Source organism: Stegostoma tigrinum, chromosome 29 (assembly GCF_030684315.1).
Source record: "Stegostoma tigrinum isolate sSteTig4 chromosome 29, sSteTig4.hap1, whole genome shotgun sequence".
In the NCBI taxonomy this organism is placed as follows: Eukaryota; Metazoa; Chordata; class Chondrichthyes; order Orectolobiformes; family Stegostomatidae; genus Stegostoma; species Stegostoma tigrinum.
In genome coordinates this window covers 29,756,797-30,202,720 of record NC_081382.1, presented here as the reverse complement: position 1 = coordinate 30,202,720, position 445,924 = coordinate 29,756,797, and the positions used below count along the sequence as shown (strand labels likewise).

The following is a 445,924-nucleotide window of genomic DNA, read 5'->3' as shown; positions in this document are numbered from 1 at the left end:
GTTATTATAACATGAATATTGGCATAGTGTCACCATTGTCTTACCAGACCATAGGGCTGCTGTCTCATTACAAAGGGACAACTGGTGGCGATTTAACCTGAGGGCCACCGTTCCTCAGACAAGGGGAGAGATTGAGATGGAGAGTCTTTCATGGTAACCAGAGCCAGTGTGGGAAGTGAACCTGCACTACTAGCATCACAGTGTTTTGCAAACCAACTGTCCAGCTAACTGAACTAAACTAACCTCAATAATAATACATACAGACTTACATGTTAACATGCCTGTATTTGAATGCTGGAAGTTGTTTTAACAGGGCATTTGAGGCTTTTGGCTTCACTTAGGTGTCTTTCCTGAATTTCTCTTCTCTAAATAACTTAAGATATACTGTCAAGCAAAAGTGGACAACAGTGTGGGTTTCTCAGTGAGGAATTCACTTCTTAATTTAATTTATTTTAGAGGATGAAGGAGAGGCGACTTAATAGAGAATCCAGGAGACTTGGAGGTACTGCAGGAGATACCCAGCATCACAATCATTTTATTTGTGTATCTTCCTGGACTGAACTGTTCTGAAGAAGGGTCACTGAACCTAACTCTTCTTTCTCTCCATTGAAGCTGCCAGACCTACAGAATTTCTCCAGCAATTTTTGTTTCAGTTTCTGATTTCCAGCACCTGCACTTCTTTTGGTATTTTTGCACTTAATTTCTTATTCATAGGTTCATTCCAAGGGACAACAGATAATTCCAGTCAGCTAAGTAAATTTGCAGTCCATTCTTTACGAGTGATACCAATTCATGACCTCCGACGCAGGGCAAGAAATTGAGAAACAGCATTGAATGTTATCTTCTTTCTGAGTTTCCCGGACTGTTTGGAGACTGAGGTGAATTTTGTAAGGAGAGTGGTACGTGCATGGAACCCCCTGCCTGACAATGTAGTTAACTCAGCCACAGTAGGGCCATTTAAACAGTCCTTGGATAAACAGATGGATAATGATGGGATGGTGTAGGGGGATGGGTTTAGATTAGTTCACAGGTCGGCGCAACATCGACAGCCAAAGGGCCTGTTCTGCGTTGTATTGTTTTATGGTCTATGCTCTATACTCCACTCAGTGTACATTGTTCCACATAGGAAATGGGGAACTAACCTACCGAAAGAGAAAGAAACAGCTCAGTGAGTCACTATATCTGTGAGATTCCACTGTGGCTGGATGAATTACTGTTTTAGCGGCTGGGGGTTTATTATCGGAGCTGAGTTAGAGGGAGCTTAAATGAGCTACTAACTATTCTACATATTAGGGGTGTGGTTTGTTGTTGATCCTATTTGTCAAGAATGGAATTTCTAAGCACTAGACACTTCATACAAAAAAATTGAAACAGTCCAGAAGATTTGAAGGAATGGATTATTTGGGAATGCTTACCCATTTTCAGTTCTCTGAAATTTTATTTTGAAATCTTTCAATTCTCATTCATAACTGATGACTTGGTGGAAAATCTGCAATACAGCTATACTGCACAATGAGTGATCTGAATAGATACCAAAAATAGGAAAATCAACACAAGCACAAGTCAAAGACTAGGAATTCTGTGGCCAGTAACTCATCTGCTGACTCCTCAAAGCCTGTCTGCCACCACAAGGCACAAGTCAAGAGTTTAATGGAATGTTTTCTGTTGCCAAGATGAGTGCAGCTCTAATAACAGTCAAGAATTCAACACCATCTAGGATGAAGCAGCCATCCATCACTTTAAAAATTATTTAAAAATGCAGCAGTATGTACCAAGTACAAGATGCACAGCGACAACTCAACAATGACCTCTTCACAGTATCTTCCAAACCCATTACCTCTATCACTTTGTAGGAAAAGGCCATTAGATACAAGGCAAAACCACTTCCTAGTGGCATTGTGGGTCTACCCACAGTAAAAGGCCTGCAGGGGTCAAGAAGGCAGCTCACCAACACCCCCGTCTCAAAGGCAATTGAAGCTGGGCAGTAAATGCTGGCCCAGCTAGCCACACCTACATCTATTGAATGAATTTAAAAAGATAATTCCCAATTTGTTATTTGATAGATTTGATGCATTAGAGAATGGGTAGCATTAGAGAATGGACTTTTTTGAAAAGTCCTCTGATTCACTCTTACAACCAGTATCTTTATATTTCTAAATAACATTGAAAATTAATAGTTACCACCTAATTCTCATAACTTATATTTACCTGTCCACTGTGTGGTATAAGCAGAATACGTAATAAAAACCGTGAAATCTAATTTAAAATCCATCATTGTTAACCATAATTCATTCTCAATTTAATTTCCTGTCAGCGATCAGTAATATAATGTCATTATTGTTAATGCTTCCTCATGTTTTTCATTTCTCTGTGTTAATTATTCTATCATTAACAATTTAAAATTTATTTTTCATGGAAAAGGACCAATCTCTATTTATATAGTGCTTTACTAGGAGTCTCCTAGCGGATACCTTTGTAATAGGTTACTTTGCAAAGATCATTAACTGTGCAGTTTGGGAACCACTCAATGCGCGAGTGACCACTGAGTGCATTTCATTCATTAATTCTGATTCCACAATTCAAACTGGATTTGACAGCTATTTCCTTTGCAGACTGCTCCACTTAACTCAGGTCATTCAATAATTCCCACTTTGGCTTTTTATGCAAATTGGGTTTTAGTTTCAGTGCATTTCAATGATTTAGAGCAAGCTGATGACTTTGGATTTGGGGAATAATGAACTGTCCCTTTCACATGACAAGATAAGGCTGCCAGTCAGTGATAACGGCCACTGACATTAGAGAAGATGTATTGCTTGGCCAGTACAACGCCTGATTCAGAAACTACAAATAAAACCCACCCCTCATTTAACTATAAATGTTGACTTCAAACGTTAATGTTCTGAGCAACCAATTACTTGGCAGAGGATTTGAATATCCAAATGATCTTTCCCTACCCCCCCCCCCCCCCCCCCCACCACCACCACCCCCAAAGTGGACGAGTATTTAATATTACTTCTGCAAGCAGTTGAAAGTGACTTACACAAAGCCAGCTAACCCCATCAATTGGTCAGGTCCATCCTGCACTTTTGAGCACCTTTTATCATGCATTACATGACTGTTCCTTTTAGATGTTTGGTGGATTATTTAATACCACATGAGCCTCTTGTCTCTTCTCTTTTATATCTGATTGTTGGAATCAGTCAATGCTTTGCCTGGTGACTGGGAGAAAAACATTTCCTGAGCAGAAGCTTGTCTATTTTTTTCCACACAGTTAACTTGCATAATTTTTCAGATCATGATATAACACGGTACAGTATATTTTACAAGTTCAAAACTGCTTGTAGACATTGACACTCGAGGGACTTGCCCAGACTTCAGTCTGTACCTAATGACAAGACTAAAGACAGTTCTTGTGGCTATACAGGATATTAGTTAGACCACTTTTGGAATGCTGTGTGCAATTCTGATCTCCCTGTTATTGGAAAGATGTTTGTAAACTTGAAAGGGTGCAGAAAAGATTTACAAGGATGTTGCCAGGATTGGAGGTGAATAGGCTGGGACTATTTTTCCTGGAGTATCAGAGACTTGGGAGGGAAGGTGGCGTGGCCTTATGGAGGTTTATAAAATCATGAGGGGTATGGTTAGGATGAATAGCCAAAGTGTTTTGCCCAGTGTGGGGGAGTCCAAAACCAGAGGGCGTTGGTTTAAGGTGAGAGGGTAAAGATTTTAAAAATACCCAAGGGGCAACTTTTTCATGCACAGAGTGGTGCATGTATGGAATGTGCTGCCAGATGAAATGGTGGGAGCTGGTACAATTGCAACATTTAATAGGCATCTGGATGGGTACATGAATAGGAAGAGTTTAGAGGAATATAGCCACATGCTGGCAAATGGGACTTGATTAATTTAGGATACCTGGTCTGTGTGAACAAGTTGGACCAAAAGGTCTGTTTCCATGCTGTACATCTCACTGACTTTACTTTGTCATTGTTACTGGAATTGGGGTAAGTGTTCAATGGCTGAAATGAGCAACTTTAGAATACAACAGAGTAAAGACATTTGGGAGGTTTGAGGTTGGTGATGGTGAGCTCACAGAAGGGAGGGCAAAAACACCGTTTCCTTTTGTTTCTTGGCTCACATCTTCAGCCTGTGCATTATGGGCATGTGGTTTTGCATCCTGTTCTTACATTCATTAATGTTCTGACCACAGATAAACAAGTTGTTGATAAAGACCCATTATTTCAAAAAAGTGCAAATTCTGGCCATAAAGCCTGGGTAGTATAGAAAAAAAGGAATTTTAACACAGTGGCCTTTGCTATATCATCCAAATTCACAACAATAGGATTTGAAGAACATGTCAAATATTCTCTTCAATAACTTGCTGGATGAGAAATCAGTTGGCAATAGAAATCGCCTACCCTGCCTCATCTTCCTCTCACTATCCTTCACACGGGTAACAGTCATCCACACACCATCTGTTGTCAGCCTCTGTGAATTCACTTCAAGCATCTCCTTAATGGATTATCTCTGACACAGGCCAAGTCATTTGGCAGATAGACTGCTATTAAGGCCCAAGGAAAAGAAACTGGTGTTTATAGAGAATAAGGGATCACACCTAAATCGATCTAATACAATCAGACTTTGTCCTTACACAGTGATCACAACTTGGCTGTATAGCTTCACTCAGCAGTGCACTGTCTGTCATTGCAGCTGAATGTGTGACATTATTGTGGATGCATGGTTGTTCTTTGGCATGATACCTTCAGTAACTGAGTTGTCATCCTGTGTGATCGGAAGTTGATTATATCCAGTTTGAATATGCCACTTGTACATTTCAGGACTTGACCATTATTTATTACATCTTCATATGGCCTAGGCTGGACATAAGGGTGCAGTATCTTTCCAGAAACCCATGTATTTGTACAAAATCTTGAACTCATATGCTTTGATTGGTTCAGTTTGGGATAAGTGTCAGCATTGTGATTGATCATGCTCTTGCAACCTTTGCTCCCTTCTTTCCAACAATGGCCATGTGTTTAGGTGGTGAAAGTGGGACAGGGAAGAACTGTATGGATCTGTCTCCCAAACATGAGAGTTGCCAGTGAGAGTAAACCATTGCCTTGAGGGGTTGCTTGCAGATTTAGTATAGCTATCCAAAAAAACTTGACAAGTTGCTTTACATTTTGACAGTCATGGATTTTACAGTACAAACAGTGCATTCCATGAGACCATCAGACAGAGGGTAGTGAAGTAGTATGTTGAATGCTACATGCTAGAAGATAACTGTGAGTCTCAGTCCACGTTCTAAGTGAGAGCTTTATTTCAGTTAGATACACTTCATAAAGCTCATACCCTACACCATGTCTTTATAACAAATTTTCACCCAGTTAAACTTTGTTAAATATGTTCATCACTTCTTCATCTTGCTATTAGGTCTCAGGTATTTCTTCAGACCATTTGTGATTATAACAGATTTCTCTTTGTCTTCTTAAATACATCAATATATAATAAACAAACAAAATGAAATATAAAAATGGCAACATATTGTATTCCAGTCCCTTTTTCTTTGTGTATTTCTTCTCAAGCATTGTTTCTCCAGTATGTCCAATAGTTTCTTAGGACTTGCTCCTTTCTTTGTAAAATAATCAGCTGACTGATGCTATCCACGATGACAATTTTGAGATATCTCCATTCTCCAGCATCTGGCATTAATATCAATCTTCAGTCTCTCTTCATTCACATAATTTGTTTGGTGGATGTTATCTGATAACTTATTATTGATGTTGCACTTAATAGATATTGTTGCTGGATCCATTTTTAGAATTTCTTCCAGTGTTTTCACTTAGAAAATCACTAAATATGCTACCTCATATGCTAGTGCCTAATCCACTAGAAGTATACTGGGGAGGTGATGGCCTATTGGTATTATCACTGGATTATTAATTGAGAAACTCAGCTAATATTCCTGGGAACCTGGGTTTAAATCCTGCCATGGCACCTGGTGGAATTTGAGTTCAATGAAATGTCTGGACTAGAGATTTACTGGGGATGTGATAGCTGAGTATTTTTTTTTAGCTAGACCGCTAATCCAGAGACCCAGGTAACATTCCGAGGACCTGCATTTGAATCCTGCCATAGCAAATGGTGAAATTTGAATTCAGTAAAACTCTGGATGGAGGAGATTTAGAGGAGATGGTGGAGTAATGGTAATGTCACTTGACTAGTACTCCAGAGTCCTGGATTAATTTCAGGCTTTTGTGATGAAGTGACAATATCCCTTCCTCTGAGCCAGGAGACCTGGGTTCCATTTCCATGTGTTCCAGTGGTATCTTGTACAAAATAGGGCTAGGATTAGCCTATTTGGCCCTTTCCTGCTGGAAGTTTGGAGTTTATTTGTACAAATGTACAGTGTGTCAGTGAGGCTATGCCTTGAGTATTGTGTATAGTTTTAGTTCCGTATTTAGAAAATAATATGCTGGCATTGCAGGCTGTTCAAAAGAGTTTCACTAGGCTGATTCATGGTATGAAGGGTTTGACTTATCAAGCGCAGCTAAACTGGTTCAGTCTTTATCCATCACAGTTTAGAAGATGGAGGGTGGCCCTGTTGAAACATACAAGATTCCAAGGGTGTTCCACAGGAGAGATATTGAAAAGATGTTCACACTACTGGAGGAATCATAAACAAGGGGGAATAGTTATACAATTAAATGACACTCATTTAAAATTGAGATGCAAAGGACTTTCTTCCCTCAGAAACTAGTAAATGTCTGGAATTCTCCACCCAAGAGAACTGTGGAGGCTGGATCACTGGAATTATTTGAAGAGGAGGTAGAGAGTTTTTTTTGAAATATCACTGAGTTGAAGGCTGTGATAAGCTGGTACAAAAGAGGAGTTAAGGCCTACACCAGATCAGCCACGATCTAATAGAATGGCAGGGCATGATTTACAGGATAAATAATCTATTCCTGCTCTTATTTTTTGAATATGTTTTCTCAGCAGAGGTATTTTTACACACCACCAGAGCAGGTGGGACTTAAACCCAGGCCTTCCAGTTCAGAAGTAGGGACACTACCACTGAAGCACAAGAGCCCTTGCTTTGTTTCTTTGTTTTCTCCCTGAAGTGCTATCACGCACAAATGAGCAACTTTCCTACCAGCAAAATCACTGTGACTCATTTTTTTCTGTTTTCCCTTTACTCTTACTTCTTATGTACTCATATTAAGCAGGTGATTTGGGTTGGGTGTTTAATTAATTGACTGGCTGGATATAAATAAGGAAGAAATGGGGACTCATGTGTGGAAGGGATCTGTAGACTGACTAATTAATGACTCCAAACACAAGCAGTGTCTGCAGCTGCGCAGCTGCAGCAGCAGCAGCAGCAGCAGCAGCAGCAGCAGCAGCAGCAGCAGCAGCAGCAGCAGCAGCAGCACTTTTAATCTGTTAGGGATTTGACAATATCTGTAGTGGCAGAGTTAAAACGCTGAAGTTCTAGAAGGATTATCTCCTGCTGAACCCATTGAATATTTTTCAATATAAATAAGCCATCTCCAAATCACCCATGTTTATAATTATGGGAATGATTAACAAGCATGACCCTTCAGGACCACTGTAATAATAACAAAAAGAAAGTGCAGGGAAAGAGGGATGCATTTAAATTAAAATAGAAATCGAAGGAAATTAACTTTACTGGGTTGTTTGGGATATTTGAAATGATGCAAATAAGATCCCAATTCAATCCTTCATTAAATTCATGGAAAGAGATTTCAGAATGTTACTTAATATGGAGGGACAAATTATTCTAAATCTGAATTGCATGAGTAGTTCTGTTTTGGAAGATAGATACCTCCCAATCAACTTGTTCAGAGATGTTATGAAAGCCCTCTGGAAGAGGTAGGACTTGGCCTGGGCATCCTCATCCAGAGCTGGGACTTTACCACTACACTATGAGGGCTCATGGATTGGAGGAACAGAATTGGGAACTTTGTATTGTCTAAGTGATGTTGTTAATTCCACATTTTATTGGGAAAGCTTTTAGAGATTGAGTCACTTTTCTTTGGCTGTGTCGTTTGTGTCTGGTACCTGCACTGTTTGGGTCTCTCTTAATCCTGGTGCCTGTCAGAATGATCAGTGCAGAACAGTTGCACCTTTAACCTCCAATACTTGACAGCAGTATAAATCACCAGATCTTGCTGGTTCCCTGATTGTCACAATTAGTTGTGATATGTAATGATGAATTCAAAGTTAATCCAGATTGTGCACTTGTCACAGACAGTCTTCAAAAAAGGCTGAAGTTGCAGGCTGTACCAATACAGCTCCTCAGCTCATAATAACCAATATAGTGTTAGACACTGTCTGCTGATCAATCCAGCCTTAATTATCAGGACTTGTCATTGTGCCTTTTCTAACTTACACTTAATCAGGTCTGCAACTGGCATTTAAATGTAAAAGGGGATTGACACATCATTTATTCTATATGAAAATAGACAATCGGACATAAAACTACATTAATTGCATGTACATTAATACTAGTATGTATTCTGCAATAGTCTGACAGTCTCTCTATAACATTAGTTTTTTAATTCAACATATTAAATTCTTCGATTATGTATATAACATTCATAGAAACATAGAATGACAGAGGGCATTTGGCTCATTTGGACCCATAGCTGTATTCAGCAGAACTATGTAGTCAGCCCCACTCCCCTAGCCTTTCTCCACACATAAATATTTCCTTTACAAGCATTGGTTTAACTCCGTTTTGAAAGTTGTTCAATCAGCTTTCACCAAACTTGAAGTATTGGGGAGTCCTATACATGCCACTCAGAAAGTTAATGTGCAGGTACAGCAAGCAACCAGGAAGGCAAATGGTGTGCTGGCCTCCATTGCAAGGGATTTGGAGAAAAATGGAGTAAGAATGTCTTATTGCAATTACTTAGAGCTTAAGTGAGTGCACACCTGGAAGGTTGTGTGTGTGGCTGTATAAAAGCAAAAATAGAGTGAACACTGGAAATCTGAAATAAAAATGTTAATGTTAATGAGTTAATGTTTTGAGTCTGATAAGCCATATCAAATTCAGAAAGCTATCTCTGTTTTTCTCTGTCCACAGTTGCTGCCCAATCTGTTAACATCCTTGGGCACTTTCTGGTTTTATTTATGAGTAGTTGTCGTCTGCTTACCTTACAGTTTGGATATGGGAGTGGAGAGTGGAATTGAAGGTTCACCAGATTAATTTGTGAGATGAGAGGGCCATCTCTCTTTTCATGGTAAAGCCAACCTCCTGGAGTTGGTGTTCTTCCTCAGATATATCTTTGTAGAAGATGCTGCAACCTTTTCCTTAGAGCTGATCTTCTCCTGTCTGCTGAGTCTAACTCAGTGTAGTTGTAGTGATGTTGTAGCGATGTTCTCATCTGTCGTTGTTGGGGTTGTCCATGAGGATCCTAATGCTCCAGTTCCCAAATTTTATCGTGAAGAAGTGGAAGATATTTGTGCGTGACCAGTGCACACTGACCACCACGCAGTCCCACTGGTGCAAGGTCTATGTCCAATCACAGAGATAACCAAGACCAATTGAGAGCAGGCTCCACCGCATGCCTGGGTCTAATTCACACACAGCATTGCCTCTAATGGCTCCACACTCAATGCTGGGAGCCCAGAGTCCTGCTTGCTTGTGGGTTACTGTCAAAGTGGAGAGGGTGCTCCAAATTGATCTGTTCCTGAATGATCAGCAAAGGCTCCATGCCGCCGGTTAGCAGGCTGCGAATGACCAGGCAGATCCTCCCCCTTGCTGACTGTATTGTCTCCCCTGAGCACTTATAATTAGTGACATCAAGACTCAAGCTTTGGGCTCTGCATCTCCTGTATCTCTTTGCTGAAAATAATAGGCTTGGCCCTGTTCACAACGCTCCTGGCTTTGAAGTTGCTCTCCCTTGCACTCTATGCCTGTTTACTTACACCGTCTCGATAATACTCATTCTTAGGCTTCCTTTAATGTTACCAGGGAAATATATTTATGGGGTTCTCCCTATTTATCTCAGAATCTCTTTGTAAATGTCTCATTTGGATGATTTTGATCATTTACAGCAGGTGCTCGCTATTCAACAAGAATCTCAAACCTAAATATGTCAGCTGTCTTTATGGTTTCTATATTTTAGTGCCACTTTGATTTTACACACTAAGTGAATGAGCTGTATGATTTTATGTGCAGAGTCTGACAAAGACTGATTTAATCTGGTTTTACAGAGTGTGTCACTGTCTATAGTTTGTATTTTAGTCAATTTTTTGTCAATGATTTGTCAATGATTGTCAATGATTTAATATTGATTGTTATTTATATGTTTTATTCTCTCTCATTTATTTTTGTCTACTTAGGATTGATGCATTACAGTCAAACTGTGATTTTGCCCACTGGGACCCTTTGAACTTGCTGTGATTTTACATGTTGGTTGTTGAGAGATTGGAAGGTATAAAAATAGGATTTGAATTGTCGTTAGGCTGACCGAATCCTGGATTTAATCAGCAACTGCTTTCCCACAATAGTAAATCATTTCTGTGTGTTCCTTTGATAAAAGATATATAAAACACAATTTGGATATTGCACTTGTAGTAATTTGCCTTTCAAAGAACAGCTTTGAAAAACAGCCTATTTTTATTAAGTCAGGTGCCAACATGCAGATTAGTTCTATTATTGTCAAGTAAGGAGGTTAGTGACTGAAAACCAAAGGACGCAGAATCAATTGAGGAAGTCTTAATAAATCATGGCTGAGGTGACATGAAAAATGGCATTGTCCTCCCAAGTGAGGAATTGCATAGTTTGACAATTCCTTGCTGACTATTTTGTTTGACATTGTGGAACACAATAACCTTTGTAAAACATGTACATTTAATATTGCAAACAATCTTTACCAAAGATTATTAGAGATATGAAACACAGTTCTTTGCTTCATTGAACAATCTCTTTACTTTAGTGAGTGACCATTACCTCACAAATCACATTTATTTTAATGAAAGATATTTGACAGTTCAGTCACTAATTGTAGGGTCCCAGGTCAAACACTCATCCCCCAACTAAAGACACATAAGAATAGGACAATGTCACAATGAGCAATGCAAAGATATTTTAACAAGTGCAGCATCAATAAAATAGACTCATCGAGTCATACAGCACAGAAACAGGCCCTTCGGCCCAACTTGTCTATGCCAAGCAGGTTTCCTGAACTGAACTAGTCCCATTTGCTTGTGTTTGGCCCATATCATTCTAAACCTTTCCTATCCATGTACCCGTCCAAATGTCTTCTAAATGCTGTAATTATACCTGCCTGTACCACTTCCTCTGCAGCTTGTTCTATATACGCACCACTCTCTGTGTGAAAAAAGTTACCCCTCAGGTCCCTTTTAAAGCTTTCCCCCTCACTATGCTCTCTAGTTTTGAACTCCCCTTCCCTGGGGAAAAGGACCTTGGCTATTCATCTTACCTATGCCCCTCATGATCTTATAAACTTCAGCCTCCCATGCTCCAGGGAAAAATGCCCCAGCTTACCCAACCTCTCCCTCTAACAGAAACTTTCCAGTCTCGGTAACATCCTTGTAAATCTTTTTTACACCCTTTCCACTTTAATAACATCCTTCCTAAAACAGGATGGCCAGAATTATACTCCAAATGGGGCCTTACCAATGTCTCATACAGATGTAACATGATGTCCCAACTCCTGTAGTCAGTGCCCAACCGATGAAGGCAAGCGTGCCAAAGGTCTTCTTCACCACCCTGTCTACCTGTAATGTCACTTTCAGGGAACTATCTACCTGCACCCCTAGGTCCCTCTGTTCAACAACGTGTGGGCTTTTTTTTCCAACTGTTTCAAATCAATTCATATCCTCACCCCAATACTTGGTCATCCCACTCCCAACTAATCTCTGCTTCCCTTCTTCTTGCAATATTGAACTCTCACCATATACCATTACCCACAAGTGAGGGAGAAGGGCAGTGAGTAGGTGGGAGGAAGTGAAGGGTTGGCTGTAGGATAATTGGCGAGGTAGGGAGTGAGGCACCAAGTGGATGGTGAGTGAGGGTGATGAGGATAACGGTTCATTGGACACATGTTGACCTCAGCAACAACTGTCAACTGCCCATCCGGCAGAATGCATACCAGCTTCCAGTTCGGGCACATGTTGATGAAGCGTTGGCAGGAGATGTAGAATTTGTTGACATGCTCAATAACATGCCCTTCTTTAAATTTTACTGGAACAGGGAAATGTAGATATCTATGTTCACAAAAACTAAATTCAACTTTTCACAGCCCAGCTTCCATGTAGTGACCCTCCCCCCAGAAAATTCCATACAGCAGAATAATAAATTATCTAAATGCAAACTGATTACAAGAGGAATATTATTAAACTGGCCTTTTCTTTATTAAGTGACTGCTTTGTAGATAATCTGGTTTGAACAAATGTTATCACTTATTCACCTAAGAAATGATAATTATATGGGATTATAGGTTGTCACTACAGCAGCTGCTCTAGAACTTATAAAATCTTCAGTATGTGGGTGGCTGTGCAAGTTTTACGAAAATAAAGATGTTATTTTCTAGCTCTCAAGTGCTGTCTGTTAACTGTTCATGTCTTACATGTACTTAAACAGTGACAGCTTATTAGTGTGCACAATGGTCAATATTTGGAGTACGAATGAAAATGGAACTGTTAGCTGTTTCCAGAATCTGCTCATGTGCAGTTAAACATGGAGATACCAATGTTGTTGTCAACTTAGGTGTGGAATAGTGAATATAGACTGCAAAGAGTTACAAATCAATCTTAATGGAAATATTTCTTTCACTGCTTAATATCACAGTTAACTGCTCCTAAAAATGTTACACCTTGTTAATGAACTGTATTTTTAATGATGTCCTATATCAGCACTACTGTTGGACAACTTCTCTGAGCTGGGAAATTAATTTTATATATTATAATGATGAGTTTTCCCATTGCAACAATCCTAAGATATCGAGTATTGCTGAAAAAGGCTCATTTTGCCAAACCTTTTAGTCTTGCAGTCATCAACATGCAAAAATACCAACTGATGATAAAATTGGAAATTTATACCATATGAGAGGACAGAGCTGACTGTTTGGCAAGTGGACTCTAATTGTTAGGGGTATTGCAATGGAGAAGTATATTACAAACCAGAAAATGCACCAGAAACAGACGCTCACGTCATCAGGAAGTTTGAGTGGTAATGAATGAACTAGAAGAAAATTTAATAAAAAATGCCAAACAACAAGAAGCATAAAGCTGTAGAGAATTTGGGTGTTCACAGCAATGTCAAATAGGAGACAATAAGCCCTATTAAATAGGTGGATGGACTCAAACTGGTGTCTCCTGATGGGACTTGCAAGGCTAAAACAATATTAGTGGTTTGAAGAAAAACTGGATGATATAATAATAGATTTACTGACAGCAGGAAAAGTAATTTTGAAAATCTTCTTGTGATCAGAGATAATGGGAAGTGCAGATGCTGGAGAATCCAAGATAATAAAGTGTGAACACAGCAGGCCAAGCAGCATCTGAGGAGCACAAAAGCTGACTTTTCGGGCCTAGATCCTCTCTGATGAAGGGTCTAGGCCCGAAACGTCAGCTTTTGTGCTCCTCAGATGCTGCTTGGCCTGCTGTGTTCATCCAGCTTCACACTTTGTTATCTTGAAAATCTTCTTGACTGTGTTAACAACACACGCTTGGGAGTGCCTATCAATTGATATTGAAGCTGCATTTCTGCAGGGAGATTGGCTTGAGAGGGAAATGATTATTTGTCCTCCAAAAGAAATACCAAGCATAGTATGCACATTCTGGAAATTAACTAAATGCCTATGGTCTATATGATGCCTCTAGAGTTTGGTACTTCTTGGAAACATCTGTGTTATTATAATCAATCTTCAGTTAAAAGCAGACACTGTCATGTTTCACTGGTACCAGGAGGGGCAGCTTTCAGGCATCTTTTGTAATGCATGCAAATGATTTTTTCATGGAGTGGCAGCAGTGAATTTGAAAACATTATCATAAATGGGCTGAGAGCAGAATCCAAATTTGTAAATCAGGCTTCTAGAGTTTGTAAGTACATTGGTTTGAAAATAAGGCAGAATGGACCAAACATCATTTCGGATTAACAATTTCATTTGGAAACATGTAGACCATTTGGAATTTGTTAAAGTAGGGCCTCACAAAGCGATGTAGTAGCTTTCAAAACTGAAGTGGAGGAATTGTGAAGTCTAATTGGGGAAGTGGGCATCCAAACACGGGCATATGTTAGTTTTGAAGTATTGGAGTTGAGTACAACTATGCAAAATGCCTCTGTGGAAGATATTATTTGGGTGAACAAATAATTGAAAATGATGAGATCTCTAAATTGAAATGGACGGATAGCAGTAGTCAAGAAAAGAAAAAGTATTCTAAGAAACTTTCGGACATACTGGTAAAAGTATGGTTGGAAGTTTAATATGCAAAGATATAGAAATGGGAATATATTGTGTTGTCATGTTGTAATTTTTATTTGTTTGTTTTTGTTTGTGTTTATTAATATCACAAATTGATGCATTTAAAAGAAGATAAGATAGTCTGTTATCTGATATGACTTGAAGGGACGCCTGAGACCTAATGGTGATGGATATATTAATTAAGCGTTAATTTGGTGTGAATTGGTGTGTAACGATGGGGAGCTTGTGAGCTTTATTGAGTGAAATAAAGCTCTCATTAAAAATGTGAACTTGGACTATACAAAAACATGAATCTGCTAGTATAAAATAATAACTATTTGAATTCCAATATCTTTAATCTTTTTATGATTCATAATCTTACATGATTTTCAGTTTTTATGGGCATCTACCAATCATTTATTTTGTCTCTTATTTTTGTGGGAATGACGGGGCATTTGATTAGTGTAAAATTGATGAGACAAGTGTTAGGACTAGACCAAACCGCTTCAAAATATGCCAAGAAGATAGCCTAGACCTTAACTCTTATTTAAAGGCAAGTGTAAGCTGATGTGTTCCAGATGTGACTCAATTGGTCACAAAATAGGTTTTAAGCAAACACACACCTGATTCTTAAACCACAGCTAAAATACAAACAATAAAAAGGCTCAAATTTAACTGTATCATAATACTTAATAAAATAATATATTTCTTCATTATTCCTCATCAACTGTTCCAATATAGCAGCATCCATAAACACACCCTTGGCAAAGGCAAATTCAGCAAAACAGATTTCCCTCACTTGCTTTCTCCTCCAGTCCAGCTGACAGGAACAGTGACGGAATGAATCTAGTAGCAGACAGAGAGCTCTATCTAGCTGCTCCAACTCTAAAAGTTCCAGCTTCAACAACTGAAAGCTAAAACCCTGGGCTTGTGTGACCCTGACTCTACCCACTTACGCTTCTTTTGTTTATTTATTTTTAAAAAACCCCAAAGGTATTTACTCTGATTTCCAAGGAGCAGCCACTTCAGCAGCAGGTTGACAACACCTCTCCTTAAGAGAAACAGAAAAGAACAAGTCCCTCTTAAAGGCACATAACATCACACACGATAGAGGACACAGGAAAGACCCCTTTTCCTTCACCAAGTGGCAATAGTTTGGGCATTGATTCAAGGGATTGGTAGAAGTATCAAAGGAGAATTTGGGAATTCTTTTCTCCAGAGGGTACAAGGGTTTGGAACCTATTGTCTGATAGGGTGGCTCAGATAGTAACCGTAAATTCCTTTTAAAAAGTACTCAGATGTGTACCTGGGCTGGTATAACAACAAGACCACAGACCAGGAGCTGAAAGATGTTGGACTGAATGGCACAGAGTTAACACCAGGATGTGAGTAATCACAAAGATTATGCTCTGGGTGCATGAGTTCAAATTCCATCATGGCAATTGTAGAAATTAAATTCAGTGAATAAATCTGATAAATGTGGAATATAAAGATAATCCCAGTGACAGTGACTGTGACAACTGCTTTCAGTTGGCTCCAAAAACCCATCTGGTTCACTTGGTGTGCTTCAGGGAAGGAAAGGTGGTCTGGTCCAGACCGACAGCATTGCGGTTGACTCTCAACTGTCCTCTGAAACAAGCTGGCAAGACACTCAGTTCAAAGGCAAGTAGTGATGGTCAACAAATGTTAGTCTTGCCACTAATGTCTACACTCTATGGGAGAAAGAAATTGGGATTAGACTGGGTCATTCTTTTTCAGCTGATATCAGCACATTGGGCTGATTGGTCCCTTTCTGTATTGTAAATTTCTATCATTCTGAATCTGTCTGAAACCTCATGGAGTCATTCGCTGCTTTATGATAACTTCTTGAACACTGGATTGAGAGGTTGATTAAACTGCAATGCTTGAGTTCTTACCCTGATCATTACTGTGAGTTTTTACCCTGCAGAGAGAGCTCACAGACTGTATGATATTGCAAATCTCTGTTATGTTAAAGCTAATGGAAGAACCAGATTACACACTCTGGCTTTACACTTCAAACACTACTTTTCAACTTCTCCAAACTGGATCCTTTACATACTTCGGATACAGCGAGACATGATCTGTCACCAGTCAGAGGCTATTATCCTCATCCGAAAAATGACCAACTTTCTGTCTGAAGTGCAGAGTACTTGGTGCATGGGGGAATGATCTAAATGTGTTTTGGGTTGATATAATTGGAAGTGGGATTGGTTGAAAGGTGAATGCTGGTTATAAGCAGGCTGGCTTGCCAAGGATCACTCATTGGAGGTCAGAATCACTCACATCAAGATGGGCTGTGATTAAGTGCCCTGTGCGTAGCAATCTAGTGCAGGAACTCCTATGTGTAGCACTGGTACACTATCATGCTCCAATATTTCATGACTTCTTAACAAATCTAATCACAGGTAGTAACTTTGATGAATTACCTATTTTCTAGTTCCCCAAAGCCTGCCACCATCTACAAGGGGCAAGTCAAGGGAATGTAAAATACTCACTCCTTTGCCTGGATGACTGCAGCTTCAATAATGCCCACTCAAGAAGCTCCTCACCATCTAGGACAAGGCACCCCTCATGATTGGGACCCTATCCATTCCTTTGAGGTTCATTCCTTCACCTGCACAGTGGCAGCAGTGTGTACTACCTATAAGACACACTACAAAAATTTATTGAGGTTTCTTTGATAGCACCTTCCAAACCCACATCTTCTACAATGTAGAATGACAAGGGCAGAAGGTATTTGGAACACCACTACTTACAGGCTCCCCTCCATGTCACATACCATACTGTTTTTTTTTGTTCACTCAGGGGATATGAGTGTTACTGCCTGACCCTAGTTGCTCCTGAGGGGTTGGTGGTGAGCTGCCTCCTTGAACCGCTGCAATCCCTGTGCTATAGGTTGACCCAAAATGCCCTTAGGGATTGAATTCCAGGATATTGACCCAGCAACAGTGAAGGAACAGTAATATATTTCCAATTCAGGTTGGTGAGTGGCTTAGAGGGGAACTTGCAGTTGGTAGTGTTCCCATGTATCTGCTGGCCTTGTCTCTTTAGAGGGAAATTGTTGTTGATTCACAAGGTGCTGTCTCAGGATCTTTAGCAACCTTTTTATGCATCTTTGTAGATTGTACACACTGCTGCAACTGAGTGCCAGAGTTTGAGGGAGTGGATATTTGTGGATGTGGTGTCAGTCAAGCAGACTGTGTGTCCTGGAAGTTGTCAAACTTCTTGAGTGTTGTTGGAGTTGCACTTATCCAGGTAAGTGGACAGTATTCCATCACACTCCTGGTTTGTGCTTTGTAGGTGGTGGACAGGGTTTGGGGAGTCAGGAGGTGAGCTATTCTCTGCAGTATTCCTAGTATCTGACCTAATCTTGTAGCCAGAGTGTTTATTTGGTGAGTCCAGTTGAGTTGCTGGTCAATGGTAACCCCCAGGATGTTGACAGTGGAGAATTCAGTGATGGTAACACCATTAAATGCCAAGAGGCAGTGATTAGATTGTCTCTTATTAGAGATGGTCATTGCCTGGCATTTGTGTGGCATGAATGTTACTTGGAGCTGTGTTACCATTCCTTCACTATCACTGAATTACAATCTTGCAACTTCCTCTTTAATAACATTGTGGGTCTACTTAAAACATCTGAACTTCAACGATTCAAGAAGGCATCTCACTGGGCAACTAGGGATGGGGAATAAAGGCTGGTCCAACCAGCAACATCCATATCCTGTGAACGTATTAAAATTAATATCACTTGAATTATGATGGCAATGAAATATGAAACAAATGAAAAATACCAAACTTGGGGATTTAAATTATTTAATATTGTGTGTTGAGAGTTTGCCACGGTAATGAGGTCAGTTTGAAAATAAAAATAAAATTACATGGAATTTTAACTAAACAGAATAAACCATCGGCCCAACTGATTTGTATGAGTGTTGATGTTTACATAGGCTATTTCTCATCTTATTTCATCTCAGGCTGCCAACACCTGCTTTGATTTCTTCCACCCTCATGTCGTCCTTTATCTCTTTTAAAGGCAAGTGCATGGGATGGGGACGTATTTCATTGGGCCTCCCCCTTCCCAGTGTCCAGTCCCTTGATCAGGTTCAGAATATCACTGATCAAGCGACCTCCATCCCTTACATCACCTGAAGTTCACTCAGTTTCATCTGTTGTGCACACTGCATTGATTAATCCCAGCAGATGTGGGATAATGACCTTACATGGGCATAATTGGCCATTTCAGGACAGCAATTTGTGGCACGGTGTGAAGATTGACCTTGGGCCAATGTGTACTTCTGGGGAGCCATGAAGATGGTGAGGCATCATCTTCCAGTCTGATTAAGTGCCCTTCCCCCATTCAAACTCACTACCAGCAGAGTCCACTCTCTGCAGTGAAAACAGGTGGATGAGCTCCATTTACTTATACTGTCCATTCTTCCATTCCAAGTAAGTTGGAATGCTACTTGGTTAAGTTTAGGGAATGTTTTATTCACTGTTTTCATATTTCTTTTATATGTATTTTTGCAATGAGATTTGCACATATTTTTGTATTTTTTACTTGAATTGCAAGAGCTTCTGTTTTTGTGCCTCTCTTCTCTCCCTCTCCTTCTGTCTCTGTTTCTGCCAGAGTAGTTGCACTAGATGCAAGGCAAAGTTGGGAAATGTGGGCCAAGTCCTGTGTGCTGACAAATAATGAAAAGGCAACAGAACTATCAAAAATAGATGGCATATTTAGACAACATGAAGTATTGATGGTCTTTGAATCATCTGTCATGCAAATTACCACTGGAATATGCAGGTACAACATTTTAAAATTGGTTTTGTTGTCTTGGTAATTCAATAAATCACTGTACAAGCTACATCAACTTTTGTTGCGCTATATACAGTTATGGATTGTTAACTTACACAGCCAGAACAGTGACATCACTTCTGTAGCCACAAAGATGACAGGAAAATTCTAGAGAAAACCAGAAAACATCACAGCATCCTCAGCTAACAAAGTAGATTTTTTTAAAAACTCAGGTACTTCTTGTATGTTAACTTTGTTCTAAGAATTGTAGAACACCAATTATTTGAAAGAGAGTCTCTCTCGCTGTACCGGAGGAGAGTTATGTTAGGAATACCAATTGGTCAAGGATGTAGCTGGAGCTAATCTTTTTACGCTTTTTTAAAAATAAGCATTTAGTCACATATGCACAGATTACAAACAAGCAAATTAATCCAATAACCGTGATTTCACTTTGATCCTGTTTCTACTTTTATTAAATAAACCAATTAATCAAATCAAATCAAATTGAAAAGTAACACTCCATCAAAGGGGCACTTGCTGCTGTTTATAGGAGAGCAAATGAATTCTCACAATGCCCACCATCTGCCTAATAAACATAATTAATATGCAATTAACAGATTCCTGACTGTTTAAATAAAAATTAGAGTTTATAAGTACAGAAAAAATTAAAAAGATTTCCATATTCTGTACAAAGCATTAATTGGAACACACTTGTCCTCTAAGACCGCATATCTGTCTTTTCAGAAACAATCTGATAGTTTATAGCTATGCATCTAATTTTAGAATTTCCTTACTCCCCAGCATTTATTTTAAATAAGCAAACTCAATCCCTTAATTTACCTCACACCATTTGTATAGAGGGTATGTTATCTCATATGAATAATACAGAGTATTTCCATATCACTTATTGTAAAGAACCTCACTTAAAATATTTGACAAGTACATAAAACATAGAACAGTACAGTACAGACCCTTCGGCCCACAATGTCGTGCCAAACTTTTACCTGAAACCTAAGGCCTATCTAACCTCCACCACTACCTTATACTATCATCCCTATGCCTTTCTAATAGCTGCTTAAATGCCCCTAATGAGACCGACTCCACTACCCTCTCCAGTAATGCATTCAACACCCCAACCACTCTCTGAGTAAAGAATCTGCCTCCTTTCACTTTAAAAACTATGTCCCTTTGTAAAAGTTACCTCCACCCTAGGAAAAAGTCCCTGGCTGTCTACTCCATCTATGCCTCTGATCATTTTGTACACCTCTATCAAGTCACCTCTCATCCTTTGTCATTCTAAAGAAAAAAGCCCAAGCTCTCTCAACCTTTCCTTATAAGACCTTTCCTCCATTCCAGGAAACATCCTGGTAAATCTCTATATCTGCTGTCTTCACAAAAATCTAGTGTTTCTGTAGTCAAAGTACAAGAAAAATTCTTTATATTTTCTTAGTTTTCCAAGGTGATAAACCATAGGTTTAATTCTTCTACCCCACGGAAATGGGGTTAAAGGAAGGAGCCAAGATAGGATTGGTTCCTGGTGACTTTTCCACAGGTGGTTTGGGAGCAGGTAGGGTTCCCTGCTCCATGAGGATAAATAACAAATTGGAACAATTAAGGCTACAATTAGATGCTATTTTATGATGGAATGGTAATGGAATCAGGTTAATCCATTTAAAGAGGAGTACAATTGATGCTTGAAGGTCATGTGGCAGTGAAGCTCATGCCCTGTTTTATAACCATGATATTATTAGGTGAAGAGAGCTATGTTCATGCAATAAATCACAAGTTATTTGAAGGAGGAGTAAAGCAAGTGCTCACTTGTTGGAATATGTACAAAAACAACTTTAAGAAATCTTGAGAAATGCCTCTTAGCTTATTTAATATGGATTACCATTCATTCTAAAGAGAGACTAGGGAATGAGCAAGACTCTGACTAATCACAATTTATTCATCAAGTTTTACTTTATCTGCAATATTACGATAATATTTTTACAATGTTACAATAAAAACATTTTTCAAAGGTTTGGGCTTCAATTTATCGGAAGGCAGGCTGGTGCTGGAGCATTTCATCCACTTCACCAACAACTTCCAACCTAAACCTTAAGATCACTTGGACCATCTCTGACACCTCTCTCTCCTTTCTGGACCTCTCTGTTTCCACCTCTGGAAACCGCTTGGAAATCAAAATCCATTTCAAGCCCACCGACTCACACAGCTACCTAGAATACACCTCCTCCCACCCACCTTCCTGCAAAATTCCATCCCCTATTCCCAATTCCTTTGCCTCTGCTGCATCTGCTCCCAGGATGAGGCATTCCACTCCCGAACATCTCAGATGTCCTTATTTTTCAAGGACCGCAACGTCTCCCTCTCAGTAATCAAGAACGCCCTCGACTGTGTCTCCGGCATTTTCCGCAATGCATCCCTCACACCCCCTCCCTGCAATAACAAGCAAAACAGAATCCCCCTCATCCTCACGTACCATCCCATTAACCTCCGGATCCAACGCGTCATCCTCCGACACTTCCGCCATCTGCAATCTGACCCCACCACCCAAGACATTTTTCTCACCCCACCCTTATCTGCCTTCCAGAGGGACACTCTCTCCGTGACTCCCTTGTCCGCTCCACACTACCCTCCAGCCCCACCACACCCGGCACCTTCCCCTGCAACCGCAGGAAATGCTATACTTGCCCCCACACCTCCCCCCTCACCCCCCCTCCCAGGTCCCAAGAATACCTTCCACATCAAGCAGATGTTCACCTGCACATCTGCCAATGTGGTAAACTGTATCTGCTGTTCCTGTTATGGCCTCTTCTACATCATGGAAACCAAGTGGAGGCTTGGGGACTGCTTTGCAGAACACCTACGCTCGGTTTGCACTAAACAACTGCTCCTCCCCGTCATGAACCATTTCAACTCCCCCTCCCATTCCTCAGACGACATGCTACAACAATGCCACCGAAGGTTGCAGGAACAGCAACTCATATTCTACTTGGGAACACTGCAACCCATTGGTATCAATGTGGACTTCACAAGCTTCAAAATCTCTTCTTCCCCTCCGCATCCCAAAACCAGCCCAGCTTGTCCCCACCTCCCTAACCTGTCCTTCCTCCCACCTATCCCCTCCTCCTACCTCAAGCCCCACCCTCATCTCCTACCTACTAATCTCATCGCGCCTCCTTGACCTGTCTGTCTTCCCTGGACTGACCTATCCCCTCCCTAACTTCTCACCTACACTCACCTTTACTGGCTCTGTCCCTGCTGCTTTGACCTGTCTGTCTCCTGTCCATCTATCTTCTCCTTAATCCATCTTCTATCTGCCTTCCCTTCTCTCTCTATTTATTTCAGAACCCACTTCCCCTCCCCCATTTCTGAAGAAGAGTCTAGGCCCGAAAAGTGAGTTTTCCTGCTCCTAAGATGCTGCTTGGCCTGCTGTGTTCATCCAGCTCCACACCTTGTTATCTCCGGTGCCAGAACTGATGTTTACATTGAGGACGCAGTCCTGTGCTTTGTATGGGAAGAATTTCCAATCTGGTACAATTGCTATTTCTGGTTTATTATTCTACTTTGCCATCTAACCACATTTTGAAGCAAAAATCTCGAACCCTTGATATTTTTCCTCACTCTTGCTTCTTGTATTGATCAATACAGTTGAAGAGGTTCACCAGCCCTCGTTGGAAATGATCCTGAGCCAGCCAGAGGAAGAAGTCTCCAAGTCCAGGATCTAGGCTTTGGTCAGCTGCCCAATCTCCAGTGAGGTGGAGCAATGCAACTTATAGTCAGTGATGATATGCCCAAAAAAAAACAGGATAAAGAAAATCCACTCTTGATTTACAGGCAAAGTGTCCAGAATGTATTGGCAAGTTGTGAATGAACCTGAGACCTTAGGAATAGTCATTCAGACAAAGGTCAGGGGGTGCACTGCCAATAGCTGTCCCATAGCGTGGTTGTTCTCGGTTTCTTATGGTAGAAGGACCGCTTTCAAATAGTTTAATTACCAGGGAACCAATTCTAAATTGAGTAAATCTTCAAATCCGAATTGAGTGCACATATTTGTGAGAAAAGTGATAGCCCTCGGAGCAAAAGGTGCAGTAAGAAAATGGATGCAAAATGGGATGACGGATAGGGGAGGCGATGGCCTAGCGGTGTTATCACTGGACTGTTAATCCAGAGACCCAGATAATGCTCTGGGGACCTGGGTTTGAATCCCACCATGGCAGATGGTGGAATTTGCATTCAATAAATATCTGGAATTAACAATCTAATGACGACTGTGAATCCATTGTCGATTGTCAGGAAAAACCCATCTGGTTCACTAATGTCCTTTAGGGAAGGAAGCTGCCATCTTTACCTGGTCTGGGCCTACATGTGACTCCAGACCCACAGCGATGTGGTTGACTGTTAACTGTGGGATGGGCAATAAATGCTGCCCAGCCAGTGTCGCCCTTTACCCATGAATGAATAAAGGAAGAAAAAGCAAACAAGAGAGTAATGGTCAATGGATTGTTTGTTGGTCTAAAGAAAGCTTTGTAGTGCAGCTCCCCAGAGGTTGCAATTGGGATATTTGCTATTCCTAATAAATATTAATAATCTGAATTTTGGTGTGCAGAGGGCAATGCAAATGATACGAAACCTGGAAGCACTGTAAATGAGGAGGATTGTGTGGAAGTCCAAATGGACATAGACAAGTGGAATAGGTAGATAGGTGGCAGATGAAGTTAAATACCATGAAATGTGAGGTGATGCATTTTGGTAGGATTGACATGGGTAGAAAATAAAATGTACGGTTTTTAATGGCATGCAGGAGCAGATGGACCTGTGTGTAAATGTATATAGTTCATTAAAGATACCAGGCCAAGTGGAGAGAGGCCATTAGTACAATGTACAGTATCCTAGGCTTTATTAATAGGGGCATAGACTACAAAAACAAAGAGATTATGTTGAGTTTTAATAAGACATGTATTGATCTCGTCGGAGAAAATAAGGCAATCTGAAAGGAGTTTTCAACATCATGAGAAGTCTGGGTAGAATAAATAGAGTGAAAATGTTCCCAAGTACAGAAGGATTAAGAATGAGAAGACTCAAATTTTAATATGGTTTGCAAAAGAAGCAAACGTGAGGTGAGAAAAATCCTTTCACACATCGTATTGTGGGGGTATGAAAGGCTCAACCCGAAACAGGCTGGTTCAGTTGAGACTTTCAAGAGGCTATTGGATGATATTTGCATCAAGACAATGTGCAACGTTTAAGGGAAAAGGCAGGAGGATGGCACAAAGTCATGATGCTCACTTAGAGAACCAGTCCAGACACAATGGAATGAACGGCCTCTTTCTGCATGATAATACTTCTTTCATTCTGTCTCACACTCCACATGGAAGTGCTGCATGTATAAAGGTTTTTCAATTATACTTGTTAAGACAACAGACACTTACATATAAATATCGGTAAGCTGGATGTGTCTTCTTCTCACTGCAGTGTTGTGTTATCCTGGGCAGCAGCAGTACCAGTGCATGGGGTTAGGGGAGAGACAGAGCGCGTCTCTGGCTCCTGTTCACTCACTGATGTTTGACCCTGTGGTCCAAATGTTGTCTACTCATACGACTGGTTTGAAGGTGCAGACTGTTGGTGGGGGATGTATGGTATCCCTGATCCTGGTTTGCGAACCTCTGCCCGAGAAAACCCCAGTTCTTTCAAGATGAATGGGAGGGAGCCACAATGGGACAGGCCCCAGATGTCTGTTCCCACCATCAGTTAGATTGTGGTAAATCTGTTCTCCAACTCCAGTTACTCATATTAATTCTATATTCCTCTATAGGAAAAAGAGACGAATGGAAGAATTTTCTTTCGCTCACACGAACTAAGTCTCCAAATCCCTGCTTGAGTTGCTTATTATCAAATCTTAAAGGACAAAGGTTTAAGCTGTAGGTTTCAATGTGTTTTTTGTGTTTAATGTAGATTTCTAGATGTTCAAAATGCTAAAAAGCATCTATTCACTGTTTTAACAAATGGTTAGTATCCAGGCATGAGTATTTTTCACAGGTTTTTACTGCATTATGCAAACTTATGTAAAAATGCACTCTGTGTCTTAATACCAGACAACAGGAAGAACAAAGTAACATTTAATAATGCAAGTGTCTATTATTTCAGATTACAAATTATGACAAATTATTCTTCGTGTTCATTCTGATTGAGTTCATCCTCATAGGATTAATATTTTGTTTATTTTTTACACAAGCTTGCTTGTTAATTGTATCGTATAAAATTATTTTGCAGTCCTTCACAATGAATTGCTGATAATGGTTCTCTGTTTCTCTCTCCTTGAGAATGGCATTAAATAATGTAATTCTGATGTTTTTTCATGATTAAGATTCTTTGTTTATCACCAGTTTTCCCTTAAGGATCTACGAATGACTTTCAGAATACCATTTGAAGGCTAAAAGCATCTTTTTAATCCTCCCCTATCCCTTTCATTTCATCCTGTGCAATTCCAACACTAGAAAACACGAACCTACAGTTACCTCAAGCCTTGTGCACTGCAAGTTTCATATATTGCATCTTATTGTTCGGATGGTTTATCTTCATCTTTGTGTGATTCTGTTCTCTTGGTTTACTGTTTATGCAGAACTACCCATGAACGCAGTGTTCAAGGACACAGTGTCAATGAATATGTCACAGCCTGCAGTAATAAGATGTCCAACAGTAGGGACAGAAGAAATTAATATGCAGTAATCTAACAAGAACTGTACTTTTTGGGTGTCAAAATTAATTCCAACCTGTCCAATCACGGCCAATTTGATTTCCAGGCTTTGGGAGGTGTGTGAAACAATTGATATGTGGGTGAGGATGTCAAAAGTAGGGAAGGGTTGTGGTGTTTTTTGGGAAAGCTTTTTTATTTATGGAGCTTGATTTGTTTACTCTTGCCATCGAAGACTGTGTCCAGTATGTGGAAAGAATGCATTGTTTTTTCTGGGCAAATGACATTGGACAGATGAGAAGCAATGAGTAATTCTCCTGTAAGCTTGCAGATCTGCAGCTCCAGCTGATTAATGCAAAAGCACCTACTAGCTGAAGCCCAACTGGACTTAAAACAGGCACTACAACTGGCTTTATCATTGGAAAATGCGGCAAGTTACAGGATATTCCGATGGAAGTGGGTGTCCTCGCCAGGCCAACTGAGCTTGGGAACATCACTTGAGTGAAGGCAATTGCTTAGTCTCACTCCAGGCATATCTTGTATAGAGGGACTCTAGGTCAACCCACTGCAGAACCCAAAAACAAAGCCAAGCCTCGACCACATGGTTAAAATTTCCTTCAGGATCCGGGCCAGCAAGCCATTGTAGTTGCTGCCAGTATGCAGGCTTGAGACAGCAGAAGAGTCCCACCAGACCTAAATTGAAAAAGAGAACTCATAAGCCAGTATCCAGCAGAGACCACACCCTGCAAAGTCCATCTACATCTGGATGGAATAGTTAAATTGCTTAGCAATATCCAAGTTAGAGCCAATCAAAATAAACGTCTGGGCAATGGTCACCTGACTCTAATAGAGATCGATACCATTGCAACCATTTCAGTGATCACAGAAACAGCCTTTAACAAAATTCACTCTTAAGGTTGCGCAAGATCTCAGATAGACTGAGAACCTATACTGGGGAACCTTTACAGGATAATGGTTGAACTTCGGTTCGCGGCTCTTATGAGAAACAGCTTGTTAAGTTATCGCTTATTGTAGTAAAAAGCTCAGTCCCAAGCTGGATGGGGCAGAAATGATTGAGAAAGATTGGCTCAACATTTTTCCATTAGAAAACAGCTAGCTACCTGATTGAAATCCTAACTAAATTAAACCGGAGGCTTTTCAGGAAGGTCTAGGGACTACCAAAGGAACCAAATCCATCTTGCATGTTGACGAAGAAGCAACTTCATATTCTGTAAGGTCTACCCAGAGCCATTGGCCTTTCATGCAAAAGTAGAGGCGGAAATCAGAAGGTTGGGAAATGAAGGAATAATCAAACCAGTCCAGTTTGTGGAATGGGCAATACCGGATGTACTGATTGTGAAGCCTGGTGTGTCGGTTCGCCTTGGTGGAGATTTTAAACCATCGGCAAACTGTTTTTCACAGTTGGATAAATACCCAATCCCTCACTTAGAGGATTTGTATACAAAGCTGGCAGGAAATCTGTCCTTCATGAAGCTGGACACAAACCATGTGTACTTGCAATTGTAGTTAGATGAGGATTCCCAGAAGTATGCTGCAATTTCTACCCATAAGTGTTTGTACCAACATATGAGACTGCCATTTGGGGTATTATCAGCCTGTGCACTTTTTCAGCAGATGATGAAGAACATTTTACACGGTCTCATCCTGGTCGCCGTTTATCTAGATGATATGTTATTAACAGGCAAGGTCAATAAGGAGCACTTGGAGATCTTAAACACAGTCCTTAGAAGTTTCTCCCAAGCTGGCGTGTGCCTTAGAAGGGAAAAATGTGTTCCAGGCACCCCAAGTGACCTAGTTGAGCTACAGAGTGAACAAGACTGGTTACACACTGTGATCCCAAGTGAGATCTGGTATTGACATGTGATGCCTCCCCAAGCGGCATGGGGGTAGTATTAGCTCAGAGGTGGTCCAATGGAGAGGAATGCCCAAAAGTGTGTGCTTCCAGGGTTTTGTCTAATGCAGAGTGTAAATATGCCCAAATAGAGTAGGAAGGTTTGGCTGTTATATATGGGGAGTCAGGAAGTTCCACCATTGCCTTCACAGACATAAATTTGTAATAATAATAGACCATAAACCCCTGCTACATCTGCTTAAAGAGGACAAGGTAGTGCTGTCCATAGCTTCAGGCTGAATTCAGCGGTGGGCTCTAATGCTAGGTGTGTACAATTATAAGTTGGAACACTGTCTGGGAGGCCAAGTGGCAAATGTGGATGTGTTGAGTGGCCTCCTGCCAGCAGATACACCATCGGTGGTACTGCCACTGGAAGAGGCCAGAATGGTTTTAAATTTTCTGGATGCACTTCCAGTCACAGCTGACGATATCAGACTTTGGACACAGAAAGATCCGGTCCTGGTAAAACTAAAACAACTGCTGGTGATCAGGGAAACCAAAGGGCCATCACAACCGCAACTGAAACTTTTTTGGACCCAGAGACACCAGATCACGGCGGAGGATGTCATAGTACTATGGGAGAGAGTAATTGTCCCAAGCAAAGGACACTACCGGATACAGCCTGAACTTCACCAGGGTCATCCAGGGGTTTCCAAAATGAGGATGTTGGCAAGAAGCTATGTCTGGTGGTCAGGGTTGGATGCAGACGTAGATGTATTGGTGCAGAAATGCCCACAGTGCCAACAAGCACACAAATTACTGCCAACGGCCCTCTCCGTATTTGTGGGAATGGCTGGGTAAATTCTGGACTTAGTTTCACGTCGACTATGCAGTTCCTTTCATGGGCTCAATGTTCTCAGTCATCGTGGCAGCCCACTGAAGGTGGCTGGACGTGTATAGAGTTCATTCGTCAAACACAAGGATGATGAGAGGAAAAACTACATATATCTTTTGCAATGCATGGTCTCCTGGAAGTGTTGGTCACAGATAATGGGCTAGCATTTACCAGCAGGGAACTCAAGTATTTTCTAAAGTCAAATGGTATTCAACATATAAGGACAGCTCCATACCATCCATCATCCAATAGTCTGGCAGGAAGAGCAGTCCAAACTTTGAAGGCAATCTGAAAGAAACAGCTATAGCTTCACTAGATACAAAACTGCCCCAATTTCTGTTTTATTATAGGGCCACCCTTCATACAACTACAGGGGTAGCTCCAGCAGAGTTGCCAATGGGGAGACGGTTGCACACTAGGTTAAATCTGATCTTTCTCTTCCTGGAGGGAGAGGGCGAAACAGCATCAGGAACACCAATGATGGACACAAGACTCTGCTAAGCAAAAGAGACAGTTTACTTCAGGGGTAAAGTTTGATTTAGGAACCAGTGGAATGGCCCTGCGATGAATGGTTGATGCAAGGTGAAGTCCATTGGCCTATAATATTAGGGTAAGTCCTGAACAAGCACGTGGACCATATGAAAGCTGCAAACACGCAAAATGTGTGGGAGCAAAACATGCCTGGCTCCTCAACAGACTGTCTGACTGTTCCAGAATGCATGGGTTCTCTCTTTCCATCAAGCATTGAAGAGACCTTAGAATCTGAGATGGACACAGCGGATGCCGCCATCTCAATACATCTGTTGCCCAAAGAGGAGAATGAATTTCTTCCAAGACATATCGGGCACAAGAGGCATGTGTTACATTCCACCCATAACAAAATCAGAGTTGGATGAGCCTGACCTGGTGCTAAAATGACCCGAGAGGAGCTTCAAAGAAATGAACTGGCCTATGTCCTCAGACTCAGAGAGGGAGGGAGGGAGTGATTGTAATGATGTCAGACAGATAGACCTCATAGAATGTGAATTCCCTGACGGAACCAGCTTCACAGCCCCAATCAGGGAGCCCTGGCTGACAGATATAAACAGGAGTGTCAGGTATCCTGTTCACTCTGAGAGCTGGATCTGAGAGAGCTGGGTCAGTGTCAAGGACACTCCATGTGTAAGTAAAGGGTGACTTGATGCTGGGATACCTGTCTCTGTGGAGTTATTTCAGGTCTGAATCCCCCTGTAATAGCTGGTAGAACAGAGTTTTCCAGATCTTTTCCCACCAACGCCGCAATTCATGGCATGAAAGTTGTGAAGACCCCTTGGTGAGAACTGAAGCAGTGGTGGTGGGAAAAATGAAAGAATTGGTGAGGCTAAAATGGAAAAGGTGTGGCACTGTTGAGGCCAGGGCAAAATTCCACAGTTACCATTTCTGCCTAGGAACTTTATACTCCCAAATGTCAGCTTGCTTGGGGCCCCGATTCCCACCTTAGGAAGCCCTGTCATAGAGTTTACATTTATTTCTCAAACTCTGAAATGTTATGCTAATTTCAATAATTTAATCATTGATTGTTGCAAAAACTCATTTTCGTTCATTACTGCCCTGCAGAGAGGCAATCTATCAACCCTACCTGGTCTGGCTTATAAGTGACTCCAGATCCACAGCAACATATTGACTCTTAATTGCCCTCTGAAATGGCTAAGCAAGTCTCTCATGTCATAGGAATGCCCACATTCATGAAAGAATTTGATTTCAAGAAAATGGCTTTTCGTCTCAGACACTTTCTCAGCCCTTGGTTACATACAGTGCTAAACATGCTGGATACATCTGACACATGTGGGGGCCTTGGTGTAAACAGGCCAAGTAAGACGAACTTTTAAGAGAAGGTGTGCTTCTCTGGTTTCCAGAAATAAATGTCAGACTGTCCCCTTCCCCAGGATATACATCTTCCTGTGATCACAATCTCTTCCCAACAACCCTTGCTACCTGTGAACTTAACCTGATATTGTCAACCTTTCAAATCCCATTCTCCATTCTTATTAGTTTTGTCGTTTCTTGGCAATGGTAATGAGCCCTGTGGGCTAAAAAAAACTCATGCCTTACTCCAGAATGACCCTGTGAATGTTTCATTCCCCACAAGGCCAGAATGCCCCAATAACCTGGGTAACATCAGAGCCGTGGAACCACTGGTGTGACACAAAACTGCAAAGGAAAACATCAAGTCATACGTTTACCCTTGTATATGGTATGTTCCTTATTGGTCTTGGGTTATTTATTGTCTTTTCAACTGATGATTCAATAATTCTTTGTGATGGATAGAGATCATTGAATCATAGTTACCTCTCCAATTTTCTGGTATCGACTCTCAGGCTGACTAACCCTCAGGGTAATTTTTTAAAAGTAATCTGTCTAGAGACGTGACAGAACAAAGGTAATGATACATTGTGAATATAGCCTGTTGCTGTTACTGGAGATATGCCACTAAGAGATGGGAGAAAAAGCTTTCTTGAAATAAAGACACCTGAGAAGGAATCCAGAATTGGAGTGTGAACTAGAAGTTAGGATCGCCTCCATCTCTGCTTGCCCTTATGAAAATTTAGTTGATTCCTCCATCACAGTTTTTTGATTCATACAAGAATGTGCTGACATTGTGGTAAGCAAATGCTAAGAATGGGAATGGTTTCCTTTTGAAACTAACAGAATCAGATTTTAGGTGACCACTTTGGAAAAATAGTTTGCTTCTTGAAAAGCATTGAAAAGTCCCAAATTGTCGAGAGGCTCAGAGGACCAGGTACAGATAAAAGAAGCAATTATAGGATACCCTGAAAGCCCTAAAGTGGATTTTAAAGTGAAATGTGCATGATTAAAATTTAAGCTGAAAACAAATAGCCTGGAAGAAGTTATCTTGAAGAACAGGAGTCACAGCCAGGTAAGAAATTAGAAGGAAGTACAGGTTGAAGTAAATACAGAGTAGAACTCCTGATAGGAGGTTAAGTAAAAGGCTGTTAAGGGAAGAGACTAAGAGAGGCATATCATGTAAAACAGAAGCAAAAAATATATAGTGAATGCAAAGGGTTAAGATTTAAAAGGATTAAATGTAACATAGAAGTCATGTAGTGAGTCTGTATGTGAAATGCTTCAGAGATAGTTGGAACTGCAGATGCTGGAGAATCTGAGATAACAAGGTGTAGAGCTGGATGAACACAGCAGGCCAAGTAGCATCAGAGGAACAGGAAGGCTGACGTCAGCTTTCCTGCTCCTCTGATGCTGCTTGGCCTGCTGTGTTCCTCCAGCTCTGCTCCTTGTTATTTCAATCTGAGGTGCATTCGTTAATTAAAAAAAACCTATATTGGGACTAATTCGATTTGGGTCGGGGTACCATGTTTCAGAAATAAGTATTCTGACAAGGCAAAGAAATAACAATGGACGTATTTGGTAAAATTGCAGAAAGATGGAGATAACAAAACTAAAATCAACAATTTTGATAGATGTAAGATAAAAGTCTGAGATAAAAATTTCAAAGCTAACAAATCACCAGTGATAGGCAGCATTTAGGACAGATCACGATTTTAAGAAAATCTGTGTGACATTGATAACCATTTTAAGAGTGGCAAAGCACATTGGGATTCCCAATTTAGCTAATATACTGGTAGTTTCACTTTTATTATGTAAAATGTTAATTTGCCTCAGTGAATTCTGAGATAATGTATTCTGCACAAAGTTCTTATGTACTGGGGTGACTTTTAATTAGATTTAGTGAAGTGACTAAGAGTCATCTAGACTTGAAACATCATCTTGCTGTCTCTCCGTGGATGCTTGGTGACCTGCTGTGATCTGTAGAATTTGTTTTTTTTCTGACTAAACTGATCATTGTTTCAGAATCAGACTTAATTAAATGGTTTGAATTTGACATATACTTCTAACTAAGTAGGCAGAGGCTAAAAGTTACTTTGAGCATAATATGAAGAGAAAATTATGGCCGTATAATATTACCAATTCAGGCCAGTCTGATTAACCTTTTCCTTTCAACATCTTGTGTGTCACATGCAACTGTAGTTATTGAGACAGTTGGGAGATAGCACAATGCTTAGAAAAGATATGAAATCTTCACGAGTAGTGGGGATTAAGTTTTGAGGGAGGACATGGAAATATCCATTTCAAATGATGCAATTTGAGAGATGGTCTTATTGAGTCATATAAAGGAAACATTAGGGGCAAGGGTAAATGAAACTACATTATAGGAGCTGGACAATAACATAGACACTAGTTAATTAAAAGTAACACTAAAAGGAGAAAGAATTCGTTATACAATGTCTTTTACATTCTCCAGCAGTTTCAAAGCATTCGACACCTGATGAAGTATTTTTGTTATGCCACAGGAAACTTGTCAGCCAGCTCATATATAGGACCATCTCACAAACAACAAAATGATAATAAAAGCAAGATACTGTGGATGCTGGAGAAATCAGGCATTACCTATTGGGAAAGATGCCGAATTAACATAATGAGTCAGAGGTTCTCAAGAAGAGTCATACCAGACTTGAAATTGAACGTTATCAGGGCTTGTTTCATAGAAACTCTACAGTGTGGAAGCAGGCTATTCAGCCTATCAAGTCTATACCAACCCATGGAAAAGCATCTCACCCAGACCTACCCTATCGCTGTAAACCAGCATTTACCATGCTTATCCATCTGGTCAGCACATCAGAGGTAGTTTCTTTACTCAGAGAGTAGTAAGGGAATGGAACGCTTTGCCTGCACCGGTAGTAGATTCGCCAACTTTAGGTACATTTAAGTCGTCATTGAATAAACATATAGGCGTACATGGAATAGTGTAGGTTAGATGGCTTGAGATCGGTATGACAGGTCAGCACAACATCGAGGGCTGAAGGGCCTGTACTGTGCTGTAATCTTCTTCTTCTTCTTCTTCTTCTTCTTCTAATCCCTGGACAATATGACACAGCCAATCCACTTAACCTGTCCATCTTTGGACTCTGGGAGGAAACCAGAGCACCCAGAGGAAGCCCACACAGACATGGGGAGGATGTGCAAATTCCACCCAGACGGTTGGCGGAGGGTTAAATCGAGCCTACATTCTTGGTGCTGTGAGGCAGCATTGCTAACTGCTGTGCGAACGTGCTGCCCCCTTAAAGCAAAGGATAAAAGTGTTTCTGAAATGGAACAAGAGAAACTGAGACAGAGAAGTAAAAGTTTTCAGTACCCTTGCTATTATCAGTACATTTTACTTTATTGATCCTTTGGTGCTCTCTGGCTGCTCCTGATAAACAGTTGCTTTTTGAATTCTGGCGCACATGTCATTGTTTCATCGCAAGGTGGATAACAATAAATGTCTTTTCATTTCTCGATGTGAATTTATCACACAAGTGTGAGTAAGATGGGAGGTGTGAATTTTTTGATACCTCATCGAATTTTAGTATCTCTTGATTAAAATGCTAATTCCAATGTGAGCTGTAAACTGTGGGATCTATGTGCATAATTTTTAATGTTATTTAGGTTTTCTGTCATTAGGGTTTGGGTTTTCTGCGTGTCAGAAGTTAATGATAAACTTTAAGCATTCTTGAAACTGTGATGACTTCAGTTCAAACAGATATAATAGTTTTGTGCACAATAGTAAACTCTATTTATTTGAGATTACTTTGTGACTCAGCACAGCAAATAGTGGGTCCTCATAATTTGTTAGACCATTCTGGAACTTGGATTATTTTAAAGTTAATGGAATATACGGAGCTGAGAGAGACAAATTTTTAGTTTTACTTTTGACTTTCATTGGGTCAATCCTGTGGTGTCCTTGGAATAGGATGGCTTTACAGAAACATTTTCCTGAGCAGGAAAGGATATGTAGTGAACCAAATGACATTGGAATGAAGAGTTAGTGCTAGTCCCAGATCAGAGGTATTGGAATAAAGTCCTCAAGAGATTAAAAGCTGAATACACTGAAACCTCAGGCATACGATAGCACCAGGATGAAGTTATCAGTGGTTTCAGTCTAAAAATTGATGTCAAAGTAACTCAAATCTACTGAAGTGTTACATCCAGGGATACTGGTGTGAGTATTGTATGAGTGGTGTTTTAGGACCTGTACCACAGTTATGTTTTCAGTAATATGCAAATTCTGTTTTGTTTCTTTTCAATCTGCAAGACTATTTTGAGATTAATGAGACTCTACTTTTACTATGCTTTTAAGAGCACTTGAGTTTGTATTTTAAGTACATAGTTTGGATTATTCTATGTTATCTTCATTTATTTCGTGATAGACTTCCATTTTATTCTTAAAGCGAAATCTGCAGTATTGTGTGCTTATGTTTCAGTGAGAGACCACTTTGTTAAAGTGAAAGCAGATCAAAATATGGTCTATTAAGCCAGGCTCCTGTCTGTAATCTGGCTGGTCCAGTAATTACATCAACTGAGATCATAATAGATGCAGCCAGTTTCATATTTCAATGTGTGTTGCTGGGCTTGGCTGGTGATTATAGCTGCTGTCCCCTTAGTTAGCAGTCTTCCTTTTAAAATCATTTTTAGTTCATTGTCATGCTCAGTTTTAAAGTGAAGTGATATTGTATATTGATAGTGAAAATAGACTATGCCCACAACAAGATGAAATCTTTTCATGCGCCCGGAATTGTCAGAAAATAACAATCAGTTGCAAGTCAAAATATTGTGCAATGTACCATGTTTGGATCTTATAGCAAACTCAGGGGTTTCACTGGATTTATTGATGCTGCCCTTTACATAGTTTTAGATTTCAGACATTTCAAAAAAATGTGTACAAACTGACTAAAAATTGAGTTACTGTCGGTTCTTTCGTCATGCATTATTATGAAGTTGACAGGTTTTTAAGCTTTCACACACTCTCAAACAAAAGTAAAAGTTGCTGGAAAAGCTCAGCAGGTCTGGCAGCATCTGTGAAGAGAAATCAAAGTTAACATTTTGGGTTCGGTGACCTTTCCAGAGAAGTGGCTCTGACATTTAATATGTTAATTATTCCACACTGTCAGAACTGGACTACATCATTCAGTTCCGGGATTCAGTTTCAATATTCATTTAGATCACGATTAGCCTGGACCTTAATCCCATTTTACCACATTTGATCCATATCCCTTGCTACCCTTCCCAAAACTATTTACCTCCATCTTGTAAGTTTCAACTGACCAAGTACCCACAGATCTTTGGGAAAGGATTTCCAAATATCTACCACCCCTTTTGCTGAGAGAGCTGTTCCTGATTTGAATTATTTCACCTAATCTTCATTTCTTTTGCGATAAACTTCCACTTAAGTCTTAAAGAAAAATCTGCAATATTGTGTGCTTATGTTTCAGTGAGGGACCACTTTGTCAAAGTCAAAGCAAATCAAAATATGGTCAATTTAGCCAAGCTCCTGTCTGCAGTCTGACTGGTCCAGTAATTTCATCAACTTGAATCACAATATTTCTGAAAGCCTGGTTCTAATTTTAGGTTTGTGCTCCAGCTCTGTGGACCCCAAGATTGGAAGGAATAGTTTTCTATATCTATCCCCATTCCCCTGTCATTTTAATGACCCGGTGAGATCATCCCTTAACCTTCAGATTGACTTCACGATGGTTTAAAGGTTACGTTATAATGTTTTAGTGAAATTGTGCTACGGTTCTCCAGGATTTTTCCTGTGGAATGGTACCCAAAACTGACAAATCTTCAGTGCAATTGAAGTGTAACTTTTATCGGCTTTGCATTCCAATCACTTTGAGATAAGTGCCAACATTCATAACCCATTTTTACTGTGTCTTGAACCTGTACTATCAGCTCTTAGTTTTATTTGTGTGTCAGGATCCTCAAATCCCTTTGCCTATCTACATTTCCTGAGTGGAACCATTCAAAACATTTTTCTCTTTGCCTCCCTGCTCAGAACAAATAGCATGGATGCTGGAAACCTCAAATAAGGATGGAAAATGGTGGAAACACTCACCATGTTAGGCAGTGGAGAGAGATACAGATTTAATGCTTTTGGTTAATGATTTTCTGCCTTCAGTTCGGAAGTCTGCAAAAGAAAGGATTCATTTGCAGATATTCTCGTTTATGAAAATAGAGTTGTCTCAAACAAACGTTGGGAATTATTATGTTCTCTTCCAAACTGTACATAACTCTTCCTTCACATCAGCAATTGTCTATATCACAGGTGCACATATTGTACACAGTGGTTCAACTTTTGGTTAATTGATAAGATTTCCAAGACCTCAGGTCGCCACAGTAACCTAGCCTTGGTATTGAAGACATATTATTCTATGGATGGGTCGAAATGAACAATTAACTAAAACAGAAATTGTATTGAGGCCTGTCATTGACAAAGGAAGTGAGTTCTATTTCATTGAAACTGAGTTGCTTCTCTGCTTTTTAGTGTGTCCCATTTTCTAATACTGGCTTTTCTCATTCTGAGTTATTTGTGAAGGAAATAAAAGCATCATTCCATTCTCAGTTTTATTTCTCATTCTCCCTTCACCTTTTACTTCAATTAGTTTCCCATTATTATTATTAGTACCTAAAGGGTGAGGAACGCTAAACTGACCAAGCAACAGGATTGATCTGAAACATTACTTCATCACCAAGTTTGCAGAAAACACAACAATATGTGGGAAGATAAGTAGTCAAAATGACACCAAAATTCTACAGAGGGATACAGGTGGGTTAAGTGGATGGGGGAAATGCATGGCAGATGGAGTATAATATGGGAAAATGTAAAATTTTTCACCTCAGCTGTAAAAATGGAAAAGCTGCACATTATTCAAGAGGAAAGGCCACCCAATGAAGGAGCACAGAGACACCTGGGACTCTTCATGCATGAATCATAAAAAGCTAGCATTAAGATTCAGCAGGTCATATGGAGGACAAATGGAATGTTAGCCTTTATGTCAAAGGGAATGGAGTCTAAAAATGGGGAAATCTTGATAAAATTAGACAGGACACCAGTCAGACCATAGTTGGAATGCTGCGTACAGTTTTTGTGCCTTATTTCAGAAAAGATACACTGGTATTGGAGGCAGTCCAGAGAAGATTCACAAGGTTGATCAGGGGTATGGAGGAATTTTCATTGAGGAGAAATTGAGAAGGTTGAACTTGTGCTCATTGACTGTTTAGAAGACTGAGAGGCAACTTGAAAGAAACGTATGAGGTTCTTGAAGATCTTGACAGGGTAAATGTGGACAAGGTTGTTTTCTCTGGCAGAAGAATCAAAGACCAGAGGGTATAATCTTAGAGTGAAGGATTGCCCATTTAAAACAGAGATGAGGAAGAAATTCTTCTCTCCCAGGGGAGTGAATCTGTGGAATTCTTTACTGTGGACGCCTGTCAAGGCTGAGATAGAAGGATTTTTAATCGGTTAGGGAATCGAGAGGTCCAGAGAATGGCAGTAAAGTGGAATTGAGGATTAACATATCAACCAAGATCTCATCAGATGTCAGAGCAGAATCCATGGGCTGAATGGCCAACTTCTGTTCCATGTTTTATGGTCTCCATGCTTAAAACAAATTGGCATTTCTGTTTATTAATATCCACATTGTACCACCATGCTATTAGCAAAATCTGGTCAACTTTAACATGTTCATCATAGCATTAACGTATTAATTCTAAATCATACAACATGTTACTGAATGTATAATTTAGTGTTTGTTCATCTATTTGGAAGTCTCAGGAAGTGATCCGATGTTGTTGCTGTTCTGCCTTAAGAGAAGATACCTGATGTTTCCCTCAAGTTTCCTGATCACATTGTCAGTAACCCATTTCTCAGTGAATGGATACTTGAAATTGGCACCTCCACAGTTTATTACTGCAGCATTCAGAAAATCATTGATTGAATGTGGAACGTCAAGAAAGTAAAACATCATCCTGTTTGAGAAACACCAATGAGAAACCCACACCAGTGCACACATGCCATTTTCCTCAATCCAGAACGTTTGTTAGGTGCCGGGCTCAGGAAACTTCAAAGTGCAGAAGAATTCTTCGCAGCGTATAAATGGACTGAGTGGCCTGTATCTGCACTATAATGATTCTCTGATTCAATTTGATTTAGATAAACAGTGCCATTTACAAATGGAGAGATTTTACAGTGACCTGTATACCTTGGAGCAGCCTGATGCAATAAATTACAAGATTCCCTGATGCCAAATGGGAAAACTCCAGATCTCAGCAACATGTCTACTCTTTGTGGATCTTTTTGTGAGAAAGGTTGTCTGGTTAATCCTCAACTGTATCCTTCAAATACTACGGACCTGGCAAGCTTGGCTACCAGATGGCCAGGTGTGACACAGAGGATAGACTGAGGGCTTATGTCACTTTGAGATCTATTTTAACTTCAAAAGTCTACTCCCCAACCACCCCAATACAGTATAAACAAATACAGTACTATAAGAGTCGGTCTTCACTAATACAGACCGGATCTACAGATCACTTATAAATGAAGGCTCTATACTAGAGACATTGCAGTTGGAAGGATACCTTCTAGATGTTTTATACAGTGGTATAGGGAGACGTGTTCCCCATTGTAATAGAGCATTATCCTTCCCAAAAGAAGCATGTAACCTGAACACAAGTAAGGCATAAATCAACATAAGTAACTCATGCTCATGACATAAATGCAAATGCTGCTGATGATGGAAATCTGAAACAACTTCAGAGAATGCTGGAGGATCATGGCAGGTCTGGCAGAATGTTTGAAGAGAGAAATAGTGTTCAATTTTCAAGCCCTGTTTCTACATTCAAGCAATTAACATTACTCTTTCCACATAGGCTGCCAGACCTGCCGTGTTTCTCCAGCAGTTCTCTATTTTTGGTACCAATAACATCCTGAAACTGAGGAAGTACAAACAGTTTTGCACATTGAAATGTAGTCCTGCAGACCCCCCCCCCACCCAATTCCTCGGATATTGAAATCACATCCTCAGTGGTGAAACCACAGCAACTTTGCTCCTGTTGGCTGAAATCCATCACTGTACTTGGAAACTCCAAGCCAAGTCACGGAATGTAAAGATCGCATTTTCCTGCTGCAGATTATATATTCTTACCTCAAAGGACAACACCCGGTCATCTAAATCAAGAGAAATGAGGTCAGGTTGCCAAGGGCAATGATTCTGGAATAGGCTTACTCCTGGAGTAGGAATAATTCTGGAGTATTACTTGGATCTAACTCTGCAGTTTGTGAGAATGGGGTGCTGTTGAGATTCTGGTTGCATGTCCTGCCAGGACCATCTTCTATCTTTTCATGTTGACACAGATCCCAACCTTAAGATGCAGGTGTACTTCTTGAAGTCCAGGGAAGGAAACAAGCTGCCTACTCACTCAATAATGAGATTACTGATTGATTTAATTGGCACAGGCAATAGATTACGAAATCTGCCACACAAAATTGTCTTGCACCATGCTGAGTGGTTCTTTCTTATTAAAAAAAAAGCTGATAGAACAGGTAAATGAAACAAAAATCCCCCAAAAAAAGGAAAACCACACAGGGGAGAACATGTTTATTCTCAATTTATGAGAGATTCCTGGCTCCTAATATAATTCTGGGTCTCTATCAGTTGAATGCTGAATTGTATTTGGCAGCTAGTGTTGTAACCACAGTCAGTATCAAATTTAGCTGGGAGCTGACTGGATTAGTTATGTGAGTAATATTTATCTCCGACCATTTCATTAGCCTTGCACAGGGAGGTCTAATAATTTTTGCTCTTGGTAATGCTTTCAGCAACATTTGCCCATTAGTGCACATGCATCCTACAAAACCCTTAACTGTGAAACCAATAGTGTTTCTTTTGTACATTTTTCAAAATGAGACAAGATTTCCTTACATGCTAGTTTGGACAAACGCAGGCTCTCAAGGCTGACCCGTTACCATTGAAAGCTATTTATAGAATCATGGTCATATAGCACAGAAACAGACCCTTTGGTCCAACTCATCCATGCCGAACAAACATCCCAATGTGACATAGTTCCATTTTCCTGCATTTGGCCCATATCCCTCTAAGCTCTTCCTATTCATATGCCCATCCAGATTCCTTTTAAATGCTGTAATTATATCACCTTGACCACTTCCTCTGGCAGCTTGTTCCATACACACACCACCCTCTGTGTGAAAATGTAGCCCCTTAAGTCCTTTTTAAATCTTGCCCCTCTCACCTTAAACCTATGTCCTCTAATTTTGGACCACCCTACCCTGGAAAAAAGACCATGGCTATTCACCCTATCAATGTCCCTCAAGATTTTACAAACCTTTATAAGGTCACCCCTCAGTCTCTGACAGTCTAGGGAGGAAAGCCCCAGCCTATTCAGCCTCTCCCCTAACTCCAGACCCGAAAGGTCAGCTTTTGTGCTTCTAAGATGCTGCTTGACCTGCTGTGTTCATCCAGCTACACACTTTGTTATCTCGGATTCTCCAGCATCTGCAGTTCCCATTATCTCTGACCAGCAACATCCTTGTAAACCTTATCAGTACCCTCTCAAGTTTATCAATATCCTTTGTAGTTTGCTGAACATTCTGCATCCCGATAAATTGAGGATCTCTCCTCCGGCCCAGCTCCTCCCCTACATGTCCAGTGGACCCTCAGAATGTGTGCTCTCTCCCCTCCTGTCAGTGACATAATTCAATCTCTGTAAAAAGGCGCAGCCTGATGTAAAGTTTTGGGTTCAAGTCCCACTCCAGACCTTGAGCACAATGTTCAAGGCTGACCTTCCAGTGCAGTACTAAGGGGCTTCTAATGTTGGAGCTACTGTCTTTCTGATGAGACCTTGAACCAAAGCTTTATCAGCCCCCTCAGGTGAATGTAAAAGATCGCTTAGTTCTATTTCATAGAACAGAAGTAAAGTTGCCCCTGATGTACTGGCCAATATTTATCTGTGTCAGTCATATTAATATAGCAGCTTATCTGGTCAGTATAATGCTGTTGTTTGTGGGAGTTTGCTGTGTGCAGAATAGCTGTGGCATGTCCTATATCACAGACTTCAATTCTTATTAGTTGGCTGTAGGGTATGTTGACACGCCCGATATTAGTGGAAAGCACTAGGCCATTCAGCCCATTGAATCAGCCTTTTCATTGTAGATCAGAGCTGATCATCTCCAGAATGGCATTTTCCTGCACAATCTTCATATCCCTTGACGTCATTAATACCAAAACTCCATCAATTTTTGTCTTGAACTGGTTGATGATTGAGCTTTCTTTTGAAGTTGACGATTCAAAAGGTTCAGCACTCTCTGAGTGAAGAATTTGATCATCCCATTGTCAATTGGCACCCCTTATCCTGAAATTGTGTTCCACGAGACAATAGGACAATAAGATATAGAAGCAGAGGTAGGCTATTCAACCATTGAGTCTTCTCTGCCATTCAATGAGGTCATGGCTAATCTGACAATCCTCATCTCTACTTTCTTACATTTTCCCCATAACTCTTGATTCCCTTACTGATTAAGTACTTGTCGATCCCAGCTTTGGATATGTTTAACAATCAGCCTCTAAAACTCTCTGTAGCAAAGAATTCCACAGATTACCACTCTTTGACAGAAACAATCCTCATCTCTGTCTGAATTGGACAACTCATTACTCTGAAATTATGCATGAAAATAAAACAAAGAACTGCAGATGCTGGAAATCTGAAACAAAAATAGAAACTGCTGGAGAAGTTCAGCAGGTCTAGCAGCATCTGTGGAGACGGAGCAGAGGGTTAAAATTTTGAGTCCAGTGACTCTTCTTCAGAGTTTGTAAATATTACAATTGGTCCCCAAATCCAAATTATTATATACATTATAAACAGTTGTGGAGCTAGAAATACCCTTGTGGTATCCAACTCATAACAGCCTGAATATCCTGAGAATGATACTTTTATTTCTATGCTCTGCTTTCTGTCTAGCAAGTAATTCTCAATCCATTCTTGAGTGCAATCCCAATTCCATGTGTTTGAAATTCATTTACTAAGCTCCTGGGTAGGGCTTTGTGAAAAGCCTTCTGAAAACCCAAATGCCCCTATCCCCTCCCTACCTCCACACCTATACTCTCCTCTCCACCTATCTTCTTTTCTCCCCATCTTCAGTCCGTCTCCCCCTCTCTCCCTATTTATTCCAGAACCCTCACCCCATCCCCCTCTCGGAAGAAGGGTCTAGGCCCGAAACGTCAGCTTTTGTGCTCCTGAGATGCTGCTTGGCCTGCTGTGTTCATCCAGCTTCACACTTTATTATCTTGGATTCTCCAGCATCTGCAGTTCCCATTATCTCTGACATGAATTTCCTTTGTCTTTTCTACAAATGTTATCCTAATAAAACTCCAAGGAGTTTGACAGATATGATAACTCCTTTCGTAAACTCATGTTCATTCTGTGCAATTTCATTATTCTTTTCAAAACATTCAATTTTCACGTATAGATTCAAACATAGCTTGCCATTCATATGACAGAACAACACTTCACTATCCCTTTTATCCCTTCTTAAATAGGGGGCTACATTTGCTACCACCCACTTAGCAGGAACCTTTTTAGAATCTATAGAAATCTGAATGATAACCTCCAATGCATCTACTATCTCTGTTACTCAACACAAAGGATGAAGTTCATCTGGTTTAGAACATTTACCAACCCCCAATCTAGCTAATTTTTCAAGAAGTACCTGTACTCATACAAATTTCTTGCAACACTTCAGTGATACAAGTTGGTTGGTCGCTTTATATTTCTGTATCTTCTTCCGTGATGATAGACACTAAGTAAATGTTTAGTTTCTCTGACATTTTCCTGATCTCCACAATACATTCTCCTGCTCCCATCCTCTATTTGGCCCATATTTATTTTTGCTAATCTTTTTCTTTTCACATATTGGTAGAGGTTTTTAAAGCCCTCCTATATGTTTCTCGCTAGTTTGCATTCCTTTTCATTTCCTTATTAGAGTATTAGTTCTCCTTTCCTGGGTCCAAAATTGCCCCAAATTCTCAATGTTCCCATTATTTCTAATAAGCTACGTCCTCTTGTCTAATGTAATCTTTAAATTTATTTTGTTAATCGTAATTAAGCCATCTTTCCATTTGGATGTCCATACCTTACCAGAATGTTAAGACTGTTGCAGACCTCATAGTATTTCTTTAAATAGTAGCCACTGAATGTCTACAATCAAATGTTTTAGTATATTTTCTCAATCCATCATACCTAGCTTACTTCTCATACCCTTATTGTTTTCTTCGTTCAGATTTAAGATCCTGGTTTCAGAATGAATTATATCAAGTTACATGTAAAATTCAACAATATTAGTTCCCTATTTCCCAAAGCCTTCTTTATGGGCAAGCTTATTAGTTACTCTTTCATCATTAAACAAGTTCAAAATTGTCTGATATATAGTTGGTGACTCAACACAATGATGTAGAAATCCAGCTTGTGTTCAGCACAACACAACAATGCCTCTTCTTCCTCAGTTGGCTCAGGAAATTTGGCATGTCCATAAGGACCCTCACCAACTTCTACAGATGCACCATAGAAAGTATACTGTCTGGGTGCATAATGGCCTGGTACAGCAACTGCTCTGCCCAGGACCCTAAGTAACTACAGAAGGTGGTGTGCATAACCCAGACCCTCACAGAAGCCAATTTTTCATCATTGGACTCTAGTAACCTGGCTTGCTACTACAGAAAGGCAGCCAACATCGTCAATGACCCATTGCACCCTGGTAATGGCCTCCTACAATCTCTTCCGTCAGGCAGAAGATACAGAAGCCTGAGCGCATGCACGAGCAGGTTCAAGAACAACTTCTTTCTGGCCATTATCAGACTGTTGAATAGACTTCAACCTCAAATAATGTAACCTGCAATATAATTTGTATGCCCCGAAATCTTTTTGATCTGTACATCCTTTGCTTGTTGTGATCTGTCTGTACTGCTCATAAACAAAGCTTTTCACAGTATTTCAGTACATAAGACAATAAAATCAATCAATCAATCAATCAATTCCAGGAATTTATGCTTCACAGCAGTGGTGCTGATTTGGTCAACCTAGTCTATGTGCATGTATATCTACCTATCTACAATGTACTGATGTCATCCTTATTCAGAGTGCTGTTCCACTTTGTTGTCTCTTTGTCTATTCCTCCTAAATGTAGAATATTATTGGACAATCAGTTTCCAATCCTGCTCACTTTGTAGCCATGAATCTGTAATGGCGACTAAATCATATCCATTTGCCTCAGTTTGTGCATCAATTCTTTTGTGAATAGTATGTGTATTCAGTTAGAGTGCCTTTAGCCTTTTGAACATTATTATTTCCCGTTTTGAACATATGTGATGCTTGTGATTGGTTCCTAGTCTTCTATTATTGCTTATATGATTAGAATTAGGATTAAGTTTATTGTCACGTGTAGTCGGGCAAAATCTTAGCTACAATGTAGAGAAAAAGAGAAATAAAGTCCTGTATAAAAGGAAGACTTTTTTGTTCTGTTTGCCTGTTTATTTTCTTTTTTGTTTCTCTCTATGTTTTTGTAAGTTGTGAGTTAATGGAGTTAATGTTTCAGGATTGCGACACTTTGTTAGAACTTGTTAAATGAAAGTGATGTTGGTCCTACAAATTTAAAATTCTTTTTGTCATGCTCAAATCATTTCACTGTTTCACCTCTCCCCATCTCTGTAACACCTGTTGCTGCAGAACTCTCCACTCTTACATGCACCCTCACCACTAGTCATTACTCTGAGGCTGACTGCTAGAAACTATCCCCCAACCCTCCTTTCCGTTATCCCTTTTTGAGTGCAATGCATTAGTTGCCCATTAGTTTCTAAACATCTTAAATGTAAAACAGCCTGTTTAAGCTACTAAATGCATTATCATTCACAAATAACAATGTGTTACAGCAGAACACTACAGAACATCTGGAGCAGCTAAAATCTAGGGCATCTACAGTATGTTTCCTTTAGAAGTTGTATGTAATTCATTATCCACTTGCGGAATTTTGTTATTTAAAAAAAAGGCAAAGGAGAAAATGTGCAGAACGTTGATGCAAAATAGAGATTACTAACTTTCAAATTCCATTGAACAATTTAATGCCCAGGACTTGCAAGACTGAGGCCAGAGGCATGACCTACCACAAGTGGTCGACATTCAACATGGATTAGATAACAGCCAGCTGAGCTGAAATTAATATTTGAACCAATAGCAAGGAAGCCTGGGATTATGCCTTCAGAAACATAGCCCATGGTATTATTTACTGTGGCTAACACCTGAGGAAATTTGGTGTTGTTGCAGACTCAGCTGAAGTCCATGTTCTGTGTTCCCATTTGGGTTGCCTTTGTCAGCTTGTTGCTCAAGCAATAATGCCTTTGGTAGATGCAACTGAAGATGGTCAGCATCTACTCAACACTAACCAGACCATCAACAGGAGTCAGGACGTAGTTATACCAGCAGGGGAAAAAAAATGATGAGCTGACACAGTGGGTGCTAAGTCACCAAAATGCGTGGAGGCACTCTGTGCCACCCCCCCCCCCTGCCGCCAGAAGACTAAGAATCTTTTTTTTAGTTTTCAGTGAGGATGCCTGAGAAGTGACCACAGATCTCCACCAATGGTATTAAATGCCCCTATAATCCGAACAGACCACTGGACTGCTCTCTCAGATTGCGAGAGAGATCACTGGTGGTGGCTTTACCTGAGAATGAGCACACCACAGGCATGGGGAGAGATTGAGATGAAGAGGCTTTCATGTTAACCTTCGGCAGTGTGGGGATTGAACACAGTGGGCTAGCGTCACCCTACATAACAGACCAGCCAACTGAGCTAACTGAAGAAGGGTCCAGGCTCGAAACGTCAGCCTTCTGCTCTTCTGGTGCAGCTTGGCCTGCTGTGTTCATCCGGCTGTACACCTTGCTATCTGAGCTAACGGGACTCCTCCTTTCAACCTCTCCCCCCTCGCCTGAGGGTGACCGTCAGCTGAAAGCGCCACCAGTCAAGTCTCTCTGTTTACTGAGAGGGCAGCCGCAGGACTGCGGCGATGTCACTGTCATCGTACAAAAGAGCACCCGGGGAAAATGCCTGACTTTCTCTGGCACTTGGTGTGATATGTGAGCGCTAGGACCCTGACGGGATTGTAAGTGTGCAGCCGAAACTGCTGTCCATCTCCTGTGAGTGGGATTGCAATCTGCAGCCCGGTGCAGATTGTAGTCCCTCTCTCCGGCTTTAGAAAGGGAGGCAGGCAGAGTGTATTCACAAGGGTTAGTCTGAACAACTAGGCTGTAGAGAAACATTCTGAAATCCAACAACCATCAAGATTGGTTTTTTTTGCCCAACATATTTTGTGTTACTTTCACTCAAAGATTTTCCGACAGTTGTTGGTTTTGGAGAAGAGTGAGAAGTATTTTTTTTGCACGGGAGGGTGGCCCAGGTAGGGCTGATCAATATCCTTTTTTTGATGCAGCGTCTTGAAATCTCTTAATTGTCAGCGGAAGAGGGGGCAAGAGTTCTGACGGAAAATGCGGAGGAGAGCATTCATTTTAAGAAAAGGGTGCAGCTTTGAGATACAAAGGTACGGCATTGACTGTCAGCGTTTGGGGGCAACTGTTTGCAGGGGAACTGATGATAACTTGGAGCTTTCTGTCTGACCTGACTACTCGACTGTGTATATGTGTTTAAGGGCTGCTGTCAAGATTTTGAGAAATGTTTTGTACTGCTCTGCTCATAGTTGCCTACATGTGTCTCCTATTTTGGTGCAGTTGTTCTTAGCGAAATTTTTGTTTTAAACAAAAATCAGCAATTAATTTCTTGGCTGAAACAAATATCTCACAGTTATTGTAAGACCAGCGCGTTTTCTCAAAGTAACCAGCCCACCTCTACCCCCCCAATTGCTGGGAAATTGAAAAAAAAACAGATATGAGTTTTTATTATTGATGTTTGTTAATCTGTGCGGGATGGAATGAAGTGTCCCATCCCAAAACCCTCAGTCTGAATCGATACATCGAGTTAGATACATTTCAGGTTGGCCAACCTGACTAATAATGTAAAAAAAAATTGTGTAGTAAGTACGGTCAAGTCGAGAGTCCTTCTCCTGGTAAAGCGGGATGTTGAGCGAAGATTAGCAAATGTGATTGTAAGCGGAGTTAGGGGGATGATATTTTTGCGCCCTGAAGCTCGTGGTGCCAGTCCGAGTGATCAATGTGGATTGTGCAGAACGCTAGATTGAATCGCTCATTTCTCTGATGCACCAGACACTCAGGTTTGAGCAGCCCGGAAAGACGCAGTGCCCTGTCTCATTCAGAGCGAGCTTTTCCTTGCGGGTTCCTACTGTCTCCCCGTGTTTACCCCGGGACCAGGATCCCACTGCTGGGAGAAATCCTAGCCCCACATTCTCTGGTGAAGACATTTCCCCTTTAGTGCCGCTGGCAGTGCGCATCATTCTGTGCTCTTGTGTTAAGTATCTTAATGTGCCCCTTCCTCCTTTTAAGTTTCATACGATTCCTACTTACCCGCGTCTTTGGCGGCCAGCTCGGTTTTCATCCTGCCCCGTGTGTAAACACAACAGAATAACCTGCATTTTTTTTTGTTATTTCGTAATTCGATTTCCAGCCATGTTCCAGGGGCAGTGTGGAATCAATTGTATTGATTTACAGGTTGGCTTGTGAGGATGAACTACTCGTTAACTGACCACATAGCTTCCCATCTGCTGAGCCTGTTGTATCTGACCAGAATACACTAAAATTCTGCACAGATCTTTCAGGTTGGCGTGCCAACAACTCTCTGAGCTGGTAAATGTGAGCAAGATGTGAGTCTGTCCGTTTTCTGCTGGAGGGATTCAATGCTGTGGAATATCAGGTGACATTCAGTGTGGAGAAATTCTCTGATGTGATGCACCTTAGTTTGGGACTTCCTGCAGTTCAGGAGTGTATGTGGAAAGCCTCTGTAATTGAACAGTGAGGAAGAACACAGCTCTGTGTAGACAGCACTGTGGATGTCAAGGGTTCCAATGTTGTCCCCTCACTGCTGACCGAAGCTCTCAAGTTGCCATGGAAAGAGGAGATCGTATTGAGCACCCTGTGTGGAAGCCAGCAGCTTGTGTGGGCTGCCTCTGCTCAGGTGTGTGAACGACTCAGTGAGACCCAATGAAGGCAGCAGCGGCAAAGACTTTGCATTGACCAACAGAATGACAAGAGTCACTGTCCCAGGAGGTGCCATTCCTGCCATCTCTCAGCATCAGTGATGTAATGAAGGAGCTTGCTGATGGCTTCAAGTCTCCAAGACCACCCAAAACCAACAGACTCTTCACTAAAGCTGCAGTGTGACGTTCAGCATAAGTAAGAAAGTGTGAAATAATAGCATCCTGACTAAAAACTCAACTACAAATCTATCTAGGCTGTGTCCTCAGTGCACCCCTCTACAAGTGGTGAGACCTGGATAGCATATGCCAACTAGGCAAAGAGATTAAATACTCTCCGCCTTTGTCATCTCAGGTGCAACTCTTTGCAACTCTTAGCAGGACACAGTCACTGAATTAGAGCCCTCGAGGCTTGCTAATTCCATCAGCATATACTCATGGCTAAACCAGTGATGCCTGTACTGGCCCAGCCATGTACAATGGATGATTGACAACCCTGTACTCAAGGTGTGTCTCTTCAGTGAACTGGGCACTGGTCACAAGCCCCTGGGCACCTGTTCCTCAAATACAAGGACAGCTGGCAACTCAGGTATGAAGATGGTGAGCACTGACACTGACAGCTAGGAGACTGTCACTGACAATTATGATCTCTGGAGGCTGACGTTTTGGAAGGGCTTTGAAAGAGGAGAACAGAAATGAAAAACTCAATTGGCTGAGAAGAGGGCCCAGTGAAACAGAATTGAGCACGCTCTCAGGATCGTCTTTTTTTGCAACAAATGTATTAGAGACTGCCATGCCAGAGTGAGGTACCTGGGCTAAGAGTGACAAACATTGCAATATTATTAAATTAACATATCCTCAGCACTGTGTAACGGCCACAAGTTTAAATAAGCCATGTTACAAGCTCAATTGAGTAGTTATTAGCATGCTTTGGATTGTTCAGCAAATCCTGTTCCACTGCAGAATTACATCAAATTTTTATTTTGGATTTTGAAATCTGTTTTGATCACATATTGGTCTGGAATTTCCAGCACCAAACTTACACTAAAATTCACTCTGTGCACAACATCTTGTCCATTACCTCATTGCTGAAGCTTTTCATCTTTGAAAAATCAGGACAAAGGTAAGAATATCAAATTTCATACAATCACAGAAGTTCATATTTAAGAGAAAAGGATGCTGAATGATTAGCAAGTTGATTCTGATTAGCTAATGTGTTACCAGAGAGACAGCAACAAAGAACTAGCGTTCCCCAAGCTATTGGCTAATTCAACATGTTGCAAGACTTGATCATCACCCTTTGCAGATGAAATGCCTCTGAATGTGAACGCATGGCGATTCTAGCAAGCCTAGATGAGCCATGTTGCAAGTTGTTAGGATTATTTTAAATTTGTTTTTAGAGTGGCTTTTAGCATACTTAGATTTGTTCAGCAAGTGTGCTCACCATTTGTGGAATCACATCTAAGAGCCAACATATTTCTTCTGCATTTTGCAAGGAGGGCAGCACCAGCAAACATGAGAATGCAAAACCTGACTCAAAAGAAGTGGAAATAATTAAAAACAGCTGGGGCTGAGCAAGACCCAGAAGATGCACTGTTTTCCTCCTCTGGGCCTTTTTCCCAATGATGTTATGAAAATTGAAGTTTGAATTCATCCAGGCATTATTTATGCTCTTTAATCATGTGAGCTTTAGGAAATATATTTGCCGACTTTTTTCCACTTTTGACTGTAACATGTTGTATTGCTATTAAAAAGCATTCCAAAATATACAATATACAACAGAGGTCTTAGTCAGAAGAATGTTAAAAACTGCTGAAAGCAATGCTTCATAATAACAGAAAAAGTGAATTCAGTTCCTGCCACATTTCAGATTTTGAGTGTAATTGTGTACAGCATCAGTGTAAGATCCAGGAAACTCACATTCTGTGGCCTTTGGATGTGTGGAAGGTCAGAACTATGTTAAAAAAATCAGATAGGGCGTTAGCTGCTATAACTCAGGACTGGGGCAATGTATCAACAAATTGACACAGTGACATTGCAGTGTAAAACATGTTTAAATATGTAAGTGCAAATTTCCAGAGTGGGTATGGAGAAATCAGTGCAATTTCATCCTTGCACTGTATTTACCTGGTAACAGTTCAGAAAATTTTGGACCACTTTCTGTATGGAGTGGTACCTGTAAAATGCACACCCTCATGAATTAGATTCAGTTAAATTTTCACAGCTATGGTTTATTGCGGCAAGGTAGTTTAATTTGCAAAGAAGCCCAGTTCAATTCAGCCAACCTTCTTTAGCAATGCAAGTAAAGAAACCCTGGCTTACTTTTTTTTTCTCTATCTGACCTTCCTGCATGGTTCTATTTACTTATGGTGATGTGAGGGTTAATGGTGAATGAAAAGTAAATGACAGTATTGGCAGGAGCTGCAAGGTTCTAATAAAGCTACATACAACATATGCTCAAAGTGTTATCCGATTCAGCGCAGGATAGAAACCATAAGACAAGAACAGAAGGAAAAGGAGCATTTTTCTTTTCCCTCCAGATGCAGTTTTTTTAAAGGAATTCAAAAACACACGGTTATTCATACAGTCAGCTTTGATTCAATTTGCAGGCTATGAATGAAACAGAAATTCAAGTGAGAATTTGGAATGCACATAGTTTGACCTAAGATTGCAGGGTGCCTTTTCAAACATATGTTTTTGTCAACTGTTCTAATGAAGTAGGAGGCCTTATTTGTAATTTGTCCCACTGGAAAATTGAGTCTAACAAAGATTATGACACTGTTAGCAGAAAATTGAGGTTTGTCTGTAGTAAATGTCCAGTGAGCTTAAATTAATCCAGAAGGGGGAGGCTTTTCTATCCTTTTCTATCCTAAAAACATTTCTATCCTTTAATTAGTTCTGTTAACTTTTGTTACTTAATGATAAAGAAAGGTGTGCGTTTATTTATTGCTTTTCATGACTTCAGGTTGTCCCAAAGAGCATACAACCAATGACATATAATTAGCTAGTCACATTTTGTGTCAATGGTTTGTGGTAATGTGACCAATCAGATGGATCCTACATGTGGAAGTAAACATAAAAGCTGCTTTCCATCAGTTACAATATATTTATTAAGAAACAAAACAGTGAAAGGTCTAGGATCATATTTCAGGAAACAACAACGATTGAAGTGTTAAAGAGATGTAATACATCAGTAAGTATAGGTTAGATGACAGCAAGTTGGAGTTTGAGATCAGCATTGCTGGTGAATGATTCTCCAAAAACCAGTGCAATTAAGAGGTAGCACAGTGTCGGGCTGGAGGAGCACAGCAGGCCAGGCAGCATCAGAGGAGCAGGAAAGCTGATGTTTCGGATCGGGACCATTCTGCTGTTATCTCTGACTCCAGCATTGGCAATTCTTACGATCTCTCAGTGCAATTTAGACTTTGGTTCAGGCTGCTGTAGGAATTGCAACTGCCCTAAATAAGACCCTCTTAAGATAAGGACAATGCCTTACTTAAAAGGAAGCAAATGAAGAGCTTACTTGGTACTATTGATTGAATAATGTATTTCTAACTGGAAGGATACACTGAACCCAAAAACTAAGTTGGAAATTGCATTTAAAAATTATTAGCCTAAACAATTCCAAACAAAATTGTTAACTCGCGCTGATATTTTGTTCCGAATTATGTTTGTTGGATCCTAGGGCTGTCATGTCTTCTGGCTGATGCACCTGGCAAGATTGAATGATTTGTTTGCACAACAGTTTATGGGCATCTGTGAATGAACATTTTGTGCAACTCCTCTGCAGCAGAGATTGAGTGAAACCTATCTATTATGTGTGAATGTGAAAGATTACTTGTGTTGCCTGAATAGCAGTTCATATGTTTGTCTTTGAGTTGCCAGAATTAACAGTTTTAAACCAGAATTAGAACGGACCGAAACAATAATGCAATAGGATGAGACTTTTGGAACAAGACACCGCCTTCTCTCAGCTGATCAGCAAAATGTATTAATGGGATTAGTCAGTATTTTTGGCAGGAACAAACTGAGAAGTGCTTGACATCTCTGTTAATTATTGAATCACAGTATCACCAAGTCATTCTGCAGAGAACTGCATGTGATTTGATAGGACAGGACTAGGCCGTTCAGCCCAACATGTCTGTGCTGGCAACAACCATCTTTCAACTCATTTCTTTCAATCCTTTCAGCATTTCTTTCTGTTCCTTGTTCTCTTCTTAAATGCACCTATGCTAATTGAACCAGCTACAGTGACAATCACATATGTGAACTAACTCTTGGATCAGGAAGTGGTCAAAAAAGGTTGAATCCTCTCATAATACTGTTTCCCCATAGCCAGTGAGTGTATTGTCAGAAGAATTGGGTAGTTGTAAAGGTCGCAGGGAAAGCCATCAACATCATCTGCTGTGCCAACGAAACAATACTTAGAGTAACAAAAGAAGAAAACTTGCAAAGTGTGGGCTTTGGCCTCATTGTAACGAAGTGTGCCTAGTATATGGTAATGACTGAGTCAAAGTAGAGTGTAGTATGTACCATCGGAGTAAATGGAAGCAAGTTAGAATACGTGTTACATTCACATTTAAAGTTGACTGTCAACATTAAACTTCCATTGTCTGGCACGCTTCATGGACTGAAAATGTTTCTTAAAGAAAGGATATATACTGACCTGTGGCCACTTGACCACAGATTGAAGCCTGTCTAGGAAGGTTATGAAGTAAGAGAAACTGGCTGAATTGTAATCACCATGTTACCTAAGGACTGAACTCAGCCTACTGTATCAGTCTAAATAACATCAGATCTTGCTTAACTCACACATGCATAATGAATTCTCATAATGGGAAATGAAAGGTTACCCATAGAGTACTCAGTTTGCAAGGACAATAGAGCAGACTTGGAAATATACAAATGAAACTATGTCAACAGTTCCTTTGAGCAGATAGCAGGCTGAGAATGTGAAATATGAATTGATAATATCAAGAAGCTGTAATCGTCTCTCATTCTCTCACTCAATGTCTCTCTCAACCTCAAAAGAAATGCCCAGTGAAAAAGCAACTTGGGGCAACAGCCATTCATTGAGAACTTGAGGTCCACGAATTTCACTATTGTTCCCCAATACAAGTTAACAACTAAATAATTGGCATCCATTTTCAAATCTAAAGTGTCAAAAACTCTAACAGGTTTACAGGAAGTGAAGCCCAAATGAGACTCTTTCTCCTTCTTAAACCTATTACCTGTGTTTAACGTTCCCTGTCATTGTTGTTGCTGCTGCACAGGCCTTCAAGGTAAGTGCATGGCAGCAGTTTCTGGAAGTGGAAGCCACTCAGCAGCACACCAGTCAGTGTGTCCAACAGTTACACAGCTTAGAGGGAGCATTTTCTGTGTTTTTCAAGTTAGTTGGCAATAAAATTCCTCCTTCGTACACCGGAAATCTTGTAATGTGTCTCCTTCCTTGTGATCTAGTTAATCATGCTTTAATTGAAATTTGATAGCTGAAATTATTGGCACTGTCCTAGGAGGGAGTTAATAGAGGTGGTTTGATTTCCCCCTTAATTGGTTGTGACATTCATCAGTCAATTTATTGACTTAAGACACACAGTTTCATCCAATGTCAAAAGCAGTACTCAAATCCAAAATAGGTTTGGACAAGCCAACAGCCTCTTCATAAATTTGAGCAACATTCTAAGAAAAGTGAGCTTGATTCTTGAAATGAGAACCCATGTGCTAAAATGTTGCATCTAGCCAGTCATGAATTATGGATGTGAAGCCTAGAGCTTTGGGAAAAAGAAACAAAATAAATACAACAGCTTTGAAATGTGGTGCTTAAGAAAGCTCCTGAAGTGGAGAAAAGAATCAATGGAGAAGTACTGAATAAACTCAGAGGAACAAGAGAACTCTTAAATAATAGTAAAAGGGGTCAAATGAAGTTCTCTGGACTCTTATCCATGTAGAAGGCTGGAGCCTAGTCCATACTGGAAGGATTAACAGAAGAAAGGCTAAAAGATGTCAGTGAAGGTAGCAGTTAGGTAACATTAAAGGTTGGCTTGCGTGGACATGGTGGCATACTGGTAACATTACTGAGATAATAAACCAGAAGCCCCAGCAAATGATTCATCTATGCATTTCAAACCCACACCAACAGCTGGTGGACTTTAATTTTGAGTAATTAAATCTGGATTTGAAAACAGGTCTCAGTAATGGTCACCATGAAAATATCATTGATTGTCCATAAAACAAAATTAGTTTCACTTAGTGGTCTAGGCTACATGTGACTCCAGAATCACAAGAATGTAGTTGACCTGTAACTGTCCTTTGAAATGGCCCCGTGCGCCACAATGACGCAAGGCAGTTTGGGATGGGCAATGAATGCAAGCCTTGTCAATAACATCCACTTCCCATGAAAAGATAAAGAGAAACAAAACTCCAGTATTAAGGCCCATCATTGTTGCTATGATTGGAAAGTCTGGAAGAACATGGTTACCCATACCTGTCAGCATGGTATTTAGACAATGCCAGATGCATATGATATCAAGATCTACACAGAAGCCACCCTCTGGGGACAGACATTTCTCTGAATGCCTTATTGAATTGATTAGAGACTGTCTTGTATTTACGACACCTACTTTTGGACTTCCCCACATGTGGAAATTTTCTGCATTAACCCCTTTGTAATTTTAAACAGATCCATCAGGTCAACTATCAGTCTCTTTTCCTGGATATAACTAATTAGAGCAGGAGCTGGCTGTTCAAACCATTAAGTTTGTTTCATCATTCAATAATATCATAGCTGATTTATCACGTGTCTCATTCTCCTGAGCCATTGCTGTACACCAAATTGCTTTCAATGTGCACAAGTATTATCAATCTCAGTCTTGAACATACTCAATGACTGAGCTTCCACAGCTGTCTGGAGTAGTGAATTGCAAAGGTTCACTAAATAAAAACCGAAAGCACTGTGGATGCTGTAAAAAAATGTTTCTGGAAAAGCTCAGCAGGTCTGGCAGCATCTGTGAAGAAAAAGTTGTTTCAGGTCCAGTGAACCTTCCTTAGAACTGATGGTAGTTGGAAAAACGTTGGTATATATGCAGATAATAGAGAGGGGGATGGGATAGGGTATAAATGATGGGATGAAGGATAGAGCCTGAAGAGAGGAGACATTTTCCCAGCTACCATCAGCTCTGAGAAAGTGTTCCCAGCCCTGAAATGTTAACTCTGACTTATTCTTCACAGATGCTACCAGACCTGCTGAGCTTCTCCAGCAACTTCTGCTTTTGTTTCTGCGAAGGTTCATTACCTTCTGAGCAAAGGATTTCCACCTCAGATTAATCCTATTCTGAGATTGTGTCCCTTTGTTTTGGATTCACGAGGCAGGGAGAGAAATACCCTCACTGCATCAACCCTGTTAGAATGTTGTGTAGTTGGATGAAATCACCTGTCATTCTTCTAAAGTCTACAGAATAAAGACCTACTTAATTTAGTCTTTCCCCATAGGCCAATCTCTCCATCCAAGTTTGGACCTTTCCTTGCACTCCTCAATGGCAAGTATATCTTTCCATAGGTAGGGGGAACAAAACCGCACACAATGTTCCAGGTAAAGGTGGCACTGTGGCTCAATGGTTAGCACAGCAGCCTCACAGCGCCAGGGACCCGGGTTTGATTCCAGCCTTGGGCAACTGTCTGTGTGGAGTCTGCACATTCTCCCCGTGTCTGCATGGGTTTCTTCCAGATGCTCCGGTTTCCTCCCACAGTCCAAAGACGTGCAGGCTCGGTGGATCGGCCATGCTAAATTGCCTGTAGTGTTTGGGGGTGTGTGGGTTATAGGGGGATGGGTCTGGGTGGGATGCTTCAAGGGGCGGTGTGGACTTGTTGGGCTGAAGGGCCTGTTTCCACACTGTAGGGAATCTAATCTCACCAAAGTTCTACACAAATACAACGAGGTATCTTTACGCTACACTCACAACCTCTTGTAATAAAGGCCAATGTATCATTTGCCTTCTTAATTGCTCACTAACCTACATGTTAGGGTTCAGCAATTCATGAGTCTTCCTCCAAACTTCTTTTGAATTTGGTGCTTCACAGCCTCACTACGGAAAAAATATCCTCAATTTCTACAGTGTCCATCAAAGTGCATAATCTCTCATTGCTTTACATTGTATCTCAGGTACCAGTCTTTTCCCCACTCACTTAGCATCTCCAACTCCCAGCGAGAAGCCTTTGCATCCTCCTCACACTTTTACCTAGCTTTGTTTCATTTTCAGACTTGGAAATAGTACATTTAATCTGTACGTCAGTACTATTGATATGGATTGTGATAGCTGGATCCCAGTACTGAGCCATGCAGTACCCACCCATCACAGACTGCTACCTTAGAAATTACCCATTTGTTCCTACTCTGTTTTCTGTCAATTAACTCATTCTCAATCCAAGCCAGTGTATTCCCCCAATTCTAAGTGTTCTAACTTTAATTACAGAGCACTTGTGTGGGATATTTACCAAAAGTCTTTGAAAATCTAAATATTCTATGTCTACTAGTTCCCCTTATTTATTGTACTAGTTACATTCTCAAAAACCAAACAGGTTTGATGGACTCAATTAGATCCTACCATTATTTTCTAAGTGTCTTGTTATCACATCATTATGGATTTGAGCATTTTCCGTACAACAGATGTTATGCTAAAAGGGCTGTCGTTCCTAGTTTTCTCACACTGTCTCCTGTTTTAAATACTGTGGTTACATTTGGCCCCTCCAGTCTGCAGAGACCGTTCCAGAGTCTATGGAATTTTCTTGTAATGGAGCCAGGTATGCATTTGTGATTTTTTTCTTTTTCACATATCTATCAAAGCTTTCACAGTTTTTTTTAAATGACCTTGTTAGTTATTCTTAATCTGATTCCCATTTCTTTTTATTTTGCTCTTCCTTTGCAAGTTCCTAAAGTTCTTACATTCCTGAAACTTACCAATTTTTAATAGTACTTTATTTGCCTCTTTCTTAGTTCTGATGTAATTGTTCATTGCTTTTCTTAGCCACAGTTGTAACAATTTCTTTATGTACTTGGAATTTATTTCTGTTGCAAATTACGTATTAGTTCTTTAGATGTTAGCTGTTTCCTATCTGTGTCACATCTTTTACTCTGGTACCCTACCTAGTCCAGCTCAGTCAATTTCCCCTCGCCCCTTCATAGTTTACTTCGTTTAGATTTAAGACACTAGTTTTTGATTGAACTGGAACACCTTGTAATTTAATGTAAGATTTTATCATATTATGGTCAGTTTTTCCTTCAGCCAACTTTATAACAAGATTATTTATTTGTCGATTTTCATTGCCCAACTGTAGACTTAAAATTGCTCATTCCCTTAAAGGGGCTTCTAGAAACTTGCTATTCTAGAAACTTGCACACTTTCCAAAAATTGATCTTCCATAAAATTGGAACAAATTTCAGTTGACCCAATAAATTGAAATCCCCTGATCACTGTATTACCATTATCACATACACCTTCACTTTACTGACTTATATCGCAGGTTTATTTTACCACTACTGTTTGAATGCTATAACTAACTTGCACCTGACCAATTTTCTTTTATTTTCCATGCAAATTCATTCTACATTTTGAAGTTTAAAACTGAGGCCTCTACAGTACTAATGCACTATTTGGTTAACAGAGCTAGCCCACCACGTTTCCCAGCTTCCTTTCCTTCCTTACTATCATATACCCTTGGGATAGTCAGATCTCAGTACTGGTTTCCTTGTAACTACATTTCTGGAATGGCTGTCAGGTCATGCACATGAGTTTTGATTTGAGCTGACAATCGAGCAAAGGGAAATATTTCTGTTGTATAAAGACCCTAAGACATAAGAGTAGAAATTAGGCCATTCAACCCATCAGGTCTGCTCAGCCATTCAATCATGGCTGATAAGTTTCTCAATCCCATTCTCTTGCATTCTCCCCCTAACCCTTGATCCCTTTGACAATCAAAAGCCTATCTATTTCCATCTTAGAGATACTCAATGACCTGGTCTCCACAGCTCCAGTACTGAGGAATTCTTTTTATTGATTGTGGGATGTGGGTGTTTGCTGGCTGGTCATTTGTTGTCCATGCTGGCTGGTCGTTTGTTGTCCATCCCTAGTTGCCTTGAGAAGGTTGTGGTGATGAGCTGCCTTTTTGAGCTGTTGCAGTCCCCCTGTTGTGGGTTGATCCACAATACCATTAAGGAGGGAATTTGCTAAGCACTATCCACTATGATATCTAGAATATCTAGAAGAAATAAGATCTACATCTTGCTTTTCCTTAAATTGAGTGTAACAATGTCTATCATATTAATGTAATTGTTATCTTTGCAATAAACCTTCTTTAAGACCTGAGTCTCTTATAATTAGTCGCTTTTAATTCTAATTTCCTGCACCACGCTTAAACTAAAAATGTTCTGTAGATCCCTATCCTGAAAGAGGGTCGTGGCAGCAAAACTACAACATAACTCATAAAGTATGGTGAGGATTTATCTTAGACCAGTTTCAAGGAGTGAATAAATGATTTGTTGCATTTTGCACTCCATTCCAAACCAATGGCATACAGATATCTCCAGTCCAGGTTTTGTGCCTTCTTGATAATAAAAGGTGACATCTGTGCCAGGGAATTGTGACAGTGAGATCAATTCTAAAACCCAAAACAGTACATAAACCATGGACCACTGAACATTAGTCTTGTGATCAGACTGTTAACAGAGGAAGGAACCAGAGCAAATTCTGCCAATGCCCAGGAAAATAATTCTGAAAGTAATTGTAGGCAGAGGTCTACATCAGCTGAGATTCAGTGATTCACTTGGTTAAAAGAATATTCTTACATTTCTGTGGCCCTAGATCAATACCACCTTGGACAGATTGCAAATCAGGACGTGGACTTGCGCCAGTGAACTGATGGTTCTCTAGTTACAGCTTGATCTGCGCCTTTTGTTTTCAATCAGTCCTTGGGTGGCCATATCTTTGTAGGGAAGGGACTGCAGCAAAATAAATGGATAGGTTTGAATCTACAACCACTTGTAAATATGTGTAACAGCTGTAATTTGATAATCAATGAACTGCACATGAGCAATAGCAGGAAAATATTGCTACTCGACCATAAAAATAGCAGGACAGGTATCCAAAAGCCGGGTCAAAGAGCTAGGTATTTCTGGGCTTCTTGAATGAGAGAGTGGCAGAATGTCAGGGAGGCTTTGGGAAGTCATTCCAATGCTTATGGCCTTAGTAGCAGTAGCTAGGGCCACCAATAGTGGAGTAATGCAGTCTTCAAAGGACTGTGGGGCTGCAGGAGAATAGAGACAGGGAAGAGTGAGACCACTATTGGGAGGTTGTGTGTATTGATGATGTCACTGGGCTAGTAACTCAGGATACCAGGGTAATAATCTGGGAACTTGGGTTTGACTTCAAATATGGCAGAGGGTGAAATCTGAATTCAACTTAGAAAAAAATCTGGAGGCAAATATTAGCCTAATGGTGACCACGTAGCCGCTATTGATTGTCTCAAACGCTATTGATCGTCTCAAAAACCCATCTGGTCCATTAAAGCCATTTTGGGACTGAAATCTTCCATCCTTACCTGATCTGGCCTATATGTGACTCCAGACTACCTCTGGGAAACTGCCATGAACAAATTTTTTAAAAAAGTTGAAACTGAGGAGTTAAAGATTAGGGAGTAAAGCTGGTAGAAGCGATATTGTTTATAACCTCATAAACAGTCAATACTGAGGGGTCTGTAGAGGAGAGCTGGATTCAACAATTATATTCCATGTATCAACTTTTGTTGTCCCAGAAAAAGAATGGCTTGCTTTGATGGCTTGGCTGAGAACTGATTTCAGAATGATGATGCAGCATTTATTCATATGGTGAGATAAGTAATGGGACTCATCTTAGCTTCTTGCAAGCTGGTCATGGTTAGTTAATAAAGTTGTGGCTTTGCCAAAACAAACTCTTTAAAGACATTTTTTCTCAATGCAGTGGGATTTGTCAGTCAAAAGCAGAAATTCACCTTTTGGGAAGGATGTACAAATGTTGTCGACGTTGACATCACCAAAACAGATGATCTAGTGCTGATCACTTTGCTGGCTGTGGGGTTTGCAGTGTGCAAATTGGCTGCTACATTTCCTGTATTTCAACAGTGGATTATCCAGCTGTGATGAAAGGTGCAGTCTTTCTTTCATGTCATTTTTGGCAATGACAGTCTTTGAATCACTTCAAAGGTTGGTACTGTAATAGGTAGCCCAAGGGCAGTGCACTCCCAGCTTATAATGGGAAAAAAACACACTCTGCTTACAATTAGATTTCACGCTTTTATTTGCTGGGAGACACAAAGTAAAAGGCTTTCCTCTCTGGATAAGTCACACATAAGTATTAGGGTTCCCTCCCTGGTGGATCTTTAGCAAAAGGGAACATCCATATGCTTTCCAGAAGAAGGCTATACAAAACAAAAACAGAAAAATAGTCTTATAATAACCTGACTTTCCCTCGGGCACTGCAACTGTTCATCAACCCTCACAGTGGTTTGACTGAGTAAATGGGAAAGTCACAGCAAGTAAGAACATAGATCTTTTCTCTCAGCAACCTCTTCAACTTGGACTTTAATAAGTATAGTGTTTTCCTTCACAACATAATGCATTACTTAAAATCAGATGCATCATTACATTCAAACAATAATATTTCAGAACTGAATGGCGGAATTCTCCTCTGAACACCACCTTGTTAGTCAACTCCAAATTGATCATGTTGAAGATTTTGAGGGAAATTCTAATCACAATGATGTTGGTGATGCATTACAAGTATGTTATCTGTATGGATAACTACAATGTAAATGCAGATATTTTCTCTGATTATTTTGTAACACAAGTATTGGAGATAAGTTGTTGTAGATCACAACCCTATCCTGCTAATATGCGTTTGAAAGCCCTTTCAAACAATGGACCCATAATCATGACTACATTGTACCATATTATATTTTGAAATTGTATTGATGTCCTTTAGGGAAGGAAATATTCCGTCCTCACTTGGCCTGGTCTACATGTGACTCCAGATCCACAGTAATATTGAATCATAGATTCCCTACACTAGCAGTATTGAATATAAGCCATATTTAGTGAAGTATGCCAGTGAAGATATCTTCAAGAACACTTAAAGCTTTACTACAGTTATGTAATGAGTACCTACTTTAAGAGTACCTGACAACCTCTGTACTTTCCTGCCTGGCTGACCTCCTATTGAGTTTTGAGAAGATTTGTAGCTCAGGTTGAGGTTCTGGATGTGAGTTTGCTCACTGAGCTGGAAGGTTCGTTTTCAGACGTTTCGTCACCATTCTAGGTAACATCATCAGTGAGCCTCTGACGAAGCGCTGGTGTTATGTCCCGCTTTCTATTTATCTGTTTAGGTTTCCTTGGGTTGGTGATGTCATTTCCTGTTCTTTTCTCAGAGGGTGGTAGATGGGCTCCAAATCAATGTGTTTGTTGATGGAGCTCCGGTTGGAATGCCATGCTTCTAGGAATTCTCGTGCGTGTCTCTGTTTGGCTTGTCCTAGGATGGATGTGTTGTCCCAATCAAAGTGGTGTCCTTCCTCGTCTGTATGTAAGGATACTAGTGATAGTGGGTCATGTCTTTTTGTGGCTAGTTGATGTTCATGTATCCTGGTTTCTAGCTTTCTGCCTGTTTGTCCAATGTAGTGTTTGTCATAGTTCTTGCAAGGTATTTTGTAAATGATGTTTGTTTTGCTTGTTGTCTCTATAGGGTCTTTTAAGTTCATTAGCTGCTGTTTTAGTGTGTTGGTGGGTTTGTGGGCTACCCTGATGCCAAGAGGTCTGAGTAGTCTGGCAGTCATTTCGGAAATGTCTTTGATGTAGGGGAGAGTGGTTATGGTTTCTGGGCCCGTTTTGTCTGTTTGTTTGGGTTTGTTGCTGAGGAATCGGCGGACTGTGTTCATTGGGTACCCATTCTTTTTGAATACGCTGTATAGGTGATTTACTTCTGCTCTGCGTAGTTCCTCTGTGCTGCAGTGTGTGGTGGCTCGTTGGAGTAATGTTCTAACGCAGCTTCGTTTGTGGGTGTTGGGATGGTTGCTCCTGTAGTTCAGTATTTGGTCATTATGTGTTGTTTTCCTGTAGACGCTGGTTTGAAGTTCCCCATTGACTGTTCGTTCTACTGTGACATCTAGGAATGGCAGTTTGATGTTGTTTTCCTCCTCTTTTGTGAATGTTATGCCAGTAAGGGTATTATTCTCCAAGACCAGCTATAAAGAGAACATTTTTTCTTTTTGAGATCTCTCTGTCTCAGAAGGCACTGGGAGGCAGGGTGATTGAATATTTTCATAACTGAGGTGCATAGACTTTGTTAGGCAGGGAAACAAAGGTTAGATGGGAATATGAAATTGGAAATGTGAATGGATCAGCTATGAACTTATAGACATGTGGAATCAGTCTAGGAGAGGCTTGGGAGTGGGGTTGCTAAATAATTTACTTCTGTTTCTGTTTTGAATGTTCACATGCTTCCTGTCTCGTCACCTGCACCCCCAATGTTTTTTTAGACTTACGCCAAGAACACAGTAGGCAGCCCGATTAGAAACCTCAGCTATTACAATTGTGGAACTGGCTTCAGGGAACTATGTGAGTCCCTTTGCGTCTCCTCTCCACTTGTTTGATAGAATCCATGGGTGATCCATTTGAACATTCCGAGGTGTAGTATGTTACTGCGCGAATACACTTTGCAACTGGATCACCATTGTTCCAACTCTACTCTTGACCTATTTCATAGCCTGTTTGAGGTCTTTCCCACAGCTTTGCAGTGAAATTATACATATGTTTACGCAAATAAAAAACGCAGTACAGCTGAGAGCGAGGTTTTTTAAGCCTGTTCTGCTGTGCCAGCTGCTGGCCACCTCCTTCTCACCACACTGTGATTAAATCGGAACTTAAATAGGAAATGTTGACATAGCACCTTACAATAGCAAATATGAACAAAATAAAAATCAAAACACATGACAATAGGCAGTGAATGCGCTGTGTTAGATATGTAAATAGTGTATGATTATTTACATGATTATATCACTGCAAAGATCTTATCATATGCATTCATTTGCTATGAAGATAGAAGACCTTTCAGTGAGAATGCCTGAAGGAAGTAGATACATTAAGAAATGAGTATGTCTGGAAAGGGCAGGAATGTGGGCAACAGAAGAACACCCAGGAGAACTTGGTTCTAAAAGGAACCCCTCTCCCAAGGGGGGATGAGAGGGAGCTGATGAATGCATTGTCATCATTCTGACAATCATGGAACCCCTTGCAAAACAACTTAATAATCTGATCCTGTCACAGAGATCATGGACGTGTATCCTCTGCAGCCTACAATATATGCAGCCATGGTGCAGAGTGTTGGACTGGAATGGACAAGGTCAGAAGTCACATAACACCAGGTTGTAGTGTGCTCCGAAAGCGTGTGATTTCAAATAAACCTATTGGACTTGGTGTCGTGTGACTTCTGAACTTGTACAATATTTGTGTAATGAATGAAGGAATTAGTCTTTATTATTTCCCCAGTCTCCCCCTCCGTCTGTTTTGGAGTGCTCAAGATAGCAATGGAATGAACTCAGAGAGTTCTTTACCTAGATACACTCTGAGTGCAGTGACATGCTGAGGAACACTAGCTAAGCCTGTAGAGAGGTTAGTGTTGCTTGGCTTTATCAGGTCTGGTAGCCATGCACGTACATATACAAATGATACATAAATGTTCAAAGGCTTCCTGGTATTCCAGCCCTCTTATTAGTTAACAAAGTTTAATTATTAATATATTCATCCTTCATTATTCATGCATTTATAAATATATCTAGAATTGAATTTCAGTTACTTGCTGGCGATCGAGAGCAGAGGACCTCAGGCTTTTGTTTCAGAAACCTTTCATGTTATTAAAATGCCGCGAACACTTTGAATGACAGATATTTTTCAAAGCATTAGCTGTACGCTTCTTTTAAAAAAAGTAATTTCAAACAATGTATCTTTTATCTGAAGGATTTCAGAAATTCAATGTATTTGACCGTACTTGAGAACAAATTACAGATTTACAAATTACGGCTGAGTGTGTCGAATTTCAGTATTAGTAAAAGCAAGATTCAAAGTTGACTTCATATTTCCTTTGGAGTGGGAGGGGAGAGTGAATAATGTTTTTCTGTTCTTTACTCATTGCCTCACCTTCTGAGAGCTCAACAGTCTTTGCTGCTGAACTCAACAAAACGTGATGGTCGAATTTAAAATTGACCAATGTGTGACATTTATTTGCATGTTTATGATAATCGTTCCAGCTCTCTGTATTGCATCTTGCTTCCATTGCACCTTATGTGAAGAGAGATCAAATTACATAACACGCTAACATGTTCATTTATGGTCTTTCACAATGTAACACACACCAACCAGGGATGGACAAAAATAACAGCATCACCCATGTTCCATGAATCAAAATATATATTTAACACCTCCAGCCTTACTCCAAATGGTGAATAAGGCTGCAGACATATCCCTCCTACGCAGACACACACACGTAGACACACACTCACACAGACACACATTCACACAGACACACACGCTCACATCGACATACATATAGACACACAAGCAGACATACTGAGACACACACACACACACACACACACACACACGGGACAACTTTTCATCATTCACTGTGTGGTGGGAGGTGTTTAAGCTGCTACCATTAATTCTGTTCCCTTGACTGGGTCTAACAGCCTTTCAGGTTTTCAGTGGTGGAGGATGTATTACTAGTCAGTGTTACCAAGTAGATGCTGTCACCATCGACAACATTTTTTTTGTTCATTCATGGGATGTTATCGTTGTACGCTGGCCCAGCATTTATTATCCATTCCCAATTTCCCTTTAGAAGGTGGTTGTGAACTACCTTCTTGAGCTGCTACAATCCATTTGGTGTAGTTAGACCCAGAATCCCACTAGGAAGAACATTCCAGGAGTTTTACCCAGTGATACTGAAGGAATGGCAAAAAAGTCTGGATGGTGAGTAACTTGGAGGGAAACTTGCAGGTGGTGTTCCCAAGTATCTGCTGCCCTTGTCCTTCTAGATGGAAGTAGTTGTGGGTTTAGAAGATGCTGTCCAAGGAGCTTTGGTGAATTTCTGCAGTGCATCCTGTAGATAGTGCACATGGCTGCTATTGAGTGTGAGTGGTGGAGGGAGCGAATCTGATGCTAGTCAAGTGGGGGCTGCTTTGTCCTGGATGGTGTCAAGTTTCTCGCGAAGGTTGTTGAGGCTGCACTCATCCAGGCAAGTGTGGAGTATTCCATCACCCTCCTGACTTGTGCCTTATAGATGGTGGACAGGCTTTTGGGAGCCAGGAGCTGAGTTACTCATAGCAGGATTCCTAGCCTCTCACCTGCTTTGTTGCCTCAGGGTTAATATGGCTGGTCCAGTTTGGCTTCTGGTCAACAGTAAACTCTAGGATTTGATAAAACAGAGATTCAGTAATGGTAATGCTATTGATTGACAAGTGGTGAAATTGTTACTCGTAATTAATTTCAAATGAGTACAAGTCGTATTAGCTGGTTTAATATTGTCACCAAGATTAGGAGAAAACATGGTAGCATTAGTTTGCCCTCCACAAGATGCATGACATCATCATGTTGGTAGAATTTAATGGAGTCTCCAAGATTATCCCTTATTGAACTAACCTTATACAAAAGGACATGCAGAGCTACATGAAAAGTGTAAATCAAAGATCGGATCCTTTATCCTATTCAGAAGTGTTGCCTATTCATTCCATACATGTTGATTGACATGTATGTTTTTCAATATCCGTAATGTTGCGGCAATCTGCTTTTCACCCCTCTGTGAAGGGAATGCTTGGCTAAGTCAGATTGTGCACCTGCACTGCACAGTTCCCAGTTCTAGGGAATGTGCTGCGATCGGATACCTGGTGTCCTGTCTCACATCTTATTGGAGCAACTGCATACCTATGACTAAATTGTGAGCAGAGCACAGTGAGAGTGGGGCAGAGACTGCAGTAGTGGGAAGACGGCGGGGAAGGGGTTAACCATCAGCAGCATTCCAACAACAACAAACGGCCTAACTTCTGCTCCTATGTCGTATGGTCTAACACCCAGAAACGATGTAGGGACATTTCTAGTAAGTTGCTACCTGGAATAGATTCACCACTCTTGACACTGTTGGGAAATGATAGGATTGGGGGTTGAATGCACATTTGGAATGGCAGAATTAGGGAGAGCATAGTAATCTCCAATTAAAAATAGGTTAAAGGAAGAAAAGAGAGAGTGGGAGTTAATAGCTGCTTTCTTCGATTAGTGGAATGACTAATGGTATTCAACACAATTCAGATCTGGGACCACATTGGCTCCCTGTCAAAATTCTGCAACTGTCTATTTAACTGCATTTTGGGAAGAATTTTAGATTAGATTAGATTTAGATTTATTGTTACATATATATAAAAATACAGTGTCTTTTCATGTGTTGTATGCAAGGTGTCACCACACTCTGACACCATCTTGAAACACTGAAAATAAGATTTTACTGCAATAGAGTTCATTTTACTCATTTCTTCTAGTTCCTCCTCCACTGCCTGACATTGCCCAGAGTTTGTGAGGCAGGCTGTGGGGTCTTGTTTCGGTAATGGGCTCTGGGGTCTCGGTAATGGGCTCTGGGGTCTCGGTAATGGGCTCTGGGGTCTGGGTAGTGGGCTCTGGGGTCTCGGTAATGGGCTCTGGGGTCTCTGTAATGGCTGCTGGGGTCTCGGTAGTGGGCTCTGGGGACTCGGTAATGGGCGGTGGGATCTCTGTAATGGGTGCTGGGTCTTTGTAGTGGGCTCTGGCATCTCTGTAATGGGCTCTGGGGTCTCTGTAATGGGTTCTGGGGTCTCGGTAATGGGCTCTGGGGTTTCGGTAATGGGTTTTGGGGACTCTGTAATGGGCTCTGGCATTTCTGTAATGGGCTCTGGGGTCTCGGTAATGGGCTCTGGCGTCTCGGTAATGGGTTCTGGGGTCTTGGCAATGGGCGCTGGGGTTTCGGTAATGGGCTCTGGGGTCTCTGTAATGGGCTCTGGTGTCTCGGTAATGGGCTCTGGCATCTCGGTAATGGGCTCTGGGGTCTTTGTAGTGGGCTCTGGGGTCTCGGTAATGGGCTCTGGAGTCTCGGTAATGGGTTCTGGGGTCTTGGCAATGGGCGCTGGGGTTTCGGTAATGGCTCTGGGGTCTCTGTAGTGGGCTCTGGGGTCTCTGTAATGGGCTCTGGGGTCTCAGTAATGGGTGCTGGCGTCTCTGTAGTGGGCTCTGGGGTCTCTGTAATGGGCTCTGGTGTCTCTGTAGTGGCCTCTGGCATCTCGGTAATGGGCTCTGGGGTCTCTGTAATGGGTTCTGGGGTCTCGGTAATGGGCTCTGGGGTCTTGGTAATGGGCTCTGGCGTCTCGGTCTGGGGTCTCTGTAATGGGCTCTGGGGTCTCTGTAGTGGACTCTGGCATCTCGGTAATGAGCTATGGGGTCTCTGTAATGGGTACTGGGGACTCTGTAATGGGCTCTGAGGTCTCTGTAATGGGCTCTGGGGTCTTGGTAATGGGCTGTGGGGTCTCTGTAATGGGCTGTGGGGTCTCGGTAATGGGCTCTGGGGTCTCTGTAATGGGCTCTGGCGTCTCGGTAATGGGCTGTGGGGTCTCAGTAATGGGCTGTGGGGTCTCTGTAATGGGCTCTGGGGTCTCGGTAATGGGCTCTGGGGTCTCTGTAAAGGGTGCTTGGGTCTCAGTTAGGTGCCTCCACCATTGCCACCAATAATTGTGACCACTGCATCCGAGCTGGAGCCATAGGCCTGGGGATGCGCGGATTCCATTCTGACAGCTCCCCATCTGACCCACATCCAGACCCTGCCACCAGTCATCAGTCATCAGGGTCTTCCACCGATCCCTCTGCCCTTTCAGGTGACTGGGCCTCGCTGCAGATCTGGACCCTCAGCCCAGCCTGCCAGCCCAGGCCAGGGGAGTCAGCCCAGAACCTGCTGCTCACTTACCGGGAGATCCTGGGCTAGGGTGGAGCTGTATCCAGCTCATACTTGCATTGCTGTTGCTGCCACCATTGGCCTCCTCCTTCAGTGGCCTGCTGTGTTCATCCAGCTCTACACCTTGTTATCCACCATCTTACCTTGGTTTGGCCTACATGACCCACAGCAATGGGGTTGACTCTTACCTGCACTCTGGGCAATTAGGGATAGGCAATAAATGCTGGCCTAGGCAGCGACACCCACATCCAATGAATAAATTTTAAAAATTACAGATAATACTACAATGGCAGATAGAATTATACATTGTATAACAAAGTGAAACAGAAATGGAATTTTGAAATTATGATGAATCGGATGAAAAACATGCCGGTAGAATTTGGTGTTAATAGTTGTACGTTGGTACAAAAATTGAGAGCAGTAATGGTAGCAGGAATAGAAGTCAATTCAGTGCTGCTGAAGGAGTTAAGAACAGGTTCATAAGACAAGAAAGGCAGCATCTTAGATTCATAAGATTGTTTAAAAAATAGCCAGTGAAGGTTTTTGATGAGATTTGGTGTATGTTGGTCAAGATATATTGTCAATTCTATATTCAAGCTTAGGAAGACTTCTGTTCAAAACCAGCGTGAATTAATGGGCTCCACAGCAGAGGAAATACAGCATGACTTAAGTTTCACCACAAAGATGCTTGTTATAAAAGAAGAGATTTGTAGCCAATGACATCTTTTTGAAGTTTACAGACTTGTGGAATTTCCAAGTGGAAACAAGGTCTACATTCAAGATTAAGTTATAGGTGGACGTGGAAAATGAAATGCAGGAATTTCAGGAGAGGGTAAGTGTGATTAGGACTGTTTGCTGTTGTTTAGGGCAATTGCCAACAGACAGGTTGTTCACTGTTAGAAAATCAGTGCATTTCCCCTGACATCCGAATGCTTCTGCAGACTGCATGGGGATAAAACAAACAGGATGAAAATGAGAGTGATAATGGGAACTGCAGATGCTGGAGAATCCAAGATAATAAAATGTGAGGCTGGTTGAACACCCTGAGATGCTGCTGGGCCTGCTGTGTTCATCCAGCCTCACATTTTATTAGGATGAAAATGAGAGGCAGGTCAGAGTAGAGCGACTTTACACTAAAGTGAAGGCAGTGCACATGATAATAAAGTGTGAAGCTGGATGAACACAGCAGGCCAAGCAGCATCTCAGGAGCACAAAAGCTGACGTTTCGGGCCTAGACCCTTCATTAGAGTGCACATGAGGCTGCTTTTAACTGTGCAAACTACAATGTACTAGTTTTCGTATCATGTTTGCAAAGCAACAAATACCTGCTAGCTTCTGAAATGTCTGTCACATCAGCAAATCTCTAACCCAGGTAGAACAGGTAGCTCCCTCCGAATCTTTCCTCTGACAAACACTGTCTGAAGTACACCCCTCCTCACTTCTTGGCTCTTGGTATAAAACATAAGTAGGAAGACGATCTGCCACAGTAACCAGCTAATTTGAAACATAATCAGTCTTCCTTATCACCACTTGGTGGCAGAATGAGTACAGAATCAGTTACCATGTGAGTTATACACCAGTGCACTGTTTGTGATCCCAGACTCAACTTTCACTGGAAACCAGAGAGTGCTTAGCTGAGGGACAGTGATAGTAGCCAGCTACTTTTCTAAAATGCATGTTTCATGTGTGATATCTCCCCAGATGATTACTCCTCATACTTTGTTCTACTGATCGCCTCTTCCAGCATGTGATACGGCGGAAGGATTGTTTGAGGTAATGGTTTCCCTTGGGTCCATCTAGTAATTAATGATAGAAGGTACACCAGCATAGGATAGCTTAAATGAGAATGAAGTTCATTGTATGATACCAATAAATAGAGCTACATTTGGTCAGACAGAATTACCAGGACCATAGGGAGCTGGCTCAGATATATTTGTTTCCTTCAAAAGTTAGAGGTGAACTACTTGTCTCTACCCACAGAGGCACCAGCACAAAACATGGATCCAAAGTAACATGTGTGTTGAACAAAGAAAAACATAAATTGCTGGAGACACCTAGCGGGTCTGGCGGCATCTGTGGACAGAAAGCACATTAACATTTCTAGAGCAGTAATCCTTCTTTAGAACCGTGTAAGATGAATGTTAACCCCTTCAGAAACAATACTATATAAAACAGAATGGGCTTCAGCTAATTGCAGAGAACCCTACCCTGAATGGTGCATCATTTTATGCAAGATGCATGCGAGCATTGGAAAAGCAACATAAGAAAAAGGCCAGTAAGCTTTTAGAGATAGTAAGAACTGCCGATGCTGGAGCCTGAGATAACGCAGTGTGGAGCAGGAGGTACACAGCAGGCCAGGCAGCATCAGAGAAGCAGGAAATCTTATGTTTTGGGTCGGGACCCCTCTTTAAAAAAAAATTCTCTGAAGAAGGGTCCCAACCCGAAACATCAGCTTTCCTGCTCCTGTGATGCTGCCTGGCCTGCTGTGTTCCTCCAGCTCCACACTGTGTTATCTCACTAACCTTTTAGGTTTTCTGCATAGGCCACACCACCGATAGGAGCAATGAACCAGTTCTAAATGTGGAGCTTCTCTGAAAATGGATGGCAGCATCTGAAATGATGGGACATAGAATGCTGTTGTAGCAAATCTCCAATGTTTAGATGGATTGAATAAAGAAACAGTTTGCAATCTCGCCAGCAATACCGACTGAGGTCATTCTGATGGTGGAAGAATTGGCTGATTTATGTAGCTGCAATTTATACAGGAAAGAATGTCTAGAAAAATTGTATTTTTTTAATGAACCGCTTGAACTGACTGATCTACTTGCATTCTATAGTTTAACCAGTGCAAGTTTCAAATCTTTACAGGTCAATGCGGAAACTGGTTAACACCGGTTGCATTGCAAGTGCATAGCAGCCGTTTCAATGATAGTGCTCTACATCCTGCAGTAGGGACTCACATTCCACTCTGAGAATGGAATCCTTTATCTCAGAATCATCAATCATCCAAAATTATTCCAGAGTCTCCAGGAGATAAAAGATTAATTTCCAGGCTCCCCATGTGAGCACCTTGGGAGAGAAACTGTTGATGCATTGTAAACATTTGTGTGATTTAAATTTTTTCTATAGTGTTTTTATTTATTAACGACAAAGATGCTGGTGATGAGGCTGAGTAAACAAAATGCTGAGGGACTGAACGACATTCCCTAAGGTGAGTGCTCTTCACAAATTAATCCAGCCAGAGTTGACACCTTAGTTGTTCAGGAGACCTGTGTATCTTTAAAAGAGAAGTTCTGAAGCAGAGCAAAATCAAATTGTTTGCACTGATCAATAGTGTTGCGTTGTATTTTGATTTTATTTCCTATTATCACATGTACCTAGTACAGTAGAAAGTTTTGTTTTACGTGCAGTACAGGCAAATCACACCGTACAAAGTGCATTAGGACAATAGAAGAGAGGGAACCATACAATGTTACAGCAGAAAGGTGCATAAACAACAAGCTCAGCATTAAATTTAAAATTTGAGAGGTCTTTTCCAAAGCCTAATAACAGTGAGAGGTCTGTTCCAAAGCCTAATAACAGTGAGAGGTCTGTTCCAAAGTCAAATAACAGCAGGGAAGAAGCTGTTCTTGAATCTGTTGGTACGTGTGTTTAAGCTTTTATAATTTCTGCCTGGTGGAAGAGGTTGGAAGAGATTATAACTGAAGTGGGAGGGGTTTTTGATGATGTTGCCTGCCTTCCTACAGCGTGAAGTATAGATAGAGTAATGGATGGAAGTTTGGCTTGCATGATGGACTGGACTGTGTTCACAACTCTCTGTATGATCCTGGGAAGAGCAGTTGCCATAACAAGCTGTGATGCATCTGGGTAGAATGCTTTCTTTGATGCATTGATAAAAATTGATACAAGTCTTTATAACATGCCAAATTTGCTTGGCCTCCCGATGAAGTAGAGATGTTGTTGAGCTTTCTTGACCATAGCGTCAATGTGACTGGAGCAGGACAGGTTGTTACTGACCATCAGTCCTAGGAACTTGATGCTCTCGACCATCTCTACCCCTGTCCATTGATGCAGACAGGCCATAACCTCCTCCTTGCTTCCTTAAGTTAATGACCAATTTTGCTGATGTTAAGGGAGAGATTGTTGTCTTTACATGCCACTAAAGCGCTCTATCCTTTTCCTATATTTTGTCTTGTCATTATTTGAGATCCAGTTTACAATGACGGTGCCATCAGTGAACTTGTAGGTGAAGTTTGACCACACTGTCATGTACGGTAAGGAGCTGAGTATGCAGCCTTGTGGGGCGCCAGTATAGAGGATTGTCATGGAGGAGGTGCAGTTCCCCATTCTCACTGATTGATGTCTGTGTCTAGCAGAGAACTGATGGGCCGAATGGTCTTTCTGTACCTCCATGTCAAAGTAAACATTCTAAACGGTTTCCAAGATGATTTTTTTTTTCAAATGATGTTTCACATAAAATGTACAATATGTGTTTGTAACCTCAGTTTGCTGTTCCTGAGTCTCAGCTGGAACATTCAGGGTAAATGACACATGGAAATAATCTGCAGGAAGGAAGGAAAATTGCATGGCAAGTTAACTCCCCATCCTTTGGGGAGCCTTTCTGTGTCTAGGAGATCTGTTGCACTTTAATATAGTTGGAACAGGATACATTACATGCTGGGAAGAATTTAGAGACGAAGCTTGAAAATTAGAGAGGAGCAAGAATTGGAATTCAGGAGTATAGTGAGACTAATTGAGAACGGTAAACTTCATATAAGCTGCAAAATTCTGCAATGACTGGCAGGTGGCAAAATGTTCTTTCCTGCTGTATTTTACTCACATAGTTCAGGACTTTCTTCCTTTAAAATTACAGCCTAGCGGCTTGTGGATGCAGGTAGTTTCTTGGAAATAGACACAAAACCCTGCCTCTTTGACCTGCCTGTCTCCTCTCCACCTATCTTCTCCTCCTTCCATCTTCTATCCGCCTCCCCCTCTCTCCCTATATTTTCATAACTCCCTTCCCCTCCCCCATTTCTGATGAAGGAGCTAGGCCCAAAACGTCAGCCTTCCTGCTCCCCTGATGCTGCTTGGCCTGTTGTGTTCATCCAGCTCTATGCCTTGTTATCCCAAAAATTTTGAAACGTGGCTTCTTCACAACATAGGGTCTGAAGTGCATTCTTGTGAGGATAGAGAAGATTTTAAGATACACATTGTCCACATTGCCCTGAGGCAGCTTCAACAGGCTGCCAATAGTCACACACCTGCAGCTCTCTATTCCTGTATAAGGCCTTTGAAACTAAAACCAATGATAAGGCATTCCACTCCCGAACATCCCAGATGTTCTCTTATTTCAAGGACCGTAACTTCCCCACTTCAGTGGTCAAAAAAGCTCTTGACTACATCTCTCGCGTTTCCAGCACCTCTGCCCTCACATGCCCACCCCGCAACAAAAACAAAGACAGAATTCCCCTCGTCCTCACATATCACCCCACCAATCTCTGTATCCAACATATATTGTCTGCCACTTCTGCCACCTACGATCCGACCCCACAGTCAAAGATATATTCCCCTCCCCACCCCTGTCTGCCTTCCATAAGGACCGCGCTCTCTGCGACTCCCTCATCCGCACCACACTCCCCACGAGCCCCACAGCCCCCGACACCTTTCCCTGCAACCGCAGGAAGTGCTCCTAACCCTCCCCCTCACCTCCATTCAAGGCACAAAACAAACCTTCCACATTAGGCAGAGGTTCACCTGCACATCTGTCAATGTGGTCTGTTGTATCCACTGCTCGCGATGTGGTCTCCTCTACATTGGTGAGTCCAAGTGGAGGCTTGGAGACTGCTTTGTAGAGCACATGTACTCTGTTCATGACAAACAATAACACGTCCCAGTCACAAACCACTTCAGCTGCCCGTCCCATGCCCTGGGTGACATGTCCATCCTGGGCCTCCTCCAGTGACCCAAGGTCGCCACCCAGAAACTGGAGGAACAGCACCTCATATTTTGCCTTGGGAGCCTACAGCTCAGTGGTCTTAACGTGGACTTTACCAATTTCAAAATCTCCCCACCCCCAGCCTCATCCCATGACCAACCCTCCCTCTCACCCCTGCCTCCTTGACCTGTCCGTCTTCTCTCCCACCTATCCACTGCTCCCACCTCACTGACTAATCTCCACCACTGCCTACCTGCACTCACCTATCACCATCCCACCTACCTTCCTCAGCCCCACCCCTCCTCCCTCTATTATTTTGGAGCTCTCTTCCCTCTCCCCCATTTCTGAGGAAGGGTCCTGACCCCAAATGTCAGCTTTCCTGTTCTTTCTGATGCTGCCTGGCCTGCTGTGTTCCTCCAGCTCCACACTGTGTTATCTCTGACTCCAGCATCGGCAGTTCTTACTAACTCTAACAATGACTGAGTGCTGTTTCTGCACGAACACAGCCTGAGTCACTGTGATCCAGCCCCTTACAAACATTTAGTTGCTCCTTCTCATTCACTTCATAGAAAGCAACCTAATGCAGTTGTAAATAATAGTGCAGCACAGCGGGAGGCCATTTAACCCATCTCATTTTGAAAGGGACAGCCCTTTGAAAGAATCATATTCGCCACCAACACACCCCCCAGCCCCCTCCACTTGTTGCCCATACCTCACGAAATTTGTCTGCATGTATATGTTGTCTGTTCGGTGTCTGCTGCATGAACTCTGGGTGGCATCTTGCTAACAGTGCAGTGAGATTGTGTTACGATACTTGCCTTCACAATTATTCTAGCAGAAAGCTTAGTTTACACTCACTAAATTGCTTTCCTTTGTGGGCCTTGGTATGCAATTGCAGAGAGTAAAACACACGTGTCTTGGAGCACATATCCATTTCGCTGCTGGTACATTGTTCCTGTGCTTACTGGTTTGTGAGGAGGTTCTGAATGACTGCAGTCTCACCACTTTATCCTGAATGGCACTGTATAGCTGCTACACGTTACCGTTCATGAGTTCCCTAACTCACTGATTTCCTACAAGAGCCACATCTCACACAGTCAAACACTAGAGGTCACTATTAGGCTTCATATTGATTCAAATCAAAGAAATTAAATAATTGGAAAATTAATACAGATTGAATGTAAAGTGCCCTGCAGAATATAAAATTGAAATTTATTTGAATGTTCTGTTGACTCATTTGCAAACATTTGCTGCAAAATATAATGCCACAAAAAAACCCACATCATCTCATTGTTAATTTCTTCAAGAACATTTGAAAACTTGTAAAGTGGGTGGGGTGGTTCGCACTTGGGGCTCCCCAAAAAAAGTTTGAAAACAGAAATAACTTTGTGTTTTGGTTGTTAATTCAATGTTCACAAATGGACTGCTCTTGTTGTACAGAAATTTGTGATGATGCATTAATTTGAAACAACCTCCTTCTATTAAACAGCAGGCCGGGCAACATCAGAAGAGCAGGAAAGCTGACATTTCAGCTCTGGACCCTTCTTCCTGACCTGAAGTGATAACCTGCCTGCTCCTCTGATGCTGCCTTGCCTGCTGTATTCCTCCAGCTCCACCCTGTGTTATCTCTGACTCCAGCATCAGCAGTTCTTACTATCTCTGCCTTCTGTAAAATGTATAATATCATACTATTCAGCTTAGTGGAACATCTGATATACACATATCTTCTTGTTTCTTAACCATTTTTGTGTTGCATGTTAACAAGTGGGTGTAAAGTTCTGAGGAAGAGTCACTTGACCTGAAACATTAACTCTGATTTCTCTCCACAGATGCTGCCAGACCTGCTGAGCTTTTCCAGCAATTTCTGTTTTTGTCCCTGGGTGAAATTGGGTGTCAAAAGCAAACGGGGAACATAGTGGGCGAAATGGCCTGTGAGTGTGCTGTGTTGTTCTATAATTTTATATGGTTGTGTTTAAATTTATTGGAGTACATTGCTTTTTAACTCCGCAGAAGATGCTCAACTTCTGAATGCTGTTATATACAGAGTGAAGAAATGCCAACTGGACTCATTGCTTAGCCTCTTGCCATTGAGAGAGAAGGTTATGGATTCATAAGTCTTAGTCCAGGTATGTGAGAACAAGGTTTAAGCTGATCCTTCTGTAAGTTACTGAAACAGTGCTGCTCTGTTAAGAGGTTTTGTTTCACAACTGAGGCCTTGTCAATCATCTCAGTTCGATGTAAGAGATCCCACGGGACTGTGTTGAAGAGTAGAGAAGCTTTTGTTGCTGTACTGACCTATTTTTTTTGTGTTCCTCAAATAACATTGGTAAAATGGATTACTCGATAATTGTTTTTTGTGGGAGTTTGATATGTTCAAATTGACTGCCATTGTAACCGTGACTAAACTTCAAACAGTGCTTCATTGACTGCAATCCTTTCTGTCCTTCCATTCACCTTCCCTCCCTCCTGTTTATTAACCCGATATGTTGCCTGTATGAGACTGACTGCGCAAATAAACTTTCCAGCTTACAACAGGTAGCCACTGCACCAAAATAGTCCGAGTTTGGAACTTCTTGAAGGCAGAAAGAATTACTTCTTCCAAGCAGCCTGGCTTGACTGAATATATAAACACCCACTTATCTTGAAATTCAACTATTGTAGTTATAAAACGTAGTAGTGAGACTGTTGAGTTTGCTGTCTGTTACGATACAAGTTCAATTTGTCTTGTGGTATTCATGTAAAATTCTCTGCCTCCACCTCATCTTGCTAACTAGCCATGGGTTAAATACTTCCATTATAATCCCTTTTGGTTTCCTATTGCTGACTCTTCATAAACTCCCAGTTGTTTGAACCCGATGGCTGTAAATATTTTTCAAATCACCCTGCTCAGAGATGTTATGACATACCTCTGGAGCAGGTAGGACTTGAACTCAGGCCTCCTATCTCAAAGGTTGCCTCACTTGATTCACAAGGATCCCACCACCAACAATTCTCAGTAGCAGCAGTGTGTACTATTTACGAGATGCACTGCAGAAATTCAGCAAAGGTCCTCAGACAGCACCTTCCAAACCCATAACCACTTCCACGTAGAAGGACAAGGGCAGTAGATACATGGGATCACCACCACCTCCAAGTTCCCCTCCAAGCCACTCACAATCCTGACTTGGAAATACGTCACTGTTCCACACTGTCGCTGGGTCAAAATCCTGGAATTCCCTCCCTAATGGCATTGTGGGTCAACCCACAGCAGGTGGACTACAGCAGTTCAAGAAGGCATCTCACCACCACCTTCTTACGGGCAACTAGGGATGGGCAATAAATGCTGGCCAGCCAGTGATGCCCACATCCCACAAATGAATAGAAGAAAAAACTTGATCACCTTGCCACCCCACACTGGTTCTCTGTGTCCCAGTGTGTGGAATTCAAAATCCACATTTTCCTTTTCAAAAGCGCTGCCCTGTCTGCAATATCCTGTCTCTCACTTTCTCACCTGACCTCCAACCTCCCATCCCTCTGTTGGTCCTGGGGCCTTGAAATGCTTCATTCCTACACTCTGAAACACCAATCTCTAATTCTGCTTCACATCCCTGTATACCTTCCTTGCAGCCGTTCTTCTGGGCTAAGCTTACAGTTGCCCATTCACCGGTCAACTGCACCTTAATACCTGTTACTTTATTCCTTCTGTCTATCCTCTTCTCCATTATCCATTAAAACCTTAGCATGTTTTCTCTGTTAAATGCACTCTGTAACGATTGGCTCTTGCTTATAATTACAGGATATTTAAACTTGATGTTATTTAGCTTTGACTGCCCTAAGTCTGCTATCAAGGCTAGAGTTGAACTCTGTGAAAAATTTCTCAGTCAAGGGTTTTAGGTACCAGATTCCTAGCTGTACACTTAATTTGCATTGTTTTTAAGCACTCATTATTGTAAAATGACAGTCTGGTCTCATTGTACCTGAAGGTTCAGTTAATATAATGCTGAGAGATCAGAGGTACGGCACAAATTGGCTGCAGGAGTAATGGTGATGAAGGGGTTGGAGAGGATGAGGAAGAGATTATACTCATTGTTTTGAAGAGGGAGGGGCTGTTATGTCAATTTTCTTTTGTGCCGTTAGTCGATAGGCAAGCAGGAACTTTCTGCAGTGCCTCAAAATAAATCCCCGCAGTGGGATCACTCTTGGCGCATGACATCACCTTGCCATAGAAACCAGCTCAGCAGTGACTGGAAAGTCTCTGGGGGCATAAAATACAAACAAACATGGCACAGAGAACATCAGCTTTCTACATTCTGTTCATCAAGTATTAAGTAAAACAGCTTTCAATATAAAGTGTTTGTTTGTGGATGTGTTGCATATTCCCTGATGTAAAATCATAAGGACTCTGAGCTGATAGTAGTGTGTTTGGGGTGATCTCATTTGTTCTATTGCTTGCAACTATGTCATTGCTTATGATTTGCTTTCGCACCTGTGAAGTAACTGTGTAAAGGAGCAGTCGGTAATCTCAGCTCCAGCTATTAATAGTACCACTTACAGTTGTGTCTGTCTTTGTGGCAGTGATTTCAAGTGAATTCTGCTTTGTAGCAGCACAGCAGGTGAGTGTCACCTCTCCAACACATTCCAAGCCCACAACTGAATCAGTACCTGGTGATGGACTGTGCTTTTTGCATACAAACAAATAAAATATATTGTGCCTTTCACAAACTGTGGACATCTTAAAGTGCTTTGCAGCCAATAATGCACCTTATGAAATCCAGTCATTGTTGGGAATGTACAGGGAAACGTAGAAGTCAGCTTGTGTACCATGGTAACTGTGAGATGAATGATCAGACATTGAGTGATGTTGGTTGAGGGAAATATGTTGGCCAAGTCACAGGTGGTGAGATTCCCTCAGCTTCTTTGAATAATGCTGGGGAATAATTACTGCCCAGCTGGGAGGAGATCCCATTTAATGTCTTGTCAAAAAAGGCAACGCCTCTGGCAGTGTGGCACTGCCTCATTGCTGGCCTGGATTCTCAACCCTTCAAGTTGAATGTACTAAAACAGAGTTAATTCAATAGAAAAAAAAAGCTGATCCTGCTTGACCGATATCCATAGTCAGCACAATTGGCTTTGAAATGTTCAGGACACTTTAATTGCAGTTCATGCTGCCAGGCTCAGCCAGCAGCACTGATAACCCTGAATCTGAAGGTTTTGGGATCAAGCAGTGGTGTAGTACTGAGGGAGTGCTACATTGTCAAGCTATCATCTTTTGGGTGAGACTTTAAACCAAGGTTTGCCTTGGTCGGTATAAAAGGTGCTGTGGCACTATTTCAAAGTAAAAGGCCAGGGTCTCCCCAGTGTTCTGATCAATGCTGATCCTTCAACTAACATTACTCGATAAAAACAGTCATCTGATTATTATGTTGTTTGGAAGACCTTTCTGTAAGCATATCAGCTACCCTCTTCTATACATTACAGTCATAACTATATCAGTACATAATTGGCTGAAAAGTGCTTTAGGGCATCTTAAGGGCATGGAAAAGCAAAGGTTTTTCTTCAGGCCACAAGACCAACGATGGTTTAATCCTGGCTTTTGAATCTATTTCCAACCATGTTGACATTGTAAGTGCTCCCTGAATAGTTTTTGCCCATTTTCTACCAGAAAGTAGAGAATCCAGACATCCAATGAGATTTTCTCCACGCCTCTCAGTAATCTTGCACATGGCTGAGATGAGCCCTGTTTGATCGGTTGGCTACAGTTCTGTTCCTTGTCCTTTTTGGTTGAACCCATTGTAATGGCTGCAGGTCAAACACTTAGAATCAACTTTTGTCTTTTAGTGCTCAGCCTCATCAAAGAATACAATCATCTTGTGATTGTGCTCTGAAGATGACGCAGTTGTAGATTGTCTAAGGGTCTATGCTAGAGCCTGGTGATCTTGTTTCCTGGCCAGGTACAGACGAGAAATGTCACAATTGTAAATGCAGCTTTCAAAACAATTCATTCCTTCAGGCAATTCAATACAAAATAACTTTTTCAAAATTTTGTTTGTTCAAGTTGCTGAAAAGGTTGGTGATTTTAGAAATGCAGATTAATAAATGCAATGTTTTGCTGTAGAGATTTAGGATAGATTGTGTACTCCATGTTGGTCATAGTGATGTATGGTGATGTGAGGCTCACATGTTTGGATTAATGGTTCCAGTGTAGCTCTTTCCCTAAGACTCAGAACCACAGCAAACATTTTTATTAACCGGCATCTAGGGGACCAGGAGTGTACCGGTTGATCAAGAGGTACGCTAGTCATTGTAAAAGCACACACTACGTACTAGAAATGTAACGCGAGGGGTAGACACACCACTGTCATACTTCATTAACAGCATAAATTACTTAAATAAGAATGTAACTTCGCCTTAACTGAAAGAAACCTTCTCACTCGCACCCTCAGCAGAATACTCGAACACCACGATAACACTGGAAACTTCCGGTATTTAAAGGAATCGTTTGTTCGCCGATTTATTGAGAGTATCTGTTCACAAGGTGCCGGTTAAAACAAAGTTTGCCGTATATTGCCATTGCTTCACTGTTGCTGGGTTGAAACCCTGCAGCGTTCCTACCACCAGCCCTTCTAGGGTACCTGCATTTCACAGACTGCACAAGTTCAAGAAGGGAACTCACCATCACTTTTTCAAGGGCATTTTGGATTGGGCAATAACTACTGGTCCTTCCAGCAATGCTTGCATCGTCTGAACAAATAAAAACAAAATCTGCAAAGTTTAATGCTCCTCATTTGTACTCTACCATTCATCAGTGACTTCCTCTGGAAGTGACTAAATTAACCTTACCTCCCCTTTCTCCAACTAAGTGTACCTCTATCTGTGCAGTAGCTTGAAACTGTAGGATGAGACACTGAAATGGGCTGTTTGCAAGGAACTCAATGGCTAGCAATATCTTGACGAGCAGAATACATGTGACAGTTGAGATAACAAATTGTGGAGCTGGATGAACACAGCATGCCAAGCAGCATCTTAGGAGCACAAAGGCTGACGTTTCAGGCCTAGACCCTTCATCAGAAAAGGGGGAGGGGGAGAGGGTTCTGAAATAAATAGGGAGAGGGGGGAGGCAGATCGAAGATGGAGAGAGGAGAAGATAGGTGAAGAGGCAACAGACAAGTTAAAGGGGAGGGGATGGAGCCTGAGAGGTGAGTGTAGGTGGGGAGGTAGGGAGGGGATAGGTCAGTCCGGGGAGGACGTACAGGTCAAGGGGGCGGGATGAGGTTAGTAGGTAGGAAATTGAGGTGCGGCTTAAGATGGGAGGAGGAGATAGGTGAGAGGAAGAACAGGTTAGGGAGGCGGGGACGAGCTGGGCTGGTTTTGGGATGTGGTAGGAGGAGGGGAGATTTTGAAGATTGTGAAATCCACATTGATACCATTCCGTCCTCCCCGGACTGACCTATCCCCTCCCTACCTCCCCACCTACATTCACCTCTACAGGCTCCATCCCCTCCCCTTTAACTTGTCTGTCTCCTCTCCAACTATCTTCTCCTCTATCCATCTTCGATCTGCCTCCCCGCCTCCCTACTTATTTCAGAACCCTCTCCCCCTCCCCCTTTTCTGATGAAGGGTCTAGGCCCGAAACGTCAGCTTTTGTGCTCCTGAGATGCTGCTTGGCCTGCTGTGTTCATCCAGCTCCACACTTTGTTACCTCGGATTCTCCAGCATCTGCAGTTCCCATTATCTCTGATACATGTGACAGTTGTTACTGTTTGCTATTGTTATGACCTTCCATCAGACAGGGCCATACATTTCAAGATACTGAAGTGTTTTGTACTGCAATGTATGAGAAAGTGAATAAATAAAGGAATGAAGAGCAAAGGATTCTTGGTATATAAGACATCTCTGACAGAGTGTCGGAATGCAATGGTTTCTTTTGAACAATATCACAGCGTGTTTCCTAGATTGTCTGAAAAGAGATTTGATGGTGCTGTAGGCTCTGATGTGGCTATTTACATCAGAACATTCTTGCCATTGCAATTCCGATCTTTGTGTTCTGACATCCAAATGACAGGCTCTCAAAGACTTGGGTCCCCTCACAAGGCATTCTGAGAGATACCACCGCACTAAGAAGAAAATTTCTTGTTTTCCAATGTGACTCAAATTGAAACAGCCAATCCAGTATGTGGGTAGAAACATAAAGTGTTGGAAATATTCATCAGGTGAGGCAGCATTGTGAAGCGAGAAACAGAGTGAACATTTCAGGTGATTGCTTTACTGACCATTTGTCAACTATTTGAGGTCCTTCCTCTGTAACACTTTGGTGAATATTAATTGAGAGAATTTTTAAATTGATAAATATTGATAGAAATGTTAAATATTTACCTTGCTGCCCTGAATTCCAGGATCACCATTCAATAAATATCAGATTTCTTTTTTACAGCTAGGGAATGTTGTTGTTTGTAAAGTTATTGTTAGTACTTTCAAACTGAATTATTGTAGGGAAAGACTGAGATCATTAGATGATAGATCATTGAGTAGAGGAACAGGAGATGGCCATTCAACCCCTTAGGTCTGCTGCACCATTTAATAGGATCATGCCTGATCTGACACTGCTCACTTCCGTTTAGCTGCTCTTTGCCTTGATTTCCCTACCGAACAAGGGTCTATGTATCTCAGCCTGAAATATAAGAACCTGAAGATTGTTGTATTATGATCTTTAAGTGACACAATATGCCAATATGCTTTTAAAAGACATTTTCATGATATCATCACTGTGTATTTAAGCATGTGACCTGAGAGTATGAAGGTCTCACACACCATCCTGAATGTAGAAGCATGACATACTAATGGAAGCAGATTATTCCTTGCATAAATGTGTATAACTTTGTATAAAAATGACCAGTTGGATCATTCACTACTATGTTATCCTTGACCCAGTTTCTTCTTTAGATCATAGAATCCCTACAGTGTGCAAACAGGCCCTTTGGCCCACAAGTCCACACTGACAGAGCATCCCATCCAGACCCAACTAACCTAATCTACATATTGCTGAACACTACAGGCAATTTAGCATGGCCAATCCACCTAACCTGCATGTCTTTGGATCATGGGCGGAAATCAGAGCACCCGGAGGAAACCCATGCAGACACGGGGAGAATATGCAAACTCCACACAGATGGTTTCTCAAGGGTGGAACTGAACCTGGGCTCCTGGTGCTGTGAGGCAGCAGTGCTAACCACTGAGCCACTGTGCCGCCCTTATGTTATGAAGGCTGACATAATCATCAGGTAAAGATACCCTTCTGGAGGCAAACACACATCATGTTAAGCAGCAGTAGCTGTCAACAAATGTACAACTCCAAGAACTTGGTCAGAGATATTTGGATACCTGATTGAAGATCGATTGTACAACAGTACTCGACATCAAAATATACAGACAATCAACAGTGCCTGTGAAGACAGGCCTCTAGATAGGCATTTACGAGCCAGAAATCAGACCTAATTTACTTTTGATTAATATCAAAATTCTTTTACGAGGCTAGAGATTTCACTGAGTTTCTATAGTTAGAAGCACAAGCTGAATATTATTGACCTGTGCTGAGAAAGTAAATATTTTATTTGTTTGTCTCTCTCTCTCCCTTTACAAATAAATAACTTGACAGGCTGTTATTTCAATTTAAAAATATATAAAAGGCAGTTAGTTCAGTGGCCCTCACAGCATGATACATGGTTCTCCTGAAAGAATATATAGCTAAAAATACTTAAAAGCAGTTTCTATAATAAGAAGAGTTACCTGTATCAAAAAAAAATTGATTCTGCTATTTTCCTTCTCCAATGCGGTGTGAAAGTACAGGGAAACCCATGTGACATCATCCTTTTGTACTTGGCATGAATGCCATCCATGAGTTGAGACCAGCTCATGCAAGCCTGCAACTTTTGAACTAGCAGGCTATTATCCTCAAAGCAACTCTATTGAAGGGATGAAAATCAGGAAAGGGGAGGCAACAGGAAAATAAAAGGAAACAGAAGGAGAAAAGGATAGAATGAAAGAACAGAAAGCCAAAACCAACAAAAGAAATAAACAAATGCGATATTGCATTCTGCTTTAAAAAAAAGTTGGATGGAAACTTCCAAAGAGAAATGTAAGGCAAACATTTAATTATGGATCAGACAGCATCCTTTGAAAACATTATTGAACGACAGCCATCCAATTAACGTATGTAGTTCTATTTTACAGAGTAAGCAAAAGGTGATGTTAGAGGAGACCTCTGAAAATCTTGCTTTTTTCATGATATAAGTGTTTTGGTGGTTGTTCAGCATGTACTGCACATCTCTAGTTGCCCTTGAGAAGGTGGTGCTAAGCTGCTTTCTTGAACTGATGCAATTCACTTGGTGTAGGTGGAACTGCAGTGCCTTTAGGAGGAGTTATGGGATTTGACCATATTTCCAAGTCAGGATGTTGAGTGGCTTGGAGAGAACTTGCAGGTGGTGGTGTTCCCAAATATCTGTTGTCCATGTCCTTCTATTAAGTAGTAGTGATTTTGGGTTTGGAAGGTATTGTCTAAGAACCCTTGGTAAATTTTGGCAGTGCATCTTCTGAATGGTGCACACTGTTGCTATTGTGTGTCAGTGGTGGAGAGTGTGAGTGTTTGTAAATGTGGTGTCTATCAAGTGTGTTGCTTTGTCTTCATGAAAGTTGTTGGAAATGAACTGATCTAGGCAAATGGGGAGTATTCCATCACACTCTGACCTGTGCCTTGCAGATGGTGGACAGCGTCAGTATTTATATGGCTAGACCAGTTTAATTTCTGGTGAATGGTACCCTCCAGGATGTTGATATTGTGGTATTCAGCAATAGTGATACCATTGAATATCAAGGGTCGATGCTTAGATTGTCTCTTATTGGTGATGGCCATTGCTGGGCACTTGTACGGTGAAAATGTTACTTCCCATTCATCAGTCAAGCCTGAATGTTGTCCAGGTCCTGCTGCATTTGGACATGGACTGCTACATTATCTGAGGAATTTCCAATGGCTCTGCTCCTTCATCAGGTGGAGTGTGACTGAAGCAGCAGCACTCCAAAAGCTTGTAATTTTAAATAAACTTGGTGGATTATAACCTCATGTTGTGTGACTTCTGACTTGGTCCACCCCAGTCCAACACTGGCACCCCACGTCATGGGGGCTATATGTAGGTGAAAATGACTAGAAGCACATGACTGGGCCTAGGGTGTGGGGTTGGTTAAAGGACTTGGAAGAAGGGGTTCAGGTTCTATAATTACAATTATAATCAGGCAAATGACCAACAGTACAATGCAACATCACAACTCTGGCAGCAAGGCAACTTTGAAAAACATACACAAAAGCACACATATCAGTGACGTTCAGAGTTAACTAGGTGAAAGGCAAAATTCAGAAGATGACCATGCCTTCCAAGTTGTTAACCTCATGCACCATATCGATGGTGTAAAGTCTTCAGAGTTTCTGCAATCATTAATATCACATGTCCTGAAAATGCAGGACAGCGCACACTAAATGCCAAATTTGACACAGGAGCTACTGCCAACGTACTATCACTAGGCACGTGTCACTCTATGCTACAGGTAACAAGAGGAAGTAATACCTGAGAACATCTTCAATTTTCAATTTGGCCCGTCAGAGACAAATTTGATGTATCACGATGAGTCATTTTCAAGGGCAAACAAGCCCAAATGCAGAAAGCATTATGCCAAAATATCATATTTGTGTTACACCAAGGACACATGGGTATTGAACATACAAGACAGCCAGCATGTGGTCAGGGATGAATCAGAATACTAAACCACTTATGAATGAATATGAGGCATGTCAAGTGTATCAACCCCAGCAGCAGAGGAATCCTCTAAATTGACATGCTGGTTCAGCCATCCCTTGGATGAAGGTAATAGCAAACTTAATCATTGTGCATGGAGAAGATTACATCTTAATAGTGGATTCATTTTCCAAACTTTCCATTGTTCAAAGACTTAGCAACGCAACATTTGTGATTGATGCTGACATGATTAGCACTAATTTCAGTTCATTCAACATCCCAGAAAAATGGTGTCTGACAACAGACTGCAATTCACTCCAAACTCGTTAAAAACATGTTGTCAAAGTAGGGAATGATCCTTCTTGTATCATCACCCCACTGTCCTCAATCAGTCTCACTGAATTTATTCGATGTACTATCTCATCAATATTCATCAAGGGCTGATCACCAAGATTTCCATTCTGCATTGCATCATTTTCAGGCTGTACCAGTGGAGGCACTTTCCCCCACACCTCCTCCCTCACCCCTATCCCAGGCCCCAAGATGACTTTCCACATTAAGCAGAGGTTCACCTGCACATCCGCCAATGTGGTATACTGCATCCACTGTACCCGGTGTGGCTTCCTCTACATTGGGGAAACCAAGCGGAGGCTTGGGGACCGCTTTGCAGAACACCTCCGTTCGGTTCGCAATAAACAACTGCACCTCCCAGTCGCAAACCATTTCCACTCCCCCTCCCATTCTTTAGATGACATGTCCATCATGGGCCTCCTGCAGTGCCACAATGATAAGAGATAATGGGAACTGCAGATGCTGGAGAATCCCAGATAATAAAGTGTGAGGCTGAATGAACACAGCAGGCCAAGCAGCATCTCAGGAGCACAAAAGCTGACATTTCGGGCCTAGACCCTTCTGATGAGGGGTCTAGGCCCGAAACGTCAGCTTTTGTGCTCCTGAGATGCTGCTTGGCCTGCTGTGTTCATCCAGCCTCACATTTTATTATAGTGCCACAATGATGCCACTCAAAGGTTGCAGGAACAGCAACTCATATTCCGCTTGGGAACCCTGCAGCCCAATGGTATCAATGTGGACTTCACCAGCTTCAAAATCTCCCCTTCCCCCACCGCATCCCAAAACCAGCCCAGTTCGTCCCCTCCCCCCACTGCACCACACAACCAGCCCAGCTCTTCCCCTCCACCCACTGCATCCCAAAACCAGTCCAACCTGTCTCTGCCTCCCTAACCTGTTCTTCCTCTCACCCATCCCTTCCTCCCACCCCAAGCCACACCTCCATCTCCTACCTACTAACCTCATCCCACCTCCTTGACCTGTCCATCTTCCCTGGACTGACCTATCCCCTCCCTACCTCCCCACCTACACTCTCTCCACCTATCTTCTTTTCTCTCCATCTTCGGTCCGCCTCCCCCTCTCTCCCTATTTATTCCAGAACCCTCACCCCATCCCCCTCTCTGATGAAGGGTCTAGGCCCGAAACATCAGCTTTTGTGCTCCTGAGATGCTGCTGGGCCTGCTGTGTTCATCCAGCCTCACATTTTATTATCTTGGATTCTCCAGCATCTGCAGTTCCCATTATCACTAAAAGAGATAAATTATGTTTGAGCAGATATAGAACCACCACAACTGTGCACTGGACAGAGGTTGATTATTAGAAATGCAGATATAAATAGGTAGATACCAGTAAAGTTTTCTAATTAGGCAGCCAGATTTTTATGACTGAGCACGGTGTTAACTTGTGAAAGAGAAACCAGCTCAGGCTGATAGTTGCCATATCAATCCTGCCTGAAGGGATGTCAGTGATGACTGTGCGTTGACGTTAACTGATAGCAACTAGCAGCAAGATAATCAGGAGTAAGCGAAAATGAGGTGTACCTCTCCAGTTGTGTATACGAACACCAGATCTGAAGCACCACATTGAAGTTTGAATTGTTAATCTTGTAAACTCAGTTTTACCTGCTTGTGTAGTTATCAAATTGACACCATGTGCTTATGTAAAACCATAACATCAGTTTGGGATAATTTTTAGTTTATAAAAAAGTGGGTTTGGTGTGGGAGAGACGTTTTGTTATGTCACATGGTCAGTATATCAGTATTCTGAACTATTCATGATATCATCATTGTATCAGAGCATGTGTCTGAGGGTATAAAGGTCTCAGACTCCATCTTAACTCGGATTACTTGAACCATGACAGGCTGATGGAAGCAGCTACACTTTGTAATGAATATCCCATTGATAACACAGGCACGGATATGTCTGTGAATATAAAGCTGTATATGTCAAGTGTTAGATTTTCCAATGATTTGTTATCCACATCCTAGTTTCTGATGTTACCAGAGATAACATAAATGTTGTTACATCAGGTAAACGTACCCGGCTCGATCAAAATACACATCAAAGATGGCATGAAAGGCCAAGTGATGTGAAAGGCAGGTAGTATTGTGCGTATCCATTTTTGTGGGCACAGATGATACATTTAACATTGTGGGCGTACTTAACTGCTGTAGGCTACAGTGGTTCAAAACACACCTTTTTCAGGGCAAGTATGATTGGGCGACAAATGCTGACCCAGCCAATGACACCCACATCCTGTGATAGAATAAAGAAAAGTGGTGAGGCAATCGCATATTGTGTCATGGTGTTTATGAAGCTCAGACAAAGTACAATGCAATTACAGATCAACATATTTTAGTGCCTTCAATTGTTTGTATTGCAGTCTTTGTTCTCATTGTAAAAATATTAATCGTCTGTGATGTGAGATGTGGTTTGTGCACTTTGAATCATAAATACATCACAATCTCTGGGTCAAATGCTGTTTTTTCACAAGGATAACATGGTGAAACACTCTTTTGCTATTAGCGTAGGATTGAATGGGTGTAGACAGGAAACGGACAGGAAACATTTTAATTTTCAGTTTTTATTTTAGGTTGTAGTTAAACTCAGCTGAAATTCACACTTGCTCAATGACTGAAGCATATAAACAGTTTTGACATCCCAGCTGTGTTGTTGGGGGTGCTAGGTTTGGATGAACCCCCAGTTATTTGCGCTGGTAGTAGATAACCTTAGGGAACCCGTGTCGTGATCAGTACTCCACCCTCATTGATCCCATCGAAAATGATTATCTAGGCAATTGCCTCATTGCCATTTAAGGGATCTTACTGTGCACAAAACGACTGCCTTGATTGGAGATATACCAGTTGTCACTATTGTAAAAACAATTCTTTCACACTGTGACATATACCAGAAAAATGAAAAAAAAAACACTGTCTAAATTATAACTCTTTTCTTTCTTTACACTCTGAACCTGAGACCAGAGACTGCTGGAAAGACCTCCTTTGAGTTATAATTGTGACAGTGTAACTCTAGTCAAAGAAACACAAGTAGCCAATCCTGTCTCAGCCCTTTATTGTTATTGCATCAACAACAATGATGATAATGGATAGCTATGAGTTTTTAACATTCACTCTGAATAACTGGAACATATTCCGTTCTTTGGTTTCATTATTTTTCTCAAGCACACCGCTATCAGTGAGCTGGAATTGTACACCGTCAGAATCTTTGCAAAGGTTTTCCATTGTACAAGATGATAGCTGTGCTTCTTTTAAGTGCACTTTTCAAAATTGTTTTTACTAAGCAGCTGTCAATTCTTAAAATCATTTACCGCCTTTCCAGTGTATTTCAACACTTCAGTGCAGATGCTCATATTGCTGCTTTCTTTGACTAATGTCAGATGTCCACGCACTGCTCCTTTGGAAATCCCACATTAACAGTATAGCTGTTGTTGTGATACAATAATTAAGAGCCTTTGAAAATGTTTGTTAGCAGAATGACTTCACCAGTGCACATTCCTCAGTAAACCGGTACTTTATGTGAATGATAATCCAAATAACCAATGTGGGTCCCAGTGACCTTTGACAGCTGTTTAGTAGAATGTTCATTTACCACAAGTACAGGGGTAGCTCATAAGCACTGTTCCCTCAAGATGGTTAAAATAATAGCCCTAATTTTCACCTCAAAGTAAATTAACTACAAAGATCTACTGATCTACTGATGTAGTGGATTTTCCCTTTCCTGAACTGGGCCTCATGTCAATGGGCTCTTAAGGTATCAGTGATGTCATTGAAAAGCAGAAACAGCCAATTACATCAAATTATTCTGACAAGAACAGGCCAGGATGTTAAAATCCATTGCATTTTTCACTTTTTAATTAAAATTCTAGAGCGAGTGAAATAAATGATTGTGGTATGCACATGGGACAAAGATGGAAAGTACCATCAAGAAGGTTTTGTTAAAAAAAAAGCTGAAAAAATGAATTGTCATTCTACAGATACCAAATTAATTTTGCAAGGCCAGTGAAGCAGTTGAATAGTACAGTAATTATGAATTTAAAAGCATGTTAAACAAGTATTGATGTGATATGATGTGGTACCTGGGATGTGGGAGCCATTTCTTTATAAACAGCCAACACTGTTAATCAGAGATAATGGGAACTGCAGATGCTGGAGATTCCAAGATAATAAAATGTGAGGCTGGATGAACACAGCAGGCCAAGCAGCATCTCAGGAGCACAAAAGCTGACGTTTCGGGCCTAGACCCTTCATCAGAGAGGGGGATGGGGGGAGGGAACTGGAATAAATAGGGAGAGAGGGGGAGGCGGCTCCTCAGTAAACCGGTACTTTATGTGAATGATAATCCAAATAACCAATGTGGGTCCCAGTGACCTTTGACAGCTGTTTAGTAGAATGTTCATTTACCACAAGTACAGGGGTAGCTCATAAGCACTGTTCCCTCAAGATGGTTAAAATAATAGCCCTAATTTTCACCTCAAAGTGCGCCTCCCCCTCTCTCCCTATTTATTCCAGTTCCCTCCCCCCATCCCCCTCTCTGATGAAGGGTCTAGGCCCGAAACGTCAGCTTTTGTGCTCCTGAGATGCTGCTTGGCCTGCTGTGTTCATCCAGCCTCACATTTTATTAACACTGTTAATCAGATCAATTTTGCCCACAGACCTAATGTAAATGATATTCATACCTGATGAGCTGATACTTATGCTAGCTTGAGTAACATATGAGAAGGACAAGGGTAGTGGAGTATTGAAGGATTCAATGGATTTTTATCACAGCTCCTGGTATCTATATATGCTACATTCACAGGCACTTTCATCTCTGGGCTCAAAGCTAAGCAATTTGTATGTAAACTGTAGCATGTATTTCTGTAATACAAATGTAGCTGGTTCAAAGGTTGTTAAAGCAAGAGTATAAGGGGAACCTCTCCATGGCTCAGTGATTGATACTCATTCTTAGATTGTGGTGGGGAGGGTGGAGGTGTGGTCCTCAGCAGCGTGTCCAAGGGATTGGGTTTTTATTAGTCATAATCCCATTGAATGGCAGAGTGAACTCGATGGACCAAATGGCCTCCATCTGTTCCTGTGACTTATGATTTGATTGTGCGGGAAAGGCATAATTGCTGATAACAACATCTGGATTTCCGCATATATCTGTGTGAATTTGACAGGGAAAGGGTGGAGTGGTGAGGGCAAGTTGTCAGAAAGTCAGCCCCTGCAAACCATAACCTGATGGCACCCCAGTTGCAATATTATGTGGCAAGTAGCCATAAATGACTAGTCTGGGACTCCTCCCCAGACCCGGCAGACAGCTGAATGGTCTGATGCTTCCCTTCCCAGCACTATGAGGGAGACAGGTTGGGGAGGGTGCCTATTTTATTTTACAGGCTTCCTGCATACAGCCCCCACACTCATCACCCAATTTTCGAATACACCAGCAGGGCCTGTAAAATCCAACCCTCGAATTTGTTATTGACTTCACACAATATCAATGTCAAATGCAGAAACTTTCTTCCTCATTACCACTAGTCTCAGAATTTAACCCTTTCAGCCCTTTTCAGCCAGAATCTGCACTGCCCTCCCACAATACCAAGCTATCCTTCCTGCAATATGATGCCCAGTCTGAAGACACCATTCAAGGTGCAGCTGAACCTGAGCTTTAGACAACTCTAACATGAGGTAAAGGTTACTTTAGCCCTTTTTTTATTTGTATCTGTCCAACAGCTTTCAAAGATGTTTGTACTTCAATCCCTAATTCTCTCTCCCTGAAATATTCCTCAATCTGTCTTAGGTTCACAGTGGATGGCCTTGCACTTCTTCATACTGTAGGAATTCACATGACACCAGGTTATAGTCCAACAGGTTTATTTGAAAACACAAGCTTTTGGAGCCTCAGTCCTTCTTCGGAAAAGCTTGTATTTTCAAATAAACCTGTTGGACTATAACCTGGTGTCATATGATTTCTGACCTTGTTCACCCCAGAACAACACCAGCACCTCCACGTCACTCCTCATTATGAACAGCAGCTGCCAAAGTTTTTCTTTCTCATTTTATCTGTGTGCTCTTTATATGTCTACAATATTTGTTTTGAAACCTAAAGACCTTTTTCGCATGCCTTGATCACATCTAGTGGTGAAGGTGCTGTTTAAGAATCCAGTCCTCATGCCTCACAAATAATGGTGGTGAATTCAGGGGACTAAAATGGGCCATTTGGGTATCGATACTTTAAAATAAAAAGTACCCAATAAAGAAATTCATGAGATTGTGCACTTAAATTCCAAGAATTGAACTAGTCTAGGTGAAATATAAGGCTGAAAAAATATTTCCAGACTAATTGCAAAGCTTACAGTTATGGCAGTTTCAAATTGATAAATGCATCATGATGTAATCTGCAATAGAAGATAATTCATTCTACTTCTTTATGGTGAAGCAACAATTTCATTTATAGTGGTGATAAAATCCTCAATCTCATGTGTTAATTTATTTGAAACTGATAATTAAAAAGATTGCTTCCCTGAAACTGGATTTGGAAGGTGGTTGGACAGCCATCCATTACAATTTGAGCAGCTGAGAGTGGGAGACTGTGAAGTGAATTTTGTTTCTGGAATGGCAGAGAATAGGACTAATCCCTGACAGCTACACACAGCAGAGAAAGGAGTACTCTTTAAAGACCAAATATGTTTTAAAGCAATCATAGCCCCAACAGAGGAATAAAAATGCTGCTCCATTAATTGCTCTACTGGTGTGCAGAGAAACTTTTTTAAGTCTGAAATTCTATTACGAAGGTAGACTTTAAGAATATTTCTTAGCATTATTTTAACAAATCCCAGTCTGCATTCAGAATGATGCAGAAAACGAGTACCTGAGGATATGGTTAGGATTGGTCATTCATCAGTTCTCCTTCTTTTAGGTTTCCTCTGTGTCATCACATTGTACCCAACTTAATGGGTAAAATAAACAGCCTGGTCTTAGATCTCTTTCAGTACCGGTCACTAAACTGTTTCTAAGTTGGGCCCTTGCTTTTGATTTCCCCTAGCCAGTCTATGGTTCCCCCTACCCTCCCCCAACGTGGCAAACACCTCAGGTTGATTCCCAGGCCCTGTTGGGGCTGAGCAACTGCTAAAACTTGCAAAGTCAGCTGGGTTGCTCCTCCCATCACAACCCCCCCTGCCCCAACCCCGGTCGCTCCACAGGGTAAGAGAAGGGGTTTGGTGGTGCTACCATCCTCTGGGAGCAAATGAGGGCCTTAACAGCCGCTTACAACCAATTAAAACTCTCCGACTGCAATTTTTCATTTGACTTCCAGTTCTATGCTTTTGATGCAGACTAGACCAACTACCTATAGAGGGCCTCCCAGGGGCAGACCATGGAGCAGGCTGGCTAGTTTAGTGCTCCTCTCTGCCTACAGGTCACCATGTAGAGGACGTTGCACCCACACAGTGCTGGCCTGGTTGCAAGAGCCATCTTTTATTCAAAATGGAAGAGTCATCTTGGAAAGAGGAACCCTCCTTTTTGAAGATAATGAAATGTGAGGCTGGGTGAACACAGCAGGCCCAGCAGCATCTCAGGAGCACAAAAGCTGACGTTTTGGGCCGAGACCCTTCATCAGAGAGGGGGATGGGGTGAGGGTTCTGGAATAAATAGGGAGAGAGGGGGAGGCGGACCGAAGATGGAGAGAAAAGAAGATAGGTGGACAGGAGAGTGTAGGTGGGGAGGTAGTGAGGGGATAGGTCAGTCCAGGGAAGACGGACAGGTCAAGGAGGTGGGATGAGGTTAGTAGGTAGGAGATGGAGGTGCAGCTTGAGGTGGGAGGAAGGGATGGGTGAGAGGAAGAACAGATTAGGGAGGCAGAGACAGGTTGGACTGGTTTTGGGATGCAGTGGGTGGAGGGGAAGAGCTGGGCTGGTTGTGTGGTGCAGTGGGGGGAGGGGACGAACTGGGCTGGTTTTGGGATGCGGTGGGGGAAGGGGAGATTTTGAAGCTGGTGAAGTCCACATTGATACCATTGGGCTGCAGGGTTCCCAAGCGGAATATGAGTTGCTGTTCCTGCAACCTTCGGGTGGCATCATTGTGGCACTGCAGGAGGCCCATGATGGACATGTCATCTAAAGAATGGGAGGGGGAGTGGAAATGGTTTGCGACTTCCGGAGGGAGGAGGGTAACTTCTTCAGGTTAGGCATCCCTGTTCTGGAGGGAGGAGGGTTAACACCCTCCCTTTTGAAGCTCTCTCCTGCAGCCTTCACCATATTCTGTTGCTCCCTTTAACCTTGGCAGGCTTCCGAGTGGCCCTCCTGCTGCAAGAGTCTGCTCACTGTCCTTAATTCGATGGCTGGCCTGCCTTCTTGGCCTTAATTAGATGTTTCTGGGGGAATTGCATTGAATGACTGTTTTCTGCAGTGTGGGGTTCAGCCCAAAGTCATGTTTGGAAGCTAATTCAAGAAATACTGCTGATGAGCCTGTCAACCAGTTTGGCCAAGGTCATTTAGGAGGTCATGAAGATGGACCTGTTTCCTACCAAACTATGTGTGATGTGAAATGTTGCCACACCAATGCATTCCCCTAATTGCACTTTTGCCTCAGGATGTTAATATTTTACAATGCTGAAGGTTCTACATAAATGCATGTTGTTGATGTTACCATTGAGAATATTTTCAGCACCATGTATTTGTTAAATGAGCATCTGACAAAGATAGGAACTGGTCTGTCTTAAATCAGTTCGAGTCAAAGGGTCATGGAGATATACAGCACAGACACAGACTTTTCATCCAACTTGTCCATGCTAACTAGATAGCCTAAATAAATCTAGTCCATTTGCCAATATTTGCCCTCTGCCCCATTAAACCCTTCCTATTCATATACCCATCCAGATGCCTTTTAAATGTTGTATTGTACCAGCCTTCAACATTTCTTCTGGCAGGCTATTCCATAAATGCACCACCCTCTGTGTGAAAAAGTTGCGCCTTAGGTTCCTTTTAAATCTTTCCCCACTCACCTTAACCTTATGCCATCTAGTTTTGGAGTCACCCCCCTGGGGAAAAGACCTTGTCTATTTGTTCTATCCATGCCCCTCATGATTTTATAAACCTGTGTAAGTTCACCCCTCAGCTTCCAATGCCCCAGGAAAAATAGCCCCAGCCTATTCAGCCTCTCCCTCAAACTCTCCAACCCTGGCAACATCTTTATCAATCTTTTCTGAACCCTTTCAAGTTTCACAACATCTTTCCTGTAGCAGGGAGATCAGAATTGCACACAGTATTCCAGTAGTGGCCTAACCAATGTCCTGTACAGCTACAACATGACCTCCCCACTCCTATTCTCAACACACTGACCAATTAAGGCAAGCACACCAAACGCCTTCTTCACTACCATTTGCCAGTGACCCTACTTTCAAGGAACTGTGACCCTTCATTCCAAGGTCTCTTTGTTCAGCAACACTCCCCAGGACTTTACCATTAAGTGAATTTGCTTTACCAAACTGCAGCACCTCTGTAATATGAAGATTTTTCAAGATGCCACTATTTATGTCCTCATGTTCTCTACTGTCCATACCTGCCTCCACATTAAATACTGATGTAAAATACTCATTTAGTATCTCCTCCATCTACTGCAGTACCATACATAGGTGGTCTTGCTGAAATTTAAGGGGCCCTATTCTCTCCCTAGTTAGCATTTTATCCTTAATATATTTGTTGAATCACTTTGGATTCTCCTTAACCAATTTTTTGCCAACGCTATCTCATCAATTTTTTGCCCTCCCTTTTCCTCTTAAGTATACTCCAAATGTCTTTATACTCTTCTAGGGAATCATTCAATTTCTGCTGTATATACCTGATATATGCTTCCTTCTTATTTTTGACCAAAACCTCAATTTCTCTAATCATCTAGCATTCCCTAAACCTTAACAGGAACATACTGTCTCTGGACTCTCGTTATCTCATTTTTTGAAGGCTTCCCATTTTCCAGCTATCCCTTTACCTGCAAACATCTGCCCTCCCCACCCCGTCAACTTTTTAAAGTTCTGGCCTAATACCATCAAAATTGGCCTTCCTCCAATGTAGAATTTTAAATTTTAGATCTGGTCTATCCTTTTCCATCACTATTTCAAAACTAATAGGATTATGGTCACTCTCTGCAAAGTGCTCCCCCAGTGACACCTCAGTTACCTGCCCTGACCTATTTCCCAGAAGGCTGAGTTTTGCACTTTCTCTAGTAGGTACACCCACACACTGAATCAGAAAATTTTCTTGTACACACTTGACAAATTCCTTTCCATCCCAGCCCTTTACACTATGGCACTCCCAGCCTATATTTGGAAAGTTAAAATCCCCTACCAATATTGTAACAGACAACTGAAATCTCCTTACAAATTTGTTTCTCAACTTCCTGCTTTTTATTGGGGCATCTATAGTACAATCCTAATGAGGTGATCATCCCTTTATTGTTTCTCAGTTCCACTCAAGTAACTTGCCTGAATGGATTCCCCGGAATATCCTCTCTAAATACAGCCGTAATGTTATCCCGAATCAAAAACGCCACTCCCCCACCTGTCTTGCCCCCTTTTTGATCCTTCTGTTAGCATCTACACCCTGGAACTTAAGCTACCAGTCTTGTCCATCCCTGAGCCATGTTTCTGTAATTGCTATGATACCCCAGTCCCATGCTCCTAACCATGCTCCGAGTTCACCTGCCTTACCCATTAGGCCTCTTGTATTGAAATAAATGCAGTTTAATTTATCAGCCCTACCTCCCTCTCTGCTTTGTTCCGGCCTGCCCTTTCTGTTTGATTAACTCTTTTTGCCGACTCTATCAGCCTCAGACTGATCACTTGCCTCACTATCTCCCTGAGCCGTTACCCCCCCTCCGACCACCATACACACCCTTGAAGAATCAAGCCTAAAATGAAAATCAAAACTTTAAAGGAAAACATCTTGGTGTGGTGAGGGGTGAGCAAGACAGATAGCCTTCTCCTGTGTCTCTTCATGGGACTGGCCAAGGTGTTGATGATCAGGTGCAGGCAGCAGGCTGTGAAGAGGTTCCTTACGTCTGACTTCCTGCCTTGGTTACCTCCAAGAGGAAACATGTGGCATTCAATGGCATGGCATGGTGGCTCAGTGATTAGCACTGTTGCCTCACAACACGAGGGACCCAGGTTTGATTCCATCCTCAGGTGACTGTCTTTGTGGAGTTTGCACGTTCTCCCTGTGTCTGCGTGGGTTTCCTCCGGGTGCTCCAGTTTCCTCCCACAGTCCAAAAACGTACAGGCTAGGTGGATTGGCCATGCTAAATTGCCCATAGTGTCTAGGGATGTGTAGATTAGGCGGGTGATAGGGGGATGGGGCTGGGCGGGATGCTGTGAGGGTCAGTGTGGATTTTTTGGGCTGAAGGGCCTGTTTCCACACTGTAGGGATTCTATGATGATGAGGCACGTTTCAGGCCTTCACAGCCAGTAGGCACAGCAGGGGCTTGTCATATATGTACCCTAACCTTTGTCCAATTATTACCAGCTTCTTTTGTTCATGACAAAAGCATGCCAATGTAATACTCAATACATACTAACTGCATTTGCAACATTAGCATTGTACAGTTATTTAAATGGGGTTTCCAAGACATAAAGCAGAAAGTCAGTATTTTGTCTCTGTAACTCCAGGGAAGTTTTATTGCAATTGCTGCTTCGATTGCCCATTAAAATTTTAAGATGCAGCATGCCTCTGTTAATTGTGTACAATTCTGTGACATTGTAACTGAGAATGGTAGAATGAAATAATGCTTTATTTTAATGAATTGAAGAGGTGGTGAAAAATGAATAGAAATGCTGTTCCTCACCATTTTTACTGAGAATAATTCAGAGCAAAAACCATTTTTGAAGTCTAATTTTTAACCCAACCTGGAATCACAGGCATAGTACAGGAGTATCAGGGAGAGTACAAGAGTCAGGGAAACTGAAAACATTTTTTTTTTGGTTTGGCTTCAAAGGATTTGGAATGAATTACATATTTGTCGTAACAAGCATCCACTAACATATGTCAAAACATAATTAATTACTAGTATGCAAACCCAAACTATACCCTCTTTAAATCCAATCTCACACACATGCATTCGTTCACAAATAGGACAGACAGGACAAACAAATTTGCAATAATACTGCAGGCAAAATAACAGATAAGAGGAATAGATTCTATGGGCACAAACAACTAACATAGAATAAGGTGACTCTCTTTACCGTTTTCTTTGGCTTTTGTCAATGATGTCACATTGTTATTGACCACAGCACTCCTCACTTCAGTAGATGGTCAGTTGGATCCAAGTCTTGGCTGAGTTAGAAGCTCATCTTTTCAGAATCTTTAATGTTGATTTTGTTTCATTGACTGAGTCGGGTGGGGTGGCAGGGTGGGGGTTGCAGAGAGAGAGAGAGATCTGGCTTAGCTTTCAGGCTTTTGGAGATCGGAGTGCCACTGCTCCCTTGGCAATTCTGTGACAAAACTACAACTTCGAACCAATCCAAAAGCTGTTGCGGGGCACTTTCTTTATCAACTCGAAGACTCCTCGTGTTTCAGCTAGTCTCATAAAAGCATCATATCCTCCAAAACTTACTACTGTTGTGTAACCAATGAGCTCTAATTTTGGTTCATGTTGTAAAAAAAAGTTTATTCTATGTCACATAGCTGTCCAAACTTCATTTTCCCAGGTTATATAGTTCAAATTAGAGTATATAGTCCATACAATGTGAGGCCTGGGGAATATCAATGACAAGGCCTGGTACATATGCCACCGTCCCCCTTGGGTTTCCCACCCAAGATCAATAATTGGCAAATGGGGGATATGTTATGTTGGGCAGCAGGAGCTTTTGGCCAAGGGCCGAAGAAATGTTCCCATCATTCATTTATGTCAATCACAGGAAGGGGAACCTGGAGAGTTATGGGTGTTTTAACCTTTCCTTATCAGAGCTTGAGAATGATTCTGTTCCTCCTGTCCTCACAAGGATAGGAACAATTTAGTAGAAAGGCCTGCCTCGCTATCTCCAAATACTGTTGTTGGGAGGCATTTGGTCTGGTGGAAAAGCAACAACAACTTGCATTTATATCCAGACTTAGCATGGAGGAAGTGTTTCAAGGTGCTTCACCTTTGTGTTACCAGAAAATGCCTCGTCTCGCCTGGTCAGGGAAAGTTATTGTTAATTTTTTCTTTGATTTCATCCATGGGATGAGGGCATTGCTGACTAGTCCAGCATTTATTGCCCATCCCTAATTACCCAGAGGGCAATTAAGAGCCAACGATATTGCTGCGGGCCTGGAGTTACATGTAGGCCAAGATCAGGTAAGGATGGCAGTTTCCTTCCCTAAAGGTTGTTAGTGAACCAGATGGATTTTCACAACAATCAACAAAGGATTCACGGTCATCATTAGACTCATAATTCCAGATTTTTACTGAATTCAGATTCCATCATCTGCCATGGCGGGATTTGAATTCTGGATTAATAGTCTAATGATCATACCACTGGACTACTGTCTCTGCTTAATTTGAATCTATTACATGCCACAGGAGCAGGTGGGACTTGAACCCAGGTCACTTGGTCCAGGGGTAGGGACAGTACCACAACAGTCTCGTGGAAAACCATTGTTAAAAAGCAGGAATGATGTAGTTCATCTTTAGGCAATTTTGACAGTGTATCAGCCCAATATCTGTCAGTTGGCTGGGTTTAAAATGAACCTTTTCACTCTTAGGAGCCAGGATAATCAGTTGGACTTATTGCCTTCTATTTGTATTGCTGCTATTTTCTGTGGTCAGGATTAGGAAACAGTTGCAATAAAAAGCTACTTTAGGGGCAAGCAGAACCAGAGATTTCATGAGCCAGAGTTGAAAGCCAAGATGCAGGAGATCAGTTTTTTGTGAATGAATGCTGTGTTGAATTTCCTACCAGAAGTAAATCAACAGGCAAAAGGGATGGAACAGCTCTATTCATGTATTATTTGAGGACAGGGTTTGCATGAGGTGAAGAAGGTTTGATTGTAAAGCATTACTTGTGCTCCTTCAGCAGATTTGTGACTCATCTGACTAAGTGAATTGCAGCCCATCCTTGGAAAGAGCGAAGAAACATGCCTTGGGGTTAAAGACATGAATAACTTAGTTTAGATCACAAGCTGGATCTCATTGTCACACAGCTCTGTTATTCTATTGTACAACTAGAGTGCGGACAATGTAGCCACAGTACTTGAGAATGTGCCATGTTCACACAGCTCATGGGAATAAGTGAAAGAAAGATACATTTATATATCACCTTTCATGACCCCAGGATGTCCCAAAGCATTTCACAGCGAATTAGGTGCTTCTGAATTGCAATCACGGTTATAATATTGCAAATGTTGTAATGAGCAGCACCAATGTATCCATAAAAGTCTCTCATGTAAACCTGAATCATGAAACAAAATACATCATCAATATTCAGAGATCTTCCAAAGTGGAATTGGCAGCAGGGAGCTGATTAAATAAAATGAGCATATTAGTGCATTTTACTGAACTCCTTAGCCCGCTCCTTTACCATTAAAAACATGGAAGTATTTGTTAAACATGTTGGTGAATATCACAGAAGGCAAACTTAGCCAATGGTGATAAATGAACAACTCGATATGGAGTTGGCTATCATGAGAACCCTGCAGCAGGGCACTCATCAACTGTCATTGGCTTGATTTACCCAGTTCCCCCAAAACAAGTCAGCTGAGGCTGATGGACTGAAGTGGAATTACTCCACTTGTTAATATTTATAATCGTATTATTATAATATTTATACCAGTTATAATAATTTTTAATATACTTTTCTGTCAATACAGCAGTGGAGCTAATAGCATTTGCAGTTATTTAAATGTAGATGATACTACCATTTCTGGTGTGAGGACAATAGAGTTATAGAGTCATACAGCATGGAAACAGACTTTTCCGTCCAACATGTCCATGCCAACCAAGTTTCCCAAACTGAACAAGTCCCATTTGCCTGCATTTGGCTCAGATCTCTCTTAACTTTGCTATTCATTTCCCTGTCTAAATGTCTTCTAAATGTTGTAACTGTACCTGCACCTACCATTTCCTCTGGCAATTCATTCCACATACAAACCATCCTCTGTGTGAAAAGGCCCTTCGGCATCTTTCTCCTGTCACCTTAAAAATATGCCCCCTAGTTTTGAGCTCCCACACCCTAGGGAAAAGGATTTGTTATTCACATTATCTATGCCCCTCATGATTTTATTAAACTCTACAAGGTCACCCCTCAATCTCTTATGCTTCAGTGAAAACACCCTCAGCCTAGCCAGCCCCTCCTTATAACTCAAACCTCCAGTCCTAGCAAAGTCTTATAAATCTTTTCTGAACCCTTTCCAATTTAATAATATCCTTCCTGTTGGAAGGCAAGCAGAAGTGTACGCAGTACTCCAAAAGTGGCCCCACTAAAACCCTGTACAACATGACATGACATCCCAATTCCTACTCTTAGTGATCTAAGCATTGAAGGTAAGTGTGCTAAACTCTTTCTTAACCAACCTGTCTACTTACATTGCAGTTTTCAAAGAGTTATGTACCTGAACCCCTAGGTTTCTCTGTTCAACAACACTATTGGCAAGTGAAATTAAAAGCCAGTATACACACTTGGGTTGGTGGACAACATAATCCTGAAGGTGGTTCTTCCAGGACAAACCTAGTCCATTGCACTTTGGATCTGCTGGTACCCACGATGCCCCCAAATGCTGGTTTCCCGACTCCCAAGTGGCTGTCCAGGTTGCATCACTCCATCGTCAACATTTTGAAAATTGGCATATTGCTGTCTACCTTACTATGATTTCTATTGAATGAGATGACGTTGCAATACTTGCATGGTGGATGTGCACTAAACCAGCTGCAGAAAATCCAGGATAGCAAAGTGTGGAGCTGGGTGAACACAGCAGGCCAAGCAGCATCTCAGGGGCACAAAAGCTGACGTTTCGGGCCTAGACCCTTCATCAGAGAGGGGGATGGGGTGAGGGTTCTGGAATAAATAGGGAGAGGGGGGAGGTGGACTGAAGATGGATAGAGGAGAAGATAGATGGGGAGGAGAGTATGGGTGGGGAGGTAGGGAGGGGATAGGTCAGTCTGGGGTCAAGGGGGTGGGATGAGGTTAGTAGGTAGGAAATGGAGGCGCAGCTTGAGGTGGGAAGAGGGAATAGGTGATAGGAAGAACAGGTTAGGCAGGCTGGGACGAGCTGGGCTGGTTTCAGGATGCAGTGGGGGGAGGGGAGATTTTGAAGCTGGTGAAATCCACATTGATAGCTTTTGTGCTCCTGAGATGCTGATTGGCCTGCTGTGTTCAACCAGCTCCACACTTTGTTATCTTGGATTCTCCAACATCTGCAGTTCCTATTATCTCTGCAGAAAATCCAGGACTGGTTATTACAAGCATAGGCACCACTAATAGTTTTAAATGGCTGCCAATCAACCTTTCTGGCTCTGAAAGTGAGCAGTTCAGCGTGCGGGGTCGCATTCCTTCAATTATTAATCATTTCATTGAGATTTTTAAAAGTGTTGCATCAAGCAAAAACATCCTTGATCTTCTTTTGTGTCTCATTCTCTCTCCCTCTTAATCTAATGTCTATTTCCCACTCTAAATTTCTGCAACTGATTTGACATGAATTCACACATGGTTATTTGGACTTCCTTCTCAATCCTTCTTTATTTCTTAACTCAGAATATTTAAAGTGATAATTGGGGAGGGGATTAATAGGGGCCCGATTTACGAATATCTGACTTTGGAATGCTCGTGCTTACAAACATGATCCCACGCAGGGGATTTAATTTTAAAGAGCATTTCCTGTACCTATGAATGGCTCTCCATTGTCCTGCATTGTGTTCTAACTTGTGTACAAACCAAGTTGTGAAAGGACTCCAGAACTGAACTCCTTCACAGCCAGTACATGGTTGCTTGTCCAACATCTCTTGCTATAATGTGATTCGCTCACAATTCTAACACAGATTCTTTAAAGCCTAAAAGTTGAATAAATTTTAGATTCTTAGTGCTATAATAAAATTTGGATCATGCGTTACTGAATTCTGCCATGGAAAACAAAATTGCAAGAAAAAATGTGAGAAATAAGAACTGGAGTAGATATGTATGGATCATTTTACCTGCTGCACTATTCATGAGAACCATGGCTTATCATTGGCTTTAGTGCTGCTTCCCAGACCATTTCCCATGTCCCTCAATTCTCTGAAAAGTCAAAAACGTCTCCATCTTCAACCATATTTCAGCTGCCTGACAACGAAAAGTACACAAACTTCAGAGGTAGAGAATTCCAAAGTTTCTCAACATTTGAAGTGAAGATGTTTCTCCTCATTTCAGTCCCAATCCTTATTAGAAATTGTGCCACTGTGTTCCAGATTCCTCCAGAATAAACCTCTTTGATAGGATAGAATTCTTATAGTGTGGAAACAGGATGTTCAACCCAGCAAGTCCACACTCACTCTCCAAAAGTCGTCCCATTCCAGACTCACCCTCCTTGTAACCCTGCATATCCCCAAACACAATGGGCAATTTAGCATGGCCAATTCACCTAGTTTGCACATTTTTGGACAGTGGGAGAAAACACACAGACACGGGGAGAATGTGCAAACTCCACACAGACAGTTGCCTGAGGCTAGAATTGAAGCTAGGTCTCTGACACTGCAAGGCAGCAGGGCTAACCACTGAGCCACCGTGCTGTCCCAGCTTTCAAGACCCTTCAGAATGTTGCTTCCGTCAGGAAGATCATCTTTCATCTCCAGGGAAAATAGCTCCAGTTTACTCAGCTTCTCATTCTTTGTAACAATCTACTGAACCTTCTCTGTATCAGCCCTAATGCAACTTTGTATAAGTTGTACAGAAATCTGAGAAGATGCCGAAACTATTGAAATTTATTTTATCTATATAAGAAGAGACAACTGAGCTATAGAAGTATCCAGGCTATGAGCCAGGAGAAGGCAGGTGAGGCTAGTTTAGTTTTGGATTATATTTGGCATAGACACGTTAGACTGTAGGCTCTGTTTCCATGCCATATGACTCTATGTATAAATTACCAAGGGCCAAGTCTGGAGATGATGACATTTGACTCCCAAATCATTAGCTGCAATTCCAATTTCAAATTGACCCGTGGTGGATTTGAATCTGATGAAGCAGGCACAGGTGGTTTCCCTCTGAAAATATGGCCGGAGGTAAATGTGATTGTCTTTTTGTCTGATCAGCTCGAGTAGGCAACCTATTTGGAAAATTATGTTACAATCGGAGGTTCTCTGGCTGCACATTAGTGATATTAGCTGCAATGACTCTCACTATAAGTATATTTTTCAGATTCCATATGTTAGGAAATCTTGATATATTAATAATATTAAATTATCAAAGGTGCTATATAAATGCTACTTATTATTGATTTTGCTTCTTCTTTTTTGGTCATTCCTATCAAAATATACCCATCCTGAATGATAGAAAAGGCCAGCACATCAGTGCACAAGATAAGGCTCAAGCGTCTCCAGCCAGAAGTGCTGAGATGATCCATTTCCGTCTCCTCCAGTGGTCCCCAGCCTTACAGATACCTGTCTCCGGCCAATTCCATTCACTCCATGTGATATCAAGAAACAGTCAGAGGTACTGAATAGTGCAAAGGCTGTTGGCCCTGACAACATTCCAACAATGGTACTGAAGACTTGGGCTCCAGAACTTGCCAGTTCCCTTGACAAACACTTCCAGTACAGTTACAATTCTGGCATCTACCCAACAATGTGGGAAAATGCCCAGGTATAGCCTGTGTACAAAAAGCAGGACAAATTAAACCTGTCCAATTATTGCCCCATTAGTCCTCTTTCAATCATCGGTGAACTGATGGGAAGTGTTGAAAGCAGCAATAACCTACTCAGTGATACCCAGTTAGGGTTCTGCCAGGGCCACTCAGCTCCTGCCCTCATTACAAACATGGACAACGGGGGCTGAATTCCAAAGGTCAGGTGAGAGTGACAGCCTTTGACATCCAACATACATTCTACCGAGCGTGGCCTCAAGGACCCCAGTAAAACTTTGTTCTACAACTGTAGCTAAGGTCCTTCTTTTAATTGTATAAGTCCTACCCTTGTTTGTTTTACTAAAGTGCGATACATCGTGCTTATCCAAATTAAACTGCTTCAACCACTCCTCAGCCTGTTGTCCCAGTTGATCAAGATCTCGGTCGCCTTAAGATATCCTTCTTTACTGTCCACTATACAACCAATCTTGATATCATCCACAAACGTTCTAACCATGCCTCTTATATTCTCATTGAAATCTCAACCACTTTGCAGATTGGTGACGCTTTCTTCCTCTTTGTTTCTGGGGCTGTAGCAGTGCTGTCAATGTTACATTCATTGCCAACCCCTACCTGCCCTGAGAAGATGTTAAGGGCAGCTGCTCTCTTCATGCATTCAGCTATTGTCTGAAACAAATTTGGGATAATGTTTGGAGCATCAGATTTTGGTAGAACACACACCGAACAGATTATTGCTAAATGATTGGCATTAAATGGCATAATTGATCACTTTTCTCATCACGTGGCATAGAGCAGTAATTAGTTGAGTCAGATTGATTCTGTTTCATAAGGATTCTTGAACAACTGTTTATCTTGATGGATGGGAAGGAAGGAGGTGATCCAAGTGAGGGAATAAAAAGAACAATGTAAAAACGTGAGAATAGGTTTTCAGAGAGAGAAAAACAGGGATTATGATTGAATCCCACTCGACTCTTCTTATTCAGAACTCTGGAGTTGGATCGGACTTAAGAGTTTAACTGCATTTCTGTCACCACAGACTCTGCCAGACCTACTGGGTTTCTCTAGCACTTGCTATTTTTATTTCAGATCTGTATGTTTGCAGCACTTTGCTTTATATAAGAATAGATCTGTGGCTAGCAGGAAAAGGAACTCAAACATATTTATAAACAAGGAAATAACAAAAGGTTAGTCAAAGAAATGGTGGACCAAATGAAGATCGTATAGAATCCCTGTCGGTAAAAAGCAGGCCTGGCCCTCTAAAGAGCATCCCACCCAATTCCTGTGGCTAATCCATCTAGCCTGCACGCCTTACTAATCTCCCTAGCCTGCACATCATTTGATAGAGAGAGCACATACAGATACAGGAGAACATGCAAACTCCACACAGACAATTGTCCAAGGGTGGAACTGAACCCAGGTCCCTGGCATTGTAAAGTAGCAGTGCTAACCACTGAGCCACCACACATAGGTTCAAGGCATGACTGAGGCACTAAAAGCATACTTTGCACCTATCCTCACTATAGAAGAGGAGGATGCTCAATAAAGTGTGAGGTAGTGATGATAATGGATCAAACAAAAGTAAATAAAAGGAAAACTCTGTCAATGAAAAAAATGCAGAAAAATTTGGAGAAACTCAGCAGGTCTTGCAGTATCTGTGGAGAAAGACAGTTTTAATGTTATAAGTCCAATATGACTCTTATTCAACTTTCTCTCTTCATGTGCTGTCAGAAATGTTGAGTTTCTCCAGCATTTTATTCCCCATACAAGTTTGGCAGAACTAGATTACAACAGGAAGTAAAGATGGAAATTGTGGTATCTCGGGCTTCAATCTTGTTCTCACCCTTGGATATGGGATAGCCCTCGAGAACTGGTCTATTTCAAAAGTTACACCCAGCAACTATTGGCCTGCCATCCTAATGTCAATAATGGCAGAGAAACTTTGGGTTCAATCATCCAATACAAAATTAATTGGTGTTTGGGAAAGTAGGGGTTAATAAAAGGAAGCCAGCACAGATTTGTTTAAGGCAAATCTTATATGATTAACTTGATTGAGCTCTTTGATGCAGTAATGGAATAGTTTGGTAAAAATAGTACAGTGTAGCTGATGTTGTCGATACACAGTTTCTAAAGGCATTTGATGAAGAATCATGTAATGGACTTATTAGCAAAATTATGACATGATCTAAGGGCCATGACAACATGGTCACAAAATAGGGTCAGAGACAGAACACAGACTGTAGTGGTAAAAGCTGATTTTCAGTCTGGAGGGATGATCTACTCGTGTTCCTGGGGATTTGTACAAGGACACTGGCTTTTTTCATACTCACTGATGATCTTGATTTAGGTACGCAAAACATCACTTGAAAGTTTACAAATGATATGGAACTTTGATATGCAGTAAACAATGAGAATGATAGAGACAGGCTTCAGCAGAACAAAGATGGCTTGGTAAAATGACAGATGAATGAAAAAGAGTGAATTTCTACATTTTGCTAGGAAGAATGAAGAGAGGCAAGATTGGATAAATGGAAGATCATTTCCTGTGACGGAAGGTTTGGTAACCAGAAGATGCAGTTTCAAGGTTTTTGGCAATAAAACCAGATGTAACATGAGAAACAGTTTTTACACAGCAAGTTATCGAGGTTTGGAATACATTGCCCGAAATGCTAATACAGGCAGATTCAACAATAAATTTCAATAGAGAAATGGATAAAATCTTGGAAGTCAAACCATTAATAATGCTTTGCTGAAAGAGCAGGAGAGTGGGATTTATTGGATACGCCTTTGAAGAGCTGAAACAGATATGAGGTCCCGTGCTGTAACGCTCTATGATTCTAAGGCAGTTTTATAGTAGGACAAGAACACCTTGACTAGGGAAGCAAGCACTTCTAGTACAGAGGTCTTCATCTCTGCATTTGACAGCACTTATTGTAGAATAAAGAAAAATGAATCAAAGAATTTGCATTTACGTAGCATCAGTCATTACCTCTGGACATTTCAACATGTTTCACAGCCAATGAAATGCTTTTGAAATTGAAACATAGCACCTAATCTGTATACGTTGCATCTCAGAAGCAGCAATAAGTGAAAAGATCATTTATGTTGGTTGAGGGATGAATTTTGGAAAAGATCCGATTAGAATCTCCCTCTTCCTTAGGTAGTTCAGTGGGATCAGTGTGTACCTCTGACCAGACGAACATTCCTTGCTTTAATGTATCATTGTCAATATGACACTCTCTCAGCAGTGCCCTGCTGTATCAGTAAATACAGCTGTGATGCCTAACGCTCTCCAGTTCAATTTTGCAAGCTGTTTTGTGAATATTGAAAAGTAGTCTGCTGGTAATTTGTTTTGTCCATTTATCACCTTATTTCTGCAGATGAGCAGCCCATAGCTATTGGTTAACTCGGTAGATTTGTATAATTACAACTTTAGAATGGTGTTCCCGACTGCCTGGATAATGCTAATCATGGATCTGAAAGCAGGGCTTGAGTAGTGTGGTTCCTGGACTGAGCCAATCCTGCCAAAAGTCCCTTCATGGCTTTTCTTAGCACTCTGAGCTGCAACACAAAATACAACGCAGGCTAGTGTGGCAAATGGCTAATGCAGTATTCCCCCAACACTTTTTGTCAGTTGGGAAACGTGGTTCAAATGGTGTTGGACGTAGATCTCGCGGGGCGGCGGGTGGGAGGTGGGGAGGGATGTTGGTGGTCATTGAGCGTAGAAATGAAATGAACGAATATGAACGTTTGAGAATTATTTTGACCGAAACACAGCGAAAAGCCCAGACCATTTTGCGGCATCCTGAGTGCCAAATGTGCAGGTATCTCTCTAACACCTGTCAATCAAAATATAACCAGCGCAACGCTCTGGAATGGATACTGCGGGAGCTCCGCCAATCGGTGGAGGCGGCGGGTGGGACACTGGGACGCGGAGCCCGCCGGTAGTTGTAGTTCTTCCACCTGAGACCCTTTATGTTTCCCAAGGCAGTACTGAGGCGATAGAAACTACAAAAGGGCCGTTCCTGGGTGGTACTTCAGGCTGCAGTGTGGCTGGAGGGGTGGGGAAGAGTGTTGACACTTTGTAAAGGGGTGTGCGTCTGTTATGTGTTGAGAATGAAGTGCTGAAGCACACGGAGTCTACATTCACTATTTAAGATGTGAGCCACGTTTTGTCAGCTCTCATTACTCTGCTATTATTTGAACTGGGGCGGCTCACGTTTGCTAATACGTCGCCTCTTTTTATGTTGTTTCATTCTTCTGGGCATTTCATTGCTTCTTCCGTGCGGTGCTGGAAACATACACTCTTCCAACACCCGCAAGTGGGGGGATTTCTCACCGAAGAATAAGTCTGCAGAATTGAACGTGAAGTTACATTTTTCTCCATTTAAAACTGCAGCAGATGAAATGTCCAGTTCCATTGACTAGAACTGGTTGTGTTGATCGAGAAACGCATGCATGGATATGAGCAGTGCGGATACAGCTTCCACTAAACTGCTGAGTCTCACACAACGGTAAAACAGATTTCAATATTATTTTTAATCTCTGCTTTCATTCTGCCTGTTTGGGAATAAGCGGGCGCCTCGCCACATATCGCCTTAACATGTTGAATCAGGTTTGCGGTTCCCGAATGTTGCTCGAGGTGCCAAGGCAGATGATCGGAAGGTATTGTCAAAATGCTGTCTGCTACTTTGTTACTGATACATAGGAGAGAAAAATACAAGCCCTCTGCGCTAAGGAGGAAGCGAGAATTCTGCACTTTTTCCACCATTTCTTCTTGTCCCCTTTCAAACGCGAAACTTTTGTTGTTATAGGGTTAAGAGAAATGCCGTGTTATTTCAAGCGATCAAAGACAAATATTTATTATCTGATGGCTGACAGGTGTTTTATTATTAAAAGGCAGGCCCACAACAGAAGTGGGCGTAGTGTACTGGAAAGCTGAATGCTACTACACTACATCAATGAACTAACTTGCTTGGTTGGTGAATTACATGGTTTTATTTCTCTCCAGTGCGGATGTACAGCATGTGCAATAGACACCAACACCAAACACGGACGGTTTGTTTTGAGGTTTCTTTTTAACAGTGCGGATATAATCATAACTTTCACTCCGCATTATTCAGAATTTGCATGTCCTGGGAATGATTCATGTCTTTCCTATCACCTGTAATTTTCTTAACGATCAATAATAATCACTAAGTAATTTGATTCGGGCTATTATTCAGCATTATGCCTTTGTACAACCTAATAGTACCATATTTGCGTACTAAACGGTGGCTTTGTAACATCTAACATGCGTTGCAATAAAGGAAGGGAGGATATTTTTTTCTCTTTGAACGTGAACTTGATAGAATCCTATAGACATTTATGTTACAAATCTCTTTATAAGATAACCTTGCTTTTAGAATGGACTGGATCCATTTGATGATTATACAGATTTTGTGAAATAATTCACAAGATGCAATTTTATTAACATAATGTTTAAAAGTACAACAGTAAGAGATTACTAAAATAATGCTTGTAAATGTTTAGCTATTGTTATTTACCATATCTATTTCCAGGCTCATTCATGTACAATGCAGATGTAAGTTACTGTTTAAGATGTGACTGTTGGTGAAAACTATTTAAATCACTTGATGTTTGATATTTTTTAAAATCACATGGGAATATTGTCTAATACCTAGCTGTATAAGATTCAAATATGTTTTTCTTGCCAGGCAGGCTTAATTGAAAAACAGAGTCCTTGTTTTTGAAACTAAGCTGGAATTGAGCTCCCCGTTGGGTCAGAGCATAATTGCAGTGAGGTACAACTAAGCTATACAGGTCAGGAGGGTCTAGGGTTTGATATCTGTTCACACTGTGTGAGCTGCTGCCTCTCTGGGTTGGAAATGGGAAATGCTGGCCAGGCAAGTTTCCTACATCTTCCCAGTCAGTGACCTCTGCTGGAAGGATATGCACTGATATTTACTGAAGGTATATGCGTGATTGCTAATTGAAGAGCGGGATGAGTTTGATTCCCTCCTAGCAAATTAGAGCACTGTTGGAACCTATTGAACAATACTCTGTATAAATCAGTCCTTTCAGGAGAGGAGAGACAAGGGAAGAATGTAAGAGTCAAAAAACTCTGTTTGATAGCTATGTTTACAGCTTAAATAGTTCTGTAGATGTAAAGCTGATGCCACTTTGAATGTAGTTCAAATGTAATTGCCAAATAAGTGTTTTTCCAGATGCTTTCAAATGTTTTATGTTTACTTAATTAGAATTGTTCAGACAAGATTGACAGTTATCGTTATGAGCAGTTGTTTCAGCCACTTCTCTTCTCCCTCCCTCAAAATGTTCAACGCCTTATACTTGTTATTGGTATCATTCATTGTCCTTGCTTACATATTTGGAAGAAATTCTCTTTGTTCCACCACTGTTATTCTCCCTGCCAAGATACTGGTGGAACAAATGAGCATTTCTGCATTGATCCCTCTCTTAGTGAAGCATTGGCCTTATCATAGCATCCTGCAGGAAAGGGCATCATTCCAGCAGCCACAGAAGGTTTTAGGAACACAGCAGAAGTGGGTTTTTCCTTGGCAGATAAAGAAAGATGCCTTATCGTACCAGCAATCTTTTTGTAGCATCTATCTATTTCTGCTGATATAACCTGGGATTTCCTTTTTAAACCAGGCCTGAATTATCACAGATTTACTCAGAATTATACCTTAGTGATAAAGAAAAACTGCAGAGCATGAATCTCCTGATTTCTCTTGCAACTCAAGAAACAAAAAATCTTCAAATAAAATTCCTTTTGTTTGTTGGCCGTCATTGTGCAGATGTCATTAACCTTCACAGTTCACCTCAGTGTTGCAGGAGACTGTAATTGCAAACACTTGGGGGGAGGCTGCTTCTGCTGAACACATTCAAGTTTGTTGACATTTTTATTGCCAAGTGGCCGCTTTTAATGTGCCTGTGAGTGGGCCTGTCTGACAAGCAATCAGTCCAGTTGTCCACTGCGTCTTAATCAGCAACATAGTAGTTAACATTTGCAGCACTGATGAAATGCTATCAAACTCAGAGAGTTACTTGAAGTGCCAGTGCCAAATGTGGCCTGTATTTTGGATGCAATTCAAACTTTTGAAAGCAACCAATTAAAAAGGTGGGGAGAAATGAATAATTTAATCCAAATACAAATGCTTGTTAACAATGGAGGGGAAGAAACAAGTCACTGTTAATTGTCAAGTATTCACTCTTTTTTAGTCTCTCCAACTTAGGTTGTTAGGCATTTACATAGGAAACGATGCCTTGTAGAACATAAGAAATGGACCACAATTGGCTGTTCCTTCCAGAAGCTTTTGGAATCTTTGTAGACTCACCTTTCTGAAAGTTAATTAAACAAAACAGGATAAGAAACAAATTGGCTAAACTGGGTTATGTACACATCAGCCAAACCAGGCTTACTGCAGGGCTCCATTTCCCAAGATAAGATTCTCAAATGAAATCACTATTGAGCAGAATCCTCGAAACCATTATCGATCCGTTAACAACATAATATTTAATTGAACCACTGGTTTACATCTAAAGCCTCACACAATCCAGATTCATCCTTTCTTGGGGATTAATATGCAGCAATATGCAGCAACTGATGCTGTTTGCAGGAAAGTCTCTTTGTTTGTGCTTCAGAGGCCATGGCATGAGTGAACTGCTTGAGCTATACCAGCTGGCAATGTGCAATTTTGCATGACAGGCCTAGTGGAACTGGATATGTTCTCTGATGAAATGTTTCTCTTCCAGCTCTGCCTCTGAAGATCTGGGCTGCCGGCGTGGGGAATTCAGCAGGAAGCACTATGGTTCTGTGGAGCTGGTAAGTCAAGAGATGTCACTGCAACCAAGAATGATGATTGAGCAAAAAGCATGGAGAAGTTTATTTTCCTGAAAGATTGCTCTTTATTGCCTAATTGTATCCAATTAATTTCATGTAAAATGGAAGAATTGCGTGAATAATTTTCCATTGGTTTTGTGGCTGTGAAATAATAAAATAAATTATATGAATTTGCAAGTCTAGATGGAGATATCATGTTTAAATATGATTCTTAGATCAAAATACTAAACGTTTGGACTTTGCTAGCGTAACTCGTAAACTCAGTCCTAGATCTGAACAGTTGGTGAGATGTCATGGAAAGCACGCAATATATTATGAGCTGCAGGGCAGTCACAGTACAATATATTTTGCATCCTAGTCAACCTTATGCAAACTCATGGATTTTCATATAAAGTGTTGATATAACATCAACCATTTGCATTGATTGTAAGTTGAGCTATTTTCAGAGGTCACTTGGAAGATACTGCTAATAATGACAGTTAATAATTGGTGGGATGTAGCAAAGGAAGTCACAATTTGGGGAGCAGAATTTGTATGATGCCTTTGTTCTCAAAATTCAGTTTTGTGCCCTTCCCATGTTGAGTAATGACCAAGTGAGGAGGTATGGATTAGGTCTCCTCTTCTTGTTCGACTGTAACACAGATTTTGAACTTAAAAAAGATACATTGCCAGCTTTGGTGTATTCATGATAGTTTGCAGATATGCATAAAAAAATTAACCAGACAGGTTTTCTTGAATTCAACAAGTATTGGAATAGTGACAAAACACACCCAGTTTAAAAAGCTACTCTGCGTGATGGGATCTTCTGATATACTGCATCTCCATCCCAGTGAGGAGGAATGTGGATTCATAATACAAATTGTCAGTTTTTTATAGTTCCAGTCTTTTTTGTTTCAGTTAAAACTGTCATTTGTCAAAATTTCAATGTCTATCTTCAGCCAATAAATTGAAAAATAATATTTGACACAAGAATCCTTATAATATTTGTTGCAAGCAATTATGTGATTATTTATAAAGTTCTAAACACAAATAATTAAAGTTACAGATATGAAAACAGAATAAAATGGAAGCTAAGGTATTAGTTTAAATAGCAAACCACTGAAAGATTTCGTAAGTTCAGTGCTGCAGCATCATATAGTGCCATAAATTGTAGTGATTGGAGACATTGCGTGAATTGAGCTTAACCTTTCTTATAATATACGAGGGCTATATTTTCCTCTTAGCTGACTTGGGTGGACATGCGTAAACAGCTGTCCATTAGCTGGGGAAGGTGCCGATATTCTGAGGATGGCTTCTGTACAGAAATGGTTTTAGGAAAATTAACAAAAAGGGGAAGAGAAAAGCTGCTCGTTTCTTGCTAGGGCTGTCATTGAAAAGTCTATCACAAGCAACTAATACAAAATTACATAGTGCTAGAAGCGACAAGCACAAGGCATAAAGCCAGATTTTCTGGTTGGTCAAAATGAGGAACAAGTCTCGCTCACCTTCCCAGCTCCAGGGCTTGTCTGCTGGAACATGGGCTTTTATGAGGCTCGGATCTTGATGACTGCTTTGCCACCTAATTAGTGGCTGGTGAGGGAAAGGAGAACGCACTGGAAAGATACCCTGGGATGAAATTGTTCTTAAAAAAATGAGTGGATCTTCATCTGTCTGAGCAGATTAAGAGCTGAAACCTGGTGTTCAGTTGCAGAAGATTGGTTCTTAACATTCACCTGCTGCTCAGTAGAATGCTTTTGTCCAAATGTGCACTTTTTCCCATCAAATAAAACTATTTCAGTGCTGGGGCTCCTAATACCCAACAGGATGGAGCTGGTCAACTTCTCCAACTCCTGATAGCTGCCCATCTGGATGAAAGTCTCAGAAAGTGACATTTTTGTAGCTTCTGAATGACCTCAATAAGACGACTTAGCCAGGTGGGCAATTTCACTTTCTTAGCCTACCTTACCCCTTAAATTTTGTTTTCGCCAATGCAAGTAGAACTGGAAATTGAGGCAGCTATCCGGCACACAGGGCGGCAGTACGTTTCATTTAGCTTTCCTGCCTCTAATTAATGATGGGAGAATCTGACCCATGGCATTGTTTAGTTGAATTAATAGGAGGATTCGGAGGTAGCATCACAGTGGCAACAGAAGTGAATGGTCCTCAAAGTACTAATCCACATATGCCAGCCCTCACCACCTGATACATGCAGCTACTTGCTCTGAACACTGTCGATATTACACGGCAATGACAACCATACGTTGCCAAAACAACTTTGGATTACAGGACCGAAATAGTTAGCCTATGAAATTGGGTAGTAGCTCTGAAGCAAAAACAAGTTTCACTTATAAACCACGTTTAAGCTTGGAGCAGTGTCCCAGAACAGGAAAGAAGCTGCTATCTGAAGCTTTACGACAGGATAGGGAGAAGAGATCAAAAACTAACCCAAGTGATGCACTTTGAGCAGACTTTTAAAAGTAGGAAACAGAGGTTCGGAGGAAAAGTTGTAAGGAATCAGACCTTGAAATTGGGAAAGGCCTGCAATCTCAGGTGAAGTAATGGAAGGGGTGAGATGAGGGGGCCCCAGTTAGAGGATACTCAGATTCTCAGAAGTTTTATAGCATAGACTAGGCCATTCAGCCCATCATGTGTTCCCCACCTCTTCAGACAAGCATCGTTGCCAATGTTCTGATTTGTCCCCCATATCCTTTAACGTTATTTCTCTGCAAATAATTATCCAGTGCCCTCTTGGAATGCCTCAATTCACCTTGCCTCCATCACTCTTCCAGTAAGTGCATGTCTTACAGTAACTACTCATTCACACATCACCTTTACTTACTACTTTTGCATGTCACTTTAAATTGATGCCCTCTCGTGTTTTGAGTTCTGAAGAAAGGTCACCGGGCCCAAAACATTACCTGTCCTTCCTCTGCATAGATGCTGTCAGACCTGCTGAATTTCTCTGACAACTTCTGTTTATGATGTAAAGTTCCAGCATCCTTTTCCAAGCAGGAATAGCTTACCGTAGCTAGTCTTTTGAGAGATTTTGAAAACATCTATTGAATCTCCTGTCAGCCTTCTGGTCTCCTAGGAGAACATTCCCAACTTCTTCGGTCTATCCTCATCTCTGATGTTTTTGGAACCACTCTTACAAGTCACTTCTGGCCTCTCTCCAATGCATTCACATCTTTCCTTGCCCATGCCTGAATGCCAGTGCTACACGGGAGAATGTCTCAGGGCAAGTACACAGAGGAAATGTAGAACAAAGCAGGAGATGAATTTTGGTGAAAATGAAAGATAAGTGGAACTTGACATGGGAGACGATGATGGCAAAGGAGTATTAGATAATTTAGAGTTTACAGAGGACACAGTTCAGAGATCACCAAGTAGGCTTGAGAGAAGTTCAGTTCAGAGCTAACAGTGATTGCAATTTGTTTTGGAGACCAAGGTGGAGGATGTTGTCAAGGCCAAGATCTTTGTCAATGCATATGATGAACATGTAATTGAACTCTCAAGTGCTAACATTGCACGAGTGGAATTCAGTATGAGTGGGCAGAGGTGGTGGATGCTGGAGTCCATCATAAGAGTATTGGAATTCTTGCCGGTGAGCTTGTTTTTCCTGAAATGCATTCCAACTCATCCACTGCAATGTCACATGGGCAGAAGAGAAGAGAACAGCCAGCCGAGGACATCCTGTCAAGAGGGGAAGAAATCCTGAAGCTCCTCAAACACTGTGTGAGCCATGTGTCTGGAAAAGGGGGGGTAAGAATTTGGCCTAACCTTTTACCAAAGGCAGAAAGATTCAAAGGTTATTTTTGGTTGAAAAGGTAATTCTGAAGTATTAAGAGAATTTGATCATTGAGAATGTCTTCTTTTAGTTATAAACAGTAGCTTTAGTAATGTACAGAAGCTTCAATACTATTGAAATACAAATAGAAGACCGGTTGTTAATTTTAAAATTCTAGATAGATTAACTGTCTGATAAGGAATTGATTTTATAAGGAAATGAGTATATTAATATTCCCTTCCATGAACTGTGAGTCCTAGCAAAAATTTTAAACTTTATTATATTGAAGCTACTTCCCCTCTTAATGCATTATTCACTACAAATGTTAACATTCTATTAATTTTTGTCTTTCATTTGGAATTCTTACTTTTACAACTGTGGCATTGACACGTTGGAACAATTGAACATGTTTCAAGAGACAATATATTACTGTGTGACATGTTTTCATTAATCAAATGGTTGTGGTTTCATGCAAGTCACTTTGGGATTTTCTCAGCTCATACTGTGTCATTTTGGAAAATATTCTGCAACATCAACAAAACTTTACCATTTATATGGGTTATATGGATTGTCAAATGCTTGACAAGGTAGGGTACGTTTGATTTTACCTTTGATATTCTTACCATGCACCCAAAGAAAAGGTTAATGCCATTTTGCAGATTCATCATAAATGACTCAAAAGAACCTTCTACATTGTCTGTAAAGGAAGTTACTCGTCATCATTGGGGGTCCCTTGCACTCTCCTCCACTCTCAGTGTGAGTCCATGTGCAGCTGTACAGACTGATACGACTACTGCAGGCTCTGTTACACCTGGGTCAGAAGGTGATCATGGGAAAGGTGTGTGGGGCGTTGATGTGGCAGTGAGCTCCTTTTGCTGATCATGCTGGGCTTCTACTTTTTCCTCAATGGCAAGGCTTGAGATGCTCGACGCCTTCCTGGATGCTGCTCCTCCACTTTGGGTGATCCACCAGTGAGGCCTTGAGGATATCACTGAAGCGCTTTCTCTGGTCACCGGGCCTTGCCTGCTGTTTCCAAGCTGGGAGTAGAACATCTGCTTGGGGAGTCTGGTGTCAGTCATGCACACAATGTGCTCAGCCCTTTACAGCCGATCAAGGGTGATCAGCACCTAGTGCTAGGGACGTTGGCCTGGTTGAGGATGCTGGTCTTTCATCCCAGTGGATCCGCACGATCTTGGGCTGGCAGCATTGGTGCTACTGCTGCAGCGCCTTGAAGTGTCTGCTGCAGACAGCCCATGTCTCAGAGCCATATAGGAGGTTGGGAACCACCACAGCTCTGTAAACCATGATCTTGGTTTCGGATCTGATGTTGTTGTCCTCGGGCACCCTTTTCCTCAGGAGGCCCAAGGCTGTGCAAGCCCACTGGAGGCAGTGCTGGATCCCTTCATCAATAGCTGCTTTGGCTGACAGGTATTTGAAGTGGTCAGCATTCTCTAAGGTCTCGCCGTGGACCTTGATGACAGGGGGCTCACTCCCTAATGCCAGGCCAGGTTGGTGGAGGAGTTTCGTCTCTCTCTCTCTCTCTCTCTCTCTCTCTCATATGCTTCTGTAAAGGTGCTGATGAAGGTCTGGAGTACATCCCCTGAGATTGCACATACACAAGCATCGACTGCATACTGCAGCTCGATGACACTAGTTGTGGTGACCTTGGTTTTGGATTGAAGGTGGGTGGAGGTTGAGTAATTACCCGTCAGTTTAGTAAGTTAGCATCACACCAGCTTGTAGCTTGTTGGTGGTGAGGTGAAGCATGGCAGCGAGGTAGATTGAGAACAGTGTTGGGGGTGATAGCCCCACCCTGCTTGACCACTGGTCTGAATGGAGAATGGGTTGGTGGTGGAGCCATTCGTCATTACCACCACTTCCATACCAGTCTTCATGATGCTTCATTATGCTTCCCAACTGACAGTGTCATAGGCCTCTGTGAGGTTGAAAATTTGCCACGTACAAGGGTGCGTTCTCTTCTCTGCATTTCTCCTGCAGCGGCCGTGCGGCGAAAGTCATGTCTGTTGTGCCCCTCCATGGCCGTAAACCACACTGTGCCTCTAGGAGGAATTCCTCAGCCACAGGATGGAAACAGTTCAGGAAGACCTTGGCAATGACTTTTCCAATGGCCGACAGCAGAGAGATTCCCCTGTAGTTACTAGAGTTGGAGTTGTTCCCTTTCTTGAAAATGCTCACGATTGTGGCATCTCGGAGCTTCCTGGGATGCCATCCTCTTTCCAAATAAGGCTGCCGAGGGCATGTAGCTGCAGCAGGAACTCTTTGCTTCCGCACTTCAATGCCTCAGTGAGATAGTCTGCTCCAGGAGCCTTGCTGCTCTTGAGCTGGGTGGATGGTCTTCTCTGCTTCATACAGGGCTGGATTGTTGCTGACCGCATGGCGTGTAGCATGCTGTGGGACGCGTGTGATGATGCTTGGATTGCTAACAGAGCCGTGGTTGAGGAGGTCCCTGAAATTACTAGGACAAAGTACTGTCCTGTATTTAGAAATAGCCTGTTAACTTTGAAGGATGTTGAGAAGATGCAAGTGAAAGGATTATGCCATTTCAGCCCCCTTGTGAATTGATGTGGGTTCATTTCATAAGATAGGAAATGTCTAACTAGCGTCAAGAAGTCGCTGTGCAATGATTGAATATAGAAATGAACAGGGTGAAGCAGATTTCATTCTTCTGTCTAATTGTGTGATCAAATCTTTTAGTATTTTGGCATGACTGTATTTTCTGATATTGATACATTTGGCCACGTATAAGTGGAAAAGTATTCGGAGACCATGAATATTTGGACAAATGGGGGTTAAAAGATTCAAAATCAGAATAAGTTTTTACATTTTATCAATGTAAAACTTTTACAAAGACCTGATGCTTGTTGTAAGTGATAAATAATGATTCTTGTGCATCACTTTTTTTAGCTCTTCTTCGGTCTTTCTTCAGCTGTTGAAATTAACCCACAAAATATGGAGGATAAACAGAAAACTTGAACAGTATGTTTGGGTGTACTGTTTTAAACAGCTGTCATGGTATATAGGTGTTTCCCAGTTGTTGCTTCATGTTACATCAGAAGCTGACCAATGTTGCAGTATATGGGTGGTATGGTGGCTCAGTGCTGCCTCACAGCGTCAGGGTCCCAGGTTCAGTTCCACCCTTGGGCAACTGTCTGTGTGGAGTTTGCATATTTTCCCCATGTCACTGTGGGTTTCCTCCGGGTGCTCTGTTTTCCTCCCACTGTCCAACGATGTGCAGGCTAGGTGGATTGGCCATGTTAAGTTGCCCATAGTGGACTGGGATGTATAGATTAGGTGGGTTATAGGGGGATGGGTCTGGGTGGGATGCTTTGTGGGTCAGTGTGGACTTGTTGGGCCGAAGGGCCTGTTTCTACACTGTAGGGATTCTGTGTAAGGATTTTGAACAATTATGACTTGAACTCAACTTTAATCTTGAAGTTCATGCTTTGCAATAAAACTGTTTTATGCCTGTAGAGATGATATAGGATTCCTTATTTTACTTCTTGGAACAATGCCAAAGCAACTACAATAATCAACATTTAAGGATGCTTTACTAAACTAAACTAGAAAGAAGATATAACATATTTGTAACAAGATCTATTGGGACACCACATGCTTCTATCTACTTATAATGGCATGAGTTTAGAACTATCTATTTTACAGATTAGTTGTGTTACATTCCATACTGTGTATGTCTAACAATGGGAGACCTTTCTAAACCATTTAAATCTATTAAAGTAAATGTAACACATACATCAAGGGAGGCTGTACCTTACATATTATTGATGCTAAGGTTGCTCAGAAGTCTAGCCATTGAGGTAATATTTGGCTGAGTGTGGCCTCAAAGAGTGCAGGTAAAACAAAATGCAACAGAATTCAGAGAGAGAGTTTCACACTGATGAGGGTTACACCCAACACAAAGGAAGATGGTTGCAGTTGTTGCAGGCCAATCATCACAGCCCAGGACATCAGTGCAGGGCCAGGACTACTCAGCTTCTGACATCATTACAGTCTTGGTTCAAACATGGACATGAATTCCAGAGGTGAGGTGAAAGTGGCTACCTATGAATCAAGGCGGCATTTGACTGAATGTGGCATCATAGAGTCCCAGCAAAACTGATGTCAGTGGAAATCAGGAGGAAAACTCTTTGTTGATTGGAGTCGTATATCTGGCATAAAGGAAGATGGTTGGAGGTCAGTCATTTCAGCTCCAGGACATCTCTGTAGGAGTTCTTCACGGAAGTGTCCTTGGCCCAACCATCTTCAGCTGCGTCATCGATGACATTCTTTCCGTCGTAAGATCAGAAGTGGGGATGTTTGGTGATGACTGAGCAACATTCAGTACCATTTGTGACTCCTTGGATACTGAATCAGCCCATGCTTAAATGTCTTAAGAGCTGGAGAAGATTCTGGCCTGGGCTGATAAAAAGCAAGTTACATTCATGCACCTAGGTAATAACCATCTCCACCTAGAGAGAATCTAACCATCTGCTCGTGATGTTCAATAGCATTACCGTTGCTGAATCCCCCACCATCAATATGCTGAGAGTTATAATCAATCAGAAACTAAACTGTTTTAAATACAAGTTGTTTCAGAGATAGTAGGAACTGCAGATGCTGGAGAATCTGTGATAACGAGGTGTAGAACTGGATGAACACAGCAGGCCAAGCAGCATCAGAGGAGCAGGAAAGCTGACATTTCAGGCCTAGACCCTTCATCAGAAAATCTGAAGAACTTTCTGAAGAAGGGCTAGGCCCGAAACGTCAGCCTTCCTGCTCCTCTGATGCTGCTTGGTCTGCTGTGTTCATCCAGCTCTACACCTTGTTATGCCTGGTTTACATACAATACCATTTAAATACTATGGCTCCAATAGAAGTTCAGAATTCTGTGACAAGTAACTCACCTTCTGACTCCTTAGTGCCTGTTAATAATCTACAAGGTACAAGTCAGGTGTGTATGGAAATACTCTCCACTTGCCTGGAATAGCTCAGCTGTAACAAGGTTTGAGCAGCTTGACATTATCTAGGACAAAGCATCCGGCTTGATGAACTACTACCTTCAACATTCACTCCCTCTACTGCTGATGTATCATGGTTATTTCAAGCATCGTCTACAAGATGCAACACAACTACTCATCATTGGTACCTTGTAAAGAACCTTACAAACACATGACCTCTCCCACCAGGAAGAAGTGAGGAGGACTCCTCAGGTCACATGGGTTGGGTGTGCTTTGACACAGCTGGCACCTAAGCCAACACTAGATTTTTTAATGATTTCTGTTCTCTTTTGACATGGAGAAGTCTGAGTTTACATAGTAAGTTGCAATACTTGTTTCAGAAGGTAGTTAGGGTTCAATCCCTTCATAGTGGGACTAGTTTATTGGACTTAAGTTCCATTTCCCAATTGATTTTGCTAGGATGTGAATGTTGATCACTGTGCCCTTTAAGATGAATGTATGCTTGTCTGCGTGCCTGTTTTAGAGTGTGCAGTGCAAGAAGCCTGTCACAGGGAAAAATCAGAAATAAGAGAGAACATTGCTCTTGCTGTCTGGTTTGCTGGTCCTTGTATCGTGGGCCCAGTCACTGTAAACCACTAACACCGGCAGTGGGAGTGACTGGAATTCAGTGGAACATTACAATATTGTCCAAGTGCAATTTGAGGCCGAGCTTGCAGGTCATGACTCACTGGATAGAGTTCCATCTCCTCTATCCTGAGCTATCGTCTGTGTACTTTCCATTATGCGCTATTCTTTGATTTTGTTATAGCTTACAGTTTGTAGGATGGGTAATCTTTTGTACTTCCTTCTTTTTAAAAAATTGTCTTGCTTTTATTTCATTTTAATGATCAGGATTTTTTCACATGACAAACTTTTAGTGTGCGCTTTCCTATACTTACTATTTGCATGTTGTCTTTGGAGCGAATACATTGTAGAAAGCTCATGAAAATAAGTTGAACTGTTATATGGGTGTTATTTCTTCTTTCTGCTGTGGGACTCAATTATGCTTGTTGTCTTTTGAATTGATTATTTTCCTTGATGTCATGGATCAGATTAGACCCTCTCAAAATATTTTGATATGGTAGCCTCGAACCTAACTTATTCTTATTTTAAAGATAGATGTGAAATGCCGTGTTCCAGATGCAATGCAACTAGTCAAACTATTCAACGTTAAGCAAAACACTTGTTTTATTTATTTATTTAATTTATTTAATTCATTTAAAATTTAATCAATTTATTTAAACACTATAGTTAAAAATATAAACAAAAAGAACAATTTAGAATAAGTTAACTCTATTGGAAAGCTTAATAGAATAATAGGTACAGTAACTATTACAGTAGCACACTCCTTAGCAAAAAGGCAAATTCAGAAGTAGATTCTCACATGTAGTTCTCCAAACCAGGAGGAAAAAGCATCAAGAGAAAATTCCGAGAGAATCGCAGCCAATTGACACTCACTGAAGCTTCCAACTCTTTTGAGAACCCAATAGCTTCTGTTTAAAGCTAAACTGAAAGATGAAAAAATAATTAGAAAGCCTGGTCTATGAGAGCTGGCCACACAAGCTGCTTCCATTGTTCCAACTTTTAAAAAAACCCCAAGGCCTCACAAATTGTTTATTGTCTTAGAGACAACTCTGCACCTCCGCCTTACTACCTCTCTTCAAAAAAACCAGGACAAAATAACCTCTTGAAAGCTGCATCATCATCATCACACTGTGTTTCTTCTGTGTTCCACTCTCGCCTTCCTTTACCATCCTGATCAGATTTAGCTTCTTGGCCTCTCTGGTTCCCAAACCAATTTGCTGCTGATCAGATCCTGACATCACAGGCAGTGCGGCACAAGAATGGTGGATGAGTGACATTGTTTGAGAATAGACAAATTGTTCCATTGTGTAAGCGATAATGGGAACTGCAGATGCTGGAGAATCCAAGATAACAAAGTGTGGAGCTGGATGAACACGGCAGGCCAAGCAGCATCTCAGGAGCACAAAAGCTGACGTTTTGGGCCTAGACCCTTCATCAGAGAGGGGGATAGGGAGTGGGTTCTGGAATAAATAGGGAGAGAGGGGGAGGCAGACTGAAGATGGAGAGTAAAGAAGATAGGTGGAGAGGAGAGTATAGGTGAGGAGGTAGGGAGGGGATAGGTCAGTAGGGAAGATGGACAGGTCAAGGAGGTGGGATGAGGTTAGTAGGTAGGAAATGGAGGTGCGGCTTGAGGTGGGAGGAAGGGATGGGTGAGAGGAAGAACGGGTTAGGGAAGCAGAGACAGGCTGGGCTGGTTTTGTGATGCAGTGGGGGGAGGGTAAGAACTGGGCTGGTTTTGGGATGCGGTGGGGGAGGGGAGATTTTGAAGCTGGTGAAGTCCACATTAATACCATTGGGCTGCAGGGTTCCCAAGTGGAATATGAGTTGCTGTTCCTGCAACCTTTGGGCGGCATCATTGTGGCACTGCAGGAGGCCCGTGATGGACATGTCGTCTGAGGAATGGGAGGGGGAGTGGAAATGGTTCGCGACTGAGAGGTGCAGTTGTTTGTCGCGAACCGAGCGGAGGTGTTCTGCAAAGCGGTCCCCAAGCCTCCGCTTGGTTTCCCCAATGTAGAGGAAGTCCCCAGAGGATCCCCCTCGTCCTCATACCACCCCACCAACCTCCGGATACAATGCATCATCCTCCGACACTTCCACCATCTACAATCCAACCCCACCACCCAAGCTATTTTTCCATCCCCACCCTTGTCTGCCTTCCGGAGAGACCACTGTCCCTTGTCCGCTCCACACTGCCCTCCAACCCCACCACACCCGGCAACTTCCCGTGCAACCGCAGGAAGTGCTACACTTGCCCCCACACCTCCTCCCTCAGCCCCATCCCAGGCCCCAAGATGACCTTCCATATCAAGCAGATGTTCACCTGCACATCTGCCAATGCGGTATACTGTATCCATTGCACCCGGTGTGGCTTCCTCTACATTGGGGAAACCAAGCGGAGGCTTGGGGACCACTTTGCAGAACACCTCCAATTGGTTCGCAATAAACAGCTGCACCTCCCAGTCGCGAACCATTTCAACTCCCCCTCCCATTCCTCAGATGACATGTCCATCATGGGCCTCCTGCAGTGCCACAATGATGCCACCTGAAGGTTGCAGGAACAGCAACTCATATTCCACTTGGGAACCCTGCAGCCCAATGGTATCAATGTGGACTTCACCAGCTTCAAAATCTCCCCCTCCCCCACTGCATCCCAAAACCAGCCCAGCTCGTCCTCTCCCCCCACTACGTCCCACAACAAGTCCAGCCTGTCTCTGCTTCCCTAACCTGTTCTTCCTCTCATCCATCCCTTCCTCCCACCTCAAGCCGCACCTCCATTTCCTACCTACCACCTCATCCCGCCTCCTTGACCTGTCCATCTTCCCTACTGACCTATCCCCTCCCTACCTCCTCACCTACACTCTCCTCCCTACCTATCTTGTTTTCTCTCCATCTTCAGTCTGCCTTCCCCCCTCTCCCTATTTATTCCAGAACCCTCACCCCATCCCCCTCTCTGATGATGAATCTGGGCCTGAAACGTCAGCTTTTGTGCTCCTGAGATGCTGCTTGGCCTGCTGTGTTCATCCAGCTCCACACTTTGTTCCATTGTGTAATTTTGCCAGCACCCTTTTGCGTGTGCTTACCTGCTGTAGGTTCACAGTCCCTCATTGTTATTGTAATTGTGTATAACTTCATTTGTTGCATTGTATTAGAATAAATACAGAATCAATATTTTTGTGAATTAAAAAGAGCAGATTGTTGTTTGGAAACCTACCAAACGTAAAAGGAAGAGAAAGAAACAAGAGATTTAAATGAGAATAAACACTTAAGAGTTGAAGTGGGATGATATTTCAGTCTTGATTTCTATTATAAACTTGTAGTAGGGGCAGAAATGAAGCTGAAGATATTACGTTTGTTGACAGGCCTAATGAACTTCACAAGATTGTTTCCAAAAGGCTTGCTGTTCAGGAGAGCTGCGGATGAGTTCCTCCTTCTGTTGGTCTTATTAAGTAATGAGGTTGCTTTTGAAAAGGGAATATCTGTAGCTGCTTTTAAAGGATGCATCCTAGATCAACCAGTTAAAATGTTGCAGATTTGTCCTATATCCTGGAGGAGCCAATTTCTATATTTTGGGACTATCGTGCAGGGAAACAATGGATCTAGGAGATAGGGCAGCCTGTAAAATTAATTTTCCTTCAATTTAAAAATATACTGAAAATGGAATCTGACATTGTCAAGAAAATGGCAAAGCTTGGTGCGCTAAGAAGTATTACATCATGTAAATATTGTCCAGTGCTGCCCCAGTGATTGGATCAGACTCTGCCTTCTTGTTGTGGTGTTTCAGATGCACTAAGTGGGTAAACTTTGGTATGTGGTTGAAGGAATGTCTTTCGGGAGATGTGAGCCCTAAGCTTGTTAAAGGAATGTCAACATGTAATCACCAATGGTGTGTCTAAAGACAGCATGGAAAGTATTGGTTAATACCATACTACGTCATATATAAGGCTAATCAGTACCAGCTATTCAAATATGTCACTGTCATCTGACATTGGGTTACTGAATGTTGTGTTTCAAGTTAAGTTGGCGTATGTAGCACTCTTTTCTCTTTAATCAAATGCATTCAGTTTGTGCTGTTATTGTTTCTAAACTATTCTGGTTAATGTCTAATCTATTCCAGTTAATGCTTCAAAGTAGGGTGATTGATGGGGTCTTTTTCCCATTGTCTGCTTTGCGAATGCGATATCTTTGTGGGATTGTATTTCCAGTGTTATGTTTGGATTAACTGAATACGCGAAAGTGACCAAAGATATTACAATAAATTGAATTGGTTACTTCATGTGAATGAATGCAAGCCTTGTTTAAAAGAATTCTTACAATCCCTCCATTGACTCATAATATTTATACCAACTTCTAATGTTCATTGTCAACCATCATGGCAGAACAATGAACAATATAGGCAAAATATACTCCATAAATTATTAATTTTATCTGTTAGATCTGTGATTCCTTTCATTACAATGGATTGAACTAGTACAAACGTAAGAAATAGGATCAGGACTAGGCCATTTGGCCCATCAAGCCTGCTCCACCATTCAAAAAGATCATGGCTGATCATTTTGTGCACTCAGCTCCACCTTTCCCTCCTGCACGCCATAATCCCTTAATTCCTTTTACTGTTCACAAATCTATCTACCTTTGCCTTAGAACATTTAACGAGGTAGCCTCAGCTGCTTCACTAGGTGGGGAATTCCACAGATTCATAACCCTTTGGGTTAAGAAGTTCCTCCACAACTCAGCCCTAAATCTGCTCCCCCTTATTTTGAGGCTATGCCCCGGTTCTAGTTTCACCCACCGGTGGAAATAACCTCCCTGTTTCTATCTTATCTATTCCCTTCATAATTTTAAATGTTTGTATCAAATACCTTGCCATTCTTCTCACCAGTTCTCTTCAAACTGAGAACCTTGAATGAAACAAGCTAGTTGGTGAGAGGGTGAAAGTGGTCCAGGAGGCTCTCAGATCCACAAGTTGGAGTGATTGCTTAGGCCATGACAATCCTGTTTCACTTGCAATTTCTCTGTGAGTGTCATTCCCTTAAGTGGCTTCTTAAGTAATATTTTTGGGTCCAAATTCTCGTTAAAATGTCCGTTACAAAAGCTTCCACAAAAGTACCAATGGAAATGGTTACACATTAGACCAACTTATAATGGCAAGGAACAAGAATATCAGCTAGTGTAGGTTTCTGATATACAGCATAATGTATAAACTGTGTTTAATTTGTGGGATTAAAGGTTTGTGTTAAATGAAGAAGGTGTGGTTACCTTGTCCGTGATGTTTATTACACAGTTAATCGCAAGCTCCAAATGGTTGCCAATTTGCTAGTCAGCTTACTGCTAATTGAATTTAAAGAGAAAGGGCAGAGTTATTTACTGTAGAATTTACAAGGGTCACAGGATGGGCACTTACAGAGAGCAGGGTTTCATGGAAAATGGTACCAGCAAAAAATACAGACTGCTCCAGTGTGACTTAAAATTGAATTCTCTGTGACGTAAAGAGATACTAAATGAATTCAAATATTCCAGGGTTACCCCAGGCAGTGTCTTAATTGTGCTGAGTTGACATCTCATCTTTATGGTTGAGAATATGACACCAGGTGTTTTTAAAAATGTTGGCACTGAGCTATTCCAGTGGAGAATTGATTGAGCATCAAGACTTACAGCCCATATTCTGAGCACTACTCAATAAAACATTTTGGTCTTGAGTGTACCATATCAATGTATAGGTCTGCTGCGATTGACGCTGAGGTTCAAGATTCTGTCACAGAGTTGGAAACAGGTTTCAGACAAAGACTGAGACTACATGCGTGTTGGAACCTGTGTGGATAGGCATGCCTGACTGCACCTTATCACTGCAAGAGTAATTGTAAGTTCCAGCGAGAACATCACAAGTTATAAATAATATGTTTCATCTATCAAAATTGACTGATTTTTGATTCTTATTGTTAGTTGTTGGGATAATTGCAATTTTTGTAACATACTGACTATTAATAAATAAAAGAATTGGGAGGCAGAATTTTGTTGTCAGAGCAACTTTAGAACAAAAGTTCCCACAGGGTGCACTGAAAATATCTCTGCCACTCCACCTGGTATTTTATTTAATTTAAGATCTCTTACCACAGTGGAGTGCCAAAAACTGCTGATGTTGTGCTGTTAGTACTGTGCTTGACACAAATAGAACAATGTCCTGGGAGCTGCTTCGGGCAGTGGGTTGGGTTGGGCAGGGAATTTACAGATCACTCACCGAGAAGCCAAAATGTCCTGTGAAAGGATTATAAATCTTGCAACTTTTCATTCATTCATGGGAGGTGGGCATCACTAGTAAGGTCAGAGTTTATTGTCCATTCTTAATTACCCTTGAGAAGGTCAGGGTGAGATATTTCTTGAACATGCTGCAGTCTGCATCAAGGACATACACCCATAGTGCGGACAGGGAGGGTAGTTGCCCAGAGATAATAAAAGAATGGTGATACAATTATAAGGAAGAGGGAGTTTTATTTTCTTGGCTCTTGAAATTCAAAAGATTAAGTACTCTGTTTCTAGTTTAGGGAGAACCTTTTGGAAAAAGAGCTGGAAATGCTACACCTCCAGAGAGCCACATGGTTTCCTGGAGCGAGGATCTCTAGAGCACCTTTTGTGATGTATTTGAGCACTGAGCCCTTGCTTAGTGGGGCCGCTTTTGGAAACAGTGCTACTGTTCCCAAAACCAGTCATCAGAGGGCGACCCTCCTCAACCATTCCATATCTACAATCCAATAAGTAGCACTAAGCAGTGAAGTTTATTCTGTATAAAGGTGGGGAGTAGGGAGTACTTTGAATAAAATGCATTTCCTATGCTGTTCTGAAGAAGGATCACTGGACCAAGAATGTTATCTCTGAGTTCCCTCCACAGATGCTGCCAGACCTGCTGAGACCTTGCAGTAATTTCTGTTTTTGTTTTGTACTTCCTATTACACCTTCTTCTTGCCATTCAGTGGCTCATGGTACCCAGTGGCAAATGACGGTGTGGTGAGTCAATGCATTTTGGCAGTGCTGTAATGTGGTATGCGGGCACGTTGTGCCAATGAATGAGTGCTACAGTGGAGGGGTACTTGTACCAGTGGTCCATGGAAGTGGTGTGTGTGTGTGTGTGTGACTGGAGACAAATGGTCTCATTGGAAGTTGAACAGGGCATGGCAATGGATTCACAGATTGTGCCGAAGAAGCAAAGTGGGGTGATAGTATAGGACCTCTTTCTGTTGAACTGAGAGAGCTGAACTGGTGCGCATAATTCTCAAAGTGCTGAGATTTTGACTTCTTGTTACGCTGCCCAGTTTAGGAGGTGAGTAGAGGCCATTTGCTCTGGTAGGGAGAGTCAGCCCAGTTGTGACTTTGCCAGAGGTCAGGGAGCTGGCTATTTGTCCATTGGCTCTTACAATTCCAGATCTTTGAAGGGGAGATCTAAGTAGGGACCAGGAAATCAGAATATTAAAATAATGAGCAGCTATCAAATTGACTGAAAACATAAGAGCAGTTAAATAGATTGATAACTGGGAATAACCTACTTAACTTTTGTTAGCAATTGTAAATTATTTTCTGCATTTTATGTGATAACAAGATGGAAGTGACTTTTCAGTGAGCAGGAGTTTCAGATTTCAGTGACAGGATTGATTATTAAAAGGAAATTAAAGACTTCAGAAACTACTTCGAGACAAGGGGGCATTGGAATGGCATAAAATCTCATAAAACCCAAAGTGTTGCGAACGGTGATTGGATGAAAGGTTATGGGCCAAATGCTGGTAAATGGTGCTAGGCCAGATTGGGATGTCTGGTCAGCGTAGATGAGTTGGGCCAAGGAGTCTGTTTCCATGCTGTATGACTCTATGATTCTATGTGAAAGTCAGGCCTGATAATGAGAGTCTGAAATACAAACAAGAGCATGATCAAAACCAACAGCTGAAGAAAGGAGGGAAAGTGACTGTCCTTTTGCTTCCTGGTGGGTGAAGAGGAGAGACTGCTTATAATGTATGGCAAGACCCCAGTTAGATTCATCTGCATCTTTTGGCCACTGCTCATTCCTTCAGACAGGGCTGTGTGAAGACTGATAATTTGCACCATGGTGGACCATTCTGTGTTCCAGTGTAAACAGCAAAACTGGAGGAAGGTGGAGATAACGCAGTGTGGAACTAGAGGGACGTCAACCTGAAACGTCAGCGTTTCTGATGCTGCCTGACCTACTGTGTTCCCCCACGTCCGCGCTGTATTATCTCTGACTCCAGCATCGGCAGTTCTTACTATCTCAAACTGCAGGAAGGTACTTTGCTTAAAGGTTCCTTTAAAGTCTTCTCCATAAATTGACTCTACCTTGCATTTAGAGAACGAAAAGCAAACTTAGATTTGAGGGTGGCAGGAGGGTAGGCATAATGGTGAGGACTTGTGCCTTGAACCAACACGGTCACTTTTCAGTTTTGAAACCTGTCTCAGGATGTGGATCAAAAACCAACATTGCTGAGAAACTCACCATATCTGTGGAGAGAGGAAAACAGAGTTAATATTTTGGGTCCAGTGACCCTTCTTCAGATCTGTAGAAGTTCTTTGTTTTTTGCAGGATGTCAATGTTGCTGGTAAAGGGGCAGCTCTTGCTACTGCTAGTTGCCCTTGATGTGGTGATGGGTCTTCTTGGAGTGATTTCAATCAACTGGATGACTGACTAGGCAACTTCAGAGGGTAATTAAGAATCGACATTGCTGGTATTGGACTGGAGTCACATATAGACAGATCTGGGTAACGGATGGCAGATTTCCTTTGCTAAAACACACAAGTGAACCATTTAGCCCTTTATGACCATCTTACAGCGTTTACTTTTATCCATACCAGTATGGTATTTCCAGAACTTTAGAACCTTAAATTCAAATTTTTCAAGTGGTGTGGGAGGATTTGAAATTGATCTTGGATTGCTAGCTCAGGACTTTATGCATTAATATTCTAGTAATATGATCAATGCGCCACTGTTCTCTGATGCTTTGAGAGGCAGGAGACAGAGAGCTAAAAGGTTGAGATGGTGCTGTACAATTATTGCTGCTGTTATTTACATCCTGACTTTATGCTTGAGCATCATTCTGTGTAGAATGGCTGGGCATTGTTGGAGAGCAAACCAGTTGCCTGCACGTGTCCATCATCAGTTGCATTCCTTGACACAACTTGATGAATTCCCGAGTCAGACCTCCTTGGAATCTGCTGATAACGCTCACAGGACAGTCCCAAGTGAAATGTAGCTGCCTTGGCCTCAACTTTACTGATTGACCATTTGTCAGCTCCTTGGTCTAATTGCCACCCTTCTGTCCCTCACTCTTCAACTCCACAGCAATTAGAGTTTTATCTTAGAATTTTCCTACCATATTTTGCATTAATCAATGCATTTTCAGAATGTGTTGTAATGACTATTGCCAAGATTCTGGGTTCTCAAAGCAACAAGACCAGCAGCTGTCAGATATACAGGAGCTGACAGCTTTTGGGGATCAGCCTTTTGAGACTGATATGGGTTTGCTGACTATCTCCATATTAAAATGCAAAAACATGTGCCTTGCCTGCACAAGCTGCGATCTCAATTATGTCATTGAAATAAAATCAATTAAAGGCTTTGAAAACTCATTGTGACAGGCCAAATACAGAGGAATACTGATCACATATTGCAAGATAAGAGAATGTAAAGGATATTGAATGTCATGGATAGAGACTTAGAGGCAATGTAAAGTAAAGGGTTCTTGTGATACTATAAAGAAGATTGCCTACGCATGATGTTGTGAACCAGACCAGGCCCCTTCAAAATATTTCAAGAAGGTAGACTAGAGTTAACTTTTTTCGTATTTTGAAAGGAAAATGTGAAGTGTTTGTTCTTAATGCAATATGACTAGTCAAATTACTCGTGTTAAGCATAACACAATTTATTTAAACATTGTAGTTAAAATATAACCAAAGAAAGAGGAATTTAGAATAACATAGCTCTATTGGAAAGCTTAACAGAATAATGCATACAGTAGCTATTACTAATTAACAGTTCCAATATAGTAAGGTCCCATAAACATACCCCTGTGCAAAAAGGAAAATTCGGACACAGATTCCAACATGCAGTTCTCCCATCCAGGAGGAATAAAAAAACGATAAAGAGAAAATTCAAGGAGAGTAACAGCCAAGAGACGTTCACTGAAGCTTCCAACTCTGTTGACGCCCCATTGGATTCTGCTTAAAGCTAAACCTAAAAACCCAGAAATCCTGATTTGTGGCAGCTGGCCAAACCCATTCAGGTTGTTTTTCAAAAAAAAACAAAGGCCTTCCAAGCTGTTCACTCCAGTGGTTCTGATAGACTGCTTGGTGCCTCTGCCTTACAGCCTCTCTTCAAAAAAATACAAGACAGATTAACTTCTTAAAGTGTCAGCATTGTGACAATGATTACAAGGCAATGGTATTTTTAGCAGCTTCCTAATGGAGGTGAGTTTCAATTCATATATACTTAGTTATTTGTTATTTTGCAGAAAATGTCGTGTTTGCTGACATTAAAACATTCCTATAACATTTACTAACCTCTCCCCTCGACTGAACCATATCAAAATACTAGATGTATCAATTTACATTATGCAATGGATGTCTCCTTCCATTATAGAAAGCAATGTAAAGCAGCTCAATACCTTCTCAGGTATTTCATGGCCCTTTACTTACCTTTTGAAATGGTAATTTTGGAACAAATATAACATCTGATTTGTTCATAGCGAACAGCGCAATGTGAAGGAAGTTATTCTATTTGCGTTGCATAGTTTGAATGGTACATCTCAACTTGGACACCAGGAAAACTGCCTGCTTTCATCAAAAGACTGTCATTGGGTATTGTATATTCACCAAAGCAAGCAGATGGGACTCAGTTCAATAACATGTTTGAAAAATGACATTTTTGACTATCTGATTCTCTAACACAAAACATTTAGAATCAACCTAGAGGCAAGAAGCAAAGAGCCAAACTGACATTTAGGATTTCACCTTAGTTTAATTGGTCTGCTGCCTAAATTAATGCAGATAGTGAAAATTTATGGTGAGGATAAGCACCAAAATAACCATAAAGGTGCAGGCCACTCTGCCCTTTTGATTTTTTTCTGTTATTTAATGCGTGACCTATATGCGAACCCAATTCATCCACCTTGACTGCATTTCCCTTAATACGTATTGCTAGCAAAAATATACTGACCTCGGGTTTAAGATTGTTAATTAACTAATTCTGTTTGTTGTGGGAGAGAATGTCATACTCTGTTCAAAGGGAGAAAGGTCTCCTAACTTCTGCCCGAGAATGACCTGACTCTCATTTAAAGGTTGGGCCCCTCATTCGTCATACATTCCTCACCAGATTTTCTCTATTTCCTCAACCAATTCATTTCAAGACCCCCCCAGAATCTCAATCCAATCAATATAGTCTTCTATATTGCAGCAAGCACAAGCCTATTTTATATTATCTTCCCTCATAATCTAAACTCTGGAATTCTGATAACTTTCTAGAGAATCTCTACTGCATTCCTTTTAAGGTCAATATACCCTTTCTAAAATACACAATTTGAAGCTATGTAGAGTTTTCCAGATGAGGTCTGGGGCTTTGATTAGCTGCAGCTAAACTTTCTCCCCATTGCAAGTAGTTCTTTAAACAAAGACTAATCTCTCGGGTCCTTTTGCTAATTATTCACCATTGAAATAATAATCCAGTCTATACCTTTTGGCTCCGAATGGAGTATTTCATATTTACTTTCATTGAATTCTGTGGACCACATTTTTGCCTACTCAGTTAACCCACTGTACTGCAAATCATTATGTCAGCAATAAACTTGAAACTTAGGTATTGGCTGTCAATTGTGTTATATAAGTTGTTAAGAAACACAGTGAATGGTTGAGTCTCCAATGCAGATCCCTGTGGAATACAATCAGTTACTTCCTTAAAATTTGAATTTGTAGCCATAATCTTGATTTTGTATCTTCTCCTGGACAACCAGATCTCCTAACCATGCCACTCTCTGGGTATCCAGCCAATGACAAGATGACTATCTATGTATTGTGGTAGGCGTGGGAACTTTTGAGTCAATGACTTGAGTGTCTGAACTCTCTCTAGTATTTTAGTCAATCTATAAATTGGATTAAAATAAATAACCATGGCAAAGCAAGAAAGTAACCAATGTCTCGCTGGCTGCATATCACATTTGTAGCTCTGGTGGCTATTGTGTTGTGCAGTTGAGGAGTTTGTGCTTCGATGTTCAGTCGGCCAGTTCTGAGGGAATCATACTGTACTGTTACACTGCTGCCATTGCCTTTGTGCATTTTGCAGCAAGTGCTGCTAACTTGCTGCTGGTTAAGCTTTCTCCCACGTTTAGTTTTCCAAGATGTTAATTGGCTGAGACTTTACTGAGTGGGGGATTTAATTTAATATCTAGCACTTTATTTAATAGCGCTCCTGAATGTACTGCAAGGTGATGCTTTGATGTTGTTGTATGCCATTAATACTGTCAAAAATGGTTTTTGGACGGTGAGTTAATTGTTGTAATTATAATTCTAGAACTGCAGCTACGTACATCTTCTCCAGATTGTTCAATCTGGTACAATAACATCTGGGAAAGCGTTTTAATTGTCAAAGATCTGTCTCAAAAGGGCGACTTGCATCAGACTAGTGTTGCAAGAGACAGGCAATGTGCAGAGCTTGATGCGAGCGAAATGACGTTGATCTTGCAGAGGGTGTGACTTAATGTATTTCTTGGCTCTTTATTATCTCCTGAAGCAGCCACTAACATTATTTAAAACGTAAGCTTGATTCCAATAATATTTCTGGAAGATTAAATTGGCACCATGTCCTTAATTAATGACATGATTCTCCTATTGAAGATGTGTAGGTGGTGGTGTATTAAAATTCATCAGTGATTATGATTATGATTGTCATTTTCTGCAGGGAAGTAATTTAACTTTGTTATGGTAACAGAACAAACAAAATTACCTGACTATCAACTGGGATTTTGGGGAATTTTCTGACAATTGCACTGAAACTCTGTGAGTGAAATATATACTTATTTGGGTTTATTTGGCAGCACCAAGTACAATCGACTTTAGATAGCAAAGAAGGATCTCTCCATCCTTCCCTTAAAGTCCTTCAGCCTACAAGGGCACCCATTACTGCAGCACAACAGTTGGCCTGGTGTGTCTGAGTAATGCCAGTATTTTCTGCCAGGCTTTCTTAATGGATTGGTTGCAATGATATTAAAAATCCTGCATTCTGAAATTAAAAATCCAGCATTTGCCATCAATTGTACCATGACTGTTGAGTTGTCCCCTGTTAATTACTGCAACAAATTACTTGTTGTGTAGTTACAACTTTAATTCAAGATGTGGTGGCCGGGAGATGATCGTATTGAGGAGGTACATGACGTGGACACCCCAATTCTCCTCAAAACTGATGAAAGCTGCTGCAAACCACTTGATAAAATGATGTATGTTTCTTCCCATATACCAAACTGAAGTTCCTGCTTTGGAGAGAATTGGCTCGGTGCTGCTATTTACAGCACGCTGTTTAATGCACTCCCTTCTAAATCCTTGTCATGCTATTTTAATTTGTTCATCCATTTGTTTTAGAAGTAAACTTGAAGCAAGTAGGAACGGATTGAAGTAAAAAAAAAGCTTGTTCTGCTGTGCTTCTGAAATGGATTTATGGATATTTACAAACAGTTGGGCAAAAGAGCTGATGTTTGCATGTTCAGGGTTGTGCTATGGTCCACCCATTGTAAAGCTCATGCATATCGACATAGACTCCAGTTTTTGACAAAGTTCTATTTCAAGCCTGGGTAAAGGAGCTGCACACAAGTTGTTCCTCTTCGTGATTATTCATCGGGGATGGTTGTCACAACCGCTCTCACTGCCCTGTGCAATGACACCATGATTCTTCAGTCAGTTGAGTCAGTATGATTTATTTGCCAGTTTCCGTGATGCCCTATATTCTGTGGCAGTCCAGCCTTTATTAGCCACCCTTACTGGAACTGCTTTCTCCTATGGTGCTAGACGTCTCACCCCTCCATTGTTTCAATCTTTGTTCCACTGATCTCCTCTACTTTCAGCTGCTGAAGATCCCGGTTCACTCTGTAGGATCACCACAAGCCAATATACGTCGGTAATGTCATGGCTCTGCCTCTACCTTCCAGTCACATCCATTCCTTCCCTTTACTTCGACCCAGAACGCCTGGGTTCAGAATTTCCTGCCTGAGAGTGTCATCTTAGCAGATCCAACCTGTGACTCAGCGCCTCCAAAGTTCAAGTGTCTCTCAGTGAGTCAAGGATGCAACATAAGAGGTTAGCAGCTTTCACTAGGCAGGCCACTGAGACTTTCACCAAATTGAGGACGAACAATGAAAGTGTGTCAAGTTACATTTGAGTTATATGCAATGAAGCGCATCAGCAAGCTTCCGGCTGAGAACGGGTGAGCTTCTGGTTTTATCACAGTCCTGTGAGTTAATTATCACAGCTTGCCCCCTGTCAGGAGTTTCTGACTTGCAGTCTCCCACTCAGTTCTCTGGCACCGCCTCCTCCCCCACTACCCACCTCCCCCACTACCCCCCCCCCCCCCCCCCCCAAACCCCGGCCCGGATCTTGATCCCTCCAGAGGGCTGCACAAATCCAGCCCATGATGTTTGCTTCAATCACTAACCCACCAGGAGAATAGAGAGAGATCTCATTGAAACCTTTACCGACTGAATCTGACATTTCTTCAGCTAAGTTTGTTTTCGTGATAGTAGGCACTGCAGATGCTGGAGAATCTGAAATAACAAGGCGTAGAGTTGGATGAACACAGCAGGCCAAGCAGCATCACAAGAGCAGGAAAGCTGACGTTTCGAGCCTAGAACTTCTGAAGGGTCTAGGTCCAAAACATCAGCTTTCCTGCTTCTCTGATGCTGATTGACCTGCTGTGTTCATCCAGCTCTGCATATTATTATCTCACCTCTTCAGCTAAACTGCATTAGGGCCATACAGCGTGGAAGCAGACCCTTCAGTCCAACCATACCAAGGTGTTTTTCTTTTGGGTGGGCATTTCCACCAAAAGACCCAGAAAGTTTTCCTTCTGTGTCTTGTCAAACTCACCCTCATTAATAAGCTACCCCCACCCCTGTCGTATCTCTCGTGCCTGTTTCATCCCTACAAAGCATCATTCCCAGAGCAACTTCACCACTCCGTGGATATTCCTGAATTCACCAGCATCCCTCGTGCACATGTTATCTTTAACAGCCCATTGTCAACCCAGACAAGCACCACTAGCTCAGAGCTGCCATGCATGGTTCCTGACATTGTTTTACACCCCCCTCCCCCCGTGCATGGAAAACAGGGGGGGAAATTGACCCCCAGTGTGTGGACAGGGATCTGGAGGTCCTCCAGAATGGGGTGGTACAGAGGTGAGAATTTCTCTCCCCCTCAGGAGTTGTAGTGAAGGGCTCATTATCAGACCATGCCAGCCTGGTCTGAGGCTGCCCCCTGGGTAAGGGCATTCTGAGCCATCTGAAGGAGGAGGGTCAATGACCTTCTCCATTCTGCCACCGTCTTCTCTGCAATGCATCACACTCACTGTATTCTCTGCTACTGGACCCATCTCACACCAAGACTCATGTTTTTCCCCTCTCACTAATGACTGCAACATCTTGGCCTCTCACATTGACCCATTGCTAACCCCTGACACACTGCAGAACCCTTCCTGTATGAATGAACCTGCACACTCCCTGACTTCTTCTGGATGGCTCCAACTTTGTTATTGGACTCCTGTCACTAGGTCAACAGCAGATATTTTTCTCTTTCCTACTCTTCTTTTTCCAACGCACTGAACTATTCACCTTAAGGTTTTTTACCCAAAGCATGTAGGTGTAGCAAGCACTTATGATATGTTGATGTTTAACATTGGCATCTCGGTAGAAGAGCAAGTGTTTTTTAACTGCTGAGCTGGTCTTTGGAGATACCACACCTGGAGTATTGTGAATGGTTTTGATCTCATTGCCTAAGAAAATATTTACTTGTCACAGACAGAGTTCAGTGAAGGCTCACCGGATTGATTCCTGAGATGGCTGGTTTGTGTTCTGAAGTGATGCTCAGTTGTCTAAGCCTGTAATCGCAGGGGTTCAGAGAATGAGAAGGAAATGAATTAAAACCTCTAAACTTCTGCCAGGTTCATGTATTCTGGAGGTGGGAATGATGTCCTCCTGGCTTGGGGATGACAGGAGGTGGGGAAAGGGGTGGAATTGGAGGCCTAGAACAAGGAGTTAATTTCTCAGGATGAAAGGGAGCCAATTTTAGATTGAGATAAGGAGAAAGTTCTTCAGTCCTAATGGTGACCCCGTGGAATTCTCGATCACCGAAAGCTGTTGAGACCAATTCACTGAATATATTTAAGAAGGGAATAGATTCCAGAGATTAGAGTTATCAACAGGAATGGGTAGAGTGTGGCATTATTGAGATTGAGGATTAGCTATCATCACATTGAAAGCTTGAAATGGCCTATTTTCTATATTTTCATGTTCATGAGTCTCATTCAAATGTACGTAAACAAATCTCCAGACACTTCAGTACCGCTGACAGAACCAATCAAAGATAAAAACGATGTCTTCCCCACCTCAATGCACGCAATATACAAATACAGATCAAACTGAAAGGTTTTCATCATTCCTCCAAAGCGGAACCCAAACTCTCTCAAAATGAAGTCTGAAAGAACTGCTGGAAATCAGAAACAAAAACAGAATTACTGGAAAAGATCAGCAGATCTGGCAGCAACTACGAAGAGAAATCAGAGTTAACTTTTCAGGTCCAGTGAGCCTTCCTGAGATCCCTTCCTCTCACACAATACTATATCATAAACCTTCATCACTGAAAGAGTTGTGAGCATTCAGTCAGTGAGTATGTTCAAGTCAGAGTTCAACAAGATTTTTGAATGTGAAGAATTATGGGATATTGTGGGAAACGTAGCTCAGGTAAAGATTCACCATGATCTTGTTAAATGGTAGAATAGACTCAAGGGGCTGAATGGCCTGCTCCTTTGATTTCCGATATTCTTATGTGGTGAATTCAGTAGTCTCTCAGTGCCTGAATAAAAAGAATCCAACTGTCCACTGCCCTAACCCTCTCATGTTTAACTTTATGCCTGTGCCTGTCATTTTACAGTTTACCATGAAGAAACAGAATGGTATCAGTGGCCCCAAATACCAGATATTTTAGAAAATGTTAGGGCTGGTAATTTGGCAGAGTTGATGAATTTAAAAAGTACTGCTATTGAAACAAAATAGCCCAAAAAATAGCAAAATGGTTCACAGATCTGCAATGATAAAAAGAGAACTAGAACCAAAGAAATGAGTATGTTACATGAAAAGTGCTTACAAAATTATAATATTGAATGCAGCTATTACATGTTTAACTTTAGAGATAATCAGCTGATGGAAGGATCATCGCTTATCCGAGAAACATTGGTATCGCACCGAAGAATCTGCACTGTGTCGGTTACATATTACCTGAGGATAGCCTGTGCCTACTGCATTGCCAGGCTTGGAAGGGATGTTCAGTTTATCTCTGCTTTTCTGCTAGAAATGATGGTGAGAAGAAACTGAGTTTTATTACAACATGCCTGCAACAAACAATGTATGTGAATCCATTCTTGTGGCCAGGGATGTCCTGGGTGCTGCGTGGAGGCTTTTGAACTATGATCACAACAGGATTCCCTACTTACAGCTGGATATTCATTTGTGTGATTATCACATTTGTAACCAATGCATCCCTGCAAAATGATCTGAAAACCAATGGCCTTCATCGCACATGAAGTGTTTTTATGTATTATCAGATTAAGTGCTCCTATTGAATGCCTATTCGAAGTCTGCAAAGCTGCTGGAAACAGCATTGCTTCAGATTTACTGCATTTGCCAAAGCTCATGTGTCAAAGCTCATTTGCCAAACCTTCAGTTCTGCCAAAGCCATTCTCTCAAAATCGGAAGCCATTCACAAACTGAGAAATTGTTCTATCTTCTGCCTTACTAGTCGACACACGATACTGTACAGGAAATTTCCCATGAGTGGGATGGCTTCAATACATTCAAGAATAGAATTCTATTAAAAGTGATAGATTTGAAATGTTGGGATTGTTTTCCGTGCATAAGAGATTTTTGCGTGGGGATTTGATAGAGTTATTCAAAATCATGAGGATTCTGGAGAGACTAGATAGTGTGCAAAATTGTTCGCATTGGTGGGAGGATTGAGAGTAAATGGTCACAGATTTAAGGCAATAGGCAAAAGAAACAATGGAAATTATAGTGATTGTAATGAAGTCAGCAGGGAACCTCATAGAATATGAGTTCCCTGATAGGGAATCTCACCTGCAATAGGGTTAGGGAGCCCTGGCTGACAGAAATAAACAGGAGGGTCAGGGGTTCTGGTCACTCCAGGAGCTGGCTCTGAGCTTGCTGGGTCAGTATCATGTAGTATCGATGTGTAAATAAAGGGTGACCTGCTGACAGAATACTGGCCTTTTGTGATAAAGTTATTTCAGAGATAACACGTGAAACATTTCTAGGCTGTGAGTGGTCAAGACCTGGAAAGTGCAGTTTGAGATTAGAGTAGAGGCACATTTGCTTGAGACATTTGGATGGGATTTGGATTTTTTAGGAAGCTGGATATGCAGGATTATCAGGGAATGGTGGGACAATAGCACTAGGTGCATTGGTCATTTGGACAGCTGGTGCAGACGCAGTGAGCTGAATGGCCTCAATAATTAGTAAGGGAATTGAGAGTCATGGGGAAAAGGCAGGAAAGTGGGGTTGAGGCTTATCGATCAGTCATGCAAAAAGAGTAAATAGATTGGTCAACAGGACTTCAAACTAGAAAGTTTTGGGGGGCGCGGGTAAGGGAATGGTGAAACTTGCTCCAGTGGGAAACAAAACAGCAGGTTAACATCTGCAGTGGTGGATTCAACTACATGGAAAAATGTGAAAGAAATGACAAGGAAGGAGAACTCAGGAGAAGTTATTAAAGCCTCCAGCACAGACGCAAATAGGACTGTGTTTGGAAAGGGCTAGCAATCAAACACTGGAAAAATGAATGACAATGAGAAGAGGGATGGGTTAGCACAGGACTGAAGGTGTTATATCTGAATGCATGCTGTATAAGGATTAAGGTAAATGAGCTTGTGGCGCAGATTGAAATTGACAGATATAATGTGGCATCACGGAGACATGACTGCAAAGGGATCAGGATTGGGATCTGAATATCCAAGGATATACATTCTATTGAAAAGATAGGCAGGTGGGCCGAGGGGGTGGTATTGCCTCATTATTAGTGAGAAATGAAATTAAATCAATAAGAAGAAATGAAGTCGGGTTGGATGGTGTAGAATCTGTGTGGATAGAATTGAGGAACCACAAAGGTCAAAAAAACATAGTTGGAGTTGTGTACAGGCCTCCAAACAGTAGTCAGGAGCTGGGGTGCAAGATACACTGGGAGATAGAAAAGGTTTGTAAGAAAGGCAAAGCCACAGTGACCTTGGGATTTCAATATGCAGGTGGACTGGGAAAGTCATGTTGGTAATGGATTGGTATCAATGTGGACTTCACCAGCTTCAAAATCTCCCCTTCCCCCACCGCATCCCAAAACCAGCCCAGTTCGTCCCCTCCCCTCACTGCACCACACAACCAGCCCAGCTCTTCCCCTCCACCCACTGCATCCCAAAACCAGTCCAACCTGTCTCTGCCTCCCTAACCTGTTCTTCCTCTCACCCATCCCTTCCTCCCACCCCAAGCTGCACCTCCATCTCCTACCTACTAACCTCATCCCACCTCCTTGACCTGTCCGTCTTCCCTGGACTGACCTATCCCCTCCCCGACATTCTCCTCTCCACCTATCTTCTTTTTTCTCCATCTTTGGTCCGCCTCCCCCTCTCTCCCTATTTATTCCAGAACCCTCACCCCATCCCCCTCTCTGATGAAGGGTCTAGGCCCGAAACGTCAGCTTTTGTGCTCCTGAGATGCTGCTTGGCCTGCTGTGTTCATCCAGCCTCACATTTCATTATCTTGGATTCTCCAGCATCTGCAGTTCCCATTATCACTGATACAATATTGGATTTGGTGTTGTGCAATGAGGCAGACTTGATAAGGAACCTTAAGGTAAAGGAACCCATAGGAGGCAGTGATCATAAGATGATCGAATTTACTCTGCAGTTTGAGAGGGAGAAGGTAGAATCAGAGGTAACACTATTACAACTGAATAAAGGTGACTACAGAGGTATGAAGGAGGAGCTGGACAGAATTGACTGGAAGAAGACCCTAGCAGGAAAGACAGTGGAACAGTAATGGCAGGAGTTTCTGGGAGTAACCCGGGAGACACAGCAAAAGTTCATCCCTAAGAAAGAGAAGCATGGTACAGGGAGGATGAGGATACCATGGCTGACTAAGGAAGTAAGGGATAGCATAAAAGCAAAAGAGAAAGCATATAATGTGGGGAAGGGCAGTGGGAAACCAGAGGACTGAGAAGCTAACAAAGACCAATAGAGGGCAACAAAAAAAGAAACCAGGAGGGAGAAGATTAAAAATGAGGGTAAGCAAGCCAGTAGTATAAATGAAGACTGTAAGAGTTTCTTTAGGTATATAAAGGTCAAAAGAGAGGCAAAAGTGGACATTGGACCACTGGAAAATGATGATAGTGAGATGGTAGTGGGGAACAAGGAAATAGTTGAGGAACTGAATAATTATTTCACGTCAGTCTTCACAGTGGAAGACACAAGTAATATCCCAAAAACTCAAGAGAGTTGGGGGTCAGAGCTGAGTATGGTGGCCATCACCAAGGAAAAGGTGCTAGTAAGACTGACGAACTAAAGGTAGATAAATTACCTGAACCAGATGGACTACACCCCAGAGTTCTAAAGGAGATAGCTGAAGAGATAGTGGGAGTGTTAATGGTGATCTTTCAGGAATCATTAGAGTAAGGGAGAGTCCCAGAGGACTGGAAAATTGCAAACGTGACACCCCTGTTTAAAAAGGGAGTAAGGCAAAATATGGAAAATTACAGGCTGATTAGTATATACTCAGTGGTGGGCAAGATTTTGGATGAGATGTAAAGGATGAGATTGTTGAATATGTAGACGTGTATAGTAAAATAGGGCAACGTCAGCGTCAGCTTTCCTGCTCCTAGGATGCTGCTTGGTCTGCTGTGTTCATCCTGCTCCACACCTTGTTATCTCAAAGTCAGCATGGTTTCACTAAGGGGAGGTCATGCCTGACCAATCTGTTAGAATTCTTTTGAGGAAGTAACGAGCAGGGTAGACCAAGGAGAGCCAATGGATGTTATCTACCTGGACTTCAAGAAGGCCTTTGACAAGGTGCTGCACAGGAGGCTGCTGAGTAAGATAGCGCCCCACGGTGTTAAGGGCAAGGTGCTAGCATGGATAGAAGACTGGCTGCCTGGCAGGAAGCAGAGACTGGGGATAAAAGGGTCTTTCTCAGGATGGCAGCTGGTGACAACTGGTGTTCCGCAAGGGTCAATGTTGGGACCGCATCTCTTCACTTTATACAATAATGATCTAGATGAAGGAACTGAGTGCATTCAGGCTACATTTGCAGACGATACAAAGATGGGTAGAGGGACAGGTAGCATTGAGGAGGTGGGGAGGCTGCAGAAGGATTTGGACAGGTTAGGAGAGTGGGCAAAGAAGTGGCAGATGGAGTACAACGTGGGAAAGTGTAAGGTCATGCACTTTGGTAAGAAGAATAAAAGCATGTACTATTTTCTAAATGGGGAGAAAATTCAGAATTCTGAAGTGCGAAGAGACTTGGGAGTTCTAGTCCAGGATTCTCTCAAGATAAACTTGCAGGTTGAATCAGCAGTCAGGAAGGCAAATGCAATGTTGGCATTTATTTTGAGAGGACTTGAATATAAAAACAGGGATGTACTACTGAGGCTTTATAAGGCTCTGGTCAGGGTACATTTGGAGTATTGTGTGCAGTTTTGGGCCCAATATCTCAGGAAGGATGTTTTGGCCCTGGTGCGGGTTCAGAGGAGGTTCACAAGAATGGTCCCAGGAATGAAAAGCATAACACATTAGCAACGTTTGAGGACTCTGGGACTATATCTTTGGCGTTTAGATGGATGAGGGGTGATCTAAGTAAAACTTTCAGAATACTGAATGGCTGGACAAAGTGGATGTTGGGAAGATGCTTCCATTGGTCAGAGAGACTTGGACCTGAGGGCACAGCCTTAGAGTAAAGAGAAGACCTTTTAGAATGGAGATAAGGAGAAATCACTTCAGCCAGAGAGTGATGAATCTAGAATTCACTGTCACCGGAAGGCTGTGGAGGCCAGGTCATTGAGTATATTTAAAATTGAGATAGACAGGTTCTCGATTATCAAGGGAATCAAGGGTTATGGGGAGAAAGAAGGAGAGTGGGGTTGTGGAACTTATTAGCCATGATTGAATGGTGGAGCAGATTTGATGGGCCAAATGGCCTAATTTCTGCTCCTATGTTTTACGGTCTTATGATCCCATTGAATGATGGAGCTGACCCAATGGGCTGAATGATCTACTTTTGCCATTCTAATGGTCTTACTATCTTGCTGTAACCATTCTGTGCTTCCATCAGTGTTGGAATGTGTCCCTTCGAATGATCACTGCTGTTTTAAAACCTTTGTTTCTGTTCTCAGTGCTGAGGGAGGAGCTTTGGCCAAAGTAGTTAGTAAACTTTGCTAAGATACACTGCAGCACCTTGCTTGTTCACAAGTTTTCACTTAGATAATCAAGCAACCAGCAGATGCGGACTTGATTCAGACTCACCCTTGGAATACATGCGCTCATGGTATACAATACTTCTAAAAAACATGCTGTGAAATCTGAAGGCCTGATTGCTCCATCACATTTACCACATTCAAATGTTCCAAACCACGGTGCAGCTGCCACCTGCTCACACTGTTTTGGAGATTGCTGACTTTCAGTCAGTGGTCTCTCCGAGAGGACTCTGAGCAGCTTGCTCGAGTAGTTTGAGTTCCTCTTCGTCCTCGTTGCTTCCTTTTCTGTTTCCCTCTCTCATTTCCTGTGACTTCCTCTCACTTTCCTTCTCCGTTTCAGTAAGTGCTTCGGCTGTGCTCGTTGTCAGGGAAACCGCAATGGCCTGCCTTTAGTCTGGAAAGATTGTGAGTGCCGTTCATTCGGGCATCTCAATGTGAGGACTGGGGTACGATGGCAGCTGACTGCATTGGTGGCTGGGGTTTGAATGTGGAGAATTCAAGTTCCATTCCAGGGCCATTTGCATTGCTCATCCAGCAAAGTGCTAAACAGGGCACAAACACAGAGAATGCCAGAGAAGTTCAGCGGCTTTGGCATCGTCCGTGGAGAGGGAAAGCAGAGTTAACATTTCAAGTCCAGTATGATGATTCTTCAAAATTACTGAGAAAGGAGTACTGAATGGTTGGAAACCCTGTATTGTAGATGGGTATTCCAGCTTGAAATAGACAGTAAGTTAGTTAGAGATGGTGCTTCCAGATGAAGATGGCCCCTTTCTCTTCAAATGTTTCACGTCATGAATGAAAACAGATGGCTCTTGTAGCCTTTAAAAGTTCTTGTGAAGCAAGTCAACAACCTCAGCTTTTGTAGCCATTGTGAGGATGGCGGGTAGCGGGGAAAACCCCTCTTTTGGGGGCCCTGTAGGTACTCCTGACCCCCCCACTCCACTCCCAAATGCTGTCAGGGCCTCTGAGATACTTGCAGGAACCTGACCCCCATCACCCCACAAAACCCCAGGCCTGCAAAACTGCCCTGGGTCCAGGAACATGGTACACTGGCTAACATCACTAATTGTGGCTCCTGCTTACCCTGGTAGGGGCCAAAGATCTGATTCATGCAGCCAGCTGTGAAGGCAAGGGCCCATTTGAAGAGAGACTGTATGCATGAGAGGTGGGTAGTGGAGCCAGCTGGACAGGTTAAGAATTAGGCAAGAGACAACTGGCAGAAAAATGCAGAGTGCAGTCAAAATGAAGTGGTTTGAGAAACATTTGTGGAACTGGAAGGACAGACCCTGTATAGCCCAAAGCTGCGAGCAGTTGGAGAAAGATATTTCCCTTGGCCAATTTGAGGCATGTTTGCCTTTACTGCACAGATGTCATTCAGATTATATTTTTGTGGCCATGGAACTAAAGTTTAATGGGAATAACCTTGAATAAACTAGTGTTGCCCTCTGGCATTCTGGAGGATGTCTGATCATGAAGCTATTTGCATTTGGACACACAGCACACTTCCTTTTGCTCAAGCCCATTCCTTCACAATACAAGGACGATGCCCAACAACAATATCCAAAGTTATACCCAATTAGGTTTATGAATGATTGTGAAATGAAACAAATTGCTTTTTATGTTTTCCATCACTTCAGAACCTCAGCTAGAGTTGAGAACCCAATCAATAAAGTTAAAAGATTGGCAAAACAGTGGTCTGAGTTTCTTCTGCAGATTTTCAATAATAAACAGGAGCTACATTGTACTGGACAACTTGTTAAAACACACTCTTTTTTGGCAGGTTCCCAAGTAGTGTGGTATTGGCTATGTTTGCACTCCATGCCAATGGTATATGCAGATTACTGTTTGTGGTCAGTAAATCCTGATATTGGGGGCATTCTTACATCAGAGTGAGTGAAACGTATTAATGAAAGGGCTTTCAAAAAGCGCATGTCAGATATTTCATTGTGACAGTTAACCTCATGTATTGAATAACGATAAATGAGATTAAGGCTGAAAACACTGGATATACTTACCTTATACTTAAGTAAAAATGTACTGTCACATCCAGGTTTTCTTTTCCCAAATTACAATCCTTTGTTTTCCTAACGCAGTGCCTTTCCCTTCCTCAGGGTTTACTGTAAAGCAAACTGAGTAGTTCTGAAATGTAGCCACCATTTCAATGTAGGAAACGCAATGGTTTGCACATGGCAAGGTCCCTGCAAAGAAATTTGTGATGACAACCTGGATATCTGATTCATTGATGTTGGTTGTGGGATAAATATTGGCCAAGAAACTCAGGGCAGAGAACATACTACATTTCTTCAGAATAACACCTCATGATCTTATGTGTCCGTCTGACAGGACAGATGGATGTAGAGAGATTAACATCTCAACAAGAATGATGTGAATTCCCTGAAGGTATTTGATAAAGTCCCTTTCTGTGAGCTAAAGCTGAGTCCACTGAATTTGAAGGCACATGAATGACCTGGCTCAGACAGTTTGAGTGACAAGGAGTAAGGTAATGGACAGATGTTCCAATAGATGGAGAGTGAGTGGCAGCGTCCTGCAAGGATCTGCATTGAAGCCTCACCTATTCACTGTGTTTATAACTGATGCAGATATGAGGATAAAAAGCCACGTGTTCAAACTTGTTGGCGTTTACAAAGCTGCATATCTTTCTGTCAATTGAAATCGGAGCAAAACATTGCGTAGAGATATTGATGTATTAAGTAAATGTGACAAATGGATTTGACTGCAAGATCATCCACTTTGGACCTTATAAGGACAGAAAAGAATATTTCTAAAATAGGGGAATGCTGAAACAGTGAAGCTCCAAAACGAGTGCCCAGGTACATAGATCGTTAAATATCATGAGCCATTATAGAACAAAAGTCAAAGGAGCGAATGGAATTATGGCCTTATATTTCTTAAGAACTAGAATAAAAAGTGTTAACTGTGCGAATATACAAAGCCCTGGTTACGTCTGGATTCACTGTGAGCAGTTTGCAGTCACCTGACCTCAGGAGGGATACATTGGTCTTGGAGGGAATGCAGGGTAGGTTTATTACAATACTACTGAATTCCAAAGTTTTTTCGAAAAAAAAAAACTCATTCATGGGATGTGGGCGTTCCCTGTCCCTAACTACCCAATGTCAACTGCATGACAGTGGACCTGGAGTCACAAGTAGGCCAGATCACCTAAGGACAGCAGCTTTCATCCCTTCAAAGTGCTTTAGTGAACCAGATAGATTTTTTGATAATGGTTACATGATACAAGTGATCAGAGTCCTACTGGACTTGTTTATTGGTGAGACGAGAGTGGTAGTGGTTTAAACTGCAGCTTACCACATCTCAGGTAGAGTGAGACTGTTGGTGTGGCCCTGCACTGTGAAGCAACTGTTCAGCCAACTGAGCTAACTAGCTTGATCTGTTCTTTTTAATCTCAATTTCATCATCTGCCATTTTGAACCCATTTCCCCAGAACCTTGTCCAGTGATATTACAGCTGTAGCACCATGTCCCTAAATTTTTAAAAGTTTATGGTTTTCACGATTTTAAGGGGAACAGATGAAGTTGTTAAGAAGAACCTATTTCCTCTGAGGTGGCTTAGGAACAGGAAAATAGCCTAAAACATAGGCCCACTCTTTCAGATATGAATTAGGAAACCCTTCTCCACATGAAGGTTGGTTCAGTTTGGAACTCTATTCCTTAAGTAATAATTGATGCTAGATAAATTGTCAAGTTTGTATCTGGGATTGCTAGATTTTTATTAATCAAGGAAATGCAGAATTAGGCAGCAGACCAGTAATGTTCTTGTTGAATGGCAGAACAGCCATGAAGGACTAATTGGCTCACTCCTGTTTCCATATTCGAACTGCTCCCACTCCAATAAGATGGCTGATATCTGGAACGCTGCTTGTATTACAGTGTGTCCTGGGCCTTACAACTTCCTGACTGGGTGTTCTGATGCATCGACATCTATTAATGAGGTACATGTTTATGTTCTTCTGAACTTTCATCACAGACTAAGACTAAAATGAAGAGCCATCTGATCAGCAGATATCACTTTGACTATCCTCAGTAATTCATTACTTGCTTACAGCCTTGAAAAACCAAAGGGCATTTGAGTAACAACATTGTGACAGCAGCAATGGCCTGACTGACGCTAGCAATAACACATGGTTGTCCTCATTATATAATACATTATTCATTGGCTCAGCCGACTGTCGAAAAACTAACACCTTCTCTTAACTGTCAAGATGAAAATCAAATATTTATGAAGGATATTTAAGCTGAGGTGATTTTTATTATGTATTGTGACCCCTTTTTGTGAATAACCAGTTTAGTGACTTGAGTTGGGAGGAACAATGAGACAATATAGTTATAGTATCTCCATCAGTGATGACAATATCTCTTACTTTTGCCTCAATGTTGAGTTAAATTTGGTGAAATCCAGTGTTTCTTCAAAGGAAGGTAAAATGTTGAGAAATCCCACATGAGTGAGGAGTACAATTTGGCCAGGTCCTATAAATGTGCCTTTTGATCACAGATGGTCACAGCCACATGTAAATGCGGGCACCTTCCAGCTGTTTTTATTTTAAGAAATGAACTCTGAATGGCAGTGTACTGTGTACAAATATCAGACACCTTAATCTTTCAGAGTGCAGCCATTGACATGGTCAAATTCTAGTACAGGAGTTCCAACCCTATACCGCATGATGTATAGTTTCATTCAGGATAATTGTGACGCACGCAGATAAAGGTATCAGACTGTCGTAGTGGTGCAGTATCTGGATGTTTTAGCCATTGTGTAACAGTGTTTGAGAAGATCATCAGCATTGATTTCAGTATCTTGACACTTAGTATGATGTTTTCAGCTTTTTAATTCACAGCTCAGTTATGTAAGGAAACGCAGCAACTTCCTGGTGTTTGTGTACAAAGTCCGTATGATTTTATAAATACATGCATTTTCTGGGCTCTTGATGTGCAGTGGTAGTATCCCTACTTCTGAGCTTGGAGGCCTGGGTTCAAGACTTGCCTGTTCTATACATGTGTTTTAACATCTTTGAATGGATTGATTAGAAAGTAAACTTAAAAATATATAAATAGCAAGGAGCTATGTAGCCCAGTGTGTTTGCTAATACCTTTCCATTAGTGAGATGTGAATTTGAAAGCAGCACAGACTATTGCAATCAAAGTATTCCCTGCCTCACATAAGGGTTTTATGTGAAATGCTTTTAAGGATTAAACTGTCAACATATTAATTCAACTCATTGCAATATTTGTCATGTTGCTTAAAGAAACCGTAAGATGACTAGTGCAGGGAAGCGGAAAATTTCACCTTTTTACAGCATAGAATGTTACTGTGAGCTTAGGGTTAAGGAGTGTTAAGCCAGAGCAAGCTGGCTTTCTTCCTGCCAAGCAGGGTCTTGTAAAAACCTTTTTAAAGTCAGTTTATTGGATGTGGGTGTCGCTGGCTGAGCCAGCATTTGTTCCCCATCTCCATAGCCCTTGAAGGGGTGGCGATGACCTGCCTTCTCGAACCACTGCAGTCGAATGGTGCAGGTACACGTAGTGTGGTATGGAAGGGAGTACCAGGATTTTGATAGTTCATTCTGGTTGTTATTAAGACAATTGGTCACCTTGGTTGGTTATAGTTGTGTATCACCTGAAACATGTAACTCTCTTTCTCTTCCTCTGATGGGCCACGTATTTGCAGCACTTTCTGTTCCAGTTTCTGTTATTTATTCAGTAGCTGGTGCCAAAGCTCAGCCTGTGACGTGTGTTGGGATGTTTTACTGGGTTGAGGGTGTGACCATAAATCCAAGTTGTTGGTGCTGGTTTACAAGCTGAGAACAGCCCATTAGTATAGTTTGTTTGTCAGGCAGTCCTTTGGGATTCACGTATGTTTTCAAGAAGGAGTTGGATATCGTTCTTAGGGCCAAACGGATCAAAGGGTCTGTGATGAAACAGGGTACTGTTAGGGTGATCAGCCATGATCCTATTGAATGGTGGAGCAGGTGTAAAGGGCTAAATGGCCGACACATGCTTCTGTTTTCTTGTTTCTCTGATTGAGGATAATTTGCTTCTGCTTTGAGCTGAAGGGTCCTATTGGCTGAATAGTCAAATGTGTGATTTGAAGACTCCAGCCAATCCTTAGGTAGATGTTGTTGTAGCATTGTGCGGTCCTGCTGAGACCCTGTCTCCGCTTTCACTAATAGCCCATAAAAGCCCCATCAGTTCAGTGACTTACTAATGAATACTTGACATCATGAATTCATCACCCAGTCTGTGACAGAAATCCAGCAGTTGTCACATCTCACTGGGATAGTTTGCTAGAAATTGTGCCCCGCTATTCTCGGAGTTACCGCAAATGGGAATAGGTTGAATTAAATTATGCAAAGCTTCTAAATTACCTGACTGATAAACTCAATCAAAAGAAAACACTCACCAAGTTCTGTACTTAACCAAAACAAAACTGTTTACCAATTACCAATGGCAATTAGGAAATAGGAATTGTTTACATAACTCTACAAAGTAAACACTATCCTTTCTTACATTCTTCTCTTCAGAAGCTCAGAGACGCACTAAGGCATACGAGACATGGATATTAAAAGAGGAAAAAGAACATGGATCAGGGAAGACTGTTCAGCAGCACCAGTCTGGACCATTGCATTGTTGAATTGTTTCTTTTGGTTTCTTCCTGTTCCTTAGTTCTTTGCCGATGGCATAAAGTTGTTGCCCACTGATCCTTGCTTTCATTCACTGGTTGAGAACTTGTCCTTTCACTGTCTTTAAAGTTGCTTTATTCCTTGGCAGAGAAAATTGAGTGGAAAACAGCCAGCTATTACTGGAGATTTTCGAGGACCTCCCTCCCAGCCCTAACCATACATGACACATGGAGAGAGATTTGTTTTGATGTTTTCACTTTGTAGGTGGTTCTCTGCTGCATAGGACCCCACATAAGCCATTGTCAGAGCCCAAACAGAAAATTGTTGTGAAGCAGTTTTGCTGCGGCTCAGAAGCCATCAGCTGTCGGTGTCTGCCTCTACTTTCAGTCTTCCAGGGAAAATACAATGTCGGATACAACTCACAATGTGCTGCAGTAAAAATGATTGTGTAAACTGTAACCATCTCTGCACAGTTCCCTTGATTTAGTCCATGGTCTTAAAATAAAAGAAATAAAAAGATGTGAGGCAGGATCTTCTCGGGCGATATAGGCTATGGTGAGATGAATGGCAGGATTTGATAAGATGTTCTGCAAGGCCCATCTTGATGTTGAAATTATCTTGTCACGTCTGCAATACTTTTCTCAAATGGCATGGTGTGATTCTCGCTAGGCTATGGTGAGTTTCCAATTGTCACTCATTATTGCTTATTAACTGCCACTTAATGCAAGCTCAAAGCCAGGAAGCTTGCACAGTTGTGGGTTTTCTAGACCTCAATCCAGTCAAGTAGGATAGCCTTCGGTCAGGGATGCTGACACAGGAATTCACTTCTGATCCAGGACTGCTTGCCGCTTTAAGCTGGGTCACAACCTCAGACCAGCTGGCATGGTTTGGCATTGTAGTCTCCACTTCTGGTCCGGGGGATACACCAACCTGTTCAGCAGGATTCCAGGGCCATACCCACAAAACAGGGCAAGGATTTCCCCTTATCTGCCATGTTCAAGGCAAATATCAGGGACTGTGCAGGGCAGCTCTAGACTGACAGGACTTGTCAGGCTGCGTGCTGGCCTTTTCAAAATGGCTCGACTGGCAATTCTGGGGTCTCTGCTGAGAGCTGAGTTGCTCTGAGAGTGGCTGGTGGAAAAATAGGGCGTGGAACTCGAACATGACATTCACCATAAGGGCTGAAACACTGATTAACGTGACATGTTGGGTAAGATACAGCGAGAAAACTCACACAACCTGATGGTGCGATTTACTCCATTAAACTCATCATGTACTTGACCAAAACATTTTAAGATTCAACGCATGGACTTTACACAATTGACACAGCTGTAGGAAAACAAGTGATTGGGTACTGCAGTTAAGGTGTCCCTTATCAACGCTGACTGATTTATAACTAGTCCTAAGTTAGATAAGGAACTTCACAAATTGAAGTTAGTACTGGTGATATTAGTCAGGGCATGCTTAAAAAATCTTCATCTACAATATTAGCAATTCTTATAACATCGGCAAAGTTAACTCCAATGCGGCAGCGTTTACAAATGTAACAATCTTTCTTCATTAGAGTAGATGTAACTAGATGCAGTTATATACAGAAGGTTTGATGGCAACTGTTATTACTTGATGTGTGTATGTTTTTATTACAAAAGAATAATTTAATATGAGGTTTTGGGATATAGTGCCAGAAAACGTTATCTCAAAATGAATTGCGCTAGTCCGTTTTCATAACAATTTGTTTTACTGAACACATTATTGACTTTGTCATATAATACCTTAATGCAAAATATGGAGGAGTTGCACAGAGATTTCAATGTAATTGGTTTAAACTAAAAAGCTTTCAGAGTCAAAATCTAATGAACCCTACAGACAGTAAATGAGTTGGAATCTTACTCATTGGAATTACAAAATACACTGCGCAATGTCTGTACAGTTATGCAGTTCTTTATAAGTGATAAAGAAGATGATAAGGGCACACAGCCACAGCATATTAATTTAGTTTTGTTCTCAAGCAAAAGTTTTCAGTCCTTTTTGGTGAATTGTGTGACAAGTGTCCATATCTTGGGTTGAATGCTCAATTACTCGCTGCATTCCTCACCACCTGTGCTGTCCCTGTCTTCTCTTTGTTCCCTGGGACTTTCATTGTCCTTTCTCAGCCAGTTCTCATGCAGTCCCAAAAGCACACGCTCTTAAAACTTCTGCCTCTGGAGAGGTATTTTTGCAGCTCAGTTGCTTTGTTGACAAGACAAGAAAAACTTGAGGAAAGAGGTTTTATCTTCAGTGAACTGATTAAAATCACCAGAGGGCCTGGGTTCGTCTCAGACAGTAGAGGATTACATTGGCCTAGATCCAGGTCAGAATCAGAAGCCCCATTTCCACCCTGATCATCCAAGACAACAACTCTCCCACAATGGGGAATCCTCCAGCCCTGAGCCAGCATAGCAATCCTCGGTGCAGGTGTGTAAGGGAACAGGCTGGGTAGGTGGTTGAGATGGATCCATAGGTTCAGGCTCAGCAGGCCTTGGTAGTCAGGACTTCAATAGGGCAGTTAGGTTGGGGGAAAAGTCAGGCTCTGAAGGGACTTGGAGTGGCTGGGAGTCAGGATCAAAGTGTTAGGCGAGGGTCTCAGTGTGAGTGATTGGGAAGTCAGTTCTCTTGTTAGCCAGATTTCAGACAATTTGCTTCCCATCTGACATTTTTTTTGAGGGATGGTCATGTCTGAGAAATGTGATCAAATGTTTTGAGGAGGTAACCTGCAGTGTTAATGGGGGTATTTGATGTGGTCTACATGACTTTAACAAGGCTTTTGATAAGGTCCCTCATGGCAGACTGGTCAAGGAAGTAAAAGCTGATGGAACCCAAGATAAAGTGGTACATTGGATCCAAAATTCACTGTGAGGCAGGAACTAGAAGGTCATGGCACTGGGATGTTTCTTGACTGGAACTGTTTCTGTTGGGGTTTCAGAGTTCAGTGCTGGGGCCTTTCCCCTTGGAGGATGCATTAATGATTTGGACTTAAATGTAGGGTATGATCAAGAAGTTCATAGATGATACCAAAATTGTTCAGGTGATTAAATAGTGAGGGGGATAGCTGCAAACTGCAGGTGGATATCAATGGACTGGTCAAGTAGACAGAACAGTGGCAAATGGAATTCAACCTGGAAAAATGATAGTGCACTTGTGGAGAGTTACAAAGCTAAAGGATTACACTATGAATAGTTGGACCCTGGGAAATGCTGAAGCTCAGAGGGACCTTGGTACACATATCCACAATCCCTGAAAATAGAAAGCTGCAGAGCTGGTAGATTAGGTGGTTACAAAAGCTTATGGAGCGCTTGCTTTTATAAACTGCAGTGTGGAATACAAGAGCAGATAGTTTCAGCATAACCTATGTAAAACACTGGTTGAGCCATGTCTGGAGGACTGTAAGCTGTTCTGGCTACTACATTACGGAAGGGATGAAATTATGCTAGAGAGGGTGCAGAGGAGATTTACCAGGAAGCTGCCTGTCTGGAGGGTCTGAGCTAAGGAAAAATTGGAGAGGTTGGGGCTATTTTCCTTGGAGCAGTGAAGTTCGAGAAATGCCTTGATAGAGGTGAATAAGGTTATGTGGAACATTGATACCGTGGATGGGAAGGCACCTTTCCCAGTAATAGAGGATTCAATAACCAGGGGACATGGATTTAAGATCAAAGGTGGAAGACTCAGAAGAGACCTAGAGAGAAATGTTTTCATCCAGAGATTGGTTGGAGTCTAGAACTTACTGCTTCAGAGTGTGATTGAATCAAAAACTCTCATAACATTTAAGCAGTATTTAGATATTCAATTGCATTGCAGTAGCCTCCAGGTCTACAAGCCAAGAGCAGGAAAATGGGATTAGTGTAGTCAGCCTTTGTTGAATGTTGGTGTACACACAACGGCTTGAATGTGCTGTAATTATGAGTTTGAGTCAATTTCCTACATTGGCATCCAGCTAAATAAGTCCGAACTGTCTGATGTAATTGAGCAAAGATCTGGCAGTTGGGGAATAATGTGGGGAAATATGTAGTCATTCACTTTGTAAGGAAGAATAAAAGGCAGCCAACATGTAAACAACTACAGAATTCTGAGGGGTGGAGTACTCTAGGTGTTCCAGTGCATGAGCCACAGAACGTTAGTATGCAGTACAATAATTGCTTAAGCAGACTAATGTAATTCTTTCCTTTATTATGAGAGGAATTGAATATAAAAGTAAGGTTGTAAAGAGCATTGAGGACACTGCATCTGCAGTATTGTGTGCAGTTTTGGTCTCCTTATTTAAGGAAGGTTGTAACTGTGTTGGAGGTGATATGAGGAATAAGAGGGTTTGTTTTATGAGGATGGGTTAGACACACTGAGCGTGTTTCTGCTGGAGTGTAGATGAGTGTGGCTGATATGATCGATGACATAAGATCCTGATTTACAAAGTGGACATGGCAAGGAAGTTTCCTCTTGTTGGTGAGTCCTGAACTAGGATGCATTGTTTAAACTTCAGGGGTTGCCTTTTTAGGCCAGAGCTAAGGGGGTTTATTTTCTTTCAGAGATCTGTGAGTTTGGAAATTACTGCTTCAAAACCCAGTAGAGGGAGGGTAATTGAATATCTTTAAGGTGGTTGTAGAAGGATTCTGAGAAAAAGAACTGTAGATGTTAATATAAACAAAAACAGAAATTGCTAGAAAATGTAGGAGGTCTGGCAGCATCTGTGGAGACAAAGCAGAGTTAACATTTCCTCAACACATTCCCCTTGTCAATTCCCACGTCAGTTACAACACCACCACATCATTCATGGCTCAACTGGATGATTCTTGACTGTCAGGCAGCCTTCATTTTCCCTTTAAACTCTTGCATTTTTTAGAGCTCGCAAACAAGTATATTTAAATAAAAAGAAAAATCCCCAATATTTTCTTATTGCTAATGTGATTGCTCTTGGATTGAATGTATTTAGTTTCTGGAGACTGCAGGCATTGCTAGAGGGTTGGCAGCACTAATATTGCATGTTTTCCTGTAAATAACTATCTTGGAGAAAAGTGAAGATGCTGAATCATTTACAGCTTAACATCACAGAATTAGGAGTGTGCCTTCTGATCCCCTGATGTATTGTGTACATCTGCAAAGTGGCACTCGGTACAGCACTGACAGATAATTCATGACGGCCTCAGAGAATGGTAACGTGTTTAGCCATCCTGGGCTGATGGATTTTTAACTGTTTCAGCACAATACAACTCATTTTCAGTTTATTTTTTTCTGTTGAGTTCGCTACATGATATACACAGAAATGGGATGCATGATGTTCAATGCAAATCAGTCTAGATGCAGTTGAGTTAATTACTATGAATAATTATGCTACAAGGGTTCAGAAGGGTGACCATTTTTAATGAGGAAAAAATAAATTAATAAGCTTTATATCTTCTAGTTTTCTTTCATGATAGTGTTTGAATTGCTGGCATCTTTAACAATATCGATGTAAGTATGCAAGCAACCCCACAATAAATTTTATAATTCTCAGCAACACTGGACCAATATCTAATGGCCCCCGTGACTTTAGTTCCCTGCAGGAAATGTGGTATTGACCTAATTATTGGGTGAATTCATTGATGTGCACAATGCATCACTTTACCCATACAGCACCTTCCTGTGCTGAACTGAATTAACTCCTGGAATAGTTCACTGCTATTGCCATGCTGCAAATGCAATATTACAAACTCCACATCTGGAACTCTTGAACAATTTCTGTCCCAGTTTTTAATTCTGCTCATACTGAGAGCCAGAGAGGTCTTGTGGCTCAACGGGTAGTGCTTATGCCCCTAAACAAGAAACTCTGCATTGAAGTCCCACTCCTGGGCTTGTTGGCTATTGATGGAGTGCTCATGATGCAGCCAAACAGGTTGATCATTAGCCTGATAATCTTTCCAGCAAGTCCATATCAGATGCTAAGAGGAGGAGATAACACAGTGTGGAGCTGGAGGAACACAACAGGCCAGGCAGGACCAGAGAAGCAGGAAAGCTTCTTCAGAAATAGGCCCTGATCCGAAACATCAGCTTTCCAGCTCCTCTGATGCTGCCTGGCCCGCTGTGTTCCTCCAGCTCCACACTGTGTTATCTCTGACTCTTGCATCGGCAGCTCTTACTATTGCTAAGAGAAGGAGAGATTTTTGCTTGGCCAAACTCGATGAGACACCATTCATCCCAACCTGAAACCACTTGTCTTTCTCTGAAACAAAGATCCTTGTGGATGATAGCAAACTACGTTGGATGGATCACTGGCAGCCAGGTCTTGATGCTATATTCTGGAATTCCCTCCCTCAACCCTGCTGTCTTCTTTTAAGCTGCTCCTTAAATTCTACGTGTTTGATCAACCATCTTTATATCTGCTTCTGCGGCTCAATGTTTTTACTGAGGAAATCTCTCAAAGTGCTTAAAAATGTAAAACCTGCTAAATAAAGTGTTAGCTGCTGTTATTTTTGGAAGAAAAGTGTTTAAAACTGCGATCACTCTCTCGACAGATATCTGCTTTCTTCTCATAAGCAGCAATTAGCTGGGAGAATGGTCTTTGGTGCTGGTTCATGATTCAAAACTAGCAAGCATACTCATGAGGTCCATTTTTATTTGTAAAATTTACTTCAGGAATAAGTGAATATATCCCAAAATTCCTCATTATGGTGATGAGTTTAGTCAATGCATGGCTGAAATGTTTTTCACAGTAATGATTACAATGATTTAGGTGTCTTGAGTCTCAACTGGTACGGACATATATACACACTGGTAATGCATGAAAGCAGAGCTATATTAGATACAACAAACACTGAATTCTGAGCTTTTCCTGTGAAGGAACTGGTAAGGTATTTATTAACGCTTCAGAGTTATGGTTTCTGTGTGTTTGGTCTCAAAATTTAAAATTGTGACAGTATTGTATGTGTCGTATGAGTTTATGTCATAAGTAACAAGCTAAGTTCACCTTCCAGCAAGGCTGCAACCTAGAAATTAAGCAGCAAGTTGTAAATATTCCTTCAGAATGTGGTTTAACTACACAAAGGGCTTATTTTGTGTTTCATAATGAAATATAGCAGTTCTGGAGCTGTATTTGCTAGGCTGGTTTCATTTTAGATTAATAGTGAGTGCATGTTCTTACAAACATACACATAGAGGCTGTAGTATTGCTCATCACTTGCTCGTTCTGAAGTATATTGTCCCTTGGTACCTATGTGTGGTGTTCATGCAGGTGTAAGTAGGAAGTAGGGAACACCACTCTGTAGTAGGATTTGAGATCTGTGTGGTATTTGTAACTGAAGGAAACTGTAGTGCCACATTATTGGCTGAGTAACTTTCAAGAATTGGTGCAGACAATGTACCTTCTCCCTTAAGCTCCCTCTATCTCGTGCCACAATGGATGACCTTTTCCAGTGGGCCCCAGATGGGGAGTGCATCTGAGCCACAGAACTGGTGGCTGTGAGGCTGGGAGGTGTATATGGACTGGGGTTACTGGCAGAACTTAGGGGAGTGGGCGTTTGGGTTGCGGATTTGGGCAGGGGAATAGGATGTAGATGCTACTTGCAAGGGAAAGCTCTCGCAAGTTCAGGCTAGACTCGGTGCAGTAATCTAAAAGAAGCAGACTGTGTTTTTGCTGCATGGAACAGCGGATGTAAACGCTAGGACTTACTAATGCAGTAAAATCTACCATCAGTTGAGTTTTGATAAGCAACTATATCTATAAAAAGCATCACACCAGTGTTTGACCTCTGCACTGTGTGTTGTGGTGTAGCTTTTCTGATGGTAGCTTTGCATAAGTGCAAAGACCTACCACTTTGTGATCGAGTGCAGTGAAAAAGAAAATTAATTACCGTTGACAAGCACAAGTGGACTTAATTTACAAGGAAAAGCAAACAAATAATAAAGAGGGGAGGAAATAGCTTTGTGGTTGGCTCACTATACAAAATGGTTCCTTTTCTGTAGTTTCTAGCTTTTTAAAAAATATTTACGAAAAATGAGTCATCACTTGTACACATTCATGACACGGTTCCCTGCTGCACAGTTGGGATCTTTGTACAGCTGGATGTAATATTTCTCAGTGAAGCCATCCATCTCTTGCCTCTGTTAACTAAGTTTCATTTTAGCTTAGAAATATTGCACTTGGTGTCGTCCATAGCAGTGATAGACCAGAGTGCCTGAACGTCTGAAAGAAGGCAAAGCATCTAGTGGACTGCAATTGCTTTTGATGCTTTCCCATTGTGGTATTATTGAGTTTGTGGCTTTCCTTTTGTTTGCAGTGCACAGGAAGGGACCGTGTTTTGATCATAACACAAGGATTGCAAAGAGCCATTATTCAACAACTGAATCATCTCACACAATAGCCATAGTTTCTCCTTCGTTTTTGTTCCATTATTTTTGGAGCTTACTCTTATCATGCAGCGCTTTTGTTAACAGCTTTGGCCAGAGCACAGCAGTCGTTCAAAGCAGCAACGCTAAGTGTATTGGACTGCAGTGGTGTTAGAAATGGTGATTCCATAAACTTCGAGGGAAGGTCAAGGTAGTGTTCAATAGAACCCTGCATTTCATTGCAGCTGAATTCACCTACAGACTGGTCACTGGATTTTAAAGTTACTGTGTCGTAAAATAGGAATAAATGCTCGTGACTTGGGTTGACTAAAAAAAGTCATTTTACCTCCACGTACTTTTTAAGGACGTTTTGTTAATATAAGACCATAAGACATAGGAGTGGAAGTAAGGCCATTCGGCCCATAAAGTCCAGTCCGCCATTTAAATCATGGCTGATGGGCATTTCCACTCCACTTCCCTGCACTCTCCCTGTAGCCCTTGATTCCTTGTGAGATCAACAATTTATCAATCTCTGCCTTGAAGGCATCTAACGTCCCGGCCTCCACTGTGCTCCGTGGCAATGAATTCCACAGGCCCACCACTCTCTGGCTGAAGAAATGTCGTGTCATTTCAGTTTTAAATTTACCCCCTCTAATTTTAAGGCTGTGCCCACGGGTCCTAGTCTCCCCGCCTAATGGAAACAACCTCCCAGCATCCACCCTTTCTAAGCCATGCATTATCTTGTATGTTTCTATTAGATCTGGTTTTTTTTCCTGCAACTTTTAACAACTTCAGAGTACATGGTATGTTAAAAAGGATTTGGATGATTCGTGAAAGGATGACCCCGACTAAATTTTTGAATAGATCTCGATCGAGCATTTACAAAAGATATGGTCATTGTCCTGAAATGTTATAATCTATTCATTGTGACCTGCAGGAAGAAACATGCCTACCTCAAAAGTGCAAGGCATTGGCCATCCTGATTGAGAGAAAATCAAAACAATTCTTCTAGATGTTCTATGGAATTACCTAAAGGCCCTACAATCTTAGCACACGAGGGGATGTTAACTTAGCAAAACATGTCAGGGGCAGGAGATGCTGCAGTGAATATATCGCGTCCCGTCTCACTAGAGCCTGTCCAACATCGAAAGGCACAAGTCAGGAGTGTGATGGAATACTGTCTACTCACATGAATGGTACAGCTCCAACAACACTGACACAGCTTGACACAATTCAGGACAAAACAATACAGTTTATTGGCACCTCATCGGCCACCTTATAGGAACAGCAGTAGAATAGGCCATTTGACCCATCAAGCCTGCTTTGATATTCAAATGTCATGGCTGATCTAGGACCTCAATGTCAATTTTCTCCACTGTTTAGATATCTGTTCCTGTCATTTGTATCTAAAAGTCTAACTATAATCAACTGATGATGTTAACTCCCCCTCCCACTCCCTGGGTGACATGTCCATCCTGGGCGTTGCCCAGTGTCACAATGACGCCACACATAAACTGAAGGACCAGCACCTCTCGTTCCGCCTTGGGAGCCTACAGCCCCATGGCCTCAACATAGAATTCACCAGTTTCAAAATCTCTCCACCCCTCCAGCCTCATCACATATGTCCAAGCCTCCGTCTCATCACTGCCTCCTTGACCTTTCATACCCTGTTCATCTTTTTTACCAGAGATAATGGGAACTGCAGATGCTGGAAAATCCGAGATAACAAAGTGTGGAGCTGGATGAACACAGCAGGCCAAGCAGTATCTTAGGAGCACGAAAGCTGACGTTTCGGGCCTAGACCCTTTTTCTGATGAAGGGTCGAGGCCCGAAACGTCAGCTTTTGTGCTCCTAAGATGCTGCTTGGCCTGCTGTGTTCATCCAGGTCCACACTGTTATCTTCTTTCTCACCTGTCAGCCCCACTTTTCCCATGACCTATCTCCACAACCCTCTACCAGCCTCCACCTGTCACTATCCCACCTACCTTCCCCAAGCCCCATGCCTCCCCCCCACCCATTTATTCCCGAGCTCCCTTCCACCTTTCCAGGCCTGATGAAGGGTGTAAACCCAAAATGCCAACTTTCCTGCTCTTCTTGCTGCTGCTTGGCCAGCAGTGTTCCTCCTGCTCCATACTGTATTGACTCTGCACCTCCTCTATCATTTCCTGTCTTGAACATGCTCAATGAGTAAGCTTCTACACCTCTCTGTGGCAAGGGATTCAGAGAATCACCAGCTTCTGAGTGAAGAAATTCTTCCTTCTCTCAAAGTTCAACTTTGGTTTGGCCACATTTGGAGTACTGTGCACAGTTCTGGTCGCCACATTACCAAAAGGATGTGGATGCTTTGGAGAGGGTGCAGAGGAGGGTCACCAGGATGTTGCCTGGTATGGAGGGCACTAGCTATGAAGAAAGGTTGAGTAGCTTAGGATTATTTACATTAGAAAGACGGAGATTGATGGGGAACCTAATTGAGGTCTATAAAATCATGAGGGATATAGATAAGGTGGATAGCAAGAAGCTTTTTCCCAGAGTGGGGGACTCAATTACTAGGGGTCATGAGTTAAAAGTGAGAGGAGGAAAGTTTATGGGAGATATGTGTGGGAAGTTCTTTACACAGAGGGTGGTGGGTGCCTGGAACGCATTGCCAGTGGAGGTAGTAGACGCAGACATGATAGTGTCTTTTAAGATGTATCTGGACAGGTACATGGATAGGCAGGGAACAAAGGGAAATAGACCCTTAGAAAATAGATGACAGGTTTAGACAGAGGATCTGGATCGGCGCAGGCTTGGAGGGCCGAAGGGCCTGTTCCTGTGCTGTAATTTTATTTTTTCTCTTTGTTCTTTGTTCAATACACTGCCTTTTATTATGAGACTATGGTTCTGGTTCTAGACTCAGGAGCCAGGAGAAACACCCTTGACCTCGTCATGTCCTGTAAGAATTTTGAACGTTTCGATGAGATCACCACTCATTCTTCAAAATGCAATAGGGAATGCAGGCCCAGTCTCTTCAGTCTGTCCTTGTAAAATAATTGTCATCCCAGAGATTAATGTGGTGAACCTCAGTTACACTCCTTGTAAAGCAAAACCATCCTTCCTTAGATAAGAAAAAGTTTGAGTTGTAAAGAAAAACTGGACAGGCTGAGACCTTTTTCACCAGAGTGTAGGAGATTGAGAGGCAACCTTATACAAGTTTATAAAGTAATGAGGAGTATAGATAGGGTTAATGGTAGTTACCTCTCATTACTTTATAAACTTGTATAAGGTTGTCTCTCAACCTCCTACGCTCTGGTGAAAAAGGTCCCAGTCTATCCAGTTTTTCTTTACAACTAAAATGTTTTCTTATCTAGGGAAGGATGTTCTTGCTTTGCAAGGAGTGTAACTGAGGTTCACCACATTAATCTCTAGGATGACATAATTATTTTACGAGGAGAGACTGAAGAGACTGGACCTGCATTCCCTATTGCGTTTTGAAGGATGAGTGGTGATCTCTTCAAGACTGAAGGGCACATTTTTAAGCTGAAAGGAGAGCGATTTTATCAAAGGCATGAGGGGCAAACCTTTTACACAGAGGGTGGTTTGCATGTGGAATGAACTTCCTGAGAAAGTGGTGGATGTGGATACAATCACGTTGTTTAAAAGACATTTGGATAAGTTCATGAAAGGGAAGCTTTGGAGGGATATGGACCAGGAGCAATCAGGTGGGAGTAGTTTAGAAAAGGGGTTATGTTCGCTACCCCATACAGATGGCCGAAAGGCCCTCCGCTTCTTTCTCTCCCGCTGCCCCAACCAGTCCCCCTCCACTGACACCCTCATTCGCCTAGCCGAACTCGTCCTCACCCTCAACAACTTCTCTTTCAATTCCTCCCACTTTCTACAGACAAAGGGGGTGGCCATGGGTACCCAAATGGGCCCAAGCTATGCCTGCCTCCTTGTAGGTTACGTGGAACAGTCCCTCTTCCGCACCTACACTGGCCCTAAACCCTCTTCCTCCGTTATGTTGATGACTGTATCAGCGCTGCCTCATGCTCCCACAAGGAGCTCGAACAGTTCATCCACTTCACAACACCTTCCACCCCAAACTTAAATTCACCTGGACCACCTCTCTAATACCTCTCTCACGTTCCTGGACCTCTCTGTCTCCAACTCCGGCAACCACCTAGAAACTGATATCTATTTCAAGCCCACCGACTCCCACAGCTACCTAGAATACACCTCTTCCCACCCACCTTCCTGCAAAAATGCCATCCCCTATTCCCAATTCCTTCCCCTCCGCCGCATCTGCTCCTGGGATGAGGCATTCTACTCCCGTACATCTCAAATGTCCGCGTTCTTCAAGGACCGTAATGTCCCCCCCAACCAAGTGGTTGAGAACACCCTCAACTGTGTCTCCCGCGTTTTCTACACCTCATCCCTCACACCCCCTCTCCACCATAAAAACAAAAGTGGAATATCCCTCATCCTCACATACCACCCCACCAACCTCTGGATCTAACACGTCATCCTCCGACACTTCCGCCATCTGCAATCCAACCCCACCACCAAAGACATTTTTCCTTCCCCACCCTCAAATGCTTTTCGGAGAGGCCACTCTCTCCGTGACTCCCTTGTCCGCTCCACACTCACCTCCAACCCCATCACACCAGGCAGTTTTCCCTACAACCGCAGGAAGTGCTACAGCTGCCCCTACACCTCCCCCTCAACCCCCATCCCAGGCCCCAAGAAGACTTCCCACATCAAGCAGATGTTCACCTGCGCATCTGCTAATGTGGTACACTGCATCCGCTATACCTGGTGTGGCTTCCTCTACATCAGGGAAACCAAGCGAAGGCTTGGGGACCGCTTTGCAGAACACCTCTGCTCGGTTCGCAATAAACAACAGCACCTCCCAGTCGCGAACCATTTCAACTCCCCCTCCCATTCCATAGACAACATGTCCACCCTGGGCCTCCTGCAGTGCCACAACGATGCTACCTGAAGGTTACAGGAACAGCAACTCATAATCCGCTTGGGAACCCTGCAGCCCAATGGTATCAATGAGGACTTCACCAGCTTCAAAATCTCCCCTCCCCTACCATATCTCAAAACCAGCCCAGCTTGCCCCTGCCTCCCTAACCTGTCCTTCCTCCCACCAATCTCCTCCTCCCACCTCAAGCCACACTCCCATCTCCTACCCACTAACGTCATCCCACCCCCTTGACCTGACCATCCTCCTTGGACCGATCTATCTCCTCCCTACCTCCCCATCTACACTCACCTTTTTTGGCTCCAACCCCGCCTCTTTGACTTGGCTATCTCCTCTCCACCTATCTTCTCCCCTATCCATCTTCTATCTGCCTCACCCTTTCTCTCTATTTATTTTAGAACCCCTTTCCCCTCCCCATTTCTGAAGAAGGGTCTAGGCCCAAAATGTCAGCTCTCCTGCCCTTATGATGCTGCCTGGCCTGCTGTGTTCATCCAGCTCTACACCTTTTTATGTCTTATGCTCGCTGTGGACTGGTTGAACCAAATAGTCTGTTTCCATGCTGTATGACTGTATGACTTTATAAGATGATACACAACACCCCATATGCACTCTCATCAAGGCTTAATGAAATTACACGTCCTTTCACCTGCACTCAAATTCCCTTCTGCTGAAGGCCAACATACCATTTGCATTCTGAACTGCTTGCTGTACCTGCACGCTCGCTTTTAGTGACTCATGGACATGCAGTCATTGGCCTCTTTGGATGGCTAACTTTCTCAATCTCTCACCATTACTCTGCCTTTCTGTTTTTTTTATCAAAGCGGATAACTTCACTAACATTTACGTTTTTATTCCCATTCTTTCAAACATTCACTCCCCCCACCGCTGGTGTACAGTGGGAGCAGGCTTCACCATTAGTGGATGCACTTTGGCAACTCAAAAGGATCCCACAACGCCATCTTTCAAATTCATCAGCTGTATCATCTAGAACTGTTATGCAGTCGAAGAAAATTGTATTTAACCAGATTCAAAGTCTACAGTTTTAGTGAGAGCTTTTCAGTTTGTACACTCCATAAAATCCTCACCTCATTGATTACTAACTCCTGACATTTATACAACTGATTTATGCCCAAATAACTTTTCATTAGTATACCCCTCATCTAACTGCTCATTTCTTTCAGACTCAGATATCCCTTTGGACTATACTGGATGATAATAGGTACTTACCCTTGTTTCTTTTAAATAAATCCACATACAATAGTAAAATAAACAAGACAAATATACAATATTACAGTATATTATATTCCTTTTTATTTATTTCTGCTTTAAAGTTCCAAATATCCTTCTTCCAGTATGTTGAACAGTTACACAGAACTTGCCCCTTTCTTTATAAAGCAATCAGAAAATATAACTGCTGCTATTTACCCATTTAAATTTGTATAATTCTTCATTCTCCAGCATGTTTTTAAACCAGCAGCATTGATCCTCAATATTTTTTCATTCATACATTTCATAGAATGTACATTATTCTATAATAACTTAATAGTATAGCACTCAATGGATAATTACTGTGGATCCCTTTTTAGAATGCCTTCCAACATTTTCACTGAGGAAAAATACCAATATCTGTCACCTCACTAAGAGAGAGAGTTTCAGCAGCTGAGGTACTTTTTAGCTATTCTTTTGACCCTTTTGGCTTCCCAAGCTAAAGGGCCACATTTTCCTCCCATTCCCACAGGAAAAATTATAAAACCTCATGCACTTGAGATCATCACAGAGAGTTGCATATGACGCATCAATGAAAACAATAAGTTTCATGTCCCTGGCATCTTCCAGTGATGGAAGCTTCAAAATTCAGTCCTCTGTTTTTGATTCTGTTTTTGAACTCTGTTTTGTTCACGTAAATATATCTTCCACCTCGGGATTAAGCGTCCTCTGCTATCACTGTTGTAGACAAGAAGATAGTTCAATTTAAACAGAGTTCAGGTCCACAGTTCTGACGAGAGCCTTATTTCAGTTAATTTCATAAACCTCCCCCTAAGAGAAGTTGATAGCAAAATGGTATCATCACTAGACCGTTAAAGCAGATGCCCAGGTAATGTTCTGGGAACTCAGGCTCGAAGGTGCCATGCAGTTGGTGGAATTTGGATTCTTTTGAAAGTTTTAATATCTGGAATTAAGAATCTAATGGTGACCATTGACTGTTTGTTGGGGAAGAAATCCATCTGGTTCACTCATGTCCTTTTGAGGAAGGAAGCTTCCCCTCTTACCTAGTCTGGCCTACATGTAACTCCAGACCTTCAGCAATTCACTCTTAGCTATCCTCCAGGCAATTAGGGATGAAGAATAAATGTTAGACTAGCCAGCAGTCCTCTCATCCTGTGAATGAATAAAGAATAGTGGCATCAAAAGGGAAAGATTTTATCCCCGGCAAGTCTTCCAGCTTTGGCGTCTTGAAATGCTAGTAAAATTAACTCAAGGGGAGGTTAGCCTACTGTTGGTATTGCTGAGCTCTTATTCAGACACCCATGTGATGTTCTGGGGAACTGGGTTCATATCCTGAAAGTGATGGTGGAACTTGCATTCACTTTAGACTCATAATTCCAGATTATTTTTTAATGTTGACTATGAGTTGGTTGTTGGGAAAACCCCATCTGGTTTACAAATGTCCTTGAGGGAAGGAAACTACCGTCTTTACGTGGTCTGGCCTACACGTGACTCCAGACCCTCAGCAATGAGGTTAACTTTTAACTGCTCTGGGCAGTTAGGGACAGGCAATAAATGCTATCCTAGCCAGCGCTGTCCTCATCCCTTTGTTGCCCACAGTCAGTCTCATTTCTGAAGACTGCTTTTCGTCTTATCCTTTCAGCCAATGAAGATTGTCCTGTGTGATCACTCCCACTTGGCAGAGGGATGGTTTTACATTGAGATGCTATGTACTTGTGATTAAAATGAGAGTCACCAGTGACCTAGTTGAGTAGATTTTGCCAGGCTTCCTTTGTTTACTAATACAGTCTCTTGTTCTACACTTTTCAGTTGTAACAGTACAACAAAATGTCTAACGAAGATATTATGGTTGCAGCATGAGAAATTAGCCTGACCTGACACAGCAATTCCTCAAAAAATGGCATTGAATGGAGATTGTTTGAGAAACAGAATTAAGTATAACTAAAAAGAATCAATAATTCCCTAGACTGAAGAGAGATAGTTGTGCTCACTTCTGTGCTGTCCCGCTTTAACCCTACATGAATGGGTGGAGCATAAAGAACAAGAAAAAAAACTTGCATTTGGATAGCACCTTTCATCACCTTAGTACATCACAGAGAGGCTTCACAAGTTAGTGGAGGACTCCTGAAGTGTCATCAGTGTCAGACAGTAATGTGTCTCAAAAAACAGCGAGAATACAATCAGATAATCGATTTGGTGGTGGAATGACTGATGAAATGCATTGCGGTAAGATTGGCAGATTAGTTAATTTTGTCTCCCCAGAAACCAGAGCACTCAGCGGAAACCCACGCAGACACAGGGAGAATGTGTAAACTCCACACAGATAGTCACTTGAGGCTGGAATTGAACCCAGGTCCCTGGTGCTATGAGGCAGCAGTGCTAACCATTGAACCGCCATGCCACCCAAATGTTGGACTGTGGTTGGAAAAGCTTTGATGGTTGTATTCTGATGTACTTCTTTGCTGAAGTTCTGGCTAAAAACAATTAGCCAGATGAACTTAATTCTTTACAAATTTTGCTACTGTTAAGAGTAGGCATTGTACCGGTAACCTTACACTGTTTCTCTTAGTATTTAACTGACTTTAGTGTGAACCCTGTATTGGCTACTTGGTTCGGAGATAATGGGAACTGCAGATGCTGGAGAACCCGAGATAACAAAGTGTGGAGCTGGATGAACACAGCAGGCCAAGCAGCATCAGAGGAGGAGGAAAGCTGACGTTTTGGGCCTAGACCCTTTCCCTGTTTATAGGTGAGTCACTGAAACGGCAGCTTAAGGGTGTGAACTGGAGTGTGCTTTTCCCATTCAAAATACATTTAAGTTGCAAGATAATAAAATGTGAAGCTGGATGAACACAGCAGGCCAAGCAGCATCTCAGGAGCACAAAAGCTGACGTTTTGGGCCTAGACCCTCTCTGATGAAGGGTCGAGGCCCGAAACGTCAGCTTTTGTGCTCCTAAGATGCTGCTTGGCCTGCTGTGTTCATCCAGCTCCACACCTTGTTATCTTGGATTCTCCAGCATCTGCAGTTCCCATTATCACATTTAAATTGCAAAGTGGTTTTCAGAATTACATCAGCTTGACACTGCTCTGTAAGGATGTGGAAGCTAAGGAAAGCGAGCAAATCGCAGAGAGAACAGCCCTGTTCTGCCACTCCATTTTAGAACATAGAGCATAGAACCTTACAGCACAGTATAAGGCCTTTGGCCTACGATGTTGTGCTGACCTATTATCCTATTAAGATCAATCTACCTTACATACCCTACATTTTACTATCCTCTATGTGTCTATCCTGGAGTCGCTTAAAAGCCTGTAAAGTATCTGACTCCGCTCCACTGCCGGCAACGCATTCCACACGCCTACCACTCTCTGTGTGAAGAACCTACCATTGACATCTCCCAATCTCACCTTCCTCCAATTACCTTAAAATTATGCCCCCTTGTATTAGTCATTTGCTCCCTCATTGAGTGTCAGAAGCAGAGAGGAAAAAAACATTGTTATCTATACAGTGCATTACCCTGTGCTCAAGAGGTCTTCGAGTGCTCTACAAGTGAATGGAAATATAGTTACAGCAATACATTTGCTCACTGCAAATAGCAGTAAGATGAAGAACTGGATAATCTGTTTTGATGGTGTTTGTTGATAGATAAATGCTCCAATGTAGGAAAGACATTTGTAGCTAATTTACACACAGCAAGCTCCTGCAAGCAGCTACTAGATCAGTGAATCATGTGCTTGCTCCTGTTCCTTTTCATTGTTTGTGTGAGGAATAGTAGATTTAATGGAGGTAAGAATAAAATTTAGAGACATTTTCCAGTTTTAACATTTAGGAAACTGCAGTGTTTACAAGTCTTTGAAACTATTGAGAGCCCATGTACCGTGAAAATGACTGCCACTGCAACCACTGAAAGATGCCACTGCTGAGTAACATTAACATGTCTGATTCCACTTGCTCATATTTTGAGCTATCATTCACAGGTTGTGCAGTCCGTTTCTTTTGAACTCAATGTCAAAATCTTTGCAAAGAGATAGCATTTCATCGAAGTGCAAGTTTATCCTTTTTCAATACCGTTCTTCTCTGGAAGACAAGCAAAGGGAGGGCAGTGAATGAAGTGGGAAAGGGGAACGGGCTGGAGCGATTTGTATGAGATTGGTATCACTGTGTATAGTTATTACTTTGCATGCAGCAAGTGGAGTGTCCTGGTAGCAAACCTATGATTTGTATGGAGAAAATTGATGTGACGATAATGCTTGAGCCGTGATGCAAGAAGCTGCTTTCTTGCTGCTTGATAGTGGGCCTGAGGTGGTATGCAGCACCCAGGGAAGTCTTTCTGAGGGAAAGGTTGACATCTGCGATCGGAGATCGTAAGAACTGCTGATGCTGGAGTCTGAGATAACAAGTGTGGAGCTGGAGGAACATAGCAGCCCAGACTGCATCAGAGGAGCCGGAAAGTTGACGTTTTGGGTCAGGACTGCTGTGTTCTTCCAGCTCCGCATTATGTTATCTCGGACTCCTGTGGTCCTTGCTTGCACTGGGCTGGGATGCTCTCCTGCTCAACAGTGTCACTTCAATGGAAACCTTTGAATCACTCCTAAATAAAAACCTATTGAATTTTTATTTTATTATCCTTTTGGGGCATTTGGGTTTCACTGGTTGGCATTTATTGCCCACTTCCTAATTGTCCTTGAAGGGCAGGGTGAGCTGCCTGCTTGAGCCACTTCTGCCAATTTGTCATGGGTACATGCAGTTCTGTTAGAGAAAGAGTTCCAGTGCTTTGACTAGTGACAGTGAAGTAATGGTGATGCATTTCCAGTTTTGGGATGGTACGCGGTATGGAGTGGAACCTGTGGGAGATGGTGTACCTGTACATCTGCTGGCTTTGTCCTTCTGGATGGAAGTGATTGTGGGTTTGGAAGATGTGCTGAAGGAGTTTCGATTAATTTCTCTAGAGCTTCTTGGAGATGGCACACACTACTCCAATTGAGAGTCGGTGATGGAGAAGTTGAATGTTTGTGCGTATAATGCCAGTTAAATGGGCTGCTTTGTCCTGAATGGTGTCTAGCAAAAAACAAAGAACTGAGGACCCTGGAAATCTGAAGCAAAAGCTGACATTGCTGGAGAAGCTCAGCAAGTCTGGCAGCATCTATAGCGAGAAAGCAGTCAAAAGTTTGGGTCCAGTGATCCTTTTTCAGAGTTTCAGGTTCTGTTTCAGTGTTGGAGCTGCACGTAACCAGGTAAGTGGAGAGTGTGCTATCACACACATGACATGTGCCATGGAGATGGTTTGACAGGCTTTGGAGTTACTTACTTCTGGAGTCCTAGCTCTGACCTGCTCTTGTAGCCACAGTATTTATGTGGCCAATTCAGTTCCGTTTCTGAATGATGGTAACTGCTAAGAAGTTGATAGTGAGGGATTCAAAGATGGTAATGGTAATGCTATTGAATGTCAAGGACTGATGGTTAGATTCTCGCTCATTGGATACGATCAGCCTGAACTTGAATTTGTCCAGATACTTACACTGTTACAATTAAGCTAGAAAAAAGACACATGGTTTTACACAGGTGTTCTGAGTCGAGAAAAATACAGACAGTGAACAAAAGCCTGACAATTAACTTGTCATTCTTACAATTCCTTTTGATTTCTGAAATGATAAATGCTGCTGCCTGTAAAGTGATAGTTGTTTTTCACTTGGCTGGTCGGTCTGATGGACCTAGGTCTTCTCTTGTCAGAATTCTTACTACAATCTGAAGTCCCCACCTGCTTCAAGAAGACCACCATTGTCCCAGTGCCAACACAAAATCATGCAGTGTGCCTCAATCACCAGCAGTCAGTGGCTCTGACCTCCATCATTATAAAGTGCTTCGAGAGGTTAGTCACAACAATTGGGCCTCCTAGATTGCCTTGATCCATAGTAATTTGCCTACTGGCACAGCAGGTCTACAACAGATGCCATCTCCCTGGCCCTATGCTCATCCCTGAAACATCTGGATAACAAGGATTCCTATTTACTGTTCTGTGGCTGTAAAACCGTATTCTGCACTCTGTTTTGCTATTCTGATGCAATTTGTTGAGTACAATCTGCCTGTATAGCACATAAAACAGTACTTTTCACTGTAACTTGGTACATGTGGCACCAGCAAATCAATCCATCAATTCCTTCTTTTAAGCTGTCTTGGTTTTTCTATCTTTTTCTGCACATGGAGAGCAAGAGAGAGATGTTTTCTATTCCTGGTATCTGCATGTGTCTGGCTCCCCTGCCCTCAGAGCTTTATAACACACTGCAGCTCAATCAAAGGTTTGCCATTAGACAGAAACTCATATTAATTCAGACTCTCAGTGCTGCTCTGCTTCAAAGTACCTCCCTTATTGTTTTGAAGAGCAACATTGTCTTGTACAGCTAAACATGCACAGCACTTGATTTTCTGAGTTATAAGACTGTCCTGGTATTTCAGAAGTCAAACTTTCGTTTCAGTTTATAGTTTCACAAGGTCCTGTTTATCGTTCTAGTTGTTAGCTCCATGGGATAATCCATGGGAGCAAGATAGTGTTTTTTTTTCTCAAGACCATTCTTACTGAACCATTGGTTCACTCCTTATATACATATGATGAGTTCGTGCTCAGACTTTGAGCTGCTTTTTTTGGAGCTTTTACATTTGGAGAGAAGGCTGCAGTAATCGAAAGGACTACAGTAAAGTGCATTTGCATGTTCTGCATGGAAGGCTGCACCAACTAATCATTTAATAGAATAACTACTATTGCCTTACGATACAGTATAACAGAAACTGCACGGCTAAAGGAAATAATTGCACATTTATTGCCTAAATTTACAGTGCGATAAATCACAAGGCCATGAGCATTGAGTTTTGCTGTTTTGCCTGCTGCTATAGAGACCAGTTTGCATCTTACACTGAAAAACCAAATCCATTTAAGTCATGAGATGGTGACTTAAATGGTGAGAGCCTGTGACAAAGCAATCTCAATACGTTGAAAATACAACGGGTTGAGCAAGTTGCAAATAATGCTCCGGTTTCCTCCCACAGTCCAAAGATGTGCAGGCTAGGTGGATTAACCATGCTAAATTGCCCGTAGTGCCCAGGGATATTTAGGTCAGGTGGGTTAGACATGGGAATGGTCTTTGGAAGGTCGGTATGGACTTGTTTGGCCGAATGGGCTGTATGGGACTGTAGGGATTCTTAAAAAGAAAGAGAAGTTTCAATACAGATTGTGGTTCATGAACTATATATAAACCATATCAATTTGATCAAATGGAACATTTTGAAATTTAATAGATTAAATCCTCTGAACTTAACATGTTAAAGATTCACAATATTTTTTCACCCATGGAGCATTCAGGAAAGTGCATGGATACATTTACAGACACTGCCCTTGAGGTCCTGGTGAAAAGAGTGAACCTGCAGATGGTTGTCGTGGTTGTCAGCTGGAGCATTGTCTAGAAATGCTGGACTGTCTGGGGCTGGCCAAAGGGATAATTTGCTGTCTTCAGTACTCAAGGGATCTGACTACAGATGTAGAAGAAGATGACAATTCGATGGAGAGATGCCAATACTTTACAATAATATCTGCATCAGGCAAGAGTCTACCGGTGAATCTATTGTAGCCTCTACACAACTTTGTCACTATCTTATTGTCCTTTGAATGCTTACCATTATATATGTTTTGGTTGTAACATAGATTTGACAATATTGTTGAATTGCAATCATGCCAACATACCACAGCTCAGTGGTGTTCAAACTCTGATGCTGCAGCCCAAATGCCCAGGCAAATCATTTTCTCTTTGTGTATGCTTTCTAGCCATTGTCCAATTTGAATTTTGGTCAAGTCAATGTGGTCAGAAGGACCACTCTGCCATTACGGAGAGACAACTGTTGGTGGTCTGACCAGAGAGTCATTACACCTCAGATGAGGAGAAAATGATGAGAAAGTAACCTCTTTATAGTAACCTCAGCCAGTGTGGGAATTGAGCCCATTCTGTTAGTGTTGCTACACATGGCTAACCGACCCCACTTCAAAATCATTGTGATTTTTAATGTCAATGCAGTTTGAGACATGTGTAAATGAATAGGAATGTTGATCAAATCTATGCTGCCCATCAGACACTCCGTGGCCCAGCAGCTGATTGTGATGGACGAAATGGTCAATTCCACCCGACCTGAATGAAGCAAATGAAGGTGCCAGCAGACAGGATTGACTGCCTGCTCACCCACGTGAATGCGTCTGAAGAAAAGATGACAGACCGATACAAATGATTGACGCTGCTGAAATCAGCGACACCTTGTTAAAGCTTGTTGTCTTGTACTCATCAACAATGCTAACTTTCACATAATCACAGCAATCACATTCACTGTGAACCAAAGGAATATGTTTCAGCCTCACACCTGCCCTTGAGCATCCGAGCCAGTAGTTCCCCATTGCTTTCTGCTTGGCAACATCGCAACTGTTTGGAGTTGACTTTCCAAATGGTTGGCATCCTTTGTTGGTAAGTGCAAAATGAGCAATAAATTGACATAATTTCTCACTTTTCACTTTCATCTCCTGTGCTAACAAGGAAGTGGTTGTTGTACCTCTCTAAGGTACGTAAGGACCAAATTTGAGATGATTGATACTTCTGTGGGTGAAGTGGTGGCTGAGGATTCCTTTGATGGGGAAGGAGGTGACTGTGGCTTTAGCCGGGACAGTCCGAGGTTGTTGGCACAGCGACAGCCTCCCTGCTGATCCAGAGCTTGAAGCAGTTCCCAGTCATTGCCAGGTATATTTGTGATGACCCTTGGTATAATTAGTGTTGTGACGAGCTTTTTGCTCAGGGGTACCACTCTTAACATTGAGTCAGAAAGTTCTGAGCCCTCACCTTGCTTCACCACAGGACAGCAAGGGAACTGTTCTACATTTTAAGTGAAAGCCTGGTGCAACTTGATGCTTACTGTGAAGTGAGTGCACTTTAAGAGCCCACAGTGCTACTGCATGATGAGAATAGTGTGGTGTAGATGGCCATGGAGGGTGAGGGGAGAAGACCCATTGCAAAGGTGCAAGGCAGGATAGCAGCAGGTAAGTCCTTTTGGAGCTCCACTGTACTCACTAGTTACCTTTCCCTTTCCTTTCTTTTCTTCCCTCTCCTCTCTGCACACTGTAGTCACTCTATCCCATGTCACCCGCTCACCCCAAACCTTTTAACTCCCTACCTCAGGAGTAGAGGAGGAGTCAGGTCGCGACTGGGAACCGTGTCGTGAGAGCTGAACACGTGGGCCATGTCCAGCAATGATGGCGGATCGAGTATGAACTGCAGTGATGGCAATGTCCAGAGAGGGGCTGGTGTGGCAGTGGCGGTGATAGCGGGGACAGTGAGGCAGTGATGGTGAGAGTGGGTGCGGTGAGGCAGTGATAGCGGGGACAGTGAGGCAGTGACGGTGAGAGTGGGGACGGTGAGGCAGTGAGAGTGGGGACAGTGAGGCAGTGCTGGTGAGAGTGGGGACGGTGAGGCAGTGACGGTGAGAGTGGGGCCGGTGAGACAGTGAGAGTGGGGACAGTGAGGCAGTGCTGGTGAGAGTGGGGACGGTGAGGCAGTGACGGTGAGAGTGGGGCCGGTGAGGCAGTGAGAGTGGGGACAGTGAGGCAGTGCTGGTGAGAGTGGGGACGGTGAGGCAGTGACGGTGAGAGTGGGGCCGGTGAGACAGTGAGAGCGGGGCTGGAGAGGCAGTGACAATGAGACCGGAGTCGTGAGGTAGTGACAGTGACGCAGTACTGGTGAGAGTGGGGACGGTGAGGCAGTGATGGTGAGAGTGGGGACGGTGAGGCAGTGTTGGTGAGAGTGGGGACGGTGAGGCAGTGTTGGTGAGAGTGGGGACGGTGAGGCAGTGTTGGTGAGAGTGGGGACGGTGAGGCAGTGTTGGTGAGAGTGGGGACGGTGAGAGTGGGGCCGGTGAGGCAGTAACGGTGAGAGTGGAGACGGTGAGGCAGTGACTGTGAGAGTGGGGCTGGTGAGAGTAGGGCTGGTGAGGCAGTGACGGTGAGAGTGGGGATGGTGAGTGGGCAGCAGTGGGCAGTGAGACAGGGACTGGTGAGGGGACAGTGAGTGGTGAGAGCGGGCTGGTAAGATGGTGATCTCACCAATGCCCTGTGTCACTGAAGCAAAACAACCTTACTTTTATATTCAATCCCTGTCATAGTAAAGGATAGCATTACCGTCATCTTCTTAGTTACTTGCTTTACCTGTATTCTAACTGTTGGTGTCACATGGCCTAGAACACCCAGATCTTTCTGCATTTCAGAATTCTGTCATCATTCTTCATTTAAGTAGTATCCTTTTCACTGTGCTCCCTGAAAAAGTGAACAGCTCCACATTTCACCCATAATACTCCATGTGCCAGAAGTTCACTCACCTACTCAATCTGTCTCTATCAGTTTGCATCCTCCGTATGTTCTCTTTACCACATGCTTTCCTGTTTACCTTTGGATCATCTACAATTTTAGCCTCTACGATGCTGCTCCTCTTGTCTAAATCATTGATATAAATTGTAAGATGGTGGCAGGTTAATGTTGGATCCAACTGTTCACATCCTGCCAATCAGAAAATAACCTATTACTGTGATTGATTGTTTGATTGATTTTATCGTCACATGTACTGAAATACAGTGAAAAGCTTTGTTTATGAGCAGTGCAGGCAGATCACAGCAAGCAAAGGATGTACAGATCAAAAAGACTTAAAGGCATACAGATTACTTTGCAGGTTACATTGTTTGAGGCTACAGTCCAATCATTAGTTTGATAACGGCCAGAAAGAAGCTGCTCCTGGATCTGTTCATGCGTGTGTTGAGGCTTCCATATTTTCTGCCTGACGGAGGAGGTTGTAGGAGGTTGTTACCAGGGTGCGAGGCTCAATGTGCACTTTGTTTTCTGCAAGGCAGCTAATCTTCATTCTATTCTGGAGCAAAAACAAATTTGCTGGAAAAGGTCGGCAGGTCCGGCACCATCCATAAAGGAAAAAACAGAGTTAATGTTTCGGGTTTCCTGACCTTTCCCTGGCCTCTATCTATTCTAATATGTTACTCTTTTGTACCATGAGCTTCTAATTTATACAGTAACCTTTAAAGTGGTAACTTGTCAAATTTCTTTTGGAAGTCCAAGTACAGTACATCAAAAGCTCCCTTTTATCCACAGCATGATACTCCTTCAAATAACTCAAATAAATTGCTTCAATATGATTTCCCTTTCACAGAACCTTTGTGGTGCTCTGACTGCAAGAGGCTGAATCACTTACACACATATGGTTAGCTTGAAAGAAGCGAAGCGAACCTATGAAGGTGGTTGCTGGAGAAATGTCAACCAGTGACAAATGACTGTACACCAGGTAGCGGTTTGGCATCATCTGGTCTGAAGGTGCTAAATGGTTTCTGACTGTTAGACTGATAACTGCAGAAGGAGAGCGTCAAGTGAATGTGAAGTGTCATATAGATACAAGTGATTTGCGTAACTTCGTAAGCTTTTCGGAAATGTGGGTTAAGGTGGAAACCCAAACATGAAGCCCACTTATAGTAAGGTTGAGACAATGTGAAGAAATGATACTTATTCAGTAAAGATAAACAAAGTTGAGAGCCCAATGCAGTGAGAAGAATATCGGTCTGGTGTTTCACTTTAAGCAAAATCTAGCTGAAACAAATCTAAAGCTTGGACTCATTATCCTAACAGAAATTTTCTGTTTATTAGGTGACCAGATCATTGACTGCTGAACAAATACTAAACAGTTTCAAAGATGTCTTTACAGCGGTTGGATGTCTTCCTGGTGAATATATTCGCAGTGTAGATTAGATTCCCCACAGTGTGGAGACAAATCCTTCGTCCCAACAAGTCCACACCGCCCCTTGAAGCATCCCACCCAGACCCATCACCCTATAACCCACCTAATCAATGCATCCATGAACATTATGGGCAATTTAGCATGGCTAACCCACCTAACTTGCTCATCTTTGGACTGTGGGAGGAAGCCCATGCAGACAAGGGAAGAATGTACAAACTCCACGTAGACAGCTGCCCGAGGCTGGAATTGAACCCGGCGCTCTGGCGCTGTGAGGCTGCAGTGCTAACCACTAGATGTAAGGGTAAGATTGTCCCAACGTCTGCTGAGGAACATTGCAGCTGCCCTCAGGTCTAATGTGAAAGAGCAGAAGAAGTGATGGAAGAGAAGGGAATAGTCAAGCATGTGGAAATGCCTATAGCCTAATTAGCAGCATGGTAACTGTAGAAAAACCTAGAATTCCAAGAGCACTCGTGGATGTAAACATTATCCAAAAGCTTTGAAAAGGTTTTGCCTGATGTCAGTCGTTCAAGAAATTTCAACCAGAGGGTTTGAGCTACAGGGAGAGGCTGAATAGTCTGGGACTTTTCTTCCCCTGGAGCGTCAGAGGCTGAGGGGTGGCCTTATAGAGATTTATAAAATCATGAGCGGCATGGATAGTGGGGAGTAGCCAAGTTCTTTTTCCTAGGATGGCGGGGGAGTCCAAATCTAGAAGACGTAGATTTAAGGTGAGAGGGGAAAGATTTAAAACGGACCTGAGGGGTTACTTTGTCATGCAGAGAGTGGGGAGTGTATGCAAAAAGCTGCCTGAGGAAGTAGTGAAGGTGGGTAAAATTACAACATTTAAAAGGCATATAGGCAGAAACATGAATAGTAAGAATTTGGAGAGATATGTGGCAAATGCTGGCAAATGGGACCAGGTCAAATTGAGATGTGTGGTCAGCACAGATGAGTCGACCTGAAGAGCCTATTTCCATGCTGTGTGACTGTATGACTTTATGACTGCAAAGCATTCCAAATGTCTTTTTTGGCCCTTAATGTGCAAGATGGATACGGGCAGGAGAAGCTGGATGAAAACAGCAGTTTTGTAACTCCATACAGGTTACTAGTGTTGTTTGGCATTCCCACACTGAAAGAGAATCCATGCTGACAGATTGTCAGTGATCTTCCCAGATTAAAACTTATTGATTGTACATGATCAGCTCCCCAATGGACATGGAGATACAGTGGAATAAACCATCACAGAATGTAATCAAAATCTTGTGCTACTGCTAGTGAACTTTATGTTGAACAAGGAAAATATGGAATTGAAGATGCCTTAAATCAACAAACCAGGTTGTGTGCTGACAGTAGAAAGATTTAGCCTGGATGCTGACAAGCTCAGAGCTGCAACAGGGAGAGAGGGTGTGATGACTCTGCCGTGTGTCCATTGCCAACCTTCATGAACAGGGGAGACGTGCGTGGTCATTGCCCATGAAGCATGCCCTAAGATAGTGGGGTGACATCTGTCTGGTGCATGTGAGAATGGGAAACCGCATGTCAGTGAGCCAAGATGAGATAATGTTAGTATTAATGCTAATGCATGCAAATAGGCCTCTCACCAGAGATGGTTGGAGCATTGGACATTTTCTTCCCAACGTTGAGAATCTTACTTCTTTCGATCCCATCCTACATTCACAAACTGTCTCACCGACCCTCACTTTGTCCAGTGTTTCTACTTAAACCCTCCCACTGGAACCTCATTCACATTTTATCCACCGCTTTCACTCGGCCATCATTCAGAGCATTGCAGCAATATATTTTGCAGTTTCTTTTTGCTTTTGGTTATTCTGCCCTGGTGCAGGTTTGTGCTGTTTATACAGGACACCTGTTCCTCTCCGTTCTCCCTGCTCGCACAAGCAGCTAAGGGTCAGGCAAGATTAAAATTTGAACTTGCTGTTTATAATTGAGAGTTGAATGCTACAATGCTGTAGTTGCAGATCTGATGAAAATATTGGTCATTTATCTGTGTTAAGAATGCTTTTTCTCCATTATGCTCAGCCAGTGCATTTTAACAGAAAACTGATGTTAATCTGATGAGGTGCCAACTAAGAATGAGTATATTGTTGGTGCCTGTAAAATGTGCAGTGTTATTGTTGCTGTTGTACAAATGGAAAGCTGATGACAGCTCGTGATAGGTTTTTGGATTCTGTAATGTACAACAGAACATCCAGAAGGTCTGCTGCAAGCCACTGAGGTTTCCGTTCTCTGAAGACATCAAATTTTTCTCCTTGTTCAACTTGCTTCACAACTGAAGGCTGTGTGCTAACTTGATTCTGCTATCTTTACAGAGGGAAGGTTCTGTTCAGACTTAATCATCTTCTTCATGCATCATTCCCGTGCCCTACAGTATTCTGTTTTTCCTTGGGTTGTATCACCTAATTATGTTTTTCAACTCTCTGCATCTTTGTCATTAATTTTCCACTGGTACTTGTCTTATCATTGATGAGGTGAAGAATGGTCTATTTACGGCCAGAGCTTGGCAATACATCATTGATTGAACATATCATGGGTATTTGTTGTGCAGACATAAAACAGCAATTGTAAATAGATTAGTGACAGCTATAGAAACACACAACATTGTAGAGTGGTGTGTCAGTGCTACCTCAGTCACAAATGGCAATGGGCACTTTAACAGCACCAGCTGACGTGTGTAGTGAGCTCTGTATGATCTCAGTGAGGTTTCTGCAGACAAGATTTTCATCGCCTTTTGGGGAAAAAAAATGCGTTGTTTCAATGTCTGCCTTCTGTCAGAGGATAACCCTGGAATGGCTGTCTATAGTCCAATTTCCTGGTGCAAGAAGATATGATCAGTTTTTAGTGTTTTGCAAGTAAACAAGAAAGTCTTGCATTCAGAAGTGCTTTTCATGACTACCAGATGTCTCAAAGTGCTTTACAGCCAATGAAGTAACGTTTTACTAACTAGTGTTTTATAGAAAACATTTGGAGCATGTCATAATTGGGGATTGGTTTCGATCTCCTGTGGGAGATGAGGAGGAATTTCGCAGAATACCTTTCCCCACATGACCATGTACTTTTTGCTGTGTTTTCTCTGTTCAGTGTTAGCTACAGTTCCGTTGATAGCAGTCTGTTACCTCTGAATTAGAAGGCTCTTTGTTTAAGTCTCACTGCAGGACTTGAGTGCAAACAATGAGGCTGACACTGCAGCGCAGTGCTGGGGCAATGCGGCGCTGTCAGAAATACTGTCTTTCAGATGATGCATTAAACTGAGACACAATCGGTTTGCTTGGTGAGTTGCTAAAGATCCCATGGCGCTGTTTTGAACAAGTGTACCAGTTACCTCAGGTGTTATGGCAAATATTTATCCCTCAGTCAACAGAACAAAAACAGACTCTTCATTATTGTGATGGTGTTTGTGGGGGTTTGTTGTGTGCAAATTGGCTGCTGCATTTCCTGCATTATAGCAATAGCTCCAACTCAACAAAAATAGCACCTCTTGGTTGTAAGGCATTCTGAGATGTTTAGCAGTCATGAAAAGTGCTGTTTCAGTGCAAGCCTCTTTTTTTGCTACTTCTGACAGGAGACTACAGGCTGTTGGAAAGTTTGGGGCAGAAAGAAAATAACTTCATTCATTTTCCTGTTTTTGTGTTTTGTTATTTTCTGTAACAATGAGATTCATTGGCACGGTAAGCAGTAAGACAGTGTGAACTGAAACTGCAACATTTACAAATCCCTACAGTCCACTTAGAGGAACCCAAAGAGTTGTTGCTCATCTTTGGCTGTAATATTCAATGTCATTGTTTACCAGGGATACTCTTTACTTGACACACGCCCTGGATCTATGATTAAGAGTAAATGTTTCACTTAGTAGCTGAATAAACTGCACTCATTTTGTGAATAAGGGCAGTAACTGCAGGTCTGTAACCTGCCATGCAGTCAGATAGAACCATGTAGTATTCCTTTTGCAACAAGAAATGTGAAAGAAAGCTTAAGAATATGTGATTTAGCTCAGCCGAGACAAGCACTCAAATCCTGTGGTCTCTCTGTAGTCCTGTGTGGGACGTGTAACTCCTGAAGGGGAATTCCCCTTCTTCCTGTGAGAATGTTTCTAATGGTGAGTTAGAGTTGTGACTTCAGACATTGCTGTGGTTCTGCCTGAATAGTTACTTAGCAAATGTTAGAGAAAGCTGGTCTAAATCTTAGGTAACTCCAGAATTGATATCCCACTCAGTCATGCACTAACCACCCCCTGCCCTTCCATTAGCCTGCACCCCCCGGCCCCTACCCCTGCCAACCCCAATTATCACATCGATAGCCCAATGGTAACTTTGGTAAATTATTAATCACTAGAGCTAGGTAATGTTCTAGGAACCTGGGCTTGCCATGGCAGATTGTGAAATTTGAAACCAATAAAAATCTAGAATAAGGGTCTAACGTGACTGTTGTCAGAAAAGAAAACCTATTTGTTTTAGTGGTTGTTTTAGGGAAGGAAATTGCTTACCTGGTCTGGCCTACTCATGACTCCAGACCCACAGCAATGTGGTTGATTCACAACTGCCCTTTGGACAATTCGGGATGAACAATAAATAAGGGCCTGGCCAGTGACACCCAAATCCTGTAAAAGAACGTAAAAAGCCCAGGACCAGTCAACTACATACCCACATCCCTGCTGCCCCACCCACCTACCTCCTACCTCACTTCACCCACCTGTCCCACCCTGCTTCACCAGCCACTTCACCCAGCTTCCCCAACCAGCCCGTTCCCTTCCCCTCACTGCAGATGTTTGAACTTACTCGCAGCAGCTAGTACTTTGGCCAGTAGTTCCCAGCTCCAGCCGTCCTGTGTTGTGATGGAGCTGTCGGAGGGGAATGCTATACTCTGCATTTCTAATTCAGCTGGCCTTGGAAGACCCATTGAGAAAGGGGTGACTTGGTGCTTCAGTGGTTAGCACTGGTGCCTCGCAGTGCCAGGGAGCCAGGTTCAATTCCAGTCTCGAGCAACTGTCTTGAGTTTGCACGTTCTCTCCATATGTGGGTGGGTTTCCTCTGGGTGCTCCAGTTTCCTCTGACAGTCCAAAGATGTGCAGCTTAGGTAGATTGGCCATGGGAAATACTGGGATAGGATGTGTCTGGGTGGGATGCTCTTCAGAGGGTCAGTGTGGACTCAATGGACCAAATGGCTTTCTTCCATGTTGAAAGGATTCTACAAAATGCAGAGCAATGTTGAGTCTGGGGAAGTTCAGGCAGAGATGGACTATTCTGGAGGCAAGGAGGCAGGGTGTGATCTAGATGTTTTCCTTTATCGTCTTTTATTTCAGCTTCTGTTACTAATCCTGTCCTTTGTATACAAAGATGGCAACAGAGAATGACAATTTTGTACACTTTTCGCTGTACTCCTGCATTCCTGTACTGGAACACATGTGATATGAATATCTAAATCTAAAAATCCAGTATGTTGCACATACTCTGTTCAAAATAACACAAATGTAAACCATGGAATGTGACACATTAACTGCAAACTATATGTGATAAATCTTTCATAATGATATTGAAAAATAATGCAATTCCATCACCTTAAAGAAAATCTTGCATTTATGTAGCACCTTTTACAAATCACCAGATGTTTCAAGGTGATTTACACCCAATGAAGTTCTAATGAATTACAACCACTATGGGATGTAGGAATGTAGTTCTTTTTCACAAGTTAAAATGCAAATCTAAGATTTTTAAAGGAGAACCACTGGGGTGGGGCTGTGGAGCACGAAGTCAGGACTAGAGGCTGAAATGGAGATTGATGGTGTTTAAAATGTGAAATTGTTTGATAAAATGAGGTCCTCGAGTAGTGATCACAGAAAGAAGGATGCAATGGGGATAGCAGCATGTCCTGTTTAAGCTCACGCTGGTTGTAACAATAGGTTATTTGGTAGAACCTTCATTGGAATAAAACTGCCTATGGCAGGGTACGATCAGGTGTTTGTTTGGACTGATAGAGTCGGGTAATGTTACAATTCAAGACTGGTGATTACGACCAGAGGCCTGTGACTAGTGATGTGCCACAGGCTGGTGCTAGAGCCTTTGTTATTTGTTATTTATGTAAATGATCTGGATGTGAATGTACAAGGCATGATTAGTAAGTTTGCGGATGATACAAAATTGGAAGGTATCATTGATAGTGAGGAAGGTTGTCAAAAATTGCAGAGGGATCTTGATCAGATGGGGAAGTGGGCTGAGGATTGGCAAATGCAATTCAATACAAATAAGTGTGAGGTGTTGCACTTTGGAAAGTCAAACCAAGGGTAGGACTTATACAGTAAACGGGAAGGTCCGGAGGAATTTTGCGGAACAGAGAAGCCGAGGAGTACATGTACATAGTTTGTTGAAAGCAGTATCACAGGTGGACAGGGTGGTGAAGAAAACATTTAGCACGCTAGCCCTTACTAGTCTAGGCACTGAGTATAAGAGTTGGGATTTATATTCCACCTGTATGTTGGTGAAGCCGCAGTTGGAGTATTGTGTACACTTTTGGTCACCCTGTTATAGGAAAGACATAGTTAAACTGGACAGTGTGCAAAAAAGATTTACGAGGACATTGCCAGGACCAGTTGGCCTGAGTTATTGGGAGAGGTTGGCCAGGGTAGGACGTTATTCCTTGGAATGTAGGAGAACGAGGTGTATTGAATGAACCTTGTTGAGGTGTATAAAATTATGAGGGGCATAGATAGGATGAATGTATACAGTCATTTTCCCAGGATGGGGCATTGAAAACTAGAGGGCATAGGTTTAAGGTGAGAGGAGAAAGATTTAAGAGCAACCTGAGGGGTAATTTCTTCAAACTGACAGTGGTGCGCGTATAGAATGGGCTGCGAGAGGAAGTGGTTGAGGCAGGTACAATAGCAATATTCTAAAAACATTTGGATAAGGTACATGGATGGGAAGGGTTTAGTGGGATAGGACCAAATTCAGACAGTTGGAACGAGCTGAGTGGGCATCATAGTGAGCGTGGACCAGTTTGGGCTGGAGGGCCTGTTTCCATGCTGTATTGTTCTCTCTCTCTGCTATATGACTCTGTGTGTGATCAGTCTGTTGGTTCCTTCAGTCTGGCTATCTGCAGCTACTGGAGTAGATTTCATAAAATCATGAGAATCCTTACAGTGCTGAAAGAGGCCATAGGCCCATAGAGTCCACACCAAGGAGCATTCCAACCAGATCAGCACCTTCCCCTATAACCCTACATATACCACAGATAGCCCACCTAGCCTGCACAACCCTGAATACTAAAGGACAGGTTAGCCTGGCCAATCCACCTAACCTGTATGTGTTTGGACTGTAGGAGGAATCCGGAACACCTGGAGGAAACCCACGCAGACATGGGAAGAATGTGCAAACTCCACACAAACAGTCATGTGAGGCCAGAATCGATCCCGGGTTCCTGGTGTAGATTATCCCACTTTGTGATCTCGTTCCTTCATGGAACTTGCGGTGTGTTTCAGTCTAGCCCAATATTTTAACCCACTGATGATTCAAAGTTGATTCAGTTGTTGGTTGTTATCCTTGAATGTCTGTTTTTGTGCTTGTGACAATGCCCAAGTTGCCTTTAGGGACCAAAGCACAACCAGTTTTAGTGTAAAGTAAATGAAGCGAGACAAATATATGGCATCACAAACAGGTTGATAACATTGCTGTGGTCCCTTGTGCAAGGGAGTCTGTATGTCACACTTATCACAGTGGGGTTGGAGACTGGTAGTGAGCTTGAGACTGACTATCCCCAGATACAGATCCATTCACACTGAAGCTGTTCAAACCTGCCTGGGAGTTGCCTCCCTTTATGCTTTTCAGGGGAGGTTCCTGGAATGGGCAGATTACTTTATGAGTGAATGCAGGACATGCCAGGCTTGTATCTGTTGGCATTTAGAGAACTAAGAGGTGACGTTGCAGATCCTGAGGAGAATTGAAAATGTTGAGATTCCAATCAGAATCAGCCACAATCTTATTGAATGGCAGAGCAGGCTCGATGGACTGAATGGCCTCCTCATGTTCCTGATTTGTACGTATGTCTGTAAGAAAGGCCTCCATGGAGTTCGTCCTAATTGAGACTGAGTGTGAGACTCTTTGAGTCTTTTCGTTGGCCACAGTATCATAGACCATTGATCTTTATGCTTCTGGATCGATTTCAGAGAGTTGTGTTCTACAGTAGTTGGGGTGAAATGGCTTGGGCTGCAGTCTATATCAGAGACCCAATTGGCTGTACAAATACCCCAGATGTCTAAGCTCGTGGGACATGGCCTCTGATTTTAGGATCATATGAACAGGGTCCCACAGTTGTTGCACAAACACTAAATGGAGCTGAGCAGATCGGGTATTGAAAGCTAAGCTGACAGAATCTGCCTGTTTCTTGACAGTGTGTGCTTGAGATTACAAAATGGACGCGGTTGCTTGGTTTTGCGTGTGGAAATTTACACTTCCCCGCTGACAGGTTTGAAGATGGCTGGGGGTCTGTAAAATTCCCTGGATGGACTTTCTATAGTCTCCCACCCAGCCTGAACTGTCTGCAATTTTACAGTGGGGCAGGTGAGGCCTACATAAGTCAACCATCCCTCCACTGAACGCGTTGGGGCCCCTTAGAAGGCGGCTACTGAGCACTACTCAAGATGCTACTCCCCTCCTGACCTCAATTTTGAGGCTGTCAGGAGGAGTTCAAGGGCTGGAGGGAAACTTGGAAAAGCACCCTACTTGGGCCTTAGGCGGGGAGCTGGGGAGCAGGAGCTTCCCTCAAATGGCCTCATTTGAGACTACTTGCAGTTATCTGGTGCGACGCTCCAGCACTTTGAATCTGCGGACATTTCTGGTCACTGCTGCTTCGGAGGCTATAAAGCCCGATCAGACCTACAGGGACGAAGTACACAGAACATGGCCTACTGCCTTCTGAGGAAGGACTTCCTCCTGGGGGAGGAACATTGGTTGCCTCTCCAGCCAGTGGCACTTGTGGGTATTGGTGAGGAAATGTTGCCAAGTGGGTAGGAGAGTGGGTAACACAGCAATCCGACAAACCGTGCCTTGTGAGTTAGGATGCATATACACTGGCCTGGTTCTGTCAGCAAGTCAGAATTTCGCTCCAATATCAAGAAATGAATTAAGTCAAGTGCTTTTTTGTTAGCATTTATTTTCGATGTTGTGTAAATGTAAAAGGGATTAAAATTCGAGATGCTTCACAACTGATGAATTATTTTTGAAGTCCTGTGGAAATAATGGAGTGCAAGATAAAAATAATGTATCTAAACAAGGGACATATTATTAACTTAACCTGAGGAAATGTTTTTCAATTTTATTTGCTATAAAACTCTCTTATCTTCTGATTTCTAATTTAAACTAAGGTACTGTATAAGATTCTGCATGTAAGTAAGTACACTGCTCAACAAAGCAGAGTACAATTTGTTTTTGTTCAGGACTCCAGGGTTAATTGGTGTCAGGCCCATACATTTTGGTTGCCAATGCATTTTTAAAGGTCGGACATTGTATTCATACAATCTGTAAACTTAAATGTCAAATGAGCTTCTAATGGAGATGCAAATCAATAAGACTATTTGACAGTCAACTTGACTTCTGGACTTATGGGTTGAAATAATATTGTATGATGTTATTAACAAATGCATTAGTGTGTTGGTATGAGATCCCACAGTGTTAAAGAAATATAAACTGGTTATCGCCTCTGATAAGATAATGAATGAAGGCATTTAATTAAAGAATGTTTTTTCATCTTTTACTAAGTTTGAGCATTCACCTAATTGCTTAAAGTTAAAAGTAGATGCCATGTATTGACCCACAACTCCAGTGAAGTGAAATTTGTATTGTTTCTTGCTCATAACACAAGTACGTTAATCAGTCTCAGAATTGGAAAATATATGTGTGGTTCACCTCTGTGCTCTTCAGCCTACTCTAAAATGTGGTAGTTATTTTATCAAACATTGATCTTCATGTTAAATAACCAATTGAATTTATTTTCAAATAAGACAGTTACACAGATTAATAAAACACAGAAAGCAAATGGCCGTACAACACATGGTGTGCATCATGCTCAAATGTTTCAGGAAGTTATGATGTTCAAAATTAATTTTGGTACTTTTTCAATTGAGTCTCTAATGAACACATGAGATGAAGAGACCAGTGTCATTACACGCTGGATTAAACAATGCAGCTGAGAAACAACAAAAAACAAGGCTCTGCTAAAAGGTCCAATGGCACTAATGTAAAGGAGATTTGCCCCTCTGCTCAGACTGGTATTTATCTTTCAAACAATGTTACTTGAGCAGATTACCTGGTCATCATCACCTTACCATTTATGGGACATTGCTGTGCACAAACTGGTTGCCATATTCTGTACATTACAATAGTGACTGTGGCTGAAAAGTACTCAAATAAAACAAAGAACTGTGATGCTGAAGGCCTGAAACAGAAACAGAAATTGTTGGAGAAACTTAGCAGGCCTGGCTGGATTTTGGAGAAGACAGCAGAGTTAATATTTTGTGTCAGGTGACTTTTTTTATCAAAACTCTTGAAGAGTCACTGGATCGAAACATTAACTTTGCTTTCTTTCCAGAGATGCTGCCTGACCTGATGAGTTTCTTCAGTAATTTCTGTTTTTGTTTTAAAATGTACTCAATTGGTTTTAATGAACTTTGGGGTGTCTTGATCTTGTGAAAGCATGATATTGAAGTCATTGTGTTTGTTTTCCCATTCTCTAGAGCTGGTTCAGATGCATTTGAATGTCAGTGGCATTTTCTTAATATTCAGGATTTTATTCATTCCTAGTGGGTTAAGTTGATAATGTAGACGGCACAGCCTCCTGCAGGTTCAGGTCTTTGTTTGCTTTCCCCTCCTGGTTTACAGATAAACCATTCAAATGTCTGACAGGAATATGAAATTTTCATTCCTCATCAAAGCACAAATGTGGGAATTCAGCTGAATAAACTTGACCCAGTTAATCTATGTTTACACTCTGTGATACTAACAAAGGCTATCCCTCTCTCAAAAGAAGTGTGGATATCTCCGGACAGTTTTCTATACTAGCTGTACTAAAAAAAATTACAAGGAATTATTGTGTCAACTGCTGCTAACTGAATTACAAACTTTCTGCATATTCAGTGACTGATGAGGCTCTTCCAGTGGCAGATCATTCCAGTGGTAACTATGCTGTCTTAACAAATCAAGGCTTTAGTGCAGAATGCCCCTTCTGAATGTACGCTTCAAAAGGCACAAAGTCTTTGAGTTATGCTCTTAAAATATTAGTGGTAAATTTTGTTTGTTATCTTTTTATTATGATGGCTTGATTATTGTTCTGTTAACTTATTTTGCCAATCTGTTCCCCCCCCCCCCCCCCCACCCCCAGTTAATGCAGAATACCAGTAACATGAGGGTTTGTCTCTGTGACAATACTTACCCCTTGGAGAGATATAATAAAAACAATACAGTGTGGTGTGGCCCTCAGTGCAATGTTGACCGGCCTGGTAGAGCCTCATCATTCACTGAATATGCAGAAAGTTTGTAATTCAGTTAGCAGCAGTTGACACAATAACTCCTTGTAATTTTTTTTGAGTGCAGCTAGTATAGAAAACTGTCCAGAAATAGCCACACTTCTTTTGAGAGAGGGATAGCCTTTGTTAGTATCACAGAGTGTAAACACAGATTAACTGGGTCAAGTTTATTCAGCTGAATTCCCACATTTGTGCTTTGATGAAGAATGAAAATTTCATACTCCTGTCAGACATTTGCATGGTTTATCTGTAAACTGTTTCTGATGGGAAACAAAATTCTCATCCTTGACTTATCACTGAGATAATAAATACATTCCTGTTGTATGTGGGTCTGAAAGAGTTAAAACTGAAGAGTGACATAAACACCACCCATCATGCTGGTGCCACATGGATTGGTGGGCAGAACAGTTTAGAGAGATGTCTAAAGAGAATTTGGGGGTTCAGGTGCATCACTCTTTAAAATGTTGCAAATAGGTGCAGGAACTAATTAAGAAAGCTCTTGGACTGTTGGCCTATATACCGAGAGAGCTAGAATGCAAGGATGCAGGTCTTCTGCTGCAGCTATGCAAAATCCTGGTTTTCCCCACTTGGAATACTGGGAGCAGATCTGGCCATCCCACCTTAGGGAGGAGACATTCACCTTGGAGGGAGCACAATGTAAGAATGATGCCCAGACTTCTAGGGGTTAATTAGGAGGAGAGATTATACATATTAAACCGACCTTCTCTACATTTAGAAGGTTAAGGGGTGGTCTGATTGAAATTTTTAACATAATAACAGGAAAATACACATTAGATAAAGGTGAACTATTTCCATTGGTTGGGGATTCCAGAACTAAGGCACATAGTCTGGGAATTAGGGCCAGAACATTCAGGAGATATGTTAGGAAGCACTTCTATGCGTGGAGGGTGTAGGTGTTTGGAACTATCTTCCGCTAACGACCGTAGCTGCTAGATCAGTTTTGAATCTGGGATGGATAAGCTTTTATTAAGCAAAGGTAGTAAGGGGCAGGGCCAAAGGCAGGTACATGGAGTTTGGCCACAAACCAGCCATGATCTCATTGAATAATGGAACAGGCTTGAGCAACTCAGTGATCTACCCTTGTTCCTATGTTCTTATAAAGAGAACGGTGGCAGCAACCTTCATCATAGACAGTAGCTTACATCATGTCGTGAGTTGTTTTCTTAATTTCAAAATTAAACTTTATTCATAAAAATATATACATACATAGTCTCTAAACTAGTTTGATTTGTACAAATGGAGAACAAACAAACCCAAATCATTTCTTTCTTATACATTTATATTTATACATATTTAAATATTTTATATATATTTATTTATATATATTTAGATACATTTGAGGCACCAGGAGCATCCAATAACTGAACAGTACTTTGGCAGAATGTTAACATACTTTATTAATCACAACAGAGTTTGGATCTGCATAGTAGCATATCAGGAAACAAACAAACATTGGAGTTGGACTCTATCCAAACAAACCAAGAGCATCTCTTACTTGAACCAGACTATATTTACATACATTTGAGGCACCAGGAAGGGGCCAATAACTGAACAGACCCCATTTAAGGCAGAAAGACCTTAGATGGTGGTCATTTCCAATGCACCTTGGCAGCTGCCCCAAGCTTTAGTGCACCTCTCAGCATGTAGTCCTGGATGTTAGGATGTGCCTGTTTGCAGCACTCGGTCAGGGTCAGCTCCCTGTTCTGGAAGACCAACAGGTCTCAGGCAGACCTAAGAGCGTCTTTTACCGAGTTGATGGTCCACCACTTGCAGTGGATGTTTGTCTCGGTGTGCATCCCAGGGAACAGACTGTAGGGCACAGAGTCCATGTCACGAAACTGCTTGGGACGAACCTCAACAAAAACCACTGCATCTTTCTCCAAACGTCCTTTGTAAAGGCACATTCCAGACGATGTGTGACAGTCCCAAACCCCCCATAGCTGCTTCAAAGGCACTGTTATGCCTGTTTAACATTTCCTTCACCACGTCTCATTTTAGCCTGTGTACCATTTTTCCAGGTACCAGTTCATAATCCACTATCACATTGGTGAATATCCATCAGTGAAGACGTTCCTGGGTACTTCATTGCAGGGTTAGCCAGTGATCCTTTGATAAATTACACCATTGCTTTAGTAAAAAAGACGGGAGCCATTTCCCAGTTTGACAAGATACCGGGCATTATGACCGTTGAGCTCATGGGGTGGACCAATCAGTCAGCAGTTTTCCTTCTGTTTGTTATTCAGGGATTGCTGCTAGAAACTGTCACTATTAAGTTCAGGTGAATGCAAAATCCAACTTAGCCGTGGTATTTTACACCATGGACTGGCCAACCCACACCCAATTTTTCAAAGCCACTCATGACAAAGAGCCACTTAAACAAAGTATTGGAGAGTTGCTGCTAGACCATCCAATACCAAAGTGTGAATGCATTCAAGGGAGAAAAGTGACAGAGCAACAACTTGTATTTATGCAGTTCCCTTAACTGGCCCTGCACAGGAGCTTTATAATCATACTATAATACTAATAATAGTGTAATAATACTACTAATAATATTATAATACTAGCCACAGAAATGGCTGAAAGCTCAGTCAAACAGATAGGTTTTAAGGAGAGTCTTCAAAGAAGAAAGTGAAGGAGAGAGGTGGAGAAGTGTAGGGAGGGAATTTCAGAGGTGAGGGCAGGAGTGATGCAGTTACAATTGGCTGTTCTATAATGTTAGAATGAGTGGGATATTTATTTAAGTGCCCAATTCCTTTCAGCTTTTTTAATTTGGCAACATACATGCAGTAATTTTAAGAGACCAACTTAAGAGACCGACTTGTGCACAGCCTGAGCAGGTACTGCTGGGTTACAGTAAAGCTATACAGCTTGGAGGGAACATCTCCGAAGAAATTAAAATGAGTGGTGTGCAGACATACTGGTGCGGGTGAAGGTGACCTGGATAGTGTGAAGTGAGGCACTTGGGAAGTTTGAAAACAAGGATGAAAGTTTGAAATTGTGTTGCTGCTTTGTCCATGTAGGTACTGAATACAGGAGAGATGAGTTAATGGAATTTGATATGAATTAGGATGCTGTTTCTTCAGAACGCTTAGAAATGCAAACTGAATCTATCAGCAGAGTCTTGTTGATTATGAGAAGTTTCAGAGGCACTGCATTAATTGTTGCGTAAAAAATGAAAATCCATCTAATGAATCGAATAAGTTTTGAAGTATAACTCATGTGGTAGATGAGGTCCACTTGATAGATTTCCAGAAAACATTTGAGAAGGTTCCACGTAAGACACAACTAAAATGACAGCACGTGGAATTGTAGTGAACCCATCGGCTTGGATGGAGAATAGATTAGAAGCTGGGAGACATAGAGTAGAGACAATGGACACTTAACTCAATAGGCAAAATATGTACAGATCTCAGTGCCGGGACCCTCACGATACTTATAATAGCTGAATGAAGGAAACCTACTTCTTAAGTTTCAGTTCCTGTCCACTGGCTGTTCAACAAGCCTAACAATGCTCCTGTCTATTGTTCAGTGACACCAGCACATGTTAATGCAAAGAAGCTTTGAACTAACTGCTGGTGATAGTAGTTGATGAAAATTTAGTGTGTGTAATTTTTCTTTGCCTGCTATATTAATTAATATAACTGAGTCACTGCTCCCAGTGGAATCATGGGCATGGCATGGTTACACACATACAGCAGAAATGTTCATGACATCAGCACCCCCTTATTTATTTTAGCATAATATATTTTATGCTGCTTACTTAGTGCCATCCTTTTCCCAACAGTTACTGGGATTGTAATTTCATGTACATTGCAGCTGCAAGTCTCATTCAGTGTAAAGACTGGCTTGCTCCACAACAATTTTATTGTTAAACGATTGATTCATCAGGGCCGCTTTGTGAGGAACCTTGTGTGATGTCGAGTGAAACTGATACCTGTCACTTTTTGGTGAATACTAGTTGCTGTTATAATGTGCGATAACATTTCCTAATGGGGATGGGGATTCTTAGTTTTCTCATGGCTCCCCCGAAACTGGTTACTTGCAGCTCTCACATGGCACCGCTGTCTGTCCCTGATTAGGGGGTTTTAATTCTGTTACTGTAAATGGAAAAATTCGGTAGGTTTTGTTACCAACAAATGAATCTCCCACCAATTTTTTTTTGCTGTACAAGTGTTCAACAGGGAAAATGCAGCAAGAGGTCTCAAGTGATCCCATAATCATTGGATCAGATCATAAACACAAATCTCTTCCATTGTGCTTCCCATTAAGTGTCTAATCTGGTGTTGTTTCAGCAAAGGCCATAAAGCTGCTGTCTGGCTCAATACCTGACCTGGAAAACACCTCGCATTCCTTGCATTGGATTTTGCTTTAATTTCTTGTTTGTATATTCGCGACAGAAGGAGCATGAACAAAGAAGGTCAGGACTGAGGTTCTTTGAAAGAATGTGCTGTAGAGATAGCCAATCTTGGTTGGCCTTTCATTGAGAAATCTGGTGCATTTGGGGGAACCTGTTAGCATTGAAATAACTCTGCAAAGGAGTATCCCATCACTAAGTCACTGACCTTCCTTATTTACATGTGCATAATACTTGACACTGGTCTAGCTTCCTCAGATCTAGCTCTGAGTGAACAGAACCCCTGACACTCCTGTTTATATCTGTCAACCAGGGCTCCCTGATTGGTCCAGATTAACAGCCCCAATCAGGGAACTCATATTGTATGAGGACAACCTGGCTGACCTTGTTACAATCACTGTGCCTATCAGTAAGAAAGATAACTCTCAGGTGCGGAGCAGGGCAGCTTTTCAATTTTTGTACTATTAAGAGAAGACAAAGTGCTCTGATTAGAATTAAATGATGTTGATCCTAATTGTTGCTTGGTGTATTCACCTTTCTGTGAAATGGAGCAGCTTAATCATTCACATGTACCTCTTTCCATTAAGCGTTTGTTTGTTCTGCCATTGGAGAGGTTGAAGACTCAAAGGGCTCCAATTGCTATGTGTCTGTGTTTGCATAAACTCAGTGCAGTGTGTATCTTCCAGTAGGAAGATGCTCAGGCTGCTTGTAGGAACAACGGAAAGCATTGAACCTGAAATGCTGCCTGTGGTAGACCAAGACTATAACAGTTTTTGTACACTGTTCCTCACTAGGAGAGCTCTGATTGCATTGAAGTCTGTGGCAAGTATTATTGAACAAAGCTCCATCCAGTCCTCTGGAGTTCCTGCCCAGTGAGAGAGTTAAAATTATACAGCACCCACTGTTACTGGGTCAATAATTATCTGGCACACAGTACCAAACATAATCACCTTCTGTGAACGGGTCAAAAATAACTTTGATGATACATTTAACAGAAAGTTATTGAGTATACTGAATCTGAACTCGATATTTTGAAACTTAGACAATAGGAGCAGGAATAGGTCATTCGGCTCTTCAAGCCTGCTCTGTCATTTGTTATGATCACGGCTGATCATCCAACTCAATTCCCATTTCCTGATTTCTACCCATTCCCTTCAATTCCCTTAGTCCTACAAACTATATGTAATTCTCTCTTGAAAACAATCAATGTTTTGGTCTCAGTTGCTTTGTGTGGCAGAGAATTTCACGGGCCCACCACTCTGTGAAAGTGTGTATCAACTCATCTTTTTCAACTCAGTGAGTCTGTCATGAAGAAGTCGTCAAGATATCTCGCCTGATTGGCTGAATGTTAGCCATTCTCACCTCTGGATCAGGAGTTTGTAAGTTCCACTGTTGAGGTTTGGCTACATTTACTGGGCTGATGTTTCAGTACAGTGGAATGTGGAAGTTTCAGAATCAGTGATTCTTGGATGCAACAATTTCCTTCCCAGTTCATCAGCTGCTTGTTCAGACTCTTGTTAAAGACTACGTAAAATGTTTGATGAACAGCAGGGAGCCTGCCCTAGCCAACATTTACCCTAAGACCGCCATCTCTCTACAGGGAACATTATTTCGTCATTGCTAAAATCAAAAGAGATCTGTAAGAAATAATTCTTCAACTTATAGTATGGTGTTTTGATGTAAAGAATTATTTTGTCCTGTCTTTATTTTGCTATGCATAATATTTGTGGCAAATCATCCATATTTTGTGTAAGAGAAGAGATATTGTTTAAGTTGCATAGTAGCAAAATAATTGTTTTTTTTCTCTGCAGTTTGTCAAAGCCTAAGTTTGTTAATTATAAGTAGTTATTTTCATGGTAATGATGAAATTGGGTGTGAATTTTGGTCTGAATAGTGGGGGTTGGTCAGGCAAATTGATCATCATGGTGGTTAGATTAGATATTTAGACATCAGTGATAGCTTGTGGAAGAGTGGGGCTCAATTATTGGTGCACTGACCATAATTAAGTGTTAACAATTGATATACACACGTACATCAGCAAGAAGAACAGTCAGATATAGGATGCCAGAAATGTTCAGAGTTTCTGATTTATAAGGAAAAATAACCTGCTGTTTGTTAAACTACATAGTGGATACTGGCTCAGTCTGACTAATAAGAGGAGGCTTGTGACATGCAGTGCCTGCATTGGTGATTGGTGGCATAGGACAGTGAATTCAGACTGAAGCTCAGTTCCTGTCTTGATGCCTCATGCAATTGACACAGCTGTCCGTTTTGTTTTTGGATTATGCTTACTTTGAAGTGATGCATTCGATATGGGGTTGATCCATACTTGTGGCAGGCTGTGAAAATACCTTGTTCAGGTAGGAACATAGGAACAGAAGCAGAGAGTTCAGACCCTCAAACCTGTTCTGTCATTCACTCAGATCATGGCTGGTCTCGGACTTGACTCCATAAACTAAACTTTGCTCCATATTCTATGATATCTTTGTTTGAGAAAACACAATTCATTTCAGTTTTAAAATTAGCAATTGGCTGGCATCATTTGTTATTAGCGGAAGAGTTTTCCAAATTTTTATAATCCATTGCATGTAGAAGTGTTTCCTAACCTCAGTGTTGAATGATCTGTCTCCAACTTTTAGATTGAATCGCCTCAACCAAGAATTCCCAATTAGCGGAAATAGTTTACATCTACCTGTTCTGTTTCTAGTGACTTGACAACTTTGATCAATCCCTAAACAACTAACTCCCAGTAAAAGCCAGCCTAGTGTGTGTTATATGTCCTGATAATTAACCCTTGGAATCCAGTATCATTGTGGTAAACCGACACTGCACTCCTTCCATGACCACTGTATCCCTCCTGAGTTCAGGTGACTAGAACTCAGTGACTCCAGATCTAACCAGCACTTTGGATAGTTGAAGAACAGCTAACCCTTTTTATTCTAGCCCTCAAGAAATAAAGGCGAATATTCCAACACCTGTTTTGTTTTTTTGGGAATCCTAAATATGAATGATCCTGTAAAGTAATGCAATGCAGTCTCCTTCCAGTTGCCTTGTAACTATTTCATTTAGGTTTAAGTTGGACATAGCTCGCCCATCTCTCCTTACCCCTGTGGCTATAAGCGTCACATACTCCATCACTAGCCTTGTACTTATGACTAGGGTGATGACTCACTGCCGCTGAGCCCAGCTGCTTCAGCGTAAATGATATTAAGCCACTAATAAGAAGGCATGCTTGCATGTACTGTCAAGATCAGTATGACCAGAGCATTTTTGGTACATTTTTTAACTCCTTACTCCCAGGGGTCTCTTTGTTCTAGTTGTGTTTCTCTCTGATGCAAGTGGGGTTTTACAATAGAAATGTTGAACCCTCTATTTCCCTGTTGTTCAGCTTCATAGTCCTGGGGTCTATGGACTGGCGACACTTGTTGCTATCAGCAATTAATATGTTCGTTCCTGTGATCCAGTTACTGTGTCCGTTAATTCAAATAATCCCGGAAATAACAGTGATGTCATGAATGTTCAGTTTGGCTTACGTGACTGATTAAAGTGATCCAATTAATTTCCTTTACCAGATGCATGCTGCAGGTAGTTGTTACTCTAAAGCCCATGTGTGTGGAAAAGTAGGTGCATGTAGCTGGAAGTGTGCTTGAGTATCACAGTTGATGCAAGTACTGTGATAATCCAGGGCATTGTGTTAATAACCTCATGCTACGCCTCATTGGAGTAGGGAGGATTGAAGAGAATTAAATGCACCAATAAAATGTTAAATGAAAAAACCTTGGCAAAGGATGATAAAATCAACTTCCTAAAATGCACTCACAATGTGTTCTGGAACAGGAAAAGGAGCTTGTACAGCTGTGCTTGTTCTGGGAAAGATTGTGTTCAGATAATTTTGCTCAAAGTATAAATTTTGCCTGCGACTCCATTTGGTGATGTAATATTAATACCTTCTTTCATTCTAAGTCAGTCCTGTATATTTTTCTTTGTAGTTTCTTTGTAACCCACTTAATGATCTGTGCACTGACATTGTGAAGTGGTCACAGTCTCCTGTGATATCAAAGGGATGTCATGGCATAATACAATGCTGCTCTCCTCTATTCCATAAAGCAGAATGCTTCACAATATTGTCTAGTTGCTAATTTATGGTTGTTTTCACCTTCTAGTCCAGTGCATGTTCTTTGAATTTAGATGCAGTGAAATCCCCTACAGAGGCTCCATTTTTCCAGGATTATTACAGAGGGGCTGTCTATTTCTTGTTAAATTTTCACCTCACACCTCGATTTGTTGTCGGTCAAGCATGTGATCATTCTATTTGGCCTTGACAGCATGTTCCCACTCAGCCAGTACCGTCACCTTGCCAATGAAAATGCCATTCAGTTGTGGAGCCCAAAAGCCAATGCAGTGGAAGGACCATCTGTGGAATATGATAAGCAAAGCTTCATTTATATAACACATGTATTTACTCACAATCATGTTCCTGCAATGCTTTGAAAGAGAAGTTTTGCACTTGCTTAGCACCTTACTGCAACTCTTAGAAGGAACCCATGATAGTATGTGACAATTTTGAAGTGCAATGCTGTTTCTTAAGCAGACATGCAGCTTTTGTGCATTGTCAGATTCCACAAAAATAGAATATTCGGAGAATCTGTCGTCTTGTACTGCTGAGTGACAGAGCAATGTTGGCCAAAATATGTTCTTGTGAATGCAAGGCTCAATAGCTGTCAGAAAAGACTGATGGAGACCTTTATTCTACTAATCATGCAAAGAATGACGACACTGAAAGTGTGATATTGGCTCTAATATCACAGGGGGTGTCACCCTTGGTGGTTTGCTCTAATCCTGCAGGAGCTCTTTAAACCCATAACTCTCTCCCTGAAAGCTGCTACCAATTAAAGCAAGCTGCAGCTAACAAAATATACATTTCACTTCAAAGGGTTTTGCATATATGTGTGTCTATCAATATTATGTATATTGTATATGTTTATAAATGTTAAAGAAGGGACGGAAGCAGTGGAATGTTTTAACAAAAAGTTAAATATAATACATGTGCGTAGAAACCATAGCATTCCTTCAATCAGCCGAATTAAGGTTTTCTCTAGTGAATCATGAGTGATATCTAACATTGCAATTTTTTTTACCAATAGTGTTCTTTGGTCATTCAATACCTTAAGGGCCATTGTTCTGAAGTTGGGTAGAGTACTTGTGGAGGCAGGAAGTTAGAATTTAAAGTTTGTAAAATGCTAGGGGGGAATGTATTTGCATGGTGCTGTCAAAAGATGATGCGCTTTTTTTCTATGCTTATAGAGTTAAAAGAATGTCTGTGAGCAGCTTGAAAATGCACGTACATAGAGCGCACCCAAATTGAAACATTTGTATCAAAAAGTTACCAAGCTAAGCAGCATTTTTTACCAAGACAACAAACTTTGAATTTAGCCAATCAATTTGAACTAGGTACCTAGATTCCAAAATCTAATTAAATTTAAATCTGATTATTTTGATGACATAGGACCAATCCTACTGTAAGAAATATGGATATGTCATCAAGGGTATCAAAGAAGTGGCAGCTGGGCAAAGACAGGAGAGATAACTGTCATCTGCCTTCCTTCAGCTCTCAAGAGAGAATTGCTCGCTTTCACATATACCTCACAGTCTTCGAGAAAGCACCATCTAAAGAACAAAGGTACCCTTGGCACAACTAGTGAAGATTCCTGATAGGAGAATCAACAGAGAAGGCCTTCCTTACAGAAGAATTGCCAGAGAAGGCACAGAGCATTCTGGAAGACATGTAACCTGGCTGTAATTTCGAGAGACTAGATTCTATTTTTATTTTGTATTAATGGTACTTGTATTTATTGGAACAGCATAATTTTAGACTCTTGTTTTATTATGGAATAGTTAGTAGTTAGAATGGATTTATTCAATTTGTAAATAGTTCTGTTAATTTGTTCACTGTTAGAGTTAGATAAGTAAATTCACTTGTTGATCGTAAAATGAATGTTAAGGGCTTGTTTTATTTACCCACTAGAAGTTGCTGAAAGGCAGGTTACGTCACTTTTCACACTCCTTTTACAGATTATAGGGCAAGGCGCACCGCTCTGGGTGTTTCGGTTTTAGTTCTCAGATGGTGAGGGGGGTGCGGTGGGGTGTGTGTCAACCTCCGCTTTATAACATCATCGATAGATTTGTGACAGTCCTTGGGGTTTTGGTTACCTTAACATGTCATGTTAATCTTTTTTCCTGCCAGCTCATTTATTGCGTCACACTGTATTTCTTGCATTTGTCAGAATTTGTTATTTTCTTTGTAATGATACATGGAAGTTGAGTTTAGTGAATTTTCACATTAGTGCAATAATTGGGAAAATGTTGGATCCAAAATGGAATGTTTTGTTCTCAGTGGGAACCTATTGTGGAGGAGCAAAGAGCTAAGGGTACACAATGCCTTAAAGCCATTGCGTGAGTACATTTGAAAAACGGATAATGGAATATTGGCCCTATCTGAAGCTAATGAGTACATAGAAATGAAGGCGACTCAGAAGAGCTCTGTTGTATACACTCTCGGCCAGACCTTCCTTGCTGCATTCAGTGATGAGGAAATTTGAGGAAAAAAAAGAATTGGTCTTAGAACTGATAAATCACAGATTCACCAGAACAACACTAACGTTTAATTTGGGATGGGTGTCGTAAATTTGGTTTTCATTCCCTTGAGTTTACAGCCTTTGAGGAATGATTTCGTCGAGGCGGTTAAAACGATTAAGGAATTTGTAAGGGTAGATATGGAAGAAATTATTTCCTATGGAGGGGGAGTCGAAGAAAAGACCACTTAAATGTGAATTCAGGAAACATGTTTATCACAAAAAGGCTGGTGAAAATTTGGATCAGGCAGCCCTGAGGCAGTCTGGATGTTGGAACAATTGAAATTGTCAAAAGCGAAATTAATATAGTTTGGTTATGCAAGGGCATCAGGGACATGAGGCACAGTGTGAGTTAGGGGCCGTGATACAGATCAGCCATGATCTAACTGAATGATAGTACTGACTTGAGGGGTTGAATGGCCAACTCCTGTCTTTTTCCCTAGTTCCAATAGTGGGATAGTCTGAATAACTCTGGAGAATCTAGAATCAGGAGAAAAATAAGAACTTTGTTAAATTAATTGGGCAAGAATACCTCACCGGTTGAAAGTGACAGCAAAATTTAATATTTTAATAGAGTGAAAAGAGCCTGATTTTTCACCTTTTGTTCCTTTACTGGCGGGCCATCCGTTGACTTGTTTCCCACTGGTTTCTGGCTAAAGTTTGATTTGTTAAAATCTTAACATTGGTGTTGATTTACTTGCCAACTTTGACTACTTCACTGGATTTCACCTGTTGCGACTCTGCAACATGTAGAATCTGAGGGTCCAGTTGCCTTTGTTACACCCTGATGGTTCATGTGGGCCTCTCAGGCTCAGCCACAGGAAGCTCATCAGCATTCTGGACGCTTCATTCCCGCAAGTTTGTAAAATACCCTCAGTGCTGCTTCAGTAGGCCTGTCCGAAACTATGCTGTGCCAACCTGCACATTAACCCACTTAGACAAGTGGGGTGCAAGTTGAGTGGGGAGGGCACTCCAAATCTGACACATAGGCAATGTACCTGTATGAACCGCTGAGTAGCTTGCCCTGACAGTTCTCAAACAACCGTGCATTTCAGACAACAGGCTGGCACAAAAACAGTTGCTGAGTTTAATGAATTCTTCTTGGTCGAGCTCACCCATTACTCACCTCTCTGGGGCTCACTGATATTGCCGTGTTTCCGCTGCCACTTTGTAGTTTGAAGCTTTAAGATCACCAAGAGCTGGCTATACAAAGACCCCCTTTATTCCCAGTTTTTAAGAGAAATAGTGTGCTCTGTCATGAATGTATGTCTGTTTTTAGGACAATACAGCTTGGCAAAATGAACCAGTAAACGGCTTTGTCTAACTGAGTGAACATTCAACTCTTTCATTATCTTGCTATGCTTTGACCCTGCGTTGCTAATGAAGAGTACTCAACTACCTCCACATGCCATCAGTGAAAGATCGTCCAAGTTAGAGTCTGGACTGGATTTGAAATGAGATTCCTGATGTAGAAGAACATTGTTTCGGCTCATTGTCCCATAAAGTAATCCTGTGAGTAGCCCCCCGTACACTGCCTCTGCTTGGCCATTCACACTCTGCTGCATAGAAATAGGCACATTTGCAAATGCACGAGAACAGGAAATATCATTATCATTTTTCATCAAGATTCCTGTGTATGGAAATAAACTGTCTGAATACTTTTGCATTCTGAGGAAGTTGCTATCAGCGTGTCAAACTAACAGAGACGTAAAAGACTTGTCGAGAGTACCTGTCTACAGGAGAATTTGTTATGTAGATTTGAAGGAAATTTGTGCGGCAATAACAGGTGATGTTGTAGTCTACACCCCACTGTGTTCTGCAAGCTCTCAAAGTGCACTCTTCAATGAAATGGATGTGAGCATTATTTTTCAAAAGGGTACCATTGTTATGGTTATGGAAGGCCACAGTGATTTAAGGGTTATGAAAGACACATTAAAAACATTTGGATATAACTATCTATAAAATGTACAAATATGAAAGTTGAGTTTCAGAGATAAGTATATAGTCAAAAAGTAGGGCACTGTCTTTTGCAGAAAGAGTATTTTCAAGGGGAAATCCACCCCCTTCCATGTCGATATTGCAGAGTTTTCATACTGGAGTCTGTACCAACAATACCCTACCAAAAGTAGTGCACAATGAGCCAACAAGTATCTTTGATTTCTGCCATTTCTTCTTAATGCCATGTTGCCAGTTTGGAGAGTGCATTTGGTAGGAGCGTAGTGAGCACAACATGAGGTGGCATTCTTTGAGGAGTTGAACACTTTCTTCAATGGGCTGCTAGTTTCTGGTTCTATCACTGTGTAGGTTTATGCCAGGACAGGCTTAACTTCAGCGAGTGGGTGATGATTACAAGCAATTTGGATTTTTGACAAAAAGTCAGGGGTTAATCTTTACTCAAGATCAACCATTAATTGACTATTTTTGAGTATTTGACATCTCATTTAATTCATTTAGGGAATGTGGACGTTGCTGACAGGGCCAGCATTTATGGACTAACCATAATTACCATTGTGAAGGTGGTGATGAGCTGCTCCAGTCCATTTTTGGTGCAAATAAAGTTACAGCGCTGTTAGGAAGGGAGCTCCAGGATCTTGACTCAGTGACAGTGAACGAACAGCAATATATTTCCAAATCAGGATGGCAAGTGGCTTGAAGGGAAACTTGCAGGTACTGGTGTTCCCATGTATCTGCTGCACTTGTGGGTTTGGAAGGTGGTGGTTAATAAGCCTCGGTGAACTGAGGGAGGTGTGTCGCTGAGCAAAGAGACTTAGAGGCGTAGGTGCATAATTTCTTGAAATTGGAGTCGCAGGCAGCAAGGTAGTAAAGAAGGCGTTTGGCATGCTTGCCTTCATTGTGAGAAGAGTGAGTGTAGGAGTTGGGGTGTCATATTGAGACATTGGAGAGGCCATTTTTAGAATACCGCATACAATTCTGGTTGCCCTTCTGTCGGAAGGATGTTCTTAAACTTGAGAGAGTGCAGAACAGATTTACAAGAGGTTTGCCAGTACTGAAGGATGAACAGGTTTGAGCTTTTTCCCCCGGAGTGTCGGAGGTTGAGGGGTGGTCTTCCAGACGTTAATGAAATCATGACAGGCATGGATAGGCTGAATAGTCCTAGCATGGGGGGAGTCCAAAACTACAGGGCATAAGTTTAATGTGAGATGGGAAAGATTTTAAAAGGATTTGAGGGGTGACTTTTTCATGCAGACAGTATGGAATGAGTTGACAGAGGAAGTGTTGGAGTTAAGTAAAATTTTAACATTTAAAAAGCGTCTGGAAGGGTATATGAATAGGAACGGTTTAGGGGGTATGGGACTGGGTCAGATTGTGATGTCTCGTTGGTGCAGACAAGTTCAACTGCACGGTGTGTTTCCGTCCTGTATGTCTCTATGATTCTATAACAATCTCAACAGATGAATCAATAACAAAGGAAAATATTGATCACATTAGGAGGAAACATGGATTTTCTTCTCCAAAAATTATGCTGAGCACCATTCACATTGAGAAATCATATATATGTCTGTGCAGGAATGGAACCAATATCTTCAGTTTATTATCAACAATATTTCAGTGCCCTCTTCTGTTTTTTAATTAATCACTAGAATATGTGGACAAACGGAGGCTTAAAGTCAAGCACTGCCAAATTTCAGCAAGTATCGGGGAAAGCATGGGGTGTGGAATCGATCTATGCATTGTACTGTTTTCATAAGAGAGGTTTTTTTTTTAATCAGCCTTGATAAAGATTATTAAAAACTCTTCTGCAAAAAGATTTTCATTGCTTTTTTCCTGTTTTCCTGTAGGTCTACCTTTGTAGGCTGCCAACATAGGATTATAAATTAATATTTCAAATCCCTGCTCTCACTGTCCCAAGCTAATGACATTATTTCACGTCTTTATCTGAAGGATCTGGTTTGATGATGTTAAAGGGCAGGAAATGTGATCTTAACGTAAGAGGAGCTGGGTGCTGTACAGTGCTGCAATTTGCGCAGAAATGCAATTATGTGCTGCATTTCACTGCATGTCATACATCACTCAGGACATTAAAAATCATGCTGGTCAGCTCATTAGAAATAAAAACATCAAGACCAGGACAGCATTGTGTGTTGAGAGAGTTTCTCTTTGTGGATTGAGAGTTCTCCCAGAGCTCAGACTTCAAGGCACAATTTGGTTTGAAACTGTAAATTTCATCAAATCGCAAGAAAATCTGTGATTAATAATGTTACCCCTTCTACGATTCTCTGTCCACTTTGTTCTATTCCAGCGTTTCTTATCAGGTTTCAACATCAGGCTTTCAATGACTGACTCATGAAGCTGAGGGAACTTGCTGTACTGGGAAACTTACATTCGCATTCCTCTCGCCTCCTCAAATGACAACATTGTGACGGCTAGCCTGAGCACTGCTACTCCATTAGAAACATTTACCTTTCGCCAGCCTTCTGGTCTGCACTGTGTTGCTGGCCCATTTCCTGTCGCTCTGTGCTCTCTCTCACACACACGCACAGCATTGATCTCATGGCCCATTTTCTGCTGTTGTCTTTTGTTTCTGTGTGTGAACTGTCAGGGTGAGGAGCTAATGAAATCAGTGCCAAGGTAGTCTTAATGCCAGGGATCAGAGCCAGACCTCACGATAGAGCAGTGGGCTTTCTGTATTCAAGCACTGCGGCTACCATCAAGTTTCTGAGGGTTTCTGTCACCTGGTATTTATATACTTGTCTTGTTGCTGGTAGAATTGTAAGCTGTAATTTAAAAAAAAATTACTGTGTAGAAAGCACATGAAAAAAGAACCTATTCCTAATTTTATTTTATCATCACATGTTGATAACATTAAAGATCAGCTCCGACAAAAAATTCTCTTGACTCTGATCCTCTCCTGCACCACTTGGCTGTTTCTAAAATGAGTCCAACTCATTTTGCCCCCCACTATCCCTCTGAGCAGTTAGTACCCTCTGTGTAAAGAGATATGACCTGGTACGTACCCGACATTTGTCCTTTTGGGCAACAGGACAAAGTAGCAATCAGAAAGTACTGTTCCAGGTTTAGCCTAAAATATTATGCGCACAGATAACACCCCAAACCTTGCTCTCCCATCGCACGAACCCTTTACTGGTCACATCTGGTTCAGGGTTGGTTTGGCCTCATACCACATTGTTCCTTACAGCCGTTCCCTGTGTGGCTCCAGGAATGACATTGCTGCTCAGATGTTCTCTTAATACTCCACCAGTAAAATCTTCCAGACCCGCCCAGAACTTTGAGAAGTCTATCACATTTTTAGGTCACATGGGGTCAGGGTGAGCTTGCCAGTTGGAAACAAAATTGACTTAACTGGAGGAGACTAAGATTTATTGCAGAGGATTGTTTTTTCAGACAGGCGGCCACCGGGATTGGTTCTGGTTCAAATTTGGTCTGTCATTTATATAAATGATTACGATTAGAATGTAGAAAGCATAGCTAGTAAGTTTGCGGATGACATCAAGATTGGTGAAATAGTGGACAGTGAAGAAGGGTATCTAAGATTACAAAGAGATCCTGATCATTTGGGTCAATAGGTTGAAGAGTGCAAATGGAGTTTCATTTTGAATCATGTGAAGTATTGCATTTTGGTAAAACAAACAAAGACAAGACTTATACAACTAAAAGCAGGGCTTTGGGTAGCATTGTAGAACATAGAGACCTATAGGTTCAGGTACATTATTCTTTGAAATTTGCACCACATATAGATAAGCTGGTTAAGAAGATGTTTAGCGCACCTGGCCTCATTGCTCAGATCTTTGAGTATAGGAGTTGAGATATAATGTTGCAGTTGTACAGGATGTTGGTGAGGCCACTTTTGGAGGACTGTGTCCATTTCTGGTGTCCCTGATATTGTAAGGTTATTATAAACCTGGAAAAGGTTCAAAGAAGATTTACAAGCATGTTGCTGGGAATGGAGGGTTTGTGTTATAAGGAGAAGATGGACAGGCTGGTACTCGTTTCACTGGAGAGGAGGAGACTGAGGGATGACCTTGTAGCAGTTTATAAAATAATGAAAGGTATAGATAAGGTGAAAGGCAGATGTCTTTTCCCTTGGGTGGGCAATTTCAAGACTGTTAAAGAGCTCATTGTGACTTCAGTGATCTCTCTGAGTTCAGACTGAATTGAAATGACAATGTAGCCAACATCCTGCTGAGTTTATCATTGACGTGTTTGGTTTAAGTATCTGTCTACTTTTAGTTAGATTTTTAGGTAGTTACTGCATATGATTTACTCCCATTTGAATGTTCACCTAAGACTAGGCAATAACAGACCAATAACTTCCAAAATGTGGTAAGAAATGAATGATAAACTAAAATTGCTGATACCAAAATGACAGGGAAGACAGTCGCCCCTGCCCAAAGTGAGCATGCTCACCATCACCCTGCCCAAAGTGAGCATGCTCACCATCACCCTGCCCAAAGTGAGCATGCTCACCGTCACCCTGCCCAAAGTGAGCACGCTCACCTCTGAACCCCCCCACAGTGAACACACTCACCGTCGCCCTGCCCAAAGTGAGCATGCTCACCATTGCCCCACCCACAGTGAGCATGCTCACCATTGCCCCACCCACAGTGCATGCTGACATCACTTTGCCCAGTCAACATGACAAATGATAGACTGAAATCAAGTGGATGTTACAACAAGTTGCTCTTATTCAGCCCACCTTTATTTTACACAGATATTAGGAATTCATAGTTTTGTGTCTTTCTTTTACACACTGAATGCAGGCATTATATGCTGTACCTGCTGTTGAGAAAGTCCTCTCCGTTTACAGCAGATGCCAGTGTCAGTGTGGCTCTGTTGCTGGTACAATTTCTTAATGCTGGAAGGTTAAAGGTTTGAAGCCTCTCTGTAGAAGCACACCACATCATCCAGGTAAGGAAGCCTGATCTGTGCATCACTGAGGTGCTGTGTTTCAGGTGGAAATTTAAACCAAGGGTTTATATCTAAAGCCATAATAAATTGTATGCTACCGTTTGAAGGAGAGCAGAGAATTCTTCTTGTATGCTGGTAAAGTTTCCTCCCTGGAGCGATGCAGCACAGATAAAGTAACTGATTCCTTTTGGAATTATGTAGTGCAGAAGGAGCCCTTTCAGTTTTTGAGGTCTCAGTAGGCTCTTTGAAAGACCTTCAATCTGTCCCATTCCTATCCACTTCTCTCCCAAACTTCCAAATGCTTCTTTTCTCATTATCTACTTCCATTTCCCTTTTGTAATTATGACTGAATTTGTTTCCCCATCTTTTGTGGTAGCCCCTTCCGGATCAAATTCAGATTGAGATCTCCCCTATCCACCACCTTCAGCATTCATCCCTGCTCCACCCTGGCAGCAAAATGTACCATCTACAGAGCGCACTGCAGTATCTCAAACAAGGATCCTCTAACAGCACCTTCCAAACTCTCAACTTTTGTCGGTTAAAAGGACGAGAGCAGCAGTTGCAGGCAAGTACAATCATGTGCAAGTTCCCTTTCAAACCATCCTGACCTGGAACTACGCTATCATTCCTACACTGGGGCTGGATCAGAATCTGGGAAAACAGTCTTCCTAACAGCACTGTGGATGTACCCTAACTGAATCGGCATGGTTCAAGAAGGCAGCTCACCACGAACTTATTCTCAAGGTTAATTAAGAATGACATATCCCGTGAAAGAATAATAATAAAAGATTCATCCTCTTTCTGGATTTCTTTTGCCAATTGTATTACAACTGTGTCTTGTAGTCACCCATCAGTGGAAACAGTTTCCCCTTTTATTAATGTTTGGACATATTCTGTGGTCACTTGGGTTACATTGTAATAGTCCTTGTATTTTACTTCCATGGATGCAGCGGGTGAGATATTTTGGCAGCTGGAGAACAAGCCAGCCTACAGAAACATAGGCATTTCTTCTAGCATACATTTACAATTCATGTCGTATCACTATAACTGGCAAACTACTTTGTGAATGCAAAGAAACTTCTTCACCAAAAAAAACTGTACAAGGCTAGCCTGATGATAAATATTTACCATTCATAGCTGTTTGATGTTTGAGCTTCTGCTCTCTTATAAAGCAACCCAATGACTATTGTCTCAGTTAGACTTCCCTGAAGATACCATAGACACCAGGCTGGTGGCATATTGAGTTTGTGATGGTTTCTTCGAGGTAGTAGATTGTACGTCATGCAGTGCACTGAGTACTACATGGCAAATGTAAATAACCCAAGCACGTAGCTTTTCAATTAAAGACAAGCTCGGTCACAAAATCAAAATGGAATCTAGTTTCCTGGATGTGAAGATGCTGATATTAAAAGCAAAGTGATCAACAGCCTAGGCCTTGATTAGAAGTAGCATTTGAACCATCTGCTAATTTTAATTAAAATAATGTAACCCAAAATCCACCTCCCCTGCTGCTATTACCTTACATTGTTTAATTTAACTTGCAGCCTAATTAATTATTTTAGACACAGGATGGCCGTGTTAACAGGAGCAGATTGCATTGTTTCTTGGGGGTGGGCGATACGCTACTTGTATAAGTGTGTAAATTCTTGGCTGTTGATTTGTAAGTTTGGGAACACATTATTTTCAAAGTGCAATTTCAAAAGTCAGATCTGCGGGAAAGGTGCAATGACAAGGGCTGGGGGAGAGCTTGGACTGCTGTCACTGTGGAAGTGGGGTTAACATTGTCCTTTCTAGGGATCATCCAGGCTGAGAAGGTTGCACGATGTTCTGACTCATTTTACATGTTGCCTACCCTCTCCTACTGTCTGAGTGGTGTTACTGCAGATTAATTCGTGGCTTTGTTGCACATTCCTGCTGGCTATCATTCTCATGTAAGGGTTTGGACCACTGTTTACCCATTATTCAGGATCCCTGTCCACATGATGTGATGCTTCCTGCCCTCATCCCAATGTGACAATGTGAAATTGTGAACATCACACTGGAAAATCATGGGACCTTAGAGTTGACTGTTTGAGATATTTGTGTATGGAAAGTTAATGTGCTTATATGACATTCTTCTGCTGCTTTAGCAACGCTACTAAAATAAGCAGTTTGATTTCTTTGTTATGGTATTACATAAATATGCTATGGTAACAGCTAACTGTGTCTTATTAAACACTGATTAATAATTTGTGTATACTCCTGTTCAAAGAATTGGCTGGTTCTTATGTACCTTTTTTGTGTTTCTGTTCATTTTGGATTGCAAGCATCCTCCAGTCTCATCTTTTATTTCAGTCGGTAGTTTTTCCTCCCAGCTTGTGACAACCCAGTTCTTGACATTACCACCAAGAAATCCATGATGCAGTTTCTTCAGTGGCTTAGAATGGATGTTCTCCATTAACAGGTGACCTTTATACAGCAGCTTCTAAACAAGGAATTTCTTGATGAGGAAAAATGTTCCAGTGCTCGGGGTGATGTTTGAAGTTTCTCCAGCAACAGCTGGAGTTGAGAAGTGGGGCTCATACAGTGCTGAGGTGGAGGGTACATGCTGGGCATTGGCCAGGAGATGGTTATAAATACAGCGTAACCTGAAGCAATGCAAGGATTCTTTAAAAAAAACATCAGCACGGACAAGCTGATGGGTGCATATCATTAGGCTGAAAGTAGATCACTGAATACGGAGTTCTGGATATCTTATAGGGCTGCAGATGGTGGGATGGTAAGGACAATATTAGAGGAGTCGAACCTTGATGTGACAATGGAAGTTTTGATTGGCGTCAGCGACTGTCCCTGAATTCAAGGATGAGCTCTGCTCAGGGCTGGGACTTTCTGTTGTGGGTTACTGGACAGGATGTTACCCAACTCATATCTGTGTGTGCACAAGGCCTGGTGTCCTGTGAGTTAGTGGGTCCAGAATGTTAGGATTTGTTTCCTTCTCTCTCTTTTGTTCTCTGCTGCAGCTCTGCCTGTTGCGAAGGTGTTTGAACTCCAAGCATTTTTCAGTGCCACCTGCTGGGCCAGCATTTATTACCTATCCCTGGTTCATCCAGAGAGCAGTTAAGAGTCACTTGTGTTGTGGTGTTTCTCGAGTCAATTATGGACCAGGCCAGGTAAGGACAGTGGATTCCCTTCCTTCGGGAAAGTCAGTGACCCAGATGGATTTTTATAACAATCGATGGTGGTTATGATTGTTACGTGGCTAGCTGTTTATTGTATATTTTCATTGAACTGAAATGTTACCATCTGTAGCAGTGGGATTTGACCCCAAGTGCCCACTGTATTTGCCTGGGTTTCTGTGTTACTGTTCCAGTGCCGTTACCACAATGCGACCGCCTCTTCATGATCCAACTCGTTTGTTGTCATCTCACAGCCTTTCTGAGAGTGTGGCAGCATTGAGATTACTGTTTGGATGGAGCTTGTTGTCAGGGGCAGTGGTGGTGAGGTGAGAGGGTAGATAGTCAGTATTCTGGAGATGGAATTGGTCACGGACTGATGAAAGTTTAGCTCACTCTCAGTGCAGACTGTTAGGTTCAATCTGGAAAAGGATCGAAGTCAGTTTTGTGTGCTGAGTAGCTTTCAATGTGAGCAGATTATATACACAGGATGCCCTGCCGATGTTGAGCTGAAGAAAACCCTGGCACTAATGAATAGGCTGTGAAATTCAGGATGAGCAGAAGGAAGCAAACAAAAAAACCTAAAGTTGTGTTTCCAATTTAAACATGTGCCACTTGCTGTTACAGAGTCAGTGGAACAGAGGCTGTGAGAATTTTATCCAACTTCGGATCAAGACCCATTCCCACACTCCAACCAAGAAGTCAAAAAAATCAACAGCTTAATTTTAATTAGAAAAAACGATTCCAGCCTAATCCTTTGCATGTGTAAAAGCCTTCAGAAACAATATTAGGTTTGCTTCCCACAGTTTCTTATTGAAATGCAGCACTGGGAGCTGCTGATAAGGGACTTGTGCAAAGTTTACTTCTATCGGTTTTATAAAAAGAAAGTGTTGGCAAGCAGCACTGAGTCATTGGTGGGGTTCATAGGAGAGTGATCCACACAGCACTGCCATTCTACCAATGGAGCTGCTCTCATCTCGGAGACCCAACCTCAGAAAGGCGGATACCTATTGAGGGTGAGGAGGATGAAAAATTGCTTCAGTGAGAAGTACCTTGCCAGCCCAGTGTGCACCCCGGTTTTGAGGTGTGAGAGTGTGAACAGGTGGAACATATATTTAAAGTAGGCTCCTATAATACAGTAAAAAGTCTGTTTTAAATTTATCAATAAACAGATGGGTTTTTACAAAAATTCCCAAAAGGACATGCATATTTGTAAAAACAATTAAATTTAGGAGTCACTGACAATGCTAGTGCTTGTTGTTCATGCCCATTTGTCCTTGAGAGCAGTTACAAGTCAACCATATTGCTGTGGGTCTGGAGTCACATGTAGGCCAGACCAGGTAAGGATTGCAGTTTTCTTCCCTAAAGGATATTAGTGAACCAGATGGGTTTTCTTCTTAAACGACAGTCAGGAATAGTTGCACAGTCACCACAATTAAGACTAGGGGTGGAATCTTCCCAGCCCCTGAACAATGTGGATATTGAAGAGAATGTTGAGAGAATTGAGTGAGAACAGCAGGGAGGAGCTTCCCACTATTAAGAGCAAAACGTCCTATTTTCCAATCGAACGTTGAACAGCGAGATGAGATTCTGGGCAGTGAGCAGCAAGAAACCTATTTCATCTTTGTGACAATGTTGTCTCTCCTCATTAATGTACAGTGTCTCATTCTCTCACCCAATGTTCAGATACCAGCCAGCAACACGGCTGCCATTTAAGTCAGGGCAGTAACCTGGTATCTCCAGCTCACTGCTGGTTCCTGTAGATCTCCATCCCAACATCCCAGGGTATATTCCACCAGCAGTAACTGCTTGCACCCCATATCCAGCATGACCTCCAGGTCTCAATCAGCATAACAAGGTGCCATTTGCCGTCTGTCAGACAGGTCCAGAGCAAGGCAATCAGGGCAACTGTGGTGTGCTTGCACTTGACTGGGTGCACAGCAGGGCTTTAAAGGTGGCATTGGCTCCAGGAATCTTGGGAGGTCTCAGCAGTGGCTGGTACTTCCATCTACGGCAAATAGGGGAATACGGTGAGAAGGGTGTTCTGGGGGTGTGGTGCATATGTAAGGAGGTGAGTCGGAAAAACTTGTTAAGGCTTATGGAGGGAAACCTACCATGAAACCTGGGGAAAATTTGACACTCAATTTCTGGTGAGATTCAGCCCAAGTTATGGTTCCTAATGTCCTTCACCACTGCAACATTCCTTGTGTCAGTTGTTGATCATTTTATAACAATTGATTAGTCAACAGGTCTAACATCGGCATATAATCTGACATACAAATGTGTAGTGCAGTGTGTAAATGGCTCACCTTAAAGCACATTTCCTGATCTCTTCTGAAATGTATTGGCTTCCAACACCCCTTCACATGAGAATTCCAGATCAAAATCAATTGCTGTACAAAAACAGAGCCATCTCCTCATGACTCTGTTCCTCCATCAATTAAATCAGTGTCCTCTGGTTACTGGCTGTTCTACCACTGGAATTGAACATTTCCATTTTTCTCTCTGCATTGTTCTTCTGTCTGTTGGAGTCAAATATCTGAAGTTGAATGACTTAATGGGTTAATGCGTTTAACGCCTTAATGTTTCTCTCAGCACAGAACTTGCAGCACTGGGCCCACTTCCAAGCAGCGGCTGAGCCAACATTGAATCTTATCAATCCCCAATTTCCTAATGATATTTGACAACAGCAGTTAGGAAGCATTATCACTGAGGAAGTTGTTCGTATGAGTACATTAGTTTTTATAACAGGCCACCTCAATAATTGACTTAGTTAGAACCATTAGTGAGCCTGCTTCCTGTTGCTCATACCTACACAGGGCCATGTTTGAAGTGGGTGGAAAGGTACTACTGGCATTGCCAGTTGGCAGCTTATGGACTGTTCCTGAGTTTTTTCCCCTGGGGTGAAAAGGACTTTGGTGCACCATTGTTCTCTTGTTTTAGTATTAACAGCAACACAGAGCCTGTTAAAAGATCCTGCAGTTTGGGAAGTTGATGGTGTTATAATCTATGAGCATCACACTCGTAACTCTGATCCATGGGTCTATAATGCCAGCCTGCATGGATGGTGTGGCCAGTATTGGTTGCCCATTGGAATGTTGTTTGAGAAGGTGGTGGTTAGGCATGTGGCGGTGCAGTGCGTATATCCACGATGCTGTTACAAAGCAAATTCCCAAATTTTAACTCAGCAGCAATGAAGAGTTGGCACTACAGGTCCAAGTCAGGATGACATGTGACTTGGTGGGGATTGATTTTCCTCCTATATGTAGCTATCCTTGTCTTAGGTCAATGCTAACCAGACTTTTTCCCACTGTGACCTCCTTTTGAGACTTAAAAATTGTCATGAAATCTCTGTTGAATGGTGGAGAGGGAAATGAGAGCAGGAGAGGAGTGTCATCCATTGTTAGCTTGACGGTAGCTGCTCCAAGCTTTAGTGTGTTCCTGAGCACACAGTCCCAGACCTTGGAGCGTGCCAGTCTGCAACACCTGGCCGAGGTCAGCTCATTATGCTGGAAGACCATTGAGCTTTTGACAGACCAAAGGACGCCTTTCATCAAGTGTAGTCAATGTTTGTCTTGGTGTGCGAGCAGGGGAACAGCCATAAAGAACAGAGCCCTACATCGCATAACTGCTTGGGACAGACCTGGACAGAAACCACCTGCATCTCTGTCCAGACTTCCTGTGCAATGGCACATTTCAGCAGGAGATGTGTGACGGTCTCTATCCTCCCCTACCCCACAACCACTTAGAGGGCAGTGCGAGGTGGTGCATAGAGACTAGGCATACATGAAGGATCTCACAGATAGTGCCCTTCTCACCATCAGCCAAGCAATGTCTTTGTGCTCGTCGGACAGTTCTGGTGGTGAGCTATTCTGCCAAATGACTTTGACAGTCTGCTCAGGGAACAACCCAACAGGAACCACTCTTGACTTTACCCGCAGGGTCTTGGGAATGCTTTGTGCTGGTCACTCCCTGATGGACTTGTGGTCAAAGGTATTTTCTTTCACAAAGTTTTCCATAAGGGACAGGCTGTATAGAATAGTCAACTATTTGGAGTTTTCTGTGGCAGTGAGGCCAGACTCATGCTATGCACCACCAGGAACAGGTAGTACCTCAGTGTGTAGCAACACTTGGTGTTTATGTACTAAGGGTCTCGGCACAGCTTGATGTAGCCACACACAAAGGTGGCCATCAGGATGAGGGCAGCATCGGGTACGTACTCTCCCTCTTCTATCTAGAGATTTGTGGATTGTGCTCCTTCAGACCTAGTCCATGTTAGACCTCCAGATGAAGTGAAAGATGGCTCAGATGACAGCAACGGCACAGGTTCTGGAAATGGGCTAGAATTGCACCATGTACGACGACAGGTCGAGTACCTCACGCATGTTTGCCTGCAATGGCGAGTAAGCGGTGCTGCCCCACCTTCGTGATACACTTCCTCCAAGTTGTGGCACATGCCCCAAGCCCTCTGAATCACATACCCAGCATCTTCTGTCCTGATGGTGAAGGGGATAACGGATCGGTTGGCCCAGTTCCCAAAGAGCATGGCCTTGCTCTTGCCTTGATTTACCTTGGCTCCTAAAGCCAGTTTGAAGTGGTCACAGATGCTGATAAGTCTGTGTACTGACAGCGGATCTGAGCAGAAAGTAACTATGTAATCCATGTAGAGGGAGGCCTTGACTTACAGGCCTTTGCTCATTGGAATATTTACCCCTCTCAGGCTCGTATCCTTCCTAATAGACCCTGCAAAAAGCTCCACACAACACACAAACAAGGCGGGAGAGAGTGGGGAGCCCTGCTTGACCCCAGAACTAATTGGGAAGCTTTCTGATTCCCACTTGTTTTTACTCTGATGTAAAGCTAGCTGGTTTTTAGCTGTCAGTTTTCTGCCCTGCTTCCTTCTTAAATAGTGGGTTGGTATTTGATTTGACAGGAATTTTCCAGAATCTATAGACATTTGGAAGATGATCATCCCAACGCATAACTTATTTCTGTAGTTATCTCCTTCAACACTTTGATATGTAGAATATCAAGTCTTGGGAACTTATCAACTTTTAGCATCATTAATTTCTTCAGTACAACCTTCATACTAGTACTAGTTTTGTTTAATTCATCATTCTCCCTCGTCATTTAGATCTCTAGTTTGAGGAGATTTCTGGTCTGTTTCTCAGTGAAAACAGAATAAAGTAATAATTTAGTTTCTCTGCCACTTCTGTATTTGCCATTATAGATTTTCCTGACTTTGCCTATAATGGACCAATGTTTTTCTTTGCCAAATGTTTCATTTCTATATAACTAAAGAAGCTTTTACGGAATGTTCTTATGTTCCTGCTAGAATGTATGGTAATTGCACCTGACATTCTGACAGTGAATTTCTTGGGTGAAAGTTGAGATGATTTTAATTGGCAAAATTAGGTGGGTGATTGGATCAAAAATAACGTACAGGCCTGGAAGGGTTAATTTAAAAGATATATAAGTTAGTATGTTATATATGGAATTGTGAAACAATGAGAAGTGCAGAAAGTTTTCTAAAGAAGTTGTCTTCCCATGACTATCAGAACAGATAGAAGGACAGTGGATCAGCAAATTAGATCAGAAGATCAGTTAGACAGAAGTTCAGCAAGGGACTGGCTGTGCTAAATTGCCCATAGTGCCCGGGGATGTTTAGGTTAGGTGGGTTAGACATGGGAAATGTAGGGGAATGGTCTAGGTGGGATGCTCTTCAGAGGGTGGTGTGGACTTGTTGGGCTGAATGGCCAGTTTCCACACTGTAGGGATTCTATGTCTGTGTCTAAATAACAGGCAAGTGAAAATAAGGGTATTGTGTTTGGAAAATAAAAGTAATTGCAGCAAATGATGGAAATTGGAACCAAGTACAAAAACGTGGGGGAAAAACTCAGCAGGTATGAGTCCAGTATGAGGCTTTTTCCAAACAGTCAGAAGAAGAATCGTATCAGACTCGAAACCATAAAAGTTAAATTAATTGATTTGTCATTGCCAACATACGTATCATTTCTGAAAAAAATACTGTACTGTATTGACCAATCTCCTCGTACACCACAGTTTTCAATAGAACCCTGAGGTATATATCGTCTAGAGTTTCCACTTTTGTGGCAGTATTATCTCTTTTATCATAACTAACTCCTCCATTGTTACATCTCAACATTTGTTCATTATAACATCTCTCATATGGATTCCAGCCAATTCGGTGTTTACCTTCTTCCAATTATTCTTCACTAAATAGAGATGTAAAGAACTTGTTAAGTATTTTTGTGAATTATCTCTGCACCTCTGTTAACTCACCATACTCTCCTTTTGGTTGTATATTTGACACTTGCTTTTTTTTCACTACGCATTAGAATATTCACAGTAATTTCTCATATTTTGGTGATTAATTTGAGTTTCACGAGCACATTTAAGAGACACTTTCTGAAATCATGGTGCCCTTGAGTCAGGAAGTACGTGCTTGTAATGCTTTACTCTAAATAAATATTAGATTGAATAAAGATTGACTCCTGGCTTTCTGAGAATAAAACATAATTAACTTAACATTTATATAGCACCTTTCATGACTTCAGAATGAAGAGCTTCAACACCTGTGAAGTGCTTGTGGAGTATAGTCGCTGCAGCAGCAGGTAAAAACTCTGTAGCCAGTTTGCCATTTGTGAGGGCTTGCCATATGCAATGAGCTAAATGGCCAGATAGTGTTTGTAGTGAATAAAAACCGAAAGAACTGTGGATTCTGTAAATCCAGAACAAAAACAGAAGTTGCTGGAAAAGCTCAGCGAGTCTGGCAGCATCTGTGAAGGTAAAAAACAGAGTTAACTTTTTGGGATCCGGTGACCCTTCCTCATAACTGGTGGCTGGGAGAATTCTTCTCTCTCTTTAGGCTCTAACTTATCATTTACTCCCTACCCCAACCCCTCCCCTTTATTCTGCATATAAATTGGCGTTTTCCCAGCCACCATCAGTTCTGAGGAAGTGTCACTGGACCCAAAACATTAACTCAGTTTTATTTCCTTCACAGATGCTGCCAGACATGCTGAGCTTCTTTGTTTTTGTTCCTGTGTTTGTAGTGATGTTGGCGAAGGACAAATTTTGGCTGGGACGTGAGGTGGACTTTCTGCTTGTCTTCGAATAGCACTACTTGAAGTGTACGACTGAAGATTGAACAGATTACAGCCAAGAATAGACATTACCATATATTAAGTGTAATTGGTGGATAAAATATGTACACCATTGAGAGCACAAGAAATATTTTTCAAGCTTTATTTGTTCCCATATATTAATCTGTACATGTGCTTGATGGTGTTGTGTGTGTGTATGCGTGTGTGCATGCGTGGATGTGTGTTTGCATGTTTGTATGTATGCGTCTGTGTGCATATTTGTGCACATGTGCGTGTTTTGCGTGTGTGTGTGTGTGTGTGTGTGTGTGTGGGCGCGCACATAGCTGCGTGCCTGTGCATTCTAGCTTTTGGAAAGTGGTTCAGGTTTGAAAAAGTAGTTTACTTAATTTTCTGGGTGTTTTCCTGCATAATGAGCATTGCTCTTATGCATCAAAAGGGACTCAACTCATGTAAAACTCCAGTATAAATAAGAAAGTAATTTGATGCAGGATTTTTAAAAATAATTTCTAATTTATCCCTACATCCCAGTTGGGTGTTCCTCTTTCCCAGATTTGTCAGAGCACGTTATCATCTTTTCACTTTTAATCTACATCCTACCGCTGCCAAAGTGATTCATGCAGCACTGAAATGATTTACCTTGTTTTGACGTTACTGAATTGTATCTGTCATTAACTTAACTCCATGAAAGAAGAATTAAGGCAATGGTTTGTTTTGATAGGCAGTGGGAACTGTGAGAAGGTGCCTTTTTCCTCACAGTATTCCTCAAGGGCATTCTAAGAGGGCTGCATCTAAGTATTATGTTTGTCATGCTATTGCTTCAGTAAGTGTCTTTTTATAAAAGAAAAATGTGTAAAACCTTTGAAATAAAACCAGTATCATTCTTGCAATGCAATTCAAAACTTCTGAACACTTAGCCTGAAGGGCTGTATTTTTATGTTGCGACTGCCCCAATGTAGATTGTTTGTTGAAAGCAAAAACAGCCATGAAATGAAAATACAATGCGGTCATTATGTAGGACTGCGCAAAATTTACTGTACAGAAACAAGCCATTCCGCCCAACTTCTTTATGCTCATGTCTATGATCTTCTTTGCACCTGAGTTTTTAAATAATGTAACCGACAGATTTGACAGGTTGGAATGGAATGTCATCTTGTGTAGCATAGTTTTGCAAATATTTGAAAGCATGAATTTTCTATTTTACTTAGTATCTGAAATTACAATTAAAATTGAATAATTTTCTTTCCCTAATTTACAGCTTATTTCCAGTGATGCAGATGGGGCCATACAGAGAGCGGGAAGATTCCGGGTGGAAAATGGATCCAGTGATGAGGTGAGGAACAATTTGGTCACATCTCCCCAGTTCATTCTGTCCTGGGATAAAAGTTTGGCTCGGATCATTTGAAATTATTCCACTTGATGCCGCGAAGGTGGATTTAGTGACTGGGCTTCCATAACGCAGGCATCTAACCTTGTTTGGCAGTGCAATGCATGGCATGGTGTTGGAGATAATGGGAACTGCAGAGGCTGGAGAATCCAAGTTAACAAAGTGTGGGGCTGGATGAACACAGCAAGCTTTTTCTGATGAAGGGTCTAGGCCCGAAACATGAGCTTTTGTGCTCCTAAGATGCTGCTTGGCCTGCTGTGTTCATCCAGCCCCATACTTTGTTATCTTGGCATGGTGTTGGGCTTGGAGCAGGGAAGGGAGCGGTATGCCAACACTTTCCTGCCATCATGGCATTTTTACAGCAGGGCCACACCCAAATGCCAGTCCCTGATCATGTGGGCTAGCAGCATCGAAGTACTCTTCAATGTACTTCAATGGTAGCCCTAGTGGGGGCATCTCCTTCGCTCTTGGGAGTGGGTCCCATGTTCCGCTGTGAGCAGGCACTAATGCTGGCTTCCCAAAACCAGTCCAACCTGTCTCTGCCTCCCTAACCTGTTCTTCCTCTCACCCATCCCTTCCTCCCAACCCAAGCCGCACCTCCATCTCCTACCTACTAACCTCATCCCACCTCCTTGACCTGTCCATCTTCCCTGGACTGACCTATCCCCTCCCTACCTATACTCTCCTCTCCACCTATCTTGTTTTCTCTCCATCTTCGGTCCGCCTCCCCCTCTCTCCCTATTTATTCCAGAACCCTCACCCCATCCCCCTGTCTGATGAAGGGTCTAGGCCTGAAACGTCAGCTTTTGTGCTCCTGAGATGCTGCTGGGCCTGCTGTGTTCATCCAGCCTCACTTTTTATTATCTTGGATTCTCCAGCATCTGTAGTTCCCATTATCACTTATGCTGGCTTCCTGGCTGCAAGTCAGGAATTTTGGGATGAAACCACTTTAAGCAGCAAGAGCACTGTCTCATGGGAGGGTCATTCCGCTGTATCAACTCACTGCCAGGGGCAATATTTGGAGAAGGAACAGGAATTAATGCACCACTGATACCAGTATTCCAAATGAATGCAGCTTAATGCACAATTAGTGTCTCCATTACCATGGGTACACAGTGGAAATCAGCCTCTTCCTCATCATTTAACCCTCTCGATCTTATGAATATGAATGGAATCTAAGTAGTAAACAGATTCTTTTTGTGAAGTTTGCTTGTTGTGTGGTACTGTTCATTAAGCATCACATTGTTGAAGGGTTGTTAGAAAGCTTCTAATTGTTGCAACATTGAAATCTATATTGGTTTTGTTATTACTGTACATTTAGTCGTTTACAGCCACCGCAAAAGGCATCGCAATAAATTTCAGACACTACGGTGAAGGATTTTCTTCATAAATGTACAGAACATGTTTCCTTTTGTTTATATATTTAATTATAGTGTATCTCCACTTGTGATAATAAGTACACTTTGCTCTAGGTAAATGAGCCTCGACTACAACGATAAATAACATTTCAGTAATTAAATGTCAGGCCACTAAAACACATTTCTAGCCAGTCACACAGAATGTTTTACAAAATTCCTATTGTAAAAGATTGAGCAATTTCCGACTCTGTAATCCGTTTGTAACAGAGTTGAAACAATGTGAGCTTCATTAGCTTTGAAATGCACTCAGTATTTTCCTGTAGGTGTGGGTGATACTGATAAGACTGAAAGAATAGTGCATTTAACTGTATCACATTCAAAAGTGTAAATTCTGTCACGGATAGTATTGAAATGCACATAATTCATTTGTTGACGCCTTTTAGTGTAGAGAGAAACTGCATTCATAAGTTGTTGTTTCTCTGATTGCTTAATTCATGAGATGTAGGTGTTTCTGCCAATGCTTGTTCACTCTCTGTTGTCTCAAGAAGCTGGGGATGGGTTGCTGTCTTGAACTATCGTAGTTTGCCTGGTCAAGGTGTTACTACATTAAGAAATTCCAAGATTTTGACCTGGTGAAGATAAAGGAATGCAATATAGTTCCAACTCAGGAAGGAATGGAGCTCAGAAGGAAACTTACTGGGGGCGGAGTTCCCACGCAGCTTCAGCCCTTGTCCCATCAGGAGGTAGAGGTTGGGAGTTTGGAAAGTGTTGGCAAAGGATTCTTGACGAATTGCTGCATTTTGGGTCTGGTGCACACTGCTGACTGTATGCATTGACCGTGGGAAGAATGGACGTTGAAGGTGATGGAAGGGATATTGATCAAGCAGCTGGTTTGCCCTAGATGGTTTTGAGTTTCTTTGATTGATACTTTAGCTCTAGACAAGTGGAAAGCATTCCATCATATTCCTGACTTGTGTTTTGTAGATGGTAGACAGACTTTGGGGAGATAGGAGGTGGGTGACTCATCATTGAATACACACCCTCTGACCTCTTGTTGGTGAATGACTCAGTTTTAAGAATTATTAAGGGGCGATGGTCAGATTTATCCTTGTTAGGAATGGGCATTGGCTGTGAATCTAACTTGCTATTTCTCAAGCCAGGCCTGACTGTTGATCTTTACAACTGAAAACACAATCTGATTTGCTATCTGAGGAGTTGTGTGCAGTGAGGCAATGGCATAGAACTGAAATATAATAAAAAATCCCACTTAAATCACGTGAAGTTTGTTGCAATTGCTATTGTTCTTAGTGATCACCTCATAGTTCTTATGGACATAAACTCCTGTCTGTACACTAAAGAACCAGCTATTGCAAACAAAATGGGCGGCACAGTGGCACAGTGGTTAGCACTGCAGCCTCACAGCGCCAGGGACCTGGGTTCAATTCCCACCTCGGGCGACTGTCTGTGTGGAGTTTGCACATTCTCCCTGTGTCTGCGTGGGTTTCCTCTGGGTGCTCCGGTTTCCTCCCACAGTCCAAAGATGTGCAGGCTAGGTAGATTGGCCATGCTAAATTGCCCGTAGTGTTCAGGGGTGTGTGGGTTATAGGGGGATGGGTCTGGGTGGGATGCTTCAAGGGGCGGTGTGGACTTGTTGGGCCAAAGGGCCTGTTTCCACACTGTAGGGAATCTAATTAAATTTAACCCTGGTTCCCTGGCACAGTGACTCGGTGGTTAGCACTGCTGCCTCAGCGCTTGGGAACTGGGTTCAATTCCAGCCTTGGGTCTGTGTGGAGTTTGCACGTTCTCCCTGTGTCTGAAATGGCAGCGACCATTAGAAGTAGTGTAGATCTTGGGGCTATGAGCGTAAATTCTTTAAGATGGTTGGTTTTCTTTCAGAAGTGGGTTGAGACCCAGTTTCACAAAGTCTAGGATCCTGTCTGCTTTATCAAGAGATGCACAGAGAATAGAAGCATTGGACTTGCTGTTAAACCTGCACAAAACATTGGTTTAGCCTCAGCTGGAGTGTTATATCCAGTTCAGTGCATTGCACTTTAGGATGGATATGAAAACAGTAAAGATTCAGTTAAAAAAAACTGAAAGAACTGCAGATGCTGTGAATCAGGAACAAAAGCAAAGTTGCTGGAAAAGGTCAGCAGGTCAGGCAGCATGTGTGAAGGAAAAAAAACAAGAGTTAAAGTTTCGGGTGTGGTGTTCTGAGGAAGGGTCACCGAACCCGAAACGTTAACTCTGTTTTTACCTTCACATATGCTGCCAGGCCTGCTCAGCTTTTCCAGCAACTTCTGTTTTTGTTTAAAGATTCAGTAAAGCTTTCCGAGCTGAGGATGGGTGGGGAAGGTGGTTGGTGAGTGGAGTAGAAGTTCAGAATGGTGACAAATGTTCAAACTGCCAGGATTTTTAAAAGTAAAATGAACAAACATTTAAACCTTTCCACAGCAATTAGGCCTCAGAGAAGTACCTGTTAAGACATGTCTGCTAATAGAAAACGATGCACAGATTCATGGGGATCTCACAGCTGCTTCAGGCCTCTCTGGCAGTCCTAATAGCTCAAACTCTCAAAACGGTGACCACATTCGGAGGTTTTGACCCTCAGTCTGAGAAGCCCTAATCTGGGCTGAGTCTTGGGCAGTGCTGAAGGAGTACTGCCCTGGTGGGGATGGTGCTATACAGATGAGACATCAAATCTATACCTCAAAGGTCTGTAAAGAAGCTCATTGCACTCTTTCAAAACATAGAAGGGAATTCTCCTGGTGTCCAGGGAAACATTTATCCCATTATTAACACCAATGAAAACAGATTAATTGACCATTTATCTCACTGCTGTTTCTGAGATCTTGCTGTGAGTAAATTGGCTGTGTGCCCACATCACAACACTTCTTAAAAAGTATCAGAGATAATGGGAACTGCAGATGCTGGAGAATTCCAAGATAATAAAATGTGAGGCTGGATGAACACAGCAGGCCAAGCAGCATCTCAGGAGCACAAAAGCTGACGTTTCGGGCCTAGACCCTTCATCAGAGGGGGATGGGGAGAGGGAACTGGAATAAATAGGGAGAGAGGGGGAGGCGGACCGAAGATGGAGAGTAAAGAAGATAGGTGGAGAGAGTATAGGTGGGGAGGTAGGGAGGGGATAGGTCAGTCCAGGGAAGACGGACAGGTCAAGGAGGTGGGATGAGGTTAGTAGGTAGATGGGGGTGCGGCTTGGGGTGGGAGGAAGGGATGGGTGAGAGGAAGAACCGGTTAGCGAGGCAGAGACAGGTTGGACTGGTTTTGGGATGCAGTGGGTGGGGGGGGAAGAGCTGGGCTGGTTGTGTGGTGCAGTGGGGGGAGGGGATGAACTGGGCTGGTTGAGGGATGCAGTTGGGGAAGGGGAGATTTTGAAACTGGTGAAGTCCACATTGATACCATATGGCTGCAGGGTTCCCAAGCGGAATATGAGTTGCTGTTCCTGCAACCTTTGGGTGGCATCATTGTGGCACTGCAGGAGGCCCATGATGGACATGTCATCTAAAGAATGGGAGGGGGAGTGGAAATGGTTTGCGACTGGGAGGTGCAGGTTTTTGTTGCGAACTGAGCGGAGGTGTTCTGCAAAGCGGTCCCCAAGCCTCCGCTTGGTTTCCCCAATGTAGAGGAAGCCACACTGGGTACAGTGGATGCAGTATACCACATTGGCAGATGTGCAGGTGAACCTCTGCTTAATGTGGAATGTCATCTTGGGGCCTGGGATAGGGGTGAGGGAGGAGGTGTGGGGGCAAGTGTAGCATTTCCTACGGTTGCAGGAGAAGGTGCCGGGTGTGGTGGGGTTGCAGGGCAGTGTGGAGCGAACAAGGGAGTCACGGAGAGAGTGGTCTCTCCGGAAAGCAGACAGGGGTGGGGACTTCAGTTTCAAAATCTCCCCTTCCCCAACTGCATCCATAAACCAGCCCAGTTCGTCCCCTCCCCCCACTGCACCACACAACCAGCCCAGCTCTTCCCCCCCCCACCCACTGCATCCCAAAACCAGTCCAACCTGTCTCTGCCTCCCTAACCGGTTCTTCCTCTCACCCATCCCTTCCTCCCACCCCAAGCCGCACCCCCATCTACCTACTGACCTCATCCCACCTCCTTGACCTGTCCATCTTCCCTGGACTGACCTATCCCCTCCCTACCTCCCCACCTATACTCTCTCCACCTATCTTCTTTACTCTCCATCTTCGGTCCGCCTCCCCCCTCTCCCTAATTATTCCAGTTCCTCTCCCCATCCCCCTCTCTGATGAAGGGTCTAGGCCCGAAACGTCAGCTTTTGTGCTCCTGAGATGCTGCTTGGCCTGCTGTGTTCATCCAGCCTCACATTTTATTATCTTGGACTTCTTCAAAAGTACCTTCTCCAGCTGTGAAACTCCTCAGGTCATCCTGAGAACAGGAAAGGCTCAGTATAAATCTAAAACTTGCTTTACATTGGAGTGAGATTGATATTTTCTTGCAAAGTTAAAAGCAAAGATTCACAATTCTGTTCTATTTCTGCAGCAGGCTGTTTTTAATATGGTGCGAAGGTGAAAGATGTTCCTGGCTCGCACCAACATGTACATATGCTGGAAAGAGCAAAGAGCGGAAATATATATTAAATCATACAATTTTCAAAGTGGGTACAAGAACAGAGAGATCTGGATTGTTTTGGACGTGGCAGCATAACTCAAGGTGATTCTTTAAAAGGCCCACTTTATAAACTAAGGCGTAGAGTACAAGAATAAGGGATTTGTCTTATCCTTTACAGAATGCTAGTTGAAACCCAACCAGAGGGTTGTGACTAGTTCTGTGTCCCACCTTTTGGAGAGGAAGCCAAAAATGTGGATCCAGTTCAGAGAAAGTTCACAAGAATGGAATGAGAGATGAAGGAGTATTAAAGCGATATAGAAAATGGAAAGGCCATGTCTTTTTAAATATTTTTGATTGTAGACTGAAGTGGGAAAGGAATTGTTTTAAAAACCAAGAATTACTGAAGGAATACTGCATATTTATGAAAACTGGAAACCTGACGTCATTGTAAGCACTGTTTACGCAGCTGCTCGCTCAGTCTGTAGTAGGAGAAGGGCAGACAAGCTGGAGCAAAGAGTATGTAGGCATGGATACTAAGCCAACAACAAGTAGCTGATTGGTCCAGTCACCAGTTAGCAATGACAAAGGGCTCAGCTTGCTACCAACCATGTGATTGGTTCTTGGCTGGCTGAATAGCTTGGGGCTGTGAAAGATATGAAAAACCATTTAGGTCTCCACCCACTCAGGAGCTCTCGCTCGCTCGCTCGCTCTCTCTTTCTTGCGCTCTCTCTCTCTCTCTCTCTCTCTCTCTTCCCCTCCCCCGCCCCACCCCCCGCAGTATAACCCACCTTAACCCTGAAGAAAAGGGAATAGGGTAAACTAAACTTTTGAAAAAGAAAATGATTGAGGGGCAGAGCGGAAATACTAATGGCATGGCATACTGTGCTGAAATGCCTCCTGGCTGCATCATTCAATGATTAGTTCACTGATTGTGGTGAGAGCTGGAATAAATCAACATTATAATCTCAGACAATGTTGTATAAATATGAGGTAGAGGTAATCCATGGATATCTTTTAAAGGTTTTTTTTCCCTCAAAGGGTTGTGAGTCCTTGCAATTCACTTCCTCGAAAGGTAATGGATGTAGAATCCTTAGATATGCTTAAGGCAGAAGGAGTTAGATTCTTGGTTACCGTGGAGATGAAAGAATATCAGGGATATGCAGGAGTGGAAGATTCTTGACGAGCCGAGTGGTCTATTGTTGTTCCTTGCTCATATGATTCAATATAGAGAGAAATCAGAATTACTTGTTATCTCACCTTGTGGCGGCCCCTACACAACCTGAGTACTGGAAAGGCATCACTAACAATCAAAACCAGAACATCTTCAGGTACAAACACGGGAGATTTTTATTCGAAGGGACGTACTTTAACAGAGCATGCAAGGAAATTCATGTAGTGATGGGTGAAGGGCAAGAACAGCGAAAGGAGATTAATTTTGCCGAAGAAAATTAAGAAGGAGGAAGTGAGAAGAAGGCCAGAATACAGGAGAGAATTAAGTAGTAAATTTTGGACTCCCAGCAAGGAAATATAATCACAAGAAGGAAGCTTTGGAGAATTGGAGCAACAGAGTTATGGACTATTTCCTTAAAATAAACACAAATCCATGACTGTACTCAGATATAATCTTTTATGCTGCTGGATACCATCTGGGAGTCTTGGGTGCTCTTGACTGCAAATGGTCTGAGCTAATGAAATCATGAGGAAAGGATGCTTGCAGGATATTTTAAGAAGAAGGGCTCAAACTTGATGCAGAGTAAATGGATTTTTCACATATTACTGAGTAGCTAGTTGTGGGCTGGTTAGCTCAGTTGGACGGACAGCTGTTGTGTGATGCAGAGTATTGCTTATCGACTCTGTCGTCCTCTAATGAGACCATAAGACCATAAGACATAGGAGTGGAAGTAAGGCCATTCGGCCCATCAAGTCCACTCCGCCTTTTAAATCATGGCTGTTGGGCATTTCAACACCACTTCCCTGCACTCTCCCCGTAGCCCTTGATTCCTTCTGAGATCGAGAATTTGTCGATCTCTGCCTTGAAGGCATCCAACGTCCCGGCCTCCACTGCACTCCGTGGCAATGAATTCCACAAGCCCACCACTCTCTGGCTGAAGAAATGTCGTCTCATTTCCGTTTTAAATTTACCCCCTCTAATTTTAAGGCAGTGCCCATGGGTCCTAGTCTCCCCGCCTAACGGAAACAACTTCCTAGCGTCCACCCCTTCTAAGCCATACGTTATCTTGTAAGTTCTGGATGTGAGTTTGCTCGCTGAGCTGGAAGGTTAGTTTTCAGAAGTTTCGTCGGAGGCTCACTGATGATGTTACCTAGAATGGTGACGAAACGTCTGAAAACTAACCTTCCAGCTCAGTGAGCAAACTCACATCCAGAACCTCAACCTGAGCTACAAATCTTCTCAAAACTCACTATCTTGCAAGTTTCTATTAGATCTCCCCTCAACCTTCTAGACTCTAATGAGTACAATCTCAGGATCCTTAGCCATTCATCATATGTTAAACCTACCATTCCAGGGATCATCCGTGTGTATCTCCGCTGGACACGCTCCAGGGCTAGTATGTCCTTCCTGAGGTGTGGGGCCCAAAATTGGACACAGTATTCTAAATGGGGCCTAACTAGAGCCTTATGAAGCCTCAGAAGCACATCGCTGCTTTTATATTCCAACCCTCTTGAGATAAACGACAACTTACATTTGCTTTCTGAATTACGGACTCTACCTGCAAGTTAACCTTTAGAGAATCCTAGACCAACGCTCCCAGATCCCTTTGCACTTCTGATTTGCGAATTTTCTCACCGTTTAGAAAATAGTCCATGCCTGTATTCTTTTTTCCAAAGCGCAAAACCTCACATTTACTCACATTGAATTTCATCAGCTATTTCCTGGACCACTCTCCTAAACTGTCTAAATCTTTCTGCAGCTTCCCCACCTCCTCAGTACTACCTGCCTGTCCACCTATCTTCGTATCATCGGCAAACTTCGCCAGAATGCCCCCAGTCCCTTCATCCAGATCATTAATATATAAGGTGAACAGCCGCGGCCCCAACACTGAACCCTGTGGGACACCACTCGTCACTGGTTGCCATTCCGAAAAAGAGCCTTTTACCCCAACTCTCTGCCTTCTGTCAGACAGCCAATCCTCAATCCAAGCCAGTAGCTCACCTCGAACACCATGGGCCCTCACTTTGCTCAGCAGCCTCCTGTGAGGCACTGTATCAAAGGCCTTTTGGAAGTCTAGTTAGATAACATTTACTGGGTTTCCCTGGTCTAACATACTTGTTACCGCTTCAAAAAATTCTAACAGGTTTGTCAGGCATGACCTCCCCTTACTAAATCCATGCTGACTTGTTTTAATCTGACCCTGCACTTCCAGGAGTCAGACTACTGCTCCAACAACTCACTCACCATTGATGTCCCACTCACAGGTCTTTAGTTTTCAGGCTTCTCTGTAGACCCTTTCTTAAATGGTGACACAAAATTAGCCACCCTCCAGTCCGTACTTATAGATGATACACATATTTCTGCTGGGGGTCCTGCAATTTCCTCCTTAACTCCTATAATGTCCTGGGATGCACTTGATCAGGTCCTGGAGATTCGTCTGCCTTTACGTTTTCTGAGTCTTTTAAGAATTAAAGAAACCATTGTCATGCTGTTCATTTGGCAAGAAGGGGGAAAGAGGATTGGAGAAGCTGGAGAGGTTTAGGGAGGAAATTTTACTAAACAGCTTGAAAGTATAGACCCTAAAGTTGGAGCAAGTGAAATTAGGTGTCTCAAGTCTAGATTTCAAAGTGTGTGGTTATTGTGGATGTTAGTAGAGAAGGCAAAAGTTACAACAAGGGCTGAAGCCCTGGTTGAATGTGAAAACAGAGCTGAAAATATTAAAAACCATTGGTTTGCATGCATTCCAGCACAGGATGATATGTGAATTGGACCTGGAGTGAATTAAACACAGACAGCAGAATTTTGGATGACCTCAAGTTTACACATGGTAGAATGTGCTCAGGCAGCGAGGAGTGGTTTGGATTAGTCAAATTCAGATACAATTTTTGCAATAGTTCTTACTTCAAACAGAGCCTGAATATTCTTACGATAACGGGGTTTAACAAAAAACGTTCTACATCATAATAATGTAGGTCCATGACGCAGCCCATTTTGAAGCGTTGTTCTCAGTTTTTGTTTGCAGATTAAGTCTCTGCTTGTGCTCGACGGTGCTCTGAGCACTGTCCTTTCAGCTGTGGAGAGAGATAGGTGAGAAGGATTATACACGTACAGGAAATGGATATGGAAATTAGACACATAAGAAATATATCAAATCTCAATTGTTACAGGCATTTGGTATTTTCTTGCTTTTTAGAAAGTTGCATCATTTTTGATTTTTGTCCAAGTTACCAAGTATTGTGCATAAGCAGAGATAGTAGGAACTGCAGATGCTAGAGAATCTGAGATAACAAGGGGCAGAGCTGGATGAACACAGCAGGCCAAGCAGCATCACAGGAGCAGGAAGGCTGACGTTTCGGGCCTCGACCCTTCTTCAGAAATGGGGGAGGGGAAAGAGGTTCAATACACCTCAGGCCATGAAACATGATAATAGTCTCCCATTGTACCTTCTTGTCAAGCCTTAACTTTTTTTTACAGTTTGTAGCCTGAGAGTGTACACATTCTTCCTTCTGCAGTTCTATGTATGCACATAATCAGCCCTTGTCTTTTGTTTCAGCGATAATGGGAACTGCAGATGCTGGAGAATACAAGTGTGTGGCTGGAAGAACACAGCAGGCCAAGCAGCATCTTAGAAGCACAAAAGCTTTTTGACGTTTCGGGCCTAGACCCTTCTTCAGAAAGGGGGGATGGGGAGAGGATTCTGAAATAAATCGGGAGAGAGGGGGAGGCAGACTGAAGAAGGATAGACGAGAAGATAGGTGGAGAGGAGAGTATGGGTGGGGAGGTAGGGAGGAAATAGGTCAGTCCGGGGAGGACGGACAGGTCAAGGGGGCGGGATGAGGTTAGTAGGTAGGAAATGGAGATGTGGCTTGAGGTGGGAGGAGGGGATAGGTGAGAGGAAGAACAGGTTAGGCAGGCGGGGACAAGCTGGGCTGGTTTTGGGATGCAGTCCGTGGGGGCTGGAGATTTTGAAGATTGTGAAATCCACGTTGATACCATTGGGCTGCAGGGTTCCCAAGCGGAATATGAGTTGCTGTTCCTACAAGCTACGGGTGGCATCATTATGGAACTACAGGAGGCCCATGATGGACATGTCATCGGAGGAATGGGAGGAGGAGTTGAAATGGTTCGTGAGTGGGAGGTGCAGTTGTTTACTGCAAACTGAGTGTAGGTGTTCTGCAAAGCGGTCCCCAAGCCTTTGCTTGGTTTCCCCAATGTAGAGGAAGCCACACCGGGTACAGCGGATGCAGTATACCACATTGGCAGATGTGCAGGTGAACATCTGCTTGATGTGGAAAGTCATCTTGGGGCCTGGGATGGGGGTGAGGGAGGTGGTGTGGGGGCAGGTGTAGCACTTCCTGCGGTTGCAGGGAAAAGTGCCGGGTGTGGTGGGGTTGGACGGGAGTGTGGAACAGACAAGGGAGTCATGGAGAGAGTGGTCTCTCCGGAAAGCAGACAAGGGTGGGGAGGGAAAAATGTCTTTGGTGGTGGGGTTGGATTGTAGAAGGTGGTAGTGTCGGAGGATGATGTGTTGTATCCGGAGGTTGGTCCTAAGATGCTGCTTGGCCTGCTGTGTTCTTCCAGCCCCACACTTTGTTATCTTGTCTTTTGTTTAATGTTTTGGCAAAGATCTGTAGCTCAGGTTGTGGGTGAGGTTGTTACCTTCCTTGCTGAGCTGGCCTGTTCGCATTCAGATGTTCCATCACTATGCCAGGTAACATCATCAGTGAAGCCTCTGGTGAAGCGATGTTGTTCTACTCCACTTAGAATTTATACTGTTCGGTCTGTTATGGTGAGTAGTGTCATTTCCAGTTTTTATCTGCATGGGTTTGTATATGAGGTTGAATTCTATATGTTTGTTGAGTGCATTACGGGTGGAGAACCATGACTCTAGGAATTCCCATGTGTGACTGGGTCAAGGTAACCATAGTAGCCCAAGCCAAACATAGACACACACGGGAATTCCTCGAGGCATGGTTCTCCATGTAATGCAAACAACATACATATAGAATTGGACCCCATATACAAACCCATGCAGATGAAAACCGGGAATAACAGTACTCACCATAACGGACCGGACAGTATAAATCCCAAGCGGAGTAGAATAATATCGCTTCACTGGAGGGTCCACTGATGATGTTACCTAGCGTGCGTTGGAAGGTCTGAACAAAAGCAAGCCAGCTTGCAGGAAGTCAACAATCTTGTCTTTTGTCTCACGTGGAGGGGACAGGAAATGCTGATAGCTTTTCTTACAGCGTTACCTGCACTTTGACTGTTATGTGTCATTTTGCTGTTCTGCAGCATTGAGCCCACTTTCATGGTATGATGCTGCCATTACTTTAATACCATAATCGCACATGCCAACATTATATTTCCCATCTTTGCCTTAACTCTGTACAAAATTAGCTGTGCTCCAACATAGTTAACGGAAGCAGTTAGGAGATTTTAACAAGATATGAGGAAAATGTAAAATGCATACCAACCTTGAGTCTGTAGTTCATATCCCATCTGCCACCTTACAGTGGTGAATGCAAGGTGACTCGTAAGAAAAATGAGTCACTGCCTGTTGCTTTCATAAACTGAGATAATTCCAACATTCAGAATGAACAAACAGTATGTTTTTGACAGTTATTATTTAATGTAAGGGTTAATAATCCATACTTGAACTAATACCACTGCCACTTGTGTTCACATTCAAGTCCCAGCTGCTCTCTGAGTAGCTTCATTATATCTGGCTCCATTCACTACAGTTCACATAAATAGCTCTTAAAAAGAAAGGACCATAGAGCTATACAGTAAAGATCCAAGCTACAATGTGTTCTACTGAAACCATTCAATCAAACCAATTGCCAGCTTTACTTGAGTAGGAAGCACACCTCACATCCAGCCTACAAAGTTGTGTGTCATTCCAGGATTCCAGCACCTGAAACCTGACTTACCAGTCTAGCGTGTTACTGAGAGATCACTACGTTGCTCGGTGAGATGTTGAAGCTGATTCTGTCAGCATTTCCAGTCACTCAAACAAGAGCCGAGAGGAATCGCTGTCCTGGTCAACATTTCCCTCTCAGTCATAAAACAGAAAATGCTGGAAGTATTCAGCAGGTCAAGTAGTATTAATGTTTTAGATCTATGAGCCTTCATCAGTGATGGCTCTGCATTTGTATTTTTCTTTCATTAACAACAGATTGACTGTTGTTCATCTCATCTCATTGCTGCTTGTGGATGGTTGCCCTTTCCAGGATGGCTGTCATATTGAATGTGAAATTTTTCTTTAGTGAATTGCTTTGAGCCACTTCTTGGGGAAGTGAGGAGATTCAATATAAATGCAATTTAGTTTCCTGTCAGGAGCAACGAATGTGCTGGAAGTGGAAGTCACCATGTTTTTTGCACAACGCATTGTTAACTGAACTGTTTCAGTGATGGCAGTCTAGGGCCAGATGTTGGTGAATCTATTGCAGTATTCTGTTTTCTTGAAAAGAAATTAGACAGCTTGGTGCTAGAAGACCGAGTGGGTAATGGCACAGTGAGGGGAATAGGACAAACAACAGTGTCTCTCCTTCAGCAGTCAGATTGAAGGATTGAGAAATAAATTGACCAACAACATAGAAGGAGGATGATTTAGAGTGGGCAAAATTAAATATCAAATAGGTCCAGGAAGAGAAATAGAAGAAAAGAAATTGGATTAAGAGACGGAGAAAGTGACAGGAAAAGAAATATTTATTTTAAAGATATATTTATTTTTCCAATGCCAAAGAGATTGATTGGAGTCGGTTAACAACTATCATTTTGTTAAATATGCACTTGTATTGAAAATCATGAATTTCAGGTTTGATTCATATCTATTACACAGATGTAATAACGTCATATCACTCAATGTTTTTCTTTTTAATTTGCTGACCAGGTAAAGATGGCGGACTTCCTCCCCTAAGGGAAATCAGTTGGATTTTTTTAAGACAATCTACAGTGGCCACATGATTGCCACTACACCAGTTTTTTAAAATAAAAACGTCCAGGTTGTTTACTGAATTCAGATTTCACCATCTACCATGGTAGAATCCAAACCCATGTCCTGAGAACATGAGCCTGAGGCTTAGGGCTATAGTCTAGTGACTTTACCACTGCTTCACTATCTCGTCATCTTGATTGAGGCAGACAGCGAGATAGTGTATTTATGAAGAGGTGGAGAAGCTCAGTCAGGCTTGGGCATTTGACCCTTACCTGATAGTGGTAATAATATTTACGAGCGTATAACACTGAGATTTGTTATCCTCCCTTTTACTTTATCAGCAAAGTCTGAGCCATAGAGAGGTTGGAATTGCAATATGGTTCAACAATATAAACAGAGGTTGTTACTTTCATACACTTTCAGTCTGTTCAGTCTGTTTACATTCTAGCTCTGTACTGTACACACATTCCTCCTCACAGAAGCTCTGTCTTATCACAACTACGGTGTACCATCTGGAACTTTGTACAACAGAGCTCACCGAATGTCATTTAGATTCACGTCGGAAATGCTTCAGAACAGAGTTTCTTTTCACAGCCAGATAGGATTTTATCTCTTAATGCATGGTTTCAGCCTGCTGACTTCCAAGTTCTTTGTCTGGCATATTGCTCCAGCAAACGCACCTTCCAAACAGTGTTGTCATGGAGACGATGCAAGTGTGAGCATGTCCTGGGATTTTGGATGTTGGAATTTTGTTTTTTGGGGCAGAGGATGTCATGCAGAGTACTTAATGCATTCATGTGATATTTCTTTCAAGGAATTTCCTCTGAATACAATGTGTTTTTATTCCACAATACCTGTTTGTAAAGATTAAAGCATTCATTTATCCTCCGCATTGCAAGATTTCAATTGGTAACCAAGTAATAAATACTGCTAATAATCTGCTGATGGTGCTGTCCACAGTCAGTTAGTACAATGTATACAAGAGTTGAGACAGGGATTTCAACAACTTGTTCCACAGAGCCCTCTTGTATTCAAAGTATGGAACTACATTGTGATGTCTAGCTTGGGCTAGTTGAATGAAACATGCTGACACATCAGTTTACAGTGGGAAACATACTGTGAAAGCCTGGCCAGAAATTGTCACTGCAGAGCCTTGTGGCCTGTGCAAGATTTTTCATGAATATGTAGAAATTGCTGATGACAAGTTCTCTGGTAGAATAGTCAAGAGGCATTCTTTAGAATCTAGTCATAAAATGTAATTGGAAACGGTTATTCCAAGAGGCAGACATGTCCATTGGGATTCATTGGGTTGTTTTGTAAATGTTTTAATGTGCAACCAGTAGAATGTATGCCAGGGATGTGAGACCAAGGCATGAGGCAGGCAGTATGCAGGAATCCCAATTGGAGATATTTGGAATGGGGTAGTTCCCAGATGAATGCCCAGAAGCCAAGTGCTGCTTTTCCTGTGGGAGCACTAAATGCAGGAATCATCAAGCATAATTCACATTAAATAGCAAACAGAGATGTTGGTCGAAATGCTTCATTAAGTAATATTTTAGTTTCCACCTTGACTGATTCAATTTTGTTTTAAATTGATGTTTGCCACATGCATTTTGGGATCAATAATACAAAATGTTGCTTTCTGTCCTCGCTCATGGCTGTCAGGAGGGTTTTATTTGTACACTTTATATGGTGAAGAATGTGTGAAACAAAGAGAATAAACGTAATTAATAGAATCACCCAGCCCCAACATTAATAATGTTGATCCCCAAGTTATTTCCAATCCAAGTCATTGAACCTTGGACAATTGGAAATGGGAAATTCCACCCCACCTCCCAAATCCTGGTTTAAACTTCCAGTGGATAAATTTAGGCAGCCCTTTCATCATGTAATATAATGCATTAACTCCTACTCAGCAGTTTCAATCAGTTAAGATTGAGTCAAATGGTCTGAGCCATCAGTTTAAACATTGTTCCAACTCCCAGATTTAGTTACCGTGTACAGTTTATCTGCAACAGGCAAAAGCAGAAATTGATCAAGAAACCATCAAGCCTGACAGCTTCATGGTGGAGGGAAAACGGAGCTAATGTTTTGAGTCCAGTGACCCTCCTTCAGAACCGACGACAATTTATTTATAAATGGTTCGGAGGAAGGGTCACTGGATCCGACTCTGATTTCTCTCCACAGGTGCTGCCAGAGCTGATGAGTCTTTCCAGCAATTTCTAGTTTTGTAACAATTTACATACGTTTTGTGCATTAGAGCAGCACCAATCTGAATAGGTTGACTCATTTCCAGTTGTATTGTCCTTGTCAAGCTGTACCTCACGGATCAGGTCTGGTATTATTTGAAATCATGGCAGATTTCAAGGAATCCATTACTGAAGGAGGTTACTGATTACAAAGAATGTTCAGATTATTTTGAATAACTAGGTCAAGTCTTCAATTATTTTAATGCAGTCCCACCCACTCATGTCAGAATGTTGGGGAGCATTCTAATTCTGTTGACATAAGTAGATTGCAGGTTTTGTGGCTTCCAATGAACTGTAGTTTATCTGTTCTAGATATGTCAGTGAATGAGAACTGAATCACAGTCTTTCTGTGGTTTATCCTCAGTACGTGGTTATCTCTCAGTGCAGTTTAGAATGCTTGTTAAAACCAAACCTATCACATCCATATTATAAACACAGTCCAAATGACTGTCACACATGAAGATAAGGCCATGTTGCATTAACGGTAACAAATGCTGTCAGACATTTGTTAAAAAAGGAACAAAAATCAAAGTTGCTGGAAAAGCTTAGCAGGTCTGGCATTCTGTGAAGGAGAAAACAGTGTTAACGTTTCAGGTCCAGTGACCCTTCCTCAGAATTCTTTGTTAAAACAGGTTGTGAACTAAATTTTCCAGAGTTTTGAGAGGAAGTAGGTGTCCCTGGAGAGGCCAATGTTTGTTGTCCTTCCATGGTATCCCATTAATAGAAGCCTTCACCTTGAACCTCTGCTAGTTAAAGGACTGTCAAGTGCTGCTGGATGGGGTGTCCCAAGGATTTGACTCAGTGATAATACAGTCTGAATTTCAGCAGGGTTAGGAAATTTGTTTGGCTTACCCCTGGTGGTTCTGACTGGCAAGAGAGAACAGGAGGTGAATGTCTGAACTATTAGGGAAATAATCAAACTCCTGATGTAGAAGGGGATGCATTGATTTAGAGAAGGAGCCACAGATGAAGGTGAAGAATGAGACGAGTTTTCAATGGGACTGACAGGCTGGGAAGAAAATCTCAACTCCACCTCATGTGCTCAGTGTTGATGTGAAATGATGCAAAGCTAAAGGAGAAGCTGAGATTGACTCCACAATGTAGTGTTTTCAGATGCAGGTTGGGGAATGGGCAATTGGAAAGCTCTTTCAAAGAGCCAACATAGGCCAGCACTAGCTACAAGAGCAGGTTAGAGGCTGGAATACTGTGACAAGTAACACACCTCCTGACTCCCAAAAGCCTGTCCACCATTCACACGGCGTGATGGCGGTGGTCAGATTGTCTCTAGATGGTCATAGATTGTTACATGTTCATAGCGCAGCATCTGTGTGGCACGAATGTTACTTGATGCTTATCAGTGAAAGCCTGGAAATTGTCCAGATCTTATTGCATTTGGACATGGACTGCTTCAGCTTCTGAGGATTTGAGAATATTGCCGAAGATTGTGCAGTCATTGGTGTACTTCCCCACTTCTGACATTTATGGTGGTGGGTAGATCTCTGATAAAACAGCTGAAGACCTCCTGCAGAGATGTCCTGGAGCTGAAATGACTGACTCCCAACAGCCACGACCATCTTCATATGCTTCAGGTATGACTGTAACCACAGGCGAGTTTGCCCCTGGATTCCCATTGATTCCAGTTTTGCCAGGGCTCCGTGACACCGCACTTGGTCGAATACAGCCCTTTTGTCCACGTTTGAACCAAGGCTGTAATGAAATAGGAGCTGAGTGGCACTGGCAGAACACAAACTAGGTACCACTCAGCTGGTTATTGCTGAGCAGATGCTACTTGATGGCACTTTTGATGACACCTTCCATCACTTCACTGATGCTTGAGAGTGACTGACAGGGCAGGAATAAGCTGAGTTGGATTTGTCCTGTTTTTTGTGTGCAGGACACACTTGGACAATCTCCCACATTATTGGGTAGGTACCAGTGTGATAACTGTCCTGAAGCAGCCTGACGAGGGGAGCGGCAAGTTCTGGAGCACAAGTCTTCAGTACTATTGCTGAAATGTTGTCAGGGCCTCCAGCTTTTGCAGGATCCAGTGTCTCTAACCATTTTCTGATATCATGTGGAGTGAATTGAATTGGCTGAAGACTGGTATCTGTAATGCTGGGGACCGCTGGAGGAGGCCGAGATGGATCATCCACTTGGCACTTCTGGCTGAAGATTGCTGAGAATACTTTAGCCTTACCTTTTGCACTGATGTGCTGGGTTCTTCCATCATTGAGGATGGGGACAATTGTGGAGCCTCCTCCTCCAGTAAGTTGTTTGATTGTCCACCACCATTCATGACTGGATGCGGCAGGACTACTGAGCTTTGCTCTGATCTGTTGGTTTTGGGATCGCTTAGCTCTATCACTTGCTGCTTTCGCTGTTGGCGTGCAAGTAGTCCTGTTTGGTGGCTGCACCAGGTTGATGCCTCATCTTCATACGTGCCTGGTGCTGCTCCTGGCATGCCCTGCTGCATTTTCCATTGAACCAGGGTTGATCCCTTGGCTTGATGATAATTATTGAATCGGGAATATGCCTGGCCATGAGGTTACACGTTGTAAAAATTGAAAGAACTGCGGATACTGTAAATCAGAAACAAAAACAAAGTTGCTGGAAAAGCTCAGCAGGCCTGGCAGCTTCTGTGAAGGAAAAAGGAGGGTTAACATTTCAGGTCCGGTGACCCCTTTCTCAGAACACAAGCTACAGATTGTGTTGGAGTACAATTCTGCTGCAGTTGATGGCTCACAGCACCTCATGGATGCCCAGTCTTGAGTTGTTACATCTGTGTGAAGTCTGTCCCATTCAGCACAGTGATAGAGCCACACAACACAGTGGAGGTTGTTCTCAATGTGAAGGCATGACTTTGTCTCCACAAGGACTGTGCAATGGTCACTCTTATCGATACATCATGGACAGATGTCACTGCAGCTGGCAGATTAGTAAGGATGAGGTCAACTATGTTTTTCCCTCTTGTTGGTTCCCTCACCACCTGCTGCAGACCCGGTCTAGCAGTTATGTCCCTTAGGGCCCGACCAGCTTGGTCAGTCGTACTGCTGCCGAGCCACTCTTGGTGGTGGACGCTGAAATCCCCCACCCAGAGTACATTTTGTGCCCTTGCCATTCTCAGTGCTTCCTCTCAGTGTTGTTCAACATGGAGGAGTACTGATTCATCAGCTGAGGGAGGACGGTATGTGGTAATCCGCAGGAGGTTTCCTTGCCCATGTTTAACCTGAGGCCATGAGACTTCATGGGGCTCGGCGTCAATGTTGAGGACACCCAAAGCAACTCCCTCTCAACTGTATACCACTGTGCTGCCCCGTCTGCTGGGTCTGTCCTGCCGATGGGGCAGGACATATCCAGGGATGGTGATGGTGGTAACTGGGACATTGTCTGTAGGGTATGATTCTGTGAGTATGACTTTGTCAGGTGTTGTTTGACTAGTCTGTGGGGCAGTTCTCCCAATTTTAGCACTATCCCGCAGATGTTAGTGAGGAGGACTTTGCAGGGTCGATATTTTTTGCCATTGTTTTTTTCGTTGCCTAGGTTGATGCCAGGTGATCCATCCAGTTTCATTTCTTTGAGACTTTGTAGTGATTGGTACGACTGAATGGCTTGCTAGGCCATTTCAGAGTGCACCTAAGAGTCAACCACATTGCTGTGGGTCTGGAGTCACATGTAGGCCATACCAGGTGAGGGTGACAGATTTTCTTCCCTGAAGGACATTGGTGAACCAGATGGGATTTTCCTGACAATCGACAATGATTTGATTGTCATCAATAGATTCCTAATTCCAGACTTTTTAAATTCAGTTCAAAGTCCACCATCTGCTGTGGTGGGATGCGAACCTGTGTGCCCAGAGAGTTACCTGGGTCTCTGGATTAATAGCCTCACGATAATACCATTAGGCTGTCGCCTTCCCCTGATGTGATACAGACCTGTTCGGAGAACAGCCTTAGGTATTGAAGGAGCCAGGTCCTCCTAAAATCTTTGGAGCAATATCTATCATAATCAGCGTAACTTGTGGTTAGTGCTAACATGCAGTGAATTACATCTTCTTCAAGAGCCTTTTCTCGTTAAGCAGAGTGGTTTTCCTTCAGGTCACCAGACCAAGTGGGCTCTGTAGGCCCCTATCCTAAAAGAGCAAACAGCAGACAGCCCCATACAACTCGGGTTAGGATTCAGTGAGCATTGTTCAAGTATCCAAACATCGGAGAATTGTCTGTCCTCGTCTCAGGTGAGCAATGAGATTCAGCAGGTGACAATTTCAGCCTGTGCAGGAATCCAGATAGAATGGAGCAGAGATCAGGGCTCAGCTACGTAAAAGACAGGAGTAACTGAGTTTGCTTTCCTCAGAGCAGAGAAAGGTTGATGGAGGATTAATTGAGGTGTTCAAATCATGAAGGTTTAATAGCAGAAACTAATGGTAGGAGAATCACAAACCAGAGGACACAGAATTAAGATAATTGGCAAAAAAAGAGAGGAGAAATGAGGAGATTGTTTAACTTGGAAGGATGGTGGCATGAGAGTCAGTAATAACTTTCAAACAGGAATCAGACGTGTACTTAAAAACCAAATTGCAGGCCAATGATGAAAGGGCAGGAGAGGAAGACTAATTGAATAGCTTTTGTTTTTAAAAGAGCTGGCAGAGATATGGTGGGGAGAATGGCCTCGTCTTGTGCTAGCACGTTCTGTAATTCTATAAAATGTATTTTTTAATGATCCATACTGATTTTACTGAAATGGAGTCTAGATTATTTCATATCTGCACAGCCTACAAAAGGAATGGTTGTGCTAAAAAAGAACCAAAATTTGATTCTCTGGCCTTATCGGTGGATTCAATGTTTCCAGGTTTTGTAGTAGTGCCCTGACAGTGATTAGGAAAGATTCAGAATTTACTGGCCAAAAGCAGTATTTTGATGAGCAGAATGTCTAATTGTGTTAAAATAAACAACAAATTCGATGGTTTCTTCCACTCGTTTTTGCCAAAAAGAATTTAATATGTCCCGAGATCATGTTTCTGCCAGGCATTTAAAGAACTGACCTTTATCTATTAAGCAATGTCCAACACCATCTTAATCCTCATTAATGATGTCAGCCATTGCTCCCAAACAGAATGCTGCTGATTTTGCATGTCTTTTACAGAGGATATTAAGAAGTAAGGCTAAATACTATGGATGCTGGATATCTGAAACAAACACAGCAAGTGCCAAAAAAACTCAACAGGTCTGGCAGTATCTGTGGAGAGAGAAACAGTGGACATTTTAAGTCTGGTATAACACTTCTTCAGAGCTAAGTGTTGGGAGTGATGTGTTACAATGGATTACTCCTCATGTTTGGGAGAGTAAGGACTAAGTTCAAACACGAACACAGAAATTTCTGTCCTGGCATTCACCTCAGTTCTCCTGTTAGCAAGACACCCTCATTACTAAATATTTAACAATACAATATTTGATTTGATTTATTATTGTTGCGTATACCTAGGTACAGTGAAAAGTTTTGTTTTTTACACAGTACAGGCAGATCATACCATACAAAGCGCATTAGGATAATAGAGCAAAACAAGGAATACAATGTTATGGCTGCAGAGAAGCTGCCCAAAGACCAAGATCAGTATTAAATTTAAAATGTGGGAGGTCCGTTCAGAAATCTAATAACAGCAAGGAAGAAGCTGTTCTTGAATCTGTTGGAGCATGTGTTTAAACTTTTATGTCTTCTGCCTGATGGAAGATGTTTGGGATGGGTCGTTGATTATGTTGACTGCCTTTCTGAGGCAGTGAGATGTATAGATGGAGTCAATGTATGGGATGGACTTACCCGATGGACTGGGGCTGTGTCCGCAATTCTGTAGTTTCTTACGGTCCAATAATTTTGCAATTTATTGGATCGTTAATCTCACAAACGAACTAAGGTTCCCATCCTTTGTGGCTGCCTTATGGTAGCCTTCAGTGAATCTGTGCTGCTGTTCTCAGTTCAAAGCCCTTTGTTTCTGCTCCATGTTCTTTGCCCCTTTTCTTTTTCCTCGGAACTTCATCATTAACTTGGAATGGTGGCATGGTGACCCAGTGCCATGTGTAAAAAGAATGGCAGGTACTGTGAAGGAGGGAGATAAATTAGAAGGATGGTTCATTTTCCCCCCCCCCACCCCTTTATTGAGTAGCAGTTCTCCTATTTGTCCTCCAGGCCCCCTTTGGAGCACCATGCGAAGATTGGATAACAGAGCGAAAAAATTAAAGAAATTCTCAAACCTTTTCCTGGAATGAATAATGTTGGACGGATGAGAATATTCAGCTTCCATCTTTGACTGCCTTCATTGGTTTTATGTACATTTTTATCATTGTTAATGTCAGTCTCTCCCCACTTCCCCCAATCCTCAATGTAATGCTTTGTGAAGAAAAGGCAACACGAAGGCATAAGCTGTCTGCTGTAAGTTGCTTGACATGTTGTGATCTAGTTACTTTCTGGTTTTTGTTTGCAGGTGGGAGCAAAGTACTGAAGGGAAGGATTTCTCCATCAGGTGGGAGAGCTTCCATTTTCTCCTGAGGTTTCAGGAAGTAACAGGTCAAAAATTAGAGCTCTGGGCATTGCAGACCCTGCTAATGGATTGAGTTTGATGGGAAATCATTGACAATTAGAGTATATCTTTGAAGCATTCCCCTGTTAACTCACATGAGGAGGTATAGCTCCTTGTAGAGTCTTCCTTGCAACTGAATACTTGCTAAAGACATCAGGCAGAAACATACCATCACACGTATGTCATTCGTGCATGACGTCCTGTCTAAGAAAACATGTATAATGCTTGAGGGTCATTTCCATCTCTCAGACCAAGTCACCCCCATGAAAATAAATAGTTGTTAAACATCATTGTAAGATACAAACGCTTGTAAAGTTGTACCCACAGTTTAGAGCTGAATGTTTTGTGAGTGTTCATACACCTGAGGTGAAAGTTAAAGGTAGTTTTTCATTGACTGCATTACTCCTTCCCCTTCGCTGGGACCCTTTCACACACTCTCTGACAGAAGGCAGCATTTTGAGGATGCTCCAAGGTTACGAAATCCCCCGAGAGGGTACTGCCAGAAGAGCATAGCACTAGGAGTAGGAGTAGGCCATTCAGTGCCTTGAGTTTGGTTGGCCATTTGATATGACCAGGGCTGATTTCACTTTGTCTTCAAATCCACTTTCCTGCCTGCTCCTCATAATCCTTCAACCCATTACTAATTTAAAAAGCTGTCTATCTCCTCCTTACAGTTACTCCATGACAATATAACCTGACTGACTGACCCCGTCACAGTTGCAGACTTACAGCACAAGCTGTCTGACTGTAGCATACCAAGATACACCAGTCTGTATCATAGCAACCAGGCCACGGGCAGCTGACTGATCAGAGGGCTCATCTAGATAACTATTCTGTGTGCAGTATCCCGTGTGGGTCCGAATGAAGCAAACATGTAATCTCCTCAAATGTTACTGGTGTAACTGTCAATCGTTATTGTCTCAAAAAAAATTGGTCTGAAATATTTGATTTTTTTACATGGATAAATATCGTGTCTTTCATCGAAGCCAAAGCCAGCTAAACACTTTAGTTGGACAGTGCTGTACTGTGCTGTCAGTCTGGTGTGTTGCTTTTGTTTGAAACAATTTTAGTAGTTTGATGGTACAGAACTTGACTATTGCTGAAAAGGAGATGTTTAGTCAAAGCTTTTCATCTTGCACACATCAAGAAAATTTGCAAGATTGCCTAAGTTTATACTGTATTGAGAGGCAAGTACTGTTAGATTGGCAAGTGGACTCTATTCAACAATCATATAAAATGGAATAAAAAGAGAAAAGTTCCAATCCCAGATTCCTCCTCCTTTGTATTCCTTACCCAGCCATACCCCCTTACTCTCTGTCAGTCTGACTTTGTACTGCATATGGCACTGGGCACCGCTTCCACTGCCCTCATCTGTCACACTCTCAGCTCCACCAAGAAATACAAGAAATTGACGCACTCCTTTCTCACTAAGATTTAGACCATCCATTTGGTTGCCTCTATTGCTTGACCACACAATCAAACCCCCAACAGAGTATCACTCCGTACAGGCTCTGGCCATTAAAACAATCTCCAGCTTCATATGTTTCTTCTCCCTTCTCAGAGGCCTTTCAGGAGCTTATCGTGATTCTGGACCCACCTCCAGAACCGTTGAGCTTGTTCCCATTAATTGGCTAACCACTAGTATTTTTTTCTCTGGTCCCCATACTAATTGATATTGAAACTGGCTCCCAATCCTTCAGTAACACAGTGTCGAGCTGGAGAAACACAGCAGGCCAGGCAGCATCAGAGAAGCAGGAAAGTTGATGTTTTGGGTCAGGACCTTTCTTCAGAAGTGGGGAGGGGAAAGGGAGCTCAGAAATAAATAGAGGAAGGGTGGGGCTATGGAAGGTAAATGGGATGGTGGTAGCGGATAGGTGGGAGAGATGACGGACAGGTTGTATCAGTCAAGAAGGCGGGGATGAGAGGGAGGGTTGGATATGGGATGAGGCCGGGGGGGAGCGCAGAGAGATTTTGAAACTGGTAAAGTCCACATTGAGACCATTGGACTGTAGGCTCCAAAAGTGGAGTAGGAGGTGCTTCTCCTCCAGTTTGCGGGTGGCACCACTGTGATACTGGAGGAGGCCCAGGATGGACATGTTGCCCAGGGAGAGGGAGGGGGGGAGTTGAAATGGTTTGTGACCGGGAGGTGGTGGTGTTTGTCACGAACAGAGTGCACGTGCTCTACAAAGCAGTCTCTAAGCCTCTGCTTGGTCTCACTAATGTAGAGGAAGCCACATCGGGAGCAGGGGATACAGTAGACCACACTGACGGACGTACAGGTGAACCTCTGTCTGATGTGGAAGACTTTTTTGGTTCCTTGGATGGAGGTGAGGGGGATGTGTAGGGGTAGGTGTAGCACTTCCTGCGGTTGCAGGGAAAGGTGCCAGGGTGGTGGGGCTAGTGAGGAGTGTGGAGCGGAAAGGGGAGTCGTGAAGACGACAAATTGTCTACAAATCCAACCATTCCTATTAACTTCTGGTTGTCTTTGTACACTTCACACTCTGCAAATCTCGCAACATTTAAATTCTGCTGCCATATTCCATTCCGTTCCAAGTTACTGTGATCTGTTACCCCATCCTCAGTGACTCACATTGGTTCCCATTCCGTCATACCTCAAAATCAAAAATTCCCATGTTCAATACTAAACCCCTTTATGAAATTGCCTCCATTTATCTTGGCAAGCAGATTACTTCCAACCTAAGTACCAGCTCCCCATTTCCTAACATGGCATTTTTCTTATTTTGACTTCTTGTCCCTTAATTACCCTGCCATCAGTAGCCATGCCTTCAGCTGCCTAGGTTCTAGGATTCCAGGTTCTAGAATTGGGAGCATTAGAACAGAGAAGTACGAATAGACCAAAGCTCCCTTCTGCCCTGCCCCACCATTTCTGGATCACAGCTGATCAGTTACCTCGACACCATTCCCTCCATCATAAGGTCAGAAGTGTGTGGACTTTCACCGATGATTGCACAATATTCAGCACTGTTCACAACTCTTCAGATACTGAAGCAGTACATGTTAAAATGCAACAAGGTCTAGACATCTAGGCTTGGGCTGACAAGTGGCAAGTAACATTCATGCCATGCAAATGCCAGGCTATGACCATCTCCAGTCATAGACAATCTAACCACTGCCCCTCGACATTCAGTGATGGTAACACCACTGAATCTCACACGATCAATATCATGGGGGTTACCATTGACCAGAAACTCAACTGCATAAACATAGTGGCTACAAGAGCAGGTCAGAGGCTCGGAATACTGCAACAAGTTACTCACCTCCTGACAATCCGAAGCCTGTTCACTATCTACAAGGCACAAGTCAGGGTATGATGGAATACTCCCCACATGCCTGGATGGGTGCATCTCCAACAACACTCAGGAAGCTTGACACCATCCTAGATAAACAGCCTGCTTGATTGGCACTGTATCCAAAAATATCCAATCTCTCAATCACCAACACTCAGTAGCAGCAGTGTATACTATCTACAAGATGCACTGCAGAAATTCAGCAAAGATCCTCAGACAGTGCCTTCCAAATCCACGACCACTTCCATCTAGAAGGACAAGAGCAACAGCTATATGGGAACAAGTTCCCCTCCAAGACACTCACTAATCTGACTTGGAAATGTATTGTCATTCCTTCACTGTGGCCGGGTCAAAATCCTGGAATTCCTTCTCTGAGAGCATTGTGGATCGACCTACAGCAGTTCAAGAAGGCAGCTCACCGCCATCTTCTCAAGAACAATGAGAGATGGGCACGAAATGCTGGCCAGCTGGTGATGTTAATGGCATATCTCTTAATGTCATCAGTAACAAAGTGTATTTAGGACAGAGATAGGTAGGTTCTTGGCCAGTTGGGAATCATGGGTTATGGGGAAAAGGCAGGCTGATGGGTTTGAGAAGTATAACAATAGGACGGCATGGTGGCTCAGTGGATAGCACTGCTGCCTCACAGTACCAGGGACCCGAGTTTGATTCCTCCCTTGGGCGACTGTCTGTGTGGAGTTTGCACTGTTCTCCCTGTGTCTATTTGGGCTTCGGTTTCTTCCCACAGTCCAAAGATGTGCAGGTTAGGTGGATTGGCCATGCTAAAAGAATGTGTGAATTAGAGGGATAGGTCTGGGTGGGATGCTGTTAGTGTCAGCGTGGACTTGTTGGGTCAAGGGACTTGTTTCCACACTAAGATAATAAAGTGTGAAGCTGGATGAACACAGCAGGCACAGCAGCATCTCAGGAGCACAAAAGCTGACGTTTCGGGCCTAGACCCTTCATCAGAGAGGGATGGGGTGAGGGTTCTGGAATTAATAGGGAGAGAGGGGGAGGCGGACCGAAGATGGAGAGAAAAGAAGATAGGTGGAGAGGAGAGTATAGGTGGGGAGGTAGGGAGGGGACAGGTCAGTCCAGGGAAGACGGACAGGTCAAGGAGGTGGGATGAGGTTAGTAGGTAGGAAATAGAGGTGCGGCTTGGGGTGGGAGGAAGGGATGAGTGAGAGGCAGAACAGGTTAGGGAGGCAGAGACAGGCTGGGCTGGTTTTGGGATGCAGTGGGTGGAGGGGATGAGCTGGGCAGGTTGTGTGATGCAGTGGGGGGAGGGGATGATCTGGGCTGGTTTTGGGATGCGGTGGGGGAAGAGGAGATTTTGAAGCTGGTGAAGTCCACATTGATACCATTGGGCTGCAGGGTTCCCAAGCGGAATATGAGTTGCTGTTCCTGCAAACTTCGAGTCTTTTCTCTCCATCTTCGGTCTGCCTCCCCCTCTCTCCCTATTTATTCCAGAACCCTCAACCCATCCTCCTCTCTGATAAAGGGTCTAGGCCCAAAACGTCAGCTTTTGTGCTCCTGAGATGCTGCTTGGCCTGCTGTGTTCATCCAGCTTCACACTTTATTATCTTGGATTCTCCAACATCTGCAGTTCCCATTATCTCTGATACAGTTGTTTCCACACTGTCAGGATTCTGTGATCAGCCATGATAGAATGGTAGAGCAGACTTGATGGGCTGTTTGCCTATTTCTGCTGCAATGTCTTATGATCTTTTGTCCTCTTGTTTGTGGGCCTCTGATGTTTCAAAGTAAAATGCACTCATAGGTCTATAACAAACTGCAGACTGGACCTATCCAAAGGCTGTCATCATGCAGTTTTTCCTTAACTCAAAGACTCCTGGTGCCACCCTCTCTCATGAAATATCCACTTCACTGCTCTGAAAAGTAACATAATCGTGTGTAGCTGAAATGTACGCCACAAAATCCCACCTGACCTTCTGTTGCGAACAAAAAAACTCTCATGTTTCTCTTTACCAAAATAGCAGTGGCTAACTTCCATTTTCCAGTTTATGGTCCAAAAGGAAAAAAAAAGTCTGTGCTCCTCTACAGCATTATACTTAAGCCCTATCTCTCTGACCACTAAAGACCTAGTGGTTTTTATGGCATGCCTCCATTTTTTTGGAATGTGTCTTTCTGAAATGCCTTGGGCCATTGAGACTGATTTACAAATGAGAGGTTTTGTGTCCGCAATTCAGATAAAATGTCAACCATTTGTGTACGATGCTTAAAAGTGTCGCTGACAAATTTAACAGGCTGCACTTGGCGTAGCAACCCTTTCATTTTCCCCGTTTAATTCAGTAAACCTGATCGTACTTGCTTCGATTTTCTTTTAGTCTTAAGATGTAATACACAATCAGGTGTTTGAATTTTGTTTTCAGTCACATTTATAGTTGAATTACACCTCTCTTAAGAAGCTGTTTGATCTGTGCTTTGATCTCTGAGAGCTAAACAGTTGGCAACAAGAGGCTGATTTCTATATTTAAAAAGAAATTGGAGCTTATTCTGAAACAACTTGACAGACTTAGATTTCTTCTCTTACATTTTCCTGATAAAAACTCGCAGGCTCTTCCCATGAAAAAATGATAAGACAATTAAGCAAACTGATAGGAGCAAGCCTCAAAGTGTTATCACATTCGAGAGGTGGATGAGGGGGAGGGCATTTGGAATTGGCAAAGCGGTAGTGTCTCCTTTTAAGCCAGGAGGTTTAATGCATGTCAAGCAGATTACTGTTGAATATTTCATACCGTTGTGTTTGAAGTGTGAGCCGACTGCATGAGAATCAGGCCCTGATCTGAGTAGTACAAGGGTGCGTGACATATTAAACTCTACAGAGTGCTCCCTCCTCCCTGTTACCATGACAGCACTGGACCAAAGGCTGAACGAATCTGGGGCCCTGCGCATGTCTCTTTTGACGAAAGCTGAGCAATTACAGAGCTTGTGAGGAAGACCAGGAAAGGTTCACTGAGGACGTACCTATTCACTGAGAGAGGAGGGTGAGCTGTGCACGCCAGGATCTAGCTTTAATATCACCCCGGATTTGCAGCTTTATTTACGCAGTCAGGTTTTCGGTGCGAATGTGCTAATTAAAACTAAACCTTCGGCTGTTGAGCTGGCAAGGCCCCATTTACTGCAATTATATCTGGTGCACACAATGTCAGTGTAAAACCTGAGCCTGCGAAGTGTGATTTTAACACGAACACGCTCTTACTGAAAGGTTTTTTTAATAACAGGGTGGGAGTTGTTCAGGAAGTAAGATGAGGCTGTGCTGTGTGTTTTGATGCTAATGTTTGTTGGCAGTCAGCCTGTTGGCTCCTCTTAATGTAAAGTCCTCTTTTGCATGCAAAATTGGTTCAGCAGGTAATTTGAATTAAGCATTTGAAGCAAATACAGCACAGGAGGTGGTCTTCACACAAGAATAATCTGAATGAACAGATAAATTGAATTCAGCAACTTCAAATCAAGAAGAGGAGGCTCATGGGCCACTGGTGACATTTGGGAATTCTTTCTTTGCCCCATAAATGGTAATCTTTTTCACGTGTGATGAGCAACAGCGAAGCTGTTCCATAACAAACTGGTTAATTTTCGTATATACACACAATCAGTTTGATGGCCTCCTCTCCCAAAAATAAACAAGCTTGCCTCCACATTCTGGCAGGACACTGTGCTTTTCTTCATCTGCCTGCTGCCTCTTGGTGACATTGCATCACCTTTTGGCATTGGGTAGGTTCTGTATTTACTCTGGTTTACTTTACTGCTATTTCTCCCAATCATCTCCATAAAACTTGAGGAACGGCCCAGCCTGAAGGCCTTAGCAAGCAGGCCTCCCCATCACCCAGGACTGGGCAGATTGAAGCCATTATTATCCTTTGCTGAATTCACTCCCCTCTTCCCAGTATCACTACTCAGTCTGGATGTAGACAAGACCGCGCACAATCTTAGCATTTATCACCTTCCGCTGACTTTCAGACCCCATCTCCTTATTGTTGGAGGTTCTGAGAGGGTTAATATTGAAGCTTGCATTAATATTGCATCATCAACGCAATCTGATGACATCACAAAGACCTGGGTGGGGGAAAGCCAACCATCTGTAGATCTCCTTGTAGAATGGGTAATGATGTCTAACTTAGTGTCACTGTTTGCTACTGTGTAGTAGACTATAGTTTGGTCAAGATGAGAGCAGTTGTTCATTAAAATTCATTTGTGGTTCTCCTCTACTGCTGTAAACAATATTGGCCCTTAGACCTCATCAAGGAAAGTGAATGATTGCAGTGAACTACCTTAGCACATACAATGCTCCAGTCTGTCACCAAAACCTCATTAGTTCTGTTATGCTGTCTATCTCTGACTTCATTCTCTTTCTGTTTTCCACTGCTCCACCTGATGGATCAGACAGGAGGACTGTATGGCAGTTAGAGGGCATGCCCAAGTTTTTTTGGTGTGTTCTGGGCAATTATTAAAACCCTCAGACAAAGCAGAAATAACTCTCATGTTTTACTTGCGTACTGTTGCTGAAAAAAATGCTTGCATGCCCTATTGGATGTGGTAATATTATTAGCCTCAATTCTCACTGTAACAGCATTTCTAGAAAGAATGCTTTTCAGGCAAGAAAGCTGCTTCTGAGCATTTCTTTTCTATCTTTTTATTCTGAACAGATAATTTGATTTGATGCTGAATAATTGGTCCAGCCTTAGCAGCTCTTGTGCAGTTGGTGTCTTAGAGCATCTGGATGGGAGTGGAAAGGATTCTGAGTCTCAGTCTCAGTCTCATGTGGAATGTGGAGGGAGTAATTCTGACAGCGGTTGGGGGAGGGCTGACTAAGTCCATAACTTGGAGATAATAAAATGTGAGGCTGGATGAACACAGCAGGCCAAGCAGCATCTCAGGAGCACAAAAGCTGACGTTTCGGGCCTAGACCCTTCACCAGAGAGGGGGATGGGGAGAGAGGGGGAGGCGGACCGAAGATGGAGAGTAAAGAAGATAGGTGGAGAGAGTGTAGGTGGGGAGGTAGGGAGGGGATAGGTCAGTCCAGGGAAGACGGACAGGTCAAGGAGGTGGGATGAGGTTAGTAGGTAGCTGGGGGTGCGGCTTGGGGTGGGAGGAAGGGATGGGTGAGAGGAAGAACCGGTTAGGGAGGCAGAGACAGGTTGGACTGGTTTTGGGATGCAGTGGGTGGGGGGGGGAAGAGCTGGGCTGGTTGTGTGGTGCAGTGGGGGGAGGGGACGAACTGGGCTGGTTTAGGGATGCAGTAGGGGAAGGGTAGATTTTGAAACTGGTGAAGTCCACATTGATACCATATGGCTGCAGGGTTCCCAGGCGGAATATGAGTTGCTGTTCCTGCAACCTTCGGGTGGCATCATTGTGGCAGTGCAGGAGGCCCATGATGGACATGTCATCAAGAGAATGGGAGGGGGAGTGGAAATGGTTTGCGACTGGGAGGTGCAGTTGTTTGTTGCAAACTGAGCGGAGGTGTTCTGCAAAGCGGTCCCCAAGCCTCCGCTTGGTTTCCCCAATGTAGAAGAAGCCGCACCGGGTACAGTGGATGCAGTATACCACATTGGCAGATGTGCAGGTGAACCTCTGCTTAATGTGGAATGTCATCTTGGGGCCTGGGATGGGGGTGAGCGAGGAGGTGTGGGGACAAGTGTAGCATTTCCTGCGGTTGCAGGGGAAGGTGCCGGGTATGGTGGGGTTGGAGGGCAGTGTGGAGCGAACAAGGGAGTCACGGAGAGAGTGGTCTCTCCGGAAAGCAGACAGGGGAGGGGATGGAAAAATGTCTTGGGTGGTGGGGTCGGATTGTAAATGGCGGAAGTGTCGGAGGATAATGCGTTGTATCCGGAGGTTGGTAGGGTGGTGTGTGAGAACGAGGGGGATCCTCTTGGGGCGGTTGTGGCGAGGGCGGGGTGTGAGGGATGTGTCGCGGGAAATGCGGGAGACGCGGTCAAGGGCGTTCTCGATCACTGTGGGGGGAAAGTTGCGGTCCTGGAAGAACTTGAACATCTGGGATGTGCGGGAGTGGAATGTCTTATCGTGGGAGCAGATGCGGCGGAGGCGGAGGAATTGGGAATAGGGGATGGAATTTTTGCAGGAGGGTGGGTGGGAGGAGGTGTATTCTAGGTAGCTGTGGGAGTCGGTGGGCTTGAAATGGACTTCAGTTACAAGCTGGTTGCCTGAGATGGAGACTGAGAGGTCCAGGAAGGTGAGGGATGTGCTGGAGATGGCCCAGGTGAACTTGAGGTTGGGGTGGAAGGTGTTGGTGAAGTGGATGAACTGTTCGAGCTCCTCTGGGGAGCCAGAGGCGGCGCCGATACAGTCATCAATGTACCGGAGGAAGAGGTGGGGTTTGGGGCCTGTGTAGGTGCGGAAGAGGGACTGTTCCACGTAACCTACAAAGAGGCAGGCATAGCTGGGGCCCATGCGGGTGCCCATGGCCACCCCCTTAGTCTGTAGGAAGTGGGAGGAGTCAAAAGAGTAGTTGTTGAGTGTGACAATCTCCCCTTCCCCTACTGCATCCCTAAACCAGCCCAGTTCGTCCCCTCCCCCCACTGCACCACACAACCAGCCCAGCTCTTCCCCCCCCACCCACTGCATCCCAAAACCAGTCCAACCTGTCTCTGCCTCCCTAACCGGTTCTTCCTCTCACCCATCCCTTCCTCCCACCCCAAGCCGCACCCCCAGCTACCTACTAACCTCATCCCACCTCCTTGACCTGTCCGTCTTCCCTGGACTGACCTATCCCCTCCCTACCTCCCCACCTACACTCTCTCCACCTATCTTCTTTACTCTCCATCTTCGGTCCGCCTCCCCCTCTCTCCCCATCCCCTTCTCTGGTGAAGGGTCTAGGCCCGAAACGTCAGCTTTTGTGCTCCTGAGATGCTGCTTGGCCTGCTGTGTTCATCCAGCCTTACATTTTATTATCTTGGAATTCTCCAGCATCTGCAGTTCCCATTATCTCCATAACTTGGAGACTGGTTCTCTGGTGGGTGGTGGGGCTTAGGAATTCTGTAGCACAGGGTAATAATTCCCTGGCAACAAGAGTAAGTGAGGAGATACTCTATATGCCCACGAACTTGGGCTTGGGTTCAACATGATTTGATTTCACTGTGAAGTATTTACCTACACACGTGCTCAGTAGTAGTTCTTGGAGTAAAGATATAGTTAACTCTTTATTCCACAGGGCCAGGAGCAATGAATTCCATGGCAGGGTTGGTTCACAAAGTAATTACATGGCAGGGAGGAGTATTTTTATTTGTATCTGTCACTATCTGGGCCAACTTTTATTCTCCCTCCCTAATTGCCCTTGAATTGAGTGGTTTGCTAAGGTTGTTAAGAGTTTGGCACTTTACATTGGGTCTGGAATAATTTCTTTCCCAAAGGGCATTAATGATTCATTTTTCATGACAATCAGGAGTGGTTATAGGTTTGCCATTTGACATTGTTTAATTTGGTTTTTTTTAATTGGATTAGAATTTTTCCACCTGCCATGGTGATGTTTGAACCCCTATCCCCAGGACATTACATTGGGACAAAGCCAGTATTGTGTCACTACCTCCCCGTTAATGATTCCGAACTGTCTGAGTGATGGAATTTCTCCTAGTCTCAACATTAAACAATCGATAGTTTTCAGTGTAGTGTTTTAATCGAAATGCCCAGAGATTTAACAGAGATTGTTTATGCACACTGTGTTTATCTCATTTTTAAAAGAAATGCAGCACAATTGTTTTCAGTGACCCAAATACAGTTTTGCGCAATCCTTGATTGACATTATTCATATGGATCCTGGGTGTAATGAGATTAATTAACCCTGGCCCAAATGATTTTTACAATTAATTCTATTTTTTTGCTGAGCTATTTTGAGTTGGGTGCAGAAGAGATTGAGTGAATCTCAATGAAGATGAAGAGTCATCAGAAATAAGAACAAGTGTGAAAAGGGTTCAATATTTTTGAATGAAGGGGAGCTTTTGTGCCAGTTTTAGTGATGGATGTTACTTCTGATAAAAGATCCCTGATTGCCACAAATTATTTGAATATTAACTTAGTCAAAAGCTGGGAAGCATCAAAATAACATCCACTGCTAGCTTCAGTTTATTTATCAAGAATTCTTAAACATGGTCTGACATATATTTTAAAGAGCTTGTTGAACAAACTCTACTGTTCTGGATGTGAGTTTGCTCGCTGAGCTGGAAGGTTAGTTTTCAGACGTTTCGTCACCATTCTAGGTAACATCATCAGTGAGCCCCCGACGAAGCGCTGGTGTTATGTCCCGCTTTCTATTTATCTGCTTAGGTTTCCTTGGGTTGGTGATGTCATTTCCTGTTCTTTTTCTCAGGGGATGGTAGATTGGCTCCAAGTCAATGTGTTTGTTGATGGAATTCCGGTTGGAATGCCATGCTTCTAGGAATTCTCGTGCATGTCTCTGTTTGGCTTGTCCTAGGATGGATGTGTTGTCCCAATCAAAGCGGTGGCCTTCCTTATCTGTATGTAAGGATACGAGTGATAGTGGGTCATGTCGTTTTGTGGCTAGTTGATGTTCATGTAACCTGGTGGCTAGCTTTCTGCCAGTTTGTCCAATGTAGTGTTGGTCACAGTTCTTGCAAGGTATTTTGTAGATGACGTTTGTTTTATTTGTTGTCTCTATAGGGTCTTTTAAGTTCATTAGCTGCTGTTTTAGTGTGTTGGTGGGTCTGTGGGCTACCCTGATGCCAAGAGGTCCGCGTAGTCTGGCAGTCATTTCGGAAATGTCTTTGATGTGGGGGAGAGTGGTTATGGTATGGTAACCATAACCACTCTCCCCCACATCAAAGACATTTCCGAAATGACTGCCAGACTACGCGGACCTCTTGGCATCAGGGTAGCCCACAGACCCACCAACACACTAAAACAGCAGCTAATGAACTTAAAAGACCCTATAGAGACAACAAATAAAACAAACGTCATCTACAAAATACCTTGCAAGAACTGTGACCAACACTACATTGGACAAACTGGCAGAAAGCTAGCCACCAGGTTACATGAACATCAACTAGCCACAAAAAGACATGACCCACTATCACTCGTATCCTTACATACAGATGAGGAAGGACACCACTTTGATTGGGACAACACATCCATCCTAGGACAAGCCAAACAGAGACACACACGAGAATTCCCAGAAGCATGGCATTCCAACCGGAACTCCATCAACAAACACATGGATTTGGAGCCAATCTACCATCCCCTGAGAAAAAGAACAGGAAATGACATCACCAACCCAAGGAAACCTAACCAGATAAATAGAAAGCAGGACATAACACCAGCGCTTCGTCGGAGGCTCACTGATGTTACTTAGAATGGTGACAAAATGTCTGAAAACTAACCTTCCAGCTCAGCGAGCAAACTCACATCCAGAACCTCAACCTGAGCTACAAATCTTCTCAAAACTCGTTAAACTCTACTGTCCAGGTTCATCCCATTTCTTGCAGTAGTAACATGGGAAATAGTTGAAGGGTGGTTTGCTAGTCATTTTGCCAGGAGTCCAGCTGTTTGTCTATTGTGAGGAACTTCCAGAGTTGTTTCTATCAGAATTTGACTGGAATGCATGCCCAAAGACAGGGAGGCGCATTGAAAAGATGTGCCATTGGTGACACAGCAACAGATTTTCTCTTATCGGTACCTCAGCAAAAATCTCAGCTATCGGGAGAGACTTGTAAAGCCTTAAGACCCACAGCGGGCTGACCAGACACACTGGAGCACCCACTCACTACTGGCAGGTTATAAACCTCATTGGGACTTAATGTACTCCTGTTTTTACTCCCTTTAATCTGCTGCGGGTGCCTTGCCTTAGGCAGATCCTGCCATTCTTCCACCTTGCGCTGTTCTATCACTCCTTAAATGTGTGTGAGTACCCTTCTGAACACCCTCCTCATGGACAATCATCATGATATGAATGAAGATAAAAATCCCACATGTCCAACCAGAGCCAATCGACGATGTGTCTCTACAGCACCTTGTGAAGTAATACATGACACAGTGATATTTTCTGCTGTTTGTGAAGATGAATTCTAACTTCAGAGTCCACAAGGGGTATCCACATGACTTGCTCTGCAACAGGCTTGGGGCTGATTGTCTAATTAAGTGCACAGCAAGTTTAAAGTGCAGCAGCAAAGGCATCTCATATTGCCTATGATCCCGCCCTCACCCCATTCCTTCCTCGAAAAGGTCAGCCCTTCACTTCATTATTCCTCTGCTTCTCCCATTTGTTGCTTAATGTTAACTCATGACTGTGCAGAATAGATAGATAATCCTCCATCCTGTTAACACGGGAACTGTTTTTCAGTGCAGTCATGCAGTGAAGAAAACTAGATGGAGGATTGATGTCTCGGAGGTATTTTTGGTATAAGATACTCTGGAGTGGCAACAAATTGTCAAGTACCCCAGTGTCCATGAGAGAAGGCTTTTTCACCCATCTAATGGGGAAGTCACCTTCTTCAAAGATGGCCATTTTGAAAGCCAGGAACAGCACACAGTGTTGTGGGGAATGGCAACAATAGTGCTGTCAGTAATAGTCTAAGGACATTGATGGTAGGATGGAGAGCAGAGCAGGTTTGAGAGTAGCATTAGTGTAAGTAATAATGTAAACTTAATGCCAAAAAACAAACTGGCCGTGAAATTACCCGAGGCAGTGATCCTAATAGTTACATCAGTTAAGTCCTGGTAGTGAATTTTGCCAACTTTCCAAGACTGACTTGGTGTTCTGACTACCGTACAAATTCCCAAACCAATCTCCCCAAGGAATTATACCTTAAACTCCAGGACACTGCTAGCAAGCAACCCCAGGGAACGATTATAGGGCTATTTAAGAATAAAAATGTGTTTTTCATTTATCAACCATAGACATGTTAGGGATGGGGGAAAGTTGCTTGGCTTTGCTGAGCTGGTTGTGGGTTCTGCAATAAAATCTCCAAGAGTATGACCATTAAGAACACCCTATTCATTGTGCCCCACAGTTCAGTTTCCACTTAGATTGTGAAGTCAGCTGGAAATCACAATCGAAATGAGTAAAAGTAGCTCATGTTCCTTAGAATCCCTACCATGTGGAAACAGACCTTTCAGCCCGACAACTCCACACTGCCCCTCAGAGCATCCCACCCCATAACCCACCTCAGGTACACATCTCTGAACACTATGGGATATTTAGTATGGCCAATCCACTTAGCCTGCACATCTATGGACTGTGGGAGGAGACTGGAGTACCCAGAAGAAACCCATGCAGACAAATGGAGAAGGTACAAACTCCACGCAGACAGTCACCTGAGGGTGGAATCGAACCCAGGCCCCTGGCGCTGTGAGGCAGCAGTGCTAACCACTGAGCCATTGTGCCACCAAAGATCTATATTTGGTATTAAATATATGTGTAATACATTTATATATATTTTATTATGTATTTAATATATAAATAAATGTATATATGTCATGAGATGGATTTTGCATCTTTTGGAACAATGCAGTGCATAATTTTATATTTTCTGGGTGAGGTAGGAGACCCAACAATAAACCTTGATTTGAAAATAAAAATCTCAAAATCCTTCAGTGATATAGGAACGTGTGAATATGGAATGTATAATTCTTTTGGAATCATAGAATCCCTTCAGTGTGGAAGGAGGCCATTCGGTCCATCAAGTCACACACCAATCCCCCGAAGAGCATCCCACCCAGACCCAGCCTTACCCTATCCCTGTAACTGTGCATTTCCCATGGCTATCCACCTAGTGTACACATCTCATGATGGGTAATTTAGCATGGCTAATCCACCTCACCTGGACATTTTTGGACTGTGGGAAGAAACCAGAGGACCCAGAGGAAACTCCCTTTGGGCTCATCTTTAATGCTTGCCTCAATAATGCTCGCCCACTCATTTGCTGAGGGCTTGGGGGATGATGGTTGGGGAGAGGGGTTATTGATGGTTCCTGGTCCCCCAAGCCCCTCTGGGCTGGCCCTTGGCTCTGTTTGATGTGGAATGTGGGAAAATGTTCCCAATCAATATTGAATCTCATCGGTGGTCTACGCAGCGTGACAATGGAAGTTGCAAACACTATTAGAGCATTTAGTTCTGCCTGCACTCACTTGTTGTAGCAACTGCCAATAACCTTGCAGTGCTGTCCCCAATTTAGATTTGAACAGATCCTGCACCTGTCGCACCCAGATCTGCCACTTGTTTCAGAAAGCACTAGGTACATTTGAGCCTCCACCAGCATTCTACCACAGCCATCTAGTAATTCTCCCTACCCCGCTGCCTCCAGTTGATGATAAGTGATCAATTGGACAGGTAAACAAGACAGACCTGCCTGCAAGCCTGGAAAGTGAATTGAAGTCCCCGTTTGGTTAACACCTGCATGAGCCTTTCCTCAAAATCTCTGCGAATACCACTGTCAGATTTTTTTCGTCGCGAAAAACAATATCTGTCTTTGATGCAGGAATTGTCTCAGTCTTGAAAGTACCAATTTCCTCACCATGCAAAAACATTTGGAGAAGCCTAGGTTTCCATTATGCTTTGTGGAAAAAGCGCTTTCCAATCCTCCTCCTAAACAGTGTGGCCTTCAGTTTACAACGCCTCGTTCTGCATCCTCCCTATTAAATACATCCATCAATTTAGAAGCTTTGATTCGCTAGCCTGTGAATTTCCACAGTGACTGTAATTTGTACAATCCGTCCTCAAAATCCCAGTATAATTTCCATTTAATCTGTGCGGCAGTGCCCCTGAGACCAATACATTTCTCTGAGGTACACTCTCGATGGGATCATAACAAAATTTCTGTAAAACCGAACCATAACTTTCTCCTTTTTGTACTATGGTCTCCATGTGATAAAGGTCAACCTTTTATTAGCCTTTTTGATTGCTTCTTGACTCCTGTGCACTAATATCAACTGATCAGACAATGTTCACTTTCAAATCTCTTTGTTTCCCCACAGTTCCTCACTGTTTGGAGAAACGTTCCAACTCATTGTCCTCGTGTCCAAAGCGGATGGTGTTGCTTTATTCTGTATTGAACTGCAGTTGCCATAGTTTTATCCACACAGTAAATCCATTCAGTGAGCAGGAATGAGTGCGGCCTCTTCAGGTTCATCAGGGTCTTTAGTGGTTTATGACTGAGATTAAAGGATCAAGAATTAAGACATCCAGTTTTGTTGACAGCACAAAGCTAAGTGGCGAGTGAGCTGTGAGGGGAAAGACGTCTGAAGGGGTCGGTGGGCAATGGGATTGATAGATGGAGTATAATTTAGAGAAGTGTGGCATTCAGATTGGTCTGCTCCATGGGACGTTATCCATGAGCTGGAAACCTCATATGTATGAAAACTAGTAAAGTGGAAATGGTAGATACCAGCAGGCAGCTTAAATGACCAATTTACTTGCAGTAATGAAAAGCTAGCGTTAAGAAGAGGCTACTCTTTATTATCTTAACCAAAGGATCTAAATGTCTCATGAAGCTTGCATTTTCCTTTTGAGACTTTAATGTTTCATCTGCTTTCGAAACCCAAGCTGCGGTGAAACGTCCTGTTGCTTGGTTCACTGTCAATCCATATTGAACAGTAGCAGTCCCAGTCCAGGGCTATGGGAGGCAGCTGAAGAATAGTGTGCTCCCTTGCTGCAGTTGTTGCTGTGGGGAAGATGGGTGCGCTGCACACATGTGCTCCCACACAACACTGTCCATTCTCCCTGTCATTGCACTAATGGTTAATGGAAGCAGATTGGGGGCCATGTGTTTGTCAGTGCAGGTGAATAATGACAGACAGAAGCTCCTGCAAAGCAAAGTAAAAGGTCTTGCCAGTCCATTAGGCTGCTCTCACGTTAGGGAAAGAGAGAGAGAGAGAGAGCGAGCGCGCGAGGGCATGGTTTATCCTGAGGGTGAGCTGAGGAGAGTCCTTCATGGTAACCTCAGCCGATTCATTGCAAGCCAGCCATCCAGCTAAACGAACGAACTGATCCCCTGCTCCAGAGTAACCAAGAATATTCAGGTGCTCTCTAAATTACTGCGCAGTGATTGGTAAGCAACCAAATGTAATCTCTGGTTTTTAAGGCCTGTTTCTGGCCCTGGAATGCAATCAATAAATCCATTAATGAGTTCTATACATATTGTCCTGCGTTAGGACTGTTAACACGTGTGTGTGAACAAGGAGTAAAAGCCAGCAGTTTATAGCATTCAAGACAGCGTTGGGAGGAAGAGGAGGATACCGCTTTGGTTCTGTCATGAGTGGACATGGTGAGGGGAAGGGAGGAATTTCGAAGTACAATAAGAGAAAGGTTTTGGCAGTTTAGGATCTGCTGGCCTATTCTGATTATTGCTATTATGTCTTTGTTTTAAATGGATATAAGACGATGAAGTGATAAATACTAATGCATGCTCCTGTCTCTTTATTTGCAGAGTACTGACTACACACCGGGAACATGGCACCGAACTGATGTGCACTTGGAGAACCCAGAATATCACACCAGATGGTATTTCAAATATTTTCTAGGAAAAGGTAATGCCACAAAGCTGGGAGCTGTGCTGTTATAGGTCAGACAATATGAAATGATTGCCTACAGCTACTGTATTTGGAGAGTTTGTACTGTCAGCCTTTCCTCCTGCACTGCCACTTCAATTGTTCCAGAGCTGCATTCTGTTCAATTTGTGTGAATTTAATTTCACAAGTTTTGGGTTTGACCTAAAGCATCAACACTCTTCACTTGCCCTGCTAGTCGTTGTTAAGAGTCTGAAGCACATCCAACATGACCATGTTATATTGTATGGCAGCAATTTGCACCGTACCCACTGAGAAAGAGTTTGTGTAAGCAGTGTATTGTTCCCAGACTGGTAAATTTTTAATGTGCGGAGGTAGGCTGAGCTGGAGCTTCTACTTTTGGAGAACATTACAGGTCAACCTGCTGTTATGGTACAAACACTGACTCAGTTTACAGTGTCCATCCCACTAGCTATTGAAATAGGATACAACACTTGATGACTGTAATGAATTTGAATTTGTCACTGTCTTAGAGATTAGCTTCCCATATTAATTATTCTGCCATTGTGAGAATTGCTGAGAGACTACAATCTAATTTGCACAGATATTGAACATGCAGATGTTGGAAAAGATCCAAAATCTAGAATGTTTCTTATTGTAACTTAATAAAGAGAATTTAAAAAATCCATCATTCCCCCCTTCGCTTACATCCCACCAAGAGTTTCCCTTCATGATACCTGATTTTAATAACTGCTCAGGTTTATATGTACAACAAGCTGTAACATCCTTCCTGGTGTGTGGAGCTATCCACCAAGGTGGCAATAGTTAGGGCACTGCAGGTAACAGGTGCCCACAGTTCTGTGGAGAAAATACTTACTAAGACCATCACATGTTGAAGTGATCCACCCTGTGTGGAAAACTATGTTACCTCTTAAACTGTGATGTTATACTGAAAGCAGCATGGATCCAAGAAGGGTCTAGGCCCGAAACGTCAGCTTTTGTGCTCCTGAGATGCTGTTTGGCCTGCTGTGTTCATCCAGCTCCACACTTTGTTATCTTGGATCCAAGAAACTCGAGATAGCACCAGGAGCTCTCACTCACTCATGTTTAATATGTTCAGGGGCCAGACCTAGAACCTGACAGTCTCTTCCATATTTTCATAAGGCTTAATCATTAGTTCTTGTTTTCCGCTCCGATCTCACCAATCTCTGCCTTTGCAGCTTCTTTCAGTTCTGCCCACCAGCCAGTGATTAGCCTTCACAAAGCAACTCTCCCTTTCTTGTCATTTCCACGCTTCCTGTGACCTCCCATTCTCTCTTCGCTCCACTGCTGGTGACATGCATCAGTTCTCCCAACCCTGCATATTCTGGAATTTACACTTGTGACCCTTTCCCCTTTCTACCTCCCTCCCTCTCCCTCACTCACTCAGTTTCTTCGAATGTTTACTTACAACATCATATTGTTTCAGTCTTCTCCCACAGGTTCTGTAAAGCACTTTAAGACATTTTACTTTGTTAAAGGTGTTATTCACATGGGTTGGAAGTATTCTGCTTTGAAGGGGATTAAGACTGTAAGTACTGGTTACAGCTAAAGGTTAAAATATAGGCTGCAGTATTCAGAGTCCGCAGTAACAGTCAGTGTTGAAGGCTGAGGGGCATTGAGGTTCACAGCCTGCTTCTTGCATTCACCCTATTACTAAAACCTTATATTTCAGCACATCATTCACAAACTTGTTCAGCAGGTAACTAGCTATTTGCTACAATCCTGCTGGCATGTTTTTCAGCTCCTGGCAGCATTACTGCAGGGATAAGGTAATGGCACGACCAACATGACAAATGATAACTCTGATTTTTCCTTACAGACGCTGCCAGACCTGCTGAGCTTTTCCAGCAGCTTCTGTTTTTGTTCCTGATTTGCACTGACGATGGGACAGTCTATATTAGAGGACACTTTATGACGTAGTTCAGGGAAGTCTAGAGTAACAAAATTAATTTCAACTTGCGTGAAACACTAAAACCAAAAGCAGCAGCATGACACAGTAGGAGATGCGCTTTACCCACCCAATGCTTTCAGATTTGTTAGCCTGGCCTAATACAACGTTAAGTGATTGTGAGTAGAGTGGCTACATCTTGAAAATGTGATGGATGTTTCAGACTTCAAGCTGCATGGTTCCAATGACCACAGCTTTATCATATGTTATACATTCATAGTCAAGTAGCATCCCTCCACATCTTCAGTCTGCCCAGATGAAAAGTAATATCACCACCAGAACTCAAATCATGCTCGGCAAAATTACTGATTGAATTTATTTACGCATTAAGAGATTATACAGGAGCTGATACAATCAAGATATTATTGCTGTACAGATACAGTTGGTCAGTATGGAAGCAGCTTTCCTTCTTAACCTATGAAAAGTTTTGCTAAATTGGAAGGACCCTTTGATGAGAACGACTACACGTTGCTGCAAAGTTTTTAAGAGACATAGGGTAAAGAAAGTCCATGTTCTGCTCACTGCTCAAAGTCTGAATGGAGCAGGGAAGCAATAGGAAGTGAATCGGGCAATAGCGAGTATTCATGTACAAAACTGTTGTTTGATAACTTCTCTAATCCTAATGCGCAGTTCATATTATGTTCTCGAACAACTGACCGACCTGCCATTTTGTACCCTCTGCAAACCGGAGACTATTTACATTGGCTTCCTAATGAGCCAGAACTTGATTTTGAATTTATTATCCTTGTTTTCAAATGCTTCCATGACCTTTGATTTGATTTGACTTATTATTGTCATATGTACTGAGATACAGTGAAAAGTATTGTTTTGTGCGCTAACCGGACAAATCATACCTTACATAAGTACATCAGGTTACCTCACTTCTCCCTACATCCTAATCTCTTGTAACCTAGTAATCTGCAGAGATATCAGGGTTTATCCTATTCAGGCCTCTTCAGCATCTCTTATTGTTTCACTGTTAACAATGATGTCTACCATTACTCAGCGATGAGACGTTGCAATTTTCTCCTTAAACTACTCCTATTTCTCTTTCCTCCTCTACTGTGCTCATTAAACCTGCCTGTTTGAACAAGCTTGTTACGGTCACCTGTGCTAATATCTCCTTATGTACCTCAGTATAAAAACGCAGTTTACAGCAGTTCTGTGAAGTGTTTTGGGTTGGGATAGTTGCTACGTTAGAAGCGTTATATGAATGAAGTTGTTGAAATTAGTTTGTGATCAATAGTTCTACAAGTGATTATATCCTATGCTTTAAAATATACCATGAAACGAACAGTTGATATGTAAGATGGTAAGGCTCCAGGTAATTAAGTTGACAGGGGATTGAAACTTATTTTTAAACTGATATAACTGAGTTTTATTCAGATGCTGAAACCTCTATTTGCATTTTACAATATCTGAAATTTAAAGGAAGGTATTCTATGTTATTTTCTGCTCAACAGAATCTGCTATTCGTTCCAACTGTCCACACATAACTGCCATTGCAAATTCTGGGATGGAATAGGCTGTACTTTATTCTGAATTTACAAAGCCTCTCAATTTGAAATTGTTAAAATAAACATTTCTGTATTTTGTTACAACCTTTTGTAAAATGAGTCATACGTTGGTGCTCTATTTGGCTCCTTTTCAACTGGTTACATTCTTTGTAATTGTTATGCTGATGCTGAAATCTGGCTCATGAGGTTTTCTTCGTCCTCAGAGTGGTTTTGTTGTTATCTGAAAACTACTTTAACTTTGACAGTGAGAAGCAGCACTTTGTGGCAAAGTATTATTTGTGGAATTTCGACTTCTCAAAAAGGTACTTACGCAGAATGTAAATGTTGTGTTTCTTGTAGTGTTAGGATTGAGGATAAGCTAGTGAGTGGAGATGATTGATGAAGCAGCTTGAACTCAGATCCTTCCATGAATAGTGGGCACCACAGGGGCTGGAATGTATAATACCACTACCACCAACCACCACCTCCTCATCCCTCAACCAACCCCGTGTCCTGTTCATATAATTCGATAGTTTTTCGTTGGTACTTTGAATCCTGTAACACTGCCCCCTTAAGTGGCTGATAATTAATTAATTTGATTAATCTGGTTTACTAATTTTTCAAAATTCTATAAGGAGTGGACATTTTGTTACAGTGCCCCTTTTTAAAAAGCTGCTCATTAGTTAATTCAGTTCATTTGATTGAGTGGTTTTTGAAAGAATATAACTAGGGTAGGGAGGTGGTGCAGTGGCAGTGTTACCTCCTGTGGACCCGAAGACCTGGGTTCAAGTCCCATCTGCCCCAGAATTGCTCATTAATGTCCCTGAACAGGTTGATTAGCAAATTAACCAACCCTCCAATGAGTGTCCCAATCCGGACCCACCCCTCCAAACCTATCCAACTAACCCCACATTTCCCATGGCTAATCCACCCAACCTGTGCAACCCTGCACACGATGGGCAATTTAGAATCAGAATCATAGAATTCCTCCAGTGTGGAAACAGGCCCTTCAGCCCAACAACTCCACACCAACCTTCAGAGCATCCCACCCAGACCCAGCCCCCTGTAACCCACCTAATCAACACATCCCTGAACACTACAGGCAATTGAACATGGCCAGTCCACCTAACCTGCATGTTTTTGGTCTTTGGGAGGAAGCCCATGCAAACACAGGGAGAATGTGCAAACTCCACACACACAGTCACCTGAGGGTGGAATCGAACCCAGGTCTGTGGTACTATGAGACTGTGTAGACTTGGGGCAGCCTCCTTCCCTGCCCCTCAGAGTTGAAGTCAGTGGCAACCTGCCGAGAAAACAGCTCATTGTGAATCACAAACAGACAGTAGACCAAGGACCCACTTTTGGGGGGCAGAGCACGTATGAAATAGTTTTGACAGAAAGTGCAAAACCTTAGACACATGGCCAATCAGTAGCTCACTGACAACAAAATCCATTGGCCCAGAAACAAAACCGTATCAAATTATCTAAAACAGCCAAGAAAGCACACATACCACAACAAAGGCGTTGCTGGGATACTGGGCTGGTAGAAATATGGCAGAGATATGTAAACAGTACGTTCTGTAGATAAACCCATTTAGTAGGACTTGTTTGAGATTTCTACTTTGCCATCTAGTTGGGAATGCATTTAACACTGAACAACATTGCTCAGATCTTGGCATGACCAAGGTGTGTTACTCTCTCCCTGGAGTGCCACCCTTAGCTCAGCTGGGGTATTTACAACACAAATTAACAAAGTAAAAGGAGATTAATACTTTTCGAAACATTGATTTACAAACCGCCATCAAGTCTATAAGAGTGGCAAAAACTCTAAATTCTGAGGAGAGGCTCTGGAAATACAAACAGCTGAAGACTCTAATAATATAGCAGCCTCTCTGAATGCTGTGGCCTGCTTGTTTGGCTCACTGTCATGATATGACTCATAACCCAATGATACTTTGTGATATTTGTGCCTTTTTTTTCAAAATAAGAACTCCTGTATGTCATATAAATCTGTCGAATGTGAAAATCCTCAACCTCCCACCTGCTTTTGCTCCATGTGAACGTAAGCGCAGTAAGTGTCACACTGAAAAGATTATCACAGCCATCCCATAATTGAATGATTAATTTGCTTTACACTTACATAAAAAATGTATTTATCATTTCCCCACAAATTTTAACTCGCCTGAAATAATTAATTGTCAGATCATAATTTTACCATTTTGGTAGTGTGTGAGTATTATTGATAGGGACAAGATATTTTTCCAAAGATAAAACTGCTAGCACAATGCAGAAAGATGGAAAACAAAATTGCATTGATCTGTGGTAACATTATTTCAGAATATTCTTTTGACGGGAGAGCATAAGGAGAAAAGAGACAGCAACAGTGTGAGATTGCTCCAACACACACTGCTTGCCAGCTCTTCTTCATACATCTTTCTCCATGTCTCATGCTGCTGTCTTAACTCAAAGCCTCAATTAAAAAGCAACTAAGCACCAAAACAACATCTGATTCCATGTAGAAAAAGCAACCAATTTTTTTTAAGTCCAAAGCTGGAAATGTCTAGGGCAGTACAGTTCTGAGATAAAGCTTTGATAATCTTTCAAGTCAGCCACCAATGACAAGTTGTGTAGGTATTACACCTGTGATATTGTAAAAGCCTGAACAGAAAGATGATTGGACAGCAGAAAAAGAAAATGATCTCCAGCCAAAGTTGATCAGACCACTCAGTCATAGCCAAGGAGATAGGCTTCAAGGAGTGCCTTTCATCAGGAGAGAAAGAGGCGAGAAGACATCCAGAACTACAAGCCTGAGAGCATTGTACCAATATTGGGATGAAGGAACTTGCAGAATCAATAGTGGCAGGAACTCTCAGTTCTCTGAGGGTCATTGGCCTGCAGAAGGTTAAAGAGCCGGGGAGATGTGAAATAGTGGAAGGATTTGAGCATGTCGGTAAGGAATTTAGTACTGATCTACAGTAGGTCAGTGACCTTCATCAGATGGGCAAATGGGCCGAGGAAGTGTAAAGATAAACAAAGAGAGCTTGAAGTGCAGGCTCATAGTTTCATGAAAACAGAGTCACAGCTAGCCAGACTGTTGAAGAAGGCATTTGGTACGCTTGCCTTTATTGGTCAGTGTTTTGAGTATGGGACATTAGTCAGGCCATTTTTGGAATACTGCATTCACTTCTGATCTCACTACTATAGAAAAGACGTAGTTAAACTGGAAAGGGTTCGGAAAAGATTTTCAAGGACGTTGCTGGGGTTGGAGGGTTTGAGCTATAGGGAGAGGCTGTGTCAGCTGGGGGTATTTTTGGGAGCAGCAGAGGCTGAGGGGTGACCTTATAGACATTTATAAAATCATGAGGGACATGGGTGGAGTGAAAAGCCAAGATCTATTTCCAAGGGTGGGGGAGGCCGAAACTGGAGGCCATAGGCTTAAGGTGAGCGGGGAAAGATTTAAAAGGGACCTAAAGGGCAACTTTTTCATGCTGAGTGTGGTCCATTTATCGAACGAGCTGTCAGAGGAAGTGATGGAGGCTGGTACAATTCCAATACTTAAAAAGCATCTGGATGGGTATGTGAATAGAAAGGGTTTGGAGGGATGTGGACCATATGCTGGCAAATGGGACTAGGTGAATTTAGAACATCCGGTTGGCATGAATGAGTTGGACAGAAGAGCCTGTTCCCGTGCTCTACAGCTCAATGACTCCATGTCACTATGACACTCTGAGTACATATCTTGGTGAACCTTTCCTATAGATACAGGCAGCAGGGTTTTGCATCAGCTTAGGTTAATGGAGAACAAAGGACGGAATGTTGACCAGGAGAGCCTTCACATAGTCCAATATTGGGCTAGCAACAACTTGGCTGAGGTTTTCAGTAGGACTAGAGGCATTATTAATGAGGTAACAATAGATGGTCTACATGAGGGTGAGGTTATCGAGTTCAGATGTGAGCTCCAGATCAACTGGGACACCAAAGTTGAGGTTAACTGGTGTCACCATGAAACAGTGGTCAATAACAGTGCCACAATCCATGTAGACAAATGGAGTAGTAACCGGGATTGAAGCAATGCCTCAATCCCTGTAGTCCTTATACCTGAACAAAATTCTGACTCATCCAGGATTGGTGAACAGTTTGCCAACACAGCAGCAGGGAAGATAGTAAGGTGTGTGCTGGTAAAGTGGCCGTTGTTAGTGGACCTTGCGTTGTCTGTCCAACATCCGTACAGGAAGACCATCACATTCAGGCCCTGCAGCAGGTCAAGGAGAAGGTTCATCATCGGCTTTTTAGCTACTAGAGATGAGCAACACGGATAGCATTACCAATTTTATCCACACCCCAAGGTGCAATTTAAAAACGGACTTAAGCTCGAAGAATTCAACTAATTTAATCCAGACAAATGTGAGGTCATGCTCTTGGACAGGACAAATAAGGCTAGGAAATATGTGATGGATGGTAGGACCCTGGGGAGTGCTGAGGGTCAGAGGGACCTTGTTGTGCATGTCCATCAGTTGCTTCAGATAGCAGGACAGGTTGGTGAAGTGGCTAAGAAGACGTATGGGATATTTTTCTTTATTGGGAAGACGAGGCCTAATGGTATTATTGCTGTTAATCCAGAGACCCAGGTAATGTTCTGGGAACCTGGGCTTGAATCCTGTCACAGCAAATGCTGGAATTTGAGTTCAGTAAAAATCTGGAATCAAGAGTCTAGTGATGACCATGATTCCATTGTCAATTATCAGAAAAATCCAGCTGGTTCACTTTAGGGAAGGAAACTGCCATCCTTACCTGGTCCGGCCTCATTGTGACTCCAGACCCACGGGATGGGCACAGAAATCTAGCCTCATTCCATGAAAGAATAAAAGAAATTAGCCAAGGTCTAGAGTTTAAAAGCAGGGAGGGTATGCTGCAGCTGTGTAAAACTTTGGTTAGGCCACAGCCAGAGTATTGGGTGCATTTCTGGAATCCACATTCTAGGAGGGATGTGATAGCAGCAGAGAGGGGGCAAAGAACATTTATCAGGATACTGCCAGGACTGGGAAAACTTTAGTTATGAAGAAAGGTTGGATAGACTATGATAACACAGTGTGGAGCTAGAGGAACACAGCAGGCCAAGCAGCATCAGAGGAGCAGGAAAGCTGACGTTTCGGGCCTAGACCCTTCTTCAGAAATGGACAATATCCCTTTGGACAAGACTTTGGGAAGCTGATGTAACAAATATAACCTTAATGTGGTCTGGTGTTAAAATTCACTAGCTAATCGCTCCTGTGAATTGGCTCAGAACGTCTCACCATCTTAAAGGTGCTATATCGAATAGAGTATCTTTCATTGTCATATGTGCTCAAGTACAGGAGTACAGTGAAAGTTTTACAATGCCTGCCTCTTATGGCCCCATCTCAGGTACACGTACTTAGGTACAAATCTTAGTTACAAAAGAGGAGTAAGAAGAAAAGTAGTTGCATTAGTTTATAGTAATGAAAGAATAAGTTAGATATGAGACAGATTGACATTACAGTCAGGTTAAAAAAAAGAGTTCAAATAAGCATTACCATTGTAACAGCTCGGTGCAGGGACTTCCCCATATACAGACTGCACCACACCCCAGTCCAACTACTGTCCCCGCTGTAAGCCTCCAGTCCGCTCTGTACCAGCTCTCAGCTGCTCCAAGGTAAGGTCCAAGACTGCTCCCCCACGCCGTCCTCCACCTGGGACTTGCTTCCCCCCCCACCCACGACGATCGGTGCTCCGGGACTGTTTCCCTGCCCTGGTCGGTGCATCAGGAATGTTTGGTCATTCCAGCTGCTGCTCTGGGATTTGCCTCGGGGGCTCCTGAACTCCTCCACTGCTCTAACACAGAAAGCAATAAAGAAAGAAGAGGGAGAGAAAGAAAAAGAAAGAAAAAGAGCAAGTAGAGCAGAGAATCTGTGGCTGGAGTGTGCAGGTCTGCCACCATCTTGCTATGAAGGCAAGTTATCCATGACCCTGAACTGCTGTAGTTGGAGATAAAGGCTGCAACATTGATTACCTTAACGTTCTCACTGACACCCCTCACCAACACCCCCTACCGACCCCCCTCACCGATACCCCTCACCAACATCCTTCATCAATGTCCCTCACCGACAAGTATCACAGATAAGGTGCTGTGTAATTATTGTTCATAGGTTCACAACCTGCAGTTTCAAGAAGATATTAAAAGATGAAATCAGCATTACAAAGGTTTTCAATGGTACCTGTGCCAGTTGTTGTTGTATTGAGTTACGCATTCACATTTTAAATGCTACATGAGAAGTTTCTGAATGCTGCATATGAACAGCAAATGGATTTGGAAGGAAACTGTAAAGATGGTACCAGGCAGTCATTCCTTCCATTAGTTGATCGAGCTACAGTTTGCCATCTGCTGCTGTCTCAGGATTTTGTGCATTGTTATGACTCTGTTCTGACAGCTGACAAACTGTGCCAAGGTCGTTGGGCTGGCCTGGTGTAAACTCTTCCTGGACTTGAACTTGTTCCATAAGAAACCGTGGCCCGTTGTGGTACTTTCCGGAATAGCTGATATGCAGATGAGCTGAGATCGGAGCATCATTTCATTTCCGCCTCGGTAAAGTGTACTGTATCACACAGAACAGTCAGTTATGGCTCAGTGGTATCACTCTTGTCTCTGGACCAGGAAACTTAGAATTGAGAACTCATCCAGAGATATGAATGCAAACATTTAGTTTGACAGTGCTGAGAGAGAACTACACTGTGTTGTCTTTTTAGTGAGTGGTTCTCCCGAGACCCTTACCTGCTCTCTTGGAGAAGATTACAGAAGATGCTGCGACACTATTTTGAAGTGGAGCAGGGAGTTCCCCAATGTTCTGACTAATATTTAGTCATCAGTGAATATAGCCAAGGACAGAATTAATCTGCTCATTACCAAATTCTTCTTGTGAACTTGTTATCCTGCCAGGTTTCCTACGTCATAGCATTGATGCACTTCGTTGGAGATCTGCTATCTAGGTCTGCGATACTTGTTTATCTAATGCATTTCACTGTTACTCATCTATAACCACGCTGTGACTTCCATTTTCCACCAAAGTCTAGATCAACCTCACTTCTTACCCTCCACTTTGCCCTCTAGAGGAGATCTCTGAAACTTCTTAACTCTGATCACATGGCCGAAATACTGACACATTATTTTCCTGGTGTCATCTTGTGGAGTTCTTTTGCTCTTGCAATTTGTAGTATTTCTTCATGTGACTTATGGCCTGTAAATGGCATTCTTGTATCTAAATTTCAAAAATCTTTATTTTCCTCCAAAGATCTTCGCACATGGTCTAGGTTTCGGGGGGTAATGGGAAAGTGGATAGACTGACATCTTGCAAGTTATTTTCGTGGTGGGGACATGAGTTTTCTTGTTGTTTACACATCCTTCATCATCACAAAATTATTTCTGCTTATTTATATTCTTCTTCTATCCACTGCCTCACATCTGCTATCATTTATCTGAAATTAATGAACTCTTAAAGTGTGGGCTCATCCAGGATAAAGAGACTTGGAAATGGTAAATCACCTTTGTCTAAGTTATTTGAAGTATTTGAATAGATTGCAGACTGAATAATACTGTACATTGGATGTCAGAGCTTTGAAATTTCAGGTCTCTCAGATGTTGCCACATAAGAGACTGGAATGTTTGATTTAGATTGTCTGACCGTAGATCCTTGTATGGTGCTTGATTGCTTTAACTGCTGAGTGGAGCTGATGCGTTAAATGACTGATTTCTGACTGTCAGAGAAAAATCAAAGAGACTCTGGGCACATTGCTCCTCACACTGACTGCGTGTACAATGAAAGCTGTAAGATGTTGCAAGTAAGTTATGTAAACAGTATCAATTTAGAGCTATCTCTGAATTACTCTGACCTAAATTAAATATACAGCAACTCAATTGGAACGCAATGGAGACAAAGATTGAATCAAGCGATATTAGAGAGATTGTAACTACACATTCTAGGAGGGAATCAGTAGACTGGCATTGTGATCGGATAAAGGAAAATGAAGTGCAGACTTATGGGAAATCAGTGAGACTAAAGTGCCTGATTCTTTATAGTGACTATACACAGATCTTTAACGGGGTAAGTCAGTTGAGAAGACCCCAAAAACAGCAAGTGACTTTATGAAGTTTATATTGAGGGGCACTGAATAGAGGAGCAAGGAAGTCACAGAATCAAATCCTAAATTGCTTATAGTATGGAAGAAGGCTATTTGTCCCATCATACCTTTGCCAGCCCTCTGCAAGAGCTACTCGCCTTGCTTCATTACCCTGCTTTTTTTTCTTGTACAGAATCAAAGAGCTGTGTAGTTCAGCATGCACCATTACAGGATAGATACAGTGAATAGAAATACACGAGGAACAAGGGATAATATTTCTGAAAGAAAGTGTGAAACAGAGAGGATTGAGGTTAGAGCCAATGGAGGCTTTGAGAAGATTAATGATGAAAGCTCATCTTCACTGAGTGATTGAATAAGGGGCACTAACCCAAGCTTATTGTCAATGGAATCATGTTTCGGATTCAATTGGGCTGGAATTACTATAAATCTGTGTTTAATTTGTCTTGTTCTTTGTGAGTGGTATGAAGTAAAATCATCAAGCTTTAGGGTGTTGTAAATTGTTGCCCATTAGAAGCTGTTCTGCTTTAAAAGCAGATGTGCTCAGCAGCTTGGAGATGGCTATGGTTATGTGAGCATTGCATATTAGCCACATTTATCTTGCCTTGCATAGCAAAACTTTCATTATGCAGTCTGAAGCAGCGAGCAAACTCCTCCCTGCAGCAATCTGTCTAAATTATTACAGCCGAATCAAAGGCAACAGCATTGTATTGTATGCCATTTTCTCACTCCAGATTTTATTTATTGCAAGCAGTTATCGGTGTGCCTTTCCCTAATTGTAGTGATTAATGCAACAATGTATCGGAAAAAGAAAATCTCTTGTACAAGTCAATAAACGTGTATTTTCTTGCATCATACTGCTCGTAATCAACATTGATTCATGATAACCTTTTATGATAGAAGTACTGGCAGAAGACCATATGTTGATAAATCATATTATTATCCGGAAAGAATCCTGTTACATATCAATTATATATTTTACATCTCACATCGGGCATGCATCTTGTTTAGAAATATTGCATATTTCTGATCCTATTTCTGTGTCATGTTCCTGCATCTTTGTAAAGTGCTATGTCAACATTTCCCATTGCATTTTTCTATGTCAACTGTCACATTCGAGTTACAGACCTTGTCCAAGGTGACTTGAATTTTGAACACTGTCCCTTTCTCATTGCTTTTGTCATCTTATGTATATTGATTAGAAAGTATCTTGACTTAATTAAATGACCATGAGCGGTGTCATGGGCTATTTATTGATGATCTATTAATAGATATGAAAAGTGTGCGCTTACAACAATTATTGCACTTTATCCCTTGCATTTGTTAATAATGATCCTGTTATCCTAAGGCAATTTATTCTCCAGCTTGCTGTGAGGTACACCATAGCAGATGTGGATTACTTAAAATGATACAAAGATGGCAGGAAGTATTAAATGGTGAAGTACGATGTTATCCTGTGTGAGTTATCTGAGCTTTGTATGGTGCTTGCACATGATGAGTTAATCTTGATACCTTAATCATTCCTTTAGCATAGATCGTTCTGAGTTTTGTTCTGAAGGCACTTGGAGAATCACCAATTCAAAGCAATTCCAGTCTCTGAGAAAGTGCATTTACATGTTTTGAGCTCATACACTGCTGGTGTAGGGCTGACTGCCCTTTTGCTGTGCCTATTCTTTATTTACTTATGGGCTGTGGGCATCACTGACTGGGCTCGCATATATTGCCTGTCTCTAGTTGCCCTTGAGAAATCGCCGTCTTCAACCACTGCAGTCCCTTGGTGTCGACAGACCCACAATACTATTAGGGAGCAAGTTCCAAGGTTTCGACCCAGCGACACTGAAGGAGCTGCGATATATTTCCAAATCAGGATAGGGTGTGATTTGGGTGGGAACATATGGGTTCATATGAGAGATAATGGGAACTGCAGATGCTGGAGATTCCAAGATAATAAAATGTGAGGCTGGATGAACACAGCAGGCCAAGCAGCATCTCAGGAGCACAAAAGCTGACGTTTCGGGCCTAGATATGGGTTCATATGGTTGACTTCCCACATATTGCCACTTTTTCCATGTAGATGGAAGTGGTTGTGGGTTTGGAAGGTGCTGCCTGAGGATCTTTGGTGAATTTCTGCAGTGCACCCTATAGATAGTACACACTGCTGCAGGGATTAGATGTTTGTAGAAGTAACAACATTACAGTAACTCTATGACTGCGCCTTTGGACAAGGGATATTCTATAATGCCATACAATAACACCACATAACTAGACAAAATCCAAACAATTTCCAGCAAAAACAAAAAAACGTTAAAACACAATATGCATACCTCTTTCCATATTCTCCTCTTTGCACTCTTTCATTATTTTTCTATATTTCTGTTTTAAGATGATCTCATTTCTAATTGAGACAATGGTTTAACCATTAACTATTTTGTTTTTTTTGCGAAATGGTGTTTTAATGTACCGTAGTGATCCTGGCTTATGGTGATACATGACAGTTTTAGATTCCAGAGTGAAATCTGACTGGATAGACCACAAGTTTTATTTTGCGATTTGATGACCTGGTGATCTGTCATCGCATATATTCACACAATACTGCCAATGCACTTTAACAAAAGAACACAAATTTACTTCACCAAAGATAAGACCAAAGCTATAATGGACAGTTTGGAAGGCCTTGCCTTAAACAGTAGAAAATAAAACTTTAACCCTTCTTCCCAACAATCCTTCACTCAACTCCAGTGAAATATCAGTGCTGTCTTCAATCTTAAATTTCTTATCCCACTGATGAAAATGTGTTTCTTTTTAGATTGCCTGCTCATTCACCAAATGTGATGCTGTCTATTAATGTCTCTCCTTTGTGCCCTCGGGTGCTGAGGTTAACTTACTTTTTCAGAACTGCTCTTTAAGAAAAGCTCTGTTTATTTGAACTTCTAAGACACTTGCAACTCCGGTGGCCTAGAGACTTCTTTTGAGCTCAGATAGCCTGGAAACTTCCCTTCTCATGATTTAGCTTTTATTAATAGAGAGTTCGAGTTCTGGTACCAAGAGGTTATGCTGCAGCTGTACAAAACTCTGGTGCTGCCGCACTTGGAGTATTGCATACAGTTCTGGTCACTGCATTATAAGAAGGATGTGGAAGCTTTGGAAGGGGTGGAGGGGAGATTTACTAGGATGTTGCCTGGTATGGAGGGAAGGTCTTACAAGGAAAGGCTGAGGGACTTGAGGCTGTTCTTGTTAGAGAGAAGAAGGTTGAGACGTGACTTAATTGAGACATATAAAATAATCAGAGGGTTAGATAGGGTGGATAGGGAGAGCCTTTTTCCTAGGGTGGTGACGGCTAGCACGAGGGGGCATAGCTTTAAATTGAGGGGTGTAAGATGTAGGACAGATGTCAGAGGTAGTTTCTTTACTCAGAGAGTAGTAAGGGAATGGAATGCTTTGCCTGCAACGGTAGTAGATTCGCCAACTTTAAGTACATTTAAGTCATTATTGGAAAAGCATATGGATGTATGTGGAATACTATAGGTTAGATGGGCTTGAGATCAGTAGGACAGGTCGGCGCAACATCGAGGGCCGAAGGGCCTGTACTGTGCTGTAATGTTCTATGTTCTATGGTATGAGTCTTCTTCTCAATTGAAATCTGATAACATCTTTTCTGTCAGTCTGGTAAACACTTTGTCACTTAACTTCCTAGATAGCTTGCTATTAGCTTAGTTAGTCAAATTTTTGTAAAGAACTGCCTTCTCAAAAAATTACTTCATGACCTGTTTTGTTTCTAACAACATAGTACCCTTCATAAAACTTAAATCAAAAACTTGTGTGCTACGACTGTCAAAGCCAGGTTCAAAAATGATAATAATACATGATAAGCTTTCATTACAGATCTAAAAAGTGGGTGTTACACAGCCACTTAATAAAGAATGAAGCTGGATGAACACAGCAGGCACAGCAACATCTCAGGAGCACAAAAGCTGACATTTCGGGCCTAGACGACCCTTCATCAGAGAGGGGGATGGGGTGAGGGTTCTGGAATAAATAGGGAGAGAGGGGGAGGCGGACCGAAGATGGAGAGAAAAGAAGATAGAGGTGGAGAGGAGAGTATAGGTGGGGAGGTAGGGAGGGGATAGGTCAGTCCAGGGAAGACGGACACGTCAAGGAGGTGGGATGAGGTTAGTAGGTAGGAAATGGAGGTGCGGCTTGGGGTGGGAGGAAGGGATGGGTGAGAGGAAGAACAGGTTAGGGAAGCAGAGACAGGCTGGGCTGGTTGTGTGATGCAGTGGGGGGAGGGGACGAACTGGACTGGTTTTGGGATGCGGTGGGGCAAGGGGAGATTTTGAAGCTGGTGAAGTCCACATTGATACCATTAGGCTGCAGGGTTCCCAAGCAGAATATGAGTTGCTGTTCCTGCAACCTTCGGGTGGCATCATTGTGGCACTGCAGGAGGCCCATGATGGACATGTCATCTAAAGAATGGGAGGGGGAGTTGAAGTGGTTCGCGACTGGGAGGTGCAGTTGTTTATTGCAAACTGAGCGGAGGTGTTCTGCAAAGCAGTCCCCAAGCCTCCACTTGGTTTCCCCATTGTAGAGGAAGCCACACCGGGTACAATGGATACAGTATACCACATTGGCAGATGTGCAGGTGAACCTCTGCTTAATATGGAAAGTCATCTTGGTGACTGGGATAGGGGTGAGGGAGGAGGTGTGGGGGCAGGTGTAGCACTTCCTGCGGTTTCAGGGGAAGGTGCTGGGTGTGGTGGGGTTGGAGGGCAGTGTGGAGCGAACAAGGAAGTCACGGAGAGAATGGCCTCTCCGGAAAGCAGACAAGGGTGGGGATGGAAAAATGTCTTGAGTGGTGGGGTCAGATTGTAGGTGGCGGAAGTGTCGGAGGATGGTGCGTTGTATCCGGAGGTTGGTGGGGTGGTGTGTGAGAATGAGGGGGATCCTCTTTGGGCAGTTGTGGCGGGGGCGGGGTGTGAGGGATGTGTTGCGGGAAATGCAGGAGACGCGGTCAAGGGCGTTCCTCCCACCCCAAGCCGCACCTCCATTTCCTACCTACTAACCTCATCCCACCTCCTTGACCTGTCTGTCTTCCCTGGACTGACCTATCCCCTCCCTACTTCCCCACCTATACTCTCCTCTCCACCTATCTTGTTTTCTCTCCATCTTCGGTCCGCCTCCCCCTCTCTCCCTATTTATTCCAGAACCCTCACCCCATCCCCCTCTCTGATGAAGGGACTAGGCCCGAAACGTCAGCTTTTGTGCTCCTGTGATGCTGCTTGGCCTGCTGTGTTCATCCAGCTTCACACTTTATTATCTTGGATTCTCCAGCATCTGCAGTTCCCATTATCTGTTACACAGCCACTTTCCTGTTGGATCTCCTGTGGGTTGCTCTGTTTTGACCACAAGACATACGAGGCAGGCCATTCAGCCCTTCAGGTCTCCTCTACCATTCAGAGAGATCATGGTTGATCTCATAGACCTCAACTCTCCTTTCCTGTCTTCACACAGTAGCCATTGAATTCCTTGCTGATTAAAAATCTGTCTCAGCCTTGAATAACTTAATGACCCAGCCTTGACTGCCTTTTGTGGTAAAGAATTCCTTAGGCTCTCTATCCTCTTGTGAGAAGAAATTCCCACCTTCTATCTTTTGTATGCGACCTTTTATTCTGAGATTACACCCTCTGCTCTTGGACAGTTCTCATAGTCGCAGGTAGAGTATATTTCTTTGGTGTGTGTCTACACGACAAAACAGGAAGAGTTTCTGCCGAGTGACATGTGGGTTCTGATGCATCCATAGCTTCATAGCAGCTGCGCTTTTTTCTCCAGGATGCATCATGCTAACGGTCGATGACAGCATACAATGCTTGTGCATTAAGTAAAAATAAACAGATTGGACCCGCACATCCAGCAGTGATCCTGGGATAGTGATCACTGGGGACCTTGTCTTGATTCTAATCTGGAGCTCTGTGCAGGTCCAGCATTGTCACCTTTGCATGATGGGTTACAGTTTTTTTTAAAAACACTTTTTTTCCCCTGGGATGTGTGTGGCCCTGGCATTTATCACTCATTTCCAGGTCCTCTAGTGACAGGGTGACCAGCTCTCCATTTCTACATTTAGGAGCAAGTTAGTATTCAACCAGGAGGGGGCGCTGACAAACCTCAACCTGAACCTGTGGGAGGGGCGAGAGTAAAATGCCACTAGTTTTGTAGAGTGGACCAATGGGAAGTTTGTGCTTGTGCAAAGATGTACTCAGTAGATGCAAGAATTGTACACCAGTGCTCAGAAACAAATGGCTTCCCAGCAGGAGGCACTTGAAGATAATGGGTCCCCAATGTTGGCTTCGCTATAGAGAATCCTAGAAAGTAGCCACAATATTTGTGTGGTTGTCCAAGTTTCTATTAGTGCTAACCTCCAGGATGTTAACAGTGGCTAATTTAGTGATGGTCATACCATTGAACGTCAAGGAGCAAATGTTAGGTTCTCTCTTGTAGGATGCGGCCCTTGCCTGGCAATTGTGTGGTGCAAATGTTACTTGTCACTTGTCAACTCAAATGTGGATATTGTCTGTGTCTAAGTTCGTTTGAGCCATTTCTATGCCTGAAGGTGCAAATGGTACCTAACTTTGTCCACCCACCAGTGAATATCCCCACTTCTGACCTTATAATGGACAGAAGATCATTGACAAAGCAGCAGTAAACAGTTGGCCTGAGGATATCATCCTGAGGAACTCCTGCAGAAATCTTCTACAGCTGAAATGGCTGACTTCCAACAACTAAAACCGATGTGTTGCTAGATGTGACTCCAGCCAGTGGAGAGCTTTCCCTTGATTTCCATTGAGCCCACTTTTGTTTGAGCTCCTCAAGGCCACACTCCATCACGTGCTGTCTTCAAGTGAAGGGCAGTCACACTCACCTCACCTCTGGAATTCAGCTCTTTTGTCTGTGCTTGGACCAAGGCTGTAATCAGGTCAAGGGCTGTGTGATTCTGACTGAATGTCACTGAGTGGTTTACTGCTTGACAGCACAGTTGACAACACGCTCCGTCATTTTGCTGATGATCGACAGAAGCTTGATGGCATCAATTTTCCACATTGCCGGTAGATGTCTGTGTTATAGTATGGAGCAAAGGAGATTGAAGAGAGATCTGGTAGCAATGGGCAAGATTAGCTATCGATAATCATAGAACCTACACAGTATGGAAGCAGGCCTTTCGGCCTATTGAGCACACAGTGATTCTCCAGAGACCATCCCACCCTAACCCAGCCCCCTACCCTATGCTTGTAACCCTGCATTTCCCAAGGCTAATCCACCTAGCCTGCTCATCCCTTAACACTATGGGCAATTTAGCATGGCCAAACCACCCAACCTGCATAGCAGTATACTGTGGGAGGAAACTGGAGCACCCAGAGGAAATCAAAGCAGAGAACATGCAAACTCCACAGATAGTCACCCAAAGGAGGATTCGAACCTGGGTCCCTGGCACTGTGAGGCAGCAGTGCTAACCACTGAGCCACTGTACCACGCTTTGTTTTTAGATAAGGTAGACAAAGAAAAGCTGCTCTCAATAGCTAATGATACAAAAACTTGCAAACACAGCTTTCGGATTTTGGAGAAGTGGAATGTTACATGGTGAGTGGTAATGAGGGTGGTAGAAGCAGAGATCATATATAATTTCAAACGAAAATTAGATGGGTGCTTAATGGAAATAAAGCTGCAGGTAGAGCAGGGTTGGCGGGGATCAGATTGGATTCCTCTGCAAGATTTGGCAGGATTGAATGGGCTGAAATCCTGTCTTCCATCACCCCTTGGCTGTGGAATTCCCTGCCTCTGGGCCCACTGCTCTAGCAGTAAGGGGGCTGGGGGGATATGGTTGCAAAGTCTTGATTGGACATACTCCTGATGGTTTCACTAGATTGCATCCGCTTATCCGATTGGCCCCTGACGTTTTCATCCTCATGGGACATTATCTCTAAAACTGTTGGACAACCTTCAACCCAGAAAAAAGTTGATTCTTGACTCTTAATCCAACAGGCTTTATTTCCCCATTCCCAATGCCTTCTCAACTAATCAACTACTTTGTTCAAAGAAAATGCAAATAATTGCTTTTTCTACCTCGCCAACTCCAGATTGCTTGTGGCAATGGCCTGGACAATAATCGTTAATTCCTGAAGAGTTTGAGTCACTGTTGGAGGTTTGGTAACCATAGTGGTGGAGGGGAAACTTCCCTAAACCCCTTTGTCAAGTTGGGATTTTTCCCAGCATCTCCAATGCATCTTGACAGCAGTAAGGAGGGATAGGTGACACTTCTACATGATTTCCCTTTGTGCTCATCAAAGCTGTTCAAGCTTGTCAAATGCTGAATAGCCTTCCACAGGACAAGATTGCATTCTTAAGTCAGTTAGAGCATAGAAGAATATGATTACATTTTACCCTGCCAGAACTGACAAGACACAAAAGCGTTGATAGTAACCTCAGCAGTAATTTGCCGATTTTAATGGGAAACGGGGATAAGAAAGGGAAGTTCTGTCCTCAGAATCCTGACCTCTGCATCTGCATCTATCTGTCCCCATCTTCAAAATTCATCTGAAGACCCAAGTTTTCAATCACCCCTCGCAGTTTTCCCAACTTTGTTCACAGTCCATTCTTTAAAACTGTTAAATTACGTTTCCTTCCCTACTTTGTCATGCACACACAGGCACACACACATGTCTCACTATCTCAGAAAGATCACATTGAAGGGGGTCACTTTTTTTTTAATAATAATTCAAGCACAACATGAGATGAAAGGTGCTAAATAAATGCAATCTGTCAATGGCTAACTTTTGGACAGTAAGACTTGTGTTTATGTAGCAGCTTCTGTAATCTTGGGATGTCATAGAATAGATAGGTAGATAGAATGTCATAGGTAGATAGAGGACATTTGTTTCATCAAGTCCTGTAATTGATCCCCAAACGCCATCACACCCAGACCCAGACCTCCTACCTTATCCCTGTAATCCTGCATTTAACACGGCCAGTTCACCTGAGCTACACATCTTTGGATTGTAGGAGAAAACCATGCAGACAATGGGAGAAAGTTCTACAAGACAATTGACAGGTTTGGCACTGTGAGACAGCAGTGCTAACCACTGAGCCACTGACACCCTGGAGCTCCCACTCCCTGATTGGGAATCAAACCCAAGTCGCGTTGTGAGAGTGTCGAATCCTAACCACTGAACCACAAGGGAAGGCAGAAAGTCTTGAGGAGCTTTGCAGCTAATTACTATGAAATTGATGGCATCCAGAGACTGCAATGCCACTGTTACCATTTACAATACCAATAGTGTTTGGGCTGATTGCAAAGGAACTAACTGAAGTCATTTCCCTCCATGTTTAGAGTGAAAAGAGTCAAAGGTAGAGAAGTGTTCAGTCCTTACAAGTTACAGTATAAACCAAGGCAGCTTTCTGTTTGACTTCTACTATTGACATGAAACAAAGAGGGTTAATTGATATTTTGATGTGGGGTGTCCCCTGATGCCTGTGTGTGCTGGAAGACACAAACTTTATTGTGATATTTGTTGAAGAATGGTCAGTATTGCAATCGGAATTGAGACATTCAGGGAGTATGATTTAAAAATGCAATGTCAAAATAACAGAGAACATATTTAAGAGAAGCGTGCACTTGTGTTCTGGTAAGCTCATCACTCAACTGTCTGATTACCATATGGGCTTACCATAAGTATAATGCTGTGGAGGTGTCAGATTCTGCCAAGTGCATTCCTGGATAATAAATCGACTTCAGCCTCTGAGGAACCTCGCCATTTGAGTTCCATGGTGCTTCAATCGGAGCTTCTTCATTGCGAGGCTGACACATATTTACCAAGAAGGTTCCAGATTGAATTTACATCCCCATGCCAGGGGAAGTAGTTTCAGCTAAAAGTACAACCACGAGGAATGATTGGCCTCAGTGGAGGGGGGGTGGCATCAGCCAATGTTCCCACTTATGTTTGCAAGCCATTGACCTCCTCCCATCTTGTGGAAATGTATCTGTGTGAGGATATTGAATTAATGACAGAGTCAGTCTGAGTGCTCATGTATCCTCCCGTGGAATGGACCCCGATCCTCAGCATGTGTAGTGTCCAATTGGGTGTGTGTGTGAGAGAGAGAAAAGGTCACTTATAGATATGTATCCCAGTGAGGTATTAATGCTATTGAGAGGAAAGAAAATCAGCGAGAAAACTGAAATGATAACCATCAGCAGAAAGCAGAATCTTGTAGATCTTTCTCATATCAGATTGATTCCTATATTAGAAGGATGTCATATCTATTCATTAAATACATTTATAAAACAATAAGTTGATTATGGACCCTTTCACTTTGTGCTGTGATTTCAGTGTAGCTCTCCCCAGGCAGCCTTTGTGACGTCATTTTAAGGTTTGCAGCATTTTGAACCACTGCAGAGTTTTGTACCTCTGTCAACACAGGTACACAGAGCAGACAGCAATGCAGTGACACACGCACACGCACACGCACACACACACACAACACAGCCTTAGCTGCTCAGGCTCACAAGTAAGGCGACAGGGCGAATGGCCATTAACCTAAACAGAGTCACCCTCTTCTGGCTAACCAGACTGTAATCTCAAGATAACAAAGTGTGAAGCTGGATGAACACAGCAGGCCCAGCAGCATCTCAGGAGCGCAAAAGCTGACGTTTCGGGCCTTAACCCTTCATTGGAGAGGGAACTGGAATAAATAGGGAGAGCGGGGGAGGCGGACCAAAGATGGAGAGAAAAGAAGATAGATAGAGAGGAGAGTATGGGTGAGGACGTGGGGAGGGGATAGGTCAGTCCAGGGAAGACGGACTGGTCAAGGAGGTGGGATGAGGTTAGTAGGTAGGAAATGGAGGTGCGGCTTGGGATGGGAGGAAGGGATGGGTGAGAGGAAGAACAGGTTAGGGAAGCGGAGACAGGTGAGGCTGGTTTTGGGATGCAGTAGGGGGAGGGGAAGAACTGGGCTGGTTTTGGGATGCGGTGGGGGAAGGGGAGATTTTGAAGCTTGTGAAGTCCACATTGATACCATTGGGCTGCAGGGTTCCCAGGCGGAATATGAGTTGCTGTTCTTGCAACCTTTGGGTGGCATCATTGTTGGCACTGCAGGAGGCCCATGATGGACATGTCGTCTGAGGAATGGGAGGGGGAGTTAAAATGGTTCGCGACTGGGAGGTGCACTTGTTTGTCGCGAACCGAGCAGAGGTGTTCTGCAAAGCGGCCCCCAAGCCTCCGCTTGATTTCCCCAATGTAGAGGAAGCCACACCAGGTACAATGGATACAATATACCGCATTGGCAGATGTGCAGGTGAACATCTGCTTGATATGGAAGGTCATCTTGGGGCCTGGGATGGGGGTGAGGGAGGAGGTGTGGGGGCAAGTGTAGCACTTCCTGCGGTTGCAGGGGAAGGTGCCGGGTGTGGTGGGGTTGGAGGGCAGTGTGGAGCGAACAAGGGAGTCACAGAGAGAGTGGTCTCTCCGGAAGGCAGACAAGGGTAGGGATGGAAAAATGTCTTGGGTGGTGGGGTTGGATTGTAGATGGCGGAAGTGTCGGGGGATGATGCGTTGTACGTGGAGGTTAGTGGGGTGGTATGTGAGAATGAGGGGGTTCCTCGGGGGGGGGGGGGCGGGGTGTGAGGGATGTGTTGCGGGAGACGTAGTCAAGACGTTCTCGACCACTGCGGGTGGAAAGTTGCGGTCCTTGAAGAACGTGGACATCTGGGATGTACGGGAGTGGAATGCCTCATCCTGGGAGCAGATGCGGCGGAGGTGGAGGAATTGGGAATAGGGGATGGAATTTTTGAAGGAGGGTGGGTGGGAGGAGGTGTATTCTAGGTAGCTGTGGGCGTCAGTGGGCTTAAAATGGACATCAGTTTCTAGCTGGTTGCCTGAGATGGAGACTGAGAGGTCCAGGAAGGTGAGGGATGTGTTGGAGATGGCCCAGGTGAACTTGAGGTTGGGGTGGAAGGTGTTGGTGAAGTGGATGAACTGTTTGAGCTCCTCTGGGGAGCAAGAGGCGGCGCCGATACAGTCATCAATGTAACGGAGGAAGAGGTGGGGTTTGGGGCCTGTGTAGGTGTGGAAGAGGGACTGTTCCACGTAACCTACAAAAAGGCAGGCATAGCTTGGGCCCATGCGGGTACCCATGGCCACCCCCTTTGTCTGTAGGAAGTGGGAGGAATTGAAAGAGAAGTTGTTGAGGGTGACGACGAGTTCGGCTAGGCGGATGAGGGTGTCGGTAGAGGGGGGATTGGTCAGGCCTGCAGGACAGGAAGAAGCGGAGGGCCTTGAGGCCATCTGCATGAGGAATACAGGTGTTATAGGGACTGGACGTCCATGGTGAAAATGAGGTGTTGGGGGCCAGGGAATTGGAAGTCCTGGAGGAGGTGGAGGGCGTGGGTGCTGTCACGGACGTAGGTAGAGAGTTCCTGAACCAAAGGGGAGAAAATGGAGTCCAGATAGGTGGAGATGAGTTTGGTGGGGCAGGAACAGGCTGAGACAATGGGTACCACCTCATCCCGCCGCCTTGACCTGTCCGTCTTCCCTGGACTGACCTATCCCCTCCCTACCTCCTCACCTATACTCTCCTCTCCACCTATCTTCTTTTCTCTCCATCTTCGGTCCACCTCCCCTTCTCTCCCTATTTATTCCAGTTCCCTCACCCCATCCCCCTCTCTGATGAAGGGTCTAGGCCCGAAACGTCAGCTTTTGTGCTCCTGAGATGCTGCTTGGCCTGCTGTGTTCATCCAGCTTCACACTTTGTTATCTTGGATTCTCCAGCATCTGCAGTTCCCATTATCCCTAATCTCAAGAGGTGAATTTTATTCTGAAACATTGCTGTCAAGTCAAGAGTATGCAGCCTGAGGGTTGTGTTAATTGGAATTCAATTCCTGTTAGACTTTACAAGCTTGCAAAAAGGAAGGGAGGGAAAAGAACATCAAGTTTTGACACTAGGCAGCTTGTGTCTCACTGTGACTCCCATCCACTTCCTTCCGCAGCAGCAATGATTTCTGCTGAAAGAGGCAAAAAAAAGGCCTGCAAAAACTCCTGGGACTTGCTTGGAAATCCCTAGAGATCATGGCAGCTGTGGGACACGTTTCTTGTTTCAGTACCCACTGATTCTTTCACCTGTAGTTATGTTGGTTGCACTAAAACAACTTGTTCCAGTACATCCTGACAACTGGCTCCATGAAGGTAATACGCCAGCCTTTATTGGCCAGTATATTAAGTATAGGTGCTGGGAGGTCATTTTGCAGCTGTACAGCACATTTATTAGGCCGTAGTTGGAATACTGTGTGCAATTCTGGTCTCCCTGCTATAGGAAGGATGTTGTGAAACTAGAAAGAGCTCAGAAAAGATTTATAAGAATGTTGCCAGGGCTGGACAGTTTGAGCTGTAGGGAGAGGCTATTTCAGCTGGGCTATTTTCCCTGGAGCGTCAGAGGCTAAGGATTGACTTCACAGAGCTTTCTAAAATCATCAGGGGCATGGAGAAGGTAAAAGACAAGGTCTTTTCCCTGCCGCGAGGGAGTCCAAAAGTAGAAGGCATAGGTTTTAGGTGAGAGGGGAAAGATTTAAAAGGAATCTAAGGAGAAACTTTTTCATGCAGAGGGTGGTGTGTGTATGGAATGAGCTGCTAGAGGAAGTGGTGGAGCCTGGTACCACGATAACATTGAAAAGACATCTGGATGGGTATATGAATAGGAATGGTTTAGAGGGATATGGGCCAAATGCTGGCAAAGGAGTCGAGATTTATTTGGGATATCTGGTCGGCATGGATAAGTTGGACTTAAGGGTCTATTTCCGTGCTGTACATCTCTGACTCTGACTGTATAACTCAGGAACCCTCCTTTGGAAAGAAATGTATCTCAATACCTGAGCTGCTTGTACTGAGTGCCCTGGTCCACTTTCACCGATCTTAACCAAGTCAAGGGAATCTGGGCTGTGGGTTAGGCCATTCAGCCCCCTCGAGCCTGTTCCCTTGTTCTGTGAAATGGAGACTGATTTAAATCCTAACTTCATCCATCCACCTTGGCACCATGTTACTTTTAAGCCCCAGGTTAACTAAAGTTCATTGGTCACAGGTTCACGATGATTAATTATATTGGCACCCGTTGCCTTTTGTGGGAAGGAATTCTTCAGTCCTTCCCCTTTGCTGATGCTGTGGCTTCTAACGTCTTTCCTGAATGGCCTGGCTTGGGCTAAAATGTTACATCCTTTACCCCGGTTCCCCCAGTCCTTGCGGTTTAAGTGTCTACCTGTCCCCTCAATTCCTTTCTAAAATCCGAAAAATCTCAATCAACTTGCCCACTACCCTTCTGTATTCCAGGAAATGCAAGCTGAGATTCTTTATTGTCTCATCACAACCTGACCCTCAGAACTCTGCTCACGTTTTGCTCGATCTGCATGAAATTTCATCCATACTTTCTTTCTAATCTCAGTGTCTCAGATAGTGAAGGGGACTGTCAAAGATTACAGCAGAATATAGAACATAGAACATAGAAAAGTACAGCACAGTACAGGCCCGTCGGCCCACGATGTTGTGCCGTGGAATAATCCTAATCCAAAAATAAAATAACCTAACCTACATTCCCCTCAATTCACTGCTGTCCATGTGCATGTCCAGCAGTCGTTTAAATGTCACTAATGACTCTGCTTCCACGACTACCACTGGCAAAGTATTCCATGCGCTCAACTCTCTGGGTGAAGAACCTCCCTCTGACGTCTCCTCTATATCTTCCTCCTAACACCTTAAAACTATGACCCCTCGTGGCAGTCAATATAGATAGACTGGACAGTTGGGCAGATAAATGGCAGATGGAGTTCAATCCGGGCAAATGCGAGGTGATACATTTTGGACGATCAAATTCAAGGGCGATCTATACAGTAAATGGAAAAATCCTAGGGAAAATTGATGAACAGAGAGATCTGGGCGTTCAGGTCCATTGTTCCCTGAAGGTGACAATGCAGGTCAATAGGGTGGTCAAGAAGGCATATGGCACGCTTTCCTTCATTGGACGGGGTATTGAGTACAAGAGTTGGCAGGTCATGTTGCAGTTTTATAGGACTTTGGTTCAGCCACATTTGGAGTACTGTGTCCAGTTGTGGTCAGCACATTACCAAAAGGATGTTGAGGCTTTGGAGAGGGTGCAGAGGAGGTTCACCAGGATGTTGCCTGCTATGGAGGGTGCTAGGTATGAAGAGAGGTTGAGTAGATTAGGATTATTTTCATTAGAAAGACGGAGATTGAGGGGGGACCTGATTGAGGTCTACAAAATCATGAGGGGTATAGACAGAGTGGATAGCAAAAGGCTTTTTCCCAGATTGAGGGACTCAATTACTAGGGGTCATGAGTTCAAAGTGAGAGGAGGAAAGTTTAAGGGAGATATGCGTGGAAAGTTCTTTACACAGAGGGTGGTGGGTGCCTGGAACGCGTTGCCAGTGGAGGTGGTAGACGCAGAAACGTTAGCGTCTTTTAAGATATATTTGGACAGGTACATGGATGGGCAGGGAGCAAATGGACACAGACCGTTAGAAAATAGATGACAGGTTAGACAGAGGATCTTGATCATTGCAGGCTTGGAGGGCCGAAGGGCCTGTTCCTGTGCTGTAGGTTTCTTTGTTCTTTGTTCTTTGTTCTTTGTCTCGGCTGAACACAGTCTTTCAGATGTGGACTAACTGGTGCTTTACACAGCTGTAACAAAACTTCTTACTCTTTATATCCTAGGGTTCTGGTCATAAGGGTCTATATTCCATGAATCACTTTGATCTAATTTGTACCTGACTGCTATGTTTTAGAGATATTCATTTCCAGTTGTAAAGTTATAGAGTCACACAGCGTGGAAACAGACCCTTCGGTCCAACTCATCCATGATGACCAATGTTTCCCAAACAAAACTACACCCATTTGCTTGCATTTGACCCATATCCCTCTAAACCTTTCCTACTCGTGTACCTTTCCAAATGTCTTTTAAATGTTGTAACTTGACCTGCATTTACCACTTCCTCTTGCAGTTCATTCCACATATGAACCACCGTGGTCTGAAAATGTTGCCCGTTATAATCTTTTTAAATCTTACTCTTCTCACCTAAAAATATGGCCCTCAGTTTTGACTCGCAACCCCCCCCCGACCGCAACCCTAGGGAAAAGACCTTTACTATTCACACTATCTGTGCCCCTTATAAACCTCCATAACGTCATTGCCTGGCACTTATGTGGCTCAAATGTTACTTCATATTAAAGGACATAAATGCAGGATGCTATGAATTCTGGAGATCTGAAAAAAAAGCAGAAGGTGTAGGTGAAACTCAGCACATCTGGCAGCACCTGTGGAGGGAAAAGCAAAGTTAACACTTCATATGATCCTTCTTTGGAACTTCAAGTTTACACTATTTTTCCAATTCAGCCCCATTTCCAATTACATCAAAATCTGACTGTAACAAGGTGTAGAGCTGGATGAACGCAGCAGGCCAAGCAGCATCAGAGGAGCAGGAAAGCTGACGTTTCGGGCCTAGACCCTTCTTCAGAATTGGGAGAGGGGAAGGGGGTTCTGAAATAAATAGGGAGAGAGGGAGAGGTGGATATAAGATGGATAGAGGAGAAGATGGATAGAGGAGAAGATAGGTGGAGAAGAGACAGACAGGTCAATGAGGTGGGGTTGAAGCCAATAAAGGTGAGTATAGCGGGGGAGCTAGGGAGGAGATAGGTCAGTCCCGGGAAAATGGACAAGTCAAGGGGGGTGGGATGAGGTTTGTAGGTAGGAGATGGGGGTGGGGCTTGAGGTGGGAGGAGGGAATAGGTGGGAGGAAGGACAGGTTAGGGAGAGGGGAACAAGCTGGGCTGGTTTTGGGATGTGGTAGTGGGAGGGGAGATTTTGAAGCTTGTGAAGTCCTTATTATACCATTGGGCTGCATTTTTCCCAAGCGGATTATGAGGTGCTGTTCCTGCAACTTTCGGGTGGCATCGTTGTGGCACTGCAGGAGGCCCAGGATGGACGTGTCATCTGAGGAATGGGAGGGGAGTTGAAATGGTTCGCGACTGGGAGGTGCAGTAGTTTATTGAAAACCGAGCGTGGTGTTCTGCAAAGCAGCCCTCAAGCCTCCGCTTGGTTTCCCTGATGTAGAGGAAGCCACAACGGGAACAGCGGATGCAGTGTACCATATTGGCGAATGTGCAGGTGAACATCTGCTTGATGTGGAAAGTCATCTTGGAGCCTGGGTTGGGGGTGAGGGGAGAGGTGTAGGGGCAGCTGTAGCACTTCCTGCGGTTGCAGGGAAAAGTGCCGGGTGTAGTGGGGTTGGAGGGGAGTGTAGAGCAGACAAGGGAATCTCAGAGAGAGTGGTCGATCTGGAAAGCAGATAAGGGTGGGGATGGAAAAATGTCTTTGGCGGCGGGGTCGGATTGCAGATGGCAGAAGTGTCGGAGGATGATGCGTTGCATCCGGAGGTTGGTGGGTAGTCCATGAGGATGAGGGGGATTCTGTTTTGGTTGTTATTGCGGGTAGGGGGTGTGAGGCATGAGTTGTGGGAAATGCAGGACACATGGTTGAGAACACCCTCGACCACTGAGTGAGGGCAATTGTGGTCCTTGAAGGATGAGGAGAAGTGAGATGTATGGGAGTGGAATGCCTCATCCTGGGAGCAGATGCGGTGGTGGTATCTGCATCTGCAGTTCCTACTATCTCCAAAATCTCACTGTAATCTGGTTTTCTCATCGAAGATCCTTATAGCCACAAAACTGCTTGGATCTTCTGCAAACCAGCTGGCATTTCTTCCAATGTTTTCACCATTGGTTTAGCTGTCTAGAAACTGTTTTGGCATTCTCTAATCAACCCCGCCAGTGTCCCGGTGATGGCCCAGTGTATTTCTGATCTTCCCTTCTAGTAAATGACCTGGAATTGTCATCACTGGTTTACAACCCCATCTGGTTCCAGCACACCTCCCAGAATATACAGCTTACACCATCCTGATTCCTGTTGGAGTCTGTTCAGCTTGAACTGCTTCAAATGATGTCAACAGTGCCTGGGCTGTTGGGTGTATTACCCTGGGTTGCAGAGCTTCAAGTTAGTGAGGGGAAGGTAGGACACTGTGACATGCTTAAGTAATCTGTTGCCATTCACTGGTGAGGTTTCCATCTGAATATTAGCCCCTCTGGTGAGGTCACTTTGGGTTATCAGTGCCCAGAAAACACTTTGCCAGCCAACAAGCTGCAATGGCAGAAACATATGTTTGGTTGGAGTTCTTCCTCCTGCTTCTGAGGCTCTATGTTCAGCAAAAAAACCCAACCTGCATATCAGTAGAATACAGGATGGACATCTAAAAGAGACACAGAGAATACTGGAGAAACTCAGCAGGGTGGTAGAACTGAAGAAGAGTCATACTGGACTTGAAATATTAACTCTGTTTCTCTCTCTGCAGTTGCTCCAGACCTGCTCAGTTTCCCCAGTATTCTGTGTGTTAACCCTGCATATCGAATTGGAGCTGTCATAAACTGGACAGTTCATTGTGGAGCCATATATTTCTTCGTGCAGTATCAGAAATTCATGGTTCCAACTATGAATCATTGAATATGAATGTTTGAATGAGGAGCAGAGTAGACCATGTGGCCCCTCAAGCCTGATGACCTGCACAAGTACAAATCATTTAGTGAGGGCTGGGAGTGCCAGTTGGCTATTGAGTTTGTTGTGTTGTATTAAGGAAAGAAAAGTCATTTTGCCCTTTGAAAACTGAGCGTAGCAGCGAAACCACACATTTCGGAAAGTTTAGGGGAGATATGCGTGGAAAGTTCTTTACACAGAGGGTGGTGGGTGCCTGGAACGCGTTGCCAGCAGAGGTGGTAGACACAGACAGGTTAGCGTCTTTTAAGATATATTTGGACAGGTACATGGATGGGCAGGGAGCAAATGGACACAGACCGTTAGAGAATAGATGACAGGTTAGACAGAGGATCTTGATCATTGCAGGCTTGGAGGGACGAAGGGCCTGTTCCTGTGCTGTAGGTTTCTTTGTTTCTTTGTTCTTTGCCCTGCCAGGAAAATCCCACCTTTCTGCCGTTTTGCTGCGTGTTTAAAAAGTTGGATCCGTTGGAAAAATGACTCTCGGTGCACCTGCATTTAATTAATGACTGCAGTGATTAAAAGGCAATTAGATAAAATTAAAATACATCTGATTCAGTTCTTCGTATCTGATTAAGCTCTAACTGTTACACATCAAGCACCAGAAATTGTAACAACAGCGTTCATATAATGCATTTCTATTGTTATGTGCGATAATTCTTTTAATGCACAAAGCCATATGAATAAAGCAGCTTGGTGTGTATCCTGCACATTATGTACATTATAAATTGAATCCAACTGATATGAAAAAGGATTGGACAGCTGATGGGGTCAGTAGGACCAATACTGAGATGATCAGCCATTGGTGTGACTGATTTTGTTCTGTGTTCCTTCGCATGCAGAGAGCCAGAGTGGCAATGAAAGGAAAAAGCTTTATATCGACACTGGCGATCACACCTTCTGTATCCCCATGCAAGATGGCAAAGACCTGTACAGTCAATTGACTGACTTTTCAAAATTGTTACGCAGGATCTAGCAGTGACAAAATTGCTCAAATTGGCTGAAACCAGGAGTTCTCCTTTTCCCAAAGCTTGCTCGCTCTACATTTTGAAGTTCTCTTTTACAAAGAAAAGTAACCAATTGTTTCTTATGCCGCATGAAGTCAGCTGTGAGGAAGAGTCATCTAGACTCAAAATATTAGCTTGTTTTCTCTCCTTGGATGCTGACTGACCCGCTGTAATTTCCAGCATTTCAGGTAAAACAGAGCATGTGTTTTCATCAAATCTACAGTCTGAAAAGAGAGCCCCTTTTTAAAAGAGCTGTGCCAGTATCCAGGGTCTGTTTTTTTGCCAACGTTACGTGTTTCTCCTTTGTTCATTGTAGCTAATGGCCCTGTAGATTCTCCCATTGAGAGCAGTGGTTGTATTGGCTTTCTGTACACACTGCATCCACCACCTGAAAACACAACTGTGGGATGTGTTTCTTCCCTGTGTTAGAGTCAGAGAATCCTATGGGACAGAACAGGCCCTTTGGCCCATAGAGTCTGTATTGCGAAAAATACACTATTACCTACACCGGTCCAATGTCCCCTTACAAGGCCCACTACCCTGAATGTGCTTTCATAAGATGTAGTATCACTGACAAGGCAAGCATTTGTTACCTATTTTTAACTGCCCTTGAGCTGAGTGGCTTGCTGGGCCATTTCGAAGAGACGTTCAGTATTGCCTACATTACTTTGAATCTAGAATCACTTGTACGCCAAACCAGATGAAAGGACAGCAGAATTCTCTCCCTAAAGAATATCAGTGAACCAGATGAGTTCTTTTTATCTACAATCAATGGTTATTCTCATGGTCACCATTACAGAAATCAACTTTATATTCCAGATATATTGCTGGAATTTGATCCTCTGCCCCAGAAACATTAATGTGGGTTTCTAGATTACTAGTTAAAATAACTCCACAGAGGCTGGTATATTGTCACCAAGTCACCTTTTGTTTACATGTGGAGAGTCGTTGACACTGATCCAGCTCCCTCAGAGCCAGCCCTCTGAGTGAACAGGATGTCTGACACTACTTTTTACGTCAGTCAGGGAGACCTGGCTGACAGGACAAAATTAAATGCCCTAGTCAAGGAACTCCTATTCAGTAAATCCACCTGCATGACCTCATTACAATCACTACACTAGACTAGGGGTAAATTACAATATCATCACCATCTCCCCAGGGCTTCGTCCAGACAAAGTGATGGATCTATTTTGTTCTTTTTGAATAGGAGTGATATGAGATTACCTGAGCAGATCAAACTGTTTCCGAGGATAGCAGTGACAGGACAGGTTTGTGATCCTGTTTAGGTAACCTCTGAAGACATTGGAGATTACATCAAAGAGAAACAGGCCATTTAACCCAGCTGGCCTATGCCATCATTTACTCTCTTCATATTAACCTTTCGACGTATCTTCTACTCTTCCCTCCCTTGTGTGATGCATTGAAGTGTTCTAACTATATCGATAAGGCAACAATTTATATATTGGTACTTGTGGACAAATAATTGAGGCAAACAATTAAACTTCGCTCTTTTCATCTGTTAAACAGTATATTTTAGTTGTTCAGGTACAGGTTGATCATGTGGGTACTGTATTTACTGAGTACAGTTGTGTTAATTGCATTTTGCATCGGCATAATAAAAACAATAATTTTTTTGACTCTGCCATACATCAGGGTTTTCAGTATATCGTTACCTGCATTTCAAAAAAGGAATTAGATTGTGATGTGGAGCAGTTGTTGACGTAGTGACAGTGATGGGGAATCAAGAGTTGTCTGTGATATGAAGGGATGGTGTTTCCATAATCTTGCTGCAAGTATCTCTCTGGGTGGTAGAGGTTATGGGGCTGGAAGCTGTTGTCTAAGGAGGTTTGGAGAGTTGTTGCGTTACATGCTGCTGGCATAATGCATTGGTGGAGGTTTGGAGAAGGATGTTAGTGGGGCTGGGCGTGGGGTTTGGGATGGATCGCTACTGTGTGGAACTGAGTTCAATGGCGGGACCAGCAACATGCTCAGACAACAGTCTTGAACATTATTGCCCTGCAACCCCCGAGTGAATAGTGAGTCACTCTCCTGACAATCTTTGTGGACTATGGACAGACTAGATCTTGGAGTGCAGATACTCCTGTTACAGAGCAGCTGCTCTTTGTTCTCGAAGATTATGTGACTGATTCGCTTCTGCTTCAGGTCAGTAATGATTCCAGGATATAGTGGAAGATTCAGCAATTTTTAGAGCAAGTTGGTTGCTGAAAATAATCCTCTTTGGCAGTGTCTGACTTGAATAATACCTATGACATCAGCCCAAGGTTCGGATGTTACTGGCCCTGATTTAGACTGATGGGGCTGCTTTGCCAACAAAGGAGCCGTGAAAGGAGGTCTGTGAAAGTGGGTTACTGGCCCATTGTACTGACTTGCTTAATGTGGAATGGAAAGATTTGCTTGAAATTTAGAAGAAGCTGAGAAGAATCATCCACCTGCTCATTTGACCAAAGGTGCACGCGGTTTGATGTTGTCCCATGTACTGAAGTGCTGGGCCCTTCCACGTTTTAGGTGAGAATGCTTTTCTTTGCATTTGTTACCTGATTGTCCATGAGTATTGACAACTATACTGATAAGGCAGTGGTGCTTCAACAGCTAGATTGCTCAGCCTGAAGCTTTCTGCACGTGACATCATGAATGGGACATTCTTACTGTTTGCAGTAGTTTTGTTGTGCAATTCTTGACTGTAATACATCCAGTTTACTTGCTGTTGTTTGTACCCAGATTATCACGCGACAAAGTCAGTGGGAATGATGCACAACTCCCTTCTGACATCTACTACTTTGCCATGGAGAAACTGCGTAATGAGAGGCTGAACTTGCATTTGTGTAACATCTTTCACAACCCCAGGATGTTTCAAACACTTTACAGCCAAAGAGGTACTGCTAAAGTATTGGCACTGTTGTAATCTAGAGATGGTCCTGCCTGGAAATAAAGTCCAACCTGCTTTTTGTGGGCATAGGAAATGCAGTGAGGGAGATAGCATGACACACAACAGTTTGATCAGGTTTGAGGACACTGCAGTCTTCACAATGAAATGAAAAGCTCTGTGGCACATGTAAGAAATTCACTTTGAATTACAAGAGCTTTCCACATGATGAAATTATCAAAAGGACTCTGTATGATCAGAAGTCTTTGAATCAAATTCTCTCTATATAGAGCATCTCAGAATGGTTCCTTTTCATCGAGAAAAGCTTAGAATGGATTTTTAATTTTTTTTATTTGATGTGGATGTCACTAGTAAAACCAGTATTTGTTGTCCATTCCTAATTGCCCTTGAACTGTAGTCTTGCTAGACCAGAGGACAGTTAGAATGACCATAGTAAAATGAATCAAGAGTCACATGCAGGTAAGGATGGCACATCTTTCCCTAAAGGAATCTTGTGAACAGTCAATGTGTAACTATATTTTAGTTTTAGATGTTACGAATTGAATTTTAGATTCCATCAGCTGTGATAATGGGTTTTGAACCTATGCTGTAAGGACCCTGACCCAGGTGTCTAATTATTGGCACTGTGACATTACCATTATACCACCTTGTCCCTGTGCCAATACTATACATGACCTCTGGCTGTTCCCCCTCCCCCCAGAAGCATGTCCAGCAGCTGCTGTGTGATAACCTTGACCCTTACGCCAAGGAGACAATACATTGTCCTGAAGACACATAGAGGCCCACAGAAATGCCTGTCCTTCCCAGAACAAACAAATCTAGGCCCGAAACGTCAGCTTTTGTGCTCCTAAGATGCTGCTTGGCCCGCTGTGTTCATCCAGCTCCACACTTTGTTATCTTGGATTCGCCAGCATCTGCAGTTCCCATTATCTCTGATACATGTCCCTATCCTACTGCTCTTCCCCACTTCTTCTTCCTGTCTTATCCAATTGAGCTGCCTGTCGTGCCTCATACATCGCTCTGACTGAACCCTTCCAAGGAACCAAGGTCCTGCTCAGTGTCAACAATGGGAAAACAATTTGCAAGTGGAACTTCAGGGACATTCTGAAGTAGCTGCCTCGTTCTCTTGGGCTGCCTGGCTCTCATCCATTTGCTTTCTGGCTCCGAGCTCCTAGGCAGTGGTGTGAGCACCTCTCTCGTGGTCAGCCTTGTGGATGTACTTTGTGGAGATTCTAGCTGCTGTTTGAGCTTTAGAACCCAGTGCTCAGATTTCCACAGTTGGTGACACTTTCTCTAAGAGCGGTGGTCAAGTGAACAACAGTGTCTGTAATTCCCACAAACTACAGGACACGCATTTCATGCACCCAAAATTGCATTAATTTTATTTACTTTGCTTTATTTATTGTGATGAAAGGTCATATTTATCTTTTTTAACATTTAAATTTAAAACTAATAACATATGCGTTTGTGATTTAAAAATTAACTAGGCCAGTCTTTCCGGAAATATGACTTAAAACCTGTATGTGTCAGAGAGCAAGTGATCCTAGACTTCTTTAAGTGTTAATGGAAGTCATTTAAACTGTGGGGTGTATGACAGGAGAGAGGAAATATTAAGCCATTAGCTGTATCAGACTTAAGGATGATCAAGTTCTTAAAGTTTCGTTGATGGGCTATTGGGGTCAGTTTGAGGGAGACCGGATTGGGATCAGGTGCAAGTGAAGTCTCTCCAAGAAAAGGAGATTGTTCAGAGGAATTAAAGGAATAAGTTACCTCAGTGAAAGAGGATATTTTGTGAACCTTCCAAACCAGGTATGTTTGGTTCAAACACTGCAGATTAGTAAAAGATAACGAACGGCTAAGCTCTCAGTTGTGTGGGTGTTCCCATGAGAAGAGGTTGCAGGTTACAGGGCAGGAACTGAGGACAAGCAGTTAAGAAAATAAGAAATTAAGAGCAGGAGTAAGGCTTCTGGCCCCTCGAGCCTGCACCAAAATTCAGTAAGGTCATGGCTGATCTTTTCATAGACTCAGCTCCATTTACCTGCCTGCTCACCATAACCCTTAATTAAGCCAGTTCTACAGATTGTACCAGGAAAGAGAATTTCTCCAGATTTTGATTAAATGTGGAGTGATGGTTTTAGGGAATAGATGTTTTCTTCTGTTTTGAAATCTTTCTCACCATGTAAAACCTAGCTTTTTTTTCCCATTTCTTTTGTATAATAAACATTTGTTTTATGGATAATATCAAATTTGCTGCTGTATGCTCATGCTGCAGTGAAAGGTTACCATTCTAATTTAAAAAAAACAATCTTTTAAGCCAAAAAGATGTAGAGCTGAACACAGCAGGCCAAGCCAGAAATCATTTCTGAGGAAGGGTCTAGACCCGAAACATCAGCTTTCCTGCTCCTCTGATGCTGCTTGGCCTGCTGTGTTCATCCAGCTCTACACCTTTTTGCCTCAGATTCTCCAGCATCGGCAGTTCCTACTACTAGCGAGTTTTGAGAAGATTTGTAGCTCAGGTTGAGGTTCTGGATGTCTGTTTGCTCGCTGAGCTGGAAGGTTTGTTTTCAGACGTTTCGTCACCATTCTAGGTAACATCATCAGTGAGCCTCCGACAAAGTGCTGGTGTTATGTCCCGCTTTCTATTTATCTGTTTAGGTTTCCTTGGGTTGGTGATGTCATTTCCTGCGTTGGTGATTCAATTCCTGTTCTTTTTCTCAGCAGATGGTAGATTGATTTGGAGCCAATGTGTTTGTTGATGGAGTTCCGGTTGGAGTGCCATGCTTCTAGGAATTCTCGTGCGTGTCTCTGTTTGGCTTGTCCTAGGACGGATGTGTTGTCCCAGTCAAAGTGGTGTCCTTCCTCATCTGTATGTAAGGATACGAGTGATAGTGGGTCATGTCTTTTTGTGGCTAGTTGATGTTCATGTATCCTGGTGGCTAGCTTTCTGCCTGTTTGTCCAATGTAGTGTTTGTCACAGTTCTTGCAAGGTGTTTTGTAGATGACGTTCGTTTTGCTAATGAACTTAAAAGACCCTATACAGACAACAAGCAAAACAAACGTCATTCTTCGATACTTGAGAGAATACAAGCTCAGTTTTCCCAATCTCTCTTCATAGATAGTCATGCCATCCTGGGAACAAGTGTGGTGAACCTTAGTTGTACTCCCTCTCTGGTAATAATATCCTTCTAAAGCTAAAGGAGACCGAAGCTGCGTACGGTACTCCAGGTGTGGTCTAACCAATATTTGATACAATTGAAGCAAAACTTCGTAGCTCCTGCACTTAAATCACCTTGTAATAAAGGTTAACATTGCATTAGCCTTGCTTAAGAGCTTGTTGCAGTGGAATATTAACCTCAGTAATTTATTGAGAAGTGCACCCAAGTCCCACTGTGCTTCTACACCTTTTAATCTCTTATCATTTACTCTGTATCTCCTACAAAGGTGGATTAACTCACATTTTTCTGCGTTATGTTCCATCTGCCAAGCCCTTGCCCCCGAACCGTCTTGGACCTGGGTTACATTGTCCCCACAAGACACATTCTGAGGGTCACCAAACCCGAAACGTTAACTCTGATTTTTTTTCTCCACAGATGCTGCCAGACCTGTTGAGCTTTTCCGGTGACTTCTGTTTTTGTACATTCCCAACTAGCCTGCTGTCACTCACAAACTTGAGAATATTACAATTGGTCCCCACCACCAGATCATTGATAGATATTGTGGATAGCTTGGATCCAAGTACAGGTCCTTGTGGTACCCTACTAGTCATAGCCTGCCAATGTGAGAATAACCAAGGTGTTCCCACCTTCTGTTCTCTGTCTGTTCACCAATCCTTAATCCATGTTGGTCCATTACGTCCTATCTCACATGCTTTAATTTTGTTAGCCACTCTCCTGTGGGTGACTTTACCAAAAGCCTTCTGCAAATCCCATTATACAATGTCCACCAACTGCCCTTTATCAATACTGAACAAAGAGAAGAAAGACCAGTACAGCACAGGAGCAGGCCCTTCAGCCCACCAGGACTGTGCCAACACATGATGCCATTCTAAACTAAAAACATCCTGTTTCTGTGTACATACCCCTCTGTTTCCTGCGCATTCATTTATCTGTCAAGATGCCTCTCAAACATTGTGATTGAATCTGCCTGCATCACCTTCTTTGAAGTGAAGGTGCCAGTGTTGGCCTTCTGACTCTGACCATCTTTTTTGGCAGCACTTACCACCCTCTATGTGTAAAAAATAACCTGCCGCTGACATCTCTTTTAAATTGACCTCTTTTACCCTAAACCTATACCCCCTAGTAATTGCCGTTTCTAACCTGGGAAAAAGACTCTGATGATCCACTTTCTCTGTGCCTCTCATAGTTTAGTAAACTTCTGCCAAGTCACCCCTCATCCTTCGATGTTCAAGCGAATACAAAATAACTTTGTCCAATCTTTTCTCATAAATAATACCTTCCAAACCAGGCCACCTCCAGGAAACATAAATCTTTTCTGGACCCTCTCCAAACCTTCTACATCTTTCTGGTAATCTGGCGACCAGAACCGTACACAGTATTCCGAATGTGGCCTCACTAAAGCTCTGTGCAGCTACGCCATGACTTGTTGGTTTTTTGTACGGTATGCCCCGACTGATGAAGTTAACCATTGTTAGTAACATTCTCAATTAGCTCAATTAGATTCTTCAAAAGCGATTTCCCATTCAAAATTTATGCTGACTGCACCCAATAACTGTCCATCTATCATGTACTGTTTAATACATTTGAACATTGTCCGTTTTACTGATGTAAAGCCAGCAGGACTACAGCTACCCATTTTCTCCCCTTTTTTAATTGGGTGATATTTGGCACCTTCCAATCCGCTAAATCATTCCAGAATCTATAAAATTTTGGAAGATGACCACCAATGCATTTGTTATCAACCTATTTACCTCTTTCAACACTCTGGGATGTAGAACATCATGTGCCAGTGATGTATCACTTTATGGGCTGAGGAGCTAAAGCTTTGTTTTAAGAACCAAAAGAACTGTGGATGCTGTAAATCAGGAACAAAAAACAAAGTTGCTGGAAAAGCTCAGCGGGTCTGGCAGCAATCTGTGTAGTAGAAAAAAGAGTTAACGTTTCGGATCCGGTGACCCTTCCTCAGAACACAGAACAGAGAGGTCTGTTCCAAAGTCTGATAACAGTGGGGAAGAAGCTGTTCTTGAATCTGTTTGTGCATGTATTCAAACTTCTTTATCTTCTGCCTGATGGAAGAAGGTAGAACAGAGTAAAACTGGGGTGCGTTGGGTCTTTGATTATGTTGGCTGCTTTCCTGAAGCAGTGGGAAGTACAGGTGAAGTCAATGGATAGGAAGCTGGTTTGCCACACCCCACTGTGATGCATCCAGTTAGGATGATTTTTAGGATGCATCTATCAAATTTGGTAAGAGTCCTTGTTGACATGCAAAATTTCCTTAGTGCCCTGGGGACATAGAGAAATTTAATTGAGATGTGACCTGGCTGACTATATTTTATCACCAAAGATTAATTTTCTCCTATTGTTCTGGTGGAAACCTTGCTAGATTGATAACATGGGGATTGAACTTTATGGAGAAATTAATTTGAATAATTTCTCAGATGTGCAGGTAAAGATTTGGATAATTATTCATATCTACTGGTGCAGGTCTTATGAGGGTGTGTCGAGCCCATGAGTGGTATGGGTGGGAAATAGCATATAGATAAAATCCCTACAGTGTAAAAACAGGCCATCTGGCCCATTGAGCCTGCACCAACTCTCTGAAGATCATCCCACCCCATCCCTGCAACCCTGCATTTCCCATGGCCATCCCACCTAACCTGCACATCCTTAAACTGTGGGAGGAAACTCGAGCACCTGGAGGAAACCCATGCAAACATGGGGAGAATGTGAAAACTCCATGCAGACGGTCACCTGAGGGTGGAATCAAACCTGGGTCCCTAGTACTGTGAGGTAGCAGTGCTAACCACTGAGCCACTGTGCCACCCAGATGAAATTTGAAGTAGTGCAAAATTTTGAAGGGAACGTCTTCTCTCATTTAACCTCTGGAAAGGCTCCAAAGGCATTTCACTACTTGTGCAACCTTTGGAAAGGATAGGATAGAGTTAGGAAATTAGAGAGCTACAGAAAAGAATAAAGGTATAGATTTGAGGCTGTAGCTGACTAGCAGTGCTAGGATGGTTGGCCACATTAATCTGCTGTGCCCTCAGAGCCAAGGGGCACAGCTCAGTCTCTCATCCTGTGCTCAGCCAGCGCTGAGCTGCAATGTGTGCCAGCTGCACTAATTTGCCAAGGCTGTTTCTTCAGCATCACCCAAACCTGGTACCTTGATTCCCTGAAGGACAAGGAGACATGCCACATGAGATCACCACCAGCTGTAGGTTCCCTCACACAAGTCAAACCACCATCCTGAATTGGAACCATGTCACTATTCTTTCAGCATCACGGATTCAATCACCCCCCCCAATCAGCAGCTAAGCTGCATTTTATTTTCCAATAAAACTGTTTACAGGATGTGGGGATCATTGGCTGGGTCGACTTTGAAACAATTGGTGTTCTAGGTACTTCAGAGCTGTGGTTAATTGTTGTGGATTTGGAGGTAAGAATATCAGTGAACCAAATGAGCCCCTTCAACAATCAGCAACGATTCCACAGTTACCATTCAATTAGCTTTACAATTGTAGATTTTTAACAGTCAGCTTTTCACTATCGGTCACCGTGGGGATATGAAGCCATGCCCCAGGATGTAAAGCTGGCATTCTAGGTTACTAACCCAGTGATATTACCAATATGCTACCACCTCCCCACTGATAAATGCTCTCTGGTAATTAGGAATGGGCAATAAATATTTTTCTAGTCAGTGATGTCTATATCACTGATTTAATTTTTCAAAAATGTTGTGAATTTGTTTCCTCACTTTAGTTTCCAGAAAGATTGAACAAATGTGAATTTATAATGTGGTTCATCAGGCTTTGCCAGTACGCACATTAGCTCATTCTCACTGGTTTCTCTTTTGCTGTCTGACACTGACTCTCATTTTGCCTGTCTGAGCCTCTTCACCCCTTTCTCTCTCTCCCCCACCCCGTCTCTCTTTCTCTCTCTCTCACTCTCACAGACTTCGCCCAGACGCGCTCTCACCACCCATCTCATTTTCCCTTCTCTATTTTCATTCGTTTAACCCTCAACAGTAGACATAAACAGAGAATTTCTAGCTCCTTAGTAACAACAGCAGAAGCATGATTTCCAATCTATACTATAATTTAGATGAACTTCCTACTGTCTTGACATTAACCCCAGAAGTACAGTTATATCTAATGATTTAGGAAGAGAGGCTTAAGGTGTAGATTTCTTGTGTGTTCACTGTGCAATTGCAGTAGAATTGCCTAGCTGCATTTTGCTTAATTATCAAAGCCCTTCTTAACATTTCTGGATTTGTTAAGATAAGCCTATGCAACATTTGAAGGAATGATATGTAATGTCAAGGAACTGAGTGTACATTTAGATGACACTAGAAGTATAGGCAAATGGTTTCACAAGAAATGATACTGGAAGAATATGTTGTGGGGTATGTTATAAACTTGATTTTCACAGGATCAGCAAGAATAAAGCTACTTGTACATTTTCGTCATTACAGCAAACTGATGTTCAGATTTTGGTTTTAAAAGTTGATATATTAGCAAAAGAATAAATTTAATCTGATGGGCAAGGTAAATGTCACAGATAATCCTTCAATTAGCCCATTGTGGTGTTTTCTTGCACCAGGCAAGTTACAATGATTTGAGTGAAACATTCCGAATGAGTACAATGAGAACAGAATGCAGAACGAGAAGGGTACAGTGAGCAATGGAACAGTTTTACAATTCTGGTACTCTGTAAAGGCAGAGATTGGTGTACAGCACTATTTCTGCAGAGTCTCACTAAGATGCCATCACCTCACCTTCATACAGGTATGGTCTAAATGTCAGTCTTGGCCCTCAGTTCACATCCCAGCTATGAAGTGGAAACTGTGGCATTGAATATATTCCCGCTACTTCAAGGGTTTCTTCAGTGTGATTGCCACTGCAGGCTCTGGTTACGTTCACACTTACCAAAGATCACGCTGAGAATGTCCAAGTTGTTTGATGCTAAATCCTTTTCAAACTATTGCAACAAGTGAGCTCGCTCACTCTGGTCTTGGACAGACAGCAGTATGGACAAAACCAGCTGCATATACACGCCACTTGATTTTAAAGGAACATCAAATGAGGCATGATATAACAGGCAGCTGAAAATGTTTGTCCACATAATCACTGGGCTTACACCACAGTCCGTCACCACTACCATCCCTTGGAGAAGTTATAAGCATTAGTCTAAACTGGATTGAAGCTTTGATCAGGGACTGTCACCTTGTCCTCTGAAATGCAAATGTCTGTTATATGCTGATAAGAACTAGGAGCTAGAGTAGGTAATACAGCCCATAAAGCCTGTTTAACAATTCAATAATTTCACGGCTGATTTAATTATGGCCTAAATTTCACCTACCCACCTACACCCACAGTGTGCACTCACTTCTTGATCAAATATCTGTCTCACTCAGCCTTGAATGCATTCAGTATCAGAGTTTCCACTGCTCTCTGTGCAAGGGAATTCCACAGATGAATGACCCTCTGAGAGAAGAAATTCTTTGTTACTTGCATCTTAAACGGGAGATCCTTTTCTTTTAGTCTGTGCCAGCTCATTCTAGATCCTTTGACAAGTGGAAATATCCTCTCAGCATCTAGCTTGTCATATTCTGCTCGAAATCCATCTGTTTCAATAAGGTCACCTCTCATTCATCTCAACTCAAGCTTCTCAACCTTTCTTTAGAACATAACCCATACATCCCAGGATCAACCTCAGGTACCTCACCTGCACTGTCTCCAAAACAAGTATATCCTTCCTTAAGTAAAGAGGTTCAAAACTGAACGTGGTGCTCTGTCTGTGATTTTAGTAATACCCTGTGCATTCCCAAACTAAAAACAGACTGCGGATCCCCTAAGACGCAGAGTAAATTTGTCAAATACGGTTTCCCGTTCACAAAACTATGTTGACACAGCCTGATTGCATTATGGTTTTCTAAATGTCCTGCCACTATCACCTTAATAATTAATTTTAGGATCTCCCCCACCCCCACCAAAAGCCAGATGTTAGGCTAACTGGTCCATGGTTTTCTGCTTTCTGCCTTCCTCCTTTCTCAAATTATGGCATTACTTTTGCAGATCTCCAATCTTTTTTAAAATCTAGGGAAATTGAAAGACTACATCCAATGCATCCACTATCTTTGAGGCTACTCATAGAATCATATAGCATGGAAATAGACCCTTCAGTCCAACTAGTCCATGTCGACCATAATCCCAAACTAAACTAGTCCCACTTCCCTGTGCAAGGCTCATAACCCTCCAAACCTTTCGTATTCATGTGCTTCTCTGAACGTCTTTTAAACGTTGTAACTGAACCCACGTTCTCCAACTCCTCTGGAAGTTCATTCCACACATGAACCACTCTCTGTGTAAACAAAACAGAAATGCCCTTCATATCTTTTCTAACCCTCTTTCTCCTCACACCCTTAAAAATAACTCCCTGGTCTTGAAATCCCTCACCCTAGGGGAAAAAAAAAGACACCTGCCATTCACCTTCTCAGTAACTCATCATTATTTTATAAATCTTTATAAGGTCCCCCCTCAACCTCTTTTGCTCCAGTGAGAAAAGTCCCAGCCTCTGCTTATATCTCAAACCCTCCATTCCTGGCAACATTCTGCTAAGTCTTTTTTGAACCCTCTCCAGCTTAATAATATCTTTTTATAACATCTTAATAATAATATCCTTTAAGATCCTAAGAATTAGGCCACCACGGAACTCGTTAGTCTTCAGCTTGATTAATTTTCCTGTTACTTTTTCTGTATTGATCCTGATTATTTAAAGTCTGTCCCTCCCTATTGTTCCTTGCTGTTCTACTACCTTTGGCATTTCTTTTTCTGTGAAGACTGAAATAACTCCACAGAGGCTGATATGAGAGCCCTTGACTCTGATCCAGCTCCCTCCGAGCCAGCTGTTAGAGTGAACAGAATCTCTGACACGCCTGTTTATATCTGTCAGCCAGGGCTACCTGATCGGACCAGATTAACAGCCCCAATCAGGGAACTCCTATTCTGTGAGGTCGACGTGGCTGACCTCGTTACAATCATTACAAGGACAGAAGCCATATTCTTATTTAAAGCCTTTTCCCTTTAATTGTTTCCCATTGGTGAACACAAGTTCTGTCCTCTTGTTCACTTTTGCAGCTTGTTGCTTTTATATACTTGTGGAAAATTTTATTGTCTATTTATATTTCTTGGTAGTTTTCCCCCATCCTCTGACTTATGCATTTTTTAAACTGTCCTCTGCCCGGTTTCTAAAATGTTTTCAATTTTCCAGGCCACTACTAACCTTCCTGGCACTGTATACCTTTCCTAACTTCCTTAGGTAATAACAAATGGTGCACCCTTCTGCAGGAGCCTGTTTTGGTCTTGAGAGGTTAGAAATACCTTCTGAAATATCTGCTTCTCTGCAGTCTTAGCTTTTAGCTTGTTTTCCCATGCCACACTGCAGTGCCTAACAAAGGGGGAGAGATACTGGTTGAAGTGTCAAAGATGGGGCACAAGAGAAGTGTGTTGCTGGAAAGCCCATTTGAAACCAGAGTGACAGCAACTGGGAGAAGCAACTCTTATACCAGTTATCATGACCCTGTGTGATGCCAATTAGTGCAACGCAGGAGCGAGTTTGTTCAATTAGAACTCACCAAACCGCCTGTTGTGTTAAAGAATGATGGTGTAGCTCAACTTGCTGCTTCAAATGTGCCAATTTAAAATTTGCTGTTGCAATTTGAATTAAGCTATTTATATTTCTCTTCTGTTCTTTTTGTTTCTCTTTCCAGTCCATCAGAATTATGTAGGTACAGACACAGAAAGGAATCCTTTCTTTCTTTCGGTTGTCCTTTCTGACCAAAACAATCAGCGCGTGCCACAGTACCGTGCGATCCTCTGGAAAAAAACAGTAAGTGGCAATTGGTTGCACCTTGATTGCTCATGTTTGTCAGAATTGTGTGTTTATGGTCATTTCTCTCACATCGCAAAGCCACCTTTCGACGAAGGCCATCATTGCTTCAAGTACATTTCAGACCCTCCTCAAATTGAAGTGATTGCTTTTCAAAGCAATATTCCAAGAGAATTACATCCTGTTACCCTGTACAACTTAACATTTCCAGGCAATTCCATACTCCTAAAGCTGCATCCTTACCACAAACCTTTTTCAGATCTTTGTACAGTCGCCTCCACCTTAGGGTCAACACGCTGGGCATGACTTTAGAAGATGAAATCAGAAAAAGATATAAAGACATTTAAGAGAGAAAAGGAGGTATTTGATGGAAAAGTCAGACTTAGAGAGATTTCTAGTGGGGTCGTGTTGGAAAATAACGAAGTCATGTTAAGCTGATATTGAACTTTTGTTGGAAATAGGAGCAGGAGCAGGGTCATTGAAAACACCGAGCCCACTGCACCATTCCGTAAGATCATGTCTGAGCTGATCATGAGCTTAAGGACACTTTTCTGTCTACTACCTCCAATAATCATGGCTCCCTTGTCAATCAAAAATGTGCCCCGCTGAACCTTGACTATATTTAATGACCTAACCTCCATAGCTTGTGGGGGGAGAACATTCCAAAGGCTAATGACCCTGCAAGAGAAGAAATTCCTCCTCCTCTCTTGGGTCTCATTTCTGTGTAGAATAGGAAATGGATGGGGGTGGGGGTGGAGGATATGCATAACATAGCATAAACCTTAGGGTAATAAAAGGGATAGAAGTCAGGAAGGGGGTCCCATTTCCAGGCAGGCCAAGAAACAGGACAAAAGCAAAATGCTGTGGAGGTTGGCAACCTGAGATGAGGGTGAAGATCTCTAGAAATATTCAGCAGCTCAGGGAGCATCTGTAGGGTGAAACAGTGTTCATGCTGAACATGATGAGGTCACCCAGAACCAGGGGACAAGACATATAAAATGGTCATATATACGTCCAGTAGTGAATTTTGGTTAGAATGTTTTGAATGTGAAAAACCTTTCCACAAGGAGTGGCCAGGGTGTATAGGAAAGATGCATTTCGTGGGAATATGAATAAACACATGAAAGCAAAGTAATAGCAGGATAACTTGATAATGTTTAATGGGTGGAAGGAGGCTTGTATACAACATTAATAGCATTGTGGGTCAACCCACAGCAGATAGACTGCAGCCATTCAAGAAGGCAGCCAACCACCACCTTTCAAGGGCAACTAGGGATGGGCAAGAAATGCTGGTCAGCCAGTGATGCCCACTTCCCTCAAAAATGAATAATAATAAAAGAGAGGGCTTAGATCTGAGGAGTCTGCACTGCAAATACTTTCTAATATCGTGCAAGTTTCTTACAAGATCATTTTCAGTGAGCCAATTTGTCAATTTCAGACTAATTCTACACTTTGAGGTTTAAGTTCTAAGAAAATGTTCCCATGCTTGCCCACAAATGAGGTGCTGAGGAACACAAAATCATTTTGTTAATGATTTGCCTGAGAGAGATACTGGCAGGAGCTGCACAGGAAACCATAATGTTTAAGGTTATTTGTGTATTTTTTGCAAAATGAGACTCTAATTAAACAAGAAGATCCTTTCCTGATTTGTAAATGAAGGTTTTACAAAGCTCCCAGGGTCTGAGTTCAAACAAGGCTCAGCGAGGGCTGGTGTTCCAGCCTGCTCCCACACCAGGCACCACCACTGTCTGCAGTGATGTATTTTCACACTGTGGTTAGGAGCAGTAGTTTCCCAACTCTGTGTGTGTGTGTGTGTGTGTGTGTGTGTGTGTGTGTGTGTGTGTGTGGGATACAGTGTGGGTGAGGGAGTGTGTGTGTGTGTGAGAGAGAGAGAAAGAGATTCTGTTGTGTGTGTGTGTGTGTGTGAGAGAGAGAGAGAAAGAGACTCTGTTGTGCGTTTGTGTGTGTGCACACTTATGCTTATACGCGTGTGTGTGTGTGTGTGTGTGTGTGTGTGGAGTCAGTTAGCCCTTCGCCATCCTCAGTATGTTCCATAAGTTTGTGTAGTCACAGCATTTTGCTGCATACCACTCTCAGTGACAGTAAATTTCTTGTCAGATTTATTAGGTTCTGGTTTCTTCTTAGAATCTGACAATGGTCATCATTCTTTAAACACCTGACTGACTACGAATGATTTGAAATACTAATACAGGTCTTTACATGATGACTGATTGCACAGAATAGAGCAGTTAGTCTTCCATAAACATATTTGATATTTTTATAGGAAGTTGTGTCCTCTGTTGATGGGAGAATAAGGGGAGCACTGAGCCCCATTATTGCTACATTAGTTTATGCTGCTTTGTGGATTCGAGGTGGGGAGATGGAGTTAAAGTACAGATCAGTTGTAATGTAATTAAGTGGCAGTACAGATAGGAGGGCCTGAATGGCTCACCCTTTCACAAAGACTCTCGAGTTGTGGCACATTGGGTTCAGAGCACAATGCTTGACTCAGTGCTAGGAATGCATTGGAGCAAAATAAGAAAGGGAGATGGGAAGTGTTGTAGAATGATAAATTGTGGATTCACCAATGGATTCCCCTCACTGGAAGTTCCCAAGCAGCCTTTCACAGGAGGCACAGAGTACACAATACTGCAGTATGGAAGGGATGAGCAGTGTTAACTGCCACATCAGGAAGAAGTCACCAACAGTGCTATTAAGCAGCACTTGTTAGCAATAGTCAGTTCACCGGTGCTCAACTTAGGTTCTACCATTCAGCTCTTGACTTCATGACAACCTCGGTCCCTCTTTGGACTGTCTGCAGAGGTGAAATGAGGTTGACTACCCTGGCCATCAGGACCACATTTGACCGAGTGTGGCGTCGAGGAGTCCTAACAAATTGGAATCAATGGGAGTCAGAGGAGAATTCTCTACTAGTTCGATTCATATCCAGCATAAAGGGAAATGGTTGTGGTTGTTGGACGTCAGTCATCTCAGCTCCAGGACATCTCTGCCAGAGTTCCTCAGGGTGTTGTCCTGGGCCCAAACATCTTCAGCTGCTTCATCAATGACCTTCCCTCCATCGTAAGGTCAAAAATGGGGATGTTCGCTGGTGACTACACAATATTCACTCATGACTCCTCAAATACTGAAGCAGTCCATGTTTAAATGCAACAAGACGTGGACAATATCCAGGCTTTGGGCTGTCAAGTTATAAGCAGTGTTTACTGTATAGGGGTGACAGTTAATCATATCTCCACTATGAGAGAAAGTAACATCAAGTGCCAGGGACCCGGGTTCGATTCCACTCTCGGGCGACTCTCTGTGTGGAGTTTGCACATTCTCCCCAGCGTTTTCTCCAGGTGCTCCAGTTTCCTCCCCAGTCCAAAGATGTGGACTGGTTGTGATAAATTGCCTATAGTGTACAGGGATGTGCAGGCTATGTGGATTATAGGGTGAGGTGGTGAGTCTTGGTGGCATGCTGTTCAGATGGTCTGTGTGGATTTGATGGGCTGAATGGCCTGCATTCACACTGTAGGGATTGTATGATGATGACCCCTTGACATTGGATGGAACTATCATCACTGTATCCCTCACTACTAACATTCTGAGGGTGGTTACCATTAACTAGAAACTCACCTGAACTAGTCCTACAAATATTGAGGCTAAAAAAGGAGGTTGGAGACTAGGAATCCTGCAGAGAGCAACTTTCCTCCTGACTCCCCAAAGCCTGGTCCAGGATCTACAAGGCACAAGTCAAATGTGTGATGGATTATTTCCCACTTGCCTGGATGAGTGAAGCTCCAACAATGCTTAAGCTTGACACCATCCTTGACAAGGCAACTCACTTGATTGGCACCACATCCACAAATATTCAGTCCCTCCAACACTAATGTTCAGTGAGAGCAATGTGGAAATTCACCAATTACGAAGATGTTCAGGTTAGATGGATTAGCAATGGTAAATGTGGTGTTATAGGGATAGGTTGAAGGGTGGGGATCTGTGTCTGGGAGGGGCTGTAACGACTTGATGGGCCAAATGGCCCCTTTCTGCACTTTAGGGATTCTATGATTCCTTCGACAGCACCTTCTAGATCCACAATCTCTGCCACCTAAAAGAAGAAGGGCAGCACATACGTGGAAACACTGTCCAGGCTCCTCTCCAAGCCACATGCCGTCCTGATTCAATGTCACTGGGCCAATATCCTGGAAGTTTCTTTCCAATGACATCAAATGAACTAAGTGGTTCAAGAAGGCAGCTCATCACCACCACCTTCTGGGAAATTAGGGCTGGGCATTAAATGCTGGCCCAGCTAGCCTCCTGTAGTTGAATAAAAAATGTCCTAACAATGCCACTATGAGTGAGCAACAGACCAAGCAGAAATTCCAATGGCCAAATCACAGCTGATGTGCTCCAGCTGTGGGTCTGTGATCTTTGAGGAGTTATCCTCAGGAACCGGAGGGAGAGAATGGTGGCAAATATAGAAGTCAAATTCATCTGCTATTGTTTTTCTGTCATTTTAATCATTTGATTGTTCAAGCCTGGCTCACTTTTCTTCAGTAACAGGTAACAGGAAGCCTCATTCTAATCAGGACCTGTTTCTATCAGTGCTAAAATTCCCTGCTGTCTTACTTTAATCATGTATTGGTCGATTTGATCCAATTACAAGACTTCTATATTCCAAGAGCATTCATAAGGGGAATTTTACTTGAGGTGAATCAAAGCTGATTCAGTAGGTGAAAGGGTCAAAAAGCAAAAGCTTCTCATTACTGAAAGACAATGCTAAATATTTCCTGAAGTATCTATTTACAGAAGACTGTTTTCCTTTCCACAGGGTACACAGAAAATATGCCTTCCTTATAGCCCTACAAAAACACTTTCTGTCAAATCTATTTTAAGGTAAGTGTGAAATCTTGGAATTCAAAATGGACCCTCCCTGCCATTGTTGAATTAGTTTTAACAAGGTGTAGAACTGGATGAACACAGCAGGCCGAGCAGGAAACCTAACGTTTCGGGTCTGGACTGTTGTTCATTTTTCTGAAGAAGGGTCCAGACCCGAAACGTCAGCTTTCCTGCTCCTCTGATGCTGCTTGGTCTGCTGTGTTCATCCAGCTCTACACCTTGTTGTTACAGATTCTCCAACATCGGCAGCTCCTACGATCTCTGATTTGATTAGTTTTACCAGTTTTCACACCTACTGTTGGATGAAAGTCTGTACTTTGCTGGAGTGCAGAATCACAGGTAGTGGTTACAGAGAGAGAGAGTTACCTACTGTCCTTGGTGGGTTATCCTCTTACCTCAGCTGATGCAGTGGCGGTGACTATTCTACATGCTGTTAGTGAGAAGGCTAGTTTAAGCATACACATCTGTATTACCAACAGTTTGGGAATATGATGAGCTTGGATATAACTCACTCAGCAACCATCCACTTTGACAGATATTGGGCCTGATTTTAACTCTTATGAGAGGCAGCCTATCCCAAGCCTGCCACCATCCAGTGCATAATTTAGACCAGGCCTGGCGAGTACCAGAGCCTTGAATGCTTGCTAATGAATATATACCATCCCTATAACAAATGATAAAAAATAATCTGCATACCTCTCTGTACAAGAGCACGTGTTTCATAGTTATTCAAATTTGATGGTGATTTTATCCTAAAATGCCTGGAAAATCCCTGGAAAAAATTGGCTCAATACAGATTTTTCTGATCCATTCAGGTTCTAGTTGTTAGTGTGAGTGAGGAATATAAAGGCCTGGAGTGGCCCAGACACAGTGTCATTGGGCCAGGAGAAACCCGAGGCACAGAGGAAAGGGAGGTGAGCAACAACTTGGATTTAAACAGCATCTTCCATGGAGAGATACAACCACGGTGCTTTAGTGAGCAGACAAAGCTGGGCACAGGTACTGATAAGGGTGACAATAGTGGCTGAGTTTTAAGAAAGGCCTATTGGAAAGGAACAAGGGAAAGTAAGAGATGTTTCCTTGCATAGAACTACAGCAGAGAAGGAGACATTCAGGCCAGTCGCGCATATGGTCAGCTCTCGGCGGAATGACCTTCCCTAGTCCTGCTGCCCTGTCTTTTCCCTTGCATTTCTCCACATTTCTTTTCAGATATTTGTCCTGTTCTCTGATGAGTGGCTCGATCGAATCTGCTGCCAACACACTGTCAAACGATATAGTGCAGATCAAACCACTCACTGCCTCACATCACACCACATTGGTTATTTTGCCAGTGACTTTAAATCCTCTGGGGCTGGATCCTCCCACAGATGGGGATAGTTTCTGGCTGTCCAATCTGTCCACGTCCCCCATGGTTTTGTTCACCTCTGTCAAACACCCTGTCTATTCTGAGGAGAGAAGCTTCTCCACTCCACACACATCACTCTGAAGTTCCTCAGCCCTGGTACCGATTTCATGACTGTTTTGTTGACCTTACAGATGTGGGCGCCCCCCCCCCAACCCCGTCAGGAGATGGTTCAAGAGCTTGCGGTTTAAATTACCAAGCACAGAGCCTTCGATGTTTGGGTGAAGGGGAGAGGGACTAAGGCTAGCGTTGGGAGAATGCTGTGCTCTTCAGAGTTTGCGGAGCTGGTGGAGATTGTGGAGTTGGAGAGGGAGGAAGGCATGGGGGTTGGGGGCTGAGGACAGGCCTAAAAATTTTAACTTTGTGGCATTGGAGCCAGGAAAAGGCACTGAGCAGAGGGGTGAATGAGGGATATGAGTGGCATTGTCATGGGCCACGTTTATGAAGGTGATTGCAGATCTGTTTATGTCTGACCTTTGATTGTGAAACTTAATGTGGTTGTTGTTCTTTAACTTTGCCTTGTTCTAACCATGATTTTTGCCATTGTCTGCTACTTGCCAGGAAATAAAATGTTAACTATATAGAGCCAGATCACCAGAAGAAGGGGTGTGAACTGAACTGAGGATCAGCTTTAACACTCAGCAGCAGCTGCTATATCCATTGCTGCACTGATGGCACTGAAAGTTTTTCATTGTGTGCTATCTGCAAAGAAAACATTTTTCAGCCAATTCTACCCTTGATCCACAAATTACCCAGATTCCTTCTTGCGGGGAGTTAAAATTCAGAATAAACAATGGATATTTGGGAAGGGAATCCTTCATTCTGGTTTGATGCTGGGAAGAAGCTGATCTTTCTGTCCCAGAACACATACAGTGTGAGGTGAAGGGAGTCATTGGAGTTCATTGTCCTGTTGTGATATATGCGTGCTGCGATTTTCGAAAGAAATGGTCCGTGTCACATCGAACAATCTCATCAATCTTTGAATTGTTTTGCAGTGCCATGAACCTTGATAAATTTGAAAAAGGCCCCAGGGAAATTTTTAATGCAGAAATACAAAAGGTAGGAATCAAGTTTGTTAAAACGGCTTTCAACCGTTGTCATTGTCAGGGGGAATATTATAAACATAATTTGCTATTTGGAGTGAAACCAAACTACAGTCTAGGGTTCGGAGATAATGGGAACTGCAGATGCTGGAGAATTCCAAGATAATAAAATGTGAGGCTGGATGAACACAGCAGGCCAAGCAGCATCTCAGGAGCACAAAAGCTGATGTTTCGGGCCTCTGATGAAGGGTCTAGGCCCGAAACATCAGCTTTTGTGCTCCTGAGATGCTGCTTGGCCTGCTGTGTTCATCCAGCCTCACATTTTATTATCTACAGTCTAGAGTTTATCTCCTTACTCCTGCAGCCTGTTGGAGAGTTAAATTAGTATCAATTAACCTCAAAGTCAACTGTGTTTAATTGATGACCATTTAGGTATCATTAGGTTCTAAGTCTTAAACATTAATAACCAGGATTATGCAGTGAATAGACTTTATAAACTGGTGGTTGAGTCTGGCCGAATTTCGTGGATGCAAGACCAGCTTATGACTGATCTAGTCCAGTCCATGAGAATGATCATTTATTGCCTGTAGGGGCCAGGTCTGAAATCAGGGGCCCTGGCACTGCCCCTGGCCTGGGCCTGTTCCCACTGTCAGAGAACCGAGGCCTGTCCCTCGAGTGAGTGCAACAAGCTTCCCCCCTGCCCCACCCATCTCGCCACAGCAACCTCACTCCAGCTCAAGTGCAGCGAATCCACCCCAACCCCAAACTTCACACCCCCATAACTTTAGAACTTAGCAGCCTCTTGGCCCCCCCCAACCCGAGGAGAGTGACCTCATCCCTCCAGACTGAGCTCAGTGACCCCGCCCTGGAGCAGTGTGGGCCTCTCCTATCGCGCCCCCCTCCCCCAATCCCTGGGTTATCAGATTCTGTTGTACTTCCCAGCATCAGGCTCTGATTGTTTGACAGAGAAACTAGACAACAGCAAGCGTGTGGTTTCAGTACTTCATTTTGTGCAGTCAATGCTAAATGAATCGAACGTGTTGGCGGTTAATACTACCTCCACATTGTCAGACACAACATACAGGAGCAAGGGAGGTTGTGGTGGCAAACAGTGAGGCTTTGATCAGTTAATTTTGCAGACAGACAGTGAGTAATGGGACTGTGCTGCCCCAAACCCCAGGAGTTCTTGGCTTACTGCTCCAGGAGCCCCAACTCGTCACTTTTTCTCTCGTCCTTGCTCATGACATTTGTCCCCCACTGTGAGTTATTTGTGGTTGAGTTTGGGCAATGTTCAATGGACTCTCCTAGCTTCACTCATCTAATGAATAGATATGATGGTGCGAGCAACTAATCGTCTTGTTCTGGTGTTTGACAGGACTTACTGGTTTTAGAAGAACAGGAGGTGAGTGCAATGTAACACAGGGCTCTCTGGTAGGAATTACTAACTGTTGACAACCCTTCGCACTACTTATAGGAGGGAACACATAGGGGAAAGAGCAGGCAGGGCAGAGGAGGGATGGAGGGAGAGTGGGGCAGGGATCAATGAGGAGGCAATGGGGGGACTGTGGGAAATGGGAGTGTGTTGGGTTACAGGAGGGTGGATGTGGTTTAGGGGTTGGGGGAGTGGACATTTGGAGGTGAGAGTGGGGGTACAGGAAGGTGGGTAAGGCCCAGGGTGGGGGGGAGTGAGGTGCAGGATGGTGGATGAGGTCCAAGGCAGGTGGAGTGGTGCACAAGAGGTTGGGTGGGTTGGGGGATGGTGCAGGAGGGTGGGTGAGGTGGGAGGAGGGTGGATGATGTCAGGGGGGCAGTCAAGTGGGTAATGGATAAACAGATATTCAACAGGGAGGAGGTACAGGATGACCAATGGGCTTTAGAGGGAGAGGTTTACAGGATGCTGGAGGGTGGTTGATGTCACCATCTTATAAGGGAGAAGGAGCAATAAGAGGATGAAGTGGGGTACAGGAGGAGGGAAGGCATTGAAGGGCAGTAGAGGGTATGGAGTATAGAGGTAAGAGAATGGAATGGTCTACAGGACAGAGGAGGGGCAGAGAAGAATGGTGATGTTTACAGAGGGGCCAGGCTCCAGGAGGAAGTGGGCATACAGGAGGAGGGAGTAGAGGGGAGTAGGGATGGAGTTATACAGAATTACAGGGGGAGGAAGTCATAAAGAAGGGCAGAGGGAGTTCAGGGAGGAAAGTGGGAGTGCAGGGAGGGCTTGTTGTGCGGGGTTACAGGAGGGGGTGAGGGTGACAAGATGACAGGATGAGGGTGACAGCTGACCATCTCCTCCTGGAGTAACGTACAGCTTCCTGATGAGATGGATTGAACTCCTTGCTTGGATCTCTGTCTACTATAAATGACATGGTTCCGTGCTGCAGTGAATCAGTTCAGTATTTATTTATTTTATCTATTTAAACTGCTCAGTTTCGAATCTTGAAAAAGAGTTATGTTATTACCTGATTCAATCACTCATTAGATTTCCGTAAATTTCAGTGCTAGTTTATTATATATGACATTTCCTTCTGGTTACTGCACATTTTCTGAATTATTTTTGTTTAATTAGGGGTCGGTGAACTTTAAATTCGGAGTTCTATATGCTAAAGATGGGCAACTGACAGACGATGAAATGTTTAGCAATGGTAAGGATATGTGTCTCTGTGCATCTGTTCATACTGCTTTTATAATAGCTCATTCAGGTTGAATTTTACCTGAACTACTGTCATCACAAACCTTGTGTTGCTGCAGTAATTTTCAGTTGTTCCTGCCGGAGCTCGTTATATGCTCAAAGACTAGCATTGGAAGGAGGCCATTCAGCCTGCTCTCCATGTCTAGACTGTAACCCCATGCTGATTATAATCAGCTCACCTTTGACAGGGCAGAGAACCTGTTATTAAAAATAAAGTGGGACAAATAATTGAACTATGCTACACGTGGGGGGACGTCAGGGAGAGTGTGATGGACTTACTTTGATGAGTGCAGCCCCAACAACAGGCAAGGAGCTTGTCAGCATCCAGGATAAAGCAATCTCCATCCACCACGCCCAATTCTCACTCCCTCCATTACCAACACACAGAGGCAGCAGTGTATACCATCTATACCATGCACACAAGTAACTCACCAAGGTTCTTTCAACAGTACTGAAAGTACTTGTGGCCTCTATCGTGTGGAGGAAAAGTGCAGCAGATGCATAGGAACGCCATCATTTGCAAATCCCTCTCCAAGCCACATCCTAACTTGGAAACACATCAGCATTGCCTTCATCTTACTGCATCAAAAACTGGATCTCCTTTCATGGTAACACCTACATGGCTTGAACTGCAGCAGTTCAAGAAAGTGGCTCATCACCTTCTCAAGGACAAGACGTGCTGTCCTTGCTGGCAACATATGCAACTGAGTGCAGAATAACTTGCAATGCGTAGGTAAATTTAAGCACTGCTGCAATATCACATGGTCTGGTGCATAAGTGAGAAATTTCGTGACTGTTCTGTATGTGGTCTCAACACCATCTTCTTGTCTGCTCCTCATAACCCTTGGCTCCCTTGGCTATTGACGAATCTGTCAGCCTCAGCCTTGTAGAAGTTCACTAACCCAGCCTCCATTGCCGACTAGTGAGCAGAATTCCACAGAGACTAAATGACTCGCTGAGAGGTTCCAGGCAGTCTGGACATTTCCAAACTGCTAGGACCCATTTAAAACCTTCACGGCCAGCCAGCAAGTAAATGAGACTGTAAAATCAAATGGCCAACCTTTATTTGCCATTAATTCAGTCATCAACCAGACTTCTTGTAAATTAAGTTCACGGTCTGTGCTTTGGCATTGCTGTCAGAAATTTTGTTTTTGAGTTTGCGGATGTATTGATTTTTCTGCTGTTCAAAGTGACTCTGCTTCCTAAGTGAGTCACAGTTTGGGATTATAATCAAAGTGATGAGAATCTTCCTGTTTTCTGCAACATAAACTGTGTGAAATTCAGTGGAGGAACCCTGAAGTTTAGGCTGTAAGACACAACGGAGAGAGCTAATGGTCTTCTTGGCTGAGAATACTGCAAACTCCTGGCCTTTCTCCTCTAAGTTAAGGAGGGTCTTTGTAGTTGAGTTAATTAGCAGAGCTAATCTGGGAAGGGGATGGTTCCAGAGAGGAAACACTGCTCAATGGTTCAAGCCTTGTGCTTTCAGAATTGCACATCACTTTGGCCTGTCTGTGGAGTGATGTTCTAATCCAGTCAGTCCCCTTGTCTGTTTCTTTCACAGAATCTGGGAGTGAAAGCTTTCAGAAGTTTCTAAATCTTATGGGTGAGACAATTACATTGAAGGGCTGGATCGGCTACAGAGGAGGACTCGATACCAAAAGTAAGAGTTGGACTAAAATTCAAGACAAAGTATCAAATAAAAATTTGCATCTAACATGGCAACTAAACAGATGGCATTTCATACAACTGGTTTGCTAAACACTACAGATGTTTGTTCCAAATAACAGGTACCAAAGATATCCAATATGCTAAACAGCTGTTGATGCTGTTTTGTATTAGAACTGGTATTTTGTTGAATATATGACTTTGAGTTTCTCCATTTGCTGTTGATTTAGAGACTATCTTATTATTTGTGAATTTATTCTTCGTTCTATTACTTGTTGTGGTTTGACAATATTCTCAGAATCCAGACCTCATTCAATTTTCATTGCCTTGGACTGGGCCGTGCAACATGTTTTGGATAATAAAGTGTGAAGCTGGATGAACACAGCAGGCCAAGCAGCATCTGATGAAGGGTCTAGGCCTGAAACGTCAGCTTTTGTGCTCTTGAGATGCTGCTTGGCCGGCTGTGTTCATCCAGCTTCACACTTTATTATCTTGGATTCTCCAGCATCTGCAGTTCCCATTATCACTGATACAACATGTTTTGGAGCCTGATTTCTGTCTTTGTGCCCATTTGGAGGGTAAGGGGTTAATACAAGATTACAAGTTACAGCAGCATATGCATTATTTATAATGATCCGGAGAACAGCTGACTCTAATTGAGACAGACTGCAGCATCTCTTCTGCAGTTCCTTCTCTAGCTCATGAGCACGCGTAGAATCCATTAGTGTAACACACACATATACATACACGTGCACACACCCTGAAAGATCTGGCCATGCACTCCATATATAAATACATTCTCTCTCTCAAATTCAAACATACACTTTTGTTTTACCACACACAATACTCTGGGAGAATTTTATATAGCTCCACTATTGGTCCAGCCTCTCAATATGTAAATGGACTGTTATAGTAGTATACCCCTGATTTTCTCTCTCGACTCTATTTATCTCTTACTTTCTCCATGCATTTCACACTCTGTTTTTCTTGTTGCCTCGGTCTGTCTTTTTCCCTCCCATTTCCTATTATCCTGCTCTCTCCAAACTCAACTCCAACAGTCTCCCTCTCTGTTTTCCAAATCCCAATCCTACATCCCTCCTGCCCAGGCTTTCATTTTAACCCAGGTGCAGCTCAACTCAGGAACTCTTTGCTGCCTTTCGAAAGTTTCTTTCATTAAGCCTGACCCACCTTTGCCCCTCTGTCCTTGTTGACAAACACCTTACCTTCCATCCCAACTCTTGTAAGCAAATTCTGAAAACGTGCTTTGACTGTACACATCCACCTTTCCCACAACCTACTCTCTGAAGCTGTTGATAATAAAATGTGAGGCTGGATGAACACAGCAGGCCCAGCAGCAGCTCAGGAGCACAAAAGCTGACGTTTCGGGCCTAGACACTTTATCAGAGAGGGGGATGGGGTGAGGGTTCTGGAATAAATAGGGGAGGGGGGAGGCGGATCGAAGATGGAGAGAAAAGGAGATAGATGGAGAGGAGAGTATATGTAGGGAGGTAGTGAGGGGATAGGTCAGTCCAGGGAAGACTGACAGGTCGAGGAGGTGGGATGAGGTTAGTAGGAAGGAGATGGAGGTGCGACCTGGGGTGGGACGAAGGGATGGGTGAGAGGAAGAACAGGTTAGGGAGGCAGAGACAGGTTGGACTGGTTTCGGGATGCAGTGGATGGAGGGGAAGAGCTGGGCTGGTTGTGTGGTGCAGTGGGGGGACGGGACGAACTGGGCTGGTTTTGGGATGCGTTGGGGGAACAACTCATATTCCGATTTGGGAACCCTGCAGCCCAATGGTATCAATGTGGACTTCACCAGCTTCAAAATCTCCCCTTCCCCCACCGCATCCCAAAACCAGCCCAGTTCGTCCCCTCCCCCCACTGCACCACACAACCAGCCCAGCTCTTCCCCTCCACCCACTGCATCCCAAAACCAGTCCAGCCTGTCTTTGCCTCCCTAACCTGTTCTTCCTCTCACCCATCCCTTCCTCCCACCCCAAGCCGCATCTCCATCTCCTACCTACTAACCTCATCCACCTCCTTGACCTGTCCATCTTCCCTGGACTGACCTATCCCCTCCCTACCTCCCCACCTATACTCTCCTCTCCACCTATCTTCTTTTCTCTCCATCTTCGGTCCACCTCCCCCTCTCTCCCTATTTATTCCAGAACCCTCACCCCATCCCCCTCTCTGATGAAGAGTCTAGGCCCGAAACGTCAGCTTTTGTGCTCCTGAGATGCTGCTGGGCCTGCTGTGTTCATCCAGCCTCACATTTTATTATCTTGGATTGTCCAGCATCTGCAGTTCCCATTATCACTTTTGAAGCTGTTGAGTCAGCTTTCCACTCCTTCCAAAGCAATGAAAAGGTTTGAATCCATGGCAGACTCCTCCAAGGTGTGACTTGTCCTCTAAGTCATATCATAGAAGCACTAAGTCCAGTGGGACTGTTTGTGTTTTCGCTGCACAAGAGCCGACTCCCACCACTTTGCATCCAACCCCATCAACAGGTACAAATTTGTACTGATTTCAAAGCATGAAGAATGTATATTTCAATCTGCATTTGCTAAGAATAAAATAGTTTGGTTTCGTATAGTGTAGAGTTCAAATGTGGTGGCATTCTTCAAAAGCTTGAAGATGGTATTTATTTGTTGAAATCAAGATTGATTGGGATACAGTGCAAGACTCATGGTCTGAGAAGCCACAGTAGAAGCTGCTCCTTTGCTGAAGTTAGATTAGCCTACTGTCTTTAGCAGTTTGATGTTGTGCTGTTCCTGTGCAAAACCTTGAGGCTGTACACCAATGCAATAAGATGATGCCTTTTTATTCTACTGTTCATAATGAGATGCGGCTTGAGGATCACGTAAAAGTTCTCAAACTTTCAACGTGAAGTTTTGATCTACAGCAGATGTATTCGGATAGTTATTTAGAGTTCTGTAAAAATCAGCTTTCTGTTTTTCACAGATGACACAACAGGAATACATTCCATATACACAGTATATCAAGGACATGAGATAATGTTTCACGTTTCCACAATGTTGCCATACTCTAAAGAAAATAAGCAGCAGGTAAGGGGAGTTCTTTATTTGTTATGACTAAGCGTATCACTGCTGGAATCATTCATGTTACATAGATCTTTCTATTAGTCTCACTGGGCTAGTCACACAGGGGAAATAATTGTGATTATGTCAGAGAGGAGGAGATTGCAAGTGGGCTTTAGATGTGAAGGATTCAAAATGTCTGCTGTACTAATCATTCCAGCAGGGATGCTGCGTTGCACGGCCCAGCAGGGCTGCTGCATTAGGATCTGCAGTGATGGGGGCATGGTGATATCCAAAGGAACTGAGGTGTCCCTGGTTATCAGTCACTGAAAGCCAACTTGCAGCTCAGTAAGCAGTTTCGAAGGCAAATTGTATGTCGACCTTTACAGCAAAGAGATCTGATTACATCAGGAGGCTTGCCCTTGGACCATCGTGTGCAATTTTTTTCATTTACCTAAAGACACTTGCCTTGGAGGGAGCACAGCAAAGGTGCACAAGACATTGATGGGATGGTGGGATTGACGATGGAGAGGGGTTGCGGAGACTGGGCCTATATTCCCTGGAGTTTAGGAGGAGGAGGTGTTATCTCACGGAAACATAAAATTCTTACAGGGGTCAACTGCACAGATGAATGTAGGAATGATGTTTTGCCTGGTCGTGGATTTGGAGAAGGGGCATATCTTTGCTGTCTCAGAATAAAAGGGAGGGTATTTGCATTGAGGTGAGGAGGACATTATTCTGTCAGTGAATAATTATCTGGAATTTGCCGCCCCCAGAGAGTCTCAGTCATTGAGTGTATTCAAGACAGAGAGTAATAGATTTCTGGATATGAAAGTTATCAAGCGATATGGGGATAGCATTGAAAATTGCATTGAAGTAGATGATCAGCTGAAATCTAGTCGGCATCTTTAAAGGAAAGAGACTGTAGGATTAAAATGCTTAAAAATGCTGTTATGCAGTTTCCTTAAAAAACACAGACAGGTTTCCTGGCCCTTATAAGTAGGTGCATAAGTTACAAAAGTAAGGATTTTGTGCTAAATCTTTATCAAGTACTGGGTAGGTGTTAGCTGGAGTAATACCTGCAGTTCATGACGCATTATTTTAGAAAGGATCTTTAAGACATTGCCAAAGAGATTTATTGTAATGTGGGAACGTAATAGTAAAAGAAAATGGAGCTCCATATCAGAGTAGGGACTATAGAAGGTGGGATTGCTGGCCCTCCAGCAGAGGAAGGCAAGGTGAAATCTAGTTGAAGTGGACAAAATTCTGAACCAGGACTGTCCGCTGTTTTGCTGGGAAGTTAGCCCAAGAGAGCCTGCGGTACCAAACCAAGGCTTGAGAGCTACACTTAGCAGAGCTTCGTGCAGAGTTCATTGCTGTAGTGCAAAACAAGGCAGCCATCTCCAAAAATAAACAAAACACAAGCAAATGAGAGACTTGCGTATGTACATTGGCTTTCATCACCTCGGGGCACTGCAAAGCACTTTGTGCTACTGAAATACTTTTTGAAGTACACTCGACATTGGAATTCAGGAAACGTAGCAGCCAATTTGCACAGAGCCAACTCCCACATACTATGATGAGGTGATGACCAGACAGTCAGTTTTTGTGATGTCTCCCTGTGGAAACATTGGCCGGGACAACTCGACTTCAAGACAGGCCAGTAGCATGTTTTATGTTTGCCTGGGGAAACAGATAGGGTACCTCAGTTTAACATCTCATCAGAAAGGTGGCACCCCTGACACTGCAGTACTGACTCAGCACCACAGGTCAGCTCAAGTTTCTGAAGTGAGACTTCTGACGGAGAGGTGAGATTGCTGCATCTAAGCCACAGCTAACACCCGAAATGTGGATGTGGTGCTGGTGCCCTGTGCTGGGCTACACTTTCAAAACCATTATGAAGGCTTTACACACAACCTGCCCAGCCTTTCCTCGTGAAGTGGGTCATACTTAACTATTCTCCTCACACCCAAATATTTCCCTGTAACGCTATACTCACGAGATCACTGGGAGACTACAGTCTGAAATATAGTGGAAAATGTTGAGCGTGAGGGATGGCCTTTCTTCAGGGTGGCTGGTGATTTACAAATACATTAAAAAAACATTGCAAAACAGTAGGGGCAAACCCATTAGCTTGTTGCTCAATCAAACCACATTCAGTGCAGTGTTGTCTGGCAATTCTGAATGCTTTATCCAAATTTAAAGAGGTTTTGAAACACAACAGCCTGAAGCTGCCACAATTTCCAGCAATATTTGAGCAGTACCTGGGTCACCAGCCAGCCATAGCCAAACTGAATGTGCATTGAGTAATGTTTAAAATGGTATTTCAGTGCTGCAAATATAATAAACTGCAAGGAGCAATGTTGTTCACCTTTTCCCATTTATGAGCCAATCGCAGTTCTCTGGTCCATGTCTTCACGTCACTGTGTTGACAGGAGGAAGTGTAGGGCCTAGGTCCCTGAGGAAGATCCTTTCTGAATGTCAGACAGCTGATATATTTACAAGTAAAGTTCATAATTTCAACCCATGTTTGTTTTTAACTGAATAAGTGATGTGATAGGGTTTTTTAATTTCTTCATGGAACAAAAGTGTGATGTAAACCATAACAGCCTCAGCATTTATTTTCGTTCATTACTTTTATGCAGTCATGGGTGTGGATGTGGATGTCGCTGCTAGGCCTGCATTTGTTGCCAGTCCCTAGTTGCCCTTGAGAAGGTGGTAGTGAGCTGCCTTCTTGAAAGACTCTGTCCACCTGCTGTGTGTTGACCCACCATGCCTTAGGGAGGGAATTCCAGGATTTTGCCCCAGTGATATTGAAGGAATGGTGATACATTTCCAAGTCAGGATGGTGAGTAGCTTGGAAGGGAACTTGCAGGTGGAGAGCTTCCAATGTATCAGCTGCCTTATCCTTATAGTTGGCAGAGGTCATGGGTTTGAAAGGTACAGTCTAAGGAGTCTTGATAAGTTACTGAAGTGCAAATTATACACCGTAAATATTCCTGCCACTGTGTGTTAGCAGTACAGGGAACAAATGTTTAGAAGTGTGTTCGTGATGTCCACTTGGGCTGCCCTGTCCTGGATGATATTGAGATGTTTTGAGTGTTGTTAGGGCTGCACCCATCCAGACAAATAGAGTGTGTTCCTTCACACTCCTGATTTGTACCTTGTAGATGGTGGGCAGGCTTTGGAGTTCATTAGGGCATAGTAGGAGTATGTCTTAGCTGTAACTGGATCTGGGTCCAGTAGTGCATCAGTCATAAGTAGTTAGTATGTAGGTACAGCAAGTAGATCAATGAGTTTGAAGATGAAAGTGAGGATATTATGCTTCAGTAACATAGAGCATAGTTTTGATCCTCTTATTTAAGAAAGGATGGAGATGCATTGGAGACAATTTGAAGGCGGTTTACTAGCTTGATACCTGATATAAACGAGTTGTGTTATATATAGGTTGGCCAGGCAGACTTGTTTACACTGGAGTTTAGAAGACTGAGAGGGTGATTTGTTGAAATTAATTAGATCCTGAATAGGCTTGACAAGGTGGACATGATGAGGATGTTTCCTTTCCTGATGTGTCTGGTATTGGAAGACATTATTTTAAAATCAGGAGCCTCGCTTTCAGGAGAGAGAGGAGGAGAAAGTCTTCCTATCTGGAACAAAAACAGAAGTTGCTGGACTGAGGAAGGGTCCCTGCCCCGAAACGTTAATTCTGATCTTTCTCTTCACAGATGGCTGCCAGACCCGCTGAACTTTTCCAGCAACTTCTGTTTCTGTTCTTGATTTACAACATCCTCAGTTCTTTCAGTTTTTATTAAGTCTTACTCTCTGGAAGTCTTCTGGAACTGTGTGCATCAGATGCTGATGGAGGTGCAGTCATTGAATATTTTTAAGGCAGAGGTGGATAGATTCTCATGAGGCGAGGGAATCAAAAGTTACTTGGCATAGATGGGAAAGTGGAATTTGAAACAGAAACAGATCAGCTGTGGTCTTGGTAAATGGTGGAGCAGGATAGAAGGGATGAATGGTCTACTTTTGCACCTGTTTTTGTTCTGTTTGTTATCTTCTAGACTAAGTGTTGGATATTTTTGTTTTGAGATTGGGATATCGGGGTTGGAAAGTTCATAGTACCAATTAAGGATGTTCCAATACAGGTGGGCCTGTAGGAGGCACCCTCATTACCTTTTCCTTCTGACCTTCAGAAGAAGAAATGGTCACTATTGCAGGCTCACTGTTATAGACTGGGAGCCCCTACCAAAGGCAGCCACTAGCATAAGCAGGTACATTTGGGCAGCTATGGTGTGAGGGGACTGGTCTCAAACACAGACACACACACACAGACACACACACACAGACACACACACACAGACACACACACACAGACACACACACACACACACACACCCGCCACCACCACTCCCATGGACAGAAAGGGCTTGGAACTGAATAGCTGCTGACAACCAATACGTTCCCCCCTTTCGATCTCTGCAGTGGGTACGAATTCAGACTCTTGTACACAGATAGTATTGGCATAATTTTCAGGCACCTTCCTGACAGTGTGGAAGAAGTAGATTTAATAATGTTCAGAAGAAAATTGCTGATTTTTTAAAAACTTCAAAGATATACTTTATTCATAAAAAACATCCTTGTGTGTATTCAGAGACATGTATGCATAGTTACAAGTGCAGTTGGATTTTGTATAGTAGCATATCAAGAAGGCATACAAATATTGAAGTTTGACTCTGTCTAAACAAACCAAAGGCATCTTCTTGTTTTACAAGACTGTATTTGCATGTATTTGAGGCTCCAGAACAGACCCCCATTTAACTTCAGCAGAAAGATCTCAGACAGTGGTCTTCGCGCACTGCGCTTTGGCAAAAGGCAAAAACAAATACAGGGTTATGGGATGGAAAACAGGGGAATGGAGTCATTGTGCAGTAAGTTCAAAGAGCTATCACAGGTTTGATGGGCTGAGTGGTCTTCTCCTGTTCTAGCTGATTACAGTGTTCAGTGGTAAAGGTACCAAAAGGATAGGAGTGAGGTGGACAGATTGCTGAGTTTGAGATGATTGACTCACAGAGGAAATTGAATTACACATTTTTTTCATCACTGTTCTGATTAACAGCCCCTTGGTACAGTGTTTAATCAATGTGCTGTCTTTCCCAATGTAGCATTCCCTACAACCTGACACCCATAAAGTCTTAATGCATTTGACTCATTGACCCACATCCTCATTTAAATAGCAGAAAATCGGGTTTCCTGGTTCCTGGTCAGCGTGATAGATAAATGTGATTGGTAAGAAGGGAAAGAGAGTGAACTGAAACATTCAGCTTGTACCATTCATCCTGCTAGGGAAGTCCAGGTAATTTGGAACAACTCCCTGAATAAGGAAGCTGGCTTGAAGATTGCTCTTTCCACTCTCTATTTTTCAATAATCTGTCCAGCTTTAGTTTTCTGCAGGGATTGTTCTCCATTTGTAATTGCCTGAACTCTAAGTCTGTGAAGCACAGTAACACTGTTGCTGAATTATTAGGAAATAAATTGCAATTTGTTCTAGTAACCTATAGATTTTGCTGTTTAATTTCCTTTCCTTTTTCTCATGGTTTGACACCAGTGGTACAAAGACTTGTAACAATTGAATCAAGGTAACTTAATCAATTTAATTTAAACTTTACAATTCCTAGCTATAACGTCTGTGTCATTTTAGAGAATCAGATATATAAACAAATATGTTTAATTACTGAGAAACTAAGGCTAGCTGTTAAACTCCCAGCAGTGACAAACATTTTTATGGCATCCTTTCCTGCAACCCTCCAACAGAATGTTGGGAATATTTAGCTTTCCATTTCTTTCTAGTGTTGACTAACCAAATCTGTTTCGGAAATGTCTAATCTTTTAGTTTATGCTAAATGAGGAAGGGATGGTGGTGGGAAGAGGATTTTTATAATCCAATTTTCTAGATGTATGGCAGAGAATTATCTTCTGTATATTTCCAAAATTGAACTTTTGAGTTGGAGACATTCAGATTGTTAGTTTAGCAGATGTATGGATCAACTTGTTACACTTATTTGCAGTTTCCTCTAGCGCTATTTTTTTGATGCCATCTGTGAGACTACTTGAAATGAACATCAATTCAATCATTCCATTGTCTTTTTTAAATTCCAGTGTAAAGACCCATCTGTAGCCCCGTTGCCCACTTAAGTAAGAAACATGGATAAATTGCATGGTACAGTGGAAGGTGTTAAAATTACTTTTTATAATTTATAAGATAATATAACTTCTGGAATTTGGATTTCAAACTCGAGGCAAGTGGTTGTTGGTTATTTCTTTGAAGGTTTTGCTTATCTTGGGGAAGAAAAACACCAATCAAGATCAGTGTCCTTTCTGAAAAGTGACCTAAGTCCAGCATTTGTCAGAAAGCAGGTGACTGCATGCCTCTATGATGCTAATGAAAAGTCATTTATATTGTTGAGTTTATGATGGGTAGGGTAAACTTTTAAAGCCATCCAGTTTGAATTTCAGTGAAAAGAATTGTAGGGTGAGCAAATGTTTCTTTCAATTCAGTTCAGAAAACACTACTGCTGAATTTATTTTAAACAATTTTGTTTTCTCACCTACACGAAGGATTTGGAATGCTTTAGGGAATAAAGGTAAGCTGCCACGGTCCCAGAGCGTAGCTCTCTTATGAGAGAGAATCAAATGGTGGTGCTATAACCTGAAGGTCACCACACCTCAGGTGAGGGTAGAGGGTGAGATGAAGAGCCCTTGATAGCCACAGCCAGTGTGGGAATTAAACCCATGCTTTTGCTGTTACTCTGCATTGCAAGCCAGCAGTCCTGCCAAACTGAGCTGATCCACCTTATCACTGCCACAGGAGGATTTAGCATGTGAATCATCAGGAGAATTTGGTTAGAAAATTCCAGGATATTGTAACTGAGTAGGTTTAGACTTTCTGATCGGTGAAAAGTATATGCCAATAGCCTTGGAAATGGCTCGTCGTATTATCTCCATTGTGCACAGCAAAGAAACTGCAGAGTTGGTTAATTAGAAATTTAAGGCAGTGAGATAGATGTGTAAATTTCCTGGACTTGAGTATCTGTAATGGATAGAGATGGGAAAAGCTTGAAGCTTTTGTTTTGCTTTGGTTTAGATCTTGCTGATGGTCTTATATATTGAGTTAGTTTGGTTTGTTCTTTTTCTTTTGTGTTCTGTTAAAGAAAATCTACAGCCTCATGTCAATATGTTTCTGTGACTGATGACCACATTAGCGAAGAAGCAAAAAAAATTCATCTGTGAAGCCAGATCTTATTCTGGAAACTGACTTGTCTGGTAGTTATTATCAGTTGAGATCTTACCAAGGGCACGACTAAACTACTTAGTAACCTCTGATATTGGCATTCACTAAGGAGGAAAATGCTGATAAAATAGTGGCAGAAGCGGAGAGGTAAAAGGTAATGGATCAGGTGACTCCTAGATTGCTGAAGGAAATAGGAGCAAAAACAGGAGAAAACTTTAATGTAATCATCCAGTCGACTGTAGATTTGGGAGAAGTACCGGGGAGTTGAAAATCAGTAAATGTGACATCCTTGTTTAAGAAAATGTGTAGGGACATTACAGCAATGAGATGTTTTAGCTCCAAGGCCAGGGGTTGTTTTTCTTGGAGCAGGCAGAATTGAGCAGAGATTTGATAGAGTTCTACAAGATTAAACCAGATGTAGACAAGGTGGGAAAAGAAAAGCTGTTCTATTTGCCTAGAAGCCCTAGGGACTCAGATTCAAGCAGGAAGTGCAGCGGATATGCAAGGAAGAATGTTTTACACAGTAATTGGTGATGACCTGGAACTCTGCCTATGAGCGTGGTGGAACCAGCGATGTTAAATAGCTTTGAAAGGAAATTTGAAGGACTCTTAAGGGAAACAAACTTTCAGGGTTGCAGGGTCAAAGGAGTGGGACTGAGTGAACGTCTCTACTTTGGACTCAATGGACTGAATGCCGTCTTTCAGAGGCTCTGTGACTTTATATATTTGCAACCTTATTAAGGGAAATGTAGCAAAGAATGTAACAGTTTACTGAATGGCAACTGGTCATTCTCTTCCATCTGATGCCTTAAAGCTTGGATCAAAGTCTTCCTTTCTCCGTGAGGTTGCAAGAGAGCACTCGATGCAATGAAATAGGGAGCTTGCTCCTTCCCATCTAGCTCCCCCAGAGAAGGAAGAACACAAGGACCTTAATGATGTTGTGATGAGAGAGAGAGAGAGAGAGAGAGAGAGAGAGACAGAGAGAGTGTACGACCAAAAATAAGGTTTTCAAGTAGATTTGTAGCTCGGCTTTTGGTTGTTGTGGTTGGTTGGCTCGCCGAGCTGGTTCATTGCGCCACAGACGTTTCGTTACCCTGCTGGGTAAGATCATCAGTGGCTCCACTGGAGGCTGCACTGACGATGTTTCCTAGCAGGGCAATGAAACCTCTGCGGAACAATGAACCAGCTCAGCGAGCCAACCAACCACATGACAGAAAATAAGCTGGAAAGCGATTGATCATTTATTTTAGATTTTAAAGGCATCAAGGTATATGGGGAGACAGCAGGAATATGGCTTTGAAATAGGGAATGTGATCATATTGAATGTTGGAACAGGCTCAAAGTGCTGAAAGGCCTACTCCTACTCCTGGTTTCTGTGTTTCAGTATTTGGAAACAGTGGTATTCAATGTGAAACTGCATATGTGCTTGACAAAGAAATTAATTGAAGGGGTATTTGGAAGAGCAAGGAGACTGGTGCTAACTGAGTTGCTCTGTGAAAGTATTGGTCCAGTCTTGATGGACTGAATGGCCTCCTTTGTTATACTCTTCTCTGATTCTGTGAAATGTCCAGGCATACTCTAACCAGCAGTTTAAAAGGGTAAACAACAGAGAGGCCTGGGAGTTTCTAGTAAACATGTCATGATGTGTACCTCTTGCTACATAAGGAGTCATTTTCTAGTTCAAATAAACACAAGACTTCAGTTCATCTCCTTTATATTGTATTTGATTTTGAAGTTAAAAGCATATGCTTCCAACATTGACATTCTGTGCTCAAAGAACTTGGTCAGTTTGCTTTACTATATTTGACAGTGTAATGTGTAAATATTCGCTCTAAGCTGTGGAGTTTATTGTTTCACAGAGGGTAACAATGTGGGAATGAATTTTGATCATGTTAGCTGGAGGATAGTTTATATCCATTGACATTGTTTAATTCACAAATTATGCAGATATGACTAGAAAAAAATGATTTCCACGGGCTCAAAGAGACAAATTAAGTCTGATAATTGCTTTGCAGTTTATGCTTTTTTCCACTTCCCTAATTACATTGCACTTTTACAATTGACAATGTATTTATGTTAGCTGTTTTGGCAGTGCGATTTTGATTCTTACCATCATCATTAACACTTGGATCATTAAAGAGTTTCAGGGAAACATGACAGAATTCTCGTTGGTTCTGGAACTCGAGCATGAGTGTACAATTAACTCAGGATGATTTAATCCCATTGGCACTGGAGGGATGGTATATCTAACTTCCTGCAATTGCATGAACCTCTAAGAAGGCAGCCCTTAATTGATCCATTTTGTTTTAATTGAAGTTTTCAGCCTGTACAACTTTTTTTAAAAAATGACTAATGCTTTTATGATATCTCAAACTCCTACTCAATAGCACATTATAAAATGATCAGTACTGCAGTTGTAGAGCCCTTACCTCTGATACAGTAGTCCTGGGTTCAGGTCCCACCTGCTGCAGAGGTGTGGCATAACATGTGAACAGGTTGAATAAAAAATATCTAAAGTGACCAATGTACCTGGAATTTGTTTTGACGTGGAACCAGCTATTACTCAACCTGGGTTCATTTGTCAGCTTTACCTGGACTTGCACAATCTGCGCTATAATGGATGTCCTCAGAGACGCAGCATGTTTCTCTGTTAAGAATGCCAATTACCAAATAAGATTGTTACAGTCCTTTTAGGGAAATTTGAAGGAGAAGCCCTAACCCCAGCATTTGATCAATAGTATTACACCACAGATTTTGTTGGTATATATTCATATGAAATTAAATAAGGCAAGAACCACTAATATAAAATGATAATTTATAAAGCTTTATGCTTTAAACACAGTTCAAGATTTTGAATCTCACTGATTGAAGAGTTCTCTTATCTTACAAAATCTTGAAGGTTAATTCACTTTTCCTGGGGCCAACCCAAGAGGTATGCCACAGACATCTGGAATTTACTTTAATTCTCCCTTGCATTCCAGCATTTCCTCAATGCACAAATTATGTGTGGATCCTTCCATTACCTTTTGGTTTAATGATACTCTAATTTTATTTAATGATCACAGTACTGAGGACTTTTCAGTTCCTTCTCCTGGCTTTGGACTTGTGTGGACTGTGTTTTTCCCCTTTCTGCTCCCTTCGATTCTCTATTGCTCTTTCCAAATTAGGCACTCAGATGATTGCTCCAATGAACCACTACAGAGTTCTTTAACTTAAACAAATCTTTTAGTTGTGTTTTCCTTGCAGAACCCAAACTGACTGAATTAAACAAAAGAACCTTCCCATCAAGGCTCCACCAAAAAAGTTTATTTCTATGGCAACATGGGATGATTCAAACAGAAATTTGAACGAATCATGGTACATTCAATACAACTCTTTAATTCAGGAACCCACATGAATGCTTTATATATCTAATGAAGTTTCATGACTCTTTCTCCAAACTCCCTGGTTCCATTTCAAGCCTAGGGATGGATCATTCATTGCTCACATTTTGTTTCCCTCGTAACCCTGATCCTCTTGGATAAACCCAGACTACTTTAAGTGTAATCAAACCAGCTTTTTGGGATACACTTGCATCAGAGTTTTTGTTTGACCATTTCTCAACCAGGTATCCCTATTTTTCAGCAGTTAATACTTTAATTCCTAGAGTTATGCTGCACAATGTATGAACTGGATTTGTGTAACAGCACAGACTAAGAAGGGACTTTAGGGTGATTTCATATTTTGATGTTAAAGTGGGAGCAGTTCACATTGGGAAAGCATCTCAGCAAATCATGGGCTGCTCACCCACTAGACCCTGATCCATACCCCTTGGGACTTTTGGGTTTGCCAACTATATTATCACATTTCCTCTCTGCTTTGTATACAACTAAAGATCAGAAGAGAGTGAGATTCTGCCATTAACTCTTAATTAAATCAAGTTGATCAGATACTAAAACACAGCCTTTTACATACAGTACAAGAGAAGCACAGGTAACTGTAAGAGGTTAAGATATAGGAGCACAACTAGGCCATTCAGCCTGTCAGGTCTGCTCCACCATTCAATCATGGTAGATATGTTTCTCAACCCCATTCTCCTGCCTTCTCCCCATAACCCTTGAGCCCTTTACCAATCAAGAACCCGTCTATCTCTGTCTTCTATACGCTCAGACACTTGACTTCCACAGTCCTGTGTAGCAATAAGTTCCACAGATTCACCACCATCTGGCTGAAGAAATTCTTCCTTATCTCAGTTCTAAAAGGTTCTCCCTACACTGACATTGTGCCCTTGGGTCCTAGTCTGTCATACCACTGAAAACATCTTCCCCATGTCCATTCTGTCCAGGTCTCTCAGTATTCTGTAAGTTTCAATCAGTTCACCCGTCATCCTTCTAAATGAACCATCAGAACATTGCTCCCATATCAGGGACTCACTTCAGGTGATCAAAAGATTGTCATTATTGATTGCTTACACTAGTCTCATCAGGTTAGCAAAATCCTGAAGAAATCTTGATATCTGTATCCTCTATATTCCAAATTAAATCCTGAAGTAATGCCACTGTGTCAACATATTTGTACATGAGCAGGCTTATTTATTCGCCATTGAGAAACCATGTGTAGCAATGATGGCCTTGCATACTGTAACCTTCCAGCACACTCATAATGTTGACCAATTCATCCCAGATCACCTCCCTGCAATGACTTGACTGAGTTATTATACCAAATTATGGTTGGTTAATGAGCTGCCTCCAGTATTATCAGCCCTGGCCTTGTGTTGATCTTACTTAACCAAACAATATGGATTCTACCATCTGCCTCCTTTCGTAGAAAGGTAAGACGAGCCCACCTTCACTACTGGTCTGTGTTCTGTCACCCTGCCAGAGATGCAGCTGGTTGGGCATGGGGATTGAAGCCTGGGTTGGCTTTAGTCCTGTCTTTCTTACAGTTAATCAGCATTCTGTGGCTCCGGGCGATAGGTGAAATGGGTGCTCGTGTCAAGAATTGGCCACCATTGGGTATCATTCTGCATTCATCGTGTCTGCTCTAGTCCCTGACGGCTAGCCGTCATGCTGGGAGTGAAGTGGGTCTGCTGGTCACCACGTCTGGATTTCCAACGTGTCTTCCTCCTGGATGTAGCTTCGGGCTCAGAGCAATAGCCACTTGTCAACATACTCCCAGGTGAACAATAGTGCTGCTGGTATCTGTGAACCTTTCCCCCAGCGAGGAGTTAGCTTCAGAAGAACGCCTGCACTGGATAATATAGGAAGGAAGCAATGGCTCCATCATAAAAGTCAAAGTAACAAAGAGAATTATTGACAGTAAAATGTTCACACTGTTCACCAAAGTCTATACCTGTTTCCTATTGGGATGAAATAAAGTGACAGATGTCAGAAGCCTGGTATGAATGGGCTAATGGACAGGGAGCTTGTCCTCTCCAATCAGAAAATAAGGTGGGGATTGGTGGGAGGAAGCTCCGAGACTTGCAGTGAGTATCGAGCAGGAGATCCTGGGGAGGGAAAGGTCATGGTTATGGTGGGTGAAGAAGTGATAAGATTGCAGGAGGAAAGAGAGTTGGGAGAGAAAGTGCTGGTATGGAGGTAGTGAGATTGAGAGGAGAAAGATTGAGGGGACAGAATAGAGGAAGAGAGAAACTGCAAAGAGATTGTACACAGAGTGAGAGAGACTGCTTGGGAGGGGGCAATGGGGAGAGAGTTTGCACAAAGACAAATTCAGGTAGAGGGAAGAAATTCTTGGAGGGAGAGATTGCACTGACAGGTTTGCTTGAAGGGTTGTGGGTGGGTGAAATGCATATACTTCTGGCCCATAAGCATTCTATGAAACCATTTACCAATTAGATCTGATAGCTCTAATCTCCACTAAGGTACAAGGTTTCCTTTGCCCTGGAAATTCCATGTCGCACTCCTAACATTCAAATGTTTTTCAAAGTCTATGGAACAGAGCCTTTCTAATGTATGATAATGACAATCCTGCCTCACCACAATAGGTTATTCAGATATCATCAAACTTGCTGCAGTTAAACCAGAAATAGCTATTTTCCTAATGAGTTAGGGGCAGTTTTCAACTTTTTTCCAAATTAACACCCTAAGCCTCACTCATTCTGGTGGTGGGGTTGAGGAACAGGAAGTGTTAAAATGCCTGTTGCAAGTAGTTAGATTATTTAATGCATTAAGGATTGCAGTACCCATAAATCTGTCAATCTAAATACCTGCTTATCGAGGACCAAGTGATGGACAAGAAGTCAGATCATACAATATTGTTCTATTGATTCATTAAGATAATTTAATTTTCACACATCTGACACAATCAATGAACAATTCACTGCTAGCTTGCCTATTTTTACATGCCTTAATCTGTACTAAATTAAAGTTGCTGACCCATATGCAATGATTGACTTGCATTTTCAGTGTAGGTAGCATGCTAAGAGAGAGAACATTTCAAATGAGGTCCACAAACTAATGTCAAAAGAACCGAAGAATATTGATGAACTTTAAATTTGTATCTTTACTAGCTAATCTTTAATTCTGTTCGTTTAATTAGATATTGTGCAGTGACATACATTTACTTTTGGACCTTGGGCTTTTCATCTGAAGATTGAACTTGGTGATAGGCTTAATTAAAATGCTGATTGCAAATTATAACTTTTTACTCCAGTGCATTTTTTACAAATTCAGAGCTTTGAAGAACACACAACTTCAAAGGATCTGTCAGATCAGTCTAACTTAAAAAGAAGTGTATCCAGAAGCAGAGCGGGGAGATTTGGTTCTCATTTAATGTTTGAAATGTGACTGTTCTGTAAAACATTGCTTCTGTTTTCAAATGCAGTTAAATGATGCAGCCAGATGTCAAAATTCATCGATGTATCATCTGCATGTGCTCTTTTAACAGTCCTCGGCCATTTAGAGACTTTTATGCATTAAAATAGTTATCTTGTAAGACTAATTTACTATAACAATAACACAGTAACCCGTTTGATTGGCACTACATCCACTCCCTCCACCACCAACTCTCAGTAATAGCAGTGTGCGCTATCTACAAAATACTCTGCTGAAATTCACCTCCTCAGACAGCACCTTCCAAACCCTTGATCACTTCCACCTAGAAGGACAAGGGCAGCAGATAAATGGGAACACCACCAACTCCAAGTTCCCCTCCAAGCCACTCACCATTCTGTCTTGGAAATATGTCGCCATTCCTTCGCTGTTGCTGTTTCAGTGTCCTCGAATTCCGTCCCTAAGAGCATTGTGGGTCAACCCATAGCATATGGACTGCAAAGGTTCAAGAAGACAGCTCACCCACACTTTCTTGATGGTCGCTAGGGACAGACAATAAATGCTGGCCAGCCAAAAATATTCAGCCCCCTGAGTGAATAAATATGTTTATATTTTGCGCCTTTGTTGTAATGAACCATCTCAAAGCACATCAGAGGCACAATACAAAGCACAGTAGGAAATATTAAGCCAGATAACCAAAACCTCGGTCAAAGTGGTAGGTATGATGAAGTGTGTTCAAGGGCGAAAGTGAGGTTGATACATATAGAGGTGTAGGCGGGAACTTCAGAACTTGGGACCTGGTGACTAAGTGGATAGCCACCAGTGGTGAAGTAGTTATAACTGGGAGTGCACATGAGTCCAGAATTAGAGGAATGCAGATATCTGGCAACATTATGTGTATTCCAGGGGTGAGGAGGGACAAAGCCATGGATTGATTTTAAATGAAGGGAGGTCATTTTAAAGTCAATCATTTCCAGCCAGTCCTGATGAATGGTGTATCAAACATACCAACTACTTTTGTTCTTTTTAGAGATATTGATGGTCTTGCTGTGTATTCTCAGAATTTTCTATTTTTTCTTGGACTTCTACCATTTTTAGTTTGTATCATTATTTTTGATGCTACTTTTCAAGTTTCTTGTCAGTCAGGGAGTCTCCAATTCTGTCTAGTGCCCTGCTAGTAATTTATTTTGCTGGAACCCTTGCTTTTGACAGTTCCCAATTCATATCTGACCTTTTCCTTTTGCCCGCAGTTGTCATTGCTATTCCATTACTTTCTTTTTCATTATTTTGCCTGGTAAGCTGACAGAGTCAATAGGAGTTATCATTAACAATATAGATTTGCAGAAAAATACAGACAAGGGATTAGATTTTAATTTCCTATGTTGTGTAGTTTTGTCAAATGTTCTGTGATGTCTCCCTTATCAAGATTATTGGTTCATTAGATGTTGGACTATGTAAGGACATCTGTTGTTTTACTGTGGATGCTGAGGGTTTTCTCCATTGTATTTTCCTTTTATAATTGTGCACCATTCTCAATTAGCAATGCATTCCCTTTAGAAGGCTAACATTCTTGGCTGTTTGAAGGAGTGACTGTCTGAGTCTATTGCTGACTTCTTTCTCATTGTTTCTTTTATTCCACAGAAGTGTTTGTTTGACCCAGTATACTGCTTCCTGATTAGTGATAGCTCGTTCTCCATTCATCACCACTCTCTGTTCTTCATTATGAAAATTACCATGGCCATGTTCACTTGCACAGATCTGGAAGAGTCCTCCTGGTCATGGGCAATGAATTTGGAGATTTACTGTTGCATACTTCTACTAGTATTGATGGCTCCCAGTGTATAGGTCTCGCTTAATTGGCGGCAACACCAAAGCAAGCTTCCTGGATTAGCCAAGCCTGCACTGAAATAAATGAATCTCCTGACCCTGTTCCACCTGGCATATTTACATCCCTGATCTCTACAATCAAGAAGCCTCCCTTCTTTCCTAGCTCAGTCAGAAAATCCAATATGTTTATCCTTGGCATTGTTACCAGCTGTGTGAAATTAACACTCCTAATCTAGTGTTCATCCAGTTTTCAGCCACATATAAACATAGCTTAGCTTGAGCAATAGTATCCTGAGCAATAGTGAATTTTAATATCTATATAGCAATGATCTGTGAATTCTGATAATGCGACAGATCTGTACGAATATCTTTGTGGCCTAACAATCCAAATATCTGAGCCAACAGCTTTTTGGTGCCATGTGTCTCATGTCATCCATTCTACTGAAATGAGTTATGGTAATTCGTATCAAGCTGTGAGCATTTCTGTTGTTCTGTAGTGGTAGGTTGGTTCACTGAGCTGACTGTTTTTTGTGCAAACCTTCCTGCTTGGTGACAACTTCAGTGCTGTCTGGACTACATTGAAGCTGTTGTTCTGTTCGGTTCTGAATGTGTACAGTCCGCTCTGTTTTGGTGGGTAGTTCTGTTTCCAGTTTTGGTCCATAGTGGTATGTGGATGAGGTCTATTCCAACATGTTTGATAGTGGTGCCAGCCATTGAAAGCCAGGTTTCTAGGAATTCTTGTCCTTGTCTTTTTGTTTTGTTTGTCCTAGTACTGTTACCTTGTCCCAGTTAAACGGATGCCCTTCAATATTGGAGTGAATGGAAATGAGGGCGGGTTGGTCGTGCTGTTTTGCTGCGAGTTAGTATTCGTGTATCCTGGTGGCGAGTTTCCTGTCCGTCTGTCCTGTGTAGTGTTTCTTGCAGTTGCTGCGTGGTATTTTATGTGTCACATTTGTCCTGCTTATAGTGAGTGTGGAGTCTTCCATCTTTGAGAGTAGCTTGAAAAGTGTGGCTGTTGGTTTGTGTGCTATCCTTATTCCAAGAGGTTGTAGGAGTCTTGTAGTCAGTTCCAATATGTTTCTAATATAGGGTAGTGTGGCCAGAGTGTTGAGGCGTACAACATCTTCATGGTGTTGTTTACTTCCAGGCATTGGCAGATGAAACTATTACGGTTTTCATGCAGAGATTTTGTATAGGTGTTAAAGATAACACAGTCTGGAGCTGGAGGAACACAGCAGGCCAGGCAGCATCAGAGGAACAGGAAAGTTGATGCTTGCGGTCGGGACCCTTCTTCAGAAATGCCCAAAAAAGGGCATCAGTTTAACTGGGACAATGTAACAGTACTAGGGCATGCAAAACAAAGACAAGCACTAGAGTTCCTGGAGGCCTGGTTTTCAACTGGTGCGATAAGCAAATGTGTTGAACCCATCTTGGACCCCATCTACATACCACTATGGTGCAAAACCAGAAACCGAACCTCCCACCGTAATTGACCGGACTGTATAAACTCAGAACAGAACAGAACAGCAGTGCTTCAGTGGAGGCTGCACAGCGCAGAAGATGTCACCTAGAAGGGGCATGAAACGTTGGCACGAATTGAAAGATTAGTGTTTGACTTGGTTTTTGTTAAAATCTACAAAATGTACGTCAGCTGTGAGTTAGCTCTATTTTCTATGAGTCAGAATGTTACAGTTTGAGATCCCACTCCTGAGATTGAGCACAACATTCAAGGCTGACCCTGCAATGCAGTACAGAGGGAGCGCCACCCTGTCAGAGGGACAGTACGGAGGGAGCGCCACCCTGTCAGAGGGACAGCACAGAGGGAGCACTGCACTGTCAGAGGGACAGTACTGAGGGGGCACACCCTGTCAGAGGGACAGTACAGAGAGAGCACCACCCTGTCAGAGGGACAGTACGGAGGGAGCGCCACCCTGTCAGAGGGACAGCACAGAGGGAGCACTGCACTGTCAGAGGGACAGTACTGAGGGGGCACACCCTGTCAGAGGGATAGTACAGAGAGAGCACCACCCTGTCAGAGAGAGTGCCGCCCTGTCAGAGGGGCAGTACTGAGAAAGAACCACACTGTCAGAGGAACAGTACTGAGGGGGCGCCGTACTGTCAGAGGGACAGTACAGAGGGAGCCCCACACTGTCAAATGGACAGTGCAGAGGGAGTGCTGCACTGTCAGAGGGACAGCACTGAAGGAGCACCACACCATCAGAGGGGCCCTTCTTCAGATGAGGTATTCAAGCCCTGCCAGTGCGGGGGTATGTAACAATCCCAGGGCACATTCTGTTTAAGGATCTGGAGAGTTATGCTGAAGTTCTGGGCAGAACTGCTCCTGGAAACAACATGACAAGAAACAGCATTCCTCTTCATTTTCACATTGTTGTTTGTGGGAGTTTGCTGTGAGTGAGTTGATTTCCATATGTCCTATATTTCAACAGTGACTACACTCCTACAACTGGAACATGATATGGAATGCTTAGTGACATGCAAAGTGCTATATGAATGCAGTTTGTTTTTAAACATGAGGAACTTGGGTGTGGTATTTGGTTCCAGGCTCCCTTTGTGAGTAGAACACCCTGAATTTTGCTGCTCACGTTCTACTCTTTGTGGATGATTACGAAGATGTGGAAGGGGGCTGGTTACGTGTTTAGCCAGGGAGCATCAGCTGTCACAAGGGAGTGGAACTGGCTTGTCATAGAGAGCCCATAGTAGGGAAAGATACCATTCAGGCCATCATGTCTGCACCGAGTCTCTGAACAGCATTCCATTCAGACCCCCTAACCCTGCATTTCCCATGGGTAACCCACCTAGCCCACACATCACTGGACACTACAGGGTAATGTAGCATGGCCAATCCACCTATCCTGCACATCTTTGGACTGTGGGAGGAAACCGGAGCACGCAGAAGAAACCCACACAGATACGTGGAGACTGCGCTAACTCCAGACTGTCAGTCACCTGAGGTTGGAATTGAACCAAGGTCCCTCGCTCAGTGCCATCCTTTTCCTGCTTGTCAGAGTTGTATTTTGTATCGCCCTGTTCAGTGGCTTTACACTTAGATCATTGACATGGATTCTCAAGTCAATGAGTCCTGTGAGTTAACTTCTTCAACACTCTGTTGATAAAGTTCAGGCTTTAACCAGGCTGGCCTGCGCCTCTCCCAGAATGCTGCCAAATAGCGGACAGGTAATTCTGCCTTAAACTGGATGCTCATTCCTGTTCAAGCAGTCCATTTTCTGTTGTGTTGTGTGTGTGTACCTCACTATTGTACCTAATTAATTAAACCAAACCTTCCAGTAGTTCTCTCACCCATACATGTGCCTGCCTGCGAGCTTCCCAATGCTTCTATTGTATTAACTCTGACTTGACAACTCCAGCTGCTCTTCTTGTTCCCACAGTAATACATTACATTTTCCTGAAATGTGCTGAGCAGTCTAATGTAGGTTTGCATTTAAAACGGCTCCCACAATGCCATCAATACAAAGTGATTGGATGATATTGTAACTGAAAGTTTATCTTATTCAACCTACTCACAGGCTATCATAAAAGCTTTATTGTCAGTAAACATCAGTAGAGCAATCCCAACAGCTTCCCATCGTTGTTGGTCAGAATTCTAATCTCATGGTATAGGTTTTGTAGAGGTCCTTCCTCTAGTGTCTGCCCCTACCCTCACTTATTGGTGGTGGTTTTAAGAATCTCCCCTCAAAGTTAACAGCACATCATTGAAACAGGAAACAAAATGATCATGAGAACGACTAAAAAAAAATTCCTATCGGATCATTTTAATTCTAACACATAACGGCCAGAGTAAATTGAAAACAGAATTGATTATCATGTTGCCTCAACTCAAAGAGGCTTTATTCTCTCATTACTGGGATGAGGAGTCGAGCTGCAGTAAAGATACCTGTGTGGATTTTTCTCACCAGACTGATGGTTGGATGATTCGGGATCAGGACACCAAGTCCCGCTCTCCTGTCTTACCTGTGCTTGCTGGCTGCTCCCAGGCAAACATATCTTGATTTTAGAAGTCTCATCCTTCTTCACAAATCTCACCGTGGCCTCACCTGTCCATCTCTCTTTAACTTCTCCTGTGTCACCACCCTCTAATGTATCTGCCCTTCTCTAATCCAGGTCCCTTGAGTATCCTTAATCACTGTATCTTTGGTGGCTGCACCTTCAGTTGCCTAGCCCCCAAGTTCTGCCTTCATGTCTCCATCTCTCTAGCTCGTCTTCCCCTTCAAGATGCTCCTTAAAATCTTTCTTTGACCGAGCTTTTGTCCACTGGATGTCATATCTCTTCTGTGCCTTGGTGTCATTTTTCTGTAATGCTCCTAAGAAGCACTTTTTTGCGCCATTAAAGGTATTTAATAGATAGAAGTTGTTTTGCTGTAAGTGTACAGTCAGCCTTCAGTTCTGACTGCTACACAGCTTCATCATGATTGAGAGATGACCTGATAGAAATTGATAAAATAATGAGGGGATATAAATGGAGCTAATGGTAGTTACCATTTCCCTGGGATGGGGGATTTCAAGACTTGGGGTCACAGTTTTAAGGTGAGAGGAGAGAGATTGGAAAAAAAAATGCAGGGCAAATTTTTTACACAGAGGGCGGTTTGTGTGTGGAATGTACTTCCTGAGGAAGCACTTTTACTAACATTCAAAAGACATTTGGATAAGTACATGAATAGGAAGGGTTTAGAAGGATTTGGGCTAAATGCTGACAAATGGGACTAGGCCAGATTCAGATATCTGGTTGGCACCGACAAGTAGGACTTGAGGGTCAGTTTCTGTGCTGTCTGACTCTATATAACTCTGAGATATTACAGGGTCCACATGAAATCAGGAATTGACAGTGCTCAGCTCAATGTTGAAAATGGTTTCATTTTGTTAAGAAAGGTAAAGAAAGCATCAGTTTATCTGTTTGTTTCACTGAACTCATCACTGAGATGCAACAGTGATTGCCAGCAGTAGGCAAAAGCCTATCCAGAGAGAAGGAGGACCCTAACACCAATCTGGACTCAGCTAATATTAACATTCACACATTATCAATCTGCGTAAAGTCTACAATTGGGTATCCTCAGCAATCTATAGATCCACTGAAGACTTCTTTGAGAAAGCAGCAGATGCCGAAATGATTGAGTTTGTAGAGTTGAGAAATGCCACAGAGAAGCTCAAAACTGAGCTTCAAATTTAGGCTTGAATATATTTGAATTAAGAATGAATTGGAACATCCTACTATTCCCTCAGACATGGTGACTCTGAGGAGAATTTAAATGCATATGTAAAAAGTACATTTCGCCTTTTTAAAAATTGCCATTCCAGTTCCAAAACTGAGTGCCTCCCAGATTAACAGGCTCTCTCTCTCTGTCATTCCTATAACTGAAGTAAACTCCAAAAAACCCGCTATCCCATCACGAAGTCACCCTTTATTTATATGTGGGGAAAGTCCTTGACACTGATACAGCTCCCTCAGAGTGAAAATGATGTCTCACACTCTGATTTTTAATCTTTCAGCCAGGGCTCCCTGATTGGACCAGATTAACAGTCCCAATCAGGGAACTCATATTATATGGGGTCCACCCACCTGACCTCATTACAATCACTACTGTTATTTCATGTTTTGTATAAAGCAATAACTTTATGCACTTCTGGGCTTAAGATCATAGCTTAGATTTAAAAGGACTAGACTAAAAAGTGGTGAAAGTGGCCTCCCAGAGCCAGGTGAATTTTGAGACTCAAAATTACTTTGTGTGTCTGGAAAGTTCTACATTAAATTATCCTGTGTGAGTGTCTTTTGCCTGAATGGACATGCTGGGGGTAAAAAAAAGTCTGTAGAATTCACAGCTTTTGTGGACTTATCAAATCCCAGACGCATTGTCTCCAAACTCAAACTTTCACATGGAGAGCTGTAGAGAAACCAGCCCATCACACATTGTAATGAACCATCCAGCCTCCATTATTTAGCAATGGCCTCTAACACTGAATTTCCTAAGAGGGCAATGATCAGGTGATCACAAGAGAAAACGAACTCATAACAAATCTTACATGCTACTAGAACCAGGGAGAAACGAATCAGTGTAGAAACCAGGGATTTATTTTGTTTTGTTTTAATGCTCTTTTTGAGACTTTCCTCAAGGGTTACTTTTTGATTTTCATTTGTTCTTATTACATAGAAACTTGGGAGATAAGTTATTTGGCCATTTGAGTAGGTCATTTGACTCCTTGAGCTACCCCATTTATTATGACCATAAAACTCCACACCCTAATCCTGCCCTACCCCCATATACCCTGGAGTTCAACTTATCTCCTTCGTCAAAACCAGCAACAGTGACCAATGGGGGATTGAACTCATAACCATGGTATTATTAGCACCAGGCACTAGTTATCCGAACTAAGCAGCCAGCACCATAATTGCTGATAGTTGTCATTGTCACTATTACAGAGATGAGATTTCGATTCCAGATGTGTTAGTTTTTTTACAGCTGCCGTGGTAGAATTTGAACCAGTGTTCCCAGAGCATTAGCCTCACTAACCCTCATTCATTAGATCATGTTATAGTGTTGTCTTCTGTGATAACATGTCAACGTATGGGAGCAGAACTGGAAAAATTCATCAATATCCTTGACAGTTATTAGCCATTTATTAATATTAGCATAAGGAAAACTTTCATTCCACAGACAAAGCCATTACTTAAATTTGAACAATGCAAGAGGCATAAATTAACAATAAAAGTGTTTCTTAAGAATAAATAACATGCTCTTCTACATCAAAAAGGTCATCTCCCAAAGCATGACTTCCTCAGCCCAGTAGGATCACAGCAATATATGCACTTAATGTTGCATACATATAAAGCTGAAATTTTTTAATCAGGGTTTTTTAATCTCTTTAAATTTAAATTTAATAATTGGCACTCATTACAGTAGTATCAATTACATTTTTCCTCATTAGCAGTTTCTGAATTTATGCAACCTTAAACTAGCAATTTTACTTTGATTTAATGCTCTCCTGGCATCCAGCTAACTGAAAATTTCCTTAGAGACTGGTTTAAAACTATTCTATCCTGTTTGCAACCTCCCTCTCACCACTTCATACACCTGAAGTTTGCTTCTTTTCCCCCCTTTTATGGCCTCCCACTTTCCACTATTCACTCCCTCCACCCCCTTGTAGCCTCCTGAAACCTGCATATCTGTGATGAATGACACTGCTATGGTGCGGCAATTCTGGGAAGCTAAGGTCTGAGGGATTTGAGTCATTCCTTAGGCATTCCCATTTATTTCCTGGAACCTCGCATGCCGTTGCACACACACTGTTACCAAAGCAGTTACAGTTGGCACAAAGTTCGGGCCTGAGAAAGTCATGACCATATTTGAGTGCTATCCCCATTTGCAGTAGCAATACACCCCCTGATTCACCCTCTGGAAGTCAGTCAGTTAACAACCTACCTGCAGGATCACCATTCAATCAGAGCTGGTGAGCAGTGTGAGGACTGTCATGCCTCACTGGAATAATGCACTTGATATCAAGTCCTGCTATTCCCGGAGTTGTCAAAAAGGTAAACATTTTTGTAAAGAATGAAAAGTCGTCGGTTTACTTGCCAAGCTAATTCAGGTACGCAGAAAACATGGACCGATTTCTATACTTAGCAAGAACTGCTATTTATTACAAATGACTAGATTCTAACCATTGGTATACAACTAGGATCAGTCAATATATAAGTACTAGGTGAAATTACAATCTCCTTATAAATTCCTCTGCCTGTAACACGCAGACAGAGAAAAAGTCATTGATGTTATGAATGGACAGAAAAAATATCTGAGGCAGTATTTCAGTGGTACTGGTCCACGGAGTTTGCCGAGATAAGGACGGAAGAACTGACAGCAGGAGTAGGCAATTCAGTTCACAAGCTTGCTTTGCCATTAAATGTGATCATAGCTGATCTCATTGATCCGTTTAATCGCCAGGATTTTCCGGTCCTTGATCTCTTTTCTCCGGGCTATTTTCAGTTTTCACAGGAGGCACCAGCAATTAGTAATGAGCTGCAAAGACTCTTAGTTACTCCTTAAAGGCTGTAACTTACAGCAATCAGTGAAGGAAAATAAACTGGCTGTCCTCTTGCTTTAGATACTTTACTGGAGAAAGACACACCATCAAGCCCTTGCAGTAGTGAGAAGGCTTCTGCCAGCATTGTTCACACCCACAAGCTGTTCAGCTACCCCAGGAGCCAATCAGATAGCTGTTGTTACGTGAAGGTGTTTGGCATCCAGCGCAACTGGTCACAACTCTACAAACTGATCAGCCACTGGTTGCTGGCTGAATCTCATGCTATACACACACACTTATGTTGACTCATCAACAAACAGCCTTCCTGATTGCTTGAAAAAATCAACAGTGTAAACACCACTTACAATAAGTTTCAGTAACTTGTTTTTAAAAATGTGTTAGTTTCAAAGTAGTCCTTTTTGAATTTATTTAATGATCAAAAATACATAAAAATATAATTATATGATCTTCACAGAAGGCAGGAGCTGTTTAAAAACTGAAACTGTGTGTTGAATTAGGCAGCAAAGACTTTCAGAGATTTATAAGGCTTTGGTTGTAAATCAATACTTAGCACAAACACTCTGTTTCCATCTTTCCCTTCTGGGCTATTTCCCTGTTCTGAAACCGATTCTACCTCAAGGGCAGAACCTGGACTTTTGCTTTTGTACATCAACTACCAAATTATCCAGTTAACAAATTAAAACAAGCAACAAATTAAAAGCACTGCCGACCAGGAGCAAGGCAACAGTAACAGAAATAAAGGGAGGATAGGAAGAGAGTGATGGGACTAACTTAAAATGGAGATGGAGGAGAGAGAATGCACTGCATGGTAGAGGCCTCTGGCTAAAGGTGTAAAGGCTGTCGGTGCACACTGTGCCCTCCCTCTCCAAGGACACCGTGATACCACATGGTCGCTGAACAGGGGAAGACAGTCAGAAACTGTGACCTCCTCGATGGCCTATTGCCAGTTAATTAGTTAATGGGCTACATTATCCAGGAAGCAGCACAAAATCTCATAGATATTCCACAATATCTGCACATTGGCCAAAGCAATCTTAAATTTGCTCATCCATCATCCCCTTTCTCTCCCCACCACTCCCCCAGAATCCTGTCTGCAACTGCAAGAGCCTGGTAGCACTTCCCCAGTAAAAGTGCTCCCAATAAAAATTGATACAGACTGTGGATTCCTTGAGTTAATATAACCTTGATCAGTGTCTTTATTGGTGTGTTATAGATTGGGATTGATGCGTTATAGACTGGAGCTGTTGGTAATAAATTGCAATGTATTTTCCAAGCATGGCTATGAAGGGATGTTGTGGAAATCTGCCCATGCTTTTTAGCTCACACATAGACTGGAGCAGGAGTTTAGTGTCCTTGGAGCTTAGAGTAATTAAGCTTCATCTCTGATTAGGTTCCAAGTATTATGGAGCTGTAAACTTTACAGACCTGACTAAATATTAACTCAGCAGGTAAGCTGTGTAATGTCAATTAAAATGGTTGGATACAGACATTGCCAGATGTTTCAGATGCTTATTTCAGCAAAGAAACCATCTGACACCTCAAATCTTCCTGGTGTTCCAATCTGGTGAAAATAGGTACCTTAGACAAATCAAGGTTTGTAAAGAAGGGAAAGTTTCAGTAGTGAGCCATGCTAAGAGGCCTAAAGGATGACATCTGAAACAATCAAAACCAGAAATTGCTGGAGACGCTTAATCAGAAGGGTCACTGGATTGAAACATTAACGTTGCTTTCTCTTCACAGATGTTGCCAGACCAGTTGAGTTTCTCCAGCAATTTCTGCATTTTCATTTCAGATCGCCGTTGTCCACAATTCTTTGTGTTATTGAATGATGACATCTGTTCTCTTTGTTTTCCAGGTGGAAAGGAAACGCCATATTGGGAATGACATTGTAACCATTGTATTCCAAGAAGGAGAGGAATCATCACCGTCTTTCAAACCATCCATGATCCGTTCCCACTTCACACGTATCCTCTTCCCTTGTGTTTCCAATATGCTTACTCGACAAAGCCTGTGAGGCTTCGGTTAAAAGATTTGTGCCTGCTACAGATTATTCTCTCCTTCATTTCAACATCCTTCACCTCCCACTCAATCATGACCTGTCTACTATGGGAGACTTCACTTTTAAGCCTGTTTTCTCAAAAGCTTTGTCCATGATGTTACTGTTTTTATTTTGCATTGAGCTGTACATCTGCAGCTTCAATTTGCATCAGACCTTGGAATGGCTGACAATTTCCATGCCAAGGAATTGGGTTTGTAAGTTGGGCACACAAAATAGTCAAATGACCCAGTTTCAGCAAAAACACCAGTTCACGAGCCCAAATCTGTTTCTTCGTAAAGTACACAAACATCGATTGCATGTTTCTTGACTCCTGTGCTTTAGTGTAGCCTGAGGTCACACGTGGCATGTCCATTTGGGAAATTCCTGACTATTTGTCAAGTGTGTGGTTTCTCAGTGTACATATCACGGGTACTGTGACCCAACTTCTCCAATACCTTTTCAATAAATCACATTGAATCCTGGAAATACGAAGTTAGTGTGTACGGTGTGTAGTTGGGCCTCTGCAAGAACCTCCTCACCTGCTCTGATAAATAAAAGGCATTTTGCTACTCAACGTGCAATGCCTTCACCCTTTGCTCCACCTCCTACTTTAATCATAAATTACAGGTGGAGTTTCTGGCTTTCTTTTTATGGGATGAGGCATTAACGTTTGATCAGAAACTGAAATGTTGAGATATCCTTGTTTCTGTTTGAACAGTAATGGCTTATTACCATAACCTTCACCCTTTTTAACATGAGCATTCCACTGTGTTTTATAGCTAAAGCTGCATTTCTCTGTCTAATCTACATAGTATTAGCTGTTGGATTTTTAAAACAATCCATCATAAGATATAGGTGCCACTGGCAAGGCCAGCTTTTGTTGCCCATCGCTATTTGGTACAAAACTGTGTGGCTTGCTAGAACAGTTAAGAATCAACTCCACTACTCCGGGCTGATTTTGTGTTCTCTCTTTGTTGCGGACGTTCTGCTGTTGCAATTGAGGAACTCGCCGTTTCTTGAAATTTTCTGTTTTTTTTAACTCTGCTGCATGAGACCATCACCTCTTTCTTGCAATAAATTTCCTCCTGCACTCTTTGACCTCTTCTACAATGTATCCTGCCACATCTGACAATGTACCTTTACTGTGTTTCTATCACATGATAACCGTACCCACCTGCTGCAGCATTGAAAACTATTACACACAGCTTGTGCAACTGATTTCAAGGTGCGCAGCTGTGCAGTGCACTTTGAATTTACCAAATTTTTAGATTTGGTTTTCCCTTACTTTTTATGACGCTCCTCCACTGCAGTGCGAAAACACAGTAATACAGGAAATGCACTGCAAAGTGTCAGCAGAACACAACTACTTAAGGAGAGAGAGAGAGACTAAAAGGTGAATCTAAGAAGTAGTTTCTCTTGCTTGGCATTATCCAGACATCCCAGAATTCAAACTACAAGAAAAGAATAATCGTAAGAAGTAAAGAAATACCAACAATAAATGTTCTAAATATCTCCCTGATGTTAATTCTGCATTGGTTATGGGTGACAGGGAATTATTTGTCCAATTTAAATCAGAATTTACCATTGAAGCCACCAGCACTGTGCCATGTTATAGTACTCTTTTATTTGCGAAGAAATAATATTTTTTTCCTTTATTCACTCCTGGGATGAGGGTGCCGCTGGTCAGGCAGCATTTATTGCCCATCCCTAATTACCCAGAGGGCAGTTAAGGGTCAGCCACTTTGCTGTGGGACTGGAGTCACATATAGATCAGACCAGGTAAGGATGGCAGTTTCGTTTCCAAAAGGACATGAGTGAACAGATAGGATTTTCCTTGACAATTGGCAATGAATTCACAGTCATTGTTAGATTCTTAATTCCAGACATTTATTTGAATCCAAATTCCACCATCTGCCATGGTGGGATTCGAACCCAGGATCCCAGAACATTATCTGGGTCTCTGGATTAACAGTCCAGCAGTAATATTATTAGGCTATTGCCTCCCCCCGTAAATCATGTTAAATGACCTCTTGCCCATTAGATTCAAAGCATAATTTTATTAAAAACTATATAGTCCTTTTTGTATTTCACTGTTGTGTTAATTAACTTCAGTATTGTGTTATAAAGTGCCATTTCAAATAAAATTGCATTAAACCAGAAAATTTTCTCCTGTCAATAGCTTGATTTGAGAACTTAGAGTGGGGGCACAGATGGTTTTATTAATAAAGTCAAATTATAGCTTCACCGATACAATCTATAAACTGTTTAATTGAAATAAACATTGAGTTATTATCTGTGATTCTTTGTTGATATAACAATCACTCACTGAAAGACCAGTGAAACAATTCTAACTTTGTATTATTGATGGTGGAAAAAGTGTTTCGTTCTTTAGCCTGTGCCACAGATATTTTTGCCTTAGTCCGATATAACAAGCAAAACGATAGCTATCGGTAAGTCAAGACTCTCCCTTCCTTTATGTCTTTGTTATATTCTATTTTGAGGGAAAGGGAATTAAAAGGTGGGGATCACAACATTATGGCTGGATGTCAGGCAGTGTGCAGTAACACCTGTGATTCCTCACTGGGGGAGCACGTTGGGAACCAAGCCCCGCTATTCCATGGATTTAGGAGAATGATGGGGGATCTTATAGAAACATATAAAATTATGAAGGGAACAGATAAGGTAGAAGCAGGGAGGTTGTTTCCACTGGCAGGTGAAACTGGAACTAAGGGGCATTGCCTCAAAATGAGGAGGAGAAGATTTAGAACAGAGATTAGGAGGAACTTCTTCACCTAAATTGTTATGAATTTGTGGAATTCCCTGCCCAGTGAAGCAATTGAGGCTACCTCACTGAATGTTTTTAAGGCAAAGATAGACACATTTTTGAACTGTAAAGGAATTAGGGTGATGATGAACGGGGTGGGGGGGGGGGGTATGGTGGGATGGGGTGGGGAGCAGTGAGTGGAGCTGAGTCCACAAAGAGATCAGCCATGATCATCTTGACTGATGGAACAGGCTGGTTGGGCCATGTGGCCTTCTCCTGCTCCTATTTCTAATGTTCCTAAGTGAGTCATAATAAATTAAAGACTTTTAAATAAAAAGTACGCAAGATTCCCTCATTTTCTTTTCCTTTAGACTCAAGTTGATAGAAAGCGTGGACCAGATTTCTGTCAAAATTAATAGATTCCAGTGACGGGCAGTGAACTATCAATATATCACTCTAATTTATTAAATAAAGCCATACAAGCACATACAGAAAGACACAAAAAGGGTGCTGTGGCTAGAGGGAAAGACTGGGAAGTAGTTCAGTGGTTCTTGTCCACAGGAGTTCACTAAGATGATTTTGTACCTTCTGGAGAAGCTGTTTTCCTCCAGGTATTTTCACTTGTTTTTAGGAGGCACAGGGTGACTGTTTCATACTTACAGATTTGAAGCCATATATTACAGCAACTGATGAGAAGAAACCCATCTCTTCAGGCTTGAGGTGTTCCTTTAGTGCCTCTGACCAAACATTTACACGTCCAGGCTATCTAGCTACATGGGAACCATTCACAAAGTCAGTGGTTGGCAGAAGGCTTTGTCATCAACAACTGGTCACCACTGCACAGACCAATCAGCCAGTTGTTGCTGACTGAATCTCTCTTCGTACATATCCTCTGGCCCCTGTTTGTCTCCACTAATTTCTCCCATTGCCTGAACAAATAGCAGCATAAACACACTTAACAGTGTCAGGTAATTTGCTTTTTTTTAAAAGTACAGTTACCTTTTCAACAATTGTTAATTTTTAAAACTTTCTCCAGTTCAGCCCACAATCAAAAATACAGAAGAGTAATAAGATGTTTTTTTACTGCATATTGAAGCAGAGCCAGTGGAACTACTGGGCAAACCACACAGTGACCCAGGCCAGCTAAATTTTGAGGTATAGTTTGGGATAGCCAGCAATAAACTAAATGAGCTATTCAGCAAACCACATGAATAACAGGCATTAGGAGCAGGAATGAAAAATCTAGATTAATGGATATGTATCCACTGACAAACGTATGGGCTTCCAAGTTGCAGTCATTCCAAAATGTCTCAATATATTGTGTTCTATCACAATTCTAACAATACCTCCTGATCTTGGTTTCTCTACAGACTTAAGATATTTTCTGAAGAAAGTGTCCCATTGTTTGGACCTCCTCTCCCTTCTCCGCCAGTGTTTACAGATCATCATGAGTTCAGGGACTTTGTTTTAGTTAAATGTAAGTCTGCTATTGCTACTTATGCTCAGAGCACCACTGTATGATCTGTACTGAAGCCATTATAAGGTGGGTAAAGGTGGGGGGGGCAATGATTAGAACTCTAATGAATTTTAGTGCTTGAAAAGCCTAAGTCAATGAAAGCCATGCTATGATACAGGATGACCTTCCTATCACTGGGCTTTAGGCCTGCTGATTGTCCCTGGATGCACCTTCCATCCAAGCTGGGATGATCTCACATAAACCACAATATCTCTGATGATGAAGCTCTCTCTTAATCTACTCCTCTTACATAAAACTGGGTCTTCATTACTTACCTGCTCTCTAGATTTCAGCGTGATTGCCCAAAGTATACTGTTTCCAATTTAATGTTCACAAAATGCCAGAAAAGCCGCCTGAATGAATGGCAAGTGATTGGTCCTGCTCTAGCTCTGGTTTCTTTCATTTAGAAATCAGATAGGGACTGAAATTTCCCAGGTCAGCAAAGTTATTTCAAGGATTTCTCATTTTTAAATCTAGTGAATATGCAAACATGGGTTAGGAAGGGCAGCTTTGAAGGAATGGGTTTGTCTGATTTCTCATTAGAAGCTGTAGTAGAATGGGAAATAGGTATGCTAATGATGAAGATTGACATCAGGGAGAGAGAAACATGTGATCGAGACTTAAAGAGAAGCAGGGGAGAAACCGCTGTGCTGAAGAACTGTGTTCAGCGCAGTGTAGACCTTTGGGCAAAAGCAGAGCTTGCAGTGTCACAGACAGCCAGAGATCCTTAGTCTAAGGACACCCTAGGGATGAGAGAGACTCCAAGCACCTGCAGCTCCGACTGTAAGTGTAGACACTCCAATGTTGGGGAGAATCAGGAGTGGATAGACTCCATGAAGGCTCAATCAGCAGGCAAGAGTCATGAGAAAAGCACAATCCATTGATCTAGCTGCAAGATTGGGTTACCATGGAGTCTTCAAAGCATGGTAACTGTCGAATCTGCAAGACCTGATCGCCCGAGGAGTCTGCGGAGATGGTTACTGTAGAGATCTCTCAAAACAGAAGAGGTTGAGGCCATGTTTCTACACTGAAGAAATCTTCTGCTGCTGAGAGTCTCTGTTCAAACAGACTTCTTGATTTGAATAACTGGAGCACCACTGAGGCACGGGGTAAAGTGTTTTAAGATATTTTCAGTCTGAGAAAGCTCCTTGAGTCTTGTCCATTTCCCTTGCACTCTGTACGATGCACTTTCAAAAAGGAGATCTGTGCTAAAGGTGCTGTGTAAAAACAAGTTGTGGGTTCTCAGCAATTGCTGTGTAAGTTAGAGACTGATTTTTCAGACATTGTTTCATGTTCTTATGGCAGCTTTTCAGGAAGTGTTACTGATATTGTCTATCAGTCATTGGTTCAGTGGGAATGTGGTTTCGGAATTGTTGATGCTATAATGGAGTGCCATTTAAATTTCAGCCCTATGAGGAGTGAAGCCAGGTTAAAATGGGCAGGGTGAATCACAATGTTAATTAATTTAAAAGCAGCAGGAAACCCACTGGGCCAATAAATCTACTATCATCGGATTACATCAGGCTGCAGGATAAAAATGGAAAATTACAAATGTAACTCTGCAATACTGCTACCGATTGAAGAACTAGAGTTCATCTTACAGATATTTCCCCTCAGCATGTAGACTGTTGATTGACACAGGCAGTAAACTCAAATCAAGATACAGGTTTCTCCTTGCTTGGCTGTCTTCCGCCCACATCTGAACAGAAGTAAAGCTGTGGATGTTTTGAGAAGGTTAGTTCACTTGCTTTAGTTTAGTCTCTTCACCAAAATGAGCGAAGTGCCTAAACGCCACCCACAGCATGAGAGCATTTGCTCAAACTGTTTCTACCTGGGAATACCTGTAAGCCAGAGCTAATAGACGCACTTATAGAATAACGCAAGATATGCAGATAAAAATAATCAACTGCACAATGGTTAGAGCTGGGGTACCAAGCCAGTTGAGAGCACCCATTGCAGTGTTGAATGATCCTGTCTTCCCAGAATCCTTTTTTCTATTTATTCACAGGATGAGGGCGTCGCTGGCTAGACTAGCACTTATTGCCCAGAGGGCAGTCAAGCGTCAATCACATTACTGTGTCCAGAGTCAAGTGTAGGCCAGACCAGATGAGGATCCAATAACTGACAATGAATTCATCATCATCATTAAACTCTTATTCCAGATTTTTAATGAGGTCAGATTCCACCGTCTGCTGTGATGGGATTCAGACACAGTCCCTAGAACATTACCTGGGTCCCTGCATTAACAGCTCAGTGATAATACTGCGAGGCCATCACCTCCCCTTTGTTACCAGGTAGAATTTTCCACCACAGATATGTAGTTCTTCAAGCTATTTCAGATTGACCGTACTTAGGTTTAAAGTACTCACGGACATAATCAGTTCCACTGCCTTCACTTTGTTAGTGAAGTGACTTTGCTACTTGTAATTTCCTCCTGCTGGGTTGTTGTAAGTTTTAAAGCATTGTCAAGTGATTTAAACATGAAGATTGATTCTGTTCTATGATTATGATTTTTCCACAAGTAAAATACAACTTGCCACGACAGGGATTTGAACCACTTCACCAATGTACTGTTCCCTGTTTAGCTTAGTTTAAATTTTTGTGCCATCTTCCAGACTGAATCATCCAGTCATATATTCAAGAAAGCAGACATCATGTTTCCTATACATTGTTAAATTATCTCAGGAACTTACTCACAAATGCAGGTGGCATGAATACCGTTGTACAGACCCGTAGAGTATTACAGCACAGACACAGACCCTTCAGTCCAACACTGTCCATGCTGACCATGATCCCAAACTAAAGTAGTCCCACCTGCCTGTACTTGGCCCACATCCTTGAAGGCTTTCATTACCTTCACTATCATTTGCATTGGCTCTCGGTCATCCAATATTCTGCATGGGGCTCCTAAGAGATGTACCTTCTCCCTGCTGTCCACCCAGCTACTTTTTCTTCTCCTTTTTGATTGCTCCCTCTGAATCATATGACCCCACGATCACTCATTCAGCTGATGCTCATGGTGTATTGTCCCCCTCTATGGTCACCATGAGGCCAAGTATAGCCTTATTTTGAGGCTGCTCCCATTAACTGTGCCGTATCCAGGAAGAACTGAATCCTTATGCTGTCAGCACTAGTTCCAATCAGCATCAAGGTGTTTAATGTCCCCGTCATTAGTGCTATTGCTGCTTTCCTTGCTTAGAAATAGCTTGACTACAACATACAGTTCGGTGCATTTAAAAGCTGTCTTTCCAGGAGGGCACATGCTAATGTGAAATTATTGGCCAGAAATTCTCGCCTGTTCTGCATTTGTCTCATTGTAAAAGTCAAGGTAGAGAAAGGGCTCATCCAGTGAGATAAGTGTATTGTGGAGAAATTTCTACCAGATGTGTTGTAACTTTAAATCAGCTTTTTCTATGAGACAGTTGGCATTCACTGCACCGTTGCTTGGCTTTGATGTGTCATTTTCAGTAATAAATGGAGAGAAAGCAACCCTGGAAACCCCAACGTTTGCTCAGAAACGTCAGCGTACCTTGGATATGTTAATACGGTCTCTGTATCAAGATCTCATACCAGACTTGCATAAGGTACAGTAGTTGTGGCTGCATTTTACACCAATTCCCTACTCCTGGCAGAAGTTTCTCTTCTGCCAATTGACCTAAACCATTTGCAAGGTTTGAAAATCCAATTAACCAAGAACATGTTTACTTTGATGCCCAGAAATGGATTGCGTTCATGCAACTGATTTCTTTCAACGACAGTGAAAGAATATTTTGCTGAACTTCAGTATGAACTAACTATGACTAGCCATTAGTATTGGCAATAATTTGCTGAAAAATGTATCTATGAAGAGTTTTCATTTTTCTAATTTTCCTGTTGCCATTAGAATTACGGTAGATGTCTGTACGATACATACAGTGAGTATAAAATGACATTTGACAAACTAGATATGTCACCCCGCATATTTAATGCTGTTGTCTACTTGATAATCAGATTTGGTCACCTAATCAATAAATAATAAACACACAAGGCTGTGGAGGCCAGTTCTCTGAATATATTCAAAAAAGGGCTAGATAAATTTTTAGCTTTTAAAGGCATCAAGGGGTGTGTGGAAATAGTAGGAGTTAGAGAATCAGCCATGATCGAGTTGAATAGCAGAGCAGGTTCGAAGGGCAAAATGGGGTCCTCAAGTTTCTAGTTTCTATGTTTCTAGAAAGTTTTCTGCCAACAATTGAAATTATTATTACAACTTTAACTGGAAAATCTTATCTGAAAGTAAATATGACAGTATTAGCTTTATATTTTAAGGTAAGTTTAGGGTTGGTCTAAGGTGCAGAGTTGTAGAATGTCACACCTATAAACGATGTTGTACCAGCATCCTGTCAAGTCGTTAATACAGCCTTAGTGGACACGAGCTGCAGTACCCCAAAGATAGTCTCACATAGAGTGAGTCCAGACCTTACCTTAGCTTCTGACTCACTGTGGTTCAACAGATGACTGCTATCATTGTTGTCCAGTATAATTTGAGTATCATGCAGTTCCCGTGGTCCAAGTTTCTGAAAGAGATTTCCTATCAATACAGCGAGCATACAGTGACTACAGAAAACACTACAACCACAAATTAAAGCTACAGCAAAGGATTTTGAGTTGTACTATCATGAATTGCAAACTATTGGGGAAAAAAAATTGGTTCGAAATATACATAAGTACATATAATACATTGAAGTTGAAAAATTAAGACTGTAAGGATTTGATTTTCAAACAATGCATAGTGTTATTCAGTTGCAATTATTAATGATATCATATAATGCCATTATTTAGAGAATTCATTGTTAAGCATTTTTATTTTATGCCAAATGTTAAGAATACACTCACTTCCTGGGTTAGCTATAACTTTGTTACTGATGTGTGCATAATGCAGTGAACCACTCTTCTATGTCACATTTCTTCCTTAGGAAATGAATGAAATCCAACTAGGCTGGATAACAGTGAGATAATTTATCTTTTTCTTTTGCATTCGAATGCATCAGTGTTACTTCTTGTACTAAAACTGACAATTTTAGTGTATTCTAACAGCATCAGAAGTAATGCTAGCCAAACAAATATTAATCCTTTCAGACCGAATTTACTCAGTAAAAGTATTCAAATTGTGCACAATTCCATTGGTTCATGTTCTGGCTGAAACATTTGAAACTTGAATGGGATGGAATCACCAGAAAATTTCTGTTAACATTCCTCCCTAAACTGAGCATCAAAATTAGAAAAACTTTAAATGTTAGATTGCTGATGCAAAACAAAATCTGTCTCAAAGGTTTAATATTGCTTTGTCCATGTTAATAATGTTCATCGTTCCATGTAACTGCATCTGCCACTTTAGCATGGTTTTTGAAAGTGATTAACTATGTGTCATCACCCTGTCTCTAACTGGAAGAAAAATTGAGTTTATAAGATTAAACCTAGCCAAGCCACTAGCACTATTGATCATTGTCATGAGTGGAATCGGCACCCATTGGATAAAGGAAAAAAAAATTAAGTCAACAGGCAGTTGACTCATGACTGAAGAGTGAAAGTACATCAACATGTTTAACAATCATATTGTACCTCTTTGCAAGAGCAATAAAACATTATAGGCAGTTGTTTGACCGCGTTGGGTACGTGTGCTTGTCAGTGCACCAACAGTTCTTCCCGCTACTCTCTATAGAAATCCTACTGTCCCATTTTTCTTTATTTACTCACAGGATAAGGGCATAGCTGGCTAAGCCAGTATTTATTGCCCATCTCTAATTGCCCAGAGGGTAGTTAAGCAGCAGTCACATTGCTGTGGGTCTAGACTCATCTGTGGTCCAGATCAAGTAAGGATGGCAGCTTCGACTTCTAAAGGACATCAGTGAATTAGATGGCTTGATCAACAATTGACAGTGGATTCAGCGACATCATTTGACTCTTAATTCCAGATTTTTGTTGAATTCAAATTCCACCGTCTACCATGGTAGGATTCAAACTGAGATCCTTAGAGTTTTAACTGGATTCACAGTCCAACAATAATACATATAGCTTATTTTGGCCTTTTTGATGAATCATGGCCTAAAATTCATTGCAGCTATAAATATTTTAATGTCTCCTTTGCTGCAAATGGTCATCCTAATTTTGACTGTCTCTGACATAATTTATATCGGCTGCATTAAATGTCAGTACAGAGTTGACTATCACAGGGTCAATCTCTGTCTTACAAGATGGAAAGCTGCCACTGTCAGGTTAAACAAAACTATTTGGAATGAATGTCCAAATTCTTACATTGTTTGCTACTGCAGACATTCTTGATACGTGCTGTGAATCTAGTGTCAAATATTATCCCGTCATGCAAGTGTGACTATAGGTTAAAGGGACAACTATCTAAGACTGATGCTAATGATGCACTAATTAATGAGTTAACAATAGTTTGCATTCTGTGATGATGGTATGGGAACTCTGTGAAAGCCAAATTGTTACTGAAATTACCATAGTAAGAAATTATGATTGATTTGAAAGCAGAATCTGAAAATTATTAAAATGGACTATTACTGTACATCTGTAGCAGCACATCTGATAACAAAGTTATTTTATACCAGTAAGAGATAGACATGGGGAAATGTGATAAAGTATTATAGAAGCTATTCTGCTGATAAACATCACACCAGATCAGAAATCTTTTAGCTTTGCCCTGATACTTTAAAAAAATTATGAATAATGAAATTTTAAATGCTTCTGGCATGTTATTTCTCATAAAATGCTAGCAATGTGCCAGCGAACATTTAATAAGATTCCATCGATGGGACAATGTAAAATTATAATCTGCGTTGATCAATCACAATCAATTGTTTGTCTTTCTTATTTGGTGGGAGATGGGGATAAAATGAGGCTTTTAGACTTATGACATTCAACAATTTATCTTCCTGGTCAGTGTGTTTTGATTGTGAAACGGCAAAATCCATAGCATTCGATGCTCGTGGATTGTACCGGGTAAAGAACAGCTGGAAGAAAATGATGCTGAAATGTGTTTGCTCTTTCCATAACCTCTCCACCAAGCCTGTTTTCTTTAATGTTCAGATTTTTTGGGTGTTTGGGGTTGGAGGAGGTGTGTAGGTGTTGTTCTGCAGCCAGCACCCTCTCTGTGATAATTGGATCATAATAGAATGGATTGTCCATGGCATGTTAAAGGAAGTGATTGATGATATGAAAGACCTTTTCTGAACTGGGCTTTCTTACAACTCATTTTCTGGTAGTGGAATAAAGTAATCATTTCCCTCAGAATCCAGCTTCCACAGTGTGTCCTAGATTAGCTTTCCATATGGGGTCTTACCAATAATGGCTTTCGGAGTAAGAATACAGTAGGACAATTTCTCAGTGCCCTGGTCAATGATAGGGGTTTGTGGGTGGGGGCTGCACATTGCCAATAGACTTAATAGATTTGAGGAAGTTGTTCACAGTCTGTTGGGAGGAGGGTTTAGAGTGCTTGAGGTGGTCCTCATCGACCTGACATTGGCATTAAGTGGCTTTGCACAATGTTAGACGCTGTGTGACCTGAAATCATACACTTTCCAAATGCCCATTATTGCAGGTCAGTGCGAAATTCACTGGGACTTACTTCCCCAGTTTATTTCTCCAGCATCTTGCTGAAGGCACTTTAATTAGCCATCCTTATTGTATTAGTCTCTGCAGGCAGTTTGTCTGTGGAAACCATAAAAGTTCCCATTCTAACCTGAAGTCCACTCATATTCTTCACTTTTCACTTTCCAGGAAGGTCCAAGCATGGGGTTTTTCTCTCATTTCGTGGGATGTGGGTGAGGCTGGCTGGGCCAGCATTTATTGCCCATCCCAACATTCTCAGAAGGCAGTTAAGAGTTAATCACATTTCTGTGGGTCTGGAGTTACATGTCAGCCGGAACAGCTAAGGATGGCATATTTCCTTCCCTGAAGGAAATTAGGAAAGCATAGGGCTTTTTTCTGACAATCGACAGTGGTTACGTAGTCACCATTAGATTAACATTTTATTCAAGCTTTTTCTTTAAAAAAATTGAATTCAAATTTCACTACCCACCATGGTGTAATATGAACCTGTGCCCCACAGAACATTAGCTGAGGGTTAGGAATTACTAGTCCAGCGTCATTACCCCTACTCCACTGCTTCCCCACAAGCAGAATCTCTTGACCAGTCTCCCATGCCCACTTAATCTTTGTAAACAATGCAGGGGGTATTAGGTGCAACTTTAATGAATGGAAGCATCAGTTGGCGTTGTTTTGTCCTTCCAGCTTCTCCTGTCCTTTTCTTTAGAAATATGTCTTGCACTTCTTTTTGTTAGACTCCAACCGTCTTGTGACCTGATGCTATGATTTCTAGTGTTGCAGAGGTGGGAGGTTGACATATTTAATTTACCAGCATCTACTTGTGTCTTACCTCTGATAGCTGCATGCTGAGCCCTGATTCTTTCGCCTGTGTTCTTCGTCACATTGTTTTGACCTTGAATGGAAAACTAGCACCTCTTCTGTTAACCCTCCCTTAGTTTCCAATGGATGAGCAGAAAGTCCCTGAATTAAATATTGGGAAAATTGATATTGTGATGATTTTCAATCCCAAAGGCCACTCTGTAATATTAAAATCAGTGTTTTTGCAAAGAACGAACATATTGGAAATTTTGTCTAGTTGGAGAGCTTTATTACCATTCACAGTAGAACAGTGTTGGAAAAGAAGAAATGTTAGCTCATAGTCTCCTTGTGTTCCGTTTGGTCTCCTTTCTTCAATAGGTGACCGTATAACCAGTGAATACATTTTTGGTCACACAATCATATCTTTGCTTTCTGATTAGTCTAATGTCGAGTAGTTGCATGTGCTGTTGATTATGATGTCATGACAAAGTAAGCTCATACTCTTTCAACCTTAGGCTGTCTGTCAGTTATAAAGACTTGCCAGGGCTAATTCCCTCTACCCAATGCAGGAAGATCATTTACCCAGTCTCTTTTGGAGGAATACCCTGGCTAGGCGGTTTCACTAAAACATAATTACCCATCTATAAAATAACTTGTCACTTTTAGATGGGTTGTTAAACTGGCCAAAAAGCTGACAATTGTAATAAGCTTCATGTTGTGAGAAAAGCACACTGGAGGAGAGGGAAGCTCGTTGACAGAGGCTTGCGGGAAATATCATTTTAATAATTCTGAAACCTTGTGTGCAAAGGCCAGTAACAAATTAATAAATAAAACTTTGCAGATTGACTGAAAAGGCCCAGCTCCCTGTCTTGTTAGTTTATACCCTATTGCTGTTGTCCATGAGGCACATGAAAGGACTCTCAGTCATGTGCTGATGGGACTCTGCTGTCAGGACCTTTTGAAATATTTAGCGTGGCAGCCATTTAGTCATTCTCCAAGAAGCAGTCATAACTATATGAGGCCATAGCTTCCCTAGATGAGGGACAGTAGTGGCATGTAGTGAAATCCTAGCAGTTATTCTTCTTAGTTAATTGAAAGAACAGTTATAGAACATAGAACATTACAGCACAGTACAAGCCCTTTGGCCCTTGCTGTTGAGCCGACCTGTCATACCGATCTGAAGCCCATCTAACCTACACTATTCCACATACATCCATATGCTTGTCCAATGATGACTTAAATGTACTTAAAGTTGGCGAATCTACTACCGTTGCAGGCAAAGCATTCCATTCCCTTACTACTCTCTGAGTAAAGAAACTACCTCTGACATCTGTCCTATATCTTTCACCCCTCAATTTAAAGCTATGCCCCCTTGTGCTCGCCGTCACCATCCTAGGAAAAAGGCTCTCCCTATCCACCCTATCTAACCCTCTGATTATTTTATATGTCTCAATTAAGTCACCTCTCAACCTTCTTCTCTCTAACAAAAACAGCCTCAAGTCCTTCAGCCTTTCCTCGTAAGACCTTCCCTCCATACCAGGCAACATCCTAGTAAATCTCCTCTGCACCTTTTCCAAAGCTTCCACATCCTTCTTATAATGCGGTGACCAGAACTGTACGCAAGTTGTGAACCTGTGTCAAGATTTTAATTCTTACTTGTGTTATATACTCAGAATATGTTAAATAGGAGGTCGTTCAGCGATGTGCTGCCGGAATCCCCGAAATCGGCCCGGAAAAAAGAGGAAGCACGTCAAGCGGAATTTGTCAGAGTGGGCCAAGTAAGTCTGATTCAGGGCATGCGAAGTTCACACAGAACAACTGGGTAAAATGTTGGTTTCTTTGGCCGCTATTTAATTCAACCCATTCACCATGTGAGCTAAGTCATGTCCTTTGCTAATTTTCCTTGCAGTGTAATTGGAATTTAATCAAATAAATGATGAGAATGGAGATTATTATGGGGTTACTTTGTCTGCAGTGAGCAGAATTAGCAGCACCATCTGACAATGCGATGTTCACCTCGGTGTGGCCTTTTCTTACTTGTCTGGCTGGGAGATGGTAACTGTATGATGGCAGCAGTTTGTCAACTGAACTTCAAAATTAGTTTACTCTATAATTCTGGCAAGCAACTGGAAGCATTGCTAGTGCATTAAAGCAAGAGTTGCTGACCCATTTAAACAGAGGCAACAATATCTGACGTGGTGTTGCGCCAGTGTAGCAGGTTTTTTGGATTTTTGTCTGCTTGTGAATTAGGTGATGGCTGCTTCCAATTTGATGTTGAGGTGTTTTGTAAGACATGCATTGATGCTGAATCAAAGATATCGAAACATTGCTGCATCACAATATAGCAAAGGTACTTTCAAATGTAATACCTCATCTTGCCTTTGCTCACAGAAGACAAAAACAAATTGGTGTACGGATTCAGGTGTTAAATGTGTGAGGCAGCACAAGTGAGCCTGGTGGCTGTAGGGACTGGGTGGTCATAAGCAGATCTTGTATGTCTGGATGCCAGTTATCAACCTGCTGTCAGAACATCCAAAGTTGACAGGCAGGCACCAACCAGCTGGATCATCAAGCCTGCCCTAAAACACCATGATCTCTGAAACATCACTCAGGTCCCCCTCCTATTAACATGATCTCTGCTCCACTTCGTTTTTTATTTATTCCTGGAATGTTGGTGTCACTGACTGGGCCAGAATGTGTTGTCTATCCCTAAATGACTTTGAGAGGGTGAAATTAACTGCCTTCTTGAACCAATACAGTCCATGTAGATGTAGGAGCACCTCAGTGCTATTAGAGAGAGAGGTTCAGGATCTCCACCCGCTGATCAAGAGGGAGCGGTGATAAATTTCCAAGTCAGGATGGTGCATGGCTTGGAGGGGAGCTTGCAGCTGGTGATGTTTCCATGTATCTGCTGCCCTGGTCCTTCGAGATCATGGAAGGTGCTGTCCAAGGAGCTTTGGTAAGTTACTGCAGTGTATCTTGTAGATGCTACACCCTGTTACTGTGCACCAGTGGTGATGGGAGTGAATGTTTTAGGTAGTGGGTGAGGTACTGAACGACTAAACTACTTTGTCCTGGACAGCACCAAACATCTTGAATACTCTTGCGGAGATCCACTCATTCTGGCAAGTGGAGAATATTCAATCAGGATCCACTGTGCTGACTTATTCTAACTGATTCACACCAATACTTGGTAACAAATAAGAATTCATAGGAGTCATTCATTCCTTAATATTGCCAAAAGTCATTTATAATCATGGTGTCAAGTAGGAAGATTTTGAAAGCCTTCAGACGTGGTGAGGATTTTTTGCTGGTTCCAAGTGTAAGCAACTGCCGCGAGAAGCTTGACCCTGCAGCATTCAGTAGCCTGAAGCTGTTTCACACTGGATGGTCCACAGTTGTAGTTTCTTTTTATTTAAAGGATGCACAGCAAAGGATTTGTGGAGCTCATTCTTAATTCATATTTTTTTCCCTGAAGTTTATTTTAATTGAAGTGCTTATTCCTCCATTTTGCAGCCCACCCCCCCCCCCCCATGTTTTAAGCTATCTCTTTAAATCTTCACAAATTATTTATAGAATCTGTACAGTTTGGAATCAGGCTATTAGGCCCATTGAGTCCACACTGACCCTCTGAAAGGCATCCCAATCAGACCCTTCTCCTTATTCTATCTTTGTAATCCTGCATTTCCCATGGCCAATCCACCTAAGCTGCATATCTTTGGACTGTGGGAAGAAACCAGAGCGCCCAGAGAAAACCCATGCAGACACGGGGAGAATGTGCAAACTCCACATAGACAGACGGCCGAGGGTGGATTTGAACTCGGGTCCCTGGCGCTGTGAGGCTGCAGTGCTAACCACTGAGCCACTGTGCTGCCCCTTTGGTGTACCCGTGTCGTCGGAGAGAGAATGAGAGAACCTCTGCTCCTCAGCTCACACTGGGACAGCTAGTTAGTGGATGAGGCTGGTCTAGGATTGCACACACCCTAGTTACCTCTTGATTCCAAAGTGAGGGGAATGTGCCTGGTCTCCACACAGTGTTAGTCCCCTCATTACTGTGTTGAAGACTGAGGATTTCCACACACACTGCCTCCCCACTCAGTGTGCTCACACTTGCTGCCCCTTGTGAAGATCTGATGCATAAAGCAACGCAGCTTTGCGACTTACAATCTCCTCTTTTCACAATATTCATTATGCAGCAAAACGTTACCAATTTTACAGGATGATTGATTCAACCAGCTGGCAGGGCAAAGTAGAATAAGAAAGGAATTTGATGCCCTGCTTTCTTCTTTGTTTTATTTTATTGGCCTGACAAACGCCGCTGTTACACAAATAAAATCCTCAGAGCACTCAGCTTTGGACTTGAATATCATGTGACGATAATGGCGGTTGCCAAGGTAATCTGTATCAATGTTGTGATTCCCTGTGCTTTCCCCTCACCCAGTCCCCCTATGATCACTGTAAAAATGTCAGACTGCCAGGGCTAAGGTACAGTCCCTGCCAGCAGCCAAGAACAATGCAGTGTTAGAAAACAAATGTTCTTTCTATTCAGGCCCTCAAGCTGAAGACAATCGTTAGAGGAGATGCTCCCACCAGCTTGGTAACCACTGGCCTGTACAGGAAAGAGGTGAGCACATTGTTTGTTTTTCTTCTTTCTATGCTTCAATGAAACTACTGCAAAGTTTAGGCTAACGTCTTGTGTTTAATTCAGTGAAAATGCAGCATCTGTTATACTTCCAAGTTGTGGAGTCGTTCTAGCAAAAAAGGGAAGCTATTCAGCCCACCTTGTCCATGCTGACTGTGTATGGCCATCAGTCAGCCCTGTACACCTAACCTGTCCCCGTAGACCTACTTCTCTCGAGGTGCCCCGGTTTCTTTTAGAAATCATTCGTAATCTTTGTTTGTGCCAACATTGCAGGTAACAGATTCCAGATCTTTACCATTGTGTAAAATATTCTTCCTTGTTGTGTAAAATATCCTTCTTTGTGCCCTCACTGCATTCCTTGCCCAAAAACCTTAAATCTGTATCAACCGGTCATTGCACCATCAGCTCCTGGGAATGGCTGTTCCTTGTATTCCTTATCTAAATCATTCATAATCTTGTGCAGCTTTATCAAATCTCTGTTGCTCCAACTCAGTCTTGTTGCTAAAATCCCTCACACCAAAAATATTCTCATAAATCTCTTTCGCAGCCTCTCAAGGATCCTCACAACCTTCCGAAAGTTTGGTGACCAGAACTGCACACAATGTCTCTAGACAACCGGAACTTATCAGAGATTCATCATAACCTCCCTGCTTTTGTACTTGACACCTCCATTTATAAAGCTGATGATCCAATGTGCTATGCTGACCACTCTCTGATTACGTCCTGCCACCTCCAAAGATCTACGTGTGTGTCTTTCTGCTTTTGTATGTTCCTCAGGGCTGTGCTGTTGATTTTGCCTCTCCCTTTCCCTTTTGTTAAAATGTATCACCTCTCACTTTCCCATATTAAATTCCATCTGTGCCTGCGGGCATTGCTAGCCTAAGCTAGATTCTGTGACAGTCTGTCAGGAACAGGCTTGTAGTTTTTCACACCTCCACTATTAATAGTGAATTGTTAGATTTTATTCTGTATTCCAATATCCAAGTCATTCATATATTTTATATCAAAAAAAGCAGTTGATCTTGCTTTGTCTGACCCTCAGATAACAAGCTCCATCCAGTCGGAGAAAAAGCCAATTACTGTGACTCATTGCTTCCTGTGTTTAAGCCAACTTTTTATTGAGCTTTCACTGACTCTCCTATTGTGTTAGCCTTCATTTTGTTAAACAGCTTCTCGTTGGTACTTTATCACAGAACCATCACAGCACAGGAGACCACTTGGCCCATCGCACTTCTACCTACTTGTTCAAGTGAGCCTTTATCGAAAGATTTCTTTAAAACCATTTCAACAACATCCATTGTAGACAAACAGGAGGCTGGAAGAACACAGCAAACCAGGAAGGACCTGGAGGAAAGTATAACCCTTCGGGTATAACCCTTCTTCAGAACGTTGACTGCTCCTTTCCTCCAGATGCTGCCTGGCTTGCTGTGTTCTTCCAGCCTCCTGTTTGTCTCCCTTGGATTCTAGCATCTGCAGGTTTTTGGTGTCTAACAACACTCCTTGTGTTGCCTTCATCAACATTATCTGTCACTACATTAAACATTTAATCAATAAGTCGAACTTATGACCTACCTTTTAGAAATCTATGCTGGCTATCTCTAACTAACTCCTACAAATCTCAAGAACTTGTGAATCTCTTTTCCTGACTCTTGATTCTAAAACATTGCTCACTAATGAATATTAAAATGACCGATCTTTGGTTTCTAAGAACCCCTCACATTCTTCCTTAAAAAGAGAAGCCATGTTGTTGCTCTTTAGCCCTCTGACACCTCCTTAATACCTTGGGAATATAAAGTTGTGCCAAGGCTTGCCTCTGTCCGCACTGCTACTTCCTTTCAAAACAAGAACAGAAATTGCTGGAGAAACTCAGCAGGTCTGACAGCACCTCTAGGAGAATGCAGACTTAATGTTTTGAGTCTGGTTACTCTTCATCGGAACTGACCGCAGCTAGGAAAAGTTGGTGTTTATTTTGAAGGCAAGGTTGGGGTCGGTGGGGGAAGAGGTGAGCTGAGTTATGAAAGGGATGGGCAAATGTGCTGGAGATTATTGATAGTAGGCTAGCACAGAATAGAGGTTGAATACATCATAATTCGAGCTGAGAGAATGGATAGGATGTGCTGAAATCAGCCCATGGAATGTGATAATAGGCCTGGGAGCGGCTGTGCTAAAAACAATCAATGTCATGGAAGGATGGACTCAGGCCCCAAAATCATTACTTGTTGCTGGGTCCCAGATGCTGCGGGGTCCCCAGGCAGAAAATATGGTGCAGTTCTTTGAGCTTGCACTGAGGCTCACTGGAGCATTGCACTTCCTTTAGAAACCTGGATGCAACCCAACTGGAGCATATGATCCAGTAACAGTCAGCCTTTCCAGCAGGTTCCATCCATCCTCATAGTCAACTTCACTCATATTGTCACTTTGCCAAACACAGGCAAAAGGAATTTATTCAGTTTATGAAAATTTGGTCAACATGGATGAGTTGAGCTGAAGGATCTGTTTCCATGCTGTATGACCCTATGACGCTAGCAAACACTGATATAAAATGCCCATTTAGTATCCAGTACTGTCCTTGATCTCTAAGCATATATCACCAGAATTGTCGTTCAAATACTCCACCCCTCTTCTTTAGAATATATACATGCTGGTGGATGATTTTTGGATTGTATATTATGTTGACTCAAATTTTATTCATGCTTCCTCTCGAATCTTAGTTTCTTCCCACTCTCCCTCTCAACCTGTATTTGCCATAATCCTTGTTTGGGGAATTTGCCAGGCACACATGATCCACCGTCCTTGTATTCGTCATTCTCTCTATTGTCTTCCTCATTGTGATTCTCTGCCCTTCCCTCTTGTTAGAATCTGTTTAGTATGTACCTAAGCTTTCTTTCTTCAAGAACACCATTACTCCATTACAGCTTTTGAGTTCAAACTTTGATTCCATTTTAGTGAGCCCAGATGCCTTCTTGCACCATTGAAGTATCTCTCTTCCAACATAGACGTCCTTTTTTAAATTGTTCCTTGCTCTTATCCATCACTAAACTATAACCTATGGTATGCACTCTTAGGCACATATTCTCTCTTTGACGCTGCACAGTTGGTGCACCTCATCAGATCCTAAATTAAAACAGAAATTTCTAGAAAATGTTCAGCAGGTCTGGCAGCATCAGTGGGATCACACTGGACACTAAATGTTAACTCTCTTTCTGTCTCCACAGATGCTACCAGAACTGCTGAACATTTTACGGAACTTTCTGTTCTTATTTCTGATCTCCAGTTCTTTCATATTTGGCTTCCTTCTGGTGGGACAGAAAATGTACTGATTAAGAAGGCTTTCCTGAAAACATTTAGAAATTCTTCCCTCTACTTGCTGTTTACTCTAAAATTATTCCAGTCAATAGTTGGTAATTTTAAAAACGCTCCTAGAATGGGTCCAGTGATCTGAAGCATTTTCTGTGTGCTCACCTGCGATGAATATAATTTAAGTGACACATTTAACATACTAACAATGAAGATAGGAACGGAAGTAGGCCATTCAACCCATCAAGTGTGTCTACCATTCAGTATGATCATGGCTGATCAATGAGCTCAATACCCCATTTCTACACCCACCCACCCACCCCCCGCCCCATATCCTTTGATCCCGTTAGCCACTAGAGCTGTTTCTGTGGTAGTGAATTGCATAGGTGCCTCACTCTCTGGGTGAAGGAAAATTTCTCCTCACCTCAATCGTGGAAGGTTTATTCATTGTCCTTAAGTTATGACCCCTGGTTCTGGACTTCCCCACAATCAGGAGTATCCTTCCTGCATCTATCCTACCTAGTCCTGTTAGAATCTTATAGGTTTATCTATGGCATCCCCTTATTTGTCTAAACTCAAGTGAATACATGGAACATAGAACATTACAGCACAGTACAGGCCCTTCAGCCCTCGATGTTGTGCCGACCTGCCATACCGATCTGAAGCCCATCTAACCGACTCTATTCCATGTACGTCCATATGCTTATCCAATGACGACTTAAATGTACCTAAAGTTGGCGAATCTACTAGCGTTGCAGGCAAAGCGTTCCATTCCCTTACTACTCACTGAGTAAAGAAACCACCTCTGATATCTGTCCTACATCTTACACCCCTCAATTTAAAGCTATGCCCCCTCGTGCTCGCTGTCACCATCCTAGGAAAAAGGCTCTCCCTATCCACCCTATCTAACCCTCTGATTATTTTATATGTCTCAATTAAGTCACTTCTCAACCTTCTTCTCTCTAATGAAAACAGCCTCAAGTCCCTCAGCCTTTCCTTGTAAGACCTTCCCTCCATACCAGGCGACATCCGAGTAAATCTCCTCTGCACCCTTTCCAAATCTTCCACATCCTCCTTATAATACAGTGACCAGAACTGTATGCAATACTCCAAGCGCGGCCGCACCGGAGTTATGTACAGCTGCAGCATAAAATACAACCCTAACCAACCCAATCTGTGCCCATATATCAGTCCTGTCATCCTAGGAATCAGTCTGGTAAAGCCTGGGCACCCTGCAGCTCTAACCATTCCCCCACTGTAGGGTTTTGTGCTCCATCTCAAACACCACAGCAGGAACTCCTGAAGTTATTCTGGAATAGCAATATCCTTCCCATTTGAGTGTGTTAGCAACATATACATAGCACTTCAATTGGCCGTGTTTTGCAGTCATTCACATGGTAGCTTTCTGGAGGTGACATGTCAAACCTATTTCTGCGTGAAACGTTCTTTGAGGGTAAAATGATTAGAGATGTTCTGTTTCATTTTTAACCAAAGGTTTTGTAGAAGTATTTCTTAAGAATGTTATGGTCATCTGAAAATGTTATGGTCATCTGAAAAGGTAAGGATGTTTTGTTTAAAATGTTTTTTATATTTGCATCTTAAATGCTGCTGGCTGGTGCCAACAAAACAAACCGAACTGATTAATGTTCTAATGTATGTGTAATCCCATCAAATTAGTTGATGTGTGTGTTCGGTGAGCCTCGCTCTGAAAGTCATTTTCTTTACTCCAGAGAATTTTGACTGATAGTGTCTCCAAATTTGACTTGAAACTGTCTCTAACCTAACCTGAAGCTGTGGTGAGACTGGCTTCAGTTCTTATTGAAGGCAGGCACCAAGCCAAGACTTCGATAACCTGGTCCCAAAAGACACTATGGCAATCCCTGTAATTTGGGCATTTACTTTCTGCTTCAGAATGACATTGAGATGTTGGCTACAACAGCAGGGTAGAGAAATAAAAACAAAATCCCACACATTGTCGCCCACTCAGCATGAATCCTGATAATAAGGTGCCGCCTAACTAAACACATGAAATGTCTCAAGATTTGTCAAGAAGGTTATTGCACAGGTGATTTAATTTTTTTTGTTATCTTTTAAAGCACATCACATGCACTTGTTGGAGGCAGTGGGTGGTGGTAAAATTAACTTAGAGTTCAAACCTAACTGGCCATCTCTTAACATGGGGTGAGGACATGAGGAGAGAGTCAGGCACCCAGAGTCATGGAATCTTACTTTGCAGAAAAATGCCATTCATCCCATTGTGTCCATGTCAGCTCTTTGAAAGAGTTATCCAATTAGATTTGAACAACTCCTTAACCTTTTCTATTCCAAGGAGAAACAACAGCACTCTCTCTTCACAGGACTAGAGTCTGTCATTCCCAGTATCATTCTAGTATACGTCCTCTGCATCAGATGCAGCGATAGTAATGGCTTTAAATTTCAAGGGGCGATTGTTAGGTTCTTTCTTGCTGGAGATGGTTCGTGTCTGGCAAGATGTGGCGTGAATGTTGCTTGCCCCTTACCAACTGAAACTTGGATATTGTCCAGATCTTGTCCAGATCTTGTTGCATTTGGACATGGATTGCTTCAGTATCGGAGGAGTTGCAAATTATGCTGAACATTGTGCAATCATCAGTGAATATTTCCAGTTCTGACCATGTGATAGAGCAAAGGTTACTCATGAAGCTGCTGAAGATGATTGAGCCCAGGATACCTACCCTGAGGAGCTCCTATAGATACATCCTGGAACTAACCGTTAAGACTAGCAATCATCTTTATCAATGAGTCCCCTCACTCTCAACATTCTAGGGGTTACCATTGCCTGGAAACTGAAGTAGCCATTTAAATATTGCAGCTACAACACCAGGTCAGAGGCTAGAAATCAAAGCCTCATGCAAGGAGTGTGATGGAATACGTCTCACTTGACTGGAAAGATTGCAGCTCCAACAACACTGAAGGAACTTGACACCATCCAGGACAAAGCAGACCATTTGATTGTGCCAGGTAGTACTCGAATTCCCCTGATTCCCGATAACTCTTAGTCTTGCTAGGGTTCCTTGCTACACTCAGTCAAATGCAGCCTCGATATCAGGGGCTATCACTCACTCCTCACATCTGGACTTCAGCTCCTTTGACCAAAGGCTATGGTGAAGTCAGGAGTTGAGTGGCCCTGGTGGAACCCAAACTGAATGTCAGCGATCAGGTTATTACTAAGAAAGGGCTGTTTAATTGCACTGTTGATCACCCCCTCTATCATTTCACAAACAATTGAAAGTAAACTGTTAGGCACTAATTGGCCATGTTGGATTTTGTGTCCTGCTTCTGTCCACAGGATACTTGGGCATATTTCCATATTGTCGAGTAGATGCCAGTGTTGCAACTGCACTGGGACAGCTTAGCTGGGGAGCAGCAAGTTCTGGAACACAAGTCTCAATACTATTGACCGAATGTTGTCAGGGCACAAAACCTTTGCAGTATCTGGTGTCTCCAAATATTCCTTGATATCGTATGGAGTGAATCAAATGACCAAAGACTGGCATCTGTAATGCCAGGGATCACTGGAGTATGCCAACATGGATCATCCCCTCGACATTTCTGGCTGAAAATTGTTGTAAATGCTTCAACCTCATTGCTTCCACTGATGCTGTCCAAGGATGGGGACATTTATAGAGCCGCATCCTCTGGTAAGTTGTTTAATCGCCCACCAGCTTTCACAACTAGATGTGGCAGGACTACAGAGCTTAGATCCAATCCAGTGATCGTGGGATCGCTTAGCTCTATCACTTGCTGCTTATGCTGCTTGGCATGCAAGTAGTCCTGTTTGGTGGCTTCACCAGGTTGATACGTCATCTTCAGGTATGCCTGATGCTGCTCCTGGCATGCCCTTTTGCACTGTCCATTGAGCCAGGGATGATCTCCCGGCTTGATGGTAATGGTTGAGTGGGGGATATGCCGGGCCATGAGGTTAACAGATTGTGCTGGAGTACAGTTCTGCTGCTGTTGATGACCCATAGCACTCATTGGTGCTCAGTTTTGAATTGCTAGATCTGTGCAAAGTCTGTCCCCTTTAGCACACTGATAGTGCCAACAGCACAATGAAAAGTATTCTCAGTGTGAAAGTGGGACTTCATCTCTGCAAAGACTGTGTGGTGGTCATCCTTACCGATAGTGTAATGGGCAGATGCATCTGCAGCCAGCAGATTGGAAAGGATGAGGTCAAGTATTTTCCCTTCTTCTCTTGTTGCTTCCCTTCCCAACTGCTGCAGACCCAATCTGGCAGCTATGTCCTTTAGGACCCAACCAGCTTGATAAGTAGTACTGCTGCTGTGCTCTTGGTGTTGGACATTGAAATCCATCACACAGAGTATATTCTGCATCTTTGTCACCCCTCAGTGCTTCTTCCAAGTGTCATTCAACATGGAGGAGCACAGAGTTATCAGCTGAGGGAAGATGGAACATGGTAATCAGCAGGAGGGTTCCTTGTCCATGTTTGGCCTGATGCTATGACACTCCTCCCAGGGCAGCTCCCTCCCAACTATATACCATGGTGCTCCCATCTCAGCTGGACCTTCCCTGCTGTTGGACCAGACTTGCCAAGCGATGGTGATGGCGTTGCCTGGGATATGGTGAGACATGATTCTGAGAGTACGACTCTGTCAGGTTGTTGTTTGACTAGTCTGGGAGACAGCTCTCCCGATTTTGGCACTAACCCCCAGATGTTGGCAGGGAGAACACGGCCAAATTGATAGGACTGTTCTCATTCCCGGTCAATACTGGATGGTCCGTCCAGTTTATTCCTTCAATGCATTTGATAAATCGATGGGTTTTTATGATGATGGCTTCATGATCATAATTAGACTTGTTTCATTGTAGTTGTGTATTGAGTTGAAACCTGGGTCATCAAAACATTTCCTGAGTTTCTGGATGACTAATCCAACAACAAAACCACAATGCTATCATCTCCCCTGTGGCTTAGCTTGTCATTTCTAAAGATTTGTACATGTGAACCCTGAAGATATTGGTTCCTGCACTCCTTTTAAAAGGTTATCACCTGGCTAATATTGCCAGTTTATTCAGGAGCCGTCAGCATTAACTTTCATCTTCCATGTGTCTCCCCACGTGCACAGTCTGTTTATGTACAACTGGTGTCTACTGCTGTCCTTCTCATGCATTTCCAAGTTCTGGGCAAACTTTGAAATTGTGCCCTGTAGTCTGCATCATCAATATATATCAACAAGAGCAATTGTCTTAATTACTAGTTGCTGGGATTACGTCTGTAAACTTCCCTCCAGTCTGATAAATGACTGTTCCCCACTGCTGCCTGCTTTCTGTCATGCAGCCAATGTTATATGCATGCTACCACTGCTCCTTTATTCCCAAGGGCTTCAATTCTTCTTTTAGCCTCTATTATGTGGCCCTTTATCGACTGCCTTTTGAACATCCATATATTCACTGCCATCCTCACTGTCGTCATCCAGCTGCCATTATTTAATGGAGTAACTGGATCAGTCTTCATCTCACACATATGAGTGCTATCCATCATTTACCAACCCGTGGTTTTATTACACAAATAATTTTATCTTCATTAATGGCATCTACTGATTTCTCCTCCAGCAATATTAGGCCTATATCGACCCAGCTTTATGTTTTATACCTTTTTTTTGTTCAACAGGGTTGTAAGGCTTGCATCTCAGCAGCCCTCTGGCTCAGTCTCCATATCCAAGCTGGGACTGAAAGATTCAAGTGTGGTGTGCTTTACAATTTACTTTAATCTATCAATCATGAGTCAAGTTGCATCATAGCCAGAGGCCATTTTATTAGCAGTGGCTTGATTTCCTTTGTATGTACATGCGAAGAAGTTAATGCTTGTGTGTGAAAGAATCACCAGGGAAAACCAGATGGGCCAAATGGCCTGTTTCTGTGCTGCGAGATCAATGTAATTCTACGTAAGTAAGAATAGATGTAACTCACTGGGTGTTTAAAAGTACAAATGATGAATTTATTTTGGGATGAAAAACACAATAACTTTCACTCTATTGTAACAGGATGACCAGGATGAGTTTACCAGATCCTTGGGTCATTTTCCAGCCAGCAGCACATTGGATGAAGGAGTACCTGTAAAGCCTTTTACTTGCTCAAAAAGAAGGAACAATGTAAAGTGTTTTTGTCAAAAGAAATCTTAGTTATGTTTAAAATATTTTGCTCCATTCTGTTTGCTTGATTGCTTAAGTTCCGTCAAATTATGAATATAGTTACCTGTTTGCCCATTATCTTGATGTTTGCTTCCAGGAAACGCACAATATCATAGGATCATAGAATCCCCGCACGGTGGGAGAAGGCCACTCAGCCCATTGAGTTTATGCCAACCGTCCAAACAGCATCCTACCGAGACCGTCCTCCCTACCCTAAACCTGTAACACTGTTTTTCCCGTTGCCAATCCACCTAGACTGCACATCCATGGACAGTCTAGGCAATTTAGCATGGCCAGTCCACCTGACCTATGCAACTTTGGATATAAACTCCAATGCTTCACTGAGCAGTTGAATTCTGACTTACTGAAGCAAGAGTAATTTCTTAGATTTATCCTAGCATTCCTGCACCAACTTGTAAGGCTGAATGGCCTCCTTCACGGCTGTATGATTATACAGATAGGGAGAAAATAGGAGTAAGGAACCTTCCATGAATTATTAAGGTTTTATTCAATAGGTATTTTTATATTAACACCTTCAAACTTATTTTCCAGATGCAAGCAAATGAGTAGGATAAATATACAAAAAAACAGGGTGATAAGCCTCCCCATTATCCCATTTAATGAGAAAAAATATAATATGGAATATAGCTGGATGTAACAAAGATTCCCTTTACATATTTGGCTTATTGAGATTATAACGTTTTAAATATACCCTTTTCTTGCTGGATTGAGTAATGAATCTGGGGAAGATTTCCTGTCTGCACCGGGTGTAATTAAATTGGAGATGTTGTCTTTTATAAATTGGTTTAAAGTCTTGGTGCCATGTAGAAAAAGACTTTCCCTTGATGACCCAGTGCAAGGGCTCAACTTTGACCTACCCACCCTTTGGAATAATGTGAATCAACCCTGCTGTCCTCCAGAGTGACATTTCCTTACAAAAAGGATTGAAATTTTTCTACAGGTTTAAGAGGCAACAATATATTGAGTTCCAAATACACTTTTAGACTCTGTGACTTGTTTGAACTTTGGATACTAGTGTAAAAGAATGACATTCGATCAGATGCCTGTTATATACTTTACCCAATTTACATTGCGTCTTTTGTCAAATTTTCTTTCCTGTCAAATTTAACAATAGACAATACCATGACGTCACCTGTTACTCAACTTTCACTAGAAAAGTTAAACTTATCCCTTTGGTGTGAAAGTTATGCATGGATCTGGGTTGGGACCTCGTTTATGTTGGATTGTGATTGTGTTTTTAAAATGTGATAACTTTGAGTTATGGTTCCTTTTAAATGAAAGTGTGACTCTCTTGGGATCACCTCAGTGATTCACATGCAACCCAAAACCCGTGTGCCTGCATCCTCAACTTGTTCCTGCACTTTCCGGTAAAAATAGGGTTGCTCTCTCCCCGCCTTAGTACCTGTGCCAGCATGGATTTCCCTCCCTCCCTCCCCTGCCAGCCAAGTTGTGATCTTCTGGTGCAGGTAAATGTTAACAAGAGTTCAAGGCTCCTTGTATCCAAACAACTTCCTCACTCTTTACCAACCCCACCACTAAACCCAGGGGATTACCAGGAGAAGGCGTAGGGTCCAACTCTGGGACAACAGTGCCAATTGAGGAAGAAGAGGATGAAAGAGGGGACTTGACTTATGTTAAGATCCTTTTTGCCTCTAGAGATCATTAATAACTTTATTATATAAATATTCTATATGTGTCTTTTTTGTATAAGCAGATATGGTGTATGTTTAGCTGTGTGTGTGTATATACTTGTGTGTGTTTAGTGTGTGTATATACCAATGTGTGCATATAAGAATGTGTGTGTACGTCTGTGTATAGATATATCTTGAGCAAGTGTGTGTGTGTGTGTGTGTGTGTGTGTGTGTGTGTGTGTGTGTGTGTGTGAGAGAGAGAATGAGGGTGCACCAATCACTTACGTATAGCATTGAATCATCTGGCAAACCCTGCTTTTAAATGTTAGTTTATGCTGGTTGTATTGTGAAGAAAAGGTGACATTTCAAGAGATGCAGATACGGGGAGGGAGCTTGGGGCAAGGCAGATTGACTTTTGAGTTAGCTGTTCAGCTGGGTAATTGATTGCGGTACAGCCACCAATGCCAACATCCCACAAACAAATAAAATGTTTGTGGGCAGTGGCCCCTGTCAATCCAAGAACATTGGACATCTGCTGTGAAGGAGGTTGAAACACATGTAGACGTTAGAATTAGTTGAGCAAGTCATTAGCCTATTGCTGCTGGCTGGTGCTTGATTCCCTGATGTGCGAGAAGAAGGTGCAAAAAGCTGAAAACCAGTAAATGCTGGCACAAAAAATGTAATGCATTTGTGAGAAAGCTCTTGTTCCACCATTTAGTGGGAGCATCATTCTAATGTGCAAGTCAAAAGCGCTCATTCTAAATTCCAGCTTTGAAAGAGTGAATTTATGTTCTTGAGGTTATTTAAATTATTACATTCATCTGTGGCACCAACCCATCCTGTTCATTGTCTGGTAACCTAAATTGCATTCTTTTTATACTTTGCCTTACAGCCCTGGGAGCCTCAGTGTTTCTGCAGCAATTTCCCCTTTGAAATCATCTGCAGTGATTCCTGGGGACAGTCGTTACTAATCTCCACAGAAGCTGGAGTGTTATTGTTAGACGGTTAGTCACTATGTCATATTCTCATTTGCACATGCTTTGCTATTGTCTGTCTCCCTGCTTTGTTGGTTCACACAATTCATATCAGCATTTATTGCAGCCACTTAAGTCAGAATGGGGGGCTCACACAGTGAGGATAAAGTGCACTATGTGAATATACAACACAACAATGAATTATTCTCTTCAGCTAATGTTGTGACTGTTGACTTTGTAAGTAGAACATAGAACATAGAAAAGTACAGCACAGTACAGGCCCTTTGGCCCACAATATTGTGCCGTGGAATAATCCTAATCCAAAAATAAAATAACCTAGCCTACATGCTCCTCAATTCACTGCTGTCCATGTACATGTCCAGCAGTCGCTTAAATGTCACTAATGACTCCGCTTCCACGACTACCACTGGCAAAGTATTCCATGCGCTCACAACTCTCTGGGTGAAGAACCTCCCTCTGACGTCTCCTCTATACCTTCCTCCTAACACCTTAAAACTATGACCCCTCGTGGCAGTCAATCCTGCCCTGGGGAAAATGTACCCAACAACCACATTCCAAGTAATGACTACAGCTTCTCACAATGTGCACCATCACCATTTGTAGCACAGCATATGTAACCGGGATTTTCACAGAATGGATGAACAAAATATTTGTGGCTTCAGTCTTTGACACTGAATAACATTGTCACAATTGTAAAGTCTAATTCTGTTTGGAAATATGAGAGGGAAGCCAGTATGCTCACCACAAGCTGCTTACACTTGTTGTTTATCATGAGGCCAATTAGCTAGTGTTTACTTGTGACTTACACCTTATACCATGCTGACACTGCAGTAAACACATTGCTGAAAGGTTATTGGAGCTTGTAGGTAGCACTGTTCTGTTCTACTAAACCATCATGGGACACACAGATCACAAAAATGAGTGGTTCTGAGCAATTTCAACTTCATGTGCTGTAATTCCTCTACGAATTGCCAATTGTATTATTTGATTCAATGTGCTGTTCTCCAGCAGTCTAGTTCCTAATTGAAAAGTATCTGGTGTTCTGAGTTTGTGGTACATATTGACACTCCCATAACCAAAGGGAAATATTCTCATTTCAAAAACCGAGTACTTTTAGACTTCTTTTGTTAATTGACATTCAGTGTTAAACTGCTCAGATTTATCCAGAAGTATGTTACTTTATTTCTGAAATAACTCCACAGAGGCTGGCATCCTGTCACCAAGTCACCTTTTATTTGTGTATGGAGAGTCCTTGGCACTGATCCAGCTCCCTCAGAGCCAGCTCTCCGAGTGAACAGAACCTCTGACACTCCTGGATAAAAGCCACAATCAGGGGACTCATATTCTGTGTGGTCAACCTGGCTGTCCTTGCTATAATCACTACAATTTCAAGAATAAAAATTCTCACATTTCACATATGATTGATTGGTTTGAAATCAATAAGTCTGATTTATTTTACAAGCCAACAAACTTGTGTTATTTTCAATGTGGTTTTACTGAAACAGCGCTGTTACAAACACAAATGTGCACACACAGGCATTGACAGACGCGTGTTCTTGTTAGCACATTTACACACACACGTGTGAGTATTAGCACATGCACATGTGCAAATACAACCATACATGCACATGCAGTCACACAAACAAACCCCGCTGAAAGGCATACTCACACAGGCACACAAACATTCACACCTACACATTCATTCACATGCAATCGCACCATTCATTGGAGCACACAAAGGTTTCATGATGGAGAATGAGGTGATTCAGCCCATCATGCCTGCACCTGCTGGAAGTAAATTAGCACCTATTCTAATCCTCCTGTCCAGCATTTGGTGCATAGCCTTCCAGGATATAGCACTGAAGGTGCAGATCTGGGCTAGCCCCCATCAGAGCAGATTTCTTCATGTCTTCATTGATTCTTCTACTAATCATTGCATGCTCTAATCTTTCTACTGATCACAACCACTTGAACACAGACACATGCCCACACATACGTAGACACATGTAACCACATGACAAGAACATATACATGTCTGCATCCACATTCGACTCTGTTTTACATCCATTTTAGTGAGATGAACCCTCCTGGTTTTATAAACCTGAAAATGAGCGTGAACCAGAGGATTAATCTTTCCTTATTATGTTGGAATTTTATCAATAAACCTCCTATATTCTGTGACAGGATATTAATGAGTTTTCAAATCTTCCTGTTTGAAGCTAGTAGCTTCATATCTTCCAGAAATGAAGTCGATTGACATTTGATCAAGACTAGTTGTTGGGTGATGAAGCCCTGACCCTTGTTTGACAGAGCTCAGGGCCAGTAAGGAGAAGGCTGTACTCTAATTGTGTTGCCTCCCTCTTAAGGGAAGCATTTCATTCCTGCAACAGTGTAAGTGTTGAGGGTATCTGACTGTTAATCTGTTCACTGAGCCCACAAAGATATTGGATGTGAGCCCAGTTGAAGTCCAGCCTGGGTTGTGCCTCTCTGCAGTTACCTCCCAATACAAGCTTCAACTGCTTTTCCTTTTGTTTTTAAGAAATAATTAGATTAATTAATGTTGTGCTGTTATGCCTTTGATATAAGTTGCAAAACCAATGCTGATTTCCCAATACAACAGGGAGTTAGATAAGCCTGCTGACATTACACGTTATATCCAGTACCTCAAGATGTCACCTTTTAACTCTCCAAAATTAATAACCATTTTGCTCTTGTTTTCTGTCATTGCTGGAGAAACCCAGCAGGCCTGGCAGCATATGGGAGAGAAAAACAAAGTTAACGTTTCAAATCCAGGTGACTTTTGTTTGCAACTGCTTTTTCTGAAGAAGTCTTATTCGATGCAGACCAGATTTGCTGAGTATTTCTAACATATCCTGAACCTTTTTCAGATTTCTGGCACCCTCTACATTTTTGCTTTTATTTCTTTCTAATTTTGCTTTGGACTCATTGGGAAAATGGGAATTTATTTTAATGTACATTGGACGAATCTAACTTCAACACTGGTTGTTTCAAAACTGTTTCTTTGTATAGAGGGGCAGACCCCAGTGCCGGTCTTTGACAGGAGCCTGCCTGTGAAACAGATGGACATCTTGGAAACTCAGGATCTGCTGCTCACGAGAGCAGACAAAGGTAAAGTGCAGAAGGACTGATCAAAATAATCTGCCATTTGGCACAGTGAGAGTGCAAAACATTGTAGCATTTCCACACAATTGTCTTACGTGAGGAACTAATGACCTGGTGATAATGTTGTTGGACTGGTAATGCAGAGGCCCAGGTTACTGCTCTGGGAGATAGTCAAAATCACTCTGCAGGCTCTGGTGAAATTTCAGTTCAATTAATAAACAAAGCTGAAATGTAAAGCTAACCTGAGAAGTGTCAACCATGACAACCATAATTGGTAATTGTCAAGGGCTAATGCCCCTCAGAGAAGGAAGTCTGCTGCCCTTAATTCCCAGTGGAATGGCAGAGCCAGAGCTGCTTTGAAGTCTGACAAGTTCATGTAAACATGTGATTAGGACAAACTACATGCCTTCTCGAGAGCTAATCAACATTACTCACTGTGTGACTGAGGTGCTGTCAAGACTCTGGCTTGCTGTCTGATCCTTCATCTGATATTGAGTGATGGAAACTGTCAAATATCCTAGAAGGGTGAAGATTTAAAACTGTCAGGAATGGAGGAGAAATCGGAAAACTGATCTCCACAACAGTGGCTGATTGCATTGCAAACGATAAAGCAGTCCTTAGCTTTGGGGGAACACTTGTGATGCAGTGGCTGTGTCCCTTCCTTTCAGCCAGGTGACCTGAGTTTGGGTCCTACCTTGTTCTTCTTCCAGATCTTAAGTTTGCTGTGTCCTGGAGGCAGTACTGTCTTCATGGGACTTCGGGACCTGGCAATTGAGGCCTGGGGGTAGACATTTAAGGTCCCCATCATGTTGCTGCAGGTGTTAGCCAAATACCAGACGAGACACTGACATGGAGGGAGTCGCACAATGAAACCAGTATGGCATTGCTTGCAGGCTTCCGGATTGGGCACAAATTTCTGGTCTCTTGACTAAAGCCCTCACTGGTTTTTCAAGGGTCCTAACATTGGAAAGTCAGGATTGGGTGGAAAAGGCCTGCTGGGAAAACCCCAACCCCAACTGCGCCCCCCCCCCCCACGAACCTTGTACCCTTGTGACCCCCACTGTCACTGTGGCTTGGGATCCAGCCAAAGTCCTGGGCCTCAAGTAGATCCCATATCGTCTGCTGGCCTGCTGCCATCCATTGGATCTGCTGTCCTTTAATTGGTTGGCATCTCTCAATGGGAGAGACTTCCCAGGTCCTTGGCCCACCCAGTGCCTGAGAGGAACAGACCCAGCAGCCCGACTTGCGGTTTCTCATTCCCTCACTCGATTCCATCTAGAGAACACAGGTACCTGCCATACTGAGCTTGCAGTGTAGTTTGCGATCTGCCTTTCCTGCTTTGACTGTCATTGAAGCTGAGTTTTTTTGTTGCTTCTCCCCACAGGGAAAGATGCACGTCTGTTTGTCTTTAGGCTGAGCGCAGTCAGGAAAGTTCTGGAGGAGAAGCAACTGGTGAAGAGCAAATCTGATTGCAAGGACAACAAGCTTGAAAAAACAAAAGGTAATACTCATTAATAGTGGTTTCATTTCCAGCAGGTACCTTACATTGAGGCTGAGTGAAATTTTCTATGCACTGCTTTACCTACCAACAAATGTACCACAGACCAAGAGTAGAAATTCCACTGTCCGTTTCTTTTTATGCAAGTCACTGATGGGATGTGAGCACCATGGGCAAAGATAGGGTTTATTGTCCTTCCCTAATTGCTTATGAGAAACTGATGTTGCCTTGTTGAGCCATTGCAGTGAATTGGTGAATTACACCCAAAGTGTCATTAGGAAGTGAGTTTTTGGATTTTTGCCTGCGACACTGAAGTAGGAGCAATATAGTTCTGAGTCAGGTTGATGTGTGGCTTGGAGGGGAACTTATAGATGATGTGATTTTTTTGCCTCCTGCAGGCATTTAGCCTCTCACTGCAGTGCTTACACTATCACCTGTAACATTCAAAACTAGGAAGTGGGTATCATGCTGTTAAAGAATTCAACAGATGTATATTACAAGTAGCTATTATGCATATTTATTACTTTATTATATTCACAAGCAAGTAAGTGTCTGGGTTTGTACTAAGCTATTCTGTTGCCCAGAGCAACGTGCATCCAGTAGAGTGTCCTGCTTCAAGTAACCCGAGGTAAGATGGAGTCTGTGATCTTTATACCCTCTCGTCACATGTTGTCACCTAAAAGGCACACTGACATACTAAATCTCTTAAAAGTACACTAACATAATCTGTCCCCAACAGTCACCATAGTCCTACCAGACCTTAGGGCCGCTTTCAGCAAGAGATGGTGGTGGTTTAACCTGAGGGTCATCATGTCTCAGGCGAGGGGAGAGGTTGGGAAGGAGTGTCCTTCTTGGTAACCTCAGCCAGATGGGGAGTTGAATCCACACTGTCGGTGTCACTCTGCGTTGCACACCTGCCACCCAAGTTAACCAACCTTCATCTTAAAGGTGCACTGACATACGAACTGTGAGCCATAAAACTGCTGCAGGTGATGGTGCTCCCCTGCTCCTTCTAGGTGATAGAGCCTGCAGGTACTTTGGTTAAATGGTAGGCACTGCTGCCGCTGTGTGCCCAGTTTTGGAGAGAGTTTCTTCTTTTCTCAATTGTGGGATGTGGGTGTCGCTGGATGGTCAGCATTTCTTGCCCATCCCTAGTTGCCCATGAGAAGGTGGTGGTGAGCTGCCTTCTTGAACCGCTGCAGTCCTTCTGCTGTGGGTTGAGCCACAATGACATTAAAGAGGGAATCCGGGATTTTGACCCAGTGTCAAATGAAGGAATGGTGAGATACTTCCAAACCAGGATGGTGAGTGACTTGGAGGGGAGCTTGGAGGTGGTGTTCCCACACGTCAGCTGCCCTTGTCCTTCTAGATGGAAGTGGTGATGAGTTTGGAAGGTGCTGTCTGAGGAGCTTTAGTGAATTCCTGCAGTGCAGCTTGCAGCTAGTATGCACTGCTGCTATTGAGTGTCGGTGGCAGAGGGAGCAGACACTTTGTTGGAGTCCATAGAAACAGGCCATTCGCCCAACAAGGCCACACCACCCCTCCGAAGACCATCCCTCCCGGACCCATCCCCCTACCCCTGCATTTCCCATGTCTAACCCACCTAACTTAAACATCCCTGAACACTGTGAGCAATTTAGCATGGCCAATCCACCTAACCTGCACACCTTTGCACTGTGGGAGGAAACCGGAGCACCTGGAGGAAACCCGCACAGACACGGGGAGAAAGCGCAAACTCCACACAGACAGTCGCCCAAAGGTGGAATCGAACCCAGGTTGTTGGCACTGTGAGGCAGCAGTGCTAACCCACTGAGCCACTGTGTGTGGATGTTCTTGGACGGAGTCAAGCTTCTTGCGTGTTGTTGGAGCTGCACCCATCCAGGCAAATGGGGGAGAATTCCGTCATACACCGGACTTGTGTTTTGTAGTTGTTGGACATGCTTTGGGGAGTCAGGACATGAGTGACTCACTGTAGTATTCTTAGATTCTGACCTGCTGTTGTAGCTGCTGTGTTTGAATGGTGAGTCCAGTCGAGTTTCTGGTTAATGGTAACCCCCAGGATGTTGATAGTGGGACATTCAGTGATGGTAACACAACTGAATGTCCAAGGATAGTGGTTAGATTGTCTGTTCTTAGTGGTGACTACAACCTGGCATTTGTGCAGCACGAATGTTACTTGCTAGTTTATACAAAAATAATTGTTTTGTGAAACTGCTTTACTCCATCATGATATAGTGTACCTGTAATCTTCATTGGGTAACCTCTGTTCCTTGCATCAGTGCAAAACAAGAAAATACCCTTTGAATTCAAGCTCGCTAATCAGTGCTGAGCTTGTGCAACCTGCACTGTTTCAAATGTTAATACAATAATCATATTAATTGTGAATTTCTCACTCAACAAACATGTAGAATTCAAATCACATTTAATGTGACAGGTCTCTTAAGGTACATGTGCAATATATAATGGTTGAAGGACAATTAGGATGGACAATCAATGCTGGCCTCATTGATAACACTCAATGAACCACTGACAAAAAAGGTCTTCGGATTATCCCTTTAACAGAAGCATTAAGCATTTATTTGTGCTTTATAAATAGGAGTAAGAAGGTGCTACTAGAACCTGGTTCAGTATTTACCCATGAGTTCAACAGCCACTTCCAGGTCACAGTTTCTTCCAGACATTTAAAAGGTCAAAGGTTATGGAATTGGCATTCTATCCCAAACATTGATTGGAAATTAAGTTAACCGTTTTTAGTTTAAATGCCATTTTCTTGTGGAATTTACTGTTGTCAGCCCCTGGCAATGTACAAATAGTTCCAGGCTGTCCTTTGGATTGTACCGATGTATGCAGGGGATCTCCAGGAGTGTGCCAACATTGGCAGGTCTTTCTGCCTGTGTCTAACCCTAACCCTATCGCAGGTGTCAAAAACCTTTGGAACAGTTTGAAGAATCACAAGAGGTTGGATTTTTGACTTCTGTCATTTGAAAATTACGAAGAGTGGAATGTTTGAAAGCCAATGTAATTGGGAGGGAACTTATGGGACAAGGGAATGAAGAGGCTCCAGTGGATGGTGCTAAACTGTCCTGTGCTGCAGCTGACCAGCAGTCTTCACCTCTCTATTGTTTTTCCTCAAAAGGCTGCCATTTGTACGCAATCAACACCCACCACAGCATGGATCTGCGAATTGTTGTCGCCATTCGCAACAAGCTGCTCCTCGTTACAAAGAAAAACCTCAGCAGATCCAACAGCTTCCCAAGCCCCCAGGCTCCTGCAGAGTCACCTGTGGAAGAATTCCAGTACATCAGGGTAAGAGTGGGGTAAATGGTTCACTGTTGGATAATGTCAGCTGGATTCTTGGAGCTTTGCTTGACTTTGAGTCTCAGAGGGTCCACGGTGGGATCCTCATGAAGACAGTCTGCCTTTCTCTGAGGACTGAAGTTGATATGTTAGGTTAGCCTTCATCTACATTCCTTTGATTAGAAGGAGCTGTAATTGAGACAGTCTGAAGATCAAGGTATTTTTGACAGGCGCTGGTTGTGATGAAATGCTAGCATCTCTTGGCGTATTAGGAAAAGTCTTCCATTTTGCTAATGACACCCCGATGGATACTCAAAGGAGCAAACCCATGTAACTGATGGAAACAAACACAGAGCTCCTCACCTTGTGGGAATTCAATGAAGGTACTCCTTGCCCATTTGTAGAGATCTACGCACAGTAAAAGGCCCTTCAGCCCATCATATCCATGTCAAAACAGCCACCTAATGATTCGAGTCCCATTTCCCAGCATTCCTCTAACCCTAACTGTATTTCTTTGAGTGATTGAGTTGAAGTGTTTGAAATGGTGAAGACCCCCAGCCTGTGTTCTCACTTTGGGGTAAGGACAGAAGGGAGGGGGGCTGCTGGTGATGGTGGGGACACTCACTGAGATCTTGTCGGGGGCCACCCTTTAAATGCTGGCTGATTGGGTTGGAAAGTAGCCTATAAAAGCTGGAGGTTTTAATCAGAGAGTTTCTGACCTATGAGCAGCTGGAACGTGGCCTATAAAAGCTGGAGGCTTTATCAGAGAGTTTCCGACTTAGGAACAACATTCAGCTGGTGTGAAAAGTGAGTAACTGAGAGGACACTTCAAAAGGAAGATGCTGTCTTCTTAATCTTCTGAAAATCAAACATGAAGTACAGAAAACACAGCCTGGGCACTACTGTGGGGCATTTGTGAGTGAACGGGGATATTGGGTGTGACCTTGGGGAATCGGGAGAACTGTCCACTATTCTCTGTATGCCCCACCGAGGTAGGCAAAGGAAGGCCTATGGGCTAAGCTGGAACATTGGCCACCAGGCCTGCTCACCTCCAGGCAACTGAACATCGTGATGGGAAACTGAAAGCTGACTGAAAAATACTAACAGGCCTCCTGTTGCAATTGTGAGTGAGGTACCAGTGAGCTTAATGGTGTACCTAGTCTGTGGTGTCAGCCAGCCCTGTGGGTTCAGGACCCAGCTCCTCAAATGGCAGGCACCAGCATCTGCAGGTCCCCATCTGGCTCCTTTCCAACTCAACCAGGCCAGAAAATCCTTCTCCCTGAAAGGCCAATTTTTCCCTGAGGTCTTTATCTCCTTTTCCACTTGAACGTGATCATTCCAAAGGATAAAATAACAATGGCTCACTTACCCAAGAGAATGATCGCTGTGCCAGTTGCTTTTCAGGAAGAAAGAATTCACTTACAGCTTGATTTATTTTGATTTCGACTGTTAATCTAAGGGGTGCTGAGTTAACAAGAGTCTCAGCCCAAGGAACCCTCCAGCATTAAATGACTGAATCATGTTGTATCACTGAGGGAGCACTGCATCGTTGGAGATGCTCTTCTTTTGTGTAGAACCTGAAACCAGGGGTCTATGTGGTTGCTCAGGTGGAAATAACAGATACCATTGCTGTTGTTCAAACCAACCCTGAATCACTGCTGTCAGAAACATTGATTACACTTTCGTCTCATTGCTGCTAGTGGAACTTTGTGCAAATTGGCTGCAACATATGATGAAAGTGCTTCTGCTCACAAAGTAATTCATATGTTAGCTGCAACTTTTCTCACTTTGCAACAATGACTATATTTCAACAACAACTTCATTGGCTGGAAAGAATTTGAAGCATCCAATGGTTGTATAAAGAGTGCTATTAAATGCAAATCCTTATTTTGTTGGCTATGAAAAGAAAAACTTGCATTTATTACTGTGCCTTGTATGACTCGAGGAATCCTAAAGCATTTATAGTCAATGAAATGCATTTGAAGGGTGTTCACTATTATAATGTAGGAAATGTGGCAACCAATTGGTGTATAGAATGTTCCTAAACAGCAGTGTGAAACTGACCAAGTAATGTATGTTTTCACAGTATTGACTGAGGAATACATACTGGCCAGGACACCAGCGTTAAAACTCCCTGTGCTTTGAGTAGTGTTGTCACCTCTTTCATACACAGAGCAGATGGGGTCTCCCTTTAATGACTTATCAAGATGCACAAAATGGAGGCTGTGGAAATACAGCACTTCAGTAAGAGACTTGGTCCATGACATTCTGATTTGGAGTCAAAAGGCACTTTTAAGCCAATTGGAAAATCATAGAATAAGATTGCTTTAGAAGCACATTAAACCCATTGAGACAGTGCTGCATCTTTTGAAGAGCAATCCCTGCTTTATTCCCACCCCTTATCACTGCAATTTCTTTCGGTGGAAATAGAGCTCTTCCGTTCCTCTCTGCTCCCTGTGAAGTAATCACCCTGCCCTCTTGGTCTGTTCACAGGAAATATGCTTGTCCGATCCACCCATCGTCATGACCCTGGTGGATGGACCCACTGGAGAAAATGACAACCTGATCTGTGTTGCGTACCGCCACCAGTTTGACTTGGTGAATGAGAGCACAGGCGAGTCTTACAGGCTGCACCATGTTGATGCCAGCAAGGTGAGTTTAGAGCTTGAGGCATGCAATTGGCCAAAAGAAACCCACGTTCCCCTGATTTAAACCCACACCCTCTTTATGTAAAACCCATCCTTACCTGACCTAGCTCGTGCTTGACTGAGAAGAACCTTCGCCTCTGAAAAACTCTTTGGGCTGTTGTAAATGGGAGCATCTGAAATAGAAAACCAGGAACAGAGAACATGCAAATAGTTTGGGACAGTAGGAACTGCCGATGCTGGAGTCAGAGGGGGAGCTAGAGGAATACAGCAGGCCAGGCAGCATCAAAGGAGCAGGAAAGCTGACGTTTCAGGTCGTGACACTTCTTCAGAAAATTCAGCAAATAGTTTGGTTCTTTTAATGAAAAGACAACATGACCATTTCTAGCAATGCCTTTAAGTAGGAAGTGAAGGAAAAGATCAGGAGCGCTGTTCAAGGGGCAGTCTGAAAACCTAAGCATTACTTAGTTGCCAGTGTCTCGTTGTACTGACTCATTTAATAAAGATAACATTTCCAATTTGGAAAGGCAGTACTTTTTTTTATAGCCGATGAGAATGTTACTGAATTATCTTTTAAGTTGAGCATGATTCTAAGTAATGAAGAAATGCATTATCTGGCTTGCAGCCAGTTCACTGCCCAGGAATCAGGACAGACTTAAACCTCTGGCTGCCTTTAATTGGATCAAGGTGCAAATTAAAGTGCATAAGAATGACAGTGAATTATTCTACAGCAAGAAGTAAATGCCCGGAATTTACATATATCATGTAAACAGAAAATGCTTTGATTTACGTTGATCTGTCAGTGTCTGGTGGATGAAGAGAATATGTTGGCATATCACCCTAAATTCTAATGAATAAACAACCTCAGACTGTTAACTGTTCTTGTTAACAACCAGACTAAACTATGTGGAGACTGGGAATAGGTACAAAAATTGTCCTGGAGAGGAAAAAAAACCAAGGCAGCATCCATGGAGAGGGAGAGAGAGAGAGAGAGAGGTAAAAAACAGGGCTAAGGTTTCAGGTCAATGACCTTTCATTAAAACTTACTGTCCTTTTTCAAAACTAATTCTTCACTGTTTTAGTACCTATCAACTCTGGGGTACTAATACAGAGGGAATGGAACATTTTCATTATCCACTGTATCGCCTGGGTCTAATAAATCTCAGCCAGCCTCTCAGGATTCAGCATGGTACTTGTTCCTTTTCAATTTCCATGACTTGAGGCTTGTCTGAGTCACATAAACGAGTAAAGAAGACTTAGAGACATATAGTCATAGAGATGTACAGCATGGAAACAGACTCTTCAGTCCAACCCGTCCATGTCGACCAGATATCCTAAATAATTCTGGTCCCATTTGCCAGCATTTGGCCCATATCTCTCTCAACCCTTCCTATTCACATACCCATCCAGATGCCTTTTAAATTTTTTATTTGTACAGGCCTCCACCATTTCATCTGGCAGCTTATTCCATACACACCACCCTCTGTGTGAAAAAGTTGCTCCTTAGGTCCCTATTAAATCTTTTTTCTCTTACCCTATACCTTCTGGTTTTGGACTTACCCATGCCAGAGAAAAGACCTTCTGCTATTTACCCTATCCATGCCCCACGTGATTTTATAAACCCCTCTGATGCTCCAAGGTTAATAGCCCCAGCCTTTACAGCCTCTGACCCTGGCATCATCCTTATCAATCTTTTCTGAGCCCTTTTAAGTTTCATAACATCCTTCCTATAGCAGGAAGAACATAATTGATTGCAGTATTCCAAAAGTGGCCTAACCAATGTCCTGTACAGCCACAACACAGCCTTCTAATTGCTATACTCAATGCCCACTGACCAACAAAGGCAAGCAAACCAAATGCTGCCTTCGCTACCCTGTCTACCTGCAACTCCACTTTCAAGAAACTATGAACCTGCGCCCCAAGGTTTCTTTGTTCAGCAACACTCCCCAGGACCTTACCATTAAGTGTATAAGCCCTGCCCTGATTTGTCTTTCCAAAATGCAGCACCTCACATTTATCTAAATTAAACTCCATCTGCCACTGCTCAGCCCATTGGCCCACCTGATCAAGATCCCATTGTACTCTGCAGTAACCTTCGCTGTGCACTACACCTTCAATTTTGGTGTCACCTGCAAACTTACTATCCATCCGTCCTTCGGTCACACCCAACTCAATTTTTAAAATATGAAAAGCAGCGAACCCAGCACCAACCCTTGTGGCACACTGCTGGTCACAGGCCTCCAGTCTGAAAAACAACCTTCCACCACCACCCTCTGTCTTCTCCCTTCAAGCCAGTTCTGTATCCAAGTAGCTAGTTCTCCGTCTATTCCGTGTGATCTAACTTTGCTAACCAGTGTACCATGAGGAATCTTTTTGACAACTTACTGAAGCCCATATCGGTCATGTTGTGTCCCCTTCAGTCCTCTTTGTTACTTCTTCAAAAAACTCAATCAAGTTTATGAGACACAATTTCCCACACACACCATGTTGACTATCCCTAATCAGTCTTTGCCTCCCCAAATGCATCTAAATCCTGTCCGTCTGGATCCCCTCCAACAACCTGCCTACTGTCAATATCAGGCTCACCGGTTTATAGTTCCCTGGCTTTTCCTTTACCCCTTTCTTAAATAGTGGCACCATGTTAGCCAACCTCACCTAGTCTGTGGCTACCAATGAAACAGATATCTCAGCAAGGGGCTTCCCTAGCCTCACACAGAGTTCTAGGTTACACTTCATCAGGTCCTGGGGACATATCTACCTTTATGCATTTTAAGCCATCCAGCACCACCTCCTCTGTAATATGGACATTTTTCAAGATGTCACTATTTATTTCCCCACATTCTCTGACATCCCTGTTCTTTTCCACTCTAAACACTGATGCAAAATACTCATTTAGTATCTCCCCCCATCTCCTGCAGTTCCACACACTGGTGGCCTTGCTGATCTTTAAGGGGCCCTCTTCTTTCCCTAGTTACCATTTTGTCCTTTATGCATTTGTAGAATCCCTTTGGATTCTCCTTAACTCTACTTGCCAAAGTGATCTCATGTCCCCATTTTTACCCCGATCACCTTCTTAAGTATATCCCTTCTGCCTTTATGCTCTTCTAGGGATTCAGTCAATCTCTGTCTATATCTGACATTTGCTTCCTCCTTATTCTTGACCAAAACCTCAATTTTAAAAATCTTGCCTAATACCGTCAAAATTGGCCTTCCTTCAACTTAGAACTTCCATCACTGTTTTAAAACTAATATAATTATGGTCTTGCATTTATATAGCATTTCTCACAGCTACCAGATATCCTGAAGGCTTTACTGCCAATGAGGTATGGTCACATAAAAACAGAATACTATCAATATTGGAGATCCGAAATAAAATCAGAAAGTACTGCATAAACTCAGCTAGCCTGGCAGCATCTGTGGAGTGAGAGAAACAAAGTTAAGGTCTGCAGTCCATTATGATGAAAGAAGTCATAATGGACTTGAAATGATATCTCTGTTTTTCTCTCCAAAGATGCTACCAGACCTGCTGAGTTTCTCTAGCGTTTTCTGTTTTTATGAAGTAAAGTTTTTTTATTCTGAAGAAGGGTCCTGACCCGAATTGTCAATTTTCCTGCTCCTCTGATGCTGCCTGGCCTGCTGTGTTTCTCCAGCTCCATACTGTGTTATCTCTGACTCCAGCATCGGCAGTTTTTACTATTTCTGACACACCATAAGCCTTCTGCATCACTGAAGGCATTAGAAAGGAAGATCAAATGAATCATTACATTGTCAGTCTGCATCCACTTTTCCTGACAACAGACAAAAGTTAAAAGAAGTTACAATTGGTAGTTAGCTGGGAGTTCCAGCTTATTGTGATGACATTATACACTGTGATGTTCACTGGTAATGTGTTGAGGGGCATGCTGTTTGATGAGTTGCAGGATATTGTTATGCTTCAAGTCCAGTGCATTAAACACCATTTCTATCTTTATTTCTGTGTAATTTTCTCGCAATGTTCATTATCGCAATGCTGCCAGCTGAGCCAATGCCTCACAGGAGGTAGTAAGATTGGAAAATGCCCAAAATAGATTAGCCTTTGTCCAAGTGACTCATTCCAATAAATATGCATTTGTCATTAAAACAAACACGTTTCTTCCACCACCTCAAGACGCAAAGCTGCCTCTATCGAATCACCGGACATCTGAATGATTTGTAAACTTCAGAACCATCTTGGGGAGAGTTAATAGCAGCAGCATTACTGCATGGGACAGGTTTTGTGCCTGCACCTTCCTCCTATTGTCTTCATAGCGACAGCACTCTCATTGGAATTGCTAGCCCCAGAGCACTCGCAGGAGCTTCTGCTTTTACCTGTAATCACCAGATTAGCTTCGATAAATGGAACAGAGACATGTACGCTTTGAAACCTTCATTCAAGAGGTTACACAGAGATTCGAGCAGTGCCCATCCATTCATCAAGCAGCATGTGATACAGCACCTGTGTTCTCTCTAATTCTGGCCGTGTTCACCTCATCTGCTTCCTGCTGCTAATTGTGTGATTTATCATCCTTACACCTTTACCGCAGCAGTAATTGCTCCCAGTGTTGTAGGCATGGTTTGTAGTCATAAACGGCCTACAGACGTGCCTTCAAAAGTTATATCAAATCAAATAGCAGCAATTTCCTGTTCCGCATACAGCAATGACAGAGTCATCATGAAAAGTTTTGACCCTTGTGGTGTTCAGTCAATACATTGTAACCACAGCAACAACACCAATCCTTCCTTGTTTATTTTTACTCCTTCCCTCTCTCAAAAGTTCACTTAATATCATCCTCACTTTAGTTCAATAATATTTAATTCGATTTTCCTTTCATACCATGTAATGACTCTTGTTGAAATCTGTTTTGATCTCCATGGCAAGAGTCTGGAGCATTCCAAATCTATCGCTTCCTGGAAATTAACCTTTTCAAAATTTCCCTTCATCTGTTATGATTGATCTGAGTTTAACACAAGCTCCAAGGTAGATATTGTCAAAGCCTCTGCTGTTCAGCATGTACTGTTCTTCTTTAGACCATACTGATTCAGTGTTTTCAGCTCTGTATGGTTTGAAGTAATTTTTCATGACAATAATGTCCAAAATACTGGGAAAGAAAGGAAAAGACGAACTGTCTGATGCAACATGCACCGCTGGTAAGCACGCTGCCATTTTACCTTATTATTGCCCGATGTAGCAGGGTGAAAAAGATCGACAGTTGGCTGTACATAACTGTAGGAAGCATACCTTCCCAGGCACCATGGTGGCTCTCGTACAACACTCTCAGTCCTGAATCAACAGAACCATAGATTTAATATTAGTGAGAAAACCTACATTTTTCTTCAAAAGCCTGACAGGATGATATCACTGCATAGTCCTTCACTCATTAAAAAGGGTAAATAGCCAAGGTTTTTTTTTCCCCTAAGGTAGCGGAGTCCAAACCTGGCAGGCATAGGTTTAAATTGAGAGGGGAAATATTTAAAAGGGACCTAAGGGGCAGAGGGCAGTGCATGTATAGAATGAGCTGCCAGGGGAATTGGTGCCAGAGGTTGGTACAATTATAAGATTTAAAAAGCATCTGGATGGGTACATGAATAGGAACAGTTCAGAGGGATGTGGGCTAAATGCCGGCAAATGGCACTAGATTAATGCTGAATATCTGATCCGCACGAACGAGTTGGACAGAAGAGTTGGTTTCCATGCTGTATATCGTTTTTAACTCTATAACTGAAAGAGCTGGGGCTTTCTTCTGTGGTGGCCTGATAGGTGCCTTTCAAAAAGGTTTCATTGGCTATCTGAAGAGAAAATATTTTAACACTGCTCTAAACATAAAATAGTGACCAACATATCCAACAGGGAATTCAGGAGAACTTCTTTATCTGGAGACGGGTGAGTCATAGAGGTCTGCAGCACAGGAAGAGGCCTGTTAGCCCATATAATCTGCGGCAGTCAAAAGCAAGAGCCTCCAATTGAGAATACATGAGCTGCTACCATACACATTAGTTCAGACGAATAGTGGTCCTACCTTCAAGGGAAACCAAGATAAACACATCAGGGAGACAGGGATGGAAGAACATGCTGATAGAATTGGAAGAAGAGAAGTGGGAGGAGGAAATGGTGAAGCATTGGCGTGGGTTAAAAATAGGACTCTCAGTTCAGAGCTGTACAGGGAAATAATCCCAAACCCTGTGGCAGGAAGAAATTGTGCTTTCAATTGATTCTGACCTTTCTGACAGTAGCGGAAATACTGAACCTTCCAAAATTCACCAGGGCTCCTTAGACAGCACCTTTCAAACCCACAATCACTATTGTCTAGAAGGACAGGGGCTTTCTTTCACTGTCACTGATCAAAATCCTGGAATTACCTCCCTAACAGCATTGTGGATCTACCTACTGCACACAGACGACAGCAATTCATGAAGGCAACTCAGCTGCACCCTTTTGGGATGGGCAATAAATGCTGCCCCAGCCAGTGGTAGCTACTACCCATGAATGTATTGTAGGTGATAATTCTCTACCCCTCTCTTTATCCATGCTTCTGTCATACCCAGTGGTCACATTATTGTCGTTCAGAGTATGGAAGTTATACACACGAGCTAATGTACCTTTACCGTTACTGCCAAGACAGTGGTTACTGGTTAAGTCTACAATTGCGCTCATGTTTTCTAGCTGCTTGCCTTGTTGAGCTCTATCAATTCAGCAACAGTAAATGCTGTAGGACTAAAGTTTGTCAGTAATGTTTGAAAGGTTCTGCTGTATATCCAAGAGTCCTTCCTTGCAACAATTCTGGACATTCCCACACATTAAAAATAAACAGGAGTATTTCAATGGCAAGTGGGGATCTTCTGCTCTACACAATAAGTGGTTATGTTGCATAAATTGGGAAATGTACACATTATAACAAATAATATTAGTGATATGAAAATGTCCCTTTTTAACACTTCTTTCAATATTCTGTGCCAATTGGGTTAGCATTCAAGATTTCATTTCTGATTGGTAAGGATGTGTGAATGTAACCTTGTTTAAACCCGTGACTATCTAATAGTGATATAACTCAGAAATATCAAACAGATTGATGTGCAGGGGAGTGGCACCCATTAGGTTTTGCAATAGAGCTTCCAGTTAGGTTAATTTGAGATATTGTACTGAACTTATCTTTGCATGTTAAGACTTTGTTTCAAGCATTAAGACTGTCCATACTGCTTGTTGATACTATGAACTACCTATACCCATTACCATTGCAGGTTAATTTTGTTGCAGCTATTGATGTGTATGAAGATGGTGAAGCTGGACTGTTACTCTGTTATAACTGTGAGTTCAAACCTTCCTTTGGTTTTCTTGTCAATGATTGAGTGGCTCGAAGGATGTAGCAATATTGAGGAACAAATCAGACACTATTTACACAATGTTTCTATGTGCATATTTCATTGTCCAGTTTTACTTTTCTTGTGACTGGATGCGACAATGTTAAACATTTCAACCTGTTTGGAGATTGTATGACACACCTCTGGAACAGATGAAATTTGAAAGAGCTCTGAAACAATATTTAGTGGCTGTTTTTAATCAGCCTATTCAGAAGTGTTATGACATACTTCTGGGACTTGAACCCAGACCTCCTGATCCAGTGGTAGGGGCACCACCCCTGTGCCACAGGAGCCTTCAGAAACAATATTTAGATAACACAACAACATTGACACTGGCTACATCTTCCAATCACAGCAGAAAGCTCTTTGGTCAGTTACTTATGGTTATCGAATTGCCTGTATGCACCCCCTGTAGTGTAGACACTGCACTCTGAGACATGATACCATTTCAACTTTCAGGAGGTCTGTAAAGCATAGGGAGCTAGTTCACCAGCAATCCTCACAACCTGAACTGGCCACTGCGTCTTGTAAAAGCAGAGTACTGTTAGCAGACGCCTTGCACAATGAACCTGTAACCACTGTGCAATGGACTTATATGGACTGGAGCTGTTTGTATTTGTGGCAGTGTTGGACATGCTGGGTTTGTGCACCTCTCTAGCAAGACACTTCTTACCAATATTCATCCACTAAAATTCAGTTAATATTAAAGTGATACAGTATTGTTCTGTTGTGTTGCAGATGTATGTTACTACAAAAAGGTGTGTCCCTTTAATGGTGGCTCTCCGCTGATACAGCCTTCAGCTTCTGATTTCCATTTCAGCTGGAACCAAGTCCCTAATGATATTGGTATGACATCATCTCATTGCAGGCTGACTTCAGATTGATTAAAAGTAGCCTCTGTACATTGTTTAAAGATTATAATGCAGCTTTTGGCCACTAAACCTGAGTAATAGAATGAAATATGAATGAACTGAAGGGAGTTGATTTCATGGTAGAGCTCTTTTAATATGAGTAACATGTAATTACCTCACCCCCGCCCAACCGTCCTCCAACCAAACGGGAAGTACTTTCTTTCCTTTTGGTCTCAGTATCACTTAATATCTGTAAATATCCACTTGTTGATTTTCTGGTTGCAGTTGGAACACAGAATGCTCTGGTAAATTAGAGTGGAGCCAGGACCAAAATGGCAGGACATTGCTGACACAGGAACATGTTTAGAAAAACCAAACACAAGATACTTGGAGACACCACAGCAAAGAGTTTGGGAAGGGGAGAGATGCTGTGTTAACTGCACACTGCAGCAGTGGGGTCTTTTAAAAAAGCCCCCTTCCTAAAACAAGATATGAAGCATCATTACTTTTGATGGTAGACTTTCAATTTCAATTTTGATTTAAATCTATTAAATCGATGACTTTATGGTCATTCTAGTTTTGTCCCCCTCTGATGCATCTTATGTTCAGTACAATGGCAAGCATTGGCAATGACAGTATGCATGGAAGTGTAGCCCCATTTTCAATGTTGCCCACCCTCTTAAGGTTAGTGGTTTAGCTTTGCAGGAGGGATCTTTCCTGAGGAAATTCCCACAGATTACCCTGATGTCAGTGGCAAGCTCACACATAGCAGCCAGGCCCATGGACAACATGAGTCAAGTGAGCATTTGACCTCAGTCCCTGATTTTCAAATTTCACTGAGAAATGGAGAAATATTTGTACCAGGCTAAATCCAAATGTCAAGCAGTAGGCCTGAGTTCACTGGTCAGAGTGAGACTAGAAAGAAAGAAAATGCCTTTTCGCTGTAGATTGTAAATCAATCTAACACTGAGATAGGTATAACATTAATTTTCTCTTGCATATTGGCATGTCAAGCAGAAGGAACACAACAGAAAATTATGTAAATGTTGCGGTAATAATTTTGTTCATCTTCTTTGCCCCAGTCTGTGTGTTTCCTTATATTTTGGCCTTCACGACTGATTCTATTGAGATTCGATTAGTGGTGAATGGGAACCTTGTTCACACAGCCGTAATGCTCGATCTTCATCTCACAGCATCACAGGTATGAGTCTCGGGTATAGGTTATACATTTGCCCATTCATATTCTGACAAGTGTTGGGTCTTCCTGAGTGAGCAAACACAGAAACTGTGCCTGGCTAATCAAGGAATGGAGCAATTTGGAAACGGTAAAATGATATTTGAAATATTTAATTGTAAAAGGATGGACAGATTCATTTAAAAGGTAGATTTCAATGCAGACCAATAAAAATGTATCAAATGCGCGAGGGCCGAGTATAGAATCCCTACAGTGTGGAAGCAGGCCATTTGGCTCATCAAGTCCGAACGAATCCTCCAAAGAGCATCCCACCCAGATCCACCCCATCCCTGTAACCCTATATTTCCTATGGCTAATCCACCTAGCCTGCACATCCCTGCACACATGGACAATTTACATGGCCAATCCACCTAACCTGCATATCTTTGGACTGTGGGAGGAAACTCAAATAGACACAAGGATAGTCTGCAAAATCCACACAGTCTCCCAGGCCCCTGGCACTGTGAGGTAGCATGGCTACCCACTGAGCTACCGTGCTACACAGAATGTTTGTGTCTTCTTGAGTGTCATGGAGTGACATCGACCATGTGCAAACATGGAATGAAAGTTTCTTACAACAAAAGGAACACGCCTTGTTACAATCACACGAGAGTATTTCTCATATACAAGTGTGAATAATTCTTTCTTATAAACTTCACGTAAACCATACTGTGCATTAAGAGTGCGCTCACACCCAGGAATCAGCCAGCTTATTGCTAATAATGGATTCCATGTTGGAGCAGAATCTCGTTCTGACAGTACGGGTTAGATTCTCATCCATTGGTGATCATGTCCATGCCTGTCACACCCTGTCCCCTCAGAACAAAAGAAAACAATGCCGTTGGGAGAAGATGAAGCTGCCAATTGTTTTTCTGTTTCCCATTTCAGTCAGATATTTACTTTACATCTGCTGCTGCATCAATGAATGCAGCCTCCAGCGGCAGCTCGAAAGAAACCAGCTCACACAGTTCTCCACAAACTCCAACAGGACAGGAGCTGCCTGTACTGCCCTTGTCTCCAGGCGAAGGTAAGCTGCTTCTTGCCCCGCTCTGCAGAAATCTCTTAAGGTGCTAGGAGGACTTAAATCCCAATTAAAGCATTAAAATAAAACAGGGATTTATGTTTCTCTTTAAGATAATAAACATTTCAAAAGATGCTTCACGGAGGGCAGGGTCGATAATGAGCAGTAGTAGACAAACTAGGTTGAAAGACAAATGGAGGACATAGGTGAGGAACCTGTAGGAATCCCCTGAATCTCATGTCCTTCCACCCAGGCCTCTGCAAATTGTTCCCCTCCAAATATTTGTCACATTACCTTTGGAAAGTGGTTTCCACATTTCAGTTTTTTTGGATAGGGTCCACGCCGTCCATGACTTGATAAACAACAGAAGAAATAGAAGCAGGAGTGGTCCATATCAGCCCAGCTAGCCTGCTCTGCTATTCAATACAATCAGACTTTTCATTGGCTTCAATTCCTGCCCACTCCCAAAATACCTCACTGCCATGAGACCAAAAATCTTTTCCATCCTTAAATGTGCTTATTACTAAGACATCTGTGAACCCTTGGATGTACAGAACACCAAATAGCCACAATCCTTGGAGTGAAATGATTTCTCTTCACCTCAATTCCAATTCTTGTCCTGACACTTGTGTAAAAATTCCCAATCAGGAGAAGTCTCCATATCTACCTTGTCAAATCCTGCAGAAATGTTTGTGTTTCAATGAGATCACCTCTCATTCTTCTAAACTACAGAAACATAAGCCAACTTGCTCTATCTCTTATCATAGAACAACTTTCCCATTTCAGGCACAAATCGAGTGAACTTTCGCTGCCTGACACTAACATAACTATCTCCTTGCTTAAAGTGAGACCAAAATTGCATGCAGTTTTCCTCTCTATTGGTCTCCCCATGTCCATATATAATCATAACAAGATTGCTTATTTTTGTAATTCAATACCTTTGAAATAAAGACTAACATGCATCTTTTTTTAAATCAAATTACTTGCTGTACCAGTATTTTGTGAACTTTGTACAAGGACACTCAAGTCTGTCTGAACATCAACACTTAGAAGTTTCACACCATTTCAAAAATATTCTGCTTTCCCATTCTTACAAATTGAAAACCTCACTCTTTCCCCCATTATACTCCACGTTATCTTTTTGACCTCACCTTAGTATGTCTCTATCTCTGATATCTCTTTACAGCCTCTACACAGCTCGTATTCACGTCTAGCTTTGTATCATCAGTAAATGTAGACACTTTACTCTCCCTTTTTGTCTAAGTCATTCATATAAACAGTAATTAGATGAACCCAGCACTGATCCTTGCACTCCACTAGTCTCAACCTGCCAACTTGAAACTGCTCCCACTCTCTGCTTCCAGGCTGTGAATAACCCCCAATTCTGTGAGCCTTTATTTTTTACTTTAGCCATTTGTATAGCCCAAATAAATGCCTTTTGGAAATCAAAATATACTGTATTAACTTGTTCCCTTTATTTATTCTACTGGCTACTCCTTCACATACTCTGATAAACTTATCGAACAATACTGCCCTATCATTAATCCCTGCTTCAAAATCTAACAAAGATAGTCAATTCAACTATAAAACATTATGCAGAAGATGGTGAAGTGGGCTAAGGTGACATTTTCCCCCCAAAGCTGTAATTTGTTCTTAAAAATTGTAAATTACTTCCATAACACATTAAATTAGACATTACTGAAAGGGCAATACAATTCACGTCCTTTTCCTTAAGTCTTTGGTACTCAGAGGTTCCTCAGGATAATAGCAATCACATGTGGTTTTGACAGTGTGAATGTCATGACAAAGATGCTGCATGAAGGACTCTACATCCTCGTGATACTATGACAGTTGAACGTTTAACATCACCCTTGCCCAATTGAGCTGCCCCAAGCTTTAGTGCATCCATCAATGTACTGTCCTGGACTTTGGGATACACCAGTCTTCAACACTCAATCTTCTACGTCTCTTTGTAATAGAAAACCAACAGATTTCAGGCATACCAGAATCTACTCCAAAACCTTCGAGACCAGAACTGAGGGAACACAGCTGATTGTGCTTATGATTGAGGAGATCATTTCAACACATTATTGCCTAGACCCTTCATCTTTGCACTATTTTGGGAAACCGTTGAGCAGTTTTATTGTTAAAATGTGCAGTAGATTAAAGGGTATGGAGAGAAAACAGAAACAGGGTATGGAGTAGGATGGGCAGCCATGATCATATTGAATGGGGGAGCAGCCTCTAAGTGGCCGACCTTAGCTCCTACATTTCTATGTTTCTGTGTTAGGTTTGATTGCTTCATGGTTTTGTCCTGCCTAAGTTCCAGTTAGACAACAAAGATAGATTACCAACCTGCAACAATCTGTGGTTTAGCTTTGGATACATGGCTTTTTGTTTTCTGGTATCAGCAGTAAATTCAACAGCCGGATCTGGCCATATTGCAGAAACTAAGAGTGGTTTGTGTCTATAAGATCACTCTTATTCATAGTGTAAAAGGGCTATGTAACCTCCTGAGGACAGTTTTGCCTGTCCTGTGAGACCAGCAGGAATTCATTATTGTTTTAATAGCATGAAAGGCTTGTGTGTTATGGCTCCTAGTGTACCACATTAACTGTGGTTTTCACCTCTCATTAACGTTTGAGTAGGTGTTAGTGTGAGGATAATGTGGGAAATCCATTAAGTGGCAAACAAAGGAAAGTATCCCTTTGTGGGATATTAGTATGTTTTGTTTATTGCTTCAACATAATTCAGCAGATGTGGTATACCTTTAAACGATCAGAGAGAGAAATGCTCAGCTTAATTAATGGAAGTCCAAAGAAGATCCGAAAGAACTGCGGATGCTGTAAGTCAGGAACAAAAACAAAAGTTGCTGGAAAAGCTCAGCTGGTCTGGCAGCATCTGTGAAGAACAGATCAGAGTTAACGTTTCAGGGGCAGTGACCCTTCAGTTCTGAGGAAGGGTCACCAGACCTGAAATGTTAACTCTGATTTTTTCTTCACAGATGCTGCCAGACCTGCTGAGCTTTACCAGCAACTTATGTTTTTGTTGAAGTCCAAAGAAGATTCACTAAGGTGACGTTACGTATGGAAGGACTGTCTCATGAGTAGCTGGAGAAGAACTGAGCCTGTACTCATTGGAATGTAAAGGAATAAGAGGTGACCTTATTGAAACATCAAAGACTCTTTGGGTGCTAAAGTAAATACAGAAAGGTTGTTACCCCAGTGAGAGAGTCTAGGACCTTAGGGCATAATCTCAGAATAAGGGGTCCCACATTTAAGACATAATTTCTTCTCTCAAAGGGTTGTGAATCTTTATCACAGAGGACTGTCAAGGCTGTGTTGTTAAGTACATTCAAGGATCACACAGATTTTTAATCAGTACAGGGAATGAAGTATAATGGGGAAGAGACAAGGAAGTGGAGTTGAGGATTATCAGATCGGCTGTGATTTATTGAGTGGCAGAGCAGTCTCAATGGGCTGAATGGCCGGGATCTGCTGCCAAGAATTATGGTGTTATGGAGGAGAGTCCGATGCAGTCTGTCCCAATGACACTAGTTGGGGTGGGGAGGGTGGGGTATAGGGGGTGTGGGGAGTGCTTACCTTTAGCGATAATGTCACTTGGCTAATCTTGACCGTATGTTTGACTCCTTTCTTGGTATTTGTGGACTCAGACTAAATTTTACTGGCCCCAGATACCAGCAGGTGAAGCAGGTGAGAGTGCTAATGAGATAGAGGTAGCATTCCATTGGTTTCCTGCCACTGAGGAAGTTTCTTTCTTCTGGGGATGTGAGCTGCCAACTATTTAGTGCCCATTCCCGTTTGCCCCTTGAGAAGGTGGTAATGAACCCTTTCATAAATCACTGTCATTCTTGGATCATTAGGACACAATGACGTTGGAGAGGGAATTTCAAGATCTTGACTCAGTAACACTAAAGGAACGGCGATATATGTCCAAGTCAGGATGGTGTATGGTTTGGAGGGGAACTTGCAACTGATGGTATTCCCATGTATCTGCTGCCCTTTTCTTTCTGAATGGTATTAAGACTGAGATGGGGGGAATGCTCCATAGGTCCCAACCGCAAATAAAAATGTATAAATTCCAAGTCTCAATATGGCCAATCATATGCTTTCTCGAAGGTAGACTTCAAATGAAAATGTTCATTAACTATGTTTTTTTAATGATAACAAAATACCAGAGATCTGTTATTGTGGTTTTGGAAAGTGCTGTCCAAGAAGTCTCGTTGAATTGCTGCAGTGTATCTTGTAGATAGTACACACTGCTGTGACTAAGCATTGGTGGTGGATGTTTTTAGATGCGGTGCAAATCAATTGCGCTGGTTTGTCTTGGATATTGTCAAGCTTCTTGAGGGTTGTTGCAGCTGCACCCATCCAGACCAGTGGGAATATTCCTGACTTTTGCCTGGTCAGTGATGGACAGGCTTTGGGTGGGAGACAGGAGGTGAGTTATTTGTTGCATGATTCCTAGCTTCTGACCTGCTTTTAAAGTCACAATTCAGTTTCTGATCAATGGTAACCCCAAGGATATTCATATATGGGAGATTCAGTGATGGTAACGTCAAGGGCAGATGGTCATTGCCTGGTACTTAAGTGTATGAATTTTACTTTCCATTTATCAGCCCGACATTGAGAGGCAATGGAAGTTAGCAGCTTGTTTGCTTACTGAAAGGCCCAATTATGGGCCATTTAATGGTGCTGCTTGGATTGTGCTCTCCTGTGACAGCTCAGGAACCATCAGAATACGAGACCTCATGACCCACAGAGGGAGCGACAGGCAGGAAAGACAGCTTCTGCATCCCTACTGGAGGCTTTTACCTTGGGAATCTTGGGGCCTCCTCCCTCATCCTCCCTGAGTTCTAGCGGATGCCTCCATCATGAGGCCATCCCTATGGTTACTAACCAGCTCCAGCAGTGCCCACCTCTCCCAGTGGGAATACTGAAACATCAGGGTTATTGGCCTTCTGTTTGGAGCAACAGCATGGGATTCGGCCCTCTGAATTTGCTTTTGTTTCTGATTTCCAACATCTGCTGTTCTTTCAGTTTTTTTCAACTATTTAACTGCAGGCAGCCTAATAGTTTGCTGCCTCCAAGCTTTCTGATCATGAGTCCTCGGGTTGGAGCAACAACATGGGATCCAGCACTCTGATTGAAGCAGCAGCATTGGAAACCTGCCCTCAGATTGGAGCCACAGCTTGGAATCCTGCCCTCAGATTGGAGAAACAACATGGAATCCTGCCCTCAGATTGGAGCAACAACATGGAATCCTACCCTCAGATTAGAGCAACAGCATGGAATCCTACCCTCAGATTGGAGCAACAGCATGGGATCCTACCCTCAGATTGGAGCAACAACATGGAATCCTGCCCTCAGATTGGAGCAACAGCATGGGATCCAGCACTCTGATTGAAGCAGCAGCATTGGAAACCTGCCCTCAGATTGGAGCAACACCATGGAATCCTGCCCTCGGATTGGAGCAACACCATGGAATCCTGCCCTCAGATTGGAGCCACAGCAAGGAATCCTGCCCTCAGATTGGAACAACAACATGTAATCCTGCCCTCGGATTGGAGCAACACCATGGAATCCTGCCCTCGGATTGGAGCAACAGCATGGAATCCTGCCCTCAGATTGAAGCAGCTGCACTATCCTGACCTGATAGTGAACTTGGAGACAGCCAATTATTAGGCTACCTGCAGTAAAACAGTTGAAAAAAACTGAAAGAACTGCAGATGTTGGAAATCAGAAACAAAAGCAAATTGCTGGAAAAGCCCAGCAGGTCTGGCAGCATTAGCTTTTAAGTACATGAGCAATTAGCTTTTTAAGTACATGAATAGAGTACAGAACCATTCTGAGAAGTGTGACTGGACCCAAGACGTTAATGCTGTTTTCTTTCCACAGAAGGTGTCGGACCTGTTGAGTTTTTCCAGCAATTAGTTTTAGTAAAACTGGTCCCATCACTGACAAGTGGGATTATGACCTGTCTTAATTCACTTGAGCTCGTTTGCTTACCGAGTTCAAATTCGACTCTAAAATTGGAAATACCAGCTCTGCAGAAGCTGAGCATCTGCATCATTGTCTGTTCCCACTCCTTCTGCTTCTGCATTTTTCCATTACCCCTATTCCTTTTCCATTTCCACAGTGCCCTGCTGTAAAGCGCTGTCCATTCTCTTTCATCTTGAACCTCTCTTTAAGAAACTATAGGGTGAAGACTTAGCGTCCAAAAAGTGTTCTGTCCTGCACAAGCCGTCCTGCAGCTGTGATCTTGCTGTCTGTTTGCCACGTGTCCCTCTGTGCAGCTGAGGTCAGGAGCTTGGTGTGAGGGACAGCTGGCCACAGGCAGCTCTAAACAGAGGATTGGCAACTGCTTCCCAGCAATCTCCATCATACTGCTGGAAGATGAAATGCTTCTAGAAGAATATACTGCAAAACGTTTTGGGAGTTGTCATGACTTCATCATTGAGCAGATTTGGCATCATTTGGGATTCATACAGGAGCAGTTAGGACAGAAACAAAAGGGCAGAGATGAAATTGCAATCTAATTAGATAGTGCAGACTGAGCATTTCTGAGATTAAATTCGAATCAGTTCAGCTTCCCATCTCTGCAAGTCCGTGTGCTGTTGACCACTGAAGAGGACCTTCTTTGTAATTCAGATGTGATTGGCAAAGAGGCAGAGCCTAGATTTCAAGCAGTTTAGCCTGTGCTTTGATTTTCAATTTTAATCAAGCTAGAAAGTGTTGGGAGACCTTGGAGGGGAACATTGGCACCATTAAAGGTGACGTGCATGGGCCAATTTTAATAACAGGGGAAAAATTTAACACTTAAATTGAAGTTTGCTTTGCTGTCAAAGGAGATACAGCCAGAAAATAAATAAGGGTTTCAGTAAACAATAATTTCTTCTGAAGATGATTAAAGAGCCTAAAGGATCGAAATTGGTAGCAGCTTGGTCCGTGGCGAGGTTGAGATTATTAACAGGATGTGTTTTTTGCACAGTCTAATTGAAGTGTTTGTATTTATTAGCCACCAGACATTCATAAACCGCCATATTCTCTCCATGTGAAATTATTTGAGGCATTGTCTTTGAATGAGAGAGTGACAAAAACAGTGCAGACTAACCTGGACAACATCGGGAAGAACTCATCAGGAAGAAACCGTAGTTTAGCACCCTTGCTGATTGGCTAAAATAGCTTAAACCAATGAAACAAAAGGAAAACCTAGCCCAGCTCTGAGCACTGTATTGTTCAGAGACCTTACTGTATAGGTCAGTCTCTTTGACACAGTATGTGTATTTGGCTGGTGCATAAACTCAGTGATATCAATCTGGCTTTTGCAGATATAGAACATAGAACATTACAGCACAGTACAGGCCCTTCGGCCCTCGATGTTGTGCTGCCCCGCTACACCAATCTGAAGCCCATCTAACCTACACTATTCCATGTACGTCCATATGCTTATCCAATGATGACTTAAATGTACCTAAAGTTGGCGATTCTACTACCATTGCAGGCAAAGCGTTCCATTCCCTTACTACTCTGAGTAAAGAAACTACCTCTGATATCTGTCCTATATCTTTCACCCCTCAATTTAAAGCTATGCCCCCTCGTGCTCGCCATCACCATCTTAGGAAAAAGGCTCTCCCTATCCACCCTATTGAACCCTCTGATTATTTTATATGTTTCAATTAAGTCACCTCTCAACCTTCTTCTCTCTAACGAAAACAGCCTCAAGTCCCTCAGTCTTTCCTCATAAGACCTTCCCTCCATACCAGGCAACATCCTAGTAAATCTCCTCTGCACCCTTTCCAAAGCTTCCACATCCTTCTTATAATGCGGTGACCAGAACTGTACGCAATACTCCAAGTACGGCCACACCAGAGTTTTGTACAGCTGCAGCATAACCTCTTGGTTCCAGAACTCGATCCTTCTATTAATAAACGCTAAAACACTGTATGCCTTCTTAACAGCCCTGTCAACCTGGGTGGCAACTTTCAAGGATCTGTGTACATGGACACCAAGATCTCTCTGCTCATCTACACTACCAAGACTCTTACCATTAGCCCAGTACTGTGCATTCCGGTTACTCCTACCAAAGTGCATCACCTCACACTTGTCCGCATTAAACTCTATTTGCCACCTCGCAGCCCAGCTCTGCAGCTTATCTATGTCTCTCTAAAAACCTACAACATCCTTCGTCACTATCCACAACTCCACCGACCTTAGTGTCGTCTGCAAATTTATTAACCCATTCTTCTACGCCCTCATCCAGGTCGTTTATAAAAATGACGAACAGCAGTGGACCCAAAACTGACCCTTGCGGTACACCACTAGTAACTGGACTCCAGGATGAACATTTCCCATCAACTACCACCCTCTGTCTTCGTTCAGCAAGCCAATTTCTGATCCAAACTGCTATGTCTCCCACAATCCCATTCCTCCACATTTTGTACAATAGCCTACTGTGGGGAACCTTATCGAAAGCCTTGCTGAAATCCGTATACGCCACATCAACTGGTTTACTCTCATCTACCTGTTTGGTCGCCTTCTCAAAGAACTAAAACTTTACTCCTAAACTAAGCTAATTTTACTTTAAAATTCCCCACATCTAGACTGAGCCAGGTTCAACTCCAACTCCAGGTTTTCAACACAATAGTCAAGGCAATTAGATCAAGTATTCTGACAGTGTTGCTGCTGAATAAGCAGGTAAAGGAATGGGAGTGAGGGTAAGGATGGGTGTCGGTGAGAATGAGGAATGGGAACATGGGTTTGGGTAGAATGGGAGTGTGGGTAAGAAAGTAAGATGGGGAGTGGCTGAATGGGAGAATGGGTGAGATCGAGAGAGCAGGTAAAAATGGGTGAGTAAGTGAGAATGGAAGATAGGAGAGCAGGTGACAATGGGAGAGCGGGTGACAATGGGGGAGTAAGTGAGAATGGGTGAGAGTGGGGGAGCGGGTGAGAGTGGGGGAGCGGGTGAGAGTGGGAAATGAGAAAGTGGCGGTGATGGGCGAATGAGTGTGGATGGAAATAGTTGCTGATTGGGTTTATAAACTAGTGGTCAAATTATATTTTTAAATAAACAGAAAGTAAATACGTTGAGTTGTATGTATTTTGACCTCAAGTCACTTCTCCATGAGGGAGGCAGGGCGGTGGAATAGTACTGTTCTGTGGTCATATGTTCATGGATGTGTATCAGCACACTGGAGGAAACCAGTTTTAGTTTGGGTGATGGAATGTGGTGTGTGTGCTTCAGCATTCCCATTCTGCAAAATATGACCAGTGCCCACAGCAAGTGGGCTGCAGGCTGAAAGGAAACAAAATCAAACAAGCAAAGAACAGGATGGAAAAAGGGGATAGCCATTCCAGTCTGAAATGATCGAACTCAGCATGGAGTTCAGAAGGCTTCAAAATGCCGAATCGATAGCCTGAGGTGCTTACATTGAGTTTTACTGGAACAGTATAGCAGACTAAGTACGGAGGTGTCAGTGTGAGAATTAGAATGACAGGCCACTGGAAGCACGAGGCTGTACTTGCAGACTGTACAGAGCAGTTCCATACAACAACCACTTTTGGTTCCCCCATTGTGGAGGAGACGAGATAATAGCAGCAAATACAGTCAATGAAATTGAAAGAAGTAAACATCAATGGCTGCTTCACTAAAAGGAGTATTTGGCGTCTAAGATTGTGAGGAGCAAGGCCTTAAAGTGCTGCTACCTGATAGCCTGATTCCACAATGTTAAGGGAATGGAACTGAAATGTTATTGGACAACAAGCTTATCCATTTTGTACCTTGGACGGAGGTCTGGTGAATGACCAATGTTGGTGAGGGTCGGGGTTGAAGTTAGTATTGTTATTGAGGAGAATCACAGCCATTATCACATCTTCACATGCAACACTAACCTAACAGAGTGACTGAAACTCCTAACACAGCCTTCCAATGGATTGTTCACCTCCCCCGATGAGAATAGTGGCCGAGGCTTTATTTTCCCTTTATTCCTTTTGGGAGGCTTCATTGGCCAGACAAGGGCGGTATTTAGTGTGATCCCTAATTGCCCTTGAACTGAATTGCCAGTTTGGCAATTTCTGTGGGCAGTTATGAGCCAACCATGTTGTTGAGAGTCTAGAGTCACATATGAGCCAGAGCTGGTAAGTGTTGTCAATGCTGCAGTATAGCCAGCTCATGTGGAGTGTTGTCATCAATCTTGCTCTTTTGAAATAAACAAATGATGATGCAGTAAGCCTCCCTCTGTAACAAAAGATCAAGATTTCAACAGAAATTTATGAAGCTCAAGTCTAAGTGTACTTCCTAGCCCGAGGATCATGGAGAAAGAGGCCTGATAGCTTTTTAACAGCACTCAACAGCAACTTCCTGATAGCATTCACTCACTGGCTTAAAATTACACCCATTGCTTGTGCTGGGGTTGGAACACAGGTCGTTAATTTTGGCCTCCTCAGTTAACACCCCAGTGACATTACCACCACACCATTATTTCCCCATAAATAGGCAGTGAACATAAAGCTCTGATAACAGAAGAAGTATTTTAAATGTTGACACATTGAAACAAAAGTTTGCACAAGTTTTCACAACTGCAGGTGGGCTTATCATTGACAAAGCATTTTGTTCTTGGCAGTAACTATTTGCTAATAGGTATTAAAGGAAAAAAAACTGGACATGCTGGAATCCAGGGTAGACAAGGAGGCTGGAAGATCACAGCAGGCCAGGCAGCACTTGGAGGAAAGGAGCTTCGAGGTCCTGAAGAAGGGTGGTACCCGAAACATTGACTGTTCCTTTCCTCACTAATTGGTATTGTTCACTGTAGAGTAATCTAATAAAGAGTCTGTCAGCTTTCAGCCTTTTATTCAAATGGGATGCTTTGTGATAGCACTGTGCTGATACAAGAACTGCTGACTCTTAATGTTATTAAAGAGTCTGGATGTCTTGTATTCCATTTGAAGGTTAAACTGTCTCAGTTGTTCAGTTTGGCATGGAATTTGCATTTTCCCTAAGTCCCAGCTTCACAATGCTGCATCACTGTTCACAGTAAAGATTTGTCCAGATGTTAAAATCAGTTCCTGAATGACTTGTGTAATTTGCCACAATAATAAGTACCAGAAAAAGAAGTGGGGTTTTCGGGGATTTTTAAAATCTTATTTTGCACAAGGATTACTTCGGGCAGCAGTATTTTTATTGCCTGTTGCATTCCTTAAAAATCACTAAGGTGTAATAATCTTAACTTTCGTCAGCCTGACAGCTCCTTTATACCATAACTGCTGAAACAAGGCAAAGCTCATGATAAGCAAATGGTCTTGTACTGCGTATCTATTCGTTCTGTAACTTAGCAGTCAACTGAGGTCAGGCATTATGAGGCTGCAGGTTATAGCTGGACCATTTACAAATCAGAAAACTCAGTAATTCCCACGGATATCAGCTCAGAAAGGCCATGAAGCTTTGATACTAATCTCCTCAGATGAATATGTAACATGCCCAAGGAGCAGGTTCAGGATGGGAAAGTCTGGAACATTTTATTGTGATATTTTAGAAACTGGGTTGACTGCAAACCATTTCTTTGTCCAGCAGGTTATAATTTAAGCTGTTCTTCACTTAACTATGGCAGAGGTGTTACATGACTACTATTCACAATACTTTGCGCAGTCATTCACTAACACCCTGCCCACCCTCACCCGCCTTGCATCTTGCCCACCTCACCTACCTGGCACACTATACTCCTCAGCTTGCCCTTTCACAAGAGTTTTCAGAGTGCCTGCTGGACATATTAACTGCAGAATGCAGCACTCCTGCTGTGAAAGGAGATGTGGTTTTCATCCCAGGCCCCTGTGGCTGGGCTCGAGGATTCTCGGACAGGTTTGTAACAGGCGGATCCTATCCAGGAATCGCCAGCACAAAGTAAATGGGTCATTTTTAATCTGACCAGAGTCAGAATTTGGGTTTCTGCTTCCGGTCAGAATTTCTGGCCCAACATCTTAGCTCTGAAATTTGTCCAGGGATTTAATGTTCTCCGCACTGAGTGGGAATGCAGGTGCCTTTATCAGCAGGTAACACTGGACCCATTGGGCAGAAAACCATCCAAATCAAGTACCAACGAAGCACTGAAGTGCTGACCCATGGGCTTCTCATGTCCCTCAAGCAGAGGTGTCCCGACTCCCTGGAGCTGGTGGGAGTTGGAAAGAGCTAGAAACATCATATGAATATACATGCTAGGGACAGGAATTGTCCATTCAGCCCACTAAGCCTGCTCCATTTGACAAGACCATGGCTGATCTGCTTCTGGTTTTCAACCCTACTTTCCTGTCGTCCAGAGACCCAAGCAATGGCTGGGCACTGAGGTTCAAATCCTGCCACAGTAGATAGTGAAATTTGAGTTCAGTAAAAATCTGGAATAATGAGCCTAATGATGACCATGAATCCATTGTTGATTTTTGAGAAAACCCATCTGGTTCATTAATGTCCTTTAGGGAAGGAGAGAGATAGTAGGAACTGCAGATCTGCAAAATCTGAGATAACAGGGTGTAGAGCTGGATGAACACAGCAGGCCAAGCAGCATCAGAGGAGCAGGAAATCTGATCTTTCAGGCATAGGTCCTTCTTCAGAAAAAAGGTTGGAAATTGCCATCCTTACCTGGTCTGGCCTACATGTGACTCCAGACTCTCAGCGATGTGGCTGACTGTTAACTATTAGGGATGGGCAATAAATGCTGTCCGAGCCCATGATGCCCTCATCCATGAGTGAATTTTTAAAAATTGTTGAGGTCCTTATCTCTGGAATTCCATCCTAAAATTCTCTGCCTCTCCACTTCTCTCTCCTCCTTCAAGACCTTCCTCAACGGTCTACCCCCGTCTGCAAGCTGTTGGTCCCCTGCCCTAAAATTTCTGTTAGCTTGATGACAGTCTTCCTGTGAAGCAGGTCAGGATGCTCTATTATGCTTAAGACCCTGTGGAAATGTGTAGTTAGTGTTGTATGATAAAGAGTGTGCATTCTTTCCTTTAATCTGTTAATAAAAAAAACCTACTGTGACTCCTTCTGAACTCATATTTATTAGACATCTACAGTATTCAGCAATTTGCTTTCGTCATCAATGGAACTCCGCAAGAAATATAAATTGATTAGAGGAATGTCAGCCTCTTACTTCAGTACCTGATCTGACTGTCTCTGAATAGGGGAAATATTGTGATTACATGTTAGAAAAGATTTTTAAAAATTACAAACTGAAGGCAGAAATTCAATCTGTTAAACAGTTTGAGCGGTCTTGTTGTGATCTTGTTGTGATCTGTTATAATCATCATCTACTTGATTAAATTACTATCTTTTAACTCCCTGCCAGCCACCTATTATTCTGTAGTTAATCGAGGAGTACTACAGGTCTGCAGTAAAAGTAATGTTGATCAGAAAGCCATCTTTTTCGATCACATGAAGCAACTTATGAGGCATATTTACATGCGAGAGCTTCTGTTGAGAATGGCCCAGCTCGGATCTGGCTATGTTAAGGAATAGGCAGGTATCAGGCTTTCGATTACTTCTGTGTGGCCTGAGAGATCATTAATGCCTCCCCCAGGACCCCTGAAAAGCCATTTCAAAAATGCATTTTGATACATTTTTCTAAGCAGAAATACAGCAGGGGAGACATGAGGAAGAACTTTACTGCATGCAATGAGCCCCCATGTTGTGGAGCTCACTGTCTTTGTCTCTGCTTCCAGCACCCTTAATGAGTTATGACAAATGCATATTGGACTTAAGGGAAATAAACTGGTAACATCTACGAGGAAATGGGACTGATTGGATTGCTTTACAGATAGATAACAGTGACTGAATGAGTTGAATGGCCTCCATCAATGCAGTACTGAATCTAACCATGTGACTGGATAGACACAAGCCTCACTTCTAACAGATGTACTATGCTTTGTAAGATTCTGGTCTGGGGGTCACAGGTTACCTCAAAGGAGAGGCGTTGGTTTTAAAGCAGTTTTTACAATATATTCCACTTTACATGCAGTATGCCAAATAGTCTGGAATGACTTGCATCCCATAACTGATAACAGCAATGACCTGGTCCCAGATTGGACAAGTGGGTGAATGAACAGATATCCGTGGTCGGGGGTGTTACTTTCATTTATTCTCATCTTCCTCAGCTAACCAGAGTGTTAGGCCAGAGCCAGCACTGATTCACCTCAAGAAACCTTGTTTATATGAAGATACTTTTCCTCTCCAAGTCCCATTATTTACATTATTTCTGGTAGACATACATCCATGATTTATTAAAAAGGATCCATTAACAAGGGACAGATATTCAAGGTACACAGAACCTCTGAGCCCAGTGTCACAGCTCTTCACCTTGTAATCAACCATGTAAAGGGGTGAATCTCTTAAGGACACGTGAAGTTGCAGAGATTTCCCACAAAGGGATTCCTTCGGAGTATCCATATGTTTGAGTTCCCCAAACAAGGCTGATAAATCTCCACTAAGTTTCAGTAGGTCTCTATATTTTTTAAAATTCACTCGAGGGATGTGGGCGCTGCTGGCAGAGCAGCATTCATTACCCATCCCTAGTTGCCCCATGAGAAGGTGGTGGTGAGCTGCTGCCTTGAATTGCTGCTGTCCACATGCTGTAGGTTTACTCACAATGACCTTAGGGAGGGAATTCCAGGATTTTTGACCCAGCGTCAGTGAACAAGTGGCAATATAGTGGCATGTCAGGATGGTGAGTCTCATGGAGGGAAACTTGAAGGTGGTGGTGTTCCTATATATCTACTGCCCTTGTCCTTCTAGATGGAAGTAGCTGTGGGTTTGGAAGGCGCTGTCTGAGGATCTTTGGTGAATTTCTGTAGTGCATCTTACAGATAGTACACACTGCTGCAACTGAGTGTTGGTGGTGGAGGGAATGAATGTTTGTGGATGTGGTGCCAATCAAGTGGGCTGCTTTGTCCTGGATGGTGTCAAGCTTCTTAAGTGTCGTCGGGGTTGCACTCATCCAGGCAACTGGGCAGTATTCCAACACATTCCTGACTTGTGCCAGGTAGATGGTGGTCAGGCTTTGAGGAGTACGGTGGTGAGTTACTCATTGCAGTATTCTTAGCTTCTGGCCTCCTCTGTAGCCAATGTGTTTATATAGTGAGTACACTTGGGGTTTCTGCTTAATGGTAACCCCAAAGATGTTGATAGAGAGGGATTCAGTGATGGTGACACGATTGAATATCACCATGCAAGGGTTGGTGATTAGATGGTCTCTTATTGGAGATGATCACTTCCTGGCATTTTTTACAGTGTGAATGTTACTTGCTACATGTCAGCCCGAGCATGGATATTGTCCAGATCTTGTTGCATTTGAACATGGATTGCTTCAGTATTTGAAGAATGGAGGGGAATCTAAGTCTGAGAAGCAATCTAAATGGCTAAAGCTGAGGATTTGTGGGGAAAAGAAGCAGTGAGTTTGAGTTCAGAGGGTTGCAAAAGCCGTTTCTCTATCCGAGGGCCAGGCATGCCCTTTCTCAGAGATAATAAGTACAGCATGGGGCAGATTGCCACCCACTGGTAAAACAATGCCCCATACTTGTGTGTGGTTAGGTCTGGCAGGCACCAACTTGGCATTAGGCCTGGGCTCATGCCAAGAAGACCTTTGAACTATTGTTAGGCCAGAGACGAAGGAAGATTTTTTTAACCCTGCATTTTTTAACAACTGCATTATACTGGAGCTGGGAATAATTGATTACAACGGTGAGCATTTAAAACAGAAAGCCTTTTCATTCCTCTGCAATCAGCACCACCGGGATAGTTCATCAAAAAGTGTGAGGTTAAAAATAAAAATCTAGGTTTTGTTTTGAGAAATGCTGAAGAGATCATGTGTTTGGTTGTGAATCTGTCAGTGACTGGTCCTTGCTGCATTGAATGTCAGAGAGCAGCAGCAGCTTTAAGCACTGTGGTTACTAAATTCAAAAATCAATTTCCCTGACATTTTAACATGACATTTGAATCTATAGACCTGTACTGTTTGCTTAGCTCAGGCTGTCTCTCAGCAGTGTCCAGGAGATTCATTTATGTGACGATTGCTTCTAACGTTTATGATGGGATCCTTGATTAGTTTGATGACCTCAGAATAGCCCCAGTGAAAAAGCTGCAAACCTGCCATCTTTGTTTTCAATATCTTACTGTTCTGGATAAGACTAAAGCAACATTAGAAGCTTGTTGCAGTCCCTTTATAAACGGGCTGGCAGCCTGCATTGTTATCTAATCGGCATTAACAGCAACTTGTGGAAGCACAGGCCTCTATAAATATATGGTAATGTTGCTACAATCCTGTTGAACCACAGGGCTACGCACTGTCTATTAAAGAGAGAGACAACTGGCGATTGTTTAACCTGAGTGTTACCACCCCTCAAATGAGGGCAGATGTTGAAAAGCAAATCCTTTGTATAACTTCAGCTGGTATAGGGATTGAAGCCACAGTTTTAGCATCATACTGCATCACAAAGCAGCTGTCCAGCCAACAGAGCTGGCCAACCCTGCATTTTACGTAAGAAGGGAATGGGTCATTCACCCCCTCATGCCTATTACCCCACTTATTTAGACCATGACTAATCTATAGCATTGCTTCATTTACCAGCTATTGCTTTGTATCGCTCAATAACCTTGCTCAATGAAAATATATTGTAGACCGTACATCCCAACAATTCATTCGTTAAATCAAGCAGCATGTTCCTACAGTTGTTCATGATAGACTGACTTCAAACCATACTCAACCAATCCGCCTTGTGAAACTCAAAACCAAATGTCTGCTATTAGATGTGATTCTACAGCTGAACTGCACTTATTGACCAATCTGATTGTGCTAACAGCTAAATTAATAACTAATCTAAAATAATTATTCATAGACTCATTGAAAAGGTCCTGTTCTGTGCAGACAAAAACGGTGTGTTCAAGTCTTGCAGCATTTCTGAAGAATCAGCAGCTTGGGGAACCGATAATTCCCCGTCACTTTCTTCATGGTAATGCCTCTGCCTTTCAGAGTCAACTTGCTGACCAAGCCTTGGTGGGAGAAATTGTGATTGTGACATTTTTGCATTTATTCTGATGAACCCAACATAGTTTCATCCTTCAAGATTCAAGATAATTCTGATGAAACTTCACTGGATCATCTCCAGATCCAGTGTATCTTTCCTGAGATGCAGTGATCAGAAGTTAATCCTGCACTCCAGATGAGATCTCATCAATGCTCAGGAACAGATATATCACTCCTCAATTTTCCATTGAAACCTCCTTTGCGATAAAGGCTGACAGTCTGTTCGTTTTGTTGATGTTTTGAACCAGAGCAGCAAAGAATCCATGCAGCTAGACACCCAAATTCCTTTAACCATCCATAACCGCTCACTCTAATGAAGCGATTCTAGTTTGTCCCTTGAAAATCTCACAGGTTCATGTGTCGAGCTCCAGCTTCCATAATTGTGTCCACTCTAGACTCATAGTTAGCTGGTATTCTGCGAATGACTGAGACCTGTCATCCTACTGGCACTCATCCTTCTGAAAACCAAATCCTGCCAATGTTACACTGAAGCACTTCATTGTTGCTCAAACTAACTGAGCACCTCACCTCTATTCCATCTGGATCTTTAGAACTTAGTATTTTCTATTCTAAAATAAAACTCCCTTTGAACTGTACATCAAGTTCATTGGTGATGCAGTAAAAATATTTTAGGGTTTGGTGAATTGCCTTGATCTGTACTATGGAACATCTTTGAGGGGTTTCCCTTACTGATGGGAAATCCCACCATCCCATTTCTAAAGCTGTTTTATATGACCCTCAAGAAATAATCCTGTAAACGGGCTTAATACAAAAACAATTCTTTCAAACAGATTGTGAGCCTTCTCATGGTCTTATCCTCACATACTGCTATTTATTACTGGTTTCATCAGAATTCAATCTCGTGTGTTAACATTGATGGTTAGCTCAGTTGGCTGGACAGCTGGTTTGTGAGATGGAGTGATGCCAACATCGGGTTCAGTTCTTGTACTGGCTGAGGCTACCTTGAGGACCTTCATGTTGAGAAATTCCAGACTGTCAAGAAGTGTTGCTGTGGGAAGTACATCTTCACAATGTGAGATAACATGGGAGGTAATGCAGATAATGAAACCTCTCCCTACTGTCACAGGCTCATTAATGGAAAGAGCAAAATTCTAAGCCAATTGGATCACCTCATGTATTCATGTGACTAGGAGTCAATAAGGTAAAATAGTGGGGGACATTAGTGAAGGTGTCTGTTGGCTTTGACATTTAGTTTACAATTTCATATGACTTGTAGGAAAGCAGTTTGTTGGCGTAAAAGACGATAATAATCAGCATCAGATCAATCCTGTCTTCAAATGGGGATCAAGGCTGTTTTTCATTATGATAAGAAAAAAATTTGGAGTGTAAAAAAAATTAGTCCAGAGGCTAACCTCCAACAAATGGAACTCATTTGTGTTTCTGACACAATGCACGGCTTTCAATTTCTGCCTACAGGTGAGCTCGCGGTGGGTTAAAATCTCATCCTTAACATATCGCAAACGTTCAATTGAGCCAACTTAATTATAATTTACAGAAATAACATTGGTATTGTTCCGCTGTTATTGTTATATTAATCTAAGACAACTCTGTTTCACAATGTTGTCAGTGATTTAAACAAAACCAGGTTTAGCAAGAATTTGCTTTTCAGAAAACACTTCCAATTAAAACTGACGATTACTGAGTATAGAAAAGATTGATGCATCCCTAACTCAAATTGTTTCAGCAAATAAGAGTCTGACCATTCATTCTTCTCTCCAGTTGGCATTACACATTGCAGTATGTGTCAGCCCAGAAGCTTTCTGTTGATTTTCCATTCATACTTGTACGTTACAAACTGACTCCATCTTAAAGTCATTCTTAAAGCTTTTCATCTGGAGTTGTTTTGTTCTTGTCATCACAGCAACAGAACACCTACACCCTTCAGCCACTGCAAGCTCTTGACTTGCTTGAGATTTCTCAACGAGGGTCGTAAGTAGGATTGTATAACGGAGCTTTTAGATTCCACTTATTATTACGAAAAATGATTGTTTTCAAGTGATATGATTCAAGTTTTTGAGTTTATTGAGAGCAAACCAAATGCGAAACTGAAAGGTTTTTGTGAAAATGCAAAATGGAGGGAGGGGGAGATATCGAGCTGTGATGGGGAGGGAATCTGCTGCCTGTTCACTCAATCCTCCTATCGATTAAAATCTGCACATTCACAACTGAAACTATTTTATAAGGTAAAGAATTCTGTGATTCCACATTGTGTAGCCTTACAATGTGTACAGACACACACTCAAATAGACACACACATTACGATCTACACTGTCAGCTCAGATGCTCATGATATTTCACACAAATTAAAAGTGTTTTGGCTCCTTGCTGGGAATAATGTTATCTCTATGCCCGGTACTTATTCAGTAATTACAGCTGCATGGCAAAGGTCAGAGCTACTGAACATTGGCGAATACAAGCATTTGCCTCCATGGGGACAATCAATGCTACCTGTGCCTGGGCCAACAATTCTGGATTTCCCTGCCTAACCCGCTCTGCCCATCTTTCCCCGTTTAAGAATCTCCTTAAAACTATCTCTTTGTCCAAATTTTGGTCATCTGTCCAAATGTGGCCCAGTGTCAAATTTTGTTGAGTCATGCTCCTGTGAAACACCTTGGGACATTTTATTATGTCAAGGATACATAAATACATTATTCCTTAAACAGCAGCGATTTTACAGAAAATACTGCAAACTATTGGCAGGGCTGTGTCGTACATTTGATATTTTTATTGGAAGTGCAACAGCAGCTGATTATATTTACTAAGTTCTTGCTCAGAATAGCTAGGATATCACAGGTTGTTGTGGTGGTTAAATATGTTGTGCCTCTGCCATTACAGGTTAGAAGTCTCAGTTATTGAGCTGCCAGGCAGACAATGTCACTAACTGAATCACTTTTTGAGGGCCTTCATTCCCAGTGCAGAGTCTCACTTGGTGGGAGAGTGTATGGTGGGCTTTGGCTTTTCTGCTCCTATTAAACTACATTCCTTCAGATTTGCTGAAGTCACACTAATGGATGGTGCCTTAGGTGAGAGATTACAGCCTGACACATTTACTAGTGGCAGCCAATCTTCCCCTAGTCGCTGATTCATATAATAACTCTATTATGGTAACTATTCCAAAAATAGTCCCACACACTATAAGTTCATGACTCCAATGACAATAAAAGTTTAAAAAGGGGCTAGCAAAATTAAATTCTGGTTAACTGGGTATTATACATGCATGACTTAATGAGGAGTATTGTTGAATATGAGTATTAATGGGCATCAGCGAGACAAAGTGCAATTAAATACTCAGCCTCAGTATGGGTAATAACACTCAGCCTGTGGATAATTGCAGACCTGTCCTGTCTCTGTGGAAATGATGTGCTGGCTCCAACATGCCACCTTCTGGTTTATGTCCTTACCTGATGCTGATTATTTCTGAGCTGTTTGACAGCAGAGAAGCTGAAACCTGTTCTGAGTGGGCACGATGCCTTTCTATGAATACTAGCACCCCCTGTGTTGTTAATACTTACATTATCTTGGAATTGCAATGTCACTGTGAAAAATGATGACTAACTCTTTAAGGACGTCATGTTTAAAACCTCACTGACCATTAAGATCGTCATGCATTTTAAGATTATTGATGTGATTATTGTTGTTAAGTGTCTGTTCGATACAGGGTCCCCCAATGTTGAACAACTTGCTACGGCGAGATTTTTTTCTTTATTACTGAGTGCAAGAAGATATTCAGATCTATGTCTTTACACTGTCAGAATGATTGTTAAGATTCCAGATTGTGAATGTTTTATATATATCCTCAGTAAAGTACGCAGCACACCTTCCATCAGGAGTGACTTTCATTTTCATGGGATTAAAAGGAAGCTATGGTGCTGTGGCTCAGCTCCCTGAAAAAATTGTAGATTAGTTCACTTGCCTGGCGGTTGTCCAGAGGCTGCAAATCGTTTCATTATAAATATCTGTCCAATTCCCTATTGAATATCTACTTCTACCACCACAACAGTTCAGAAATGGTTATTTTGGAATATTCGGTTAATTTGATGTGGATGATTTTATTAACATAATTTAATTCTAAATGCCATAGGTAATTTGTTACTAACAATGATGCTATGTCGGTAAATAATTTAATTTTATTTGGTTATGACATTCAGTAACAGTTAAGAGACAAGATGAGGATAAATTTCTTCAAACAGACAGTGGTAACTGTGGAATTCTTGGGCACAGAAAGCGATTGAGGACAAAACATTGAATATTTTCAAAAAGGAGACGGGGTATTGTTCTGAGAACTAAAAGGATCAAAGAGTATGAGCAGAAAGCAGTAACAGAGGTCAGAGTTGGTTAAACAATGAAATGGGCTGAATGGCCTACTCCAATTTTCTATGTTTAACGGGTGGTTGCTAACAATGTTGTGTTATATTTTAAAGGTGAAATTCAGTGGAAGCACATTTATAAGATTCCTCTCAGTAACCTTGTTGGAAGAAGCATTGAGCGGCCTCTGAAGTCACCTCTGGTTGCCAAGGTCATTACCACGCCAACATCAAGTGGAATTGCAGCGATGCCTGTAACGCACTCACTTTCACTTTCTCGCATGGAGATCAAAGAGATTGCATGCCGAACACGCAAAGAGTTGCTGGGTAAGGGTTGTTCCTGAATGACAAACTGCAGTTTCCCTGCGGTGCTGAAAGCCACTTGACAAGTCGGATTTGACACATTGAATTTCCCAACTTGTCTTATCTGTGCCTGGCACCTCCCCCAGATTTTGGAGCAGCTGTTAAGTGCGGAATTATAAACAGGATGCAGTGCTGTTTCAAAATCAGATTTCTGATAAGGTCATGGTGCAGATCAGAAACACAACAGAACACGATAACTTATTGCTACTTTGCATGGTTAGTCTGAGCGGACCTTAGGACTGGTGCTTTAGCAGGGGCTGGAGGTTACTCATTTTAGTTTCTGCTACAGTTCTACTCAATTAAAACAAACACTCTGCTGGTGTCTTTGCAGTTGGTATTTAGCTTTTAAATCCAGATTTTCTTTCTCTTTCTTTGCCTCTTTCTGGTTCTGAATCTCTCACTCAACCTCTTTATCCCTTTCTCTCTCACTTTCTCTTCTCATCACCTCTCCTTTCCCTTCTTCCCTCTCCTTTTATCTCTCTGTTTGTTTTCATTTCTCAACCTTCTCTTTTCTTTTGGCTTTTTCTTCCACTTGCACTCTCTGTTTGAGTGTGCCCCCCTCTCTGTCCTCTTCTAATTTGCCTTGTCTCTGTTATTCTCTGTTTTATCCCTCCATCTTTTTATTTCTGTCTTTCTGTTTTCACTGGCTTTCCTTGAAGTACACCTCTCACTATTTTGACCTCCTCTCCCCTTTTCTTTCTCTTCATCACCTCTCCTCAACTCTGTCTCTCTAATTTGCCTTCTCTCTTTTTTCTGCCCGTCTTTCCTCCATTCCCTCTTTCAGCTTTGGTTTCACTCTCTCTTCTCTCCTGCCTCTTCTCGCTGTCTATCCTTAATGTCTCTATTTTGACCTCCTCCTTTTTTCTTGTCCTCTCCCAGGTCTCTCCTCTAACCCCATACCTGAGTCCTGATTAACCAAAAGAACAAGTAGGATTCCTGTTTGTGAAAAGAGCAATACAGTGGCTCAGTGGTTAGCACTGCTACCTCACAGCGCCAGGGACGTGGGTTTGATCCCACGCCCAGGTAACTGCCTGTGTGGAGTTTGCACGTTCTCTCCGTGTCTCTGTTGGTTTCCACTGGGTGCTCTAGTTTCCTCCCACTATCCAAAGATGTGCAGCTTAAGGGGATTGACCATGCTAAATTGACCATAGTGTCCAGGGATGTGTAAATTAGGAGGAGCAGCCTTGGGAAATGCAGGGTTACCCAGTAGGGGGTGGGATGCTCCACAAAGGGTTGGCATTGACTCGATAGGCTGAATGGCCCCCTTCTACACTCTTGGGCTTCGATGAAAAGCAATGTTGATTGCTGGGGCAATTTTTTTTTTAACAGTTTTGGCCGCAGTGCAGCTCTTGAAAAGGTAGTTAGAAATTAGCCATGGTTTTAATGAAGCAAATATCGGAGAGCTGAAATAACATGACATATAATTCCTTTTTTCTCTGTGGTTAGCAATACAAATTGATGAAAATAACTATAAATTGTAGTATGCGCAAAGGGAGATTTAATTCAACAGACCCTAACTGTGGCTTTCGAATAAGCAGACTACATGTCAAGATAGAGGGTATTCTTTTCGAAGGTGAAGCTGAAACCTAAAACTTAAGAAAATATTAGACTGACCAGAATCTTCCTTCTTCACCCTGCAGAGGAACGAACGGGTGCAATTGTCCCTCCGTTTTGCCCCTCTACTGGAGTTTTGGCTCTGTTGCTCTGCCGATGAAATTCATTCAAAATCAGCCTCTGATCAAAAGCACACTTTAGATTACTTTAAATTGTTTTAATTTGCTGAGAGAATGACGACAGTGCACCACTGTCATGAGTGAATGGTCCTCTATTGTTCTTTCAATGTAATCTTAAATTTTAAAATCACAGGTGGGAGCCAGAGTGATTTTAAAAAAATGCTTGTTGCTCATTATCAACAATCAACTGATTTTCAGCTTTATTCATCAAACTGCATGCAGTGACTATTAAACAGATCAAAGAATTTCTTTTTAATAAATAACATTTTAAAACATTTAATTCTGTGCAGTCACCTATTTGTGCTCATTCATGGACGAATTAACGCGCAAAGAGTCTCACTTAAACAATTCTTGAAAAAATAAAGTTTCAAAGCTAATGCAATTTTGTACCCAAAAAGGCTACTGGTGCTCCAGTTGAGTTCAGTGGATGATACCGTGTCTGCACAGTAAGTCATTCAGCTGAAAGTCATTCCACTTTAAGGGTATTAATCAATTAGTTGCAAAATATCTATTTAATATTGCCAGTTTCACTCTAAGTGTTATTGGTTACAAATGTTCTCTTTGTAGATTGCATTCTCAGGTGATCCCTTCCCCATTCTCCCCCCAAACTCAGCACTTCTGTTTTAGCCCTCAGACGACCACCTACCACTGATACCCTGGCTGACAATGTTTACTCTCCCGAGCCTCCTTGCCATTGCCCTGGGTTTCAGATGTCTCCCAGGCCTTGTCTCCCAGCTTTGCTTCTTCCCTGGGCCTCATTCCACAGCCTTACACTGCAGCTTTACCTTTTCCCCTGGAGCCTTGTCTCCTGCCCTCTGCCCTTCTCTCCAGTGCTTATCCAGGCTGCATGCTGCACTCCTGAACTCCCTCTTTTATCATCTTTCCATCTAGTGACAGAGTGCTGGTCATCCCAGGATTTTGGCTGCACTGATCAACTTCTGCCACTGGATGGAGCCTGGTAAAACTGAATGTACAGAACTGCATGTGTATTTTTTACATTTAATATATTTTATTTTATCTTGGAAGTTATTTCAGCTAAAAATGCACAGTTTCACACAAGTACAGTGCAATATTTCAACTTGTGCACTGTCTTTCTGAACGAGAAATATCCAAAAGAACCTAACTCCGGCTTTAACACTGTCTCCAATTAGAAGAAATGATTCATTTGAAGTTGTTTCGTTTTAAATCACAGTTTTCAGAAATGCAATGCAGCTTCAAATGAGGGCTTATTGTTGCTGTTGCCCACAATGTTATGGTTGAACATTGGATATTCATTCTTTAGACTTTCTCAAAATGGAGAACACAGAAATTATTCACTCGAAGATAGTAAGAACTGCTGATGCTGGAGTCTGAGATGTTAAGGTGTGGAACTGGAGAAACACAGCAGGCCAGGCAGCATCACAGGGGCAGGAAAGCTGATGTTTCGGGTCTGGACCCTTCCTTAGAAATTGGAAAGGGGAATGGGGCTTTGAAATAAATAGAGCAGGGGATGGTGATAGAAGGTGGATAATGGAGCAGATAGGTGGGAGGGAAGATGGACAGGTCAAGGAGGCAGGGAAGAAGCTAGGAAAGGTGAGTATAGATAGGTAGAGCTGGGGATTGTTCAGTACCGCAGTAAATTCAGACATGGAATGTAATATTGTTTTGCTTTAAGAGACTTTTTATCCATTAAGGGAATTGTAGATTTGACTAAACGTATCAGCAAGAATGTGGTCATGGACTCAAAATGTTACACAAAGTGACGTGTTAGTGCACAGAAGGGAGATTTAATAGTGCCAATGTATATTGTTGTTCTAAATTGAAAATCTGCACCAAAGAAGATCCCATAAGCAACAGTCAGATGAAGGACCACGTGTAGGATCTTGATGGTAATGACTGAGAGATGAGTGTTGCCCAGATATCATGAGAATTCATCTTCAAACTGTGCCATAGAATCAAAACGTCAACAGGCAGGCAAGGCCTTAGTTTAATCTCTCCCAAAATCAGGTCACTTCTGACAATGTAACACTGTCAATATTATCCCCATCTATCAGTGTGGACTCGGTGGGTCATTGGCTGTGGAGGTGGTGCTGCCCAGAGTTGGAGGGCTCCTGGCCGTGGACTTATTGATTCAGCGGATCGTGATCTGTGGCAGTGCTCAGCGAATCATTGGCTGTGGCAGTGATGATGCCCTGGCTGCGGTGGGGGGCAGGTGGGGGTCGCTGTGGCAGTGAGTGCCCTGAATGGGGGCTCCTAGATGCGGTGGGGGGAGGTTGGGCGTCGCTGTGGCAGTGACAGTGGCTTGAGTGGGGGTTCCTGGATACAGTACGCCTGAAACATGGATTCTTGGCAGGGTTTTCATTGCTGTTCCCAGAGCGGGGTCTCCTTGAGGCCTGGGCCACCTTGCAGGAGCACTGGAGCTGTGCTTGAAAGCACAAGAGGAAATCTATTTATGTTATTTCATTTTATTCTTTTTGTTGCTCAAAATGGCACTGTGGCGACAGAACACTTTTCACTGTATCTTTCTAGATATTATGTGACAATAAATAACTCATCACTCATGACACTGTGTTCAAGTCCTGGACCTGAAGCCAAACCTTTGCGCTTCAGAGGAAAAGATGCTACCACCTTCGCTTTGTTGCAGTATGAGGATATTCTTCTATTAATGGAATCATTCTTTGATGCAGCAACTCCATTCTGATAGGATGTGGAATGTTCTATCACCAACTGTTGTGGAAGCAGAGTCCATAAATTCTTTAGAAGAACATTGAAGGATCTAAGGTACAGAGTCAGGATTGGGATTAGACCAGGGGAATTTTCTTTTTTACTTCATTCATGGATGTGGACATCACTGACTGGGCCACAATTTATTGCCCATCTCTTGCAGTTGTGAAGGTGACAGTGAGCTGCCTTCTTGATGTGTTGCAGTCCAATTGGTATAGGTAGGTTCACAAGGCCATGAGGGAAGGAGCTCTCAGGCTTTGACCCAATGACACTGAAGGAATGGCAAAATATTGATAATGAGTAGCTTGGAGGGGAACCTGCAAGTGTAATTGTCTCATTTATGTGTTGCCCTTGTCATTTTATGTGGTTTTGAGTTTGAAAGATGCTGTCTAGGGAGCCTTGGAGAATTTCTGCCGTCATTTTGTCAATGGTACACACTGCTGCTATTGTGCGTCAGTGGTGGAGAGAGTGAATACTTGTGGATGTGATGCCAATCATATTTGCTGCTTTGATCTGGGTCGTGTCAATTTACTTGTGTTGTTGGAACTTCAGTCATTTAGGCAAGTGGGAAGTATTCCATCATGCTCCTGATGTGTGCCTTGTAGCCTGTGGAAGATTACTTGGTACAAGATTACTAACCTCTGACCTGCTCTTGTATGCTAGTCCAGTTCAGTTTCTGGTCAGGATGTTGATAGTGGGGGATTCAGTGACTGTAATGCTCTGGAAGGTTAAGTGGTAATTGTTATAGATTGTTGCTGGAGATAATCATTGCCTTGTATGTGTGTGGCATGATTATCACTTGCCATTTTTCAGCCTAAAGACTTGGTAATGTGCAGGTCTCACTGCATTTGAAGATTGGCTGCTTCAGTATCTGAGGAGTCCCAAACAGTGCTGAACATTGTGCAACCATCGGTGACCATCAGCACTTCTGACCTTATGATGGAGGGAAGGACATTGATCAAGAGGCTGAAGATGGTTGGGCCTAGGACAGTACCGAGAGGAAATCCTGCAGAGATGTCCTGGAGCTTAAATGACTAACCTCTAATAACTATATCCAATTTCTTTAAGTGCCAGTCCAACCAGCAGAGAGTTTTCCCCTGAATCACATTGCCTCATTTTGCCTGGGCTCCTTGATGCCACATTTGGTCAACTGTAACTTTGTAATTTCTGAATTCCTGTAATTTAGAACACTGACAGAGACTTGATGGGCCAAATACCTAATGTCAGTGAAATACCATTGTATGATTCTGTGATTCCTTTTTGCTGGGGACGTGAGGGCGTCAAAAATCAAAAAGAAAATGTTACCTCAGTTGTAAAGCGAAGTGTATCAGCAGCTCTGTGGCTCCAGCTTGTGCTTTCAGTTTTCCTTCATTACATATGAGTGAATCAGTGAACAAGCTGAAGATCATCAATATTTTATTAAAGACAGATAAAGTTGATGAGAAAAATTTTACCACAACCATTACATCTCAGCTTTCTAATCATGCTGCTTCATTGTTTCAGCAATGTGTATTAAATGTTTCCAGGCCATTATCCAATTATGGTCCTCTCAGGCAAATAACGAGCTTTGTCTGCAGTTTTACCTGAAGCTAAACCAATGCATATGCAATGCTGAAAGAAAAATATTCTGGCCTTATGACATAGTGTCATAGACTCCTACAGCACAGAGACAGGCCTTTCAGCCCAAAGTATTCCATGCTGACCAAAATGTGCATCCACGCCGAGCCCATTTCCCTGCAATTGGCCTGTATCCTTCTAAATGTTTCCTATTCATGTATTTGTCCAAATGACTTTTAAATGTAGTTAATATACCAGCCTGAACCTCTTCCACTGGCAGCTCCTTCCATATGTGTTCTACCCTCGGTGTTAAAAAAAATGTAGTTTCCCCACAGGTTCCCATGTATTCTTTCCCCGCTTAGCTCAAACTGATGCCTTCTAGTCCTCAATTCCCCCAATCCTGGGAAAAAGACTGGATGCATTCACCTGATCCTTGCCTCTCATGATCTTGTACACTTCTGTAAGGCTCCCTCTCAATCACCTAAGCTCGAAAGAAAAAATCCTAACTTGTCTAACCTCTCCCTATAACTCAGTCCCTTGAGTCTTGGCAGCATCCTTGTAAATTTCTTCTGCACTCTTTCCAGTTTAATAACATCCTTCCTATAGCAAGGTGACCAAAGCAGAACATAATACTCCAAGTGTAACCCCACCAACGTCCTGTACAACTACGACATAACTTCCCAACTTCTATACTCAATGCCGTGACTGATGAAGACCAGTGTGCCAAAAGCCTTCATCACTGTCCTGTCTACCTGTGACTCCACTTTTAGAGAACCATACACCTGAACTCCTAGGTCCCTCTGTCCCACTACACTCCTTAAGGCCCTATCATTCATCATGAAACTCCTACCTTTATTTGACTTTCCAAAATGCAACACCTCACACTTACCTATATTAAACTTCATTTGCCATTTCTTGGCCCACTTCCCCAGCTGGTCAAGATCCTGCTGCAATTTCTGATCATCTCCCTCGCTGTCCTTGATCTGCCTGTTTTACTATCATCGTCAAACTTTACGAATTATGCCTTGTACATTCTTATCGAAATCATCGATATAGATAACAAACAGTAATGGGCCCAGCACCGACCCATTGAGGGACACCGCTAATCACAGGCCTCCAGGCCGAAAACCAACCTTCCACTAATACTCTCTGCTTCCGACCATCAAGCCAACTGTGTATCCATTTGCCAGTTCTCTCTAGATTGCATGGCCATAACCTTCCAGAGCAGCCTACCGTATGGAACCTTATCAAAGGCCTTACTGAAATCCATACAGACTATGTCTACTGCCCTGCCCTCATCAACCTTCCTGGGCACTTCATCAAAGAATCTAACAAACTTATGAGACATGATCTTCCATGTATGAAACCATGCTGACTATTCCTAATTGAAGCCCTGTCTTTGCAAATATATGTATATCTTATCCCGCAGAATGTGCTCAAGTAACTTACCTACCACAGGTAAGCTTACTGGTCTGTAATTCCCAGGTTTTTCTTTGCAGCCCTTCTTGAATAAGGGCAATGTTCACTACCCTCCAGTAGAATCTTATTAATCAACAGAGCAGGCTTGAAGAGTCTGCTGTTGAGTTATCCTTGTGCGAGATCTCTATTACTCATGAGAGCAGTGCAGTTTATGGTCGAGTGATCCTAAATCATCCTGTATTCAGCTTTAATGTTTGCTTCAGAAGACTAAAGAATTTTATAAGGAAATTGAAATTTTAACTGGCTAACTCTATTAAGCTGTAGTCACGCTGAATTAAAGTGAGAATTTGTCTGAAGCCTAAAGCAGTTTTATTGGCAGATAATCCAAAGTATATCCTGATGTTCAGTCACTGGTACACACCAGAATTTGATGAGCCAACTATGACATGATCCATTTGCTAAATTTGTGGAATTCTCATAAACCTTTCACCTTTCCATTATTTGGAACTTCTCGTCAGGTATATGCAAACGGCTGGGTTTAATTACAGTGCTCACAGTGAGCATATTCATTGCAGTTGAGTCCTCCAGACTTCATTACATTGTAAACTGCACCCCGCTGGCAGCACCATGAGCTTGTTGTTGCCCTTTGCCCCAGGTTTGAATATTTTCCATTTTGTCATTCTAGGCTTGACGACTGAATCAAACACAACCAAATCTGACACAGCTCCTAAGCAGAAAAAATGGGCTCGGAAGGGAGTGGACGAGGAGCTCAGGAAAGGTGCTGTGAGATCGACGAGCAGCGACAGGTAAGCTCTGGTCAATATGTGGAGAATTTGCCATCAGGAGGGACATACATACATGGAGCAGAGAAAAGTCAATTGGTTCTTCAAGCCTGCTCTGTCGATTAATAAGATCCTGGATGATCTGAGTGTCACCTCAAATCCACATTCACACCTATGCTGATAACCTTTCAGTGATCCCCCCTGTTTACCAAGAATCTGTCTCCCTCTGGCTTAAAAATATTCAGACTCTGCTTCTACCACATGTTCAGGGAGAGGATTCCAAAGACCAAGGACATGAATTGCCTTGATGTATTCCTAAACAGCAGCTTCAGTAACTATAAACACTGGATTCTTTTGGGGCAAAACCTTGATCTCATTTGGATAGTTTTCCACAAATGGATTATTCTGGACCTTTTTTTATTAGTTTTCTGATAAACTAACCACTATGCTGTGCAGCCTGAGGGAGGTTTAAATGGAGTGTACATATGGCCAAGATTTGAAGGTTGGGGAGAAGTCAGCAAGGGCTTAAGGGACTGTTTTATAACTCCAGAGTCTTTGCAGTGATACAATCCAGTTTGTCCTTAACTCTGAGATGTAGATTTCCCTTTTCTCCATCTCTATCCTTCTTCTTGTTTCATCTTGGATATTTGACCAGCCAAAGTGAGTAGGCCTCATGTGTTGTTTGCTTGCTTTGGACTCAGATCCACCTTGAACTCCTGAGACTGAAGAATCGAAGTACTTCATTTAATCTATCATTCATTTACTGCATTTGGTACCAAATATATAAGCAAACATTGTTCTTATTGCATGGGGGCTGGAGTACAACAGTAAGAAAGCCTTGCTATAATTATATGGGATTTTGCTGAGACCACATGCCCATTTCCAAACACCTTGTCTTTTTTTATTAATGGGATGACGGCATGGCTGGCTAGGCCAGCATTTATTGCCCATCCCTTATTGCCCAGGGGGCAGTTAAGAGTCAACCACATTGCTGTAGGTCTGGAGTCAAGTGTTGGCCAGTCCAGATAGGGATGACAGTTTCCTTCCCTGAAGGGTGTGAGTGAACTAGATCGGTTTTTCCAACAATCGACAACAGATTCCTGGTCATCAAAAGAGACTTAATTCCAGATGTTTTATTGAATTCAAATTCTACCAACTGCCATGGCAGGATTTGAACCTGGGATCCCAGAACATTGCCTGGATCTCTGGATTAACAGTCCGGCAAAAATACCATTGGGCCATCACCTCCCGATAGCTAACGAGGGATAGCATTTGATTGATTCCTGGGATGTTACAATGGAGGTTGGGTAGGATTAGCCAGTATTGTAGAGTTTAGTAGAAGTGATTCATTTAGATTTATGCACTTCTGAGAGTGCTTAACAGGGCGCTGAGAGTTTGTTTCTCGTGTTAGAGAATCTTGAACAGGGAGGCATAATCTCAGGGCAGGGCTAGTGGATGAAATCTAAGTGCCCTGGTTAGGTAAGCCTAGGTGAATCTTTGGCTTTGTCCCCAACTCTCCCCCACCACCTCACAGCTAACTTGTGAAAGCAGATATTGTGCATTGGTGTGAATAAGGTTTCAGTATTCATAATTCTGTTTGTTTTGCTTGAGCAAGGAGAATATGATCATGCTGATTGAACATTCTCAATGTTCAACACTTTTCCCAGGATATTTCCAAGAAGAAATGCTCATGTTAATGTGTCGTATGGTTCACATGTTAGAACACTGTTTTCTTACAACAATTGCTGGAGGATTTTATGTGCAATTTACAAAATCTACTGTCCTTATGATAAATCGGGCTGTATTCAATTACATCCTTTGATCTTATTTGCTGGTTTTTAGTTTTGGAATGGTCATGTAGATGTACAAATTTGTAAAACTGCTGCATCAACAGAGTGAAAAATATAAACTAAATTTTTGGAAAATGTTGTTAGATGGAAGTCTGTGTACATCAGTGTATGTTGACATATAGCTGTGGACCAAGTCCAATTACGCCCACACCTAAAGCCTGTTTATTTCCTCATACAATTTCATGAATACCCATTTCCACCCCGCCCGTGAAGATTTTGTCACTGTAGGTTACCATTTGCCAGTGGTCATATTAGTTCTGTCTGAGGATAAAGGTCAGTCATTTAAGAATCAGCTTGTGAGGAAGTTCTTTTCTCAAAGGTTTCTGAATCTTTGGACTTCCTTATCTCAGAGGATTATGGCTGCATCACTCTTGATGGCTGAGATAGACAGTGTTTTGGATTCTGGGGGAGTTACGGGACTTGGGCATTGTTTGAAACATTGAAATTCAGGCCAAAAATGTTACCAGAAGGCAGACCAGCTACAAGGGGCCTACAGCCTGCTCCTGTTTCAATCCCTTATGTTTCACTAGTTGCGTGATATTCAGCGCATATGCACAAGAGGCTGGTCTGCACTGAAATGGGTGTGCTGGTTTCGACATCATAGTGACACATTAGTTGGCACACAAATCTTGCACCTACATAAAAGGAGCTTTCAACATGTCCACTGTTGGCAACTTGGTGAACATCTAGAAATGAATAGCTACAGCTGCAGTCACAAGAATGATCCTGTGCAAAATTGATAGAATTAAATTATACTTTGCATCTCAGGCCCGACTGAATGGGATTGCAAAGTAGCCAAAGCCTTCTGCATCTTGATAATCTGGTAGGCAGGGGCTCTTTGGTGTGTACTTAGAAAGTATCCCATTCCAACAGGCATCCTTCCAGCCCAGCTTAATACATTATTTGGCATCTTGTACCGATATGCATTCTGGCAGCTTGCAATATCCATAAATTCTTCAGGGAGATGCCATTTAATGCAGAGCCCAGTAAATTGGTAAGTGGATGTGTGTCATATTCTGTGTGGACAGAGCAGGATCCATCTTAATGTTTTTCTGTTCTTCATTTGCCCAGCGTTAGAGAAACTGGAAAGATTGACACCTCTGCCCTGTGAAGAGGGGAACAGAAGTTGAAGAAGAGAAAAGGGTGCAGGTGGAAAGTGAGAGACAGTGAGTACAAGACCAGACATGGAAAGAAAGTGAAGAACAGACAAAAAAGAAAGATTATAAACTGAGGAAGGACGGAAAGACTGTAGAAAGAGAGAGTGCAGAGAAAAATGGCAAGCGGAAAAGAATGAGAGGTCTGAGTAAGAATCAGTACGATAAGTGCACTAGTGCTTGGTTTCCACAACACTGAAGGATATAGTATTGACTTCACTGTGAAGGCAGGAGCCAGATTTAGGACATATTACAACATTCTGGGATGCCTCTGGGATGTTAAAGGTGCTATATTATTGGAAATTGTTGTTTCCTGCTCACATCATCACACAATCACAGATGTGTGATTGTGCAGAAGCCCATTGTGCCTGCATCAATTCGTTAAGTGTGCATCATTATCTCGGTACCAATGCCATGCTTTCTCCCCATCATTTCTGTCCAAATAATCATCAATTCCCTCTTGAATGCCTCAGCTGAACCTTCCTCCGCCACATTTCCAGGCAGTGCTTTCCATACTCTAACTATTCACTCAGTGAAAATATTTTTCCTCATTTCACCCTTGCTTCTTTTGCACATCACTATATATTTGTGCTCTCGTGTTCTAGTTTCTTTTACAAGTCAGAACAGTTTCTCTTTTTCTGCTCTATTTCCCTCCTACTGATTTTGGAAATCTCTATCAGATCTCCTCTCAGCCTTCTCTGCAAGGAAAACAGTCCCAAACAGTACCTCATTCTTCAATTTATCCTCAGGATTGAACTTCCTCATCCTATAACTATTCTTGAAAATTGTTTCTGCACACTCTGTCATGAAGAGTCTATGTTATTAGTGTGATGCCCACAACTGTATACAGTACTCCAGCTGAGGCCTAACAAGTTCTTGTGCAATTTCAAAATCACCCCCTTGCTGCTATACTTTATGCTGATATTAATAAAACTCGAGGAAGCTATGCTTTGCTTTACTACTCCATCCACCCGTCCAGCAGCTTTCAATGATCTGTGCACAAGTATTCCTCAGGTCCCTCTGCTCCAGCACCCCCTTTAGAATTGTACATTTAATTTATATTGGCTTTCTGCATGGCTTCTGACCAAAGTGCATCATGCCAGACTTCTTTGCATTGAAACTCATTTACCACCTATCTGCCCACTCTATCAACTCAGTGGTGAGCTTCTGGAGTTTCACACTGTCCTCCTCACATTGCTACTCAAATGTATGCAGAAGCTCAGTACCTGTCACCACTCTTGTGGTACTTAAGTGATTGATAGTGCCAGCAAGATTGCCAGTTCTTTTCTGTCATTAAATTGTCAGCACTCATGGATCAGAGTTTCTTTAAAATAAGAAACTCACCTTTTCTCGCAGTTTAATGTCATTCCAGTTTCTTTAGTGTGATGGTCAATGCTTCACCAGGGAGATAACACAGTGTAGAGCTGGATGAACACAGCAGGCCAAACAGTAACAGAGGAGCAGGAAAGCTGACATTTCAGGCCGAGATATCCCCTTCACCAAGAAGAGATCACTTCTCCTGAGTGTTTCTCACAAGACGTGGCTGATGGTGCTTTTCCCCTTGTTATTTGACAGGGTGAAGACTTGTGTGTTAATCTCACACAGAATATTTATTTACAAGATACTCTGAGAAAGCTGAGATCTAACCAACTACACAATCAACTCAAACCACATGTCACTTTGCAAATCAAATGAGAAATATTAATAATAATCATGATCTTAATGAACGGTGGAGCAGGCTGCAAGGGCAGAGAAGCATTCTCCTGTTCTTAAGTTGTGTTTGCACATGTTATAGGCAGATAGAAGTTCTACCTTGATTTATCTGTTTAAGGCATGCCATTGCTTAAACCAACCCAGACATGGCTGTCTAATATGAAGAGTGGGTGAAGTTCACAGAAACAGAATCCCAAAGTGGTTGCACTGCAGAATGACGCCAGTTTGTTCACTATGTCTGTGCCAGTTCCCCAACTGTGCAATTTACTTAAAGTCACTCTTTCCCCTTCTCGGTGCATTATTTCTTCAGATAGCAATCTAATTTCCTCCTGAACATCTCAGTTAAACCTGCTTCTGCCACACTCTAGATTTTAACCTCGCTGCGTGCAAACAGTTTTCAATCCTGTTACCATCGCTTCTTTTCCCAATCACCTTAAATCTACATCCTCCTGTTCTAAATCTTCTCGCTGATGGAAACAGTTTCTATCTGCTCCATCCAGTCCGTGGAGAATTTCGAATACCTCTATCAATTGTCCCAACTCTAAGTAACTAGTCCCAACTGCTCCAATTGATCCGCCTAACTGATGTTCCTGATCCCTGCAACCATTTGTATGAAATCTTTTCTGTGCTGTCTCAAATGCCTTGATGTTGGTCTTAAATTGTGGTGCTCAAATACTTAGTATAATACTCTGACAGAGGCCAAGCCAGTGTTTTCAATGATTTGATTACATTAGAATTTATGCCCCAGTAAATATAGCCCAGGCTACTTGTATGCTTCATCACAGAATTCTCAAAATGCTCATGGATGGGCAATAATGATGCCCACATCCTGTAAGAGAATTTTTAAAGATCCCATTCCCAGGCTCCAAATGGATGTATTGGGGAATGGTTGGGCACAGTATTAAGAACCTTTACTAGTGAGCTAGGCTTGAGCTTTCTGGATTATGTGCTTGTTTCCACTGTGAAAATAGAGATTTTCAAGACTTCCCATTTGAAACTTACACTCGTATCAGAAGAACCTTGAAGGGCTTCAGCAGTTTATCAGTCATTATCGCTATTGTCTCAATCTTGGGAAGCACCTTGGTCATCAGGATTGGTTTCCAGAGTGCCTGGCTACTTGAGATGCTGCTTGGCCTGCTGTGTTCATCCAGCTTCACACTTCATCCTCTTATTCCAGAGTGCCTGTCAGGTTTTCCCAATGTGTTTCTTCAGTGGGACAGTGGCCCTTTTACAATTGGAAATACAACCACGGATCATTGCAATCTAACCTTCCTCTCCAAAAGCCTACAGGATTGAACGTGTTTCTTGTTTTACACCCTGTCATTATTCCTCTCGATCAAAATCATTGGGCAGGGTTTTATTTACAGGATATGGGCATCACTCCCAAGGTCAGCATTTGTTGTCAATCCCTGATAGCCTTTGACCTAGTGACTTGCTCGGCTGTTCCAGAGGAAAGTTAAGAATCAACGGCATTGCTGTGTGTGGAGTCTCGTGTAGGTTAGACCAGGTAAGGATGGCAGATTTCCTTCACTAAAGGACACTAGCAACCGGATTGATGGAACTTAAAAACCTATATGATAGTTTTATGGCACCGTTATTGAGACCAACTTTCAATTCAATTTTATTAACTTCAAATTCTATCAGCTGCTGTGTGGCAACCCAACCAAGCTCAGAGCTCAAGGTCTGGGAAGATACCAGTTCAGCAATATTACCACAACATTAATATCTCCTCAAAATGTCAAAAACAAAGTTCCACCATTGGTTCTGTCACTCATTAAGTTAGATTAACTTTACCCCCATTGAATCTTGTTTGTAATGTTTCTTAAGTTGCGACTTGTTTTCCACACTCCAGAGTACATCTACACATCCGAAACTTGTAAACTCAGTCAGTAGCAATGTCCAAGTTGAGGCTAATGAACAGAATTGTCTGACACTGTATTTGTTGCAGCAAGGTGTTTTTTTTAAATCAAAGTATAAATATCAGAAGGCGAGGTATTAGATGACCATTCACAATTAGGATCCCCACCCACACTTCCCTCAGACCCAGGGACACAGATTCAACTCCATAGCATTTTGGTTTTCTTTGCTTGTTTGCAGGATTCTGTCAGAGATCACTGACACTGAGGTAGAGATGCAGCGCCATTTATCCACCAGTTCCGACCCAGACACGGCAGCCAACAGAGAAGAGAGCCCTCCTGCTAGCAGCTCATTTCACTTGAATACATCCTTCGACGAAGAGGTTTTGGATTTGAAGTGAGGAACTGGCGACCGTCATGTTCTGTTTTTTGTTTGTTTTAGCTCCCTCCTTCTCCGCCTCTGAAGACTCTCTAACCATTGCAACCCACCCAAAATGTATAGTGCATGTCTGCTCAGTTCTGTTATCGCTGTTGCACTTCGAAAGACCAACGACCTCTGTCCTCCTATTTAATGTGAATTTCACACATTTAATATGAGCCTTGACTAAAAGTTTTGGAATATTTTTGCAGATGATTTACTTATTATTTATTACCACATATTTATCTCGTTGAATGGAAGAACTTTGTTGGCTGAGGTTTGTACATTTTGTTCTGTCAGCCTAATGTTTGGTTTTGAATCCTTGGCCTCTTAGCAGTAGTTTTGTACTCAATGAATATGTACTGTCAAAACTGTTGCTGCCTCTGTGATGGGAAAAAAAACACCAACTGTCTTAAGATATTGTATTGCCATTGTTTTTAATGCCAAGAATTAAATATAAATGTTTTGTGTTTCAAATGTTGCCTCTAAAATTACTGAATTCGTACCTACAAAAATATCTATTTTCAGTGCTATAATGCACTGTTGTGAAAGTAGATTATAATTCTGTTAATTAATATGAAACAAATATTAAGGAATATAAATTGTGTTTTTCTTTTACAACTCGAAATATATTCAGTTCACCTGATAAGTAAATATTTTTGTTAAGTGAATGGAAATTTAAAAGAATTTAAAAGCATTTTCTGTCTAATCTTAATGTATTTACTCCTGAGCTAATCTTCAGGGGTAGTCTTTGTGAAATGCTTAAATAAATCTGTATTTATTATCTGGACAATGTTCTTTTCATACTTTAACAATCAACTATTTGACCGGAGCAGTGGTTCAAGAAAGTAGCTGATCACCACCGAATCCAGGATGATTGGCAATGGGCAACAATACAGACCCAGCCAGCAAAGCCCACATCCCCTGGATAAAGGAGAAGAGGGCTAAAAGTTTAGTTGGGCCAAGACCAGGCACAGCTGCAGTTTGTTTCATTATAAATTCACAATTTAGTTTATAACACCACTTCATTCAAACTGATTCTTTTTTCGGTTTTATTAAGGCAAGGAAATGCTGGGTCTGATTAACAAAAACAAAACAGCCACTACTGTTTGATGCTATACTGTACTGTGCTGCTTAAGGCTGTCGTCATTAATGATCTGTATTTGCCACGAACTAGGACATTAGGACTGAACAGTGTAACGGGGGTAATGCTCAACTCGCTGACATCTTGTAGTCTGCAGGCAGCTTGGACTGAAGGCCTTGGAGATTAAACTCGGTGACTGAGATCTAATCAATGAGTTGTAAATATGTTTCGCAGTGGTTTGCTTATCAAGACTAATACATTGTGTTTCACTGGAGTCTAACTTGTTATTTGAAAATTAAGTATTACAATTGCTGAAATTAGACTATAAATAAGAAAAGACATTGACTATAATCTTACACTTCAATTCTTCCAAAGGTGAACATCCTTGCATATTTAAAGGTGATCCGAGGACTTGAAGAGTTATCCCCTAAGATATGGCTCTTTTTTCCAATTGCAAGAGGGCTTCAAAATCTCAGTCCTGAGGAAGGCAAAGGATATATTTAATAAGATAGTACACTGTATTATGAAGGTGAGCGCATATTATTGCTTCTAGGTGAGTCAGGAAACTACATAACAAAGTGCGAAAATTGGTGAAGTGATCTCCTGTGGAAGGCAGGAATCGAAGACAAAAACCTTGGAATGATAGTTGGATCCTAGGCAAAGTATGATCTCCAAAGATTTGGTAGACCTTTCCAGTAGCAGGACTTGGATCACACCACAACTTGTTGAACCTAAGTCCTCTTCTACCTTGATAAGTTTCTGACCACATTCCTACATTACAACCATGACTACCTTTGTTGCTGTGGCCCTGTCTTAAGTTTGTGTTGCCAATACCTAATTTGAGCCTTTATTGCTGGCTATTCTCCCCACTTCTTACCTCCATAGAGTTGAAGGCATTAAAACGTGTGAGAGATAAGATTTAGGGACCTAAATCCTATTCATTGTTGTGCTCAGTACTCTCCCTGACCCGCGTCAAAGGAGCTGGCTTGAACTTCTTGAAGCTCCCACTTGCTGAATCCGATACCCCTCACCCCTGAGCAGACTCAGGCCTGACATGACATTGACTGCACCCCACCTGCGCTGACACTCTTCCCCACCCCCACTTCTCAGGCTGATACACCCTCCAGACCTACTGATCTCTACATACCACTGACGACCACCACCTGACATGACACCGCGCCCCCCCCCCCCCCCCCCCAACTCCCGACCTACCATCAGAACTCGCTCACTGAACTGACACCCTGGTCCTGCCCATTTGCAGAGGTGTTACTGAAGACTCCATTCCTAACCAAACTGTGAGCATTGTGCAGTATGCAATCTGTAAAACCTGATCAAATGACTTGCCCAAAGAATGTGGTCAGCCAGCATTTCCTTGAAGGTCCTAAAGCCTGATAGTGTGTTGTAGTAAGCACTCTTAAGTCTGCAAGGTCCAAACAAGGAGACAGTTTACCCCAGTATGTGCAAGGGAGAAACTGATCTTAGTTACTTACTGAACATCTCAAAAATACAAATTTTCCTGCACACAATTACTAATTCTCCACCTCACTCAAGGTCCCTTCCCGCTATGTCAAGGTCCAGCCTGGGATCCGCGAGTTGCCATGGTAACTCAGCCACCATGCCTTCAGTCCTCCTTATCTCCTTTGTTCTGAGCAGCGACGAATAATTGTTCCAACTACAGCCGGGACTATCGTACATATTAACTTTAATCTTACAGATAATAACTTTGAATTGAATGTAAATCTACTGCCACTGTAATCTGCCCAAGTAGCTGGCAGGGGTGTCCCTGGGTTTTGGGCAGAGACACAGCATCAAGCACGCTGGGCGTGCTGCACAGGAACAGATGCTCGTTTCCATTCTGAAGCTCCTGAACGTTTACTGAGCCCATTAAATCCCTCTTATGCTAAAATAGACAGCAGAGAAGTCCTCCTCTTAACCTGAGAGAGTTCTATAAATACTGCGGGCATCAAAAGAAAAATCTGTGCCACGGAATCATTTAGAATCCCTGCAAGTGTGGAAGAGGGCCATTCAGCCCATCGAGTCCACACTGACACTTTGAAGAGCATCCCATCCAGACCCACACCCCTGTAATCCCACATTTCCCATATAATCCACCTAGTTTGCATATCTCTGGACATTATGGGACAAATTGATGTGGTCAATCCACCTGTCTTGGATCACTGTGTATCCAAGCAGTATTTTTCAGATTTGGGTAAGTACAATTGAGAAGGCTTATTTAACTGCAGTTTGCTTAAATATGCATGTTTATTAAGTAAAAATCAATGATTACAATGATAGTAATAAGTGAATAATAAATGGAAGAGAGAACGGAAAATAAAAACAAGTCTCATGACCCCATCTAGAAAAACACAACAGGCCTCATGCCCTCTTGCCTGTTGATCGATGGCTGGTCTGGAGTCTTACGTTCGTTCCTGGAACTGTTCGCTATTCCATGCCAAGGTGAACTCCATCAATTTGGAATGAAACTCTCTTTCTCTCATACAGAGCAACAAACGGTCAGAGCAACAAACGGTCAGCACAGAAAACAGTAAGTACAATGGACAAAACTGCTAACTGGTAAAGACAATGCAGCTACAGAAAAAGCAGGCTGCGGGCGGCATCTTCGGCCCAGAAAGGAAGGTTCACAGGTTTCGTTCAAGGTCATGCAGCTTGTCAAGTATCATCCTAAAACTTTCCCAGCCTATTGTACCATCCTGTATAATCTATTTTCCCATGCAGCTGTTGAATATCAGCATTACCTTTCAGTCGTTTGGCCCATCCTATACATAACCTAACCTGCACATCTTTGGACTGGATTACCCAAAGGAAACTCACACAGACATGGAGAGAATGTGAAAACTACACACAGACCAAATAAACTGAGAAAATCATAGGTACAAAGTAAATCCCATAAGAACTGAATTTTTTTACTGAGCAATAAGCACATCCCTGTGGTTTAGGTTTGTCAAAGTTTGACATTCTTTATTCTAGGCATGTATAAGGTGGCAGAAGTCAGTCCCCCACGAGTTTATAATTTAACAGCAGTTCTTCACTTTTCTCCCTTGCTCAGGAACAGTTGGGGAATCTAGAATGCCTTCAGGCAGGTTTTCTTTCATTATGGCAATAAGTGCAGGGGAAAAAAAATGTTCAACTGCAATTCAATGAGGAAAGAACAGCAAACTGTGCTGTTTGTGAAAAATACTCTTGGTCTTTTAGTTCTTCATTAGCGTTCACCTACAGAACCAGAGATTTCTACTCATTAAAGATGATTCAAAAAATGTTTCTGGTTAATGAACTCACAACATTTACAACTTCAGACATACAGGACCTCTTAGCATATAGCACAATTCATGGCCCTTTCGAATAAGCATCTTTCTGCTTTTAATGATGTGCACAACTGAAAACCATTGGCATGAGTCCAAACCTGCTTAACACTGACCTCTCCAGTTTTGGCTCTGAAAAATCCTCCACAAGACAGCTTTTCTATTCCCCACAATTGTCATTCTTGACATTTCCAAAGGACGTGGTTTTAAATTGTTGATTTCTTTAGGCTGCCATACTTTTCTCAAGAAAAGTGTCAGGTAGTCCAGCATTTGTTACCCATTTCTAATTGCCTTTGAGAAGTTGGTGATGAGCTCTTTTTTGTACTGCAGCAGGCCATTCCATTAGGAACTCCTGGGAATGCCAGGTTTTAATCCAGCAATAATGGAAAATGATTAAATGCTGTTGTGCAAATACAGACTTGAACCAAGCGTTGTGTTTTATGTTCTCTCTCCTGTTACGTTGTGCAATTCTGCTTGACCAGAGACAGTGAATCATGTATAATACTTCAAGAACTACCACTGTCAATGACCTGTGGACAATGAATGTGTGGAAATTCTGGCTAGAATGAAGTTGTAGAGTCAATTGTGTCATTGAAGAAGGCAGTCCATTGGATACGAGGGAGTAATCCAGTCAGCCCCACTACACCCCCCCACTCCATTCCCACACTATTTTTGGACCCCTATTCATTTACCTAAAGTGTCTTTTCAATTTCTTTTTAAAACCATTAAAGATAGAAGCAGGGAGGTTGTTTCTATTGGTGGTTGAAACTAGTACCGGGGGCATAACCTCAAAATAAGGCAGAGCAGATTTAGGACTGAGTTGAGGAGGAACTTCTTCACCGAAAGGGTTGTGAACCTATGGAATTCCCTGTCCAGGGAAGTAGTTGAGGCTATTGCATTGAATGTTTGTAAAGCAAAGATAGATAGATTTTTGAACAGGAAAGGAATTAAGGTTTGTGATGAACAGGCGGGTGAGTGGAGCTGAGTCCATGGAAAGATCAGCTATGATGTTGTTGACTGGTGGAACAGGCTCAACAGGTCAGATGGCCTACTCCTGCTCCTATTTCTCATGTTCTTATCCTCTCCTCACTCACTGCTCTAACAGCAGCAGATTCCAGGCCATTTCCACTCACTGTATTAAACAAAGTTCTTCCTCACATTCCCTCTGTACCTCTTGCCAAAACCTGAAATCTGTGGTCCCTAGCTCAACTAACATCTGTTAATGGGACTAGACTTGTCTACTTTATCCAAACCAGTTTTAATCCTGTCCAACTCTATCAAGGCTCAATATTATTTGCTGCAAGAACAACTTCAGCTTTTACAACCTAACATTTATATAAATTGCCTACCCTTGGAATCATTCAGTAAATCTCCCCTGCACCCTCACATCTTCCTAAAGTGTGCTGTTCAGGACCCAAGGTTTATCAATGAAGTGGATATTTTATTTGAGAATTGCTAATATTCATTTTAAAACTTCTGGCCAGAAAATAATTTTGGAAACAACTGCGAATGTTGTAAACGTTGTGAATTTGCTGAACTCTCCTTAATAAGGCAAGAATGTTGGTTGTAATGTAGGAATGGCAGCAGCCTGTTTGCACACATCAAATTCCCATAAATAACAGCGGTAATAATCAGCCAATCTGTTTTTATATGATGTTGATTACCCTGAAAAATGAAATACTCATGATTAAAGTTCATAATAAATTATTACTCTCTTTGATACCATTTGGAAACTCGGATTATAAAATTAAGAAAAAATCTTTCGTAGCTTCAAGATTCTCTATATTTTGTACGTTATGAAGGGAAGACATTGTTTTAGTTTCATTTTTGGGTTCTGTGACTGGTACAGGCTTGTCTGAAAATTTGCCTATATACATTTAAATGAGGCTTTTTGACAAAATCTTGAAGTGAATCGTTATGATTTAGAAAATAAGGGTAGAAGAGAGGAAGAAATGTTGGGCTGTTGCTAACAAAGTGTTCTATAACTGGGGATGTGAGGAGACAGAAACGAGATTCCTTTCAGAGATTTCATGCTGAGGTTAGTGAACTTGAAGTTTTTTTTTCAGAGAGAACAAGCCTATGACAGAAAAAATGTTGTTAGTTTAATGGTCTCCAAAGCAGATCACAGTGACAATAAGTTTCTTTTTATTCATTAATGGAATAAGGGTTTTGCTGGCCAGGCAGCATTTATTGCCCATCTGTCATGGCCCAGAGGGCAGTCAACAGTAAACCATGTTGCTGTGGGAGTCTGGAGTCACATATAGGCTAGACCTGGTAAAGATGGTAGTTTCCTTCCCTAATGGACCAGATGGGTTTTTCCTGCCAATCAATAATGGATTCATGTTCATCATTAGATTCTTAATCCCAGATATTTACTGAATTCGAATTCCACCATGGCAAGATTTGAACCCAAGTCCCCAGAACATTATCTAGGTCTCTGGATTAATAGGGCAGCGATAATACCACTAGGCCATCACCTCCCCTAAGCAAGAGAAGTGGTTCAGAAAGAAAAGGTGTCAGAGAGAAGGACATCCTACCAGGATGCTGAATGCATAAGTTAATGAATCCAAATTAAGATATAAATGGGCTGTGTTAGCAGTCTGTTTGTGTCTCAGGAAGAGGCATTAACTCAAGAATTAATTTCAAGTGTGTGCAATCGAGTCAATGTTTGTTGAAAAGAAACCAATTACAGCCATTCCTACTGAATCGGACTTTTAAAGTGGAGACAGGGTGACTGCTATTGAGATTTGGATATCTATAAGGTTATTATTGCAATCAAAAATCCATCTGAGTGCGTTGCTCTTCAAAGGGTCAGTGTGGACTCAATGGGCCAAATGGCCTGCTTCCACACTGTAGGGAGTCTATAATTAGATTCACTCATTTAGTATAATTCTAGTATGATCAAATGAAACATTTAATTATAGTTTTGTTTTTATCTCTGTAAGATCCACATCATTTACAATGGCTGATGCAAGTCCAGATATTGTCCCTCATGTCACTAAGTGTTTCTCCATGCTGTTATCAAATGATTAAAAGCCTCTGAAATGTATCAGTGTGCATGACAGATCTTTAGTAGGTCTATCATTTCATCCTAAGACGGACCATTGCTGCAGATTCAATCCTTGTTGTGTTGCTTTAAATCATTACACTTCCCTGATTAACAGATAAAGGCTAAAGGTTAACATTGCCCCAGTAGAAAAGGAAATTTAGAGTTTCCAGAAAAGTGCATTAGAATATCAAAGCTAACCAAATTGTACAGTTTGAGTTAAACCAGGAAAGATGATCCATCCTAGTATGAACATTGATTGTACTTAGAGCTAATTTCAAATCAAAACCAACATTGAGCGAAGGAATTGTTGAAATCTCTTACTAACCAAAAACTATGAATCTTTCTGAACATATTGCTTATGCTTATGGAGCAACCTCTGCATGGAGATCATGTGTGAGTGTGCTATTTAAAATGCAATTTTGTGATTGGAGATGAAAATGTTATAAATAGGCTGTGTTAAGCAATTGCAAATGTATTTACTGGAAAATCACAAACCATAGTACTCCAGTCTGCTTGGGCTAGCTGTTTCATTACTTTGGTGAGAAAGGTTTGTTTATTTATCTGGGATGCCCATTGTTTTCAACAAGCAAATCCTGGCAATGGGAGATGGCTATAAATTGCGATTAAAGGTCAATTTAGCAGAATCATATGCTCTCGCACAATGGAACTCAATGAGTATCTGCATGCATTTACTGGCATTGACCTGACAGAGTGCTTCAACTCCATTGTCTCAAAGATTGCTGGATGCTAGAGGCCATGGTGAATTTTCCCTGGAATATTGTCACACTTTGCTTGACAAGATGGGGTGCAAAATTCAATGCCGTTCAAAAATGGGCATAAGGAATGTGCTGTGGGATTAACCCTTTCTCTCCCCTCCTTCAGGAAACAGCAATTGCCAATCTCCAAAGAGTGTGGTACCTACTTAAACAGCATCTGGGCGAGGACATAACAAGGAAAACCTAGGCATTTCAGTCTTAGTAATGTATTTGTTCAAGCTCTATCTAAAGATATAGCTTTGGTCTTGTGCCTTTGCACTAATATCACAAGTATGTTGTTTTTGGCAGCAGTTTGGGTTTGCCTGCTCTTTAAGGGACAGCTAACAGGATGGTATTCTGAGCTTTAAAAGGATAGTAGAATATTTTGATGAGCAACCAGAAAAAAAAAGAGACTTTGGGCCTGTATTTGAATGCAGACTTTGACTTTATGCATAACCTGCATTGTTTAATAAGTTCTGTCACATTGTGCTAGATAACTGTGTAAAAAAGTGTAATAGTATTTCACGATGCACCCAAGTTTCAAAGAGCAGAGGAACTAAAGTGGTGGCTGTTCACAAGTGGTAAAAATATTTCTTGCAGATTTGTTTCACTTTCTTTGACAGGATATCCCCGTGACACCAATGAACTGTGTATGTTGGAAATCTGAAACAAAAACAGAAATTGCTGGAAAAATTCAGCAGATCAGGCAGCATCCCTGGACATAGAAGCAGAGTTAACAATTCAGGTCAGTGTTAAATCTATGCTTTCTCTCCAGAGATGCTGCCAGACTTGCTGAGTTTCTCCAGCAATTTCTGTTTCTGTCCCCACTTACCATTCTCCTATAAATAAATTTTTTTTTAAATGTCAAATAATAATGTGGAGTCAGGAATGGGAGGTGAAGTGGCCTCCAAAATTACAAGTACTCTAGATTTTTATTTGATCTTCAAAATGATCTTTGGAGCACTGCCAATTAGATCTGACCACAACACTGTCCTCACTATATCACAAGCATGCATGGCAGATAATATCATCTGCTAGAATGAAACCATCATGTTTCTCTTTTGATTAGGAACTGCAACATCCCTTCACAGATCGATCTTGTTGAGAATGCTGTCTTGAACTCAGTACTTACACCATGTCAAGCTTCTTTCTACCCATCCTTTCTTTAATTTTACTTCATTGATGCCCCACCCCTGTATATTGTGCCTGTCAATTTACATATTGGTCAACAGAGGAATTCAGTTTGAATTCAATAAGAACTGGAGCAGTCTATTTACTTTAATGTCTGTGCAAGGCAGTTGCTTTGATTTGACCTCAACAAGCCGATGATTGACAGAGGCTCAAATTCACGTCCTATGTGTGTGATTAGAAACTATATTCCATTGATGATACGTCTTTCACATTGCTGTATCAAGACAAGGTAGCTTTAATTTATTAATGCATTTTAATGGCAAAAACATTTGACTTGATCTCACCAAGGATGCTTACTGAAAGCTGCTCACTTTATGCAATGGATGGTTGATCAATAAGGCAAAACGAGTTTGCAGTCAAGTGGCAAATGGATTTGGGTCCAATATTTAATTGGCAATCATCTGAGCTAGTAACCTTAGCACTGTAGGTGGTCCCATTTCTTTAAATGTATGATGGGCAAATTTATTTGATGCTGGGAGACATATTCTTGATCGCCTTTGCTCTGGGTTGTATCAGAGAGATTTCTCACCATGTGCCCTTGTGAAGTAATCATAAGGAAGGTATGAAGTTGTGGGAGACAGCAGGTTAATAACAAGTAGAAGTATGCTTCAGGAATGTTGAATGGCTAGATAAATCAAAGAAACACATCAATATGTAATTGCAGTGAAGTGGATGTATTCACTTATTTTTGCTGCTACTTAGATGTAATTTTTAAGGAACCTTGTTTAAGAAAGACAAAGTCACAGTCATTTGGAAGACATGTTATGCAGATGGTCCGCAGGGACAAAGATGTTACAATCAAGTGACCAATGGGTTCTGTTCTGACGTTTATTGGTTGGATGTTCCTCATTGCAAGATATCTCCAAGTGTTTCATAGCTCAGTAAGTAGCTTTTGAAGTGTAGCTAACATTGAAACACACACACAAACTTGCACACAGCAATGTTCCACAATGTGTGTGACAAAGACTAAACACCTGGTAATGCTGTTTGAGGGAAATATTTTACTCAGGTGAACTCTCCTCCTCTAAATGTTTTATGCTGAGATCTCCCTAAGCAGGTAGAAAGGACCCTCAGTTGAATGTTTCAATTGATTCCTGACAACACAATTCTCCCTCAGCATGGTATTGGAGCATCATTGTCCCCACATCTCTGGAGCAGGAACTTAAACTCACCGCTTTGTAGAGCATGGAAGTAAGTGTCAGCAACTAAGCATCATTCACACCTGTAAGCCAAATATTGCAAACACCTGGTGAAAATTTATGATACACTTTTATTTTACTATTGACTTGTTAACTGTGGGAGCTACATTGCTCGTATTTTAGATGTATAAAGGACATTCCTAAAAAGGTGAAATTTGACTAAAATACCAAAATTCCTGCCTATCGTAGAATCTCAGGCCTCTCATACAGAATGTCCAGCATGCATAGAACTCCATTAACAGAGTAAATTTCATTAATAATTACCTTTATAACTTTATGGTTTATAATACTATGATAATATTCAAAGGATAATGTGAAAATTTATCAGTATTTACTGGAAGACTTCAATCTTACCCCCAATACTTAAGAGATTTTCTTTAGGTTTTGTGTAAGTATGTTTGCTAGAGATTGTTTGTGTCACTTTCTTTCTCAGTCTTGTGACTGCTATATTTATCTTCACTGTTCCATATTGTTAGCTTTTTCCAGATTCAATTACCACTTATATCTTTAGGTTGGTGGTTTAGTTCATGACACCCTAGAGAAAGCTAACATTTTGGATTCTTGAATGCTGCCTCTCCAGAGTGCTGTAGGCGACATGCCGAACAGCATAAATCTGTTATCATAGCCATTGAACAGTGTGCTGGTTTATTTCTAACATTCAATGTTGCCTTCAGTCCCATGTGGCCAATTGCAATAATCTAGCTGCTTATTTATTGTGATAAGAAAAATACAAAATTGAATTGACAGATTCCATTCTTTTCTCCATGAAATGTTTCCATTTGGAAGTCTATGACAGTAGCTCTGACTACGTGTCCTGCTGGTGGTCCATGAGGGTGTCCTGGGTAATCCATGGGCTAGTCCAAAATGCCTGTCACCATAGCCAAGGCCAATGAAACCCTGCAAGCCTAACCCTTGTATGGCATAAAACAGATCAGTTCCCTGTAAGCGTGCTGGGTGTGCCCTAAGCCCGAACAATAGTAATGCAGTTTGGTAAGCAAGCTTAATGTTACTGTTCCATGGTGTTGGATTTGCAAGCCCAGGCGGCTGGAAACAAAGTGGGGTCAGCTGAACATGGGGCCAATTGTGACACTAAAGCTATCCAGATAGGAAGAAGACATTGTGTCAATGGCATCTCATCAAAAACAGGCACCACTCCCCACAAGTTTGGATGAACTGTCTGTAAAAGTAGGTGAGGGGTTTATAGCAGTCAGTGCTCCATTGGGTCTTTTGCCTCCATGATCTGTGGCTGTAAAGCCTGGGAACAACTGGTCTACTTGGAAAAATACGATTCTGCTCTTATCTTGGTTTTTTAAAGGCTTTTTTAAAGTAAGATTCTTTATAAAACAGCATGGCTGAAAACGAGCAACTCTGTTAAGGGGTTTAGAACAACATAATCAGCAGTTCACCAGATGAGAAATCTATCTGCTGTTACCTGCATTCTGGAATAGACTCTTTCAAAGAGTCAGTTAATTGGTACATTGTCAGACAATGACTGTTCAGGGAATGTTTCTAATTTACAGAATCAGG

The 445,924-nt window shown here is 42.3% G+C and overlaps 1 protein-coding gene across 10 annotated transcripts; it reads left to right on the top strand.

Moving 5' to 3' along the window:
- The first annotated feature begins 46,826 nt into the window (after nucleotides 1-46,826).
- On the top strand, nucleotides 46,827-434,580 carry garnl3 (GTPase activating Rap/RanGAP domain like 3). 10 transcript variants are annotated; one of them, XM_048558877.2, is made up of 33 exons: nucleotides 46,828-47,201; nucleotides 76,746-76,861; nucleotides 113,409-113,478; nucleotides 140,291-140,459; nucleotides 219,558-219,632; nucleotides 260,288-260,387; nucleotides 305,499-305,617; nucleotides 310,449-310,513; nucleotides 312,914-312,977; nucleotides 314,337-314,363; nucleotides 315,528-315,603; nucleotides 317,212-317,310; nucleotides 320,277-320,380; nucleotides 346,167-346,275; nucleotides 348,754-348,799; nucleotides 350,484-350,590; nucleotides 354,098-354,213; nucleotides 355,582-355,614; nucleotides 360,703-360,807; nucleotides 363,579-363,653; nucleotides 373,010-373,117; nucleotides 375,701-375,812; nucleotides 378,834-378,932; nucleotides 380,311-380,427; nucleotides 383,561-383,730; nucleotides 386,215-386,373; nucleotides 393,621-393,687; nucleotides 394,479-394,586; nucleotides 395,674-395,792; nucleotides 396,714-396,852; nucleotides 418,369-418,578; nucleotides 426,712-426,832; nucleotides 433,623-434,579. In XM_048558877.2, the coding sequence occupies exons 4-33, from the start codon at nucleotides 140,304-140,306 to the stop codon at nucleotides 433,780-433,782; spliced, it is 3,165 nt and encodes a 1,054-aa protein (XP_048414834.1). In that variant the 5' UTR covers nucleotides 46,828-47,201; nucleotides 76,746-76,861; nucleotides 113,409-113,478; nucleotides 140,291-140,303; the 3' UTR covers nucleotides 433,783-434,579. The 10 variants fall into 10 exon arrangements, with proteins under 10 accessions (XP_048414838.1, XP_048414834.1, XP_048414840.1 ...); XM_048558881.2 differs by lacking the exon at nucleotides 355,582-355,614 and having other exon boundaries at nucleotides 46,827-47,201; nucleotides 433,623-434,580; XM_048558883.2 differs by lacking the exon at nucleotides 373,010-373,117.
- Nucleotides 434,581-445,924: the final 11,344 nt, after the last annotated feature.

Bases quoted from the DNA above. Each gene is read 5' to 3' on its own strand.
- garnl3 (XM_048558877.2), top strand. From the start codon at position 140,304: ATGGAAGGATCATCGCTTATCCGAGAAACATTGGTATCGCACCGAAGA. The intron at 315,604-317,211 runs GTAAGGATATGT...TTTCTTTCACAG, and splicing joins CGATGAAATGTTTAGCAATG to AATCTGGGAGTGAAAGCTTT. The intron at 383,731-386,214 runs GTAAGAGTGGGG...GTCTGTTCACAG, and splicing joins AAGAATTCCAGTACATCAGG to GAAATATGCTTGTCCGATCC.